The sequence below is a fragment of the Cryptomeria japonica genome, chromosome 3 (genome assembly GCF_030272615.1).
Source record: "Cryptomeria japonica chromosome 3, Sugi_1.0, whole genome shotgun sequence".
In the NCBI taxonomy this organism is placed as follows: Eukaryota; Viridiplantae; Streptophyta; class Pinopsida; order Cupressales; family Cupressaceae; genus Cryptomeria; species Cryptomeria japonica.
In genome coordinates, this window is record NC_081407.1 from 202199067 (window position 1) to 202775782 (window position 576716).

Here is a 576716-nt window from a genome sequence, read left to right on the forward strand (position 1 = left end):
GGTCTGGTTACTATTTTGCAGATAGTGACTTGTGAGTTCCATCTCATCGTGGTTTTTCCCAGTTGGGTTTCCATGTCAAATATCTTGTGTTATGGTTGTATTGCTTTTGTGGGTGAATGCTTTATTCGCATTTTGGTTTGCATGTGTGGTAACCAGTCTGACTGTTAGAGTGCTTTACCGGTTTATCTTTAGACTGTGTAAGTGTTTTAGTGCAGAGGTTTTTGGCATACTAATTCACCCCCCCCTCTTAGTATTCATCAATGACATATGCAATTTGTCTTCTCCAAGGGGGAATGTGTATTTTTGGATGGGTTTCATTTCAAGCTAAATGAACTAAATTCTGTCTTGAATACTGCAACAAATTCTGAGAGAGTGTCAGGAGGTTGTGAATGCATTCTCAATCTAAACACTTTAAGCAAGTCTTAACTGTTTAGAATTGGACTTTAATGTTGATAATGTCTCTCTATTTGTTACTAGGATTGTGATTTGACTTTGTTTTCCCTTAGAATAGGCACTGGTCATACTTTCTTGAAGTCTGCGGGTCATCTTTTCATTTTTATTTCACCTTTTATAATTAGTTTTCTAGTTTTCCTATATTAGGAGTAGAAGTAGATTGGAGCCATTTTCAATGCAAGCAAAAGTGATAAGAAACTGAGGTTCAAGCCAGAATTCATAGTATGTTATTCTTTTCCTTGGTATATTTTCATTGAAAGCATCTACTGCATAATGCACTATCAGTTAACATTTAGCCAGTATATGGATAACAATGCAACAGGTAAACCCGCCTAGGTCTTGCAGAGCCTGAAGAGTAGAAGATTGCAGCTTCCATGCTGAATCTTGTTCATTGGCCAAGTCCAATCCCGAGTCTGTTCATGAGTTAGTGGCTATTTCTCTAAGATTTAGGATCTGTTGATAACCTACATATGTATTAAAATTTTGAGCTTTGGGTGCTTTTGGGGACCACTAATGGAGTAGAAGAACTAGGAAAGTATATGTATTAAACTATGAAATTCACTGTTTAATAGGAGGGTGAAATGTATGTAAAGTGTTTTAGTGTGTATGCCATGAAACATGTGCAAAGGGTAAACATGGGTAGTGTTGGTATTATCTGCAACACTTCTTAATGATCCTTTAATGCAACACACATTCCCTAAGGTATTAACTACAATAGCTCATGCAAATATCATAGACTTGTTAAAATATCAAGATTGGAAAACATCATCTCCTCGAATTAGATTAAGAGCATAGATACAAAATAGTATTAGGTGCTTCATGCATCATAATAGGAATCATTGTGTTATTGCATAACAAACCATTAAAATGATTCATCCATTAAATTTTCCATAAATATCTCAGCAGGGAACACAACATGATGCAAATATTTGTAATGTAAAAGTATACATGGCTTGACATGTGAAGATACATGTAAAGATAATCACAAAGTAAAAGTCCTCCCACATAATCACAACATTTAGATATCACTCAAAAATATCAAGAAATCAATATCAAATAGATAATATACTAATCGCATACATCATACATTTAAATCATGTCATTGATCTTCTTCTTCATCCAACTCTTTGTCTGTATCTTTCGATCCAAAATCAACATTGTAAGGATTATTATTCATATCATCATCATCATCATCATCATCTTCATGAATATTAACTCCTACATCATCGTGATCTTGTTCCTCTTCTTTGACATCTTCGTCGGGCACATCATCAACTAACTGTTGATCCTGATCATCATGTACATCATCTTCTAGTTCTTTTGTATCTTCTTCTTCCATGACATTATACTTTACCGTCCTTCCTCTAGGATCATGTCTAACAACAAATGACCAACCTGGTTTATGTGGAACCTCTGAGTAAAATACTTGCTCACATTGGCTGGAAGAACATAGGGCTCATTTCTAGCTCGCTCAAATAACTTTGTATTGACCATTGTAAATCCATTATCATGTTCAATAATAGTTCTATCAGGATCATTTTCATTCAATCGTAGCTTGTACCATTGGATGATGAAAAGAACTAATTTGAAGGACCCAAAGTCACACTCAAGTATATCATCCAAAATCTCATAGTATCGATTTTACGAGACGTGAGGATGTATGTCACTTCTAGATGAAACATTAGTCACCTGAAATACTGCAGTTATCCTAGAATCATAAGTTTTCTTTGTGTCATCTAACTTTTTGATGCGAAATTTATGACCATTGCACCACATAGCCTTGTGGCGTTTCACCTGCAATATGTTAAACATGTAAAATTATTTCATCGCCAGTTGATAAATATATTTATTCTTGGTCGAATGTATGCAAAAAACAACATATATATATACATCATTACAATTAAAAAAATAAATAAATATGGGTGATTAATATATATATATATATATATATATATACATACATCATTACAATTAAAAAAATAAATAAATATGGGTGATTAATATATTTATACATACCTGTTTATCTCTTAAACCATATGCCAAATCATTTCCCCTAGGTGTAACATTGGAATCTCCATTACGATGAGCTTCTTTAACCAATGAAGCCACACCTTCCCATGTTAATGTGCGACCAGATTGTTGACATCATTCAATCCATATCGTCATCCAATCGAGATTATTTGTGACATACAAATGTAGTGCATCCCACTCTCGAGAAACTATAGAAAAAGTAAAGAGAAATTTACAACTGATGTATATTGAAGATTAAGAATTAATTAACTACAATATATATAAAAACCAAATGTAAAATGTATTTAGATTAATGTCTGTGAACATCCAATAATTACCTCTCACTTTCCTCAATCTACCTTTCCCCATCAGGTACTCCCCTTCGAATTTTTTAATGGAGTTGGGATCCCAAATGAGATCTACATAGATCTTTGCCACAAGCTTAGGAAGATATTCAGTAATGTACAACATAGTTTGGTATACCATATATCCCTCCACCATAGAACCCTCAAGATGTGCTCTTTTTCAAACCAAAGCCTTCAAAAATTCCAAGTGCCTCTCAACCATCCACATTGACCTTGTGTGTACAGGTCCACACAATTGAATCTCCTCAACTTGGTGTATGAGGGAGTGTTCTTGTGCATTGAAAAATGTCAAAGGTAGACACTTTTGCATTTCGCACATTAGACGAGGAATTTGTCTTCCAATATTTTATATCTTCTTTATGGATTTCTTTAGATGACAACCATCTACAAGTGATTCAAGAGGCAAATATATTAACGAAAATTAACAAAATAATATACAATATATTACATAACAAGTAAAACAAATGGAAAATGTAATACCTATACAAAAAATTGAACAAATAACATTACTTACCTCATGTATTTTCCAAGATCATATATAACTTGCATGACATTATTGTAGAAGTGGTCTGGGAGAGATAGAGGTAGAATGTACTACAATAATTATAAAATGATCCTTTTTTTTGTTTTTCCAAAACTAGTACTAAACATAATTATAAAATGATCCTTTCATTGTTTTTCCAAAACTAGTACTAAACATAATACAATGAAAAGTACATGTAGTATATGAATATATATAAAATATACAAGAACATGAATTACCTTAATGAAGGTATGCCAATCATGCGTTTTCATCCCTGGTCCAAATTCACTTTTCTTTGTTATGAGATTGTTTATGTTTGAAGCAAATCTTGTGGGAGTATGACCTGTTTTATAGCATTGCTTTGCTGCTCCATTAATAACCAAGGAAGGGCATTTTTATTAATTCGGTCTCCATCGCTATTTAATTGAATGACATTTTTCATTGCATGATTGGATTCTTGAATGTCACTACAAATTTTGATAATTTTTTCTTGTCACACCTTCCATCCAATATTTTTCATAACGTCTCTATTATATTCTTTCCAATATGCATAGTATCAAAAAAATGCACAATTTGTAGCTTCTCATAGGAGGGCAGCCTACTAAATTGTCTGGGATAACTTTTTAGTCCCGTTGGAAGGTGGTAATTAATGCATTGACGACCTTCATGAAGCATATAAGTTTAAAAAGTTAACAACGACAATCATCGTCAATTACAACATGAGTAAACAAAACACAATATAAAATATAAATTCCAAATAGATCATATATGATAGATAAACAATTAGATTGAATGACATTACCTTGACAATTAATTCTATTATATTCCAACTTCCATAGGCGAGGTGTCATTCTTCGTGGTTTTGATGTAGTCTCTGCTTTCCCATTGAAAATATGTTTTTCAGTAGTTCAATACTTGTGATTTTTGTGGAGGAACTGCCTATACTCATCAAATATCTGCTTTCCTAAACTTGTTGAATGACGAGATTTCATCTTTGAATCACAAACTGGACATGCAAATTTTTCCTTTGTTTGAAGACCTGCAAGATCATGTATAATTGGATTAATTATGTTAATTTTTATAATTATATATACTGAATGGATTTTAAAAAAAAATCCATGATTTATACTTAAAAAAATTAAACATTATTAAAGTGCGCAAGTTGAACATTATAAAATACCACAAAATGTGTTAGCCCTGGGGCATCATGAATTGTCCAAACAAGCATTGCATGGAATTGAAATTGTCTTTGTCCTATTGGTCTAGAGACGTCAACATAGTGACACCATTCCATAACTCCAGCAACCCGTCGATAAGAGGCTCAATATATACATTCATATCTTTAACTTGGTACTTACCTAGTTGGATGAACAAAAACATTACATAATTATTATAACCATTTTATTGCAATATATATAATTTAATGTACATGACTATAAAATGGAAAAAATACTTGGAACAATCATTGCCAACATTATGTGCTCCCTCTTTATTGACATCCATGGAGGAATGTTATTGTTGATAACAAAAATAGGCCACACTGAGTAAATAGATCTTAGCTCTTCAAATGGATTGACACCGTTTGCTGCCAATGAAAGCCCGAGATTACGAGGTTCTTCTTTAAAGTGTGGCCATTTTCCCTCTATGTCCGTAAATGCAGAACCATCCGTAGGCATTCGAAGAATGTCATCTCGACTTCTATTGCATGCATGTTAATCCATAAATTGCACCAAGCTTTTGCACCTAAATAATCATTGCAAACATGGAATATTGATAATATAATGAAGAACCTTGTGAGACACCTTTTTTGTTAGTTGATCTATTCGATATCTACTGATATGACATTCAAGGCATTCTGTTGCAAATTGATGTTGTTTATGATATATAATATGATCATTAGGACATGCATCTATTGCTTGATACTCCATTCCAATATCTTTCATAATGACAAATAATTCTCAATATGAGCGAGGCAGAATATTTGATGATGGTAACAAAAAATCACCTATCAATCTAGAACAATTTTTTCTTTTTGTTAATATAAAGAATATTAATGGTACAAATTTCACATTTTATCTACTAGTGATGAAATAGCAACAAAAATAGATGAAAAAAGATGACATATATGACATACCTTAACATACGTGAGATTGCTATGTTGGATAAACCATTCATAACCTTCAAGTTCACCAACAACAATATAGCAAAGATAATAGTTATTTGGGAGCCTTCATAAAGGGGCTTGTATGACTGCTCAAGTACAGGTAAATCATGAACAACATCAAAGTCATCTTGATCATCATGATCAGTTGCACCAGTACTAAATGTGTCATGGATCAATGTATTTGTACCATCATCTTCAACTGTGTTTTTTGGCGCATGATCATCTTCTTCCATAGGATCATTATCTTCAACTTCGATATTCACACCTCCATGTTCCTCCACTTGGAAAACCACATTCTCTAGGTCATGATAGTCCATATCATGTGCCCTAAGACGCCCAACCTATATAAAAATGATCAACATAAATAAACCATGATCATGATCTCATTAACAAGTGGTTTTTTATTTATATAAATTGTTAAAATGATATAAACATTTACAAATGCAATCAATATAAACACATATAATGAACAACTTACCAATGGACGATAATCATTCCCCCCTTCAATGTGACCATGCTACATACAATATTTTCTCAGCTGTTGTGATTAAAAGTCTTTTAGTCTTTAAGCCCTTACAATTTTTGCAGGGACAATAACATTTTCCATCACCTTTTCTTTTCAAGCTAGACCACAATCTAGCAATTGTCTCCTTATTTTGTTTTTCGCTAATATTATCTGACATAATATTTCTTCACAGGCAAAAAAAATCGGACTATGGAAAATTCGGTCTATAACCTTCACAAACCAAGCAAAACGATGTCACAAGTATGGAAAACACTGTTAGTGCATGGTTTTTTTATTTCACTTTTCTATTTTTTGTCGGAATTCCGACAAATGTCGGGCAAGATTCCGACGATAACTGGTTTTGTCGGAATTCTGACGAATGTCGGGCAATATTAAAAAAAAAACAAATTTGACACAAATTACCTTGTAAGATTTGACAAAATGAAAGAAATCCCATAGTTTGTCGGAAATGCACCCAAATGAGTAAGTGACTTGGTGGTTTTGTACAAACTTGTTTCTATAAAAGCAAGCACATGAATAGTTGTTGAGATTAGCTATTGTAACGTTTGGCTTGTTGGATAAGTTTGATCGAAAATCTCTTGTAGGTTGTATATGTGAGGAAAGGAAGAAAAAATGGGGATGTGTGGTTACACGATTCTCATTTGCTTGTTCACATGAAGTGCAATTAGGGATCTTGTTGTTTATTGAGCTTTGCATGAATATTTTGCAAGTATATTTGTTGTATTTTTCACCAAACCTTGGTAAAATATTCACTAGGAAAATCCTTTGGAGGTTTTATTAATTTTATTTTTTCCAAGTTCGAGTCTGTAGAGGTATTAGGTGTTAAAGGGAGATTGAAAAAGAAGAGATTAAAATAAATTCTTTCTCTTCTCACAAAAGTTCACGTTGGTTTCCTCTTTTGAAAGATTAGGTAGGTATAATGAAGAGAATAAGAGATTTCTCTTATTCAGCATGAAAGAAGTCATCTTATTTGGCACGAGACCAACAATTGCATGCTACAATTATTGATCAAAATGCAAATTTTTAGAGAAAGAATGTAAACATTGTAGGAAGTAAAAGGGTAAGTTGGCACATTGCAAATTTTGAGGAGAAGATTAAGCAATTGAGGGCACATAATAGTGATCTAAGACACTAAGAAATAGATATTTAATGCACGTTGGGAAGAGTTTGAAAAGGTCTACTCCACGATCATACCCATATTGCAGATTATACATACCCCTTTTCCACATTTTGCTAGGTATGTTTTATATTAATGGAGCTTTAAGTGTTGCAAAATATTTTAATTTTTTTATGCATAAGGTTGTGAGATCCTAAGCTCCTATTTCATCACATTGAGTGAAAGAAGACTCTTGAACAAAATAGAGACCTGAAGAAAAGTTTGTTTTGTGAGGTATTCACACATCACCCCATTGCAAATGGGGACCCCCCACTTTTTTCTTGCTTTCTAGGGTTGTGTTAGAGTCCTCAGTTTTTAGCCTTTGCATTAGAGGGGAGAAGGTGCTCAAAATGGCTAAGAGTCACGTGGATAGCCTTGTATGAGTGTGAAATGAATATGTTTATAGGGTTTACATGTCATGTTAGTTAATCAAGAGTCTAGATGAAAAGTCTAAAGAAGTTGCTAGTAGTGACAATCCAAGAGTTCAAGGTTGAAGGTAGACTCCAATTGCTTTAGATACCTTTGGTCGAGGTTGTTTCAAAGAGGCCTCATCTTGCAATCTTGAAGGGAGAGAATGAATCAAAGCAATGTGCAAATAGGCAATTTTAGATTTTGATTCACTTCATGTTTGAGCCTAAGTAAACCGCACTTCATGTTGAGTGGTGGATGAGCGAATTTCTCTCTTGATTGCATTGTTTGATAATGGGTGTAAGTATGAGTCAACCGTTTGAATGAGTTGTTCCAAGGATCAAATTCATGTGTAATGAAATGTTTGACAAACTTATTTGTGATCCACTTCGTCTCTAATGTTTTTTTAGGTTTGAACTTCATCAGATGCACTTCTGGAGCGAACTTGATGAATGAGAAAATTGGAGCGAATTTCATCTTCAAAAATTCATGAGCGAAATGGAAGATAAATAAATGAAGGAATTTTGGGGCCACTTACTTCATGTTCAAACACTCAAGAGAAAGCTTCATGACTTCACCTTTTGGAGTTAACTTCATGACTTCACCTTTTGGAGGGAACCACGACTTCACCTTTTGGAGCGAACTTCATGACTTGGCATCTTGGAGCGAACTTCATGACTTCACCTTTTGGAGCGAACTTCATGACTTGGCCTATTGGACCAAACTTCATGACTTGGCCTATTGGACCAAACTTCATGACTTCACCTTTTGGAGAAAACTTCATGATTTCATCTTTTGGAGCGAACTTCATTACTTCACCTTTTGGAGCGAACTTCATGACTTAGCCTTTTGGAGCAAGCTTCATCAATGGGCACACATGAGCGAGCCTACATGAGCGAAGTTGAAAGGGAAATGAAAGATGATTGATAACACTTGCCTTGAATGGATTCAATATGAAATAAACTTCATGAGTTGATGATCAAGATCGACTTCATGAGTTGATGATTTCAAGCGAACTTCATAAGTTGACAAGTTGGAGAGAATTTCATGTTTGAGACATTTGGAGTGAACTTTACAAGTATACTTCATGAATCAATGAAATGGATTAGACTTTATGCAAAGGTGAACTTCATGAGTCAACAATTTGGAGCGAAATTCATGATCAAAGGTAGAAGAGTGAATTCAAGTGTATTGAGAAGCATGAGTGCACTTCATGAGTTAGAGGTTGAGAGAAAACTTCATAAGTTGACCAGATGGAGTGAATTTTACACAAAATGCACTTCATGAGTTAGAAGTTGAGAGCGAATTTCATGAATTTGAAAATTAGAGTGAAATTCACGAGTCAAAGAAATGGAGTGAATTTCATACAAGGGTGAACTTCATGACTTCATAGTTTGGAGCGAACTTCATGTTTGAGAGATTTCAAGCAAAATTCATGAGTTGGTGAATTGGAGAGAACTTTAGGAGTTGAGAAAATGGAGCGAACTTCATGAGTTAACAATTTAGAGGGAACTTCATGAGTTGGGATAGTGGAGCGAACTTTACCAATGTGCACACATGAGTGAACTTTTTCATGTTGAAAGTGGAGGAATGAAGGAAATTTCAGAGTGCTTATTTCATGTTCAATCACTCAAGAGCAAACTTCATAAGTTCAAGATTTGGAGCGAGCTTCATGAGTTCAAGATTTGGAGCGAACTTCATGAGTTTAATATTTGAAGTGAACTTCATGTAGAGAGCTTCAAGAATGAATTTCAACTTCACAACTCAAGGAGTGAATATCATGATTTGATCTACATTAGCAACTTCATAATATGAGCGACTTCAAGATTAGAGCATGAAGAGACAACTTCAAAGATCAATGCACATAGGCGACTTCAGGAAACAATGAAGTTGAAGAATCGAAAGGTATGAGCAAAATTCAAGAAAATGGAGGAGAGCAAGTTCAAAAGACAAGGGCAACTTAATAAGCATCAAGGGTGGAGTAAACTTCAAGAGCTCCTCTCTAAGAGTGAAGAAACAACTTCAAGTGTCTCTTCACGAGGGCAAATTCTCTTTATATGCTCTTATTTAATCTATATATCAAGTGTATTTAATACTTGCTTGTTTGTTTTGCAGGGGATGAAGAAAGAAATAAGATCACACAAGAAGAATTCACTTACACGAAGACATGAAGGGAGTCACAAGAGAAGGAATTCCAAAGGAGAGAGGCAGGGGTGACATAAAAAATACATCAATACTTCAAAACCAAGACCTACAACGAGCATGATTAAAGAAGCAGATAGTTTCATAAGAGTTAATCAAAGTTTGCTTCTCATCATCGTCATCACTTTAAGCAAATTGGATAATGTTGAGTATCAAGAGATATCTCTCAATTCATGATGATGAATCAAATCAAGTCTACAAGTGCAAGTTTAAGTGGCATCAACAAGGTCCACATCAACATGTTTAGATGTGTAGTACCCCTACTCGTTTGAACTCTTTAGACTCATACTTTATTATTGTTTGTTTTCAGTGGATACATTACCATGATGTGTTATTCAGATTTTTATGACATTATTTCATGCTTTATCTGGATATGAGATGCATAATTTATTTACAGTATTTCAGTACTTGCGATTTATGACATTTTATGGATTATTGCTATGTACTGACATTTTACTTTATTTATGCAATGTGGAATTATATGTTGTGTGTCTGCGAGTGTATTGGATGCAAGGGGATGATTTTCCTTCACTCATTTCAGTGAGATAGGGAATGTCGCGATTCTCCTTCATCAGTGTGTATACCGTGTTTTCTATATTGTATATATGCATGTGTGGTTCAGTGATGCAGGATATTGTAGGTACAAGTATTGTAGGTACGGGGTATCGTCTCCACCTGGCTTCACAGGTTTGAGCGTGTCTTATATTTTTCGATAGAAGTGGAGGAGATAGTAGTTGACCCTATTTTACTCAGTTACACTTGTGTGAGCGTCGTCAGTTGGTCATCCTGTCAGTTATTTCAGTCTTTGTATTTTGTCGTTTGATCTTCTTATGAGTCTTTGCTTTGATTTGTTTAGTTGTGTGTTTTTGTGGATTTGAATTAATTAATTAATTAAGTTTATGGAATTGTCGCATAGTTGAATTGTTTATGCATTGAGATTATAAATTTAGTTAATTAAAAGAAATAATTAAATTAAGTTGCAAGCTGCATGATATTAGAAATATATTTTATTGAAAATTTAGTGGAAAAATAAATTAGATTAATTATATTTATTGTTTCCTAGAATTTTAAATAAATAGATAAATAAATAAATAAATAAATAAATAAATAAATAAATAAATAAAAGAATTAATTAGAATTAAAGTATTGCTTTAATTCTTTATTTAGAAAATTAATTAATTTGCATGAGAAAAGAAAAGAAAGAATAATGATTTTTAATTATTGCATGTTAGCTTATCTTTTGTTATAAAATTAGAAAAGAAAAGAAAATTGCTTTTATTTCTAAATTTAGGTTTTTGAGAAAAAACTATTGAACCTAGAATTTTAGTTTAAATAAGGGAATAGGTCTTTATTTTAGACACACATGAAATAGGTCAGGAACTTAGGTGAAGAAATTTATTGGAAGCTTGTTGAAAAGATTAGGGCTCTTCTACAGATTTCTTCTAGGAAAGCTATACCAGGTTGGGTGGCTTCTTTTGATTGTTGTTTTAAGAAAATATTTTATATTTTTCTTCTTTATGAATGATGTGTGTGTTAAGATGTTTATCAAATCTAAAATCTTGTCTGATTATTTCTTGATCTTGGTTAAAGTCTATTCCTGAAGTTAATTTCTAGTTTTTGGAAATAAGTTATTACCTGGGTGTTTGTAGATTAAATTTTGAGAAAATTGGGAAAAGTTATTTTGATAAATTTTGCCAAGATTTTTCTTGTGCATGGAAATTGCAAGATTTGAGAGGAATGAGATTTACCAGAGAAATCATTCCCTCTTGTTTGATTTTTGTTTTGATATTTGGCTATGACAGTCTTTTTTAATATTTGTGTATCTCTGTGATATTATTAGTTATTATAGAAATAAATTTAATTATTAATTAAATTTATTGTATTATTAAAAGTTAAGGAAAATTATTTTATTATATTATTTTGGAGATATTATGTATTAATTAATTTCCTTGTAAATAAATTTGATTGGAAATAAATTTTGGGTGAAAAGAGAATTTACTTGTTTTAGATTATTGTATTAAAAAAAAAAAAATTAATAAAAAAAAACAAAAAAAAACATTAATTAAAAAAAATAAAAATAAAAAAAAATAAAAAAATTATATATATAGTATTTTCTGTGGTTTTAATTATGTTATTTTGGAAATGAAAGATATTTCAAAATTAAATCTTATTTTTATTATATATTTTAATGTGATATAATTATATAATATTATATTCGTAGAATATATATATTTATGTAATTATATTATATTATTATATATAATTTTTAATTTGGAATTTAATTTAAATTATTGATATAATCTAATCGGGTTTATTTGTAAATTAATCATGAACATATATTTAGGGGGTTAATTTTTATGTGATTTTATTTAACTTTATTGGACAAATGACAACATTGGTTTTCCTTGTGTAATATAGTTGTATTTTCTTATTATCTGGAAATTATTTATTTGCAAGTTATTTATGCTTCTGACTGTTGTAAGAAAAGATTGCCTGTATTAGGATCTTGTGTAAATGGTGTTTTCAGTCAAGCTTAATTTCATTGCAATTCTGGTTGAATTGTTATTATTATTTCTCCTTGGTCAGGTGTTGTTGTATAACCTTATTGATGTGAGCCATTGTGTGTTTTGTCCAAACGGTCAATCTTGGGTTAGTGATTGTGTATCCTTTACCTGTGCTTTGTTAGGATTGGTTATGGTTGTTTGTTTCACCATAGAGTTTTCGTAGAGAGACCTTTCCTGTTAGTGTCCTATGAGAGAGAGTGGCTTTCGAGCAGGGGTCGTGCCCGAAGTGGATGACAGGATAACCCGTCGAAAGTCAGTTAAAAAGTGATAACCTAATAATTGATTAGGGGGTAGGTAGAATAAATATTAATTAAAATAATGTACCTCGTGCATAGGTGTAGTGCTTGTACAGGGCTCACAATGTTACGAGAAGGCTTGGAATGGCAAATTTACCACCTTGTCTTCACGAAAGGATTGGTAGGGTCCACATGAGACTTAGATGGAATTGGAGGCTTGGGAGAGGTTACCAGGAGAAACCCAGGATGGGGGTCGGGACCTATGGAGGCTATACCATGGTATCCACCGTAAGACATGTGATGACACTCTCTCCTTAGAGTCACTTGTGTTTTGTGAGTTGAGTTACATGGATGTTTGCGGAGTCTTGTAGTCCTTTCGTACTTGTCTTACTTTGCTTACTTGAGGGTTTTCTACTATCTCCTAGCATGGTGGGGTGGTTCCATTTCGGGATCACATGGTCAGGTGGTAGTGCCACTTCCCATCAGATGTTCTGGATTGTATCTTCAGGTGAGGAAAGGCTTCGTTGGTGTTTCTTGGTTCGTGGTTCATGTACCAGCTCTTGTTCGAGATCATTGTTCAGTTGAGATCTTGTGGTCATTGTATCAGACTTTTATGTAACCTTGATATTGTAATTTGTAATCTGTGGCATTATTGGAAGCCATGCATTTATGGATATTGTAATATTATGTCAGTGGAATGAATGTTATTGCTTTGATCTTATGTTAAATGTTTTATGGAAATTGGATACATTGGAATACTTTTATTTCTTCATTATGGAATTTAGATGTATGTGTAGTTTTAAACTTAAGCATTTAATTTATCTAAGTAAATGGACAATTGGATTAACTATGGTGTTAATGTAATCTACGAATTAATCTTCATTGGTAACCCTTAGGAAATCATATGTTAGACTTCCGCTATGTTATTAAATGTGCAATGGTTATAGTTAGTGCACTCAGTCTTTAAAAAATAAATTATTTCACCCTTTAGTTGCCTAGTTGTGTTGTTTTCCTTTCGGGTTCCTGGCAAGGCATTACAAGATGCAATACACCTAGTTCATACATGGATGCACAAACTCTGATGTACCTACCCTTGATATCTATTGGTCCACACTCACTGAATGTAATTTTCTCATTGGCCAAGGAGAATTTGTTGTAACAAACCCTAATTAGGGTATCATTGTAAAATCTTGGCCATTGATGGAGATTCAATCATGACCATTCATTGTAAATGAGCTCTTTATATAAAGCTCAAAGCTCTTCATTTGTAAAGGTTAATAATGGAGTAAAATAGATAATAGTGAGTAGCAGGAAAGGAATAGAACAAACGATAAAATAGAAGTTAGGGTAGATTAGGAGAAGGAAGAATTGTTATTATGACTTGTAAATGAGATACTCTTTTCATTGAAGTTATGGTCAAATTTGTTATTTCAACAAGCCTCATGGTTCTACTTCTCATTTTATTTTCATGTTGATTAAATTGAATGGAAGGATTTGTTGAATGTATTTGTGTGGAATCCTTTTAGTCCATACCACTAGCCGCTTGCTAATTGTAAGCGTGCCTTGCGTGGTCAACTGGAGTAATTTGAGCTTAACTTCAAATCGTTATACGTCCATTGTTTATGCATTGACTTGAGTGGTGAACATATGTTCGATGGTAATGATTTGAATATATTTAAAATATCCTTAGAAGATTGCACTGAGCTTGTATCAAATTGTTTAGTTTAATGGTGAGACCGCGTTCAATAAGATTCCATCTAATCATTCAGCTATCTTCTTACATTCTAGGACTTAGTATAAACTCTCTCAACCCTTTACCTTTTGTCATTTTTTAAAACTCAAGTTAGTTTAGGACAAAAAGCATCACAAGATTGAAATATTAGATGTTCAAGTTCCAACAATTCAAGCATTCAAATCTAAGTCCCCTTGTGATTCTAGCATGATCACATCAACCAACAAAGCTTATCCACACGTAGTGACCCTAAATTAATGAACCTTGGAGTCTCTCAAGTGAAACTTAAGCTAATCTTCAACATTTGAGAGATTTTGTTAAAGAGAGGATAAGATACTTTTGGGTATTTTATTTTGTGTTCGCATGTGCCTAAAAAACACATCAACAAAATTAGCGCTAAAAGGAGGGCTGATTACGATGAATGCTTGAACAACTAAAATCCATATTCTATCAATTCATGTTTGCGGGAGTAATTCTAAGGACTTTTTTACCCTCCTCCCACACTCAACAAAATTGAAGCAGAAGAAAGGCTCGACAACAAATGCGAACTCTCGAATAGGTGAATCCAAGGAAGATCAGTGGAGAGTCATCTTTGCGCCCAACATAATTAATGAAAAAGAAACGACATGATTGTGGATACATGAGTGAAGCAGTTGATGCTGGAGTTTATCAAATCATACTTTGAAACAGTCACCAACAGAAGTTGTATAAGAGAAGAACGTTGGACTTGCGAAGGAAGGAAGCACTTTGCGTAGCTGAAACCAGTTGAGCTTCGAAGATAAATTTGAGATTTGCAAGATCTCTCTTTATTCTAAAAAATCCAAAAAAAGTTAAAAACCAGAAAATCTAAAAAAATCAAAAAAAGAAAAATAAAAAATAAAAAAAGGAAAGATTTCTCAATGGAGCAACAACAGTTTCATAATGAGAAACAAGTTGATATTCCTCAACTTTGGTGGAGATTGAATATACAACTATACCCATGCCGCTTGTCCGAGTTTGCAAGGCTAGGGCAGTGTAGAATCCACGAGACAAATAAACATGACGAGATGCATTGCTTGAAATACCTATCAAGGATGGAATCAACAGTACAAGGAAAGATTTTCTTTTGGGATGTTCCTAAGACAAAAGCAAAAAACAACAATTTTGGTGTCCCAAAGAGAAAAGATCCTCTTTCGAGCTTCTTATGGATGATTGAAAGTCAATTTGTCTTGAATGGTGAAATGCATTTAGAAAACATATTGCTACCATTGTGGTGTAGAATTCATAATGAACCCCATTTCGAGTTTACTTGCTCATTGTGCGAAATGGCTATCAACCAAGTCATCTATTAGTTTGGATTGTCAGCCTTATCTGAGGAAGAGTGTATTGCAAATGGATCTTGGAGTGCATATCTTGCGGTTGAATTTAGAAAAATATATGAACAAGACATTGCTACATGATTTGACGGTGAAGGAACACAGTTGCAGGTTGATACAAACTCACCTGATGATCAATGTGTTGCAGTGAATAACTCACAATGCCTTCCACTTGAAGAGGAGTATCATGGAATGCAAGTTGAAGAAACAATTGAGAATTCTCAAGTAGTGATAAGGGGAGATCAAAGTGTTTAGCAAGCAATCAAGGAAGAATATGACTCATTCCTTGAATAATTTCCGCTCCTAATACAAAAGGAGATCCTTGAGAGTGAATTGCAAGAGGTTTCAAATATCACTCTTGAAGAGGACAATCAAGTTGACATATTGAATGAAGAATTGCAAATCATTATAAGTGAGCCCGAGTATGAAGAAAAATTCGAGGGGGAGCTGAAAGACGTCATTACCATCATATTACTAGAGGGGGCACTGAAAGATCTCATGGAAGAAATACGAATGGAATCACTGTCAAATTTTTTTCAAGACAAATAGGTTAAGGTGAGTGATTTAATTCATCATTAACTCCGGGCTCCTGATACAATGCTTGAGTATGAAACACCACCAGAGATTGTATTTGATGAACTAGAAGAAATCTTTGAAGATCAATCATTCAAGGAGACTCTCATTTTCAAAGATATGCTTACAAAGGTTCATGAGGATGCGTGGTTTATGCATAGAGATGAGTGAGATGACATGGTGAAAGTAAAGAAAATTGAGCTATTCAAAGGGGCGCTAAGCTTATTCAAAGAAGAGCTTGCAATTCAGGATCAACAAGTTGTGAATGATCATGGGATGGTACATCACCAATGGCGACCTCCTGAAGCAGCTGATGATATCACTTTCGACAATGCACTGAATGGCTAGCAAACATTTCCATTCGAGCAAGCACTTCCATTTGAGCATGGCTCTTTCCCTACTCCCAATTTTGAATGCTATGAATTTGATTATGGGGCATTAGGAAAATTAACTTGTATTTGGATAGATCACGGGCCCGATGAATTGCCTTGATTGCTTATCTTGCGTGATGAATTGCCTGAATATGAGAGATACATGGTGAGAGCTTGCTTTTCCATATTCAAGGATGAATTTGCTCAGCTGCGAACTGCCAACTTTTCTATGCTCATGTTGCAATTATTGAGAAATTATGTGAAGTCATGTACATATTTTGCTTCTTTGAGTTGTGTCAAGTCTAGGAGTCTTGTATATAGCTTTAGAGTAGGTTTCCCTTTCGTGTGTTTTATCTTAGAGGTTTTGTTGAGCCTTGTTCTTAATTTGCCTTGAGTCATTTGAATCATGATTCATAAGTGGATCAAGTAGTTTAATTGTTTTCTTTCTTTAAATCATTTTCTTTTGGTTTGCCTTAGTTTGGTTTGCTTTTGTGTGCTTTAGCTTAGTCTGCTTTGGGTTTGTTTTGCTTTCGAGTTAGTTGTTTTTCTTAGTTTAGGTGTCCTAAGTGGGAACCTTCGTTTGTGAGAAAGGCGATTATGTTGTTCTCTCACGTATTGACACATTTCTGATCTTATGTTTGGTTCATTTCTTAGACATCTATTCACGAAATTCTTTGAATTTGAAGTTGTTCCTCTCTGACTTGATCAATTGATTAGGACTTGTACTTGACTTGGAAGATAATCACTTTCTATGTCTTGATCCGATATCTTTTGATTACTATATCTTTGCACACTAATAAACTTTGAGTCATTATGGTTTTCAGGAAAAGCCGTGATTAATGAAAAATCCAAAGTCTAGCTTCAACACCACTGTAATCGTCAAACCCAAGTGAGCTTCATTTCTTACGAGCCAAAGGAATTGATAGAATAAAAGAAAAGAAAGCAATATCAAAAGAGAGAAAATGAGAAAATGAAAGAGGAAAATCAAGAGAAAAAGAAAAGTAAACTGAAATGAAATATCAAAATTGGATATGGGAACATGCGAGTAACTCCATCGGGGCTATGGATGCCCAACTGACAATGGAGCAATATTCGTGAGATTACAACGATAACCTCACCAGGGCTATAGAGGTCCGACTAGTAGCGAGGCTCTATCTAGGATGCTTATGAAGTTTAGACAAACTACGTAGCTAATCACGATGGAACTTGAAATTCATAATGTTCTTGTTGAGGGGAATGAATACACTTGCATGCACATGGGTAATCCAAGACAAGGTGAATTGATCTGGTTCACGATTCTTCTTCCACTTTGAGTATACTTTCTAGCCTCTTGATAGATTGGGTTGAATTTTCCAGAGGTTCTAAGTATGGATTGCGTCTTTATCTTTGAAATGTTCAAGAAACATTTATTTGAGGTGGCGCTAGATGTTGAGAGGTATTCACACATCGCCCCATCGCAAATGGGGAACCCCCTAGTTTTTTCTTTCTCTCTAGGGTCGTGTTAGAGTCCTCAGTTTTTAGCCTTTGCATTAGAGGGGCGCAGGTGCTCAAAATGGTTAGGAGTCAGGTGGACAACCTTGTATGAGTCTGAAATGAATAAGTTTACAGGATTTACATGTCATGTTAGTTAATCAGGAGTCCAGATGAAAAGTCTAAAGAAGTTGCTAGTAGCGACAATCCAAGAGTTCAAGGTTGAAGGTAGACTCCAATTGCTTTAGATACCTTTGGTCGAGGTTGTTTCAAAGAGGCCTCATCTTGCAAGCTTAAAGGGAGAGAATGAATCAAAGGAATGTGCAAATAGGCAATTTTCACTTCATGTTTGAGCCTAAGTAAACTGCACTTCATGTTGAGTGGTGCATGAGCGAATTTCTCTATTGATTGCATTGTTTGAGAATAGGTGTAAGTATGAGTCGACTGTTTGAATGAGTTGTTCCAAGGATCAAATTCATGTGCAATGAAATGATTGACAAACTTATTTGTGATCCACTTCATTTCAAATTTTTTTTTAGGTTCGAACTTCATGAGATGCACTTTTGGAGGGAACTTCATGAATGAGAAAATTGGAGCGAATTTCACCTTCAAAGCTTCATGAGCGAAATGGAAGATAAAGAAACGAAGGAAATTTGGAGCCACTTACTTCATGTTCAAACACTCAAGAGTGAGCTTCATGACTTCAAATTTTGGAGAGAACTTCATGAATTCACCTTTTGGAGCGAACTTCATGACTTCACCTTTTGGAGCAAACTTCATGACTTGGCATCTTGGAGCGACCTCCATGACCTCACCTTTTGGAGGGAACTTCATGACTTGGCATCTTGGAGCGAACTTCATGACTTCAGCTTTTGGAGCGAACTTCATGACTTGGCATCTTGGAGTGAACTTCATGACTTCACCTTTTGGAGCGAACTTCATGACTTCACCTTTTGGAGTGAATTCCATGACTTCACCTTTTGGAGCGAACTTTATCAATGAGCACACATGAGCGAAGTTGAAAGGGAAACGAAGGATGATTGATAACACTAGCCTTGGATGGATTCAATTTGAAATGAACTTCATGAGTTGATGATCAAGAGAGATTTCATGAGTTGACAAGTTTGAGAAAATTTCATGTTTGAGACATTTGAAGCAAAGTTTACAAGTATACTTCATGAATAAATGAAATGGAGTGTACTTTATGCAAAGGCGGACTTCATGAGTAACAAGTTGGAGCGAAGTTCATGAGTTCAATATTTGGAGCGAACTTCATGTAAAGATCTTCAAGAATGAATTTCAACTTCATAACTCAAGGAGCGAATATCATGACTTGATCTACATTAGAAACTTCATATTATGAGCGACTTGAAGATTAGAGCATGAAGAGCCAACTTCAAAGATCAATGCACATAGGCAACTTCAAGAAACAATGAAGTTCAAGAATTGAAAGGTATGAACGAAGTTCAAGAGAATGGAGGAGATCAAGTTCAAAAGACAAGGGAAACTTAATGAGCATCAAGGGTGAAGTAAAATTCAAGAGCTCCTCTCTAAGAGCGAAGAAACAACTTCATGTGTCTCTTCACGAGGATGAATTATCTTTATGTGCTCTTATTAAACCTATTTATCAAGTGTATTTAATACTTGCTTGTTTGTTTTGCAGGGGACGAAGAAAAAAATAAGAAGATATCACAAGAAGAATTCACTTACATGAAGACATGAAGGGAGTCACAAGAGAAGGAATTCCAAAGGAGAGAGGCAGTGGTGACATCAGAAATACATTAATGCTTAGAAACCAAGACCTACAACGAGCATGATTAAAGAAGCAGATAATTTTAGAAGAGTTAATCAAAGTTTGCTTTTGATCATCGTCATCACTTTAAGCAAATTGAATAATGTTGAGTATCAAGAGATATCTCTCAACATCCCTTCATGATGATGAATCAAATCAAGTCTACAAGTGCATGTTGAAGTGGCATCAACAAGGTCCACATTAGCATGTCTAGATGCAATACACCTAGTTCATACATGGATGCACAAACTCCGATGTACCTACCCTTGATATCTATTGGTCCACACTCATTGAATGTAATTTTCTCATTGGACAAGGAGAATTTGTTGTAACAAACCCTAACTAGGGTATCATTATAAAATCTTGGCCATTGATGGAGAGTCAATCCTGGCCGTTCATTGTAAATGAGCTCTTTATATAAAGCTCAAAGCTCTTCATTTGTAAAGGTTAATAATGAAGTAGAATAGATAATAGTGAGTAGCAGGAAATGAATAGAATAGAAGATAAAATAAAATTTATAGTAGATTAGGAGAAGGAAGAATTGTTATTATGACTTGTAAATGAGATACTCTTTTCATTGAAGTTATTGTGAAATTTATTATTTCAACAAGCCTCATGGTTCTACTTCTCATTTTATTTTTGAATGTTGTTAGTGGTTTAGTCCATACCACTAACCTCTTGCTAATTGTAAGCATGCCTTGTATGGTTAACTGGAGTAATTTGAGCTTAACTTTGAATCGTTATATGTCCATTATTTATGCATTGACTTGAATTTGGTTCACGATTCTTCTTCCACTTTGAGTATACTTTCTAGCCTCTTGATAGGTTGGGTTGAATTTTTCGAAGGTTCTAAGTATGGATTGCGTCTTTATCTTTGAAATGTTCAAGATCATTTATTTGAGATGGTGCTCGATGCTGTGAGGTATTCAAACATCACCCCATTGCAAATGGGGAATCCCCCACTTTTTTATTGCTTTCTAGGGTCGTGTTAGAGTCCTCAGTTTTTAGCCTTTGCATTAGAGGTGCACAGGTGCTCAAAATGGTTAGGAGTCAGGTGGATAGCCTTGCATGAGAGTGAAATGAATAAGTTTACAACGTTTACATGTCATGTTAGTTAATCAAGAGTCGAGATGAAAAGTCTAAAGAAGTTGCTAGTAGCGACAATCCAAGAGTTCAAGGTTGAAGGTAGACTCCAATTTCTTTAGATACATTTGGTCGAGGTTGTTTCAAAGAGGCCTCATCTTGCAAGCTTAAAGGGAGAGAATGAATCAAAGCAATGTGCAAATAGGCAATTTGAGATTTCGATACTTCATGTTTGAGCCTAAGTAAACCACACTTCATGTTGAGTGGTGGATGAGTGAATTTCTCTATTGATTGCATTGTTTGAGAATAGGTGTAAGTATGAGTCGACCGTTTGAATGAGTTGTTCCAAGGATCAAATTCATGTGCAATGAAATGATTGACATACTTATTTGTGATCCACTTCGTTTCTAAGTTTTTTTTAGGTTCGAACTTCATGAGATGCACTTTTGGAGGGAACTTCATGAATGAGAAAATTGGAGCGAATTTCACCTTCAAAGCTTCATGAGCGAAATGGAAGATAAAGAAATGGAGGAAATTTGGGGCCACTTACTTCATGTTCAAACACTCAAGAGCGAGCTTCATGAATTCACCTTTTGGAGAGAACTTCATGACTTCACCTTTCGGAGCGAACTTCATGACTTCACCTTTTGGAGCAAACTTCATGACTTGGCATCTTGGAGCAAACTCCATGACTTCACCTTTTGGAGCGAAATTCATGACTTCACCTTTTGGAATGAACTTCATGACTTGGCATCTTGGAGCAAACTCTATGACTTCACCTTTTGGAGCGAAATTCATGACTTCACCTTTTGGAATGAACTTCATGACTTGGCATCTTGGAGCGAACTTCATGACTTCACCTTTTGGAGCGAACTTCATGACTTGGCATCTTGGAGTAAACTTCATGACTTCACCTTATGGAGCGAACTTCATGACTTCACCTTTTGGAGTGAACTTCATGACTTCACCTTTTGCAATGAACTTCATGACTTCACCTTTTGGAGTGAACTTCATGACTTAGCCTTTTGGAGCGAACTTTATCAATGAGCACACGAGTAAAGTTGAAAGGGAAACAAATGATGATTGATAACACTAGCCTTCAATGGATTCAATTTGAAATGAACTTCATGATTGACAAGTTGGAGCGAATTTCATGTTTGAGGCATTTGGAGCGAACTTTACAAGTATACTTCATGAATCAATGAAATGGAGTGGACTTTATGTAAAGGCGAACTTCACGAGTCAACAATTTGGAGCGAAATTCTTGATCAAAGTTAGAAGAGTGAATTCAAGTGTATTGAGAAGCATGAGTGCACTTCATGAGTTAGAAGTTGAGAGCGAACTTCATAAGTTGACAAGATGGAGTGAATTTTACACAAAATGCACTTCATGAGTTAGAAGTTGAGAGCAAACTTCACGAGTCAAGGAAATGGAAGGAATTTCATACAAGGGTGAACTTCATGACTTCATAATTTGGAGGGAACTTCATGTTTGACAGATTTCAAGCGAACTTCATGAGTTAGTGATTTGGAGTGAACTTCAGGAGTTGAGAAATTGAAGTGAACTCCATGAGTTGGGATAGTGGAGCGAACTTTATCAATGTGCACACATGAGTGAACTTTTTCATGTTGAAAGTGGAGGAATGAAGGAAATTTCAGAGTGTTTATTTCATGTTCAATCATTGAAGAGCAAACTTCATGAGTTCAAGATTTGGAGCAAACTTCATGAGTTCAATATTTGGAGCGAACTTCATGTAGAGAGCTTCAAGAACGAATTTCAACTTCATAACTCAAGGAGCGAATATCATGATTTGATCTACAATAGCAACTTCATAATATGAGTGACTTCAAGATTAGAGCATGAAGAGACAACTTCAAAGATCAATGCACATAGGCAACTTCAGGAAACAATGAAGTTCAAGAATCCAAAGGTCTGAGCGAAGTTCAAGAAAATGGAGGAGAGAAGTTCAAAAGACAAGGGCAACTTAATGAGCATCAAGGGTGGAGTAAACTTGAAGAGCTCCTATCTAAGAGCAAAGAAACAACTTCAAGTGTCTCTTCACGAGGGCGAATTCTCTTTATATGCTCTTATTAAACCTATATATCAAGTGTATTTAATACTTGCTTGTTTGTTTTGCAGGGGATGAAGAAAGAAATAAGGAGATCACACAAGAAAAATTCACTTACAGAAAGACATGAAGGGAGTCACAAGAGAAGAAATTCCAAAGGAGAGAGACAGGGGTGACATCAGAAATACATCAATACTTCAAAACCAAGACCTACAACGAGCATGATTAAAGAAGTAGATAGTTTCAAAAGAGTTAATCAAAGTTTGCTTCTCATCATCGTCATCACTTTAAGCAAATTGGATAATGTTGAGTATCACGAGATATCTCTCAACATCCCTTCATGATGATGAATCAAATCAAGTCTACAAGTGCAAATTGAAGTGGCATCAACAAGGTCCACATCAACATGTCTAGATGCAATACACCTAGTTCATACATGGATGCACAAACTCCGATGTAACTACCTTTGATATCTATTGGTCCACACTCACTAAATGTAATTTTGTCATTGGCCAAGGAGAATTTGTTGTAACAAACCCTAATTAGGGTGTCATTGTAAAATCTTGGCCATTGATGGAGATTCAATCCTAGCCATTCATTGTAAATGAGATATCTATATAAAGCTCAAAGCTCTTCATTTGTAAAGGTTAATAATGTAGTAGAATAGCTAATAGTGAGTAGCAGGTAATGAATAGAATAGAAATTAGAGTAGATTAGGAGAAGGAAGAATTGTTAGTATGACTTGTAAATGAGATACTCTTTTCATTGAAGTTATGGTCAAATTTGTTATTTCAACAAGCCTCATAGTTCTACTTCTCATTTTATTTTCATGTTGATTAGATTGAATTGAAGGATTTGTTGAATGTATTTGTGTGGAATCCGTTTAGTCCATACCACTAACCTCTTACCAATTGTAAGCGTGCCTTGCGTGGTCAACTGGAGTAATTTGAGCTTAACTTCGAATTGTTATACGTCCATTGTTTATGCATTGACTTGAATCTGGTTCACTATTCTCCTTCTAGTTTAAGTATACTTTCTAGCCTCTTGATAGGTTGGGTTGAATTTTCCCAAGGTTATAAGTATGGATTGCTTATCTTTGAAATGTTCAAGAACATTTATTCGAGGTGGCACTAGATGTTATGAGGTATTCATACATCGCCCCATTGCAAATGGGGAACCCCCCACTTTTTTTTTGCTTTCTAGGGTCGTGTTAGAGTCCTCAGTTTTTAGCCTTTGCATTAGAGTGGCACAAGTGCTCAAAATGGTTAGGAGTGTGGTGGATAGCCTTCCATGAGAGTGAAATGAATAATTTTACAACGTTTACATGTCATGTAAGTTAATCATGAGTCCAGATGAAAAGTCTAAAGAAGTTGCTAGTAGCAACAATCCAAGAGTTCAAGGTTGAAGGTAGACTCCAATTGCTTTAGATACATTTGGTTGAGGTTGTTTCAAAGAGGCCTCATCTTGCAAGCTTAAAGGGAGAGAATGAATTAAAGCAAAGTGCAAATAGGCATTTTTAGATTTCGATTCACTTCATGTTTGAGCCTAAGTAAACCGCACTTCATGTTGAGTGGTGGATGAGTGAATTTCTCTCTTGATTGCATTGTTTGAGAATAGGTGTAAGTATGAGTCAACCGTTTGAATGAGTTGTTCCAAGGATCGAATTCATGTGCAATGAAATGATTGACAGACTTATTTGCGATCCACTTCGTTTCTAAGTTTTTTTTTAGGTTTGAACTTCATGAGATGCACTTCTGGAGGGAACTTCATGAATGAGAAAATTGGAGCGAATTTCACCTTCAAAGCTTCATGAGCGAAATGGAAGATAAAGAAATGAAGGAAATTTGGGGCCACTTACTTCATGTTCAAACACTCAAGAGCGAGCTTCATGACTTCACCTTTTGGAGAGAACTTCATGAATTCACCTTTTGGAGCGAACTTCATGACTTCACCTTTTGGAGCAAATTTCATGACTTGGCATCTTGGAGCGAACTCCATGACTTGACCTTTTGGAGCGAACTTCATGACTTGGCATCTTGGAGTGAACTTCATGACTTCACCTTTTGGAGCGAACTTCATGACTTCACCTTTTGGAGCGAACTTCATGACTTAGCCTTTTGGAGCGATCTTTATCAATGAGCACGCATGAGTGAAGTTGAAAGGGAAACAAAGGATGATTGATAACACTAACCTTGAATGGATTCAATTTGAAATGAACTTCATGAGTTGACAAGTTGGAGTGAATTTCATGTTTGAGACATTTGGAGCGAACTTTACAAGTATACTTCATGAGTCAACAATTTGGAATGAAATTCTTGATCAAAGGTAGAAGAGAGAAGTCAAGTGCATTGAGAAGCATGAGTGCACTTCATGATTTAGAAGTTGAGAGCGAACTTCATAAGTTGACAAGATGGAGTGAATTTTACACAAAATGCACTTCATGAGTTAGAAGTTGAGAGCGAATTTCATGAATTTGAAAATTGGAGCGAACTTCACAAGTCAAGGAAATGGAACGAATTTCATACAAGGGTGAACTTCTTGACTTCATAATTTGGAGCGAACTTCATAAGTTGGGATAGTGGAGTGAACTTTATCAATGTGCACACATGAGTGAATTTTTTCATGTTGAAAGTGGAGGAATGAAGCAAATTTCAGAGCGTTCATTTCATGTTCAATCATTCAAGAGCAAACTTCATGAGTTCAAGATTTGGAGCAAAGTTCATGTAGAGAGCTTCAAGAACGAATTTCAACTTCATAACTTAAGGAGCGAATATCATGATTTGATCTACATTAGCAACTTCATAATATGAGCGACTTCAAGATTAGATCATGAAGAGCCAACTTCAAAGATCAATGCACATAGGCGACTTTAGGAAACAATGAAGTTCAAGAATCCAAAGGTCTGAGCGAAGTTCAAGAAAATGGAGAGCAAGTTGAAAAGACAAGGGCAACTTAATGAGCATCAAAGGTGGAGTAAACTTGAAGAGCTCCTCTCTTAGAGTGAAGAAACAACTTTAAGTGCCTCTTCACGAGGGCAGATTCTCTTTATATGCTCTTATTAAACCTATATATCAAGTTTATTTAATACTTGCTTGTTTGTTTTGCAGGGGATGAAGAAAGAAATAAGGAGATCACACAAGAAGAATTCACTTACACGAAGACATGAATGGAGTCACAAGAGAAGGAATTCCAAAGGAGAGAGGCAAGGTTGACATCAGAAATACATCAATACTTCAAAACCAAGACCTACAATGAGCATGACTAAAGAAGCAGATAGTTTCAAAAGAGTTAATCAAAGTTTGCTTCTCATCATCGTCATCACTTTAAACAAACTAGATAATGTTGAGTATCAAGAGATGTCTCTCAACATCCCTTCATGATGATGAATCAAATCAAGTCTACAAGTACATGTTGAAGTGGCATTAACAAGGTCCACATCAACATGTCTAGATGCAATACACCTAGTTCATACATGTATGCACAAACTCCGGTGTACCTACCCTTGATATCTATTGGTCCACACTCACTGAATGTAATTTTCTCATTGGCTAAGGAGAATTTGTTGTAACAAACCCTAATTAGGGTATCATTATAAAATCTTGGCCATTGATGGAGATTCAATCCTAGCCGTTCATTGTAAATGAGCTCTCTATATAAAGCTGAAAGCTCTTCATTTGTAAAGGTTAATAATGTAGTAGAATAGCTAATAGTAAGTAGCAGGAAAGGAATAGAATAGAAGTTAGAGTAGATTAGGAGAAGGAAGAATTGTTATTATGACTTGTAAATGAGATACTCTTTTCATTGAAAGTTATGGTGAAATTTTTTATTTCAACAAACCTCATGGTTCTACTTCTCATTTTATTTTCATGTTGATTAGATTGAATTGAAGGATTTGTTGAATGTATTTGTGTAGAATTTGTTTAGTCCGTACCACTAGCCTCTTGCTGATTGTAAGCCTGTTTTGCATGGTCAACTGGAGTAATTTGAGCTTAACTTCGAATCGTTATATGTCCATTGTTTACACATTGACTTGAATGGTTAACATATGTTCAATGGTAATGATTTGAACATCTTTGAAATCCCCTTAAAAGATTGCACTGAACTTGTGTCAAATTGTCCAGTTTGATGCTGAGAACTTGTTCAGTAGGATTCCATCTAATGATTCATCCATCTTCTTACATTCTAGGCCTTAGTATAAACTCTCTCAACCGTTTACCTTTTGTCATTTTTTCAAATTCAAGTTAGTTTGGGACAAAAAACATCACAAGATTGAAATATCAAATGATCAAGTTCCAACAATTCAAGCATTCAAATGTAAGTCCGCTTGTGATTCCCGCATGATCACATAAACCAATAGAGCTTATCCACATGTAATGACCCTACATTAATGAATCTTGGAGTCTTCCCAAGTGAACCTTAAGCTAATCTTCAACATTTGAGAGATTTTGTTCAAGGGAGGATAAGATACTTTTGGGTATTTTATTCTGTGTTCACATGTGGTTAAAAAACACATCAACAGGTTGTTATGAGAATCTCTATCATATAGGGTTTCAAAAGGTATATATATAAGTGAGTATTATAGGTGTTTCTCTATAAGTGAGTGGGAATCTCTGTCAAGGATGCAAATAATAATTGGTGTATGTACCCAAAAGCATAAGAATCTAAATGATATGTTGAGGGAACTAACATAGTTAATGTATCATTTCAATGAAAATGTATCTCCATCTAGTTGTTAACATATGTATTTCAAATTTAAGTACTATTTTTAAGGGTCTATAGTGGTAGATTAGTACTTGTCTATTACACTTCAATTGTTTCAAAATATGGTTGAGGAGCTTTAGAAATCATCTGGAGATTCAAAACTTGAGAAAACATGAAAAGATGAATTTGATGATGAGCTAAATGTGATGGTTGCACAATGATTAAATGTAGGTTGGATGTTTAATCATTTCATCATAGCATGTGATGTCGTAGAGTAAATAAGCTATTATGACAGAGTTATACGTAGCCCTCATCAAGATAACAAGGAAGCGTAAAAGACAGTTTAGGTAAAGAGTTGATTGAACAACAATACACAAATTACCCATATGACTTGTGACATGAAGATCTTCTTATGCTTGTGGACTATTAAGACTTAGAAATCAACAAGCTTAAAGGTCATTCTTACCTTTTGTGGGGTTATGTGAAGATAAAAGAAGTGCACATTCCATAATGGTAGCATCTTGGTGTATGGGTTTCCAAATCTCAAATGAGTTATTGGTTTTCAACCAAGCATCTTTGTTTAAAATTTCAATGCCCTATCATTGTTTCATGGGCACCAATAAGAAGATACACAAGAGGGTTGTGGAAAGAAGGAAAATTTCTTGATGTCGTTATGGTTTGTCAATGCTCATGAAATTTCACTAAAAGGGAAGAAAAACAAATCTAGGTGTTTTAATATGCATCATCATGACATCAAGAAACGATATTGATAGAAGATAAGAGGCTATTGTCACGAAGGCATCATATGAACAATGATATTGGGGAGAAAGTGATCCTTGTACATGTAAAATCTAATAAGGTTTTAGTGGTTTATAAAGGACAATGAGCAAAACAACCCATAGTGTGCTTCAAAGATAGTCATTTCACCATATATATAGATATGTATATATATACACATAAACAACACTGCTTAAAAGATCCATGTTGTACTCCATTAGGGTTCTAGGTTTCAATGCTACATTTGTTTAGTTCTTTGTAAAAGGTTTTGGAACCCTTTCAAAACCCACTTTTAACCTTTTATAAAAAAAAATAAAAAAATTGCATGAACAACACATTTTTGTTGGCATTAAAAAGATACATTCAAATATGCTAGAACATCATCAACTAGACAACATATAAATTTGAATCAAATAAGCTATTGCAATATGTTATTGCTCCAAATATAAATATTTTGTAGAAAACAAAACAAATGACTATAACACACATACAACCTTTAAATGAGATTTCTCTCAAGAAACCAATATAATTTAATTTTCCACTATCTCAATCAAAGGGTTTTTGCCTTTGAATTGATAATTGAACACAATGGTCAAACTATGACATAAATTATATTAAAAACAACAAGTGTCTAAAGGTAATTGAGCACCTCAATATATGACACTAGAATGATACGAATGCCAATGCCTCTCTTCCTGCTATACAAAGCAATCACAACACTAATGAAATTATTTCCTCAAAATAGCCCTCGAAAGAAAAAGGAGTTTGCAACACTTAATTGCCCAATTGATGCATCAACCAAAATTCTTTTTTTTCTCATTCAAAAAGACCTTGGTTAATTCTAGGCCTGATTTTTCCACTATAAAAAAATCATTCTTGGCAGGTGGTACAGAGTAATTCCTTGAAGGGAATTTCACCCTTCCTTTTCCTTACCTCCCTATTGTTGTCATTGTCAATCAAGTTGCGAACATGAAACATGACAACAAAATGTCAAACAATAGGGAGTTGCCAATTTTATTGGATGAAAGGTGAAAATATAGGAAGAAGAGACAAAACCAAAACAAGACCAAAAACAATTTTGGAGCCTACATGTTCCCATTAAGGATGCTCCTTATTAGAAACAAAAAAATAAAATCAATGGCTGGTCTTTTAGTATTGCTCAACCCATCATTTATGAGGAATTGACACAAGTGGGCCAATCCTCTACAAAAGAATTGGATAGAGATGAGAAGTTAACCATGCTGACTCCTACATTCACTAACTTGGTTGAAGCAAACAAATTGAAATTGTTTGGTAATCTTCTTGCTTCCTTGAGAAGATGCTCTAGCTTTCAACCAAATGCTTTTTTTGCTTTAGTAGAGCATTAACAAGGAGGGAATCCCCCTCAAACTCAATTTTTGTGAGCTTTAGAAAACATAATGAGGGCACCTTCTAAATTTCTGATATTACAAGGTAGCTTCTATAAGTCGAATAAGGCATCCAACTCTTGCCACCCTAGCTAATGTTCACCTTCAACAATCCATCAAAATTGAAATTCCAAATATTTCTCAAAGAGGAGCATATTTGAAAAATGTGTCCTTACTTTTGTAGTTCATATCCTTCTTGGATTATAATTTTTACAAATAAACCCTATGTACATTAATTTGGTCTCATAACTCCATTCTTTTTGTTCTATTGTGTTGATACGATGTTCTCTCATGTCCTATGGTTCTCTAAATAAAGTATTGAAGTAATTTTCATTACTACTTAATCATGTTTGTTATCACTTCCATTATGATCAAGCAAATAAAATAATGATGTTCACTACGTATTGTACAAGCTTTTACCTTGAGCGTTAACATCTAACAACCAGATTATGTTACACCAAGGGACTCAATATTGCTTAGGAAATGAGCTTGTCACATATCATGCTTATTATTGTCATTTTTAAATGACTATGTCATACATACAATTAATATGATGCCAGTCTCCATTTAGCTAAAGATATAAATAAAATAATTACTGCAGGCACTGCTGTGAACATGCAATTTATTCTGCATATTTGCAAGAATAGTTCAATTTCCCATGCTTACAACCGTGCAATTACTTGGCTGAAACTTGGATCAATGCAGACCACCACCTAAAGAAATTTCATAGTATCAAAAAATTAGTTCTTATGGTTCGACTCATAAACAATTGATTTCTAAATTTTAGCTTAGATCTAATGTACTTGTTAAAGAAAAACTTGCCTTGCAATCAGAAATGGGTAGATGAGATTCTCAGTTTATCAATGCTTACCTTGCCTATGCTTTGACCAGAGTGGAGATATTCAACAGCATCTGCAATTGACTTCACTCCTAGAAATAGCTTTGGATCTAATGCAACCTGATAAGAACAAGAAAAAATGTTATCTTGGCCACTCGGCGGCTTAGAATATTGGGAGGATATTTTCCATTTCTGCACTTGGTTGTTTATATCCATATTTGATACAGAACCAGTACATAAACGTAAGAGAAATACTACTTGATGAGGCATATGTTCATATAACCCCACCTTATCCTTGCAATTGAAAACAAGAAAGAGCGAACTTCGAGTTTTTCTCTAATTCCTAAGCCCTAGACATATGCCGTGTAAAAGTACTGTGCTCAAGGGTTAATAATTCATATAAAATGATAATAGTGGGGGCCATATGTTTTTCCTTGCAACATTGCTTGAATATAAGTTATAACCATCTTCAATCACACTTTCTTAAATGGCTCGTTAGATCTCGATAGTATAAAAGCAAATGTTTCAACGAAGTCTTTTCCAAAAGAATAGTTGGTATCTGAAAGTGTGATTACCAAGCCAGCAACGGTTGACTAAATTTTCTCAAGGATCTGTTTAGTTCTCAATTGCAATCTCAGAATAATCAAACGTGAACCCAATAGACAGTGACAAATGTTTCAGTGTTTAAAATTCTTAACTGACATCATATATTGACTTAAAGTGAAGAGACATGTTTATCTGGACATTGATGACACACTTCTGCAATTGATATGAGATCTACTTATGATATAAAATGACATATACTAATTTGCACAATTGATCTAAATTCTTTAAATAACATTATTTTCACTTTCACCACAAATATTGGAGTAAACATCATAATTCTAATTTATTAATATTTTATTAGAGAAGAAACAAACCTTTAGTTTTCGATCACTATAGAGATTGTAAAGTCTTTCCAAATGTGTACGCCATAAATGACTGTAATGCATAAGGAAAAACCCTGCCTGCAAAAAGCGGAGGATATGTATGTCACCAGAACTGACTTTAATAAAATTGCATCATGATAAGATATACTAGAACTGATAAAGAAAGCATCAAAATAGTGATCAGTATTGAAGACATTCAAAAGGCATCTCCATGATCAGATTAGTGATCAGTATTGAAGAAGAACTCCATATACAAGGTGTAGGTATACAGTGATCAGAGCATAGTGACTGAGAATATAAAGTGAATAAGAACAAAATGAATTGACAGTATACACCAGGTAATATATATGACTGTGTATATGTTCTTTGAAGACAATTAATCCCTACACTAGATTGTTGAAAGACTGTAAATGAAGATATCTTATCAGGTTTGGAAGAAGATATTTGCAAGTGTGTGTGGCTGTATATAGATGCTCTTTGAAGACAAACATCATGCATACATGTACCCAGTTATAAGGGCCGATCATGTTTGAAGGCATATTGATATATAATGTATTTACCATATTAAGAGGTCGATGTGTGATATGGAGAACAGCGAGAATGGCACAAGTACGGGCCTAAAATGTGACTATACAGTACCAGAATATACGTATGGAGGACCAGGAACTTGAATATAGAGATAGCAGAGATTACGTTCATTAAGGGGTCAAAGGAAAGTATTATACTTCTTAGGAAAGTAATGAATATTATACATGACAAAGTGATTCCATGTGGCTTAAAGTATAGAGAAGGACGTGGATAGGAGTATGCGATTAATTCAAAGTCAGCGATTATAAAGAAGCATATAGCAACACACCAATTCATATTAAGGAGATGCCCAGCGATTGAAGTAAGTAATGATAAGCGTTTTGGAAAGAAGTATACATACGACTACCAAGACAGCCCCGATAAAAGAGTACAGCGACTTAAGTCTTAGCGGCAACATTATATATACAGCGACTGGAATATGAAACAATGACGATGATTATGAAATATAAATTAATGTGGTTGACTTTGTGAAAATATTGACTCTATACATGATTATGACTGCTCGTATTACAAAGATACCGAATGATAGATTGTGGTTTTGTTGATTTCAGACCATCCACGTAGTCAATGCTAGTATGTGGCTCACAGAGTATGTAGCAGATGATCCTTTGAATTATACGCAAGTAATATGTGTTGAAGATCGCCGAACTATTAATCCATAATAGTTATCGTTGGTCATGAAAATACTAATCATGGGTAGTGAGTATAATAAATAAAATCTATGGCAAACAAAACCATTGAAAAGGATTATTGATGGTTTAATAATCAAAACCGATAGTCACATTAAACAAAAGAATTGTGTATCGATAATAAGACATGACCGATAGTCAACTAATATTCAAATCGGTTCATATTACTTAATCTACGAATGGTTATATAATTGAAGGAACATGATTTGGAAAGGGTGTAAAAGAAGACAATACGTGTAAGTATAAAAGGTGCAGTTTCATAAAAGGAATTAGAGTTTGTTTATTAAGGCGTGTCTCTGTGTAGATATGTCCCTTCAAGATTTATGAGAGATATAAAAAGGAACTTGAGTTATATGGAGGTGATGAAGAGTGTATAATTATGAAATAATTTTCAGACTGTAAAGAGTGGGAGATGTGTGAAATAAAATACAAATAAAATAATCTGAAAGTAGTGTAAGAAGAATAGGAGTGTGTGGTGTGTTATTCTGAAAATATAATCAGACACAAGTACCCTTCAAGATTTATGAGAGATATAAAAAGGAACGTGAGTTATATGGAGGTGAAGAAGAGTGTATAATTAGAAATAATTTTCAGACTGTAAAGAGTGGGAGATGTGTGAAATAAAATAATCTGAAAGTAGTGTAAGAAGAATAGGAGTGTGTGGTGTGTTATTCTGAAAATATAATCAGACACAAGTATCGTTGGGTGTGAGGAAGAATATGAGGAAATAAAAATAGTAAATAATGAAGAGTCTCAGATTTGTACTGATAAATATATGCAGTCTATATACAAGAGATAAGAGATAAGTGCAGAATATGTGAAAAAGTATATATGCAGATGTTGATAAAAGAAATGTGCTGATATAAAATATATTTTGCAGATATAAAGAAAAATATTTGTATGAAAGATAAGGCAGAATTTGAGGAGAGAAAGACTGCCCATCATCTGTTGGTACAGCAACATTTTCAAGGTGGAATATCATATTTATGAGAAGTGGGTTGGTGCTCATTAATTCTGGATTAGGGAGTTGGTACTTCCAGTGGGTTGGTGCTCACAAATTCAGAAGTGGGAGTTGGTGCTTCTAGTGGGTTGGTGCTCACAAAATCAAAATTGGGAGTTAGTGCTTCCAGTGGGTTGGTGCTCACAAACAAACATAGGGGTTGGTGCCTCTAGTAGGTTGATGCCTACGAAATATTGTAAAAGAAGAAATATATAAAAGCATTGATTTACCGCGGTTTTCTCCCTTAAGGGTTTCCACGTATATATCTTGTGTTTTACTTGTGTTCATATTAGTTAGATCACATATGAATGTTGAGATGCAATGAATATGTTTATGAGATAAGTTATATACTTATGATTGAAGTTGAAAAAGTTTAAATTGGTAAAAGATTGTTGTTATACTGATTCACCCCCTCTTAGTATAACCGTGTGCTCTTCACGACCATCATTGAACTCCCTGGTGGTAGGTGTTATCATTGACATTGAAGCCAATGTAGAAATGCAATGAGCCTTACTGATTTCTGTGTTTATAAAACGTTTGTTTGCTTGATTTGCAAATTTTCTCACACCTCACTTTATGAACCTCATGTAGCGCCTAGGTTCAACAATAATATGAACTCTATGTCTAGAACCTTGACTAAACAACAACTTGAAGAGTTTCAAAATAATAACCGATTAGACTTGGCTGGTCTCCCTTAATCTGCTATTAAAAATTTGTAGCTCTTTTTACCTTATAAACCCCTTCGAAACTCCCATGACTGCCTTCTTTCCCTCACGTCCTCACACTAAGCTGTTGGCACAGCCTCATAACAATAGCAGACGCTACATCTAGGGAAAAGTGTTTTGGGGCCTCCCACAAAAGGTCGACTTAACTTACAAACTCCCAACGCCTCAAATGCCTCCTTTCTCATTCACACACCTTCCTTAGGAAATGGCAGCTAGCTGTAGCAAGGGAATTCCTTCAAGAGAATATTAAAAACAAGTCTGTAATGTCCCCAATTTACAGCCCAAGTTTTCGGAGAATAAATAATTAAATTAATTAAATTAAGTTGTCTAAAATTCTAAATTAATTTTTTGAGCAACTTGTATTTAATTAACTATGTTTATAAGTTGAATAAGTAACTTTCTTGGTGCCAATACAAAATAAAATAAATTAGTATAAGTCACTTTATGAGAAAAAATAAATTAATCTTTAAAAAGTGAATTTATATTCCGGAATATTCAGCATGGGATCATAAAAAGGATGAGGAGAAGAAAGGATTCAGTCTGAAGATTGTTTATTTCTCTTTTGGAGATTTGTGCCCGTGGTCACATTTCTTATCGGTTTCTTGACAGACAAAAAGCTGGAAGGCAGTGTAGTTCCAATTAGGGATCGACAATGTGCTGAAGATGTGAGATTTGGGGACAAAAACCCTTAGATCCCATTTGAGAGATTTCATCCAGAGGTCATCATTGTGTTGAAAGTTCATAATTGAAGAATAGGTTTTTATTGAGGAATTTATCTTTCTTGGAAAAAATTAATTTGTAGAGATTCAAGAATTTGTCAATATTTGGGTAAATACAAATTTATTGGGTGGTCAATTTTCTAGAGGGTGGTCACTTCATATCAAAATCTCCATTTTCATGTTGCTCGCTATTTTTGGGTAAGGCATCAAGGTGAAATACTCATAAAGGAGGTCAAAATAATAGGTATTGGTGTAAACTAAAGACTTTGGGTGTCGACATATTTTATGGAGAGTTGTCGGGATTGTGGAAAGGTCATTTTCTGATGCTCATGCCCTTATTGATTGCCTTGGCCAAACTTTGAAGGAATTGCAGGTTAATAATGGGTGCCAAAGTTGTAGTGATATGCCTACAGAAGTCATGCGGGCCTTTTTTTGAGTATCCAAGGTGCTTAGAGATGGGTTTTGATGAAGGGCTAAAAACCCTCTCAAACACACATGAAAATCATCTAAAGATTTGACTTAAAATCTGATATGGGTATTCACATAACCCAAAATCACATACAAAATCAACTCAAAAATGCTAAGTAAATTCAAAAGCAAGCAATCTCTCATTAATCTTACCCAAATGTTCATGAAATTTGCAAATAACTTAACAAGTCTGAAATTCTAAGTTACCAATTTAGGTTCAGGAGTGGGTTCGAGGACACGAACCTGGTTCGTGGGTTCGAGCAAAATTTTTTTTGCCTTTTGGGTTCGTGGGTTCGGTTCATATATATATATATGCAAAAATTTAAGGAAATATACAAAATTACAAATCTAAATACATTTAATAGTATGCTACTTCATCATTGATCAATCCCAAATGCCAATTCAATTGATAGTTCAGAATTTCAATAATATCATATTATGTCATATACTCATATGCCATATAATATATATCAATGTATCATAGATTCATATATTTCCAGGTTCACGATTCAAATGAAAATCACTACAATTACAAAATTGACAATCAAAAATAATAATTGTCTTCTATCTTCAATGTTCATCAATCATCAAAAGGATCTAGATGAAGATCATCATGATTTGCTCCAAGTTCGATTTCAAAATCATTTGAACCCAAACAAGTGCCACTCCCACTAGCTCCATCAATTGTAGGTATCTCATCATCATCATTTAAAGTGACTCTAACCAGATTATCAACAGTTGCATCCAAGTTGGTACACTTTGGGTTTACATTCCAAAGCTTCATTGCCCCTTCCTTGTATTGTTGTCCCTTATGTGTTAGGGTTCGCACCTGGGTTCGCCCGAGTTCGGACAGAGTTCACCCCAGGGGCCTTAGGTCCCCTATGGATTCTGTGTTCACAATGGAACCCAGGGCCTGACAGGGTTCACCCCAGGGGCCCTGGGTCCCCTGTGGGTTCTGTGTTCACAACGGAACCCAGGGCCCCTGGGGTGAACCTTGTCTGAACCAGTCACGAACCAAGACCCACGGGGACCCGATTTGTGTTAGGGGCTCTAGATAGGTGAACCTGGTAACTTAGCTGAAATTACATTGTATGGTAGTCTTATAGGTTTCAAATAACACTCCAAAATCTGATTTAAAAATGACATAAATCAGCACATAAAAAGAAAGAACTACAAGCCAAAACATTTCATCTCATGCATCATGAAACTTGCAATTTCTTCTTCCCCTCCAACTTTCCAAAATTCTGAAAAATGGGAATCCTCAATGAATGTTGAAACTTGTTGTAATGTCCCCCTTTTGAAATAGGATTTAATAATAATAATGATAGTAATAATAATAATAATACGTGGATGCAACAAAACATCAAGTGGATGAGTAAATGGAACATCCATTTCAATATGTGTCCCACCAATAACAAAGACATAAAGGCCTTCGTTATGAATAAATTCTACAAGAGGAATTGGGAAAATGGGCTTGGAAGGAAGAAAATTTATTATATCAATGAGTTCAATCCCACGTGATCAACTTCAAAAAACGTACATTGGAGCTAACATTTCATGGAGAGCTAAAATTCTTATTGCTTAGCTGAGAACCAACTCTCATCAACTCCGTTGTGAGACCGGGCACTGGAAGAGGCCAAAAGAGGCTTGGGAAGAGAGATTTTGCACCTTTTGCAATTCTGGGATCGTGGAAACTGAACAACATTTTATTCTAGAATGTGATGCTTACAAGGATAGCAGGGACAAATTTGTTAATATTTTATCTGATTGCTCTTGGCATAGCCTATTCAGCGAGGAGTACATTGAGAACCTGGGAGTGCTCATCGTCAACTTGCACAAGAAAAGAAATGAGTTACTGAAGCTGGTTTAATTTGGCAGGCTGTCCCATAGGCTATGTTTAGCCTCACGGACTTTAAAATTATCTATCTATCTATCTATCTTTACTTTTTTTTATCGAAGCCTTTCTCAGCACCGTAAGAGTGTTGGCTCCAACCCTGGCACAAAATCCTAGGGCTCTTCTGCAGTCTGGACGTAGCCCCAGGCAGAGGATTCGTGGCTTTCTTAGCCAAGTTTGGAGGTTTGAATGTTTTATTAAACTGACAAGTTCGTGTGCAAACACATCAAGTCGCAGTATTGTGCCCATAACTTCCGTGACCTATAGCTGGAGCATTTTGTGTATACACACTTGGGCATGTGCAGAGAAATGCACATTGTATGTGCAATATACAGCCAAAGGGTGTGGTTTCAATTTAGAGGCTATTGCTTCATCCTTGTCATAATCGGCTTCGCTAGAAGACAAATTTTATGGAAATATAAGAATGTTGGCTTTTCCAGATTATACAGTCTTTCCTAGACTTTAATGTTTCAATCCCAGACCCCATAATGGCCACTTCCAGCATTATCAAACAGCACTTCAGTTTATCAACTTTATCTCCATACCAGTGTGGGGTTTCATAGGTACCATTTTTCCTTAGGCAGCTGTCTTGGAGGAAGACATTTGCATCTGTTAGAGGCTGCCAACATCATCAAAGTGATACAGAATTGCCCATCCTACAACAGCAAGAGTGCAAAATTACAAATCCACCTTCTACAAGCTTCATTGGTCATAGACTTGGTTTGAAGTGATGAAATGGTCTTACATGAAATAAATTGCTGTTCATGTTTCTACATTATTCTTTTATCATTTTGTATGCTTCTATCAACATTTGGCACCAAAACATATGCACTCAAACAGCAAATCAGAGCTCAGAAAACAAAATCAGACTTCACACACAAACTGTTTGACAAAATGCCCATAGGTCAAAATCGAAAATTTAAGGCAGAATAGGTAAGGGTTATTACATGGGATGTCTATAAGGAGTGGTAATCATAGGCTTAGATTTTTCTTCTAATTCAATTGAGTGTTCAAAACCCCGACTAGGAGGAAGATGTTGGTTGAAAATTTTGTACACTTGGGGAATATACAAAATTGTGGTTTCAACCACAGTGTGTGAGTAAAACTCTCCTAATTAAGGGAAGGCTCCCCCTATCTATCTACAACTTTAAAAATAAAATAGGATGGGACAACAGTCTTTCTTCTTCTTTTAAGAAAGCCAATATCCTTTTCTCTTCACAGAAAAGTGATAGCAATTTAACATAAAACAACAGTAACAACTTTTTGACATGAAATGAGAGAAAGGAAATGAAGTTTCCTGAAAGCTCAAAAAGATTTCCGTCACTTCCTTCGGGACGAAACAGCAATATCAAACTCAAAGTCTTGATTATGTGAAGTCCTATCTACCCTTTTCTATACTAACGCTATTAAGAACAAATTATAACAGCTCAAAGACTGAAATATCTTATTCTTTCTACATAAAACAGTAGGAAGTAGTATGAGCTCAAAGACTCACAACTATTTCTTACAAAATCTGCTTCTAAACTCTCTTAAGAATAAGTGCAAACACGAAGTCTTACAACTCCTCTCAAAAGAATATTTAACCTCAAATACTTGCAACACAAAGACTGCAAATCAAATTTGATCAAGTTCTTGAATAAACACTTGCAAGAAAGATAATATAGAACACAAACTCAAGAATGTAGCACAAAGACTCAAAGCTTGAGCAATGTCCTTCTATTTCTTTCAATTCTTGAATTCATACATGAAAGCTCAAAGACTTCTTTGCTGTAAATTTGGCAGAGTTTTTGCTTGCTTTCTAAAAGATAAAGATTACAATAGACCCCTCAAGTATTTATAGAAGAGGAGTCTTGAGAAAAAGGTGGGAGGATCCTAACTAACTTGAGAGATTCTCTCAACCACCAAGACTTATTCAATAACTAATTATGACTTATTCAAACTACAATCCTAATTGAACACAACTTGTAGTTGCCGTACAAGTAATTACAAAAGTGCAAGTAAATACTTGACTTGCAATTTACAAAAGGTTTTTACATGTAACTTGTCAAAAGAAAAACTACAACTAAGAGATTACAATTCTGGAAAAATACAACTAAGTGTTGAAAAACACTTAAGCTGCAGCGTGTGAAGACATGAATCCTTCAAACTTTTGGACGATCATTCGTAGCTCAACAAGATACGGTTCATGGGTGTTCTTGGCAACAACCATGGTCTTCACAATGGTATCATGGCATCGAAGAAGCTGTTGGTTGAAAATTTTGTACACTTGGGGAAATATACAAAATTGTGGTTTCAACCACAGTATGTGAGTAAACTCTCCTAATTAAGGGAAGGCTCCCACTATCTAACTACAACTTTGAAAATAAAATAGGATGGGACAACAATCTTTCTTCTTCTTTCAAGAAAGACAATATCCTTTTCTCTTCACAAAAAAAGGATAGCAATTGAATATAAACAACAGTAACCACTTTCAAATGAAATGAGAGAAAGGAAATGAAGTTTCCTGAAAGCGCAAAGACTTCCGTCACTTCCTTCCGGACGGGACAACAATATCAAGCTCAAAGACTTGATTATATGAAGTCCTATCTACCCTTTTCTATACTAATGCTATAAAGGACAAGTTATAACAGCTCAAAGACTGCAATTTCTTATTCTTTTCTTCTTTAAAACAATGAGAAGTAGTGTAAGCTCAAAGACTCACAGCTATTTCCCACAAAATCTATTCTTAAATTCTCCTAAGAACAAGTGAAAGCACAAAGACTTGCGGCTTCTCTCAACAAAATATTTATTTTAATCTATATTAAACTCAACTATTTGCAGCACAAAGAGTGCAAATCAAATGTGATTAAGCTCTTTAGGAACACTTGCAAGAAAGATAATATACAACACTAACTCAAGAATGTAGCACAAAGACTCAAAGTTTGAGCAATTTCCTTCTATTCCTTTCAATTCTTGAATTTACACATGAAAGCTCAAAGACTTCTTTGCTGTAAATTTGGCAGAGTTTTTGCTTGCTTTCCAAAAGATTACAATAGACCCCTCGAGTATTTATAGAAGAGGAGCCTTGAGAAAAAGGTGGGAGGATCCTAACTAACTTGATAGATTCTCTCAACCACCAAGACTTATTCAATAACTAACTAAAACTTATTCCAACTACAGTCCTAATTGGATACAACTTGTAGTTGTCTTACATGTAATTACAAAAGTGCAAGTAATGTGTAACTTGCATTTTACAAAAAAATACTTTTACATGTAACTTGTCAAAACAAAATTACAACTAAAGATTACAAAGGTGGAAAAATACAACCAAGTGTTGTCAACACTTAAGTTGCATTATGTGAAGCCACGAATCCTTTAAATTTCTGGATGCTCGTTTGTAGTTCCTCGGGATTCGGTTCATGGGTGTTCTTGGCAACAACCATGGTCTTCACAATAGTGTCATGACACCGGAGGAGCGCAAAGTTGTTTTATCCAAGATAGACTTGATTTCATGCAAAAAGGCTTGGTGTTTCATCAATATCTGAATTGAAGCGGCCGAGAATTGTTCGCTCCTCCATTCATTATGAATCCTCATCTGTAAATCAGCAAGAACTTCTTCTTCTGGAATCAGCTCTCCATCCTGACTTGCTATGTTGCAAGAGGCCTTTTCACAATGTGAGACAATATCTCGGAAAACTTCACCCCGGAATCTCTTTGCATCACCGATCTCCTCAATGAGGGATTTAAGAACAAGGGCCTTGTTTTCAGAAGCTCTTCAAATTCCAAGTACATGACCCTAGAAGAGATGATGACATGCTCCTGTAAGACACTCAGCTGTTGTTGGGGCATGGTACGCCAGATTGTCAAACTTTCTTCAACATTTTCCAGATTCTTTTTGAAAGCATTAGAGGTCTGATCCAATTTCTCGTCAATGGTCTCTAACTTAGACATCATCTGAAAAATGTCTTTCATTACCTATGCACATAGATCATGAAGCTGATCAATCCAGGAATCAAGTGCTTGTATCTTCTGAGCAACCCTTTCCACTCCACGAATCGATTCTTGGGAACTAGAAGAACCTATGGAATTACTCCCTTTAGTAGCAGGTTTATTGATTTTATGAATGGCTGCCATAAGTTGTTGGTTTTCCTCTTCTAGCTTGTCTTTCTTTGCTAGAAGTTCATCACACCTTTGCACTAGCGAAGCAACAGAAAACTGAGCATCATGTTTAATGACCTCATGCGTCTGTTTGCCCAACTCTATCCTTGTAACCTTATAATCAGCAGCTGACATTTCCTCAAGTGGCTTATTTGCAATAGGTTCCACAATTTCAGCTACCTTCATCTTGTTGCTGTCAAATAGTTACTCTAGAGATAGTCTTGGCCTTCTTAGCAACTTTGGATCTGGATTGTTTCAGTTGTTGATAATCAAAGGCATCAGGTGAGATTTCTTGCTTCTTCCTTTTCGGAGTAAAAGAATTGAGCCATGGAGGCAAAGTCATTGTAATGTCCCCACTTTGAAATAAAATTCAATAATAAATGATAATAATAAAATTAAAATATTTAAAATTAAATTAAAATATAAAATAAAATAATTAAATATAATTAAATATGATTAATTAAAAATTAATTAAGTTAATGAAAAGTCAAAAGAAATGAAAGGAAAGGTTGTGACTCCCTCAACAATGAGATATAAAAGGGAGAAGAGAACCTCATTTGAGAGGGGGAATAATTTCGAAATGAGAAGTGCAGATCTGATTTAAATGATAACTGCAGATCTGATTATGAGAGGTTGTGTCCCTTTCAAAGGGCAGAAATAATGAAGAGTTGCACTCTTTCAAAGGGTGCTAATGGTGAAAGGGTGTATCTCTTGCCAAAGGGTATACATGATGAAGAGGTGTGACCTCTCCCTCACATTGAGAGATATAAAGGAAAGGAATCAAAAGCATCTAGTAAGATCACCATTGATTAGATTAGATCAGAATTGTTATCAAGTTATAGGCAGTAACATTTGTGTTCTTGGTGGTATGCATGGGGATGTGCTTAATAAGTATGCTTAATATATGAAGCCCAATAATGTTCTTATGCAGAATTAATAGTAATGCTAATATGGACTGCAATATGTATGACAATCATACTTAATTTCATATATATATTCATAATACATAAGAAATATATATACTTATAGTCTAAATCATGTTATTACTTTCCGTATTTAAGAAGATGGGATTGAGATGTTCCAAAGAGGGGCAGTCTAAATCCAAGCAATAGGTTAAGTCCCAAGATAGGGTGGGGATCAACGACCCATAAGCCTTGAGGGTATAGACCCAAGATAGGTAAGGGCTTGGATCTGTAAACTTTGAGGGAACCTATTGTAGTTGGTCTCTAAGCACTTTGGTAACATATGTAAACCTTTCTCCCTTAAAACTGAAGTAGTAGCAAGGTTTGATATCTATATTAAGAACTATGAATAATGAAATTAATCAGCTAATGAGGAAAATAGACAAGCACTTGTTAATAACTTATTGAAGAAAATCTATCAATTTTAGTATATTTAAATAGATCAGGTAGGGGACATTACAGTCATCAAGTCCCCTTCAGTAGCAGCTGTAGGCAAAGGAGAAGCAGTTTCTGTTTGAATCACCGTGGTCATCCTGGGAGGAATATTTGTTTGGACAACGACCACGTTTTGCTCAGTTACCAACGGGCAGGTAGATTGCCTCATAAATTCTTCAAAATCAAAAGTGGAAGTATCAATTTCTGATAACTGGATGCAAGTAGGAATATGAAAGATCCCTAATGGATCCCCTTGTTGATCCACTGTAGTTTTTAAATTAATAAACTATATCTTCCTGTGATTCCTTTGATGGTTTTAGAGAATAGACAGAAGTTGTAGAAGGTTTGTTTCTTTTTGTGTTTTTTGATAGTTTTCAAACAAGTAATGAATAATGAACAGTAAATATGAAAGGACATTGAAAATAAATAAGAACATACAACCAAATTAAGAATTGCTACAAGTTGTACCAGACAGATTTTTGATTTGTAAAACCAAATAATAATTCCACTGCAGATCCAAGGAACTTACATCCAACAATGATGCCAAACTGAAAGGTGAATAGTGATCATGAATCAAGAATACCTTTAAGGCTGAATACATGCATTCCTTACATTCCACGTGGGATGTACCTGTTGCAAATGGCGGCCCTAAGGCTGCAAGGATCACGCCCAAGCTGAAGAATCAATCTGCCATGCTGAAACCCTTACTCTGCAACCTGAATCCACAATGAAGAATGGCGTACTCAATCTCTGTCAACAATGCACTCTGCCTGAAGAATGCAATGCCAATAACTGTTGAGGGCTACGTCCCAGCCAATCCAGATCTTGGGGTTTGCGTCCTAGATGAAGAATCGCCCACTCAGAGCTAATTCGCAAAATAAGTTTGATTGTGTAAAAAGATAAAGATAATGAACAATTTGGTCTTCATCTCCTTATATCTCCTTTCCTTTCCAAGCCAAACCCTAAAAGGGAGTAAAGTTGGCGCATTATAAAAAGAGTCTTATTTTCTAATTATGGCGTCAACTATAGGAAAATAACACTAAATTGCAAATAAATAGCTTCAGGCATCCAAAAAGACTCCAGAAGGTAAGAATCATGTAGCAAAGTTCAAGACCTTTCCAACGAGCTATAACACATAGGCATATCAACCCAGATGAAGCCAGAAACCCCTTATCACTCCGAAATGACTAAATACATAGCCTTATTTTAATTTATTTAATCGCTAACTTAGGAAATATTTAAATATATTAAAATATCTCCAGATATCCAATAATAGCCCAAAATGAACAAACAATCATGAATATAACTTTGTCACCTATCTATGACCGATGCCGGAAAAGCTGAGCTAATTGGCAGTCCCATCCCTAAAATCTAGGGATGCTCCTAGAAACTAGGAAACGCACCCAAACTCCCTGAAATTGAAACCATGACATGGTCCCGTGGAACCTCCAATATGGGAACTGCCACAACCTCCTAAAAAATAGGGAATCTCCCTAAAATCAAGGAACTACTCCCAATGGCCCTCAAACTGTCTGAAATGCCAACTCCGGATACTGAATACCCTGCATGAGTCTCTATCCAACACTGCCAGCCTACAAGATCCAAATAATAGACCATCCCACTTCTCTTCTCCTATCACCTAGAAAGGGGACATTACAGTCCTCCCTTCCCAGAGATTGCTTGTTCACAAGCAATGCCTCCATGTACCACCACCATCCCATACAAGCCGTGCATAAAATACTGAATGCTCCTATTCTAGTCTACATGAATGTTACGCAATAACATGCGGTGATCCATGAGGAACAAAGTACCCAACAAGCCAACATCTAGACCCCATACCAATCTGATAAATGTTGCTTCACCCAACTGCTGCGCTACTCTGATAAAAATGCCCAAATACCACAAACCATGAAGTAACGTATGGGAATCCATGTAAAATAATGTACCAAGCAAATCAATACTCGGATCCCAAATCAAAATATAGAATTTTCTGTAGGAGATGAAGTAGGAGAATGTCAAATGTTCACCCTGAAGTAACCATACAAACATGTAGAATATCAAAACAATGTGAAAATGAACCCCCATATACCATATAACCAAAACAAGTGGTCGCCAACCCTCGCTGTCATAACTCTGATCAGCAACATAGATGGTATCAAATTTGTCATCAAACCAATGACAATCAACGAAAATCACCCCACACTCCATTTCTATCCCAAAGGTATACCTCTGAACACTCCTAGACTGCTGGTAAACTATTGCAAACAATGAAATGTCAGGATATGCCACATGATTCCACCTAGGACAGTCACTAGTCTAAAAGAGAGCTCTTACGAGGGGAAGAGTTGTAGCAGCTACTTCATGGATTCTGAGGGATTCCCTTTTTACCTCTAATAGCCTAACCAGAGTGGTCTCTCGATGGTGGGCCATTTCTTTTACTTCTTCAAGGATTCGTTCTCCCCTTCTTTTGATGCCTTGTATCCATTCCTTGACAGCCCTTGCGGTGTCTCGCACTCCTTCAAATTCTGTTGTGGTCCTCTGTGCCAATGCCGTCGTGGGAATATGGGATTCGGGGGCATTATGCAATGGTCTTAGGAGTTGGTCAATGTACTCCTCGGCTTGCTCAACACGAGCTCGATACATGTTCTTTTCAGCTGTTACCTCTTCAAGTTGCCTGAGCATGTTCTGCACAGAATCCTTGAATTCCTCCTTTTCCTGCTCCTTAGTGGCTCGTCCGATGGGGACAGTCGTGATGCTATAATTAGCTAGTGTAATCTGATTTGCTGGCTTGTCTATAGGCGGGGTGGCAATATGAAGGGTACGGTTTCTTTGCTCATCCTTGGTTATCCTGGAATACGCCTTGGGCTTTTTCTTCCCTTTGGCCTTGGCTTGGTCTATACGTGAGAAGATGTCCTCCAAATCGATGGGTGCCTTGGTGGCGGCCTTGCGCTGAGCTCGTGCAATTAACCATTCTTGAGGTATAGTTTGGGCTGATGCTATGGTTAAATTGGCACTTTGTTCTTTGATGTTTTCAGCCGGCTCATTGCATATTTGCAGCTGTTTTGTTACAGGAGGAGTAGAGAAAGTGTCAAGTTCCTTGCTCACAGCCGAATTCTCTCCCACTTCACTGAACAACTGCCTAGTATTTTCATGTGATGGTTGTTCCTCAATCTTTTCAGGCTCGCGGGTTTCATTTGTCCTTTTCTCTCCTTCAATAGTAGAGTCATCCTTGGTAGTATTATGGAGCTGCAATTCATGGCGGCTCTGCTGGGTGGGTTCATGCAATTCAATCCCCTGAGCGGATGGAATCTCCACTTCCTCAACTTGATTATCAGGTTCGGTTGATTCAATGGCTCTTAGCTCGGCATCCAGCATGTTGGGTGCAGGAGGATCATCAGCTCCGAATGCATCAATATCACTCTGGGAAGGCGGAGCAGGTATATAATCTAGTTCAACTATATCATCAGACGAACTAGGGTCTTTTGATGATGAAGTGACCTCTGGTCTCCTAATAGGGATCTTTTCCCTTCTTGTTCTTTTGGATGTCCGAGTTCCTCTACTGGCCTTAGCCTTCTTCCTTTTCTCAGGCTTTTCGATCTCTTCCTTAGGTGCACTGGAAGTTCCCTCATCTTCGGAGGACTGAGAATTAAGCTTGCCCATAAAGTGGTAGGTGAACTGGACACCCTCATGAATTAGTCGCTCAATCTGCTGGTGCAACCACTGGTCAATGTATCTTTCTGGGGCTGCCATAACCGCCTCAAAATCAGTGATTGTATCTTGCAACCAATTGATGCCTGGCAAAAGATGTCTTACCGCCTCAAATTCTCGGACTTGCAGGCAATTTCCTGAATCTGTTAGTTGATCTGGGACCCGACGGTATTCATAGAGTCACATTTGCTGCACACTCAGCCTCGAATATTCGCATCGTTGGACCTCATAGTCATCAGAGCAGTTCTTCCAATAATCTTCAACTGATTCTTTTGCTCTGTATTGCCTGCCATAGGCTCTCTTTGCCAGATTGTCGTGATCAAAGCATTTCCTTGGAAAATGCTCTTGTAGGCCAGTTTTGCAAAGGATTCCCCTGCCTGGGATGGGTTCTTTAGATGGACATCCAGGTTACCTATAATCATAGGGAATGAGAATCCAAACTGCTTCTTGTCTCTGAGTAAGCTGCTCACCGAACGTGACTGCCTTGCGACTTCCAGGAGAACTATCTTGTCGGTTGGGTACCGCGGAAGTTGGAAAGGAGCACCCTCAAAGGCAGCTATCCGGATGTAGGAGAACCTTGGGAACTGGATGAACTAGGCCCCATACCTCTGTACCAGAATAGTAGCTTTCTCTAAGAGCCTTATGTGTAGTCCTCCCCGCATCAGCCTGACCAGACGCATTGTGAAGGCGTCATTGACGCACTCATAGTAACCAACTGCATAGGCAGAGCTATTCTTTTCCCTTTGAGCTATGTCCTGATAGTGTAGCTGTGGATAACAATCGTATACCTTCACCTAATCAGGCCCATTCCCCATTTCACCCTTCATGATTAAACCTGACAGTGGCTGGTTCCTGGCGAACATGTAGACTAAATAGGATGTCATAGTGAAGTACTTCTTTGCCTCAAGTTTGATCAGTTGGGTGTGGATGTTGTCGCTTATAATCTGGGCCCAGTCAAACTTGGATTTCCCAGCGAAGACCTGTTCTGTGAAGTAGAACATCCATTCTTCAAAGCAATTGGATTGGAGAAGTCCCATAATCCTGCTGAGCAATGTGACCATGTCCCCATGCTCGTTGTGAAAGTCGCTTCTAGGGGTCGTTTTCCCAATCCTGATGCTTGGAGGTCTTCTCTCCTTGTACTACTCTTCATTTATCAGTGTTCTGCATCTGGCAGGGTTCATATCATACGCCCCCTGCGCTTCATCTATAGTTGTTGCTATGGGGTTGTTCGGAAAGGGAATGTCAAATGCATCGCCAATGGCTTCAGGAGTGAAGTTAATGAGGACCATGTCCTCGAGGAGCACCAATCTGGAGCTTGGTTGGTAGTGCTGGGCAGCCTCTACTACTAGCTCATAGTTTTGCACTGCCGGGGGAAATCCTGCTGCCTAGGCAATGCCACTTTCCATCATCCGCCTAGGCCTGCCATAGGCATTAGGGGAGAAAACTCGGTTTCTAAAATCTTGAATATCAATATGGCCCAGGTCAGTATCACTGACATTCTCCCAGACACTTTGAACTTTTGATTGCCTTAGTCCCCCTCTTTGATACTGATACTTCATCTTTTCGACTCTGCGAGGGATATCTGATTTGGACGCTCGGGATGTCTCGGCTGCAGCAGGTGTCTTTGATGATTCTACCGCCGATTTAGGCATTTATCCTGCACAGCCAGACGCAGATTACGAGGCGATATAAAGGAAGTGAAGCAGGTTAGATAAAGGATATGACAGCATACAAGGATCAATTTGAAAACCGAACTTAACGAATAGCATGACACTTTAGCTAAAAGCTTAATTGATTTAAACATGGGTATTTATGAAGCTTTTCGATTGCGAATTTACACTTAAGCATTTTAGGATCAACTTTCAAAATGGACGATGCTTTAAAACTTTCCTAAGTCTGAAAATGTGTTTTCTAGCTGATTCCTAAGAACAGACTCTAATTTCAATTGCGCTGCTTGACGTCTTATATACGGGGAAAAGATGCATTTAAGACTTAATCAATTTAATTTATTTTGCACATACACCTATCCGATTTTGCAAATATTTCAAACGATTTAGTGAGAGAGGTGAAGCACGCTTACCTAACGACAATGAATGGCGTGAATTCGCACAACCTGCCTTGCAAGAATGAGTTCCTTTGGATTCTGGAAGAAGCCTCTCTTATGCCCTATGTTTTGAAAATAAATTCACAACCTGCAAATTTGAAATGGGAAGGTTCGGCAATTTCAAACTCCAACGGTTGACTCCCTATTTCAAATTTGCGTGCCTATGGTTTGGAAAGAGAATGCAAATTAGAAACACTTAAATTTAGCAATTCGTTACCTTGGTTGGAATGGCGATTTTACCTCTTGCGATTTCCCTTGAGCGATTTTTCGGAAAAAAGGGGGGGGAAGATGGCGTTTCTTCTCCACAAGGTTCGTAAACTTCGCGATTTTACCCTATGCAATCTTCAGCAAAATGGAGGGTTTTCAAACTTAACTTTTCGCACTATCCCCTAAATCGCAATTTTGGGTGCCTTATGCTTTTTTTGCGAATCTTAAAAAAAAATCGCACCTTCCTTTGAATGTGATTTTTGGGGTTATTGTGCACTTTGCAAGCTTTGATTTATTTCGCACTTCACCTTCAAATCGCGAACTTTGGCGATTACCAGTGTTTTGAAAACTCGCATTCAACCTTTTCGCATTTCACCTCCTAAATGCGAACTTCGGCATTTCGAGGGGGATTTTAAGTTTTACTTTTCGCAAAATTGGCTCCCTGCGCGATTTTCGGCAATTTATGCACTTTTCAAACTTTAAAAAAAAAAAAGCGCTTTCCTCTAATATTGCGATTTTCGGGATTTTTGCGGGCTTTTCAAGCTTTTAACTTTTATCTTTTTCACCTAAAAGTGCGAATTTCAAGGTTTTGGGGCATTTTGCCAACTTCGGCGATTTGGGCCACTTTGCAAACTTTCTAACCTTTCTGCATTTTCACCTTAAAGTGCGATGTTTGGTGTTTTGACTAAGTTCGGCATTTTGAGGTACTTTTTAAACTTCCCACTTTCACATTTTTACGTTATATTGCGATTTTCGGCGAATTGGAGAGTTTTTTAAGTTTGATCATTGCGATTTCCTTGTATGGTGAATTTCGGACTTTTGAGGGAGTTTGCAAGTTTGAACCTTAATACCTTTCTATCATTTCTCCTCCAAATAGCGCTTTTCGGCGTTTTGAAGGCTTTTGCAAGGTTCGGCACTTTGAATGTGTTTTGCAAACTTCACACTTTGAAGGCCTTTTGCGAATTTTCACTTCTTGATAGATCGTCCAATGCTAGCGAACTTTGGCATTTTGGCCCATTCTGCAAACTCTTAGAAACTCACTTAATGTCTCCCCCCTTAGTGCGGATTTCAGGATCTCGGGAGGTTTTGAAACTTCAACATTTGCATCCTTTTATCTCTCCTATATCCTCTGACGAAAATCAGCACTTGAGGTCTTCATGTGACCTTTAGACACTTTATCCCTTTACTTGGCCGATTTCGCCAATTTCTATCATCCTATGCCTATCTCAGGCGATTTTCAGGTTTAAACTGTCTCTTGGAATTTTCATGCCCGAAGGCTCAATTGATCTTACGGATTCGCCGGCTCCTCCGTTTAACATCATCACCTGATGGACTGATTACGGGCTTGCTCAAAAGGACGTGAGACACTCTGCGCGGAACTCAACAGGGTGAAGGCGAAAAGGCCAAAAAGAGGAAAGGGGACCTTGTTGGCGATAGGGAGCGTGTGCAATGCACAACACTTAGGAGCAAGGGTTTCAACAGGAAATCAGACTTTGAGAACAAAAATTCTTAGAGGATTGAGAGCCTACAAGTGTGGAATATCACCCAAGGGAATTCTCACAGGTTATTATTCTGTTTTCAGATTTATTGGTGAAAGAATCAGAGATCAGCAAGGGTGGAGGGCAAGCTTGGAAAAGTAATGTGCAGATTTGAGCCAATTCCCACCATATATCAGCAAATCATTGGTCCCTACAGCTAGCCGTACCTTCTTGGGAGCATTTGCAGCCAATCCCTAGCTGGGACATGGGTTTCAGACCTTTATTGGAGCTGATCAAACCTTATATGAGCCTGATAATGTGGATTAGACCCATGGACAGCATTCTTGGGTGAAATATCCAACTCATCAAGGCAAATTTCTGTTCCAGATTTTGTATCAGACCTGTACATGCTGATCAGGGGGTATGCAACCAGCAAATCACTCAATAAAGGCTCATAAAAGTTTACCTATTGTATGTGTTTATTTGCTGTACCATCTCCTTTGAACATTTTTTATTTTGTATTGCATTTCTTCTTAGTCAAAACCAAGCAAAAAACTCAAAAATCAGAAAATCTACACAAAACACAAAAAATCAGAAAATCAGTAAATGTACGAATGGATAATATCATAGGGGGAAGAAAGGTCTGGAAACTCAGGCTTCAAATGACGATCATTCCAGACAACAGTGAAATTCTTGCTGTCACTCAAGCTTATAAGGACCCAAAAGCTAAGAGTTCTACTACAACATCCACCGGAGATGCATTTGCGAATCCATCCTCTTGATTCATTGCAATTTGAATGCATGACTTGTCTTAAATTTCCTAGAGTATGTTATCTTTTCATTCAGTGGACATATTTAATGAGTCTTTATAAGACTTATTTTAACTTTTAATTTTGTTTTAAAGACCTATTTCTGTTAACCAGTTATTTTTGAAATCGGTTACTTAAGTGACAGTTATGGAGCTTTCTTTTAAATTCCGAGAAAAAGACTTTAGAAGGGTCGGACAATTGGATATATTTTTACTTTTTTAGCAATGCGTTGCAAGATTCCTTAAAAATTGGAAGAATAAATCGAAATCTGACTATTACTTTTGGAAACCTCATTGTCTTGTGTGCATTGAGATGCTATATAGTTTCATGTGTTGTGAAGTCTGTGTGCTTATGCATATGAAATAATCTCCTTGATTTCTGTAAAGCTATAGTTATATTTCTATCCAAATGATCATTTAGAATTGATGTCCATATATGTGAATGTGAATGTTAATGATACTTGTTCCAAATCACATAATCTCAACTTTTATTCCCCTGCTGTGAGTATTGCAATCTGTGTATTGGTGTTTACAGTAGTTAATTCTAAGTTGCATAAAATTTAAAACCATAGTCATAAATTGTTTGCATTTGTTACATGTTGATGTGCAAGTGTTAGTCCCTTTCTGCTTTCTGGTTAAAAGCATACCCCCTGTTATATTGTTTTCTTAATCTTGAAAGCCAGCTAAAATATCTGTTAATTTTTATATGGGAGCTGTACCATTAAAATTCAGAGGGAGATTAATCAATAATCTACCTGACTGTTAGCTGCAAATTAGTCCTTAATGTTGAGGGTATAGAGTCAAGAGGCAAAATCTTTAAAGGGACGAATCTGTTAACTAACAATATACAAGGGAAAAAAATGCCATAAACCTATACCTGAACCCTAAGCTCATATCCATCCCCATACCAAGATTGGCAACTAAGCCACACATTCGAGGAATCTAAAATTTCCTACTAAATCTACTATTATCCATCTTGGTTCAGATCCATGGATGTGGAATTGACCCAAGTCATTTCTACGTCCATATATCTGAACCCTTAACTCCTAGATTCAAATTTTATATTTTTCTTCCTTTTTCTTATTAGCTATTATGAGCCAAGTAAAGAACAACTCATTTTAAATTACATGCTTGGATCATGTATTTAAGGTCTATAATTCATTTGAATTATCTAGGAACTATCTAGGAGAATAAAGATAACATCAAGGAATAAAAAGAATCTATTACATATCTAGTAGAATCTTGTTACATTAGCATTGCACTATCATCCTGGAAGCATATTTCATGGTTGTCTGCCATCTTCAATTGTTCATAGCCATTGAATTGGCCTGCCTAGAGGCTTGATGAAAGGAGAATAAATTCTTTCTAGCAAGGTCCCAAATTGTGTGTAAATACCATTTTCCTAGATTCAAGTCATTGACAATTTGACACATAGGAAAACAAGCATAAGCTCAAAACAAAAATGCTTTAGATCCATGACACTAGGTTCGTTCTACACTCAAGAAGGTGAATCAAATAGTCTCATAGTGATTTTGCACTTTTGGATCTATTCATTTGATAGACCTTGATTTTCTAGTTTAGTGATGAATTAGTCTACGACACTTTGCATAATCATATTTTAATTGGATTTAGAGCTTACTCTTTATCTATTTATTTAATTTCCATATTGTTGTGTATTGCACACGCACCTCGTCTTTTTTGACAGGGATCCCCATTTTGCAATCATTTGCTGGAGTCAAAATTTTTGTGGCCTTTCCATTGCCCTTGCATCACCGACAATATCCCGTAAGAATCCCAAAATCGCAAAGCAAAGACGTTTTGGTGTTTAAGAGGAAATTCGTTTTGCCATCAGGACTGTCATTGCGCCCATCAAAATACCCGAAAATGCCCACACAGTGATTAAATTGCGAAATGAAACAAAAATAAAGTCGCCATCCCTTTGCATTTGCCAAGAATCCCCTTACAACGGAGAAGACACCGCCACAGGGGAATTTTCAATCCTGCTCCAGGTAGCCATTGAGAACTACGTTCGAAGAGAGGCCACGGAGACTGAAATCCCAACAAGTGCCGTGTGGACAGCACTGAAAGTCATCCCGGCAGTAAATCGGTTGATGAACCACCTCCCCCGGTTGCTTGCACAGGCATCACTGGCACAACAAACTGGCCTGGAGGAGATTGCTCGGGAAGAGTGACGCTGACAAATCCTCCAGCAGTACGAAGAAAGCAGCCATCGAGAAGCGGAGTGGGATGGCATGAGGCCAAGAAGGAATTGAACCCTGAATCCCATAGGGATAAAAGAACATTCTATATTCAAATAAAGGTGTCATAATATTGACACAAGTTGTATCCGATGAAATGAATTAATAAAGGAGTGTACGGGAATTAATGCCCAACCTATTAAACAAAGATAGAAATAAGAAAGCAGAAACGGAGGAGTGGGAGGCCACACAGAGGGCCTTGATTCTGGAACGACGAGTAGAACGTAGACGGAGGCTAAGGCAACTTGCCGAAGGACGACTTGCCGAGGGGTTGTCCGAAGGGAACCAAGGAGGTGTCGCGGAGGGTGCAGAAGCCGAGGGAAATTTCTACGCGTTGCCAGAACACCGTAGGGTGAGAAGCCACGAAGAGTTTTTGGAGGAAACAAGGTTACAAAGGAATCTAGTCAAAGAGACCCGGGATCAGTTCAGAAACTTATCCCTTACGCCACGAAGTGAGGATCACCAAAGGGAGCCAGTAGTGGGTGCGGGTGATAACAAAGGGGAGGACAACCGTATGATTGTAGGTGCGACACACGGCAGGCAATACACTGTACCTCCAGTCAACCACGCAGGACACACCACCGGCGCCGGAGGAAGCGATGCAGGGGCACAGACACAACCACAACCACCTCCGGGGAGACGACCCCCACCGATGGCGAGCAAATAGAAGTTGCCCAAATTCAATGGAGATGGCAAAGATGACCCTGTACGGCACTGCCGTACGTGTGAGACAATATGGTCAGCCAACGGGGTGGTTGACAAAGCGGATTGGGTGGTGCAGTTCCCTGCCACCCCGAGAGAGGTAGCCATTGATTGGTACTCTGACGTGGATAAAGTAAAGGTGGGAACATGGGATGGACTACAGAAAGCTTTCGAGATAGAGTTTCGACTCCTTTGAGATGATAATGAGATCGTGGCAGAGCTATTAAGCACAAAGCAGGGAAAGCACGAGATAGTGCGAACATACAGCCGACGGTTAAAAGAGTTACTGGGGAAGATGGAGAACCAGTCGGCTGACGGACTGAAGAAGAGATGGTTCGTGGAAGGGTTGTGGTCATCCCTGCGGAGAAAGATGAAAATTGTACCGCCCACCTCATACGATGACGCATACAACCACGCGATGGATTTGGAAAGTGAAGGCAAAACATCGCGGAAGAAAAAGGACAAGTCCTCTGTAGAAGAGGAGTCCTCGGGAGAAAGCAACAATGATGAATCATCAAGTAAGAAGGTGCAAGCTCTTCAAAAGGATATGCACCGTATGTTGAAGGAATTTAAGAACATGAAAGGAAGCACGAGTAAAAACGAAGACGTGTGGTGCACGGAATGTAAGGAAGGTCACACAAAAGGCACCTGCCCGAAGAAGGCATTCTGCGAAATTTGCCAAATGCTGGGACACGCCGTCAAAGAGTGTCCCTACAACATGAAAACAAAAGGGAACCAAGTATTCTTCGCGCAAGAGCAACCCTCGCTGTCCGCAGCAGCGGGCTCGGCCCAGCCGCAAGCCGACGCCATTGCATCATTCGATGGTTATAGAGGTAACCAAAGAGGAGGGAGAGGAAACAACAACAACAACAATCGGAGCAGAATGCAATATGACGTTAAGGGGTGGCCAATAATTCAATGTCGGGCCTGCAACCAATGGGGGCACTTCGCTCAGGAGTGCTAGAATACTGAAACTCCCCAGAGCCTGTGTAGATGGTGTGGCCCCGGTGACCACGATGACACAAAATGTCCTAAGCCGAGGGTGAATCTGCTCAATATTGAGAAGATGGGCAAAGACAAAGAAGTATTGGTGATCACTCGCGTGCAGGTGAAGAAGGCAACGTATCCCGACCCCCGCATAGAGGAGAGAATGTGGGAGGCAAAGGCTGACATTGAACGGGAGATGGTGGCAGAAGGACGGAAGAACATGGAGATGATGAGTCCCTCAACCCGCATGAAAGCGGAAAAGAATATCATTGGGCAAGTCTTGCAGATTGAAGTACCGATAAAGGTAAAAGACCTTCTAGACTCCATGCCACATTTGAGGACTGCCATCCTTAGCAATGTGCAAAGCACCACACACGCACCTTTGAGTGCACCGCAGGTGGAGGTTCCTGTCAGCCCTTCGACTAACCCGATGTTACTAGCCTTGAACAGTGGTAGACACCCAGCTGTGGTAGAAATGGGCATCCTTGGGACCATTCTGAAGGACACCATTGTGGACGAAGGTGCTGGGGTGAATGTACTACCAGAAGAGACATGGAAGAGGATGGGGAAACCCACGGATGGGGAAACCCACCCTGTGGCCATCCACATTTAATCTGGTGGGAGCCAACCAACACGGCATCAAGCCACTCGGCATATTGATGGCCCAGCAAGTGACAATTGGTACGCAGCCCTTCTTGTTAGATTTTGTAGTTATTCCCTTGAAGAAGAAAGGCTATGACGCCATCCTGGGGAGAGTGTGGTTGATCACCGCGAGGGTGAACCATAACTGGAAGAAAAATACACTCTCCATGGAGAAGGGAGGGCGGAAATATATCATTGACCTACGGACCCAAGATGTTGGCGAAGAGCTCGCCTCTTCCGACTCGGACTCAGAGGACTCTAATAAATGGGAAGGGGGTCCCGACGAAAGCAAGGGCAAGAACGCGATGGAGCCGAACAGTGAAGGGGTGCTCGAATTGGAGGGATGTTCTGAAGATGAGGTGTGCTCACTCAACAGGCTCTTCCATTGGCAAATGGAGGACTACGAACTTTTTCAATGCAACATGTTGCAGATAGAGGAGCCCGCCGATCCGGAGGTCTTCCCTCCGGAATACAGAGAATATAAGGAGGGGGAAGCCCGAGTGGATGAGGCACTCGCACATTAGTTCGAGAAAGATAAGCCAATTCAATTCGAAGAGTCCAAGCTAAAGGCAACAAACCTGGGAAAGGAGGACCCACAGAATATATTAGTCGGGGATGACTGGGATCCCGTGCTGAAGACAGCAGCCTTCAAAATATTTCTAGAGTTTAAAGACGTCTTCGCATGGACGTATAAAGACCTGAAGGGGGTACCTCCCGAATTGTGCGTGCACCGCATCTTGTTGGTACCCGAATCCCAGCCCGTACGAAAAAGACTGTACCGGATGAACCGCAACTATGCAGCACGGGTGAATGACGAGATAGAAAAAATGCTAGAGGCCGACATCATTTTCAAAGTACAGACAAGTGAATGGGTGTCGCCCATAGTCATTTCATTAAAGAAGGAGGCTAACCAAATAAGGATTTGTGTGGACTTCTGGTGTTTCAATGCAGTTACGATTAAAGACCCCTTCCCAATCCCGTTTACGGACAACATACTGGAGGAGGTGGCCGGCCATGAGATGTACTTGTTTATGGATGGATTCTCCGGATATAACCAGATCTCAATCGCCAAAAGAGATAAATTGAAGACCACCTTCGTGGTCGAAGATGGTGCCTATGCATACAACTGGATGCCATTCGGCCTATGCAATGCACCTGCAACATTCCAACGAATTATACTACACATATTCGACAAGATGTCGGTAGGGAATTTTAAAGCCTTCCTCGACAACTGGTCCATCTATAGTGGGCAAGATACGCATTTGGTAGCCCTCAGAGAGTGCCTGGAGAGATGCCGAAGGGCAAGGCTGGCCCTTAATCCAAAAAAATGTCGATTTATGATACCACAAGGCAAATTGCTTGGGCACATTGTATGCAAGGCATGTCTGAAGACAGACCCAGACAAAATACGGGTGATCGTGGAGATGGAGCCTCCTACGGATGTCACCGGGGTAAAGTCCTTCCTGGGCCATATCGGCTACTATAGGAGGTTCATAAAAAGCTTTGCACAAATATCCCACCCCTTGGACAAGCTTACTCGCAAGGGTGAGCCATAAACTTGGGGGACCCCGGAGAGTGAAGCATTTAAGGAATTGAAGACGAGGTTGGTAGTTGCCCCCATCCTCGCGTACCCCAACTGGGACAAGGAGTTCCATGTCCATGTGGACGCTTCAAACTTTGCGATCGGTGCCACACTGGCCCAAGTGGGAGATCACGGGTTGGATCATCCCGTCTATTTTGCCAATAGACTGTTATCCAAAGCGGAGAAAAATTACAGCACAACAGAAGGGGAGGCATTGCGAATGATCTATGCGGTACAAAAATTCAGACACTATCTGTTGGCGACACCGTTCACATTCTACGTAGACCATCAAGCCCTCATGTACTTGGTCAACAAGCTGATAATTTAGGGAAGGATTAGTCGATGGCTACTCTTGCTGCAAGAGTTTACATTCACTATTATTGTGCGGCCTGGGAAAAGCCATGTGATAGCGGACCAATTATCACACATAAAGTTAGGATAACCAGCGGAAGGGGTGGACGATGATTTTCCAGATGCCCACTTATTCCAAATTGCTGCATTGCCACTATGGTACACAGCCATTGGGGAGTATCTCTCTACTTCAGTCTTTCCGCTAGGCATGCTACCAAGAGAATGAAGGAAACTGGTTTTACGAAGTTGAACATTCCAATTGATCAATGGGTTGTTATATAAGATGGGACCCGATCAAATACTCAGAAGATGTGTGATGGAGGAAGAGGTGTCAGGAGTTCTCCGAGAGGCGCACGAAGGGCCGGCGGGGGGACACATGGGACCGGACACTACTGCACGGAAGGTGCTACTAGTGGGCTTGTGGTGGCCCACGCTATATAATGATGCCCGAGAATGGGTCGTTCGTTGCGACACGTGCCAAAGGGATGGGAAACCATTGAAGCAGGACTTTATGACGCTCAACCCCTCGCATGCGCAGGAATTATTTGAACGATGGGGGTTGGACTTTGTCGGACCACTCAAAGTCAGTCGTGCTAGGCGGTGCAGATGCATCGTGGTAGCCACGAAATATTTGATTAAGTGGGTGGAAGCACAGGCCCTACCCGATAACTCGGCGGTGAGTACAACCAGATTTATTTATGAGCAAATCATTACTTGTTATGGTATCCCCATGCAGCTGACGAGTGACCGAGGGGGCCATTTTGTCAACCATGTTATTAAGTTGCTCACGACAGAATTTAAGATCTTCCATTCTCTATCGAGTCCTTACTACCCTCGAGCCAATGGGCAGGCGGAGGCCATGAACAAGATCCTTGTAGGAGTCATTTATAAGTCGTGCGGGGTCGAAGGGGAAGATTGGGAAGAGAAGTTACCCTCCGTGTTATGGGCTTACCGCATGACGTACAAAGTGATTACGGGACAAACGCCCTTTCAACTCATGTATGGGTAGGAAGAAGTGGTGCCCGCCAAATTCATGGTACCGAGTCTTCGTATTGCAATAGAAAATAGACTCGGCGATATGGAGAGCCTGAGGGAGCGACTTTATGCTATGAATAAAATCGATTAGAAGTGGTTGATGGCTTAGTGGGCAACCGAGACAACGCAACAGAGGAGGAAGTTGTGGCATGATAAGCATTTAAAGCGAATGAAGTTCACCCCAGGACAACTCGTGTTGAAATATAATGGGCGAAATGAAATTAAACCTGGAAAATTTAAAGTGAGGTGGCTTGGACCTTACAAAGTTCGCGAAGTTGCAGCAAATGGATCGGTTTGGTTGTGGACATTGGACGACAACGAAGTGACTGAAGCCATGAACGGGTCCAAATTGAAGGTTTACCACGAACGGAGGGAACCTGGACCCTCCAATCAGGGTGTTTGACAGTATTTTGTAACAAAAAAAAAAAAAAAAAAAGGTGGACCACCGTGCGGTGGATACCACCGCCAACGCAAACACATAAACACGCGCACACACAGCAGCCCCCGCCCAAACGCAAAGACACACAAACACGCACTCCGCCCAACAACGCAGCGTGCAAGCCCAGGGAAGGCATACACATCGATACACAACCATCTAGGAGGTAGTTAAGGTGGTTACGCAATCGTACGACTATAACCAGAAATCAGTTACAAGAGAAAGCAATGGAGTCGGCTGGGAAACGGAGTTGGAAGAAGCAGTTGCAGGCTTCCTCTAGTAGCAGCCAGATGAATAGAAATACCAGGGTCTTGTCGTCAGGCGTGCGTGTTGCAGGCAACACAATGGATGCCAACGCAAGTCAGAAGAAAAAGTAGAAAGCACCACAACCTACGACAAGTGGAAAAAATACATTGACGCCTCAGAATATCACCTTCGAGGGCTTGAGCGGGTCTGAATGCCGGAAATGGTGGCAGGACACTCCCAACGATGATTTGGTGAAGCAGAACCTTCGTAAGGCAGAAGTGGAGTGGGCTATTCGAATGCCCGTGTTTCCTATCCGCAAATATGAGGGTGCCCTATGGTTCATGGTGGACACCTTTGACAAACACACACGAACGAGTACTTTTGAGTATCTCGGGAGGGATGTCACCATATCCTTCAAAGCTGTGGACTTTAGCAGAGTATTCGACATCCCAGGCAGACAGGGCAGGAAAATCGAGTTGAAGGCTAAGAAGATGAAGCGTGAGGAGAAAGAATATTGGATTAAATTAGTATCCAAAAACTTGATGACAACGGAGCTGGACAGCGTGGCTGATGCCACGAAGGGACGAGGAACACGCAAGATCTTTGTTGCAGAGGGCCACTGGTGGTGCATAATGGATGTCATTAAGAGCAGGTTGACGGGATCTAGTAGGGCGTCGGACATTGCTCTCCCTCAGATTATGCTCATGAACGGGCTTATGAACGACATTGTGTACGATTGGGCTGCGTTGCTAGCAGAGCGAATGTATGAGTTCTTGACGATGCAACATCACACGTTTTATATGCCCCACTATGCCATAGGATTGTTCTTGGAGGCCACGCGGGAAGCAGTGCCGAAGGCAGAGTTGGAGGTACGGCCGCAGGGACTGTTGGCAGTAGGTGAGCCTCCTATCATGTATTGGAGACACCTCGACATTGGGCACTCTTCCGCGAAGCGGAAACGGATGGTAGATACGACCTTAGGGGAACCTGATAGTGGGAGGGAGACTTCCAGTAGTACATAAGATTCAAAAGCGGAGGATGAGGAGGATGATAGCAACAGGGCGATGGAGGAGAGGGTCCTTTTTGCCCCACCCTTGCTACCGATGGGCACACCTGTGATGTCATCTGGAGTGGGAGGCACCTCTATTCTGGCATTTGGGCAGAGCCGCACGCCAGTTGCACTTGGCCCCATCGAGCAGTAGGTAGCATCACCTCCGTAGGGTCGAGCACCACCTTCAGGACCGGCCCTGGCCACGGAGGCACTTACCGAACACATGGTAGAGTCATGCGTAGTTGGGTCGCCGCATCGAGTAGTGGTAGATGAGGAGCAGGGACTGAGGGAGGTGGTTGATATGGAGCCTCAGGTGCAGTTGGATGTTGTTGGACTTGAGGCAGTGGTGACCATTTCTGCCTCCTCCTTGGAGGAGTCCATGGCTATGGTGACACACACTCCGGTCATAGAGATGCAGAGAGTCTTGGGGATCCCCAGTACAGACCCGTCGGTAGTGGCTATGGAGAGCTGGCTGACTCAGCAATTTCAGATGACAGTTGTACCACCCGTGGGAGCTGCTGTATTCTCACCTTGTCGAGAGACTCGAGTTGAGGTAGTAGACTTGGACGATTCCTCTGGCGAGACACATGTACCAGCACTTGGGAACGAGGCAGGAGAGGTCGTCTCTGCCATCCAGGAGCAGGGGGATGCTACACCTCTAGTGGCAGAGGAGGTACCTTCATACCAGCAGGATGCGGCTGCATCGGTTCCGCCAGAGACTTCTGAGTTACTCCTTGGCGCTCTTACATAGATGCCACTTCCATCACGGTCATAGCCTTTGGAGAAGGAGGGGGAGGACATTGAGGCCTATTTAGTTGTCATGGTGATGAGGGGTAGGCAAGTGGGGGCCACGGCCTAGACGCGAGCATTGCAGCAAGTTGTGGTGGAGTTAGAGAGGGTCCTACAGTTTATGCAGGTGGGCTGCCCCGTAGCCTTTGTTGCATGTTTTGAGTCTTCGGGATGGCCGACTACTTAGACGGATGAGATGCTACAGGCTTGGATTGTGCGTGAGCCCATTGTGGAGAGTCGAGTGATGGCAGTTGTCCGAGAGATTGAGCAGGTCTACCGAGATGCCTACTATGTGCTAAGGCGTATGCAGCATGAGTCTGCGGTCCGCGAGGCTGCTCGCGTCGAGTTGGAGAGGGATGTGGCCAATCAGCAGGCCTCGTGGGCAGCAGACAGGGCACAGTTGTTGGCGCAGCTTGAGATGGCCCGAGCAGAGAAGGCTGAGGTGGAGACTCGCCTTTCGGCGGAGCAAAGTGTGAGGAGCCTCATGCAGCAGGAGTTTGATGCAGCCACTGCCGAGAGGAGCCTGTTGTAGACTCGATTGGTCTGTATGGCGGAGACAGCGGATACGAAAGAGGAGTTGTTGGAAGCCGCGCGTATGGTGAAGACGGCTTTAGAGAAAGTGTTGGTGGCGGAGCGTGATGTGATTGCACGTACTCAACATGTTTATGAGCTCCGCGCCCGCTTGGCGGCCCAAACATCGGCATCTCAGCCTTCTACGTCAGGGACGCTTCCCCAACCCCCTCCTTAGTTTTGTCTTGGATGTATATTTTGTATGGGTTGCATTGTCTCCATTTTTGTTGTTAGTCGTCGGAGATGACTTCTTTTTTGGGGGGGATGTTGTCGAGAAATATGTATATCTTATGTTTTGGTAGTAATGTTATTTGTTAGTAGTTAGTTAGCCGACGGGTAGGTAGTTGGAGTCGCGACGGTTGTGTTGCACCCCTTCGGCTGTTATATATTGTACTACCTGCCAGTATTGAAGGGTGTGATGTTTACGACAGATAATACTAGGAACATTGGGTACATTCTGAGTTATTAGTGGAAAGCTTATTCTCGTATCCATCTTGTACTTGCATTGTTTATTTCTGCATTACTTCTGTATTCCTTCTGTTTACCCAGTGAGGCAAACGGGGGATTCAATAAGATTATAGGCATCAAAGCGTTAGCATTTTCGTTGGCACTTTTGTTCCAAATTGCTGAAGTTTTCCCTAAAAAGAAAACATTAGGTGAAATCATAAAGGGAACTTTCTATCACTTTTGTTCTAAATTGCCTAACTTTGCCCTTAAAATGGCTGGATGTTAAGACGAACGAAGTAATGAGAGGGGTAAAGCGTGATCATTTTGTCGGAGTGAAGCCCAGGGTTGCCTTGAAAGCAATTAATATTCGCCACCATTATTTATATATTCAAGGTAATTGATTCAAGTTGAACTCATTTTCTTTTGTAGATCAACACCCCTAGAAGGAGAATAAGATCAAAACGGTGATCACAAAGCACTGTCAATGGAGAGCGCGCTGCCGAGCTAAAGACAGCACGAAGATATGCACCACCACCGGACAACAAGTTAAAGTCCACCAACAAGATTGAAGACAGAAGAACATTTAGAATGCTACAGGCATGCAAATTAAAAAATGCACAACAAAGGATTCTAGAAAATCAGTTTGTAAAAATTGAATTGCCTTATATTGTAAAACAACTATCTGTTGGTTCCTATTAATGCATTCAAAACAAGGGGTACACAAGTCAGTTATTCCTCAGCTACTTGATTGGCAAAATTGATGTAAAACAGTTATTGGTAGCTGAGAAGGTGGTTGAAGTGGCAACTAGGAACTTATGGGAATTACTAGGCATGGGTTAAAGCTACTAGGATTCTAGAAGGCAGATTGTAGCCATTGGAGGGTTTCAATCCTGGCATTTGATCTAAAATGTAAAATCTATAAAAGGCAAGGTCTCTCTCATTGTAAAGGGTTAGATCTTTTAGAATTGGGCAGCTAGCAAGTTAGAAGTAGCTGTAATTAGGAGTAGAAATAGAATAGGACTGCTGGAAGAAATTGTAATGGCAGTTGGAATCAATATATGAACATTGAAGTATGGTGTTTGTTATTTTTGTTTTCTCTTGTTTGCATGATTTCCTTTCAGCTGGTTAAGTAGAATTCAGTGATTCTGATGGTGAAGTGCTAGCGACCCTCTAATTTCTGCCCTTGCATTGACTTGTATACATGAACATGAGGAATGCACTCTACCTTGTGCAATTGCCTCCTTCCAACCCAACCTCATATTGCAAATCAGAAATTGGCTAAGTGTTGCTTTAGAGTGGTCTGAACATGCATTTGTGCAAACACATCACTTAGGTGCGCTCAACCTTTGTTTGTGCACCTAGACCTCTCAAATGCGCACATACATTGTGTTGTGCACAACAACCCCTCAATTGCGCCCTACCTCACTTTGTGCTCAAGGGCATCTCAAAAGAGCCCTAGTTGGTGCACTCGACTTTCCAAAGTCCGTTCAAAGGCAATGCTTATGCACGCCACCACTACATAGGCGCTCTATCTATTTTGTGCATGATTGCACCCTAATTGTGCTCCATATTCTTGTACAAACACACTCCTCATTTGCGCTTAGGGATAAATTGTGCAACTCAACCTCCAAAGTGCGCCCAAGGTCTATTGTGCACTCACTCATGTCAAATGCAATCTAACACAAAAGGTTGTACAAGCAAAGGTCTTCAATCCGCTCTCCTTTGTGCATACCACCCCTCCAAACCCGCTCACCCTCCATTGTGCATGCATGCTACCAAGTGCACTCACTGCAAATTGTGCAAGAAGACCCCATAAACCTGCCATTCAAGACCTCTATCATTGTGTGCTCAAGAAGAAAATAATGCATTAATCAAGCCTCAAGTCGGCCCAATTTAGGGTGAGGTTCAAATGTTTATGAAGGTGAAATCAAAGGCCCTAAGTCAGCCTAGTGTGGGATGTTGAAATTCAAGGAAGTGAAGGAGGATATAAGAGGGGTGATCAAAATCTTCAATCAAGTTAATTCAAGGGGCAGTGGCAGAAGAAACTCAGACCTGCAGAACAGTAGCTTTGGGAGTAGTGTAATCAGATTTAGTATTTTGTATCTCCTTGAATTTTTATTAATGTTTCCTAGTGTATAATGCTAAATCCTTTGTTTTTGCAGGTTTTCATCATATGAAGGAGCTTGTCAATCCAAGGAGGCCTTAAGGATGAAATTCATCAAGATGGGGAACTTCACAACATAAGACAAGATGTAGCATGAGGGGGGTTAAAGAGATCAAACACATCAAGGTCTTCAACATGGAGGTTTGAATGAAGGATGATGGAGAGTAATGATGAAAAGAGGGAATGGACTTCATAACTCCAGCGTTGTGATCATATCATGAGGACTCAACATTGCAAACAAAAGGATGAAGACTCTACCACATGGCAAACAACATATAACAAGGAGGGGAACTGGTGGGCGCAATTCCTTCATTCCTTTACAATCTCACCCTAGATTGTTGACAATATTGAAAAGTAAAAGTTTTCTAAGGAAACAAGGGAGCACTATTGCATCATTATCTTGCAATCCTGCCCTTAGATGGGCGCTATTTCCTCACTGTATTGCAAACCCACCCTTAAGCTTTGCATTCAGTTCTACATGCCTTGAGCGCAATTACATGTAATCCTTACAGTCACGCACAAAGGAAGGATGCCCGGGATTAGGTAAGAGATATGAAGAGTGTAATGTCCCCTACTAAGATTTGGTCTAACTAAACCATAATTAATCTACTTTCAAGTGCTTACAGCTTAAACTAACTTGATCAAGAGTCAAGGCTATCTTAACATGAAAACAAATCTGAGACATTCTTTCTTTAGTCAATCAAGTACTAGATAATTTAATCTTATTCCGATTCATTTATAGATCATTTACATTTATTAAATTACCAGTTTTATGAATTATTATATATTATTATAGAGTCGTTACTAAAAGATACTACATTAATTATATTTATTGTATTAATATTTGTTATTATATCAGTATCCATATTTATAACCCTTATATTATTCCTTATTGTGATTTGAGTATATATATATATATATATAAAATAATGTTACCAATAATTTATATATTTGCTAATAACCTATTATTAACACTACCACTGCAAAACATTGTTAGTTATGAATATATTTAGTGGCTGGGAATGGCAGACAGATCTGATGCATGTCAGACATGGTCTGCCACTGTCATGAAACTATGTGTTACTATAATACATATTTTAAACTATGTTAATATTATCGTTAAAATTATGCATAAAGACATTATCGAGCTTCATATACTAAGCATGCATATTAAGCACATCAACATGCATACCACTAGAAACAAGAATGTTATGCCTGTAACTAGATAACAGTTCTGATCTGAATTGATCGATAATAATTTCATTTTTATAAGCACCCATTATATATCCCCCTATTTTTCCTTCCTTTTTCTGATTTTTTATTCTCATAATTTTACTCGACACTCAACGCACTTACAGCTCAAGGATCTTCTGTTTTTTCGATACTCTACCCTCCCTTAACACCGATTTAATATGGCATATATATCTTTTGTTATGCCCCTTCACAAAGGGATGTGTCCGTTGATTTTAAATATAACCTTTTACAAGACGTGATTTTCACAATGAAGAGTCACTTTTCTTAGAAGCCGTTTTAACATGGACAGCTCTTATTGCTCCTTTTTGGAGATGTCACAAATTAATTGAAACTTTTCATATTAACCATTTATTACCAATCTCACCCTTTCATCATATATTTATCAGATTCGTTAATATTTGTAGTTGACTTTTATTACACGAATCATATTATAATCGACTTCATAAAACTCTTTGTCATATCGTATCATTTCATTAAGATATAATCTTTAACACGTATTTGATTTGAAATAACCAAATCACATCCTTGCCTTACGTTCTGTCATGTAATACGTAACATGTGGCTGCTATCACAACTGTATTATTAACTCTCCAATGTATTGTTTTGTGACATGTCCTCTGTCTTAATACGAACCACATCTTCAATTATTTCATAGTCACTCTATTTGCTGTGTATACACTTTGCCATGCTGCGTAATGTTTCCATTTTCACCATATCGACTACTTATACTATTGAATTCTTTGGCCACTATATTTTCATTTCATTTTGTCTTCAATAGATCGCTGCCATCACAACAAGTGTGCATCTTCTGATAATTTATAATGTTGATTTGATATTTGCCTCGTATTCACCTTTATTTCAGACTGAATGAATTGACCACTGCTTTATACGTGGGATTATTTTGCCTTTTAGTGGGGAATAAGGGTCGATAGTAATATACATGAACAAATAAATAAATAGTTTAGATCCTCTTCAAATGTAAATACTCAGAATATAAGGGATATTACAAATAGATGAAGATTGGATTGCATAAAGACCACATCCTTATCGTTCTCCGCATCCATAACTAAGTGGATGAATTATGTACTCCAATTTCACTTAGTTGAAGAACTGTAATATTATAAGATAAAACTATAAAGTTTAATAATAAATATTAATAAATATATTAATTAAAAAATAATAATATTTAATCATTACAAATAATCTTGGTTTCATAATTATCATATTAATTACTAATAATCACTTTATTTAAGATATATATATATAACGATCAAGGAGGGGATATGACAGTCTTATTATAATATTAATATTATTTTTATATTAATGAATGATTAATATTACTATTAATATTATTAATTACATAATGAATGATAATTTATTATTATGATGAAGAATCACAAAATCTATTATTGATTACATCACCAGGATGTGGGGTTATGACAACCCTCTCACTTTAGAGGAAAATTGTGAAGTCTCATAAATGAGACGATTTTCCCATATTATTAAATGTTAATTAATAAATGTTTTAATTATCTTATTTATTTAATCACAATAATCTAATGTCCAAAGAGGGGTTATGACAAAGCGCTATTGCAAGAGTAGCGAGCGATCCTGCCTTAGGAGGGCGCTAATTCAAAAGTATCATGCAATTTCAATCAAGGAAGAGCGCTAATCTACATCACTCTTGCAATAATGCACTATTCAAAGAGTTACCCCTAGGATCAATACTCAAGGAAGGATGAAGGAAAGCTTGCATAACATCATGGTAGAGGTTATTTCAATGATGTGTCACAACCAAGACACGAGAAAGAGATCAACGTCATGAGAAATGGAATGAAGAAGACCCAACATTGCAATCACTACAACCTGAGGGAGAGAACAAAGAACAATACAATTATGAAAGAAATGCTATGACAATCTGAAATTTCCCAAGAATCACGGTCTGGACAAGGTGGTTACCTTGGTCAGATACTTTACAAACAAGGGGTTATATGTCAAGTAGGGACATCACAAGGTCAACATCAAGCATCATCAAGATGAAGTGCATCTCAAGAACAAAATTTCCAAACATGAAGAGGTAAAGGTGAAATGTGATCAAGGAAGCAGATAGTTTTAGAAGAGTTAATCAAAATTAGAAAACTCGATCACTTAGATGATACAATTTGGGAATGTCCCATCATCATCACATCGAGCAATTACACAATGTTGAGTATCAAGAGATATTTCTCAATAACAAACATTTCTTCACAATGATCTACATGGTGTAAGTTGAGGTGGCACCTAGTTATCATCAACCCAATCAAGTTCTTCCAAGTCAGCATGTCCAGATACATTGACCCTGAGCCATCCAAGGGTGGATCAAGTGACACATGGTGCTTCATCAAATATTATTTTATATACCTACCTCAATTCCTATTGGTTAGAATTCAAAGGAGGACATGTGTCCAAAACCTTGTCATTATTTCATTGGTTGAAAGGAGTTTGTTGTAACAAGCCCTAATAAGGGTTTTATTGTTAAATCTTGGCCATTGAATCACAATTAATCTGAGCCATTCATTGTAAAGAGACCTTTATATAAGGCTCAACCTTCTCATTTGTAAAGGTTAATAGTGATAGACAATAGTTAGACATTAGAAGTAGCAGTAGAGTAGGAGGAGGAAGCTTGAAATTGTTCGCAAGTTAAAAAATACTTTCATTGAAGTTACGGTGGATGTATGTGTTGTGTTTCTACATTTTGCATAGTTCCTTGTTAATTCTCAATATTAATTAGAGTTCATTGATCATGGTGGATGCTTATGAAGATATTGTGATGAATTCCTTGGTTCATACTTTTTGTGGTTTGCTGATTGTAAGCTATAGTGCAAAGTCAACATGAGCCTAATCATTGTGCTAAGTTCAATTATGGATACTTGTTCAAGTTGCGCTAGCATTGGGTATTTGGATGATGTATTCGCCGTGTAAAAATCTTTCATTTCCTTAGAAGATTGCATCAAGTTTGTGTAGTTGTTGTCATCATGGCAAAGCAAAGCTTGGTTTGAGCGAATTTGTCTATCTAAGTATCATCCATTGTCATCATTGTTCTTAGGATCAGTATAGGATCTCTAAGCCCTTACCTCTTTTATCTTTATTTTTCCACGCAGTTAGTATATAGTACATGTTCCAGCATAGTTAATAAATGTTAGTCCTCTTGTGATTCCAGCAAATCACATCATAAACACCGAGTCTATCTCGAGCATTAAGTTGCATTGTTTGCATTGTAAACCTTGGAGTCATCTCATTTGATCACATTGTATAGCATATGAGGTTTCTTTGTTCAAGAGAGGGTAGAATGCTTAGATCAACTTGTGCTGGCTGCCACTATGTTTCAGAAGGTTGTAAGCATTTACTTTTGTTCAAGAGAGGATAGAATGCTTAGTATTTAATTTTGTGTTTGAATGCTTAGTTGCAACAATTAGGACAAAGTATAGAGCAACTTGTGCTGGCTGCCACTATGTTGTTCCCCTGTGGTACTACTGAAGCTTTTCACTCATGAATTTTCTCTACACAAGATGGCAAGAAAACTCTACTATGATAGCTCTAAAATATCTCACCCTTGTGGATATTTCATTTTTTTATTTTTTGTCCCTTTTTTGTTTTTTCTAATGTCTAATATTTTGTGTTTCTGAGATATAAATATTGCACATTAATGCTTGAAAATTAATTGAAATAAATTTAAATAGTAAATGAGGATTTATTACATGCTGATGTGTTTGAAATCGCATTACTATGACTCCATCCGGCCAACGCAGAATAGAATACTAAGAATCCTATCCACTCTTGAAATAAGGAAATCCCTAGTGCTGTTTTTAATTGATCAGTGGGGATTACCTCAATGTTTCAGTTGTCAGGTCTTGACTGTAGGATAGCTTAGTGGTTTGATGTGTTTTGCTGGAAACACAAAGGGGACTTAAGGTTAGACGAACGACTTCGAGCGAGTTCTCTAAAGTTCAACAGTCCTATATCATCTAATTTCACTTGGATTGATACTATCTCAATTTGACTGTATGGTTTCTTCTTGATGAGAAAAGGGAAAGGGAAAGGGGAAAAGAGATAGAGAATATCTAATTAATTTATCTAAGATAACATATTCAGGAAGATAGACAGAAACCTCAAAAAACCAGATTTGACATTATCAGCTAATAAAGCACAATGTTGTAAAATCTAGTGCAATCTTCAAAGGGAGCTGAATTCTCATGCTACTAAACATAAATGCAGAATTTGACATCCATTCACTTGATGTTTAACAACCGAACTAAGCACACAAATGGGTTCAGACTAACCATGCAGGGGGAGTGACAATTAGCCAATCCTTAATGGTATGAACACCAAGGTTTCTATCAAATATTATCCTAAAAATACTCTCTGAAAACAAAATACATAGAAAGAATATTAAATGGTGAAGAAGGAGACCATGCACTCAAAAAGAAATGAAACAACTTTAATTTCCATTAATTCTACATGAATTTCGTTAGAGTTTCAACAACAATCTTAGACTTCTTACCAAAAATAAGGGAAAACCAACCCCTTTAAATAGAGCTTCAAATTTAGATGATTGGCCAAGATCAAAACAAAACAAGTGGCCCCGATTCATCCATACAACATAGTACCCATGTCCATAAATAGGAGGCAAAATATCAACAACCACCAAAGGAGAAATAATAACTACCTAAAAACGCAATTAATAACTACCAAAAAGCAGCTCAAAAAGTGCACATGTACGGAGGTCAAAATTTACAACTGACTTGGTAGTTAGAAATGAACTTTATGGCCAAAAAGTGCTTTTTAAGATTTTAAAAGAATTCTGCACTTTATGAAAGCGCTTTTTCCTTTCCTGTAGTAGACTCCTTTGTGATAAATTCGACCTTGTCGCGTAGGTACTCTCCCCAGATATCCCGATCGGCTGCACGTTCTACCCGAACGTAGTCTTGAAATATTAGACATAACTTGAATAGTTCGGTTGTCGGCGGCATAGGAGGATTAAACATTTTGTAATGAATACCCTGTAGGAGGCTATCTATATTGTCCAGCTCTTCCCTCCAGTATGATTTATGATTTTCAAAGCATGATATGTCCGCTTGCAGCCCACCAGCAAAATCTAGATCCTCCATGGAGTAGGTGACCCTGGGTTTAAGCTTGTCCTCCCACTATGGTTGCACCTCATTATCTTCCATACTATTTTCCAACCGAGAACCATTGATTTGAGGATCCTTTCACCAAGATCCTTCACATTTGATAAAGCGTCATCGCACTTATCTTGCATTTTATTGATATTATCCTTCATGTTGTTCTTCATGCTGAGAGTCCAATACCATTCTTTGAAGGTATTGACATTATAAGGATTTAGGATAATATCAATAGTGGGGATTTGAGAGTAGGTCCAAAATAGAGCCCTAATGAGGGGCAATGCCTTGGCAATCGCCTCATGAGTGTTATAGCATTCCTTCCTTAGCTTACACATTTTGATAATAGTGGATTCCCTATGGAGGGCCATTTCGCGCAGATCCTTGAAGATTTGCTCTCCTCTTTACTTAATGCTTTGAATCCATTCTCTGACGGCCTTGGCGGTATCATGCATTCCGTCGAATTTAGCTGTGGTTCTTTGTGCTAATGCTAATGGGGGAACATGGGATTCGGGGGCATGATGCAACGGTTTCAGCAGGTGATCAATGTACCCCTTGGCCTGCTCAGCACATGTTTCTCTTAGCAGTTATCTCGTCGAGTTGCCTGAGCATATTTTGCACAGGGTCCTTGAACTCCTCCCTTTCTTGTCCTTTGGTGGCTTGCCCTATTGGGACGGTTGTAATGCTATAATCGGCGAACGCAATTTGATCTGCTGGCTTATCAAAAGGCGGGGTAGCGATATGGATGGTGCGGTTCCTTTGCTCATCCTTGGTGATCCAGGAGTAGGTCTTAGGCTTTTTCTTCCCTTTGGACTTTGTTTCCCCTATGCGAGAGAAAATATCCTCCAAGTTGACAGGTGGCTTGGTGGCTGCTTTCCGCTATGCACGAGCAACTAACCAGTCTTGAGGTATGGTCTGTTCGGATGTTATGGCCAAATTTCCACTCTGTTCCTTAGAGGTTTCAGCTGGTTCACTACCTATCTGCAATTGATCTATCATAGAAGGAACAAATGCAGTATCCAGCCCTTTACTTATAGTTGAGTTCTCCCCTACCTCACTGAACAAGTGTTGGGTATCCCCTTGTGATGGTTGCTCTTTAGTACTGTCGGGCTCGTGGGTCTCATCCGCCCTTCGTTTTCCTTCGACGGTGGTGTCATCTTTGTCGGTACTATGCAATTGTAATTCATGCCGAGTCCCCTGGGTGAGTTCATGTACATTGGCCTCTTGATTGGACGGAATTTCTCCTTCCTCAACTTGGTTTTCAGGTTCACTAGAATCAATGATCCTCACCTCTGTAATTAGCTCGTTTTGTGCCAGAGGATTATCAACCTCGAATGCATCAACATCGCTCTGGGAGGGCGGAGCAGGTATATAGTCAAGTTCAACTACATCATCATCGAAACTGGGGTCCTTGGATGAAGAAGTGACTTTTGGCCTTCTAATAGGGATCTTCTCTCTTCTAGTCTTTTTTGACATCTGAGTCCCTCTATTAGCTTTGGCTTTCTTCCTTTTTTCGGGTTTCTCAACCTCTTCCTTTGGTGCACTTGAGGTTCCTTCATCTTCCAAGGACTGAGAATCGAGACTACCCATCATATGGTATGTAAATTGAATTCCCTCATGGGTTAGTCTCTCAATCTGCTGGTGTAACCAATGATCGGTGTACCTCCCTGGAGCTGTCATAACTGCCTCAAAATCAGTGATCGGATCCTGAGACCAATCAATGCCCGGCAAGAGGTGCCTTACTGCCTCAAACTCCCGAACCTGCAAGCAATTGCCAAAATCTGTCACTTGATTTGGGACCCAACGATATTCATAAAGTCGCATTTGCTGCACACTTAACCTTGAATATTCACGCCATCGAACCTCATAGTCATTAGAACAATTCTTCCAATAGTCTTCAATTGATTCCTTTGCTCTGTAGTGCCTATCATAGGCTCTTTTTGCCAAATTGTCATGATCAAAACATTTCCTTGGGAAATGTTCCTGTGGGCCATAAGATGCTAATTCAACAAGTGACACATTGACATGTGCTGAATTTTTTAAATGCACATGGAGGTTACCCAAAATCATAGGGAAGGTGAATCCGAACTGCTTCTTGTCTTTGAGTAAGCTGCCCGCTGGATGTGCTTGTCTTGCAACTTCCAGAAAAATTACTTTGTCTGTTGGATAGCGTGGAAGTCGGAACGGAGCTTCTTCAAAGCCGACTATCTGGATATAGGAGAACCTAGGGAATTGAATAAACCAGGCGCCGTACCTTTGTACCAAAATGGTAGCCTGCTTTGAGAGCCTTATGTGCAATCCCCCTTGCATCAGCTTGACTAGGCGCATTGTGAAGGAGTCATTGACACGCTCATATTGACCAATTGCATAAGCAGGGTGGTTCTTTTCCCTCTGAGCTATGTCATAGTAATGTAAATGAGGATAGCAGTCGTACACCTTAACTTGATTGGGCCCATTCCCGATTTCACCCTTCTTGATCAGCCCTGTCAGTGGCTGGTGTCAGGCGAACATATAAACTAGGTAAGAGGTCATGGTGAAGTGCTTCTTCTCTTCAAGTTCGACCAACTGGGTATGGATATTATCATTGATGATCTGAGCCTAGTAGAACTTGGATTTCCCGACAAAGACCTGCTCCGTAAAGCAGAACATCCACTCTTCAAAAAAGTTAGACTGAGGGAGTCCCATAACCCGACTAAGCAAGGTGACCATATCTCCATGCTCATTGTGAAAGTCACTTCTGGGGGTCTTTTTCCCGATTCTAATACTCGGGGGCCTTCTCTCCCTATACCATTCCTTGTTTATCAATGTCCTACATTTAGCAGGGTTCATGTAATATGCAACTTGTGCTTCATCTATGGTTGTCGCAATGGGGTTATCCGGGAACGGGATGTCGAATGCTTCACCAATGGCCTCAGGTGTGAAGTCAGCTAGGACCATATTCTCCAGAACCACTAATCTGGTCTCTGGCTGATAATGTCGGGGGCAGCCTCAACTACTAGCTCATAATTCTGCACTGATGGAGGAAATCTTGCTGCCTGGGCGATACCACTTTCCATCATCCGCCTAGGCCTGCCATAGGCGTTAGGGGAATATACTCGGTCTCTAATTCCTGAATGTCTATGTGGCCCAAGTCAGTATCGCCTATGTTTTCCCATATGGTCTGGACTTTTGACTCCCTCAGTCCTCTTCTCTGGTACTGGTATTTAATCTTTTCGCCTTTGTGGGGGATGTCTGATTTAGAAGCCCGAGATGTTCCGGCTGCACCAGGCGTTTTTGAGGATTCTATCATAGATTTAGGCATTTATCTTGGCAAACAAGGTGTCAATCTTGCGATCTCCCCAAACTTCGGGTTAAAAGGGCTTTGCACAAATTCGGCCTGTAGGGTCTTTCTAAAAAGCTTTGAAAATGCCCTTTACTTCAACTCACGCGATTCTCAAGTTGCCCAATTTTCGGGCTGGGGGAAACATGCGCAAACCCTAAGACACCGCCTAGGCTCAACTTTGCAACTTTGGTGCCTGGAGGGTCTTGCAAATTTCAAATTGTGAAAACTCCTAATTCTTTCTCTTGCGATTCCTGATCACTGGCGATTTTCGGGGAAAGGGAGGGTTTTGCAAACTGCGGGGGCTGACGATTCTCCTCCTCACACGATTCCCTTTCAGCTAGGAGAGGCGTTAAGAAAAGCCTTCCAAATGACTATCTGGCCTTGCGAACTTCGACCTTTAACCTTCTTCTGCAGACTTTGCTCTTTTGGCGTTTTACCTTTATCCACCGAACTTCGGGCGATATGGATATTATGCAAACCTTTTTTAGGTTTCGCGTTTAGCCTTTGTTGTCGCCGAACTTCGAAGCATTTGGCCTCTTTGCAAACCTTTAAATTTTTTGCGTTTTTATGTGTTGGTGCGAATTTCGGCTATATTGCTCCTTTTGCGAACTTTAATTTTCACTTATCGCCGAACTTCGGGGTTTTTTGCCCTTTTGCAAAGTTTTAACATTTTTAAAGTTTTCCCCTTTATCGCCGAAGTTCGGGCTTTTTGGCTCTTTCACAAACATTAACTTTTTAACGGTTTTAACTCCTATTCGCTGAAATTCGGGCCTTAAGGAGATTTTGCAAAGGTCTTCTAATTTTGCGTTTTACCTTGGTGCGCCAAAATTCGGCCTTTATCGCCCTTTTGCAAGCCTTTTTACATTTTAAAGTTTTCCTTTGGTCGTCGAATTTCGGCTCAAAAGGAGCTTTTGCAACTTCCTTTACCTTTTACATTTTACCTTAGTTTTGGCGAAAATTAGCGAATAAGGATATTTCGCCAATTTTTAGACTTATTTACACTTTGCTTCTATTCGTTGAAATTCGGGCTACAAGGCGTTTTTGCGAGCTTTTCAAAAATTTAACTTTGCTCTTAGATTGGTGAAAATCGGCCAAGAAGCGATATTTGAAAAGTTTTCAACTTAAGCGTTAAACTCACCTTGCAGATGCCCAGGCTTACGCTATGACCAGATCTCCCTTGGACTGATTTTGGGCACTCAAAAAAATTGATGCGAGACTCTCTGCGCAGAACTCCTAGAGGATGCGCCTTAAAAACCCAAACACGCCCTTTCTTCAACGATTGCAAAGGCTATTGCTTTACCACTTCTTGGATCCCAACAAGAGGGACGGCGGACAAAAATCAAAATTCGAAACTCAGCAGGACGGAGGCTGAAACCAAAAGAGGGGGACCCTGTCGGCGACATGGATTGTGTGCAACGCACAACATTACACAAAACCCACAATTCTTTTACAACAATTTAAAGTAACAAGCATACTAGGTGAAACGTGTTGCCTGGTAGAGAATGATTGGAAAATATCAATTGTCAATTTGATAATCAATCCTTATCAGCAGCAATACAATCAAATCCCAATTCTGAAAGTCTAGAAATAACACAATTGTCAACGCTCTATGACAAATCCTAGCTAGTATTACTCTAAACACCTCTTGAAGGATGATAGGAATCAATTAATGGCCTCCAACCTGCAATAAATTCTACAATCTGCCTTTGAACAACTTTGTAAAACCCAAAATAACTCTAGATATATGAAGCAATTATGCCGTAGAATAATCTCTAAATGAGATTATCAATTGAGTGCTCTTGGGTGATCTCTCACACTTGCAAACATTGTCCTTACTAAGGGATTTCGTCCTCAATAAGCTTGAAATCTTTAGCAGCAATTCCTTGCTCTCCAAAAAACTTCATCAATTTGCAAACAAGAATGAATTGATGAGCTCTCAAGAGACCTTTTATTTCTCAAAATCCCACTAATTGGAGGAAATGAAATGCACTTATATAATTTCATTTCATCTCAATTAATCATTTAATGTAGTCGGTGCCACCATAAAGGTTTAATAAATGACTTTATAATCATTAAAATAGCATGCAATTAATACTCCTTATATCCCCTTAATATTAAGTCATTGATTTAATTAATATTATTAAAGTTGAAACATTAAAAAACTAATATTAATCGTTAACTCCAATAAATGCCAATATTGGAACCATAGTTGAAAAAATTGGAATGGACAATGACTTGAGTAGCCCAAAATTTTTAAAAACTTGGGACTAGCCAAAAAAATCAGCAATAACCTGGCAAATTGATTCAACATTTGAAAATTTATAAATTCTTAAAATATTCTTAAAAACACACATATACACAAAATTTGTAAAACATGTTATTAATTTCCAAATATATATAAAATTAATTAGAAATTAATTATATTTAAAAATTACATATAGTAATAAATAAATAAATTTATATCTATCTATATATATATATATATATATTATAAGTTATATATTAATTATAAATTAAAAATAAAATGTATAACCAAATATTTATTTATACATACAAAGAATAAACAGAACAAATGCATTATAAATTAAAAGTATTAATGAATTCGTTTTATTCTTTACTGAATTTATATTCTTAGCTTTCCACACGTTAGTGAAGGCTGTGAGCGGATATAATGCCATAGGGAAATTGACAACTCAGACAATTGAGTTTATTTGAAGCCAATAAGAAATCTAGAACTTTATTCAGTGACCAACATTGTGTAAGAGATAAGTTTACGGATGAGAATATTGGAGCTGAGAGATTTAATGAAAGACAACAGCCATGGATGAAGTGATGGAACCAATTCTTGTAAATGAAGGCATTGGGAAACAAAACAAAAATTTTAGGGTTTCAAAAATATTGTTAATGTTTACTTCGACGAGTATATTGCAGATTTTAGGCATTTTTTCGTGAATTTCATCCTAGAATGTGTTGCGATTTAAACAGAAAAATCGTCTGTGATTTTTCTTGCGAGTGACTCATGGCCACGTCTGGCTCGCGAGTACTTGTGAGTCTCGTGATTTTCCTACAATTTTTTCAACTATGATTGGAACATTTAATTAATTCTACCAACTACATAGTAATAGTTGTGGTACCCTCCAATTGTCCAGATGACTTACTATAATAGTAAGTAGGGGACCAAACGCTCAAGAGACTTACTAAAAAAAAGTATGTACAAATGGAGTTTGAAAGACCTTTGGAAGGCAAACCACCAAAAAACTAAATCTTTGAGATGGAGAGTATTGAAATAAATAACCCAAGGGTCAGCCAAAAAGCCCTGAATCACCCACAAAGGGTCCCCTAAACATTCCATTAGCCTATGGGGACCACTAAAAACAAGCTAACCTCTAAAAATAACTGATGCTTAGGAAGGTGCAAAAATGGAGACATTACATAGTCTCCTTGCAATCGACTTCTTTGCTCCGTATATCCTCTTTTTTATTTGCTAGTAATGAGAAATCAACTGTTTGGGATGGCAACCTTTGACCTAGGCCAATAATCTCCTCATGTTTGCTCACTTTAGTATTGTAGTTAGCTTCGACTTTCTTGGTGACCATTAGTCCTCCCAAAGGGGATGTTTGATGTTGGCAATGAGCTCAGATGGTCTAGAGGGCACTTATGACACTTTTCTAAGTGATTTCTATCCTTACGCATGTTCTCTAAGATTCTGGGACAGAGTATCTATTTAAAGTAAGTCACCTGATTGGGCCCCATTTTGATTATTCATCATCAGTATCACCCCAATGTAGTCAGATTCCAATTCCGATGCTTTTTGATAGTTTCACAGCTTGTGTATTCTTGGCTTTAATTTAATTATTTTACTAAGTTTGCTTAATTTAATTAAAATAATTTGATGGGCACCTAAATATGAAAGCTTGTCGAAAAGAGGATGAAATTTTTTAAATCATGGATACATAATATTGGGACCTTGTCAATTAGATATTATCATTATTTTGAAAAAAAGTCTTTTAAAGCCAAAATGGAGTTTATGATTGGAAGTGATTTAAAAAAGAAAGTGTCTTCTAGAAAGTTTGGCATGAAAATTAAAATTTGAAGTATATAAGGAGGTTTGGAGAGCTCATTTGTATATGTAGTTTACTCTAATTTCCTTTGGTGAAACCCTTGTAGTTCTAGGAGATTGAACTTCGTTCATCTCAGTCTTCTTGAGGAAAAAAACCCTCTTGGGTAAGATTGGCCACAATGGTGAAAGATCTTCCCTGGTTAATTCGATGTGGTTCATCCAGATTTGCAAATTGTGTGGAAATAAATTTCAGGGTTCATAGATCATTCAAGATTGCTAGGTAACGTATTGAGAGTTGAAGATTTGTTTCATTTGCAGATTTGGTTTGAATTTCAGTGAAGGAGATCTTGGATTAATGGTTATTATGCAAACTAGCTAAAATCCAAATATATTTATATAATTCTCTATTGAGTATATAACACAGCAATTGCTGTATCATTTAGAAGCATTGTCCAAGGAGCCTATTCATTGTGCCATGGTTTAAGCTTGTGGTTATTTTAATGCTGAGTAACTGATGGGCCTCATAGCATCATACATGTCACCTTTGACTTGCCAAAGTTGAATCAAAGGGAATTGGAGCCGTAGCAATCTTCAATGCAGCTCCCTTAAGAAATTGTGATAGTGCTTGAAGGACGTGGTATTCTACAAGTTGACACAAATCTCCTTTATCGTTGGGTATCCTTGGTTCGATGGGCATGGTAATTTGCTGGTTTGTGAATGATTTGCATATAGATTTTGTAGGTTCTAAAACCTTCATTGCCAATTGTCCCATCATTTTGGATTAGGTGTCTGAGCTTTATAGGGCAAGGTTTGGGCACAAAATCCATTTATTTCAAGGTGTGAGATTTATTTGTCTGGGCGATAAGGAGATTCCAGGTTGCAGGTTTTTGAAGATTTAAAAGTTTCTTTCGTGGCATTTTGTTTGAATTCCAAGTTGCCCCTGTTGCATACTGGTCAACTTTCAAAACAGAGGAAATCGAGGGCTTTTGGGTGGTTTAATTTCATCATTGTTGAGTATTACAGAGCTACTGTTGATGAACAGAATTAGAAACCAAGTCATGGGAGTTTGTTTCAAATATACAAGGTTAGTTCCAACCTACAAGCTAAGCGACATGGGAGAAATAGAGTGGGATGGCTTATCAAAGTTGCTGGTTGCTGAATATAAATTAAAGAGGAATTTTCTGAGACGTGAAGGTAGAAAATTGCAGAAATGTAGGACATGTGTACTGCTGGAAATAATCCAGTGTTGGCAAAAGGAATGGTCTTAGTCATGAGCATAGAAGATTTATGTAAAATTCCTTACTAGGACTGTTTGTAAGTAAATGTGTATGTTCCAGATTATGCAGAGAAGTATTATTTAATTTAACTGGTTGATTTTTGTAATGCCTATGAATTTCATTAAACTGTATGATTCATACATTCCAAAATTTACTTTCACGCTTATTGATCAACATAGCATTGTTTTAGCAGTCATTTTACACATTCAATACTGTATGATTAAATACTTCATCGTGCTCCTGTCGTTCGCAGTAATGCAGCGCCAAAGGACTGATTGTAAGTAATCCCCCGGTAGCGTTATCGTTTGCACGTTGGTTGGCAAATTGAAAGACACCTGCGATGCCAACATTCCGCGGCTTCCTCCTGCACTACAATCCCGTTTATCCTTTATAGAATAGTTAACAACGGTCTGTATTCTCGTCACGGTCACTGAGTGTAGTCGGTGCAACTCACACGAACAGAATCATCTCCCGATATCGGAACTCTTAGCCACGGGTTCACGTTAGTTTGTGTCGACTCCCCTGTGTTAGAAAATCACACCCGCATGGCATCGGAAATCATACCTGACTGGAAACCACACCCGCATTGCATTTGGAAATCATACCCGATGCTGCATTTTGAAATAACACCCGACACTGCATTCAGAAATAACACACCTGACACTGCTTTTGGAAATAATACCCCGCCACGAACATAGGGTATATGCATATATATTTATCTTGGACCTCACGCCAATGCAGTGCTCCATGACATACACCAGCACGACTCCATCCCACTGCTTATGCAGCCACAACTCCACCAATAGGCCAGTACCACTGACAAAAGGGGAATTATTATAGTTCCGATCTTGACACAGGGATATATTTCTTCTTCTAGGCATAACTCAAAAGCTTATGCCATGCCATTTTATTCACCGTCGAAGTAGTTTTATGAACTACCTTTATTCATAATAAGTTAACAATATTAATTATTTATATTAATCCTCAAATTAGAATATTAATATAAAAATTAATTAATATCATATCATATTTATTTTCTTGGTTTATTTAATTATTTGGGGGACATTACAGTCTCCCCTGCCCAATGTTGCTTGCCCACAAGCAACTACAATCCAAGATAGTGAAGAACCTGCTCATTTTCCCAAGTAGCATCATCCAATGGTAAATTCTGCCATTTAATAAGGTATTCCCTGATTGTCCTATTCCGCAAATGCCGGTCTCGAGTTTCCAAAATCACTTCGGGTATCATTTCTAATTTCCCTTCTTCATTCAGTGGTGGTAGGTTCTCTGATATTGTCACCTGTTGACCCAAAGCTTTTTTGAGATAAGATACATGGAATACATTATGTATTCTGCTTCCTTCATGTAAATCCAATTCATATGCCACTGTGCCAACTTTCCGAATCACCGGGTAAGGCCCATAAAATTGAGGCTTCAATTTCTTGGCCCCGCTCCGCTTGAGGGATGACTGCTTATAGGGTTGTAGTCTGAGGTACACCAGTTCCCCAATTTCAAAATGACGTTCGACACGCTTCTTGTCTACATAAATTTTTTGTTGATTTTGAGCACATTGCAAATTTTCCTTCAGTGCTTTCAATATATCTTGACATTCCTGAAGCATGTCATGAGACTTGGGAACATTACTCTGATCAAAAGCCAGATCAGTAAAAGAAAGTGCATCATACCCATATAGTGCTTTGAAAGGAGTCATACCGATAGATATATGATATGTAGTATTATAGCAGTATTCACCCAAATATAGCCAACGGACCCATGCTTTTTGATGACCAGACACATAATTACGAAGGTAACCCTCAATCCACTTGTTTACTATTTTTGTTTGTCCATCGGTTTGTGGATGATAACTCGTGCTATGATTTAACTCGGTACCTCTCAATTTGAAAAGTCCCCCCCAGAATATACTCAAAAATATCCTATCTCGGTCACTGATGATATTTTTTGGTAAACCATGTAAACGGAAAACCTCTCGAAAAATAGTTATGCGAGCTGAACAGCTATGAATTCTATGGTGATAGGTAAGAAATGTGCAAATTTAGTTAATCTATCAACCACAACAAAAATGCAATCTTTACCTTGGGTTCGTGGTAAACCTGTAATGAAATCCATAGATATACTTTCACATTTCTATTCTGATATAGGCAAAGGCTGCAATAGACCCGCAGGATAAGTATGCTCTGCTTTATTTTGTTGACATGTGATGCATTCTTTGACATAACGAAGGACATCATTCTTTAGTCCTTTCCAGGTGAATCTTTCTCTTATCTGCCGGTAAGTTTTGAAGTAGCCAGGATGCCTTGCTAAAGGAACATCATGCACTGATTGGAGGATTTTCTCTTTCAACTTCAATCCTGGAGTCAAATAAATTCTGTCTTTGTAATAGATAACATCATTTACAACCTTATATTTTTCGTCTTGTGTATTACCATCTAGCAAATCACAAGCAAAAGAATCCTTAGAATATTCTACCAGCAATAAAGATTTCCAATCAGCTGTTATTACAGATAATGCATTTATTTCAGGCCTTCTAGAAAGTGAATCCGCAACAACATTGTTTTTACCTTTCACTTATTCAATTTCGAAATCATAAGCTTGGATCTTACTGACCCATTTCTGTTGCCTATCATTTAAATCTTTTTGTCCCAAGAAATATCTCAAACTGTTATGGTCAGTTTTCACTACAAATCTGCTACCAACCAAATATTGTCTAAATTTTGTCAATGCGTGCATGATTGCCAACATTTCTTTATCATAAATAGAATACAATTTCTCATGGTTATTAAGTTTCCTGCTTTCATAAACTATAGGGTGTTTGTTTTGCATTAAAAATGCCCCTATTCCATCACCAGAAGCATCACATTCCAACACAAAAGGCTGATTAAAATCTAGAAGAGCAAGTATGGGGCAAGAACTCATTAACTCTTTAAGTTTCTCAAATACCTGTTGAGCTTCCTCAGTCCATCAGAATGCCCCTTTTTAGTAAGATCTGTCAAGGGTGCCCCAAGCTGTGAAAAACCTTTGACAAACCTTCTGTAATAACTACATAGACCAAAGAATCCCCTTAATTCTGTAAGGTTCCGTGGTGGTGGCCAATCCAAGATGGCTCTTGTCTTTTCTTGATGAACCTGTACCCCTGTTGCACTGATCATATGCCCTAAATACAAAATTTCAATCATTCCAAATTCACATTTAGACGCCTTTGCATACAGTAGATTCCGTAATACCAAGAACTATATCAATATGTTTCAAATGCTCTTCCCAAGTTTTGCTATAAATCAATATATCATCAAAGAACACTAGCAAAAATTTCCTTAACTGTTTGTTAAAGATATGATTCATACAAGACTGAAATGTTGCCGGAGCATTTGTTAGACCAAACGACATAACCAAGAATTCATAATGACCATAATGACAACGAAAAGCAATTTTATGAATATCTTGATCTCTTAACTTAATTTGATGATATCCTTATCTCAAATATATTTTAGAAAAATAAATTGCACCATGCAATTCATCTAACAATTCATCAATTCGAGGAATTGGATACCTGTTTTTGATTGTTTTCTTGTTGAGTGCTCTGTAATCAATACACATACGAAGAGTTCCATCCTTCTTTTTTACCAACACTACTGATGATGCAAAAGGACTAGAACTAGGTCTGATATGCCCCATATCCAATAATTCTTTAATTGCCTTTTCTATTTCATCCCTGAATGTTTTAGGGTGTCTATAAGGAGTTGTGATAACTAGTTTAGCACCTTCTTCTAATTCAATAGTATGTTCAAATCCTCTATCAGGTGGGACTCCTGGAGGAATATCACTAAAAACCAAATGATGTGAATCCAATACTGTTAACAAATCATCTTGATAAGATTTAGATTCAAAGCTTGATACCTTGTTGGAGATTAAACATTGTGCTGACCATGCCACATCTCCATGTTTGAAAATAGCCTCCATTCTTTTAGCACTGACGATCCTGGGACCACTGTTAGACATACCACGAAGTACTACCTTCTTATCATCAATTTTAAAAGAGAATTCCATTCTTTTAAAACTCTGTATATATTCATCTATTGTTTCCATCCACTGTATGCCCAAGACAACATTAGTGTCAGCCAAATCAATCACATAAAAATCATCAGTAACAGTGTAATTGCCAAGAGTAATATTGAATTTAGGAACTTTATAAGTACTAGATAAATTAGTTCCACCTGTGAAAGATCCATAAATAGGTCTTTTGCTGCCTTGTTTAAAATTTAATTTAATAAACTATATTTTGGAGCCTTTTTGGTGTTCTTAGAGACTAGACAGAAGATGCAGAAGAGTTTGTTTCTTTTGTGTTGTTTTTTGGTGATGGGGTTTGCAACATATGACAAGAAACAACATAAAAATGAAATGTAATCAAGAGATCAACTTCTGATTTTTTATATGACAGCAGATTACAATCATCTAGAAGTGAAATAACATTCACATGTACAAGCAGAAAACATACCAAAGATCCAGTAGTAGGGTTTGAGGCTGGTTTGCTATCCAAAAAATAGATACAAGTTGAGAAGGATGGTGTAGGAGCAGATCAGTGGATCCAATCTACTTATTCTGCCATAAGATGAATTACCAATAACAAATTGGGCAAGAACCCAATTACCAGCTGGGAATGCAACCTTTGCCAGGCAAAATTATACAATTTTGACCTTCTTTTCCCACTGTTTTGCTCACCCTGATCACAAATCTAGTCAGTTGACTGTGATTTCTTCCACACTACGCTTGCTAATCCCAACAATGAGATCAAGCACAAGAAATGGAGTTAGAACCCTCCATTTAATTTTAAATTGATGCACAACCTTCTAGAATGGTACGACACTGCCTGGAATGGGACGGCTGCAATTATGAAACCCACACTTGCTGCAATTTCAAGACAAACTGCTCAGAATTGATATATCATACCTAATGGTGATTGCTGGGCTGGTTTTGTTGCTAAATTGACCCCCATTGGGTCTAGACAAGGCACATCCTTGTCCCACGTGGGCAAATTAGTGGGTACACCTCAACTACCAATGCATATCTGAGGGTTTACGTCCTCCAAACGCCTGCAATTTCTGCTGCTAATGCAGAGCTGAGAAAATCAGAAAATAAAATAATAACATAATGCCAATTCCCTCCTCCAAAAAGTTTAATAACCTTTTCCAAGGAGTGGTGTAACCCTAAATGGAATATCCAACTAAAAAAGCATCTTCCTTGCCATCTTTTGGGTCTATGTAGCTGAAAGGCTTAACGGCTTTTAAAGTAAGACAAGGGTCCCACCATGCCATGTCATTTAAGTGATTAGTGGAAAGGGGTGGCGTTGACATTAAAGGGGCCACTTTATTAAAACATAAGCCTTTATTATAAAAAGAAACTTAGGCTTAAAAAGTAACTTTATAAAAGTAACTTTTTCCCTTATTAACTTTTGACACTTAGAAATTTTTAAGTGTCTTTATTCAACAAATGCAATGTGGGAATTGCATCAAAAAGATGGGGACATGACAACCTGCTACTCTAACATCAAATCCCTCATGTTTTTCAGTTTGCAAACCACGTCTTTCCACAAGTGCTGCATCTATAAAATTATGTGTAGAACCACTATCCAGCATAACAATCACACGTTGTCCATTCAAAACTCCTCTAACTCTGAAAATATTATAATGGGGAGTTCCTGTCATAGACGCTATTACTCCTTCTCCTTGTTTAGTACCTGTTTCTGACTCTGTGTTCAATGATGCTTGTTCTATGTTAGGATCAACATTCTCTTCATCCTCACTGTCAGACATAACCTCAATATAATGAATTTTTCCCTTCCCTAAACATCTATGTCCAGGCTGCCTTGCTTCCCTACAATTGAAACATAGTTTTTTCCTTCTGAGTTCTTCTCTTTCTTCTTTATCTAACCTGTTTTTAGGGAAATTATCTTTATTGAAAGGTTGTTTGTCTTTTTCTGGTTTAGGAGGTGGTCCTTTATTAAAAAAATTTCCTTTTAAAGATGGTTCTAATTCTCTTGCTCTTTTGACAGCTGTTTGTAAGGTAAGAGGGTTTAAGGACTTAACCCAGCCTTTGAGGGAATCAAACAATCCATCTATAAATATTACAATCTTGTGTCTTTCTGAAATTTCAGTAACTAAGACTGCCAATTTTTCAAATTCAGAAATATATTGCTCAATAGTTCCAGTTTGCTTAAGCTAAGTCAAATGCTTAAGATGTAATTCACGATCTTTAGAATCAAACCTATCAATAAGTTTCTCAGTGAACTCAAATAAGTACCTATCAAATTATGACCCAAGGTTATTTGCCCATGATGCAACCATTCATGTGCTACACCGTCAAGATGTAATGCAGCATATTTAATTGCCTCCTCTTCCAACATAGGGTTTAATTGGAAGTATGTGTCTAATTTTTGCACCCATGCCCGAGCAGTTGTTTTACCTGTTCCATCAAAATAAGGAATGGACATTTTTCCAATTTTCCTTTGCAATTCACTATTGTTTCCTCGTTGTCCTCTTGGCCTATGTTTCATTCTGACATCTAAATATTCTCTAAATGTCATTGTTGATCTAAATTCTTCTCCAGAACCTAACCAATCCTGATGTATTTCTTCCTATATTTCTCTTATTGTAGGTTCATTTTTAGGCGGTTGGTTTCTAGCAGTAAATGTAGGCATAAATGGTCTAGTTGTTCCTGTTCTTTCTGGCTGATTATTGACAGACTGTTCATCTCTACCCCCATTGTTTCCCCCATTATTTTGATGTTGATTATTCTGTCTTCCATTATTTTAGTGCTGATTTATATTATTAGCGATAAATTGGGTCATCAAGTTGGTCATTCTGTTAACATTATCTTGCATATCTTGTTGACTTCTAAGTAATGCAGCCAATAGGTCCCTATTGTTATCTGGGTCTCCCATGTTGGTTTCAAAAATAAATTCCTCGTCAGTTTCGGTGTGGGTATCCTCAATTTCAAACGGAATAGATGAACTACTCTGTGCTAAAGGAGAGTTTTGAAATCTGTTTTGACGGGCCCTAGTACTTCGGAAATTATAATTTCCCTGGTGCATACTCAATTGTGCATTAAGTTTTCATGAAGTTTCAACACCCTACAGGTTGGCAGGATTCAAGAGCTCTGATACCACTATAAAATTCCTTACTAGGACTGTTTGTAAGTAAATGTGTATGTTCTAGATTATGCAAAGAAGTATTATTTAATTTAACTGGTTGATTTTTGTAATGACTATGAATTTCATTAAACTGTATAATTCATACATTCCAAAATTTACTTTCACGCTTATTGATCAACATAGAATTGTTTTAACAATCATTGTACACATTCAATACTGTATGATTAAATACTTCATTGTGCACCTGTTGTTCACAATAATGCAGTGCCAAAGGACTGATTGTAAGTAATCCCTTGGTAGCATTATCGTTTGCACGTTGGTTGGCAAATTGAAAGACACCTGTGATGCCAACATTCTGCGGCTTCCTCCTGCACTACAATCCCGTTTATCCTTTATAGAATAGTTAACAATGGTTTGTATTCCCGTCACGGTCATTGAGTGTAGTCAGTGCAACTCACGCGAATAGAATCATCTCCCGATATCGGGACTCTTAGCCATGGGTTCACGTTAGTTTGTGTCGACTCCCCTGCGTTAGAAAATCACACCCGCACGACATCGGAAATCATACCTGACCGGAAACCACACCCGCATTGCATTTGGAAATCATACTCGATGTTGCATTCTGAAATAACACCTGACATTGCGTTCGGAAATAACACACCTGACACTACGTTTGGAAATAATACCCTGCCACGAACATAGGGTATATGCATATATATTTATTCTGGACCTCACGCCAATGCAGTGCTCCACGACATACACCAGCACAACTCCATCCCACTGCTTACGCAGCCATGACTCCACCAATAGGCCAATACCACTGATGAAAGGGGAATTATTATAGTTCGGATCCTGACACATAGGGATATATTTCTTCTTCCAGGCATAACTCAAAAGCTTATGCCATGCCATTTTATTCACTGTCGAAGTAGTTTTATGAACTACCTTTATTCATAATAAGTTAACAATATGAATTAATTATTTATATTAATCCTCAAATTAGAATATTAATATAAAAATTAATTAATATTATATCATATTTATTTTCATGGTTTATTTAATTATTTGGGGGGCATTACAATTGAGGTCGATTGCCTTGTGTGCAATTTGTTGTCATGACCCTCTGTAGGTGGTGAAAACACGTCTGACCTGCTGCTAGCAAATTACGTATGTATATCCAATTAAAATCTGCAATTGAAGTTCTTAATTCTGTGATTAATTAAGCTTGGGTTTGCTCTTGACCGAAACAATTTTTCCACTGCTCAAATATTACATATTGGCATGTGTTTAAAGTTCATTTATCTTAGAGTCTGAAACTATGCATATAAACCTACAATCAAGACTGTTCATAAAAATGTTTATCGATTAAACCTTGAGTAAAGCAAAAAATTTGGTAAGCAAAACAAGGGGATTCTACAAGCTCCCTCAGCCATCAAAAGCAGAATGCCTACAAAATGGATATGACCAGTATTGATTTCATGGTAAAGTGAACAAATATGGTTTGGTGAGAACAACTACCAATAACAATGGTTTTGTTGCCCTATGCCAAAAAAATGAAGAAAACAGACATGGCCAATTATAAAGTCAAACAATCACCTATAAGAGACAAAACAGACTCTTATCACATTCCTTTGCCTTAAAACAACTTTCAGCATGATTTTAAACACTAGATTTGTCCAAAATGTGGCTACGTGATTATTATCTCTACAAATCTCGTCAATGTTCTGGGCCACCACCAAGACTATTTCAACACATTTATTCACTAATACAGCCACTGCAAAGTCTTCTCAGCATTCATTGCATTGCTAAAAGCAATAAGAATTGCGTCAATAATTTTTCAAAGGGATTGTGGTTAATTGGTAGGGCCATTTGGTTCTAATGTTGGAGATCAAGGTTCAAGTCTCCCCAAATAACATCTTAGCACCGGTGGGTGTGCTGAAGCAGTATTGTCCCTTCAGTTGGAGTTGTATCCTCGCAACCAACAAACCAGCATGTTGGAGCTGTTAATAATCATCTAAAAGGTAACTTGAACAATATGATAACACATTTGGCACTTATGTATGATTTCGAAGTCAAGAAGTCAAACGAGAATAGAAGAGAACCAGCATAGAGTTCTTGATGAATATTTTAAAGATTGGCTTGATTGTTCTCTGCATTTTATATATTAATCCCTAGACTCATGCCAATTGATTGATGTAATGTCCCTACTAGTTAGAGATCATTAACCTGCAAAACAGATTGTTAGAACACAACAAACATATATATATATATAAGTAATCTAAATTGCAATCTAACTTTAATGCTTAATTAACATAATCATAATTTTCATCTAATAAAAAAGGATTCAATGCCATACGAAAGTATGTCCTTAGGTGGCCGTGAGACTCGCCTTCTTGGAACCCCATGGTCCCAAGCCCTCCAGGAAATCGAAGATGAGTTCGAATCCTGTCTTGGGTGTAACCTCTTACACCCAAGCCATCCAAGGAAGACCCTTGTCTATTCCTTGCCTTGGGTAATGCCTCCATCATCCAAGTCCTCAGAGGAGATCGCCCAGATCTTTCGAGTCCTGTCTTGAGTGTAACCTCTTATACCCAAGCCAGCCCAGGAAGACCCTTGTCTATTCCTTGTCTTGGGTGATGCCTCCATCATCCAAGTCCTCAAAGGGGATCGACCAGATCCTTCTCTTCTTGGTTGAGTTTTAGTCAACCAAGCCATACATTTGCATATCAGTTTTCAGTTCATAATCTATTCCTTGTGTTAACATGAATTCCTAATGTATCCTTTAACTAATATATATCAATATGCTTTTACATCTTTAACATATGCATTACATTTCATTAAATACCTTTGTATTCATAATCCTTCCTAATATGTAAACTTGTGTATACAACAATTAACAAGATTATATCTTTTACCTATTTTTAATGACCAGTGAATATTATACATTAATATATGTATATATATTCACTAGACTACAATTAACATCACCTATTAATGAACCTTACCCATTACTCATTAACTAATATTAATGAGTGTTACACATTAACTAATAATAATGACATTACATATAATATACTTATATTATTTAATATAATAAAAAACTTTGTTTCTTACCTTTCCTCCGCAGTCCGCTCTCCTCCTTCCCTCCTTTTACCCCTGCCGCTGCTTCTTAATATAACCCGTGAGGGGTTGTGCCCCTCCACGGGCCCCTTCCGCATGAAGGGGTGCGAGGGTAATTGCAGCCTAGGCTGCGGTTACCCACGCACCACTTCGTGCGGAAGTAACCCAGCTATATCGAGTTTAGTCATGCCTATTAAAGATTCATATTGTTGCCTTTTAAATATGTTAAATATTAAATATAAATCATTTGAATATATTAAACATTACATATTACTTCCCTTTTTAAATATATTAAATATTAAATATTAAATGACATTTCATTTAAATATATTTAAATATTAAAATATATTAAAATATCTTTCCATTTAAATATGTATTAATTATTTAAATATCATTTCCTTTATTATTCATAGATTACTTAGATTATTATTGTAATTATTCATTTACAATAACCTTATTTAATTAATCCACACAAGTGTTTTTACATCTCGTGATACCATAGGGGTTATCACAATTGATCACATGTTTATGACATCTTTAAGTTGTGATATTCACTAATGAACAACAACAAAGGGATAAAATGAGTTGCTTGTTGTTTGTTCCTAATAGCAACAAGAATAATTTCTTATGGTAGCATCAAGTGGCCATACAAATTCATGCATCACCATTTTGATAAAGTGCAATATGATTTATCAATTTAAAAATCAAAAGGGTTGTCATTGTACCCAATTAGATTAAATGAATAACAGGTGAAACTTAACCCTGAAAATTCCTATACCTCCCTTGTGATTTTCAAGATAAATCATGAGATTACATGATTGTAGCATCATGCTGAGAAAAACTATTTTATGTAGGAGAAATCATGAAATCAACCATCCTTACTATTAATAAATTGATAAATTGATTCTAAAACATAGATCTTGAAAGGAACCAAACAAAACATAGATCTTGAAAGGAACAAGACAAAAACTATGTTATGTTTTGAAAGAACTCAAGAAGAGAATGAATACATACCACTGATTGACTCTTAGCAAGAAGCTTCTCACAAAGTCCAGTGTAGTTAGATGGTTGCCATCCCCTCTGTCCCTGGTACTGAAATTAAACACAACTCCAAGGATTAAAATTTTACAGATAATATACAAGTCATATAAAAATTACAGTAACTTCTTGAATTGTAAATGCAATAGACTTTATAGATTTCGTTTAAATAAAACCCACAAATGTGATGCGACATCTCCATCACATTAGAACATGGTTTCGTATGTTTTCATTTTGTGCCAAAAATGTGCATCATAAAAAAATGGGATAGTAAATGTTCATTCTATAAGACTCATAATAGACTCGGCCTCTAATCTGGAAATGTGAATATAGTAGGGGCAGCAAGTTCAGCCTCAAACCCATTTGAATGTCCTTCCCAAATCCTAAAAGATTATGCAAAAGGCCCATTCAACCCAAAAAAATCTCTATTACAATTTGCTACAAGAGTTTACAAACATAAGAAAAAAAATTCACGGGGTAGTAGAGTATGGGAGTGTCATTTGTGCCACAAACAATACAAGGGCAGCTCTATACTAGAGTCTATTGCCATCTTTTGTGGATAAGTGGTCAAAGGGTGAAAGGTTGCAAAAGAATAACTCACGCTGAGAAAATTGAGGCAACTAGATTGCATATGGAGGGGGAAGCATTATGTAAAGGGATGGAGAATTTGCAGCCTAGTGTGTCACTGGATGATGTTTCTCATGGGGGAGAGGGTGCCACTTCTAGTAGAGGAAAGGCAAAGAAGACTAAGAGAGAAACTAATGTTGTTGATTTGTCTAACATACAAGCACGAGATAAGGATGAAGTCTCTATTGCTAAGTTTTTTTATGCTCATATTAGACCATTCCATGTTTCACGCTCCTCATATTTTAAACAAATATTCAAAGATGTCATAGATGCTGGTCCCTCATTTGTACCACCTAGAGAAACTAAGCTATGCACCACCCTTCTTGATAAAGAGTACTCTAAGGTGACTATTTTGATAGAGGATATGAGACAAAATGAATTAGGGATGGATGCTCCATAATCATGGATGGGTGGACCGATATCAAATATCGGTCACTCATCAATCTTATTGTCACTAGCATTGAAGACTCTTATTCTCTTAGAGCTATAGATTGTTGAGGAAAAAGGAAGGATGCAGCCTTCCAATTTCAGATTTTGAGAAAGGCCGTAGAAGAGGTTGGAGCCTCTAATGTTTGCAATCTAGCTGGATTGATGGTGGAGAGTGCTTATAAGCACATTTTTTGGACCTCATGTTGTGTGCATGCTTTGAACAATACCTTGAAGGACATTGGGAAAATTGATTGGGTGAAGACAATAGTGTTAGAGGCTAGAGATGTGCAAATGTTCATTTGCAACCATCACATTTCACTTGCTTGTTTAGGACATTTTCGAGGAAGGAATTCCTCAAGCCCATGGACACTAGATATGCCAGTTACTTTATTTTGTAAGAGGCTTGAGGTCCAAGATGGTCAATGCAGAGTGGGCTAGATGGCATGAAGCAAGCACACTAGAGGGAAGAAGTGTGAAGCAATCAAGCAAAACATCCTTAATGATGACTAGTGGTCCACAATGAGGTAAGAAAATTAGCATTGCTGATTTTATTACTTAATTTAAAAAAAATTTATATAATAATTTAATGATTATTGATTAGTATATGTTTCTAACTTGTAACTTGTTTGCACTTGCAGATATATTTGCTCCTTCATTGACTCTATTGTGTGAGTGATTAGATATGTTGATACTGACACCTTGGAGAGATTTATGTGACCTTTGATAGCATGCTTGGGCTGATCAAGCAAGTTATTCATGGTAGGGACCCTACTTTGGGATTTTATGAGGAGAATCTTAAGCCCATTGTTACACGACGGTGGAACATTATGAACAAACCGCTTTACATGGCAACTTACACTCTTAATCCCAAGTGATATGCACCGAGACCTGGGAGAGTGGCTCCATTTAGTGATGAAGAGGTGAAAGATGGTTTCTTTAAGGCCCTTGCAAAAATGTATAGTGGAGATGATTGTACCAAACTTCGCACACAGTGGCTTGCATTTGTCAATCTTCGTGGTCCAACCTTTGGCAGACCAAAGGCGAAGTCGGATAGAGCTGCATTCGCTCAAGTCGACCCTATTGGATGGTGCACATGGCATGGTAGGGATGTACCAGACTTGAGAGTACTTGTCATTACTCTTCTTTTACAGGTTGTCAGTTCCTCTGGTGCAGAGAAGAATTGGTCCACATATAGCTTCATCCAGTCAGTCAAGAGGAACCACCTTACCTCTAGAATATAGGAGAAGTTAATGGTTGTGCACAATGCATTGCGGGTACAGGATGTCCAAACTCTTGAGTATTGTCAAAATCCAACCTTATGTTGGGATGTCAATCCCAAAGATGCTATGCATCTTGAGGAGGATGAGAGACCTTCATGATTGGTTGGGTTCCATTGCTTCAGGCAGCCCCTCATAGTGATAGTGACCCATACAAAGACTTGAGCTCTAATCTTCATTTAGACCTACCATGTGGTGATTATGTACAATTAGATATTTTCTTAGTTCTATCTTGACACTATTATGGTCAGTTGATTATGGACTTCTATGTTATTGTTTTTTGTTTACAGTTTATGTCATTTCATAGTTATGGAATATGGATGTTTATGACATATGTTTATTGACAATGATGGATGAAAGTAATTGAAATTTGGTAACCTGTTTGTCAATTCTCATGTGAAATCTCAATTCAAGTCTAATGTTGTGTATTAATGTCTATGATTAATGCTTTATCATTGTTATGATATGCATATTTGGAATTTCTCTACCCACATTGAACCTAAGAGCACTTAAGTAGTACCCTAGGTGTACTAGAGGCCATACATGTACCAATACCATGAAACATGCCAAACATGCACTTTGTAAAAGTCAAATACCAAATTTGATCACCAATGAGATTGGATGATCATACTCTACCTTCATGTCTGTCAATGTCTTCTTTATCCGAAGCACTTGTGTGCAACATGACTCTGTTGCTACTTACTTTGCCTCTACTATGGATAAAGACACAAAAGCCCGATTCTTACTTAGCCAAGACACTAGATTGTTTCCAAGAAAGAATGCTCCTCCACTTTTACTTTTCTTGTCATTAATACTTCCTACCCAATCTACATCTATATATGTTGCAAGAGTGAAATCTTCACAGCTAGGATACCATAGACCAAATCTATAGTCCCCTTTAGATATCAAAAAAATTCTCTGACTGCTTGCACGAGTTTATTTTGGAGCTGATTGAAACCATGCTACCGCGCAAACTACTTGCATGATCTCTGGCTTTATGCTATCACATACATTAGGCTGCCAATCATTGACCTATACAATGTCTGTTATGTGACTATTTCTCCAAGAGAAGATAAAGTAATGAAATAACCCTTTTAGAATTAAAAATGGAGATAAAAATAAAGGATATTATAATCCTTTGGTTTAAATAAATATTAATAAATAATGTTTATGACATACTCTCTTAAGAGAGGAATAATTATAATTATTAAAGGACAACTAAAGGTGACCTTTTTGAAAGGGTGTGATGGTTAGGAAACTACCCTTGAAAAAGTTATATAAGTCATTTATGTGAGACTTGGGAGGGGGCATGGAGATCACTCAAGGAAGAAGAAGGAGGTGGCTTGGTGGGCTATGGGCATGGGAGGAAATATAGGAATTTAGAGGGCACAAAGGAATGAAGGTTAAGGTCATTGGTTGGCATGGGCATTGGAGAAGGGGCACACAGCGTGTGTCCAACTCGGGGTACGATGTACACTCGGGAGTGTCCTGGCCAGGGCTGTGTTTATTTTGTGTTGTAAGGCATGAGAGGTTTTGTGTAAGAACCTGTCCTCCTGGAGTGCTTACTTGCCGTAAAAGAGCCTAGACCTGTGACTATTCCTTTAAATTGTAGATAATATGGTTGGTTCTGTGTAAGAACTAGTTTCCTCTGTGGGGTGCCATAGCCATAAAGGACCCAAGGCCACTAGAATCTTCTTGGAGTGAGAATGACTATTCCAAGTGCTCAAGATTAAGATAAGTATTGGAAAAACTTGATGCTATAAAATACTGAGAATGCTTTATATATGATTTGCCAATAATATGGTTGAATTAAGTGGTTATGTTATTCCATTTATTGTGTTATTAGTTTACTTTGTAATTATTATCATTTACATATAATTTAATGATATTTACCTTTAATTAATGAGCTTTACATTAACATTTAATCAATTAATTCCACTGCAAATAATTAATTAAGTTTGGTTGAAAAGTGTCATTACATTTGGTATCAGAGCCTAATGATCATGCCTTCCTACCTTTGAAATTTTTCTTTATGTTTTGAAATTTCATTTTAACTAGTCCTAAAAATGCTCCTAGAATATATCTAGCATTACTGCCACTTTGGAATTACAAGACTTGGCTATATAAGACCTAGATTATAACCTTTGTATTGACGTGGCTAAAATTGCTGAACTACGACTGCATCTGGCCAACACAAAATAGAATGCTAAGTATCCTATACTCTCTTGAGCAAAGGAAATCCCTAATGCTGTTTTAAATTGATCAATGGGGGATGACCTCAAGGTTTCAGTTGTCAGGTCTTGATGGAGGATAGCTCAACGGTTGATGTGTTTTGCTGGGAACACAAGGGGACTTATGTTTTGCAACAAGCTGGTCTGCTGCGATTTTGGACTGCGAAATAAAAGCGAAAGAGAAGGGTTTAGGAGACCTAAGGACAAGGATGATAACCGTTGATACAGTGGGTAGACAAATTTCGATAAACTAGTTCTTGTTTTACCAGAGACACCCTCACAACTAGACAAGAACGGTGCAAGCTCCAAGGGATGAAGGATTTTCAGACCGGAGACACTCATTTTAGGCACCCAATTCTGGTGCAGCCTAAGATGAGCACCTGCAGTTGAATTGAGCACAGTTTGGGTTCAGACTAACCATGCATGGTGACCTACAATCAACAGACCCCCAATGGTATGAACCAAAAATGCATCAAATACCCCTCTACACTTCACCATTAAAATCCCTGCACTCTAAAATTAACCAGCTGAAAGAAACCATGCAAACAGAATGAAAGCAAGATGATAAACACCAAATCAATGTCTATATATTGATTTCAGCTGCCTATTACAACAATTTCTGTAGCATCACTATGCTATGCCTAAAATCTAACCTATTCTAACTCTAAAATCTAACTAAAAAATTCTAACCCTTTACAAAAGAAAGGCCTCTAGCTTTTATAGATTTTACAATATGAATCAGAGGCTAGGATGGACTACATCCAAGGGCCCTGATTTGCCTTCCAGAAGCTGGCAGTTTTAACCCATGCCCATTAAACTCTCAGTCATCCACCCAATTATTATCTCAACTGCCTACCACTATTTGGCTTTAATTTAGGTCTATTTGGTAGTTGAACATAACTGACATGTGTCCCCTCTGTTTTAAAATATCTTGAGTGGGGCTCGCAAGCAATTTTACATTAAAACAATTTCAGTTCTTAAAACTGAATTCCTAGAATTAAATCCAGTTGTGTATTTTTCAGGAATGCATAGACTTGTTGCATTCTAAATGTTCTTCGGCCTTTGGTTCTGGTGATGGACTTTAGCTGCTTGTTCAATGACATGCTTCCCAATGTTTCATCGCTTTGATCCTGTGTTGTATCTTTGCTCCTGGCTTTGATCGCGATCTGCATTCTTGTGTCTTTGTTGGTTAGCGTTTCGAGCTTGATGCTTTAACTCTTCCATGACATCGTCGATCGTGATCCTACAAGCAATCAATTTCAACTTTAATCAATTAATTTGAAAAATTAATTATATTAATTTAACATTAAATTTTTAACATCTAGCTTGAGAAGCTCTTTGTGAGATGTATCTTTTAAATGTTTTCGCTTTCTCCTCTGGCCGACAACTCGATTTTAATGCCACCCTTCAATTTTGGCAAATTTAACCTCTGCACGATTTTATCTGGTAGGTGAATGATTCATTTCAAATTGCAATGCCCCCCTTGTGAATTTCGGCCTATTTGACTAGAATGTGAAATGATCTTAAATTTTACAAAAACTTCGAGCCGTTTGCACAAAATGTGAGATTTTGTTGTTTTGGTGATTCTCGGATAGAAGGCCTCTTTTGTGAGCTTGTTATCATTTTCGCCCTTTCCTATTTTTAAGCTCACCAGTCGATTTCGGCCTAGAACCACGTCCTCCAAGCCTTTGTCATTTTCGGCTTAGTTGACACTTTTGTGAACTTAGTGATTTTTGGCCCAGGGAGCCTTTTTTCAAACCTAAGTCATTTCGATCCTTTTCGGCTTGAGAGCTTACTTTTTGAGCTTTACAAGTTTACTTTAGCATTTTTTGGTATTTTGGAGGATTTGCGACCTAGGTTTTCAGCCAATTTCGGCCCGGAAGCTGATTTTTCAAGGTTTAAGTTTATTTTGGCCTACGAAATGAATTCGCAATTTTGTCTTTGCTCATTCCCTTTCGGCTTAATGGGCGATTTCGCGAGATTTTGAAGCCTTGTTTTTCGGCCCATGAAATGATTTTGTGCGAACTCAGAGGCTTTCTCACTTTTCGGCCTAAGAGGAGATTTTGAAAACTGTTTGATTTTCGGGTTGATTGGATCATTTGTGAGATCAGGCCCCTTGAGCGCTATTGCAAACTCAGGTCCTTTCTCCCTCTTTGCGCGAATGTCTTTCTTCTTTCTTTTCGACATAAATTGCTACTACAAACTCGGGCTCTAAGGGGATTTTGGGCAGCTTTAGTTTCGCCTCCTATTTTGCGACTTTGGGTAAAAGATGACTTTGGCGCGATTTTGGAGTTTCAACTTTTCGGCCTGAAAGTAACTTTTGTGAGCTTTTAACATTTTCGGACCAAAAGCATACTTTTCACGATTTTGAGGTTTTTTGGCCTAAAAGGCAGTTTTGCGAGATTCTTTGTTTCTTTCTTCTCTGGCCTTATGGCCCAAATTTTGAACTTATCTTTGCATTTCGACCTGGGAGGCCGATTTGTGAACTTCTCTCATTTCGAGTTCACTAGCCGATTTTTAACTTGTTGCTCATTTTTCGACCCTATGGCACGAACTTAGGTGTTTCAGTTCAGACGACAAAGAAAAATGAGTGACTCTATAAATCTTTATTTCATTTTCGGCCCTTAAGGGAATTCGACAAACTTGTGTGATTTGTGTTTAGGCGGGGCTTTGCTTGGTGACCTAAAGAAGAATGTATGCGAGCTTACCATAGACGATTTCAAACATCCTCCTCCATAAACCAAAACTCGAGAGCCTTCAATGAGAATGGGCGACCTCTGGTTGAATATCTTCCCCTCACGGAGGCAGACTGAAGACAAAATGGGGGTCCCCTGTGAAGCGAAGGGGCGAGGTGTGCATAACGCACAACACTTTGTCCAAATGTTACTTTTTGTTTTCTATTTTTCTCATTGGCATTATTGAAATCTTAGATCGTACATATGTATTCATGTTCATAATCTGGAGAACTTCCTATTTATACCATAGTAAGAGCCAAATTAGGAAATGATTATCATTATTTTTATAGGTGACTTTTGAAAGGTTTTCATGGTAATTGTTTCTTTTTTCAACATAAACTTTAAACATTAGGGAGTTAAAGGATGTGATTCAATTTAGAGGACACGATTGCAAGTGTAATATAATAATAATAATAATCTAGATTAAGTATGTTATAAGCTAGAAGATATATGATTTAATGTTCAATTCATACTTGATGTTAACAAATATATCAAATTAAGAAAAGAAAGGGAGGTTAACTTATATTCACATAAAAAGAACTATAATTATTTAAAAAATTAATTATGTTTTAAAATTTTCCATAAAATTTACCAATAAACATTAAGAAATGTAACAACAAAATTTGGCTGCCAATATAGTAATTATTCTAGAGTGATATTTGATGAACGGTATGGAAATATGAAGACCGATAAAAATAATATGATGGCACCATCTCCTAGAGTATATACAAGCTTTACTGGTATAGTGATTACATTGAACAAACCAATTAAATGAGAATCGATAAAATGATGGTACATAGTCACTGTTGGATCTATTCACATCTACAGTTGTCGCACTTGGAAGAAAATAAGTTTTTAGGAGAACATGATATTCCATCAAACAATTAGATTAAAGTTGAGATATTCCTGTAAACTCGATGTCCCTCAATTTCATAGACAAATGGACAAAGGCCAATCGGTTATGTATGTGTCATTTAGAACTTTAGAGATTTGGAAATTAGTTTCATATTCAATAGTTACGACAATAGTTGGAAACGACCCTTCATCAATGGTCGTGACTGATATAACTAATCACTCTATGGATATTTAAATGGTATATTAGAAGATAATGTCGGTAAGTTTAGACCATTCACATACTTTGTTATGAGATCGCATTTTTGTGATGAACTAAATCAAATTCCATTCCTACCATTCATTCCCCACTTGCCTGGAGAATATATCAACAATAAGTTGGTCTGACTGACTCAACCATAGTGAGCACTTGGGATATTCCAAGGCTTGCATCGTTACATGGTATCGAACTAATCCTCTTTTTTTTCTGTGCGTTAGAAAGTGAAGACAATTTACAAAAATAAAAACTTGATGCTTTATACATATTATCAAACCCTGTCGTTGACTGCATATATTCACTACTTCAGAGATGGATAATGACTCAAGTTTGAGGCACATTTAAGGATGTGGATATGAATGATTAACAAAATAGAAGGCAAATTCATAAGCATCAAGGGTAGGTAAAATCTCCAATTCTGCATCACCCATATTGACAACCTCCACACCAGTGGTATAAGAACCAAAAGATAATAGTGTTTATTATTGAATCATCTTTGGCATGTAGTTATTTTGTTTCGTAATATGAATTCATCTTATTAACGTGAGTAGTCGGCAATTGTTTTATCAATTTTAATTCGAGTTCCCATTTCAGAATGGCCTTTTAGCCAAAATAAAATGGAAGTCTTATCACAGTATGATTGCTTGTTTAGAACAATGATTTGTGGGCTGTTTTAGAATAAATTATTCAAGTTTTGATGGGTTTAGTAATTCATGTAAAGCGGTTGCTATTGAAAAAATAATAAACAGTTTGCTTCATCTTGAATGATTTTGTGTTATTTCAAAATGGTTGTATATTGGTATAAGTAATTAGTATTTTCCATGAAATTTCAAAGGCAATCTAACAAGAGGTTACACTTTATTTCATTTCCAACAATTAAAGAGTTTATGTGCTATTTTTTCTTTTTCTCCTAACATGATATCTTCAAGAAGTTGGTATTGTTAAGGTGATCAATTCCCAAATATCTAACTCAATATTAAAGATTATGAATTTTATAATATTGATATTATGGGTCATATTCAACATGAAAGATGTAAATCCAACTTTAGTAATTTTCCTCATCTTTACAAAACCTTTTCATAAGTCATATCCAAGTTTCTCCTTAAGAATTAATTATATAAATGAAGTATTAGATGATTAAGTAAAAATATTTTCTTTAATAGGCTTATGGTGGTTTATCCCCTCTGTTCCTCATGTAAACACATGTAGCACATTGTTACCATAGGAATGTAAGATGACAAGGAAGTATCCATATGAGCAATCCAAATTCACATGCTTATATTCTAGTTATCAAGTAGTGCCTTAAATATAGCTTGTCTCATTTAGTCATTTAAGTCTCTTTCCAAATTTAGATTTCACCAACTAAAATTCATAGTTAGTAAGCCTCTCTAGCTAGTGTTCTTCACTATTAGTATTCTCTCAAAAATGGATGCTAGGTTCACCATGGTTGAAGCTTATATATATAGATATTGTCTTAACCACTTGAAAGATAAATTTGATATATCATTTATATGATAATAGTGATTAGAATATCCATGGGAATCTCAAGAAATGTAGTAGCCTTCTAATGAGAGAAATGTTATGATTTGATGTTCTGGATTTGCATAAGATTGAAAAAAAACATGCATATTTCTTTGTGACTTCCTCCATAACTTGAGTTAATATATGTGAAGTTTAATATTGTCACCTTTACCATAATGTCCCCCCATAAGCTTATGTTTGATTGAAGCAATTAGAATTTAAAAGTTGAAGGCCAAAAAGAGTTGTGTTCAAATAGTTAATTTATTGGTTTCTCATTGTAAAAACCCAAGCTTGAGTTTCAAAGTGAAATTTCAACATTGATAATACATGGTGTACCAATGTGGACATGTTGGTCTTTGGAAGATGACAACTTTAGGGATATTAAGTTTAAGGCTCATCTATATTTGGCTAGTACTTTCTTAAACATAATAGGTGTCTTAGAATATTGAGTTAGTAAGTTGGTCTTTCTAATGATTAATTTTGTGTATCTATGTCAATTTTTATTACTTTATAGAAAAAAAATATTTTTATAAATTTATTTATAGTTAACAGCATAAACCTGACATCTAAATTTGTTCCATACAATTTATTTTGTGGGCCCATAACCCACATATCCCAAAATCATTTTTCATAACTAGAAAATTAGATATGTAAATGAGTTAAAATATTTTAGAGGAAACATGTGGACATGTTGGACTTTAAAAGGGGAGAAATGAACTTGAAATTTATTTGTTTTTCTTTTATTTTAATGTTTAGAATCAGTATCATTGAATTACCATTCAAAATTCAAATACCATAGTTACTTAAACAAAAGAAAGGATAGAACTATTTTATATGAAGCACTTTGTGGGTGATCATGATGCATTATTGTTTTCTTTTAAGATGCTAGTAACTTTTTGGTACTACCTTTATCTACTGTACTTTGTTATTGGACTTGATCAACCTAATAACCTTGTACATATGCTTTATTTTATACTAAAAGAGGATACTCATGTAGTCCGGAATGCATGATTATCATCTTGGAATATATGTTGAATAGATAATGTGAGTGATTACATAGTATGGGATATGCATGTCATTCACTAGGTAAATGTTATGTCAACATAGAATGATACTTTTAAATTTAATTTTAAGTTACATATTAAAATATATATACAAAAGAAAATAGAGTGCATAGTAAGACAAATTGATGAAGTTGAAATATATGAGATAAAGAATAACTATAAATTTGGGATATACTTATAAGAAATATGTGTATATAGAGTTCTCATCATAATTTTGATTGGCAAAATGATTCTCTTGAAATTATTTATTAATATAAAATAAATAAATAAAGATAAATAGATCTATGAATTAAAATAAGAAAAGAATGTAGATGAACTAAAATAAAATAGAAATATTATGAAGTATAAATACTCAATGTTAGCATCTTCAATTGTTGATTATGCATTTGTTTGAGTTGTGATGTAGTTATATTTCATGCTACTGAGGACAGCAGCTAAACTACAGGGGGAGAATTGTTATGTGACTATTTCTCCAAGAGAAGATAAAGTAATGAAATAACCCTTTTAGAATTAAAAATGGAGATAAAAATAAAGGATATTATAATCTTTTGGTTTAAATAAATATATTAATAAATAATGTTTATGACAAACTCTCTTAAGAGAGACGAATAATTATAATTATTAAAGGACAACTAAAGGTGACCTTTTCGAAAGGGTGTGATGGTTTGGAAATTACCCTTGAAAAGGTTATATAAGTCATTTATGTGAGACTTGGGAGGGGGCATGGAGATCACTCAAGGAAGAAGAAGAAGGTGGCTTGGTGGGCTATGGGCACGGGAGGAAATATAGGAATTTAGAGGGCACAAAGGAATGAAGGTTAAGGTCATTGGTTGGCAGGGGCATTGGAGAAGGGGCACACAGCGTGTGTCCAACTCGGGGTACGGTGTACACTTGGGAGTGTCCTAGCCAAGGCTGTGTTTATTTCGTGTCCTGAAGGCATGCGAAGTTCTGTGTAAGAACCTGTCCTCCTGGAGTGCTTACTTGCCGTAAAAGAGCCTAGACCTATGGCTATTCCTTTAAATTGTCGATAATATGGTTGGTTCTGTGTAAGAACCGGTTTCCTCCGTGGGGTGCCATAGCCGTAAAGGACCCAAGGCCACTAGAATCTTCTTGGAGTGAGAATGACTATTCCAAGTGCTCAAGATTAAGATAAGTATTGGAGAAACTTGATGCTATAAGATATTGAGAATGCTTTATATATGATTTGCCAATAATATTGTTGAATTAAGTGGTTATGTTATTCCATTTATTGTGTTATTAATTTACTTTGTAATTATTATCATTTACATATAATTTAATGGTATTTACCTTTAATTAATGAGCTTTACATTAACATTTAATCAATTAATTCCGTTGCAAATAATTAATTAAGTTTGGTTGAAAAGTGTCATTACAATGTTTGATTTTCTTTAGAAGATTCATCATCTTTGCTCAGCGTACAACCTCTAACTATAGGTGTACTCACTAGCTTGCAATCCTCCAATCTAAACTTTTTCATCATATACTTGGTTTGTGAAATGAATATGCCTTTGTTGGATTGAGAGATGTGTAAACCAAGACAGAATGACAACAAGGGATGTTAGAACATAATGTTATTAGGGGTCACATCCTTATAACATTTATATATAATGTTCTAATATAAGATTATAAAACTTTATATATTATATGCTTTATAAGTATATTCCATTTGAAATAATTATAATCTAATAACTATTAGTTTATTAATTATTTGTGAATGGGGGGTTATTGAAAAGGTATGACTAGTGAAGTCACCTGTCCTCCTATATTCAAGGAGGTTCCCTCTCATTTGAGAAGGGTGTAAATTTGGAGATTTATAGTGAGTTACATCACTATGCACAAGAGGTATTATTGGCCATGTGGAAGTATTTGAGGAGTATCCTCAGGTTCAAGTCTATTTATGATATACTACATTTGTATGTAATGGACACCCCGGAATGCCCAAAAACCATACCACCTGCTGCTAGGAATTTTATCAAACAGTTTGCATCCAACTCCTTATTTCTCCATTTAATGTTTTAAATTCCCTTATGGCTCCAGAAGTGAAATGTTGGTTTGTTTTACATGGAATTGAAATCACAGAATATGAACAAGAATGAAACTACAATAATATGCAACTGGAAATTGAACTACTGCTGATATGATATTATTTTCAGAATTAATCAAATACATAGCAGATTTTTTCAACTCACTAAATACTCTAGCAATAATGCTCCATCAAATGTTTTCCAATCTTGCTACTACAATGACATGAATAGTGCTGCGTGAATAGTGCCGCGTGAATAGTGTTGCGGCCCGTAGCTGGAAATACACCCAAATAGTGTTGCTGCCTGTAGCTGGAAATGCACCCAGAATGCACCCAATCTGCCTGTTAATGAAGCTGAAAGTAATGGATTCCAAAGGCCAAACCCCAAGGGAATGACGTCTAGAATGTCACATGAGAGGATAGACATCCTCTAATGCCAAGAAAGGATCTGCAACTCACTTATCAATTTCTTCTCAAATTCAACATGCTGAATGAAGCCACAAAAGCTTCCTTTTATTCTTTCTCCAAGGGTCGACCCAACTCACTTAAGCAATGTGGGATAAAACATGTGCAATATAAAACATATTAAAATATTCACTTATGTCTCCCTTCGATGCCACTTTGATTTGCACACATCCCCATAAAATAAATATTAAAGTAACACTTTAATATTTTACAATTAAATTAAATGTTACTTTAATAACACTTCAGGCATTAAAATATTCTAGCAATCGAACTCCGAATAGCGCAACTGATAACTCGTCGGAAAGCTCTCGCCAAGGAGTATCGAATCCAATCACCAGAACTAGCCTCCGTTGTGTCCTATTGACTTACTAAAAATAGTAAGTATGCCTGGAACTAAGTAAATCAACTCCGTTTTGGCCTGAATTGGAAATGACTAGGCCAAAACACTCCAGGATCCCTTTAAACCCTTCGTTAGCCCTCGGGACCATGTAGAGCTAGGCTAACGCACATATGCTTGGTCAACTGCTAAAGTGGGGACATTACATTGTAAGTGTTTTAATAAAATGATGCATTATGGGGTTTTTTACCCGAAAGGGTTTTCCCATGTATATCTTGTGTAATGTGTTAATTTATGGTTGTATGATTCTTAATGCATTTATTTTATATCTTGTTTATAATGATTAGTATTCTAAGATCCTAATTTCTAACATGGTATCAAAGCCTATTAGGCTATATAAATCATTTTTACATGGTATATGAGAAGGTATGTTAAATTTTATGGGAAACCACTTTATGCTTGATCAACAAATTCTGGTAAATATATTAGTTCTTCCTTGCTATTTTATGTTTTCTTTTAAAGAAAAAATATTCCTTATATTTTTATTTTTTTTAAATATAATTACCCTCATTGAGAAATGTGATAAAAATACTTTTTTTGCCTCATAAAAGTTGAGATTTGAGCCTATGTCATAAGAGGCAAATATTTAATGACTTTTTCAAAATTTAACTTTGTGATTTTTTTTAATTAATGGCACCAGTAAATCAGTTATTATTTCAGTTATCTCTGAGGCATATATAAAATGTTTCAACACAAGTATTCACTTTATTTTCTTGATAATAAGAATTGACCTTATTAATCCATATTATATTTTTATACAAAATTATACTGTATAAAAAACTCACGACTCAAAAAAATTCTGCACCTAAGTCTCTTAATCATCTACTATTACATTATGAGTTTTCCCAATTTTGTTGGAAATGGTTAGTACACAAGCCCCACTAGTCAGGCCCTCTACCCAATACTTTAAGAGAAGTTTCTGAAGGTTGGTTAACTCTTTATTCTGAATCCTTCTTTGCCTCAATTTTGCATCTTTCCCCTTCAATTTTCATATGGAGTCTATGGTGGGAATGAAACAAGAGAATCTTCAAGGGCAAATCAAAAACAATTTCAAATGTGACTATGGGTATAGAAACTTCCTTCTCAGAAAATGTCAAAGCATTCATTTCTAAATTCAAATAACTTTCATCAACTTTCAACTCGTGGGATTCAAACATTCTCAATGATTGGAAGCAAATTTCTCTCCCCTTCAAGGGAAGCCTGTTCTTCAATCTTCCTCCTAAAGTGGATAGAAAATCAATAAAATGGAAACCCCCTCTTGGTGGTTTCATAAAACTAAACTTTGATGGCTCTGCAAGAGGTAATCCAGGTCCTTCGGGCCTAGGATGCGTTCTCCACTCTCCTACAAGAAATGCCCTTGCAATAGTAGCTTACAAAATCCAAGATGACATAAACAAAGTTGCAAAAGGAAAGGCTCTCCTATATGGACTCAAGTTGGCTAAATCCCATCAGATCTCCCATTTGGCCATAGAAGGGGATTCCTTAATAACAATCAATACATTGAGTCACAGGAGTGTCGAATTGGAGGTTCGAATATATCTTCTCAAAATCTTGGGAAATGCTAAATTCTTTCCAAAGCTTCCAAATCTCCCATTATTATAGGTTAGGAAATAGAATGGCAAATATTTTGGCTAACATTGGTGCTGACCTCTCAAAGAGCTCAAAAGTTTTATCTCAGGATGATCTGTATAGTTAATTTGAGATTGCGGCAAAGCTTCCTGTAATCAGTTGATTTCCTTCTCATTTTGGTTTTTTATCAAAGCTGCAAACTTTGTTCTTTGGGACAATGGTTTGTGTTGTGAGGTATTCACACATCGCCCCATTGCAAATTGGGACCCCCTCTTTTTTCTTGCTTTCTAGGTAGTGTTAGAGTCCTTAGCTATTAGCCTTTGCGTAGAGGGGTATAGGTGGTCAAGAAGTCAGGAGTTAGGTGGATAGCCTTGTGTGAAGTGTGAAATGAGTGAGTTTGTAAAGTCTAGATATCATGAGAGTCAAGTATGAGAGAAGAGGGATTGCTAGTTAGAGGGTCACTTCAAGTGCTCCTCTTGAGGGACGAACTCCACCTTCAAGCCCAGTGGAGCGAACTTCTTGTGCCTCTCCTACAGAGCGAAAACTCATCCTAAGACTACATGATGAATATTGCACGATGCATCAAGGTTGAGAGAGAGCGAAAAAGAGCAAAGGTGAGTTAGAGCCTTCACTACCCTCAAGAGCGTACTTCATGACCATCACCCTTGGAGCAAATTCCCCTAAAAAAGCTTATTTGAATATGAATTAGAGCATTTCAATGGAGATACTAAGCATGGTTTTGATTTCAGATCACCTCAGATGTTCCTTCTTTGGAGCAAAGTTTACTTCATGTGCTCTTTGATAGGAGAGAATTTTGCATTTTAGGCCTTCATAGGGAAAGTTTGACATGGCTTTGTGAATGAAAGCTTGAGAAACCTAAGGATTGAATTAATGAAACAACGAAGTAATGAAGGAAGGGTTCATTTTGGTTTTCACTTCACCTTTAGGCATATAAGAGCGAACTTCATGTTTTGAAGGAGATGAGCGAACTTCATGTGGAAGCTACGTAGAGCGAATTTCATGAGCCCCTAATTGAAGGCGAACTTGCAAGATTGCTTACAAGACCACTACCTTGAGCTGATTTGATGTTTGGAAAGACTAATTTTGGTGTAAGAAGATGAAAGGCGAGACTTAAAAATTACTTCATGTGCTCACATAGGAGAGCGAACTTCACCTTCAAGCACACGAGTGAACTTCATGAACTGAGGACGCAGAGCGAACTTCACAAATTGAAGGAGGGGAGCGAACTTCATAAATTGAGTTAGAGGAGCGAATTTGTCTCATTTGCCCAAAATAAGATACAAAGCTGCTAATAGATCATTTCCTTGAGCTAATTTGATGCCCTAACATGCTTCGGAGAGACCAATTTTGAATTTAAGATGATGAAAGGTAAGTTAGATGGCTACTTCATGAACTGAGAGAGGGGAGTGAACTTCATGAACTCAAGGAGGGGAGCGAACTTCATGTGCACACTAGGTAGAGCGAATTTCTTCTAGAGCCCTTTCCTAAGGACAGTTCATCATGATTACATAAATAAATGGAGGAAAGACTCAATGCTGAAACCCATAGAATGAAGAAAAATGAATGAAAGCAAGTTCAAAGATCACTTCATGAGCAGCAAGGTGAGAGTGAACTTCATATACATCAAGGTGAGAGTGAACTTCAAGTGCCCCTTCCTTAGAACAACCTCAACTTCAAGTGCTCCTTTATGAAGACGAATTCTCTCTAAATGCTCTTATTACACCTGCAAACGACATGAAATCACAAAATTATATCAAATTATGAGGTTATATAGAAGGTATACATCATGTGTGTTTGATGCTCATTTGTTTGTTTTGCAGGAGATGAAGAAAGAAATCAAGGGGATCACATTGGAGGAGGATTGAGATACAAGGAAGATACATTCAAGGGAACTTCATAGACAAGCACAAGAAGGTGATTACACAAGAAGCATTCACAAAGACATGATCCACAACACCAATAACATGAATGAGTCACAAAGAAGGAATTCCAAAGCAAAGAAGCAATTGTGCCATCAAGAATTCGTTCCAAGGATACATCAGTACTTCAAAACTAAGAGGAAGACAAGATCTATACCTTGCACCTCCATGATTGAAGCCCTCAAGAGTATAGTTTCAGAAGAGTTAATCAAAGTTAGAAGATCATCATCATCACCGCTGAAGCTGGATATGTTGAGTATCAAGAAATATTCCTTCATGATGATCTATCAAGCCTACAAGTGCAAGTTAAAGGTGGAATCCTAGTTGTCATCCCAGTTGCCATTCTACCAATCAAACAAGTTCCACATCAGCACGTCTTGATTCAATGTACTTGACTCGCTCGTGATGGCACAAACTTCGTGGCACCTACCCTTATTATCTATTGGTTATGCTAAAGTGTTGTAATTATTTCATTGGCCAAATTGAGTTTGTTGTAACAAATCCTATAGGGTTTTCATTGTAAAATCTTGGCCGTTGATGGAGATTTGATCCTGACCGTTCATTGTAATGAGCTCTCAATATAAAGCTCAAGCTCCTCATTTTGAAAAGGTTAATAGTTAGCAAATAGTGAATAGTGAGTTAGAATAGAAGTTAGATTAGGAGAAGGCAAAGATTGTTGTCAAAGTCTTGTTATAAAGAACAATTGATTTCATTGATGTTATGGTGAATTTGATTTGTTGTTTCAACAACTTGCATGGTCTTTACTTCTCACTTTATTTTCATGTTGATTAAATTGGATGGAGGAAATTATTGAATGCATTTGTGTGGAATCCGTTTAGTCCATACCACTAGCGTATTGTTGATTGTAAGTGCGCCTTGCGTGGTCAATTGGAACGATATGAGCTTAACTTTAAATTGTTATACCTTCATTGTTTACACATTGACTTGAATGGTAATCAATGTTTGATGGTAATGATTTGAACATCTCTGAATTGCACCTTAGAAGATTGCATTGAGCTTGTGTCAAATCGCTCAATTTGATGGTGAGACCTTGCCCAGTAGGATTCCATCTAATCATTCATCCATCTTCTTGCATTCTAGGTTTTAGAATAGACTGTCTCAACCCTTCCTCTTTTGCCCTTTTTTTCAAAATCAAGCTAGCCTAGGACAAAAAGCATCACAAGATTGCAACATTAGATGAACAAGTTGCAGCGATTCAAGCATTCAACAATTCAACGTAAGTCCCCTTGTGATACCAACAATCACATCAACCAACTGTGCTTATCCACATGTCCTGAGCCAACATACAAGAACCTTGGAGTTGTCTCAAGTGATCCTTAAGCCAATCTTCAGCATTTGAGAAGCTTTGTTCAAGAAAGGATAAGATACTTTTGGGTATTTTATTGTGTTCGCATGTGCATAAAAAACACATCAACAGTTTGTATAAGCAATCTATTGATGGTACATTCCTGTGTTGTGTTGATAAGGCACGAGAAGTCAGATTATTAGAATCTTTCAATAATCTGGCGTGTGATGGACATTTCTTTGTGCCAGTTACTATTCATAAAATTCTGGAACCAAAGTATTACTGGCCAACACTCTTCCAAGATGCTTACAAATGGGTGTGTGTGTACGGTGTCAACAACTTGTAGGTAAGTAGAAACTTGCAGCGCTGCCTCTAAAGCCAGTTGTGATTGAAGAGCCTTTTAGGTAGTCAGGAATTGATTTCATTGGTGTTATTAAACCCTCCTCAAGTGCAAGTCACACTTATGTTCTTACAACAACTAACTACATCACCAAGTTGGTGGAGGCCATTACGGTGAAACATGCTACTTCATAAGTGGTATGTAGGTTTCTTAAGGAGAATATAATCTTCAGGTTTAATGTCCCGCATAAAATCTTCAGATAATGCAGCTGCCTTTTCTTCTTATGAGGTAACTCAAATTTGTTATGATTATGGTATTATCTTGGCTCATTCTTAAGATTATTATCCTCAAAGTAATGGTCACGCAGAATCAAGTAATTAAAATCTGGATACAATCATACGTAGGCTTGTGGAAGAAAATCAGAGATCATGGCATAAGTCTCTATATGATTCTTTATGGGCAAATAGAATCAGACCCAAAAGAGCTATTCGCATGTCACCATTCCAACTGCTTTATGGGATGAATGCAGAAATACCTATCACTTTGGAGCGTCTCGCTTTAAAGTTAGCTTAGGCAATTCAAGATGAGACATTAGAAAATGCCTTGGACAAGAGAATAATGTTTCTTTCTCAATTAGAGGAACAATGAACACAAGTGGTAGACGGGATTGCTAAACATCAGAAGCAAGTTAAGGTTCTCTTTCGTAAAAAGGCAAAGCAAAGAAAATTTCGAGTTGGTGATCGTGTTCTGCTTTGGGACAAACGAAGAGAGCCAAAAGGTATGCACGGGAAATTTGATATTCTTTGCCGTGGACCTTTCACCATTCATCAGGTCATTGATGAAAAGAGATTCTTGCCAGCATACCAAGATGGAACTCCATTTCCGCTGCCCTATAGTGGACAACATCTGAAGTATTATTTTGAATAAATTCTAGATAAGTTTTGTACATAAAAGTTCAATTTTTTTGAGTCTTGGAGATCTGGGTTCTATTCCTCTCATCTTTCTAACGGACGAGTGAAACAAAGTGAGTTCTATTGATGAAATTAAAGATACGGGGATCGGGCATGTTGATATGTTTGAATTCCTTGAGAGAGCAGAAGAGTCAACAAATCATAGCATGCAATTGCTTTTGAATAGTCATATCCACTTGGTTTCCACTTTCCCAATGGCTGCCTTGGAACCAGAATTTGTCCTTGCTTGTGCTGCTCATTTTGACAAGGGATCTACGACAATCAAGGATGATGATGATGATGGCAACGTTGTTATCAAATTGGATGTGGAAACCATTGGAAGTATCTTTAAGGTTCCTGTTGTTCCAATGTATGCAGACATCACCATGAAGAGTGCTCTTGATCACTACAACAAGAAAAAGGGAGATTGCATAAGGCACATCAACTCCAAGTGGCTTAAGACTCCCAAGACCCCCTTATCTCGATGGCCCAAATTGTATCGCTCTAATTTCACTGAAGAAATTAGTGACATGATCACACTCCTAAGTAGGATAATGGGGTTGAAGCAATCTAATGTGTTTGAGGTTTGGATGTACAAATACATTGTGGTTATGAGGAAGGCTTAGTCACATATCTTTTGGGGTGAAGTGAACAATGATAACCTGTGTGAGCAACTCACACAAGTTCCAACCACTCTCACATTCTACATGAATTCCGACCTGGTAAACATAACAACGTCAATAAGACAATTTCCAGGTCTTTCTGCCAAGGGTGACAGGTCATTAATACCAGTGTGGAAATATTATGATAAGCTCACTTTGAGACCCACCAGGGTTCATTACAAAAGGGTGCAAGATGCCTTCTTTGGTCATTTCACGTGTTTGTTTGATAAGACACTTAAGAACAAGAGAGTGTCTAAGGTAGCTTGGAAGAAAGTGAATGAATATAGATGCCCTTTTCTTTAGTTCCCGACTTTCACTTATATGAGAGTTGGCTGTTTTGAAGGCCATCCATATATGCTTCCAAGATATCCTACTAACAAGATCGTTCTGATGGAGTTAGCGAGACAACTGATGATGGTTCATCCATATCAGCTAGCTCAACATAAGTCAGGGATAAATATATCCTCACATAATCCACTGCAAATTGGCATATACTCTTTGACGACCTCAACTAGAGCCAAGGTAATGGAGATAGAGCTTCAAGAAATTAAATTGAAGAAGTTCAAGGCCAAGAAAGATTTTGACTATCACGGGATGAAAGATAAAATCAAGAGGGCTTTCACTAATGTCATTGCCTTGAGGATATTTGGGTTGATATTCATACAGAGGAAGACATTAGAAAGATTGACTATAGCAAACTTATCTTGGAGCAAATTGTAGATCTGAATCTAACCAAGATTCTAGAAGGCATGGCAGATGACGGTAAAATACATGATCCAGAGTATATAGAACAAAGAGTTGTAGAGGCTCCTCTCCCATTTGTCCAATGGTCACAAATAGATTCCAATCTATCCTTGCTAATACCAATGATTGGTTGAAGAGCAATAATGTTAAAACTAAGATTAAGGTTGGAGCAGAGGATGATTCAACAAGACCTGTTGGGCGTAAATCTGAAGTAAGAGTCAAGTCCAAAGAAGGTGCTTCTTCTAGTACCGGAATCAAGCTTAGAGTCAGTAGAGCTTTGGTTATTCCTCCAGAAGAGGTATTGTTGCAAGGAAAAGAGAAGCCTCAAGTGCAAATTCAAGTCATTGACCCTGAGGATGAACAACAAGAGGAGAATGCTCCAGAATCCCCCCCTACTTCGAGCACAAACTCTCCTCATACTACCCTTCCCCAAGTGTCTTTGGATCTCCCTATGTCTCCTATAGACAAAAATATTGATTCTTTTTCTACGGTTCATGTTGATCTTGTTGTGCCAAGTGTATCCACTTGCACTATTGTTTCATCATCAGTGGCAAAATTGCTTATGGATATTTCACATTACAACTTGGAAAATGTTTTTGATGCAAATCCTTCATATGCCATCCTATCAAGTATGTCACTTTCTGAGATTGACACCTCTGTTGTAAGCTTCGATAAGTTCATGTTTGAAGCTTGCCATGATTTGTCATTCGAGAAAACACTTGTTGCTGTTCAAACTGAGGCCTCCCCTAGAAAGACAACTGTAGTACAGACTGAGCCCGTTTCTACTCAAACTACAATTGTTGTTATTGAGGCAAGCTCATTAGATTTGCCACCAGGGTTGAGCTCAATCACTCCTAAGAGGAAAAAGTGATTTTCAGCGGTTTAGAAAGTCCAAGCCAAAAGATGCCAAGAAAGCCAAAACAGTTTTGTGAGTGATTGTGGATAGTAACAAGATGAAGCATGCAGAGGTAGCAGAACCTCTTACTGATAAGCCACAAGGGGAAATGTAGCTATCTGACTACAGGTTCATGAGAGTGGAGCTAGGAAAGTAGACACATGCTGGAATGATGCATGATGCTCAAGACTTTGTAGCTTCATTGGTTTAGACTTATGATGAGCTTTTAGCAAAGAAGGATAAGCTCAAGGAAGAAAATGCACAACTCATTTCAGTGATCCAGAAGATCACTAAATCTTCCGAAAAGATTGATCCCCTGACTTCTTCCACTTATGAAGAATCCATCAAATAGGTTGAAAGAGCTGCACAAAATGCGAAGGCTATTGATTCTTGGGTAGAGCAACTAGTAGATCAAAGTACTCAAGTGGTGAAGAAAGCTTTATAGGTGCTAGTCGATTTGAGGGTAGCAAAAATTAAGCTAAACCAGACTTTTGAAGTTTTTAAGAAAAGTCTGGAATCTATTGAAAAAGATTTGAAAATTTGGCATGAAATGGATCAAGTTAGAAATCTCGCGCAACAACACAATGATACCAAATAGAGAAAGGTACATTGAATTTGAAGAACTTATGATCAATAAATCATTAGTTGCCAAGAACCTAATTAAAGATATAGAAGTTGCTCTAGAAATGAGTAATGAAGTGGAGCAGGATATTATTTACAATTTCGAGAAAATGTCCTGCAAGATGGTAAGTCAATATTAGGAGTTGCTTCCTATAAATGTTATACTCTCTGAGTTGGTGTTAAGGCTTCATCAGGAGCTTGAATCTAAATAGTTTACAGTGGCTTCAATAAATAGATTTGTAAATTGCCAACTTTTTCTTGATAAGATGCACATTATTCTTGAACATAGATTAGCAACAGTAAGATATTTCGATGTCATCATCAAAATTGTTGCTATTGTGAGGAATACAACAAGTCCAGATCCTGATGAATTGCAGGAATCAATTAACAAATTCCAAGCTTTCATGGCCAAGAATAGAGAAGAACAAGAAGTGTCTCTTGAAACTTGAATCATGTCTTTGTTTTTTCGTAGAATATTTTTCCCTTTTTGACAAACTACATGTAATATCAAAACTTGTAATTACAAGTAGTCACATTACTTGTATTCTTGTAACTTGTAATTACATGTAAACAAATTACAAGTTGAAAGTCAATAGGATTGTAATTTGGAATAAGTCTTAGTTAGTTGGACTTCTCCCACTTTTTGCTCTTAGCCCTTCTCCTATATATTGGAGAGAGCTCTTCCTAATATTCATCTTTTTGGCAAGCAAGAAAACTCTACAAAAATTTACAACGATAAAAACTTAGCATTTTATACTTGTAAATTGGACTCTTAAGCAATATAAGGAGGACATTTGAATTTCAAACTTTGTGTTGAGGCTATGTTCATATATTCATTGTATTCTTATGTTACAGTGATATATTTTTCTGCGTATACTTGAGATTCTAGTAAGGTTGTTGCAAAAGAGCTTTAATCTGATTTCTTGCAGACTTTGTGCTGCAAATATTTAAGGTTAAATTAGCACAGTTAAGTGTCAAGATAGGAAAAGACTACGAGACTTTGTGCTTGTAATTGTTCTTATTCAATAGCAGTCTAGAGGTACATCATATTTATTATTGACAGACTTTGAGCTGTTGTATGTTGTATGTTGTATATTGTTATTATACTAATCATTTTGGAAGGTTGATAGGACAGTAGAAGAGCAAAGACCTTGATCTTTTGTTTCTACATCCCTATCCCGAGGAAGTGACGAAAGACTTTGCGCTTTCATGGAAACTTCTCTTCCTTTTGTATAAACATCTTTGTAATTGATAAAATTTCTTAAAAGTTTTTGTATTTGTTACTATAAGTCAAAGTTTCTTTTCTGAAAAAAGAGAAAAGAATATCATCTTTTTGAAAAGGAGAAAAGGATGTTATCTCACCCAAGTTAAAATAGTGTTTGTAGGTTATAGTTAATTTGTAATATTTAGAAGAATTAAGAAAGGGAGAGCCTTCCCTTAGAATTAGGAGAGTTTTTAACTCACACGTTGTGGCTGAAACCATAATTTTGCACGCCCTCCTAGGTGTACAAAATTTTCAACCAACACCTTTAATAATATCCACCCCCTTGCAAGAGATTGCACCCTTTTATTACTAATACTAATCGCTGCTCAAACCCAAATAGGTATCATCTTACATGTATTAATCATTATAATATTAACTATTTAATTATTTCTTAGATACTTATAATAGTCACTTATCTAGTCTAATCGATTTCGTAGATGGTATCTCTACTTAATGTTGCATAAATAAATGTAGACTCAAAAGATGATTGCAATTAAAGTCACTAGAAACAAACATCACTTTGATTAATCTCCATGTTGAGATAGAGGAATAAAGGACAAGGTTCCAACATCAACTTGCCAAACAAGCTCAGCTTACAAAATTGGAAAAAAATAAGTTGGCAAAAATAAAACAAGAAATATTTGAACTCAATGCAGCCCATGAAAAGAAAAAAATTCATCTTATGGAAGCAGTGCAGATGGTAAAAAGTGCATGAGGAACTGTTGTGACGTATTCACACATCGCCCCATTGCAAATGGGGACCCCTGCTTTTTGCCTTCTGGGGTGTGTTTTCTAGGTCTTTTAAGGTTTTTGTCTTTTAGCCTTTTCTTTTCGAGTGTCGCCAGGGGGATCACTAGGATGGCAGGCTCTGCTTGAGCCGAGGTGAGTCTTTGGGGCCCCAGAATTAGGGTTTCTTTGAGAGTCTTCCTTAGGGCCTGGTTTTTCTCTTGTTGCTAATTGTGTCTTGCTTGGTGAGTGAGTGTCATTCTTGAAGGTCCGAGCTAGGTCAAGTTGGTGAGTGATGAAGTCTGGAATGTCCTGATCCTGAAATTTGGCTGTCTGGAATGTCCTCATCCTAAAATTTGACTAGTCTGGAAAACTGAAGAATCCTCCAAAAACTAGATTTTGCAATATAACTCCTGGAGGTCCAAAACCACTCTCAAACATCCTGGCAGTATATATGGAATCCATAAAATGATCCTGACGGAGAGTCCAAAATGTCAAATTTCACTCCTGACCCTTCCAAAGGGTCTAGAGCGAAATTCTTGAAAACACTAATTTCTCCCTTAGCCAAAGTTAGGATCAAGATGGAGATGCATGAGGAAGTATCTATGTTTTCCTCCCAAGGAAGATAAGAGTTTGAAAAATCAAGAATCAAGGTCAAAACATGATTTTCGCTCCTGACCCTTCCAAAGGGTCCAGAGCGAAAATCCTTATAATCCTTGTTTTTTTTTCGTTATTTTGGCTAGGCGTTGGCTTGATGGAGGTTGAATGGGTATGTTTTTTCCTTGAGAGGGAGTTAGAAGCTTTGAAGAATCAAGATTTTAGCTCAAAAGGAGAATTTCGCTCCTGACCCTTCCAAAGGGTCCAGAGCGAAATTCCTTATAAACTTCATTTGCTCCCTTGTTTTAGCTTGAAACCTTGCTCCTTAGATGGAAAACGATCTATATTTGCCTCCAGGAGAAAATTGAAGTTTGAAAAATGAACAATCAAGCCCAAATGGTGATTTTCGCTCCTGACCCTTCCAAAGGGTCCAGAGCAAAAATCAACCTAAGACTCATTTCTTGCCTTATTTGACCAAATTTTAAATTGTAAGGCATCTTGAAGGGAAGAGTGGACATGTTTGGACGTTGGAAATGTTTGAAAGCTCTGAAAAAATGAAGGATTCTAGCCAAGAAGGGAAATTTCGGTCCTGACCCTTCCAAAGGGTCCAGGGCGAAATTCCTTACAAGCCTACTTTTTTGACCTTTCTTAGGCTTAAAACCTTGTTCCTAGGGCGAAGAGAGATGAGATTTTACCTTGCAATGAAGTTTCAAGTTGAAAGAATGATGATTTTTGGTCAAGAATGAGATTTTCGCTCTTGACACTTCCAAAGGGTCTAGAGCGAATTTTCTCAAAACCTCTCTTTGCTATTAGCTTTATGCTAGATCAAGTGTGGGCTAAGGTAAAATCAACAAGGAGATGTCGCTAAGAGTGACTTCAAGTTGCTAGAAATCATTGAAGTTGAAGGAATTGAGCCATAACAAGATTTTCGCTCCTGACCCTTCCAAAGGGTCCAGAGCGAAAATCCCAAGAGCACCTACTTTCTTTGCAAGACAAGTTAAAATTTTGATTTTTTGTGGCCTAGAGAGGAGTGTAGTGATGTGTCCTAAGTCTTGGAGGAGAATTGAAGTTGAAAGGATGGAGGAATAACCCTAAAACAAGATTTTCGCTCCTGACCCTTCCAAAGGGTCCAGAGCGAAAATCCTAAATCCACCTATTCCTTTCACATTTGTGCCAAGTCAGGCCTAGACAAGGATGATAGAAGCCCTTCAGACTGCCCTTGAATGGATTTTTGTCTCAAAAACTTATGATTTTGGGCTAGAAAGGGAAATTTGCTCCTGACCCTTCCAGAGGGTCCAAGGCGAAATTGTGTAAAACCTATCTTTTCCCTCAAATTTATGCCAAGTCTAGTGTGGGTCAAGATTAGAGGTGTCCTTAGGCATGTCCTTGAATTGTCAAGAGTCATCAAATATAAAGAAATGAGCTCAAAATGAGAATTTCACTCCTGACCCTTCCAAAGGGTCCAGAGCGAATTTTCTCAAAACCACCTTTTTTCCCAATTTTGTGCCAAGCCTAGTGCTGACTAAGGTGAGTTTTGATGGGAGAGGTCCTTAGAAATAACTTTGACCTATCAATGACTATCAAATGAGAAGGAATTGAGCCTAAAAAGTGATTTTCGCTCCTGACCCTTCCAAACGGTCCAGAGCGAAAATCTTAAAAACCATCTTTTCTTCCAAAATTTGAGCAAAGTCAAACCTGGACAAGGGTGAGAGATGTCATTTGGATTGCCTTAGAGTGGATTTTAGTCACCAAGAATGCAAATTTTGAAGCCAAAATGAGAATTTCGCTCCTGACCCTTCCAAAGGGTCCAGAGCGAAATTCCTAGGATCACCCTTTTTTCCTTGCAAATCAGCTCAAGTTTTTGGTTTTTATGGCCTAGATAGGAGTGAGGCGATGTGTCCTTGATCTTGGAGGTGGATTGGAGTTGAAAACATGAGGAAATAAGCCTAAAATAAGATTTTTGCTCCTGACCCTTCCAAAGGGTCCAGAGCGAAAATCCTAAAAACCATCTTATCCTCCAAATTTTGTGCTAAGTCAGGCCTAGACTAGGGTGAGAAAATCTATTTGGAATGCCTTGAAAAGATGTTTGACCTTCAAAAGTGTGAATTTTGAGCTAAAAGGTGAATTTCGCTCCTGACCCTTCCAAAGGGTCCAGAGTGAAATTCTTCATCTACATATTTCCTCCTTGTGTCAAGTCAAGACTAGGAGTCCTAAGGCGTAGTTGAGGTTTAAATGATGTTACTTTGCCTTGCAAGATGAATTGAAGTGAATTAAATGAAGAGTTGTGACCTAAAAGGTGAATTTCGCTCCTGACCCTTCCAGAGGGTCTAGAGCGAAATTCCCAATTTCACTCAAATTGCTCATGATAGAGGTGAAGGCATGGATCCCTGGGCTCTGGAGGAAGGAAAACTAGTGTGTGCTCGCCTTGGAAGGTATTTTGGAGAGGAAACATGATAGATTTTGTCCGAAAACGTGAATTTCGCTCGACACTTCGAAAGGGTCCAGAGCAAAATTCTTAAAAACCTCTCTTTTGCCTCAAATTTGCATCAAGATTGGTGTTAGTTGAGAATGAGGGCGTCCTTGGGCATGTATCTAAGCAATTACGGTTGCAAAGTGAGAACAATTTGAGCCAGGAATGCAAATTTTGCTCCTGACACTTCTAGAGGGTCCAGGGCGAAATTCTTATAGGGCCTGTCCCTGGAAAGAATCTTGAACAAACTTCATTTTGATGTCTTCTTGTTGATGATTTAAGGTATAAAATGCTATGTTAGAATAAATATATTATGTGTCCTTAATCATCTTATGGTTTGTCTTTCAGATGAAAGAAGACTAGGCCAGATCAAGGACGACCTCCACAAGACCAGACCAAGACAAGGACGACCTTCTCCAGTCCAGCATCAACAAGGACGACCTTCTCCAGTCTAGCATCATCAGGGACAACATCTTCCAGTCCAGCATTCCAAGGAAAGGTACACCATCCATCCTGCACATCAAAGACAAAGGAGGTCAGAGCAAGGATCCATTGAAGAAGCAGACAGTTTCAGAAGAGTTAATTAAAGTTAGCTTCTCAGCATCATCAAATTGAATATCTACCAAGTTGCAAGTGTCAGACAAAGTGGCATCCCAGTCATCACTCCTCCAGTCGGATTGGTCCACCTCATCGTACCCAGATTCAATGTACCTGACTCATTAAAGATGGCACTAACTTCAATGTACCTACCCCAGTTATCCATTGGTCGAATATTCCAGAGAAGACATGTGTCCAAATAATGCAATTATTTCATTGGCTAGAGTTGAGTTGTTGTAACAAACCCTAATTAGGGTTTTCATTGTAAAATCTTGGCCATTGATCTCAAGTTGATCTAAGCCATTGAATTGTATTGAGGGCACTATATAAGCCCTGGCTCCTCATTTGTAAAGGTTGATGGTTAGCTAACAGACAATAGTTAGTCAATAGTTGATAGTCGGTGAATAGGTAGTAGAAATGCAAATAGAATAGCAATTAGAGTAGACTAGGAAGAGAAGACAAGACATTGTTGCCTCAATTGTAAAGACTTCTTTTTCATTGAAGATATGGTGAAATATGTCGTTTCGTTGCAATATGCATGGTCTCTTGTTGAATCTTCATTTTAGATGATAGATAATTAAATTGAATGAAAAAAGTTGTTGAATGCACCTGTGTGGAATCCGTCTAATCCATACCACTAGCCTCTTACTGATTGTAAGTGTGCCCTGCGTGGTCAACTGGCATAAAATGAGCTTAATCTCAAGTCGCCACACGTCTATTGTTCATGCATTAACTTGAATGATGATCAGTATCTGATGGTGTCCGATTTGAATATATTTGAAGCATCCCCTAGAAGATCGCACTGAGTTGGTGTTGAATTGTTCAACCTGATGGTGAGACCTGGCCCAGTAGGACTCCACCTAGTCGTCCATCCATCTTCTCGCATTCTAGGTAGTAGAGTAGACTTCCTGAACCCTACATCTTTTGTCATTTGTTTGTCTTCCAATTAGTTAATAGGCCTGTGATTCCAGCAAATCAGACGTTTAGGTCGTCAAGTGTAAGTCCCCTTGTGATTCCAACAAATCACATCATACCACAAAGAGCTTATCCATGAGTAGAGAACCTACATACAAAAACCTTGGAGTTGCCTCGACTGATCCTTCGGCGAGGTCTTCAGCAGTCGGGAAACTTTGCTCAAGAGAGGATAAGGTACCTTTAGGTATTTTATTCTGTGTTCGCATGTGCATAAAAAAAACACATCAACAGGAACCTAGATTAATTGTCAAACACAACCTCAAAGAAAGCACAACAGAAGTATACAGGTTCAGGACTACTGCTCATAAAATACACATTCCAGGCACACATCTTCGAATCCAGCAGCTGCTGAAATCCCTCCAGGTAAATCTTTTCCCTTGATGATTAGTCTTTTTTCTGTAGGCTGAGAAACTAACTTTTCTTTTGGGGCTGATGATGTAATTAGAACTAAATACACTCGTTATGTTTTGCTAGTAGCTGACTGTTTTTAGCATTGTTATTTCTGTTCATGACTGCAAATATTAGTCTTAACTCTTATCAGATGAGTAAATAGAACTGAATGGTTATTTCATACTTAAGAATCCAATTGCATAGACTTAAATGATCAGAAAATAGAAGAATAATAGAAACTTATGTTTTCAAAATGATAAAAAACTATATTTTGAAGATAATAGATTTCAATAGCAATAGTAGAAAGACTACTCACCTGAGAGATCATGCCAATTACAACGAGGTGACCATGAATTGCAAGGGCATTTAAGCACGTGTTAAACATTTCTCCTCCAACAGATTCATATACAAGATCAACACCCTTAGGAAACTCCTTTTTCAAAACCTGTAGAATATATTTTGTTTTGTTTAGTTTCATCATGTTTTGAAGACATGAAACAAAGCGTAGTTCTAAACTGGCTGGTTTCAATCAAGTGTGACTGACCAATAATATGATTGAAAATACTAGATGTCATTTTAAACTTTCAATTCCAAACTTACAAACAAGAGGCAGCTTATAACTATAATAAAACATTTTTGGTTTGAAACATGAAATAATGACCAGATATATGAAATATAATTCACTTAAGTAATGACCCTACTACATTCTCACAAGGAGTGAAAAAAATGCAAATATGCAACAGATATTTACAATATTGGATATCTAATAGTTAATTCTATCAAGAAAATCTTCTGCAATCTTCATCCGTGTAGCAGCCAGATGGCTGGATCCAATGACATGCATGGCAACCAATCAAATTATTCATTCAACATAGATTGACACTAACATCCACATGCTCTGAATCTTCAAACATCCTACTTCCAACATATAGATAAACAAAGAAAAATTGTTTTTTATAGGGCCCCTTCTAAATTTCTCCTACCTCTATTTTAGACAGAAATAGTTTGCCCTATTGATCCACCAAAAACTTCAAGCTCTTCTCTCAAAAGTAAAAAGGATTTAGGTCACAAGTGACTATAGCATGCAACACCCCCATAAACAAGAAAGAACTCCAAATGAAGGCACAATTTTGCTTTCAAGTTTCATTGGGAAGAGTTTCCTACAGTTATAGAATAAAAGCTAACAAATTCAACTTGGGTGCCAAACAGCCACTAAAACGGATCTTAAACAGGGAGCATTGGATGAGTACATCAATGGTATATAAAACCTTGTATCAAGCATTCAAGAATTTGGGACTATTAAACTAATAGATCCAAAGAAACATACTCGTATGAAACATGTTGAGCCTGAATTGACGAACAACTCAAATTTTGTTTAAGCCCAACGATGCCCAAAAAGCATACAAAGTCCAATATCATAATTAATATTGTAACAACTAGCATTCATGTTGGTAATCAATGAAGGTGCACACACCCCATTGCAAATGGGGACCCCCCACTTTTTTTATTTTTTGTCTCAGGAGTTTTCCTTTGCTTAGTTGTTTTAACTTGGCAATAGTCGCAGCTTTAGCCTTTTGCTTATGAGAAGGCTGTCTTGTTAGTCCAGGATAGCGTGAGTGTTGAGGATGCAATGTCTTGTCCTTGCTGTGCAATCAAGTCAAGAAGTCATGTTTCATGTCCAGAACCCATGGTAGAGTGTCAGAATTGAAGTTTGGAGTTAAACTACCAAAGTTGCAAAGTCTTGCAGAATTGTCAGGATGAATGAAGTTGTGAAAATGTTAATTATATGTCAATATTGTAAGGATTTAGGAATGTGATGCCTAGACAAGGGAAACTCCTTGTCAAGGTCCAATTTGATAAGATCACGGATGTAATATCCCTTGGCTAATCTGACCCTGTTTCACTTATTGAACCCCCAAGGAATATTGTCAAACACTTGGCATACAATGTTTGAAGCCGCTGTAGTGAATTCTTATTTGTCTTCTTTGGGTTTGTAGGCTGCAAATGAAGTTATGGAAAGCTTCTAACAATGTAAAGTTGTTATAGAAATGATATGCTAGCTGTTTTAGAGCTTACACACACATGAAATGACTGAAATTAACTAGTACAGCTAGTAGACATTAAGACAAACACTTGTCATGCATCCCAAAGTACACCTACAGCCATTAGGCATTTAAGCAAACAGTTGGCATGAAAGCTAAGTGGCTGATCAATGTTGAATGTCAGACATAATGCACTTACAGCAGATTAGACAGCTGTTAGACATTTCTACGAAGATTTGGAATGCATTCTTAGAGACCATAATGCACTTACAGCAGATTAGACAGCTGTTAGACATTTCTACGAAGATTTGGAATGCATTCTTAGAGACCATAATGCACTTACAGCAGATTGTCATTAACACAAACACATGTCATACATACATGTAATTCCCACGTGCCAATGAGTGGTACTAACAGCAATAAATGTAGCCTCCAACAATCTGAAAATCGCTCTTCAAACCCCTTTAAATTTCTGTAGATTAACTCTTCTAAAATACATTAGTACTATAGCATTTACTATTCATGGGTACTGTAGCACATTGTAGCAGCAAATAAACCCTTTGTATGATGTTCTCAGTCTGCCATATACATATGCCCTCAACTACGCCAATAAATCTGAAAATAAATCTCCAATCAGCACAATGTCAACTTCTGGATGAAGCCAACCCTAGGAGCAACTTCAGATGAATATCTCACACCCTCAGATTGCTGATGCAATGAAGTCTTCATGTTCTCCAATGCCGATACTCCGGACAAGCTGCAAAAACCCCAGCTTCTTCTCCAAAGCCAAGAGACAAGTTTTCTCATCAAAAATAACAATGATCAATTCCCCCTTCTCTTCTTTTCAAAAGCCTTATATATATTTCCCATGAGGGTTCGATTTTCTCCAATAAGGCATTAAATTAATTAATGATATTAAATGACATTAAATGATATAATATTTTCACTTTGTCATTTAATATTTCACCTTGGTAAAAAAGCCACAATTAATTAATTAAATGGTCCCCTTTAATGATACTTGGACCCTTCCTTAAGTTGTAATATAAGATTATATTATAACTTAATAATATAAGCTCAAAACATTAATGTTTATTTACATTAATATCTCCATTAATATTCAACATTTTTGAATGCCGTCTGAACTGGGAGCTGACATGATGAAGCTGCAAATGACCATACCCCCTTTACTAAAAATAGCAAGGGTCCATCTCTAACATCCCAAGACTTACTAAAAATAGGAAGTAGAGCAAATGATGTCCGAATGATGCCAAACGAAGACCAAACTGAAGCACTCTAAACACTGGAGATGATACCAATCCTCAAGAGACCCTCTATCCAACACATTAGCCTACGATGGTCAGGATAATAGGCTAATCTCACAAAATCCAAGTCTGCTAAAATGGGGACATTACAACAGAAGAGTGAAGATTTTTTAAAAGTCATTGTCTAATTGAGGAAATTCAAAATTGAAAGCTTAAAGGCCTTAGGTTCAATTATAAAAATGCTAAAATTATGGATTCAATCCTTGGCACATTTGGGAATTTCCTTAGGCAAAGTGTGCATTTTGATGTTTTGACCCTTGACATGTCTCATTTGCGCCCAAGATTTGATGTTTTGTCCTTGGACATGTCTCATTTACGCCCAAGATTTGATGTTTTGTCCCTGGACATGTCTCATTTGGCCCCAAGATTTGATGTTTTGTCCTTGGACATGTCTCATTTATGCCCAAGATTTGATGTTTTGTCCCTGGACATGTCTCATTTGCGCCCATGATTTGATGTTTCGTCCCTTGACATGTCTCACTTGTGCCCAATGTAAATGTTATTCAAATTTATGTTCAAATCTGAAGTTGTAAGAATTTAGATATTCTTTTACTGTTTTATTGACTGTTCCTTCTTATATTGCAGATTGTTGTAGACGACATTTATTGATTTCAATGATCGCTGCAGCATTCCTCACAGCATATACATATATGTGATGCCCAACGATCAAGGCATGCCTTGACCGGACATGTCTCTTGACATGCCCGATCAAGACATGTCTTGATCAGTTCACAAGCACCGATTCACTAAAATGTTTACCGATAACTATCGGTTCAAATCAAATGCTATTTAATATTAACCGATAACAAATCGGTATGTTTCGAATGCTATTTGATTATTATAACAACCGATAACAAATCGGTATGATGCAAGTGTAATACAATAACTATTATAGTTATCATATGATAACATCAATCGGTGCTATCATATGATAACTATGATAGATATCATAAGTCCGATCTGTTTAATTATAATCATACCACAACATATGAAATATGGTCATAGCATGATCGATGACATTTGGTAATGATGTCCAAGTGTCAAAATGTGCAATCCGATGCTTGGACTGTGAAATGCATATAAAGATGATTATAACAAGTTTATTCACTCAATCATGAAGTCTACCATGAGCTTGTAGTTACATTGATAAGGTAGATGATTGAACGACAGATAAATGAAGTCTCTCATTCAATCATTTATCTTACCGAAGCTACTTAGTTTCAACACCTAGGATTTGATGTTTTGTCCTTGGACATGTCTCATTTGCACCCAGGATTTGGTGTTTTTGTCCATGGACATGTCTAAATTGTGCCTAGCATTACTCATCTAGCAATGCAATGATGTTTAGTCCCTATCATGGCCTCAAATGCACTCATCATCATTTCATTTTGCTTGGCTTGAGGTCCTTAAACATGTGGAAATGGCATTCGTTCCTTGTCCTTCATGTCACCTAATTTGTGCCTAGGTTTGCTTGCCTTAGCATCGAATTGCATTATTGCATTGTCCTTGCCTAACATGGATTTGCACCCTTGATTTCCATTTTGTCCCTACACACCATGAAATCCCGCCCTTGTGTGTGATCCTTGCATGCTATGGAAATGCACTTAGTGTATTGTCCTTTTATCCCTCTCAAGTATGCCTTGCAATTTTTGTCCCCGCATCCCTCTTAAACCTGCCTAGGGGTTGTCCCTATTATGAATTTAAATGGGCCTTCATTAGTCCCTCACCATTCCTCAAACCCGCCTAGGATAGTCCTTGGACACATTACAAATTGTGCCCAACTTAAGTGTCCTTGAGCAACATGAATTATCGCCTTGTCCCTCTCCTCACTTCAGTGGCACTTTGGATTTGTCTTTTTACCCCATGGAATCCTACCTAGCATTCTTGTTTTATCCCTGCCATAGGTGGAAATGTGCCTACATCAATTTATGTCTTTTCCGACATCTAAAACCTGCCCAATATGAAGATTAGTGTTGAACAATGAATTTGGATCATGAATGCAAGAGTTTGAGCTTTACTTTATTATCATAATCCTCTTACATTTAATTTCATTTAAGCTATGGCTCAAGATATTCCTTTGTTTTTTCAGGTTTAGTGCAAGGTGAAGATAAGGATATCAATAACACATTCCACATTCTGAAGAAACTTCACAACATAAAGGAGGATATCAACATCTCTAGTTCAGAACATGGAGAGAACTTCATAATGATGGCGAACAAAGAAGTAACAAATCTAGAACAACATCAAGACTTCAAGGTATGGAGGAGATCAACATATACTTCACAATTTTAACATTGCAAAGGATGATGTTGCAATTATCTTGAATTTCCTTTGGAGATCCAAGATTCCAAGCCAACAGGGTAATCCCAGTCAAGGACATCATACACATGAAGATCAAGCCTAGACATCATGAAGTCAAGATTAAACATCATCAAGGTTATTACAACAAAGAGGTAGGGTGTCCAAGGACAATGCAAGGTATCACCTAGAATTCCCAAAGTTTGAAAGTGAAACATGATCAAGGAATGGAGATAGTTTCAAAAGAGTTAGTCAAAGTTAGAGGCTTGATCACCTAAGATGATACAATTTGAGAATATGTCTCATCATCATCACAATGGGCTTGGAAATGTTGAGTATCAAGAGATATTGCCCGAACACATGCACTTATTTGTGATGAGCTACAAAGAGCAAGATGATTCGGCACCTAGTCACATTTAGGCCAATCAAATTGTATCATGTCAACATGTCTAAGTACATTGAACCTAATTTATCTAGTGAAGGAGCAAGTGACACATGGCACTATATCAAATATTATTCTACATACCTAACCTCATTTATTATTGGTTCACATTAAAAGATGGACATATCTCCAATACAATGTAATTTTCTCATTGGTCAAAGGAAGTTGCTTGTAACTTGTAACTAACCCTGATTAGGGTTTTCTCTTGTAATCTTGGCCATCCATCTTGAATCAATCTAAGCCATTGAATTGTAATGAGACCTCTATATAAGATTCAAACTTCTCATTTGTAAAGGTTAATAGTTGATCATTAGTTCATAGTTATCGGTAGAGTAGGAGGAAGATCGAAGATGTTCCCAAGACTTGTGGAATTAATACATGATTTTCATTGAAGCATGGTGGATCTTTATGTGTTGTTTCTACAATTTGCATGATTTCTTGTTACTTCTCAAATTTAGTTGAATTTCATTGATCTTACAGGAGAAATGCAATGATATGTGATGAATTCATTGGTTCATACCATTTGTAATTTGCTGATTGTAAGTCGCAATGCATGGTTAGTCTAAACCTCATCAAGCACAAGTTCGATTGTGGATATTCACTTATATTGTGCCAGTCTTGGGTATTTGATGAATGTTCATAATATGAAAATCCTTTGTAATCCTTTTGAGATTACATCAGTTTTGCGTAGTTGTTTCTACATGGCGAAGCAAGGCTTGATTATGCAATCCGTCTATCAAAGTGTTATCCATTATCATCATTAGTCTTAGGATTAGATTAGATCTCTTAACCCTTTCCCTTTTGTCCTTTATTTTCAAAGTCAATTAGTTCCATGTTCCAGCTAAGATTCATAAGCGTAACTCCCTTAGTGTTTGCCAACATTATCACATCATGCAGTGAATCTATCCAAAACTTAAAGTCGATTGTTTGCATTGTAAACCTTGGAGTTGCCTTATTTGATCATATTCTTTAGCATATGAGATTTCTTTGTTCAAGAGAGGATAGAATATTTAGTATTTAATGCTGTGTTCAAGGTGACCTAAAAAGCACATCAACAGTGCATCTAGTCAAAGTTCTTATTATTGCATGGTCCTCCTTGTAGGCTCCATAGTCATTCTAAAGAAAATTTGCACTAAGCAAATCAGCATTAACAGACAAGCAAGGCTAGAATCTTCACTCCAATTGGATCTGAAGTCAAGGAGATACAAATACTAATATGTGAAACATCTGTTGAGAACCTATGAAGCTAATTTAGGACTAATGGACCTGTTTTCACAAACAAATATCCATTGTGGAAATTGAGATTTCTAGCAGCCACAATAGCTTGAAGCTAGGCCATGTGCAGAGCTTGTTTAGAATTAAAATAGGTTTTAAAGAACTTCAACAAATACTTGAAAGGAGGACTCCAAACCAAGACACAAATGATATTATTCTGCTAAGTTATTTGAGAACAGAGAAACGGGACTCGCCGGCGAGTCCGAGTCCGAGTCATGCTCGCCGAGTCTCTGGGGCTCGGACTCGGACTCGGACTCGTCCGAGTCTGGAGAGCAAACTCGCTAGACTCGCAGAGTTGGCGAGTTTGGCTCAAACTCGCCAAACTCGGCGAGTCCCAAGCCTCACATTCAGCTACTGGCTGGGTTACTAAAATGACAAAAAAAATACATTTTAAAAAGTTTTTTTTAAATGAATGGTATCGTCTTTGTTCACTAAAACCTTCGCCTGAGAATGAGAAAAATTAGGGTTACAACATGTCAGCCAATAGAAAAATAACACCCGACACCTTTATTAAATATCGCGAAGGGGAGCGCGCAAGGGGCGCTGCCCCTTGACCCCACCTTGGGGGCGCTGCCCCCAAACCCCCGTCAAAAAATATGGGGGGAAACTGCGTCGATAGAAGTAGGGAAAATTTAAGCTCCAAGTCTGACACTGATTGGATCGACTAGGTAGATATAGAGGTTGAGGCTGTAGCCATGGCAGAGGAGGAGCGGAGAGCACAAGCACAGACAGGAGATTTAGAGGCAGATAGTGACACGGATGTTCCTAATGTTGGTGAGAATGGCATGGTGTCATGGGGAGCAGCTATGACTATCGAATCATCCAGGACCTACCTTAGACGCCTTCGCAGGGGGCCGAGGCCGGAGGGTGCAGGCTCCTCTGAGCCATAGGCTTATAGTTGTATTTACCTTTGGTATTTGTATGAAACATTTGATGATGATCATATGATGACATGGATTTTTTATTCCATGAGTTTTGTAATATTGTATACATTTGACAATATTTATATATCTATGTTTGTTATTTCCTTCAGCTACAATTTGCGTTTATGCTTATGTGATTGATGTATACTTGTGTATGTAATCAAATGAGCCGAGTTTGATGATGTTATTGTGTCTTTAAGGTGTATTCAATAAAGGGTGCCTGAAACAAGTTTTAAATCTTTAAAAATCTCTAAATTTCTTGAGTTTTTCACTTTCCCGAGTCCAGCCGAGTTTGGAGCCGAGTTTGACGCCGAGTCCCGAGTCCGAGTCCGAGTCCGAGTCCGAGTCGGCCTTTGTCGAGTCCGAGTCCCGTTTCTTTGTTTGAGAATCACGAACAGCTTACTAAAACATTTTAATTTTTCCTTGTGAGGACGAACAAAACAAAATAGCATATAACTTAAAAACATTCTTCAAATTATACAGGAAGCTTACTTAAACAAAATCTTAACTAACCCATATAAGATCAGTTTATGGCTAAAATGACAATTTTTAGACCACATACAAAATTTGTCTTGGGAGTTTCAAAATGCAATAGAAAATAAACTAATCTAATGGATCTAATTTTGCTTCTTGGGTACGAGCACAAGACAACATTTTATCCACAAAAAGCCAAAGATTTTGTATCTTTTGTGACACTTGAACAAATTAATGTACTATAAACACACACAATTACAATTTCTAGCTAAATTGAAGGTACTAAGAAGTATGAACACACACAAGGCTTCACAAATCAAAGAATCTAAATATTGTATAAAAAACTACCAACAATCACAATACAAAGCCTGCAATTGTTAATAATATATATTCAACGAATGAAATCTTCCCCACAAGACAATTTACAATGGAGTCGATAAAATTACATAAACCATTACAATTTCATCACACAAAGAGAGCTTCAACAGTAAAATTTTGACCAAATACTAGCAATATTTAACATTAATTTGTCCCCAACATAATACTCATATATATAGGGTTTGAACACATCACTTGCACAAATTGCATCTCTTCAAAAATCTAAATTTGCATTGCAATAAAAAATGCATGAAAATTGATAATAGATTTGAATACATCCACAAGATAAAGCTTTGATGCAGAGCATCTATCACAAACCATTAAACCTTCAAGGGTATTACTGACCCAAAACTAATACAAGACCTTCAACTTGACTCAAGAGGCATATAACAAGATTAACCTCTCTTCTCAACTCCAAAACTCATAATCTGATCACTAAGTGACAATACAAACGATATTCATCCATTCTACAAGGCAATTACAACATAATATTTACACAAGAACTGTCTACCAAGTACTTCTACCATATGCCACCAATCAACCCCAAACCACTTTCAAAATTACACCAAATGTGAGCCTCCATGGCTCTGTGACAGTCACAGATTCCTTAAAACCTTATGACAGTTTGAGGGTTTGATGGATAACCTTTGTCAAATCTCCTCCAAATTGTTCAACCCCCTTGATCTTGACCAAACATGGTTTTATAAACCATTACAAACTAATTTCAACTCCTTCTAAGTTCTCCAACCAACTCATGACCGATGGATGACATTTTACATCTTTTTTGGCACTTTTGGCAATGTTGCAACTTTGCAATTTTTACAATTTTTTGACAAATGTCCACTACACTTGACCCTAGCCTTCATGGATACCCCTAACATGTTATAATGGATTAAATTTTATCAATTACAACATTTGAAACCTTTTTGGATGTTCTTTACACTTTGACCACAATTGACCCTATCAGAACCTCTTAAGTCTCTTGGCACAAAATGGCTCATCAAGCCTTACAACATGAATTGTTTTGATACAGATGGTCTTTTGCGACCTTACAATCATTAATGCAACATTACAAATAAAGAAAAATGTGGTTTGTCTTCATGATACATCTCCATGGCCAGGTGCCCCTGCACCAAGCTTATCCTGTAAAAATTAAGTTCAACTGAAACAAAAGATCACTTTTCATATAACTGTCCAAAAAATAACTTTGTTGTAGACAAAGCTGATCCTGTTGTTCGACATGGCTGAAAGTTAGCAGTTTGCACACTTTCACAAAATAGCAATATATGTTATACAAATATAAACAAATAAAATGACTTTATGGGGTTCGACGCCAACTTTGGGGAGACAATGTAGCTTAGTAGTAGATTAATTTAATTAATTACTTCTTAAGTTATTATATATATTGCCGTACATTACGTTTTCATTTCTTCTTTATTACTAGTTGATTTCATGTTCTTTCATGGCTTGTCCTTATTTGATTTTATCTCTTATTGTCTTTTCTTAGCATAGATAGCAATTCTTATTTTATCTTTTTTTTTCTAGTCCTATCCATTTCGTACTTTGAACCTTGTGCCACTTTCCTCCTCCCCTCTCCTTTTACATGGTTCTGGTCTGCAACCATTCATTCTCTATCTGTCTTAGGTCTCTATCATCCTGATGATGGATCAAAGAGTGTGATCCAAAATGTTGAAAAAAAAACTCAGACACGGCCTAATCTAGAAGTAGCATCAAAATTTGAGACATACGATGTTTAAAATCTAATTAAAAGTGAACCCTAAAAAGGGGCATGGCCCTTTGGGGGGCTATTTATTTGAGTTTTAGCTCATTTTCTCAAAGACTTGGCATTGATATTTTGAAAACAGATTTGGCTGGTTGAACTTGTTCATCTTGTGGCTTTGTAAGGACGAAAACCCTTGCAAGGAACATCCTCTACGTTAGTGAAAGATCTAATCTAGAGGATTCATCATTGATTTCACTCAAGAGTCACAATTGGGCTTTGTTGTTGAAGATTTCAGTTTGCAGTATTCATTTTTTGAGCATGGAAGATTAAAAAAATTCATTGTGGAGGCAAGGAAGGAAGCATTGGAGGATTTAATTCTAGACATTCTCCAAATTTGCTAGTCATACACTCCCCTTGGCTGGTCACACTTCTCCTATTGCTGGTCATACCATTCTAGAAAGGGCGATTAAGCTCCTAGACGTGGCGTCTAGGGTTCTTGGGGTTTGGGTGAAGGATTGATGGTGCCTAGGGACAAGCATCTCACAGATATTCAATTTGCAGCATTCAAAGTTGATCTGCAAAGTTGGCGTCTAGGTTTTATGATCCTAGTTTGTTGGGTTTCTACAATTTATCAATATTATTTGTAATCAGCAAAAGGGTATGTTTGATATTTTGTTGTAATGTGATTTCACCATCTAGGCATCTTTAGTTTTGATGATATATTTTACTTTTAGGCTATTGATAGTTGTGGGTTAGGTTGTGAGTAGTTGAAAGTAGTGAATTTGGAGAATTATTTCAGTTGTTTTATTTCTGCATCATTGTCTATTTCTATAAAACCATTCAAAATAGAAATAAAAAACTGTAACTTTTATATCAGAGTGAAAGTAAGCAGCAGAATAAACATTTTGAACAGGTATTCGTTATGCAGAAGTCAAGAAGGTGTATGCTGGGTATTTATTTATTTTCGTATTCCTCTTAGATGCATATCGCAGCACTTTCCACGTCTTCTATCCACTCCAATTTTCATGAACAATGAAACTATATACCCGACTTAGGCGGATGAGGAGACACGACTCTAATCTGGGTAACATGACTTCAGGAAAGCGTACAAAGTTGCTAAGCAGACCAATATTAACCAACCTTGATTATACGTTAGGTAAATGAATCACTGACAATTATTTAGCAAATAAAACAATCGGTAGTTAAGACAGCGATAATCAAATGAAGAGGACAATGCGAATCAGCAGTAGTAAAAACAAACAAATAAAATGCTTATTATAAAGCAATACAGCAGTCAGGTGGAAAGAGAACTGCTACTATAACATCAACAAAAACAACAAAAAAGGATACATATTACACACAACCTTCACTAGAAGCTACTGGGAGAATAGGGAGGTGCACCAAGAAGCAAATTAGGCTTGTTCAAATTTTTGCTATTGTAGATGCAAAACAAACTGTCGAAGATGAAAAGTAGCAATGGCAAAAGTTTGGATGCACAATTCTATCCAATGGGTGGACAGTTGGAAGGAACTGCACCCTCAATTTTCAGGTGGCTTCAAATGGTTATTTGATTTCCCTAAAGTCAATTAATGCCTCCAACATAATAAAGAATGCAAAAAACTTGAGCTTGATGTTGGAGGAGGTTGCTTTAGAGGTGACTTTAGAAAATGTTGTCCAAATTGTTACTGACAATGCAACGACATATATGCCGGTTGGAAGTGTTTCAAGAGAGGCATCAAACACTTTTCCAGACCCCTTGTGTGTCTCATTGCCTTGACCTTATTTTGGAGGACATACACGAAATTGATTGGATAAGACCAATTCTAGAAGCAAGAGATATAACAAAATATGTTTATAATCACCCATGGGTTCTTCACCGATGAGAGATCACACCAAGAGTAAAGACATTGTGAAATCAAGTGCTACACAACTAATTTTCTAAAGTTGCAAAATATTTTTAGTTTATTGAATCCCTTGAAGCAAATGTTTGTGACTCAAGAATAGATAGACTCAACTTATTCAAAGAAGGAAGATGGAGAAAGGATTGGAAAATGTAAAACACAAACTACTACTGAGAGCAGGGGGGTTGAATAAGTAGTATATTCAATCCTTTTTAACTTTAATGAATTTTAAACTTATTAACCTTCAACCTGAAATCTGAAAGTAAATAATAATAAAAACAATATTAATCCAACCACACGAGAGAGTACACGAGTTTACGTGGAAACCCATAATGGGAAAACCACAGTGAGAACGCTACTAGGATCTAGTGTCCTAATCTAGCTTCACACTTATAACTTCAATTACAATGTTTAAGTTCACCAACCCTAAGGAGTCACCAAACCCCTATCAGAGCACCAACTCTTACAAACTCCACACTTGTCACACTGAGCACCAACCTAGCATTCTCAAAACACCAAATTTAAGAGTATACAAATTACAATGGATTTTTGCATCAAAAGATTTATACCTCACAATATCCAAGGGAAAGACTTGGTCAGACTTGGGTTTTTTCACTTGATGAGAGAGCATACCCAAGGGAAAGACTTGGTAAGATCGAGTGTCACAAGGTTTACAATGATTTTCTTAACATTGCAAAGCATTCTTGGTTTGTTAACGGCTTTGAAACAAATGTTTCTGAGTCAAGCATGGCTAAACTCAAGTTATTGAAAGAAGCGTGAAGGAGAAAGTGTTGCGTGCATAGTCTTCGATAACCTATTTGCACAAAGAGCTAATGAGTAACTTCAAAAGTTCAAATTTAAATTCAAATTGAATATTAATTTTTTTTTTAATTCAAGCCTTTCCTTATAAATGTGTGAGTTTAATCTTTTTATATTTTTAAATTGTACATGTCAAAGTCCTTGGTTAGAGTTGTCTGCTTCGTAGATGGGGAACAAACACCAATGGGGTATCTATATGAGGCCATGGATAGGGTAATGGAATCTATCAAAAATTACTACAAGGGGGACCACATCAAATTTGATCCCATATGGCAAATTATTGATGGGAGGTCGAACAATCAACTCCACCAGCCCATCCATGTAGCAAGATACTTCATCAACCCTCATTTTTTCTACTCAGTTTCCTTCTCGGATCCTAGTGGAGAGGATATGGAAGGCCTCACTATATGCATTCAGAGGTTGACACCCAATGTTGACGTGAGACAAGACATTGTGGCTGAATCGGATGACTATATTGAAAATAAGGGTAAACTCTTCTCTTTAGATTTGGCTAAGAGAGGAAGAACCACTCAAACACTAGGCATACTATTTGTAGTCTTTCACATGCATCTTACAACCTACAAATTTCAAATTTACAAGTTTACAACTATTGATAATTCGATAAAATATGTTTTGACTTTGCTTTCTAACTATTCAATATTTTATTTTGTGTAGTCTTGGTGGAGAAATCGGGGTGAAAATGCCCTAAATCTGCAAAGATTTCCCCCTCGCATCTTATGCCAATCTTATAGTGCATCCAATCGTGAGCATAATTGGAGCTTGTTTGAGTCCATCCACACGAAGAGGAGTAAATTGGCTCAAGAATGCCTCAATGACCTTTTCTTTGTGCAATATAATCTTCGGTTGTGCATAAGTAAAGTAGAGGAAACATCAACCTCAGGTGCTTGTAAGCTAGTTAATTAGTAAATAAGGCTTTTTAATGCTTTAAGAGAAAACAATAGTATTAAGTTATATCCGCGAGTAGTTAGTTGCGTGACTGTTGGTGGCCTAACCAACCGCGAACTCTTTATATTGTAAACTTGTAGCACATTTTGGACATCGGATTGGAGAGAAATATGATATACATCTGTGTTACACGAATCTATCTTGGTACACTATGTTGTGTGTTATTGGTTCCATGCTAATGAATTACTATGCTCTGGTGTTGTACATTGCATATTGATGTTCCCTATGCTACTACCACTTGAACCACTTAGGCTACTAACATTTTAACGCCGTTGCCTAAATCGAATTTGAAGGTCTGAGGAGGGAAAGCTGGCGGGATGGAAGTATAATGGATCGTCCATTCGACCAAAATATCCTGGTGACAGACAGTGACATAGAAGATAACACGGAAGTAACCACGGAGGATCAGTTGACACAGGACCTGATTCATGCGTGGGACATTTCCGTGGACCGGTACGTACAGCAAGAAGCGGAACTGAGCGCTGTCTCGGCTGATACGGTACAGGCGGAACTCAACGTGAACCAGGCGGTACATGATCTCCTGGGTAGCCTTCCAAGGTTGTTGGCACGTGTACTCGTGGAACGTGAAGAGGAACGAGAGAACACACGAAGGCAGCAACGCAGGCAGCAAGTGCTCCAACAGTATCAAGAACGGAATCAAAGGGAAGAAGAGCAGAGGGACTACACACAACGACGAAACCGCCGCAATTCCAATAATTAATGCCAAATACACTCAACAAAGATTGAAGCCGAGAAGCCTCAGAGGAACAAGAAGGGAACCAAGAAGACATATTAAGAAGATCCCTGCATATCCAAGAGCAACTCGAGAGGCGCCTGAAACTCTACAAGATAGTGGAAGAAAGAGGGAGCCTGGCGGAAGGTTCTCGACAACATACACAAGCGTGGGACAGGAGTCACAACAGCCCAGAGGCACTAGGCAGTAGTGAGAATTGGGAACAAACAACCGCGCCAACCCAGTCATTCAACAATTCCCAGGATAACTTGGGGAGTACGAGGAAGATGGCACATAACTCCGAAAAACAGAAACTCCCCAGATTCAATGGACTAGGATCGGAGGATCCCGCCTGCCACTGTAAAACTTGTGTCACCATATGGCAGGCCAATGGCGAGGATGATAAGGATAACTGGCTGAAAGCATTTCCAGCCACCCTCCGTGGTATTGCCATTGACTGGTACACGGACCTACCCACCACTTCGAAGGATACCTGGAAAAGACTTGCTAAGGCATTTGAGGAGTTTCGGCTACTACGGGACGATAATGAGATCGTCACAGAAATATACAACACCAAACAGGGCAAGAGTGAGACGGTACGGTCCTACTACCGCAAACTAAAAGAATTAATTGGCAAAATGGATAATACCCCGACCGACGAGTTAAAGAAGCGATGGTTTATCGAGGGTCTGCAACCATCACTACGGAAAAAGATGAAGGTAGTACCCCCATCTACTTTCATGGAGGCATACAATAGAGCCATGGATATTGAAAGCGAGAACAAGACATCAAAGGGCAAGAAGCGCACAAGCGATGAAGATAGTAGTGATCAGGAAAGCGAGGAGTCGTCATGTACGATACAAGCACTCCGAAAGGATATGAGACGAATGATGTGGGAAATGCGGACGCAAAAGGAAGAAAGTAGGGAGGGCAGAGACCTTTGGTGCACAGAGTGCAAACTGGAGGGACACACAAAAACCAATTGTCCAAAGAAAGCTTTTTGTGACATCTGCCAAGTGCTGGGGCATGCTATTAAGGAATGCCCCTACAACTTGAAGGCAAGGAGTGCCCAGGTACTATATACTCAAGAACAGGCAACACCACCCACTACACCCACCAAGAACAAACTCAGATGCGTTACCAGGTGGCTATAGGAACAACCGGAGGGGGAGTAACAACAACAGTAATAATAATACACCACGGGGTCGCATCCAATACGATGCAAAAGGAAGACCAATGATACAATGTCGACGATGTAACGAATGGGGCCATTTTGCACGCGACTGCCAGAGTGGTGTTGGGCAAGGAGGGCTACTCTGCAAATGGTGTGGGCCGGGCAATCACGAAGATACGGGATGTCCAAGGCAGAAAGGCATGAACATGTTGGAAGTATTATGGCCAGAACCAGACGTACTGTGCCCAGAAGTACTAGCCATTACCCAATCTCATACAAGGAAACTAACATACCCTGACCCAGGCACAGAGAAGGGAAGACTAAAGGAGGCACAGAGGGAAGTAGAAAGGGAAATGAGTGAGGAATGGAGAAAGCCAGCATCCCACGAAACCACCAACACCCTACGAACCGACTCCGAAACAACCATAATGAAACAGCTACTGCAAACCATCGTGCCGATCCGCGTAGTGGATCTATTGCAGACACTACCACAACTACGGATAGCTATAAACCAAGTGGAGGAGACCAGGAAGGAGGGGAAGACGTCGAACCACAGGGAGGAAATGGAAGAAAGGAACCACTCAAAGGAGACTAATGACCCTATGTTGATGACAGTAGGGGTAGGTAGGACACCAGCCGTAGTAGAAATGGAGATTCTCGGGTTCAGGCTTACTAACACCATCGTAGACGGTGGGTCCACTGTAAACGTGCTACCTAAGGAGACATGGAAAACCTTGGGGAAGACGACACTCTGGCTACCTGCCTTCCACCTCGTAGGAGCCGATTAGCATGGCATCAAACCATTGGGCACGCTTATGGGCCAAAAGGTAACTATCGGGACACAACACTTCTTTCTAGATTTCATGGTCATATCGTTGGAGCGGAAGGGATATGATGCACTTTTGGGAAGAGGATGGCTTGTCACGGCCAAAGCAGACCACAACTGGAAAAAAAATACCCTTTCCATTGAAAGTGAGGGAAATAAATATGTCATTGACCTGCGGAACCAACAGGTGAGTCAAGAAATGGCCTCAGATTCTGACTCGGAGGAGGATAACATGAGGGAAAAAGGTGAGATAGAGCCGAATGGAGAAGGGGTGCTTTGCCTCAGTAATTGCTCAGAAGATGAAACAAGTTCTCTCAGTGGACTATTCCACTGGCAGATGGAAGACTATGAGATCTTCCAACCAGAGTGCAATGTATTGGAAATCCTCGAGTTAGGAAACGATGACACCTACCCGCCACAATTTGCGGAATACAAGGAAGGAGGGGCAGAAGTAGACAGCACACCGACACACCAATTTGAGAAAGAAGTGGTAAAATACGAGGAACCAAAGGTTCAGAGCACCAACCTGGGAGATGAAAAGGACCCAAGAGTAATAATGGTTGGAGATGATTAGGACCCTGTACTAAAGGTGGCGGCATTCAAGATATTCTTGGAGTATAAAGATGTGTTCGCTTGGACTTATAAAGATCTGAAGGGAGTACCCCCCGAACTATGTGTACATCGAATACCTTTGATGGAGGGGGCAAGGCCTGTGCGGAAATGCCCCTATCGCATGAATAAGAACTATGTGGCCAAGGTACAAGAAGAAATAGAAAAAATGCTAGACACTGGGATCATTTTCCGAGTGCAAACTAGTGAATGGGTTTCCCCCATTGTTATTTCCCTGAAAAAGGAAGGAAACCAGATCCGCATTTGCGTGGACTTCAGAAGCTTAAATGCTGTAACCATTAAGGACCCATTTCCGATACCATTTACTATTAGTATCCTCGAAGAGGTAGCAGGGCATGAGATTTACTCCTTCATGGACGGCTTTTCCGGCTATAACCAGATCAGCATCACGGAGGAGGACAAACTCAAAACCACATTTATTGTGGAAGATGGAGTTTTTGCGTACAACCGTATGCCATTTGGGCTATGCAATGCCCCAGCCACTTTCCAGGGGATCATACTCCACATCTTTGACAAAATGGCCACTGGGAACTTCAAGGCCATTCTGGACAACTGGTCAATATATAGTGATAAGGAAAACCATTTGAGGATATTGGGGAAATGCATGGACCGGTGTCCACGAGCAAGACTTGCACTCAATCCCAAGAAATGTAGGTTCCTAGTGCCACAGGGGAGATTACTCGGCCACATAGTCTGTAAGGCAGGGTTAAAAACAGACCCAGATAAGATCAGAGTTATTCTCGACATGGATAGCCCAACAGATGTTATAGGGATCAAATCCTTCCTTGGCCATGTTGGGTACTACCGACGGTTCATTAAAGGATTTGCAGAAGTGTCCCTTCCACTTGAACGCCTAACAAGGAAAGGGGAACCATTTGTATGGGACAAGGAGCAGAACAAAGCCTTCCAAGAACTCAAAACCAGATTGGTAAGAGCACCTATTTTGGCATACCCAAATTGCGAGAAAAAATTTCATGTACATGTGGACGCTTCTAACTTTGCAATTGGAGCCATCTCAACACAACCTGGATCCTCAGGCTTAGACCACCCAATATATTTTGCTAGTAGGTTACTGTCAAAGGCAGAAAGAAATTATAGCACCACGGAAAGGGAAGCCTTGGGAATGGTATATGCAGTACAAAAGTTCCGCCATTATCTTTTAGCCACACCATTCACATTTTTCGTGGATCACCAAGCACTCATGTACCTGGTCAACGAACCGGTTATTCAAGGACGGGTAAGCCGATGGTTGATCTTGCTTCAGGAATTCACTTTCAATGTCGTGGTGCGACCAAGGAAAAGTCACGTAATGGCTGATCACCTGTCTAGAATAAAATCCAGGGAGCCAGGGGAAGGAGGAGTGAGCGAAGATTTCCCCGATGGCCATTTATTCAAGATAGCCATGTTACCTTCCTGGTACAAGAAACTCGGGCAGTATCTTTCTACAGCAACATTTCCAGGCGACATGAGCCCAAGCGAGAGAAGGAAGCTTGCACTAAAAAGTACCACGTTTCAATTGATCCAAGCGCTCCTATATAAACTAGGGCCGGACGGTATCCTGCGAAGATGTGTCCTAGAGGAAGAAATTCCTGGAGTCCTAAGAGAATCTCACGAAGGACTAGCGGGAGGACATATGGGGCTGGATACCACGACATGGAAAATTTTGCTAGCAGGGCTCTGGTGGCCTACACTTTATGCAGATGCGAGGGAATGGGTGACCAGCTGCGACACATGCCAAAGGGCAGGTAAGCCACTCAAACGAGACTTCATGCCCCTGTTCCCGTCCCAACCACAAGAATTGTTCGAAAGATGGGGACTGGATTTCGTAGGACCTCTGAGGACGAGCAAGGTGCATAGATGCCACTACATTGTGGTGGCTACAGAATACCTCACTAAGTGGGCCGAGGCCAAAGCTTTACCCGACAACACAGCCTTGAGCACCGCTAAGTTTCTCTATGAACACATTGTGACCCGGTTCGGGATACCCCTACAACTCACGAGTGATAGAGGGGTACACTTTGTCAATCAAGTGATACGCAATATGACAACAGAATTCAAGATTTTCCACACATTGTCTAGTTCGTACTATCCCAGGGCGAATGGCCAAGCGGAGTCCACCAACAAAGTACTGGTATCTATTCTCTACAAGACGTGTGGAGTAGAGCAAGGAGATTGGGAAGAGCGATTATCAGCAGTATTGTGGGCCTACCGGACAATGTACAAAGCGACAACCACACACACTCCCTTTCAGCTTATGTATGGACAAGAGGCAGTGATGCCAGTAGAATACACTATGCCAACCTTGCGGATAGCAGTGCAAAACAGATGGGGGGATGAGGAAAGCCTAAAGGAACGACTTATGACCTTGCAAAAATTAGATGAGCGCCGCCTACTGGCACAATGGGCCATAGAAGTGGCTCAGAACAGAAGAAAAGCTTGGCATGATAAACATCTAAGGCGGATGAAGTTCTCACCAGGACAGCTGGTACTCAAGTACAATGGCCGGAATGAACTCCGACCAGGTAAATTTCGACTTCGATGGCTAGGGCAATACAAAGTAAGGGAGGTGGGAAAAAATGGAGCTATTAAATTGTCCAACCTGGATGACAGCCCCATCAAAGATCCAGTAAATGGATCAAAACTCAAAATCTACAAAGAAAGGGAGTCCATAGCCATTAATATGGTGGCCATTAAAATGGTGGAACCCATAGGGGGCCACAAGGACAAAATGATGGTGATTGAAAAAAATAAAATAGCCAATTTCCAAACAGAAATAAAGTGGAACAAAGAAAAAATAAAGAGAGAAGAGGACGGAGAGAGAAAAAGAATAAGAAAAAACGCAAGGCAAAAATATTTAAAAATAAAAGACCAAGGCAAAATATCAAAAAATAAAACCAAAACATTAAAAATGATAGCAAGAGAAAAACATAAGAAGGAAAGCAAGGAGAAAAGGCACATCACTCATACCACCGTACGCACAACCAAGGGAAGGAAGGGGAAAAGGACGTGGACAGGAAGCGAAGCAACGAAGGCCACGCACGAGAGCCACATTGCACGCACAGTGGGCGTACGCGGGGTGGGCGTACGCAGGGTGGAAGAGAGAGTACGCAGCGGGGAGGAGAGAGCACGCATCGGAGTGAAGGGGAGAGTACGCAGCAGGAGGAAGAGCGTACGCAGCTGGAGGGAGAGCGTACGCAATGGGGAGGTGTGTGTACGCAGCAGGGAGGAGGGAGTACGCGGAGTGGAGGCCAGTGTACGTAGCAAGGAGGAGGGCGTATGCAGAGGGGAGGCAAGCGTACGCAGTGTGGAGGAGGGCGTACGCGGTGTGAAGGTAAGCGTACGCAGCGTGGAAGGGAGTTGTGGCGTGGGATGGGGACACAGCACCAGCAGCACAACACAGAGCAGTTGTGCGAAGGGGGCGGCACGAAGGGAGAAAAGCACGCAACCACCAGCGTACACAATCAGCAGACGGAGGGGTAGCGGAATTCGGCTACGACGTACGCAGCCCCCGGGAAATAGGCTACCGATCACGCGGCACCTAAAATACACAAAACCTCAGCCTCAACCATAGAGTATAGGCCCACAGCCCTCGGGTACAGCACCATACACGCACAAGATGGTGAAAGGGAGTCACGGCAACCCTAGAAGGGGAAGTTATGATATAAATTACAAAGCTAGTACTTCTAACAAGCAAGCAATGGCCATGCCAGGAACCAGTAAGAAAAGCCAAGAGAGGGCATCGGAATAGGTGAATGTAGAGAATGTCACGTTTGAAGGAGTGCTTGGAAGCGAGTGCAGGAAGTGGTGGGAAAACAATAAGGAGGACCACCCCCTAAAGAGTTCATTGAAGAAAGCAGAAGTTGATAAATTCATTTTTATGGCCATCTTCAACCTAAAAGAATTTGAGCCTATATTGCGTGCCATGGTCCATGGGTATGAGCAGGATAGGCATAGATCAATAATTGACTATTTGGGATAGACAGTGGTCATTTCCTATGCACCCAAAGAATTCAGCAAGGTCTTCGGCATTCCCAGTAGCGGCGATTCAGCTATGAAACCGTCAGCAAGAATGCCTATAGAAGAAAAGAAGTGGCTCCTGGAACACATCTGCGGCGACGCACTCACAGAAGAGCAATGGAACAGTTTATGGCAGAATAGCAATAGAAGGGGCCTAAAGAAATCTTATCTCACCTCACCAGAATGGAGATGTGTCCTAGATATCATAAAGAGTAAGCTAACAGCAGCAAGCCGAGCATCCGATGTTGCAATATGGATGCTACGCCTCATGCACGGATTGAGTAATGGCAAAATTTATAACTGGGGCCGCGTCCTTTCCAGCCGGGTGAAGGAAGCCATGCTCCTCAAACACAAGACCCTATACGTGCCCCATCACCTCATTGCCCTCTTCTTGGAAGCATTGAGAACTCAAATGGCATTGGAAAATAGAGGAGGTTTTGTGGCCTCAAGTCGGGTGGAGCCCTACAAGCCAGCCATGCATTATTGGCTACACCTGGACACTTTTACAGTAACCACAGAGACAACACCGAGGAAAAAAGCAAGGCAAGAACTGGCAGGGAGCATAGAAGATGGAGGAGAAGAAGACAACAATTCTGAGGAAGAGGTAGGGACAAGGGAAGAAGAAACATACATATCATCTTCAGAAGAAGATGAAGGAGAATTCAGGATGGAGCCAATGAGCATGGAACAGGAAGGAGGACACGTAGGAGGGTTGCGACAGGTAGGGACAGGAAGCTGTATGGGGTGCATACCAGTCGTACCAGGATGGGGAGTAAGGAAAAAGTTCCTTTTAGAACCAGCATAGATTCCCATCACGGCACAATTGGTAACTGGGGTCACAGGGACCCCATCTCAATTAGTAGACTTGAGGGGACACGCTGGGGCCCACACCCTTCATATAAGCACAACCAAGGGCGTAGAAGCAGCTAGAGTTGTCGCATTAGTAGTAGCACCAATAACTGATCCACTTGCAACCATGGAGGTAGGAAATACCGAAGGGGGAATACACTGTGAAGAGCCAGAGGGAGACAAAGGAAAGGGGACCGAGGAAACAGACATGGAGACAGAAGCAGACAGCCTGCTAGCGAGATTCCAGATGGACATAGAGGTTCCACCTCCTTCACCATCACTGGGGACTGATCAGCAGGAGGAGAGCCTGAGGATTGAAGAAATCGGGAAAGGGCACAGTACGTCCTCACCAGCCGAGGGGATCCAAGAGTGGGAACCGGTTGCGCAGCATTTTCTTTCCGAGTTGGAAGTAATGAGGGCAGCCACGGAGAGGATGATAGACCATTCTCGAGGATCTGAAATGCCTGTTATAGTAAGAGCAACGGAAGCACTACTGGCGTTTATGATAGAAGGCTGCGTGAGGGAGTTCTCAGAGAAAATTAGGAACCAAGGTTGGCCCGACACGGAAACTCCGGAGATAGTAGCAGAATGGGGAGTACCACAAATCCTTAGTGGGCATACAGGAGGTAATCAAGAAGTAATGAGAGCTCTCACTTCCATAGAACAGACTTTCCGCATTACTTTCTTACAGCTCCAAAGGATGACCTGGAAAGCGAACAGAATGGAAGGAGTCCATACCTTAGCCCTACAGCGAGAGAGTGAGCTGAAAGAAACGATCCAGGCTATGGAGCAAGAAATGGTTCAAGAGAGAACCACGCGACGTGAAATAGAACGGAAGTTGGCTGCCTCTGAGAAGGACCGAATGGATACACTCAGGCTTCTGAAAGCCACTCAAGAGAAGCAACTTCTTGCTGAGAGGGACCTGAAGATACTTCGAGAACGGACCACTAGGGGAACAGGGACGTCCTCTTGTCCCTCTAAGTAGATATTTCTTGTTATTTTGCTATGGTGTTCGTTTGGAAGACGAACAAGTTTTGGGGGGGGATGATGTAAGCCAGTTAATTAGTAAATAAGGCTTTTTAATGCTTTAAGAGAAAACAATAGTATTAAGTTATATCCACGGGTAGTTAGTTGCCTGACGGTTGGTGGCCTAACCAACCACGAACTCTTTATATTGTAAACTTGTAGCACATTTTGGACATCGGATTGGAGAGAAATATGATATACATCTGTGTTACACGAATCTATCTTGGTACACTGTGTTGTGTGTTATTGGTTCCATGCTAATGAATTACTATGCTCTGGTGTTGAACATTGTATATTGATATTCCCTATGCTACCACCTGAACCACTTAGGCTACTAACAGTGCTCCAATTGATTTCGATGATATAGATCCTTATAGTGATTGGACGACGCAAAAGCAACCTCCATTCTATACAGAAGATGAGATCTATGATTTGGAGAGGCAAGCAAATGAGGAGGGGTGGATTTGAATACAGATTGGATGACATTGAGGAGGATGAGAAGGTTGACAATGATGAGTCATTGTCAGTACCAACAACACCTACCATCCAGGATGGAAGTCGAGTCACAACCTGTCACGCCAAGTGAGGGGGCATTGCCACTACGGACTCCTAGGACTAGAGATACTTCTCCCCTAGTTTTTAATAGAGCTCGGAAGAGGAAGATGTAAAGTGTTTTGATGTGGTGTTTATGTTTAGTTTTACAAAGACTATTTGCTATTTTGATTTTGTTTCAGACAATTAGACATCAACATTCCATGTGAAGATGCCATTTTGTACCCAATTTCCATTTAAATCAATCAAATATAACTAGACTCGACTTATATCTTTTATGTATTCATTTATTGACTCATTAGATGCATCTTGTCATTAAATTTTGCAAACAAATTGCATTTTTAATGAAATTTAAGTAACTTTTTAAGTTGTCGAGTTTTCACCGAGTCTGAGTCTTTCAACTTTGGTCTCTCCATCTCTCTCCCTCTCCCTATACCTCCTTATATCTCTATCTCTTTATCACTCTATCTTTCTCTCTCTCTTCTTCTATATCTCCCTATCTCTCCCTCTAAATTGTTAGGATAAAGTGATATTAACCTTACAATCCTAAGCCATTCATGTCTCCATGTTCTTTGGAATGTGTTCCCTATTACATGTGAGAAAACTATTAAATATTTGTATATTATGGCTATTAGTAATTGCATTTTCAAGAGGTGATAAATATAAATCAAAATGGATAAAATAAACTCCTTTCCACATCCATATTGAGACATCAAGGGTCATGCATAAGGAAACCAAGTTTGGGAGAGAAAAAGTATCCACTTGGGGATCAAAACAGTCACTGCAAGTTATGGAGCACTTGGAATGTATAAAAATTAAGTGGCTTTGGGTTTGTGCCCATGAGGAGTCACTAGAAGAGTTATTTATTATTTTATTATGTCTATTGGCTATTCATTCTCCAAGGCATGGGTTTTCACAAGTGCTTTTGACCCCTTGTTTTGGGAAAATAGCAGTAGCTTTTCCTCTCCCATTTGGCTATAAATTGGAGCCAAGGCATAGTTGTTTATTCATCAATTGTTCATTGCTTCCAAGTAGTTCAAGAATCACTTGGAGAACTATAGTGAAGTGTATTATTGTGGTTCTCTATTTTGAAGAATAATAATATACTTGTCCTCGTTCTCTGGTGGATTTTTTCACCGAAAGGGTCTCTCCACATAAATCTAGTGTCTCTTTTGTTATGGTTGATTTTGTATTTTTTTTGAATGGTGCAATCACATGTTCATTTCAGATTTAGTTTCAGATTTAGTTTCAGATTTGTAATCACATAAGAAAGTTAATATTGCAAACTTTCTTCACTTTGTTTCTCAACATACCTATTTATTGTCTCCCTTTTTCTCTCTCCCTCTCTCTATTGATCCCTCCCTCTCCCTCTTCCTAAACCTCTATATCTATAACTCTTTGCATCTCTATCTCTATCTCTTTATTCTTCCATTTCTTCCTCTATCTCTATCTTGCTATCTCTTCAACTCTCTCTAGTCCTACATCTCCCCCTCTCTATCTCTCCATATATATCAATTCCTATCTCTGTCTTTGTCTTCATGTCTTGCCCTCACTCTCTTTATATATTTATCTCTTCCATCTCTATATATCCCTCTCTCCTCTCTCTTTATCTCTCCCTCTCCTCTCCATATCCCTCCCCTTCTCCTTCTCCATCTCCATCTCCATCTCCATCTCCTCTCCTCTCACTCTTTCCCCTTCCATCTCTCCCTTTTTCTATCCCTATATCTCTTTCCATCTTCCCCTATTGCAAATATAACATGAGTTTGTTGGTAATGGAGCCTAATCATCTTCTTGATTCAGAAGTTTTGTTTCAATTATATTTCGATCCTTGTAAGTGGATGCATAGTTGATTTGAAGCTATCACTTCTCCATTGATAACTTTGTTACACAACCAATTGATCGCATGTACTACATAAATGTATGCAAAAGAAAGACCAAAATTTTCCCCTTTTGACCTTCCACACCTCTTTGGCATACCCATTGTACACCAAGGTGCAATTGCTAGTTGTAAATAGGTTCTCTTTTGCTGCAGAAGATGCACAAGGTAGGTGGTGGCCAACAAAATCATTGTATTTATATTACACAACCTTTTCCATTACATTATTTATCAAGAAGCAGATTTCTGGTTTGCAACAACCATTTGTGTTGCAAACAGGTTATGAGGTTCAAAAAAGTAAAATGGTATGTTTACATTGTTTTTCTTCTAATATAGCCCAAACACAGCTGAATATTCAGCCCATTATAAAAATCTTCCCTAAGATCGAGGGTTTTTTTAGTTGGCATTTTGTTTTCAAAATCCTATAGGATTTGGTGGAGGACATATCCACAGCGCACTCAAGGCAGCAGAGTTGTGACATAGGCATCCCAGACACCTGCCCATATTACTACTCCTTTCATTCAGTTCAGTGATGAAACCCTAACTGGAAGAGCCTGGTAACATAGCTTCTTTTTAATGAACAAGCATAATGTAGTGCACTAGCACTGTTTTAAACTTTTATGCATATTGAGCCTTGGTTACTTTTTCAAAAATCTAATTAAACTAGCAGACTTAAATTGAGAAACTCAATTTGCCTGCAAATTTTCATCAAAATCAGACAAATTTGATTTTATTCTTTTTGCTGCACATGGATAAGACTTTTGCAGTTTCATATTCTTCCATTTTTCAAGCTCAAAATTCTTATGTTTTCTTTCATTCTCAATACCAACATTTTAATGAGAAAGAAACAATTCCATGGAATTTATTTGCCTTAAACACATCTTTATCCTTACAACCCATTTATACAAAGCATGTACAAGTTAATGTTCGTTGAATGCATTTCAGAAAAATGGAAACATAGTAAAATATCTTCCATCAGTTGTGGCTCATCAATGATGCAATTAATGAGAAACTCTCACAAATAGGGTAAATAATGTACTAAATGACATCTCATCTAGTAAATGTGCTTTTAGATTTCAAGGATAGAAAATCAGGCTTCTACAACATTGGTAACAAAAGAAATGGGATCCCTATTTAGGAGTGCTATCCTCACTTTGGATCATTGACTATTAGCAGTACTACTACCAGACTCAGACTCAGAAAAATATTCACAAAGATTCAATACTAAAGACACTGTTCAATCCCCAAAAGTATATTTAAAAAGGGCCAGTGTTACACAATTCTGCATGCCTCAAATGGGCCTGCCCAGATTTGGAATTATAAGATTCACTGAATACTTGAAGAGTCCTGCAGCCCTATTGGCCACAAAGCCAACTATAGCATAGAATGTAAGGGTTTTATTTATCAATTCATCAATGAACTGTATGGTGACCATAACTAAAGGAGCTGGGTTGCATTAAAATTCTTCTATGCAGTTTATGGCAGATTGTTATTTTTGCTATGTTAGCTGTCTGTACCAGTTCCCTGAGATTTTAGATAACAAGACATTGTCAATGGAATTTGCATGCAAACAATTCCAATTCATATTGAAATGACGATAAAAATTACACCCTCAATAGAGTTTCTCATTGAATATAGCTATTACTCATGCTGGAATAAGAGGCATTTAGATCAAATAGGATATGACTCAGCACACTACAAGTTCCTATTCTTGGGACTACGAAACATAATGACAGTTTACAGAAACTAAAGGCTCACGTTGTAAAAATGAATACATGAATACAGGTGAATGTGTGTTCACAGCAAGATATATACATTTATTCTATAAAGAATAGTATATACCATTTAAAGAATATCCATCTCAAACTCTGTGATATGATTATTAATAAAATTATCAATTGAAATTTTTAATCACATATTATTGATTAAGCCTTATACATAATTAACAGTACTAATCTTATGCCCTAGAATATTTTGATTTTAAACACAGAATATCTGGATATCTATGAATTAATGTAGTAGATCAGTTACCTAAAGTCTATTTTAGTATAGCTACACCTACCTAAGAATAAAAGGAAAATCAGCATGAATTTCATTTTCAGTTTCAGATAATTTATTACATCCTCATTTGTGGACTCCTCTAAAATTCCGCTTTCAATTCATTTGGAATTTCAAAGAAAAATATGGAAGCAAAAGTCACAATGTTAATGCATTTTTCAAGTATTAAAGGCTACTCTAATACGTAAATTAACTGCTAACCATGGTATTAAAAATTTTGTGGTTGTTTAACTGAGCATAAGAATGATCTATAAGAACAAATAATATTCTTGAGGACTACCCTAAACCTTAATTATAGCCATTTATGATGCACTACACACAACAAACATTTAATATAATTACATTTACTAGGATTTTTGTATGTTAAACAACTAGAAAAATAGACTTAAGTAAAATGAGGCCTACCAGTTTAATATCTTCCTTTCTGTAATCAATCACCCTATCAACACCAAAGTCTTTAAGAAGTTTTTCCTTCTCTTCCCCTCCACATGTCGCAACTACCTTATTCCCTGCTATTTTTGCCAACTACGAGCAAATGTAAAACATAGGTCAGGGGCAACTCTCTTTTTCGTTTGAAACAAACAAAAAATAATTTGCAAGCAAAACAAGGTAAACAAAAGATTTACATATAGCTAATCATTGAACCTTCAGAAGTAAGGTTGTAGATTAAAGGACTTAGGGGACAACCAAAGAAAATCATTTAATATAATTATTAAAATTAATGATATAGTATTATAGACAAGTGCAAAAATAAGGATAAAACTCTATAGAAACTTAAAGTATGAGTCATGAACAAAATATATTATAATTATGAAGAGAAATTGATTCACAACAAAACAAAAATGAGCTGACATTACAACAACAAAACCAAAAAGGTTCACTGAAACTATTGTAATAAAAATAACCTTTGTAAATAAAAATCAATTTACGAAAGTTGTAACTCTTCGATTAGATTTGATTTTTCCTATCATAATGTATACATATTACATACCATGGAAATCTTTATAGAACACCAAAATCATCTAAAAGTTCATTATGTATATATATATATATCTAAACTAACATTTCTTGCAAGGGAAAGAGTAAGAAGGAGAATATGTAAAATGAAAATCTAATCCTAAGGTGATGCACCAGATGATATATTGAAACTCAAACAAACAAAATGACACACAGTATGACAGTAATAATAAAGCTCTCCTACACAACCCAATAACTCATAATCTCTGGACCAAAAATTAATAAAAAGGCTGGATAATCGTAGTCCTAACTATATTGTGTTTGGGAGTTAAAAATCACTAATATATCAAATACACTAATTTGTGCTAGTTTGATATTTTATATACATTACTTCATTGTTTATATAAAGGGGAGTGATGGTAACAAATCCAAATCCCACGATGAGATATATTATTCATACCACATAATTGTGGTCAAGTTGAGTTTAAATGTGGCTGAAAAATGAAACTTGAAATGTAAATCAAGGATAAAGATTTCAACATATGCCATTCATATTAGTCCATGTGCATTTGAAATCACAAATATGGGATGGTTAATTTTGTTTCAGTGGCTGTAGAGCAAAGCATTTATCGGTAAAAGGTTATATAAAATGGAATGTGTACAAAGCAATAAATATCAAGAACATCCATTGTGATTGGCAGTCTCCTCAGATTTTCACAATGTAAGCATGTAAAGATTTTAAAGCGTATCTTTTTCTCCATACTCATTGAAGAGAAACAATTACTGGCAATAAGAAAGAAAGCTACGAGGATTTTTAGATATTCATGATTGGCTCAGTGACTCGGGTATGTGCTGAGGTCTACTTTTATTGGGGCTGAATCTGAGATTTGTATCCCCTTGCATAGATAAAGGCAGAAACAAATGTCTACCATAGACAAAATTAGATGAAAAACAGCTAAAATCAATTGTTCCAATGGCCTCTCTCCTTTACATTGAAGGGGTTTCTCACAAAATTTCTAAAATTCTTCGTAAGAAAGGCCTTCTTTGTACTTTCAAGCCTTTCTCAACGTTGGGAAACCTTATCCCTCCTCTTAAAGACCCTAGGGACATCTACCTTGAGTCGGGTGTCTACAAAGTTGTGTGCTCTTGCGGCATTCCCTATATAGGTGAAACTGGTCGCTCTTTCAAAACAAGATTGAAAGAGCACAGTGCTAACATCAGACATGAACGTGCCCTAAAGTCTGCCTTGGCTGGCCACTCTTCCTCCACTAAGCACCATATCTGTTTAGAAGATGCTCGTATCTTGTCTAAAGAAGATAACATTTTTAAGAGAAAACTCAAGGAAGCCACTGAAATACAAAACCACCCATCTAATCTTAATAGAGATGATGGGTGGAACCTAAGTTTCTCCTGGCTTCCTTTGTTAAACAACCTTAATGCCCGTAACCATCTCCTATCCTAGCCTCCCCTCTCTTCCTTGTTTGTCCCCCTCCCTTCTTCCTGCTTCCTCCTCCTCTCTTTCTTCATCACGTATCCCCTTCCATCCCCTTCCCCTCTCCCCTCTCTCCCCCTTCCCTTACTTGTCAGGCTTTTCCCCCTTGTGTCTTAGGATTTTTCTTTTTCTGTCTTCTGTTCTTTGTTCTTTCTTCCTATGCTTTGTTGTGTTTGTCTCTTTTTTGTTTCTTATATATATATAGACTCCCTCTTTCTTTTATATATTTACATATACACACATATATGTGTGTGTGTCTATATATATATATATATATATACATACATATTTATACTCATATATACGTAGTATGTACACACACACACTTTCTTTTTATAAAAATACATATATACATCGTGTGTGTATATATATACATTTATATATACATATATATGTACACAGTGTGTATACACACACACATTTATACACTCATGCGCATTGATATTTATATATGTCCTCACTCTCACATGATCACAAACACTGATATTTTTATTATTATTTATATTTTATGCACACATCTTTTTCATTTTTTTTTTCTATTATTATTATTTTATCTTCTGTTTGTATATGTATATATACACACATATACACAATCTCACACACACAATTATATATATAAAATTGTGTATGTATCTTTATTAGGTGTTAGTATTGTTTCTCTATCTATTTTTTTGTTTGTATTTGATTTTTTAATTATTTTAATTGTTTTTTTGGTTTATGGGTCTTTTTTAATCTTTTCTTTCCTCTCTCCTTGAACTATGTACCCCCCTCTCTTTTGGTCTTTTTATTTAGTCTTGGTCTGCAATCTATCATTTCTTTCTCTCAGTTGTTCTTCTCATCCTGATGATGGTTCATGGAGTGTGAACCGAAACGTTGATGCAAAAGTTTTCACACAGTTTAATACAGAAATCTTGCATAATATCAACATGGACTGTGAAAATACAATGAATTTGATCAATTGTTCCAGTTAAAAACCTAGTGCATATGCACTAAATACAGATAAGAATATAGTTTTAGAATTTAAGACAGGCCAATACTTCAATCCAACATAAGGAGAACAATATTGTTTGGACGTATGTAGAAAGTCAAAGATAGCAAATCCATGCTTCGTTACTATAAAAAAGGTATCAAGCATATTATCATTTAAGGAATTTTATTTTGAATGGAAATGTGAATGGGTACCAACAAAGTCTTCCTTAAAATGAATTTTCACGAGCCCATATCATTACCTGAACAGCAAACTGTCCAGTTCCTCCAGCAGCAGCCGTAACTAGGACTGTTTGTCCTGATCCCATCTTTCCGGCCTAAAACCATGCAAAACAGAAGCTTATACCCAGTGGAATGCATAAAAATTCAACAGAAATGGAACTTTAAGGTAAATATATCAAGCAATTTATAATTTTACATCTTCAGAGGATTAGACAAAAATAAATAAAAATAGGAAATTGTATGATACCATGCAATAGACAGAAATATTCAAGATTTAATCATACTTTCATTTTAAAATATTTATACAGATGAAAAACTGTTCATTTTACATTTTTTTTTTCTGCTAGAAGTATAAGAAATTCTATTGATAAGTTCTTTGATACAGAAATCCCACGAAAAGATAACATGGACCAAACTTCTGGGTGGTGTAAAAATAGGAGAGACTGTGAACTTAAGAAAGATAACAGGAAACAGCGATACTATAGATTATCAAAATAAAGATTTATAAAAAATAAAATGTGTAGGCAATAATCAATCAAGTTTCTCGACATAAATAATCACAAAGTCAAATCTCATTCAGTTGGAGATTATAGAAACACAAATCAAAAGTCATATTTGAAATAACTATTAAATTGTCAGGCTTCTAAGAAAACGAAATTATCAACCAATATAATGTGGTCATGTGCAAGGACAATAATTGTCCTAAAGAAAGTTTTAGAGAACCTGTTCCAAACCAATTGATGCTGTAAGGCCTGATGTAAGCATTGCCACCACTTCAGGATCAGGCCTAGGCACTGGTATTACATGTTTTGCAGGAATCTACAAAACAGAAATAAATCAGAACCAATTTAAGAAATTACAAAGAGATATTTACAATGCTCTGCATAAAATCCAAAAACTAGAAAAAAAGTTGATAAAAACAATTCATGCAGAATAAAAAAGGACACATTGGTTAGCACTAGCAATGCATGCCTCACTGAATTCAGCATATGCACCATATGACATGGCTGCAACAGGTGCACCTATATATAAATTCTGAACAGAATCACTAATCGCTGCAATTATTCCCACGCTCTGCAAACAAACAATATTAAGATGTAAGCATTATCCTATATCTAATATAAACTGCTTATCTTGCAAAAGCAATAGAATTGATAAAATGTTTTTTAATACAATTCAAGTTGTACTACTCGAAATCATTCTTTGTGCATCTGTATATGTTTGATTAAGTATGTACATTTCATAATAATCATGCTTGCATTTTGATGGTGCAAGTCAAATTTTCTTAATATATATCAAGTTGTATCAAGTTATTTTACATGAAATTATTCTTTGTGCATCTGTGTATGTTTGATTAAATGTGTACATTTTCTCATACTCATTTTGATTGTGCAGGTCAATTTTATGCGTACTCAATAATTGTAAATATAAAAAACCATCTTTAGTCAATGAATGTTCCTTCAAAGTGTGTGATCAGAATTTACACATAATATGAATTCATCTTTACTTGCTAAGTGTGATATCAGAATTTACACATAATATAAATTCATCATTACTTGCAAACCCTTGCTCTGACCAAGCATCAACTCCAATCCATTTACAAGTAGTCAACAGATCTAATAAAAAGCATCAAACATGCACAGCTAAATGCCAAAGCAATGATTCATACTGGAACTGCTTAGGCAATTTTGGTGGAATGTTATTTCCTTGAAAATGATTCTGTCTTATGGAAACATTTGTGAAAAACAGAATGTCAAACATTTCTGCATTATGGAAATGTTTCTAAATGCTTCTTCCCATTTTGGTAGCATTTCTGTACTTGAGATATGCTTTTAGAAAGGGAATAAATACATAACAAAGAGAGCAACAGGAAATTGGCTTAAGCAAGGTCAGGTCTGCAAACATGGGATCCCACTTCTCTAGCCATAATAACCTATTCTTTCACAAAAGACAAAAGAGCCAACAAATTTTCAAAGAGGAGCAACAAAAACATTTTTTTTGAATTGAAAAAGAGACTTTCCAGGCTTTCTGGCTTGAACTATGGTTTTTTCCTAGCAGATCAGTAGGGCACAAACTGAAAAGAAAAAACGGCAGTTTTTTGGGTTTAGACGTTTGAGCATTGAAAAAACAAACACTTCTGCATAATTTAGAGCCATGAGCATTTTTTGTCATGCTTATCATGATTTGATTTCATTCACACAATTTATACCATCTTATCGATTCAAAATTGACTATGTTAGCCAAAGAAAGGCTGACAGCCATGCATGTAGGAGAGCATCTGTAAGATAAGAATCTAAAAAGACTTTCATATTATTCCCTTCAAGGCCAATGATCGATTTTTGTGGCAGTTGTAGACAGTCTTATCAATTTTTTTCTCAAGAGAAAAGGTTCATCATACTGTGTATAACTTGTCCAATTAAAAAGCAACAATATGAATAAACAATGCAGGAGTTTGTTTACTGGGAGAAAAGAGTAGTCATATTTTTATAAAAAAATGAACACACAAACTCAACTAATTTAAATAAATAAATAACATTCTAAGTTCTACCAATTTTTTATAAATTATACATATGGAATTTTTGAACAACTTGTTCTTCTGACTGCATCCAAACCAGAATTCTTTATTTACAAAACAAGCTTTTACACTTTTGATGCAGGAGCATCCCAAGAAAGTGAACAACCTGCATCAATAAATGTGCTAAGAAGGTTAGATCTAACCTCAGCTCTCTGGTGGTCATGGACATCCATCACTTCCGATATTGTAGTTGCAACTGCCCTGGCAGACATGAATGTAAATGTGGAAGTATAGACAGGCACATGAACTGTTTGACAGAATACTTTGAAGAAATGTTGTATCATGGATGCAATGATTTTAGGATTCACACAAAGTGAATCTGTCGAAAGGGCTTCATATACTTTTAAGCAACTGCTAGCAGGCATAAAGCCAAATTCTACAACCTTTGCCAACACCCTAACAGCCAGTATGGGTGTGCCAGAGTAGAGTAAGGAGAATAGCATAAGGTAAAATGTTTAATTGCAGATTCTAATTTACTCAAGAATGTGCATGGTATAGGAGACCGATGCAGAAGTTAAGACAGCCATCGATTTGGATAAGAAGCCAATCAGTCAAAGAGTCAAATGAATTATTGAATGGCAGAAATAATTTGCAGTTTATTAAAATTGCATATGGAACTAGAAGGGGAATCAATAACATCAGTGAACAGGTGTTTAAAATCTTTCAAAACCAATTTAGCTTCCAATGAAATGGCAGTCAGCCTTAGCGTGGAAGATAAATCAGCTCATGGAGAAACAAATGTGTAGAGATAGATTAAGAATGTGAACCAATGGTGTAGAGGTGGGACTGCATAGTATATAACAACAATCCAAGGCAGGCTGAGTTGGATTGTGGTAGAGGGCTTTGACAGACAAATCGGCCCAATAATAGAGGGGCTACATAGAATTAAACCCGACCAAGTTAGAAGGGAAGCTGTGCAGGAGGTGAGAGGGCATGGAATAAATTACTTGAGTATAGTTTGAAAGAAGAACTGAGACTGCATAGTGAGACAGAAGGGAATGTGGGTTGCAAAATGTAGTTTTGGATTGAGATCGATCTGTGAGAAGGAGTGTGCATAGGAAGCTGTAGTGACTGTATATGCAGAGGAAGGCCATGTGAAGGCCATAAATTGTAATTTGTTTTACATATGAATATGTTTTGATGAATTGAGTAAAGAGATGAAATTTTGGTTGCAATCTTGTATGGATTTAATAATTAGATTCAGAACATAGTATTGCTTGTATAAATTGAGAGTTGTGTTTGAGTTTTGTAAGATAGTTCTGTCTTGCATCAGCTTTGAATTTATACAAAGGACATAATATTTTTCCATACAAAGGATATAATAATAACAAACTTTATGCCTTCTCAGTGGCAATTAAGGAAAAGATAATTAGGGACCCACTATCCAAGAATCCCAAACAATGCATTGAGATAAACATGGATAAATGATCAATTTAATGACAGCCTATCCTAGCAGCCATGTTGTGGACCATAAGCAACACCTAATTCATTGAAAAAAAACATTCTATTAAGCATGCTATACACAAGCATCGTTGCTGTAGAACAGTGATAGGATTTTAATTTGTCCTTTTTAAACTAGCAAAAAAGGGAGCATGTAAGGTAGAACCTTCAAATTAGATGGGGAAGCTCACTTGTAAAAGATAAACTTAACTAAAATCCTAGAAGAATAGTTTATGGACAAACTTAAATTTTTCACTTGTATATAGTTTGCTTTTGGTGGGTGTAAACATGCAAAAAAAATAAAATCATCTATCACATCTGTTTTTGCATTACAAATGCAAGACTAGAATGGTTCTTCGGTCTTCCACACAAAAATGAGAGGTTTTGTATATTTTCTGACTCTACAAATAACTAAACCTTTACAGCACAAACACATACAGTTTTTTGGTTTAAAAAATACATTGGGATGCATAGTTGAACTACTCGCCAAAAGAAAAAACTAACCAAGGCCCCAAAAAAAAACTCGGTGAAAACTCAGCAAAAACTCAACAAAAACCTCAGCAACTTAAAAAATTGCTTTAATTTAATACAAATGCAATTTTTTTACAATATTCATTGAGGAGATTCATCCAATGAGACAATAAATGAGTACACAAAGAAACAAGCTGAGTCTAGATATATTTGATTGATTTAAATGCAAATTAGGTACAAAATGGCATCCTCTTGTGGAATGTTGATGGCTGATAGACTGAAACAAAATAAAATAGAAAATTGTTCTTGTAAAACTAAAAGTAAATACTACATCAAAACATTTTACATCTTCCTCTTCCCAGCTCTAGTGAAAACTAGGGGAAAGATAGAACTAGAGGGTCTAATCCAAGGAGTCCGATATGGCTTCTCCACCTTGCCAAAATTAGGTTGAGGGTAGCACCCTTCGTAGGGGTCTTGGGGTGAGAGAGGGGTAGAGAGATAGGTCTAGATCTTGGGGAGAGAGTGAAATAGAGTGGTAGAGAGAGGGAATAGAGGAAGAGTGATAGGGAGATAGATAGGTCTAAAATTCGAGGCAGATAAAGTGAGTGAGATAGCAAGAGCGAGAGAATGTCGATAGGAGCCTACTGATTGCTGAAATTTGACTAAGTCTGAAAATTTAAAAGATCTTCTAAAACCTAGAATTTGCATTATAATTCCTAGAGATAATAAACCACTCTCAAACATCCTGCCAATATATACATGAAATATAACTTCAAGTATAAGTCTTTTTCCTTTCTTATGCTTAAATGTTATATTTCATGTATATATTCAAATAAAGTGAATGAGACTGACTTGAAAAAAAATAGATAATATTTTGGCATGTTTGGGCCTCTTTTTTTATGCAGCCGAGTTTCTGTCGGAAACTCACCGAGTTTTTGTGAAAAACTAGCTACAAACTCAACGAGTTTTTCCCAAAAACTCTGTGAGTTAATGGCATAAATACTCGCTGAGCAAAAAAACTTGCTAGTTTTTTAAAACTCACCAAAAACTTTGCGAGTTAATGGAATAAAATTTAAATACTCACTGAGCAAAAAAATTCGCGATTTTTTTAAAACACGTCGAGTACTCGGCGAGTATTCTATCTATGATGGGATGTATATGCACACATGAGCTGAATGGAAGATTTGATTGCACATATAAGACAAGATTTTACAAATTCAACATCCGATTGTTGTATACAAAACTATAAAAACACAAATCGACAATATTCACAACATGAAGCCTATAATTATTGGTTTTATGTATTCAATCAATGAAAATTATCAACCAAGACAATATCTCCTCGCACAAATAGACCTCGAACAAGTGATAGTGCAAGCTCCAAGGGAAACAAAAGGATTTTCAGACTATGAATACTCATTAAGATACCCAATTCTAGTGCAATCTGGAACAAACATTCACAGTTGAACTACGAGCAACAATAAGCTCAAACTAACCTTGCACATAGACCTACAATCAGTAAGCCCCCAATGGTATGATCTTGAAATTGATCCAGTGCCCTCACACTTCACCATTAAAACCACTGAACATTAACTAACTAGATAAAGAGAAACCATGCAAACAAATTAGGGCAAATAACAAAACACCATGCTTCAATGCTCCATTCATTTGTTCTAACTGCCATTACAACAATTTATGTCCAATAGTCCTATTCTATTCTACTTCTACTCCTAATTACAACTATTTCTAACCTGCTAGCTTCCTAAAATCTAATCTTCTAACCCTTTACAAAGAGAGGCACTGGCCTTTTATAGATTTTACATTTTGAATCAGTGGCTAGGATTTAACCCATCCAGTGGCTAGGGATAAAATAATAATGAAATATTCCCATAGAAAGCACTCTAAAGCAATCCTATCCTTGCTTCCAAAAACAAAGAAATAAAACTTCTTTATATCAAACTAATTCTAAAGCAAATAATAAAATAAAGGCCTAATAATAGGCTCAAATCCATCTCCTCTAAAAAAGAGCAACTTTTGCCACTTAAGATATTTTTTAAAATCTAAAAAATTTGACATGCAAATTTCACTAAATACACTTAAGATTTGCCAAACTTTCCTAAAGTCAATGAAACTTGTTGAAAACTCGTGACTTAACAAACACTCTTATGCCAATCCTTTGGCCCTAATTCAAATATCACCATTCCTTTTATGCTACCAACAAATACCACCAAAACCAATTTGTGAATCCAAAGAAAATGATACTTAGGAAAGTAAAGAGATATCTAAAAAGATAAATAGGATGATATTTAGTGGTAAAAGCATCAAGGCTTTCATTAGAGAACTTCTGGTTCAAATCCAAGAAGACATAATTAAGTGCTGAAATTAGGTAAAATACCACATCTAGCACACCAAGTTCAAGTCACAAGTGAATTTGATGGAATATAAATCCCTAAGTCATCACAACTAAGCCAAATGTTACCCAACAAAGGTGAATTCATCAAACCAAAGGAAAAAAAAAAGAAGTCTGCAAAGTATAACATGCATTCAGTAATAAGGAAAACTAAATTTTCTATAACAAAGTTTAAATCGGTAATTATGAAAAAGAAAACAGATGTACCTCAAATCCTGCATCAAATGGTAGACGAGAACCGGCTTCCTTTTCATTTCCAAAGTAACGCCCTGATGAGTAATTTACCTATAGATTTCCAGATCAAAGTTACGTATCTTTCACATTTTACAACCTAGAAACGTGGATTTAATCATTTGCACATGTTCAAAGTTCAAACTGAAACTTCAATAGCTATAATGAACAATCAATTTAAAAAGAAACTAACAAAAATGTTAAGGATTTGAACTCTCACATCACTGGCATTAACTCCTGCATATATATTTTTCACAAGTACATGACCAGGTTTAACAGGTAGCTTTAAGTGCACTCTTTCAATTTTGGTAGCTTGTCGGAAGTTGTGGTCTAACTTAAAAACAACCCTGCAAAACAAAAACAAAAATAGAATAAATGATAATTTATTGACAACAACATTTTAAGAGGGATTTTAAAAGTTTAAAAGAGGCTAGTTCCATTAGTGAAATGTTGTTCTGCTTAAAATACTTCAACAAAGACGGTTCATCAACTACATTGCAAGAAGAAAAAGGAAATGGAATACATTTTAAACTACCAAAATAATAGGATCCACAAGAATTTATGTACAAATGCTATCCCACAACAACTAGATCTTCTGATAAAGTTCAAATTTTATATTCTCTAAATGAGATCATAAAAAGTGAAAAACTATCAAACTAAAAGATCCCCAACCCAATTATAACCAAATCTGATCCAGACCAACTGTTTCTTGTGCTGATAAAGTCTTTGGCCAACGTATGTTAAGTAGGGGTTTGACTGATTTGTTTGTTTTGTTTGGGTTTTTGAATGTTTTTGAACAATGTTCTGAATACTAAATGAAAGAAATAGCTGATACAATATAGAAAAATGCATAACACGTTAATAAGGCAATTAAGATAACTTTCTTTCACTTAAAAAGACCGATGTACATACCTTTAACTGAGCATTAAAGTCTGATACAAATTTTCAGCAGATAGAATATAAGAAATCAGCTCTAATAGTAGCTACAACTCCAAATACACCCTAGAGTTTGATACCCTTATTTCCAAAATGGAGCGATTGGCTGAGAATAAGCTGGAAATGAGTGAAAATGACCTCTAGAAGGTCTGCCCTGCAATTGATTGATAGAAACCTGCCCTCAACATAATAAATCTTCACTAAAATCCCTAATGAAGGTTACCAAATGCACATTGAAGCTATATATTGGTATAACCTGTCACCAGGAGAGATGGGTTTTCGTCGAAATCTCCAAATTCTTCAAGAAGTTTGCACTCCTCAAAGCTCTGTTGGTTGAACATTTTGTACACTTGGGGAAATATACAAAATTGTGGTTTCAACCACAGTGTGTGAGTAAAACTCTCCTAATTAAGGGAAGGCTCCCCCTATCTATATAAAGCTTAAAAAAATAAAATGGGATGGGACAGCAGTCTTTCTTCTTGCAAGAAAACCAATATCCTTTTCTCTTCACAGAAAAGTGATAGCAATTTGATATAAAACAGCAGTAACAACTTTTTGAAATGAAATGAGAGAAAGGAAATGAAGTTTCCTGAAAGCTCGAAGACTTCTGTCACTTCCTTTGGGACGGGACAGCAATATCAAGCTCAAAGTCTTGATTATGTGAAGTCCTATCTACCCTTTTCTGTACTAATTCTACTAAGAACAAATTATAACAGCAAAAAGACTGAAATATCTTATTCTTTCTACACAAGACAGCAAGAACAAGTGTGACCTCAAAGACTCACAGCTATCTCTCACAAAATCTACTTCTAAACTCTCTTAAAAACAAGTGCAAACACAAAGTCTTACAGCTTTTCTCAATAGAACTTCTACTTTAACTAAATTAATCTCCAATACTTGCAGTTCAAAGACTTCAAATCAGATTTGGTAAAGCTCTCAAAGAAACACTTACAAGAAAGGTAATATGAAACACAAACTCAAGAATGTAGCAGAAAGATGTAAATGATGTTCAATTTACAGTCAATATGCAAGTTATAATTCTATTATCTAATTTTGTATTATTAATTTCTTATTGTATATATCTAACTATCTTCTTGCTTGTGGCAGATGAGAGGAGCATTTAATATTTTCTATGTCCTATCTCAAGAATGCCACTTACTATAAGTATATGACAAAGGAGGCACAGTCAAGCAATGCCTTGATTAGTCATGACCGATCAAGACATTACTTGATCGTGTCTTTTTGTTTATACTAACAAAAGCATGTTACCGTAAATGCCAATCGATGATTATAACCAAAGTTCATCGGTGTATTAACCCAACACTAACAACCGATAATATATCGGTGGCTGTCAATGCTAACAGCCGATAGTTATCGGTGTGTTAGCCTTGACAACCGATAACTATCGGTGTAGACTAACACACCGATAACTATCGATGACTAATACATTGCCACCCGATATGCATTCCGATATACCTTATATGCAACCCGATATATATTATATGCACCCCAATATAATATTATATGTAACCGGATATAATATATATTCAATTCGGTATATATTAATCGGTGTCATCATTATTTATGCTTAATTGATATTCATCTAAATATAGGATTCATTAGATAGATGAACACGAGGAAGATACATAGTGTGATTATCAATAGATTGCCCATATGCAAATATAGAATGGCTATCAAGGATGAATTAATCGCTTGATGGTTTTATCATAGTTATCGATATGATAAATGATTGAATGAGAGACTTCATTTATCTCTCATTCAATCATTTATCTTACCGAAGCTATTATGCATTAACACTCCCTCTTAGCTAGGTAAGATGAATGTAGACAATATATTCAAGCATCATAATTTTATTGATAGTGATCATTTTAGTCATTCATGGGAATCATACCATCTAATCATTTGGTATGTACTATCACCTAAACACGTGATAGTGAAGTTCATCACATCAATCTTACGATTAATAGGATATCACCTAAGCATGTGATATCAGTATTGCCTACACACAATACTTAAGGATAATCATATGAGAACGATTAATTTCTCACCTTATCCTAGTTGTCATAAGTGCACTAACACACTACACAAATGTTTTATCACAACACAATCATGGCACACCCATGACATACCAGAGATCCAACATGATAACTGGTTTGGACATTATAAGATCATCACCTTATAATGTCCCCATACAAGTGTTCACTATCTTGAGAGATCGTCACCTCTTAGATGTGAACCCAGGGGATAGAATCCAAAAATTGTCCTAACATGACAAAGAGGTTTACACATTAAACATCTTATAGGTATGCAAATATAGATTACAAAGCAATTTACCTTTCTGTCATACTGTTGTGACCATTTCACACATCGCCCCATTTGAAATGGGGACCACCTCTATTTTGCTCGTTTTTCGCTCGCCTTTCGCTTCGTTTTTAGGGTTTTGGTAGTTTGTTAGTTGTCTGGATTAGGGTCAAGCCTTAGGGTTTCCATTTGATCTTTTCAGGCCAGAGTCCAGTCAGTCTTGAGAGCTTTTTTTGAGCTTCCTCTCGTAGGATGCAATTTTGAATGAAGTGAATTCGCCAGAATGGTCTATTTTCAATTGGAATTTTGAATACAGAGTGTAAATTTGTCTAAGTGTTGATGATGAAATTGTGAATTTTGTTCAATTGAGTAATTTTGACCAAATTTTGAGTTTTTTGATATTTGATCCCGGGCATTGGAAATGATTTGTTTTTGCCTTGTGAAGTGATTAAACTTGCAAAATCTTGATATTTTGACCTGTAGGAGCAAAATCGCTCCTATCCCTCAGTGAAGGACCGGAGCTCGTTTTCAAAAATCTTGCTGTCTCTGCAAGATCAAGATGATTTTTCAAGTGGAAATAGTAAAAGGAGGCATGATCTTTCCGTTGAATATAAATTGAAGAATTTCACGAACACGGAAATGCCCCAGGAGTCAAAATCGCTCCTGTCCCTCAGTGAAGGACCGGAGCTCAAAATCAAATATTGCCTTGTCCTTGCAAGATTTCAACAACTTGACGATTTGAAGAGGTCAAAGGAGATATGTTTTATCAATTGAATATAACTTGAAGTGCCTTCATGAAGGAAAATTTGACTTTGAAGCAAAATCGCTCCTGTCCCTCAGTCAGGGACCAGGGCGAAGTTCAGTGTAGCTCCCGTCCCTCTCCCAGGGACCAGAGCGAAATTCCTCATGAGGCATGTTTTGGGTAAAAAGCAAGCAAGTTTTAGATTTGAGGCAAGCAAAGATGGTGTAACGGATTCATTGAAGACCAAATTGAAGATTGCATGACACCAAATGAGACCTATATTGGCCTACGCGCTCCTGTCCCTCAGCCAGGGACCAGAGCGATTTTTGCCTTAGACCAATTTTTCACCAAGTTTGAACAAATTTCATGCCAAGAATAGGTGAAAGGGGGTACTACAAGACCATTGAAGATAATTTTTGAGGTTAGCAAAGTGAGATGAAGCCTACAAGAGCAAGTTCGCTCCTGTCCCTCAGCTAGGGACCAGGGCGAAATGATGATTATCTTGCCTTCCACTCAAGTTTAGACCACTCCAAGTCAAGGTGAAAGGTGGCAAGGACGTTTTGAAGCATCTCAATGAAGAACGAAATTATGAAGATCGCCAAGGATAAAGGAATTACACCAAAACACCCAATTCGCTCCTGTCCCTCAGGCAGGGACCAGAGCGAAATTTTCATAAAGGCCTAGATTTTAAGGGTTTAACAAGTATCAAGTGTCCAAGGGGATCAAAGGGACCTCATTCTACATTATGAAAGTAATTACAAGTTGATGGAAGCAAGCATGAGCCCAGGACATTGAATTTCGCTCCTGTCCCTCAGGCAGGGACCAGAGCGATATGCTCCATATTTGCCAATTCATGTAAAAATCATGCCAAGTCAGGATTATACGAGGTTGCAAAGTATCAAAGGTGTCTTAAGAAAACGATATGTAAAGGTTTCAAACGTCAAAGGGTCATCAATTGAACCAAGGGACCTATATCGCTCCTGTCCCTCAGTCAGGGACCAGGGCGATTTGCACAAGATCATTCATTTTCCTTCAAAATCGAGACAAGGCAAGGATACACAAGATCAAGGACATCATTTAGGAAGCAATGAACAAAGAACAAAGGTTGAAAGATAGCAAATTTTGGCTAGAACTTCAGGATCGCTCCTGTCCCTCACCAAGGGACCAGGGCGATAATGGTCACAAAAGGCACTCATTCACACGAACAAGTCAATCAAGTTAGTCAAGTTTGAAATTCCCAACAAAAATGCCAAATTCAATGTGGAGATGGAGGTTTTAAACGTCAAAAGCACAAGAATCAAGACCAAATTGAGATTTCGCTCCTGTCCCTCAGTCAGGGACCAGAGCGTTAGGTTTGCATTTTTCTACCTTTTTGAAATTCTTGGCGCTAAAACATTTTTTCAATTTATATTAAATGCTAAAATCGACAAATTCAAAAATTCAATTAAAATAGCATTTAATATAGCGCAAGACATTAATTAATTGATTTTTTGCCTTTTAAAATCGAATTTGTTAATTAAAAAACGATGGCAATTAATTAATTAATTATTATTTTTAATAAAAATGGAGTGCTTTTATTTTACAAAGGTCGGCCTTTGTCATTTATTTAAAAATCGTTTTTAATTGCCTCATTTTATAAAAGTCGGCCTAAAGGTGAATATGAGGTGAGCGCTTATAAAGGGAGGTGAAAATTGTTATTTTCACATTATCATTTTATCATTTCATATGCGATTTGGAGTACACAAAAGGGTGTGAAATTGTCATTCAAGGAGAGGTGCGAGTTGTATTCAAGGTGGTGCGAATTTCATTAAGGCAAGGTGGTGCGAAGCATTATCAAAAGGAGAGTACGTGCGAGCTTTGGTTAGAGCTTGCCAAAGACATTAAAGACTACGTCAAAGACATCCTCAAAGGTGGCGAAGTTGCTAACTTGAGAAGAGATCACGTTGAGGCCATCTAATTTCAAATTTTGCCCAGGCGATTTTCTTCATTTTGCATTCTAGTGTTAGCTCTCAAGAGAGGTATGGCGATATGGATTTACTGTTTTGAATTTTGAATTTTAGATCATCATAGCTTCAAATTTTGAATTTTGAAATTTTGAATTCCTCTAGCTCAATCGTTTTTTTAGGAAATGATAACTCTAGGACTTATCATGAGGTTTCCTAAAATTTACTCTCTAATCTATGTTATGTATTGCAAAATCTAGTTACTTATTATGAAATGTTGTGTAGGTATGGCGACCCCGAAGGCGGGAGCATCCACCAGCCGTCCAGCTCTTATGAAGGAAGATCAAAAGACCGAAGAAGTGGAGACCAAGATCGTGTCGAAGTGGAGCAACATTGGTGATACCAACTTGGGCAACTTCAGCACGAAGAAGTTTCGAGAGGTCCCTTACATTGGCAAGCCATCACCTGTCGCCCGGAGAATAATCAAGAGTGGCATCATTAAGGCGGCCGGCTTCCCTCCAGCAGTTCAGTGCCATGAGTTGATGATCGAGTGTGCTCGTCATTATGATCCTCAGTCCAGAACAATCGTGTCCAATGAAGGAAACACCTTGGTGTACCTTTCAGAGGAAGCTATAAGTGAAGCTTTCCATCTTCCAGAGCACAGAGACATGATATACAAGAGCATAGAAGGAGCCAGGTCAATGTACGAAGATGATCCAGATGCTTGTCTAAGCATCATTAACAAGAACTGGTTACTCAAGAGTCGTCCTCGTCTGAGCAAGATCCCGAACACACCACATAGGATTGATTTCCAGGAGGAGTACAGAGATTTGATCACAATGCTCAACCGAGTTACAGGAGCCCCTCACGCCTTCTATTTTGAGAAGTGGATGTTCTACTTCATTCAGGTGATTGTTCAGGGGAAAGGAACAATACATTGGGCTAGGATGATTGGCCATTGCTTGGACGTACAATTGAGGAGACTCAAGGCTACCAAGTCCTTCTACATGAGTTCATACGTCATATATGCCTTGATCAGAAGTTTTGAGTACGCAGGACTACCTCACAGAGGAGTGATTGGAAGAGGACCCGGCGAGGTCAGAGTTTGTGATTCCTATGTCCACTTGCATCATCCGCCAGGGAGCAACTACAAGCTAGTTAATGATACCTTCACGATGAACATCACAAGGACGTTGCAAGGTGGGATTCACAACAGATTATCTCAGGATGCACAGGAACTAGTGAAGAGGTATGGTGGTTGGTTTATTCAGTTTCCGAAGTTCACTTATATTAGGGTGCATGGATGTCCTTCACCTCCATACATGTTGCCGAGATATCCGACAGACAGAATTGTGTTACTTGAAGTAACAAGACAGTTGGCAGCATATGCGAAGGCATTCAGACACAGACATGAGAATGGAGTTTCGGTACCTATCATTTTGGGCAATTCAGTTGAGGTATGTCCTAATGCTTTAGCTATGGATGACGCAGAGAAGGAGTTAGCCTTGTATTCTTTTTCATCCTTTGCTTTGAGATGGGTTGATGTGCAGCATCAGAAGTTGAGAGAGCAAGGCATAGCTATGACTTTCACTTTGGAAGAGAAACCAGCTGAAGGTGGAGCTAGTGTGAGCGAAGGCAATCCTAATCCTAGAAATACAAGTGAAGGTAACCTTCGATGTGCAAGTGAAGGCAATCTCCATCCAAGAGGTTCGAAGAGGAAAGAAAGACCTGAAAAGAGGGAATCTTCCAAGAAGAAACAAGGGGCCAATCGAGATCGTTCATCCGGTACATCTTCGAGACCTGAGAAGAGGACACTTCAAGTGAAAGAATCTATGGAGTCGATGGTACAGAATGATAGGCAGGAAGAAGGACAGGCACCGCAAGGGTCACCAGATGGATCTCTGCAAGATTATGAGCTAAATGAAGATAGAGAAGATAACGAAATAACATCTCCTCCCAGAGAAGAAGAAGTATTGCATAAGGAAATTCAGGTCAAAGAGACAAGATCGGCCATCCCAGATTGGTTGAAGGAAAGATTAACCAAGGTGATCGTGATTGAGGACGAGGATAATGTAATTAATTTAGAGAGCCTTGTTGGACGTTCACAGGAAGTAACAGAGAAGAGGAAGGCTACCAAGATGTCCAGGATGATTAGAGATGAGACTGGATCCAAAAAACTACAGATAGCTACACCGGCAGTGAACAAGTATGAAGGGGAGATCCTAGCAGAGGAATATGATATAGAGACATTTGAGCTAGGACCATCCACCGCCGAGCAGACACTAGATGATGCCACCGATTCATTTGAGGCATTGAAAGACAAGCTTAGAGAAGAAATGGAGAAGAATAGAAAGCTTGAGAGAGAGGTCGGTGCATGGAGGACATATTTCAGTCATCTCAATGAGCCTTTGGGACGTCAGGATCCAGCTAGATCACCAGTGCAGGCACTTCCCCTTCAATCAATTAATGAGGCAAAAAGATTCAAGAATATGGTCCAGCGTATGAGTACTTGGATGGACAAATCTCATACAGTTGCCGTTGAATTTGTAACGAGGATGATGAAGACTATTCACAGGGCTATCCAGGTTCTTGAGATAATCCACAACTTGATGATAACAGTAGCCGCTTTTGCTCATACCAGAGATGTTATCATTCCTGTATTGAAAGTAATTAGACAAACATCGAGGAAGGTCTTAACACAGGAAAAGATCATGGATGGAGGACCTCACAGTTTGCTTCAATGGTCAACCTTACTCCAGATGAAGAGTGTTCTATTTGAGGACATTAGTACTAGATGCAGCCAAGTGGAGGAGGTGATCAATCCGATCCAGGACAGAGTATTTGAGGTACTTCGTACCATTCTTGGCAGGAGGATCGAGGTCGAGACAGATGTGGATATGCAGGAATTGGAGGATAGAATCAAGGTCATCTTTTGTAAGGACGCTAATATCACAGACGAGCAACATGATCAGATGTTTGCTACCATGCTCCTGATTGAAAGGACTAAGGAACTTGAGTTTACATGGGACGCAGCTCTTCTAGATGCATTCGATCAGGTCATCCACTTGGAAGAGAGTATGAAGAATCTTCCCGAGATTCCAATTGCTGAGATCGAAGGAATCGTGTCAAGATTCATTGCATATGCTAAAAAGGAACATTGGAAAGGGAATAAGATTCTAGATGAGAGGTTGTTATAGATGACATGGCACCTTAATTGTCATTGGTTTATGTCTCCTAGGTTTTTGTGCCAAATTTAATATTTGGCTATGCATTTAATATTGTTCAGTAAAAAGGAGGCCATTTGTAACAAACCCTAATTAGGGTTTAGGTGTCATGATCTTGACCATTGATCTGCTTTCAATCTGGACCATTCATTGTAATTGAGGATGCTATTTATACCCTCATTTTCATTTTATTTGGTAATAGTTAATAGTTAGATATCAGAGAGTTTGATGTATTAGAGCGATTAGAGTTTAGAAGCAATTTACTTTTTGTAGCAAGATAGAGTTTTGAGGAAAGGAATTCAAGCAATTGTTGTACATGATGACTTTGAAATCAATGAAATATTGAAGTTATGGTGTTTTGTTGCAACTTTCTTGGTTATCTTCATGGTTGTTCAATTTACTTGAATCATTCTCAATCAAAGTAGTGTGTTAATTCGAAGGACAAAGTGTGAGACTTGATCTTTGGTAGGATTCGCTTTCCAAACCACTAGCTTCTTGCTGATTGTAGGAACGCCTTGCGTGGTCAACTGGAGATATTTGAATCACTTAACCTTCAATCATTATTGTATCTTGGATATGTACCTTCGTGGTAGTGTCTTTGATCTTTGATGCGTTGAAAATCATTTTGTTACCTTAGAAGATCGCATCAATTTCAATTGAGTTGTTATTTTATGGCGAAATTGAAGTTGGTAGAATCTTGCCAAGTCTTGTCCACATGAAGTCATTCTTAGGGTTAGATTAGATTAGACCTCTTGCAAAACCCTATCCTTTTGTTATTTTTTTTGAAAAGCTTCTTTAGTTTAGTAAAACTTCGGAACGTAAGGCCCCTTGAGGACACAGCAAATCACAACGACCACTGGTGCTTATCCACACGTAGAGACCCTACTAACCAGAACATTGGAGTCATCCTAACTGATCCTTCATGCGAATCTTCAGCAATTAGCGACTTTATTCAAGAGAGGATAAGATGCCTTTGGGTATTTTATTCTGTGTATGATGGTGTACAAAATACACGTCAACACATACCTAAACCTTTTCTGAAGTGATCAACTTTCACTCTGGAAAGGGGTTTGGTCAGAATGTCTGCAGTTTGATCTCCTGTACAAACATATTCCAGTTGGATTGCATTCCTATCTACCATATCTCGCACACAGTGGTATGGAATCTCAATATGCTTAAATCTGTCATGAAACACTGGGTTTACTGAAAGTTTTATGCAACTCTGATTGTCACAGTGTATAATAGTTGGTTTCATAGGTTCTCCAAACAATCCCACAAGCAACTTCCTGAGCCATACTGCCTCTTGGGCAGCCATAGAAGCTGCAATGTATTTTGCCTCGGTGGAACTTTGAGCTACAGAAGACTGCTTCCTGTTGATCCAAGATATCATAGTTGAATCTAGACTAAAGCAACACCCTGAAGTGCTTTTCCTGTCTGTTACACTTTGTTGTGCGAATCGCACACCCATCCACGTCTTGGACAGGGACCCCCCGATTTGTGCCTTTATGTCTTTGCGGAAGAGGAAGGGGTATGAAGGTCTGAGTTGGGTCATGTTGGTGAGTGATGGAGTCTAGATGTCATCTTGATCTTCAAATGCCCTGAAATTTGGCTGTCTGGAATGTCCTAATCCTGAAATTTGGCTGAGTCTGGAATGTCCTGATCTTGAAATTTGACTAAGTCTGGAAAACTGAGGAATCCTCCAAAAACTAGAATTTGCAATATAACTCCTGGAGGTCCGAAACCACTCTCAAACATCCTGAAAGTATATATGGAATATAACTTAAAGAATAAGAAATGTCACTTATACTTAAATGCTATATTCCATAAAATGATCCTTCGACGAGATCTTGACAAACTCGCCCAAGTGCCCAAGCTCGCACTTCTTGAGGAAAGCATTTAAAATCACTAAAATGCCCAATTTCGGACCCTGGGGCAAAAAGTGAAAGTTGCAAAAAGTGCCTTTAGGTCCGAATTTCACTTAAAATGCCCAATTTCGGACCCTGGGGCGAAATTTGAAAAATGTTAAAAGTTGCAAAAAGCTCCTCTAGGTCTGAAATTCACTTTAGACCTCTAAATTCGGACCCTAGCTCCGAAATTTCAAAATATGATAAATCGCAAAAGGTGCTGAGAGCTTCGAAATTTGCAAAAGGATGGTCTAGGTCCGAAATTTCACTTAAGTTCTCATTTTTGGACCCTGGGGCGAAATGTGAAAAGCGCGAAATCTTGCAAAATATGTTATTTGGTCCGAAAAACACTTAGAACCTCCATTTTCGGACCCTGGAGTCGAGATTGAAAAAGCAATGAAATTCGTAAAAAGGGTTCAAATGCTCCGAATTTGCCAAAACGCATTTTAGTCCGAAGTTTTTTACGAATGCCGATAGGGTCCGAAAGCTTTTCTAAGTTGCAAAGCATCCAAGAACTCCAAAGTTTTTTGCAAAACGTCTAAAACATCCGAAATTTCCCAAAAGGTGCTTTAGGTCTGAAAATGCTTAAAAAGTTTGTAAGAAACCCCAAAAGCTCCAAATTTCGCCCAAAACATCAATTTCGGACCATGGGGCCGAAATTTAATATTTGGAAGAGTTGCAAAAACCCCCAAATGGTCCGAAATTTCATTCAAAACGCCAATTTCGGACCCTAGGGGCTAAATTGGAGAATATGATGAAATTACAAGAGCGATAAATGGTCCGAAGTTTTTTAAAGAGGTTGCGAAACACGTCCAAATGGTCCGAAAATGCCTTTGGGCACCAAAACACCTTGAAACTCCGAATTTGCACGAAGTGTTTAAAGGTCCGAAATTTCGAATAAAAGGTTAAAAATCGCGAAAACTCCGAAATTTGTAAAAACGTCTTGAAACTCCGAATTTGCAAAAGTGTTTAATGGTCCAAAAATTACCCTTCAGCTGGAATAAACTCCCCAAGGTCCGAAAATTGGATAAATTCGCCAAAAACGTTAAGTCTCCAAAATTCGCCATATAGCCCAAAGTCGCAACGCATAAGGCAAGCATTGGGATTCAAGATTGGTAAAATTCCCATTCCTCCAAAGAACACAGCGCAGAAAGTGTAATAGACAACAAAGCATGAAAAAACGCAGAGTTCGTAATTTAGAAGATGGAGACATGAAGTTTAAAGTCTGCAAACCCCCCCCCCAATTCTCCGAAGTTCGCCAAAAAATGCATGTGTTATGATTTTAAAATTTGCAGGAACTCTTCAAACCTCCAGAATCGCGCTATAAGAAGTTTTCAAAACGCCATAAACCCATTCAAAACGCCCAAGACTCCAAAGGTAAAATCATGCAGAAGTAAATCGCCCAATCACCATCAAGACCAAGGATCAGATTTCACATTCGAAGAGAAAGGAGAAGCATTTTCAAGATACAACTCACAAACAGCTTCTCAAGCCAAACATCGTAATTAAATTTAATGTTTGTTAAATTAAATTATTTAATTTTTCAAATTGATTTAAGGAAATAAAATTGGTTGATTGATCGCAGGACGTCTTTGCAGAACCAGGAAAAAGACCTAAAACGCAAATCAAGGAAGGATCGCAATTCAAGGCCAGGCGCTGAAGACTGGAAAAGAAAAAGATGTGCGAACACGTTGCAGGAGCGCGAGAGCAACCAAACATTGGGAACCGTGCCGCTAAACAAAGATGAAGTCCACCATCGGGACCAAAGACCAAAGAACACTCTGAATGCTACAAGTTTATGCCTTCTCGAGAAAAAGCACACAACTGGATTTAAGTCCAGAAATTCAGTTTTAAAACTGGAACTGCTTTATTGTAAACTACCTATGGGTCCCGTACAAGATATTTTTGTGGATAACTATTCCCAACCAACAAGAAGATTGGATAGACCTGAATTAAAGCCAAATAGTGGCAGGTAGTTGCGATAGTTGCTGGTTGGATAACTGAGAATTAATTCGGCATGGGTTAAAGCTGCCAACTTCTAGAAGGCGGATCAGGACCCTTGGATGCAGTCCATCCTAGCCTTCGATTCAAAATTGTAATATCTATAAAAGGCAAAGGCCTTTCTTTTGTAAAAGGTTAGATAGTGAGATAATCAGAGCTTGTTAGATAGTTAGAATTAAGAGTTAGAATAGGTTAGATTTTAAGTAGTAGCATAGAGATGTTGCAGAAGTTGTTGTAATAGGCAGCTGAAATCAATATATAAATATTAATTTGGTGTTTATTGTCTTGCTTTCATCCTGTTTGCATGGTTTCTCTCAGCATTTTAGATAGATCTTTCTATTTTGGGTGTGCAGGTATTTGATAGATTCAGGCTTATACCACTGAGGATATACTGATTGTGTATCCTTTTGTGTGGTTAACCTGAGCCTTCGATTGTGCTTAGTTCAATTGCAAGTGTCCGTCTGAGCTGCGCCAGAATTGGGTGCTTAGTTGTGCATCTCCAGTCTAAAAATCTTCCAAGTCCCTTTGAAGATTGCACCGTTCCTGCAAGGTTGTGAGCTATTCTGGCCAAGCAAGAATTGGTTATGTTGAATCTGTCTACCCGCATACCCGTGTTGTTAGTTTTAGATCTCCTAACCCTTTCCTTTTGCTCTTTATTTCGTAATTCGAGAATCACAACAGACTAGCTTGTTGCAAATCGTAGGTCCCCTTGTGTTTCCAACAAAACACATCGACCACTAAGTAATCCTGCAGTCACGACCTGACAATCAATACCTTGAGGTCATCCCCTTTTATCAAACCAAAAACAGGATTAGGGACTTCCTTATCTCAAGAGAGGATAGGATACTCAACTGGTTATTCTATTCTACGTTGGCCGTATGGAGTTTGCAGCAATGCGATTTCAGACACGTCAACACACTTCCACCCTAATCTGAATCTGTAAATCCATGTAAGTCTATCTCAACCTTCTTGTATTTGAGACCAAGGTTTAGAGTACCTTGTAGGTACCTCATAATGTGCTTCATTGCAACCAGGTGTATCTCCTTTGGTTCACACATATACTGACTTAGAGCATTGACTGCATAATAGATATCTGGTCTTGTATTTACCAGATACCTCAGGGACCCAATCATCTGTCTGTATTGAGTAGAATCAGTGGGTTGTGACTCTGTTGCTGCTTCTTTAAATTTATGTAAGTTGGTTTCCATAGGAGAGATCATGGGTGTACAATTTAGCATTTTGAATCTCTTCAAAATATCCAAAGTGTACTTTCCTTGGTTTAGTATAATGTTGTTAAAATTCTGCCATACTTCTAATCCTAGGAAGTAATGAAGGAGTCCTAAGTCCTTCATATCAAATTCTTTAGATAGATCATTTTTACATTGTTTTATGAGTTGATCACTTCCTGTGATTAATAAGTCATCAACATATAAGATCAAGATTAGAATATCATCTTTATTTCTTTTTTAGTACAAATTAGGGTCTGCATCATTTTTGGAAAAACCTAGTCCTGAGAGATAGGTGTCTATTCTTTCATACCATGCCCTGGGAGCCTATTTGAGCCCATAGAGAGCTTTCTTGAGTCTACACACATAAGACTCTGTGTCATGAATTTCAAAGCCTTCAGGTTGCTCTAGGTAGACTTCTTCTGAGATCTCACCATTTAGAAAAGTTGTCTTAACGTCCATTTGGTGTACATTGCATCCCTTTGCTGCTGCAATGGCTAATACAGCTCTTACTGAGGTATACCTAGCAACAGGTGCAAAGGTTTCTTCATAATCTATTCCTTCCCTTTGTGAGAAGCCTCTGGCTACAAATTTGGCCTTGTGTTTTTCAATACTACCGTCTACAGCATGTTTGATTTTGAACAACCATTTAGATGAAACCACAAATTTCTTGGTTGGTCTAGGAACAATCTCCCAAACATCGTTCTTCATAATGGATTGATACTCTTCAGACATTGCATCCTTCCATACTTGATGTTGAAGTGCATCTGATACATTGCTTGGTTCAGCTTTAGAGAGGTCATTCATAAGGGTAACATAGCTAGTAAATTTATTAGGCCTATTGCTTTCTCTGAGCTTCTTCTACAGTTTTGGTGGCCCATAGTGGTCTTTTCTTGAGGTTTTCTCTAGGTGGACTTAAAGTTTCACTCGTAGTTTCCTCAGGATTCTCCCTCTAAAGCTCAAGAGTGGGATCTCTATCTAAGCCAGGGTTAGCAATATGGACTTTAGGATCTAGAGAGCTTTTGGCTCTTTTGAAGGCTAAGTTTTCTTCAAAGATCACATCCCTACTTAGTTCAATGTTCTTTTGGCCGGGTATATATATTATGTAGGCTTTGGAGGTTTCACTGTATCCTACAAAGATTCCTCTCTTTCCAGAGGGTTCTATTTTTTCTCTTTTCTCCTTAGGTACATGAATATACACTAGACATCCAAAAATCCTAAGGTGGCTTATATCTAGTTTTGATTTTGTAAAGACTTCTTCAAGGGTCTTGTCTTCAAGATGAGAGTGAGGACATCTGTTTTGAATGTATACTGCAGTACTGGTTGCTTCTGCCCAAAGATTGATATTTAGATTCTAATCAAAAATCATAGCTTTGGCAGCTTCAACGATTGTCCTATTTTTCCTTTCTGCTATCCCATTTTGTTGAGGGTTGTAAGGTATTGTTAACTCCCTCTTAATCCCTGAATTTTTACAAAACTCTTTAAATAATTCTGATGTGTATTCCCCCCCATTATCAGTTCTAAGGGTTTTAATTTTGTTTCCTGAGTAGTTTTTTGTTAATGATTTCAATTCTTTAAACCTATTAAGGATCTCTTCTGATTCTTTGCATTTCAAAAAGTAGATCCAGGTTTTCCTTGAGTAGTCATCGACAAATATCACATAATACAAAAATCCCCCCAATGAATTTACAGACATAGGTCCACATACATCAAAATGAATTAACTCTAAGACTTCACTTGTTTTCCTAGTACTACTCTAAAAAGCACCCTTAGTATTTTTGCCTAGAGCACATCCTGTGCATGCCCCTGAATGATATTGTTTTAGCTTAGGTAGACCTATGACAAGGTCTCTCCCATTGATGATAAAGCTCTAAAGTTTAGGTGGCCTAATCATCTATGCCAAATTTCATTGGCATCTGTAGTTTCATGAATTAGGGCTAAGTTGGGCTCTGTGCATAGCTCATATAGGTAGCCTTGTCTTTGACCAATTGTACTAGCTTTCTTAATAGATAAGTTCTTTGGCCAAGCCAACACTTTGTTGTCCATGAATGTCACCTGTATCCATTGTCCTCCAGCGCTGATATTGAGACAAGATTCCTCTTAATGCCTGCAACATATAGCACTCCTTCAAGTTGTAATGATACACCTGACTTCAGTTTGATGGTGCAGTTTCCAACTCCTTTGACAGGGTGAGTGGAGTCATCTTCGATGGTTACCTCTTCATCATTTTCCTCTCTCATAAAGTCTAGTACTTCTCTGAATCCTGTGATGTGTCTGGATGAGCCACTGTCGATTACCCAGGAGTTCACTTTCTTTGATGTTTGATGTGTGAGTGCTAAATAGAGAACATACTTCTCGGAGTCCTCTTCCCTTTTCGATTTTCCTGATTTGGCAAATGTGGCTTGTTTAGCTCTTTCTGGACATTTAGCAACATAGTGCCCAAATTTGTCACATCTGTAACACTGAATTTGAGAGAGGTCCTTTTTGAAAGAATTCTTGCCATGACGACTCTTTCTCTTCCTGAATTGCTTCTTCTTGCCCTTTCTGTCTAAGTTCATAGTTAGAACTTGAAGATCTTCATCTATATTCTTTTGTTTGATTCCTTTCTTATTTTGCCTTGATTCCTCTTGGAGACAGTCAACCTTTAGTCTATCGAATTTTGGAAAGTTGTCCCTTGCACTGATGCCTTGGACGAACGTTTCCTAGATACTAGGCAACCCATCTAAAGCAATGAGGGTTAATTCTTTGCTTTGGATCTCATATCCAAGGGTTGCTAGTTCATCCCTTAAGTTAGATATCCGCACGAAGTAGGCGTTGACTGATTCTCCTTTCATCATGGTTATATGATTTATCTCTCTTTTTAGAGCCATGGTTCTACTGGCATTGGATATCTCAAAAGCGTCTTTAAGTGCTTTGAACATGTCGAATGTTGATTCATGTTTTTTTATAATGGGCATAATATTGTTCCTTACCCCATCAACTATTATTTTGATAGCCTTATCATTTCCTTCTCTCCAAATTGATTGATCAGGTTCAGTCTCAGGTTCTTTGGATTCAGTCTTTACGAATGATTCAACTTTGTTATCTTTTAGTATCATTTCACTTCTGAATTTCCATGCGGAGAAATCGTCACCTCCTGCAAGTTTGTCTTCAAATCTGATAGCGCTAGCCATTGATAGGATTGTGATGTTGAATATATACTTGATTTTAATTTTACGTAAAATTGAACAGCCTCGGGTTCGATTTAACTATAGCTCTGATACCATGTAAATGATGTTCAATTTACATTCAATATGCAAGTTATAATTCTATTATCTAATTTTGTATTATTAATTTCTTATTGTATATATCTAACTATCTTCTTGCTTGTGGCAGATGAGAGGAGCATTTGATATTTTCTATGTCTTATCTCAAGAATGCCACTTACTATAAGTATATGACAAAGGAGGCACGGTCAAGAAATGCCTTGATTGGTCATGCTTGTTGCAGATGAGAGGAGCATTTGATATTTTCTATGTCTTATCTCAAGAATGCCACTTACTATAAGTATATGACAAAGGAGGCACGGTCAAGCAATGCCTTGATCGGTCATGACTGATCAAGACATTACTTGATCGTGTCTTTTTGTTTATACTAATTACTTGCTTTCTAAAAGATGAAAAATTACAATAGACCCCCCAAGTATTTATAGGAGGGGAGTCATGAGAAAAAGGTGGGAGGATCCTAACTAACTTGAGAAATTCTCTCAACCACCAAGACTTTATCAATAACTAACTATGACTTATTCCAACTACAGTCTTAACTGAAAACAACTTGTAATTGCCTTACATGTAATTAAAAAAGTGCAAGTAAAGACTTGTCTTGCAATTTACAAAAGGTTTTTACATGTAACTTGTCAAATGAAAAACTACAACTAAGAGATTACAATTCTGGAAAAATACAACTTAGTGTTGTAAAACACTTAAGCTACAGACTGTGAAGACATGAATCCTTTGAACTTCTAGATGATCATTCGCAGCTCATCAAGATCTGGTTCATTGGTATTTTTGGCCAAGATCATGGTTTTCACGATAACATCGCTGCAACGAAGGATTGTGGCATTATTTCTCTCAAAGGAAGACTGAATTTCCCGCAAGTAAACTTGATAAGTCACTAAGGTTTGAATGGATGCTGCTGAAAATGGTTCACTTTTCCACTCTTGATGGATCTTCAACTGCAGATCAGAAAAAACCTTTTCTTCTACCAACAATTCCCCATCATGACCCATGATGGTGCAAGAAGCTTTTTGACAATGAGAGATCCTATTCTGAAAAACTTCCATTCGCAGCCTCATAGCATCATCAATGTCTTCAATAAGTGACTTAAGAACAAGGGCTTTGTTTTCCAAGAGTTCCTGATATTCCAAGTACACAACTCTTGAAGGAATTACTTGACGTTCTAGAAGAACACTTAACTTTCGCTGAGGAATTTTAAGCCAAATAGTCAAGCTGTCTTCTACCTTTTCCAAGTTCCGTTTGAAAGTATCAAAAACTTGGTTCAATTGTTCTTCAATGGTCTTCAACTTGACCATCATTTGGAAAACATCCTTCAAGACTTGTGCACATAGATTATGAAGTTGATCGACCCAAGATTCCAATGCTTGTACCTTTTGAGCAACACTCTCAACTCCCTAGATCGATTCTCACGCCTCAGTAGAACTTGAAGGATTACTCACTTCACTAGTAGGTTTTGTGATCTTACGAATAGCTGCAACAAGTTGCCTATTGTCCTCTTCTAGCTTGTCTTTCTTAGCTAGAAGCTCATCATACCGATGTACTAGTGAAGCTACAGAATACTGGGCATCATGCTTTACTACCTCATGCATTTGCTTACCCAATTCTACTCTTGCGACTTTGTAATCAGCAGCTGACATCTCTTCGCGTGGCTTATCTGCAAGAGGTTCAACAATTTCAGCCACCTTCATCTTACTACCGTCAACTGTTACCCTTGAAATCGTCTTGGCTCTTTTAGCAACCTTGGGCCTAGACTGCTTGACTTGCTCATAATCAAAGGCATCGGGAGAAATCTCCTGCTTCTTCCTCTTAGGTGTGAATGAACTAAGCCATGGAGGTAAAGCCATCAATTCTCCTTCAATAGCAGCTACAAGCAAAGGAGAAGCAGTTTCTGTTTGAGCAACCGTGGTCATCCTGGGGGAACTATCTGTCTGGATGGCAACCATGGTTTGCTCAGTAACCAGAGGACATAAAGTTTGTTTCATAAACTCCTCAAAGCTAGAAGTAGAGCTATCAATTTCTAATAGATGAATGCATGCAGGAGTATCCTGAAAAATTTCCAGCAGACTCTCTTGTTGATGATCAATATGAGGCTCAACTGCTGAAATAGGGACGGCATTCTGAGGAGACTCCTCCACTACTATGCCAGGAGGAGATAGACGCGGTTCCATGGAAATTTAGGAGGGAATCTCATGAGGTGACTCTGAAGCTAGTGATCTACGAGCATCATCTGAATGTTGTCCTTCTATCGATCACAGGAATGTGAAGCCGGGACTTTTCTTTCCCACGAACTGTCGTCTCCTCAGGAGGAAGTATTTTTGCCTGACTAACCCGCAATTTGATCATGGTGCCTGAAGATGATGCGCCTTCCTTGTTGTCAATCTGAATCTCAGACTTACGTCCAAGAGGCCCCGTAGAGTCATCTTCTTTTCCAACCTTGATCTTGATGAGTCTAACACCATTACTTCTAAGGCAAGTGTTGGTGTTAGCCAAGATAGGCTGAAACCTTTCAAGAATGGACGTGCATTCTTTATGTGAAATATACTCTGGATCAAGCACAATCCCATCATCAATCATTCTTTGTGGAATGTCCACCAAGTTCAAATCAATAACCTGCTCGACAGTAAGCCTGCAGTATTCCATTTTGAGAACCTCCACTTTTGTACGGAGATCTACCCAGACATCCTCAATACGATGCACATGCACGAAGGACCTTTTGATCTTTTCCTTCATACCCCGGTAGTCAAAATTTCCCCTAGACTTAAACCTTTTGAGTTTAATCTCCTGCATCTCAGTCTCCATAGCTTTGGCTTTGACAGATGTGACAAGAGAATATCGGCCAATTTTCAGTGGGTTTGTTGTGGAAATCCCCATTCCAACCTTATGTCTGACAGATTGATGAGCGTGTACAGCCATGATCTGTCTTTCCAACTCCATAAGAATGATCTTATCAGTCGGGTATCTAGGAAGCATGTATGGCTGCCCACTATAGCATCCAACTCTCATATAAGTAAAGGTCGGGAATTGAAGAAACAAACACCCATACCCATTGACTCTTTCCCATGCTTCATCTGACACCCTTATGTTCTTTAGAGTTTTGTCAAACTGGCACATGAAGTAACCAAAGAATGCATCTTGAACTCTTCTGAAATGTAATCTGCTAGGTCTCAAAGGCAGCTGATCATAATATTCCCACACAGGTATAAGAGAGCGATCACCTTTGGTACAAAGACCAGGGAAATGTCTGAGTGACACTGCCAAATACACTAAGTATGAATTCATGTAGAAAGTCATGGTGGTAGGGACTGCTTCAAGTTGCTCACACAAAGCATCACTGATAATCTCTCCCCATGATATATGGTGGGACTGCCTTATAAACATGATAAACTGATACATCCAGGGTTCAAAAACATTAGTGTTCAAGACCCATCATCCTGCTGAGGAGAGTAATGATGTCTCCAATTTCCCACTTAAAGTCACAACGGCACAACTTAGCCCACCTTGTGAAGGCAGGTCGTGGCTTATGAATCCATCTGTTAATATGACGTTTCTAGTCCTTTTCCCTTTTTACATAGTACTAGGCTGCACTATCCTTTGAAATTTCCATATAAACAGGTGTTGATGGTATCCTAAAGATTTTTTCAATTGTATTTGCATCAAAGCGGATTATTGCCTCACCATCATCATTTCTAATGGTTCTCGTCTCCTTGTCAAAGTCATGGGCGCAAGCGAGAACAAATTCAGGTTCTGGGGCAACCACTGGAAACGAAGATGCATAATGGATGTGGCTGTCCAACAGCAGCTGCATATTACTAGCCTGCGGATCATCAACTCTCTTGATGAATTCTGACATGTCCACATGCCCTATCTCCGTGGCTTTAATGTGATCCAAAGGAGAGGAAACTTGCGAAGGTGAAACTTCATTCTAGTACTTGTCATATTTATACTTCATCTTCTTCGGAATAGGAGAGGATGGTAAATCTAACATTGAAGGATAACCTGGTATACTGCGATGAAGACTTAAAAGTGTTAAGCCAACATCATAATCAGCTGCAACTAATATTTTTCCTTCTTTGAATGAGAAGAAATCCAACCCTTGCACTTCACGACTTTGTGAGAGAAAGATGGGAAATAAATGGGAATGCTAGAATTTTGACTTTGACCAATTTTGGATCTTGGCGAAAATTTTACAAGTATACAAGTGGGGGAAGAACGAACATGCAATCGTATTTTTAAAACCCGAATGCAAGTATACTTATAAAACGGAAAATGGAGAAATGAGTCAAAAATGAGATTTGCACTTGTGGGAAATGACGTGGACGGAAAGTACGGATATAGGCAATATGGATGGATAAAAATGGGAAGATCTAGGGAATGCCATTTTCAAGAAAATGGGAAGAATCTTCAACATGCAATCCGGTTCTAAAAACCCGATTTTGGAAGAATGGGTATTTTTCATCTTTGCAACTTTGAATTTCAACAAAAGATGTTTAAATTCTTATAACCATAAGCAAACATCAATTATTTTCATCCAACTTGTAATTAAGATTTAAAATCCCGAATACAAGTAAAGAGGGAAAATGGGGAAGAACAATGCAATTCACAAATTGCTTTGCAAAAGGGAAAATCACTCTCACAAAACCAATTTTTGGGGCAAAATCAACATATACACAAACTTACAAGTAGAATGGAAAAACAAGAAAATAAGAAAACAAGAAGAAGAGAAATCATACCTTGTTTCAATCCGGAATGCTTCTTCAAGGATGAAACAATCTTTGAATGAAGAAAACAATCCCTTAAATAAGCAATGAATGAACTCCCAAAACCCTTGCCACGTTTTTGAAAAACGTTATAAGCAGCAAAAACGTGGCACAAGATGCAAGTAAATAGGGCCAAAAAGCTAAGGAGAAACCACATTTAAGAGTCCCAAAGCCAAATGCCCAAGGGAGAAGTGAAATCGTGGCACCAAAACCCCAAGATACAGCTTGGATGAATCACGTTGAAAACGGTTTTTGGAGAAGTAAAACGCAGAAAATGAAGGTTAAACCGTTTACCAAATCAAATGCAACGTGTTCTTAAACTCACAAAAATCACCTTGCAATAATATCGCCTCTTTGATCCATGAATGAATGACAAGTTTTATTTTACATGTCACGGTGAAAATCAGGTTTTAATTTTCATATTACAAGTTTTAAATTTCACTTTTCATTCAACAAGGCAAAATCGGGTTTTATAAACCTAATTGCAAGTTTAAAATGCCTTCATTTTCACTTTTAGAGAAAATCGGGTTTTTTAGACACAATAGCAAGTTTAAAATGTCACTTTATTCCATTTCTAAGCAAAATCAGGTTTTTGAGAGAGAGAGACAAGTTATAATAACTTGTAAAGGGAAAATAAAATCCCTTCAACAAGTTTTAATAACTTAACACATGCAATAGGCGAATAAAATCCCCATTACAAGCAAAAAACACTAAAATAGGGGTTTTACAAAAGAATTACAAGTGACTTTCTAAATATGCAATTTAAAATTAACTTGTAACTTATCCAAAAAATCCCTATTATGACCTTAAAAAGCCAAAAAGCATCAAGGGGGAAATAAAAAGTAAGTTACAAGTTCTTTTTTCAATAAAGTGCACTTGTAATTAGCCAAAAATTTCCCTACAAAGACTAAAACAAAGGAAATCATTAAAACTTGCAATTCAAGGAAAAAATTTCCACCTGCAGTCAGGGAGAAAAAACCCGAAATTGAAGGAAAAACATAGCGAACGAACCCAGAATGCGATGAAATTTGAAAAGTGGTTCGAGGATGAACTGAGGATTAAGTCAGTCCAAGGGCGAAGCAAAATTCTGCCTCGAGAAGCATGTCGTAGAGTAAAATTTTCATTTTTTGACAAAAGTTTTATGTAATGGTCCTTCATTTTTGAAAACAAAAATGAGGACAACACAAACTATGGTACAAAGATAATTAGGTAAGGGTGCCATACTATAGAATTAATAGTATGCTTCATCATGCAAGTATTGAGGCATTTTTTCTGAGGATTGAAAAGGATCATTGTAATCCTTCATCATGTTGTTTAGCTTTTGTTGTGACTTTGTTGAGGCCATTGTAGACAAGTTTGAGCCACGTGGACTTCCTCACTTTCAAGTTTGACCATGAGAATAATGAACTTTCTATTACAATTGGCTAGCTTCTTACATCACTTAATGTTGATGAGTGACAACTTAATGACTACTTTTTGTATGTGGTATCTATGCTCACCAAAATTTATGATAGCATTCCTAGGGTTTTCCTCGTAGATTGCATGTCAAAGGAATTGATATTATATGGTAGCCTAAGTAAAACATTACATACCCTAATGGTGCAACACCACAAAGGACTAGATCTTCACAAGGCTTGATTTCATAATCCAAGTGATATTGTTGTGTAACTTTTCTCTGAACAAAAAGTAAACCATCCAATGGAGTTTGGCTAAGGGTGAGGCATCGGTGGCAAGTTCGATATTTGTGATGCTCTAGGAGAAATCAAGATCTTCTAACTTCTATTGTCAACCATGAAGTACATTGTTTATCTATTGACACACGTTTGAGAGTGGATCAACCTTTCAGCTTTCCCTAAATTGGTGTTGGATGAAAAGGCAATATTTGTGGTATTGTTGACATTTCTAAAGTCGCGGAACTACGACTTCATCCAGCCAACGCAGAATAGAATACTAAGAATCCTATCCTCTCTTGAGATAAGGAAATTCCTAATGCTGTGTGAATTTGATCAATGGGGATGACCTCAATGTTTTGTTTGTCAGGTCTTGACTGCAGGATAGCTTAGTGTTGTACGAATCGCACACCCATCCCCGTCTTGGACAGAGACCCCCCAATTGTGCCTTTTTGTCCTTGTGGAAGAGGAAGGGGATATGAAGCTGCCAAGTGCTGCTAAAACCAAATTCGGCCTCTAAGGCCATACTGCGAACTTAAAACTCCCCAATTCTCGCAAAGTCGCCTAAATGTGAAGAAAGACTTAAAGCCTGCAATGACATTGAAATGCCGATTTTCGCCAAGGGATACAAAGGAGATAAAGAATTCAAAGTGTCAAAAAAAACTAACAAAACTCCTTCAAATCCTGAAATTCGCACTAAGGGGGGAAATTACATGAGTTTCTAAAAATTGGCATTATTGCGTGAAAGTTTTAAAGTTAGAAACTTTTCAAAACACTCCAAAATCCCGAAGTTTGCAAAACACTCCAAAATCCCGAAGTTTGCAAAACACCCCAAAATCCCGAAGTTTGCAAAACACTCCAAAATCCCGAAGTTTGCAAAACACTCTAAAATCCTGAAGTTTCCAAAAGTGCCCAAAATCCTGAAATTCACCATAAAGGGGTGAAAATGTCAAAAAAATTAAAAACCTTGTAATTGCTCTCAAACCCCCCGAAAATGTGAAAATAAACTAGTAAGGCGTTAACTTAAAGTTTGCGGAAGTGCCATTTAGGCCAAATTTCGAAAACGTCCAAGTATGAACTTTTTTTAAAAACTTTTCGAACGCCCCTCTTGCCCGAAATTGCCAAGAACAACTAAATTCGCGGAAGGAGTAAAAGCATTAAAACTTGGGAAATTTTCAAATCACCCTCCAGGTGTTAAATTTAATGTTTGTTAAATTAATTTATTAAAATGGGATTAATGGTTTGCAGGTCGCAGGACGCCGTCACAGAGAACCAGGCGAAGGCCTAAAAATGCAAATCGAAGAGGGATCGCAACCAAGGCCAAGCGCTGGAAGTTGGAGGAGAAAAGATGCAGTGTAGGATCAAAGCAATGAAGCATTGGGAAGTGTGCCAACTGGGCAACAAGTTAAAGTTCACCACCAAAGACCGAAGAACACTTTGAATGCAACAATCATGCATTCTCAAGAAAAGTACACAGCTGGATTTAACTCCAGAAGTTCAATTTTTAAAAACTGAAACTATTTTATTATAAAACTGCCTATGGGTCCCATGCAAGATATTTTTGTGGGCAGTTATGTCCAACTGCCAAATTGACCAAATTAAAGCCAAATAGTGGCAGGTAGTTGGAATTGTGGTTGGTTGGATAACCGAGAATTGATTCGGCATGGGTTAAGCCTGCCAGCTTTTAGATGGCAGGTTGCAACCCTTGGATGCAGTCAATCCTAGCCTCTGATTCAATATTGTAAAAAGTTAAAACTATAAAAGGCAGACGCCTTTCTTTTGTACAGGGTTAGAGATTTTTGTTAAATAGTTAGACTCTGGTGAGAGAGTTAGATTTTAGAAATTAGAATAGGTTAGATCTTAGCAGTAGCATAGAGATGCTACAGAAATTGTTGTAACAGGCAGCTGAAATCAATATATAGACATTGATTTGGTGTTTATTGTCTTGTTCTCATCCTATTTGCATGGTTTCTTTCAACATTTTAGATAGATCTTTATGTTTTGGGTGTGCAGGTATTTGATAGATTCGGGCTCATACCATTGAAGATATACTGATTGTGTATCCTTTTGTATGGTTAACCTGAGCCTATGATTGTGCTTAGTTCAATTGCAGGTGTCCGTCTGAGCTGCGCCAGATTTGGGTGCTTAGCCATGCGTTTGCAGTCTAAAAATCTTCCAAGTCCCTTGAAGATTGCACCATTCCTGCAAGGTTGTGAGCTATTTTTGCCAAGCAGGAATTGGTTATGTTGAATCTGTTTACCCGCATACCCGTGTTGTTAGTTTTAGATCTCCTATCCCTTCCCTTTTGATTTTATTTCATAGTCTGAGAATCACAACAGGCCAGCTTGTTGCAAATCGTAAGTCCCCTTGTGCCCTCAGCAAATCACATCAATCACTGAGTAATCCCCAGTCAAGACCTAACAATCAAAACCTTGAGGTTGTCCCCTTTGATCAACAAAACCAGCATTAGGGATTTCCTTATCTCAAGAGAGGATAGGACACTCAGCGAGTACATTCTATTCTGCGTTGGCCAGATGGAGTCGTAGCAATGCGATTTTAGACACGTCAACACTTAGTAGTTTGATGTGTTTTGTTGGAAACACAAAGGGGACTTATGATTAGACAGAATTGGTTTCATACAGGTTCCCTAGAGTTTACAGTCCTATATCATCTGATTTTGCTTCTAATTGATGTTATTTCAGCTTGACTGGATGGTTTCTTTAATGAAAAAGGAAAAAAAGGAGGGATAAGGATAAAGAGTGAATAAGAACAACTAACTAATTTTAACTAAGACAACATATTTCAACACATAGACGGAAGTCTTAATATAACTAGAAATTACTTTGCCAACTAATTAGCACAACTAGGTAAAAACCAGTGCAATCATCTAAGGATTTCGAATTTTCAAGCTATTTAGATATGAATGATAGACTCTTACACCCATTCATCCAAATTTAATAACCGAACTTAACACAAAGGGGGTTCAGACTAACCATGCAGAGGAAACAATAATCAACTATTTCCTAATGGTATGAACCAAGATTTTCCATCAAATATATGCATAAATAACTATCTGAAATTAAATACAGTTGTAGAATTATGAAATAAATGCAGAAGAGGACTATGCACTCACAGTAAACCAAACACAATTTTAACATCCATTAAAATCTGTATATATTTCGCAAGAGTTTTTGCAACAATCTTTGTTTTTTCTCCTTTACAAAGAGGAATTAATTCCTTTATATAGAAATCCAAAAACGGATGAATGGCCAAGATTAAACTTTAAAAAGTCGGTCAGATTCATCCTCTATCAAAACTACCCATACCCATAAATGGGAGGCAAAATATCAACAACAACAAAAAGAGAAACAATAACTACCAAAAAGGTAATTAATAACTACCCAAAAAGCTGCTCCAAAAAGTGCACATGCACGGAGCTCAAGATTTACAACTGTTTTGGTAGTTAGAAATGAACTTTATGCCTAAAAAGTGCTTTTTAAGATTTTAAAAGAAACTTGCACTTTAGGAAAGCACTTTCTCCTTTCCTGTTGTGGACTCCTTTGTAATAAATTCGACCTCATCGAGCAAATAATCTCCCCAGATATCCCGATCGGCTGCACGCTCTACCCAAACATAGTCCTAGAATCTTAGACATAACTTGAACAATTCGATTGTCGGAGGCATAGGAGGATTAAATATTTTATAATGAATACCCTGTAGGAGGCTATCTATATTCTCCAGTTCTTCCCTCCAGTATGATTTAAGATTTTCAAAGCATGATATGTCCGCCTGCAACCCACTAGCAAAATCTAGGTCCTCCATGGAGTAGGTGACCCTGGTTTTAAGCATGTCCTCCCACTATGGTTGCACCACATTATCTTCCATACTACTTTTCCAACCGGGAACCATTGATCTAAGGATCTTTTCACCAAGATCCTTCACATTTGACAAAGCGTCATTACACTTCTCTTGCATTTTATTGATATTATCCTTCATGTCGTTCTTCATGCAGAGAATCCAATACCATTCCTTGAAGGTATTGACATTATAAGGATTTAGGATAATATCAATAGTGGGGATTTGAGAGCCCTTATGAGGGGCCAATGCCTTGGCAATCGCCTCATGAGTGTTATAACATTCCTTCCTTAGCTTACACATTGTGATAAGAGTAGATTCCCTATGGAGAGCCATTTCACGCAGGTCCTTGAAGATTTGCTCTCCCCTTTCCTTAATGCCTTGAATCCATTCTTTGACAGCTTTGGCGGTATCACGTACTCCTTCAAACTCTGTTCTAGTCCTTTGTGCCAATGCCAAAGGGAGAACATGGGATTCAGGGGCATGTTGCAATGGTTTCAGCAAGTGATCAATGTATCCCTCAGCTTGCTCAGCATGAACTCGGTACATGTCTCTCTCAGCAGTCATTTCGTCCAGTTGTCTAAGCATATTCTGCACCGAATCCTTGAACTCTTCCCTTTCTTGCTCTTTGGTGGCTCGCCCTATTGGGATGGTTGTAATGCTATAGTCGGCCAATGCAATTTGATCCACTGGCTTATGGACAGGCGGGGTAGCAATATGAATGGTACGGTTCCTCTGCTCATCCTTAGTGATCCGAGAGTAGGTCTTGGGCATTTTCTTACCTTTGGACTTTATCTCTCCAATGCGAGAGAAGATATCCTCCAAGTTGATAGGTGTCTTGACGGCTGCTTTCCGCTGTGCACGAGCAATCAACCAGTCTTGAGGGATGGTCTGTCCGGATGTTATTGCCAAATTCCCACTATGCTCCTTAGAGGTTTCAGCTGCCTCACTGCCTATCTGTAATTGATTTGTCATAGAAGGAACGGATGCAGTATCTAATCCCTTACGCATAGTTGAGTTCTTCCCTACCTCACTAAACAACTGTCGGGTATCCCCTTGTGATGGTTGTTCTTCAGTTTTGTCGGGCTCCTGGGTCTCATCCCCCTTTCATTCTCCCTCAACGGTGGTGTCATCTTTGTCGGCGCTATTCAATTGTAATTCATGCCGACTCCCCTGGGTGAGCTCATGCTTATTAGCCTCTTGATTAGGCAGAATTTCTCCCTCCTCAACCTGATTTCTAGGTTCATCAGAATCAACGATCCTGACCTCTGCATCTGGCTCACTGTGTGCTGGAGGATTATTAGCCTCAAATGCATCAACATCACTCTGGGAGGGCGGAGCAGGTATATAGTCAAGCTCAACTATGTCATCCTCAGAACTAGGGTCTTTGGATGACGAACTGACTTCCGACCTTCTGATAGGGATCTTTTCCCTTCTAGTTCTTTTTTATGTCCGAGTCCCTCTATTAGCTCTGGCTTTCTTCCTCTTTTTTACGGGTTTCTCAATCTCTTCTTTCGGTGCACTTGAGGTTCTCTCATCCTCCGAAGACTGGGAATCAAGACTGCCCATCACATGGTATGTAAATTGAATTCCTTCATGGGTTAGTTTCTCAATTTGTTGGGATAACCAGTGATCGGTATACCTTCCTGGATCCGCCATAACTACCTCAAAATCAATAATTGGATCCTGAGACCAATCAATGCCCGGCAAGAGGTATTTAACTGCCTCAAACTCTTCGACTTCCAAGTAATCGCCATAATTTGTCACCTGATCTAGGACCCGATGGTACTCATAAAGCAGCATTTGTTGCACACTTAGCCTTGAATACTCACGCCGTCGGACCTCATAGTCATCGGAACAGTTGCTCTAATAATCCTCAATTGATGCCTTCGCTCTGTAGCGCCTACCATAGGCTCTTTTTGCCAAATTGTCATGATCGAAACGCTTCCTTGGTAAATGTTCCTGTAGGCCATAAGATGCTAATTCAGCAAGTGACTCATCAGCTTGTACTGAATTCTTGAAATGCACATCGAGGGTACCGAAGATCATGGGGAAGGTGAATCCAGACTGTTTCTTATCTCTGAGTAAGCTGCCCGCTGGATGTACCTGCCTTGCAACTTCCATAAGGACTATTTTGTCTATGGGATAGCGTGGAAGTCGAAATGGAGCTCCCTCAAAGCCGGCTAGGGAATTGAATAAACCATGCGCCATACTTTTGTACCAAAATGGTAGCCTGCTCTAAGAGACTTATGTGCAATCCTTCTTGCATTAACCTGACTAAGCGCATTGTAAAGGCGTCATTGACACGCTCATACTAACCAATTGTGTAAGCAACGTTGTTCTTTTCTCTTTGAGCAATGTCATAGTAGTGCAGTTGAGGGTAGCATTCATATACCTTGACCTGATTTGGGTCGTTCCTGATTTCACCCTCCTTGATTAATCTTGTTTGTGGCTAGTGTCGGGCAAACATGTAAATCAGGTAGGAAGTCATGGTCAAGTACTTCTTTTCCTCAAGTTCGACCAGCTGTGTATGGATGTTATCACTAATGATCTGAGCCCAGTCGAACTTAGATTTCCCGGCAAAGACCCGCTCCGTAAAGTAGAACATCCACTCTTCAAAAAAGTTAGACTGAGGGAGTCCCAGAATCCGACTAAGTAAGGTGACCATATCACCATACTCGTTATGAAAGTCACTTCTGGGGTCTTTTTACTGATCCTAATACTCGGAGGCCTTCTCTCCTTATACCATTCTTCATTTATCAATGTCCTACATTTAGCAGGGTTCATGTCGTAAGCAACTTGTGCCTCATCTATAATTGTAGCAATGCGATTATCCGGAAATGGGATGTCAAATGCTTCCCCAATGGCCTCAGGTGTGAAATCAACTAGCACCATATTTTCTAGAACCACTAATCTGGTCTTTGGCTGATAATGTCAGGCAGCCTCAACTACTAGCTCATAATTTTGCATGGATGGAGGGAAACCTGTTGCCTGAGCGATACCACTTTCCATCATCCGTTTAGGCTTGCCATAGGCATTAGGAGAATATACCCTGTTTCTAAAATCCTGAATGTCTATGTGGCCCAAATCAATATCACCTATGTTCTCCCATATGCTCTGGACTTTTGACTCCCTCACTCCTCTTTGGTATCGGTACTTCATCTTCTCGTCTCTACGGGGAATGTCAGATTTAGAGACCCGAGATGTTCCGGTTGCACCAGGTGGTTTTGAGGATTCTGCCGCCGATTTAGGCATTATCCTGCATAATCGGATGCAGATTACAAGACGAGATGAAGGAAGTGAACGGGTTAGTCAAAATAGAGGATGATGTTAGCACATAAGGATCAATGGGAAAACCGAAATTTGAAGAAAGTACGATGCTTTAGTAAAAGAGCTTGCTTATCTAGAAGCGAAATGTTATGAAATAGGAAATTAAGCTGGACTGCTTAAATTTGTTATATGGAGCAAGCTCCAAAAAGTGCCACTTCCGACTAACTACGATGGTGCGAACAAATCCTCAATTTTGCAGCTGAGGGTTCGGGTCTTTTAATGATTGCCAGAAAAGTTTGCCTAGGCTTAGTTTTTTTTCAAATGTTCAAAATTTTCCCAAGTCTGAATTTTACATTTCAAGGTTAACTTTCCCTAGTTGCCTCTAACTTTGCGCTATGTTTAAAGCTTTGCTTGATACCTTTCAAAAGAAAATTGTAATCTACAAAATTTCATCTAATTAATTCTTCGTTATCCGCTAAGCATAGCGATCAGTTTTGCATTCATTAAAGATTTAACAAAAAGAAAACGAGTCATACCTGGCAACTTGTCCAATCAACAAACGAACTTCGGCTAAAACGACCCTTACAAAATTGCAATTCTTGAAATTTCGAAGAAAAAGGATACTTTGAAAACCCCGCAGCTTATCTTCCTTGACCTGACTTCACAATCTTGGACACTTTAGAGACTTTCAGACCAAACAGGAAGAATGCAAACGTTCACGGTTTTAGTGCCTCGCGATCTCGGAGGTTTTTAAAGACTAAAACATCTTACACATAACCCGCGCGATATTGGACGGCGAGGTTTTCCCTTTTGAAATTTTTCCACTTAAGATATTAACGTCATTCCAACTAACTTGCCCTTTCGGGCTGGATGCATAGAACGCAAGTGTTTGAAGATACCTCTTTTCCTCCTTGGTTCGCAATCTTGGATCCTCAGCTACTTTCGAGGTAGAAGACACTGAAATGCAAACATCCCAAAGTTTAAAGCCTCTTTTAACCCTTCGCAATTCTTACCTTCTTTGCCGATTTTCGGGCTGGAGGGGCATTATGCAAACTTTCAAAAAACAACGCCTTTCTAGCCTTTTCGGGCTAAAGATCGATTTTAAAAACTTTACCAAACTCCGCGCTTTAGGGATTTGCCTATTTTCGAGCTGGGGGCAACTTTTGCGAACTTCGCCATTTCAACGCCTTTTCGTGAACTTTGAGGTAGAAAGGAGTTTTAAAAGGTTTTAAGTGAAACGCCCCTTGCAATTTCGGGCTAGAAAGAGGTTTTGAAAAGTTTCAAGTTTAACGCCTGAACACCTTGCTTGCATTTTTCGGCCCATGAGGCCCTTTTCAAAAGTTTTCAAAGTTCGCGATTTTAGTGTTTGCCCAATTTCGGGCTAAATGACCCTTTTGTGAACTTTACAACTTAACCTCTTTTCACTTGGTTGGCTATCGCGATTTTCGGGGAAAAAAGGGCATTTTCAAAAGTCTATCATTTTTTAACTTGTCATTTTCGGGTTAAAAGCCACTTTTGAAAAGTTTTCACTTTAACACCCTTTTCACTTGGCTTGGATTTTTCGGCCAAAATGGTTATTTTGCAAAGTTTAGACGTTTTAACTCTTTTTGCGAAGTAGCATTTTCGGGGCACAAGGCCACTTTACAAATTTTCGAAGTTTATAACACCCTACTTCATTTGGCTTTTGCGATTTACTTGCTTTGCCCATTTTCGGGCTGAAACTCACTTTTGCGAACTTCGTCATTTTCAACGCCTTAGCGATTTTCGGGGTGGAAAGGAATTTTTAAAGGTTTTAAATGAAACGCCCCTTGCAATTTCGAGCTAGAAAGAGGTTTCGAAAAGTTTCAAGTTTTCACCCTTTGCTTCATCTTTCCTATTTTTGGCCTAGAAAGCACCTTTGCAAGCTTTCAATCTTTAGCATTTTCTCCCTATCAGGCGATTTTTGGGTCAAACAGGGAGTTTAAAATCTTAGAAAGTTTCACGCCTTACTTCACTCTTCAAATTCGGGCTAAAGGGAATTTCGCAAACCCATGGAACTGACATTCTTGCCCACTTAGCCGATTTTCAAGCTTATGCTAAAACTAGTCTTCCTTAGATTGATTTTGGGCATTCAAATTGCGAGACTCTCTGCGCAGGACTCCCAGGCCATGCGACTTAAAACTACATAATGGATGCCCCATCTCCTTTATTACATAGCTCACTGCTTCACTACCACTTGCTGGATCCCAAAATGGCAAATAAACATCAGATACGGAAACTTGGCAGGACGAAGGCCGGAAAAGAAATGAGGGGGACCCTGTCGGCGATAGGGAGTGTGTGCAACACACAACAGGTACCAACCATGGCACTAGGCTTTACATCCATGACTTGCTTTCCTTTGTGAGGTGTAATGGTTGTAGTTTTCATAAAATCCAATTGCCCAAGCAAGCGTTTTCCGACTCTACACTCTTCAAATAAGTGACTACCAATGTTGTGAATTGTGCATAAATTGTTGATATCAAATTGTTTCTTCAACTCACTAAGACAATGTATTGTTCTTCTAAGTTTACCATAGAAGTCGATTTCCTTTCTTCGAACTCTATTCAATTTATCTCTTGTTGTTCTTTCTCTACAACTTTTCCTAAGATTCTTTCTCTTCTACTTGGCTTTGGCTTCAAATTTGTATGCAAATCTATATGCTTCTCCAAAAGTGGAGATCTAGAAGGAAACCCATGTTTGAGTAAATCTATACTCTTAGCCAGAACCTAAACCTGAGAATGAGATTCAAGTTGATTTCTTCGATGGATATCTTGGAAACTAAAGTGTGCAAGATATTAGTGTATTCTTGCACAAATTGGTCCTTCATTTGGAGTAATTGTGCGAACTTGATGTATTCATCCTCGTAGTTCCGAAACACGAAGAAGATCTGTTTCAGGGCTTCAATGAAACCACTTCCAGTGCCTAGAGATTGTGACATGATAGCCTCATGGGATGCATGATAATTTTACCACCATTATTCGAAGGGCAAGGCAACTTTTAGAAGGCCAAAGGGAGTCTTTTTTTCTTTGCAAGAGAATTGATTTATCATGAAGTGGGAGAAAAGGAGATTAAGCCAATTATCAAGCGCATCTACATTTATTTTTCCTTCAAAAATGTGTATGTATAGATGAACTTGAACCCTATGCAAAGACCCTATTCAAAAGGTTCTTTAATTTTCACCCCAAACTTATATTCTGCTGTTTTGTTTCAAGTTTGTGTTACTAAACAAATAGTTCCAGATGTGCAAGTTTGATTGGTTTGTTGTTTGGATAATTTCTTTCATAGAATGCATTGATAAACGAATATAAACAACAGAGAAAGAATACCTATGGCAAACATATGCAGAAAATATAATGCTCTTATTTTCAGAAATGTTCAATTGTGAAACATATACCAATATCTCAAAAATGAATAATTGCATAGAGTTGTGAGAGCAGTGATTAATAACTTTGCACCTTTAATTCTCCCTATGCATAGTAATACTGGCCAGCAGCAAGAAGCGGTCAATGAAAAGATTCAATGCCTGCGTTTTGAGGTGCAAAACATTCAAGGAGCAAATACAAATACTGGGAATCATCCTGTCTTCATATGCCTAGAGGAAGGGAACTAGATTGCCCGGAAAAGTGAAATGTTAAGAGAGGAAATTTGCGAGTACGTAATGAACTGCTGTTAGCCACAATAAGATTCATGCCATAGATAAAGGAACTCATGAAAGAAGAAATTCTGCCATGCTCAAGAACCAGTGCTCAGATGAGTCCCACGTGAAGAGATAAAGACCTGCAATAGAATATGATCATCACAAACTCGTCTCCCACAGCTATCATATGTTCTAATACCCCCGATATGCTCCTATAGCCATTCGCCTTAGTAAACTCACGCCAAATGAGATGCTCCCGTGTATGAATAAAAAATCTCCGCTGAGAATTATATACTTCAGAAATGAAATATGAAATCGTAACTTTGTAATATCCCCACTTTTAAAACTAATGAGTTTCCCAGCTTAAAAGAATCCCATGTCGCCAAACAAGAGAAATATCAGTAAAGAATATAAAACTCTGCACCATTAAAATAATCCAAAATTTATTCTTCCAGTCTCCAAAATGATATCAACAAGCAATTGATGGTATTATAACTGTTAAGTTGAAAAAGTAAAAGATTGCATTATACTGATTCACCCCCCCTCCCCCTCTCAGTATAATCGTATGCTCATCATTGCTCTCCATGCCACATTGATCTCTAAGTAAAGAAGTTCTGCATAGTTACAAACCTAATCTTATTTATTAGGCCTTCATCTTATATGTGACATTAACTCACATTCTTAAGAATCATTTTGAGTTCAAGGCCTTGACAATGTGAAGTCCTTTTTGAAGAAATAGTGCCAAGGATAAGACCTCTAGCCTATCTCCATTACCCGTAGACTTACGAGCAAAGTAAAAGAAACAGTTTTAAATATTATTTTAAGTTGGGCCAGTAATGTTTAGTTTAAGAGGCAACTTAAATAATATTATTGAAATAAAAAATTTAGAAACACTAATATTAAAATAAGAACTATTTTAAAATGCTGAAAAATTAAATAAAACAAAACAATATTTTTAAATACTTTTGTCAAAAATTCAAATTATTAATCAAGGACCCAATTTGGAAAAGTATAACAAAGGGGCGCCTAGCCTCATTTGGTATCTAACATTCACTTTGGCATTTTGTTTATTTTCTAAAACAAGCATTTCATTCATTCTAGTCATCCAAGGATGAAAACCCCTGGCTATTTTCAGAGATCTTTGAGGACGAAAACCCTCTATGATTTCCATTTTGGAAGTGAGGACAAAAACCCTCATTCTCTAGCATTAGTAATTCCATACAGGAGTTGCATGGTGAGCTGATTTGAATTTTTGGTGCATATTTTCAAGCATTTTCATCATCCTGTTGCATTTCCAACTTAACCACCACTTTTGGAGGATTACCGTTTTCACCTATTGGCAAATTTGTGAAGGTTTATGCCTTGCTGCTGCTGGCTGGATGGCCAATCTATACCTTTTAGAGACTGCCATATCATCACAAGTAGGGTGATCAGCATTTTACTTCATATGTTGATACCCTAGATGGGCAATCTGCACATTGGAGGGTTTTTGGGCATTAATTGCATACTGTATCAAATTATTAATTGCTTATAGAGGGAAAACAGCAGTTTTACACCTTTGTGGAAAGTGACCAGCACTTGGACCACTTTGGAAGGCTGTGATCAGCATTTACAACCTTTTCCAGCCTCACATTGGGGGTGAATCAGCATTTTATCATTCTCCATAGTGGACGAACCACTTCAGCATTTTTATGATTAGCATTTTACACAATTTCATAACACTAATTAAGAGCAATCTGCATTTGGACTTCCATTTCAGACAAAATCTGTGTTAAAGAAGACTTTGGTGGAGACTAGTGCAACACTTCTACATCCATTCCCAGCCACTAACAATCATTCACAGCCTTGCCACAGCCATCTAAGGTGCTGTTCTAACAATCTGGAAAGTTACATCAGCCATATATGTAATGTCCCCTATTTGTGAAAACCCTAATTTAGCCCTAAATCACAATTTCCATGTAAAAAAAGAAATGGAATAGAGGAACATTAACTTAATCATATGACATACCTAATTTATTGATGGAGTTCAACTGTAGGGAAACTAGGATAAGGTGACTCAATAGGGTGCCCTAGAGATCCTCTACACTAGGCCCAAGAGCTGATATACCATCCCTCTTGGCCTCATGTGGCCCATGCCATCCATATGAGGTGATGTACCTAGTGAGGTGTCCTTTAACCATTCCCCTTCATATTGCCATCCATTTCCCACTTCCTATGATTGGATTTCATGGTGTATTAATTCACCATGATAGAGGGATGAAGTGTATTCACAATAGGGTGCCCCGGAAATCCATCCCTTCTAAGCCCAAAGGCAGTACCCTGTGTACACCCTTGGCCTCATGGGACCATTTGGTCACCACCATGAAGTGGCAAACTTAGAAGAGTACCCCATCGCCGTTCCCCTCCTTGTAATCCCTTATTGCCACTACCATGGCTTAAAAACAGAATATATATAGAACATCCTAAATTATGTCACGTATCCTATGCATCTATATATTAAACAGTCATAAGCAACAGCAAAATATGAATCAGCAATAAATAGTTAGAAATAATATTCATAATGCTATATTAGACAGTCATAAACGCAATGCACCATTAATCAGCAGTGTGCAGATATAAATAGTATTCATTTTACTATGTATAGGAAACTCATACCAAAACCCCAGTATAGAATCAAACTGCTGTATACTCAGTTTCTTGTAGATGCCAAATCTGATCTCATTCATTGATATTTGTATGATTGATTGATTGATTCAATGAATTCCTTTGATTGGATGATTTGAGGTAATTGTAAGTGATGACTAAGTGATTGTTAATTAGATGATTGATGAGTGAGTGAGTGATCCTTGAATGCTTGGAATGATCTCTCCTTTATACTTTATTAGTGGAAGAGTCACAACTTTCATAGGAATTGAGGCAACAACTTTCATAGGAATTGAGGGACCACCTTTCATAACAATTGAGTCACCACTTTTCATTGCTGCCTTTGAGAATAATATATTATTCTCCAAATTGATCTCCCTTCCATCTCTTCCTCAAATGAACTTTCTTCCCTTTATATCTTCCCATGTGAGGGAGACGTCACATCTCTTCATCATGGCTGGCCTTTGGCAAGGGACACAACCTATCACAATTTCCACCATTTGAAATAGTACAACCCTTCATAATTCTTGCCCTTTGAAAGAGTCACTTCCTTATCTACTTCCCAATCCTTTCTTCTTCCATTACTCCTTCCTTGATTCACATGCTTCATTTTCATTTCTTTCCCCCTCCTTACCCCATTTCAAATGATCTTTTCTCCCTCTTACATCTCATGTTTGAGAGAGTCACAACTCTTCATTCCATGCCTTTTGACCGTTCATTAACTTAATTAAATTTTTATTGTATTATATTATATTAAATTTTTATTACTTTAAGTTTAAATTTATTATTATTATTTATTATTAAATCCTATTTCAAAATGGGGACATTACAATATAAGGTGTTGTTCCAGCCATAAGAAGATTATATCAGACATTAATAGTGTTGTACCTGGCTTTGGGAGAATTGGTAAATCATTTAAAGTGCCCTACCAGTGGCCATATTGCATTAATTTTGTCATTGTTCACCCAGGAGTTAATCTGGGTCGTTGAAATTCTGAAATTTCATTTCCAGCTTGCTCATCAGCATTGCAATCACTCTTCCCATCTTTCAAGTGAAAAAAATCATTGTTGTTGATGCCGTAATATTGATTTACAATAAGATCTGAATGTAGGTGAAAGTTATTAAAGGGTTTTTGTGAAGTTTCCAGCTTGGTAGATGCAATCAGCATTTTTATTCAAATTTCAGTTAATGTTCCAGTTGTGTTTCTTCGAGAAAAAAAAATAAAAAAATCAGAAAATAGCAAAAATTACAAAAAGGGGATATTAGATAAGAAATAAGAGATTCTCAAGTCATCTGACATAGCAGTACAGTGATCTTTTCTACCTCTTTGACTCAAGTTTCTATCTTTGAAGTGGAAATAATGCTAATACAATGAAATTTGCTTTAGAGCCCCACAGAGAAGTGCCTAAACATCATCAAAAATGATTTTAATGCTGCTTCCTTTCTGTCTTCTAATACAGTCTGCAATCTGTAATTTTACTTTGAAATAAATTGAAAGCTTAGCTTAGTCAAAAACATAATTATGTAGTAGCATAGGAAGCTCACTGTTGTCAAACCAAAGAGCCCAGAAAACAGAAGAAATGTGTTAAATTATTTGGACTTGAGCTCGAAAAACAAGACTATTATTTGGACTTGAGCTCGAAAAACAAGACTAACTTCTGACTCTAAAAAACACCTATATCCATTACCTATGATAGACCTGCTTATTTATCTAAAATAAATTCAAGGCTAGCATTAAATAAAATATCAATCTTTAAAATGGATTAATAAGAAGAATTTGGAGTACTTTTATCACTCACACTTTTTCAAAATTGTCAGTAATTGTTGGCACAACCTTAAAATTCATTTGAGTTTTATTTGAGATGTTATTCTTTGCTTGGGAAGATACTAAGTACTTCTTTTTCTCTTCAGCAGTTGGCCAATATTCCATACCCCGCCGTTTTGTTATCCATAAACATTGGCCTGCCTTTGTCTCATCTTCTATAAGTTCAAAAGCACCTGCAATGAAAAGTGCACATTCAACATAGTTAATCGCCAGAAATGCAAGCACTCTCAGGAAATTTTAAAAGGGGTTCGAAACAAAAAAAAATTAGTAGATGAGATGTGATGCAACGCAGTGTTAGACATAATGTTACAGATTGAAAACAGGAATTTATTGTTTATATTAATGATTTAAATTATATTAACACCACATTAGTTACATTTAGAAAGTAACTTACAGTAAAGTTACAACTAACATGTAGCTTCTTCATTCAATAAAAATTAAAGCTACAATCATTGAAGTGTGTGCATCCAATTCTCCTAAACTATATGCATTCATTCTTCCAGCATTTGGTATCAGTGCAAGAAAGCCCTTTCAAGGGTACACGAGTCGAAAGTGAGGAAACCCTTGGAGAGGGTACACTGACTGAGAAGAAAGTAAAATCACTGTTTTCAAATTCCTACTATCAAATCAGAGGACAAGTTTCTCTCAAGGGCTGACTGATTGAAGGAGCTGACTGCTGTTTTCCAGAGAGAGCCAACCTATTTTATAGAGAGCCGACCCATTATCCTATTAATACCAATCCATAGAAGTTTTTTAAGTCAACTAGTTTTGCCATAGAGAAGCTAATTTTCTTGTTGAAAAACAAGGCTCAAGGAGCTGCAAGGCCGACTATACTTTACTGTTTAAGGGCCTACCATTCGCTGTCAAAAGGTTGTTAGGAGAAGGTGACTGCTCTTAAAGATCTATTGTAGAGGGACTGCCATCAACCGACATTTTTTGCAAGTGCACAGCTACTGAGTTATATGAGATTATTTGCACTTGTTTCCTACCAAATACAATTTTTGTACTATTCTTTAAAAAAAATTACATTAGACTGCAAATTTTCTGTCTAGATGTTTTCCTGCAAACGCTATGTTGCAAAGTTGTGAGTCTTGTGACTAATAACAAAAAGAAAAAATTGCCCAAAAGCCAAAAATTAATAGGCTAAAAATTTAATGTCTGGAGTTGTAGTAGACACCCCCAGATATAGTATTTTGCAAGTCTGAATTTTTTGCAAGGTTCTGATTTTTTTTTCTATTTTTTGTGGTTTTTTGGTTTTTTTGAAATTGCTGAACATACAATGAAAGACCATGAACAACACTTGAACAACTACTACATACTGCTGCAAACACTCAACTATGGCAATAAATTTATAATACTAAAATGATTATTAACATTGATCTATAATTCAAAATTCTAAGAACAACATAATGGCTGTACCAAGGAATTTCATTGCTGAGGTTATAAAGAGTTTACAATTTAATTCTTGCTGACCTGACAAGCTGTTTGCTGCTGGTAATTACTGATCTGGGTGTTGTCACCTAGAAATCCCTCTGTTTGGGCACTAAGACTGTCTCCTTAACCTCCCACGTCCAAGCTGGGTGTTGTACGGCTGAGCTAATGGACTGAAATTGATGAATGATACTCTGTTGAACCCCGATCTGCAATTATTTGATTGGTAGCTGCCCCTTCTCAATTAAGATCTGATCAATTTACTCACAAATTGGACCAAATATGAAGATTCTGCCTGTAGAACTTTGCCTGTGGAAACCCTTGGGTGATCTCACACACCTGTGGGCCTCTAATTTCCTGAGAATTTTCGTTCTCAGAGAAGAAATCTGCTGAAAAACCCTTCAAAGAGCTCTCCACAATATTGCCGGTTCAAAAAAATGACTTCTGGATGCCCAATTTTCCTCCAAAGCATCATTTAATTCATTTTCATTTTTCCCTCCAAGTACAATTTCGAATTAGGGTTTTTTATTCACCCCTTAGGAATCGAACTTCATGAGAGGGTCATTATTCATTATAAACTTGGCCCCTTATTAAGTTATAAACTTAATTTTTAATTGCCTAGGTACTTGGGCCAAATATTATAATAACTTATTATATCATAAAGTGATTTAAATAATCACTTTTATTATTTTATTATTCCCAACTTAGGAAATAATTAAATTATTTCTCAAAAATTCGTAGCTTGCTCATCTGGACCCCGATCTGGATTGTCTGGTGCCCCCTGTCCATTGATGCTGTCTGACCATGCGAGCTAACTGGCAGTCCCCTCCTAAAATTTAGGAACTCTCCTAAAAAATAGGAACTGTGCCAAAAGCGTCCAGGATGATCCTGGAGGTCTTTTGGTGTGTCCCTACTAACTCCCAGTTCTTTCCTAAAAAATAAGGATTCCTCCTAACATCTAGGAGACTACCCAAGACTGGTCAAACTGGCTCTCTAAGCGCTGATATGTCGTCACAAGCCCCTGAAAGGATCCCCTACACAATTTGCTGGCCTACAGGAACCGACTGATAGGCCAACCTCATCTGTCAATTGACCTGCCTGAGGAGGGGACATTACAGGAGTCACAAAATACTCACTACTGCTGAGTATTGGAAATGTGATGGAATTATCCTAAAAACAAAAAACAGAATGAATTCAAATCTTGCAGATTTTGACTTCTGTAATAAAGAACCCTTGTTATCATTACAATTGTTCATTACCGATGACTTGATCCCTAAAATTCAAAATGCCACTTCCTTTGGGTTTCTTTGGCAGAGTCTAAAAAACAAATATCAAACTTTTGAAAACGTTGGAGTCTTTTATTTGAAAAACCTATTGTTTTCCACAAGCTGGATGAAGATAGGTTGTGATCAAAACATCTACTCAAAATGAAACTCCAAGATCAACTCTCTTCTTTTAATAAATTAGTAGATGAAGATGATACGGTTGTTTATGTCACCAATATTTTCCCACAGTTGTTTGAAACTTTTGTGGAGTCTTTGTATTTGTTTTCTGAGTCAAACTCTCACTTTCGAAAATGTCAGTTCATATTGATTAATAAAAGAACAAAGACAAATGCAAAAAGCTAAGTCCACTTTCAGAAAATCTAAAAGTGCACTTTTATAGTAAATGGGCAAAGCAAAGAAAACTGTTATTCTTGTCATAATATTGTGCAGATCAAAAAATAATTCTGAAAACAACAACATGATCTTTCCCGTAAGAAGTTACAAGCTCAGGCTAATTTGGCATATAAGTCATAGTTCTAAGAACGATGAAGAACCAAGTAATATTATTCTACTCTTTAGGATGTGAGGGAGGTTGGATTTCCACAATTAGATGCACAAAGAAAACGAGCAAGGAAAGAAATTGTTGGTTTGGATGAGAATGTTCATTTTGCTCTTTATTTAACTTTTCACCACAATGATATACAGAAGCAAAAGGTAAACCTGAATGGGAGGTTGGCATGCAAGTTGGATATGATGTCTTGATGAAATTCATATTCACGAGTGGACACAATTTCCTCAAGAAAAAAATTACATTGGATGCAAATGGGTATACAAGGTTAGCCTAAAGTTGTGAACCTATGATGGTTCATCACCAATCGATGAGTCACTCTACATTGACTTTGATAGGGATGGTTCAACTAATGGTCAAAGACCAACTACTAACCATATGTTTTCCTTTGGCTCAAGAGTTGTTTCATAGCCAAGTTTGCTTTAGCCTTTAACACACTATAGTTTTATCTTCCACTAAAGCACAATACAAAGTAGTTGTCAATGCCAACTGGGAAGTAGTATGGTGCAATGTCCCCTACTGGGACTTAACCTTATCTGCCCTAAAATTCTTCAATTAGGGTTTGAATAATGCTTGGAAATGGAAATTGTTATCTCAGTATCCTAATGTAGGGCCTGCTATCAGGTTAGTATCACAACATAAATTAACATATAAACCAATATTGAACAAATAGAATTCAGATTTACTATTGTAACATCCAAGATGTACATATGGAGTTCCCTCTGAAGTTATATCCAACCAGCTCATCATCATAAGGGAGCACCAGTTAGGAGACCATACAAGGCACCTCGAGCCATTCCAACCAGCCCAGGGGCATGGAATGACAACCTCCATTCTCACCTCCCAGCCCCACTTGGGGTGTCTCTAGTGGCATGGCTTCCTAGCTGCTTGCAATCCTTCATATATACCATGTCTCCCCTCCAAAATGAGAAAGCACAATGGTTAAGAATTCCTTAAGGGAATCCTAATATCTATTCTATTATGCTTAGACACAATCATAACAAGAACAACAATCTATATAGAAACAGATATAAAAGTAGCAGTGTAATATTCTACATCCTATCAATGAAAGACAATAATAACTCAGCCCAATCATTATGCATTATATTTCATACCACACTATTAGATAAATATCTAGGATGTTGGTTAATGTATAGATACTAAGTCTGCTAACTCTGATAGGATCGAATGTATAGATTTAATTGCTTTTCTTCTTCGATGCTAACTCTGATAGGACTTTCATGATTGTCTTGTCTTTTCCTTCTGAAGTGATGATCTGCATTATATATTTCTCCATTGGAATTTAAGAGTCATGCATTTCCTATAGCCACATCTCCCTTCTAAAAGAGGTGTCTCTTCTATTGTGACCGTTGCCTCTTGCTGACTAAGGCTGTGTGTTATCTTAATGAAGTTATTCCCTAACAACCATGCCTTTTCTAATGACCTGTGGCTTGTTAACTAATACAGTTGCTATCTTAATTATTGTAGAGGTTGTTGCTTCTATAAGGTTGAGATCACACCATTAATTAATAACAAGATCGCTGCCTCATTTGGTAATAAGATTGCTCTCTTAATGATAATTGTATAAGCCTTTCTAAAGTGACCACTATGTATAGATCAGCCCAATTGAAATTGCTTTGTTCGCTGATTTGTTAAGACAAGTTTGTTGATCAAGGGAAAGAATATTAAGAATGTTTAGTCCTTACATGTAAACCCTCAGCCTTAGAAGAAAATCATTAAGTTAAGACAAGTTGGCCAGTATGAGTGCATCAATGACGCCTTCACAATGCGCTTGGTCAGGCTTATGCAGGGAGGATTACACATAAGGCTCTCGGAGCAAGCTACTATTCTAGTACAAAGATACGGAGCTTGGTTCATCCAGTTCCCAAGGTTCTCCTACATCCAGATAGCTGGCTTCGATGGTGCCCCTCTCCGGCTTCCACGGTACCCAACCGACAAGATAGTTCTCATGGAGGTCGCAAGGCAATCACGTTCGGCCGGTAGCTTACTTAGAGACAGCAAGCAGGCTGGATTCGCATTCCCCATGATTATAGGCAACCAGGATGTCCATCTAAAGACCCCATCCCAAGTGGACGAATCCTTTGCAGAGCTGGCCTCCTATGGCCTACAGAAGCATTTTCCAAGGAAATGCTTTGATCACGACAATCTGGCAAAGAGAGCCTATGGCAGGCAGTACAGAGCAAAGGAATCGGTTGAAGATTATTGGAAAAACTGCTCTGATGACTATGAGGTCCGAAGGCGTGAATATTCAAGGTTGAGTGTGCAGCAAATGCGACTCTATGAATATCGCCGGGTCCCAGATCAACACGCAGATTCAGGAAATTGCCTGCAAGTCCGGGAATTTGAGGCAGTAAGGCATCTTTTGCAAGGCGTTGATTGGTCGCAAGACCCGATCACTGATTTTGAGGCAGTCACAGCCGCCCCAGGAAGATATACTGACCAATGGTTGCATCAGCAGATTGAGCGACTAATTCATGAAGGAGTCCAGTTTACTTACCACTTAATGGGTAACCTTGATTCTCAATCCTCCGGAGATGAGGGAACTTCTAGTGCACCTAAGGAAGAGATTGAAAAGCCTGAGAAAAGGAAGAAGGCTAAGGCCAGCAAAGGAACTCGGACATCCAAGAGAACAAGAAGGGAGAAGATTCCCATTAGGAGACCAGAGGTCACTTCATCGTCAAAGGACCCTAGTTCGTCCAACAATGTAGTAGAATGAGACTATATACCTGCTCCGTCTTCCCAGAGCGACATTGATGCATTTGGAGTTGATGACCCTCCCGCACCCGACATGCTAGACGTCCAGCTAAGAGCTATTGAATCAGCCGACTCAGGTAACCAAATTGAGGAAGAAGAAATTCCATCCATTCAGGGGATTGAAGTGCATGAACCCACCCAACAGAGCCGCCATGAATTGCTGCTCCATAATACTACCAAAGATGACTCTACCGTTGAAGGAGAGCAAAGAACAGAGGAGACCCGCGAGCTCAGAAAGACTGAAGAGCAACCATCATGCAAAGGCACCAGACAATTGTTCAGTGAAGTGGGAGAAAACTCTGCTGCGAGCAAAGAACTTGACACCTCCTCCACTCCTCCGGTAATGGAACAGCTGCAAATTTGTGATGAGTCGGCTGAAAACATCAAAGAACAGAGTGCAAATTTAACCATAGCATCAGCCGAGGCTGTACCTCAAGAATGGTTAATTGCCCGATCCCAAGGCATATTCTAGAATGAGCAAGGACGAGCAAAGGAACCGTACTCTTCACATTGCCACCCCGCCTACGGACAAGCCAGCAGATCAGATTACACTGGCAGATTATAGCATCACGACTATCCCCATCAGACGAGCCACTAAAGAACAAGAAAAGGAGGAATTCAAGCATTCAGTGCAGAACATACTCAAGCAACTTCAAGAAATAACAGTTGAGAAGGATATGTATCGAGCTCGTGTTGAGGAGGTTGAGGGATACATCAAACAACTCCTGAGACCATTACACAATGCTTCTGAATCCCACATTCCCCCGACAGCCTTGGCACAAAGAACCACGAGAGAATTTGAAGGAGTACGGGATACTACAAAGGCCGTCAAGGAATGGATTCGAAGTCTCAAGGAGAAGGGGGAGCTAATCATTAAGGATGTAAAGAAAATGGCCCACCACCGGGAAACCGTTTTGGTCAAATTGTACGAGATGAAGCAGGAATGCCTCATAATTCATGAAGTCGTTACTACAACTCTCCCTCTCATGACGGCTCTCTTCTAGACCCATCCGCAAATTCCTACATTGTCTGACATCTTGGACCCCCACGACGTCAACATTTTTAAAGAATGGTACTAGACTATCAGCATGAAGAATGACACAAAGGCCACCATTAACAAAGAGCAAGAGACATGCGAAGAAATTTGGAGAAACACAAGGGACCTTGGTGGAGTAATCCTCCGATCCATGGTTTTGGGTTGGCAAAATAGTCTGTCCGATCCCATAATCCATCCAGATTGGGAAGATAGATTAAAAATAGATAAGGTCGCCTACTCTACAGAGGACCTAGATTTTGCTAGTAAATTACACTTTGATATCTTGAGTTTTGAGGCTAATCGGTCGATTTGGCAGGACGGTTTGAAACACATAGATCATTATCGGGAGAGCATGCAGTATAAAATTCATCATCCTCCTATGCCTCAGTTCGGTTTGTCGTTCCAATTGTGCATCAGGTTCCAGAGGTATGTTCGCGAGGAACATGCAGCAGGTCGAGACCTTTGGCAAGAATATTTGCATGGAGAGGATCAATTCTCGGTAAAAGGATATGAAACTGGAAAAGAAAAAGTGCTTTCTTAAAAGTGTTTTTTCCTTTTAAATCTTGAAAAGTGCACTTTTTGGCCAAAGGGTCATGTTTGACTTCCAAATCAACTAAATGTAAAACTTTATGTGTATGCACCTTTTTGGATTATTTTGGATAAGTTTTAATTATCCTTTTTTGGGTAGTTATTGCTCCTTTTGGGGTAGTTGTTGATATTTACCCTCCATTTATGGGTATGGGTACTCTTTTGTAAGGATGAATCTGGGCCTCTTGTTTAGATTAGATCTTGGCCATCCATCCATTTTTGAAGCCTATAAAAGAGACTGATTTTCCCTCATTTTTGTAAGAAGTTCATGGATTGTTGCTGAAGCTCTGGCGAAATTTACAGGATTTAATGCAAAGTTAAAACTGTTTCAAGTTTCCCTGTGAGTGCATGGTCTCCTTCATCATTAATTTAGAATTTTCAGTTATGTTTCTTTCCTTTATATAGCATTTTCTAAGTAAACATCTAATAGAATCCTCGCTGTTCATACCATTAGGGAATGGCTGATTGTCCTTCCTTCTGCATGGTTAATCTAAACCCTTCATATGCTTAGTTCAGTTATTGAATGCTCACTGAATGAATGTTAAAGTTCTGTTGTTGCATTTAATAGCATGAAAACTCAGTTTTCCCTTGAAGATAGCACTAGATTGATGCAAGTATTGCGCTTAAATGGCTGGTAATGCTTAATCTAGTTATTTGGAGGTGTCTGTCTGTTTGTTGAATCTGCTATCTTAGTTAAACAATTTATATTTTATGTATCTCTCTCTCTCCCTATCTCTCCCTTTTCCACTTTTTTACCAACAGAATCCACAGTCCTGCTGAAAACAGTCTCAACCCAACTTAAACCATTCGATAAGCAAGACTATTAAAGTCCTAGGGAACTCATCCAGCAATTATTCATATCACCGTAAGTCCCCTTGTGTTTCCAGCAAAAACACATCAAACCACTGGGTAATCCCGCGGTCAAGACCTGACAAACGAAACCTTGACATTGCCCCTTGATCAAACGTGAGAAATAGCATTAGGGATTTGCTTATCTCAAAAGAGGATAGGATACTCAGCGAGTTCATTCTATTATGTGTTGGCCGTATGGAGTTTGCAACAATGCGACTTTAGACACGTCAACAGATAGGAATTTAACAAGGTTTTTACAACATTCGGAAATTTTGGATCCGTTGTTCGCAAAGAAAAAGAAAGCAAACACTAATACAAATAATCTTATCAGTACAAAGGGAATAATGGAAAATAATGTGAGTTTTGAAGTGAATTTTGACATTATTAGCACTCAAGAAGTTGTTATCAGTCATGATAACAAGTCTGATCTTGATGACAGCAGTCTTCCAGTTGAGCATAATGATGATTTGAAAGTCATGGCAAGTTCAGAAAGTGTTGTGGGAGTGACCTTGAGTTTTGGCACTCATGATACCAGTGTCAAGAATGAAGATTGCATGGAAATATTGACCCATAACAATTCTGATCTACATGACAGTAGTGATGAAGTTTTGCATCAGCGTGAGACAGCAGTGACTACACGTGCAAGATGCTTCTATTAAGTTGTCACATGAAGGTACTTGAGATTTGGGTACTAATGGTGCAATGTGGATTGTGGATTCATGTCATAGTAAGTCTGATTTTTCAGATCAGACCTTAGAAAACAAGCTACAAGGTTCATATATTGACATGAAATCCCAAGATCGTGAGTTGGATGGACATGCAGTTACTATGGAAAAAGAAGTATGCAAAGATATTGTCAAAACAGCAGCTTCTACAATGTCTTTTGAGCCATCCATTGAGGTACATAACAACAGTAGCTTAGTTGTTGATGTTTGCGTTGATGATTGCACACACGATGCTGCATACCATGAGGTGAGTGATGTGGATACAGCTTCATATCACAATGCAGATTTTGGGTCCAAACACTTGCATGGGAGTTATAAGTTTCAAAGTCCTCATCATTTGGTTGGGCAACTTAAGGTTAATGACAGCATGATTGCCACAGCTATAGAGCATTATGATGTTGCGCGTCAAATGTTGGCTACGTTAAGTTGGGGTACTCCTATGTCAGATAAGCACAATGATAGTGGCCTTCCCCTTGCAGAGTTCCATTCACTACAAGAAGCCATTGGGATAATGAAACAAAATTACTTGCAGATACTTGCTGATAGGGACTTTCTTCTCGAGTGGGATTGTATTTGCTACGATGCACTGAAGAGGAAGAAGAGGAGATTGATGAGCTCACTCATGAACTTGAGGTGACTACGGACTCATTGGAGAACACCCAATTGGCCCTTCAGCAGTCACAACCACGGTTAGAGGAACTTACCGTGGAGTTGAGTTTGGCACAGTCTTCACCAGCTACAGATACAGTACAGTTTTCTACAGTGGTAGTTGGTGATGATCTTATATTCGCGGGTTGTGGTGATGGATGTGTTGAGGATGTGACTATTTTGGTTGAGAGCAGCAAAAAACCATTGGTTGCACTAGCTTCTCCTGAGGATAGCTCCACGACAGGTGATGCCGGGCAGATTATTGATAACTCTTGTGACATAGTAGTTGATTCTCCCAAGAGTTGTGTGTTGGTACATGACACTACTCCATCATCTTCACAGGAGTTTCGCAAGGTATCATCTAGTTGGGAGTATGGCACTCATGTTTATTTGTTTCCCTAAACTGGAAGCAATCTGTTACTTCATCTCATGCAGGTGATGTTGATAGACAGCTTGTTGTGTTGCAGAGTCAAAGTGATCAGCTGCAGGTTTCAGAGGATAAGGTTGACTCCGCGTTATTTCATTTCTACCGCGTCGATACATTTGCTGAGTACCTACTTGAGAGTTCAGAGTTTCAAGAGGGTCCGTTTGGGGTCACTAGGGATACTCTCATTCATGGTTCATGCGCTATCAGACATTTTGTGGGAGTCATTCTAGGTACTCTAACGTTTCCTGATAGAGATTTTGCGGTTGGGATTGCAGAGCAAGTTGCCAGAGGCCTTACCCAATCAGTGATTTGGGATCAGAAATTGGAGTCGTCTCTTGATTCCAATATTGCTACTGATAAGCCATTGACAGAGGTTGGAGCCTTCTACCATAATTACATAGTGGGGACCGCTCATCATTTTTCTTTTGATCCACATTTGGAGGACTTGATAATGCATTAGTGTGGATTGGCTCTGGGATATACCATCCTTGGTGGGATGGGTATTCAACATCTTCAGTAGATGATATCAACAGCTGCAAGTTGGTGGGGGACCACTTGCAGAGTCAGCGCATCCATGGCAGTTTAGCAGAGGACGGAGATAGTGGTTATGATACAGACACCTTCAAGAGTTCTTATCTCCACAGTACGGATGGATGTGAGTCTTGGTTGCATTGGGATCCAGGTGGCGATAGGGTTAGCATTGCAGTTTGGGTGGGTCCTATTGGTTGGCTTCACCACTTTTGGTCTGGTGAAGTTGGGACTAGTGTTGAGCAACAGATTTTTTAGGATGTTCATTTTGGCAGGCTTTTATTCAGGATTTGGAATCTAGGTATATTTGGTTGGACACTCTTCAGTGTGTGGTGGGATCTTTCGTGTGCATCAGGGTTCCATCTAGGGTTCACTGGGGAGTATTGCAGTGTGTACATGGTGTGGATTACTTGAGGTTTCACTTTCGATCCTCATGTACATGATCTATTTCAAATGCACAGTTCAGTAGCGCATGTGCTACACAGCTTGTATGATAGCTTGCTTTGCGTAGAAATTGGAAGCAAATGCTCTCAGTCATTTGAGTTCCTTCCTTTTAAGGCTCATCCTCCTGTGACACCTGAAGGCGAGATTACTTTGGTTCGGCAAGTTTCGTCAATTGTTCTTGTGTTGGTGTTACAAGAGTTGTTTGGTGATATCTTGGACATTACACGAATATTCCCTTGGGATCCAGGTGGGGGAGAGTTTTCTTTGCAACTAAGATTGCTTGGGGACAAGCAATTTCAAGGAGGGCGGATTGTAATGTCTCCATTTTAGCCTGTTGTTGTTTTTGGATGGTTTAGCCTATTCTTGGCCCTCGCAGGCTAAGGTGGTTAAAGGGACTCAGTTATCTGAGCAGAAGGCTTATTTCCTTCCAGAGTTCAAGTTTGGCCTTCGTTTGACTCGATTCTACACACTATTTATAGTAAGTCAGCTGATGATTGAGAGGGACCCTTACTATTTTTAGTAAGGCAAATGGATGCACAGACGATGCAATGGTTGATTCCCTGGTTCAAACGGGATCAAGAAATAATGAGTATTTATGGAGTTATGTTATATTAGTTATTAATAAAGTAATATTTTATTATTAATTAATCATTAAACGCATATTATAAAGTTATTAAAGTCACTTTATGTGCAATGGGGCCATGACCTTGAATTAAGTGACTTAGCATGCAATTAATCATTTTTAATATTTAAGGCCTAATTTATTGATGCATTTGATAAAGTCAAAAGATAAATATAAAATATCATTTTAAATGATGTTAATGTGCATCTAATAATTCAAGTCTTGGGCACCCACTTATGAGGATATTAAATAAAGTTATTATGCAAACCCTAAAATGGATTTGAAAGTGGATTTAAATGCTATTAAGGAGATTAAGGTTATAAAATTACTCATAAAGCAAATGCTTTTTCATTCTTGAAGAATATAAAACTTGTGCTTTCTCATATGAGAGTTGTGTGCAGAATTACACAAGGGTTTCAGTCATTTCCAGCATTGGAGAACGAAAACTCTTCGATGTTTATGCAATTCTGAGGCTGTGCAATACCAGCTGATATTATTGCTTGTGGAGGACTTCATCCAGAAGTTCTAATTGTGCTCAAAAGAAAAGGAATTTCATCTAGGTTTTGAAGATTATTGAAGCATAATTAGTTTCTGACCTGTAGCTCCATCTTTGGCAGCCATTATCAATCAGATTTCAAGCTCTAACTGCTGCTTCAGTAACACGTGAAATGTAAACGCTACAGTGTTTGAGCAGATTTGTGAAAGATAATCAATGGGTTTATTGCTGCTATAATTTCCAGGGTTCGTGTCATCATCAGCAGATCATTCCAGCAACTTGTGACACATTCTTTACATTAAATTCTCATGTTATTTGCTTGTAATCAGACTGTAGTAAATTGCAGGCATTAGACATGGCATAATCTTGTTATGTTAAGGATTGGTAGTCGGAAAATCAATCATTGTAATTTTCTTGTAGAGCATAATAATCAGAGTTTTGTAATCACTCCATTTTATAACAGCATTGAATAAGAGGATTGTAGTTGAGTTTGCATGCCAACTGTTTGTATTAATGTCTATCTGTTGTAGGTGCACATTTTTCATGAGTAGGTCATATATATGCATCTGAAAATACAAAAGAGGAATTACATTTGCATCTTAGCTTTGACTAGACATCTTAGTGATCATTTACAACCATCCAAAACATATTTGGTACCAATCAAAACAAAACAATCAAACTGTAACACCGAACCAGTAAGCATACAGGTTGCAAGCAAAGTGTTTGTCAAATCGTCTACGGCAAAAAATCAGGGTTTTACATCAGATTCCGGCAAGGCATCTTACAATAATCCTACCTGGGAGCCAGGCATGGGACTCAGTAGATTTCCAGTATTTTGTTTTTGGTATTTATTGTAGGAGCAAATAAAAGTATTTGGAGCTATCTTCAACAGTTGGAAACTCATAGATTGTGTTCTTCTGATGTTCTTCAATAAAACCCTTTCCAGACCAAGCGTTGGACAGGACTCCTAGTATGCAAATTGTTGTCCTAGTGAATTAGATTTCTTGAATCTGAAAATCATTAGATTACTGTTCCAAAATCAGAATTCTGAAATTAGTTATCAGTCAATTATATTTCTGCATTTTGAATTCAAAAGTGTTGGTTCATTGGCATTTGTTCATGATAAAACCAGAGTTTCGTGACTCGACATGACTCGCCAAAACTCGGCAAATCACGGGCCGATTCACCCTCGGCGAGTCCTAGGTGGCTCGGACCCGAACTCAGTGAGTTTTGGCCGAGTCATGGCGAGTCACATGACTCGGCTCAGACCCGGCGAGTCCCGATGCCAAGACTCGGCCAGTGTAAATTACCGAAAAAGTAAAATTCAAACATGTTAAACAATGGTTTTACTTGCTTTTTTTTTCATTTATATTTGATTCTAAGTAGTAAAAAGCATCTCATTTCATTCTATTGAAAAAATAGGAGGAGAAAAGTGAGTTGTGAGGAAAAAGAAGAGAGCATAGTAGGGCAACCAGCAAGGAGGAGGAGTAGAATTTCTTCAACAAATCACATTGGGGCAGTGTAATACTTGCATTTGGTGCATCAAAAGCTTGTTAGAGAGGATTAGAAAGAGGTTGCATTTCATTTCAACCTTCTTATAAGAGGTAAGATTTATTTTTTGGGGTTTCTTTGGTGTTTAATAAGCAAAATTTACATTTTTTTTTTAAACATTTGTAATAAGTATTCATTTCTTTCAAATAAATCAGCGAACCGTACCATGTAGATTGCTTTTTTGTTTTCTCAAAACTTAAAGAAATCAGCAAACCCTACAATGTACATTTTTTTTTGTTTAAAAATGTACATTGTAGAGTTTGTTGATTTCTTTATGTTTTGAAATGAAAAAAACAATCTACATGGTAGGTGTGCTAATTTCTTTGAAAAAAATGAATACAAATTCTATCACATTGATTTTTGTATCAAAATCAAAACATTGCTATTATATTTTTTTTTGTATTAATTTATAATTTAACAATGGACAATATTCATTTTTTTGTAATTGTGTCTTATTCCAGCAACCTTCAACTTTCGAAAACAATGTCTAGTTCCAATCTTCCTCATAGAACAATCCCAGGTAGAAAAGATCCATCTCGGAAATATATAGAACCTTTTCTCGGGCAAAAAAGAGGAGAGGCAAAATGTATATTTTGCAAAACAATCTTTCATGGAGGCATAAATATAGATTGAAATACCACCTTGCCAGCATACATGGCCATGATGCAGAGCCTTGCACACTAGCACAACCTGAGGCTATTCGTGAGTGCCAAGTGCTATTAGACACATTTGAGACTCGAAAAGAAATAAAGAAGAGGCAAAGGGAGGAGTTGGCTCAGACTAGCATTGGTTGTGTTGGAGAGGCCTCTTCCATGCCTCCATATTGTCCTAGTGGGAGTGCTAGTGCTTTTGTTGCCGGTAGTGCCAGTACTAGTGGGAGTATCAGTGCAACTCCAACCATTGGTCGTAGAATTCGTAAATCTAGGATGGATTCATATTTTGAACCATGCATTACTCCTGGTGCCCAACCTTCACTTGAGAACATGGCTTGGAACAAAGAGGTACACAATAAGGCTAAAGGTGCAATTGGAAGATTTTGGTTTTATTGCAATATTCCATTCTTCGCAACTAGGTAATTCCTTTTAGTTTTTATTTGATTGTTTTAAGTTTTTAAGTTGTTAATATTTTTAGTTTGTTTTGTCTAATATTTATAATTTTATACTTATCTTATTTAATTTATTTGTGATAGGTCTCCTTATTGGCATAGCATGGTTGATGCAATCGCTATTTGTGGGGCGGGTTTCAAAGCCCCTTCTAATTCCGAGTTAAGTGGCCCAATTTTGATAGAATCGGTGGCTGATGTAAAGCCACATTAGAGGATTAGCGAGAGATATGGAAGAAGGGTTGCACCATCATGACCGATGGTTGGACTGATAGGAGAAATCAGACGCTCCTAAATTTTCTTGTTTCTTCTGCAGGTGATTAAATAACTTGAATTTTATTTAATGATTCGTATTTTATTTTTGAGTTGAGATTTATTGAATGATCATTCATCACTGTTTTCGCTTTGTTTTCAAATTTCAAGTGGCACCATGTTCATGAAGTCCATTGATGCTTCCAGACATTCTAAAAATGCCACTTACCTATGTGAGGTTATAGAGGAGGTCATATATGAAGTGGGTGAGGAGAATGTAGTACAAGTGGTGACCGATAATGCAACAAATTATGTTGTTGCAGGTAAACTTTTGATGGAGAGGCACCCATCTATATTTTGGTCTCCATGTGCCACCCATTGCATTGACCTCATGTTGGAGGGCATTGGTAAGATTGCATGGATCAGGACATGTGTAGAGAGGGCAAAAAATATTTGCAAATTTGTATACAATCGTGCATGGGTCAATAACTTAATGAGGCAATACACGGGGCATAAGGAGTTGGCTCGTCCTGGAATCACTAGATTTGCCACTAACTTCATCACACTGCAATCCTTGATTCGGAGTAAGGCAGCTTTGAGACATATGTTTGTTGGTGAGGAGTGGACTTCCTCATCCTATGCTACGAGTGTTGCAGGAGTTGATGTCGCAGATTACATTTTTGATGAGCCAGGCTTTTGAACCCCTTGTGCTAAGATTGTGAAGGCAAAAATTTTAAGCATTCTAGCTTATGTTTTAAGTTTTCACTTATTTTTATTCATATTTTTCTTTTATTTGCCTATTTTCATTCACAATTTCACACTTACATTAATTGATATTACATATTGTTTCAAAATATTTGCAATCCATTGAGCCCTTGGTAGTTCTCCTACGTGCTGCTGACGGGGAGAAGCTCGCAATGGGCTACATATACAAGGGCATGGATAGGGCCAAGGAGGGCATCAGACCTACCTATGAAGGGGATGAGAGTAAGTATCATCCCATTTGGGATATCATTGACAGGAGATGGCAGACCCAGCTTCACAGGCCCCTTCATGCAACTGCTTATTACCTCAATTCGGCATTCCATTTCCGCCCTGATTTCAAGGCGGATGAGGAGGTTCTTAGTGGGCTCTACTCAGTGATAGAGCGAATGTCGCCTGGTCATAGCAATAGTCTAATCCAAGAGCTAGAGGCTTTTTCTAATGCAGAAGGGGAGGTCTTCTCTCGTCAGCTTTGCAAAGAAAATTGGACAAAAATGCAGCCAGGTAAACTGTATATTTTAAGAAATTAAGAGCATAATTTTAATTATATGTTATTCAATTTGTTATTAATTATTAAATAAGGCTGATTTTTTTTTCCTTTTTCTCATCTCAGATAGTGGTGGCAGATGTTTGGTCCTAAAACACCAAATCTTCAACAGGTAGCCATGCGTATTTTGAGCCAGCCATGCAGTGCTTCCGGTTGTGAGCGCAATTGGAGTATGTTTGAGCACATACACTCCAAGAGGCGCAATAGACTGTCTATGGAGAGGTTGAATGATCTAGTCTTTGTTCATTACAACCTCCGTCTTAGACACAAACAGGTTATGGACCATGACAGCACCCCGATCATGCTAGAGGAGGTTGATCCAGAATCAGAGTGGATCAGTGAGGCTACATATCCTATCTTTGGTGATGAGGACTTAGATTGGATCGACCAGGTAGATAGAGAGGCTGAGGTTGTAGCCATGGCAGAGGAGGAGGTTAGAGCGCGAGGAGAGCCAAAGCCAAAGCTAGAGCCAGACACAGTTGATGTTGGTGAGGGTAGAATGGAGTCACGGGCAGAGAATATGGCTGCTGACGCATCCAGGACCTACCTTAGGGTTAGACGCCTTCGTAGGAAGGACCCAGGCTCCTCTGAGCCATAGACATCTAGTTGTTTTACTTTTGATATATGTGTAGAACTGGAACATTTGAATTTTGATGTCATGGATTTCATATTCCATGAGTTTTGTAATATTTTTACATTTGACACTATTTATATATCTATGGTTATTGGTTGCTATTTCCTTCAGCTACAATTTGCATTTATACTAATCATAATGTGATCGATGTATACTTGATACTTGTGTATGTGATCAAATTAACTTCTATTTGATGATGTTATTGTGTATTTAAGGTTTGTTTAATAAAGGGTGCATGAAACAAGTTTTAAATCCTTAAAAAATCGCTAAATTTCTTGGGTTTTTCACTTTGCCGAGTCCTGGCCGATCCGAGTCCCAAGTCAAGTCACCCTTGTCGAGTCCAGGTCCCGTTTCTATGGATAAAACCCTATACAATCTATTGGTAACAAACCCAAGCAAAAAAACCTCAAAAAACGGCCTTAAAACCTTCAAACAGCAGCATAAGAATCAGAAAAATTCAATATACCCTGCCTCGGGATCTTTCGCTTTGTTAACCGCTATAAATGATATTCTTCAGTTATCCCTCACACCAAAATAGAAAAAGCATCCAAAGCAACAAAATCCCATGCCAAGTAATATAATACAGAAAGATATTAATTTTATACAAAGCTCAAATCCATTGATTATTATATTTTCTCATAACCAACAAAATAAAATATTCTTGATTAAAACAAACAATTGTTTCTTTGGTGTCCCAAACATTTATCAAATCTTTATTCTATAAATCCAACCCTTTGTCCAGAATTTTCTAATTAACAAATTTTAATTCCTAAAATGCCTTCTTTTTTTTTTTTTCTGAAATACCTTTATTTTGAAGAGCTGTTCAATATTTATGAAATTTGTCTTCAAAGAAGATTTAATGAATTTTGCTGTTGAAGCTCAAGTGTGAACCCTAAATTGAACCCACTCAATAGATGGGATTGGGTTTTTGTCCAATCCTTCCAAACCCAAAAATTTCCATCCTACGGCTTGGTAAAGCCATAAGCTGTCAAGAAAATTAGCAAACCAAGCATACTGAAAAGAGTCCCATTCTGCCTTTTAATAACTCTCTCAAGAAGCTTTTGGAAAAAATTTCAAATTCCCCTCTTTTTTAATTTAAAATTTTAGCCAAAGGGAAATAATAAAGTGACCCTCTTTTAATTCTTCTTTGACACAAAATAAGCCACTTTAATGACCTCATCAAATAATTAAAATAAGTCGTCATTAAATTTATTTATTTTCTGACAACTTAAATTTTAATGATTTAATTAAATTCTAAGGTCCAAATAAAGAGGACATTACAAAGAATCGACAATATAATATAATAAATAACATAGTTCAATATCATTGTAATGAATCATTATGTGATCATTTTCTTTGATGTTCGATTAGTTATGTGTGGATAGTTGCTCAACAGTGCTGTAGCGAATCAGCCCTGAACCTTTATCAAGTTCCCATTTAATTTTGATCTTGATGATCAGGTTTTGTTGGCAGAATATTGGTCTTGATGATCTAGCGTTGGAGGCAGACCAGTGATAGAAATCATCTGGTGTATCCCTAATGCACACCTTGTGATCACCCATTCTACTACATATTATCCACAATGAATATTAATAAAGTTTCATTCCAAATACCTCCATATTTGTTCTTTGATATGTATGTGATCATATGATGTGATGGACAGGCATTAAGACTTATAGTGAGTTTCATCTAAATCCCAAACTGGCAATGAAAAATCTAATGTGTACCCATGGTTCTATATAATTCGAAAGAATCAAAGACCGTAACAAAAAAAGTGCACTAGGAAAGTTCTTCAACAAATTGATAGATTCAGATCCATGGTAACTCATTTTAGTTGTTAAAGATGACAAGTAACAACGAGTTTACCACCTAGTTAGATGGACAAGTTAATTATATAAGCAATGTCTATGACAAATTTCACAATGAAATTCTAATTTAAAGATGATTATTCTTTTCAAATAATGAAAACTTACCCTTTATAACCATATCCATGGGTAAATATCCTCCAGACATTTCAATGATTTTAGATGGTGCACTCCTTCCTATGTCAGTTTCTACAAACTGCAAATTCAAAAACAATAATATAATCATTCAACTTGTTATTTCACAAGTAAATTTGAGAAATTACGAAAATTCTAGCCACTAAAAGTTTCTGTGACAATGCAACCCAACCAAAATGGAATCCCGTTGCCACACAAATCACAAATGATACTGGTTGAATTTATAAAAACAGTAAACATGAAAGAATTTCATGATGACAACCTTTCATAATCATTCAGAATATCACCTATATTGCAAATTATTTTAATTTTTACAATCTCTTTAAGACTCTGAATATTAATTCTAGCAATAAATTAAAGGCTGAAAGCGTAAGAACTCCAGCTCATTACCAGTAAAAAGAAGCACATAGTTAAGGAACCTTGGCATAAATATTTGGATATTTATGATGATGCAGACAGCGAGCACAAAATAGTACTGTAGTACAACATTTGTCCACAATCATACAACAAGAAAAAGAATGAAAATCACAAACAGCAGGTTGTAAATCCAGGAAGATTAAATTTTTGGTCCCACCAGGTTGTAAGTGCAGGAAGATTACATTTTTGGTCCCACCAGGTTGTAAGACTGGGCAGATTACATTTTTGGTCATTTCTTTCTTTGGTACTTTATGCAAGTCATCACACAATATGATAATGATAACCATATGCTCTAGCCGTGTCACCATCATCTCATGCTTTCTTTACTCACCATTAATGTGTGTCATCACTCAATACGGTAATCTTAGCCTTACACTTTTCTTGAACAAGGCCATAACCTATGGATCATGCTTACGCAAGTCATAAAATGCAACAAGAACGAGGAAGAATGCATGATCTTCGTTTCATAATTTTGTAGCATCCATTTTAGAAAAAAATAAAAAATCCCTGTCTAGGTAATATTTATCACATTTCCTATATTGCTAAAAATTGGGTTATCTCAATCCAACAAGTTTCATCATCACTTTACCTCTTGGTTTATTATATCAATTATATTACCCAAACTATGCTTTTGTGCACATTTATTGATCTATGCACAAGGAGACTAACTAAATACCACTATATTGTAATGGCAGTCTAATCATCTAGCTAGCGTAGCATCCTGTGTGCAGAACTCTTCCCCTTGAGGCCTGCTTACAACACCGAAGTCCAAACAATGACAAACTCTAAATACAATGCATGTCCCAAGACAGCTTGAATTCGAATAATTCATGCCTTTTTTAGGATCTTCCCAAATGATTTCGCTCCAATTGGCTCACCTCAAGTTGAGGCCACCTCAATTGGCAACCCAAATCAAAGCCACTATGATTGCTCTTCCTAGTATTGCAGAAAACTAGTTTTCTATCTCCAACCCAATGCTATCCAATCAGGACTGCTTGAATTGGTGTTATAGTGATTCTCTGTCCCCATTTATGCTACCCCTGTCAACTTTAAACTACTACTCCAATTGACTCTAAAATAGCATGGATGACGCACAATTCTACATGCCAAGGGATAAATTGTCATTTACAAACTCAGTGTACCAAGAAGTCAATGTGATTCACCCAAAAAATTAGCACTCTTATAATTAGCAACTCTCCTGAACCTTTCATTCAATTACCATTCACCCATGATTGTCACTACCCAAGACGTCACCTCACGTTATGTACTTCAAGAAACCAAATTGATACACCAAGAAAGAAGATGAACCATCTACCATTATGGAAACTAATCAGTTTGTAACAGATCTTGATTACAACTCAACATATTTAGGAAAGTTGTTTATGGATTTTCCTGCAATACAGGATATCAAAATCCTATATATATGTAATGTCTATTGGATAATGAAGAGTAAGAAGCACGTATTATTTTTCTTTTGATTATTTGGCTTCTCTTCTCTATCCATATTTCTTATATGGTATCAGAGCCTTCGAGAAATACTGTGCGACTTTTCCCCTCGCGCCCACTGTGAAGCTGGATAAGAATTTAATTTGTCATAGCATTTCTTGAGAGACGAGGGGGTTGTTGCCTTGCATTGCTTCTGCGCAGGCCATGAGCATGTGTATGAGCTTTATCCATAAATTGCATTCTTCCACCATCGGATTCGAACCCGCGATCTGTTGTTGCTGAATAAGAGGCAGTTGTACTGTTCTGAGTACAAGATGGTTGGTGTCACATGTTTTTGTTTTTTGTTGATCTTACACTGACTCTACTATATCTTTGTCTATTCTAGATTGGCATTGGCTTTTCTTAGAAAGTCAAATTGGTAGCTTGAAGATTTGTCTGTTGGTAGTTTTTTCACATAGCTGCGACCATTCATTTGTTGGTCTGGATAGAATCATTATCATTGTGATATATTTTTTATTTAATGGTTAGCATTTCATCTGTTTGAGCCTTGTCCAGAAGTTTCATTTATTATCATCTAGCGATATTGGCATGGTCGTGTGACTCTCAAATCGAGTCTCTATTTTGTGAATCAACATTCGAGTTCATATTGGTAGGAGTGATTGATTCTTTACTCTTGATAATTCCTGTCTGATCGAGCTGCTCTATGTGATCGAGTTTTTCTCAGAAATAATCCTCTGCTTGGATCGGCTTCATTCTCCAGGCCATTCACTTCATCGATCTGTTTGCAATGTGCTGACCGTTATTTCTCATTACTGCCTATTTGTATGTTTGGCGAGACTCGCATTTTGTGTATGAGGCCAAGGTTTATGTCTTGGAGAGCTGGACATTGTGGTCTGGTTATTTTGACAGAGATTTTTGTAGCAAGGTAAACAATGTCAAGAAGCTTCATAATAGTTGTCCCATCAATAGAAATAGTGATGGAGTCCCGATCATAGTGAATAAGTAAGTCCATGTCGCAAGGCCCTCACCCAACCAAGGCTTCGAAGGAGATTATGTACAACACCAAATTAAGGCGCAAGTGGAGACCTCAAGGTTAAGATTTAATAATTTTATTATTAGTTAATATTAATTTAGTGTTCTTTAAAAATATATTGTTAGCAGATATTGACTATGATAGTCAAGTTGTATTATTTTGTTTAATATAGGGTCTACTATCACTTCAAAACAAAAAATAAATCAAAAAAAAAGTTGTAATCGGGAGTGCATGATCGGTGGTACCCGACATTCCTTGTAAAAAGTTCATATTATGGAGGAAGAATATGTTCTTTCCTCGCAAGTGACAAAATGAGCCTCAAAAGCAAAATCTGCTAAGTAGCCAACACACTGGAGGTTGGAGGCACCAGGGGTTGGAGGCACCGGAGGTTGGAGGACATCCAATGACCTCTCGTTAGTCACCAACGACGAGGTCACTTATCAGCTCTGGTGGCATTTCATTTTCTGTTCTTTTCAGTATATTGTGTGAATGAGTGGATTTTCACATTGTGGGCGGGAATATAACCAGTATTTCATTCCCATTTGTGATATGTATGTTGATTCCTATATAACTTCCCTAGTGTAAAATATTGTAATGAACAAAACCACTAGTGTAATGCAGTTCATGGATCTTGAAAGGGTTTGTGGAAGGATCCAAAAAACCACACAAGCTGGACAGTTGGTGGGTTTCTGTTCATATCCAGGTTTGTGGTAAGCCTGTGTGAAAACTATGAAAGGTTGATGAGAGGTGCCTTTCATTTTGAATCAAGATCATGACCATGTTCTTACTTGGGGGGGAATGTTGGGAAATATATTGTTAGTGTTCACATGAATGCATAAAATAATAATTTAGAAAGGTTGTTGTAGTTGTTATTAGATTAGTGGTACTAATGTGTTGAATTGTTAAAACAACTCAACATATTTAGGAAAGTTGTTTTTCCTGTAATATAGGATATCAAAATACTATATATATGTATTTTCTATTGGATAATGAAGAGTAAGGAACACATATTATTTTTCTTTTGATTATTTGGCTTCTCTTTTCTATCCATATTTCTCATAGAACGTACTCTCAGAAAGAGGCTTATTAGGGAATACATGGTGAAGTGGAAGAACTTGCCGGTGGACGATGCTACGTGGAAAAATGAGCAAGTTTTGCAGCATCCCGAACTGAAATTGCTTTGAAAATTAGAGTTTGAATTTCTAGTTTGGTTTAAAAATTACAGTTTGAATTTGTAAATACTGTTTACTATATCTTGCTGTGCCTGTAGTTATAGCTGATTTCTGAAGTTGTTCAGTGTTTAATGAATTTGAATTAATTGGAATAAGAATCAATGTGCCAAAGTTTATGTATGTTGTTCATGAACAAAATCTAAAAGAATCCACCACAGCAGCATTAAACTTGTACTTGAAACATATCAATTATGCATGGTTGCAAACTGTTTGACCAAATGCCTACATAATCGGACTGGTTCCAAGAAGTGCAAAAAAACAAAACAAATTGTTTTCCATAACGGGGGTAGCCTACAACAATGGTAAAGATTATTGAGAATACAACAGCATATCTAAACCCCTAACTTTGCACCTCCAACACTGTATGGCACCCAGCCACTGCATTGCAGACCTATATGGTTGCTCCTAGTTGCTGCTATGACTCACTCTATGCTAGCACAGCACACCACAGTCACTTCCAGACTTATATGATTGAGTTCTGATACGTTCTATGACTGTTACAGCACCTACATTGGGTTCACAGACCTGAATGGCAATCTCCAGTCATACACGACACCCAGGTTGTGATTCCAAAATAGTACGGCACTGCTGCAAGGAGTCCTAAACATGTATGACAGTCTCCGATTGCAGTAAAACCAATAGAAATACTCAATCTCCAACAGCAGATCAGACTTAACCCTTGGCACTCCTCAATTCGAACCAATGTTCCATAGGCGTTGGGGACAGGGGGACGCGGGGACGAGCTTCAGTGACGAGGGGGTAAAGGGCTTAAGTTTCGGGGATGGGTTTCAGGGACGGGGGGACGTGGGCCTCGGGGTGGGGGATGTCCCTATGGAACACTGTTTCAAACCCAAACCTTCAGATTGAACCCTTTCATAGCAACTGTAATTACTAATTATTAGAATATTTAATTATATTTTAGTCAGTCATATTTAATTCTTTATTAATAGTCATTTAGCTTTTTGCTTTTTAGTTTGTTAAGTGAAACTATTGCTTCTTTTATAAGAACGCATAGTTTGCTTTTTAGATTTTAGATTTTAGCTTTTAGCACTTTAAGAGTTTTAGCTTCATGTTGAAGCTTTAGATTAACGGTTCATTCTTTTTAAAGCACCGTCTTGTAATTCGTTTATATACGCTTGTTTATTCGTTATTAAATGCTTCAATATTGTTCAATTATTTTTCATGGTATCAAAGCGGGTGGATGGGATCTTTTAGAGTTTCGCGAAATTTTAGTAAAAGTTTGTGGAGCCTAAATAGAATTTTTTTCCAGAATTTTTTATTTCTAATCAATTTTTTTTATGAAAAAAATTGTTGCACGATTTTTTAGGGTTTGTGCTGAAGAAAAATTGCATTTCTCTTTGTTTTGTGGGAAAATCAAAAAAAAAAATTCACACGAAGGGAGGATTTTTTAGAGTTGTGACTATTTGCCGCCGGAAGTTCATGTTTGGATTTTTTCGGTTTGTGTACTTTGTTTGATAAAAATCACAAGGGTTTGTATGCATTTTTTTCTGGGCATGCGACCTGTGTTTTCTATGTCGGCTCTACTTTGTCACGGGTTTATGCTACAAATTGCGTCACGTATTTCCTCTGCCACTGTGCGCGTCGTTTCTATGCAGCTTTTTTTAAGCCAGATTTCAGCGAGTTCTGAGGCGGCAACAGACTGTGGCGAAGTTTTCTAGGTTTTTGGCTATTTACTGGTCACGTTTTTTTCCTATGTCCGGATTTAGACCTGCGATCTCCATTTTTGGTGGCCATGTTTTTGCTGGGTTTTTCCTGCGATGCGATTTCGACTCCAGATTTTCCTGCAACAAACATCTGATTTTCTACATTTTTTAAGGGTGTTTTTCGGCATGACAACAAGGTTTTCCAAAATCACGGATCTGTGTTCAGTCTTCTGCATTTTCGATTTTTAGCATGTGATGGATTTGTTGGTTCTAAGAAAATCACGGTGCTTCTAGTTATTTTGAAAAAAAATTGTCCTTGAAAAAAAATTAGGTTTTCCTTATTTTTCCATAAAAAATTATTTTTGGGTTTTTATGATTTTTCCCTAAAAAAAAATTTTTGGGGGGTTTTGATAATTTTTTCCTAAAAATTATTTATGGGATTTATTAATTTTTTTCACAAAAAATCATGGGTGGGTTATCTAATTTTTCTCCACAAAAAATCATGGGTGGGTTTTCTGGTTTTTCTCCACAAAATATCATGGGAGGGTTTTGCTTGATTTTTCCTAAAAAATCAAGGAGTGATGTTTTACCACATGATGTCTGGTGGTTTGCCACGTGATGTTTGATGTTTTACCGTGTGATGTTTGGTGGTTTGCCACGTGATGTTTGATGTTTTACCGTGTGATGTTTGGTGTTTTGCTGCATGATGTCTAGTGTTTTACCATGTGATTTTTCGGGTTTTGCCACGCGACAATTCAGGGTTTTGTTCGATTTTTTTCCTCCAAAATCGTTTCAAGGTTTTTTTTCCTGTTTAAGGTTTTTACCATTTTTTTCCACAAAAAATGATGATTTGTAACTTAAATTTTGCAGGGTTCGCCGATTTTTCCTCAAAATCGTGGTTTCAAGTTTCAGCTTGGTTACCCAACATCAAGTTGGATGGGTTCTAGTAATCTTGGTCATTAACACTTTGCAAATCCTAGGAACGTCTTCGCTAGAGCAGAGCGTTCTTTGTATTTGCGATCAAAAGGCCTAGAGTTTCTTCTGTAGGTTAGTTAATAGATAGAATGACCATTAAGGGAGGGTATTAGAATATTTAATTATATTTTAGTCAATTATATATAATTCTTTTATTAATGGTCACTTAGCTTTTTGCTTTTTAGTTCATTAAGTGAAACTATTGCTTCTTTTATAAGAACGCATAGTTTGCTTTTTAGATTTTAGCTTTTAGCTTTACTTAGCGCTTTAAGTGTTTTAGCTTCATGTTGAAGCTTTAAATTAACGACTCGTTCTTTTTAGAACAACGTCTTGTAATTCCTTTATACATACTTGTATATTCGTTATTAATTGATTCAATATCATTCAATTATTTTTCAGTAATATTGGCAAATGGAAGAATAGATATCTCAAGCAATATGCTTTAACTTGAAACTCAACGCTCAGCAATCCTCTGTTCACTACTGTTGGAGATGATCACGTCACTGTAGCACTTCACTATTCACGCTATCATGGTGAATTCTCTATTCACGTTACTATAGTGAATTATTATTCATGCCACTGTAGCAATTCACTATTCACCATTCATTGTGCATAATAGTCTTCTTTAATTTGTAGGCACCAAATAAACCCCCTGACTACATATTGCAACAGCGCGGAGATCAATAGCTGAGAGAAATTTCATCCTCAAAGCCCCAGGAAGATTATCTCCTCCAAACTAAACAAGTAATTTCTTCAATCAACCAAGCATAATGAATGTGAGCCCTTCAATCCATTTTATAACTTCTTGGAATTTGCTCACTTGTCTTGTCAACGTGGGACAATAAAACACTCCTTTAATTTTTTATCCCGCTTTATGTGTACTATGTACTTTTAAATGAAAGGGAACATTTAATTTTAATTACATGTTACTTTATTGTCCCAATATAGTCATTGGATAAAGTTAAATATTTAATTTAACTTTATAACTCGCCTGAATAAATAAATATTAAATGACTATGAATTATTGCCATCCATCTAAACATCAACCATGAAGTCGATGATGTTGAAGATCTAGATCATCCCAAAGGTGACTTACTATAAATAGTAAGTGTGCCATAACTATACATCAAAGTGTCTCAGAATGACCTGTGACTGAAAATGCCTAGGCAAAAATCCTCCAAGATCCCTTTTGTGTGCTGGTTAACTAATGGAACTATGAGAAAATAGGCTAACGACAAATCATGAGTTAACTGGCTAGAAAGGGGACATTACAAAGTTGTATTCTATGGCAAATTCATCATAATTTAGCAGGTAACCATCTAAAAGTTTGTGTTGTTCATTGCCATGAGAAATGGAGCATTTATTAACATCAATGTTCAAAAATGAAAAAAAGGAATAAATTTAAAATAGCTTCACAGTTGTGAGTTAGTCATTCAAAAATTGGCATTAATGAGCCAAAACCTCCACCAAAAAGAAAATGACCACCTAAACTCAATTAAGCAAAGAAATGGCAAGTATTTCTTGCCAAAACAAAGTGGAAAACAAAGAAAAAATAGTGCCCAAGTTAGTATATGGGCCCAAGCTAAAGATGGACATCAAATAAAACAAAATAAAGGAGACAAAAGTAAAACAATGAATCTAATCCCTTAATTCAAACTGCACCCAAGCCAACTTTAAGGATCAATTAAAGCAAATTAAAGACACAATTAGAAGATTAAAGCCCTTTGATTAAAGGAATTATCAAGGTGAAAAACATAACTGAAAAAAATATATATATTTAATATTATTTTAAGGGATGAGGATAGAATTTCTTTCAAAGCAATTATTTAAATTATTTTTGAAGCTTCAAGAAGTTGTAGCTAGAAGTCTCTCAAGTTATCATTTACACAAGAAATATAATAGGAATTCATGTCAAACTTATTGTACAAAGTCTGTCATTCAAGTTTGAAGTTAGATTAGATTGTTAAGTCTTTGTCTAAAGAGTACAAAGTTAAAGCTTCCTTATGCTGCCAAGATTTCCATTCAAGTCCAATCCCAAATGTTGTAATCAATCCAAGAAGAATCCAATTAATAAGAAGACCATTGTTAGCTTTGTGTGACGTCGATGTTTGAATCCATGGAGTAGCTTTTGTTGTGCCTTGCATACACTCCCCGTCGTCGACAGGGTCCCCCTTGTTGCCTACCTCTTTAAGGTCCTGCGCAGGAATTTTGTCTAGTTGGCAAAGTAGGATGCAAGAATGTGAAAGAAGAAGCTTGGACTGATGACCCAATCTAGAATTTCAAACTGGCCAAGGATCCTAAGTCCTTAAAGTGGTGAAATGTGAATTAAGTCTCACAGGACAAGTTATTTTTGAATTTTGAACTTAAAAGTGTTAACTTTTAGTGCTCAGATGTGAAACAAACTAATTAATCATAATCAGACTGTTAATAAACAGTAAAAATAATGAAACACAAAACACAAGACACCAATACCCTGGGAAAACCTCCCTCTTGGAGGTGAAAAACCCAGCCTTAAATGTATAATGTATCATCTCAATGATAGGCAATTTCAACATAACAGACTTATCTCTGATTGCTGTCCAAACAGCAAGTTGCCAAGTTGATAGAGGATGATGCCCTAACCAGCAGTAGGTGACCAAAGGAGCAGATCAGAAGAAGATGACTTTAACAGGCTGAAGCAGAATTATAAGCAATCTTGACAACCTTGCTTAACAATGTCCTTGAAGTTCGCCAAAGAGTGGAACAGCAGATTCGCCAAGAGTAGAAGAGCAGATCACTAAAGTAGAAGAGCAGATCACAAAGATAGGAGAGCAGATCGCATTTGCAAGTAATAATGAATGTGTTTTACTTCATCTTGAAGTTGTTATATATATATATATATAGCTTCCTTTTGGCGGTACACATCTAGGCCGGCTTGCAACACTTGTAATTTAATGTTATTTTATTAATTGCCTTTCCCACGTTGGACATTTGGGTCCAGCCCAATGCCTTAGCAAGTTACATTTTGGGCCCAGCCCTATCACAACATTGAATTGCCTTTCCCACGTTACATTTGGGTCCAGCCCATTTAGCAAATACATTGAGATATCATATACATATTTAATTATCATTTAACATCAAAGTTCGATAATCAGATATCCGAACTAATATTTTCAACAAAAAGGCTGAAATTTTAAAAGTTAAGAGTTTACATTTTGCCCTAAAGGCCGAATTTTGTAAAAGGGGAGTTTCTTTTAAGAAGTCTGCATTTCGGCCTAAAGGGCCGAGTTTCGACCCAAGTCAGCCAAACGATGTTTAAAAATATTCCCAAGGGGGGCACTTAAAAAGCATGGTTTGGATTTGGTCCAAAAGGCCGAATTTCTCCAAAGACCGAAAGCACTGATAAAGTCGGGTTTTCGCATTTCTTTTTTTATATTTAAAACATCATTGCAAAATATTTCGAAACCTCAATTTTTGCCCCAAAGCAACTAAGTTAAGAGGAAAAAGAGCTTGCAATTTTATCCAAAAGGCCGAATCTTTTCTCAAGCTCGAAGACATTTGAAAAACACTTGCATTTCGGCTTTAGGAGCCGAATTTCCTCCCTTAATCAAGTCACGCAAGAGAAGTAAAAAGTTAAACAAAGAGGGTTTGCATTTCAGCTTTAAAAGCCGAATTTCAAAAAGCCGAGTTGGCATTCCCTTCCAAGAGGCCGAGCCAGGGAGACGTTTTTTTTGCTAAATCGCACAAGTGCCCAAAGCACGAGCTCGACAGTTTGTAGAATCATTTCTTGTGTTTTCCCTTAGAAAGCCGAAGTTGAAAAGCCTGAATTTCCCAAGTTCTCGCAGTTTGCATTTGGTTTAAAAAGGGACGAACTTCTCCAAAGATCAATAGCAACAAAGAAGGGTCGGGTTTGCAAGTGTTTTTTTTACAAAACCAAGCTCACACTCCGCCTTACATGCCAGAATTTCTCCCTTTATAACCTAGGCGGCCAAGTGAAAGAAGGTAAAGTCTTGCGTCCCACCTAAAACGGCCGAGTTTGCAGACTTAGTCCGCCCATTTTCACGCACAAAAAGGAAAAAACGAAGAGATTTTTTTTTGCAATTCACCCCTAGAGGCCGAAATCTTCGTTCAATAGCAGAGTATAAAAGGCAAAGTGTTTCAAAGAGGGATTCACGGTTCTCATTTCTTCCAAGGGGCGGAAACTTTCCTCCATCAAGAAGAAGAAGGCCATTCATCCAAAACAAATTCTCAACATTCCCAGGTATGCTTGAATCGTCTTTAAAATTTTCATATGTATATATGATGGATAACCATGTTTTAACTAGGGTTTTGTATGCAAACAAATTGTGCAAACTTCAAAAATCTAGCCCAAGGATCTATCACTTGCAATCAAATTCAGCCTTCTATCTAAAAATTTTAAGTTGGGGAAATCTCAGAGATTCTAAACTAAAACTGAAAACATCAAAAGATCTTTCCAAACACCTTCCAAATGTTTAAATTTCCCTCGTATTTGGCAAAACAAGCAAGTTTAAAAACAAAGCCTTGGAACTGAGAACTTTCACATTTCACAAGACAAGTCGGTCATATAGGAAGCATCGCTTTAAAGCACATCCAAGTCAGCAACAAAGGAATTCAAATTCAAAACGCACCTAGTCCCCATTACTAGCCACACCTCGAGATTCAAATTATTCAAACAGAAAACTATAGCAATGCTTTCAAATTCTGGTTATAATGCTGCTATCCCAATAATTTCAATGCTAACACCATCTTCGGGCACCGCTAACCACGTTTTTACCTTAAGCCTGCCTCGTAATTTGCATCCTGATGTGCATGATAGATGTCGCCAAAGGTTGACAAATCTTCTAGGGCACCTAATGCACCAGGGACATCACATGCACCCAAAGCTGACAATCCCCGCAAGATAGACAAAAATGAAATATCGATATCAAGAGGTGATACGAGATTCAAAGTTCCAGAGTAATTGGGTTAATGTTGGAGACACGAATTTCGGACATGTTGATCTCCAAAATTTCAGAGACAAGGCATATGCTTTAATTGCATTTGGGAAGCCAACGCAGATGGTGGAAAGTGGTATTGCACAGGTGGCAGGTTCCCCACAGGGCATCCAGAATTGTGAGCTTGCGGTGGAGGCCCTTGAACACTATCAGCCAGATAGTCGAGTGGTGGTCGCGAATGGAATGATGATGACCAACTTCACCCCAAAGGCCATTGGAGAATCCTTTGATATCCCACTCCCTGAGGATGCAATTGCAATGATGATGGAAGAAGCCCAAAAAGCTTATGACATCAATCCTAATAAGTGCAGGGGAAAAGTAAATGAAGAATGGTTTAAAGTGAGAAGACCCCCGAGTACCAAGATTGCCAAGAAGACCTACAGAAGCGACTTCATTGAGGAATATGGGAATATGATAACACTGCTCGGCCAAGTCTTTGGACTCGCCAACTCCAACCTGTTTGAGGAGTGGATGTTTTATTTCACAGAGCAGGTCTTCATAGCGAAAGTCAACTTTGATTGGGCCCAAATCATAAGCGATAACATCCACACACAGTTGGTGCAGCTTGCTAAAAAGAAATACTTCACAATGTCCTCCTATCTTGTCTACATGTTTACCAGACACCAGAGACTTTCAGGGTTGATTTGCACAGGTGAAATTGGCCATGGGCCAAACCATGTGAAGGCGTAAAATTGTACCCCCGACGTCATATGACGACGCCTATAATAGGGCGATGGACCTAGAGAGCGAATACAAAACATCAAGGAAGAAGAAAAGTAATAAATATTCATCTGACAATGATGAAGACTCTGACGGGGAAAGCAACAGCGGTGGCGAATCGAGTAAAAAGGTGCACGCTCTCCAAAAGGACATGGAACGAATGCTGAAAGAATTCAAAGCCATGAAAGGGAGTACAACTAAGACGGAAGAAAATGACGTGTGGTGTACCGACTATAGGAGTGACGGACACACCAAGGGGTTCTGTCCCAAGAAGGCTTTCTGCGACATTTGTCAGATTACGGGACATTTGACAAAGGAATGTCCCTACAATATGAAAACCAGGAACCAACAAGTTCTCTTCATGCAAGAGCAGCCGGCCGTCGAAACTTCGCAAACCGCCAACAATAATGCATCATCTAGCGGATACCGGAACAACCGGCGAGGGGGGAGGACCAATAATAATAATAGGAGCCGAATCCAATATGATGCAAAGGGACGGCCAATGATCCAGTGTCAAGCCTGCAATCAATGGGCCACTTTGCCAAGGAATGCACCTCAAAAGAAACTCCACCAAAACTATGCAAATGGTGTGGGCCTGGAGACCACGATGACAGAACTTGCCCAAAGTCGGGAGTGAACCTGCTCAACATCAACAGGACGGAGGAACGGGTATTGGCAATCACACAGTCACAGGCAAAGAAGGCAACATACCCGGACCCTCGCACGAAGAAGCAGCGGGCGTTGGAGGCCAAGGCTGAAGTGGCGAAGGAAATGTTGGCACAAGGGAGCACCCAGGAAGCGGTAAGTACTCCCCAATCTGAGGCGGAGGAAAATATCCTGAAGCAAATGCTACAGATTGAAGTGCCAGTGAGAATGAAGGACCTCCTGGAAACGATGCCGCAATTACGTACGGCACTCCTACGTACGGTCCAAGTAACCCCGCACAGTCAGGCGACCCGGAATACGGATGGTTCCGGCAGAACACCTACAGACCCATTGGTCCTGACACTATACAGTGGCCGGCACCCGGCGGTGGTAGAAATGGGAATACTGGGCACCATTCTGACTGACACTATCGTCGACGGCGGGTCCGAAGTGAATGTGCTTCCGGAAGAAACTTGGAAGCAACTTGGCAAGCCGACACTATGGCCGTCAACATTCAACTTACTGGGAGCGGATCAACATGGTATCAAACCCCTTGGAACACTCATGGTGCAACAAGTGACCATCAGGGGACAACCATTTGTCCTCGACTTCGTGGTGATTCCGCTCGCCAAGAAAGGATACGACGCCATTCTAGGCAGAGGGTGGTTGGTGGCAGCCAGAGTGAATCACAACTGGAAGCGTAACACGTTGTCAATGGAGAAAGCCGGGAGAAAATTTATTATCGACCTGAAAACACAACTTGTGAGTGAAGAACTCGCGTCAAAGTCGGAATCAGATGGCGAAGGTGGAGTTGACAGAGGAAAGTACAGAAGGGAACCGAACAAGGAAGGCGTTCTCGGAATCCAAGGATGTTTTGAGGACGAGACCGATTCCCTTAATGGGCTCTTCCACTGGCAAATGGAGGACTACGAGCTACAGTATGGGTGTAACATGTTGCAGGTTGACAAGGATCGGGACGAGAATGAATTTCCGCCAGCGTACGGGGAATACACCGAAGGGGATGCCTCGGTCAACGAAGTACCAGCACACAGGTTTGACATGACAAAACCAATCCGGTACGAAGAGCCTGTAAAACCTACAAACCTCGGCACGGAAGCAGAGCCAAGGAACATCCTGGTTGGCGACGACTGGAATCCAATCCTAAAAGCCGCCGCGTTTAAAATATTCATGGAATACAAGGATGTATTCGCTTGGATGTATAAGCACCTCAAAGGGGTGCCGCCAGAATTGTGCGTACACCAAATTTCACTCGTACCTAGGGCCGTACCTGTACGGAAGAGGACGTACAGAATGAATAAAAACTATGCGGCGAGAGTGAATGATGAAATTGAATGTATGCTCGAAGCCGGGATTATTTTTAAAGTGCAGACCAGCGAGTGGGTGTCGCCCATAGTGATATCCCTTAAAAAGGAGGCAAACCAGATCCGAATCTGCGTGGATTTCAGATGCCTTAACGCGGTCACCATAAAAGACCCGTTTCCAATACCATTTACGAATAGCATCTTGGAAGAAGTGGCCGGTCATGAAATTTATTCATTCATGGATGGATTTTCTGGGTATAACTAGATATCCATCGCCAAAGAAGACAAATTAAAAACCACCTTCATAGTGGAGGATGGCGTGTACGCATATAATCGAATGTCGTTCGGATTATGCAACCCACCAGCGATCTTTCAACGAATAATCCTTCACATATTTGAAAAGATGTCAGTAGGGAACTTTGAGGCCTTACCCGACAATTCGGCAATCAATACAGCAAAATTCATCTATGAACACATCATTACACGGTATGGGATTCCAATCCAACTGACGAGTGACAGAGGAGGCCATTTTGTAAATCACATAATCCGATTGCTAACAACGGAGTTTAAAATCTTCCACTCCTTATCAAGCCCCTACTATCCATGGGCGAACGGGCAGGCCAAGGCGACCAATAAAATAATCATGTCGGTGATATATAAGTCTTGCGGAGTGTAGAAGGATGACTGGGAGGAGCGCCTACCGTCAATACTCTGGGCATACCGAACAACTTACAAGGTAACTACTGGACAGACTCCCTTCCAGCTACTATATGGACAAGAAGTCGTGGTGCCAGTTGAATTCATGGTACCGAGTCTCCGGATCGCCATCGATAATCAACTTGGTGACATGGAAAGCCTGAGGGAGAGACTGTACGCTTTGAACAAATTGGACGAACGAAGGATGATGGCTCAATGTGCAACAGAGACAACCCAGCAAAGACGGAATGTTTGGCACGACAAGCATCTCCAGCGAATGAAGTTTACTCCTGGGTAGTTGGTGTTGAAATTCAACGAAAGGAACGAAATCAAACCTGGGAAATTCAAAGTGCGTTGGTTAGGACCCTTCAAGGTACGCGAGGTCAATACCAACGGGGCAATTAAGTTGTGGACGCTAGACGGGGAAGAGATACCAGATGTCGTCAACGGGTTGAAATTAAAAATTTACCACAAACGGAGGGAGCCCGGACCATGACGGATGCTTAAAAGACTTCAAAAAAAAAAAAGAGAGAAAAGTGGGCCCACTGTACAGTGGAACCACCGACTGTGGGACCACCGACGGTGGAACCACCGACGGTGGAACCACCGACGGTGGAACCACCGTGCGGTGGGGCCACCGGCGGTGGATGCCACCGTGCGGTGGTCACCGCACACCACAAATAAAAGCCCACAGCCCCACGGAAACAGAAAAGCCCACACAGCCGAGGGAGAAAGAAAAAACGCAGCCGAGGGAGAAGAAAAAAACGACAGCCGCGGGGGGAAGAAAGAGAAACAGCCCGCACAGATACACGCACCAAGCCGCACAAGTCTGTGGCGCTACGGCAGACGGGTTTTAGTTTTGAAAACAAAGAAAAGGTTATAAAAGCAGAATTGAAGAAGTAATCTGGTACTAATGGACATAAACAGGAACAAGGCAGATTCGCGGAAACGGTTGCAGTCATTAGAAGACAAGTTGGAGGGAGGGCAAAAAGAAACGAGTGCAGACACAGGCAAACGGATTTTACCATCTGGGGTACGCATTACAGGTAGTCTCGGTATGAGCACCAGTCAAAAAAGCAAGAAGCATCGTCCCAAACCCTTGGCGACAAAGGACAAAGATGAAATAACGGCAGATAATATTATGTTCGAGGGTTTGAATGGAATTACTGTCGGAACTAGTGGGCAAAGACACCTCAGGATGATTTAATAAAGAAAAGCCTTCGCCAAGCACAGGTACACTGGGCCCTCCAGATGCTAGTTATTTCAATAAAGGACTTTGAGGTGGTTTTGCGTGCCATGATTGGCAGCTATGACAAACATCGCCACCAGTCGGTATTTGATTATCAACATCAGAGGATAACAGTGTCATTCACGCCGGGCGAGTTCACCAAGGTATTTGGCATACTGCAAACAAAAGGAAAGAAAATAGACACTTCACAGAAAATATCCCCAAAGAATCGTGCCACACTGTTGCAGTTGATGTTGCACGATAACCTTACCCAAGGCGAGAAAGATAGCCTCAAGAGTGCAGGCAAGAAACGGGGAGTGAAGAAACAATTTTTCGCCAAGGGAGTATGGCGATGCCTGTTGTCGGTGGTGAAGAGTTGCCTCACAGGTGCCACCCGCGCGTCAGACATAGCCATTGCACAGATAGTGTTGATGAACGGGCTGCACAATGGAGTGGTATACGATTGGGTGTCACTATTGGTCGATAGGATGGACGAGTTCATGACGCTGCAATACAAGAAGTTCTACATCCCACATCATGCCATTGGATTATTCCTGGACGCAGTCCACACGCAGATCACCTCGGGCTCACAGCCTTTGGAGCCATAGGGGCGTGTTGCACTAGACCAACCGCCCATATTCTATTGGTCCCACTTGGACGTCTTGGCACATGGCACGGAGGCACGTTTGGGTACAAAAAGAAAGAAGACCACCATGTCCGATACGGAGTCCAACACGGAAGAGTCTGAGGCTAAGGATGCAAAAAGTGGTAGGGAGGAATCCGCAAACACCTCCCAGGTAAGCGGAGGGAGTTTCCGACTGGTAGGGAGAAGGGGCGACCAGTTGCCTGAAGAGGGGGTAGTGGAGTCTGCAGGTACAGTAGGGTCTACTGTAGCATCACAGGTGCAGGTCCACTTTACACCAGCCCGCTTACCAGAGACTTATCAGTTGGTGGTGTCGCAGTCCTTTGGGACAGTGAGTGTAGTCACCACGGTACCAGTTCCTAGTTTCGGGCAGCCTCGGGCAACGATAGCCATGACACCACCACGGGTGGAGACCTTGGTGAGTGCAGAGGCTTCCATGGTGCACGATGTGCCAGATGTGACAGGATAGGATGTGCCAGGGTTGCCCGGATATATGCAGGAGGCAATGACGGCAGCAGGCACTCTTCATGATGACCTCACTAACTGGTTGAGCCGTTACTAGATGGCACCCATGGCACCGGGAGAGGCCACTCTATCCCCAGGGCAGACCACGTATTCCTTGGATGTCATTGACCTCGAGGAAGGGAGTTCCCCGAGCAGCAGGGCAGTCCAGAGGGTTGCTTCACCCCCTGCGGTGGTAGTAACCAGTCCATACAGAGCAGAGGAGGTGCCCATGGAAAGCCAGCAGGGTGCAGAGTTGGAGCAATTTATTACTGAGATGACTCTGGGAGCACAGCGGCTTGTGTCATCTGCCACACTCCAGGCCGATGCGACCATGGTTGAGCGGATGGAAGGGTTGTTGACCTTTGCCCGCACGGGATGCCGAGCTGAGTTTGAGATGTGCTTTGAGTGTGCTGGGTGGCCGGACACGGAGAGCCTGGCGATGCTGGAGGCTTGGCACCTCACTGAGGGGGTTGGCGAGACCCAGATGCAGTCGTTGGTGAGAGAGGTAGAGCAGGCCTTCCGTGAAGGTTATCTGGAGCTTCGGAGGTCACAACAGACAGCAACTACAGTTGAGGCTTTGAGGGTGGCAGCAGTAACAGCTCGGGAGGAGCTGGCTACCAGGTTTCGTGAGCTAGAGGCTACCATGGCATAGAACCAGGCAGCGATGGACACTTTAGTAGCAGAGAAGTCTGCCTTGCTGATACAGTTGGAAGCGGAGAGGGCCTCGAGGGACCTGTTGGAGACTCGGTTGGTCAGTGCCCTGGAAAATGTGGACAAGAAGGATAAAGAGGTGCTCGAGGCAGCCTATATGGTAAAGACTGCTATGGAGCGGTAGATGGTCGCGGAACGGGATCTCAAAAGGAGGACGGAGCAGGTGTATGAACTCCGTGGGCGCTTGGCGTCCACTGCTACACCACCACCGGCGCCTTCTTCATCAGGGACGCCTTCTACACTTAGTTTTTTTTTCTCCTCTTCTAGATTTTTGCGAGCTCCATGTATTCTCCATTTTGTTGTAAGTCGCCTGGAGACGACTTTTCTTTTTGGGGGGATGATGTTAGCCGCATTATTGGATACAGGAATAAGAATAGTTAATTAAGTCGTAATTGGGTTTGTTAGTTGGAAACCAAGGGGTGGCAGTTGCGGTGCAACGGTTGGCGCTCGCACCTCCTCGGTATCTTTATATACTTCCGATTGTAACTTGTGAAGGACACGAATTATGAATAGAATAACATATCTGATACTTGTCTGATATCTATGTCATTGTTTTGCATTACGTACTTTATGCTCTAAGTATTCACCCGAGAGGGCAAACAATAAACACCTTCAAATATTGCATATTGATCTCTAATGTATTATGTTCTAGTCAAAGATATTTAGTATGCCTGAAATGGTTATCATCTATTAATCATTTCCACTAACCATGGACAATTAAAACAAATAGATCGTCCTCATTTGCAGCCTTTATGATCCATGTCACCACTACTTTGTTCTTCAGGGAGTGATTATTGCATCGATTTATGAAGAGAAAGTAGCAATCTTAATCAGCAAATAATATAATACTCAGATGTCTTATTACAATTTCCACCTTATATGCTCTTGAATAACATCTTTTAAAACTCTTTCCAGCCTCAGATAATTTTTCAGCCTTCTAATAACCCAAAAGGCATAGATCTTGACAACTAAATTAATGTCGCTTGTAATGGTTTCACAATTCTCAAGGGTTCAGCTACATCCTTCAAAATTCAATATTCTGATTGACTTATTCAAGAAATTCCGTCTCACTGGAAACCAGATTCTTAGATGTGCTAAACAAACATAACACAATCATTAATCATGCCACTTGCAGATAGAAACAAATAAATTTCACATACAACTAATCATGATTTTCTAAGCCTCCATTATTTAGTCATGTTGATGTGTTTTTTATGCACCTCGAACACAGAATAAAATACCAATGTATTCTATCCCCTCTTGAACAAAGAAACCTTATATGCTGAATGATATGATCATATAAGGAAACTCCATGGTTTACAATGCAAACAATGTGACTTAATGCTCGGAATAGACTCAATATTTATGATGTGATTTGCTGGAATCACAAGGGGACTTACATTTTGAACACTGCTGGAACATGGAAACTATACTAACTTGTTTGGAAAATAAAGACAAAAGAGAAAGGGTTAAGAGATCTAATCTAGAGTCCTAAGAACAATGATGACAATGGATGATACTTAGATAGACAAATTCCCTCAAACCAAGCTTTGCTTCGCAATGATGACAACAACAACACAAACTTGATACAATCTTCTAAGGAAATGGAATATTTTCACATTGCAAAAACATCACCCAAATACCCCATGCTGGAGCAACTTGAACAAGTATCCACAATCGAACTTAGCACAATATCTAGGCTCTAGCTAACTTTATACTTTAGCTTACAATCAGCAAACTACTAAAAGTATGAACCAAGGAATTCATCACAATATCTTCATAAGCATCCACCATGATCAATGAACTTTAATTAACCTTGAGAAGTAACAAGGAACCATGCAAAATGTAGAAACACAACACATATATCCACCATAGCTTCAATGAAAGTATTGAATTGATTTCAAAAAGTCTTGGCAAATATTTCAAGCTTCCTCCTCCTACTCTACTACTAACTACTTGTTATCTCTAACCACTATTAACTACTAACCTTTACAAATGAGAGAGCTGAGCCTTATATAGATTTATCATTACATTTAAAATGCTCAAATTGATTCTGAAATAAACGGCCAAGATTTAACAATAAAACCCTAATTAGGATTGCTTACAACAAAATCCTTCTTGATCGATGATAAAATAACAATACGATGGACACATGTCCTCCTTTAAATTCTAACCAATTAGGGACAAGGTTAGGTATATGAAACAATATTTGATGAATTGCCATGTGTCGCTATGTCCACTCTTGGATGAATCAGGTACAATGTATCCAGACGTGCTACTTTGGAAGAACTTGATCGGGTTGATGATGACTAGGATGCCACCTCAGCTTGCCTTGTAGATCACTATGTAGAAATGTTTGTTGTTGAGCAATATCTCTTGATTCACAACATTATCAAATTTTCTCAATGTGATGAAGATGGGGCATATTCCCAAATTGTATCTTCTTAGTGATCAAGTATCTAGCTTTGCTTAACTCTTCTGAAACTATCTACTTGATCACACTTGCACAATTTTACCTCCTAAACTGGAAATATCAATTTTGTATATCACCTCCTATCTATGGTCCTTGATCTCGACTTTCATGATGTCTTCACTTGACTTCGATAACCTACCTTGATCACATTTGCATTCTTCCATCATACTTGGGAATTTCGTCCTTGTGTTGCACTTCTTCTTGATGATATTTGACCTTGATCTTATGATGTCGATGCCTGATGTAGAACCCCATGCTCACGATCTACTTGACCTTGATCCTCTCTGAAACACTCGCTTGAATTCCTCGCCTCAATTTGGTGGGCATCTCCACGTTGTACTAGCCATGAATAGCTTGTACTAATTGTAACCTTCAAGGAAATTCAAGATAAGTGCAAAAAATCTCATCTTTCTGGTGTTGTCCAAAACTTGTCTCCCCTTTGTATTGCAATGTTGATCTCCTCCTAGCATGTATAAGTGTGATCTCAGTTTTACTCATTGAAGCGTTGACTTCCTAACATTGCAATGCTAGCCTTTGAATGTCTTAATTGTGTTGTCCTAGCTCCATGCCTACAAAACAAACAAATCATCAATTAAGACGTCAATAACATTAAATCTTCCTATTATACCATTCAAATTCCTAAGCAATGGGATGCTCCATGAGCGCATTTCCTAGGCATGCATGCACAAAATTGTTCATTGATATACCCCCTAATACAGATCACACATCTTGGGCACAAATGCTAACCTGGCTTGCATAGCAAGTTTGAATGGGTTGTGTCTATAAGTGTAATGAATGAGCGCACTTGGAAGTTAGGCTTGAATAAGGTTCAAGACAAACAAGGGAAAGAACGCACCTAATCAATTTACTTGCATTAACTAGCATAATGCTACCCCTTTTGCCTTGGACATATAAGAAGGATGGCCCTACATAACAGATTTGACATGTGCACTCACACTCTAATGAGTGCTTCTTAAGGATTGGCTTAAATACATTCTAGGTCTTGAGAGCACTTTGGGTGGAGCATTGCATAGATGATAGCCCAAAGCGCATTTGATGCCTAGCCTTGCACAAGATAGTGAGAGCGCACTAGGAGGAGCATCTTGCATTGATAGGTTTGACAAGCATACTTTCATGAAGAGATTTGAGGGTACCCTTGCACAGATTTGTGTGTGGGACAAGGGGGATAAACCCTTAATTAGTCAAATTAGGATGATTTCCTCTTAAGCGCATAACCAAGGTGATCTTGCATAAACAAAGACTTCAGCCCTTAAGGGAAGCGCATTAAAGGTGCACACATCCACAAGTATAGAGCGCATATGCTCCTCACTCTTGCACAAAGGAAGTGGAGTGAGTGGATTTTGAGGTAGCTAGTGCACAATGTGGTGAGCACATCTCATGGTCTCTCTTGCAAAGCACATCTCATGGTCTCTATTGCAAAGTGCATTTCATGGTCTCCCTTGCACAAAGCTACTAGGTTGTGTTGTGCGTTGCACACACTCCCTGTCGCCAACAAGGTCCCCCCTTTCTCTATTCTGATTTTCATTTCGCCCCAGTGTGGGATTTTGATTTTTATCCGTCATTTGAGATGCAGCGGGTAGTAGTGAAGAAGTGACCCTGTAGGAGAGTGAGCCCGCCCGATTCATTAAGTCCTCAAGAGTTCGTAAGAGGTCAAGCATGATCCCGTCCATGCTGGGAAGATTGAATCATGAGCCGTACAAAGAGATGGGGCGTCTGTTAATTTAAGTCGCAGGGCTAAGGGGTGAATTTGTAGAGAGTCTTGCAATTTTAAATGTTCAAAATTTTCACAAGGGAGACTAGTAATCGCATAAGTTTGAAAATCGGCTAAGTAGGCAAGAATGTCAGTTGTCCATGGGTTTGCTATAAAGGCCTTTTAGGCCGAATTTGGCTTTAATGTTAAACTTTTCGAAAATGCCTTCAGGGCAAATTTCAAAGTATAAGGGAAGGCATCGTTTTAGAAGGTTTGCAAAGTATGCCTTCAGGGCGAATTTCAAAACAGGGAAAGGCGTTTATAATATAAAAAACTTTTCAAAATGCCTCTTTCACCTGAGAATGCCAATGTAAGTTAGGCGTCACACTTACAACATTTCCAAAAGGTCCTTTTTGGCCCGAAATATAGTCAAGTGAAAACGTTTTAACCTTTAAAGCTTGCAAAAAAGTGCTTTTGGCCCGAAAATGCCAATATGAAAGGAAGGCGTAACTTAAAACAAGTTTGCAAAAGGGTCTTTTATCCCGAAATCACAAAATAGGGAAAAGCGTTATTTTTATAAACATTTGCAAAAAGTCTTCCCAGCCCAAAAATCGGCAAACATGGAAATCGCGAAAATATAGTGAAGGCGATTTAAAGTTTGCATTTTGTTCTTCTAGCCTGAAAATAAAAACCAATGAAAGAGGCGTTAAAACTAAAACTTTTTAAAAGCCTCCTTCACGCCAAAATTCAGGAAAATGCCCAAGAAGCCGAAAGGTTAAATTTGCATTTTGTTCTGTCAAGCCAAAATCGTGAAGTCTAATAGTGAAAGCATAAACATATAGGATTTTTCAAATCGACTCCTCCAGCCCAATATCGCGTGAGGGCCAAGGGGGGTTTTCAAACGTAAAGTTTTTTTTTCGAAACGCCTCTCTTAGCCCGAGATCACGTGATGAAGAGAGATATTTAGCTCCCACAATTTGCAGAACCTTCCTTTACGCCGAGAATTCAAGGTTGGAGAGTGTGGTGAAGCCGTTAGATTTTGCATTCACCTCTTTTTTGCCGAAATCCAAGGTCCCGTAAGGCAAGGGGGCGTTGTTCTCAGGCTTTCCAAAAGCCTCCCTTAGCCCGAAAAACCCTTGCAGTCCAAGGTCGCACAAAAGGAAGAGAAGTTGAAAGGCGTCAGACTTTGCAAAATCGCCCAAGTCTCCGAAATTTCAAGAATCCTACTTTGCAGAAGGTCCTTTTCGGCCGAAGATCATTCTGCGTTGGGCAGTCCGCCTGGTAAGATTCGATTCCCTCCTTCAAATCATTAATTTGCGCAAAATTGTCATGATGTTTAACCAGATGATAGACATGGGTGAAAAAGTGAAGTTTTGTAGGTCATAATTTTTAAAACATCAAGCACAGCATGCAATAACAAAAAGCAGCTAGGGAAATAAACCTTGAAATAAAATTTCAGACTTAGAGAAATTTTGAATATTTTAAATCTGAACTTAAGCAAAACTCTTTTCCAAGTGCGAAAGATTGGCAATCATCAAAACATCCGAACCCTAAGTCGCAGTCTAGAGCATTTGCCCTTGCCCCCGTAATCCATCAAAAGCGGCATTTTTTGAAACCCGCTCCAAGCAACAAAATTTAAACAAAACCAACTTAGTTTCCTGTTTCATAGCATTTCGTTTCGAAATAATCAGGCTCTTTTTATTGAAGCGTCATGCCTTTTTCAAATTCGATGTTCTCGTTGATCATTAAGCGCTAACGTCGTCCTCTGTTTTGGCTAACCCATTATGTTGCTTTATCTCGTCTCGTAATCCGTGTCCGATTGTGCACGATAGATGCCTATATCGGCGGTTGAATCCTCAAAGACACCTGGTCCAACCGGAACGTCTCAGGTTTCCAAGTCTGACATTCCCCACAGAGGCGAGAAAATGAAGTACCAATACCAACGGGGAGGAGATAGGGAGTCGAAGGTCCAGAGCATATGGGAGAACATAGGAGACACGGATTTGGGCCACATAGACATTCAAGATTTCAAGAACAGCGTATACTCTCCAAACGCCTATGGCAAACCCAAGCGGATGATGGAGAGTGGTATTGCTCAGGTAGTTGGTTTCCCTCTGGCCATGTAGAATTATGAACTAGTGGTTGAGGCTGCTAGACGTTATCAGCCAGAAACCAGATTAGCGGTGCTAGAGGGGATGGTGCTAGCTGATTTCACACCTGAGGCCATTGGGGAGGCATTTGATATGCCATTTCCCGATAATCCTATTGCTACAACTATTGATGAGGCACAGGTCACTTATGACATGAATCCTGCTAAATGCAAAACATTGATAAATGAAGAACGGTACAAAGAAACAAGACCCCCAGGCATTAGGGATTTCCTTATCTCAAGAGGATAGGATACTGTTGTGCATTGCACACGCTCCTTGTCATTGACGGGGTCCCCCTTCCTATTTTTTTTTAGCCTTTCGTTCTCACCCTGTTGAGTTTCACGCAAAGTGTCTCGCGTCCTTTCGAGCAAGCCTGCGACTGGTCCGTGAAGTGATGATGTCAAAGAAAAGAGCTGATGGATCCATTAGGCTAGTCTAGCCCTCGGGCACGAATCCCAAAGATTGTTCCAAATTGTAAAAATCGTTGTGAATGGGCGTAAGATGATAGAGGATGGCGAAGCTCGCCAGGCAAAGAGTAGTGCGTCTGAAGGTCGCACAAGGACCCAAAATTGTCATTTTCCGCCTGAAGGCGATGAGATGGATTGCATAGGTTTTGTCTCCGCGATGTTTGTGGGATTTGAATAAAGGATGATTTTCGCCTGCTAGTGAAGGAGGAACAAAGTCCGTTGCAGAATGCCAAAGTCCTCCAAACTCGCCCAAGTGCCCAAGCTCGCACAAAATTGTCCAAGGTTGAAATTTGAGAAAATCACTAAGTTTGCAAAACGCCCAAGGGGCCGAATTTCAGACCCTGGGGTTGAAATTCGAGAAAATTGACAAAGTTCAAAAACTCCGAAATTACACTTTAAAGTTGCAAAAATCTTTGACAGGTCCGAAGTTTCACTTAAGTTAGCAAAATCGCCATAAGGGCCGAATTTCGGACCCTGAGGGTAAAATTTCAAAAGGTTAAAAATTCCAAAATTGCCCAGTGGGCCGAATTTCAGACCCAGGGGCCGAAATTTGAAGAAATTCTTTAGAGTTGCAAAAATGGGCAAAAGGTCCAAAAATGCTTTTTTAATTTTGCAAAAGACCCCTAAAGGTCCGAAATTCACTTAAGTTCCCCAATTTCGGACCCTGGAGCCGAAATTCGAAAAATGATAAAGTTGCAAAAACATCTAAACACTCCGAAATTTGCGAAAAAGGGCTAAAGGTCTGAAATTTACCTTGAGTTTGCAAAATCGAGCAAAAGGTCCGAAATTCGTGGAATTTGCAAGAAGTGTTAAAAGGTCCGAAATTTTGGATAAATTGCAAAAAATCGCGAAAACTCCAAAACTCGCCAAAACACTAAAACATCCGAAAATTACAAAAGCGTGAGAGGGTCCGAAATTTAACGAAATTGTGCCAAAGGTCCGAAAAAAAAACTTTAAGGCGTGAAAAACCCCAAGAGCTCCGAAGATTAGCGAAGTTAGGAAATGGTCCAAACTTAGCTAAGAATCACGAAAGGGATAAGAACGCCGAAGTTCCCCAAGATAAAATGAAGTTTAAGTTTTGGAAGGGCATCCATATCCCCGAGATCGCGAGTTGGAAGATAGACGCAGAGTTTGCAAACTCGCCAGAAGGTCCAAAAATGAGAAGATAAAACGCAGTTCAAATTTCAAACCCCTCCATTCCTCCGACTATCACAGCGCCATAGCCCTCCAAACAAACGCGAAGTTTGAGAACAAAGCGTTAAGAATTCGAAGCCATTTAAAAAAAAAACCCTGCATACTACCGAATTCCGTGTAAAGGAGGATCACGTCCGATTTTGAAAGAAAGACAGGGCCAATTTCGCGCGATTCACATTCAAGGTAAAACGCTGCATAAACTATTCCAAATCATTCAAGTTCAGATTACCAATTGCCCAAGGTAAAAACCGTTTAAAAATGATAAATTCCTTTCAAACAGCAACCGTGAAAATTTCAATTAAGGAGATGACCATTGGAATTCAAAACTTTGCAGAATTGTCCATTCATCTTTACGCAGCAAGTCGCGCAATTCCTCGCCATCCATTTTCATCAGGTTAGTACGCTTTGTCTCTCTTGATTATTTGAAATTGTTATAAATCAGATAAACGTATGTGCAAAATCTGATTAAAATGCTTAAATTTTCGAAGTTCGCATCTTTTTCCACTTGTAAAACGTTGTGCAAAGCAATCAAAATTAGAATTTGCTCCTAAGATTTAACGAGAAATTGCATTTTCAAACTTAGGAGAATTTTTCGAGCTTTATCCCTGTTAAAGGTTAATCCAAAATCCAGTAAGTGTTAAATTCGCGATCAAAAGCTTCATGAATACTCTGATTTAAAATCAATCAAGCTTTTAGCTAGAAATGTCGCTCCATGTCCAATCTAAATTTTGAATTAATCTGTGAATGCTGGAGTATTCTCTATCTAACCCGCCTTACTTCTTTTGTATCGCCTCGTAATCCGCGTCCGGCTGTGCAGGATAAATGCCTAAATCGGCGGTAGAATCATCAAAGACGCCGGCTACAGCCGAGACATCGCGAGCATCCAAATCAGATATCCCATGAAAAGTTGAAAGGATAAAGTACCAGTATCAAAGAGGAGGATTGAGGGAGTCAAATGTGCAGAGCGTCTGGGACAATATCGATGATACTGACCTAGGCCATATTGACATTCAGGGCTTCAGGAATTGGGTCTTCTCCCCTAACGCATATGGCAAGCCTAGACAGATGGTAGAAAGTGGCATCGCCCAAGCAGCAGGATTTCCTCCAGCAGTACAGAACTATGAGTTAGTGGTAGAAGCCACCCGACACTATCAGCCAAATTCCAGATTAGTGCTCCTCGAGAATATGACTCTCACCAACTTCACTCCTGAGGCCATCGGCAACGCATTCGACATTCCCTTCCCAAACAATCCCACAGCCACAACCATCGATGAAGCACAAGGGGCATATGATATGAATCCTGCCAGGTGCAGAACACTGATCAACGAAGAGTGGTACAAGGAGAAAAGGCTTCCAAGCGCCAGAATTGGGAAGAAGACCCCAAGAAGCGATTTTCATAATGAACATGGGGATATGGTCACATTGCTCAGCCAAGTTATGGGACATCCTAAATCCAACTACTTTGAAGAGTGGATGTTTTATTTTACAGAGAAAGTCTTCGCTAGGAAGTCTAAGTTTGACTGGGCCCAGATCATAAGCGACAACATCCACACTCAGCTGATAGAGCTTGAAACCAAGAAATACTTCACTATGACCTCTTATCTAGTCTACATGTTCGCCAAGAACCAGCCGCTGCCAGGTTTGATAATGAAAGGTGAAATCGGGAATGCGCCTAGTCAGGTAAAGGTCTATGATTGTTACCCATAGCTGCATTACCAAGATATAGCTCAGAGGGAAAAGAGCAGCCCAGCTTATGCAGTCGGCCAATATGAGCGCGTCAATGACGCCTTCACAATGCGCCTGGTCAAGCTAATGAAAGGAGGATTACACATAAGGCTCTCAGAGCAAGCTACTACTCTAGTACAGAGGTATGGAGCCTGGTTCATTCAGTTCCCAAGGTTCTCCTATATCCGAATAGCGGGCTTTGATGGTGCCCCTCTCCGACTTCCACAGTACCCAACTGACAAAATAATTCTTATGGAGGTCGCAAGGCAGTCATGTCCGGCCGGCATCTTACTCAGAGAAAGCAAGCAGGCTGCATTTGCATTTCCCATGATCATAGGCAACCAGGATGTCCACCTGAAGACCCCTACCCTAGCAAAGGAATCTCTCGCAGAGCTGGCCTCTTATCACCTATAGGACCATTTTCTGAGAAAATATTTCGACCACGATAATCTGGCGAAGAGAGCCTATGGCAGGCGGTACAGAGCAAAGGAATTAGTTGAAGACTATTGGAAAAATTGCTCTGATGACTATGAGGTCCGGGGACATGAATATTCCAGGCTGAGCGTGCAGCAAATGCCGCTCTTTGAATACCGTCGGGTCCCAGATCAACTCACAGATTCAGGAAATTGCCTCCAGGTCCAGGAATTTGAGGCAGTAAGGCATCTTTTGCCAGGCGTTGATTGGTCCCAGGTCCAAATCACCGATTTCGAGGCAGTCATGGCGGCCCCAGCAAGGTACACAGATCAATGGTTACATCAACAGATTCAGAGGCTAATTCACGAAGGAGTCCAGTTCACCTACCACCTAATGGGTAGCCTTGATTCTCAGTCCTCCGAAGATGAGGGAATGTCCAGTGCACCCCGAGAAGAAATTGAGAAACCAGAGAAAAGAAAGAAGGCTAAGGCTTGCAAAGGGACTCGGACGTCCAAGAGGACGAGAAGGGAAAAGATTCCTATAAGGAGACCAGAAGTCACTTCATCGTCAAAGGACCCTAGTTCGTCCGACGACGTAGTAGAATTGGATTATATACCTGCTCCGCCTTCCCAGAGTGACGTCAACGCATTGGAAGCTAATGATCCTCCTGCACCCGACATGCTAGAAGTTGAGCTAAGAGCCATTGAATCAACCAAACTAGGTAATCAAATAGAGGAAGGAGAGATTCCATCCATTCACGGGATCGAAGTGCATGAACCCACGCAACAGAGTCGCCATGAGTTGCTGCTCCACAATACAACCAAAGATGACTCTACCGTTGAAGGAGAGCAAAGGACAGAGGAGACTCGCGAGCTCGAAAGGACCGAAGAACAACCATCACGTGAAGATACCAGACAGTTGTTCAGTGAAGTAGGAGAGAATTTAGCTGCAAGCAAGGAACTTGGCACCTCTTCCACCCCTCCGGTAGCAGAGCAGCTGGGAATCTATGATGAGTCGACTGAAAACGTCAAAGAACAGAATGCAGACTTAACCATATCATCAGCCCGGGCAGTACCTCAAGAATGGTTAATTGTCAGAGCCCAGTGCAAAGCCGCCACCAAATCACCTATTGACCTGGAGGACATCTTCTCGCGCTTAGACCAAGCTAAAGCTAAGGGGAAGAAAAAACCCAAGGCATATTCTAGAATGACCAAAGATGATCAAAGGAACCACACTCTTCACATTGCCACCCCGCCTGTGGACAAGCCAGCAGATCAGATTACACTAGCGGATTATAGCATCACAACTATCCCCATTGGACGAGCCACTAAGGAACAAGAAAAAGAAGAATTCAAAGACTCAGTGCAGAATATACTCAAGCAGCTTGAAGAGATAACAGCTGAAAAGAACATGTATCGAGCTCGTGCTGAGCAAGCCGAGGGATACATCGATCAACTCCTGAGACCATTGCACAATGCTTCCGAATCCCACATTCCCCCAACGGCATTAGCACAAAGGACCACTACAGAATGTGAAGGAGTGCGAGACACAACAAAGGCCGTCAAGGAATGGATTCGAAGTCTCAAGACGAAGGGGGAGCTGATCATTAAGGATGTAAAGGAAATGGCCCACCACCGAGAAACCGTTTTGGTCAAATTGTACAAGATGAAGCGGGAATGCCTCATAATTCACGAAGCAGTTACTACAACTCTTCCCCTCATGACGGCTCTTTTCTCGACCCATGCGCAAATTCCTACATTGTCTGACATCTTGGGCCCCCACGACGTCAGTGTTTTTAAAGAATGGTACTGGGCTATCAGCATGAAGAATGACACAAAGGCCACCATTAACAAAGAACAAGAGGCATGCGAAGAAATTTTGAGAAACACCAGGGACCTTGGTGGAGTAATCCTCCGGTCCATGGTTTTGGGTTGGCAAAACAATCTGTCCGATCCCGTAATCCATCGACACTGGGAGGACAGATTAAAAATAGACAAGGTCGCCTACCTAACAGAGGACCTAGATTTTGCTAGTAAATTACACTCTGATATCTTGAGTGTTGAGGCTAATCGGTCCAGCTGGCGAGATGGTTTGAAGCACATAGATCATTATCTAGAGAGCATGCAGTACAAAATTCATCATCCCCCTATGCCTCCCTTCAATCAACAATTTCAATTATGCATCAGGTTCCAGGTGTATGTTCGCGATGAACGCGCAGCAGGTCGGGACCTTTGGCAAGAATATTTGCATGGAGAGGATCCATTCTTGGTGAAGGCATATGAAACTGGAAAAGAAAAAGTGGTTTCTTAAAAGTGCCTTTTTCTCTCTAAATCTTAAAAGTGCACTTTTGCACCAAAAGGTGATATTTGACTTCTAAGTCAACAAAAATGTAAAACTTTATTAATGCACCTTTCGATTATTTCTGAAATTGCTATAATTACCTTTTTGGGTAGTTATTGCTCCTTTTGGGGTGGTTGTTGATATTTGCCTCCCATTTATGAGTATGGGTAGCCATGTTTTATGGATGAATCTGGGCCACTTGTTTAGATTAGATCTTGGCCATTCATCTATTTTTGAAACCTATTTAAGGGACTGGTTTTCCAACATTTTGTAAGAAGTTCTTGGATTTTTGCTGAAGCTCTGGCGAAATTTACACAGGATTAATGCAAAGTTGAGGCTGTTTTCTTTTCATTGTGAGTGCATGGTCTCCTTCTTCACTATTTAAATTATTTCGTTATGTCTTTCATCTTTCTATAGCATTTTCAAACAAACATCTGATAGAATCCTCGCAGTTCATATCATTGGGGAATGGCTGATTGCCTTTCTCTCTGCATGGTTAATCTGAACCTTTTATAGGCTTAAGTTCGGTTATTGGATACTCACTATGAATGTAAAAGTTCTAATGTTGTAGATGATAGCATGAAAATCCTATTTTCCTTTGAAGATTGCACTAGATTTATGCAAACACTGTGCTTGAGTAGCTGGTGATGCTTAGTCTTGTTATTTGGAGGCGTCCGTCTGTTTGATGAAACTGCTATATTAGTTAAAATTTACATTTCATGTATCTCTATCTCCCTATCCTTCCCTTCTTTTTCCCCTTTTTTATCAAGAAAATCCGCAGTCCCATTAAAAACAGTATCAACTCAACCGAAATCATTTGATAAAAAAGACCATAAAGATTCCAGGGAACTTATCTATAAATTACCTATCCTATTGTAAGTCCCCCTTGTGTTTCCAGCATAAACACATCAAACCACTGAGAAATCCCGCACTCAAGACCTAACAAAAGAAACCTTGAGGTTGTCCCCTTTGATCAAATATAAAGAAAATAGCATTAGGGACTTCCTTATCTCAAGAGAGGATAGGATACTCAGCTGGTTATTCTTTTCTGTGTTGGCCATATGGAGTTTGCAGCAATGCGATTTCAGACGCGTCAACAAATACTTAGCATTCTATTCTGCGTTGGCCGGATGAAGTCATAGTTTCGCGACTTTAGACACGTCAACAGGTTGGAGCACACTTCATGGTCTCCCTTGCATAGGGTGCCCTTGCACAAAGTTGTAGCGCTCAAGTGGGATCTAGGTGTATACCACTTGTCTTAGAGCACATATAGACCTCCTATATGCATGGCGAGTTTGGAGGGTGGCCCTGCATAATTTTATATAAGAAATGAGGGGGTTGGATTTGCCTTAGACAATTTTCATCAAATTTTCCTCGAGTGGGATTTCAAGGCAACGTGCACAATAGATTGGTGCATATGACATGGTGGGATGCATTAATTTGTCCTTGAGTGGCGCACTTGAAGGTGGTGTTTGCATTAAGCTAAAGGTTGAGCGCATTTAGCACTTTAGCTTGCACAACATTGCCCTTGCCAAAAAGAGCTAATCCCTCACTTACAAAAAACCGGTATAGCCATGGAGCACACATAGTGATGATGCTTGCATCGAAGACTTTGACCACATTAGACACCCCTTGTATGCAAGATGGGATTGACGACCTCACTTGCATCAATTTATACATGCCAAAGGGGGGTAAAACTTTACTTAGACAAATTTTATCTCTTCTTCGTCCACCTAGGCCCTACGCAATCATTACATAACTTATTCCCCTAAACCTCACATAAATTCATACATGCCAAGAGGGACTTGAATTTTACTTAGAGAAATTCCATGATTTTTCCTCCTAGGTCCAATGTAGTGTAGGTTTGATCCAAGACCCTAGTGCACTACGCTTGCAGTTTTTGACAAAACTACAAGCCATCTTGCTACTCCATACTCTTTAATCCACTCATAACAACATTTTGCAATGCCCTCAACATTGACCATACTAACGACCTAGCAACTTAGCACCATTGACAACCCTGACATCCACTATAAACACACAACACATCCTCTCTCACTAGCAAAGGCTTAACAGCTACTAGACTTGCCAAGCTAAGACGACCTAAAACAGTTAAGCAAACCAAAAGGTGGGGGTCCCTATTTGCAATGGGGCGATGTGTGAAAATTTCGCAATTCACAAAAGCAAATGATACATCTAAGCACCCATTGACTATAGAGGCAAAACTACAAGAGTTCCTTTTTTTCATACTTTTCTAAGAAATATTACTTCCAATGCTTCTACATTTCTTTCGAAAGTTGAATTAAGTAAAATATGTGGGAGATTCAAACCGGTCTCAAAGATCAAGTTGACATATCAGCTGGAGGATATGTGCAACTTGTCTCAGTACAAACTACATAGTTGGCATACTAAATATCTACTTGTGCATTAATTTGTAGCATAGTTTAAAGACTTGCCCACCAATGCATAATGACAGCCAATGGCCAAAAAAGCATCAAAATCCATAATTGTTCACAATTTCTTCTTCCGACTCTCACTCTTTCAACGAATTGACAATATGTGGTGCTTTTGAAAGTAATGGAAATGGATTTTATGTGATCTTGGACTGATTTAACAAGTTTTTTTGCAGCATTTGGAAGCTATTCAACAATGTCTCTACTTTTGTTAATAATTCCCAAAAATTTTGTTTTGTTTTTCCCTTTCAATCTAGGGTTTTATTATTTTGTTATTAAGCTATTAGGATTAACATTCTATAATCTTTAAAAAAAAAATTACTTTGTTAATTTTAGTGCTTCAAATTCACTTTTTTAAAGATATGACATAAGGAAGCAACAGAGTTAGTGGCAATCCCACGGACACTGCTCAAAAGCATGGAGTCCCTAGGTACAAACAACACTAGAGTCTGTAATATTTGTATGATAAGAATCATAGGAGGCATCAACAGCCTCAAATATCATCTTGCACGGATTTGTGGAAGGATGTTTCAATTTATGATACAGCCAAAGGTCATGATGCAGGGGCATCCTAAATACACCCTTTGAGTCAAATTATTGTCATTTGTCAAATTTTGCTTTCTTTTGGTTTGATTGAGTCAATAAGGTCATATAAGACCATTTTGGGTCATTTAGGACCATTATCAAAAGGTTTGGGTGATTAGATGTCAAAAGTGCAAAAATTGTCAATGTTGCTCAAAACATTGTCAAGCAACTTTGTCAAAAAGAGTCAAAATAGTGTTTTGTTAAAAACTAATCAAAAGGTGGTTGAGAACAGTCGGAATTCATGGTAAATGTATAAATGTACCCTTCCAACTCGAATTCCAATGTTGGAGAGGGATTCAATGGAAAAAGACTTCTTTTGCACATTTTTTACCTTGTATTTGTGTGTGTAAAAGTCTGATTTTTCAAATTGTAAGGCCTTCTACGGACTAGTACGGGTCTGAAACTTATGTGGATAGAAAGATAATTTAATTTCAGATGTTTTTCATTCTTACCAGTCCTAAAGATAAGGTCGTTTGACTGGTCTAATAAACCAATCTTCATAGGAGTCCTGTTCAGAAACTAGGGTTTCCAGTTTTTGAAAAAACTCCATAACTTTTGTTTCCACCGTTGGATCTTGATGAAAACTTGAGGACAAGTCTGTATATAGTTTATCTTCAATTCACCAAAGCAATAGCCTTAGTTATTTGTTTTGTGAAATTTATTAATGACTGTTCTTCGCATTTCACAGTGGGACAGTCTTAAAAACCTAGTTTCATGAGGGTTTGTTGAATCAATGTTTTATTTTGGATGTTCCCAAGTTAAAACGTGTTTGAATATACTCCTAAGGTGTTGTAGAAGATGTGTGATGCCTGCCGTTGGATGGGTTGAAACAAGATCAATCAATAATGCTCTTCATGGGTCTAAAGAGAAGTTTGTCATTTGAACAATTTGAAAGTCTTACAAGAATGTACTATATTGGTATGATTTAAAGGTGTTTGTTGTCATTTCATCAAAATGAATTGTAAAAGGGTTGAAAAGTCCAAGACCTCATGCTGGTGTTTGGTGAATGCTCATCAAGTTCCTTGAGCAAGTTCATTAAGAAGAACTAGTCATGGTCCTAGATTGAAGCTATGCTTGTAATGTGTCAAGATTGGTTATGAAAGTTTTTTTTTGTTCTCTGCATCAGGTTATATGAAAGGTTAATGCTCTCCCTACTTTACATGAGGACAAATGCCAGAAAGGGTGGCAGATGTAGCAGCACGAGATATTATGAATCTGATAAGACAACACTTTGATGTTCGTAATTTATGATCATATTACACTATGATGTATATTGAATTTATTTTTTTAATATATAAATGAATGAAAACCTATTAGTATATATCAATTCTCTAAACTCAGTTTTATGCATGATTTTTAAGATTTTTTTTTAAATGTGTTTTTTTAATGTTCAGAAATATTCCCAAGTTTTTACTAACTTTTTGCTGTGTCAAATTTTAGTTCTGCAAAATCTGAATTTTTAAACATATGAATTTTAGAACTCACTCAATATGAAAGATGAGAGAAATGTATGATACCACCCAAAAAACACTCCATAGTAAAAGAGAAAAAAATACTAGCAGAAGAAAAATTCTCCATAGTAAATTAAAAAAACATACTAAAAGAGTCAATATCCATTCTACATATTATGCAAGTAACCAACGTTTATAAATCGGTGCAAACATGCTTACCTCTGGACACAATACATTCACACGGATTCCTTTGCGTTTGAAATTACCAAGTGACCTTGTAAACATAACCACGCCACCTATAAAATAGCAACATTTACCACTAAAATGTAAGACAACAATGTGGCTCAATTGATAGCAACAGATATGAGCAGGAACTTGAGAAGTATGTAAAGAGGAAAACCAATGAAGCCTTATCCATAAAAGTTGACGTAGCAGTGTGGTAGCAAAAGAATCTGACTAAAAAACCTTGTAAAGTGCTTATTAACTTTGTAAGAAAATATGCCAACTATAACCACTAGTACATGCTTCCAACAAGACCACAAAGACTCTTTGAGATTGTAAATAGTAAGGCATATATCCCAGTGACTCCACATGTCTAGTTATGTAGGACATATAAATTTATCATTCCAATACGTGCAAACAAGTATTTGAGGACTTCAGGAACCTTTTGAAGCTGCATATGTAGACATATTGTAAGCTGGATAAAGCCCTGATGCAGATCCAATATTCAAAATTGTTCCTTTGTGACCTCCTGCTTCCATAATTTGAATCTGCAAAGAGAAGATTTATGAATTATATAATACCAAAACAGCCATTTTCATTTAATGACTCCACAATTGAAAGATAAGATTTACATTTGTCAACAATCTTGTATCAGTAGCAAGACATTATTAAAAAAAGCTAAGAAATGAAGCCATTCCTTGAGGGCCATAGCAATGTAAGTTTTTTGAGTTATAAAAGTCATCAATGAGCCTATGCAAAAAGAATTCTGTTGACTGGTCTAGGTATGACAAGTTCCAATTGTTTAAATATTCAAAGCTCCCTCCAAATAAGTTTTCAGCCTACTTGAAAAATATTTGGCATATGCACTATATGTTCAAATGCATAAATAAGGCGACCATTCTTTATACCATAGCAGCAAAAATCCTTTGGCAAAAAAATCGGGGAAAAATCGGCAAAAAATGTGAAAAAATCAGATTTAAAAAAAGGGAAAAATTGTAGAAAAAATGACAAAACCTACTTGTTTTTTAAATTTAAAAGCATTTCCATTGGACATGAATGGGGGCTTGTGTCCATTGTTTTTGAAATTAATTATCAAGAAAGGAATATTCATATTACAAATAACATAAAGTACTTTTCCACATACCACTGAATTTGTATTACCAATTCGATAGCCCAGCATTAGCCAGCATAACCCATATCTTTTTTTCTCCCTTATCTTTCAATCCCCATTATGAATTAAGTATCTTTCCCATACCCCTTCGTGAGAGGTAGTATCTCTTGGAAGAGATATCCTATGGACACAAACTTTGGTCAATTTAAACAAACCTTATTAAATTAATGCAGACCCTGCCATTTATCTGATGTGAAGTATATAAGTTGCTGGCTTTAATCAACGATTCCTAACTAATATTTTATAATTGCTGCCAACACTTTCTTAATTTAAATGCCTTAGTTATCTTAGCGATCCCAAATAAGGCTGTGACATGAGTTAGTACATGTACGTCAGTTTATAAGAAAAGCTTGACAAATATATTTTTGTCAGAGACTGTCAGAACTTATCCCCTCTAAACATCAGTTCCTTTATAGAAGTGTACGGCTGACAACATAGAAAAATAATGCACCAACTGATATCACTATATTAATATTAAAATGCAGTGAATATTTTAGGATATAATGTCTTCAAATGAATCATTAGAAAACATAATGGAATAATATATATTATTTATTGGAGAATATAATATTTCCAGAAGCAATTCCACACGAGTACTTGATAGATAGATATATCTAAATGTCCTTTAAGACTGAACTCTGAAATTCAGAAATCTTTACTTTGTGCCCTTTGATCATTCATTCATTCATTCATATATATATATATATATATATATATCACAGATAGATCATAGATTCTTATTCACAATGAGAAAAAATACATCAATGATTAATCTTTTTTCTTGTTATTTGTATTTTCCCCGGCTTTATCTCCATTTTCTAGTTTCTAAAAGAAATGCAACAACAAGTAGGAGTCTTAGCAAGTTTAAAGACTTGTATTTTGGTCAGTGATATTCATTGAACTCAAAAATTAATTTATACATTAAGGAAATTAGTAATATATGTGTTTTTGAAGATTTTTTTTTTAAATTGTGTATTTTTAAATATTCATGAATTTGTCATGTTTCTCTCTGAGTTTTCAATAACTCCTCAATTTTAAAAAAAATTGGGTGACCAAATTGATTGTCGAGTACAAGTTTTTAAACTATGCAATGAGATTTTCCCCATCACTCAATCTGCACAAACCCTAAGCTTGTCCCGACTGCCCAATTGCACAACAATTTATACAAACCTCCTTTGAGTCTTCAGGGTTTCCTAGGGTATGGACTCATTTATACATTCAATCATACACACACAAACATATTGATTACAATGGCTAGACTCATACGATACATACACATGTATACACTATAACATAGTCACAGACCTTTAACATTATAAAGCCATAGATAGATATATTTTTTCAACGCTTCTTCAACTCCACTTTTTCTCATAATTTCCTTCCCCAACTTTTGGTTTCTTATGTTCATTTCTAGTAGCTACTACCTATCAACCCTTCCTAATACTTGTTGATGCGGTAAATGGTACTACTACTCTTTCAATCAACACAAAATAGAATATCGAGATGATCCCATTCTCTCTTGCATAAGGAGGTTTCTAGTGCTACTAAGACGATCACAAGGAAACAACCTCAGGTTTCAACTGTCAGTTCTTGACTGCGGGATAACTCAATGGTTCATGTATTTTGCTCGTAAACACAAAGGGACTTACGTTTATGGAGGATTGACTTCAAGAGTTCTACAGGTTGTTTGCCACATACGGGTAAACAATTAAAAGCAGAAAGTAAATGCACAAAACATAATGGAAATATATTAAAGAGCCAATTTTTGTATTAATTCAACAGTCCATGTACATCAAGTGCTTATAACATCACATCTAGATATGACCATAATGATCCTACTAAGAGGGAAAGGTATGCAATACATAATACCCGAAGGGGTGAGACCAACCGTCGCGTCCAACTGCCCTTCAGGAAGACAACATAACATAATACGACAACATAACATAATGACTATTCCCGAGAACATCACCCCCCCCCAAGAAAAGAAGTTGTCTCTGAATGACTTAATACAAAATAGAGATGAGGTTCATACACTAAACAGAATCAAGGTATAGAAGAAAAAGGGGGCTGAGGGGGCATCCCTGAAGCAGCAGGTAGTAGGGCTGATGATGATGCTGGTGTTAGTCATGCGCACAGATCGTACACCTGCTATGTCCTCGCCTGAAAACCCTTTTCTGCTACCATCTAATGCTCAAGTGTGGATTTCACCATTATTGCATCTGCAAGGAGTTCTTTTTTTTCCTTCACATCACAGTCCTCCTATGCCTAAACCAAACTTGTCTGCAAAACACGCTTTTCAGTCTCAGCCTCCACCAACTGCTACTCAAATGATACTGTCTCCCTAGCCAATTTGTCCTCGATAGCCACCCGCGCTGCCCTCTCGACATCCAACTCCTGGGTACGCTGAGCTAAGTCTCACGCTACTACTGCCTCCAACCTGGTGGTCAGCTCCTCCCAAGCCCTCTGTGCATCCACCAAGGCAACCTCACGTCCAGCCGAGACATACTCTGAGTTCCTCAAAGGGTACCATTCATGCCTGGAAATGGCCACAACCCTCTGGCACAAAGGCTAGGAGACGCCTCAAATCCTCCATCACACTCCCCAAAGGCTGATAACTGAACCGAATAACTCCCTGGTGCCGTACGACTTCGCGTTCTTGCAATGCCTTCCTTCAAACTCTGTTTGTTCACAACCTCCAAATCCGTCTCCCTCTACGTCTTATGGCTTCCCCGCCAATGCTTAGCTTCAGGCTTCTTTCTCACAATACAGGACAACCCCAACACTTACCGTGACTTCTCTAATGCCCTTCGCCCAACTCAAAAGTGTATTGTAGCTCAAAAATAAACTAGGGGTCTGGGGACAGTGCCCCCAGCGGGGTCGAGGGGCAGCGCCCCTCGCGAGGTCCGAGGGCAGTGCAAGTTTATGGTGCACATCATTTTTGTCGTCGTTTTGTTTTTTTAAGATGCCAAAAACCTTCTAAATTTTTCAGCGTCCTGGCTCCAGACTCCGAATAATTTTTCAATCAGGCCGTCGTTTTTTTTTTTTTACTATAATGTACCCGATGGCACCCCTACCCATACAACAACCTCCCCGTACGGTCAACAACAGCACTGAAATTGACCCTTGACACCCCAATCGTATAGCAACCTTCTCGTACGGTCAACACCCTCCTTACGGTATGAACAACACCAACCGTCCACGTGCACACCGTACAGTCCTCCTTCCGTACGCCCAACGCAGGTGACAGTTCGGTGTTGCACAAAGAAAGGGGAAATAATTATACTTTGCCCAACGCAAGTGACAGAAGGAGATTTTTCTTGCCGAAGAAATAACCTGTAGACTCACACTTGTAAAAAGCAATTATATTGATAATGAACGCACAACAGATTACACCGACTTCGACAAAAGCAGAATAGGGTGAGGAGCTGTCAGCGCATTTTTCTTTTCGCGTGCCATCACCACCATTTATCCCTACTGTGCCGTGGTATTTTTCATTTCACCCTTTTTTTTTTTTTCTAAAACCGTCGTCGCCGTCATCATGCTCCTTCAGGCCTACGGTGGTATTCCGCCATCGGTGACCTCTGTCGATGGTGGTACACCGTACAGTGGTTCAACAGTACGGTGGTTCCACCGCACAGTGGTCACAGGCGAAGGCCCCCCGACGGTGGTCCCACTGCATGGTGGTTCCACCATGGCCACCAATTTTTTTTTTTTTTTTTTAATTTCCTAATCTAATTGTCCAGAGAGTCTTTGGCTCGGGTCTTGTGCCTCTAGGATCGCCCTTCATCCTTCTCGGTTTGCCTCATCCGAGAGTCTCCCGCTTTGGTCCCGTGCCTCTCGGGTCGCCTGCCCAGCCTCTCGAGTCCCCCTCCAGACTCTCGAGTGTCCTTCCGACGTCTAGTGTCCCCTGCGCGCTTCTCGTGGTAGGATTTCAATTTGGACCCGTTGATGGCAAGTCTATTTTCAATGGCCATCCGAAGACCTGGAACCATAAATTCTACAAGAACCACGGTCTCCTTCCCGTACATAAGAAGAAGAAGAAGAAAGATTTTGAAGGCTACGACCTTCCACAAAAGGTTCCAATCGTTGCCAACACGAATGATCTTGGGATTATCTACATCACTGAGGTTTGTCTCCTTCAATTTTACCTCTTGATACTTGATGGGTTCTTCCTTCGGGAACTGGTGTGCGGTGGTATCACTCACACGGGCGACTCCCTTCCAATATTCTTTGTATTCCGGCAGGTACACCTCCTTTGTTACTTGCTCTGGTTCCTCTACTTTGAGCATGTAGCTCTGGAACATTTCATGATCCTCCATTTGCCAATGGAAGAGACCGTTCAATGAACTCGTCTCATCCTCAGAGCACTCTCCTAGTTTCAGAATCCCTTCGTCGTTGGGCTCCATGCAGCCCCGTCCTTCATACCTGAGGTCGCCTTCTCCTTCACCCTACAATTCCGAAGATGATGCCAGTTCCTCACTAACCAACTGCGTCCCGAGGTCTATAATGAACTTCCTTCCTCCATTCTCCATAGACAGAGTGCTCTTCTTCCAATTGTGGGTGGCTGCCCCTAAGATCGCGTCATACCCTTTTTTCTTTAGTGGGATTACCACAAAGTCCAGTATGAAGGGTTGCGCCCCGATGGTAACTTGCTAGCCCATCAATGTCTCGATGGGTTTGATTCCATGCTGATCTACTCCCAGCAGATTGAATGTAGATGGCAATAGCATCAGCTTCCCCAGCTTTCGCCAGGTTTCTTCTGGAAGAACATTCACTCCCAATCCACCATCGACGACGGCATCAGTTAGAATGGTGCCAAGGATACCCATCTCCACAATGGTCGGGTTCCTTCCAGTGTTAACTGCCAGTAGTCTGGGGTCTATTGCAGACCCCCCAGGAACATCAATGCGGTGGTTGGTATTGGTGCGTGGTTGGGAGAGATTATTCAGCAACGCCGTTCGTAATTGAGGCATCATCTGGAGGAGGTCGTGTACCTTCACAGGCACCTCCAATTTTAAAATTTGATTTAATATAGCCTCCTCCGCCTTCGATCGGCTGGAAGTACCCGCCGTACCCTTCGCCTTCGCCCTCTCTCGTATCTCTTTCTCAATTTCTTCTCGTGCTTCCTGTACCCTTCGCTTCTCTGTCTCCAGGTCTGGGCACGTTGTTTGTCTGCTTGGGCGCGGGTCACGGCCAGCACTTCCTCTTCTTTGGTTTCCTCGATATTGAGCAAGTTGACGCCAGACTTCGGGCGGGTGGTGTCATCGTGGTCTCTCAGTCCGCACCATTTGCACAAATATTGTGTGGCCTCTCCCTTCGGGCAGTCTTGGGCGAAGTGCGCCCACTGGCTGCACGCTATGCATTGTATCATTGGTCGGCCTTTGGAGTCGTAGTGGATCCGGCTCCTTGTATTGTTATTGTTAATATTGTTGTTTCATCCTCCCCACCGGTTATCTCGGTAGCCTCCCGATGTTGCATTGTTGTTCGCTTGGGAGCTGTCGGTACCACCCGATGTAGTTGGTTGTTCCTGCATAAGCAATACTTGTTGGTTTCGTGTTTTCATGTTGTAGGGGCATTCCCTGGTGGGATGCCCCATCAACTGGCATATATCACAATAGGCCTTCTTTGCGTAGGAGCCTTTCGTGTGGCCATCCGTCTTACATTCCGTGCACCAAAGCTCCCCTTCATCGGTCTTGCTCGGACCTCCCTTCATAACCTTCAGCTCTTTCATCATCCTCAGCATGTCCTTCTGCAGGGCTTGCACCTTTTTCCCGGACTCGTCGTCGCTACTGCTTCCCTCAGACGAGCTATCCTTCTTCTTTTTCTTCTTGTATGTCTCGGTCTTGCTCTCGAGATCCATCGCTCTATTATATGCATCTTCGTACGAGGTTGGTGGAACAATTTTCATCTTCCTCCGGATGGATTGTTTCAGTCCCTCCACGAACCATCTCTTTTTCAACCCATCCACTGGTTGACTCTCCATTTTCCCCAACAGTTCCTTGAGCCGCCAACTATAGGCTCGGACAGTCTCGTTCTTGTTCCTCTTTGTGCCATAGATTTCGGCTACTATTTCATTGTCATCTCTGAGGAGACAAAACTCTATCTCGAACTCTTTCAGGTTGGGCCATGTGCCGACTTTGGCCTTATCCGTATCGAAGTACCCGTCGATGGCCACTCCCCTTAAGGTTGCTGGAAATTGTGTTACCCATTCGTCTTGGTCGATAACACCGTTCGCTGACCATATGGTTTCGCAAGTTCGGCAATGGCGGATGGGATCTTCCTACCCGTCGCCGTTGAACTTCGACAGCTTCTACTTACTTGCCATCCCACCGCTGGGTCTCGCTCCTCCGCTACCTTGTGTGCTTGTACCTAGTGATTCTCCGCCTATGCCTCCTGCACCCAACCCTCCACTCGTGGGTCCTCCGGAGAAGGTTGCTAACTCTGAACCGAACAAATTGCCTCCCGTACGGTACCCTTGTGCTCCCCAGGCACCTTCGGCCGTACCGTCACCTTCGGTCATCTCCCTCCGGTTGGTTGTCTCCCTCCGGTTGTCCTCCGAAATGGACAAGTTCTTTAGTAGATCTCTGGTAGCGTCGATCAGGTTTAGACTTTGGCTTGTTTGTTCCACCAACTCTTCGCGACTTCTTACCCTACGGTGGTATTCTAGCGAACTGAAGAGTTCTCCTTCGGCACCCTCCGTGACTCCTTCTAGGTTCCCTTCGAGCAACCCTACGACAATGTAGAGAGTGTAATTCTCTCCGTCTATCTCTACCTCTGTGACACCTCCTGGGTTCCCTTTGAGCAACCCCTCAGTCGGTCGTCCCTTGGCAAGCTGCCTTAGCCTACCCCTTCATTCTATCTGCTGTCTGAGATTCAACGCTCTTTGTGCCACTTCCCATTCGTCACTTTGTTTCTTTTTATTTTTGTCCTTATTTAATATATTGGGCATAAATCACTTCCCTACATAGCAAGCACACACCATGTACACAAAACAAAAAAACTTTTATTATTTTCCCTTTCAGCCACAATTTATGTCAACATTGTGCCGGGATTATTACAGTATTGCTTTATTCCTCTCGAAGGTTCAGGGTTCAATTTCCCCTTCGCCTCTTGCCATCGCCCTCTACTTCCCAACGATGATTGTTTTCTTCATACTGTAGGAGGGCCTCTTGGCGTCGCTCCTCAAGGGCAGTCTCCTCCAGGTGGGTTTGTTGTGCCAGAGATGCCTGTGCAAGCAATCGGGGGAGGTGGTTCATCAAGCGATTCACTGCGGGGCTAACTTCCAGTGCGGTCCACACGGCACTTGTTGGGACTTCAACCTTTGTGGCCTCCCTTCGGACATAGGTCTCGATGGCCGCCTAAAGCAGGATTGAGAATTCCCTCGTTGCAGTGTCCTCTCCATCGTAGAGTTCCGTTTGTGCGTCGTCGGCCTCTGGGTTAATCTCACCAACGGTTAGGCCCATCGTGTCTTTACACCATCCGCTCCTTCCTTTCCTGAGTATGTCTAGGCAACGGCGCCAGATGTTTGCCACATACGGGTAAACGATTAAACACAGAAAGTAAATGCACAGAACATAATGGAAATATATTAAAGAACCAGTTTTTGTATTAATTCAACAGTCCATGTACATCAAGTGCTTATAACATCACATCTAGATATGACCATAATGATCCTACTAAGAAGGAAAGGTATGCAATATATAATACCCGAAGGGATGTGACCAACCGTCGCATCCAACTGCCCTTCGGGAAGACTAATTGACTACCGTAACCCATAATTACTGACGACAACATAACATAATACGACAACATAACATAATGATTATTCCCGACAACACAGGCCGCCCCTAAGACTCTACAAATCTCATTCTCATCAAATTTACATTAAACATGATGCTATTGCGGGTATTTCAACTCTGGATTTATAAATAAATAGAAAGAGTAGGGAAGAGAGACTAAGCAACTCTAACTTAAACAGAATATTTGGGCAAATAGACAGAAATTTTAAATAATCATGCTTTGCTTTGCCAGTTAAACACAACTAGGCAGAACCGGTACCATCTTCAAGGAATAATTAGATTTTCAAACTACTATGCGCATATACTAAATTTAAAACAAATATCCAGCTAAACATTTAGCAATTGAACTTAAGCTTTTAAAATGTTCAGACAAACCATGCAAGGGGATTAACTATCAATTAATCCTTAATAGTATGAACATAAAATTTCTATCAAATACCCACCCAAATAAACTATTTGTAAACAAAATGCATAACAAAAATTTAAATGTGGAAGAAGGGGAACCATGCACTCACAAGAAAATAGACACAACTTGGTATTCCATTTATCTTGTATATATTTTGGCAGAGTTTCAGCAACAATTCTTGACTTCTGTTGATTTTCCCAGGTTTTATTCGATGTATTTTAATGTATATATCTGATTCAATCTGATATTTGCATTCTTGGAATTCTATGTGTTCTCAAATTGAATAACATTATACTATATATATATATATATATTCCTTTGGAGAGGCATGTCCTTGAACAGACATGTCTCTCCTTTAATTATAATAATTTAATCAATATTATAATGTTTCATCAATCAATTATTAATTTAGAATAATATAATAGATTAATATTGAATATTGAATTTTATATGATTAATAATAATATAATAATATAACATAATAATATATTATTATTAATCAACATATATTATATGTATTCTAAATGATCATTCGACTGAAGCTACAAACATTAACACTCCCTCTTAGCTAGGGAGGATGATCAGACAAAATGTGTAGTGATCTCCCATGTCAACACTTATGGCCCTCACCATAGCTACACAAAAAATAATTAACACTCCCTCTTAGCTAGGGAAGATAAAATCAATGCAAATGCATTAAGTCTAGATTAATTATGGAATAGAGAAAATATTGTCACTATGATATCAGGAAGTATGGTATAAACAAGAATATCAAGGCACATGATATTCACCATAACTCAAAAATATCATCTCATGATATTGGGAGTATTTGCATCAACCATATGATGCTCATCACAGGCGACCATAGTCTCAAGGTGTGAATTTTCCTCCGGCGGCGATTCTATTCACAAGCTCTTGCATGGATTGCCTCTGTCGGTGATTCTATCCATAAGCTGTTGTGTGGATTGCCTCAGTCGGCGATTTTGTCCATGAGCTCTCACGTGGATTGCCTCAGTCGGCGATTCTATCCACAAGCTCTTACGTGGATTGCCTCAGTCGGCGATTCTATCCATGAGCTCTCACGTGGATTGCCCCAATCGGCGATTCTATCCACAAGCTCTTATGTGGATTGCCTCAGTCGGCGATTCTATCCATGAGCTCTCACGTGGATTGCCTCAGTCGGCGATTCTATCCACAATCTCTTACGTGAATTGCCTCAGTCGGCGATTCTATCCACAAGCTCTTAAGTGGATTGCCTCACTCGGCGATTCTATCCACAAGCTCTTACGTGGATTGCCTCAGTCCGCGATTCTATCCACGAGCTCTTACGTGGATTGCCTCAGTCCGCGATTCTATCCACGAGCTCTCATGTGGATTGCCTATGTCGGCAATTCTATCCACAAGCTCAAGTTATTGTAAGATCGTCAGCTTCCAATAACCTCAAAAATACAAGTGGAAATCATTTGGAAGTCGTCACTTCCTTATGATTTACACAGGGCCCATAAGGCATTAAATGATTTCATTAGTATAATAATCAATTGAATCAAGTTTTACCTCATAAGTGTTTTACCTTCAATAGTGAAAATCCCTCTCAATCACTATGATCGAAATTGTCACAAGTTGACTGAACCATCTGCTCCCTCTGAAGCTCAAGTTCTTGTATCAACCTCTTGTCCTCTTTTGAAATGTCAGACTCCCTCTGCATCTGGTCTCAATCATCAATTCGTTTGTAAGCATCAATTTATTTCTCCCTTTAATTCAATTTTATCGTGCTTTCATCCTGAAGGTATGTCAAAGAGAGATTACAAATAGCTCATAAACTAAATTATCTCGAACAGAAATACCAATGATAGAAGCATACAAGATTTTACTAGCTAATATTATAGAATAAATTACAAACTCAATAATTCATGTGCCTTAATAAAACATGGAATACTTATCTTAAGTTTAAAACATTTCCTTTCATAAGGTGAGCCCATATAAGAAATATCACGCATGAATCATCTCTCATCATAATTCCCTTTGAATGATGTAGAACATTTTCATAATTTTGATCAACACTTTCATTATGATCTGCCACACACAGTCGTTAATAACTTTTGCAATTTACCAAATTTATCCAATCTCTTCGGTGAGATGTTAGAAAATCTAATTACAAACATTTCCTCCGAGTTATAGCCAGATCCAATGGTTAAAACAAAAGTTATGACATTTTTCCAAAAACTGCTAACCCTAGGTAGGGTTTCAAGTGACCTGCACCAAAGTCGTCATATCTTGCACAAAAGTGAATCAAATTTGATGAGATAAACATATTTGAAAACTAGAAACACAAATCTTTCCATCCATATATTATAGTCCTCATTTTGAGGCCAACCAAGGACCGTACAATGGCATATTTCAGACTGAAAATTCTAAAAAAAAACTGAATTATCCAACCCTCTCCAACCTCCAAATTAAACTTCACATGCCTGAGCTCTGATACCATGTTGATTTTCCCAGGTTTTATTGGATGTATTTTAATGTATATATCTGATTCAATCTGATACTTGCATTCTTGGAATTCTATGTGTTCTCAAATTGAATAACATTATACTATATATATTCCTTTGGAGAGGAATGTCCTTGAACGGACATGTCTCTCCTTTAATTATAATAATTTAATCAATATTATAATGTTTCATCAATCAATTATTAATTTAGAATAATATAATAGATTAATATTGAATATTGAATTTTATATGATTAACAATAATATAATAATACAACATAATAATATATTATTATTAATCAACATATATTATATGTATTCTAAATGATCATTCAACTGAAGCTATAAACATTAACAACTTCTTACGAAAATAGGAGAAAACCGGTCCCCTTTATAGAGAGTTTCAAAATCTGGATGAATGGCCAAGATTTAACTAAATAAGTGGCTTAGATTCATTCATACAATATGTCTACCCATGCCTAGTTAATATGGAGCATACCTTCACAACTAACTTAACAACTACCAACCAAAAAGTTGTTCCCAAAAAAGTACATAGCACAGAGCTCAAAAACTGAAACTGTACTTTGGTAGTTGAGGAGAATAACTAACTTTGGGGACTGCACTTTTTGTCATCCCAAAGTAGATATTTTCCCTTTTTACAATAAAAACTCTTCTTTACCTTTTAAGTACCCTCTCCAAATATCTCAGCCTGCAACTCGCTATGCCCAAACATACTCTTGGAATCTTACGCAAATGGAACATACTTGTTGAAGAGGAGGAAGAGGTGGATTATTAATCAGGAAGTCAATGTCTACACAGTGATTGTGTATCCTTCCTATTTGCTCAAGCCAATCCATTTTGTTGGTCTCAAAATCCATATTGTTGCACGCAGCTTGCTTGCTGGCAAACACTTTATCATCTGTGGTATATGGAGTTCCATCAATTTTTAGCTGATCTTTCCAGCGTATCTTCATCTCACCACACTCCATCTCAGGCTTCCAATCACTAATCAAAGTTCACAAGACCTCTTTGCAAAAGGTCCCAACATCGAGCAAAGTCGTTTCACATTCCTCCCATCCTTTGTTGATGAAGTCTACGATGTTGCTCTTCATACCTAAAATCCAACACCAGTTTCCAAAGGTGTTGACATCATGAGGCCCGAGGTTCTGCTACACTGTGCAAATCTGAGAATGGCTCCACAATAACGCCCTAATGATGGGGAGAGATGCATCAACCGCTTTCCGAAATTCATCAATTTCACCCTTGATGGACTCTACTCTTTGGCAGGCTCGCTTCGCATCCAACCTCATGTCAGTCGCATCCTCCAATACTTGATTCCCCATCCGTGTTATATCTTCTATCCAATATCTCATAACCATGGTTGTGTTCCGCACACTCTCAAATTCAGCAATTGTTTTCTGCATCAATGCTACAGGAGGGGCATAGGCCTCATTTGTGAGTTGCAGGAGTTTCAACAAGTGGTCTATACAATTTTCAGCCTGTTATGCCCGATCCTTATACATTTCTCTCTCTGCAGTCATCCTTTCCAATTGGCTCAATATTGTCTCCACGGAGTCTTTCAATTTTTCCACCTGCCCTTTAGTCACCTTTCCCATTGGGATTGACATAACATTATAGTCAACTAGTGAGACCTCTTCGGCTGATTTGCCTTTTGGTGGAGCAACAATGTGTATTATTTGGTTCATTTGAGCATCTTTAGTCACCTTGGAATGTCTTTGGGTTTTTTTCTCCTTAACCTGAAGCTCTCCTACTCGGGAGAATAGGTCTTCTAGGCTTATGGGTGGCCTTACGGTGGCTTTCCTTTGGGCTTAGGCCTGCAACCATGTAGGAGGGACAGATTGTCCTGAAGTGACAACTAACCCCCTACTCTGCTCTACTAAAGCAACAGCTGATTAATTTTCTATCCTTGGCTGATCAATCAGGAATAAGGGTTAATTTCCCTCTGCATCCTATTTTTTTCCTATAACTGATTTATAATGTCCCCTTGTTCAAATAGGATTTATTAATAAATAATAATAAATTAAAATATAAAAGAATAAAAATAAAAATTAATATAATTAAAAATTAGTTAAGTTTAATGAATGTGTTGAAATGAGGCAACCCCTATGAATTTTTTTTTTAAATTTTTATTTTTATTTGTCTAAGGCTTGTTATTTGAAGTGCAAACTCGTGTTGGAACTCATCTAATCATGTATAGATGTTTTCACCTTCTTTTTCCAAGTCTTGATCATTTTATCCAAGGTTTGAGGGCTTAAACTGCAAGAAAGACGAACTTTTTTAAGTTATTGCAAGTCTTTTCACCTACTTGCAATCGGGTCCTAGACCCGATTACAAGTGAGGATTTTAGTGCAATTAAAGATTAAAAGACATGTAATTAGGGGTCTAGGACCCAATTACATATGAGTGATTATTTCCATAACATAAGGAAATAACACTTGTAGCTAGGGGTTTAGGGCCCGATTACAAGTGTTTGTTGAGATACAAGTATCATTTACCTGCATGGCATTCTCTACCCAGGTGATTTTGAGAGAGTTGCTATAAATGCATTCTAATTCGAATAGGATTTCTCCTCCCAATTTCTTTTTAGAGCTTGTCGTTGGGGTTTGATCTTTGTTCATTGCTTCTTGTGAAGTCTCATTTCGGTTTTGGGCGATTTTCAAGCTCTTCTTATTCCATTTTCAGGTATGGCTTCTCTTTTTCTTGTGTTTTCTTTTGAGTGGAGCTCCGGTTTTCTTTTCTTTATTTTTGCGTGTTCTTTCCTTCCTTCAGCAATTGTTTGTGTTTTTGTATGAATAGAGACTCGTTGCTATGTTGCAAGTCCTCTGTAGATGTCATGTTTGGTTGAGCATTTGCATTTGAACCTCCATAATCTGAATAAGAATCAGTATCACTTTTGCAAGGCTCTTTGCATTCAATGAATCCTTACAACCCGTATCAACGCATTTGCAAATTTTCCTTTTCATTGTGCAAATCTTTCCACTGCCACTTGAGGAACCCTTCCGCCTTTTCCTATATCACGAGTTTGATAGCTTGTAATCGGGTCTTGGAGACCCGATTGCAAGCTCGTATTTTCCACTTGTTTTTGGTTGTTAACAAGCTTCGCATTTTCTCATTGCAAGTATGCATATTTCAAGTTTGCTTGTCATTCACTTTCAATTGGGTCCTTGAGGGCCGATTGCAAGTTCATTTTTGCATATCGACTTTCTCTTGTATACTTGCAATCGGGCCTCAAGGACCCGATTGCAAGTCTTCCATCTATTGCCTTCCATCATGTATCCATTTGTAATGAGCATTGCAAGTTTTTGTCCTTCATCCATATGCAAATACATTCAATTGCAATCGGGTCTTGGAGACCTGATGGAGACCTGATTGCAAGTTTTCACTACCATTCATTTGCAAACAATGCACACTTGCAATCAAGTCTCCAAAACTCAATTACAAGTGTGAAGTATGAAGTTTTCCCATCATTTCATTAGTCATTTTATCTTTTTGAGCCTGCACATACCAAGTCAACTTCATTTGCAATCCACCCTTCAAGATCCAAAATTCCACCTGTTGTGACCTTTTTACACATCACCCTAATGAAAATGGGGACCCTCCTTCTTTCCTACTTTCTAGGGTTTTTGTTAGAGTCTTGCAACCTTCCGGGCACCAATTTTGTCAGTTTTTGAATGGTATGAGTTTTGGAAGTCATGTGTCATTTTGTGCAAGCCATGGTCAAAACAGAGTCTAGACATTCTCAATGTGCCTAGAAAGTCTGAAGGACGAAGATTGCAATTGATTTGGGTCAATTTGGACAACTTTCTATTTTTGGCAAGTTTTGTTTTTTGCTTTTTCCTATTTTTTAGGAAGTTTCATTTTTGGCACTTTAAGCACGATTCCCGAAATGGCTATTTTCGAAAGTTTTTCCTATTTTTTAGGGATGCTTGCTTTTTCTATTTTTGGAAAGGGGATCTAGGGTTTGCATTGTTGGTTGTGTTACATTGAAAATGATCGACAAATTCCTCCAAAATTCAAGTTTTGTCCGAAAAAGCTAAGTTCCTAGATTTTAGGGATCCAAAGTTGAAATGCATAAGTTATGAAGATTTTGAATCCGACTCTCATGGAGATCAAGTCTCTCCAAGTCCACCTAGCTAAGAAGTTCAAAGGGTCAAGGATTTCATAAAGTTCGCCCTCACCTTGGTGCACAAGATTGATAAAGTCCGCTTGGTCATATATAAAGTAAGTCCGCCTAGGACTAATTTGCATTGGGGAACAACATTGATAAAGTCCGTCTTCCTACTTGGGAAGAGAATTGTAATATCCCAGTTATTTTTTTTTTGTTTTTAGGCCAATAATAATCATCCACAAACAGATAACCCGTTAATGTTAGAAAGCATAAACTGAAAACTTACTGGAAAATGCAACCCTTCCACTTTCTGATCACCAAGTTCCCAATGTGGGAAGGTGAGAGCATACGGTGTTGAGGGGATTGTTAGCTTAAATAACTGGAAATAATACAATGCTTGGGTGGCAAGCCAGCCCCTTCCGCTTATCCCACGGGAATGCAAGAAACTTGGCGGTGAACCAACCAAGAGAAACATACAAAAGCACGAATCACTCAATTGCGATATTTCAACGGGAGGACTGAAATTACAAAACAATGTCAACTCAACCGCTTATGCAGCGGGAGGACCATTACAATCAGACATGACTCGACCACTTATGCAGTGGGAGGACTAAATTACAGTTTACTTAAAAATAGGCGACAAGCCAGCGTATTCCACTTTTCAGCGGGGTGAGAGTTACAAGCCAAAATTGGTTAGTAGTACTACTACTTAACCTTACAATAATCAAGATAATGTGAGAAGAGAGTAATGCAGAACATCCAGATAAGAAACATGAAATTTCTGCTAACATCAAAAATCTGCAAGCTGGAATTACAAAACCAGCAGCCTATGGATTCACTAAAACGCTCATAACTCTCTCAATACTCACCCAATTCACCCCAAATCTATTCTAAACAATTGCTATACCAGCTACAATGAAAACAAACCCAAAGAAAGCCATTGAAACCGCCATATTTATTTTGCACTCTTCCCAATGCATTCACTAAACCCAACGCCTAACCTGGGAAGTTCGATTTACAATATAAAAATCCACACTCAAAATAAGATGTTAAAAACTTACAAGATGCATCGCCAGTGGTAGGAAAGATGGATGAGCCGGTACCCAGAATGATGGAATCGTGTGGCCAAGAGGTATGAGCAAAACACACTTTCAGCAGTCTCATGACCAGCAACCAGAAAACACTCCAATCTCAAACAAAACACTCCACAATCTGCAACTCACTCACCAATAGCACTGGGAATACATGGACATAGCTAGGTACTATCTTGCAAGTACGATACTAAGACTTAGCTAAGAAGCCTCACTTCGAAGCTCAGATTTTCAATCGCCAATTCGATAGCATAACGATGCAAATTCATTTGATACCAAATGAGAGGTCAAGCACCTGTATTTATAGATTTTTCCCTCTGAAATTCAAATGCAAATGGCGCCCAAAACCATTGAAATTCAATTTCATTTCATGTCATAGCCTCCCCTAGACATGGCGTTAATTTTCCCAAACTCCCTAGGCAAAGTTCGAACTTTTTCCTAGGTGACAACTTTGCAAAATAAAATAATATAAACATGAAATATTTCATCTTTCTCAACGCCACCTTTTTAATGCCACTGACTTAGGAAAATAACAATATTGCTGGCAGATAGATATTTTTCCTAAGTTGCCCCATAACACAATTAATCAGTAATAAAAATAATTAAATATCAAACCTTAGGATAAGGAATTAATATTTAATTAAATAACTTATAACTCCAATACTGATTAATACCAAAATCAAGGATGAAGTTGTGTGATGAAGACCACTGAACTGTGCTGAGTCGGGACCCTGTCTAAGACTGCTTAAAAAAAAAATGCTCAACACAGCCACTTACTAAAAATAGTAAGTCAAGAAATACTGCTCCAAAAAACATAATCTTCGCACCCAGAGAAAGAGCTTGGAAAGCTCAGCAGAACTGCGTCAACCAAACAAACAAACCCTAACTTACTAAAAATAGTAAGTTTTGACTTCACCAAAGAATCAAATGCATGTTATGCCACCTTGGAGTTCATGGAAAACCCAGAAGGAAACCATAAGCAGAACTGAAGAATTCCCTCCTGACAAACCCTAAAAAGATCGTGTAGAACTCCACAAAAGTTCGAAACCCTAATTCTCCTTTCCAAATAGCCTACAAGTCTCCGGAATAGGCCAATGAACCACTAAATGCACATCACTGAGAAGGGGACATTACAAGAATCAACCAAGTCCGCCGCAAGGTGAAAGGAAATGGTGAATGGTGCAAGGAGATGATAAAGTCTGCCCTCACCTTGGTGCAAAGAATTAATGAAGTCCGCCCCATGGCATCATAAGGTGCAAAGAATGAGTGAAGTCCGCCTAGAGGTATATGGAGTGCACAACATTGATAAAGTCTGCCCTCACCTTGGTGCAAAGAATTAATGAAGTCCGCCCCATGGCATGATAAGGTGCAAAGAATGAGTGAAGTCCGCCTAGAGGTATATGGAGTGCACAACATTGATAAAGTCTGCCCTACATTACTTGCACAATGGAAACAAATTCATTAAGTTTGCCTTCATGAGAAAATTGCTAATTTGGGAGTAAAAGAGTATTCTCATGGAATCTTCATGACTATCAACAAGATAGCTTATCCAAGATCGAACTAGGAATCAATTTTAGAAAGTTTTTCAAAATGGAAGTTTGAGGATTGATTCATAGCCTGAAAAATCAAATTAGAAACTTCCTCTTGGACTGAAATTCACAAATCAGACTTGCCAAAAGGGTTTTAACTCAACTGAAACTCAAATTAGAAACTTTCTTGTGCAACTTAAAAGACTAAGGAGTAATTGGAAACAAATTAAAGGAGATCTACTGTGTTTCTAATTGAGAAGTTCGAACTCTATGAGGTTTCATTAAAAATACTTATTCATTCTTTCATAAAGAGTTCAAACTTTGGACAGAAAGTTGAGTAGTTTTTGGAGAGTTTTCGTGCAAGTCTGAAGTTTTCCAGCAAGATTTTGAAGGTTTAGACAGTTTTGAAGGAGATTTTGACAGTTTAGAAGTAGATTTTGACAGTTTTGAAGAAGTGCAACCTCTGATTTTCCATCACGAACAGAATTCCTCTCTTCTTTCTCATTCTTTTGAAGGTGAATTTGGTTTCATAAACACAATATCAGGTTTCCTAACCTGATTTTTCAAGGTTTTTCAAGAGAAAGAACTAATACAACATGTTCTCCTATTCTTTCTGAATTTTCCACCCTATAAACCAATATCAATGCACACTAACAAATTTCTTGAACTTAGTTTATTCTCAGTTCTGATTTTGATCAAAATCAGACATGCAAGTACCCAAGTTTGGTCATATTCAAGGGTTTTTCTGAGATTTTCAAGAATATCCAAGTATTAAAAACCCTTTTCAAACACTTGGTGTTGGAAAAAATGAAAAATCAAAATACACTTAGCTGCTAAAACTCCAAATCCCCACTTAAAGTGCAGATTCTAACTTAATTTTGTTCATTTTTTGCAGATTTGGATGACCTCAGAAGTTTGGCCATAACGCAAAGTTTAGATGAAGTTCCAAGTTGATAAGGATTCCCCTCCGGAATCGAAGATGAACTCCAAATGGAAGTGGGTTGGAGATACGAACCTTGGGCACATCAACCTTTGGGAGTTCAAGAAGAGGATGCACGGCATGGATACACAATTACCCACTCCAAATGCACGGAAAATGATGTGAAATGGGATAGTGCAAGCTATTGGTTTCCTTCCAGCAGTTCAGTGTACTGAATTGATTACAGAATGCTTCAAACATTATAACCCAGAGAATAGAGAAATAGTTGCTCCTGATGGCAGACTGTTGGCAAATATCAATGAAGTACCAATCAGAGAGGCCTTCCGCATCCCTAAATACCACAACATGGTCTAATGACCAGGGATGAAGCAACCCAACTATACAAGGATAATACGGAGGAATATGAGGCTAACATCAACCATTCGTGGTTGGAGAAGCCTAGAAAAAGTGTTTCAAAGATGCCTAAGACCCTTCTCAGGCCTTACTTCAAAAAGGACTATAGAGACCTCATAGTCTTGCTAAACAAAATTATGGGCAGCCAGCAAGGTGCTCCTTTCGAGCCATGGATGTACTACTTTATCCATGAAGTTACAGCTGGCGTGAAGATGATTAATTGGGCTAGGATTATCAGTGATAATTTGGATGATCAACTTAGGAACCTAGAGAAGAATAGAACATTTTACATGAGTTCCTACTTGATCTATTCCTTGGCCAGAACATATAGATACAGATCCCCAGTGTGCAGAGTAGCTGTTGGAAATAAAGAGAACCAGTTTGTTGTTTATGACTGCTACCCACGGTTGCACCTACAGCAGAAATTTCATTTAAAAAGGGTCAATGATGCATTCCTTATGCATATCACAAGAACTCTTCATGGAGGCCTTCATCAGCGACTCTCTCAAGAGTCAAAAGATTTGATCAGCAGGCTTGGGCATTGGTACATCCAATATCCCAGGTTCACCTACTTGAAGATCCAAGGATTCTCTGAACCCCGTACAAGTTGCCCATGTTTCCTACAAACAAAATGGTACTACTTGGGGTAGTAAGACAGTTGGAAAACTTTATGACTATGCAAAGAGGAAAGCAAAAGACGGGAGCGTCTTTTCCTCTCAGTCTCGAGAAAGGGTTGGAGACCTGTCCATCAGCCCAAGCTGCCACACATGCTGACAAGGAGATTCAATGGTACACGTTCTTTCAATATCAAGCAAGGAGTCATTTCGAACCTTTTCATCCGATGGGAATAGTTAATGGAGAGAAGTTTGAGCATAGGCTAGACCTCGAGGACTATTGGTCTAGTGTTGCTGAAAATTTCGAGATAAGGAAGAGATTCTGGTATAGAATCCCATTGAACCTTGTTGTGTGTATTGCACACCTCGCCCCATTTTCTTCAAACAAGGGACCCTCGTCTCTGAATTCTCGCAAATAGTCTGAAGCTCTCAAATCGGCTAAGAGGGCCGCAATGCAAGCTCACAACTCTCAAGACTCCTTTTAGACCTGAAATTGTTTTATAAGGTAAACATCGCAAAATGGCCCTCCACGCCAAAATTCACAAAACGACTTTTACACCCGAAAACCACTCGAGCTCTAAAAACGGGCATTTTTTAATCCAAGGTAAAACCTCCCATCATGCCTTTGAAATAATGATGAATCCTCAGGTTTGTGAACCCGAAAAATGGTGAAAGTTCAAATTCGCGCCGAAATACAAACTGAAAGCTCGTGAAGTACCTTTACACGCCAAAAATATGTCGGCTCACAACTCGACTTCATAAGCCGAAATGTGAGGTTCTACAAAGCTTGCAAAGTCATCCAACTTGCCGAAAACCTAAAGGAAAGAATCCAAAATCGCACAAAGTAACTTCTTTAGCCCAAATCCGCAGAATTCGGAGCTAGAAAAATCGTGCGATATAATCTTTATTGAGCTGAAAATCATCATGCTCATAAAATGAGTTAGAAAGTCGCCACGCAAAAAGCTCACAGATTTCTCTAACCCGCCAAAAAACGAAAAGGACAAGTTTGTAAAAACATCGCTCAAAGTGCCCACATAAACCGAGAACCTAAACTTCAAAATCAACTACCTTGGCCGAAAATAGTGAAAAGGTCCAAAGCTTCCAAAACTCTTGATAAGCCGAAAGTGAGATTCAACATTAACTCACAAAACAACCTTATTGGCCGAAAATGAACAATCTCCCAAAAAATGCTTTAACACGCGAAATGTAATAACCTCACAAAAAATCCAAATAAGCCGAAAGAAAAGAACTCCACGCCAAAAGTCTTCAAGCTCAAAATTGGCCAGGAGGCTGAAAAAGTGAAAACGTCTAAAGCTCACAAAACTTCCCTCTGAGCCGAAATTAACAGAAGGTCTTCATAGGTCAAAAACCTATAACATCTCACGTTTTGGTCCAGAAGGCCGAAATTCGGAGTTCATCAACTAAGCCGAAAATTAGGAAGAAGTTCGAGTTTGCAAATGAAACGTTAAGCCCAAAATTTCACTTAAAGGCATAATCGGCTCATAAGCCGAAAATGTGAAAAGACTTAAATCCCGCAAAATCTCCTTCAACCCCAAAAATAAACAAAGGGCATCACAGTTTGCAAAGTTGCCTTTCAATCTGAAATTTTTTGAAGGTTTTCAAAACGCTCCATAACCCGAAAATGAACTTAAAGAGAAAATCGGCTCCCTTAGCCAAATTACGGGATAAAAGTGAAAATCGGATTCCTTAGCCGAATCGTGTAAAAGCTGGCAAAACGCCCCTCCAAGTCGAATTGCAAGATAAAGAGAAAATTGACTGGCCAAAGTAAGAGAAATAAAAGGCCAAATCGCAATGTGTACAAACTCGGCCTAAAGGGCCAAAAATATGCCTTGAGTTAGAAAATCGGCCTAAAAGACCAAATTATAAGGCGCGTGAAGTTCTCAAATTGGTTTTCTAAGTCGGAATTCAAAATGAAAGCAGAGGTGAACGCTTAAGGGAGAAAATCGGCCCAAAAGGCCAAAGTGCTAGCTCCAGATTTGCAAAATAGCGCTTCAAGCCGAAATTGCTAAAGTAAAGGTAAAACTCGTAAAACAAAATCTCTCAAAAGGTTCGATAGGCCCGAAATTTGACTAGACAAGTATTTTAACAAATAGAAAATCTCTTATTTTTGCCTATTTCACTCGAAAAATCAAAAGGGGGCTTTTTTCAACATAACCAAAGATTTCTCCTTTTACATGAATGGCCTGAAATCATAAAGAAAGGGCAAGTAAAATAAAGAGAAATCTCACATTTTAGGTAAAGTGTTCGAAATTGGAAGGTTTAAGATTAATATCTCATAGTTCACCTCTCAGGCCTAAATTTCGTCTAGGTTCGAGGGTGAATCAAGACAGATCAAACTTCATGTAAGAAGTGAGAGATTCAAAAGATACATCTCACAAAGAGCTTCTCGAGCCAGACGTTAAAAATTTAATATTTGTTAAATTTATTTAATTAATTTTTCAAATTGATTTATTATAGTGAGATTGATTGTTCGCAAGTCAAAGGCATCTTCCCGAAGAACCAAGAGAAGGCTTGAAACGTCAAGGAGCCAAGAGTTGAGCTGAAGAAGAAGATGCAGGAACGCGCTACAGGAGCGCGAGATCTGAACTGAGCATTGGGAAGCGTGTCGCTGAACAACAAGCTAAAAGTCCATCACCAGGAACGAAGACTAAAGAACACTCTGAATGCTGCAAGTTTATGCATTCTCGAGAAATACATAGTTGGATTTAATTCCAGAAGTTCAGTTTCCAAAAATTGAAACTGTTTTATTGTAAAACTGCCTGTGGGCCCCACTCAAGATATTTTGAAACAAAGGGGAAACAGGTCAGTTGTGGATAGTTATGTCCAACTACCAGATAGACTCAAATTGAATCCAAATAGTTGCAGGCAGTTGAAATAGTGGTTGGGTGGATGACTGAGAGTTTAATGGGCATGGGTTAAGGCTGCCATGCTTCTGGAAGGCAAATCAGGACCCTTGGATGCAGTCCATCCTAGCCTTTGATTCAAATTGTAAATCTATACAAGGCAGAGGCCTTTCTTTTGTAAAGGGTTAGATAGTTAGAATTTTGTAGTTACATTTTAGAAGTTAAAATAGGTTAAATTTTAGCAGTAGCACAGAGATGCTGCAGAAATTGTTGTAATGGCAGCTGAAGCAAATATATCGACATTGAAATATGGTGTTTGTGGTATTTGTTTTAGTCTGTTTGCATGGTTTCTTTCAACTGGTTAAATTTTAGAGTGCAGGGATTTTAATGGTGAAGTGTAGAGGGGTATTTGATGCATTTTCGGTTCATACCATTGAGGGCCTGCTGATTGTAGGTCACCGTGCATGGTTAGTTTGAACCCAAACTGTGCTTAGTTCAACTACAGGTGTTTGTCTTAGGCTGCACCACAATTGGGTGCCTAAAACGAATGTCTCCGGTCTGAAAATCCTCCATCCCTTGGAGCTTGCACCATTCTTGTCTACTTGTGAGGGTGTCTCTGGCAAAACAAGATCTGGTTTATCGAAATTTGTCTACCCGCTACATCAACTGTTATCTTCCTTGTCCTTAGGCTTCCTGAACCCTTCCCTTTTGATTTTATTTCGCAGTTTGAAAATCACAACAGACCAACTTGTTGCAAAACGTAAGTCCCCTTGTGCTCCCAGCAAATCACATCAAAAACTGAGTTATCCTGCAGTCAAGACCTGACAACCGAAACCTTGAGGTCCTTCCCATTGATCAATTGAAACAGCATTAGGGGTTTCCTTATCTCAAGAGAGGATAGGATGCTTAGCATTCTATTCTGCATTGGCTGGATGGAGTCCTAGCAATACGATTTTAGCCACGTCAACAAACCTAATCAGGGCATCAAAGGTATTCCAAGTGGTTGACCAAATTGAAGAAGAGAATGAATTCAAACAACCACATTTTGCTAATTTGAAGAACGAGCCCCTTGCTCTAGTTGATTGGACAGATTCTGAAATATCTAACCTGGGAGAACTAATGAGGCCTGTGATCGAATACTCCAAATGGTGGGCAGCTTAGAAAACAAAGGAGCTCAAAGCAAGGAACGTTGCCTTCACCTATGATCTCATGGGGACTGATGAGTCCATCTCTTCGAAACGCTGTGTGACATCCACCGGTCCAAGGAATCCAGATCAAGGAAGAGGAAGGAGTCCACTGAGAACTCAATAAGGGCAAAAGGAAAGAAGATTACTGGAGAGGTAGATATGAGTAGACAACAAAGTCAAATGAAGGTCATTCAACTATAAGTGCTTCATCCACTACTCCAGTTAGAATTTTGATTGATGAGAAAGAGTTAGAGAGTAAAATGGGAGGCAACGAGATGAGGGTTCCTTCTCCCATAATTGAAGAAATCATGGAGAAACCAGTTCAGAAACCAATTCAGGAGTTCACTTTCACTACGGTTATAGAAGTTGAAAACCTTGAACCTGAGAGAAGATTCTTAGATGGCATAGCCTTCGCAACGAAAGGAGTTGAAGATAAATTTGATGAAAGTGGTATGGAACAGTCAACCATCCCTAATTGGTTGAAGTAGAGGATGAAAACCAAGGTTCCTGAGAAAGTTCACCAAGTAGATAACACAGTTGCACTCTCGGCTGAATTAGATGAATGTAATGTCCCCTTCCTTGTGATGTTGCATTCAGTGGTCCATTGGCCTATTCCGGAGACCCGTAGGCTATGTGGAAAGATGAATTAAGGGTTCCCATGTTCCTTGGAGTTCCGACCAGACTTGTCAGGGGTGGAATGTGAACTTACTATTTTTAGTAAGTTAGGGTTTGGCTGTCAGGATGGTATAGAGTTGCTAAGCTCGCCAAGCTTTTTCTCTAGTTGCGAAGATAACGATTTTTGGAGCATTATTTCATGACTTACTATTTTTAGTAAGTAGCAGTTTGGGGTACTCTATTTTTGGCAGTCCTGGATTTGGTCCTATCCCAGCACAATTCAGTGATCCTCATTGTTCAGCCTCATCTGGATTCCGTTAATAATCAGTACTGGAACTATAAGCAATTTAATTAAATATTAATCCTTATCCTAAGGTTATTATTTAATTATTTTATCACTTATTGATGTTATGGGAAATTGTGCAAAATATAATATTTTTCCTAAGTCATGTCTGGGCGATTTATTTGGAGAATTAAAGAGAGACTTCATTCTTTATATTTTAAAGAAATTATAATGTCAAAAATCATGGCCCCTCTCCTTGCCGTGATTTTGACTTGGGAAAGTGGGTGCTACTTTGGGTCCACCATGAAATGAAATGCAATTGGAATGAGGCGAAATTGGGAGGCAGTTTCATTTGAATTTCAGATTGGAAAAGCTATATAAACAGAGGTTGGGCTCCTCATTTAGTATCTAGAGAAAATATATCGTTATGCTATCGGAATGACTCCAGACATTCTTCGAGGATGAATACCTCCTAGATCCTCCCTTCCGCTTTCGAGTGTGAGACATCACTCCTAGCTGTGGTGCGTAGTTCTGAGCTTCTTGGTGATTTTTGGGTGTGTTGGTGAAGATTTGTGTATGCTGCTGGTTTTTTTGGTATTGCTGGTGTGTGCCGGCTGAAAGTGTATTTCGCCCGTAGCTGCCTGTGTGTTGAATGCATCATTCTGGGTGAGGGCTCGTTGGAAGCATACCAGAGAGACGATAAGTCTCTTATATTGGCGTGGCATTTGGAGAACTCTCCAATTTTTAGTTGCACATTGAACTTTTCAGCAAAAACGCCATTTCCATAATTGCATTGGGATGTGTGCCTTGCTGTTGGTGCTCTTCATTTGCAGTTTCGAGGTATTTTTTTGTTTGCTTATGTCATATGCTTCATTTGCTTCTGATTTGGCATGATTCTATGGGGTTTTGAGTGAGTTACAAGCAATTTAGTGGGTTTCGGGATGGCTGGTTCTGCGTTTTCCTTGTATTTGATTTCGGAACAGCAAGTAGTATTATTGCTTAGAATGTGTTACTGAATTCATAAGATATGTACTTCACTCTATCTCCTTTCACATTTCTATCATTGTAAGAATTGCTTCAATAGTACTAACCAATTCATTTTATGTTGTATTTCCCGCTGAACAAGTGGAAGAGGATGGCTTAGCCGCCTGTATGTTTGTAATTCAGTTTTGTCCTCCCACTGAGCAAGTGGTTAAGTGATATTGTCCTCCCGTTGAGATATGTGGTTGAGTGATAGTTTCATTTAAAAGTCCTCCCGCAGCATAAGCAGTAGAGTGATTTGGTTCTATTATGCTTTGTTGCCTTGGCCGGTTTACAGCCAAGTTTGTGTTCTTCATCCCGCTGAAAAGTGGAAAGGGCTGGCTTGCCGCCCAGTTTTGTAATTGCATTGTAATTTCTAGCGGATTAGAAAGCTAACGAACCCCTTGTCACCGTATGCTCTCACCTTCCCACATTGGGCTCTTGGTGATCAGAAAGTGGAAGGGTTACCTTCTAGCAGCATTAGGTTTTCATTTCCTAATAATAACAAGTGTTGTGTTGAAAGTAATTGTGGAAAAATTTCAAAAAAAATAAGAGGGAATTTTACAATGAATTAAGTAAAATGAGACCACCCAAGCCGGCCAAGAAGTTTTCTTTAACTCAAAGAAACAGTGAAGGATTCATATCAGTTTAGGTGGAAGAGCCAAAAGTAGATAAAGCTCAGGACAATATCACTCCTTAGGAATATGAGGTCACTACCATAAGTTTGGGTAAGACCACTAAGATCCAAGAGGTTCAGGAATTTGATGATTCCTGCAATACTATGAAGGGGAGGTTAAACAAAGAAGTTGAGGAGAGAAAGAAGGTAGAAGCTGAAAATGAGCAATGAAGGAAATATGTCCAGCACCTAACAAATCCTATTAATTGAGAGGAGGTACTAGTTACTCCACCCATGCCTCTTCCACAGGAATCAATATAAGACTATGAAGATATGAGAACAATTTTTGGAGAAGTCAAAAGATGGACTTCTGATGCCTCGGATTTTGCTGACGTACTTGTTGAGAACCTAGTATCGGCATATGACTCCAACTCTTCCTTGTTGAGTAGAATCCAGGACATAGCTGAAGCGTGGGAGGATATTGAAGAAATACAAAACAGAATAATCCCATGCTTGAAGACCATCAGAGGGCTTTCCCAATAGGACCTAGTAGATGGAAAGGTCATTCAGCCCGATGACATTTATGACTTCAGCACTTGGTACTTTTTCTTGATTACCAGAGTTGAATCTTTGACAAAATCAGAAGCTAAATGAAAAGACTATCAGGAGTATTCAGGACAGAGTCTTCTTTGTAGCAGTTGAGGTACTGCAGCAAGATGAAGTGCGAGAGAAACATTTACATGCAGAGAACCTGAGGGCCAAGATTCGAGGGAACTTCAAAATTTCAGGACCGATTCTCAAGGATGATTTCACCAGGATTTCGAGGTTCTTGCGCATTGATAGGAACTTCCTAGCACAAGCAGCTAACTGGGAGAACACTCTCGCCACATGTACCGATGACGTGAATATGGTGGATTACCAAATTGGCAGCTTGCCACATGTCACCATGGAGGAAGTTCGACCACTTGTGTCTAGATACATTGAATTTGCAGCTTCCAAGAAAAGAAACTAGACACCCAATTCACTAAAATTAGCAGTTGTGCCACTTGTCTTGTTTTCTCTTGTTCAAACTAATAGAGTTTTAGGAAACCCTAATTAGAGTTTTCATCTTTCAATCTAGACCCTTGATCACTGTTCGATCTTGGCCATTCCAACTTTTTTGAGCGACTATATAAGGTTTCCTCCTCTCATTTGGAGAGTGTGAGGTTTTTGAAATATTGTTGCAAGAGGTCATTTTTGGATAATATACTGCTTGTGTGCTTTTTAGGCTTTGTAATCTCTATTATCTGAATGATTAGCAAGGTTTTCAATTTCTTCAACACAATAGATTACAATTTACTTCAAGTTATTAGATGAATGCAAGATTTGATAAGTATTGATTTGTGGTGAATCTCCGCTCATACTTTTGATGGACAGATAATTTTTGTTCATTGTGTAAAGTTAGTCTGAGCTTTCCCTTGTGTATGCTTAACTTCAGATCATAAGCACATCCCTTGAAGATTGCATCTACTTTGTGTAGTTGTCCTAAGCGAGGTGAAGCAAAGTGTGGTTATTGAGTTCACCTAGTCAATATTGTCTCTTGAATTCTTAGGAATAGAGTAGATCTTCTAAACCCTTATCTTTTCCCCTTTTCTTGAAAGTCTAAATCTGAAAATCCCCCCAAAAAAAGAGAAGAGTATCTATTGTCAAATTTGTCTAAGTCCTAAATTCGTGAACCGTTCTACGTTAAGTCCCCCTTATATTTCAGCAATACATCACCAAGGTAGCTACCCAACACAAGTCGCTTGCTCGCATAATAAACCTTGGAGTCGTCGTATGGTCCTTCTTGTGCAATCTTGGCATACATAGTGATTTTGATCAAGAGAGGGTGGACTGTCCTTGACATTTTATTCTAATGTTCAGTGAATGATAAAACGTACACCAACACCACCCTTATCATTGTCAATGTCTTATCCATTATGTGTTGTCCAAGCTTTTCATTCATTCCCCCTCTCTTCATGATAAATATCATAGGCTTTGTTTCCAAGTTCTTGAAGCAAGAGTCATGGCATCCCCAATAGCTTCTGAAGATGTCTTAACTCTTAGGAGTTTTCATCGCAATGTTGCAGATTCCTGTTCAATGATAGAAGAGCCCACATCTCCTTCCAACAAAAGGATTAAATATAAGGACGATAAGTATTAGAATGAGATTGCCCCTTCTCAAGTGAGCTCTGCGGTGGATGAGATTAAGGATACGGAGATCGGACATGTTGACATGTTTGAGTTTCTTGAAAGTGCAGAGGGATCACCAACCCATGGCATGCAGTTGCTCTTGAATAGTTACATCCATTTGGTTTCCACTTTCCCAGTGGCTGCCTTGGAGCCAGAGTTTGTTCTTGCGTGCAATACTAATTTTCACAAAGGATCCAAAACAATCAAGGATGATGATGGCAATATCATTATCAAATTGGATGTAGAGACTTTTGACGAGATCTTCAAGGTTCTTGTTGCCCCGGTGTATGTAGATATCTCTATAAAGAGTGCTCTGGATTATTATAATTAGAAGAGGTCAAATTGCATAACGCATATTAACTCTAAATGGCTCAAGAATCCCAAGAATTGTTTCTCAAGATGGCCCAATTTATATCGATCTGATTTCATTAAGACGTTAGTGACATGATCACACTTCTCAGCAGAATAATGGGATTGAAACATTCTAATGTATTCGAGATCTAGATGTACAAGTACATTGTAGTCATGAGGAAAGGGCAGTCTCATATCTTTTGGGCTGAAGCTATCAGTGATAGCATGTGCGAGCAATTGTGACAAGTTCCAACCACCCTCACCTTCTATAAGTATTTCTACTTAGTATACATAGCGGCATCACTTAGACAATTTCCTAGTCTTTCTACTGAAGGTGACAAATCGTTGGTAACAGTATGGAAGTATTATGAGCAACTCACTTTGAGACCCAGTAAGATTCACTACAGGAGGGTGCAGGATGCCTTCTTTGGTCATTTCATGTGCATATTTGATAGAACACTCAAGAACAATAGAGTATCTGAGGCAACCTAGAAGAAGGTGAACGAGTATGGATGTTTGTTCCTACAGTTCCCAACTTTCACTTACATGAGAGTTGGAAATTTTGAAGATCAACCATAGATGCTACCCAAATATCCTACTGACAAGATCATCCTGATGGAGTTGGCTAGACAGTTGATGGCAAATCATGTAATCCAATTAGCCAATCATAAGCTAGGCATCAATATATCCTCACACAATCCATTGCAGATTTGTTGTCATTCCTTGACAACCTCAGCAAGAGCTAAAGCAATGGAGACAGAACTGTTACAAGGGTTGTCATTGCACCAAAAGATCGACCTGTCAATGCCAGATACAACCACTAGACTTATAGAATCCACAGGAGGTTGTTAAACCATGTCGTGAATCCCCGCGAGGGATGCTGGCCCACTGCCAACAATCCCCCTCCCAGCATCACTCGTTGCGGCCTGCGTGATTCGAACCTGTGACCAAGCTATGATACCACTTGTTACAAGCTAAGGTTGTTGTTGCACCAAAAGATCGACCTGTCAATGTTCGCTACAACCACTAGACTTATAGAATCCAAAGGAGGTTGTTAAACCACGTCGCGAATCTCCGTGAGGGATGCTAGCCCACTGCCAACAAGAACTTGAAGAAATCAAGTTGAAGAAGTTCAAGGCAACGAAAGATTTTGATTATCGGGGGATAAAGGACAAAATCAAGAAAGCCTTCACTCATGTTCATCGCCTTCAAGATATATGGGTTGATATTCGCACAGAAGATGTCAAAAAAAAGGACGAAAAAATCTTCACCCAAAATATATAGAACAAAGGGTTGTTGAGGCTCCTCTTTCGTCTCCCCAATGGTCGCAAAAGGAGTGTACCTCTATATTTGATAGGTTTCAGCCCATCCTTGCTAACACCAATGCTTGGTTGAAGAACAATGATGTCAAAACCATCAAGATCAAGGTTGGGGCAGAAAGCGATTCAGCAAGACTAGATGGGCGTAGGTCTGAAGTCAGGATCAAATCCAAAGAGGGTGCTTCTTCCTCAGGCACAAGGATCAAGCTAAGGGTGAGTAGAGCCTTAGTTATCCCTCCACAAGAGGTATCACTGAAAGGAAAAGAGAAGCCTCAAGTGCAGATTCATGTCATCGATCTTGAAGATGAGGAGTATACAGCAAGATCCCCTCCTACTATGGACTCAGATTCTCGTCACATGATCATCCCTCAATTGGCGTTCGATGTACCTATGTCTCCAATTGACACAAATGTGGATTCTTTTTCTATATTTCATGTGGATCCTATTATGTCGAGTACATCTGCGTACACAATTGTAACATCACCAAATGCAGATACTTCTCATAATAACTTGGAGAGCGTCTTTGACGTAAATCCTTCATATACCATGCTATCCGGCATATCAATTGCAAAAATTGATACTTCTGCTATTAGCTTTGATAGATTCATGTCTGAAGCTTGCCATGCTTTGCCATCTGAGCAAACACTTGTCGTTGTCCAAACTGAGGCTTCTCCTAGAATGACAACTATGGTACAAGTAGAGCCTGTGTCTTCACAAATCACAGCTGTTGTTGTGAACATGAACTCACTCGATTTACCCCCATGGTTGAGTTCAATCACTCCAAAAATGAAGAAGTACGAGATTTCTCCTGATATATTTGATTTTCAGCAGCTTAAGAGGCCTACACCAAGAGATGCTAAGAAGGCAAAGACAGTTTCACGTGGTTGTGGACAGCAATAAGATAAAGTATGCAGAAGTGGTAGAACCTCTAGCTGAGAAACCGCCAATAGAAATGGAACTATCTGATTACACGTTCACAAGATTAAAACTAGGAAAGCAAATGCATGTTGGGATTATGCATGATACTGTTGACGTGTTTGAAATCGCATTGCTACAAACTCCATACGGCCAACGTAGAATAGAATAGCCAACTGATTATCCTACTCTCTCTTGAGATAAGGAAGTCTCTAATGCTGTTTTCTAAGTTTGATCAAAGGAGACTACCTCAAGGTTTCTTTTGTCAGGTCTTGACTGCGGGATTCTTCAGTGGTCGATGTGTTTTGCTGGAAACACAAGGGGACTAACGATTTGCAACAAGCTAGTCTGTTGTGATTCTCGAATTACGAAATAAAGAGCAAAAGGAAAGGGTTAGGAAGCCTAAGGACAAGGATGATAACAGCTGATGCAGTGGGTAGACAGATTTCGATAAACCAATTCTTGTTTTGCCAGAGATACCCTCACAACTGGACAAAAATGGTGCAAGCTCCAAGGGATGAAGGATTTTCAGACCGGAGACACCCGTTTTAGGCACCCAATTTTGGCGCAGCCTAAGACGAACACCCGCAGTTGAACTAAGCACAGTTTGGGTTCAGACTAACCATGCACGGTGACCTACAATCAGCAGACCCCCAATGGTATGAACCAGAAATGCATCAAATACCCCTCCACACTTCACCATTAAAATCCCTACACTCTAAAATTAACCAGCTGAAAGAAACCATGCAAACAGACCAAAACAAAGACAACAAACACCATATTTCAATGTTCATTTATTCGCTTCAGCTGCCATTACAACAATTTCTGCAGCATCTCTATGCTACTGCTAAGATCTAACGTATTCTAACTCTAAAATCTAATTATCTAACAAGCTCTGATTATCTCCCTATCTAACCTTTTACAAAAGAAAGGACTCTACCTTTTATAGATATTACAATTTTGAATCGAAGGCTAGGATGGACTGCATCCAAGGGTCCTGATCTGCCTTCCAGAAGCTGGCAGCTTTAACCCATGCCGAATTAATTCTCAGTTATCCAACCAGCAACTATCTCAACTACCTGCCACTATTTGGCTTTAATTCAGGTCTATCCAATCTTCTTGGTGGTTGGGAATAGTTATCCACAAAAATATCTTGCGCGGGACCCATAGGCAGAGTTTACAATAAAGCAATTTCAGTTTTAAAACTGAATTTCTAGACTTAAATCCAGCTGTGTGCTTTTTCTTGAGAAGGCATAAACTTTGCAGCATTGAGAGTATTCTTTGGTCTTTGGTCCCGGTGGTGGACTTCATCTTTGTTCAGCGGCACAGTCCCAATGTTTGGTTGCTCTCGCGCTCCTGCAGCACGTTCCCACATCTTTTTTCTTTTCCAGTCTTCAGCGCCTACCCTTGATTGCGATCCTTCTTCGATTTGCATTTCAAGTCTTTCTCCTAGTTCTTTAATGGCGTCCTGCGATCAATCAACCAGTTTCACTTCATTAAATTAATTTGAAAAATTAATTAATTAATTTAACAAATATTAAATTTAATTACGACATCTGGCTTGAGAAGCTCCTTGTGAGATGTATCTTGAAAATGCTTCTCCTTTCTATTCGAATGTGAAATCTGATCCTTGGTCGATTTACTTCTGCGTGATTTCACCTTTGGAGTCTTGGGCGTTTTGAATGGGTTTATGGCGTTTTGAAAACTTCTTATAGCGCGATTCTGGAGGTTTGAAGAGCCTCTGCAAATTTTTAAAAAAATCCTAACACATGCTTTTCTGGTTTTCGGAGCCTGGGAAGGGTTTATCAACTTCGAATTCCCTATATTGCTTCTTCGCGTTGCACTTTTTGAAGTTTATGGCGAATTTCGGAGCATGGGCGCTATTCTGCAAACTGGAGATATTTTTGGAGCCTAGGGAGTTTATGCAAACTGAAAGGTAATTTTCGGACATTGTAGATGTTTTGCAACTTAAAAACCTCGGACCCTAAGCCCTCTTTTGGAAAATCGGATAAATTTCTGACCATTAAAATCCTTTCTACAAATTTGGAGTGTTAGACGTTTTTGTTGACTAAGACATTTTCGGACCACGCAGCGCCTTTGCAAATTTCAACGAAAACTTCAGATTTCAACCCCCTTTTCGCAAATTTGGAAGTGTTTCAGACGTTTAGCATGTTTGGAATTTCGGAGTTTATAAGGCTTTTAGCGATTTTTAAGGGTAAATTCGGACCTCTGGCATTTTTTGCAAATTTCAGAGCATTTAGTGTTTTTTGCGAACTCCATCATTTTCGGACCTTTACCACCTTTTTGCAAATTTATAACAAACTTTCAAATTTCGGAGCTAGGGTCCGAAATTGGGCGTTTAAGTGAAATTGGACCACAAGGCACTTTTTGCAAATTTATAACAAACTTTCAAAGTTCGGAGCTAGGGTCCGAAATTGGGCGTTTAAGTGAAATCGGACCACAAGGCACTTTTTGCAAATTTATAACAAACTTTCAAATTTCGGAGCTAGGGTCTGAAATTGGGCGTTTAAGTGAAATCGGACCACAAGGCACTTTTGGCAACTTAAGTGAATTTCGGACCTAAAGCACCTTTTTGCAACATTTCACATTTTTTTAACTTTTTGCCCCAGGGTCCGAAATTGGAGGACTTAAGTGAAATTCGGACCTCTGGGGTCCTTTTGCAACTTTTTGACATTTTCCAGTTTTAGCCCCAGGGTCCGAATTTGGGCATTTTAGCGATTTTAAACGTTTTTGTCAAGAAGTGCGAGCTTGGGCACTTGGGCGAAGGATCATTTTATGGAATATAACATTTAAGTATAAGTGACATTCTTATACTTTAAGTTATAAACCATATATACTTTCAGGATGTTTGAGAGTGGTTTCAGACCTCCATGAGTTATATTGCAAATTCTAGTTTTTGGAGGATTCCTCAGTTTTTCAGAGTTAGTCAAATTTCAGGATCAGGACATTCCAGACTTAGCCAAATTTCAGGATCAGGAAATTCCAGACTTAGCCAAATTTCAAGGCATTTGAAGATCAAGATGACATTCCAGGCTCCATCACTCACCAACTTGATCCTTCCTATCCCCTTCCTCTTCCGCAAAGACAGAAAAGCACAAACCGGGGGGTCCCTGTCCAAGACGGGGATGGGTGTGCGATTCGCACAACAGATACTCAAGATTCAGTGACCTCATTGGTTCAGAGTTATGATGAGCTCCTAGCAAAGAAGGATAAGCTCAAGGAGGAGAATGCACAACTCATCTCAGTGATCCAAAAGATCACTAATTCTTCAGAAAAGGTCGATCCCTTAACCTCCTCTACTTCTAAAGAGTCCATCAAACAATTGGAAAGAGCTGCTCGGAAGGCCAAGGTAGTTGATTCTTGGGTAGATCAGTTAGTTGATCCTTGGGTAGATCAATTAGTTGAGCAATGTAAGAGCAGCAAAAATGAAGTTGAATTAGACTCTAGAGACTTTTAGTCAAAGTCTAGAATCAACGGAGAAAGACTTGAAGATCTGGCATGAGATGGATCAAGTCAAGTTGGAAACTTTGTGTAGCAATATGGTGATACCAAGCAGAGAAAGGTACATCGAACTTGAGGAGCTTATGGTCAAAAAATCATTTGTTATTAAGGACCTTATCAAAGATGTACAGGTTACCCTTGAAATGAGCACTGAGGTGGACCAAGATGTCATCTCTAATTTTAAGATGTCTTACAAAATCTTAAATCAAGATGAAGAATTTCCTCTTGAAGATCAGATACTTTCTAAATTAGTGTCAAGGCTTCGTCGGGAATCGGAGCCATAACAATTTACAGTGGCCTCAATCAATAGGTTTGTGGATTGCCAAATTTTCCTTGATAAGATGCGAACCGTTCTTGAGGAACATAGACCAGCAACAGTGAGGTATTTTGATGTCATCATCAACACAGTTGTCGTTGCAAGGAACACAATAGGTCCAAATCCTGATGAGTTGTAGAAATCAATTGATAGATTTTGATCTTTCATGTCCAAAGATATAAGAGAATAGGAAGTGTCTCATGACACTTGAGTTTTATTTTATGTATTTTTTTTCGACAAATTACATATAGTGTCACGACTTGTAATTACAAGTAGTTTTATCGCTTGTAATCTGGTAACTTGTAATTGCACGTAAACAAATTACAAGTTGGTTACCAATAGGACTATAATTTGAATAAGTCATAGTTAGTTATAGTTTGTTGTGGAAAAAGTCACAGTTAGTTAGACTTTCCCACTTTTTGCTCTCAACCCCTAGGGTGCTCATTGTAATTTGGATATTTTTCAAAAAGCAAGAAAACTCTACACAAATTTACAATCATAAAGACTTTGTGCTTCATGCTTGTAAATTTGTTTTCTCAAGTAATATCAAGAAGGTTTTGAGTTTCAGACTTTGTGTTGAAGTCATACATGTTGATGTGGCTAAAATCGTATTGCTACGACTCCATCCAGCCAACGCAGAATAGAATGTACTCACTGAGTATCCTATCCTCTCTTGAGATAAGGAAATCCCTAATGTTGTTTCAATTGATCAATGGGGATGACCTCAAGGTTTCGGTTGTCAGGTCTTGACTGCAGGATAACTCAGTTTCTGATGTGATTTGCTAGGAGCACAAGGGAACTTATGTTTTGCAACAAGTTGGTCTGCTGCGATTTTCAGACTGCGAAAAAAAATCAAAAGGGAAGGGTTCAGGAAGCCTAAGGACAAGGAAGATAATAGTTGATGCAGCGGGTAGACAAATTTCAATAAACCAGTTCTTGTTTTGCCAGAGACACCCTCACAACTAGACAAGAACGGTGCAAGCTCCAAGGGATGAAGGATTTTTAGACCGGAGACATTCGTTTTAGGCACCCAATTCTGGCGCAGCCTAAGATGAACACCCGCAGTTGAACTAAGCACAGTATGGGTTCAGACTAACCATGCACGGTGACCCACAACCAGCCGACCCCCAATGGTATGAACCAGAAATGCATCAAATACCCCTCTACAATTCACCATTAAAATCCCTGCACTCTAAAATTAAACCAGCTGAAAGAAACCATGCAAATAGACTAAAAACAAGATGATAAACACCAAATCAATGTCTATATATTGATTTCAACTGCCTATCACAACAATTTCTGCAGCATCTCTATGGTATTCCTATAATCTAACCTATTCTAACTCTAAAATCCCACTTCAAAATTCTAACTATCTAACCTTTTACAAAAGAAAGGCCTCTGCCTTTTATAGAATTTACAATTTTGAATCGAAGGGCAAGATTGGTTGCATCCAAGGGCTGCAATCTGCCTTTTGGAGGCTAGCAGCTTTAACCCATGCCCATTAAATTCTCAGTCATCTATCCAACCACTATCTCAACTGCCTGCAACTGTCTAGATTCAATTTGAGTCTATCCGGTAGTTGGGCATAACTAACCTACATCCCCTCTATTTTAAAAATATCTTGAGTGGGGCCCACAGGTAGTTTTACAATAAAACAATTTCAGTTTTCAAAAACTAAACTTCTGGAATTAAATCCAGCTGTGTATTTCTCGAGAATGCATGATTGCTGCATTCGGAGTGTTCTTTGGTTTTTGGTCCCGGTGATGGACTTTTAGCTTGTTGTTCAGCGACACGCTTCCCAATGCTCGGTTCAAATCTCGCGCTCCTACAACGCGTTCTTGCATCCTCTTCTTCAGCTCAGCGCCTGGCTCCTTGGCGTTTCAGGCCTTCTCCTAGTTCTTCAGGACGATGCCTTCGACCTACGAAAAATCAATCTCACCTTAATAAATCAATTAATTTAACAAATATTAAGATTTTTAACGTCTAGCTCGAGAAACTCTTTGTGAGAAGTATCTTTTGAATGTTTTCGCTTCCTCCTCTAGCCGACTACTCCATTTTAATGCCACCCTTCAATTTTGGCAAATATAACCTCTCTGCGCGATTTTATCTGGTAGGTGAATAATTCGTTTCAAATCTCAATGCCCCCCTTGTTAATTTCGGCCTATGTGACTAGAATGTGAAATGATCTTAAGTTTTACAAAAACTACAAGCCGTTTGCACAAAATGAGCGATTTCTTGATTTCAGATCCTAAGAAGATTTTGGCCTCTTAGATGAATATGTGAGCCTTGTTATCATTTTCACCCTTTCCTATTTTTGAGCTCACTAGCCGATTTCGGCCTAGAACTACGTTTTTGCAAGCCTTTGCCATTTCGGCTTTGTTGACAATTTTGTGAACTTAGTGATTTTCGGCCCAGGGAGCCTTTTTGCAATTTAGAATAACTGGCCTTCTCTCCTCGCATTTTCGCGATTTCGGCCTCAAAGACCTTTTTGCAAATTCAAAATAAAACGCCCTCCCTTTTAATATTCACGCGATTTCGGCCTAAAAGGCCTTTTTGCAAATTTTATGAATACTTGAATAACTTTTTTGGGCAAATGAAGGATTTGGCGAATTTAGAGTTTTATTTGCTTTCTAAAGTGTTTCACGCGAATTTGAAGCCCCTTTAAACTTCGCCTCAAAGCTCCCTTTTCACGTCTTAGGTCTTCAATTTTGCTTTATCGGCATGATTGGTTAGTTTTGCACGAATTTACGCTTTTGGGGTTTTTCGGCTCTTTGAAACCCTTTTCGTGCAACTCTTCTACATGGATTTCGGTAGCCGTTTGTGTTTTTCGGCCCGAAAGGGTATTTTGAAAGCATAAAGTGGTTTTCGGGCATACTGGATGAAATGCACGATTTTGAGAGCTTGAAGATCTCGTGATTTAGACTTGGTTTTATTTTCGGCCCTTGGAATTAAAACGCAAACTTAACTCTTCCTTTCTTATTTTCGAGCTATGGAAGTGTGTCGCGATTTTTACCTTTTTGGCCTGTGAACCATTTTCCCGATTTTCACTTGTTTCATTTTCGGCTTACAAGCCGAGTTTGCAAGTTTAACATCTTCGACCTCTAAGCCAGCTTTGTGAGCTTCGACTTTCACTTTTTCGGCCAAAAGGAACTGAATGTGCAATTTTGACGTCTATGCATGACTTAATTCTCTTCAATTTCGGCTCAAGAGGACTTTAGGCGCGATTTGGAAATGGTGGCCATGAAAGATGTTTTGAGAACTGAAGAAGATATCGGCCTATGGAGGAGATTTGAGAGCCTTGTCTCATTTCGGGGGGGTGAACTGAGCATCTTTAGGTTTTGATTCTAAATGCTTAAACACTGAGATTGCGATTAGTTTCAACGGGCATGCTTCCAAACTCCTCTATACAAGCAGGCAGAATGGGGGTCCCTGTCTAGAACGGGGATGGGTGTGCAATACGCACAAGCACAAGTACAACAATACCCTTATATCCATTGTGTTCTTATGTCATAGTGATATATTTTTCTACATTTGTTTGAGATTATAACGACAATAGTTGCAAGACTTTGTGCTTGTGGTTATTCCCATTTTAAGTAGTTCAAAGGTGCATCATATTTGCAAACTTTGTGCTGTTATATGCTATATATTATTCTGGTTTTAATCATTTTAGAAGGTAGATAGGATAGTGGGAATTAAAGACTTTGGGCTTTGTTTCTATTTTCTCGTCCCAGGGAAAGTGACGGAAGACTAAGTTTTCACAAAAACTTCACTTCCTTTTTGTATAAGCATTCTTGTTGTTATTAAAGTTCTTTAAACTGTTGTATTTGTTTTCTTAACTGCTATTTCTTTTCTAGGAAGAAAAAAGAATATCATCTTTTCTAAAAAAAAAAAAGAGAAAACGATGTTGTCCCGCCCAAATTAGATTAGTATTTATTTAGTAATAGTAGAAAAAAGGAGCCTTCCCTTAAATTAGGAGAGTTTTACACTCACACGCTGTGGTTGAAACCACAATTCTGCACATCTTCCCAAGTGTACAAAATTTTCAACCAACAAAATGGTCAAAAGGCATTGAAAGAAAAGTCGTGACTCCCTCAAACATGAGATATAAAAGGGAGGGAAGAGAACTTCATTTGGAAAAAAAAGGACAAAAAGGAAGAAAGAAAGGAGCAAAGGAATTAAGGAAGCATTAATGGGAAGAAGATAAGGAAGTGACTCTTTCAAAGGGGCACCATTGATGAAAGGTTGTGACCCTTTCGAAGGGTGGTAATTGTGAAAGGTTGTGACCTTTAGAAGAGGTGTGACTCTCCCTCACATTGGAGGGTTTAAAGTGGAGAAGTTTTCATTTGAGAAGGAAGAATCCATGGAATAGAACAAAATATCTGAAGCATTAAAAGCAGACCTAAATCAGAATTATAAGAAAATCTGGAAGAATGATATGAACATTTATCAAAGAGATCAAAACACAAATACAAATCTGCAAACAATAATAAAGCAGGCATTGAAGGAAAAGAAGAGGAAAAATTAAATCATAACTAGAAAATCAGACTTGATGGAATAGAAAGGATTCTCATTCACACACACACACACACACACATATACATATACATACATATATATATACTAGACCTAATATAAACAAAATAGAATGATATAAACACCAGACATGTGCATTTAAAGAGGGAAACAACGTCGAATTGAATCTGTCCAAATTACCACGGCAGACTGAAAATACATAACCTGCAATAATTCTACAAGATTTAGTGTCCTCCCAAAAGGGGGCATTACATGAATTCTCTTCAACTTCACTCAGCAATTGTTGAGGAATATCAAGCTCCTTGTCATCCTCTCTATCCTTATCCTCACCCTCGTTCTTTTCAGCCACTTTTTCATTCTCTTTATCACCGGCTTTTCCCTGCTCTTCTTGTTCGGCATTTTCCTTGCTATGTCCTATATCAAATCGGATTTCCCCTTCTTCAATCTGATTCTCCGACTCATCCAAATTAATGATCTGCACCTCCTGTTCCTGCGTGATAGGCTCTTCTTGGTACGCTATTTCGAGGACAACTAAATCTGCTTGTAGCAGAGGGGTAGGTTGGTGTTCTACTTTAGTCACGTCCTCTGTTGTATTGATATCTTTTGGTGAAGTGGCAGCAAATGGCCTCCTTACTATTAATTTCTTTCGAGCATGAGCTTCAGGTGACTGGCTTTTTCTTTTTTGGACCTTTTTGATGCCCTTGACCCCTTACTAGCCTTTGCCTTTTTCCTTTTCTTGTCAGGCTTCTTTCCTCCTTCCTCTTCTGCAACACTTGACGCTTTGTCCTCTCCTGATGAGTGGGACTCAAGGTTTCCCATCAAGTGGTTGGTGAACTATATTCCATCACGGATTAGCTCTTGAATACGTTCATGTAGCCAAGCATCCGTATGTCTCTTGGGACCTTCCATTATGATTTCCAAGTTGATGATCAGGTTCTGAGACCAATTGATTAGAGCAGGGGGGTGATCTTTTATGGTTTCATAGGCCTGATGCTGCAAGCAGTCGCCATAGTCAACTAGCTAATTTGGGACTCCGGTATACTCAAAGCCTAGGGTACTCCCTCCTACGGACCTCGAAATCATTTGCGCAACTAGCCCACTAGTCCTCTTTGTTCATTTTATGCTTATGGTGGCAACCATAAGCATTACACCACAATAGCGTAGGATCAAAGTTCTTTCTAAAGGAATGCTCTTGTAAGCAATATGATGCCAACTCTTCAATTGACTCCTTAGCCTGTGCAGGAGTTTTGAAGTACATGTCATTGTTCCCTATTGCCATCGGGAAGGTGACTCCTGCCATTTTCTTGTCTCTAAGGACCTGCCCAACTAAATGTGCCTACGTTGCGACCTCTAGGAGCACCATCTTATCAGTAGGATACTTGGAGAGTCAGTAGGGAGTGTCTTCGAAGCCTGAAATTCTCAAATAAGAGAATCAAGGAAATTGAATAAACCACGTCACATACTTCCATATCAGCACAATTGCTTGCTTAGACAACCTTTGTTGCAATCCTTCTTGCATTTTTAATACAATTGCTTCCTCATCCATGGGGATATCAAAAGCTTCTCCAATGGCCTCGAGAGTGAAATCTGCCATCATTGTCCCATTCACCAACACCACTTTGTTATCAGGCCTATAGTGTTTCAAGCTTTCTACCACAAGCTCATAATTCTAGATTGCCTGCGGGATTGCAGCGGCCTAGGCAATACCACTCTCCACCATCTTCTTTTCTCTCCAATGGACGTTTGCGACATATACTTTGTCTCTAAATTGTGGGATATCTATATGCCCAAAGTTTGTGTCACCCACATTCTCCCACTGGCTCTAAACTTTAGATTCTCGCAGCAACCCCTAGTATTCATACTTATTTTCTCCAACTTGCGGGGGTTTTCCATCTTAGAAGTTTGGGATGTTCCTGATGCTTCAGGTGCCTTAGAGGACTCAACCACCTTGGGAGGCATCTACCCTACACACCAGGACGCAAATTACGAGGTGATTTCAAGAGCGTAAACGAGGTTAACAGTGCCCAGCAACAGCGTTAGCAATAAAATCATCAGCATAATGAGAAATTTGAAAAAAATTATAGCTTGTTGCTCCAGTTTTCAGATTTGTTGCATGGCTAGGAGTCGTGGTTTTCGCATGGTTTCAAGTTTAAATTTTGTTGGCCTTGTGTTATTTGCAATTTTGGACTAGTTTGTCAAGGCTTGGGAAAGTTTTCAGTATTTGGTTGTATTTGAGCAATGTGTTGAAGTTTTCAATTCTGTTGCAAATCCTGGAAATTTAAAGCTTCAACGTTTAATTTAGTTTGAAAAATGTCTACACAACTAGGGTATGACTTTTGATGAAATTTTGAAGCGTGTGAACCACGTGTGTTTTGACCAGTTAACTCCAGGTTTAAGTGTGATAATTCAAAAAGAAACACACACTTGTCAAGATTTCAGCAATAGAAGCATACCTGAAAAGTGATTAAGATGTTTAGCTTGCTTCAAATACCTTAATTGGGGCGATATGAGAGGTGTTGGAAATGCTCCTCCGGAGGAAAACTTGAATATCTTGCTCTAGTTGGAGAAGGCGAAATAACAAAGTGCCCTAATGCCATGATTTCTATATTAAATGCCCCAACCTAAATGGACTCCATACATGGCATACATCATTCCTTTTTTGGTGTAATGCCCAGAATGTGCAAAGGCATTTTGGTTGGTTGAAATCACAGCCAACTCCTTTCCAGCGCCTTTCTAACATAAACTTCTAGGGTTACCCTTGTTTTATCCAAATATCCTTAGGTATTTTTTTCTTTGGTAATAGAAAGGCGTAAAACAAAGCTGGGTCGAAGGCGTTCGATGCTATGGCAGCCTCTTCAGTTTCTTTTCGGTTTAAAGTGCTTTAACCTAAATGCGAACTTAACCTAGTTCGCTCTTGCTCCCTTAAAAGAATGCATCAAGCCCCTATCGGGTTTTACTCGGCTAACGAAGGCAATTTGGAGGCGATTTTGAAAAGAAATCGCCCTATGATATGTTGGCTTTGTTCAGATGCTACCCTTGTTTTTAACAAAACGATGTTTTTAATTTCCAAAGCACTACGATGTTGTTTATCTTGCTAAAGCTTTAAGGAGGGAACATTTCAGTAAAAACTTCGGCGAATTTGGATGGAAATGTCCAAGAAGTCTTTATGATTTCACTTAATCCCTCTAAGGGAAAACTTCGGCGATTTGAAGGCGAAGTTTGCAAAAGGGGCTTTAAAACATTATAACTCAAAACAACTTCTCTTTAAGTCGTATTGGGGGGCCTTTTTGGTGATTTAGAAGGCAAAATGAAACGCTAAGCTTTGTAACACGCGAACTTTATTAAGTGCCTCCTCAGCCTAACTTAATTGCTTAGCCACTTAAGGGGAAAAATCGATGAATTAAAGTGCAAATGCAAAAAGCATTTTATGCTTTGAAGCCCATATCTTATCAAACTCCTTCCTTTTTTTATTTCACACTCATTTCAATTAAGGAAAAAGTTAGGCAATTTTGTACAAATGTGCAAAAAGGGTCGATTTGAAGGTGAAGTTTGCAAAAATTTACCAAATTCCCTTCCCCTTTTCAATTCACACTTATCCTAGAAATTTAAAGGAAAAAGTTTGGCAAAATCATCAAGACTTTGAAAAAAGAACAACTCTTCATGCCTAAGCCTTTCAAATTTTTAGAACAAAACAAAGTCCTCCTTCATTGGTGCTTGAAAAAAAATTTGTGAATGGAGATTTTTCACTTATTTTGCACATTAAAGCTCACCCTAAAGACTTACGTTTATTCCATCTAACGAGTTCAACATTCTTAGGGGACAATCAAAAGGCCTCTCATTTTGAAATGACATCTACCTTAGCTTATAAGTTTGAGGTCTAAGTTATCCGGACCTATGCAGAAGTTTCAAATTTGCATTGTTTTGCTCTGAAATGGTCCAAACTCACTTCAATGGACCTTTGGTTTCTTCACAAGCATTGGTCGCTTCCCTTCTCCTGGACCTTGCGAAATTTTGAAATCATAGCCTAAACATTGTTTCTCATGTCCTACGGCACCTTCGGGATCCTACTTTCTCTCTTTCTACTTCCTATTCTGCCAACCTAACAAAATCCTACTCAAAACCTCGACAAAACAAACAACGAAAAAGGGGGTCCCTGTCGACGACGGGGAGTGTATGCAAGGCACAACACATTTTTTTTTTGAGTTCCTACTCCTTGGATACTAGTCCATCCAAGTGACATCTTTAAATTCAAAACATTCATCCAAAATCCTCCTTTATGAAGGAGATTATGGCATTCTCTCGATCTTTCTAGGCCATGCAAAATCTTAGATTCACTCAATTGGACCTCCTTCTAGTGGTGTGCCTTAGCTAGCAACTCCACATCTTCATCGACATTTCTTAGTTTACTAGTTTGGTTTGCCTCATTTCTTTGCCAATCACCGCTCTATTTCTCCCTTCACAGATTCTTTGAGATACCTTGGTTTTTAATGAAATTCCTTAACGACTTGTTGACGTGTTTTTTATGACAGCATCTAACACAAAATAAAGTTGCCCAACGATCACTTTACTCTCTCTTGATCAAAGTCTAATTGTATGCTAAGATTGCGATAAGTTCAAACAATTGACTCCAAGGTTCCGATTATGCAATGGACGTGACTAAGTTGGCTTGATGTGATATGTCGGTAATCCAAGGGGACTTATGTTTGAATCATTCTTTCACTTCTTTGTTGTGGCTAGAACTTCATCATCAGATATAGAAATTCTATGATGCTTCTGCTTCAAACAAATTGAACTAGAATAAACTGAAATTAAAGGGGAAAGGGTTAGAAGGATCTAAATCTATTCCTAAGGGCAGTGATATCAATAGATGGTGCTCTAGTGGATGAATTACAAATAGACCAAATTCTGCTTTGCCAAGATTAACTACAACTCCGCAAGAACCGGTGCTCTAGTGGAGGATTTTTCCACCAACCCGTTCTAGCGCCCATCTCTATGCTAGAACGCCAAAATCACCTTGTGCTGGAAAATTTACCATGGAGGAATGGCCTCATTTTGGCGCCCATTTATCTTTGCCATAATTCTTGCTTGGTTTTTCATCCAGACTTAGCCATTTTTTGCTCACTTCTAGATCAGGATGCCATATTTGGGATTGAAGTGAATTTTCATTAGACTTAGAGGATTTTCAATGCTTTCCACTTCTAGAATGGGAATCCATACTTAGCCATTTTTTGATCAATTAGCATTCTTTTTCAAAATTTCCGGATTTAGAAATATTTAGGAATGCTCAGTCTTCAGTGCTAGGAGCCCTGCTTGTTGTTGGACCTGCCAAGAATAGACTTACTATAAATAGTAATTGCTTCAAAATGTTGGGATTAGGGCGAAACAGGATGAGACGACACTTACTAAAAATAGAAATTGCTAAAAATAGTAAGTTTGATTTTTGGCAAAATTAGACCAATCTAGGAGGCAATGAAATCCCTAAAAAATAGGAAATTTCTAAAATAAAAAGTTGCTCAAAATTCGCTCAAATTTCACTAGTGGATTCTATGGAGGGCTTTGTTCCAATGCAACGTTCAGTTTTTCCAAAACCCTAGAGGAAAGGCCTCAAATCCAAGTTTGAAGAGCAAAACCCTAAAAAATATAAAACAGGTCCCAAACTTGGCCAAATTTATTCAAACGACTTGTGGACTTGATCAAATTGACCCCAAAACACTCACAAGACGAGGAGTCTGAAGAGACTATAGCGAAAAGACCCAAAGAACCAAAACCAAAAGTCCAAGAGGACCTAAAAAGTAGGGGATCCCCATTTGGAATGGGGTGATGTGTGATTAGGTAACAACACGACCCCAACCTTATTTAATTCAGCAAACTATCTTGGATTTCTATTAGGTCACTTATATTAACAATCTGGGCTTTCCCACTAGTACAACTTTCAACAGTTGAGCTCAATTCTCTCACCCTGCGTTTCCATGTGTATACCACCACCAATCACTAATTAAATCTAGTAAAACAAGGCACTCTCCCATTGGCTTGGTTTGGCTCGCCATATCAACAAACCCTACATACTCAAGCAATTTTGTCAAGGTATCAAATTTCTTAATGGAATCTGCAAGCACATAAAATGATGCCATACCCTCAAACTAAAAATAAATCAGAAACTATATTCATACAAATTTTGCTTGGGCGATTCTCTTCTGAGAGGCTGACCCAAGGGCAAAGGCGATCATAAATAAAGTAAGCAGGGATTACCTATTGAAGGCCAACCAAGATAAAGAGAAAAAAATAATAATAAATAAAATCAACAAATAACAAGGGCCGACCAGGAGTATTTATTAATGATTAAATCTTACCTTTAACAAAGGAAAGGGCAACAGGCATGTTGAAAAGGCACCAGGTATTAATGAAAAGGCAACGGTTGTGTAAGGAAGAGGTATCTCTTCAAAGTAAGAGATGTAACCTTTCTCCAAAAGAAAGATATAAAAAGGGAGTGGAAGCCCCACTTGAAGGCATGAAGGGAACAGAACAAAATAAATAATCAATCAGATAAGAATTATGAAATCTGAGTTTGAATTCAAGAAAGGCATCCATTTATATTTAACAAAGTGATTGGTATGCAATAAGGTTGAAACTTGAATCTATTATTTGTTATGAAATCTTTTATGAATCCTTAATTTATTTATTTAATTACTTTACCAATCCATCAAGAAACATTAGTAATTATTCATTTACTTTTCGTAGAAGCAATCAAATCTGGAATAGTGAGGAAACATGGTAGAGGGGGTGCAGCAGTGCCAGTTCCCTCAATTAAGTAGATCACCCCAAGTTGGTTAGCTTGTGGGGAAAGGGGTTGAATTGAATTGGTTGGTCCTTCTGCACTCTTGGGCTTCGTTGCGAGAAACCAGTATCTAGACATCCTTCAAATAAGTAGCCAAGTTGGTTAGCTTGTGGGCCACGGGATCAAATCAACTTGGTTGGTCGTTCTGCGCTCTTGGCCTTAGTTGTGAGGAACAGTTTCTGAGCATCCTACCATGCCTTCACATTAAATTCCTAATATGGTTGGCTGTTGGAAATATGCTGAGAATCAGATTCAATGCATTTCAGATACTTTTTTTTTCAATAGGGATTATTTGTATATGATCATTGATCCTTGATATTAATTGATTATAATTCTCTCTAAATTGAATTGCGGTTATGTAATAAAATACTATTTGTCAAAAAATTGTATTGTTGGAATTGTTATTTTGGGAAACATCAGGTATATCCGCAAAAGGGGACATTAGAAAAAATCTAAGAAATCATGATGTAGACATTAATCTATATTGATCTATAATCATGAGGCTAATTCAAGATCACTCTAGACCCTTGATCCTTGATGGAAGCCCTGACAGGACAACATTAGTCCAAAACATTGTCTAGATGATTATTCAAACATAGCTATTAGGCCTTCATTGACATAAACATCATTAAGACATGTATTACTATCAAGAGGAACTACAATTTTTATCAAAAATAATTAATATTATTCACGCCATTCAGTCATCAAGTCCTTACAATTTTATTCAGACAATGGCCTTTTTAGAAATTAGGAAAAACAAGGTATAACACTAGATCACCTCATTAATATTGAGGAAATTCTGCTGAAAAAGGTTCTTCCATGAAATTCAAGACAAAGAGCAGAGCCAAGAAATTTGATTAATAATGTGTTTTAAAAGTTTGAACTTCTGCGAGAACATATCATTCTTCCAAAGCCTAACAAGTATCCCACTTTATTCTTGCTTGTCTTTGGTATAGTAAAAGAAGAATATAAATAAATAATGACAATTAGCATGTCCCTAATATGGAAGACCGAAGACACATTAAAAGGTTGTTGGAAAAGAATTATGATGATACAAAAGCCCTCTCATGTTGTCTCTATTGTAATCTAGTAGTGTTTTTTAGTGCACTCTAAACTAAAGAGTAAAGAGTAATATTTTATGTTTCCCCCTGTTTATGTAACCTCAAGTGAGTGCCCTAGCATCAGCTTTTAAGGCGTGCCATCAGGCAGGTCCATTTCCTTGAACCACATAGGTAGGTTTTCAATGAAATTATGTTTTTAATCAAAGTAAAATGCTCGTGAATAGAAACTTACTGCCAGGCGAGTACAGTCAATAAGAGCCGTTAGATTTATATCAATAACGCGCCTCCATTGACCACTTCCATCAGTGCTTTTATCTTTGAAAAAAGGTATCGTATTAGCTACACCAGCACTATTAATGCAAATGTCAAGCCTTCCAAAAGCCTCCAAATGCTTTGAAAAAGCAGATGCAAGGTCCCCTGTCATTACAAAATCACAGTTAACTGTACGTACTGATAAACAAAAATGACACTCTGTCTTAAAAAGTAAACACTTCATCCATTTGAAATCAGACCACGTGATAAACAAACCATACCAAAATTACATAACACAGAAACCTTCAGTAGGGCATAGAGACTTAGCATCTGTTATTATGATATATCTATATTGGCAACATGGAAATAAAATAGAACATAAACTTGGAAACAAGCTACCAATTTTCATGTACAGATTGAAAAAAAATATATCATTAAAAAAATTAAAATACCAGCCTCAGTTCTTTAAGCATAAGAAGACAGAATGTATTTGGTTAACTCGATAATACATGTTAGAAAACTAAAACCTAAACTAATTGTCAATTACAAAGAAATTCAGAATACCCTGGTTTGCAGCAAAAGCTAGAAGCAAAAAGAGTTGATTGGAAAATTTATACCTCGATTAGTAACATCGCATTTAACAAATATTGCTGTAGGCCTTTTAAACTCTTTATAGAGTTTTGCATGCTCTTCTTCCAGAATACCAACTAAGTTTCCAGAACTTTCTGAATAATCAAGAACTGTTACACGCACTCCTTTCTGTGCAAGAGCAAGACAAAGGGCTCTACCTGCACATGAAGAAATAATTTTTCAATCTCTCCTTGCAATATGAATCTCAAGACATGTAATCATTTGACAAGTCTGTCATAACAAAAAAGGTAGAAAAATTGTTGAGAAAAGAGAATGTCAAGAAAGAGGCCATAGAGGCCAAGAATAACGATTAAGAGAATGTGATTAGAAGATAGAGTGGTAAGCAAAAATCAAATTGTAAATCAACTTCTACCTACATCCTGTAGGTGCTGCTTCTTCATAATAACGTGAAATCTTTTGTAAATACAAAAGATTTGAAATTTATATCTTAATTTGGACATATTTCTGCCCTTTAAAAAACCATATTTAAGGATAGTTGCTATTAATTAAAGCACATATTTTTAGAATTAAGGAGAGTTTTATTCACATCCCTTCACTTGAGAGCATAGTAGCATTCCATTTACACAGCATTGACACAATGTGGCAAAAGCGTAAACAGTATTCAATTACTCAGGTTTAATATGGAAAAAACAAGGAAAAATCTTGGGAGCTTATAAAATGAAGTACTAGTTGTAGAAAATTGAGAACACTATTTTTGCTATTTCATGTCAAATATAGTGCACAGATGAAATTAAGACATAATCCACTATAAAAATGTTCATCATAAAAAAAATTGCACAGTATTAAATAAACTATTTATTCACCTAAAGAGAGGTCATCTAAAAATAAATGGCTGGCCATAAATAGGAGGACATTCTATCATGGAATAGGGCCTACCATTTTAAGCAGAGACCTATGCTTTCTAACTAAATCCTTATTAGGAAATATTTTAAGAGAAAAGCCTCATTATGGTTTAAAATTTATCTCATACAAAAAATCTAGTCAAAGTACAACAGGCAAATTTTAAAATACCCCATGTTTAAAAAAAAAATGTTCAAACTACCTATACTTTGTATTCCCAACCTCTTAAGTGTAAAAATGAGCCAAAAAACCGATAGTTGTGTATAAAAGAATATCAGAATCACCTTTTGAAAAACTCAGGAAAATACAGAAAACAGCATGGCAAATGATTGGCAGCTCACAAATTAAACAAACTAGCTAGCAATAATATTTTTTAATGTTTGACAAATGTGAAAAAATATGATAATTGGATATGTTATAAAGATTTCATCTTAGCAAAACGAGACACTGTCAATACAAAAAAGAACTGAAATAGGACGGTATTATATTGGAACACATACAGTCATATCTATGTGTCTCACACCTCCTAAGTCCGGTTTGATAATAATATTACTACTTATATTTTGATAATTCAAGCAGAGATGCTAAAAACCCTAACAGAGATCCACGATCCAAGGAGAGATGCACCCAACCTAAGAAGTGCTGCATCTCTTGTAGTAGAATACCAGCAAACAACCAAACAAAATAAAAGGAATAGGACATGCATGTACATATATCCATGTAAGGGAGTAAAACGTGAGATTTTGGAATACATTATAGTTCTACTTTGTTAGTTTCTACATATAAAGATTCAATGAGAGATCTAGCATTATATCACACCATTTGTAGAAGTTTCTCTTAAAAACTCTCATTTATCCACATGAGCAGGTGCAGCTGGTTGGAACAGAATATGTTTCATGGAATTAACAGTGCATAGAAGTATGTGATATTACCTCTCGAGGGTTTCACTTAATAAACCAATGGCATAGCACTATGTTCATAGGGTACTAATAAACATCCCTAATTTTCATTTTACCCCTCAAATTTATGTTGTTGATACCCACTTTGCATACACTAGTATAATTAAAATAGCTCCCTATTTTCACAATTTATCCTATGTACCTTTTATCTGTTACATTTTATTTCCCCTTCTTATTTCTATCCCTAATTTTCACTTTACCCCTCAAATTTATGTTGTTGATACCAACTTTGCATACACTAGTATAATTAAAATAACTCCCTATTTTCACAATTTATCCTATGTACCTTTTATCTGTTACATTTTATTTCCCCTTCTTATTTCTACCCTAGCCAATTCTGAATGCCAGCCTGTACATTAAAGCCTCATCACATAAAACTTTTGTAAATATATCATGATGTAGAAAGCTGTTGTGCCTTGTACACACTCCCCGTCGTCGATAGGGACCTGTTGATGTGTTTACTAGGCACATGCAAACTCAGAATAAAATACCAAAGTATCTTACCCTCTCTTGAACAAAATCTTTTAGATGCTGAAGATTAGGCTTAAGGATCACCCAAAAAGACTCCAAGGTTCTTGTATGTAGGATCTCTACATGTGGATAAGCCTAGTTGGTCGTTGTAATTGCTGTTTCATCTAGGGGCATTTATGGTTCGAAAAGATTCAATAATTGATTAGCAGATGGTATGCAATGTGATTTCTTCCTAATACTACTAAAATGATTATCAAAAAGGGACAAAAGATGAGGGTTTAGAGGGAATTCTAAGCTACTCTAGCATGAATGAATGAAGAAACGATACAAGGGAAACTCAACTAGTTGCAGCATCGCCATACATGAACAACTCCACTAAAACTAGTGCAATCTTCTAGGGATGTTTGAAGATTTTCAAATCACTGCCAACCATAGACACCATCAATTGAATGCATATCAATGATCAAACAATAATCTTTCTTAAACACTTTTAAATGTTCCAATTGACCACGCAAGGCTTGCTTACAATCGGCAAGAAAGCTAGTGGTATGGATAACGAGCTTCACAGTATATCAAATGCAACATTCCATCATGATATTTAATGCTAAAACTATCACCAAAAGATTTAGCTTGAGAAGATAGAAGAACCATGCAATGAGCTTCAAGGATTGAGCAAAAACATCATTACTTCAATTTTCATTAATCCAATAGCCAAACAACAACAATTCTTCAAGTCTTTCTCTTGCCACTATTATTCTCTCTTCTATTCTATCAAAATCACTATTCACTATTCAATAATTTTATATCACTATCCTTCTTATTAACCCTGCAAATGAAAATGAGTGGAGCTTATATAGAGCTTCCAAATACAATGAAGGGTCGAGATCGAATGGAGATCAAGGGCCAAGATTTTACCACCTAAACCCTAATTAGGGTTTGAAATAAATAAAAACCCTATCTAGATAATTATCACCATGAATCAGCCAATAGAAAAAATAGCATGAGTTAGCACGAAAATCGAGGAAGCATCCTCCAATAGGAATGCAACACGCCACATGAGATCATAACAAACTATCTTCTAGAATTTGGTTCCCTTTCTCACGTTCCTTCCTGGCATATTCAATGAATCTAGTCACCATCTCTTCTATCTCCTTCATCAGCATCTCTAGCAGAGACTTGAGTTGTTCTTCCATGTGCATGACTTCGTCGAAAGCCTTGATGATGGCATCTTCCCATTCAGGTTCAAACTCTTGAATCTTGCTTGTCAAAATCACAAACTCGAGCATATCATTCATTTGCTCCTTGGTTACCATACCATCTTCGCCGTAGAAGATAATCTTTATTCTTTCTTGCAATTCTTTGGATTCTATGACTGTCCCTGGATCAATTTTTCTCCTCAAGACATCTTGCGCTACTCCTACTATCTTATCATGGATTCGATGCATTTCATCTTGAACTTGTCCACATCCATTTCCAATTTCTTCGAAGATAATCCTCTTTGTGCGACGCAAGCTACTCCATTGCAAAAGATTGGGCATTGTTCCTACTTTTCTTAACTTTTTCCCTGGATAAGATCTCTCTTGGTGTCTTCCTTATTACTTGAAGCATTGGGATGATAACATCTCTGGCATGAGTGAATGCTTCAGAAGCCTCTATGAGCACGAGTTCTTCCAAGGACTCCTATAACTGTATCAAGTGTTTGCATGATGCGTTTCCTGAACTTACTCACTCTAGTATATGAATCTTCTATCCATATATCCATCAATTGTGCTGAATTTCTCATTTTCTCCATATGGTCTACTAATTCTATAGGAAGCAAGGGAGGTGGTGTAGCTGTTGGACTTTGATGTTTCAAAGGCTGCTGAAATTGTTCAACGTAGTTCCTCCATGCATTTATCTCCTTTTCCAATTTTCTATTCTTCTCTATTTCAGCTCTCAACATATCATTGACGGCCTTTACTGAATCAGTCGCATCACCAATAGCTTGCTCAGATGTGAGTGGACCCAAGTCAATGGTCTCCATATCATACTCATCAGCTGTAATCTCGCATCCATACTTTTCAACTCTTGGAGTAGCTATCTATAACTTTCTTTATCCTGATTCATCTTGAATTACCTTTGACATCTTTGTAGCTTTCTTCTTCTCGATGACTTCTCGAGTTTGACTTAAAAGGCTTGCTATGTCATGTGTTTGTTCTTCTAGTTCTGTCACTATCACCTCTTGAGCTAGCCTTTCTTTTAGCCATTTTGGGATAGAAGATCTCCCTTCTTCAATTTGTTCTCCTTCGATCATTTGCTCATCTCTAGGTGGTGAACTAGCTTCATCATCATCCTCACCCCCATCTTCAATCTCTCGAATGAGACGAGTGAAATCTTCTTGCTCTTGAGATGCTTTCTCTTTGCCTTTTGTGTTGTGAATTGTAGATTCAGCTGATTCATTGGCTCCTTGACTCAATTCCTTTTCCATCCTTAGCTCTTCCGGTCGACAAGGGGGATGATCCCTACTTGATTTATGTTTCTTCTTTATAGGTTCCTTCTCACCATGATCTTCCTTCCTCTTTGATCCTTTTGAATGAGATGGTTGGGGTGCGCTACTACTTGCACTAGCTTCATCTTCTTTTGTTCTTTCTTCTAAGTGGAAAGTTGGTGTTATGTTTTGCTCCTTCAACTTTTGGTGTTGCACATCTACCCATATGCAAGCGTATTCCAAGACTGGTTTCATTAACTCCTTCAAATCTTCGAACTTTGAATCTGCCCATTTGAATTTGATCTCCTTATCTTCTTTAGCATAAGCTCCTTGGAGATATTTACCACCATCTTGAACTTGATCGGCTACACGGAATAATCTGCCTTCCCTGATGAAACTGAGGGGTAGTCTAGAATACATCTTCTACTTCACCTCTATATCATCTGGAATATTCACCCAATAGTCTTCTAGATGCCATCGATGTCTATTATTTCTCCCCAAAAGTTCTTTTACTTTGCCATATGGATCAAAGCGTTCTCTCATTGTGAATAACTTGAGTGAATGAAGTGCTAACTCTCGCTCAGCATCTTTAGCTGCATAAATAGATGGGCATGACTCAATGGAATCTCCGAGTGTGATGGGAAAAGGAACACCGGCTCCATGCTTATGTCTATATGTTTTGACATATGCCAATAACTGTCTGACCACCTTGAGTAACACCACTCTATTCGTTGGGTATCGTGGCAACATGTAGGGAGGGACGAGAGATCCCTGAATTCTGATGTAGGTGAATTTTGGGAACTGGATGAACCACGCACCATATTGCTCTACCAAAGCTTGCACCTCTGGAGAAAGTCTCTATTGTGATCCACCTCGAAATTGCCTCATGACATGCATAGTGAATGCATCATTCACCCTCTTGTAGTGTTGTTTCGGCGGATGTTTAAGCTGTGGATAGCAATCATACACCTTGATTTCTCCAGGTCTTCTTCCAACTACTCATGTATACATGAGTCCTGAATATTGAAAATTTCTCGCAATGGAGTATATGACGTAGGAACTCATATAGAATGTTTTGGTGCGCATTAATCTCCTTAATTGCTTATCAATACTATTGCTGATAACTCTTGCCCAATTGATCATCTTCTTGTCACGGGTGACAGTCTCAATGTAGTAAAACATCCATTCCTCAAAGTAGAAAGCCTCAGGTGCTCCAACCACTCGATGGAGTAAGGTGATGAAGTCCTTGTATTAATCATGGAAGTCTACCCTGTGCAATCTATCTAGCCATCTGCTTCTGCCTCCTCTACTTTTCTTCAACCAAAATTTGTTGATTATCTTTGCACAAGCCTCAAGGTCATCTTCGTAGGCCAATTTAGCTCCTTCTAAGGTTATGTAAGTCATTTCCTTGGACTCAGGTAGATGAAACGTCTCGCTGATTGCTGTCTCCGAGAGATATGTAAGCACCTTCCCATCCTTTGTGACAATTCTCCTTGATTCAGAGTCATAGTGTTGAGCACATTCCACGATGGGTTCGTAGCATTGCACCGCGGTAGGAAAGCCGGCTGCATTTATGAGTCCACTTTCAATCATCTTCTTGGCTCTTGTTGTAGGTTCGTTGATGAATGATGGGTGGCAAAACCTCTTGGTGTCGAACTTGCCAAGATGAGTGTCTCCAATTTTGCTCCAATTCGACGTGATCCTACTCTCAAACGCGCTCCCCTTCATATCTTCCTTGATGAGCGCTTGACGAGAGAGAGTCTTGTTCATTTTAGGAGCCGCCATCTTTTACCTATAGGAGATGTTCAAGTTAGATTATATGGCAGAAAGGTGGGTGAAATGAAAATTCAAATTGATCTTCCTTAATGAATATGATCTTAATGACTGAAAAAGATTGATTTTATAGCTAATGTAGATCTAATTTAATGAAATTCATTCATATTTTAACTATAATCAGACCTAAGATGACTCCTCTATCAAGCAAAATCCTATACTTTGTTGTGTGTATTGCACACCTGTCCCCGTCCTGGACAAGGACCCCCAGTTTGTGTTTGTTTGTCCCGGCGGAAGAGAGAGGACATTTGAAAGTCCAAGTCAAGTGCCGCTAAAGCCAAATTCGGCCTCTAGGGCCAAAATTGCAAACTCCAACCCCGAAAAATCGTGGTTTACAGAAAATAAACTTGAGGGACGAAATCGCGCAATTCCTCTAGAAAGCCCGAATTTAGTGAAAGGCGATTGTCGTGCATTTTGGCCAAGTAGGCCGAAAACTTCAAACTCACAAAAAGGCCGAAAATGATAAGGGATTCACATTCGCACTTTTTCCTACAATAGGCCAAAATTTGGAATTTGCAAAATGTTCGAAAATGCCGAAATTCCAAAAGTTCACAAATTGGTAAAGAGGGCCGAAATGTAAGGAGGGAATCTCGCAAAACCTTCAGTTTCCCTGAAATTCATAAACAAAAAAATTGTGAATGTCCCCTTGAAGCCGAAAACGAACTCCAAAGTTTTGAATTGCCCAAAATCACCATTGAGGCCGAAAAAGCTCATAAGGGAGGAAAGCTCACAAAATCGGCTTTCAGGCCAAAAAGTTGAAACTCCAAAAATCTCACGAAAGAGGCCTCTAGGCCGAAAACCAAGCCATTAAGGAAGATCGCGCAATTGAGCCAAAAATTGGGAGATTTAAGTCAGGTATACAAAGTTCGCGAAAACATCTAACAGGTCGAAATTCATCAAAGCTCACAAAATCATGAACTAAGCTGAAATGTTCTATGAAGGAAAAAAATTCGTGAAATCCACCAAACACTCAAAAAGGTAAAGAAACCAACTCACAAATTATCCTAGCATACCGATAAGGGTTAAAGGAGAAATTCACGCAAGGAGGAGGGAAGGGCCGAAGATAACAAAGCAAAACAAAAGTTCGTGTAATTCACCTCCAACAAGCCGAAAATTACGAACTCACAAAATTGTCTTCTCTAGAACCAAAACTTAGGAAAAAGAAATCGTGAGTCTTCTTTCAAATCCCCTCCATATACCCAAAAATCAAAACCTTACAAAATCAGCCTATTAACCTGAAAAGACAATCAAAGTTCAAATTCGCGCAAAAGAAGCTTATAACCCGAAAATCTTAAAGAAGCTTCAAATAGTTTAAATTGCGCCATTTCATCTAAAGCTCGAGTTTTGAAGGGCAAACAAAGGAACAAGGTAAACTTGCAAATCTCGCATAAACCGAAATTTGCCAAAAGCACTCCAAAAGAAGTAAATCACGTCAATTTCTTCCTTTAGGCCGAAATACAAAGTCCAACAACTTAGTTTGCAAACAAGCCCTATGGGCCGAAAATGAACAAATCTCACATTTTAATCATTTCACCCGAATTTCATCAAAGGCGATATAACTTAAGTGAGGGGTGAAGTCATCTCAAAATCGCGCAAGAGGAGATCATGAGCCGAGAAGGTGAATACAAAGGTTGGGTTTCTCAAAAACCTCATCTAGGCCGATAAGGCATTTTCGCGCCAATTGATTCTTAAAGTCAGAAACTCCAAAAGAGTGAGTCGTGCAATTTGCCCTCACAAGCCGAAAAACTCAAGGCAAAATCATTCAAATCAAAAATTTCCTTCATAAAGCCCAATTTTGGCATACAACATAGGCATCTTAAAATTCTTGCATTTTGTCTTACAAAACGAGTTTTTGAAAGAATCTGTATTTTCGCATTAACCAAGGGTGAAAATCGTGCATTTGAGCTCAAATAGCCGAATTCCCTCAATAAAACGCAACGTCTCACAAGAGAGGCATTTACAAGATACATTTCACAAAGAGCTTCTCAAGCCCAAAGTCCACCGAGACGTAGCCCGACATCGCATAAAATTTAATGTTTGTCAAATTGATTGATTAAGGGTGAAATTGATTGTTCGCACGTTGAAGGCATCGTTGGAAAGAACCAAGAGAAAGCCTGACACGCAAATCAAGGAAGGATCGCAAGCAAAGACGAGAAGCAAAGAAGAGGAAATGCAGGATCGCACCACAAAGCGCCAAAACGAAGCATGGAGATGCGCGCCACCACCTGAACCACGGAGTTGAAGTCCACCACCGATACCAAAAGACAAAGAACACAGAATGTTACCAAGTCTATACATTCTTGAGAAATGCACTGCTGGATTTAATTCCAAAAATTCAATTTAAAAAACTGATTGTTTTAATGTAAAACTGCCTGTGGGCCCCACTCAAGATATTTTAAAACAGAGTGGACACAGGTCAGTTATGTCCAACTACCGGATAGACCCAAATTGAAGCCAAATAGTTGTAGGTAGTTGGAATGGTGGTAGGATAGATAACTGAAAATTGAGTGGGCATGGGTTAAAGCTGCCAGCTTCTGGAGGGTAGATTGCAACCCTTGGATGCAATCCATCCTGGCCACCGGTTCGACATGTAAAATCTATAAAAGGCAGGATGCCTCTCATTGTAAAGGGTTAGAATTTTGTAGTGGGATTTTAGAGTTAGAATAGGTTAGATTTTAGGAATAGCATGGAGATGCTGCAAAAATTGTTGTAATGGCAGTTGAAGCAAATATATGAACATTGAATATGGTGTTTATTGGCTTTGTTTTTATTCTGTTTGCATGGTTTCTTTCAGCTAGTTAATTTTAGAGTGCAAGGATTTTAATGGTGAAGTGTGGAGGGGTATTTGATCCATTTCTGGTTCATACCATTGGGGGTCTGCTGATTGTAGGTCATCGTGCATGGTTAGTTTAAACCCAAACTGTGCTTAGTTCAACTGCAGGTGTTCGTCTTAGGCTGCACCAGAATTGGGTGCCTAAATGCATGTCTCTGGTCTGAAAATCCTTCATCCCTTGAAGTTTGCACAGTTCTTGTCTAGTTGTGAGTGTATCTCTAGCAAAAACAAGAATTTGTTTATCGAAATTTGTCTACCCACTACATCAACTGTTATCATCATTGTCCTTAGGTTTCCTAAACCCTTCTCTTTGCTTTTATTTCACAATTTGAGAATCACAGCAGACTAACTTGTTGCAAAACGTAAGTCCCCTTGTGCTCCCAACAAAACACATCGACCGTTGAGTTATCCCGCAGTCAAGAACTGACATTTGGAACCTTGAGGTTGTCCCCTTTGATCAGCCAAAAACAGCATTAGGGCTTCCTTGTACAAGAGAGGATAGGATACTCAGCGAGATCATTCTATTTTGCGTTGGCCAAATAGAGTTGCAGCAATGCAACTTTAGACACGTCAACATACTTCACCTCAAATTTTACTGATTTCACCTTTCTTGAAGACTAAATGATGATAAAAAATCTGCAAGAGCTGGGTAAAGATGAATAAATTCGCCCTTCAAAGGATATACTTGCTAATCTTTTGTGTGAATTCGCCTTAATGAAGACATTGCTGCTGATCCTTTTGGAGTAAATTCGCCTTCTTGCTGGTAAATTTGCTAATCCACTTATGAAATTCACTGACTACTGATGAAATCCGCTATCTGCTGATGAAATTCGCTCAAGTTTGTTTGATTTGATGTTGAAATGATTGTTTCAATCCTTCCTTTATAGGCGATCTAGGTGAATGGTTGTGTCTTTTACCCGAAGGCCAACTTGTTATGTAATAAAATTTAAATGAAAACTTTTCCTAAGCCGACTCATCTCTAGATCAAATTCGAATTTGCTTTGGGCGCCCAAATCATGCATTAATTGATTTTGAAAACATGAACTTCGCTCCATTCTTTCAACTCCCGAAGTTGTCAACTTCGCTCCAATCACTCAACTCATGAAGTAGCATTTCACTCCAATCCCTCAATGCATGAAGTATAACTTCGCTCTCCTTGTTCAATTCATGAAGTATGAATTTCGCTCTTCTCATTCAATACATGAAGTATGAACTTCGCTCCTGATTGCTTGAACCCGAAGTTCACTCCAATCTCCTTGAAGCTGAAGTTGTAAAATCGCTCTCCTTGGTGAGATCATGAAATTCGCTCTCCTTGGTGAGAACATGAAGTTCACTCTATTCCCTCAACTACCGAAGTTGTCTACTTCGCTCACCTCTTTCAACTTCTGAAGTAAGAACTTTGCTCACCTCCTTCAACTACCGAAGTAAGAACTTCGCTCACCTCCTTCAACTCCCGAAGTAAGAACTTCGCTCACCTCCTTCAACTATCGAAGTAAGTTTGTTTCATCAGCTTATATCCAACTTCACTCTTAAGATCGCTTCATTTTGCTAAAACATGAATTTCATCCAAAGTGCTCAAACATGAAGTTGTCAATTTCGCTTCAATATGCAAACTCGTGAAGAAACTTCGCTCCAAAGTGGTGATTCATGAAGTAAAGACTTCGCTCCACAGTGGTGAAACTTGAAGTAAAGACTTCGCTCCAAAGTGGTGAAACATGAGGTAAAGACTTCGCTCATCTTGGTTAAGTCATGAAGTAGAGGATTTTGCTCCAAAATGATAATTCATGAAGTAGAGACTTCGCTCTAATATGCTCAAACATGAACTTTGCTTTGCCTCTTTAACTCATGAAGTTGTGATTTCGTTCCTCTTTGCTTCATTTCTTCATTGCATCTTATCTGAAGGTCTGGAGATGTAATTTGTTCCACTCTCTATTTATGAATTTCACCCTTAAGGTTCAACTTATGAAGATCAACTTTGCTTCAAGAGGTGGAAACATGAAGGTCGCTCCAAAACTCTTGAACATGAAGTTCGCTTGAGATAACCAACTCATGAAGCTCGCCTTTGATTGTTTCAACATGAAGTGACTGCTTTCAAATCCCCCTCATTCTTCCATTTCTAGAACTTCGTTTCAAATCTTCCAAGCATGAAATTCACTCCGATCTGCTCACACCTGAAGTTAGCTCTAAATATTTCTAGTATGAAATTCGCTTCAAGCTATGAAGTCATGAAGTTATGAAGTTTGAAACCTAAGGCCGACTTAAGGGTGAGGCGGATTGTAAATGATTACTTCATTACGCTCTTAAATACTCGAACTTACTTTTTCACCAATTTTCAAACCAAAGACTCGAAGAAAATTTACTCAACATGAAAGGAGCGACTTTAATGAACTCCTAAGCTTGACTTTTGATCGCCTGGCATGAAATGCAAACCCTATAAACTTACTCAACTCATCTTGAAAACAGAGAGAGAGGCAAGACTAAACAATTGAAACTAAAAAAAAGAAAAAAAAAGAGGGGTCCCCATTTTGATGGGGCGATGTGTGATGTGATCACAACAGGACCCCCCTTGGTTGTTCGCCTCGTCGAGTCCCCGATTTTGTTAGGTTGGCGGAGTAGGAGACAAAGGAAGAGAGAGAATGACCCTAAGGTGCCGCAGGACATGAGAAATGGTGTTCGGGCTATGATTTCAAAATGTCGCAAGGTCCAGGACAAGGGAAGCAATCAATACTTGCGAAGAAACCAGAAGACCATTGAAGTAAGTTTGGACCATTTCAGGACAAAATAGTGCAGATTTGAAACTACTGGAATGTGTAAGTAAAGCAAAATCTCCTTTCACCAAAATTTCTAGACACCAACAAAGGAGGAGTATGTTTTGTTTCAAAAAATTGAAAGGCTTAGGCGGGAAGAGCCGTTCTTTTAAAAGTCTTGGCCAATTTACCGAACCTTCTCCTTCATTTGGCGAAAAGTAAACATCAAAACTTTAAAAAAGGTAAAGCGTTTCTTTTTGCACTTTTTGTTTTCATTCGCCGAATTTTCACCCTGAAATTCCTAGACATTAAGTTAAAAATGGAGAAGGTGATCAAAGTTCACATATTTCGCACTATTGCCTTAAGTCGCCGAACTTTACCCTTTATGTGGCTAGGTGTTGAAGTAAACACAGGAATAGACTCAAAAAAGTTCACATATTTTAAAACAAAGGATGCCTTCCTTTTTTCAAATCCCCTAATATCGCCGAACTTTTCCCTTGATTTAATTTGGCGTTAAATAACACAAGCTGGAAGTGCCTTTTTGTTTTTTTGGCGTTTCCACTTAATATTGTCGTGCTTTATGCCTAAAGTCGCGATATTATAAGGTTGTAGTGTTAAAAGTGAAATGCTCGCACATTTTAACGCCTACGCTTTTCATTTCCACCTCTAATCACCGAATTTTTTTCCTTTATCGGGCTAAGTGTGAAATGAAAACGTAGGGGATTCAATGAGTTATGAGCATAAAATGCATTTTACTTTAAACACAATTCGCCAAACTTTCCCCCTTTTTTGGTCTGTACGCTTTAAAATAAAGAGTCTTCCCCTTTTTTTCAATAAGTCGAAAGTAAGCCTGTAACCCTCTTTTGCCAAGATGATCAAGTAGGAATAACCTAAGCTTTGGAAGGGGATTCGAACCTAATGCATTCTATTTCCTCCAACCACCAAAGAAAATACCAAGTAAAAGCGTCGCGCAAAGATGAAATCAAAGAAGATCAAGTTGTTGGGCCTATGAGCAGAGTTTGGACTTTTGGCATGAAAATAAAAGAGACAAAGTCGATGAATAGGGCATTTTAAAATCATATCTTCCCAGCTCGATGTGCACAACGTGATTAAAGTTCTCGTATTTCCAGTAGTTCATTTTCTCTTTTGCCATCGCCCTTCCTCCAACACGATAAAACCCCGGAATGTTGGGGTGACAAAACCAAACGCGAGGAGAAGCATAGCATCCAAAGAGGTGTAACACATCGGAGGGTAGATCACTGAGTAAAGGGGCTCCATTTAGCGAGCAAAGAAAGGAAGAGTGCATTCCACCCAAAGTCATTCCAACCAAAGCTTCGCTTTTAGCAAAATATACCAACGTCCCTAGTATGCTTCTGAACTATGTTATTATGCCAATGAAGTTTCATTCAAGGCTTATAAAAAAATCTTATTGCTTAAACCCTAGGGTTAGCTGAACATGCCTATGGTTTACATATTTTAAAATTTTCATTCAAAAGAAAACCCCGAGTCAAATGAACACAGCCAAAACACATAATCACACTTTGAAAACCCAACCTAGGAAAATTTTGGAATTTGCAACCAAAATATAAAATCAAGAAACATCACTCAAACAGGCCCTCACATGCCAAAAATTCCCCCATCTTGCTAAGCAAATTTCAAACAACCCTAACATGCAAATGCACAAGGCCAACGAAAGTTCAAACTTAAAACTGTGCCAAAACCGACGTTCCTAACCATGCAACAAATCTGAAAACCGAAACAGCAAGCTATAATTTTTTCAAGTTTCTCAATTCACTATTATGATTCTCAATATGTTGATGATTTTATTGCTAATGTCATTGTTGGGAATCGCTAACCTCATTTACACTCTTGAAACCGCCTTGTAATTCGTGTCCTAGTGTGCAGGGTAGATGCCTCCCAAGGTGGCTAAATCCTCTAGGGCACCTGAACCACCAAGAACATCCCAAACTTCTAAGACCAAAAAACCCTGCAAGCTAGAGAAAATGAAGTATGAATACCAGGGGTTGCTACGAGAATCTAAGGTTCAGAGCCAATGGGAGAATGTGGGTGACACAGATTTTGGACACATTGACATTAAGCAATTCAAAGAAAAAGTATATGCCACAAACGCCCACTCAAGAGTGAAGAAGATGGTGGAGAGTGGGATTGCACAAGCTGTTGGGTTCCCGCAGGCCATCTAGAATTATGAGCTCGTGGTAAAAAGATCGAAACACTACAAGTGTAACAACAGGGTGGTGTTGGTGAATGGGACAATTGTAATGTCCCCTTCTCGATGATGTGCTTTCAGTGGTCCATTGGCCTATTCCTGAGACCCGTAGGATATGTGGAATGAAGAATTAGGGTTTCAAACGTTGGTGAGGTGAGAACTTACTATTTTTAGTAAGTTAGGGGTTGGTTGTTTGGATGATGTTGTCCTATTAAGCTTGCCATGCTCTGTCACTGGGTGCGAAGATCATGCTTTTCGGAGCAGTAATTCATGACTTACTATTTTTAGTAAGTGGCAGTATGAAGTATTTCTAATTTTGGCAGTGGACAGGGTCCTGATCCTACAGCAGTTCTTTGGTCTTCTTCACTCCGCTTCATCCTGGTTTTTGTTCATAATCAGTATGGGAGTCATAAGTAATTTAATTAAATATTATTTCCTTGTCAAAGGTTTAATATTTAAATATTTGCAGTTACTGATTAATTGTTGAGGATGACTTAGGGAAAAATAATTAATTGATATTCATGTGTTATTTCCCAAGTCAAAGGGCAAATTTGTTGGTGGCAATTTAGGAGGATTAAACATCTTTTGTTTAATGTTTAATATTGCAAAAAGACGCCACCATAAGGAAGTTTGAAATTGCCTAGGAAAGGTAAGTGGGCGCCATGTTGGTGGGAGACATAAGGCGAAATGAAAGTGAATTTGAATGGAGTCTGGGCGCCATTTGCATTTGCATTTGGGGAGGTGTGAAGTTATAAATATGAGCCTTGGGCTCTAATTTTGGGATCTTGAAAATTTGCATCGTTATGCGACCGGATTGGCGTCTGAACTTTGAAGCTTCGGAGTGCAACTCCCTAGTGTTTTCCAGTTTCATACTTGAGATATAGTACCTAGTTGCGTGCTGTAATCTATGATACTTTCATTGCATATTTCAGTGTTTTTGGAGTTTGGAGTGATTTCTGGAGTTGTCGGTTTCCCTACGGCTGAAGCACGTTTTTTATCACACCTCTTTGCCTGAGTGACTGATCGTTCTGGGTACTGGTTCAATCATCCTTCTTGTTGTTGGCGATTCATATTGTAAGTTTGTGGCACTTTTCACTGAGTGTTGAATTTAATAATGCAAATCGAAAATATCTAGCTAGGAGTGGGTTTTAGAGGCATTGGGATGCGTGCAAAGTAATTTGGGGTGTTTTGGTAGCTTCCTTTTGGTTTGTCTTAGTTGTTGCTGGTCTAGTGTAAGTTTTGGAGTGACTTGGGGTGAATTGAGTGAGATTTGAGAGAGATATGAGTAATTTAGTGGGTTTATGGGTTGTTGGTTATGCATTTCCAGCCTGTTGTTTTTGATGCTGAAAGAGTTTCATGATCATTATCTCTTATGTTCAGCATCATTCTCCTACTCTCACTTCCCTTTTTATTGTAAGGTTAAGTAGTAGTACTACTAACCCATTCTGGATTGTAATCTCTTATCCCGCTGAAAGGTGGAAGAGGTTGGCTTGCCGCCTACATCTAATAAATTGTAATTCAGTCCTCCCGCAGCATAAGTGATCGAGTGATGTTGGTTGTAATGGTCCTCCTGCTGCATAAGCGGTTGAGTTGAGTAATTTGTAATTCAGTCCTCCCGCTGAAATATTGTGATAGAGTGATTTGTGTCTGCAGTATTGTTCTCTTGGCTGGTTCACCGCCAAGTTCCTTGTTTTCCCGCTGGATAAGCGAAAGGGGCTAGCTTGCCGCCCAATATTGTATTTGCCTTATCATTTCCAGCAGATTTGTGAGCTAACGAACCCCTTATTACCATATGCTCTCACCTTCCCACATTGGGCACTTGGTGATCAGAAAGTGGAAGGGTTGCATTTTCAGCAAGCTTTGAGATTATGTTTTCTAACCTTAATGGGTTATGTGTTGGTTGGTAATTCTTATTGCACTTAAACACAAAAAAATATATCCGGGATATTACAACAATGATGACAAATTTTACTCCTGAGGCCATTGGAGAGCTTTTGATATCCCCATGCATGAGGAAGCGATTGTAGTGACAATGGAGGCGGCAAAGGCCATAAATGATCAGAACCCCACTAAGTGCAAGGGCAAAATGAATGAAAATTGGTTTAAGGAGAAGAGGCCTCACAGCACTAGGATCTTAAAGAAGGTGTATAGGAGTGAGTTCAATGAGGAGTATGAGGACATGGTCACCATGCTCAGCCGTGTCATGGGATTTTGCCCCACTCCAATCTATTTGAGTGGACATTTTATTATACAAAGAAGGTCTTTATAAAGAAAATCAAGTTTGACTGGGCTCAAATCATCAGTGACAACATCCATACACAGCTAACTCAACTTGCAGAGAAGAGGTACTTCACCATGTCCTCTTATATGGTGTATATGTTCGCAAGACATCCTAGACTGTCGGGATTAATCCACCTAGGGGATATTAGGAAAGGGCCCAACCAAATGAAATTTTACAACAACTACCCTCAACTTCACTTTTATAACATAAGTCAGAGGGACAAAAACAACATAGCCTATGTGGTGGGTCAGTATGAGCGCATGAATGATGCCTTCACCATGCACATGGTTAGAACAATGCAAGAGGGACTGCAGCAAAGGCTATCCAAACAAGGCAATTGCACTAATATGGAAGTATGGGATATGGTTCATTCAGTTTCCCCGATTCTCTTATTTGAGAATCTTGAGCTTTGAGGACTCTCCCTACCGACTCCCAAGGTACCCCACAAATAAGATGGTGCTCATAGAGGTCGCAAGACAAGAACATGCAACTGGGCAGGTCCTTAGAGACAAAAGGATTGCGGGAGTCACCTTCCCGATGGCAATAGAGAACAATGACGTATATTTCAAAACTCCTACACAGGCTGAGTAGTCAATTGAAGAGTTGGTGTCCTACATTATTGGGATGTAAAGCTTATGGCTGATTAGTCAATTTAGGAGAATTCCTGCAGAAATAAATTTGATCCTAAATTATTGGGATGTAAAGCTTATGGCTGCCATTACAAGCATAGGATGAATATAGAGGATTATTGGGCAAGTTGCGCAAATGATTTCGAGGTTCACAGGAGGGAGTACTCTAGGCTCAATTTGCATCAGATCAAAACATTTGAGTATACCCGAGTCCTAGATCAGCTAGTCGACTATGGGGACTGCTTACAGCATCAAGCCTATGAAGCCATAAAAGATCACCCACCTTCGATCAACTGGTCTTAGGACCCGATCACCGACTTGGGAATCATAATGGAAGGTCCCAAGAGACATATTGATGCTTGGCTCCAATGTATTCAAGAGCTAACCCGTGATCGCATACAGTTCACCTATAACTTGATGGGAGACCTTGAGTCTCACTCATCAAAAGAGGACGAAGCATCAAGTGTTGCACAAGAGGAAGAAAGAGAAAATAAGCCTGAAAAGAAAAGGAAAGCGAAAGCCAGTAAAGGGTCGAGAGCATCAAAGAGATCCAGGAATAATAAAAGCCAATCACTTGAGGCTCACACACGAGAGAAATTATCAGTAAGGAGGCCTTCTGCTGCCACCTCACCAGAAGATCTCAATGCAGCAAAAGATGTGACTGAGTTAGGACACCAATCCACCCTATTGATGTGGCTAAAATCATATCGCTACAACTCTATTCGGCCAACACAGAATAGAATGTTGAGTATCCTATTGAAAGATCCCTGATGGATCTCTTTTACCAATCTGCTGTAATTTTTATTTATTTAAATTGATTTTTCCTGCTTATTAATATTTTCTTTCAGAAATAGACAGAAGTTGCAGAAGGGTTGAATTCTTTTTGTATTTTGATGATTTTTCAACAAGTAAATAATGAAGTACAAGTACATGAACAAAGTACTGAAAATGAAGTTCATATACAGCCAAAACAAATTCGATTCAAGGCAGATTTCTGAATATAAAATCAAATATTTGACCAGATGAAGATTTCCAATAATTTCAGGAAGATTACAATCAGGAATAATTCCAACCTGGATGCTGAAAGAGTAACATAACTAGGAATGAAGTTGTGGCAAGATTCCAGCCCTCCAAGTGCTACACGTGGGAAGGAAAGTGGCTGCCAGGTACAGCCGTACGGCTGCCAAGTACACCCAACTGGTTAGAAACCCCAAACCCCACGCTGAACTCTGTCAGAATTGCTGAACCTCTAGAAAGAATGCCGTACAATCTCCAAGATGCTAATAGCTGCAAACAAATCCAAACCACTGTATTGGGGGCTACGTCCCAAACAGGCAAGGCATTGGGGTTGGCGTCCCAGATGCTGAAAAGCTCTTCCAGAGCCAAATCTCAAATCCAAGATGTAAAATGTGTAAAAGATAATAAGAATTAGGTCTCAACTTCCTTATAACACCTTCCCACTAAGCTCAAACCCTAAAAGTGACTCAATGGGGCGTTTAGGGTTAAAATGTTATATTTCTCATTTTAAGTTGTCAAGTGCATAGAAAATGACCTTTTTTCAAATATAAAGAAATCCGTTCATCGAAAGGATCTGAGTCAAAAGAGAAATATTTAGAAAAGTCCAAGACCTTTCCAACGAGCTATCACACCAAGGGATACGCATCCAAATGAGGCCAAAAACCCCTTATCACTCCAAAATGGCTATAAACATAGCCTTATTTAAATAATTAAACGCTAACTTAAGAAATATTTAAATATATTAAAAATATATCCCAAATAGCTGTAGAAGGCTCAAATGACTCCAAAAACCTGAAACGGAATTTGCCACCTGTCTGTGACTGAAGTCGGAAATCATGGATCAACTGGCAGTCTCATCCCTAAAATCTAGGGATGCTCCTAGAAACTAGGAAACACACCCAAATCTCCTGAAACTGAAACCATCTAAAAGGTCATGAATAATCTCACGACTGGCAACTGTCACGACCTCCTAAAATTTAGGGATACCCCCTAAAATCTAGGAACTGCTCCAAACTGGCTCCAAACTGCCTGTAAAGCCAAAATCCAATCACTATATGCACTGAATGAGTCCCAATCAACCTCTGCTAGCCTACGAGACTCCAATGATAGGCCAACTCCTCCGTCTCCGATGTCCACTCTAGAAAGGGGACATGACACCTATCCTCTCTTGAAATAAGGACATCCCTAATCCTGTTTTTAATTAATCGATGGGAACGACCTCAAGGTTTCAACTGTCAGGTCATGACTGCAGAATAACTCAACGGTTTAATGTGTTTTGCTGGAAACACAATGGGGCCTTATGTTTTGCAACAAGTTGGTCTGCATTCTAAGATTGCGGAATAAAAGCAAAAGGGAAGGGATAGGGGACCTAAAAATTAACAAGACTAGTAGGCGGGTAGACGGATTCAACATAACCAATCCCTGCTTGGCCAAAATAACTCACAACTTCCCAGGAACGGTGCAATCTTCAAGGGGACTTGGAAGATTTTCAGACTGCAGGTGCATGGCTAAGCACCCAATTCTGGCGCAGCTCAGACGGACATTGCAATTGAACTAAACACAATTAAAGGCTCAAGCTAACCATACACAAGGACACACAAACAGCATATCCTCAATGGTATAAGCCTAAATCCATCAGATACCTGCATACCAAAAAAGAAAGTTCTATCTAAATTGCTGAAAGAAACCATGCAAACAGACTAAAACCAAGATGATAAACACAAAATCCATGTCCATTATATTGATTCTAGCTGCCTATTACAACAATTTCTGCAACATTTCTATGCTACTACTAAAATTTAACCTTCTACAAAACTCTAACCTATTCTAACTGTCTACAAAAACTCTAACCAAAATCTAACTAAAATCTAACAATTAACCCTTTACAAAAGAAAGGACTCTGCCTTTTATAGATTTTGTAAACTGAACTAGAGGCTAGGATTGACTGCATCCAAGGGTTGCAATCTGCCTTCCAGAAGCTAGCAGCTTTAGCCCATGCGTACACAATTCTCAGTTATCCATCCAACCACTATCTCAACTACCTACAACTATTTGGGCTTTAATTTAGTCAATTTGGCAGTTAGACATAACTATCCATAACTGACCTGTGTCCCTTTGTTTCAAAATATCTTGAACGAGACCCACAAGCAGTTCTTTACAATAAACAATTTCAGTTTTCAAAACTGAATTTCTGGAATTTCTTCCAGCAGTGTATTTCCGAGAATGCACATTTCGAGTATTCTATGTTCTTGGTCTTCAGTCTGGCCGGTGGACTATAACTTTGTGGTCCATGATGGCGCGCTTCCCCATGTTTCATCGCTTGCGATCTTGTCTCCAATTTGCCCTTCAGGTTGTCGTCAATCTGTAAACAGTGAATTCCACTTTTAATAATCATTTTGAAAAATTAAATAAATTGATTTTAACAATCATATTAAATTTTAAACGTCTCTTGATGAAGAAGAAAGATGTTTCAATTTAAAATCTCCCCTTGCGAAATTAGGGTTTTAACGCCACGATTTGAAAGTGCGAGTTTTTTTACGTTCTGAGAGTTCTAAATTTAAAACACCCCCCACCCCCCTTTAACCATTTTCGGGTATTAGACCCCCTTTGCGAGTTTTAGTCTTTCTATGTCTTTCTCCGCTGAATGAGGGAGTGTGCGAATTTAACCCTTTGATTTCACCTAAGTCTTGGAATTTCGGGTAGTTGAAGTCTTTTGCAAGACTTCGCTTTTTAAGTTTAAAATGTGTTCCTTTGCAATTTTCAGGCTTGAGAGGCTTTTTGAGAGATTTGCTTTCTAAGTTTTACTTGCCTTTTTATGGATTTCGGGCTCTAGAGATGAAATGAGAGATGTTAACTTTAAAAGCAAAATGCCAACTTTTAGGAATTTCGGGCCAAATAGCTGAAATGCGAGATGTTTCAAAGTTGAAATATCTTGCTTTAAAGTCGCACGCATGATATCACCTTGCGCGATTTCGAGCTTAAGTTAAAAAAGTTCTTCTCTTGTGAATTTTCGGGTTGTTGAGGCTTTTGCAAGACTTTATTTTTATGCTCAAAAGTTCGGACTTTTATTTCAAAATGCGAGATTTTGCAAACTTTGGTATTTGCTTACAAACTGTGCGACTTTGTTTTGCCCTAAATTATGGGTTTTGCTTGTTTGTGCGAGTTATGTTTGCAAATTTCGGCCATGCCACCGAAAATGCGCGACTTTATGGTTTTTTGCCCTAGCAATTTTGGGCTTTTTAATCAATATGAGCGATTTTTAACCTGTGAAAGTTCGCGATTTTGATCATATCGTGATTTTCATCCCAAATTTGTGACTTTTAGTTTTGCAAAGGAACTTCGGACTTTTAGTTATGAATGCGCGATTTTTACTAAACCCAAATTTGGGATTTTGACGGATTTTGTGCGATTTTGACTTTCACCTGCCAAACTCGAGATTCAAACTGAGGATGTGTGATTGTAATGCGCGATTTGTATATGCAAAGTTCGCGATTTTCATTTTCGTCAAAGTTCGGGGTTTTTGCAAAGGATGGGCAATGTTTGACTTGAAACAAGCTTCGGTGCTTAGGCCAAGAATGCGCTTATTATGACATGCGCTTTAAGTTCGGGGTTTTGGGATGAAATGTGCAACTCCCATTCTGCTCAACTCGACTGGCAGATTGAAGGAAAAAACGGGGGTCCCCTGTCTAGGACAGGGTGTGTGTGGAATACGCACAACATACCCCTCCCATGCAGCAAATTGATTCAGCTGTCGTTGAAACAGCAGATCAGGAAGAGCCTAATATACAAGAGACTAATGTACAAGAGCCGAAGATGTAGATTATTGATCTAAACGGACCTGAGAATCAGATTGAGTAAGAAGAAATCCGCCCCAATGAAGAGGGTAACAAGGAGGACCCTGAAGAACACGAAAAGGATAAGGATAAAGAGGAGGGCAAGGACGAAAACCGCCTTTGTTTCGCTTGCTCTACTGGTTGCTAGAATGAAAGAGGATAGATCTAGGTAAACCATTCAATCACAGGAGTGTGATAGGGACCAGAGGTAAGGCGTGGAATATTGTAGAAGGATGCTCTAGGAATGACCATCTTGCACAAAGTTCATTGAGAAAGGCTATAAGCATGGGGAATAGAGAATCAAGGTGAAGTCCAAAAATGAGGAAAGAGTGGAGAAAGTGGAATGAAGAACTTGTCTAAGAAGTAAGGAAGAAAGAATGTAAACCTATAGGTCTGAATCAAGTTCAGACCTGCCTCTTACATGGGTTTGGAGAGTAAATGAAGAGCAACTCGGAGATGATTGTGGGAAAACCTCAGTCTAAAAAACTCCAAACATTCAGGGATCAAACTTCACCCTTCTTCCAAAATTCGGTGGTAAGAGGGACCTTGGAAATCTCAAATTCTGCGAAAGCAATATTTCTCTCCCAAATTCGGTGCTGAGACAGAAAAACAGAATAAGACCTTAATCCCAAAGGTGCTACTACTACCGAAATTCTTGCCAAAACAAGCTACTCCAATCTGAAACTTGGTGGTTGCATTAAGGATAGGAATAGCCTCTATTCCTAAAATCTCTTCAAAGACTGAATTTCTAACTAACCAGCCTAAAGTTTGGTGGTAGCACTGAAAATGGGAATAAGCATTGTTCCCAAAACCTATCCTACCACTGAGTTCTTGACCAAGTCATCTCAAACTTTCATAATTATTCCCTAAAGTATTCCTAATACCAAATTTGAGGCTGAACATTTACCCAAACACCTCCAAGTTCGGATTTAGCAGTCAAAACAAGAATAAACACTATTCCCTAAAAGTTTAAAACATTCCTAATACCGAGTGTGCTTCTAATTTCAGGTTTTGCAGTCAAGAAGAGGGACAGTCCACATGGGGGTTTCGTTTGACAGTTGCAAAAGGCAATAAGCTCCAAGCCACAAACCTTGACAGTAAGGGCTGCAGACAAAGGGAAAAGAACAGCATAGAGCAATCACAGATACATATGCTTATAAGGTTCGAGACCAAAACTTGAAGCCCCATCCTAAAGTTCAGTATTTAGAGTCTAAATCAGAATAAGCATTGTTCCAAAAGGTCTTCCAAACAACGAGTTTCTGACCAAGGAACTGAAATTCAGTGTTTGCATCAAGTTTAGGATTAAGTCCTTAATCCAAAAGGTTTTCCCAACCCCAAGTTTCTGCCTGCAATGAAAGTATTTCTCTGCAAATTCGGTGGTAGCAGTCAGATGCATGTGCTTATAGGGCTAGAGGCCAAAGAGAATGGGTTGTGAACAATTCAACCATGGAGGAGCTTCATTTTTCAAAGCATGATCATTTAAGACTCCTTCAAAGACGGTCAACCTTGCATAGCTCAGTGCTAAAAGGTTCTCATACCAAGTCAAGGCAAGCACCTTGCAGGGTCTGAAATTTGATACTTGCACACAAATCAGAACAGGTCTTATTCCCAAAGACCTTCCTAGTGCCAAGTTTCACCCCATGACCTTACCAAACTTGGCATTTGCAGTTAGATTAGGAATAAGCCACTAATCCTAAAGTTCTTCCTGACCCCGAGTTTAGCCCCAAACTTGGCACACCTCTTCCAAACTTGGTATTTTACAGTTGAAAATCAGAACAAGGCACTATTTCAAGAACTTATCCCAGCACCAAATTTTGTCCAAGTGTGTATGCTGCAGTCAAAAAGAGAGCATGCCACAAATCCTAAAACTTGTCTTGGCACCAAACTTTTCCCTTAGTCCTGAAACTCTTCCCAGTGCTGAGTCTGGTCCAAAATCAGGCCTAGATCCTAAACCTATCTCAGGTCCAAATTCTATCAAAATGAGATCCTTCCAAATGCTAACTCTAGAAACCCTTGAAATAATAAAACTTACTTGTCTATGCAAGTTGAGGGACTCAACGACAAGGCCATTACATGACCAACTCAATGTGGTGCAACATGGAGGGGACAAGCTCAAGATCGCATTCAAGGATTGTTTCATGTGACAGTGATGAAGAACAATTCAGCCATGTGGGAGATCAAGTTGCACCAGGGGGTGACATTGAGATGCTTAGGACAAAAGGAGGCTCTACAACATTACAATCCAAAGCACCAATTGAAGATATGATCGTGATAAAGCCAGAGGATCACCAAAAACAAAGTATGAGGATGAAGGGACACTACCACATAGCAAAAAGCCAGATGATGTCATTTCCAGAACCCTAGAAGACAGTGACAAGACACAAGAATGCTACAGGAAGCATACAGAAACAGAGAAAGAACAACTAGAGATGACAGGAATATGAGTTTATTGTAATGGCAATTAATCTATTGAAAAATAACAACTTTTGGACCCAATTTAGTACATTTCAAGAAACGGCCATAAGTTAGTTATTCATCCAACTACCAATTTTGTCTTTTGTGACAAAAGTTGTTATTATGCCAGGTTGTCATTTTGTCTTGTAGTGGGGGCAATTGGAAAGTAGTTGAAAAGTGGTTGAAAGTTGCTAAGATCATTAACTAGAAGTTATTAGGGTTTCTAGAGGTCAAATATGGGCCATTGAATGGATTGAATCCTGGTCATTGATTCAAAATGTGAAATCTATAAAAGGCCAGTGCCTCTCTCATTGTAGGGGTTAGAAAATAAACAATTAGAGGGTAAATATAAGAAAGTAGAAGTTAGAATTAGGGTTATGAGTAGAATAGAGTAGGAATTGTTGAGCAGAAATTGTTGTAAGAGCAGTTGAAGCAAATAAATAGAGCATTGAAGCATCGCGTTTTGTCGTTTGCCTTCCCCTATTTGCATGGTTTCTTTTCATCAAATTAGTTAAGTTCAATGATTCTAATGGTGAAGTGGGAGGATATTTGATCAATTTCTAGTTCATATCATTGGAGACTTGTTGATTGTAAGTCTTTGTGCATGGTTAGTCTAAGCCTATTATTGCTGTTAGTTCAATTATGAATGTTTATTTAAGGTGTGCCAGAATTGGGCACTTAATGTATGTCCATGGTTTGAAAATCTTATCATTTTCCTTTGGAGATTGCAATATTTCTATGGCATTGTGTTGTGACCATTTCACACATCGCCCCATCGCAAATGGGGACCCCCTCTTTTTGCTCGTTTTTCGCTCGCTTTTGCTTTCGTTTTTAGGGTTTTGTTAGTCGGTTAGTCGTCTGGATTTAGGGTCAAGCCTTAGGGTTTTAATTTTTGTCTTTTCAGGCCAAAATCCAGTCGTTTTTGAGAGCTTTTGAGCTTCCTTTTCTAGGATGCAAATTTTGAATGCAATGAATTCGCCAAAATGGTCTAATTTTCAATTGGAATGTTAATGCAGAGCTTGAATTTGTCTAAGTGTTGACAGTCAATGTAAATTTTTGTCCGATTGAATATTTTGATCAAATTTTGACCTTTTTTGATTTTGATCCTGGGCATTGGAATTGATTTGTTTTCGCCTCGTGAAGTGTTAGAATGTGAAAAATCATGTTATTTTGGCCTGTAGGAGCAAAATCGCTCCTGTCCCTCAGTGAAGGACGGGAGCTCATTTTCAAATATCTCATCATCCCTGCAGAGTCCAGACAAGTTTCAACTTGGAAGCAATGGAGAACGGCGATATCTTTCCATTGAATATAAATTGAAGATTTTCATGAGCACAGAAATGCCTCCAGGAGGAAAATCGCTCCTATCCCTCAGTGAAGGACCGGAGCTACAATTCAAATTTCGCCTTGTCCTTGCAAGATTTTGAAAACTTAACAATTTGAAAGGGTCCGAAGGAAGATGCTTTGCCAAATGAATATAATTTGAGATGCAAAAACGAAGGAGAATGACCTATATTGACTAAATCGCTCCTGTCCCTCTCCAAGGGACCAGGGCGAGGTACCTTGTAGCTCTCGTCCCTCTCCAAGGGACCAGAGCGATTTCCTTCATTATGCAAAATCCAGACAAAGGTCAAGGCAAGTTTACGTTCAAAAACAAGGGAAAACATGAGATAAATGCGTTGAATATAAATTGAAGATTTTTGGGACGTCCATAACAGTGTTAAATGCCTAGTTCGCTCCTGTCCCTCAGGAAGGGACCAGAGCGATTTTTGATATAATTGCTTTTCTTGCAAAGTTACAAATGATGTCAAGGCATGGACGAATAGAGTGAAGAGGGACGAGTCCGTTGAATATAAACTTGGAACCTGGCAAAGTGAGATAGTGGCCACAAGGGAAGGATCGCTCCTGTCCCTCTCCAAGGGACCAGGGCGATACAATGGTGATGATACTTCCTACGCAAGTTCAAGGTCGTTCCTCCAAAGTTCAAGGTCGACACAAGTCAAGACAAGGTGGCGAGGGACATTTCAAGGCGTCTTCATCATGCGCAAACACTCAAAGGACGTTAAAATGAAGAGATTGACACCCTATAGCCTAGTTCGCTCTTGTCCCTCAGGAAGGGACCAGGGCGATGTTGAATGCATTGGTCATTTCATGCAAAATTTACGTAAGGACAAGATGTTGCAATGTTTTAGAGGGTCCATGGTATGATGAAAGGATGATATACAAGGGTTTTGAACGTAAAATGATCATCATTTTGAGCATGGAGACTATATCGCTCCTGTCCCTCTCCAAGGGACCAGGGCGATTTGCTTTGGATTCCTCGTTTTGCTTCAAGTTCAAGCTAAGTTAAGACGTCATAAGATAGCATATGGTCCAAGGCATCGTTTGAAGATAATTCGCAACAATGTTGAACGTCCAAACATTGCCAATCAAGGTAAAAGCTCACATCGCTCCTGTCCTTTGGGCAAGGACCAGGGCGATATCATCAAAAGCACGCATATTCTTTCAAAAACGAGGCAAGGCGAGGTTAAGCAAGGTAAGGGACATCGTTTGGAAGACATCACAACGAAGATTGAAGTTTAAACTTGCCAAGGTTAAGGAGAAAACGTGGATCGCTCCTATCCCTCTCCAAGGGACAAGGGCGATGATCCCTTTAATGCATCCAAACACATAATGAAGACAAATGGAGTAAGCGCAAAAGGAATGAGCATAGATGTTATTCGCCAATAATGAAAGATCGAGGAGCAAAGATGCATATTGAACGTGGAAATTAGGAGATCGCTCCTGTCCTTTGGACAAGGACCAGGGCGATGAGCATTAAAGAGGCCCTTAAGCACACATGCAAGATGATCAAATTCGAAGAACCTATCATGATGATCAATATTGAACGTGGAGATGAAGGAGTTAGACGTAAAAAATGCAAAAATCCAGACCAAATAATGGATCGCTCCTGTCCCTCTCCAAGGGACCAGGGCGATGAGGTACGTCCCCTTTGTTTTCATAGTTTTGGCGCCAAGTAAGCAATTCGAACTTTCCTCAAATGCTAAATCAATTTAAAATTTGAATATCCATTTTATTTAGCATTTAATATGGCGTTATCTTTTATTAATTATTTTTTGCCTTTATTTAAAATCGAAATTAACATTTAAAAAACGCAAGGCATTAATAATTAATTAATTAATTAATATAAAATCGATTTGGAGCGCCCAATTAAGCAAGTCGGCCTTGTTATTTTATTGCAAATCATTTAAAAAATGGTTTTATTAAGCAAGTCGGCCTAAGGGGTGAAAGGATGAGCGCGCTATATATGAAGGGTGAAAGATTTCATTTTCACATAATCATTTTTACCTTTCTTCATGCGAATTAAGAGGAGGCGAATATAGTGCGAAGTGTGTTCAAAGGTGTTGCGATTTCAAACCAAAGGTGGCGCTAATATCATCTTGTGTGGAGTGCGAATTACGTTGAAGACCAAGGGTGGCGCTTAGTTATCAAGGGTGGTGCGAATTTGAAGACCACATCAAATGCGAACTTGAGGATACATTAAGACGAATTTGCTAAAGACTTGGAGGATTTGTTTGAGCGATTTGTCAAAGGAAAATTTGAAGATCATTTAAGACCACGTCTAAGGCGATACTTGAAGATCACGTTCACTCCAGAGGTGGCAAAGTCAATTTTGAGGAGACCACATTGAAGACTATTTTATACCTCAAATTTTGCCTAGGCGAATTTTGTTTTTGCATTCTAGAGTTAGCTCTCTATTGAGGTATGGCGATTTATTATTATTGCTTTATTCATTCATCGTCATATTCCAAATTTTGAAATTTTGATTTTTGAATTTCTCTTAGCTCAATCGTTGTTTTTAGGAAATGATAACTCTAGAGACTTATCATGAGGTTTCCTAAAAACTTTGTCTCTCTTATTCACCGTTATTTATTGCAAAATCTATTTCTTATAATGAAATGTTGTGTAGGTATGGCGACCCCGAAGGCGGGAGCATCCACCAGCCGCTCGGCTCTCATGAAAGAAGATCAGAAGACCGAAGAGGTGGAGACCAAGATCGTGTCGAAGTGGAGCAACATTGGAGATACCAACTTGGGGAACTTTAGCACGAAGAAGTTTCGAGAGGTCCCTTACATAGGCAAGCCATCACCTGTCGCCCGGAGAATAATAGAGAGTGGCATCATCAAGGCGGCCGGTTTTCCTCCAGCTATTCAGTGCCACGAGTTGATGATCGAGTGTGCCCGTCACTACAATCCACAGTCCAGGACAATTGTGTCCAATGAGGGAAACACTTTGGCGTACCTTTCAGAGGAAGCTATAAGTGAAGCCTTCCATCTTCCAGAGCACAGGGACATGATATACAAGAGCATTGAAGGAGCCAGATCAATGTACGATGATGATCCAGATGCTTGCCTAAGCATAATCAACAAGAACTGGCTACTCAAGAGTCGTCCCCGTCTGAGCAAAGTACCGAACACACCGCACCGGATTGATTTCCGGGAGGAATACAGAGATTTGATTACCATGCTCAACAGAGTTACAGGAGCACCTCATGCTTTCTATTTTGAGAAGTGGATGTTTTACTTCATCCAGGTGATTGTTCAAGGAAAGGGTACGATACATTGGGCTAGAATAATTAGCCATTGCTTAGACGTACAGTTGAGAAGACTCAGGGCTACTAAGTCCTTCCACATGAGTTCATACGTCATCTATGCCTTAATCAGGAGCGTTGAGTACGCAGGACTACCCCACAGAGGAGTGATTGGAAGAGGACCCGGCGAGGTCAGAGCTTGTGAATCCTATACCTACTTGCATCATCCACCAGGGAAGAGCTACAAGTTAGTCAATGATACTTTCACGATGAACATCACAAGGACGTTGCAAGGAGGGATTCACAACAGATTATCTCAGGATGCCCAGGAGTTCATCAAGAGGTACGGTGCTTGGTTCATTCAGTTTCCCAAGTTCGCTTACATTAGAGTGCATGGATGTCCTTTACCTCCATACATGTTGCCGAGGTACCCGACAGACAGAATTGTGTTACTTGAAGTAACAAGGCAGTTGGCAGCATATGTGAAGGCATTCAGACACAGACATCAGAATGGAGTCCAGGTACCTATTATTTTGGGTAATTCAGTTGAGGTATGTCCTAATGTCTTAGCCATGGATGACGCAGAGAAGCAGTTAGCCTTGTATTCTTTTTCATCTTTTGCTTGGAGGAATAGTTTTGATCCACATGGACATTTAGAGGAGACGGTCGGTAGAAGATTTAAGCATGAGCACCAAATTGAAGATTTTATGATGAACCTCTTAGATGATCTCGAAGTGAAACGAAAGATACATTCTAGATTGCCTTTGGATTTCATCAGGAAATGCAGGATTTACAGAGTGGCCGACCAAGCTCAGGACAATGGCAGGCACATCCAGTCTTCATATGATAGAGAAAGCAAAACAATAAGTTTGAATTGGAATGAGCCCGAGGCCGTGGATTTAGATGATTTGATGGCACCAGTCTTGTCTTGTACTCGCAAATGGGTAGACGTTCAGCATCAGAAGTTGAGGGAACAAGGCATAGCTATGTCTTTTACGTTGGAAGAGAAACCAGCCGAAGGTGGAGCAAGTGTTAGTGAAGGCAATCCTAATCCTAGGAATTCAGGTGAAGGTAACCTTCGATGTGCCAGTGAGGGCAATCTCCATTCGAGAGGTTCGAAGAGAAAGGAAAGATCGGAAAAGAAAGAGTCTTCCAAGAAAAAGCAAGGTGCCAACAAAGATCAAGCACCAGGTACTTCTTCCAGACCAGAGAATAGAACAGTTCGAGTGGAAGAGTCCATGGAGTCGATGGTACAGAATGACAGACAGGAAGAAGGACAGGCACAGCATGTTTCGTCAGATGGATCTCTCCAAGACTATGATTTAGAAGAAGATAATGAAGTAACATCTCCTCCCAGACAAGAAGAAATAGTACATAAAGAAATTCAAGTTCAAGAGACAAGATCGAATATCCCAGATTGGTTGAAGGAAAGATTGACTAGGGTGATCGTAATTGAGGACGAGGACAGTGCAATTGATTTAGAGAGCCTTGTTGGACGTTCACATATGACAACAGAGAAGAAGAAGGCTACAAAGATGTCCAAGATGATTCGAGATGAGACTGGATCTAGAAAACTGCAGATAGCTACACCGGCAGCAGACAAATATGAGGGTGAGATCCTAGCAGAAGACTATCATATACAGACTATTGAGTTAGGACCATCCACAGCAGAGCAGACTTTAGATGATGCCACCGACACATTTGAGGCATTGAAGGACAAGCTTAGAGAAGAAGTAGAAAAGAATAGAAAGCTTGAGAGAGAGAGAGGTGCATGGAGGACTTATTTCAGTCACATCAATGAACCTTTGGGACGTCAGGATCCAGTTAGATCACCAGTGCAAGCATTGCCCCTTCAATCGATCAATGAAGCAGAAAGATTCAGGAACCCGGTCCAGCGTACATGTAGTTGGATGGATAGATCTCATACAATGGCTATAGAATTTGTTACAAGGATGTCGAAGATCATTCATCAGGCTATCCAAGTTCTTGAGATTATCCACAGATTGATGGCAACAGTAGCTGCATTTGCCCATACCAAGGACGTTGTCATCCCTGTCTTGAAGGTAATAAGACACACATCCAGAAGAATTTTAACGCAGGAGAGGATCTTAGAAGGTGATTCTCACAGTTTGTTTCAGTGGTCAACCTTACTTCATATAAAGAGTGTTCACTTCGAGGACATCAGTGTTAGATGTGGTCAAGTTGAGGAGGTGATCAATCCGATCCAGGACAGAGTATTTGAGGTACTTCGTACCATTCTTGGCAGAAGGATCGAGGTCGAGACAGATGTGGATATCCAGGAATTTGAGGATAGAATCAAGATCATCTTTCGCAAGGACGCAGATGTTACAGATGAGCAGTATGATCAGATGTATGCCACCATGCTCCTGATTGATAGAACAAAGGAACTTGAACCTACTTGGGACGCAGCTCTTCTAGATGCATTCGATCAGGTCATCCACTTAGAGGAGAGTATCAAGAATCTTCCCGAGATTCCAATCACAGAAATCGAAGGAATCGTGACAAAATTCATTGCATATGCTAAGAAAGAGAATTGGAAAGGGAATAAGATTCTAGATGAAAGGTTGTTACAGATGACATGACATCTTATTTCTCATTGGTTGATACCTCCTAGATTTTTGTGCCGAATTTAATATTTGGCTATGTATTTAATATTGTTCAGTAAAAAGGAGGTCATTTGTAACAAACCCTAATTAGGGTTTAGGTGTCATGATCTTGTCCGTTGATTTACTTTCAATCTGGACCTTTCATTGTAACTGGGGATGCTATTTATACCCCCATTTTTCATTTCATTTGGTAATAGTTAATAGTCGAATAGTCAGATAAGAGTGAAATAGAGAGATTAGAGTTAGAAGCAATTTTATTTTGTAGCAAGATTGAGTCTTGAAGAGAGAAATTCAAGCAATTGTTGTATATGATGACTTGGAAATCAATAAAATATTGAAGTTATGGTGTTTTGTTGCAAATTTCTTAAGTTATCTTCATGGTTGTTGGATGTACTTGAATCACGCTCAATCAAAGTAGTTTGTTAATTTGAAAGACTAAGTGTGAGATTTGATATTTGGTAGGATTCGCAATCCAAACCACTAGCTTCTTGCTGATTGTAGGAAAGCCTTGCGTGGTCAACTGGAGAACATTTTGAGTCTTTAACCTTCAAGCATTGTCGTATCTAGGATATGTACCTTCGTAGTAGTGTCCTTGGTCTTTGATGCATTGAACATCATTATTACCTTAGAAGATCGCACTAATTTCAATTGAGTTGTTATCTTATGGCAAAATTGAAGTTGGTTGAGTCTTGCCAAATCTCATTCATGCTAAGTCGTTCATAGGGTTAGGCTAGATTAGACCTCTTAAACCCTATCTTTTGCTTTTTTTGAAAGTTCCTTTAGTTTAGTAAAATCTTCGAGCTTTGAATACGTAAGACCCCTTGGAGGAAACAGCAAATCACATCATACCACTAAAAAGCTTGTCCACACGTGGAGACCCCACTAAAAGAACCTTGGAGTCCATCTAACTGATCCTTTTTGCAGATCTTCAGCAGTTAGAGACTATTTTCTCAAGAGAGGATAAGATGCCTAATGGTATTTTATTCTGTGTATGATTGTGTATAAAATACACGTCAATAGAATTGGCGCTAGAAGGAGGGCTTTAGTTTCCGAAGTTCGAAGTCCGAAGATTTTGAAAAGGAGAAATACATTGCAAGCACGATCATGAAGTACAATGGTGTTGCCGAATGAAGGATTGAATCAAGTAGTGCAACCCAATTTGCAAATAGGCAATACCCAAGAAGACATCATTTCCGAATTGAATCAAGTAGCTTGGAACGCAAGGAGAAGTCAAGTCGAATATAGCAGAGCCAGGATCGTCTTAGAACAAGAGGAAGATATAGCCGAAGAACATCAAAGGGTCATAGCTAGAAATCTTCGCAACCAAAGGAACCCACAATAATCCTTACAAGACTTCACGCTGGATCGCATTGGTTCTTTCTCGCCTGAGAAACATCAAGGGTTGTTGAGGTCCACACCAGGCATCAAGGATCTACGCGAACTTCAGTTCACTTCCAAAGCAAAGCGAGCTAAAAGAGAGGACACTCCCAAAGAATTCGAACTAAGATTGGAAGGATCTCCTGAGTCATCACAAGTTCTTCAAGAACAAGTCCAAGCGGCAATCCAATCTAGTATTCAGGCAATTTCACAAACGAAGAGCCAAGCTAGTTCATCAAGTTCAGCTTCAAAGAGTACAATGGCTCAACGTGCTCCTCCTCCACCTCCTCCTCCTCATATACTTAATGGTGCGACGTGGCTAGTCAACAATCCATCACCGTTGGAATTTGCAGTTTATCATGATATGCCGAAGAATCCAGAGCACTTTTGCTCCAAGTTTAATGTTAGTGATTTCCATCGCACGGCAGAAGATCACATCAAGATGTTCGAGGACCTTCTTCGTAACAGACAAATTGAATACGGAGATGTGGCATGTAGGCTTTTTCCCTACTCATTGGGAGAAGAGGCATACTTTTGGTTTATTCATTTGCCTACAGGGTCCATCAGGACTTGGGACGCGATGAAAGACGCATTCATTGCTAAATTTGGCATCCCAACTACACCAGCAGAGTTGTACAGACAATTTGTTGAAGTACGAAGGAGAGAACATGAACCTATTACTTCCTTCAACAACAGATTTCACCGAGCATACACAATGCTACGTCCCCCTTATCTTTTTGCAGATCTTCAGCAGTTAGAGACTATTTTCTCAAGAGAGGATAAGATGCCTATTGGTATTTTATTCTGTGTATGATTGTGTATAAAATACACGTCAACACATTGTAAGTTTAGCTCTGGCTAAACAAGAACTAGTTTTATGAGAAATCCGTCTATCTGCAGCATCAACCATCAATATCATTGTCACTAGGTTCTCTAAACCCTATCCCTTTGCTCTTTATTTTAACTAGTTTGAGAATTGAAGCATCAATAAGATTGCCATATCAGATGCAAGCAACTTGTCAGATGCGTAAGTCCCTTTGTGATTACCAGCAAATCACATCAACATTGAGTTATCCTAAGCTTAGTCATGACCTGACACTAGAAACCTTGGGGTTATTTTGTTTGGGCAGTCAGATGGCATACAAGACTCGCTTATTCAAGAGAGAATAGGATGGACTATGCATTCTATTCTGTGTTGACAGAAGTGCAAACCTCCCCATCAACACTTAGGTTCATAAAGTGAGTTTAACTAGGATATGATGTTGAGTTGTCCCCTTCCTTAAAAAGTGGTGTCCCCATCCTTAAAGGATGGAGCTTTTGTTATTTTTAGACTGCTTGGTGGTCCCACCCTATTGGTTGGATTTGCCATCTCCATCCCCTCTTTACTTCTATATAAACTCACTTACCTAGCTTGTATTTGGCATTCTTTTGCATATATTGTGATGCTCTTGCATATGTTGGCATTCATGTACTTTGATTCATGTAGTCATTCTTTTGCAACATCTCTTTGACCTCCTAATGCAATCTTTTCATCTAGACATTTGCACATCTCTTGGAATCACAAGTCTATGTTTGCTTTGTTTCATTTTCAGTTTTATAGATTATTTCTCTCATAGAAAGATCTTGGTTATGTATCTATTTCAGATTTCTAACAAAGTGAGGAAGTAGCTTCCTCAAATTCAAACTTTGACTTAGGAGAAACTTGGGCAAAAGGGGAAAAAGGTCCTATGAAGCCAAGTGACAAGGGAGGCTTTGATCTACAACATTGTTTCAAAGACGAAACAAATTACCTCAACAAACTATTCCACTCGCAATTAGAAGATTATAAATTATTTCAACCAAAACGTAACATGATGCAAATCATAGAAAATGGGGAGGAAGAGAAAGATAAGGAAAATTTGATCTGTCTTTGACTTAAATGCTTGATCTAGACCACCAAAACAATTTATTCATGGTAAGTAATGATCCAACCAACTTTTTAATTTTGCAAATATTTAAATATTTGCACTCCTCCTAATTAATAACAATATGCACCTACTCAAGTATAAGAGATTTCAAAATCTTCTTCACAACCACATCACCTTTTGATCGTCTCACCATATGTTCTCATCTTTTTCACTATATTTGTTGCTCAATCACAATAATCTCTAACTTTTAATTATCTTTCATTCTTAAATTTTCAAAATTCTCCCTTAGAGTTGAAGCTTTGCAATTCTTACATGATTTGTACCTTGATATGAACTTTTTAAAGTTGTTCATGCTTTCTTTGATGACTTGCAACCTCCATTTCTTTGATAAATACATAGATCTAAAAGAGTTTGAGCATCTTCTTTTCTCTTATTCTTCTCATCTTATCTTTTGCATTCTATGTATTCCAATCTTGAGGTTCAGTATACCCACTTGCCACTATATCCTATCCTCGTTTCCATATTAATACTCTTTTCAACTAATTTCTCCAATGATCAAAATTCTCACTTTTAAACTCTAAAACTAACACCGTACCATTACTATCAGCCATTATAGCAAACCAAAGAAAGCTGAGATTTTCTCTCAAACTACTTGGATCTTGGACTCTAATGAAGGAGCTTCAACTCTCAACGTATCCAATGTCATTATCACCTGCACTAATATTCACTTATGTTAAACTTGTCTGATACCATTGTTAAGAAAATTCATATGGAACAGGGGCACTGTTGAAATCTCAAGAAATTATAAACATAAAAAAAAATCACAAGATCTTAAAACCTTTCAAAAACTTTGAAACAATTTTCTTTTACATATCAAATCAAATAATATTTACTTTCGTAATCTGCTACAATATCTTGCTAGGCTTACAAATCAAAAACTGAGCTTCCTTCTTCCTCTATTATCTCACGAAATCCCTTCTATGTCTCTGTTGTCTACTTAGCAATAATCTAATAGCACCCTACTTAAAAAATGATCTTACACTCTAAACATGGTCCACTTTAAAAAACAAAAGTTTATAATTTGAACTGCCTATTTTTATCTCTCTTTTTTTAAATTCCCTCCTGTTGTTGCTATTTTAAATCAGGATCGTTGTTTTTTAACTTTCTGCTTTTTTTAAGTAATAAGGAATTCTACTCCTATCTATAGCATCTGTTTACACTGTTTGTTTGACATCAGATTTCGCAACATGGGCCAAGTGTACAACTTCTACCAAGCTCAAACTGAGTGATTGTGGCTTCTTTAATGTAATTGATTCTATTAATATTGGTTTCCATAAGGTCAAGGTAGATTTTTAGGTCACTACAAAGCAAGGTACACCAGTTTGGTGTACGGGACCCCCTTATCTAAGCATTCCACAAAATCCTAGCCGGCTCCAAATTCGAACATGTGAGCTCTTTATGGAGTACGCATAGCTATTAAGCCACCCAACCATGTGACTTCTTTTATGCAATATACATTCCTTCCTACCAATCCAACTAATCTTCCTTATTGAAGAACGGGCAGCCCAAAAGTCAACCTTCATATTACAATTCTATTGTCATGGAAACTACAAGATCCCCTCTTCGTGAATAAGCAAAGAAATCGACCTATATTTTAAAAGGGGATCACAAATTATTCAAATTGCGCGGATCGTGTTCTTTTTTTTTTATCAATTTGATTTCTGTCATTCAACCAAATAATTGAACCTCGCATGGATAAGAATAAACGTGATCTACTCCCTAATAAATGTAATCTACCTTCTTTATTCCAAAAATAAAATCAATAACTAGTATATAACTAATTAATTACCAATTCCATTTCCTCCTCCAGTCACTAATGCAGCCTTGCCCTTCATCTCCATCTCCCACTTCTGCTTCTTCTTCTCCTTTCCTGTGCTCTGTTATGTCAATGACAAATTGTGAATAATTACATCAATACAGCATATCCGCAAGACATGATCTGTTGTCGTTTTTGTATGTGATCAGATAAATACTTAATAAATTGCATCGTTATTTTCTATGCATGTTCTTTGAAATGAACTCTAGACGGTGTTGTTTATATCTATTTAATATAGAAGAACTCTCGACTTTGTGTTATTTTTGTATCTCTAATATACAAGGAAGCCATACCCAACCGTGCGTCGTGACGATGATTGTGAATATGATATCTAATCTTCGTTAGATTTATATTTTGCAGGATATCGACCCGGTTTTCATAGTCAATCTGGCGTTGCTTTCTTCTGTAATTTTATATTTTATCGCAAACCCTGTTTTGAATTCGGAATTTTACAATTATACCTGGGAAAGTAAAGCGCGCCCGACAATTTAACTTCAAAAACAATAAGGACGGATAAATGTATTAGTTGTAATAGCTATATTAGTTATTAATGTTTTGATATGTGCCGTCTTTGATTGTTAGGATTTAGAATCTACAATTGGATTTAGATTGTTTGAATTAATATAAAATAAATGTATTAGTTGTAATAGCTATATTAGTCATTAATGTTTTGATATGTGCCATCTTTGATTGTTAGGATTTAGAACCTACAATTGGATTTACATTGTTTGCCGTCTTTGACTGTTAGGATTTAGAACCTAGAATTGGATTTACATTGTTTGTCGTCTTTGATTGTTAGGATTTAGAACCTACAATTGGATTTACATTGTTTGAATTAATATAAACATGTATTCTAATAATTTTGTGTTGTTTTATAATGTGGTTATATATAAGAATTAATTTTTAAGGTATCTTGGTTTTAGATGGATATGTTTTACATTTGATCTTTAATTTCTATTTTTTTTAGTTGTGTGTATGTATAAAAACAAAATGGTATTTAAAAATATATTGAAAATATGTTACGTTCAAAAGAAAGGTTTGAACTTCATTAATAACAAATCAAAAAACAAGCAATACAAGTGTCTAAAATGCTTATATAATTATGTATTTGTATATATTGTGTAGCAAATATTTTGTGATTAAATAATTTAATTATTTGATGATTAAATAATCACATATGATAGTCTTTAAATACAAGGGCATACATGCTTAAATCAATGTGTTTTAGCATGCAAATCAATGAAATAACAATTAGATTTCCTCAAAGTTGAATGCGAGAATAAGAAAAAATCATTTATGTCATTGACACTTCAATCTTGGAGGGAGGATCCTAAGGGATTTAGACAAGTACTTCCTATAGTGAGTGTAAAGCTATTAAAAGTGAGGGGAAATAGGGTTATGATTGTCTTGTACACAAAATTAAATAAATTGAGCATAATTATATTATATTTACAATGATACCAAAACTAGGTCTAAATTAAAGGAGCAAAAGCACGTAGTATGCATGTTTATTCCTTATATATTACCCCCAGTTAGGTGTCAACACGAACTACATGAATCACACCTATCAAACTAAGATATAAGATAAATGAAATCCACAAATAGATCTAGAAAATGAGGTAAGGACAATGTCTTGCAATTCTTTTTTTCTTTTAGTAGAGCAACATTCCATGTTTGCACGCAACAAAATCATTAACTTAATACCTACAAAACTCATGTTAGTGACATGAAAATAGAAAATTATAAGTTGTACACTTTTTGCTAACAATGAAAATGGACAATGTAGTGTAAAATGAAATCATTATGTATAAAGCAATTGTGGAGTTAGAACCAATGTGTTGTATATGATCAATACAAGTAGGAAGCCATGTTAAACTAAGTCTTAATTTTAAGATGGAGAAGTAAGAATGTGGGCAAGTTAACACCCACAAAATCATGTAAAAGTTGTGAATGAAGATGTATAGATTTGTTATGGAGTTGGAACTAATGTGGCCTCCCACAATTTCTACAAGGTTATGTAAAAAGCTAATAATGAAATCAAAATTTATAAGGTTATTGTATTGTTGGAACCAATGTGTTCCCCACAACCTATATAAGCATTAGATCACGAAAAAATTGGAAAATACAATAGAGATCATGTGTCCCAACCAAAATGGGTGTAAATATCATTATAAATTTGATTTAGGAGAGAAAAAGATTTAATGGCCACACGTGGAAATTTATTGGTTGTAAATTACATGATATGAGCATGAATAATCAAGTAGAGGAAGATAAAAGATGGTAATGCCCAATATTTTGCTACTTCGAAAATAAATAATGATATGTGTAAAATGTTCATGCTTCAAAAGCCATTGTGTAAAAGAAAGATATGTAATAGTGTGAAAGATATAAGCATGAATATAAAAACTCATAATTAAAGTGATGTACAATATCATCATGAAAATACCCCAAAAAAAAGTCATATAAGATGAAAATAATGTTAGTGTTATGGAATAGCTTACCAAGTAAGATGTGATCATGTGGAAGCTAAAAGGTATGAATCGTGTAGCAACATGTATATGTGTCTCTAAAAGGAGATGAAATGTGACTTGTCTAGAATTACTTTGTCCACGTGAATGCCTCTGAGTAGGAGAACCATGTGATGTTGTGTGCAAATAATTAGTGTTATAAGTGTAAAGATAAATATGTAAGTCTATAAAGAAAATGAAGGTATAACTTGTAATATATGAGCAAGATAAAGGACCTACAAAAGGTACTGCAAAACACTCCCTCTACTTTGCGATATTCAATTCAAAACTCAAAATAATAAATGCTCTATGTTTTTCAAATTAACATATGAATTTCAACAAATAATTATACACTCTATTTACAATTATGACCTTTTTATTGGAATTTCTCTTTACCTGCAAATAATTTTCTACACAAAATCTTAAACATACTTCCCTCTCTCTTAAATTCACTTAGTTATCATGCCAAACCTTGCTTTTTCTATTTTGGAATGAAGTTGTTTCCTAGCCTAGCTCTACATATTGCTCAACTACAACTCAATGTTCTCAATTTGATACCTTGTGTGGCTTCTTTTACACAATCTTATAGTCAAGATCTAATTATTCTCTCGACCTATACCACTCCCCTCTTGTTGAGCCCAATTACTTTTCTTTTGAGCTGCATATCTACCAATTATGCTCTCCTTTGTTGACTTTTCAATGCATCTCTATAGCTTGCAATGGAAAGGTCTCGCCTTTTCCTCCTAGGCACCTCTTCCATACCTCCCATTTACCATTGAAGAAGAAGAAGAAGAAGACAATTTTAACATCCACAATGCTAAGGGTAGCCTATGGGACAACACGTCCAATAGAAAATTGACTTTTGCATATCAATTCTTTGTATATGGAAGTTGATGATGAGGGCTCCCAACTTCTCAATATACTCCTTGCTAGACAAATTATACCACAAGCTAGTAGTTAAAATATTAATAAACTTATCATTTTTGTCCTTGAAAGCATCACACTATAAGATAAAATTATTTCCACTTTCCACTTTCTTGGAGGTGCAAAAAGTGCAAACCTTTTCTTCCCAAGCCTCATGTGGTCTTTTCAAATGCCCAATCTCACAATGTAGTTGATGAGAGTTAGTTCGAAGCTCAGCAATAATAATATTATCTCTCCATGAGACATTAGCTCCTATATAAAGTTTTTGAAGATGATCACATGTGGGATTAAACTCATTGATATAGTATCGTTTCTTTCTTCCTAGCTTGATACCCCAAATTTTCTTGTAGAACTTATCCATAATGAAGGTCTTTATCTCTTTTTTAACTATGGGACACATATTCAAAGAAATGTTCCATTTACTCATCCATTTGATGTTTTTTTGCAACCAGGTCTTCTTTCTTTTGCACCATATGTTATTGAAGATAACCTTATCTTCTATTTGCTTGAATCTTTTTAAATAGCTAATGTGACGCACCATAGTAATTGCTTCAATAGGGGCACCTCCCGTTTTGCTTAACATGATATCATAGGAAACTATAATTTTAATTTTCAACTTGCTTGTGATTAAACATTTTTGAATTCTCTAAATTTTCTTTCATTGTGAGTCTAAGGTACTGTTAGCCCATAGTTAACACCCATAGAGGAAAATCGACAGCACTAAAAGCCCAAAAAGAGTTTGGATGGTTTTCCAATCTCATAGATCCACATATCTACATCTATTTTGAAGAGCATAAAAGTCTCTCTATCCCCCTAAATTTATTTTCTTCCTACTACCTTCCCAACTTATATTTTTGTCGAAGTCAATTCCAATATATTTGTGTTTTGTAACTTCTTCAACAATGTTGCCTTTAAAGTAAAACTTATGTTGATTTTGTTTTCTTCTATTAGAGAAAACCATTACTTTCGTCTTAATGATGTTACCTTGCATTCCCACCATGTTGCAAAAACACTCAAGGGTAAATAAATGCTCTTGCAAACCAAGGGCAAATTTAGCAATCAAAATGAAATCATCCACATATAGAAGCGGTCTTATCACAAATTCACCCAGTTGAACACCATTGGATTTTTTCATGTTTAACCACTCTTTAAGCTTGTCAATATACAAGCCAAATGAGGTAGTAGATAGAGGGCATCCTTGGTTAACCCCAATATTGCTCCTAAAGCTATTTGAAATACCAACTAAGGTTCTGATTTTGACTTTAACCTCCTCATATAGCCTTTGAATCCCAATTTCTTCCATTTTATGTCAAATATTATCCCTAAGGACCATGTCAAAAGCCTTTTTAAATTTGACAAAGCAACAAAATACTTATTCCCTTTTCTCCCAAAAATTTTCAATGATGTGCATCAAAGTAATACCATGGTCAATAGTGGAATGTTTGGTTCTAAAACTAACTTGACCTTACGCACACTTATGATTTTCTTGCGCCCATTTTCTAATTCTATTTTCTATCATGTTTCCAAATAATTTTTCAAAAAAAGGATTAATCACTATCGTCATATAATTAGAGGGTTTATTGACATCACCTCTTTTAGAAAGAGGTATAGCTAGACTAGTTGTCAGATATTTAGGGAACGCTTGTTGGATGATGTTGTTGAAGATATAATACGAGGTGAAATGATTTTCATACCCCACTTGAGATACTCTACTTCAAGCTCGACCAAGTTTTTATCTTTACCAACACTCGTCTTCTTAATAACCATCTAGAACTCTTGCACAGTGAAAATATTTGTAGCAATGTTGACCAAGGGTGGGGGTTCCACCTCAAACTATTTCTCATTAAGTTCCCTTGCATAATCAAACCATTGAGTAGTTGTGATATTATTTTGAGTTTGTTTCTTTCTTGGTTGAAGTTATTTCCATAATAACGAGGTTATCTTTGCCAACAAAAATTAGCTCTTCCCACCTTGTGATTGTAAAACCAACCTTTTTTTCCTTAAAATCTGCTTGTAAGCATTGATGTCTATCTCTTCTTTATTTAACTCTCTTAAAATTCTCTTAGCCATTTTGCATTCCTCACCAAAACATGCATTAACTAGAAAATAATTTGTCTTAGATTTTTTATTTTTGGTTCTTTTGCGCTTTGTAAGAGCCACATGGATCAAATTTGTTATTTCATGACTATTGAGATCATGAAATGGAATTTTCTCCTCCTTAAAAATCCTCTCAAGTGTAACCTTGAAGATGCTACCATTTTTTGAGTCAAAATAATTTTTCCCTTTGAATGTAGTTGTTGAGAGCATTGAGTATTCGCCTCATACTACTTCTTTTCTGCCCACAAAAACTTAAATAAATAGGTCTATGATCTGATTTTAGATCCCATAGATGCTCACAAATCACAACTTCCTCAATTTTATTACATAAGTTATATGAGAAACTTGCATAGTCAACCACACTTGTCCAATTGTAAGTGTTGCAAGTAAAACTACTTGACTTTGCCCATCTAATCAAATAATTACAAATGATTAAATCAAAACCGCCATATAGAGTAAGCAATTCCTCCCCAAATTGATTGCTTCTTTTGGTGTCTTTTGAAACTCCCTCATTTATTATTTCCCTCTTTTGTGAGCCAAAAAGGATTACAATCTTCTTTACAACAAAGTATGCTAGCTTTTTCGCTTATTGTTCTAGCATTAAAATCCACCACAAGGAGGACATCACCATGCTCTGAAAACACATCAATATTCTAAGGCTGCAAAGGGGTCTTTGTGGTATATATTATAATTTTTATAGGTTTTGGAGGTTTGTGTAGCAAAATACATTCTACAAACCTAATAAGGCTACTATTTTATAAGATTTTAAACCATAGAAACTATTTATTATTGTCTTATTTTTCAAGTTGAATGAAATGACCTTTTACTTTCATTAACACCATTATACCTTTGTGCCATTTGTCATTTACCACTACATTGTTCCATACTACCATTTTCAAATACCCTTCAAATGTTAGAGTCTTACATCCTTCGTGTTCATGTGTCTCTATGAGACAAATAATTTGTCTTCCTTCTGCAATAGGCCCTAACCCAGGACCACATCTCCAAGGATAATCTAGGAAAAAATTGATTACTATTTTTTCTTGGCATGCAAGACAAAAAGTTTATTCTTCATCCTTATGTGAACATATGGACCTTGTTGCATTATTTCCAACTAAATTTGTTGTCACTTATTTGTTGCTCGCTTGTTGCTATGTCTTATAATGGGGACTAAAATAAAAAAATTAACGACTTTGCCTTTGAAAAACCATGCTCTTTTACCTTCATCTCTAGCTTCTTTGACCTTTGTCACTTCAACCCTTCTCTCCTCTTGCTACCAAATAGTTAAACCTTCGTCTCAAAAGAATGAGGACCCCTCAAGAGTTGCTTCTTGCTTGACAATTTTTTAATGTCACAAACACTTGATAAGATAGCTTTTATGGGCCTATTTTCTTGTCACATAACTTACAAACCCTCCACGCTTGGTAGAATTGACCCTGCCAAAGAAACATGACCCTTAAGAAGTTTCTTGCAAGATCAAGAGTGTGTTCATTTTTTCCATAATCTCTCACTCCTTTGATAATTACTTTTGTTGCTCTAACTTGCCTTTCCTTTATCTCTCTACCTTGTGTTTTATCAACTCGAGTATTAACTCCCCCTCCATGCTTGTGGAAGTCCTCCTAAAGTTATCAAGACTATCAGAAACCTCTTTTATCTTTTGCATTTTTTGTCTCTCCAATCAAGATTGCTTGATGCAATGATTCCTCCTCGACATGAGATGCTTTAGTATTTAACGCATCTTTATTTGTTGTTATTTAATTGTTCAAAATTTTCCATTCATCCTTCATGCTTTGCCACTCAAACTTCCCAACTATAAGCACTTCTTATAATAATAACACTTTTTCTCATAATACTTTATTATTGTCTGCTAGGGATTTATTTTCTACTATCAAAACATGCATTTTAAGCTCTCTTTATTGCTCTTTAACCTCCAATATCCTCTTGGCATTCATCAATTCTTGCACATATAAGTCAATAGACCAAGTGAGAGGAGTGCAATTAAAAATATAAATAGAAAAATCTTCAAAGTTTCTAATGCCTTTGCATATGTTCTTGCCTCCCACATGCCAAGGGGACTTCTTAGTGTTACCCTTATGACTAAGACCTTGACTATTCACCATTTGAGAGTGATTTTTTACTTTATGTGTATAGTTTAAAAAACAAAGCCTACATTTTAGGATACCCCTAAATTTCTTATCATTGACCAAGATCCATTTTCCTAATTTAACTAATGACACAATCTTTACTTGCCCCAAATGGTTTGCTTCAATGTGCTCAAGGGTTTGAAGTCCATTTTCTATGAGTAGTGTTGATTGTTTTTCCATTACCAAACAAGAGACTGAATAAAACAACAAAAGGAGATGGATTTGAAAAATAGAGACAAGACAAGCTAACTCATCAGGTTGCAAACCAAGGCCCACCAATTGGTCCAAAATTGTGGGACCTTAAATGATCTCATGCAACCACTTGTTGAGTAAGGCCCACACAGACTACCCACCACTACTAGAGTAGACACAAAACTCGCCCAAACATTGCAAGAAAATCCCTCAAATGTCATCTCATATTTTTTTGACTTTCTCTCCCTTGAACACAGTCTTTGTTGCAGTCAAACTCAGTCTTTGATCAAATTTGACCATCCATGCCTCCAAAATTTTTGATATGTCGTTTGTCCCTTCTATCGCATATTTTGCAATTGTCTCAATTGATGCCTTTTGACATTCCCTCATTGCTCAATTTCCAATGTTTCATTTTCCTCTTCTCTCAATGCCCTTTTCATTATGCAGACTATACATATTACAACACATTCTCCCCTTTAACTTTCTAACATATATTTTGTTTTCTTTGTTCTTTCTCCACTTAAAAAGAAAATCATTTATTTTAAAATATTTTTCAATATGTAACTCTTACTCTTGATATTAGGCACCTCTTTACACATTCTTATCATGTTCCCTTCCTCTTCCTTGTGCAACCCCTAGTGAAATTAAAATATGCAACACCTTATCTCCCCTATTCATGCACTGCACACACCTTGTTCCTCTTCCCTTACTCACACAAAAAATGACAAATTGTTTTATCCTCTCTTCCCTCACTTCATTCCCATTTTGATGTCCATTCACTGCCTTATGCTTGGTATGGGAGTTGAATCAATAGGTTGGAGGCATGTTCATTTGTTTGAAAGCCTTTCTAATAAATATGGTTTGCACATAACCTTCCTCTAAAGCTCTCATATTGGCACATATTGGAAGGATACTAGCAAAAGGTTGTTGTGTCTAGATTTACACCAACCAATTACATTTTCTTAAAGGTTTCCAATCACATAATTCCATCTGATTGAATATTAACATGTATTGAATAGTTCATGAACCTTGTTTGTGCTTCCACAATTACCATACATATCGGTCGGGTCAGATACAACTATAAGATTTAATAATGAGATTGTAGAGGTTTGGGCACTAAAGTCATAGAGCTAATTGTAGTTCAAATTTCTTGTCTCATTCTTCTCAAGAGTCATCTTTTTCAATCTTTGATTTGGATTCGATAATATGATAAAAACTAAACTATGCAAGTTGAAGGAGAAATGCCAATGAGACCACCAAACCAAACCAAACCTAAAAAAATGTTTTAGGGTGAAGACGGTGTTGGGAAAATGGTGTCTCAACCTTGCATTTACATAAGGTTACTATTTATAGTAAGTTTTCATTTGGGCACGAAATAGTGCGAAATTCTCCCTGAAGCTTCTGGTTGGCTAGATAAGCATTCTAGTAAAGTTATGTTGCAATATCACAAGAAGTTTTGAAGATATTAAATTGTTCATTTTGGAAGGGTCTAATGGAAGGTTTAAATTAGATTTTGAGGACTTTAGAGGCCCCGAAATGCCCTATAAAGTGGGTGTAAATGGTGTAGCAATTTATAAGGCAATAGAGCACTTCGCGAGCTTTCCAATGCTTCAAACGATTTGTCAATAGGACACACGGTTCTCAAGTTATGGCCTCTGGAAGTTTGCACTCTTGAAATAGGAAATATAAAATACATTGAACACATAAATGAGTTGTAAGAAGGGAGGGACACGTCATAGGGCATCTAGATGGGAGATAAGGTTGGCTACACCTTATTGGGTGGTTTTAGCCTGTGGTTTTGTTATACCGTTTGACGGTCTCTTGTATTGTGTCTCCTATATATGAGGTGTGTGAAATAGAGGTTGTGTGTAAGAGTCTTATGGCTATTGAGTTACCTCTGATTAGTGGTACTCCTACGAAGAGCTTGCTCTGCAAGTATATTGTAATCTATTTTGATTGCGGAATAATATATTGGGTGGCTTTTGGAGTGTGGGTTTTTTCTCCAAAAGTGTTTTCCCCATGTAAATCGTTGTGTTATGGTTTGAATGTTATTATATCTATTTCTATTTTTTATAATTGTTGTGATGATATGGAATTTTTTTTGAATTATCCTCTTCTCAATATTAGTGTAGTAAGTTGTTCTGCTACTTAACTTCCTTACAAGTGGTATCAAAGCTTGATCACCTTTGGTTTCAGTTGTGGGTTGTTGGGTTTTTTGAACTAATCCAGATTTGAGTGGGAGGTTTTTCAGGAGACACTTTTTGATCTTGTTGTAGGAATTTTCAGATGGCAAGTTCATCAGCAAAAATGGAGGTGGAGAAATTTAATGGAACAAATTTTTAGATGTGGAAGTTGAAGATGGAAGATCTGCTAATAGATCGAGATCTATGGGATGTCGTTGATGTGAATGTCCAAAGGCCCTCAAATCCTATTGTGGTGGCTCAGTATGATGTTATGGACCAAAAAGTCAAGGGTCTAATCAAACTGTGCCTACCAAACTCTAATCTGATCAATGTCCATGAAGAAAACATTGCAAAGAAGTTATGGACTAAAATTGGTGAAATGTATCAAGCGAAATCTTTATTAGATCAAATTTTCTTGAGGAAGAAATTGTATTCCCTGAAGATGGAAGAGGGTGGACGAGTTGTAGACCACATGGAAGCATTCAATATGTTGTTGGCTCAATTAGTATCTGTCGGTGTTAAGATGAACAAAGAGGAGAAAGGCCAGATCTTGCTTTGTTCTTTGCCTGATTCATGTGACTCTCTTGTTATGGCTATCGGTAGTACTTCGGTTGTTTTGAAGTCTTAGGATGTGGTGGGTGCCCTACTTGGTGAAGAGATGCAAAGGAAGGTATCCCATAGTTCGAAGGAATCCCTAACTGTTCATGGGAGACCTAGGGAGAAAGGCAATAAGAATGAGAAGCGCGATAAGTCCAAATCGAGAGGGAGATCGAAATCTCCTGGAAAGTCCAAAGTCATTTGCTGAAATTGTGATAAACCTAGTCACATCCGTAAGGACTACAAAGAAGAAAAAGAAGAAGATTGATTCTGATCCTGAGTCTGAGAAGGAAAACGGTGGTGCATTTATTGCAGCTTTGGTGACTCGTGCAAGTAATGATGCCTAGTTAATTGACTCAGGTGCATCTTAATTGCTAATAGAGATTGCTTTTCTGAATACGAAGAATTTAATGGAGGTAAGGTTTACTTAGGTGATGATTCACATTTAGACATTGTTGGTCAAGGTAAAGTTATAATTAGGTTTTCTGATGGTAGAATAAAAATGATTAATGATGTGTTGCATATCCCTAGTTTAAAAAAAAATCTCTTATCTATGAGCAAACTATGGTAATTGCTAGAGGTGTCAGGTTCGACACTTTGAATAAGTTAGATGCATACAATGTTGAGTGTAATAGCACTTTTGTAAAAAGTAAATCTATGAAATATTTGAGGGTTTCACCTTCAACAGATGGAAATGGATTTTGTGTACCTAAGGGTGCTCTTTCTTCTGAAGCAAAGTTACCCGCAGAGAAGACTATGTTATGGCACCAAAGGCTTTGCCACATTGGAGAAAAGGGTCTAAGGACCTTGAAAAATAAAAACCTTGTTAAACATTTGAATGATTGTAATCTTCACTTTGATTTATGTGAGCATTGCATTTATGGAAAACAAAACCACGCTTAGTTTTACTCATGTTCTCGTAAAACTTGTGGTGTTTTGGATCTTATTCATTCTGACGTGTTTGTTCCTATAGATGTTCCTTCGATTGGAGAATCCACATGTTATGTTTCATTTATTGATGATTTTAGTAGAAGGACATCAGTATATTTTCTAAAGAGTAAATATGAAGTTTTTGGTCGATTTAAAGAATTTAAAGCAATGGTTGAGTTGTAGATTGGAAAGAAAATTAAATGTTTGAGGACTGATAATGGTAGTGAATTTTGCTCCAATAATTTTGATAGATTCTGTAAAGACTGTGGCATTAACAAATAGCAGACAAATCCGTTTTCTGCACAATAGAATGGAGTTGTAGAAAGAATGAACAAGACACTGATGGAGAAGGCTAGGAGTATATTGAGTGGTGCTTGTCTAGAATAAAAGTTTTGGGCTGAAGTTGTTGCCACTGCTTGCTACCTGATTAACGGGTCTCCTACATCATCTCTTGTTAATAAATGCTTATGGAAGCATGGCCAAATCACAAGCCTTTATTGAGACATCTTAGAGTTTTTGGTTGCAAGGTATATGCACATGTGCCAAAGGAAAAGTGAACAAAGTTGAAGAACAAGGTTGTGAAATGTATCTTTATCAGGTATAGTTATGGTGTGAAAACATACAAGCTTTGGGACCCTGTTGCACAAAAGGTAATTCATAGTAGAAGTGTTATATTTTAGAGAAATTAAGTCTCCTTCTATTCCATTGTAGCTAAAATAGACTAAAAAGGAAGATATGATTCAATTTCCTTCTATACCTAAAAGAGTTGAATTGAGACCCCTAGATAGGCAAGAAGTTGAGGATATCTTGTTTAGCTCTAAATCTTTAGAAAAGGACGAAGAACCTCCAACTTAGCTTGTTCGAAGGTCTACAAGACACAGACAACCACCTAAAAGTTATTCACTTGATGATTGGAGATGTATTTTTGCTTTGAATACAAATGTGGATGAACCGAAATCTATAGAAGAGGCATTAGGTATGAATGATGCAAAATCCTAGAAGATTGTTATGGAAGAAGAAATCACAACTTAGAAAAACAATGATACATGGGATCTTGTACCATTGCCTAAAGGACGAAAGCCTGTTGGTTGAAAATGCATGTTCAAGAAAAATATTGGTTCAAATGGAAGCATTGAGAAGTATAAAGCGAGGTTAGTTGAAAAAGGCTACTCTCAGGTTGAGGGTGTTGATTATGGTGAGATATTTTCTCCTGTTGCCAAAATGGCATCCATTAGATTTTTGCTTTCTATTGCTGCTACTTATGATTTAGAGGTTGAGCAAATGGATGTGAGAACTACTTTCCCTCATTGTGATTTGGAGGAGGACATTTATATGACACAACCAGAGCACTATGTGGTGAAAGGTAAAAGTAATTTGGTCTGTAAATTAAAGAAATCCCTGTATGGCCTCAAATGGAGTCCTAAGATGTGGTACCAAAAATTTGATACATATGTGTTGAGTTTGGTATTTGAGCATTCTAAATCAGATCACCGGGTCTATTATAAATCCGAGGTGATAATTTTCTATACATTGCATTGTATGTTGATGGTATGTTATTCATTGGGAAAGGGAAAGGTACGATTTCAGAACTTAAGTCTCAAATCGCTGCTAAATTTGAAATAAAAGATCTTGGTGAAACAAAATACATTCTTGGGATGGAAATTAAAAGAGATAGAGTGAATAGAAATTTATGGCTAGGCTAGAGTAAGTATGTGAATTCAGTGTTACAGGGGTTCAACATGCAGGATTGTAGACCATTGTGTGTTCCTTTTACAGTTGGAACGTAATTACCTATTGCAGATTGTCCTGCATCCCCATCAGAGATGGAAGCCATGAGCATAGTGCCTTACCAAAGTACAATTGGAAGTTTGATGTATGCTATGGTTTGTACTAGACGAGACATTTCTCAAGAAGTGGGAGTTGTGTCCAGATATATATCTAATTCTGGTAAAGTTTATTGCAATGCAGTTAAAAGAGTTTAGATATTTGAAGGGTACCTCGGAGTATTCTTTGTGTTATCATGGTAATTTAGTTGGAGATGTGATTTCCCTTGATATTCATGGTTATTTGGATTCAGATTGGGCAGGTGATATCAATAGAAGAAGATCCACCAATGCTTATGTGTTTACTTTATTTGGTGGTGCAATTAGTTGGATGAGTAAGCGATAGGCTACGGTTGATTTGTCCACTATTGAAGCAGATTATATGGCAGCTACTCATGCTTGTAAAGAGGCCATTTAGCTTAAGAGACTATGTTCAAACATTGGAATAAAACAAGGAGTTGTGATAGTTTATTGTGACAGCCAGAGGGCTATCTACCTAGCTAAGAACCTGACATTTCATGCCCGGACCAGGCACATTGATGTTCAGTATCATTTTGTCAGAGATATGGTCAAAGATGGCAGGGTGAAGCTAGTCAAAGTAGAAACTTTTATAACTATTGTAGATTCTTTAAATAAGGTTGTGAACACAAAGAAGTTCGGATGGTGCTCAGAATCTATGGGCCTCATGGCCCCTAGCAATTGATTTATTGTGTTGATACTCCCTTTTCTCTTGCAAGGTCTTCAACAAGTGAGATATTTGTTGGGAAAATGGTGTCTCAACCTTGCATTTACATAAGGTTACTATTTATAGTAAGTTTTCATTTGGGTACGAAATGGTGTGAAATTCTCCGCGAAGCTTCTGGTTGGCTAGATAAGCATTCCGATAAAGTTACATTGCAAGATCACAACTAGTTTTGAAGATATTAATTTTTTTCATTTTGGAAGGGTCCAGTGAAAGGTTTAAATTTGATTTTGTGGACTTTAGAGGCTCCGAAACACCCTGAAAAAGTGGGTGCAAACAACATAGCAAATTACGAGGCAATAGAGCACTTTGTGAGCTTTTTGGCGCTTCCAACGGTTCGTCAATAGGACACACGGTTCTCAAGTGATGGCCTCCAGAAGTTGGTACTCCTAAAATAGGAAATATAAAATACACCAGACACACAGACACATAAATGAGTTGTAAAAAGGGAGGCACATGTCATAGAGCATCTATAAGGGAGATAAGGTCGGCTACACCTCATTGGGTGGTTTTAGCTTGTGGTTTTAGCCTCCTCCACCAAATAATCTTTCCTTTTCTTCCTCTTTCATGGATTTTGATCCACCACAAACTAATCACCTCCACCAAGTTTCACCTATAGCATTATTTATTGCTTTGACATACAAACACACCATATCTCGATACAAATTTATAGTTGAACGTCTCTTTGTACATCACTCGACAATATGCAAGTCAAATTTTCCATTACATAATGTATAAAAATTAAAATTTAACTCTACTTTTGCAATGTCCTCTTCATCACCTCTAACTTCCACTACAACTTAGTCATGTAACTCTACTACATCATATTTCTCATTCAAACTAAACAACTCTTCAAACTTTTTGATCTCCTCTCCAAATAACACACCATCATCATTGGGTCCTTGATAAACCTTTGCTACATTATCTACCTTGTAAACTTCTTCCTCTTCTACTTTCTCAACCTATGAGGTACTTTCACCTCCATCACATTCTCTCCTTTCACTTACCAATTGATGAATCGTAATGACTATTTTATCTTCATTTCATTTCTTCATATAAGCATAGAAGATCTCTAACTCTCTATTATTATAAAAAGATCAAAATGCACAACGTTACTAAGACACATAGCACGATGTTCAAATCTTTCTATGAGAAGCACCTATTACGGATCCTTAGAATGTACATTTCTCAACTATCACAAACTAATATGTATTCCTCATTTCTCATCTCACCACATGATATAATAAAAATTTCAAACCATGAACATTACAACCGATTGAAAGAGTCATAAAACATGATTCAACGACTTGTTTGTTCAAACCGAAACCATAGAATTAAGGAAACAAGAGTCATAATGTTATATTTTTTAAATGACATAGAACTTTTAAAAATATTTATCAATCATAAATAAACACTCAGGAAAGGCAAACTAGGGGTGATCTAATATCTCTTCTTTCATTAATAAACAAAACAAAGTTAAGGTGTGAGATATAAAAATGTTCAAGTCTTTTTGAAAATTGGTGAACCTCTAAAACATAATGTCCAAAGACTTAAATAGATCCAAAAAAACAACTATCATAATTGATCAAAATAGAAAGAGCCTTTTTATATCTACCACATTTGATCACCATCGTGGATAATTTTGTGACCATCCTCGACCAACACTTCTTGTATCATTACTATTTTCTCATATGTCGAAGGGAGATGCCTCCTATATTGTCGATTGTCTTTAATTGCAACAACCTTGGGTGCAGGGGCCTGCATCTCACAGATGGGCATCCCTCAGACAAATGGCACTATCTGACTTCTTCCAACTTCAAACACATCATAATCTCGCTCGAGCTCCAATTGCATTAAAACCTTTATCCTGGTGACAAGTGGCACCTTCTAGTAAAGCTAGCAATTTTCTTTTAGTCCACATACATCCTGAGCACATCGTGCACTATCAAAGCTTATAATAACTTTCCTCCCTTGATTCCTCTCAAAAGTCTACGGTGTGAACATGTGGAATCTTCTACCATAGTCGCCCAAAACAAAAACAAAAAACCCTTTTAATGAATAACTTGCGAAGCTGACAAGTGATACTTTTGCACACCTTATAGAAATGATGAGCTATGGGGCTTACTAAAAACACTGTGTTGGAGGATGCCACTTGCGAGATTTTTAGTAAGACCCAAAACTTAACATTTTTATAAGGCACACAAAGTTGCTAGTTGTTGGCTTCACACTTACTTCATTATAAGAGTGTTTTATTTTCAAGCTGTTTGGCAAAAGATTGCATGTGTTAAGGCCACACAAAATTTAGAGGAATGAAGGGAGGAAAGTTTTTGTAAGCTTGACCATTGCACTAGGTGCTCAAGGCATAAGTGGACTAAAAGAAAACTGATAGCTTTACTAGAAGGTGCCACTTGTCACTAGGACGAAGGTAGGATTATGATATATGTCATTGGTTAGTGTTTGAAGCAGGAAGAAGCAAGATAGTGTCATGTGTTTGAAGGGATTCCCATTCGAGAGATGTAGGCCATTATGCCCAAGGTTATTGCAATTGAAGGTAATGGACAATCTAGCTAGCATCTCCCTTTGAGTGCATGAGGAAATAATGATGATATAAAAATTGTTGGTCGAGGATGGTTGCAACAACCTTCATGATGGCGATCTCATGCGACAGATATGCAGAGGCTCTTTCTATTTTGATAAATTATGGCAGTTATTGTTTTGGATCTATTTAAGTTTGCAAGCATTATATTTTAGGGGCTCACCAATTTCTTAAAAAGACTAAAACATTTTTATTTCTTAGACATTATATTTGTTTTGTTCATTAATAAAAGAAAATATATCAAATCGTGCCTAGTTTGCCTTTCCTCTATGTTTATTTATGCTTGATAAATGATTTTAAAAGTTTTGTGTCAATTATAAATATAACATTTCGAACCTTAATGTTTGACTTCTATGTTTTCATTTTGAATGGACAATTCATTGAATCATGTTTTATGACTTTCAATCATTTATAATGTTCATGGTTTAAAATTATATCATCGTGTGGTAAGCTGAGAACTAAGGAGTAAATATTAGTCAGTGATAGTTGAGAAATGTGCATTCTAGTGCTTCTCGTAGAAATATTTGAATATCATGCTATGTGTCGTAATAACCTTATGCATTTTGTTCTCTTTCTAAGAATGAAGAGTTAGTGATATTTTGTGATTATATTTAGAGGTTGCACATTTCCCAGTGTCTTGGGATGATTTATAGTGTTTTGATAAATTATGGCAGTTAGTGTTTTGGATCTATTGAAGCTTGTGATCATTATGTTTTAGGGGTTCACCAATTTCTAAAAAGACTCAGACATTGTTTTTTCTTAGACATTAACTTTCTTTTGTTCATTAATGAAAAAAGACATATCAAATTGTGCCTAGTTCACCTTTCTTGTGTGTTTATTTTTTCTTTATAAATGATTTCAAAAGTTCTCAGTCATTTATAAATATAATAGTAGACACCTAAAATTGTCCTAGCCTAATTAAATAAATATTTTTATTTAATTAAATTTCCTTTTTCAAAAATTAAATAAACATTCTATTTATTTAATTTATGTGGTCCTCCCTCTATTGATTTAATATATTTTTTAATTCATTTAGTGTTTCACCTCATTTATCTTAACCACTCCCTTTATTTTTTATTTCCTGTATTGACCCTTTAATCTTAGTTGACCATCTTTTATCCCACCTCTTAATCTTATCCCTTTGTTTTTAAGATGTTCTTTATATAAGAGGCTTCTCCCCCTCTCTTTCCATCAATCAATCTTGAAGCATATTGATGTTTTGTCAAATTGACTTCAACATACATCACCCCAATCAAGCCACATCATCACAACCACATTTGATCCCCATTGCGCTCTTGTGCAAGAATAAAAACTATCTTAGAGCAACCATATCAAAATTGTTGGGAAAATGGTGTCTCAACCTTGCATTTGCATAAGGTTGCTATTTATAGTAAGTTTTCATTTAAGCACAAAATGGTGTGAAATTCTCCCCAAATCTTTTGGTTGGCTAGATAAGCATACCAGTAAAGTTTTCTCCCAAGATCACAACTAATTTTGAAGATATTAATTTTTTTCATTTTGGAGGGGTGCGATGAAAGGTTTAAAATTAATTTTGAGGAATTTAGACCCTTTGAAATGCCCTAAAAAGTGGTTGTAAATGGTTTAATGGTTTACAAGGTTATATAGCACTACGCGAGCTTTTCGACGCTTCAAACAATTCATCAATCGGACACACAGTTCACAAGTTATGGCCTCTGGAAGTTTGGACTCCTGAAATAGGAAATATAAAATGTATTAGACACATAAATGAGTTGTAAAAGGGAGGGACATGTGTCGATGTGTGTTTTGACACATCATAGGGCATCTAGATTACAGATAAGGTCAACTGTACCTTATTGGGCGGTATTAGCCCATGGTTTTGTAATACCGTTTGAGGGTTTCTTTATATCTCTTATATATGAGCTGCATGAAATTGAGGTTGTGTGTAAGATTCTTATGGCTATTGATTTACCCCCGAATCTCTGATTGTGGTACTCCTATGAAGAGCTTTCTCTGCAAGTATATTGTAATTTTTTTTTAATTGCTAGATAATATATTGGGTGGCTTTTGGAGTGTGGGGTTTTTCTCCCAAAAGGGTTTTCCCCATGTAAATCACTATGTTGTCGTCTGAATGTTATTATGTCTATTTCTGTTAAGTTTCTGTAATGGTTATAAAAATCTATAAAAGTTATTGCATTATCCTCCTCTCAAGGTTAGTGTAGGAAGTTGTTTCGCTACTCAACTTCCTTACAAAAACAAGATCAATGGAGATAGGAGAAGAATGAAGATCAAACCCATTTGAATGTGTGAATGTATGATTTGATTTGTTTTAAGCTTTTTCATTTTTAATGCTTCTTCATTGATGTGTTCTTGAATTTCATTATAGATCTAGGGTTTTGTGGTTGGAACTAGGGTTTGCAATATTTAGGGTACAGATTTGACATACACATTTTGGCACACCCAATGGGACCCTTGTCCCTTGTATTTAACATTTTTCTTTGAGTTTTTAGTGTTTTCAGATTTGCAGGCCTAATTTTGCATCAATTTTTTCATGATCTCATGTTTCTAGTAGTTTCTATTGCATTTCTATTTCTTTTATCTTTTCTTGATTCTTACTGCTTTTCTTGTCATTATTGACGTGTTTGTGGTCATTATTAGTGTGTTTACGATATATATCCCCACATTTTCAATTTTCTATAATTATGTTTTCAAACAATTTTTTTTATTTTCTATCGCTTTTGTGGTAGGTTTAGGTGCCTATGTGCTTCATTTTGGTACGTTTCATGTTTAATAGGATTTCCTATTTTTTTTGCATTTTCTATTTTTGTTGCATATTTGGTAGTTTTATAGTGCATATATAATCCATTTCAACACATATTTAGCTATGTTATGACATGTCTATGCTAACTCTTAACACATTCTTGGTCTATGTTGTTGTGTGTATTGTTTTGTAGGTTCATTTGGCTTTTGGGAGTAATTTATTCATTTGTTGAAGGCCCCTTTTTTCATCACTTGTTGTTATTATCTTGTCCTAATCTTTGTGTTTTGGGGTTGGGGTTATACTTGAAACTAATAATTTGTTTGAAGTGTCTTGTGCAGGGGTAGTTAGGTGTGTTTGTGATTTCAGCATAATAGCTCACATTTTGATTTGGTGCACTCAAAAGAACTCTTGTTTGAAGTGTCTTGTGCACTTGCATACTTTATGTTTTAGAACCCTAAGGTGTTTGTTAAAATATCCTCTCCCCTTGCCTTCACAAATATTGGGTGTAAGAAAAATCATTAAATATCTTTTTTTTCTTTTGTAGAGAGCCTAACTTTGAAGAAGTGACTAGTCCAAGGGGAATGACTCAAAGTGGTTTTTCCTTCAGCCCTCTATATAAATGATAAAGGTGAAAACTAGGGCCTAACTTGGAGGTGCAGGTTGTTGGTGTCAATTTGGGGCTGAACTAATTTTTTTAAGAGTCACACAAAGTTGACTAAAGCATTAAGTAGCTTACCAACAAGTGACCAAGACACAAGTCTCTCAAACAATGACTAGAAATCTTATTTTAGAGGCCCACCCTATTGATTGAGTTGTTGGTGTCTTGCTTAGTGCAAGGGTATAGCATTGCCCCCTGAAGTTACTCACCACAATCCTCATGCAAAGACAAGAGTGACAAACCCTCCTTAAGGGGATTTCTTACTTGAGTTGACAAAGATTCCAAGATGTGGGTCTGAGTATAGCTGCAATTGAACATTGACCTTTGGCATAGGAAGTGTTTGGTGTACTTTTGATTATGATAAGACTCATGGCAATTGGGTTGAATTTGGCCTATGAACATACACATTTGCATAAAAATTGGATAACAACATAACAACTATTGTGTCTTCTTGTTTGTAGAGTTTTCTTACCACATTTATCATCAAACAATAAGGTTTGGTCACATTGATACCCAAAAATAATATTTAGATTTGGACAAACATTAGGCAAAACATATGAATCCCTAGAAATTTGTATTTGGTCATTATTGTTGCATCTGTGGCATTTTTTGGTGCATATTTGAGACATGTCGTCGTGTATGTGGTTCTACAAGACCACGTATCTAAACATTAGCGATGCGTATTTGGACATTTTCGTTGTGTATCTGATATCTTTTCGCGTATTTAGTCACAGAGATTGAAATAGCTTCCTAATTGATTCCTTAGAATTCTTCATTAGTCGACCATTACATCACCATTTTTTTCTTTCCATTTATAGTCCATTCAAAATTTCATTCATCCAAAAACATTCAAATATTAAACATTTCCAAAGTCAAAAATGTTGTCTTGTTGTCCTCACTGTCTTGCAATGAAAACTTTTGTTATCACTTGGTGTTTTCCCTCTTAGATCTATCTTCTATATTGTCATTTTAGTCTCTTGAATTAGGATACCTTACCTTTTAATTTTTCATATCTTGATTGAGCTATTAATTTGTGGTTATATATCATAGTCTAAATCCTATCATCATTTGGAACTTCATTTTAGGACCTTTGCAAGACAAATTCCCAATCTTTGGTCATTGTTATATCTTTCCCCATCATTGTCCTTTTGTCATCCCTTCATCCACCCAATTTAAACCTTTGTCCTTATGTGGTTGAAACTGGAGCACACATACTTAGAAGAGAAGCAAAAGAAGCTCCAAGATCTCCAGACATGGATACGTACGCTTATGATGAAGAAGAATTTTACAATACCAGAACTTTTGAGAACCACATTAGTATGCATGATTTCGATGAGGATTCATTAAACTCAATAGATTTTTAATATTATATGTCCAACTTAATATTTAATAAGGTGGTTGAGATAATTTTACACAAGAAGCCACAAAATTATTTCATAATGCTTGCTTAAGAGGGTTTCAAGTTACCTCCTGATTTCGATGTATCTCAACTTGTGGAAAAAAATTATAATCAAGATGATATTGGTTATAGAAAGGGTAGACATAGAGATATCCCCATGTCCAAATCACCTTCATCCCTTTTGCAAAAACCAGATATTCCTATATGCATGCACACTCGAAAAACCCATGAGAAAACTCATACCAATGACCTTCATGGCTAAAGAACTACCAAGACACATACTAATGACCAACATTGATATACTAATCAAGGTCATAATAATGGTTGTGATTCCATTGTACTACCTTTGATGAGCACCACCAACATCATACTCAAGGCCAATGTCAAGATACTCACCAAGGCCATAATCATGGTCATGGTTATACTAGACAACCTCGTTTCACATTTGAAGATCAAAGTCATACTTTCAATAACAACCATACTCATGGTCATGATGATCACACTCATCCAAGGACTTATGCTCAATACCAAAATTATGACTCAAATGGTTACTTTCCTCCACCTAACACTCGATATCCCAATTATATTCCTCCTCCCAGTGGTTATCATAACTATTTAATCCACCTTCTTCTTCCACTAGGTGACTTAGGCATAGGGATAGATTGAAGTTATATCGCACCTCCTAAGGATGATTTGCAACAATAAATGACTAGTATACACACTTTGGGACTATAAACATGCCACCCTTTCCTCCTATTTTTGATGCACCTATATTTGACAAGTACAAAGGAAAGGTTAATCCAAAGGAACATACTAGAGATTTTTTTAGTGCTTGCCTCAATGTTACCCATGAGGATTCTTACTTAGCGTGCCTCTTCCCTCATAGTATAGGGGGACAAACTATGGAATGGTTTATTATAACCTAGGACTCATTCTTGGGAGTAATTGGTTGATAAATTTATTCAACACTTCTCCTATAACATTGAGCATGTTATTTAAATGAATATTTTATGCACCACTAAATAATGCAATGAAAAATCCTTTTTGACATTTTTTATAAATATGGAAAAGTTTGGTTAGTCGTTGCTCTTGTCATGTGCCACAAAAATAATTGGTTGAGATGATCACATAGAACCTAAATAGATAGATTGGATATGAACATCACAAGTTATACTTGACCACATTTCAAGAAGTTGTTGAGAAAGGTCTATCCATTGGGAATATTCTTCTTGAGCAAAGTCTTATCAAAAAAATTGAAGAGAACAAAGGCAATTTGAGAACAAAGGAAAACCCCCACTTTTGGAACAAGAATAATAATACCATTAATGAGGGAGTTGTGGATGCAAATTTGGTAAAATTTTTAAGATTTCCCAAAATTGGCTCATCAAGCAATCAAGTAAAGACCCAAAGAGGAACAAGGCCTATGACACAAAGGAAATACACACCTTTGAGGGAACCAATTAAATCAACATTGCAAAAGTTGGTTGCTAATAATCTTATTGCTTTACTAGAGAATCAACCTTTCAAACCAAAGGTTAGGAGAACATGGTAGAATGACAATTAATTTTATTTATATCATAGAAACAAGGGGAACAAAACCAAAAAATTTCATTAACTTAAGAATCATATTCAAGATCTCATTAAGAATGGCATGATTGAAGTTGATGGACATTCATCCAATGAAGAACATGTGATGTTTAAGGACCCTTTCTCTAAACATGATAATGAAAATATCCTAAGAACAATTTCGTTACCAATACCAATTATGCCAATGTTTTTTTATGAATATACGATTAACCACATTTCTAAGATGGACCAACATGTGTCTACCATAACTATCAAGGACAAAACCCCTGAATTAAATGTAACAACTCATCGAGGTAATGTCTCCTTGAAAGGTACCATGTCCAAACCCTTTTCATCCTCAAATAAGTATGACCTTTTTGAGCAACTTGGAAAAACACCAACCCACATATCCATTCTTGAGCTTTTGTGCATATCTCCTTCACATAATGCCATATTAGATAAAACCTTGCAAGAAAATTCTATACCAACCAACTTAAACGTGGGTCAATTTCAATCCATGGTGGTACATTTATCCTCACCTTGTCACCTTACATTCACAAATCAAGACAATACGTCTCTCGAACAACCTTATAATATACCTCTCCACATTGAAGCTTTTGTCCATAAACATCTAATAAAGTGAGTCTTGATAGATGGAGGATAAAGTCTAAACATTTGCAGTTTAACAGTAGTTTTACCACTGGGATTCTCTCACATATAACATCATCTTGGTTCGTCCTTGGATCCATGCCATGAGAGTAGTTCCTTCCGCATACCATCAATGCATTAAGTTTATGCATTATAGAATAGAAGTTACCATTCCAACTTATCCAAATCCATATAATGTATTGCAATAGCATTCATCCAAATCCAAAAGCTAGATTACTTATCAATCTAGAAGCTAACTCATCATCATCTTATGTTGATCTCGAGTCATTAAAAGCTTCTACTTCTAAGAAAATTGATATTAATTCTAATGTTAAAAACAATGGAATGAGAGAATATAGTTTGCAACAATCCATGTATCTTACACAACTTATGGACTCCCTTAAGATTTATGACATCAATTAGTATTAAATAGGATACCATAACTTTTACTAGATGGGGTGAAATGGAAGATGAAGACCTTTTCAAGATGATATTTAAATATCAAGAGGAACATTCAGATCATGATAACATCAAACTACATGTTGAGAACTACAAAAAAGGCTTCAAATTCCTACAAAAATTGGGATATGATGGTAAAGGTCCTCCTGGCTTGCAAAAGCAAGGAATTTTGGAACCTATCCAACCTAAATTAGTACCTAAAAAACAAAAGACCAAAGGTTTGAGATATGTACCCTTGCGGTTGTGTGGCCGTAGATCGCAAGCAATATTACAAATTGGTCCTTCAAGTTCCCCTAATGATAATACAATCGAAGAACATCATCCATAAATAGATTCTAATGAATAGGAATGGGGCTCAGATAATTCATCTATTGATTATGATCTCGAGGAAACTTTCAGAGAGCCCAATGAATGCACTTTTGAAGAAAAGTTCAGATTTGGTTAAATGTCAGCAAGCCAAACACCTCAAGATAAAAGTATTGAAGCATGGATAAAACGTTTTTGGGATTCTGAACCCTCTACATCTTGAATCTCAAGGTCTAAACTATGAAAAGTGTGCACTCCCATTTTTGAGTGTCCTAGTAGTGTCGATCAAACCTCTTTGACAATCAAATTTGATTAGGAGAGTATCGATGATGACCTTAATGATATCATTTCCATACACAAAGACTCGTGTGTCTTTACCTTTACCAATTTCAATCTATATCAAATTGATGGTGTTCCTCTTATCCACCCTCGACTTAACAAGGACCTCCACAAGTCGACACATTCCAAAATGATGAGGCTATCATTGATTACATTAGATTGCAAGATGATATTCCTATCGAGGACCATAGAGAAGGATTCATCATTGAAGTCAACTGTGTGTCTTACTTTGGAGAGGGTTTCAAGCCTTGTAGTCACAAAACATAAGAATAAATAATAGGTCTACTAGTGAAAATCACAATGCAACACTTTTAGACCATGAAAAAAGTAAAAAGAAAAGGTGTATTCGATGGTGCAAATCTCTCTAAGTCCCTAAAGGATGAAAGGCTTGACACTCTCCCCTTGACATCATTACATGAGATATCACCTACGTTGGTAGAAGAGACAATACAAACTAATCTTAGGACTGAGTAAGATCATCATATCATCTACCTTGCAGTATCATTAACAGAACAAGAGCATCCCAATTTTGTCGAATTCTTCAAGGAATATCAAATCAAATTTGAATGGTCAACATTAATATGCTTGGTTTAGATCTTGATCTTGTCATGCATCATCTGTTCATAGCACCAAGTGCAAAACTAGTAAAACAGAAATTGAGAAAAATGCACGCACAAATGACACTTTTAGTCAAAATTGAGATTGAGAAATTATTGGATATCAGTTTCATGACACCTATTAATTATCTAAAATAGTTTTTCAATCTTGTCCCTATGGGAAAACCAGATGGTCATATCCAAGTATGCATAGACTTTAGGGACATCAACAAATCCTATTGTAAGGACGAATTTCCACTACTTGACATAGACTTGATTTTTGATACTACAACTAGACAAGCAATGTTATCACTTATGGATGGATTTTGTAGCTATAATAAGATTTAGATCGTACCTAAGGACCAAGACGAGACCACTTTCATGTGTCCTTGGGGAAATTTTTGTTGGAATGTCATACCTTTTGGCTTAAAGAACGCGAGTGCTACCTATTAGAGACCTATGACCACAATCTTCCATGATATGTGTAGACACTCAAAATTGTCATGTCTAATTAAATAAATATTTTATTTATTTAATTATCTAAGCCTAATTCTTCCATTAATTAAATAAATCTTTATTTATTTAATTAATTCATTTATCCTCTTCTAGCCTTATTTCTCATTTAAATAAATACATTTATTTATTTAAATTATCCCTTTCCTAAATTAAATAAATATTTTATTTATTTAATTGTCCTACTTCTTCTATTAATTAAATAAATCTTTATTTATTTAATTAATTCATTATCTTTTTCTACACATGACACATGTCATTCATCTCTTAATTCATACACTACCTACCTCTTTCATTATTTTGGTATTTCTTTTACCTACCCTCTAATCCTAGCCGACCTCTCTTTTTACACCTCTCAATCTTAACCCTCCATTTCTTATTGTGTCTTCTATTTAAGAAGATGCTTTCTTCATTGTCAAACCCTAATGACTGATTTTGGAGTACTTGGCTACACTACGATCCTACTTGCAACCACATTCCGTTCTTTGTTGAGCTCTTGTGCATATAAAAATCTGAGAGCAAATATATCAAGCAAGATCAATGGAGATAGGAAGAATGAAGATCAAAACCCTATTCGACATGTGATGGTATAATCTTTGTGATTTTGAGCTATTTGCATTGTCTTAGGTAATCTTCATATGTTATGGTGGATCTTTGTTCATTGTTAGGCTAGGGTTTAGTGGTTGAATTCATTTTAGCCTTTCAATATTGTTGTTATTTGTTATCCATTTTCACCATATACAATATGATGCATACTTTGATGGAAGACTATGTAGATGAACTCTTGGTAAAATCACCCAGAAGAGGAATCCATTTGGATGTTATAGATAAAATTTTCACTTGATTACATAAATACAAAGTGTGATTGAATCCCAATAAATGTATCTTTGAGGTTGATCCAATGAAAGTCAAAGCTACTTTAGAGATGCCTCCATCAAAGAATATCAGTTAGTTAAGATAATTACAAGGGAATTTAGAGTCGATTATAAGATTCATTGCTCACTTGTAGACAAGTGTAATCCATTCACATATTTGCTACACAACGACATCAAATTCATATATGATGATCAACGCTAACAAGTTTTTTTAGATGCTTAAAGACTATCGCATGAATCCTATCATTCTCATGCCACCAATCAAAGGAAAACCCCTACTTCTTCACATATTAGTGACAAGAAAACTATTGGGGGTGCTTTTAGCACAACAGGACTACAAAGGAAAATAGATAAATATCTATTACATCAATCACATTTTAATGGGATACGAGCTAAATTACACTCCTATCAAACATGCATGTTGCCATAGTTTTCGTCTCAAAGGAATTTCGACACTACATGCTCAGTCACAAAACAAATCTCATAGCAAATATTGTTCGCCTAAAATACTTGCTCAACAAAGCATCACTTACAAGAAAATTGGCCAAATGGGTAATGATCCTCAGTGAATTTGATATTGAATATGTCAAGAGAAAGGCCATCAAAGGATAAATAATTGTAGTTTACCTAGTTGATGCATCTATGGTAGATGATCATCTATTAATTTCAAATTTTCCATATGAATTTGTCCTAGCAGTCACAACTTCAAGATTATGACAACTCTACTTTGATGGATCATTCACACAACATGGATTGGGTGCAGGAATCCTTCTTATCACACCACGAGGAGATTGAATTCTAAAACTATATAGACTATCATTCCCTTTTATTAATAACACGACAAAATATATCACACTCACTAAAGGTTTACATATTGCAATTCAGTGGATGATCCAGGAACTTCATCTTTTTGGTGATTCCCAACTAGTTAGCTGATAAACAAATAACAACTAGTAGAAAACAGATGAAATATTGATGCCTTATAAGCATGTGTTTGATGACTTCAAGAAATATTTCATAGAGATAACCTTTAAGAAGATTCCTAGAGACAACAACAAAATTGTTGATATGATGGCTACTATTGCTTCTTTGATTGACATCGTAGAATACAACCCTTAATGGGTTCTTTGTTGATAATCTCTTGGTCCTTGCGTAAGATATCTCTCCATCCAAGCTTATATGTGTTATCGATCTTGATTTTCCCTAGTAGAATGATATTTTCATTTACCTCCACAAAAACACCTTGTTGAAACCCTAAATTTTCATAACAATACCCCTGACATGATCACCAAGCTTTTGTATTTAAAGTGGTGAAAGGTTGAAGCTACAAAAATTTTCTTTTACCTAACATAGAATCCCACACATTGTCTCCATTATGCCCTAATGATATATGAAAAATTCTCGATAAACCCAAGAAAGATCACTAAGATAACCTCACCAAGCAAACATTTCATGTACATATCGGGATAACTAATCTGATCCATTAAATCAATGTTAGATACCAATATCGGGATAGAAATGTCAAACATGAAGTCTTGGATTGCCTATCAGAATAACCAATGAAGTCAGAATAGAATGTCAATAAGATCCCGATTACTAAAACTATCCCGATGATGGATAAATAGAATGATATCAGGGAACTATCCCAATTATGTAATATGATTGAGGAAATAATATCAGTAAAACCTATGGTGATAAAGGAAAATGAAGATGATACCCCTATCGATATAACTAATGAGATCGAGATAATGGATAATCTATAATTTGATAGTACAACCTATTTTGAAAAATGAGTATATGAAGTGACATCGGAACAACTACTCCGATAGCACCCTCTTGACTGGACTAGTTGTATCGGAATAACTCATAGCGAAAGGTGGATTCAATGGCGAAAACTTCCATCGGGATAACTTGTGAATTTGAGAATACATATTTTTGGTATCTCAATAGTTAAAACAATCCCGATAAACACTATCCAAGATGAATTCGACATAGGTAACTTGAAGAGAAAATACAAATGAAACAAATGATATCAAATGAACTAACAAAATTGGAAATGAACCTTTAAGGGGTTTCTAATACAATAAGTTTTCTCAATAAATGATATGAATGGAATGATTGATGCAAGTTAAAATTTATGATAAAATGGAGTGAAGGATTGCCCAGATAATTGAAAGAAGTTTTGTCGACGAAGCAGAAAGAAATAAAAGTGACATGAACGTATCGAAGAGACGTCATGAAGAGACACCTCTATCGAGTCTTCTTCATATATATAGGATTCGAAATGTAAATCGGGGAATAGGAGAGAAATTGTAATATAAGAAAAAGAGGGATGTAATATATTATGAGATATAAGTAAATAAAATACAATCACCATTCCTTCTTCTCTATTGTGATGTAGTAAATTTTTGTTCATATTAGTTCTCTATCATAACCATTTAAAGCGAGTGGTTGTTATCTTAAATCCTTGTGTGAAGATTTTATGTTATAATTGTAATTTAGAAAAATATAGAGTGCATTTGAGACAAAAGGAGGATATTTGTATTTTATTCTGATTGGTCTTTCTGTGAGAGTTAAATTCAATCAGACAAACTGTAATTGAAGATATCTAATTGTAACATTGAGGGTTAGGTAATTGAAAAATCCATCCAAGGGAGGATTTAAAAATTGTCTTTCAGAGTTATACGTAGGGTTTGCAAGTGAATGACTCTATTGCCCAAAAGAAATAAGGGATTGGTCTAGTTGCATATAAAATCTAATTCAAAATCAATCAAATCATTTTTAGTTTAATTTTTATGTCAGTAGGAAGCAGAAGTAGAAAATGGGAGTAAAAAGTAAATATAACATAATCAGATTGAAGGAAGAGTTAATCAAAACAATAAGGTATTTTATCCCAAAGATATATGTCACTTTGAGATAAAGAACATAGGTAGATACATATTTTCTATAAAAAGTGCCAAGTAAGAAGATCTATTGGTGAGTGGGTACACCCGCCTAGGGTTTGTAGAGCCTGAAGTGAGGGAGTTAGCAACCTTGAAAGGTTCACTCTATTAGTTGGCCAATTCAATTGGAAGGTTCAAAGATAGGATCAAGCGTAACCTTAGAACTTTTCCAATTTGTTGATTTGAGAACCAACACACCCTTCCATCACTCCTTTCAAAAACCAAACCATATTTTTATTTACCATAACTCCCATTAGGTAATCATTCCTGACACCTTTAATCGTAGAGGTCTTGGTGGTACTCTTCTTAGATGTCTAGAGAATGAGGGAGTCCAAACTTAGCTATGTGAGGTACACAAAGGTATATTTGGGGCTCACTCTAGTGGTCCATCCTTAGCTAAGAAATTAATGAGGATTGGTTACTATTGTCCCACTATGGAGAAAGATGCCTATTAGTTTGTCAAAAAAAAGCAAACAATGTCAGATTCATGGAGACTCGATACATGTGCTAGTATAAGAACTACAATCGATCATAACACCTTGGCCCTTTTGTCAATGGGGACTCAATCTCATGGGTAAGATTCACCCTCCATCCTCCAATGGTCATTAACTCATAATAGCCGACATTGAGTACTTCACAAAATGGATTGAAGTTTTTTCCCTCACACAAGTTATCGATAAACAAATCACCACATTTATTTTCAACTACATTATATATCGGTATGGTGTTCATCTTTTTGGAATCATCACAAATAAAAATCATCTTTTAAAAAATTAGGTTGTTTGTGAACTCTATGACAAATTCCATATCCAACACCATTTCTCCACCCCGTAGTATCCCCAAGGCAAAAGTCAAACTAAGGTATCTAATAAAACTATTTTGAAAATCCTCAAGAAGACAATCAATGATGTTGGGCATTATTGACACATACAACTTAATCCTTCCTTGTGGACCTATTGTACAAGTGTTTGTACCCCCGATGGAACCACACCATACTCACTTGTCTATGGTATTGAAGTTATCTTACCGATTGAGGTTGAGTTACCATATTTGTGGGTCTCCTTGCATGATCTTGATAGCGATGAGGATTACAAAGTCTCCCAAATTCAAGATCTTGAATTATTGGATGATAGTAGACAAAATGATTTAAATCACCTCAGATCATACCAATAGCACATGAGTAGAAGCTACAATCATAAGGTGAAATGTCACACATTTGAAGTAGGTGACTTGGTTCTCAAAGAAAATCATAAGAATCAAGATGATTGAGAGAAAGGGGACAAATTTGAACCTAACAAGCTTGGCCCCTACATCGTCACAATAGTTTATGGATTTGAAGCATATCAACTATCTACTCCCAAAGGTGAACCACTTTAAGATCCTATCAACAACATGCATCTTTGTAAGTTCTACACTTAGTCCTTCAGAGAATCCCTTAAAAATACAAAAAAATTAAAATTAAAATAAAAAATACAAAAAAAAAAAGAAAAATCACCTTTCGAATGAAAACCTAGCAATTATTGCATCTTGTGTGACACGAACAAAAAAAAGAAAAATTTGAAAAACGTAAAGAGAACTAAATTCTTTCAATGGTGAAAACCACTTCGGTGGTACCCTGGGCAAGTACCACGGTGAAAACTGAGCAACCGATGCCATGTCTAGGGACTTTGCTCCTCCCTCTAGGATTCTAAATGATCCTTTCACTTTGCACACACTCACAACCTATCTTTTTATAATAAAATTTCCATCCCCATCATGGATTGCTATTGTTCTACCTAAGGTCATTTGTTTTCCTCAATTGAACTCTTTTTGTCACCCTTGCTTAATCCATAATAATCAGGTCCTATCCCTAACAAGGGGCTTATCCTCAACATAGCGATGAGTTGGGGTCCTTAGCATTGCATGTTATGAGGAACATCACTTTTATACCTTCCTTATTTTCCTCACAATCTACAATAAAATTTAACGTGCATTGTTGATTCGCAAATTTTTTTTTCTCTTTCTGCACAATAAGCATCCATTTAATAGAGTGAGATAGTTTTAGAGAAATAGGCAGTGTATGTGCTTCAAACAAATCAATTTTTTCATTAGACTGACATCCTACCATGACTATTGATCCTTCTTTGCCTTACCAATGTCTATCCTTTATTGGGATACTGTCAAAACTATGACCAAAACAAAATACGAACAACTTATGGCAAGAAACATCTATTGCACGAGGATCTAATTGTTTTTTGGTTTTAGCTCTTTTGTTTTTCTTTGTTTTTATCTCTTGGTGACATGTTTCCTATGCTTCTTAAGGAATGATGACCTAATTGCTGCTTGTGGATTATTCTCTAGTAACACTATGACTTGTTTGACGATATGACGGTTCATGATCATTGAAAAAATAATGTGTCTGGTGTGAACAAGGGCATTCCTTATTTGTGAGTGTCTTATCTCCATGAAAATGGTAGGCCAATAATATAGGTTATATATATATATATATATATATATATATATAAGCTCAATGATGATAAAATGCACAAGAAGCTCATCACCCTCATATCTTATAATTTCCATCATTCCTTCCATCATCTCCCCTTTATCCTTCATCTCATGTCGTCCTGTCAATTGAGCATAATGATACAACAAAATTATTAAGGGCATGCATTGCATTAGCATACATCCTGCATCACCACATGTTATTCTATCATATTGCATCCATTTTGCATCACCAAATGTCAGTCATGAATATATATATATATATATATATATATATATGTATATCTTGCATCATCACATCATATGGTATCCATCCTGCATCACTAAATGTCAGTCATGCATATATGCATATTCTATAACATCCATCCTACATTCACAAAAAAATATTATAAATCAATGATGATAAAACATACATGTTAATCATCATATAAAATCATGTAGAATTATCATAAAGAGTCGTATCATCAATGCATAATCCTCATAAGCAACATATAGCATAAACCATAACTACATCATGTAGTACATCATGCATTATCCATCACATAAGCTTCATAAAGACCATATAATGTGTCATATACAATGATATCAAAATCACAACTGACTACTAAGAGTTCAAAATTACCCTAGGTGTCTACATATCATAATACAAAACTCATACAAAATCAGGACGAAATAGGGGCTATGATTAATTATCGCACTCATAAACAATTGATATCAAAGGTCTAAGAGCCCTGGAAGGTCCTACACCTCCTACTCCTGCTGCTACTGATGTTGCATTTGGTAGCCTCATAACCCCATCGATGTTTGTTTATTTCTTCCTTGACCTACCCTATGAGATCATTGAAAAGATCCCTACCCTCTACCTTGTTACCACTACAACCTCATATAAATGACACCATTATGCTCTCTTGGGCCACCCTGAACACAAAATCCATCCTTGAGCTGACATTGCCCTATTGTGTAGCTATTGCCTACTCAATAAAATCATCTACCCTGGTATATAATTGGATGACGATATCTCTCTCTAATAAGTGTCTTTACTTGTAGCCACAAGGATGCTATTCAAGTATCTTGTGCTTGTCTCTGTGCATCCCTCATTTATATTTGTGCTTGAAATTTTCCACATCTTGACCTTGTGTCCCCTAACCCTCTGGTCTCTATCTCTTCTCATCCCCTCCTCCCTGAGGACCTTGATGTGATTGTACCTATATGGGTAAATTTTCACTTGTACCTGCATCTGTCACTGAGCACTCTCTTCTCCTCTCTCGTATTGTCCCCTACCCCTGGTTGGCCTAGGTAGCCTTCCTCTCCTTCCTCTACCCCACCATCATCCCCCTCTCCCTTATCTTCTCAACATATCCTCTAATGTATCCTCCTTATTAGTGGTGTCTCCCCATTAGTGTCCTTGTCTATCTTGGGAGTCAGCTCTCCTACTCCTGTCATTTTGGGAAGGGGATGTGCTTTGAATTAGGCCTCAAATTCTAGTGTCATCCTGACATCTACAATATCCCTCTATAAATACGACTATACTGGTACTATTAAATGAGACTCTATGATGTATGGTGTTTGTGAAATAAAACACTTGGTATGACAACAAAAAGGTAATACCTCTACATTCTCCTCCCACTCTTTGCAGTTGAGGTAAGGTCTCCATATCACTATATCAATGTCATCTATAACCCACCCTCGATACTCCATCTTTTTAAATCATGGATAGGAGACAATCATACTATAATATATGCACATATGGTTGACTAACATTGCAAAACCTATAACACACTATGCTCGTAACCACAATGCTCTTATAGGCCTAAACTTGTAATGGAGTCACCACAATTGACAATTTTCATCTTCCTACATATACAAACTAATGCAAATCATATAGAAGGGGTGATTGGTAGGATCCCTGTACAAATTGAGTCCCCTCTATCACCATCATCTCCAAGGCTCGTATCCACCCAACTGACCTCTCATGTGTCATCCTATTAGGGGAAATATACTCAATGATAACCCCTCCCATAACTATTGGTAGCATTTCTCCTAAGTTAGTCGTCTTGTCCCAACTAACATGGCTCCCTTTGATCTCCAAGTTATTATCATCAAACACACAACACAGATCATCCACACCTCCATGCTCTACAATAAACAACTATCTTATCATGGATAGGAAGGTGCAAAATATGATATACATCCTCCATGGTGAAAGACATCTCTTGTATCAGTAGGTGAAAAAAAATGGTCTTGTTGTACCACCTCTCGGCCAATGCATGCAACAATCCTAGATTCACCCTAATCTTAGGCATAAACGTTGTGTACCATAATCTAATCGATCTTAGTAATGTGTGGTCATCCTCGATCAACTATGGCTACAATCTCTTTTTGTGAGGGAATCTCTAGAACGAATCCAAAGGTGCTAAATAGACAAGTAATCACAAAATACAATTATATCAACATCATTTTTATCAACATTTTGGTGATCCTGACGTGAATCTTATCTCTCCTATGCATTGTCTAGTTCATTTTAAAACTTTATAAAAAACTCTTAAACGAGCAATTTAGTGCTTGTCTCAAGTTCATTTGTTTCACAATTTTGGAGTTATTGAAGTGATATAGAGTTTGTTTATGAGATTTACGACCCAAACTACCTTTGGGGTTGTTGTGAGGAGAACTTTTAGACCAAGTATCCCTCAAAATCATTACAGTCCTACTAGACTATTGACATTGAGTTGTAATTGATGTCAACCAGTATTGCAGGTAGCCTATTGGTAGAGGTATGTCATCCAGTATGAAGAAGACTGTACCGATATGGTGAAAGACAAATAAGGTATTGAGAAGATTAACATGAAGGCTCGTCAACCGGTATGGTGGAAGACCAGTAGTTATTGAGACCATCAGTGACTTTACCGGTATGAGGTGAGATGCATGTGTGTGTTAGCATGTTGAGTGATAACCGGTCTATAGGTTGGTTGCCTATTTATGATGAAGAGGCAAAATGTTAAAGTAATCACAAACCACCGGAGGTGAAGATGTGCTACTGGTGTAGTGGGCACTATTGGTTAGCAGGAGGAGAAGGTCTCATGGTAAAGGCCTCTATTGATATGAGTGTGTTGAATGTTCAAGTGTATGACCATTGTGATGCATCTGGAGTTGAGGTGGCAAACATGCAAAGGTCGGTAAAGCCTCCATCTACATGGTTGTTGAAACAACTAGTTGACATTAATGAAACAACCAAAAATCACAGGATGGTAACTAATTGATGCGGTTCGAGGAAGGAAGAATGAGAGAGAAAGATCAGGGAGTAGTTGGCACCTGGATCGAAGTAAAGAAATCAAACTGCAAGAAGACCTCGAGAAGGAAACAACTGGGATTTTATGAGTCAATAGATTTCAAGGCAGAAAATCATGTACAAGATTTCTATCTTTAGCAAGTATTGATTGGATAATTAAAAATGCGTACAAATGCATTCTTTGAGTACACATGATCAATCAAAGATAGACTGGATCGAATCTCATGCAGATTTTGTCGGGTGAAGGAAACCCTAACCGCCCCAAGTTTGAATTGATTCTTGGCAGGAAATCTCAAGTTTAAATATGATGACTTGAGACTGTGATTGTTGCTACTGAAGTGTGAAATTTCTATCTGAGAGCTGAAGGGATAAACACTTGAAGTGTTTATGAGCGAAGTATTGACCGATAAAAAGAAGCAGAGTAAACCGATATAAGGAACAACCAGTGGAGAGTGCATTGAACACATAGGTGACAATCTGGTAGAAGTTGTGCCCGATTAAGAGTGATCGAGTGTGAGCTGAGAGAGGGAAGACATTGTGAGAGGGGATTGAGAAAAGTGATCAACAAAGTCAAGTTGCAGAGTGGGTGGAGAGAATACAAAACAGTAATGCTGAAACTGACAGAAGAGAATATTTTGAGGTTGCAAAACTTTATTTGCAACATTGATTTCATTTGTATATCCAGGTCTTATATTGTTTTCACTAAGTTGTAGCATAGTGCAGGGGTTGTAGCTCCTTTAGGTTGTAGCCTATAAATTGTGCAGGGGTTGGTGCTCCTTTGAGTTGGTGCTCATAAATTAGGGGTTGGTGCTCCTTGGGTTGGTGCCCTAAATATTATAATCAGAGATTCATTGTGAGGCTGGATTGGAGCAGAAGATCTCCAGCAGCTATTCTCACCAAGGTTTTTCCCACATTTGGTTTTCCTCATATATCTGTGGTGTTGTGTGATGTATTCTTGTGCATGTTGATGCTATACAAAAAGGGGTTATGTTAGACTAAAACCTGTGGTCATATAACACATAAGAACACAAGAAACAAAGATAAATGTTAGTGTTGTAGACACCTAAAATTGTCCGGTCTAATTAAATAAATATTTTATTTATTTAATTATCTAAGCCTAATTCTTCTATTAATTAAATAAATCTTTATTTATTTAATTAATTCATTTATCCTCTTCTAGCCTTATTTCTCATTTAAATAAATACATTTATTTATTTAAATTATCCTTTTTCTAATTAAATAAATATTTTATTTATTTAATTATTTATCCTACTTCTTCTATTAATTAAATAAATCTTTATTTATTTAATTAATTCATTAGCTTTTTCTACCCATGACACATGTCATTCATCTCTTAATTCCTACACTACCTACCCCTTTCATTATTTTGCTATTTCTTCTACCTACCCTCTAATCCTAGCCGACCTCTCTTTTTACACCTCTCAATCTTATCCCTCCATTTCATATTGTGTCTTCTATTTAAGGAGATGCATCCTTCATTGTCAAACCCTAATCAATGACCCTAATCACTCAAGCTAATGATCATTTTGACTACGATCCTACTTGCAACCACATTCCGTTCTTTGTTGAGCTCTTGTGCACATAAAATCTGAGAGCAAATATATCAAGCAAGATCAATGGAGATAGGAAGAATGGAGATCAAAACCCTATTGGACATGTGATGGTATAATCTTTGTGATTTCATTTGATTTACATTGTCTTAGGTAATCTTCATATGTTATGGTGGATCTTTGTTGTTGTTAGGCTAGGGTTTAGTGGTTGGATTCATTTAGCCTTTCAATCTTGATTATTATTGTTATCCATTTTCACCATATACAAGTGTTAATGAACCAAAAACTAGTCTAAGCAGGCATATCAAGTGAGACTTTAAAAACATGATGAAGTATTTAACTATGAAAGCAAACAAAACAAGGCATCTCCAAATGCCTTCTACCATGCTCGTAACTCCTTCTCCCTTGTTCCTCTCCTCTCCAAGTTCCAAATTAGTGTAGCTCTGAGCAGGTTTTTGCACTATGGATGCCTTATGGAGGTTCAAGACTGACAAATGATTGTTCTCAAAATGATATGCAAATGTGAACAAAACTAATTAGATATGCTATGAAATGAACTAAGATTTATTTTAGTCCAAAATGACAATATATGTTATTTATGTTAAATGCTCTTTCTCTAAAATTCACTATAATGTAAATGCATACAAGTTTTTAGGATCTGGATATTGAAGAAATGGGCTCTATTTGTAGGAAAAATGGAGCAATGGATGGTTGAGATTGAGTAATCTCAACAATGGTCAGGATTGAATGATATTCAATCCATGTGAGGGCTTTCAACCCAATCCTAGGATGACAAGTGTCAACATGAGAGGGGTTGAGAGGAGAGGGAAGAAGCATTAAATGCTTGACATGACCTGAGAGTTAACTTGGGAGTTAAGATTAAGGTTGGGTTGAGTGAATAAATTCATTATCCAAAGAATAATGCTTTTATCCAATGGATAAACTCTTGTGCAAGAGTTAGTGAGGATAACCATGGTCAAAGCAATACATGCTTGAAGAGACACATGGGTTACATGAGGGTTGAGTTAGGGTTCAAAGTCCCTAACCATGGGTGCAAGTGGCTTTAACCATTAATGGTCATGTAAGAGCCATAAGTGGTTTGGAAGACTTTAGAGGTTAAATTGTTGAACACACAAAGCATTTAATGTTTTTCAAAGACTTTGAAGTCTTTGAGAAGTGACTTCAAGTTGCTTAGGAATGTGACAATAATTAGGGGATGGATTAGGCCAATTAGGAAGGAGTTTAGAAGAATCTAGAAGGGGATTAGGATTGCAAGTGGGTTTGGTGGGTGAGGGAAAATAACATTTTTATTGAAATAAAATTCATTTATTTCAACAAATAGGTGCAAGTTGCATTTTTAGGAAAATGCAAGTGGGGGGGATTTAAATGATTTAAATAAATGTTTTATTTAGTTTATTTAAAAGAGGAAAAGGGGATTAAATTGAACAAATAGGATTTATTCATTTAATTGATTGTGAATTTGGTTTAATGAATTAATTAAAATAAATTGAATAATTTATTTAATTAATAGGAGAATGTTTGAAGATGAATTAATTAAATATTAATTTAATTAACTGATGGCTAGTGGGTTTATTAATCACATAAATAACAAATATTCATTTAATTAAAATGGACAGATTTATGTGACTACACATGTGGTATGTTAATGTTTTAGCAAGTCCTTTCCCACACTCTGCTTGCATTGTTTAAGTTACCAGTTAGCACTCAGTTTATTTTATATATTACCGGTATCTCCTTCTTGAAGGAAAAAAAATTAAATCACTGATTCACCCCCCTCTTAGTGATCCATTGCATCCAACAATTGGTATCAGAGCCTAGGTTCCTTATTTTGTCAAAAGCATTCTCTAGCTTGGGTAGATCCTATCAAGTGTTCACAATGGCAAGAAATGAATCTGCCTCCTCAAAAGCTCCCATGTTTGATGGAGTGAACTATGCCTTTTGGAGTAGAAGAATGAAAACCTATTTGTCCTCTTTAGGTTGTGATGTATGGATGTTGGTTGTGAATGGGTATATAGTCCCTAATAATCCCCCTACTGAGTCAGATGCTAAGAGGGAATATGAGAATAATGCTAAAGCTAAGAATGTCATTCTTAGAGAGTTGTCTGATAATGAGTTTGTTCAAGTCATGCACTGCTCCTCCACCAAGGAGACTTGGGATAAGGTGCAGAAGATATTTGAAGGCGATGCTAAAGTCAAGGAAGCCAAGTTGTAGACATTGAGAGCACAACTTGAGGGTTTGAAGATGAGAGATGAATAGAAGATTGCTAACTATCTCCAAAGAGTTGATGAAACAACAAATACCATTAGAGGGCTTGCAGAAGAAATAAAAGATGAGGTGATAGTGAAGAAAGTACTTAGATCTCTTACATCTAAGTATGATACAAAGGTCTCAACAATAGAAGAAGAAAAGGATATGAAAGTCTTTACAATGGATGAGTTGTATGGCTCTCTAATTGCTTATGAGATGAGGATTGTTGGTATCGATGTTGTGAAGAAAGAAGATGCATTCAAGACATCAAGAAAAGGAAAGGAAGAATCTGCTCATGATGCAATCGGTGAACACTCTAATGACATCATGGCAAACTTTGTCAGAAAACTCAAGACAGGTTCAAGCTAATACAAAGGCAAGTTGCTTTTGAAATGTCTCAACTGTGGAAAGATCAAACATTTTTCTACTAAATGTCCTTATGGTGACAAGAATGAAGATGACGAATCAAGTGGTAGCAGATCATATAGTAAGGATAGGAAGAAGAATGTCTACCAGCATGGTAGAAGAGGCTACCAGAAGCAAAGTAGTCTTTACACTCATGAAAATGATACCATAGATGAGGAAAGTGTCGCATATGACTGTTGTAGTGGAGACGAAGTTAGAGCAAACCTTTTCATGGATCAATAGGTTTTGGTACCTGAAGAAGCAGAAGAGGAAGAGCAAGAAGGAGAAGTAGATCTTGAAGCAGAGCTCATTAGTGCGTTAGATGAGCTAAAGAAAACAAGAAGAGACTTGAAGAAGGTAAAAAGGGTTGCAGCTGAAGAAAAGGAACTGTGGGAGAAATCTCTTGAAGAGTCCAAGAAAACTATTGTAGACCTAAAACTCCAGTTGGAAGAGGCCAAGAGGATGTGTGAAGTCACTAGTACTGGTTTGAGTGAAAAGGAAAAGGAACATCAGAATCTGGAAGCAGAAATAGTGAAACTTTAGAGGGACTTAGAGAAAAGTCAGAAAGAAATAAAAGCGAGAAGCAAATATGAAGGCAACACTGAAGCCCTGGACAAGATGCCGAGAGAACAGAAGCAAGCTAAAGATACCGGTGGCTTAGGTTTTCAAGAAGGTCAAAGTTCAAACAACAAATACACATCTGATAAGGAGATACAATTCACTTCCTCAAAAGAAGGTGAAGAGAAGAAGACATTTATGGTAAGCAAGGATACCGACAAGAAGACATATGCAGATGCTTCTAGAAATCGCCACACAAACTAGTATACTCAATCAATGAACCGAAGACCATACTCAATGCACCGACATGCAGATCCAAGGAGAAATGCATGTATTGATCATGAAGGATTCACAAGGGTTAGAAACATGAAATGAAGACCCCCAGTGAGGCAGTCGTTTGCAGGTTCAAGACAACCTAACCGGTATGTTCCAAATTTCCATGGTTATTGTCACCGGTGTAATAAGTTCAGCCATATAATGGTAGATTGTAGGAAAATGAATGTCAACCCTAGTTTTGAGAGTAGAAACTCATTTGTTGTATTACAAAGTACAAATGTCATATGTTTTAATTGCAACGAGTTTGGTCACAAGAGTTATGAATGTAGGAGTAATATGCAAATGTCCTACATGAATGCATTGAGTACATCTTATAGTGCTAATGTGAAATGCTATAAGTGTCAAAAATTTGGTCACATAGCAAGCTATTGTCAGCTGAGAACTGACAAGAAAAAGAGAATTGTACTGGATAAGAAGTTGGAAACAAAACCGAAACACAAAGTGACAGAAGAGGAAAAGAAAGAAGAGAAACCGGTTTGGGTAGAGAAGGAAAAAAACAAGACAGAGTCGAGCCTAATTGTACAGACTTCTCTACATGCTGAAAGGATGAACTTATGGGTAGTTGATAGTGATTGCTCAAATCACATGATTGGAGATAAGAAAAAGTTCATCAAGCTCGATGATTGAAATGGTGGTTCAGTCTGGTTTGGGGATAACTCCTCCATCAAGATCAAAGGTTGGGGTACATTGAATATTGATGGAAAGCTCAAGGCTCATGATGTGTACTATGTGGAAGGCTTGAAGCATAACCTGTTGAGTGTAAGTCAAATGTGTGACAAAGGGTACAAGTTCACATTTGACTCTACCAATTGTCAGATGAGAAATCAGAGTACCGGTCAGGTGGTAGCAGAAGGAAAGAGAACAAAGGGTAATGTCTACAATCTGGAGGAATGCTATGAGTCCCAATGCATGATGGGACATGTTAATGAAAGTTGGTTGTGACACCAAAGATTAGGCCATGTGAATTTTGATAATCTCATTAAGATAAGCAAGATTCAGTATGTGAGAAACATACCTCAGATCATAAAACTGGCAAGCACATTCTGTGATGAATGTGTTAGAAGTAAGAAAGCAAAGGTTAGCTTTAAAACAAAAGAATATAACACCTCAAGACCTTTGGAGTTGATACATGGAGACTTATGTGGGCCAAAAAGGACAAGAGCATTGGCTAGAGAAAGGTATTTCATGATGTTCATAGATGATTAGTCAAGAATGACTTGGGTAACCTTCTTGCATGATAAGTCACAAGCTTTTGAGAGATTCAAAATTTTTAGGAAGATGATAGAAAATGAAAGTGGACACCAATTAAAATGCTTAAGATCAGACCGGGGTGGAGAATTTTCTTCAAATCAATTTGTTGACTACTGTAAGAAACTTGGAATCCAAAGACAGTATTTAGCTGCAAGGACACCTCAACAAAATGGGGTGGTAGAGAGGAAAAATAGGACAATGAAGGAGATGGCTAGGACTATGTTGAATGAGGCCAACATACTGGATATATACTAGACGGAAGCAATTCATACTGTTGTCTAAACTTTAAACTGGGTACAGTTAAGAGTGAATAGTAGAATGACTCCTTATGAGTTATGGAATGAAAGGAAACCATCTTTCAAGCACTTCAGAGTGTTTGGAAGTAAGTGCTTCATCAAGAGAGATGTTGATGGATTAGGAAGTTTTGATTCCCAAAGTGATGAAGGAATATTCTTGGGATACTCAACCAACAGTAAATCCTATAAATACTACAACAAGAGAGTGAGAAGGGTGGTTGAGAGTGTAAATGTGAGAAGAGATAAAGACTCGCAAAGAGGAAAATCTGCACCAACACCTTACATTGATGATTCAGACGTTGAAAATGAAGAACAATCTGACAATGGACCGGTAGAAGATGCACCAAACAAGATCCCCAACCAGTATGTGCTGAAGAATCATCCAGAAGAACATATCATAGGAGATAGGAATAAAGGTGTGCAGACCAGAAGGAGATTAGCCCATAAAAGTGAGCAGGTAAATTTCTGTCTCATGGCTGAAGTAGAGCCCAAAAATTTTGATGATGCTAGAAAAAGTGAGAAGTGGGTAGATGCCATGGATGAAGAATTGAGACAAATTGAGAAAAATCAAACTTGGTAACTTGTTCCTAGACTAGCAAACAAGAATGACATAGGTACCAAATAGGTCTACTAGAACAAGATGAATAAAGAAGGTAAGATAGTCTGGCATAAAGCAAGGTTAGTTTGTAAAGGGTATGCTCAAGTGGAAGGTATTGATTTTGAAGAAACTTTTGCACCAGTTGCTATGTTAGAGGCAATAAGAATATTTTTAGCTTTCTCAGCTTACAAGGGATATAAAGTATATCAGATGGATGTGAACTATGCTTTTCTAAATGGCAACCTTGAAGAAGAGATGTATATGGAACAACCAAAATGGTACTTGTTGCATGAAGATGAGAGTTTTGTATGCAGGTTGAAGAAAGCCCTATTTGGTTTGAAGCAAGCTCCTAGAGCATGGTATTCCCAGTTAGACAAATACTTGAAGAAGCAAGGATTCCGGAAAGGGAATGCAGACAATAACTTGTATGTGAAGGTAAATGGAGATCACATCATCATAGTTTTTGTATATGTGGATGATATTATCTTTGGTGGAGACAAGGACATCATGTGCAAAGAATTTGCAGATTAGATGAAGACAGAGTTTGAGATGTCCATGTTGGGTGAGCTGTCCTATTTTCTTGGTTTGCAGATCTCACAAAAGGAAAAAGGAATTTTTATTTCCCAAACCAAGTATGCAAAAGACATGCTAAATAAATTTCAAATGTAGGACAACAAACTGATAAGTACTCCCATGGTTACCGGTTGTAAGTTGAGAAAACTAGACGAATCACCAGAAGTTGAGAGAACATTGTATAGGTCTATGATCGACAGTCTGTTGTATTTAACAACATCTAGACTAGATATTGTACAAGTTGTTTGCATGGTAGCAAGATTCCAAGCTACTCCTAAACAATCTCACTTAAATACAGTTAGAAGAATCTTCAGGTATCTACAAGGAACTATCAGCTATGGTAAATGGTATCCAAAGAAAGGAGACTTCTCTTTGTAGACTTACTTTGATGCAGATTGGGCAGGAAGTATTGATGACCGGAAAAGCACAAGTGGAGGTTCTTTCTACTTAGGAGACTGATTAGTATCATGGCACAACAAGAAGCAAGATTCAGTGTCATTATCTACTGTTGAGGAAGAGTATATAGCAGCTGCTACATGTTTTTCACAGGTTTTATGGATGAAGCAGACACTGAAAGACATACAAGTGGAGATACCCGAACCCATTCAAATCTGATGTGATAACTCAAGTCCAATCAACGTCTCCAAGAATCCAGTAATGCACTCCTGAAAAAAACACATTGGAATCAAGTATCACTTCTTGACATAGAAGGTAGCAGACAAGGAGGTATTAGTAGAATATGTTCCAATTGATGAGCAGATTGTTGACATATTTACCAAGCTACTTCCTTTGCGCCCATTTGAGTATTTGAGATAAAATATGGGAGTTGTCCCATCATTTGGTAGCACTTAAATGCATAGGAGATTGCATGATTCAAGGGGAGTCAATCATTGCTACTATCTTATGACTCTTGAATCATGAAGCATGGACAAAGGGGGAGAGTGTGTCTTAACTGGATGCAGTCAAGGGAGAATGTATTGGTGTCAGACTAAGGTTCCCTTTGCCATTTCTATCAAAGGGAGAGTCAAACTGGAAAAGAAGATGTTGACAGATGTTGACATCAATTGCAAAGGGAGAGATTATTGGCATTGAGTTGTCATTGATGGAAACCGGTATTGCATGTAGGCTATTGGTAGAGGTATGTCAACCAGTATGAATAAGAGTGTATCGGTATGGTGAAAGACAAATAAAGTATTGAGAAGATTAACATGAAGGCTCGTCAACCGGTATGGTCAAATACAAGTAGTTATTGAGACCATAAGTGACTTCACCGATATGAGGTGAGATGCATGTGTGTGTTAGTATGTTGAGTGATAACCGATAAAGCATAAACTGGTCTGGAGGTTGGCTGCCTGTTTATAATGAAGAGGAAGAATGTTAAAGTAATCACAAGCCACTGAAGGTGAAGATGTGCTACCGGTGTAGTGGGCACTACCGATTAGCAAGAAGAGAAGGTCTCACTGGTAAAGGCCTATACTAGTATGAGTATGTTGAATGTTCAAGTGTCTGACTATTGTGATACCATGTGGAGATGAGGTGGCAAACATGCAAAGGTCAGTGAAGCCTCCATCTACATGGTTGTTGAAATAGCTAGTCGCCATTAATGAAACATCCAAAAATCACATAATGGTAATTGAGTGATGCATCTCGAGGAAGGAAGAATGACAAAAAGATCAGGGAGTAGTTGGCGCCTGGATTGAAGCAAAGAAATCAAACTGCAAGAAGACCTCGAGAAGGAAACAATTGGGCTTTTTATGAGTCAACATATTTCAAGGGAGAAAATCATGTATGAGATTTCTATATTTAGAAAGTATGCATGGAATAATGAAAAACGTGTACAGATGCATTCCTTGAGTACAGGAGATCGATCCAAGATAGACTAGATCAGATCTCATGCAGATTTTGTTGGGTGAAGGAAACCCTAACTACCCCAAGTTTGAATTGATTCTTGGCAAGAAAGCTCAAGTTTAAATATGATAACTTGAGACTGTGATTGTTGTTGTTGAAGTGTGAAGACAAGTTTGAAATTACTATCTGAGAGTTGAAGGGATAAACACTTGAAGTCTTTATGAGCAAAGTATTGACCGATAAGGAGAAGTAAAGTAAATAGATATAAGGAAAAACTGGTGGAGAGTGCTGTGAACATAGAGGTGACAATCCAGCAAAAGTTGTGTCTGATTAAGAGTGATCGAGTGTGAGTCGAGAGAGGGAAGACATTGTGAGAGGGGATTGAGAAAAGTGATTAACAAAGTCAAGTTGTAGAGTGGGTGGAGAGAATACAGACCGGTAAAGTTGAAACTGGTAGAGGAGAATATTGTGAGGTTGCAAAACTTCATTTGCAACAATGATTTCATTTGTATATCTGAGGCTTATATTGCTTTCAGTAAGTTGTAGCTTAGTGTAGGGGTTGTAGCTCTTTTATGTTATAGCCTATAAATTGTGCAGGGGTTGGTTCTCCTTTGAGTTGGTGCTCATAAATCAGGGGTTGTTGCTCCTTGGGTTGGTTCCCTAAATATTGTAATAAGAGATTCATTGTGAGGCTGGATTGGAGCAGAAGATCTCTAGCGGCTATTCTCACTGAGGTTTTTCCCACATTGGGTTTTCCTCATATGTATCTAGTGTTGTGTGATGTATTCTTGTGCATGTGTTATGTTAATATTTTAGCAAGTCCTTTCATGCACTCCGCTTGCATTGTTTAAGTTACCGGTTAGCACTTAGTTTGTTTTATATATTACCAGTATCTCCTTCTTGAAGGAAAAGAGTTTAAATCGTTGATTCACCCCGCTCTCAGTGATCCATTGCGTCCGACATAGACTTGGCCCCATGTTCTCAAGTAATGAGGATTTGAATGGTCCTTTTTATTCCCATCCCTTGCATAAGACTATTATTATCGAGGAATCTTCTACATATGGCTCTAAAAACAATACTACAACAAATACTCCTCTTAGATATCCTCCTACTATAAATCATGAGTCCACTCTTATGATTTTGTTTGACCAGATTCAATCCTTAGAGTAAAACCTAAGGGACTTCGAAGGGTTATTAAACTGAGAGAATATCATCCCCTAGGCTAGTTATGTGATTAATAATCTAAGAGACATGGTTATCCCAGATAGAAAGGGCTTGGAGGTGTTAAGGGTTTTATCAATGATCGTGAGATCTTGAATGTCCCTCTTGTTGAGGCTATCACCCATTATACTTAGTCTAATACCACTAGTACATAGATTGGTGTCGCTATCCCTGGAGTGTCAATCAACATGGTGGGTGTTGGACCTGGAGTTGATTCGTTATTAGGTGGCACTATCATGAGTATTAATGTTTCCCACACTCCCTTGATTTATATCAACACATCTACTAGCTCCATTGTTGCTACCTCCACCACCCAGGATTCTTCCGTTAGCATTGGTGTGGGTGTTGGTATTGGTCCTAGTGTTGGTGATAGGAGTGTATATGGTGCTTGTGCATTGGATGCTCCACTTCCACCTCCTCCACCTAACAATACTATCCTCAACACCACTTTGCAAAATATGGGATAGTTGCAGCAATAGCTTACCACCCTTGCATCTGCTCCTAACTAATCTTCATTTCCTGCATATTATCACTACAATTTTCTTGACTTGAGTATCATGAAAACCATCACTCCCTAATGAGCTAAGACATTGAAATTTGATCAATATAATAGAGAAGGAGATCTGAATGTTCATATTAATTCTTTCATGATTATCTGTAGTGATTATCATAACTTGGATTTTGTAGCAAGGTCACTATAGATGACCTTTTTCATTGTAAGCAAAAGCCAAATTAGAGGGTTATTGATTTTATCTCTTGCTATCAATCTATCTCTACTAAGATCCCCTTTTCCCTACCAAATAGTGATTTGCAACATCATAAATCTGTGACTGACATTGAGGGAGAAGCCCTCTCTCAATCATTATTCAATTTTACTAATCTTTGTTTTATACTCACTGACTATCAACATACAATAACTTAGTTCAGAGAATCTTGTTCAAACTATCGTGCTAATACCTTTGGGGGTGTGTCTTCTCCAAGAGGGTCTAGAAAGAACAAAGTTGTAGCAAATATTATCACTATGCATTAAACAATTGAGAGATTTACACGGAAGGCATAACAAAATTATGTCTTCAATAAATTGTTTGATTCCTATATGAGCATATTGTAAAAAATTTAAAAGGATAATCTTGTGGCCCTTCTTGAAATTATATTGTTACCCAACAACAAACCACACCCTTTTTGGTATGGCAATTTAAAATTCTATCATTATCATCGTGTGCCTAGCCATGCCACAAAGTGTTGTATGCATATGAGACACATAGTCCAAGACCATATAAATAGTGATCCTATCTGTGTTGATGATAAAAAATCTAACAAGTTTATTGATAAGACCAACAATAAGCTCCAGATCTATAGTAATCCTTTCCTACAACATACATCTAACTTTATCTTCGCATCATCAAATCCTACATAAAGTGGTGCCCTAATGTCAATATGGTCACTATCACTCCAATATTTCCCCCTAGCCAAAGGATAAAATAATATATCTTTCACACCTCTAGATGATCCTTATAGTATGGAGCCCTATCTTTATACATCCTTACAAAGATGTTGATTTCATCGCAGAGGAGGCTTGATTTTTAAAGGTCTACATAGAGCTAGATATGACAAGTGTCCTATCACATTTTTTATGCATGACAGACTATTTATTCCTCCTTTGTGTAGCTCCACCTTGACGGTCCTTGTGGTACCCAAGGCGATATCAAGCACTTTCATTGTCATTCTCGAGTCAAACTTATTCCATGTTAATCTAGGTATCCCCTGGCTAATTGCCATGGATGTAGCCCACTTGATTGTTCATAAATGCTTAAAGTTTCCTCATGAGGGTATAGTGTACTTTGTCTAGGATACTAGATACTAGCCATTGGTTGCTCGTGGGAGCTTTTCATTGGATAATTTTTAACTTGCTATGATTGGACCTATGCTTCCCCATGGATACTAGTTATATAAAGCTTATTATAAGTATAAGACAATGGAGTTCACATCTAAGTTAGTTCAACATATTATTTCTTTATCTCGTCTTGCATCAATTTATGCTCCTCCTTCCTTGTCTACTCATGTATTGCAACAAGTTGTATCTTCTACCCCTTCTTCATCAAGGGCTAATGATATACTAATTTATTAGAGAAGACCTCTCTGCTTGCTTAGGGCTATGCAGCCTTTGGTGATTTCATTTTATTCTTGTATCTATACCTAGCATAGACAAAGGAAAGGCACCCATGTTGATGATGACTACAACCTACCCTCCCTGTGAGCTCTTGATCTTTATTCATATGCCTCATCTTACTTGGTATGGTAAGGGTAGAAATTTGCTTCAAGCTTGTCCTTTGCCTTTGGATCCTATATCATAGCCTCCACGGGTATCCCATATTGCTTTGATTGCTACTAGAGAAAAATGGGTAACGGTCTTTGTGTAGTACCCCTCCTTGATCAGACTCTTTTTGTATGATTTTTGATTGAGTTCAGTGGAACATTATTGTATATTGATTCAGATTTTATGCGATGTTATTTCATGCTTTATCTGGATTTGTGGTGTATGATTTTATGCAGTATCTCAGTGCTTATGATTAATGTTATTTTATGGATCATTATCATTAACTGACACTCTTACCTTATATGTGTGATGTGTTATTTATATGTTGCATGTTTGCAAGTGTATTTGGATGTGAGGGGATGATTTTCCTTCACTCACTCTGGTGAGACAAGGAACACCACGATTCTCTTTCATCGGTGTGTACGGGGTATCGACTCCACCCGGTTTCATAGGTCTGAGCATGCCTTATATGTCCGATGGGAGTGCAGGTCTAGTTGTTGGACCCTAACTTGACCTGCAATTACACTAATGTGAGTGTTGTCAGTCGGTTGTCTTTCCCGTCTAGCTATTATGCAAGTCATAGTGCTTTGGTTTGGTCATTTGTGAGTCATCATTTAATCATTCTTCGTTTTGCATGATTTCGTTCATTTGAATGGTTATTTAATTGAAAAGATGATTCTATCTTATGTTGGCGTAATTAGTTAATTATTATGCTCCGAGATTATTAATTTAATTAAATTAATGATCTACTAGATTAAATGGTTAAATGGCTTATTTCATGGTGTAAAGTTGCATTAATATTTTGTGGAAGGAAATAAATAATTGCCTAGCCATTTAAGTGTTAAAGGATTATGTTGAAGGAAAGTATTATGGAAACTAAAAAATAAAATTAAAAGCTTTTCTTTTTTTACCTTTCCATTTGCCTTTTTCATTTTAATTGTTGGAAAAGAATTGTTTTTGGAAAAGACAAATCTGATTGCTAGTTACTTTTTAAATAATTTAATCTCATTGGTGGAGAAAACTTTCAACCTAGAAAGTTTAGGTTGAAATTACTTTTTTCCCATATATTCCTAGAAAATTCACGAGAAGAGGAGGTAGAATTTTTGGAGAGAAATTTGGAAAACCATTACGAACAAGGAGCTGGAATTCGATTTGGTTTGCAAGGATTGGGATTCTCCATCATTTTGCTTGCTAGTTTGCTTCAAGGTTGGATGATCTCTTCTTGTTTTAAATTTAATTTTGAATTCTTCAGTTGCTTCCTGTGTGTGTTGAAAAGATGCAAATCTCCTTGTAAATTCTTGTGGAATGATTAGAATGGAAGAAGAAATGCCTGTTATTGTTGATGTTGTGAAGCTTATATCATATGTTTGCTTTTAGGAAAGAAATGGTTCATTTCTCTATTTGTCATACGTTTTTGTGTTCTTGAAAATCATCTTCTTGGATTGCCTCTTCTATTTGGAATAGAATGGATTAGATTTAGCTTGTTGTGTGCTTCCTAGTAGCTTCTTTCTCAAGATTTGGTTATCTATTGGGTTCCTGTGTGTTTATTTCACTGGTTACCTTATTGGAAAATATCCCTTTGAATTTTGGATCTTGGCACTGTGTGTGTGCGCCCATGAAATGATCTGGAAATGAATCATTTTTATTTTTAAACGATGTATTTTCATTTTGATTTTAAAATGTTTGGGAAGTATGGATTTTTATTAACGTGGACTTTGCCTTACCCCGTGGCAGGCTAGTCCCACCACGCGGGTCAGTAGTGTCTACTGTCTGCAGGTAGCAGTACTATCGGTTGGCAGTACTGCTACGTGGTAGCAATACTACCGGTCGGTAGGACTGTGCCCGTGGCCTCGACACCAGCACTACTGTGGGTTGGTCTCGACCCCCGCATGACCTTATACCCTTAGCGGTACAAATTCCTATGTGCTATGAATTTAATTTTTATTAAATGAAATGTTTTAAAAGTGGTTTTTATGTTAAATAAAATAGTGATTTTCAAGTGATTTTTATTATGTGGTTTAATAAAGTTATCTTTGGAAATCAAGGCATGAATTAGTAATTCAAATTGGTTAATTTGGATATATTTTGGAAATGAAATAAATGCCTATTTTCATGTTTTATTCGATTGAGTATTTGAAGTGAATCTTATCCTTGAAGGAATATTGATTTGGAAATTGAATAGATGTGAATGTTGTAAAGGAGTGTTTATTTAATTTTCAATAAAACATGTTGCAAGTGCTTATGATGCTGATTTTCTCAAAGATTGTCTGAGTGCGGACTTAGTGACATTATCTTTCCTTGCAAGAGTTATATTGTGTTATTTCTGGTCTATGGTTCAGTCCTCCTATGGTGGCATATTTGGTACCTTTGACCAAGTGATATATGATGACTTCGTTGTCTTGACCATGTAGTGTCTTTACCTTATGGTTAACCAGGAGTCAGTATGTCCTTGTTTTGACCACTTGTTTCTAGATAGTGGTGTTATGGTTATTTGCTTTGCCATAGGGTCCTCGTGGAGTGACCATGTTTGTTTAGTGTCCTTTAAGAGAGTGGCTTTTGAATGGGGGTTGCGCCCAAAGTGGTTGGCAAGATGACCCATCGAAAGTTAGATAATAAGTGATAATCTAATTAATTGACTAGGTGGGTAGTTCATAACATTAAACAAGATATTGTACCTCGCGCATAGGTGAGTACTTGTACTAAGGCTCATAATGTAGTGAGAAGGCCTAGAATGGCAAAACGATCACCTTATCTTCATGAAAGGCTGGTAAGGTCCGCATAAGACTTATTTGGAGCCAGAGGTTCAGGAAAAGTTACCAAGACAGTGAACCGGGACCTATGGAGGTTGACCATGGTAACCATCGCAAGCTATGTGATGACACTCTCTCTTTAGGGTCACTTGTGTTTTGTGATGTCGAGTCACTTGTGTGTGTGATGTTGGTTCACTTGTGTGTTTATGATGTTGAGTCACTTGGATCATTGTGGAGTCATATGGTGTTGTCATGGAGTCGTATTGTTTTGTCGACCATGTCATGATTTTGCTTGCTTGAGGGCCATTAGCTATCTCCTAGCACGGTGGGGTGATTCCATTTTGGGAATTACATGGTCGGGTGGTAGTGCCACTTCCCATCGTATGTTCTTGTTCGTACCTTCATGCGAGGATTGGCTTCGCAGGTGTTTATGTGGATTGTGGCTCATGCTTATCTCATGTTTGGAGATTATTGATATTTGGAGACCTATGTGGTCATTATATCATGATCTTTGTAACCTTGTATTTGGTTAAGTTGTATCTTTATATGTATATTGAGAAGCCATGTATTGGAAGAGCAATGCAATCCTAAGATTGGGATGTTATTTATCAGTTTCCTTTATGTTATGTGTACATGCTTATTGAAGAGATTATATTGTATCCTTTCAATCTTTCAATGGTGTAATCTATATTGCTTATGGCTTCTTTTGATCATTGAGTTAGTGATGGATTATTGGATTAACCTTAATTGTGGAATTTATATTTTGGTTTAATTGTTTGTTGGTAACCCTTAAGGAATTCGGGTGTAAGTCTTCCGCTTGTGTTATCATGCATGTTGTGTTTTATTCACCTATTATTTTTATACTTTAAAGAAAAAATATTTCACCCTTGTTGTGGGTTTTTCCTTTGGGGTTCCTAGCGGGGGACTACTCTTTGTGGCCGCACTTGTTGCACCTTCTCTATAAAAAATGACACAAATGGTCTCTCCCATGGAGCAGGACATTGTTGGGCCTTTTCAAATCTCTCTTTCATCCCCATCTACGTTGGAACTAGATTGCAGGTGAGCATAAATGTCATTAGAGGGTGATGGCTCAAGAGCGTGAGGCAACCTTGAGGGCTAACTGTGAGTCAGTAATGTTTGCACCTAATCCTGCTATGTTTGTGCTCCCTCTCACTCCTATTGCTCCTGCTACTAGCTCATCATCTATATCTACTCCATCTTTGATCTTGATTCTTATCACTGTAAGGACCATCAATGATCCTTGCCCCAAATAGGCACATGTTTTTATTTCTCCCTCCTTGAAGCCACCCCTCATCACCTCCTTCCCTATTATCCCTCTATTCTCCCAGCCTATTGACATTTTGTATACATGGGTTGTGTCTAGTGAGACATTATCTGATCATCCTGCTTTACAATCTCATCTTTATCACAACTTTTTCTAGGTACTCAAACCTGCTATGATTTATAGGAGGCCTTCACCTCTATAGTAGCCTTAGTGAAAGTTTGAGTAGGGCCTAGTTCTAGAGTTTCGTCATTAGAAATTAACTATGGTGACCTATTTTCCTATCTCTTTCCTTGTCTCTTTGTTCTTTTTTTGTGTGTGTGGATAAGGAGGCTCTACCTTCTTTGGAGTTTGTCTATGCTCCTCTTCTAGAGGTCAACAATACAACTGCTATTTTGGTGCATCAGGTTGAGTCGTCTACCTTATCTATAGAGGGGTATTTATTTGACTCTTCAGAGGACTTTTTGATGTCTACGATATTCACATGGTCATTGACTCTTGCCTCTCAGGGGATTTTGGATGAGAATTTGGAAGCTGCATCATCTTTTTTTCTTTCCATTGGTGATACACATAATCCGATCCTCATGGTTGTCCCTCTTTGATATCATCGTCACACCCCATATGATCAAAGATTGGGAGGATGATGATTTGATGGTGGAGATCCTCTAAGATAGTACTTTTCTTATTTTGTAGATTAGAGTGTGCCCTCCTCAAGGACCCAAGTTACTCATTAGGTGCTTGGAAACGGGGGGGGGGTTGATATTTATTTTCATTTGTTTTTGTTCTCCTAGAGGACCCAAGTTACTCTATAGGTGCTTGGAAATAGGGGACTATCTATCTTGTCTTTCCTCTTTTTGTAAATCATCTTTCTTTTATCTGTCATATCTTGAATTTCGATATTCAAGGATGATGCAAAGCGTTGAAGGTGTTTAAGCCTTTTTCCATGTTGACCTAGATTTTTATTTTATTTGTGTCTTCATGTGCCTCTCTTAAAATTTAAAAACTTTGAGACCATGATGAGTAACTCATATGTAGCTATATGCATAATCTAATTTCACTACTGTGAATTCTTCTTACACTAAATAATCAAATTCCCCCATCTCTTTTTATTTTGCTGATGTTGTAGGTATCATGTTTCATCTGTTGCAAGGTGGCATTCCATATAAACATATTGTTATGTTGATGTGACACAACATCTCTTCTCCTTAGAATGACTTGTTGCCACCTTGAAAATGTTGCAACCAAATGCTAGAAACTTCATTCAAAGGAAAAGCTTTACAATGGTTTAGAGGTTTGCAAGTGAATTCCATAAATTCTTGGGATCATTTAGGTGATGTGTTATGCAAGTATTTTGAGGACAAATCTGATCACCTATCCTTGGTGGAGCATCTTAATGCAATAAAAAGGGCTCCACATGAACATATGGTTGATTTCAACTTTCGGTTTGAAAAGACATAGGAAAGAATTCCACAAACAGTAAGACTATCAACTAATCATGAATTTTTATATTATTTGAGGGCTCTTAATAGTGATATTTTTTGATGATTCAATATATGGAAGGTACTACACTCCCAATTTCTTATGCTATAACTATTAGGGTTGAAAATAGTCTAATACAAGCCGAAAAGATAGCCCCTAGACCACCCATGCCAATATTCCTTAAAGTTCAACCACCTATACCTCTAAAAATACCCCCTTTGGTTGTTGTCCCTACTATACCAACACCAAATAATCAGCCTATTGTGTAAGCAAACCCCCCACCAACTCAATCATTTGAACTACAAGAGATTAAAGGACTCTTGCAAACATTTGGCAACAAAATTATAACTATTAAGAGATATCAAAATAAAAAATTTAGGCCTTATAAGCCTCAATTCCAACCCACACACCAAAAAAATCAGTCAAATAGGCCTCCATATAAGAAAGGCCTTATCAAGCCTACAATTGCCAACTCTTATAAAGAGCTTGTACCTATGTAAAACAACTTGGCAGAAGAGTATGAATGGTGTTTCCCATGCAATCAACCTCACAACCAAAGTACTTGTACCAATGGGGTGATAAATCAAGCTTCAATGGTGGAAAATAGTCCAAATGTTCAACCAACTATGTCACATGAAGCACCAGTGCAACAACAAGAAGAGAAAACTAGTGAGACAAATCTTCTAAATTTCTAAAGGGAGGAGTTTTTTAGAGTTAACCAAGCTAGTCCCTTTATTGCAGCCAATACAAGGTCCAAAAATAGGACTATTGATATAGGACAACAAGTTGATAACGATTCTTTTCAACCAAATCAACCATCAAAAGTGAACTAAGGGGTTGCTGGTATTTCTAATGATGCTAGTACTTCTCATGTAGCTGGTCCATTTGATTGATAGAGTTTTTGTATTCTGCCAAGAAGTTAGCCTTTAAAAAGTGTAAGATAACCCACTAGACAACGTCAAGCACAACAAAAACAAGGAGATTTTGTTGTTCCTAAAGGATGACAAAAGGTAAACACACATCCACTGAATATTTTGGAACATATGAGAAAAGATAATGTGTCAATTTCTATGTGGGGTTCATTATCCATTTCGAGACAAAAATACTTTTTACAGTCAACCCTATCTAATATTACCTTGTCCAATGAGTCTCGCCAAACTCCATCCAAAGTTTTGCTCACAAATGATTCCCAAATAAGCATTGAAAAACATGAAATACCTCCATTCTACGTGTCCTTGATCATAGGTGATCATCTAGTTCACAATTGAATAATTGAGTCAAGCATTGGTAGTTTAATAATGCCTAAACAAATTGTAGATAAGTCGGGAATTGAGTATGAATCACTTGAAAAAGGATTTGTATAGCTAGATGGTATTGTTGTTAAGATAATTAAAATAATTAAGGTGTTGAGTTTGACCTTACATACTTGTCCAGACTTCTCCATTCCATGAGATATTTATGTCATAGAGCTACCCTCATATTTTATTATATGTTTGTCAAGGGATTTCACTACTAAGATAGGTGGTTATCTATCTTCAAATTGGTCACACATGTTCTTTAGGAATAGGTATGGCACCAAGGTTACTATTAAATCAGAACCTATTGCTAAGGACCATATTGAACCTTACATTCCAAGTGTTATTAATACATCAATTTTTGTTAATTGCACTATTCCTGACCTCAAAGAGGTTTCTGAAACCAAAGAATCAAGAACACAAATTGAGAGCATACTTGACATACTTTTAGATGAATGGCTACCTAAGAACGACAAAGATATTTTAGACCAGCAGTTGGAAGAAGTTGGTTTTGGTGTTTACATAATGCATGATACTGAGTCCTTTATTCCTAACCTTGAAAAGAGTGTAGAATAGCAGTGTGGATAGCAAGATAAAGAAGTCCGGGAGCTATATTTTGATAGCTCAAACAACAAGGTTGGTGTTGGTGATGGATGCATAATTGTTTCCCCAAAAGGTGAGAGATATTATTCCTCTTTTAGATTTTGTTTCAATTCTAATAACAATAGTGTTGTTGAGTATGAAGCTCTTATCCATGGTTTTGAGTGGGCAAGGAGAAGAGGTATTGGTTGTTTGAAATTTTTTGGTGATAACAAACTGATTGTTAATCATGTAAGAAACCTTAATATCACTAAGAATGACTTTCTTAATTCTTACAAGCATAGAGCATGGGATATTATTGAGAAATTTGGAGCTTTCAATTTGTTGTCCATACCAAGAACTCAGAACAAACATATTGATAAGTTAGCTGCTCTAGGTGCTGAGTTTGACATTCCAAAAGAGATTAGTATAAAAAATTAGCAGCATATTAAGATTGTTGTTAGGTCTATTGTCATTGATAATAACATTCATTGGCAAGTGTTTAATAGTGATCAATACATAGTAAATTTATTGAGGGAAGAAGATGAGTTTTCATGTATGCAAATCAAAAGAAATTGCAACAACAATATGGTGAACAAGTCATTTTGTTGAAAACCAATAAAATGCAAAAATGTTTGGTTACTTTAGAGTCCATTTTTTATTCTGATGAGCCAAAAGCTAACTTTCAAATTCAACAAGATCATTATGAAGAGGTAGAGGTTTTCAATGGTAAGTTACTCAAAATTGACTATGAATAATTAAATAAATATTTATTAAGTATTTAATGTTAATTTCGTCTATTAATAATTAAATGAATAATTTTAATTATTCAATTCACTTTAATCTTAATTCTTCTATTAAATAATTAATTTGAAAAGATTAATTTATTTAATTCAGTTTAAATTCTTATTCTTCTATTAATTAATTAAATCAAAATATTTCATTAATTAATTCATTACCCTTTCTTCTAAATCAATTCAATTAAATATCTAAATATTTAATCATTCCCTATCTAATTCTTCTATAGTCTCATCAATTAATTAATTTTATAATTATCTAAATCCTCAAATCTACCTCACTTCATCTCCACATCACTCAACCTTGCCAACTCACATTTTATGTGGCTAAACAAATTATTAAATCTCAATTATTAATTAGCTATATTAATTCTAACCTCATTTCCTTCTTTTGAGAATGTGTACGTACACTCATATTCAACTTCCTTATATCCTCTCCAACAACTCCTACATCTTTGGGAGAAGTTTTTCCACATCATCCTAGTCAACCTACACTTGTCCTCATATCTCTAAATCTTCTCTAACCATCCTATATTCTCTCAAGTCTTCACCCTCAGTCAAGATGAGCCTTCTGACACTTGGCTTCTCCTTCCACCTTTTCCTCCATCTTGCAAATGTAGGAGGAACATCTTCCTCCTTTATCTCTCACATCTCAACCAATCTTTTCATTGCCATCCAATCTGCATGATTCAATTTCAATCATTGATCTTTGCCACATGGGATTTTGCACATCAAAAGTCTCTAAAAAGAGAGTTTCTCTAGCATTTTGAGACTAATAGTAATCTTGCAGTATTCATTTTGTATCTGTGAGTTTAAGCATTTTGAGTATTTGAGCATTTTAGGAGTCTTTTTATTATCTTGCATCATAGCATACATCATTTTAGCTTCCATATCTAACTATTAGTTATTTGTCCATTCCACATTTACCATCTTGGAAGCCACACAGTGCATGTTTGAGAGAAATTATCTGCAACTAAGAACAAGGGGTAGGACACAATGAGACAGTAGGGTAAAGGTATAATTTTTATTGTTTTTTATGCTTTGTTCCTTTACTTTATTTCATTGATTGATATTTGGAGTCTTCCTATAGATTTCATTATTAATATTTGTTGAAAAAGTAACCAGTTGCAGGCTTATTTTGAAGATTAATTCCAAGTTGATACATGTACAATAGAAGAAGCGCACACTTTTATTCATCTTTGTCAAGAGTTTAAGGATATTTTGTCATGGAGTATAATGACTTGAAAGGGTTTGACCCCAACTTTCCCACCATACCATTGATATTGAGCCTAATGCCAAACTTAGACAAAAGCAAAAACCCCCAAAACCTAAACTTGAGCCACTCATGAGAAAATAATTGAACAAGTTGATTGAGAGTAGTATTATTTTTCTCATCAATAGTACCTCACGAGTGTCAAATCTTGTCCTTATTAGAAAGAAAAATGGAGAGATAAGGTTGTGTGTTGACTTTAGGGACTGAAATAGATCCTCACTCAAAGACCACTATTTTTTACCCTCAATGGAACAATTTTTGCAAGTGGTTTTGAGTTCAGAGAGATTCTCATTGCTTGATGGTTATTTAGGGTGCAACCAAATTTTGGTCAAAGATGAGGAACAACACAAAGCAATATTTACCACCAAATGGGGTACAATGGCCTACACGAAGATTCCATTTGATTTTTCCAATGTTGGGGCGACTTTTCAAAGAGCCATGGATATGGCTTTTCAAGGTTTGATGTATAAGACAGTGTTGGTTTATCTTCATGATATCACTATTTTTTCTAAGGATGCTAAGGAACATCTAACTCATTTAAAGAAGATTTTTGAAAGATGTAAAGAGTTTGGTATGTCTCTCAACCCCCAAAAGTGTGAGTTTTCTATTTACGAAGGGATGTTGTTGGGTTATGTGGTGTCAAAGTATGGCATTACCATTGTTCCTGAAAGAGTAAGTGTCATTCTTTCTCTTCCTTTACTAACACATAAGAAAGGATTGCAAAGTTTATTGGGGATAATTAATTTTGTTAGGAGGTTCAAAACTGATGTTGCTAATTGTTGAGTCTACTAGCATCTATGTTGAGAAAGAATGTACCTTCCAGCTGGACTAAATATGGGAAGAGAATTTTTTAAAACCATCAAGGAGGATTTAGTAGAAATACCTACCCTCCTAAATCCTAGTTTCTCCAAGGATTTTATATTGTATGCTTATGGAAACATTGATAGTATCTCAACCATGTTGGTACAACAAAATGATGAAGGTTTGTAGCAGCCTTTAGCCTTCTTCAGTAAGCACTCGAGGAATATGAACCAAGGTATACATTTGTGAAAAAATATGTTCTTGCTATTATAAGAAGTCTGAAAAAGTTTAAACATATGATCTAAAATAATAATACTATGCTAATGGTTGTGCACCCAAGTGTAAAGGAATTTTTGTTAAGAAAATACTTGAGTGATAAAAGAACTAATTGTGTGACTAAAGTTATGGTATATGATGTTGAAATTAAGGTTAGTAAGCTATTTAGAGGCAGAGGCTTCTGTGAGAAGTTAGTTGGTGACCCAAAAATCAGTCAAGAGCTTGAAGAGGAAGTTGTCTAAGCCCTCCAAGATGAGGAACAAATAGTTGTACCTACTCCTTCTACAAGTTGGGTAAGAGACATGACTCATTTATTGCTAACTGGTGAGTGTCCACATGGTTTGGACAAAGCCAAAGGAAGGTATTATAGGATGCAATCTATATCTTTTATTCTTTTGAATGGTGTTCTTTTCTAGAAAGATTTTGATGGCATTTTGTTGACATGCATACAAGCTGATCAAGTTGATAAGGTTTTGCAGGAGTTCCATGAAGGGTCAGTTGGAGGTCATTTTTCACTAAGAGAAAGAGTTCCTAAGGTTATGGAAGGGGGATATTATTGGCCTAGTTTGTTCAAGGATTCACATTCATGGGTAAGAAGATGCAAGGAGTGTGTTATGTTTGCAGGAAAGGAAAGGTTAGCAACATTTCCTTTGTAGCATATTTAGGTTCAGCAACCCTTCATTAAGTGGAGTTATAAATCCTCCTTCAAGTGCTAGTTATGGGTGGGTGCTTATAGCCACTGATTATTTCCCAAAATGGACTGATGTTGTAGCTCTTAAAGAGGCCAATGAGACTGCTATTCTAAACTTCTATGAGGGGTTGATTATAAGGTTTGGTGTTCCTAAGTCTATTGTTTCAGATAATGCTCTTGCTTTTGTTGGAACTAGAATAATTGATTGGGTTGTCAGAAATAGTGTTTATTTGAATACTTATAATTATCACCCCCAAGGCAATGGACAAGTAGAGTCCACTAACGAGAATATTCTTAAGATTATTAAAAGGACTATTGAGGGCAACCGAAGAACTTGACATACTAAGCTGAAGTCACCGTTGTGGGCTAATAGGATAAACCCCAAAAGGTCTACTGGATAGTCAGCTTACATGTTGGTCTATGGAAAAGAGGCAAGATTGCTTATTTCTCTCGACCTTCCAAATCTTGATTTGGTCAATCAACTAGGGAAGAAGAACCCATAGTAATAAGATTGGCTCAACTAATTGAGATAGAGGAGAAGAAAAATGAAGCCACGAAGAAGATGGAGATACATCAAACACAAGTAAAGAGGTCATTTAACAAGAGTACAACCCCTAAAATTTCCAAAGAAGGAGACATTGTCGTAAAATGGGATGAGTTCATGAGCACGCCTAAAAAACACAATAAGTTTGATGCTTTTTGGAGTAGACCATACATTATATTTGAGTGCAAACAATATAATGCCTTTTAGTTATCCAAGTTGGATGGAGAGATGGAACCAAACCTGATCAATGGGATTCACCTCAAGCATTGCTTCTGAGGTATGTTTAGTACTTTGTATATATTAAAGTAGGTTTTAGGAGTCAAATAAGTGTTGTAGCACATAGTTTTGTCAAATTTTTAGCTCCTCTAAGTGTTGGTGCACATTTATTTTCAATTTGGGTCAGTTGTAGAGTTGGTTTCAATTGGTCTTTTGCTACTTAGGTGTTTTAGTACCATGAGTTAGGTTTGAGTTAGAGTTTTTTTTAAGTCTTATGAATCTGTATCCCAATGCAAGTTTCAAGGGAGTTGATCTTAGAGTTTTAGAAGGCAAAAAATTAGCAAAGGTCACTATGAATGTTGTCCATTTATTTAACTTTTATAAAAAATGGGTATGTTTAATTAATTTATGGCAAAGTCACAACACAAGGTTATAGGTGATTAAAAGTTAAATAGTCTAATTAATTAGTCATTGTCCAAGTTGCACCATTTTGAGGTTTCCTTTTGATTTTAAATATTTGTGGTGACTTAGTCAAATTAAAATAAAGGTCATGTTGAATTGAGCTTTTAGAGGGATTTTGTTTGTATTAAACAACCCAATATTTTACTTAGCCATTGTAGGGTTGAGTTTATGCATTAGCTAAGATCTCATGTAAAGGAAAACTTGTTTCCCTTATCTCTCACTCCTAGATACCTTCCCAAAGATATGATGGTGGCAAAGAATATTTTAAAATGGTTCAAGGTTGCAACTTAGTAGGACAAAGTAAGAAGCTTAGGCAAGAATGTGTCTCACTTCATTGAAACACCATATACGTGGGAGTTGTGAGGAAATGCCAAGTTTGCATTTTTTCCCCCTTCATTCTCAAGGTTATTGTCAAAATACTTTCAAACTAGCCTTGTAGAAAGCCTTCTTTCATCATTGAGCCTTTTATGTCTTATTGTATGCATATTATCAAGCCTTTAACGTTGTTTTGTGAATTCCATGAGAGACTTATAAATTCATTGTAATACTTTGTGGAGGTTGTTAAATGCTCTTATAGAATCCTTTGCTAAATCATTTAAGGGTTGGTTTAAGCTATGTCTTCAATATGAAAAAATCTTCTACTATTAGCATCTATATCACTGTTAGTGTTTATAAAATTGAACCAACAACTTTTAAAATAGTCTAGAAGCATCGTGTTAAAGGGCTTGCCTTAATACTATTATGATAAAATGGGTTCATCTCTTTAATTTATGAAGATTACATTTTGAGGTGATATATTTATTATTTTAATGAAACACATATGGTTCATTACTACTCATAATATGAGCCTTTCTCTCATACCAACAAGATTGTATCAAACATTTTTTACAAGAGAGAGTCTACAACGAAGATGGTCATAGAAATGACTGTTAAGGCAAATCTACACATTGTAATGGGCATTATGAGCAATAAGTTTTGTTGTGTTTCAATACTTTCTTCTTTCTTGTGTTAAATGTCAAAGTGGGACAAAGAGGATATAGTCCAAAAGATTGCAATAGTTCAAACTTATGATTATTTTGAAAGATTCATGACAGTATTTTCAAAATGATGTGTTACAACAATTTTTTATTTTCTTAAATCTGCAAGAGTCTGTGACAGTTTAGGTACTCTTATTGTGTCGACTTGAATTTAATCCTCAGAATGCTACCCGCAACAAGTTAGTTTCACAAAATACAAATGGAAATGCTACAAGAAATCCAAACTCAACCAATGAAACTATATGAAATACATATTAAAATAAAATATTATTTTTACCTTCATGGTTTATGTCTCATTGTGTCCTAACTCCACTATTCCTGGTTGCAGATGGTGTGCTCTCAGACAATGCACCGATAGCTTCCAAGATGGCATATGAAGAATGGACTGATAACTGATAGTTAACAAATTTTATGATATGCAATACTACATGATTTTGCTAAAATCATTATGCTATATGATAATTGCTATTTTGCTTGAAGATTTAAAACTCACGAATGCATAAGTTTTATAAATGATTTGCTTGAAAATGCACTTGAAGTCTCTTGAAGTCTCACTCTCTCTCAACTGAAGCTCTTGATTTTATAGACCTTGAGAGGATGAGATGATGTGGCTCAGATCAACAGTCATGATCAGATCTGCAGATTTGGATGATTGTGAGTAAAGATGAAGGTTGAGAGAAAGGGGGAAGGAGAAGACAAGTGTCACTCATCTCACCTTGATTGGGTTGCTGACTGAGGGAATCTAGGGATGGTTGGAGAAGATTTAGGCATGATGGGACAAGTGGACTCAAGTCCTTCCTAAGATGTAGGGATGTTGGAGAGAAAATAGGAGAAGGTTATGAAATATGTGTACTTACACTATATTCATTAAATTTGGTGGTTGGAGATAAATGATGAATTAATATTTAAGAAATATTAATTTCCTTAGCCACATGTTTGATGAGTTGGCAAAGGGAAGATGAAGTGGAGATGGAAGGGTGAGTTGGATAAGAAAGATTAAATAATTTAAGAAATTATCTAATATTTGAGACTATAGGATAGGAGAATAACCATTAAATATTAGAATATTTAATTGATTGGAGGAGATAATTAAATATTAGATATTTAATTAACTTGGTTAAAAGGATAATTAAATATTATATATTTAATTAATTAGAAGAATAGGATAAATGAATTAATTAATAAATTATTTCAATTGAATTAATTAATAGAAAGACACGAAATGAATTAAATAAATTAATCTTTTCAAATTAACTATTTAATAGAAGAATAATTGTTAAATAAATATAAAATATTTATTTAATCGCTCATAGCCATTTTTATGTGTATACACTTATACCATGACAAAGATGTATGAGAAGATTTAGGGTACCCTATGGAATGGGGAAATAATCAATAAAAGGTATCAAGGGTCTTCAAATCAAAATCATGATATTTTAAAAAATGTATGACAATGATACAAAGAGGACAATCATAGTCCTTAGGACTGTCACGTTTTTTTTTGTTGTAAGATGACAATGATAATAGAAAGGAGACAATGCTAAATCATACTTAGATGGTGATAGTAAAGATTGCAGGTCTATAGGATTTTCCATAAGAAGAAATAAACCTTATTCAACCATGCCGGGAACAAGCTAGGATTATTCAAGGCATACAATTATGAAGGCTAAATGAAGTATGATAGTCAAAGGGCATATGGAGAGTCAAGTATAAATAGTAGCCAAAGGACAAACTTTGTGACTTTCATTGCAAGTTGTATAAGGTAGTCATAGGGTAAATTGTAAGGTGCTAAATAGAGATGGATTACAAGGGGTCTCTGATAAAGATGTGACTAGGTGTAATGGAAGAGATGTCAAAAGAAGAGGGCCTCATACTTACAAGGACAGTCATTATGAGACATCAAGAAAAAAGATGGTCTATTATTTGAAAGTAGTTTGATATTTCTCAACAAATAGATGAAGATGGTGGTACTCAACACGGTTATAAAATGATCAAGAGCTGAAAGGCAATGACAAGATGAATGCCACAACCACGTGTAAATTAATTAACTTGCTAGGGTGGTACAATTTCACACCTAGTTTAGCACCCGCCTTGGCGCATTTTGCATTTTGCATTGCATTTCTCCTTTAGCACTTAATTAATTAATTTAATTAAGTCTAAGGTTCTATTTCATCATATTCCATATCATAAAGTTGGGCCCTTTCATTAAAGTGTGCCCCTTTCATTTTATTCTTCCAATACATCATTTAATCAAAAACCCTAATTAGGTCCTATTTTGAACTTGGGGGCTTGATTTCGGGGGTCAAAACATCTCTAAATCACCTGTAACTTCGAGATTCTCTCTAAAATCATCATATCCGACAACCCTGAAAATTTGGTGAAAATTTGTCGGGACCATGGCGCCCAGAGAGGACCATGGCGCCCGGAGTGCACATGGTCCCGGACATTTTTCCCGAAATTTTAGGAGTGCGATCCAATCATAAAATAAAGCTTAACCCCAAGAAATTGGCGGGAGATTCAATCTCTAGGTCGGCCAAAAGTTGAAATTAAGACCTAGGGTTTCATATATAAGAGCTCTCTTTCTTCATTTGAAAGGATCCGAATTTTGGTTTTCAGGGACCTTATATGCAGCGAAAGAGCAGATCTTTGAAGATTTCAACAACACTCAACATCCATCTATCAAGCATCCATCAATTTCATTCATCCATTTTAGGGCTTTGAAGACATTGAAGAGCAATAAGGGATCACCGACTGAAGATTGGCTTGTACCCCTCCCTTGGGGTTGGGTATGATTTCATGTTGTTTTCATGTCTTTGCATAAGCCTCATTATATCATTTGTATTCATGCTTTAGATCACTTTGCATCTTGATTTGGAGCATTTACATTATCATTTACAAGCAATTAGGGTTTACTTTCTAGGTTGCTCTAGTTTGCTCACTTGCATCTTAGGATCTTGCACACACACAAGGTCTGCACACACAATACTTTTACAATACAACTTGGCTATTCGTGGAGCTGGAAATCACTGAAGCGGGGGTTTGAATAAGGCAAAACCCTATATAGCTGCCCACCACACCTTTTCAGATATAAGTGCAGGTTTCGGAATTCGGACGACGTCGCAAGTTGCAGATCCAGAAGAAGCAGACCGAGATAGCACTCCATACCAAATCTCAGAGCAAAAGACCAGGACAGGGGCATGGGGCACCTTGGTCCTACCAGGACAGGGGCGTTGGGCACCCTGGTCCCTGGGACAGGGGCGCTGGGCGCCCTGGTCCTTCTGACAGACAGCATTTCCGACAGTTTTCCAAAGTGCAAAACAACAGTTTTAGGGGTAGAATCAAGACAGTGGCACCCGCGCCCCCGTCCCAAACATTTTCACTTAGATTTTAACTCTGGGTACGCATCTGCATTCTTGTCTTGTCCTTGTGTTTACAGCTTTCCATTGTTTAAGTTCAATTCTGCAATCTCGTTATTAGTTCATACTTGCACTTTGGGGTTAGGGATTGAACTTGCATCATTTTATCCATCATTTGCAACAAAGGAATAGAAATCCTAATAGGTAGCCTGTGGCTCTCTCTTCCACAAAAAGAAGTAGCCAATTGTGTGATACCTCTAGGCTCTTTCGTATTCCACAAGTGTGTGATTGAAAGTGAGATTAGGGCATGTTTGCTTAGTGTCACTTTTTTTCCCCCACACATTTTTGGTGAACTCGACGTGAACTGCAATTCTGATTTATAATTTGAGTGTTTTCAAATTCAAATTTGTATTTATTGGTACTTTTATCATATCTTTAATCCATCTGATCCAAAGCCCATAGCCATCGCAGAACACTTATCACACAACACTATCCCAGACATGCTTAGCATAGCCATTATCCTTGATTATCTAAACAATTATTCGTATCATATCCCACCATCGCTTGGTGATCAACGTATATATCCATCGATAAGTGTCCATAATTGGGGGCAACATTCATCTCGCTTTAACATTCAAATAACAAACAAGGATCACAACATACTAAGGAAACCAATGTCAAAGCTACTCATCCGACTAGAAAACAGGATCATTGTCCAACTACAACTGTAACACACACGCGACAGATGATATATTCTGAATTATGATTTGTTTACATTTAGCATAAATTTTTGACTATTTGTATCTTGATTTCCGAATCATTAGATCTCCTAAGCTACTCAAGGATGCACTGAGCTAGAGAAGCAATGGAGGAATCTAATATTTTCTTTGGTTTTTTGTCTATGAGGCAATCATTCATATGGTGCAAATTTGTCTCAAGACATGATTGGAAACATATCATTTAAGATATTTTCCATTTTGCACATATAAATGGTTAACTCTTGTCTATTTTACGCAAGCAACACTCAAGTCATCTTGGTTCAATTATACCTCGACGCTTGTGTCATCTTGCAATATCAAAAATCATTTAAGTTATATGTAGGTCATCATTCTTTAATTATACCATGATGCTTGTATTAACTTTCAACATATCAAAATCTCAATGATGACAAAATGAGCACAAACAAGTGACTAACAAGAATGACAACGACAGAATTAAAGGGATCATTTAGTTGCATTTATATCAAATTAGTTGCATACAATTGCAATATTTTGCATATCATCTTAAACTTGCATTAAGTTGCATATAATTTTAATCTTGCATTAGTATCATTTCATTATCATTATCATTGTCATTATCATCTACATCTCATTTTCAAGATACATCTCACATCACAACATTCAAATAATATCACATCTCATATCAAAGTAAACACCATACATATCAATAACATAGCAATGCATCATCACATTATCAACCATTATATCATGAACCATGCGTTCACATCATCATGTAATAATCAACATTAAGACATCAAGAACATCATTATTATCTAAGCATCTAAAGCATCCTCATAGTATCATCATATCAAATCATGCACATCATATATCAATCATCATCAATAACACATCACATGTGGATGAAATAAAATCAAATTCATATCATATATATCTCGCAAAACTATCAATATGTACAATTCATATCATGTCTATCTGTACAACAAAGGTGATCAATACAACAGAGTGGGTCTCTCAGGTGCGACTATCTCCTGAGGCAAAAGGGTCTAGCAGCAAATGTCCCAGCTCTCGGATCTCCACTAGATGGGTCATGTCGTGTCGGCCTCATAACGCCTCTACTCTTTGTCCTCGAATGACTACGTCTGAATCGGGTGGACGCCACTACAACGTAACTAGGAGCTCTATGCTCTTGAGGGACCATATCCTCGTACAAATGCCTATAATACTCAGCCTCCTTGGCTGAGTATTATATCTCCCTCACTGTGTCCCGGAGCGGAGTGCTTGTGGTGGCTCTATCTAACCTATCAGTAAGGGCCTTTGCTCGACCTTGACACTCTACTGTTGTATCCCTCTCTGCTTGCAGCTACGTAATCTGTTGTTGTTGCGCTAGCACCTATGCCTACAGCTGTTGAATCAAGACCTGTAGCACCCCAATTTGAGCATCCTGTTGGTGGGTCGACACCCTGATCTAAATAGGTATCTATCTTGTAGTCCTAGTTGTACCTATCCATGTCTGAGGCACTGGTGGAGGTAGCACGTCAGATCTCCTCCTCTGGGTGGGTCGCCTGCCACCCTCCATATCACCCTCCATCCCTCCCATGGCAGCTACCACCGCACCTATCCCCACACCCCCACTCGCACCGAGTACAAGACCACCTCTACCACCACCCCCTCCACCTCCACCATCCCCACCTCCACCTCCACCACCCCCTCCACCTCCATCTCCTCCCTCCTTTCCCTCATCCTCCTCTCTCTGCCTAGGACCCCTTGCCTTTGTGGCCACTCCTCCTCCTCATCATCTAAAGCTAGCAGCAACTCTACCAGATCAGATATACGAGCAACTGCATGTGCCATGAAGTAAGCTAAGAACTCCTTTGTCATCCCAGCATCCACTACCCTAGCCCCATAATCCTAGATCTGTCCTTCCAGGGTCATGTACTCATCCATGACTGTTGCACTATCTAAGGTAGGCCCCCACTCTGGTACATCCTGTCACCGATGAGCATACAAACAGGTTCCCTATGGCATCCCATGTTGTCTACTATACTATCGATGAACGTGAATGTGCAAGAATCTCTCAATAATAAAGGGTGTTTGTCCGATTAGGTACCTAGACATATATACATAGGGCATCTCTATCCCATCCTCGACCCACACCTCGCAATCCATAAATGGTCTCCAGATGACCATATCAATATCATCTAAAGCCCCGTGCCAATGCTCTAGTTTGCCTAGCTTATGCTGGACAGCTACACTTGCATAACCATATGCATATGTCTAACTAACTAGACTATCTCTACCTACAAGCGGTCTCAACACTGGTATGTGCTCCCAGGCCAGCACCTATAATAAAGTCACCCCGATTGATAGACTAGTGTATCCCAGATATACTACATGGTGGAGCTCTCTATATAGGTGGGCCAACATACAAGACCCCCATGCAAACCTATGTCCCTGCGTCACCATCTCCTCTAGAACCAATCCCCATCCAATGACCAGTCCCTTCGACCTACTGTCAGGACAAAGGAAACCATCGATGAAACCTGCTCTTACTAACGACAGAGGAGCAAAAACCAAATCCAAAAACTCCTACCAAGGGATCTCGTAGCCACTGATCTGATCATCATGCAATACCCATCGGAGATCCTTTGTGCCACCCTCCTTATTTTTCTCATATGGTAGCAAATCTCCTACCACAAGAATCCACAATATCCGATAACAGTCCTCTCGTGTAACTGTCATCTCACCAATCACCAAATAAAAGGTGTTCGTATCACTATGCCACCTCGTTACCAATGCTATCAATAGACCCTGGTTATCAAGGCATGTCTAGTAAGGATGATAAACCACATCTCTCAATCACATCTCGATTAGCCTATGATAGGTGCAGGATAAGTGTCCACAGGTTCAGGAATTGCTCTTGAGACTGTAGCACACCAAGATCTGCCTGCAAATCACAAACATATCCACCATCAGTTCTTGATTCAATCAAATCTATCAAAAACAAATCAACTTAGAAAGCGAATCATATCAGAAACACATCAGAAACATATTAGCATCATATCAGTGAACTATATTAGTGCATCATATCAAGACTCATTCAGTCAATCAAGGACCATATCGAAACACAACATTATATCAATGAAATCAATCAGTGACTCCTATCTAACAATGATCCATATCGACAACTTGACCCATATTGAAAAGCAACTCGTATCAAACAATGATCTATATCGACAACTTGACCCATATCGAAAAGCAACTCATATCAAACAATGATCCATATTGACAACTTGACCCATATCGAACAAATGACTCATATCAAAGCAACTCCTATCGACAACTTCACCCATATCGTAAAACTTCACCCATATCGACACGACCCATATCAAACACAAACTCATATCGAAATCGAACAACATATTAGAATCAGGCATCATAACGAAAACATGACTCACATCGAATCACGACCCTTATCAGACAACCAATGGACCCATACCAACATCTACACAAGCTATCTTATCCATTGGACTCACAATGCATTTTTAAACACAATTTTTTCCAACTTTTTTGCCCTACGCACTAAAACAGATCTTCTACGTGCTAAACTACCAGCGCAAAAATTTTACAAGAATGCGCTACAGAATGATCTCGACGCATTGTTATCTAATCAATCACTAAAACAGAGCTTCTACACGCTATACTGGTCACCCTACATGCTAATATACCCTATGCGCTACATTACCTACCCGATGCGCTAAATCACTATGACGCTCTCTTTTACTCGTCGCACATGCTAACTTTTGACTGCCATATGCTAAACCTAACCTAGGATTTGCTACTCGCTAAACTTCATTTCGTATGCGCTAAAATATGGACCCTACGTGCTAAAATGGGAAAATCATACCAAAAAAATAAAAACGTGACAAAAATCAACGAAATTAATCACAAAAAAGACAAGGATTTTGGCCACTTACTGGTGGGCCATATGCGGCTTGTCTCCGGTATCGCCTGACATGCTCAAATCGGTGAGAGGAGTATGCAATCGACATCATGGTCAGAGCTCCAAATATCACAATCACAAGAAGACAAGTGTGCAAATGATTTTTCAAAATCACTTTTTACCTTTTAATAGGGTAAATCAAAGGGTTAATAAGTGGGGCATGTATTTTACTCCCACTTTTTCATTATTAACCTTATCAACATCTTTTTTTTGGGAGTTGAATCAATAATGTGTATCCAACGCGGTCAATATTCTCATATCGAAATCAATTCAAAACAATCATTAAATTGACAAATTTTCACATAGACCCTTGATTCATCTCCTGAGGGGGCATCATCAATATCGTTCATCAAATCTACATCTGGGGCATCATTTCGAACATTTTGGCGACAACATCATATCGATAAAATTTTGGCAGCATATCAAGCAATTTTCTTTGAATCAACATGTGCACGCACGTCACTTCAAAGAGGGACAAAATGTAGACGTATAAATCTGACCACCTTCTTAAATAAATATTTAATATTTATTTAAACCCCATCCCTCCTATTAATTAAATCCTATTTAATTAATTTCTTCATTTTCATCTATTTGATTAAATAAATTATTCAATTTATTTAATTAAATTCACCTAAACCTTTTCTAGCCTTTAATTAAATAAATCACTTTATTTAATTGATTCCTCTTTCTTCCTTTTAATTAAACTAACCTTTGATTTATTTATAAAAATCCCCCCACTTGTATTTATGCATGTTGCACCTATTTTGGTTGAAATAAAGCACTTTTTAAAATTGTTTTTTGCGCAAAGTGGACGATACCACTTAATATATATATTATATTAATTTTAAATTTTAAAACTGGTTCAAAGAGCTCCCGGAGAAAAGAACCAGTATGAAAAACTTTGATCATTGCTCGTATACAAGAAAATGCAAAATATAGATTCCTAAAGCTAATAAAGAAGCCCCCCAGAATAGCCCGAGGCTAGATACAAGTAACGATCACAGAGATCCAAACCTAAAAATTATAATCCCCCCAGATGATAAGTGCAAATATATCCAGCTAGCCAGTGGCTAGATTACAATAGAGTTTGCATATACATTACAAAAATCCCAACATTGGGCAAGTGGAGTATGCAACCAGAAGAATAGAGTTACAAAACATCAATAACATTTTAGCCTTTCATAGTAGTAGCACAAATAATGTCACACATAATGAAGTGCCTCGTCACAAAATTCCCAAGTCAACCTGCAAAAAGCAAGAAACCAGATACACCAAAAACAAAAAAAAATAACTTATTCTTCCATTTGTGCGGATGAAGGTTGATCCAGATCAGGCGACAAGAGCGAGAAACCTCCCACGATAGAGACCAAACATGGGGGGTAATCAAGACGTGACCAACTTGAGAGCAGAGTCGAGCCATACTAGAGTGGACACAATTAGTAGCATAGAGTGGAAAAAACCCTACTCGCAGAGAAAAAATAGGGCATAAACTAAAACAAGATACCACATATAACAATCGAATACCATGTCAAGTGAATCAAATAGAAACCAATTTATCAGATAGAAGTTTATTAAGAGCTGGAAAATGAGCTAAATCCCATTGAGGATCCAAAGAATCAAGTTCCTCTTTATTGCCTCCTAGATTGGGCAAAAAATCAACAACCTGATTACCTTCACGGTATACATGAGAAATAACGTATTTATTAAAAGAAGCAATAAGAGGCCATATTTGCTCAAAAATATAACCGAGCTACCAATTAATAATTTTTTTTGAAATACAAGCATTAATGATTAACATGGAATCTCCTTCAATTTGAATGCATGAGATAGTCAAACTTTTGGCTAGTAAAACACCCTGAAACAATGCATGAGCCTCAGTGAAATTATTTGTACTTGGAGGGATGTACATAGATTTGCATGCCTTGAGGCATCCTAAATGGTCCCAATACACACTCCTACTCTTTCCTCACCCAGGTTCCCCTTAGAGGAGCCATCAAAATTTAATTTGGAAAACATTGGTTCCATTAGTAATAGAACGATCAATGGTATTGGACCTCACTCTAGGAAAGCAGGGTGATGTAGGAATAGAAATGCCTTTCCAAACATTCATGATATGACCATACCAAGATGTGAATACTGAGTGTGGATTAAAATGATGAAGGGATTAGCATTAACCAACTCTGATACTGATTTTTCTAGATGAACAAGAATAACTGATAGGGAGGACGACTTCTTTCTAAAGATTCGTTTATTCCTTTCCCACCAAATTGACCAAATAATAGTAGACGGGATTACTTTCCAGATATAACAGAATAAAGAGGAAAAATATAGGACAAGCCAAGACTGAAAGAGGTCCCACACAAAATTAGGAAGAGGAAGGGATAAGGACAATTTGCCAAGACCAAAATACCAACATTGGGAAGCAAATTCACACTGAAGAAACAGACGGTCCACAGACTCAATGCAATTACCACAAAGGACATAAACAAAAGGCTGGGCTATATTCAACCTTTCCAATCTATCAGTAGTGAGGATCCTCTTATCTAATGCAAGCTAGGAAAATACCCCAGCCTTAGGAAGGACAACATTATCCTAGCAGAAAGTATAAGCTCTCTGAGTGGGAACTTGGGAAGTCATTTGTTGAATTGCATTATACCCCTCCCTAATAGAATATTTCCCACTTTTGGAAGGGCACCAAATCAATTTTTTCCATACCGTTGGAGATAAAAGTTGTATAGGAGTTGAGGATGGAAAGAAAAAAGTTCTTATGATCTAAAGAAATAGGGAGAGAAGAGGGGTCCCTCCAAATGACCTAATTTGAAAGAGTATCCACACCAGCGATGTAGTCATAAATCTTGGAACCCCAAAGGTTAACAAAGATAGGAACAACTTCTAACAAAATCTCATAATTATCTAAAGGAGGCATCCCATTCCAAGAATCACGCCAAAAGTTAACATCTTTCCCATTGTGCACTTGCCATGATAAGTATCGAGTAATCACACCTCTAGAAGACATCTTGAAATTTCAAATGACAAAGGCCTTAGGCGGATCAAGGAGAATGAAAATATGATAAGGATTGGGGGAATCTAGATACTTCACTTGCATAATCTGACACCAAAGGGCTTGAGGTTTGCAATGCATATTCCAGACCAATTTCCCACCAAAGGCCTTATTCCTGATAGAGAGGTCATGTAGCCCAATTCCACCAATAGGCTTGGTGAGGGTCATTGTAGAAAGAGACATTAATGGAACCTTTTTGACATTAGTCATATTGTCTTTCCAAATGAAATTGCGAATAATTTTTTCAATATGAGAGATAACTGACTTTGGGGCTTGTAGCACATAAACATAGTAATTTGGAATTGTTGATAAAACAGACTTGACTAAAAGAATTCTACCAGACAGAGTGAGCCACCTCTCTTTCCAAGCAGAAATCCTGCTTCGAAGCCTCTTAATTACATTGTCCCAATAGCTAGATTTGATAGACCCCATGAAAAATGGAATACCTAAGTAAGTGGATGGGAGAGATTCAAGTGTGAAACCCAAAGTCTACACAATACTACTAGAAACCCCAACAACTGTATTGAAAACAAAAACCTTAGACTTTTGGGGATTAATTTTTTGGCCTGACCCTGAAGTATATGTGTCAAGCAATCTCATGATGAGCCTTGCTTCCTGAATAGTAGAATAACCATATAATAGTGTGTCATCGGCAAACAGGGCTTGAGTGACGGAAATTGAGGAATTGGGAATATGAATACCCTACCATAAACCCAAAGCACAATATTTATCAATAAATCTGCTAAAGGCCTCAGCCATGATGATGAATAGAAAATGTGAAACGGGGTCACCTTGCCTAATCCCCTGAGTAACCCAAAAGATTTCAGAGGGTTTACCATTGATAATAACTGAGAAGTGAGCCCCAGCAAGGCAATTCCTGATCCATTTGCACCATTTATTTGAGAAACCAAATCTTTTAAGGACTCACAGGAGGAAGAACCAATTGGTCTTGTCATATGCCTTCATCATATCTAGTTTGACTATAAAGGCGGGAAGATTAGATGAATTAATGGAGTACAACACTTCATGTGCAACAATTGTACCTTTAGAAGTTTCCCTACCAAGCACAAAACCTCCTTGTTGATGAGAAATGATGTTGGGAATCAGAGTTCTAAGGCACAAATAGATAGATTTAGTGAAAATCTTGTATACAACATTGCATAAGGAAATAGGTCCAAAGTCAACAAAGTTTTGGGGAACTTTAGACTTTGGAATGAGAGTAATATGAGTCAAATTGAAGTTCATAAGGACATAACCTTTTTTCCTTGACTCTTCCAATGCCATCAGTAGATCAAAACTAAGGACATCCCAACATTTTTGAAAGAATAAAACAGTGAACCCATTTGGTCCTGGAGACTTATCATGAGCCATAGAAATTATTTTAATTAAAATCCTAAATCCCCCCACTTGCATTTTCCTACATCTCCCACTTGCCTCCTAAACCTCTTATAGAGCCTTCTAGATTCTTTTAAACTATCTTAATTAGATTTAATCCCTCTAAACATGTCCTTTCCCTAAGTTTGAGGAGGTCACTTCTCAAATTTGGAGGAAAGTATTCTAAATGCATTTAAGGCTATATTTCTTCAACAAGCTAACTTGTTGAGTTCCCCCAAATTTGTCCCCAAAGTCTTCTAAACTATTAATGGTTAACCCAACCTCCCTTCATGGTTAGATACTCTCTCTAACTTAACCCTCATCTAACCCAAGGATCTTATCAAGCACCCATGGCTTTAACCTTGGTTATCCTATTAACCCTTGCACGAGATTTTACCCCTTGGGTAAAATCTTTATCCAATGGATAACTCTAACCTAACCTTAACCTTACCTCCTAAGGTAACCTTCATGTCTCCTTGGGCATTTAATGCCTCTTGCATCTCCTCTAAAACCACCTCTTGTTGAAAATTGTCACCATTTCATTGGTGAAAATTGTAAACATGGTTTCAGTAACTTTCAATCCTATCCATTGTTAATATTATTCAATCTTAACCCTCCATTTCCCTATTTTTCCTATAAATAGAGCTCTCATTCCTCATTATCCATGATTAAAGTTTCATTCATCTACATTATAGTCTAATTTACAAAGCATTTTAGCCTCTCTTTGTTAAAATATCATCATAAACATTTAGAAGCATTTTATTTCATATCATAGAATATTCATGTTAGCATATCATGCTAGGATAATTTGTTAATCTCATTATCATATTACTATCTTCATCTTAACTTAATCATCATAGATTTTAACATGTCATATAGATCTTAGAATTCATTCATGCATATAGATCACAATATCACTCGTTCTTGGAATTGTCATTCCCATGTCATTTGCTCAATGATCTGAGAGAAAACCATTGAGAACAAGGGGAGGAGGATCATTTTAACATGGAAGAAGAATATGTCATTGATATAAGGACTATTTTCCAAACAGAGGCAACCTCAAGCAAATCACATCTTGGGGAGAATAAAAGCAGAGGGAAGAAATCAAGGAGAGTCCTGCTAGAATTAGATGGAAGCCCCAAAGGCCAAATGAAACTTAGATCTGGGAAGGGAACCTCCTTTTCGAGAGAGAAATGAAGCTTCTATCATGGAATGTCAGGAGCTTCAATGCCCCTAACAAGTGGCGCTTGATCAAAAGGGGTATTGATCAGGTGTGCCCAGATGTTCTTATATTGCAACAAACTAAGTTGAAGGTGGAGGGAAAAAAAGAGTTTCAAAAGGGATGGAAGACATGACAAGGCTCATTCGTGGATGCGAAACAGGCCTCAGGAGGCTAGGTAATTATATAGATATCTCAATTAATAAAGGGAGAGTTGTTAGTATAGAATATATTTTGCTTATCAATGAGAATAAAAGCTCTAACAAAAAATAAGGAATTCATCCTTGTGAATGTCTATGGCCTAGCTTCAAGCAGAGGAAAAGAGGACGTATGTTCTCAAATCTCAAATTTCCTGCATACATTGGATAATGAGCATGTGATATTAGGAGGTGATTTCAATGCTATATGGAACCCTTTGGAAAAGATTGGAGTAGGAGGGGTCAACAAACAACTACAAGATTTTCAACATTTTATAGCAGATAATGAGTTGATCGAAACAAAGTTTATAAATGGTAGCTATAATTGAACAAACAAGCAAGTGGGAAGTAGAAGCATATCTCAAAAGAAGGGTCATTTTTTACCATTAGAAAACTAGAATAATATTCATGTCTTGTGGGAAGCATCAATAATCCCTTACTCTGGGTCAAATCACTATCTCATTTCAGTAAATAATCCCTTACTCTGGAAGCAAGATGAGAATGTCAATAAGCTTACTCAATAATGGCATACTGAGGAACCTCAGGTGTTTGGAACTAAAGGAGTATTGGTAGCCAAAAAGCCATAGTTCATCAAAGGGAAGATAAAGGAAATGAACAAAGTTCATTTTGGAAACATCTTTACAAAAAAAGTCAGGATAGAGTTGGAATTCGCAGAGGCTAATGAAAATGTCATTCAACAAGGGATGAAAGAGGCGAAGTTTTAGAAGGAAAAGACCATTCATCAACAGCCTACAAAGATCCTTGCAAAGAGAGGAGATATTTTGGTGTCAAAAATCTAGGGAATGCTGGCTACATGAAGGGAATCGTAATACAAAGTTCTTCCACAATTCAGTAAAGGCAAGGAGGAATAATAGAATTAGTGAAATTCAGAGTAAGGAGGGTATTTTACTCATTGACATGGAAGACATCAATAGTGAGGCAGTATCATACTTAAAAACCTGTTGGCAGAGGAAGCAATTGTTTTGGATGGGAGAGATGAGGGGGACCTTGACAATATTCCTCATGCCATCACAGATCAAAAAAATGCCATGCTTATTCAACATGTTTCTATGGAGGAGGTAAAACAAGCGTATTCTCTATGGAAGGAGATAAGGCGTCGGGCCTAGACAGTTTTCCTACATACTTCATTCAAAAATTATAGGAGCTTACCAAGATAGACCTATGGGAAATGGTGGAAGAGTCGAGACAAAAAAAGATATGTAGAAGTAGCTGAATAATACCTTGATAGAACTCATCCCCAAGAAAGAAGCAGTGCATATCTTTGATGAAATGCGTCCAATTTTCTTGTGCAATACTACTTACAAGATCACAGCGAAAGTCATGGGAAATAGATTAAAACACATTCTCCTAGAGATAATCTTAGAAGAACAAAGTGGTTTCACACCAAACAGATATATAGTAGAAGGAATCATAGTTGCACATGAGGTGATCCATTTGGTAAGACAAACAAAGACCAATAGAATGCTCATTAAACTAGATATCTTGAAGGCTCGTGATCATGTGAACAAAATATATCTACTCAAAGTTATGCATAAATTTGGCTTCATCCTTAATGGTTAGAATGGATAAAGAGTTGCATCTCCACCCCTCGTATCTCAACGTTGGTTAATGGTAGCCCACAAGGATTTTTCTCTACCTTAAGAGGGATTAGATAGGGAGATCCATTATCCTCCTTCTCGTTTGTGATTATGGTGAAATATTTAGAAAGGATGATTAGCAATGTAGAGAAAGTGACAAGTGGAAAGGTATTACGGTTGCGCGTGGGGTGGAAGTAGTAATACACACTCAATTCACTAATGACGTGCTAGTCATGGGAGAGGCCACTACAAGGGAAGATAGAGTAATCTGATCTACTTTGGAAAAATATTGTAGAATATTAGGGCAAGTAGTAAAATGAAATAAATCAAAGTTATATTATTTCAATACATAGATGGAAGTTCAGAGAGAAATTGCTAGGGTATTGGGGATAAGAATGGGGAGATTACCTTGGAAATTTCTACGTATACCATTGTTTGCAGAAGCAAATAGATTAAATCTATGGGAAAAAACTTATTGAGAGTTGTATGGGTCGAATGTAAGGCTACAAAGGTAAGTGGTTGATAATAGCTAGTAGACTCATTATGTTGAAATTAGTTATCTCGATTGTTCCATTATTCTCAATGTCATGCTTGAAAATCCCCAAAAAGATAACAAGGATCATAAAGAAAGGAATGAGGAAATTATTCTATAATGGTAACCAAGATAAGCATAGAATCCCTCTTATAGCTTGGGATAAGATTTGTAAGCCTAAGACAAGGATCATAAAATAAGCAATTAGAGTGAAACTAGTTTGGAGTATGTATTTGAGTCTAATTCAGAAGTGGGTAAGAATAATATCAAACAAATATTTGAAAAGCCAAAATAGAGAAATAATTCAAATAGACAAGAATCCAATTAGAGGTTCAACCATTCAGAATATTTTGTTGGAATGTAGGAGAGTGGTAGTTAATCATATCTCATGGAAACTCGACAATGGGAGGAGGGTAAATTTTGGACCGACTCTTGGGAGGGGCTCCTGAATTTGAACTCGTATGATTCATGGTAGGTGATCAAAGGTATTATAGAAAGGAGGTGGGGGACTAAGGTGGTAGATTATGTAGTAAGGGAAGATCAATAGAGAATAGTCAAATCGAGGTGGAAGGATCCTAGAGAATTGAACCTGGATAGAGATCTAGAGACTAAGTTTAGAGACATGTTGAATCAAAGATATATTAAGCTCACTAAGGAGAAGGACACTCTAATTTGGTGTGGAGAAAGAAGTGGAAGGTACTCAGTTAAAGTTGGTTATAGTCTACTTCATCTAGAGTTGATGGAAGAAAATTGTCCATGTCACTTGTGTTGCAATTCCAACTACCTTCCTAAAGCACTATTGTTTGCATGGATGGCCCTGAGAGGCAAAATTCTCATAGAAGATCAATTAAACAAGTTGGGTTTCATAGGCTCTTTTAAATACATTATGTATAGAAAAGAAATGAAAACTACAAATCATCTTTTATTACATTTCTTAGTTATCTGAGAATGCTGGATGAAATTACTAAGTAGGCTAGAGTGGTGTCCCCCTTTAGCTGCCGACATTAAAAATTGGTTCGAAAGTTGGGGAGTGTGGGAGAGAAGATCTATTTATTCAAGCATATAGAGTATTTCTCTCAGAGAAGATCTATTTATTCAAGAATCTGGAGTATTTCTCTCTCAACCTTTATATGGGAGGTGTGGAAGGAACAAAACAGGCATATATTCCAAGAGAAAGAAGAAAATGAAGACAGACTAAGGAATAGAATAGAATGATCCATCTTAGAATTGGTTAGCTTGATGACGACTAAAGTTAATGTAAGCAACCACCCCAACAAATGGATGTATAATAAGATTCAAGCTCATTGACCCCACATCAAATACAGGCCTTTTAATGGGTTGTATAGGGTTAATCCTTTAAGTCATGCAGCTAGTCCAGTATCATGGCTACCTCCAGAGAAAGGATGGATCAAGGTGAATTTTTATGGTGATTCTAGAGGGAATCCAAGCCCATTAGGTGTTGGATGTGAGATTATCAAGGAAAAATAATGGTTATTTGTAGTCAATAATTGGGTGTGGGCTTCAATGATGAAGCAGAGGCCAATGTAGCTCTTTTGGCAGTTCAGGAGGCAAGCAAGTTGGGGGTGGAGAATCTACACCTCGAAGGAGATTCTCAAATTATAGTGTATGCTACAGTAAGACACAAGACTGAAAATTGGAAACTTGATAAAGACATTCAAAGAATTAAAAGTTTCTTTTCTACCTTCCAGAGATATAAGGTAGCTCATGTTCTGAGAGATGATAACAAAGATGCAGATGTATTAGCAAATTTGGTTTTCAACCTCCAAGAAGGGGAGATTAAGTTGTGATTTACCCGCCCGAATGGTCACAATCATGAAGGGGTTGATTGTTGGGAAATGGCGTCTCAACCTTGCATTTACATGAGGTTACTATTTATAGTAAGTTTTTGTGTGAGCATGACATGGTGAAAAATTCTCTTTGAATCTTTTGGTTGTCTAGATGAGCATGGCGGTAAATTTTTGTCGCAACATCATAGCTAGTTTTGAAGATATTAAAGTTTTTGTTTTCAGAGGGTGCGATGAAAGGTTTAAAATTAATTTTGAATAATTTAGAGGCTCCAAAATGACCTGAAAAGTGGGTGTAAATGACATATCCATTTATAAGGTGATAGAGCACTTCACGAGCTTTCCGGCACTTCAAACAATTCATCAGTCGAACACATGGTTCACAAGTTATGGCCTCTAGAAGTTTGGACTCCTAGAATGGGAAATATAAATTGCATTAGACACATAAATGAGTTGTAAAAGGGAGGAACACGTGATGATGTGTGTTTTGACATGTCATAGGGCATCTAGAATGGAGATAAGGTTGACTCTAATTTATTGGGTGGTTTTAGACCATCATTTTGTAATACCATTTGACGGTTTCTTGTATTGTATCTCCTATATATATTAGGTGCGTGAGATAGAGGTTGTGTGTAAGAGTTTTATGGCTATTGAGTTACCTTTGAACCTCTAATTAGTGGTACTCTTGTGAAGAGATTTCTCTTAAATTATATTGTAATTTATTATTGATTGTTGAATAATGTATTGAGTTGCTTTTGGAGTGTGGGGTTTTTCTCCCGAAAGGGTTTTCCCCATGTAAATCACTATGTTGTGGTATGCATGATATTATGTTTATTTATGCTAAGTTTATGTAACTGTTGTAATGATCTATAAAACACTTTGCATTACCCTCCTCTCAAGGTTAGTGTAGGAAGCTGTTTTGCTACTTAACTTCCTTACAAGTGGTATCAAAGCCTAATCACCTTTGGTTTTAGTTATGGGTTGTTGAGTTTTTTGAACTAATCCAGATTTGAGTGGGAGCTTGTGCAGAAGATACTTTTTGATCTTGTTGCAAGAATTTTCAGATAGCAAGTTTGTTAGGGAGAATAGAGATGGAGAAATTTAATGGAAGTAATTTTGAGATGTGGAAGCTGAAGATGGAAGATTTTGCTAATAGATTGAGATCTATGGAATGTTGTTGATGCAAATATCTTAAGACCTACAGATCTTATTGCAGCTGCTCAATCTAATGTTATGGACCAAATAGCCAAGGGTCTAATCAGATTGTGTTGGGAAAACTTTGTTCTGATCAATGTCCACGAAGAGAACTTTGGAAATAAGTTTTGGACTAAGCTTGGTGAGATGTATCAAGCCAAATCTTTATTAAATCATATTATCTTGAGAAAGAAATTGTATTCCTTGAAGATGGAAGAGGGTGGATGAATTATAGACCACTTGGAAGCATTTAATATGTTGGTGGTGCAATTAATATCTATTGGTGTTAAGATGGATGAAGAAGAGAAATGTTAGATCTTTCTTTGTTCTTGCTTGATTCGTGGGATTCACTTATTATAGCTATTGGTAGTACTTATGTTGTTTTGAAGTCTCAAGATATGGTGGGTGCCAAAGTTGGCGAAGAGATGTGGAGGAAGGTATCCATTAGTTTGAAGGAAGCCCTAATTGTTTGTGGATGACCTAAAGAAAAAGGTAAGAAGAATGAGAAGCCCAATAAGTCCAAATCCAGAGGGAGATCAAAATATCCTAGAGAGTCCAAAGTCATTTGCTAGAATTCTGGTAATTTAGGTCACATCTGTAGGGATTGTAAAGAAGAAAGAAGAAGAAAAAGAAGAAGTTTGATTCTGATTTTGAGTGCAAGAAGGAAGATGGTCATGCATTCATTGCAGCTTTAGCTACTCATGCAGGTAATGATGCATGGTTAATTGACTTAGGTGCATATTTTCATATGACTTCCAATAGAGATTGGTTTTTTAAAATATGAAGAATTAATAGAGGCAAGGTGTATTTGGGTGATGATTCACATTTAGACATTGTTGGTTGAGGTAAAGTTAAGATCAGATTTCCTGATGCTAAGATAAAAAAGATTAGCAGTGTGTTGCATGTCCCTAGATTAAAATGAAATTTATTATTTGTGAGCAAACTGATAGATGTAGGTGCGCAGGTAATCTTTTTTTATGCAATATTTAAGATGATTAAGGGTCTTGTGGTGATTGCTAGAGGTGTCAAGTTTGGCACTCTGTATAAGCTAGAGGCATACACTGTTGAGTGTAATAACACTTCTGGAAAAATCAAATATGTGGATACTTCATCGAAAGATTTGAGGGTTTCACCTTTAGTGGATGGACATGGCTTTTGGGTACCAAAGGGTGCTCTTTCTTCTGAAGCAAAGTTACCTACAAAGAAGACTATGTTATGGTACCAAAGTCTTGGCCACATTGGAGAAAAGGGTCTAAGGACCTTGAAAGATAACCTTGTTGAAGGTTTGAATGATTGTAATCTTGACTTTGATTTCTATGAGAATTGTATTTATGGAAAACAAAACCACGTTCAGTTTTATTCAAGTTCTCATAAATCTTGTGGTGTTTTTGATCTTATTTATTTTGATGTGTTTAGTCCTATAGATGTTCCTTCGATTGGAAAATACACATATTATGTTTCATTTATTGATGATTTTGGTAGAAGGGCATGGGTATACTTTCCTAAAGAGTAAATATCAAATTTTTAGTCATTTTAAATTATTTAAAGCAATGCTTGAGTTGCAGATTGGAAAGAAAATTAAATGTTTGAGGACTGATAATGGCGGCAAAGTTTGCTCTAGTAATTTTGATAGATACTGTAAAGACTGTGGCATTAACAGACAAAAGACAACTTTGTATTCTCCACAACAAAATGGAGTTGCAGAAAGAATGAACAAGACACTGATGGAGAAGGCTAGGGGTATGCTAAGTGGTGTTGTTTTAGAATAAAAATTTTGGGCTTAAGTTGTTACCACTACTTGCTACCTGATTAATAGGTCTCGTACATCATCTCTTGTTGATAAAATGCCTATGGAAGCATGGTCAGGTCACGAGACTTCATTAAGACATCTTAGAGTTTTTGGTTGCGAGGCATATGCACATGTGCCAAAGGAGAAGCGAATAAAGTTGGAGAACAAGGCTGTGAAATGTATCTTCATCAGATACAGTTATAGTGTGAAAGGATACAAGCTTTGGGACCTTGTTGCACAAAAGGTAATGCATAGTAGAAGTGTTACATTTAGAGAAATTAAATCTCCTTCTATCACATTGTAGCCATAACAAACTAAACAGGAAGATGTGATTCAATTCCCTTCTACGCCTTAAAGAGTTTAATCGAGACCACTTGATGGGCAAGAAGTTGAGGAGAGCTCATCTAGCTCTAAATCTTCAGAAGAGGAGGAAAAACCTCCAACTCAACTTGTTCTAAGGTCTACAAGACATAGACAACCATCTAAAAGGTATTCACTTGATCATTGGAGATGTATTTTTGCTTTCAATACTAATATGAATGAACCTAGATTTGTAGAAAAATCAATAGGTATGAATGATACAGAATCCTAGAAGATTGCTATGGAAGAAGAAATGACAACTTTGAAAAAGAATGATACATGGGATCTTGTACCATTGCCCAAAGGATGGAATCTTGTTGGTTTCAAATGGGTGTTCAAGAAAAAGATTGGTTTAGATGGAAGCATTGAGAACTATAAAGCAAGGTTGGTTGCAAAAGGCTACTCTCAGGTTGAGGGTGTTGATTATGGTGGGATATTTTCTCTTGTTATAAAATTAACATCCATTAGATTTTTTCTTTCTATTGTTTTTGCTTATGATTTTGAGGTTGAGCAAATGGATGTGAAAAGTGCTTTCCTTCATGCTGATTTGGAGGAGGATATCTATATAACACAACTAGAGCAATGTGTGGTCAAAGGTAAAAGTAATTTGGTCTGTAAATTGAAGAAATATTTGTATGACCTCAAACATAGTCTTAGGATGTGGTACCATAAATTTCATACATATGTGTTGAGTTTGGGTTTTGAGCGTTCTAAATTAGATGATTGTGTTTATTACAAATCTGATGGTGATCATTTCCCATACATTGTATTATATGTTGATGATATGTTATTCATTGGTAAAGGGAAAGCTATGATTTCAAAACAAAAGTCTCAACTTGCTACTAAATTTGAAATGAAAGATCTTGATGCAGTGAAACACATTCTTGGGATGAGAATTAGAAGAGATAGAGTAAATAGAAATCTATGGCTAGGCCAAAGAAAGTACGTGAATTCAGTATAACAAAGGTTCAACATGTAGGATTGTAGACCACTATGTGTTCCCTTCATAGTTGGAACGAATTTATTTGTTTCAAATTATCCTATATCTCCATCAGAGATGGAAGACATGAGCAGAGTGCCTTACCAGAGTGCAGTTGGAAGTTTTATGTATGCTATGGTCTGTACTAGACCAGACATTGCCCGAGCAATGGGAGTTTTTTCCTTATATATGTCTAATCCTGGTAGATTTCATTGGGATGCAATCAAAAGAGTCTTTAGATATTTGAAGGGTACCTCAGAGTATTATCTGTGTTATCATGGTAATTTGGTTGGAGATATGACTTCTATTGATATTCATAGTTATGTGGATTCAGACTGAGAGGTGATATTGATAGCAGAAGATCCACCAATGCTTATGTGTTTACTTTATTTGGTGGTGCAATTAGTTGGATGAGTAAGTGGCGCATTGTGGTTGCTTTGTCCAGTACATAAGAAAAGTATATGGTAGCTACCCATGCTTGTAAAGAAGTTATTTGGCTCAAAAGAATGTGTTTAGATATTAGAATAAAACAAGGTGAAGTGATAGTTTATTGTGACAGTCAGAGTGCAATCTACCTAGCTAAGAACCCGATATTTCATGCCCAGACCAAACACATTGATGTTCAGTATCATATTGTCAAAGATATGGTCAAAGATGATGGGGTGAAGCTGGTTAAGGTAGAGACTTTGATGAATGTTGTAGATTCTTTAACTAAGGTTGTGAGCAAAGAGAATTCCATACAGTGTTTAGAGTCAATGGGCCTCATAGCCCCTAGCAATTAAATTATTGTTTTGATACTCCCTTTGCTCTTGCAAGGTGTTCGACAAGTGGGAAAATGTTGGGAAAATGGTGTCTCAACCTTGCATTTACATGAGGTTACTATTTATAGTAATTTTTTTGTTTGAGCATGAAATGGTGCGAAATTATCTCTGAGGCTTTTGGTAGGCTAGATGAGCATACTGGTAAATTTTTGTCTCAAGATCATAGCTAGTTTTGAAGATATTAAAGTTTCTATTTTTAGAGGGTACAATGAAAGGTCTAGAATTAATTTTGAAGAATTTAAAGGCTCTGAAATGCCAGGAAAAGTGGGCTTAAATAATGTAGTAGTTTAAGAGGTGATAGAGCACTTTGCGAGCTTTCTGACGCTTTAAACAGTTCGTCAATCGGACACACGATTCACAAGTTATGGCCTCTGGAAGTTTGGACTCCTAAAATAGGAAATATAAATTGCCTTGGACACATAAATGAGCTATAAAAGGGAGGAACACGTGTTGATGTGTGTTTTGACATGTCACAGGGAATGTGGAATGGAGATAAGGTCAGCTCTACTTTATTGGGTGGTTTTATCCCATCATTTTGTAATACCATTTGATGGTTTCTTGTATTGTATCTCCTATATATGAGGTGCATGAGATAGAGGTTGTGTGTAACAGTCTTCTAGCTACTGAGCTACCTCTGAATCTCTGATTAGTGGTACTCCTGTGAAGAGTTTTCTCTGAAAGTATATTGTAATATGTTATTGATTGTTGAATATTATATTGAGTTGCTTTTGGAGTGTGGGGTTTTTCTCCCGAAAGGGTTTTCCCCACGTAAACCACCATGTTGTGGTATGCACGATATTATGTTAATTTATGTTAAATTTTTGTAACTGTTGTAATGATTTATAAAGTTTTTTCATTGCCCTCCTCTCAAGATTAGTGTAGTAAGTTGTTTTGCTCCTTAACTTTCTTACATCAATGGCCATGGTGGATGGTTTTTCGTCATTTAGAAGTTGAGGTGGCAAGTTTAGTAGGTGGATGAGATAGCAAATTTTAAATGTAGGCTAAACCGAAGTAGAGGAGATCGTAGCCATGGTGCTAGATTGGTTAATCAATGGCAGGTAGTTGTTTTGATGTTGAAGCATGCATATCCAAGTTGGGAGATCCTTTCATACAAAAGATGTAAGATGGTGCAACAATTTGTTTATGATGGTGGTGGATAGAGAATGTCTCATAAACGATTTGATACTGATACTAACAAGGAAAAGATAAATAAATTATTTCCTCCCCGATTTGACAAGTGCATTTAAGGGAAACTTCTTAACATTGGAAATTACATATTTGGCTTAGTTGGTGTGATCGAGGTATAAATATTTTAATGAACAGCATTTAATAAGTCGGGTGGTGTCATGTTGTGTGCGGCCTTAAAGCATTTGATGTGTTCAGAGGTTGGTGTAATTGTGTTCTATCGTCTAGGTGAAGATTATGTTGCATTATGTATGGGAAGTCATTATTGACTGGGAATAGAAGCAAATTATTCATTGCAGGTGTCCAAACAGATGGTAGGCCTTTGGGGGCACATTTCAAGCAAGTGTCTATCGCATGTTTTCAAGTTTGAGGATCATGATTTCTTGAATAGAGTCAAAATTATTTTGGGACATGAATATTTGAATGCACAGTTCTGCTACCAAACAAATGCAAACATTGATACCATGTTTTTGGGATGGTGTTTTCAATTGGAGTCCAAAGACATGGTAAATTGGCTAATAATTAATTGTGTTAAAGAGGAGTGGTGTAGGGGTTGTGAAAGATTCATGGTGCTGGAGAGGGAGGGAGAAGATTTTGTGTGCCCTGGTAGAGATCGGTTGCATGTGAGCGAGTTTTCTCCTCCATTGAGGCCATTCCTTCATTGGAGTGCCAACTGTAATAAGGAGGTGCACAAGGCTTTTGCCCAAATCAAGATGATCAGAGTCAAAGAATACTTGAGGGCAAGGAACACACAGAGCATTAGGGAATAGCTTGCAAAGTGGGGGTTGTATGTTGGGCAGTCACCACCAATGAATTTGGATTCTAGTTTAGAACACAAACATGAAAGGTATGTGGGGTCGACAAAAATGAAGTTGGTCCGTGCTTTGTTAATAGGCAAATCCTCAAGCCACAGAGATGGTGTAGAAATGACTGAATCCATGGTTGCTCAATCAGAATTAGAGGTTGTTAAAGGCACTATTCAAGAGACAAGTTAGTTTTATTTCATCCTGTAAGAGTAGTAATGTTGCATTCGGGGGTTAGCCCTTTTGTATTTTGTACTCGGGATGGGGTGGTTGTAGGATGTGTCGAGTGTTTTAACTAGTATTGTAGGATTGGGGGATGTATTTTTAATTTTTTTTTAGACATTGTAATATCTTCTTTAATACCAATATAAAGTACTAATTACCAATAAAAAAATAATCTATCATTCAATAATAAATAGGTTTCTTTTTTATGTAAATTAGTTTAATTTAATTGTCAACTTGATATTTACAATAATGATGTTTTTTGGAAAAACAAATCCATCTATTAGATAACTTCATTGTTCAAACAAAATTAGTTGAACTTATTGTTTTATTTCTAGTATTTAGTTTGATATCAATTTCTAGTTCTAATATTAAATAGATTCTATTTCAAACAATTAGTACCATTCAAGTGTTAGATTCATTTCTAAAAAAATATATTTATTTATATCAAGTGCTTAGTTCAAGTTTTAAAGTTTATATAGTAAATAGATTTTCTCTCTTTAAAATGAATAATACATTCAAGTAATTGGATTTATTATCATAGTGTCTCTTGTTAAGAAAAAATTTCAAGAAGTTGATATATAGCATAGCTTTACTTTTTAGGTAATCATTACTTTTCATTTAATTCTCAAGCAAATAGTACCTTACACGTAAATTACATTTATTCTTGTAGTTTTGTTTTCTTCATTATTGTAGTTTTATTTTAAAGAAAATAAATACTTTTCAAGTAATTTAAATTACTTTAAGCTTCGAGCGTTTTTTTTCATGTAATAGATTTAATTTTATCTTTCATAGCTAGAAAACTAAACAAAAAGGTTGGAACTAAAAACTAGTAGCGTTCGGTATCAATGGTACCTCTGAATCACGCTTATGGGTAATGTCATCATATTGAACTACTACACTTATTACCTAACAAAGTTACAATAACGGTGTTTATGACATCGTCCCTTTAAATCATTGGGGAAAAATAAGGAACAATTGGAAGTTAAAATCCAAGGGGCAGGAAATCCCCCTTGGATTGAAAATCTATTAACATGAATTTTCTTAATGAACCATCATCTACAGTAAAACAATGGTGTGTAGGGGGAAAAGTGAGACTAAGCAAACAAGCCCTAATCCCACTCTCGTGTACACACTTGTGGAATACGAAAGAGCCTAGGGAGGTAACACACTTCGACTACTTCTTGTGAGGAAGAGAGAGCCAATGATTACCTCTTAGGGTTTCTATTCCTTTGCTATAAATGAGGGGTAGAAATGATGCAAAGTGTACATTTGAATGATCAACCTAGAATGCAAGTATACACAAGCGACGCTAATTCGAAAATGCAAAACTAAAAAATAATCGATATGCAGCTGAAAAGTACAGATTAAGAGATGAATTCAGAGGTGCACCTATGCCAGAAATATGAGCCAAAATGTTTGGGACAGCGGTACTAAGCCCCTATTGTGATTCTGCAAACTGGAAGCTATAACTGATAGGCTGAGATCTGAGGGTTTTGAATTATTGTCTTGACAAAATCTTCCTAAAAATTGGGAGGACCAGGGCACCACGCCCCTCTCCTAGGAAGGACCAGGGTGCCACACCCTTGTCCTAGTGGTTTGTGCTCAAATTTGGTCCTTGGGACTTTGTCTGTGTGCCTTATCGGTCCTGAAAATTACAACGACGATCGGATCCAAACCTGCACGTGAAGCTGGAAATAAGGTTTTAGGTGGCTATATAGGGTTTTACCTTAGTCAAACCCTTGTTTTGGTGGTTCCACCTCAACAAATAGCTGATTTGTATAGTAAAATAGTGTGTGCAAGACCCTAAGATGAATGCAAACAATCTAGAGCAACTCTAAAGAGTAAACCCTAAATGCTTGTAATTGACAAAGTAAATGCTATAAACCAATGATGCAAAGTGATCTAAAGCATGGATGTAAATCAAATTGATGGAATGAAGCTCATACAAAGACATAGAAACAACATGAAATCATACCCAACCCCGAGGGAGAGGTACAAGTCAATCTTCGGTCAGTGATCTCCTATTGCTTTCCTACATCTTCAAAATCCCCAAACTGATGAAGGAATGCTTGATGAATGCTTGATATATTTGAATGTTTTTGAAGACTTTGAAAGATCTACTCTTTCACTGCATAGAAGGCTCCTTATGATTGCTCAAAAGATTTTTTCCTAGATCTTAGATTCTGCCTTCAAATGAATAAAGAGAACTCTTATGTATGAAACCCTAGATCTTAATTTCATCTTTAAGCCGACCTAGGATTTTAATTTCTCACCAATTTCTTGGGGTTAAGCATTATAATATCATAGAATTATGCTCCCGAAATTTCAAGAAAAATATCGAGGACCGGATGCAACTTGCACCTAGTCCGACCAAATTTTCACCAAATTTTCAGGGCCATTAGATATGATGATATTAGAGTGAATCCCAAAGTTACAACTGATTTTGAGAAGTTTTGATATGCGAAATTGGGCCTTAAAGATCGAAATAGGACATAATTAGGGTTTATGATTTAATGATTTATTGGAGGGATAAAATGAAAAGGGGCACACTTGGGGTAAAGGGCCCAACTTTATAATGTGTGAAGTTATGAAATATGAACTTATATTTAATTAAATTAACTTCGTAAAGGGAATTAGAAATGCAAGATGCAAAACACACTAAGGTGGGTGCTAAACCAAGCATGGAATTGTGCCACCCTAGCAAAGGTATATAATTTACGATGCTACAAGTAGTAAACACTAGTAGGGAATGGATTTGTGAAATGGTTTTGATATTTGATTTATCTTTGAAAGATTTTGTAAAATGATAATGGTTTAAGGGTGATGTGAATAATAGAAATGAGGACTTAGACAATATAGGCAATAAGAATACGGTCATTATGGACCATAATGCTTATGAGCTTCCCAACATGGGTAGCAACTACAAATAAGCTGTCTGGGACAATGACCCTAGAAAGGGTTGTGTACCCACCATAAAATTTATATAAAACTTAGTTAGAAAATAGAACTACATATATATTATGCCTTCATCACGTGATCAAACAGTGTACGTAGGAAGTTTAGGGACATAGTTGTTCCTTGTACGTAGGTATTAGGGTATGTGGTTTAGGGTTTGCTTAAAGGAAATTGTGATTGTGTAACTTGGAAATATTTCAAGAATGAACCTACAAGATTTGTTAGTTTCACAATAATATAAACCTACAGGAAACTCCAAAATTACAAATGAAACAATTAAACAAGGAATACTTAAATATGAGTTGGGAAGATTGAGTGATGTGGAGATGAAGTGAGGTAGAAAAGGGGATTTAAATAATTTAGAATTATTTAATTGATGAATAATTTAGAAGAATTGATAAGGATGATTAAATAATTAATATTTAATAAGATTGAAATGGAAGAAAGACTAAATGAATTAAATAATTAAATTTTTTAATTTAATTATTTAATAGAAGAATAATTATTAAATAAATAATAAATATTTATTTAATTAGTCATAGCCATTTTTGAGTGTATACATTTTGCCCCTCTTTGAAATACTATTGAAACAACATTGTTTCAAAGAAAAATCAAGTCTTGATTTTTGTTGCCCCTGGCGTTTGATAAAATATCGATAGTGTGCCCCCTTACGAGATTGATTGTGAAATTTTGAAAAATTTAGTTGAGCAATTAATCTAAAGATAAAATGATGAGAAGTTTGGATTAAATAGCCCTTAGCAAGACAATTATTTTGAAAAATAAAAATGCCCCTCTCCTTTTAAAAATTATTTACCCCTCATTAGGTGAAAAAGGTAATTATATAAATTATAGATGGGCCCATATCCACCTCATTTGCATTGTTGGCTTTTGGAGAGTGAAAATAGGAGATCCCTCTTGGAGATTAGTTGAGTGCTCCCAGTTGTCACGATGGTGGTCCCATATGCGAGTCACTGATTTGAGTGAGTGCAGAGATACTAGAGACCACCCTAGTATGGACCCCCAGTATGTACCCTTAACTTGACCTTGTGTTTTGATTTGTATGATTTTTCAAAAATTTACACATGTTAGGTTAGGTTTTTATTATATATATATATATATATATATATATATATATATATATATATATATATATATATATATATATATATATATGTATGTATGTATGTATGTATGTATGTATGTATGTATGTATGTATGTATGTATGTATGTATGTATGTATGTATGTATGTATGTATGTATGTATGTATGTATGTATGTATGTATAATTTTTTATTTATTTTCTCAATTTTTTCACACCTGTTTTAGCGCTTTTGCTTTATTTGGCACTTTTGTGATGCTTTTTTGCGTGAATGTAACCCAATGTGTCATAAGTCACTTGTTTTCGATGAATTGATTATGTTTGTTTTGTTGTTGATAAAGATAGATGATGTTGAGGTGCAATTGATAGATTGATAACCATGATTGATGGTTTTTAGATTGGATAGAAAGCTCTAAGAGACCGATCTAGTCTCTGATAAAGAGATGATAGGTTAGGCAACTGAGTACCAATTTTGTATTGATAGCATAGATTTTTTGATAGATATGATGGATGAATTGATAATTAACTTAGACAATATTGTTTGTGTAAACATGATGTTCTCCAGTGTCGTGAGCGGTTTCCATCCATATGACAATTAGTTCTTGAGTTAGATGTAGCAGCCTTGAGACATATTGATGTATGTGGTTTGAGACATCTCCTGTACATGCCCGAGATCAGGATAAATAGGGGATTATTGATAGCACTTGCGGAGAGGTGGCATAGCGACCAAAACTCCTTTCATCTTCCGACTGGAGAGATTAAGGTGACATTGGAGGATGTGTATAAGATATTACGCATGTCGATTGTTAGAGAGATCGTTCAATATGATCATCACGAGATGGGTGGTACGACAACACTAAGGAGAGTGTTTGGTGACGAGTCTATTGATGGTTTTGAGATTAGATGGGAGTACATGTTCATGTAATATGATACTCTACCTTCTATACTGGATGGATTAGTTGGAGGATTCATTTGTCCTAACAAGAGATCACATGGCTTATCTGTTGGATTGGGTAGGATTTTGTTGAGCATGATGGAGCAAAGGACCAGATATGTATGGGGAGTCTATGTTTTAGCACATTTATATCACGATCCCCATCAGGTTGTATATGATGGTGCAACTAGTCTGTCCACAGGGGCTACTCTTCTATAGTTTGGTGTTGAGAGCACATAGCAATCACGCAGCCTATTCATGATCGAGTACGAGGAGATGGACAACCATATATTTACCTGTACCATGGCATGCTTACCCAGCACAAGCTGGGTAAGTTTTAGTACTATAGGTGGGTACAGGATACCATGTAATCAGTAGTTTAGAAATGTTGTGTAGATTGCGAGCCATGGATGGATGATGCTAAATCACTACCATTTATTATGTAGAGTAGATGCTTGATTGGGCGGACACTTTTTTTTATTGAGAGACAACTCATTCAACGAGTTCTTAGATAGTTTGGTAGGCCGCAAGGTATGCCACAAGGTGTCTCCTTGTATGTATGGACATATAAGGACAAGTGAGATTGGGTTCCTTCTCTTTCATTTGATGTTGTGTATGCAGATTTTATAGCTATGCCATTGGTTCCTTTTGACTTGCGACCACATGTATTCGATGCTGGCACTATAGAGGAGTACGCAAGATATCTAGTAGCTCATCCATTCCCACATATTATAGATCCTATAGATCCACCACCTAGCTCAAGCCATGAGGATGATGATGTGGATGGCCCTCGATGGAGGAGGAGGAGGCGACGATGGGGTGGTCTAGATGGAGATGGAGATGAGGGAGATGATGGCAGAGGTGGGAGGAGAGGGGATAGGAGAGGCGGCAGGAGAGGCGGTCGAGCACATGTTTGGGGAGGACCTTTTGGTGTTCATGGTAGAGGACCATTATTACCCATGGTAGCCAGGCATGTAGGGAGGGGGAGTTTGTATATAGGACTATTACTACCTGGTGAGAGCAGAGTTGGTGGGAGAGATGGAGGTCGAGGAGGTGGATCAGATAGAGGTCGAGGGAGTGGGAGAGAGGGGAGAAGTGGTGGAGTTTTTCAGTTGTGACAAATTGGTCACGATCCTGGTGTGTTGGCAGCTCACAGAGGATTTGATGAGGAGAGCTCTGATGATGATTTGGAGGATGATGTGCCTTTGATCAGACACGGGATTACCATGATTCTGTAGGTGGACCTACTAGTAGGAGGAGATATGCGAGAGGTACAAGAAGCACGATATGATGTGCAAATACACGATGATGTGCTAGAGGTTAAGGATGATATTGCCAGTTTGAGGGCACAAATTGCACAGCTTCAGGCATAGATCCATTCTCTTGCCCTACAAAGAGATATTGTCAGACATGAGAGAGATACTGCTATTGAGCGATATGGTCAGGAAAACAACATGCTAGAGCATATACAAGAGACGAGCACTAGAGTTCTTACATCAGAGATAGTGAGGGAGATTGTATGCATTGGGAAGGAGATTCTTCACTGGTGCAAGCTATATGATAGTGTGGTTCCTCAGACTCAGAGGGCAAACAATTATGTTTCCACCACACAATGATTAGGAATACAAGGGAAAACAAAGAGTGGTGGTGTCATGGGACCACCTTGCAGGGACCATGATCCAAGAGCTGGACCATCTGGAAGAGGAGATACCCCCCGCGAGAGACGTATAGATTCTGGTGGCAGTGCCACATGATGTATTTTGAGACTTGATTTTGTCTTTGATGTTACCATATGGGACTTGTACATCATTGATGATTTTTTATATCATTGTACATATACTTGGACATTTTTTATATTTTATGATGATATGCAAACATTGATGGACTCTATATGATGCTACTTTGATATTCATGCATGCTATTGTGATGATTTCTTGATTATGATTTTTACATGATGATCTATATGATGATGAATTTATTGCTTTATCTAGATAATGATGATTATGTTGTGATCTATATGATGATTATAATGATGTGATCTATATACATTGCTTATATGAATGATTATGTGATGGTGTATGCATTGATTATGATGACATGATTCTACATATGATAATGTTATAATGATTTTATGACGTACTTATGATAATGTCTCTGATATTGATGATACTCATGTGATGCCCATTCTTATGGTTTGTATGTGCATATGATGATGTTAAACAATATGATGAAATGTTCTAAATGATAAATGAAATTATTTTTTATGAAATGGTTATAACGAGACATTGTATTCAAATGGAACTAAATGCAACTAATGAATATGATAATGAACCAATGAACTAAATCAATTCTAAATGATTAATGAAATGAACCTATTGAATGGATCCAACTAATGCAAAAAAATTTGTTTGTCCAAGTATACTCAATCATTGTTTTCAACCATTGATCATGATTAATGCCAAAAATGAATGATATAATGAATGGATAATGAATTCTTATAATGTAAATGCAAATGCAAAGACTTACCTAAATGACATTTGTCATATTTTCAACTTTTTAGTACAGTGCTTCAATTCATCATCGAGATTTTAAAATGTTGTAAGAAAATACAAGCACCTGAGTATAATTACACCAAGATCACCTAAGGATCTCTTACATGGATTTTGATTTAGCAAGTTAATACAAGAATCTAGGTATAATGAACCACTATGACCTGAGTATTTCTTGCATCAACATACAAGGATTATCCCCTTCCATGTATGACTCAACACGTCCTCGATGATATTTTGCCAATCATGTCCGTAGACAAGTACATACATTACTAAAGGGTAAACCACAAACAACAAACAAAGAAAAATAACCATGCCCCATCATAGCTCCTCTAGTCTCAAACATCATCGAGTTACATAGGGAACATGATTAACGAAAATCAAGATACAAACATTGAATCATGCATGTCACATGTTTGTTCTCTTGGTCAAAACAGATATAATAATCCTGATTAATGATTGTTAATATGTGTCGTCACTTGTTTTTTGAATCTCCAAAGTTTGATTTTCTTGATTCAGTGTTTGTTTATATCCTAATTTTGTTTAAGACTTGTTGTATGTTTGGTTGTCGTATGTTTTTCAAAATACAAATTGTTCCATGACTAGGTCAAGGATTTTACCCCTAGCTAGAAACAAACTTTATTATGGATATACAACAATGATCGAAACCATGGTGAGATGACTATGAATGATTATGTACAAAAGGTTTTATTATGAACATGCATAGATGCGACAGATGGATGCGGAAAGAAATGCGAACTCATAGATAGAAGAGCCAACTTTCAAATAACACCTACTACTAGCTTTTTACCATTTGTTTTTTATTGCATTTTTCCATATATTTGATTTTTTTCACTGTTTTCGTTCTTTTTGTATTTTCCTCTTTTCTACTTTTTATGGATTTTCTCCGCTATTTCACTTTTTTGGATTTTTTCTGCTACTTCAGGCATAGAATTTTTTTAGGTGAATGGTATTGATTGGTTTCTTGAACCATTCACCCTCTAGTGTAGACAACCTGTAAACTCCAGATCCATATGCAGATACTATGATAAAAGGACCCAACCAATTTGGTTCAAACTTCTCTTTTTCTCTCTATCTTGTTGGTTGCGTGGATTTTCCCTAAGAACAAGATCTCCTAACTGAAATACTGTAGGCTTAAATTTGTGATTATAGCTCATCGCCACTCTTTGTTGATATGGTTTTAAGCGATCTGAGGCATTTTGGCGACGTTGTTCTAATAATTCTAGTTTTTGCAACCTTAATAGTCTTTATTCCTCATCTGGAATGAGTCCCTTTAATGACACACATGGAGAAGGTATCTCTACTTCAATTGGTGGGATTGCTTCTAATCCATACACAAGACAATATGGAGTTGCTCCAGTTGGTGTACGAATGCTAGTGTGATAAGCCCATAGAGTAGAATTCAACTGAGCGTGGCAGTCCCTATTAGCCTCATTAACTGTCTTCTTCAATATTTTACGGATTGTTTTGTTGGATGCCTCAGCTTGTCCATTCCCCTAAGAATAGTATGGTGTTGAGAACCTATGTTGGATTTGGAATCGCTCACATAGTTCTTGCACATCTTGATTTTTGAATGGTCTTCCATTATCCATGATATTGGAGATGGGAATACCATAGCGACAGATGATGTAATTAAGGATGAAAATGCAATTTCTTTTCCTGTCACTGTTGTTAAAGGCACCACTTCAATCCATTTAGTGAAGTACTTAGTTGCAGTTAAAATGAACTTACGTCCATTTGAAGATGAAGGGTTAATCTTTCCCACCAAGTCCAGTCCGCATTGAGAAAACGACCATGATCCTACCAAAGGATGCAATTCTTGTGTCGGTCCATGGATAAGATTGTCGTGAATCTGACATTGTTTGCACCTTTTAGCATATGTGAAATAATCTCTTTCCATAGTGGGCCAATAATACCCCAATCAAATGAGTTTCTTAGTCGACGTAAGACCACTTGAATGTGTGCCACAAATACCTCCATGGACTTCATTTAGAGATTTTTTGGGTTCTTCATGTTCGAAACACCTTAGGAGAGTGTTATCCAAACCTCGTCTATAAAGGATATTGGTAATAATGGTATAACGGGCTGATTGACAGATAAAGTTATGCTCTTGATTTAGAGATAAATTTGGGGGAAGGATATTGTCATTTAAGTACATATAGGTTTGGTTATATAGTGAGGCATCATTTTCGGATATATTGTAGATGATTTGGATATTATGGGAATCAGGGGCAATACAAAATATTTCTTCCACGAGGAATTCATAACTCTCTCGATTCTATTGAGTTTGTATAAGAGATTATATTATCACCATGGCATTTGTTTCTTTATTCTCATTCCTTGGAATCTGAACAAATGTGATTTCAGTAAAGTATTTCTTGAAATCTTCAACTAGTTTCTTGTAGGGCATCAGTTTATCATCCTTGGTTTGGTATTCATTGTTTATTTGGTTGATAATTTAGTTGTGAATCTCCATAGACATGTAAATCTTTGATATTTCATTCAATAGCCATCTTTATCCCGATGATTAGTGCCTCATATTTTGCAGTATTGTTTGTACATGGGAAGCACAACCTGTATGATTTAGGAATACTGTGATCCTGAGGCGTTATGATCAAAATTCTTGCACCTGATCCGTGTTGTGTAGGAGCCATCAAAATACAACTCCCAAGTCAGTGAGAACATCTGCATCAAGAAACTCAATATGTAAAGGGTGCATTATTGCACAAGGGCACTTCAGCTAGTTGATCTGCAATCACTTGTCATGATATGGATTTTCAATCAACATACTCGATGTCAAAATCACTCAGCACCACGACCCATTTAGCTAGTCGGCCTGTCAATGTTGCCTTGCTAAGCAGATACTTTAGAGGGTTGATCTTTGCAATTAGCTTAATAAAGTACGTGAGCATATAATGTCACTACTTTTGGGTTGTGAATACCACTGCCAAGCATGTTTTCTCCATTGCTGTGTAGTTTAACTCATAGCCAACCAGGCTTCTGCTGATATAGTATATTGCTTTTTCTTTCCCTTGAGTGTCATGTTGTGCCAAGAGAGGTCCTAATGGTACATCTGTAGCTGAGATGTAGAGCAATAATGGTTTTCCTTTAATCGGTGATGCTAGCACTGGTGGATTTACCAGGTATTCTTTGATTTGTGTGAAAGCTTCCTCACATTTGTCATCCGATCTGAATGGAACTTTTTTGTGTAACAAGTGAGTAAATGGGTGAAATCATTCAACCAATTGAGCTATGAACCTTATTGATTGCAACCTCCTTTGTAGAGAACGCAATTGATGGATCTTCTTCGAAGATTCCATTTCTATCATAGTTTGCACTTTCACAAGATCAACTTCTATACCACGAGCGGATATGATATACCCTAGGAATTTACCTGATGTAACTCCAAAAGCACACTTCTTTGGGTTCAGTCTCAATTTATATTGTTCCAGTCTATCAAAAATCTTGTCTAGGATCTCCAAATGCTCTTCTCTGGTGTGTGACTTTGCTAGTATATCATCCACATAATCTTCCATGAAGGTGTGCATCATATCATGAAAAATGGTTGCCATAGCTCTCTGATAAGTAGCTCTGACATTCTTGAGCCCAAATGGCATGACGTTCCAGCAGAAAGTACCCTAAGGATACGTGAAGGTTGTTTTCTCCTGATCCTCAAGGGCTATCTTAATTTGGTTATACCTCAAAACACCATCCATTAAAGAGAACATTTCATGTCTTGTTGTGAGATCTACAATAATATCAATGCTTGGTAATGGAAAGTCATCCTTTGGGCATGCCTTGTTCAGGTCCCTGAAATCCGTGCACACTTTGATACTTTTATTTGCTTTTGATATAGGTACAATAGTTGACACCCATTCCAGATATGCGACTAGTCGTATGAACCCTACATCCAATAGTTTCTTCAACTCTGTTTTGACAAGAAGAGCAATATGAGGGTGCATCTTTCTGAGTTTCTGTTTGACTGGTTTAGCTCCTTGAGTGACATTGAGATGATGCATAATGAGATATGGGTCAAGTCATGGCATATCATCGCATGCCTAGGCAAAGTTGATTTGCCTCTTCTTGAAAAAATCGCTATAGTCATGTCTTTCTTGTTCTGATAAGGATGTTGTCGGATGAAGAATTTTGGGATTCTCTGGAGTACCAATATTAACTGCCTCTATAGGTTCTATCAAAATTGTCGATCTCTCTTGAAAATATTATTGGAGAGTGTCAAATATTCCATGTTTAGGTGCCTCAAGGAGGTTTTCACCGTTAGATACACCCTTTATTTTATCTTTTGACTGGTCTAATGTTGCCATAAAAAGGTTTTCAACATTAAACTTTCTTCTTTGTTTTGTTATTTCCTTTTTGCGACTGGAAGATTTGGCACCCTCCTGACTATAAGAAATGTTATTCAATTCATTGGTGGAATCTCTTTTCGATGTTATGGGTTCAACATCATTAAGGTATACAGATATAGCATGGTCGTTTGGAAAGGTATCAATTTCAATGAGTTTAGTGTTTTCCCAGTCAATAAGTTCTGGGTGGACTAAGCATAAATCATCTGCTTGATCAGTCTCAAAGGTCTCAATGGTCATGATGTAGTTGTCAAAGTTTTTGGGTGTGTCATTCGAGTTAAGGATATCACTCTCTTCAAGATATACTCTTCTGATCTCTCTCCAATTAGCTTTGGTAAAGTTAGAATGGGTAGTTTGTGATTCGCCCTCAAGTGTTCTATTCTCTAACGTTTGTCCCACAAACAACTGGACCATATCAACATGTACATCTTTTGGACAACACACCTCTTCAAAAGATGTCTCAAAATTTGGTTCATTTTCATTTCTAACTTGTAATCTACATATTTGGGTAGCTTCTGATGCTTTTCTTGCCATTTCTTTTCTTCTCTCATACTCTACTTCCTATGGACTGATTATTTCTTCTATTTGGCTTGTTATCAGTTCCTTTTGACTTCTTCCCATTTTTGGTACTTGTTGACTGGGGATTGATTTGGATTTTGTACCATTTTGTTTTTCTAGTTTCTGATTATTGACTGCCTTTGTTACTTCTTCTTGTTTTCTAGCATGTTCATCTTTTTGTTTGGTGGAAGATGTTTCTTGCTTTGTAGTAACCTGCCTATTCCCTAAGCTTGTTGTATCTTCATTTTCTTCACCTGAAAAATAAGATGGCGAGATTGGATCCCACTCATACTCATGTGAGTCTATTTCATAATCACTCTCTAATATTACGTTGTTGTATCTGATAGGGATGTTATATGGCGAGAAAAGTTTGTCGATAATTGATACAAGTTTCATTGCCTGTTCTGATTCAGGTTTTGTACTTGCTTGCACTCTTTGGATCTATTTATAAGAATCCTCTTCTCTTTGAATGGCGAGTTCTTCTTCTTGTTGTTCATACTCTTCTTCCCTTTGTTTTCTGACTACTTCTTCAACTATTTGTTGTTGTGCCAATTCTTGTGATGATTGTTCCCTTTGTACTGCTTTCATATTTTGTTGGTGATGTTGGTGGTGATCCTAACTTTGTGTAGGTTGAGTATATTGGCCATACCCAAGTCCATGTTTGTCATTAGCATGTTGATAGTGAGGTTGGATAGGTTCTATGATGCCTTCTTGATGGTTGCCAATAGGGCCTTTTCCTTTGTATCCAATTCTTTGCATGATTCTGAATCCATTACCATACTGCTATGTGGGCATAGTGACCTCTAAAGTTGTTCCTCTACTTTGTTCTTCATCCTTGTATAACCAATTAAGGATGTCTTTGTCTTCAGTTTCTTTAGATAATGTCCCAGCTCTGACAAATGGTCCATCAAATATTTGAAGATATTTTTGTGGGATTTATGATTGTGAATTTGTCAGTTTTCCACAAGAATTTGGAGAAAGCGGTAAAGCTTGTAAAGAATACTTTCCCATTCCTTCATCACTCAATTTTAATTTTTTATCAAAACCTTCTAAGGTTGATGTGAATTATTTTTCTCTTGATATAATGCAATAGGAGAGAATTCTTCTCTATTATGAGAAACTCTTGCATCCTGATCTGGCTTCAGATTGTTGCAATATTGAGTTGAATCTACTGAAATCGTTATCTCTTATCCATCATAGGGAAATTTTACAAATTGATGATATGTTGATGGGACTGCTTGCATATCATGAATACAAGGTCTTCCCAAAAGAATGTTATAGGATAAATTCAAGTCCAAGACTTGACAAAACTGTATCTTTTTTAATCGGTCCTATTCTGAGTGGTAAAACCACTGTTCCCTTGGAAGAACATTCTTCTTCATCATATGATTTGATTGCTATTATTTTATGGGGACCACTGCATTTTCTGAAGAAAAAAAACCCAAAGCTTTTACTAAAATCAATGCACAAATATCTAAGCTCGCTCCTCCATCTATGAGAACACGTTTGATTCGCATTTTATGAATAAGCACTTCAATGTGCAGTGGAGCATTATAAGGATGTTGCAATGATACGTCATCATGCTCTATAAATGATAAGAAATGAGAGGCTATGAGATGTCCCACCACGTATTGAAACTGATAAACATCCAAGTCTTTAGAGACTATTATCTCTACTAGAGCCTTTTCCAATATTTCTTTGTGTGTTGGTGAGATTTTTAGGAGCTCTAGGATTGATATTTGTGCGGTCATTTTCTTTAACTGATCTATTAAGTTATACTGCCTCGAGGTAGAGGTTGTATCATTTGTTACACCGAGGAATGTTACCTTAGCCTTACTTCGAGTAATGGCATGCACTGGTAATGAGGGTATCTTATCCTTAATAATGATGATGTTTACTATGTTGTCGTAGGTATCAGCATAATTTACCTTTGCTTTTCCTTTGCCATCTTGTATATTTGATGGTCCACCCTTTTCATAGTTAGGGAGTGGAGTTTTGAAGGCTAAATGTGATTCATTTGTTTTGTGGCCATCCACTATGATAACCTCATTGTCAATTAAATCTTGGATAAGATGTTTTAGCCTTTGACAATCATTAGTTTGGTGTCCCTTGTTTCTATGAAAATCACAAAAATGGTTGTCATTCCACCTACTCAGTTTAATTTTGGGCTCAAAATATCTTGCTTCTAGTAATGTGATTAATTTTTTTGCAAGAAGAGTTTTTAAAGACGATTCCAATGGTTCCCCAATGTTGGTAAATTTTCTGCGAGCATTGGAAAAGAAAGGTTTTGGTTTAATATTATCTTGGTTATTCACTGGTGCTCGACTCGAGAGATTGAAAATAGGTTGTTATGGTTTAACACAGTTGTTATTAGGTACTCCCTCATTAGCAACATTTATGCTCTTTATCCAAAATTTTGGTTTATCGTTGTTGTTGTGATTGTTGTTATTGTTATTATTGAAGTTAGAGGATTTACTTCCCTCTTTGTAGAGTTTCGATTCTCCTTTCTTAATCATGGCATCCTCTATTTTTAAACCATTTTCAATCATCATTGCAAAACTAGGAGGACATTGTAACTTGAGTCTATAACTCATTTCACTAGTAAGAATGTCAACGAAGATGTCCATTTTCTCGTGATCTGGCACTGGTCTAGGGTATCTATTAAACAATTGTGTCCATCGTTGTAGAAAGACCATAAAATATTCCCCATTCTTTTGCTTGATGCTACACAAATCCAACATTGTTATCTCATGGTGTATGTTATATGAGTATTGTGAAATAAACTTTTTCAGAAGCTCCTCAAATGATCAAATCCCAACTGGTAATTTAGAAAGCCATTCCATTGATTGTCCACTCAAACTTTTAGGAAATAAGCGCATGAGATAGGTTTCATTATGTGCAAATTCCATACTCATGTTGAAAAATTCCCTAATGTGATCTTGAGGATCCGTTTTCCCATCATATTTATCATATTTTGGGATCTCACAATGTTGTGGGAATGGAACCATGTTCAAACTCTTGTTAAAAGGATATGGACAAATATCATCCAAGGAATATCTTTTAGCACTTGTTCCATTTTGCATATCCTGTATCTGTTGTTGCAAAGTTTGCATTTGTTGAGTAAGAGTTAAAAGAGGATTATCAACACGGGTTCTCCTTGTATCCTCATGATTTCTCGTGTCACCCTGATTCCTTCTTGTTTCATATTGGTTCCTTGTGGTGTCATCATCATTCCTTGTGGGGTCATCATGGTCTCTTGTGGTATCATCACGGTCTCCTCTGGTATCATTATTCACCCGATTTATGTTGTCATCATCTTGGTCATTGTTGTGTTGAGTACGACTTGATTCAACATTTTGTCTCAAGATTTCTAGATCAAAACTTTGGGGTAATTTAGCCCTTGATCTTGCCAACATTAAGAAGTATTTTTGTTTTTTGGGTTTCTAACATTTTTTTCATTAGTTTGTCAAATTTAGGATCTTGTTGAAGTTCTCTAATGGTCACATTAATTTATTCCTTTTCCTCATCTTTGTGTTCAAATTGATTGAAAGTAAGATTTTCCTCCTCCATTTATTGTCTTTTCAATTGCTTTAGTTGAGCTCTAGTCCAAACTGGCATTGAATATTTTGACTTTCAAGATGTGACTCAATAGGTGATCAATTGTTTAGGTAAAAATGCTAGGTTGATTCTACCACCTCTATTGAGTTCTTGTGACAATCCTGTTCTTTACTATAAAGCATGGGTTCTCAAATGTTCTTCATCAAAATCTTTTTCACGACCGCGTAGGTACACATGATAATGGTGTAAAAATATACGATGTTTCAACCGAAGTTTACGGTTTATGTATAGGAACCTCCTCTTTTTCAAGAGTGCTTTATAACTAAGTTTTCTCTTTTTGAGACGACACGAAATGGTCATACGAGTTTGTGATAATTTGCAAGTTTTTTATCCTAACGAGAGTGAAAAATTTGTGAATGTTGATATAACAAAGTTCAAAGAGGAATGATATATCCATTGCAAAGAACGAGGTTCATCTGATCAAGCTTTGTAGTTTCATGATAAAGGATGATAAATCCTAATGAGAAACTATGTTTGTAAGATCAGTTTATCAAAGATAAGCAATTATGCACTTTGAAATGTTGGATCTAAAACTTGTTGAGATGAATACTTGTAAAAACCTTAAGTGTGATCTAGCTTTATGTGTAAAATGTTCAAGAACCCTGGTTATTTGAGTAGTTGTGAAGTTTGTGATGGTCAAGATGAAATCTTCTCTAAAATGGGTATCCAAATCTATTTTTAAAATTTTCTTGTGACTAGTGGAACTACCATTTGTTGCAAATATGCCAAAACATATGCACTACACTATGTTTTAAATGTGCGACTCTACACTGTATATGCATTATAGAATTGTGCAAATGCGATAATCTTTAATAGATGCCCCAAAAAGTTTTGCAAATGCATTAAAAAGTGTTGCAGATGCGCTACACTATTATTCAAATGTGCTATAAAATCTCTCAAATGTGCTATAGAATCTCTCAAACGCAGTTTTCTACATTTTAAATGTTGATTCTGTGTTTTTCCTTCAAAATTTTTAGTTTTCTGTTGTTTCAAAAAGGGATGATTTTTCTGTCTTGATGAGAACATAACACAAACACAACAGACACAATGTTTGGAAAAGTAAACTGAAAAGACAAGCACGATTTTTATGCCTGGCTAGGACAATAGTTATTGGATCTTGTTGGCAATTTTTGTGCCAACCTTGGCAGAGCTCAGATCCATGATTTTAATGTGGCTAACATTTCATGTTAGTCAATACCAATAACATGTTGTGTTATTGGTCTCAACACAGTTAGCTGCTTCTTCATAGTTTTAAAAAGTCATATAACACGAGGGTTATATGATGTGTCAATCACAGGTCATGTTATTGATCAGGTCGTGTTATTGACCGTTGAGGCATGGCGTGTTATTGACCACCAAGGCGAGATCTTGTTGGCTAAGTGTTTGGCAAGGTTTTGATCCCGTGGGATAAGGTCTCGCGAGATAAAAGCATCAAAGCACCAACATGGAGACAAAGGTGATCTCGCGGGATAAGGTACCGCAAAAGAAGAATAGAAGAAAAAATTGACCTTCCTTATCCCATGAGCTTTTAAAGACCACATTCTGACCGCGTGGGATAATAAATACAAGGTGAAGGAGTATCTCCTCCTTATCTTGCAAAGTGGAACAAATGCATCAAAGAGGTTGCGGGATAAGAGAAGTCAAAGGCAGGTAGACTTTTGGCTTACCCCGCGAGGTGGAGCAAAGAGAGACAGTGGCTCGCAGGATAACAAGGAAGCAGAAAACAAAGAGAAAACCTTATCCTGTGGGATAAGAAAACAAAGAAGACAAAGTAAAGCGAAAGGCTTTCTCTTATCCCATGGCGCAAAGATGGGCACAAAGCGATGGCATGAGATAAGAGTTGCGACAAAGTGATAGGCTTTCTTTTTATCCCGTGGACTTGGAACAAGAGATAGATGAGGTCCCGCAAGATAAGAGAACAAATGATGCAAAGAACGAAGGACTTCCTTGTCCCACACGTTCCCACGGGATAAGAAAATAAAGGCAAACTCAAGGACCCTTATCCCGCGGGGTAAATAAAAAACACAAAAGGGTTGCGAGATAAGAAGAACATGAAAAAACAAAGAAAATTTTTATCCCGCGAGGTAAACAAAGATCCGCAGTGATGTTGCGAGGTAAGATGCAAGGTTGTTTCATGGTCAACACAATGAAGAGGGCGTGGACCCAGGGTGCCACATCAATCGATTGCGGTCATCGGATCTTCATAAAGCCCTAATTCGATGGTCATTTTTAATCACCAATTGAACCTTCTGGGTGCCAATGTGGAGAGATCTTGCATGTCCATCTCCGCGCGAGTCTCTCAGATCAACGGTGGAAGTTCAAACTTGTAGTGGTTGTTGGGTTTTGAATTCTCTATAGACGATGATTGTCAACCCGATGATCGAGGTTGTTCTTTGCTCAGTTGGTGCTTGATTTTAGACCCAATCTCACGCCACCCACTAGATTTCAATGCCATAACTCTAGACATGATGCCTCCTACTGATTCCAAATGCAACTCATGCCTCTTTAACGTAGTTTTAAGACTTTTTGTGCCTGTAGATGCCATACAGTACACAATATTTTTTTGCAGGGGGTGGTTTTCACTCTTCCAAAGATAGAGGACTAGCTTGCAGAGTTGTTCCAACACGCCATTAGATCTGTCGATATGATTTCTTCACCTCCTCTCTGATTTTTTGTAACCTAACTTGGTAAGGGTTAGGGTTTTCTCAATGTAACCATTTGAGTTATGCTTGAACTATAAAGACAATTTTGTACATTTTTCTCTAGATCTTCTCTTTTATTTTCTCATGCAGAATTCTTATGTCTCTCGACATCTGTAAATTTTCCTTGTCTTTTCATCAATAAAATTAGTATTCTTACCAGTATTCTCTTTCTTGCAATTTGTGTAAGTGTTTTACCTTCTTGCTTGAATGCTTTTCTAATTTGTTTTCCTTAGCTGCAGGTGTCTGTGTCATTTCCAACCTTCACTCTACATCTTGGGTGATTGATTAGGATAGAATATTGTGCATATCTAGAGTAGTTTCATTAATGTTTCGTGCAGTTACAGGCAAGGAAGATCACAATTTCAGTTTGGGTACAAACTCATTTCCCTCTCTTTCAGTTTCCCTTTCTCCCTTCTCCCTTTTCCTTGTCAGACTATAGATTAGTTTTATCAGTGTTGGGTTGGTATAACACTTTGCATTCAGATTGAGGAGGAAGTCGGCCTTCTCCGAAGATTCAACCTCACAACAACGCGAGCTCCCACACTTGGGAGGTTGTTTCTCTGTGTCACAAGGTTGATGAGCTCAAAGGTTCATCAAGGGTGTAAACTTTTGTAATAACAGATCTCATGTGGGTTTCCTCAACTATGCTTATTCAAAGTGGATACTTAGATGCTTGACCCCATTGGCTCCACTCCACGACACTCACTTCTCTGGGGCAGCCAAGTATTCGTTCCCATGAAAAATCCTCATGGAAAACTTTGTATCTCTAATAAGAACCGTAAGAATGTGAGATTCACCAAAGGTCTGATCTCCTTTACCAATAACTAAAAGGTTTTCAGCTTCTAAACAAGAGTTTTTAGTCTAGGTATCTGTTCGGGTGGTCATACATGCGGCGTGTTACGCTCTGTTAAGGAAGGCCTCCCAACCTATAGAGGTTGCACTTTATAGGGTTTATGGGGAGTCATAATGTCGGTATGACATTCTCAGCACCCATTGTTTGCAACTTTCATCATAACCACATTTATTTATAGTGGATCAAAAGACCTTAGCTTTAGCCAGTTACTACTTGGATCATTCCCTCTCACCGAGCCTTAAGGGCTACTCGGGAGGCAGGCCCTCTAAAGGTTACACATTCTATAAAGTGGGTCTAGTTTCTTGATCACCTGGTTAAGGTGAGAGCATAATAACCTACCACTTTGTGCAAACATAGTAAACAATTGATGAATTAACCCCCTAGATTATCCTAAGTGCAACTATTCTAAGAAGACAAAGATGTAAGTTGCATGTTGTAAATTGACCACCTAGTTAAGATATGTGAAGAAAAAATGGCCAAGTTAGTATCCCCTAATTATTCTAGATTGGTCAATGTATGTAAAAACACCTGTAAAACCACCAGTTAGTAGTTTTAAAGATTTTATCTTCGATGGTCGAGAAAAAGTTGCAATTATTAGAAGAAAAACCTACAATCTATCAGAAACCTGCAATGTGGATATGGAAATGCGCTAGAAATGTGAATGCACTAAAACTACATACAAATGCACTAAACCTACATGCAAATGCGCTACCCTGCACTACAAATGCGTTAAATTGCATTATGAATGCACTAAATGCTAATGAATGCACTACCTAAACTAACATATGTGCTACCTAAACTAACATATGCGCTACCAAAAAGTGCAAATGCGCTATAAAAAGCAACATATGCGCTAAAAATATTACAAATATGTGAAAAAGATTTACAAATGCACTGCACTGTTAAAAATGCGAGAATGAAAGACATAAGATAGAAAGTGAGGCTCGTGCCCCACGATGGGCGCCAAAATGTGTAACTTGGAAATATTTCAAGAATGAGCGTGCAAGATTTGTTAGTTTCACAATAATATAAACCTACAAGAAACTCCAAAATTACAAATGCAACAATTAGAAGATAAATAATTAAAATAGTAAACCTCCACTTTTTGTCTCATCGTGTCTTATCATGTTTGATCTTATTGCATATGTTGCTCTCAGATTGTGCTGGTTGTAGCTTCCAAGATGACAAATGATGAATGGACTCTTGATAGCTGGATGTTGTATGCCAACTTCATTTATTTAGGAAATAGAAGTTAAGCTTTAATATGTCTAGTTAATAATTGAAAAGAATTAATTTGTTTAGCCACATAAATATGAGTAGGCAAGATTGAGTGATGTGGAGATGAAGCGAGGTGGAAAAGGGGATTTAAATAATTGTAGAATTATTTAATTGATGAAGACTTTAGAAGAATTGATAATAGATGATTAAATAATTAATATTTAATAAGATTGAGAAGGAAGAAAGACTAAATGAATTAAATAATTAAACTTTTCAATTTAATTATTTAATATAAGAATAATTATTAAATAAATAATAAATAAATTTATTTAATTAGTCATAGCCATTTTTTAGTGTATATAGTGATTATATTATTTGGGTGTTTAAGATATATAGTTGTTTGGGTAAAAGATAGGTAACTCTAGATGAAAGATTAAATATATTTGATGTATACTTAGAAGGAATCCCAGATGGATTTGGTATGATCATAAAACAATTACTTTGCATGGGCTTTCCATTGGTGGAAGGGGTATAAAAAATATCCTTTAACAATGCCCTTCTAAAATGTCCAAACTATTTTTACAACAACAAAGTCAATTCCATGCTTGTGTCGAGCTCCATTGATGTATTACAAGATTAGGGAGTCATAAAAGGATTGGTGAACTACTATGTGTATACACCTAAAAATGGTCCGAAAATAATTAATTAAACAAGAAATTATTTAATTAATCCCCCTTCCTAATTTAATTGAATTCATTAGGCAATTTGATTAAATTCTTCCTTTTATCTACTTATTAATAAATATAAGGATTTATTTAATAGGCTCACTTCCATAGTCCCCTTTGATTAATTAATTCAAATTAATTAATCCCCCACTTCAATCAATTCTTCTAATCCTCTAATTAATTAAAACAAATCAATTTATGAGTTGTTGAGAATTAATTAGTCTTTTCCTATTATTTGAATTTTTAAATTCAAATTACTCACATGCCTCCTAACTTCTAACCACCTAACCTAACTATCCCTCTAACCTAACCCATTCCACCTAACCTTGGGTTTAACTAACCCTATCCTATCTTGCACATTCTAACCTCCTTATCCTAACCTCCTATGGTGTGGATATTTTCTTCTTGAGACACGTGACACTTTGGCCACATGTCTCCTCTCTTGGACACTTGCCCTTTTATGAGAAATGCTCCTTGACACTTGTCACCATATAAATGACAAGTGTCTCTTCCTCCAACCTCTTCTCCAACCTCCTCCAATCTCACCCTTGATATCTTTAGACTCAATCTTGATCGTTGATTCCTGCCACCTCAACCCTAGCCTTGGAAATCCTATAAATATCCCCCATTTTGGAGCAATAAGGACCCCATCTCATTTTCATCTTATGTATTGTTACTATAGGCATATCATTTGAGCATTGTTATTTTAAGCAATTGCATGTTAGATTTAGCTTAATTTGGTCATTTTCTAGCATAATTATTGAATCATGTAGCTTAATCAATCTCTTTTCTAGCTTAATTGCATCATTGTCATAGCTTAATCATGCATATCATTAACTCAATTAGTCTCTTGGATCAAGCATAATAAATCTCATGTTTTCATATCATTATCATTTCAAATCCTCCGTCTAGGTGTAGTCAAGTCACTGGGATTGCTTATCCAAATCTGAGAGCAAATCCATACTCGCATCTCTTAGGAGGCGATAGGTTGCTTTGTCATGGTTCATCTTTGTTTGCTTATTATTTGCTAACCATGCTTGTAATGATCTATTGAGTGTTTTGTTTTGTAGTTGAAGGTATCACACTTCACAGAGCACGACACTATGTATTAAAAATATAGAATAATACTAGAAATGTTGTTAATGACTATTGTCTACAAATTAGAGATGCGAATATTAACGTGTGATAATTATCGATGTTCTCTAGTTTTTTTCAATTCCTTGATATGAAATCTATAGTTTTGCATAGTTGAATTGATTATTTATTAACCCTACTATAATTCCTTGTTATAGTTAGAATTTTTTTATTCAACATTAATTTTTTTTGAAATAATAAGATAAATGATAGTAATTAATGTATAATAATATACCTGGTAATTTAAAGATGAATTTTAATTTTTAATAAGTGGTAATTGTGTTTATCATAGTTATGATTCTAAACATTACTATTTTTCTCATATAATTGAATATGAACATTCAATATAATGACTTATTTGTCAAGTTATATTTAAATTGGTATATATAATTAAATTCTCATTAAACAAATATATTTAATTCTTTTACAAATTGAATTTATAATTATGAATTGGACTATTTCTCTTCCTTATGCTATCACCTTGCCTAGTAGGGTTCTTGGTGAGAAAAAATAGTAAATAACCTCATTGAAAATTTAAATATCAAATTTATATTTAAAGTACTCTATAAATATAGATAGACAAGTTTACATTTATGAAAGTTTTTGTAAATATATTGTTAGAATTCATGAAATTCGAATCCCATGAGCCCAGTTATAGATTCTACAAGAATATCTGTCACACAATAAGAGAAAATTGAACAACAAAAACAATTGAAGACAATTAACAATAATTGAATGTATTGCTTTGAAAATGCTTATTGCTTATTGCTTAATTACAATGAAGGATATGACATCCTTATAAAGAATTATAACTCTAAGGATAGAAATCCTAAATGCTGGAATCTACAAGATAGACTGAGAGTTAAAATAGAATGCATGAATCGGTCATGTATGCACAAAAAGCATAATAGACTAATTAATGCATGAAACTCTCTAAATTCTAAACATAGTCTGCTTTTCTTAGTTTGCATTATGCATGGAGATAAATATTAATTAATTATTCATAATTTATTAATTAACTAAATAATAAATTATTTAATGAATTAATGCAATTAAGTGAATAATTAATATATAAATTATTTATTCCAACACCCCCCTTGAATGCACAATTGGGAGATAGGCAAATATATAGGAAAAAGCATGCAAAGATGAATGCATGATGCGTCCCAGCCTAAAACCTTATTAGGTACCCATTAACAAACATGCAAGTTTCTCAAAATAGAGCAAAGGAGAAAACCCTGAATGGGAACAAAACTCCTCTCCAAAAGAGAAACAAAAAGACAAGCATAAAGAAACATGGAGTATGAAGAAGTTGGAACACTGTCGTAGAAAGACTGCTATGATGCTGAACAAAGAACCTCCGGAAATAGGAATGCAAGAGTGTCGATATGGTAAGTATTCCATCTCACTAAAATGCATGGGTAAATGGCTGTAATGCATCTCATGGTACATAGAAATAAATACGTAAGTGATCCATCTTTATTTATTCGAACACCCCCCCTAAATGCACAATTGGGAGAGAGACAAAGATACAAGAAAAAGCATGCAAATATGAATGCATGATGGGTCTTGGCCTAAAGTCTGATGAGGTACCCATTAACAAACATTCAAGTTTCTCGGAAATAGAGCAAAGGAGAAAATCCTGAATGGGAACAAAAATCCTCTCCAAAAGAGAAATAAAAAGACAAGCATGAAGAAGCTGCAAACACTCTCGTAGAAAGACTGCTATGATGTTGAACAAAGGGCCTCCAAAAATAGGAATGCAAGAGTGTCGATATGGTAAGTATTCCATCTCACCAATAATGCATGGGTAAATGGCCACAATGCATCTCATAGTACATAGGAATAAATACGTAAGCGATCCATCTCATAAACAATGCATGGGCAAATGGACCTGCATCTCCTAGTACATAGGAACAAGTACTTAATACAAAGAACACTTTAATGTGAAACCAATGAAGCATTAGAAACAATAGTAGAAACCCCCTCATAATACTGATAAGGGAGAGTAAGACATGTACATTGAATTTGAGTGCTATGCTCCATGATGCTAAAAAAAAATAGAGATGTGTGCCAAAAAGATGGAGCTCTGATCACAGGAGGACAAAATAGGGCCAAGAAATCACTGATTACTTCAGCAAGAAGAGGTAGTGGTCTGAAAAGCTATCTATAAAAATAGACCTGAGATTTGGATAAAGCACTAAATCACCTTTTCGATGATATCTCGTGTGCGAAAAACAGTCCGAACGCACAAGATATGCCCCGGGGAGTGCAAATTACAACTTTTGACTTCAACTAGAAAAAAGAACTTGCAAAATAAAAAAATAAGAAAAATATACCTCCATCTCTGGATCGGGCTGAGAAAGAGCTTTCCAATGGTATATGGTTTGCCAAATTTTGACTTCGTAGGACCAAGTTATGGCCAAAACAAAAAACAAAACACCTCTTTTAGGGCACAAATAGGGTCAAAGAAGGGCCATGCATGTTGACTGTACTGCTGACATTAGAATGATGTCATGCTGATATCAGCAGCCGAAAATCAAAATCTCTTTAAAAGAAACAATTTTTTTTTAAAAAAAATTTGATGCAAAATTTCTGACGTAGGTATAGGTACGACCGTACGGATTTTCATGCCTCAAAAAGTGTGCCAATGAAAAAATCATGCCCCTGATGTTTAAAATAGGCAAATTATATATAAAAATTCATGGTATTGACCTTCCGAATCCAACCACGAGGTCCTTTTGGGCCCAAAAAACTCAAAATTTTTAGGTACCCTTTGGAACACAAAAAACCCTTGAACTTCGAACCCTTGCAAAATAGACTTTATATATCGAATTTCAGTGAAACAAAAGATGATCCTGACTTTCTCGAGCCTTCTAGAACTAATGGTGAGATCCAAATTAATCCAAGGTGAACAATTTTCTATGTAAATGCAAATAATCTCCAAAAAAGCAAACAAGAATCTTTAGATCTGGAGCTCTCATACCATGTTAGAATTCATGAAATGTTGAATTTCATAAGCCCAATTATCTTTTGCAAGAAGACCTATCACACAATAAGAGAAAATTGAACAACAAAGATAATTGAAGACAATTAACAATAATTGAATGTATTGCTTTGAAATTGCTTATTGCTTATTGCTTAATTACAATGAAGGATATGACATCCTTATAAAGAAATCTAACTCTAAAGATAGAAATACTAAATGGTGGAGTCTACAAGATAGACTGAGAGTTAAAATAGAATGCATGAATCAATCATGTATGCACAAAAAACATAATAGACTAATTAATGCATGAAACTCTCGAAATTCTAAACACAGTTTGCTTTTTCTAGTTTGCATTATGCATGGAGATAAATATTAATTAATTATTTATAATTTATCAATTAACTAAATAATAAATTGTATAGTGAATTAATGCAATTAAGTGAATAATTAATATATAAATTATTTATTCCAATATGTATATTTATATTTGTTCTCGCTTTATTACACTTTCAATAGATATGATGTAAAATATTCTATGTCTACTTAATATATCAATTTAAACACTTTAATTGTATCCTATTTGTAAGGTTTTATTTTCTTGCCTAATTTATATTGGTGTTCTTGCTTAATTTGATTACATAGTATGTAATCAATATTTGTATAAATATAATTGATTTTGATTGTTTGTATAAACTTAGAATAAGAAATATTATCCCTATTACTTGAAAGGATTTAACATCTGATTGATAATTACATAACATATTTTTTCTTAGTGAAAAGGAATAAAACCTAATAGAATAGTTTGAGAAGGGGTCATTGATCTAAGAATGATGTGGATTATTGATTAGTATGAGTTTTTATAGATCATTTTTAGTCAATGTTAAGTTGCATAGCTTGTCACAATATATTAATTTTAGTTGTATAGTTATGGTTATAGGCAATTATTTTGTTGATTTAATATGTGCATCTAACATGGTTAATTTATTCAACTTATCAAGATAGCTAGACATGATAATAATCAAATTAATTGAGAGTAAAGTAATTATTGAATTGATTGGCTTTGAGATGTATTATTTAAAGTAAACTACTTAGGTACTGGGTATTATACACCAAACACACAAAATCAATAACCTTTTCCAATATAGAAAGATGAAATTAAATTATTTGAGTATATGAGAAACCTTTTTCAAACCAAACAATCTAGGTAAACAAGAAAATCTTCTTAATCAATGTTTTAGTTAGGTTTTTTTTACTCTATTTCATTTGAGTGGGCGACTGCCAATGAAGAATTATCTAGGGAAACTAAATCCTAGAAAGGGTTGTGTACGTACTCATATAATCAGATAAACATGATTTCAAAGGAAACTATATATTCCATAATCTAGGTTCTCTTGTATCTTGATATTGTAGATAGATGGTAAGTAGGCAGTCTATAAAGTGGACTTTTACAGTATTCAAATATAGAGAACATTGTAAGGCCTTGTGACATTCTCATTTTTGAAACTTGGTAAAATTTTGAAGGAGTTGATTATTTTTCTTTCAAGACCAACTACATTTCAGGTGTATTTTTTTTTGGACCCTAGGCCTCAACATGGATGTAGAACCTTGGGTTCTAGTTCCACATTCCTTCCTAGAGTTCACCCCTAATTATTGCTCCTTTCCACTATTTTAGACTTCATTTCTTTATAGGAAATTTGCATCAGACCTAATATTTTGTTTTCTCTTTCTCTCTCAACCCCCCATTCCCCTCTCGCCTTCATTTTACATTTTCTCACACACTTTAGGTCTCCCTATGGTATTGGAACCTTAGATTCCAAATCTATGTGTTCTTTTGTAATTTCACTTCCACCCTCATAGGCCTCCTTTAGTTTCCTTTCTAATCCTAGGTCCAACAGGGACCCATAACTCAAAGTTTCAATTCTTGGGTTCTTCCCATATTCTACCCCCTAACCCATATATCCCTTTCATTTCTCATTGAACCCTAGGTACTAAAAAGAACTTAGAACCTCTTAATTTCAATTCCCTTTCCCCAAAAGTTCAACTCTTAACTTGCTTTCATTTTATTCATCCCTTGTCAGATATAAGTCTTAATAAAAAATCAAAATATTAGGATCTGGTTTTGATTCCCTTTATACTTCTAACCCTTGCCAAGTATTTACATCCTTCACTCATTGAACCGTAAACCCCGATTAAAACCCAAAACCTTAAGTTTTGGTTCTAAATTTCTCTCTACCTTTGTTCCCATTATACTTGTTAGACCTTGATCTATGCTCAAGTCTTATAAATAGGTTCCAAGTTTCCTATTCCTCCTAGGATTTGACTCCTGCCACCTTTGGGTCCTTTGATTTACTCCTTGTTCACATTATATGTTATTTTTTTTCAAATGAATGTTTCGTTTCCTATCCAGGCCCAATACTCGTCAACTATAACTAGTACTAATTCAAACAACTCTCCTTGATAACCTTATTGTAGGTTACCCTATCTCTTTAGATGGAAAACTTTAACTTACCGTGTTGGATCTATTCTTATTTTCTTCCAATATTTTACTAATACTGCTCATGATGTATTTGTTACTTTATTCAACTTGTCCATTTCTTTGTGGATGGTAGGGTGACGAATGTGTAAAAGAGATCCCATATTGTGAACATATGTCAACAAAATCCTTGAATTTAAAACACATTATGTTTCCAACAACAATCCTTGATGGCACACTAAATTTTGTGATTATGTAGTTAAAAAAAAAAACTCAATTACTACCTTTGAAGTTACATTCCTTTTGGGAACAACCTCCACCCATTTGGTGGAATAATTACTGGCCACTAATATCCACTTGTACATGTTGCTAGACTTTTTAGCTATTTCCTCTATGAAATCAATACCCCGCAACTAGAATGGAGCTCCTATTGAAAGAGTAATGAGGGGAAGCACACCTAGAAATTATAACTTACCAGGAAACTTTTGACAAGCATCACATCTTTTGACAAACTTGGCCACATCCCTAAACAATGTTAGCCACCAATGACCTGGTGTTGTAATCTTATGAGTAGTGGTATTTGACATATAATGTCCACCACACAGTCATTGGTGACAATGCTCAATAAATCTTATAGACCACTATTTATCTAAATATCTTAAGAGCACACCCTCAATGTTTCTACACATTAGATGACCCTCCAAAGGTACATACCTCTAAGCTTCAAGTTTCAATGTTATCTTTATCTTGTCATTTAGCTTAGACATGGAATTGCATTTTTTGAAATAAAATATAATGTCCTTATATTGCGTACAATATCTCAATTGACACGAAACAAAAGTTGAGTCGAAGTTCACTTGATGAACTTTAGAAGCTTATAGATTTGCTTCAATAATTAGTTTTTCCAAGCCTTGACCTTTAATGGAGTTCACCTGATGGGTCATTAGATTTGCTTTAGTCATTAGGATGAGGTAGAAATCGAGGATATGAATGGTAATGATGAAATGACCAAAGTTAAGGAAGAAATTTCATCATTAAAGAGGAAGATGACATAGATGATGAATGCATTATCAAGGAAAACAAATTCCCTTATGCATGGGAAGAACTATAAGGGAGCAGTTTCACATAACAAGGTAGAAGATCATTTTTTAAGGGATATGGTCTATATAGGTTTGAATTAGATTTAAAGATGGATCAACACTCCAATAATTTAATGGCTAAACTCTACCATGAAATATTTGTACCTACTAAAAATGAAAAAATATGCAAGGAGGAGGAGGAGGAGAAGAAGGAGAAGAATAAGGAGGAGGAGGAATAGGAGGAGGAGGAGGAGGAAAGGAAAAAAGGACAAGAATTCAAAAAATTATCATACTTTGAGAAATTCAAAAAGGATTGTCTCCTCAAGGGCATTTTAGCGATTCAATGAAGGCTAGGGTACCGTCTACTACCCTTCAACTCTTCCTTGAAGGCACACCAAAAGATTAGATAAATGTAAGAACGTATTTTCCAAGAGCTATCCTCTAGTCTCAAGGAGAAGGCGGCAAATGCACAAGACAAAACAAAGAGCCAAGTAGATGAAAACATAATTCTAACATAGATAGTGCTCCCCAAGCTAAATGCAAAGGGATGAGACCTCTTTGAGCTAAAATTAGTTTTCCATGAACATATGAAGAACCTAAGAACATGGACAATTCCAAAGTGCCTTATTAAATGGAAGTATTTGCCATTTAAAGCTACCACTTGAGAATATGCATATTTTACGAAAAAACATCCACAATTAATTAGCATTGAGGATTATGCTTTTGTAAAGAGGGGGTGTAGTGACATGTCTCTAACATCGCAATGTGCATTGGGTTGCGTGTAGCTAGCTCATGAATTTCATAATTCTTAAATAGATTACATAAATTCCATCATCATAATCATATACAAATATTTAGGTTGTCCTAGAGGTTATTGTAAAGTATCTAAGTTAGCCTGGGTGGTAGCAAATGCATAAGTAGGTATATATAAGAGCTAATGGAGAGTCATTATGATCACGTTGAGTATTTCATTCTTATTGTAGACTAATAGAGGTATCTCCTCGAAGTGGATTATGATGTTGCCTTCTTGAAGAGACATATTATTATCAAGAATTTTCATCATATTTATTATTTTATTTGTCTATTGTGCAAGTTGTTTCATTAGAAATCTACGTAGGAGTGATGTCTTTTTAAACATGTCATAGGTATGTAGTTTGAACTTTTTGGTGTACAAGTTGACAAATGATGGCTAGTTAGAACTAAATTGTCTTGGGGGCATAATGAATTTTGAAATTAGACAAAGTGGGTCAAGGCCACATTAGTATTGCTAAATTGGGTCAAAACAATAGATGCATTCTTGAATCAAACATAGAAAACAATGATATCAGAGTTGAGATATTCTTAAAATGATGTTTACAAATATAAATCTAAGTGTAAATAAGAACACCAAATCACTCAAAATTATATACTAAATAATATACTTACAATATCAATATAATATGATATTTAATGAAAAGAAAATATATTAGAAATACACATTTCACTTTTGGAAAAAAAAATCTCCATGGAATATGTTGTGAATCTAAAGAGTACATGTTATTGTCCCATTTACTATCAATGAAAATATCTATATTTAATTTAAATTAAAAGAGACATTATAACCTTTTTATTGCATTCTTTGGTAATTATTTATGCTGCGAGAAACAATTAAATCACGTTTTTTAATTTCGTCCAAAAGTATATGAAATAAAAATATATAATTAAAATTTTGATCTCTCTTTTTGGGCATAGCCGTTTATTTTAAAATCTTTATCAAAGATTGTTAACCCAGCAGGTATGATGCCTCACATGCCTGCATAAATATAAGCATAAACTGCTGAGAGGTAAAAGGTGACGTGACATTATGCCTGGAGAGCGGAGAAGCGAAAGGAGGGCAAAATGATTGCTTGCAGAGAAAAGAAAAAGTGTTACATATAGTGGATTCGTAAAGGTCTTTCAGGGTTTAATTCCGTGACGATCTGGTGAAGCTGTTGAGTTTTAAGGTATTTTCTTCACAATTTTGTTTGTCTGTATAGATTAAACTAGAGCAAGAGCGTTCTGATTCTTTCCGTATGGAAGGAGGAGAGGAGAATATGTTTGCTTGTTTGTAATGCTGATGAATTCTTTGGCGAATCGAAGATTATTCGCATAGGTAAACAATAATATTTAGATTAAAAGGGGTTCTGCTTCAGGCCTTGCTGGTAAATGTCCTTGTAGGCAGCACCTGTTGTTGTGTGTTTATTTTTTGTTAAATTAAAAAAAATAATTTAATTTTGTCTTATTTTTGTAATTGTGAGAGAAAGGAAAGGAAGGACCCAGGTAATGTGTTTGCTAGGCTTTTGAAACTAATTGAGATATGGATTGGGATGGATCATTAAATGAATTGAAAGATTTTATAACTTTATCTGTCCCAAAAGTCGGTAGGGCTTGCAAGATATCGGGGAGGAAGCGTGCAGCATACCCAGGAAAATTGTATAGGGTACGTTGAGTTAATTTTGAGACGGTGCCTCTTGTTGAGGTTGGATCTCTAATAATTGATATTAGTAAGTAATTCCCCTGTTTCTGTTAATCCCTTGCCTTTTGAGAAGCAATCGAAGGGTCAATGCTCAGGTTGTTTGTTTATATGATTTTGATTTTTTTTGTAGACTGAGCGCTCCATAATTTAGTGCCACTCTAATGTCTGGCGAATTCTTCCTTGTGTTCTGCCCGTCTATATGTGTTGCACTCAATTTGGTGTGAGATAGTTTTTTAATCGAGCTCTGAACATTTCTGTCTTCTGCTTGGTTTCTGTCTCAATGAATATTATCTTCTGGTGCTTGTACGGGAGGTTGAATTGATTTATGTGGTGTGTGCTCCTCCTACTGATCTTTATTGCCTACATGTTTAACGTGGATTTTTTCTCACATATCTTTCAATTTCCAGTTGATTTCTGCCCCGTTGCAGATCTTCTGCCCACATGTAGGGTTGAATTTGTTGATGTATCATTGTCTCTTTTCTACCGAGTATCCTTGTCCACATGTTTAGTCTGATTTTTTCTATCACACATCTTTCAGTTTCCACTCAATTTCTCCCCCAGTGCACATTCTTAACCAGTGCTGATACACGGAGTTGAATTCATTGATGCAGAATTCTTGCGCTCTATCAAGTTTTATTGTCCACACATTTATCCTGAATTGTTCTCTGCTTTGGCATTTCTGTAGTTTAGTTGTCCACTTACTCATTCACTCAATGTTTTGTTTCATGCAAGTGCACTTCCTCATGTTTTTAACTCTTCTGTGCAACCATCCTGGGTTACCAGTTAATATCCACGCATTTTGTTTCCTTTCGATAGCCAAGCAGTTGAATCATGGTTGCTGCCCCTAATGTGATGGTCGCGTATGTATTATTAACAACTTATTTATATTTGTAATTTCTGAACAATTGTACCCTTTTTCTTGCAATGTGTTGGTAATTGATTACTGCATATATACATGCAGCATCATTCTTGTATCTCCTCTTCAGCATAAGGTAATAAATGGGCTGAACTGATTTAATTGAGCATTTCCCTTGCATTGTACTTGTGCAGATTGTGTTGGACAGTGCAGTTAAAAGAAGAAACATTTGGGATGCTTACATATAGCATATACAAGGTTCCTGAATGTCACCTTATTTGGCCGGAAGGTGGCAATACATTGCTTTTACATTCGAAACGTTCTGCGAATGGTCGATATTTAGGAAGCTGATTTGTCATGTGTTTTAAGTTTGATCAGGGAAGCTGGAGATGTAGCCAACACTTAGTGCATTTGTTTCTCTTTGGCAAGTCAGGTATTTTTTACATTTTTGCAACACATGGTTTGGCTAATAATTTGTTAAGATGTATTCAACTTCTGCTTCAATTAGGCGCTTTTGTCTGCAAAGAGTTTGCTTAGTAATGTCTCACAATGAGATGAAAACATGAAAATGTTTCTGTCAGGAGTTTCTAGACAAGGGCAATATTCAGTTCCTTGTGCATTTATGGTATCAAGATATCTATGTTGCTTTTGACAAAATTAGGAGTCCAGAAGCTTAGTGTCTGCTATTGTTGTGGTGTCTGTGTTTTGGGTACAACTCTGGTCGTCTCTGTAAATCTTTAGATGATTCCTGCAGAATAGTTAGATGCATATGTGTGAACTTGAAAGATATTTGATGCCTCGTATATTTTTTGGCAGGTTTTCCCTTAGCTGTGCAAATCAGTATTTGTTTTTGGTTATGGAGCATGCCCGAGGTTATAATCACTTGCCCATACGAAATGGTAACAACATTTTGAGGCCTTCATCAATCTATGAAAGGGTTCCCCTTGTGATTAGGAATGAAGGACAGTTTCAGAATACGGCTCGTAATCTTACAAGAAAATTTCAAGAAAGCTTCTATGGTGCAGGATGCTATGACAGTGGACCAGCTTCAAAGAGAAGAAGAGAAGTTTACTTAAGCAATCCATTAAGTTTTGACAACCACCTTCCATTTGCAAGGAGATTTGAAGATGGCATTTGTAACTCATGGGGCATTAACAACTACTCTACTTTTACTGGTAGAACAGAGGAAAGCTATTGTAATAGGATTAGCTTTAATAGTAACTCCATTTTGTCTTGGAGACATGAAGAAAAACTTTCTGATGTGGTAAACTCTAATAGTGGAAACATGTTAACCAAAAATGATGAATTTATGACTGGAGTTGGTAACAACTCTGATGGTTTTGATCACTACTTATCAAGGGAAGAGATTGAGAGATGCTCCCCATCAAGAAGAGATGGAATTGATTTACAGAAAGAAACTTATTACAGATACTCTTATTGTGCTTTTCTTCAAACTTTGGGAATGCGAATGCAACTGTAAGTATAGATTATGCTAGGCCATTTAATTGTTATACTCTCGTTACAATTGTTGTCAGTTGAATAATGCCGTGTGCTCCTGAGAGATTGAAACTGGTTTTATTTGAACAGCATATACATTTTTATTTTATTGTCAAGAGGAAAAATGATTTTTTCATTATTTTTGCTCGTCACTCATCTCTTATTTGCATTCTTTTTCACTTTTGATGTCAATTCTTTAGCAAATACGATAAGAGCATACAATAGCATAATCTATATCCACACACAAAAGCAAGACAAGATATCCTATTGTAGAATTAAAGATTATCTAGAACAATTATGAGGGTCTAATGATTTGAGATATCTATGGGTAAAACATAATTTAGTTTATATGGATACAGCCGCATGTACATATATACTTTCAACATTGTGAGTCTCCTTTAAGATCTCTCTTCAAGGAAATTTCAGATCAATGTAATTATATTTGGATTGCTTTTATAAGCCTTTAAAACAAGATGTAAGAGTTTTCTTAAGGGGAGTTAGCTGAAAATTGAAGGGATTAGAGCTCCTAGTTAGTGAGGATAAGAAGATATTTTAAAGAGCTTAGTTTATAATTTCAGTGTTGTGGCTCAAAGTTCTGTAAGCATCTCTAATGTTTCAACCCTCATACCTATTAATGCCACTTTCATTATGTGTTATTTCTATAGTCTCTCCTAATTGTCTTTTCACATGCTGACCCTCTTTGGGTAACACATTTGCCTTGTTTATGCAAATATCACATTTTCATGCGAAAAAGTGTTCCACTAGGGCCAATTTTTCTATCGTATCATCTTTAATATCATCCTATCATCTTTAATATCTATGTCACATTTCTTGATTCTAGTTTAGATGGATCTGCTAGTTTACCCAATTTATGGTCTTCCACATGAGCCTTTTATCATGTGCAAACCCCTACTCTTTTTAGGGATATATTTTCTCTTTGCAGATCTTAACCTGTTCTTCAGGTTGTTGATGGTCATGAAAGTGATTTCAATTCCTTTTCTTTTCAATATTTTTGAATTTCTGTATGCTGTGTTCTTTATGTTGGCAAAAATGCCCTTTGCTTATGTTCATCTCCATTACTGTCATTTTTTTTAAAAGTCTTTTATTCCCTTTTTTACATGTTGAAATTCTTTATTAATTTGTTTTTCTTTGCACCCTTCTTTTCAGAATCCTTACAAGGTGTTCTCTCTCCAAGTTGGAATGTTAATCCCCAAAATCCCCAATGCTCTGGTTGCCAATATTTTTGAATGTAAAATACCTAGGGTTTTACTCCACAAAAATAACAAGTAACAAATGCAGTTTCTTCTAAAAGAGAGTCAACAAAGCAACATTCACACTACTCAGGATAACAGAAACAAATCTGATTTCAATTATAATTGCAGAATGGTCTTATACACAGCCGTAAGTCAAATATTCAGAGGGTGGCCTGATACAATCTTGCAAGGCTTTACTACTGAGCATTCCCAATGCAGGATAGTGATGATTCCTGAATTGTTTAGAGCCAAAATCCCTCAGGCTTGCGCCCAGATCTGAGTGTTGTGACCCTCCAGGTGATATTTGAAACCTGATTTGATGAGGGAAATCTGCCCTGTGCGCTGAGGCTTGGAACCCTCAGCTAGATATCATCTATTCATCTAAGGTTGACGGTCAGATTATCAGATTTGTGGCTGATGGAATGTGGCAGATCAATCTCAATGGATGAGAGTGACTCACCCTTGATATACCACTGTTGAGCATTAAGGTGGCCTTTGGTATATCAAGGGTGAGTCACTCCCATCCATTGAGATTGATCTGACCTTGCTTAGGAATTCACCCTCTGTGACAGGGTACTGATCTGGAAGCTGCGCTCAGCATCTTGAAATCTGTATTTTGCTCTTAATTTTGGCAGCCGGGAGTGTCGAGATAGGCAGAGTGACCAGAAAACCTTGATGAAGACCCTCCAATGTTTAGCTCTGATTTAGTTTAATACTGAAAGTAGGTTAAGAACTGTGCGCTGCAAGTAGGAAAATAAATTAGAGGAGTTCAGGGTTTGGCATCCTAATCTTGCAGGGAACTGAGGGTTTCTTCTCAGCTCGTCAATATTGGATTGTTTCCCCAAATTTCTAATTCACTTTTCCCCCTTTTTTGCAAAGAAATTTAAAAGGTCTTAAATAGCACCCACTAAGGTGGTGTGTGGAACTAAAAGAGGGTGACAAAATGGGGTGCCCAGCAGATTTAAAATTAACCTTATTAGAATTTAAAATAAATGCAAATTAAAATAGCACAAAGGTTGGTGTTAAAAACACCCTCGTCTAGGTTGACTTTGGCTGACTTATCTTGGATGGGTCATGACATTGAAAAAGTACCTTTTTGTGCAGGGTGACAGTGGTAGTCAACCTGCATCTAGAGATTTGTATTTGTCTTCTTTTTAAGAGGCTTGGTATGTCAAGGTTCTATCCTCTTTCATACCTAACAAAACATCAAGAAACACAGTAAAGCTAGTTTCCTCCAATTTTTTTGTGAACATTATATGTTGTGAGAAGTTACTAAAGTGCATAAGGAAATCATGGTTTCTATCTTTCCCATGATGCCAAAATACTTTCACTTCATCCACGGACCTCTTCCACCAACTTGGTTTCAATAGGTATGTTTCAAGTGCTTTATTGTCAACATCCTCCCCATGTAAGTATCCCATGATTAGAGATGTGTGATTCCATATCTATACCTTCAGTTTTCTTATATAATTCTTTTTCAAAGTTAAAGGTTGGATGAAGACATAACTTGACAAGTTTAATAGTAACCCTATCATTGATCTGACCAAGGATTTCAATTGCTCCATTTATTGGGATCTTGGTAAAAGTGATATGGCATCAAAGCTAACGACCTTTTCATGGTTACCCATCCTTTTTTCATTTATGAATTAAATCAACTAAAAAGATTCCTATGTGTGGGAAGAAGTGTTTCCTGCTAATCATTTAAGTTCCTCCACTAGCAAGGAAGCCAATTGATTTGTAAGGGAATTCAATTTATGGTAATCAACAATCTTCTGTTCTATTGAACCTTTGTGTATTTTTGGTTGAGCTTACATCCTAGGGGTTAATTCTGTCTTATGTAAGAATTGTTTCTTAATTTCTTCATCTATTTATGTGCTCTTGTTTGCCTTGTTCATCGATTGTATAACACAATATATTTGCTTTTTGGTATGCTTTAAACAACATCCAAAATTTAGATGTTCTCTCATTTTTGCGTAATAGTTATGATCCCAACAAGTGGGGCTAACAAAAATAAAGAACTCCAACTAATGTTTTCAAATTTCTAATAAATTTGCCATATCCTATTGCATATTTTAATTTCCAAGGGCACAAGTTATTACCAAGTCTGGTGGTTCATAAGTTAGCAACGGGCAAACCTAATTTACAATTTTTGTAATTTTTTATATTTTCTAGCATAAAGCTTTATAATAACTAAATTCATATCATTAAGGCAGTGTAAAAGGCATACATCTTCCGTTTAGAGTTTTCCTATTTTGTATGTGTTCTTAGTTGAAATAAAATTCTACCTTGTTCAGCTATCCAGTAATTGTCAATTCTTTCTTGTTCTAGTTGTTTTCACGATGATTGTAATGTTCCTTGAAATTTGAATTACTAACTTAATCAGACCAATTTGCCACCTTGTTGGTGACTCCTCTCTTGTACTTGATCATCAGATGAAAATGCTGGTGAATTTAAGATTTGCACTTCAAATAGTGATATGCTAGAATCATGGAGTGAGTTAAAAGAACTGAAGGGGTCATTGATCTGTGGCAGAATGATCTTGTCGAGAAGAGATTGACATCATTAGTTGAGTGCTCGAAGGCTTGGATTAAAGCATAGAATTAACCATTGCTTGTACCACAGTAGGGAAATTATTTCTTGGAAAGAACTTGGCAAACCAAACGATAAATATTTTATAATTAATAGGTGAAAAATAAGGGAAAAATTGGGTTAGGATTAAGGAAATATCAGAAAAATCCAGAAACCATCCCAAAAAAATGCCCAAAAAATTGCAGGAAATCACAATTTGTTTGTGATTTATCAGGTTCATTTGACTGTTTCTCAAAAAAAAGCATTTTTTTGAATTAAAAAATTGGTCTGCATGCTGAGTTGCAATTTCTTGCAATTTTTGCTAATATGTTTTGTACTATAATTGAATTTTGCCTCTATCAAAGCTTTTAGAATGATATGCTATTGCATGTCTTTGTTGCTCTCACGAGGACCTTACTTATGGCATACTGAGAAGTATCTGTGTTAAGCTCAAATGGTTGTTAGAGTTCAGGGAGAGCAACTATAGGAGCAGTGCAAAAAGCATCTTGCAAGCATTTGAAAGCTTGAGTAACTTGTGGATTCCAGGTATTTTTTTTTGTTGAGTGAGATGATAAAGGGTGATGGGCAACATGTGATTAGTTACAAATGAACGTCTTATAGAAATGTCGTGCCTCTCAAAGCACTCTTCAAATTTTAAATGCGAGGTTGAAAGGGCAGCTCACAAAGGAACTTAACTTTGTTGGGATTTGCATGCATGCCGTTGTCATAAAGAAGGAAACCTAAGTGCTTGAGGGAGATTTGTTCAAGTGATTAGAACATATTAGGGAGTGATGCAGAAGCACACCCTCATAGCAGTACCCATGTCATCATTTGGTTATGTAGGAAGTCTTTTGCCTAAAGCTCGCCGTTGGCATCAGGCCACTCAACTCCAAGCAGCTTGACTCTTTACTAGTTTAATGCTCTCTTAGTTACAATGCCACCTTAGTTGTCCACCTCAATGGTGGTTTACAACTCAGTGACATTCCTTGAGTAAGTGCACAATGCAAAATGCATAAGCTCAATTGAGGCTTAACAACTTACATTGTCTTCATCATCACATTTGTTTCTTTTCCAGACATGTACATACCCAATTGCCAAGGTCCATTTGCAACACACAGTTCCACTTATTGCTAACATTGCTGCTGCCTTTGTCCTTTAAGTGTGGAGTACACCATTTGATTCGAGGGCATCTAATGTCCATATTATCACACAAGGAGATAAGTGTTATGCAGTGCAACACTGAATCTTGTGCTAAGCTTGTTTGCACCATCTATGCTTGGTGCACAACAACAATGGTGAACATGACTCTCATGCCACACAGCCTGTTGTAATAACCTGGCCAAATTTTTTTGTTCCAAACTCAAAATTGTACGCATTTTATCTTGCAGGCATTTTGTCAAACAGTTTGCATTTAGTATTGTTTTGATATATATATATTTTTTGGTCGGTAATATATGTATTTTTATTAATATTCAGAATATAAGATTACAAACAGTAAAGTGCATCCACCCTGTCCCTCCAAAAGATAGACCACCCACCAGATCTAAATCTGAAAAACACAAAACCTCCCCCCCCACATGACACACTCCAAAAAGCAAAAAACACCAGACTGAGCATGTATTGTGCTCGATAACCTTCACATTACATCCATACATTAAAGTGCATTTTCTCAGCCTTAAGCTGATACGACTAGCATAACAGAAAAACACAAAACAAAACTATGCATTTAACTGTTTTGAGTAGGCTCATCTTGAAACTTGGACAAAACCATCACTGCATCCATTGTTCACTTCCCCGGCCTCAGCTCACGACCCTCCTCCGCCCTGGCCACCTAGTGCGCCGCTCTCAGCATCTCTTCCACTCTCATCAACTCTGCAAAGGTTTTCAAGGCCTCCCAACCGCGTTCTGCCAAAGCCCTAAATCTTGCCTTCAGCTCATCCTCTTGCCATCGAACAAACGGTATGGAATTCACCAGCAAATCCACTCCTTCAGAGACATCAATGCCCACTCCAGGGATAGCCCATTCAAAAATAGAATCCATGCCCGTCAGATACTCTTTGGCAATTAAATCTCGCAAAACCCTCTTCACCTTCTCCACCGAGTCCTCAAACTCTAAACACCACGCTGCAACTAGGGAGTAAATCTCCATATTTGTCCTATGCCTATGGCCAACACGTGCAATCTCCTCCCCCATAATTACCATTTTCATCAATGCATTATCATAAATGCATTGCCCTAGCTTTAACCTCAATCCTATCCGCTCGACATGGCATTAACTCCACCACCATATCATGCCAATTAGCTTGGCCAGCTCCCATCACTTCGTACTTGCATAAATCTAGGAGTTGCAATAAAATCATTCTCTGCCACCACATCATCTTTTGACAGACTGCGAAAATCTTCAAGTTGATAATTATGCTACTGAGCATGTATTCTGCTCGATAACCTTCACATTACATCCATACATTAAAATGCATTTTCTCAGCCTTAAGCTGATACGACTAGCATAACAAAAAAACACAAAACAAAACTATGCATTTAACTGTTTTGAGTAGGCTCATCTTGAAACTTGGACAAAACCATCACTGCATCCATTGTTCACTTCCTTGGCCTCAGCTCGCGACCCTCCTCCGCCCTGGCCACCTCGTGTGCCGCTCTCAGCATCTCTTCCACTCTCATCAACTCTGCAAAGGTTTTCAAGGCCTCCCAACCGCGTTCTGCCAAAGCCCTAAATCTTGCCTTCAGCTCATCCTCTTGCCATCGAACAAACGTTATGGAATTCACCAGCAAATCCACTCCTTCAGAGACATCAATGCCCACTCCAAGGATAGCCCATTCAAAAATAGAATCCATGCCCATCAGATACTCTTTGGCAATTAAATCTCGCAAAACCCTCTTCACCTTCTCCACCGAGTCCTCAAACTCTAAACACCACGCTGCAACTAGGGAGTAAATCTCCATATTTGTCCTGTACCTATGGCCAACACGTGCAATCTCCTCCCCCATAATTACCATTTTCATCAATGCATTATCATAAATGCATTGCCCTAGCTTTAACCTCAATCCTATCCGCTCGACATTGCATTAACTCCACCACCATATCATGCCAATTAGCTTGCCCAGCTCCCATCACTTCGTACTTGCATAAATCTAGGAGTTGCAATAAAATCATTCTCTGCCACCACATCATCTTTTGACAGACTGCAAAAATCTTCAAGTTGATAATTATGCGTCTCTCAAAAAGATGTGGCCCATTTTGACAGCAAATCGGCCACATTGTTCCAAGTTCTTCGCACATGAGAGACTTTGAAGTCTCTAAAAAAATAAAAATCATGCTTAATTTTCTGAACATATTGTTTTAAAAACCATGCCTGTGTTTCTCCTTTGATAATTGCATTTATGATAATCAGTGAATCACTTTCCAGATGAAATTTTTTGACGCCAAATTTTAAGCTCCATTCAACCACCAAAAGTGCTGCTTGAACCTCTGCTTCATTATTTGTGCCTTTCTCCAATCGCTTAACTCCCCATGCTATAATATTGCCATGCCAATCCCTAAACACCACCTGTGCACCTGAGTCTCCTGGGTTACCTTTTGACGCACCATCAAAATTAGCCTTGATCCACCCTTCCTTCAGTGGTTCCCATTGATTTTTAAAATGTGAATTTGCTGTCAGCAAAGACAGATCATCCCGTCTAGGCCCATGAACGGGCTGTATTGTTTATATATATATCATAACAGTTATCACAAAATTAATTTTCTCAATTTCCCAGCTGCTGATGACAATTCCCTTTACTAAATTGTTGAATATCATATGCATCAGACATCATGAAATAAATGTGTAGATTACTGATATAAACTAATACATCAGAGATACCGTAGAGGATCTAATTCCAAACTATTTAATCAGCAAGTTTCTCACATTTTTGACCCTCCTTATAGCTGTACGGCACTTTAAGGGATGGTACAACGGACTTTAAACAAAGTACAATGACCTTTAAGCATGGTATGACAACAAATAGGATGTGGCAAATTCTTTTTTATGAGGCTGCAATTCCTTGCGAGGCAGCGCTAGGGAGTGTTTAGGTTTGTAAGCCTTCTAAAAGATGCCAATTTTCCTTTTTAATTCCCTTAATGTTTACGGCTCCCGTTTGGAGCTGCAATGTGGTATGATTGGGTGATCTTTAGCCTCAATAAAATATGATTATTAAAATATGAATCTCACTGCACACACAATAGCTTTAAATTTTGTTCTTTCTCCACTCACATACACAACATAGACATTTCTGATAAATATATTTGCTTGGAAACACAACATAACCATTTCTGATAAATATATTTGCTTGCACACACAACACAAAAATTTATATTTGCTTGCAAAGATTTTATAATTTTTTTTACATGTAAACCTGGAAAACCCTGGAAAAATGTATCACAACAATCCAATATCATATTCCATGCACATACAATGCAAATTTGAATTCCGTATAAATCCACCTTTGAATCCTTTCTGAACACGCTGTGACTCTGAATGAATTACATAGTATTGGCAAGGGAGGAGTCTTTCACCACCGAAACCAATCTTACCGTAGGGTTTCATTTAAGGTGGAAGAGATAAACAACCTTCAACCTCGCAAAGAAAATAAGGCTTGATAAAATATTCACAATTTGCTTCTTCCCCCCCAAATTCCCTTTTAAAAGAAACTTTATAACTTTTCGAAAATAATAATTCAAAATTACGTTTTAATAATAAACCTTTACCAAATAAGTGACTTTATTTTATTATTTAGTTTTTGCAGCACTTTCGTCACTTAAAATTCACCTTTATAAATAATTAATATAAGTTGTCTTTTAATTCACCTTTTGACAATTTAAATAGTAATTATTTAATATTTTAATTAATTTTCACACATTCGTCCAAAGTTGCAAAAAATACAAAAATGGTTCGAGGGTGAATTCTAAATGTGCCAACATACACAAAAGCTCACTGGAGATCCAACTTAATAAAAATTGATACTTTCCAAAAATAGAATATTCCTCTAAGAATTTTGGTATGCACCTGTTGGTGTCTGTTTTATCATCTACCAAACATTAGGATAGGATACCCGAAAGTATTCTATCCTCTCCTGGAAAATCACTAGTGATTCCAAGGTCTATATGTGCGAACAAGCGACTTTCGTGGAATAGCTTCTTGGGTAGTGTATGCTGAAATTTCAAGGGGGACTTACGTTTGACAAGTATCTTGAACTGCTGGACTTAGATGGATTTAGCAATTTTAGGCTCTTCTTTTTTTTTGGAATTTTCTGGGATTTAGACTTTCAAAAGAAAGGGAAAAAGAGATAGGGTTTTAGGAAGGCTAATCTAATCCTATGAATTTCAGAGGCGGTATCAACTGGGTGCTTTCGAGAAACCAAACCTTGCTTCGCCACACTAGGGACAACTACACAAGGCCGGTGCAATCTTCAATGGGTTGTGCTTATGATCGAGATGTTGGGATGCACAGGGGATGGGCTCAGACTAACTTTGCATGGTAGAATGGAAATCATCCATTTACCAAAAGTATGAGCAGAAATACACCATCAATTGACACTTATCAAATCCTTCATTCAAATTAACAACAATGAAAGCAAATCTAAATTAATTCTAACTAAGTGTTGAGGCAATTGAAACCATGCAAATCATTCAAATAATAGAGATTACAAAGCAGCGCACATGCAATATATTATCTGGAAATGACCTTAAGCAACAATACATCAAAAACCTCACCCTTTTCAAATGAAGGGAGGCAACCTTATATAGTTTCTCAAAAAATAACTGAATGGCCGAGATCAAACAGTGATCAAGGGCCAAGATTGAAAGTCCTAAACGCTAATTAGGGTTTCCCAAAATACTATCAGTTCAAGCAAATGAAGGAGTGACAAGTGGCGCAGCTGCTAATTTTACTGAGGTGAGTGGCCACTTTCCTCTTTCAGAGATTCAACGTATCTGGACACCACGAGCTTGACCTCCTCTATGGTGACACTTGGCAAACCGCCAATTTGGAAGTCGACGAGATCCACATCGTCGGCGCATGTAGCAAGGATGCCTTCCACTCCACTGCCTGGGTGAGGAAGTTGTCATCGATGGAGAGGAAGTTTGCAATCTTAGAAAGATCGCCTTTGTCAATCATCCCCGAATCTCGGAAGAAGCTTGTCTGAATTCTGGCTCTCAGGTTCTCTGCTTGTAAATGCTTCTCCCTTAAGCTTTCCTTCTGCCAGATCTCTGACGCCACCCGGAATACCTTGCCTAGGATTTCTCTAACCCTTGCCTCTGTCTCAAAACATTTGGTCTCGGATTTCTTCAGGACTTCGATCCGAGTGACCAGAGCATAGTACCATGTGTCGAAGTTGTACTTGTCTCCTGTCTGTATGATGCCTGCATCCACTAAGCTCTTCTTTGACATGCCTCGGATAACCTTTAGGTGAGGGAGTATTTCATTTTGAATTTCATCCACTTCTTCCCAATTGGATGATAGATCCTGGATACGATCAATCAACAAGGAAGTTGCCTCATGCGCTGATACTAAGTTTTCTACCAAGGTGTCAACACGTATCATAGCATCTGAAATCCACTCCTTTTCTTGAGTGTACGATCCCTTCATTTCATCATAGTCCTTCATTGATCCCTGCTGAAGAGGCTGTGGTGGAGTAGCTGGGACTTCATGGTTGAGCGGGCTGGTAAGATGGAGAACATACTTCCTCCACTGCTGGTTTTCTTCCTCCATTGCTGGTTTTCTTCCTCCTCTTTCTTTCTCTTTTCTTTCTCATGAGCCAGCCTTGTCTTTAGAACATTACAGGAGTCATCAAAATATTGGACCTCCTGGTCCTGGGTAGGCTTACCCATCTCTATGGTGGTGATCTTGTAGTCATTTGCGGTGACATTGTCCCTAGTCTTCCCTTCTTTGGGCACTGCTATCTGGACTGTCCTGAATCCGGCACTGTCTCTCTTTATCAGGGAGAACTTCCTGGCTGGCTTGGGCGGTTTAGTTGCGGTGGGCTCATTCACCTTCTCTAGGAATGTTGCGGTAGGCTCCTTGGTTGAGTGGACCTCCTTGGGAACCTTGGCCTTTATTCTTGCTCTCAGCCAATCAGGAATGGTTGATTTTTCTAGAGTATTCTGATCAAACTCATCGTCTACTTCTCCTGGGTTCGCTGGTATGCCATCCAAGAAAATTATAGGGCCTTCATCCTGTCCTCTGTCTGGAGTTTGGAAGACCTTCTCCACCACCTCCTCAGTTGGCTGAGAAAGAACTCTTACTTCATCATCACTCACATAGATATTTATCTCTTGTTCCCCAATTGTACTCTGACCAGGCGCAATGGAAGCAGCACTTAGGATGGAGTGACTTTCTCTGGATTCTCTTCTTTCACCTACAACCCTTTTCCCTGTGCACTTTGTGGAGCTTCCACCCAACTCTTTTCTCTTTCGAGATCCAACACTTTCCGGATTCCGAGCATCATCGGCAGAGGTACAAGGGTGGACGGACACAGTATCATCCACTCCCATTAATTCATAAGTTAGAACCATCCCTTTGGCCTTTAACTGTTTTGTCTTTTCAGATGCCCACCACCTTGAGTATTCAACTATTGACCTCATGAGGTTTGCTAGGTCTGATTTTTCTCCCTCTGTCCAATCTATCAAGACCAAAGGTTCATTCTTCATCTTCTCAAAACCCGGCTGCTGAAGTTCTAGGCTTTCTTCCACCTGATCGGCAACTTTGAACACTTCCGTTGCTTTCACCATACTTAGAGGAATTCTTGACCAAAACCTCTTCCGGATCTCGAAACTATCGGCTGCATTAGCCAAGTAGTCTTCCAGATCTAGTTTGTGCTCAAACGTTGTCCCTTCGATCTTCTTTATCCTCTGGAATGGATCGAAATCTTTTCTTGCCTTGTATTGGTAAAAGGGATACCAGGCCAGTTCTTTCTCAGCGGTAGTTGTAGCTTGTGATGATGGACATGTTTCCAGCCCATTACCAATTGTAAGTGAGGATGTGCCTACCTTCTTCTACTTATCCCTTTGAATCACTATATACTCCTCTAGTTGTCTCACAACCTTGAGCAACACCACTCGGTTGGTAGGGTAAGCTGGAAGATTGTATGGAGGACCAGAGAATCCTTGAATTCGGAGGTAAGTGAACTTTGGATATTTGATGTACCAGCACCCGAACCGACCGATAAAGTCCATAGACTCTTGAGAGAGCCTCTGGTGCAGGCCACCTTGAAGGGTCCGGGTAATGTGCATCAGGAAGGCATCATTCACCCTTTTGAAATGGAACTTTTCCTCCATATGGAGCTGGGGATAGCAATCATGTACCGGGAATTGGTTCTCCTTGTTCCCAACTTCTCCTCTACAAGTGAGACCTCTATACCTGTAGGTCTTGGCCAAAGAATAGAACAAGTAAGAACTCATGAAGAAAGTCCTGTTTGCCTCCAGATTCCTTAGCTGGCTGTCTAAACTGTCGCTGATCATACGGGCCCAGTCTATCATTTTTACTCCATTGATTATTTCATTAATGAAATAATACATCCAGGGTTCGAATGGAGCTCCCTGAGGATTTCCTATTATTCTATTGAGCAAGACGATCATGTCCCCAATGTCCTCCTTGAAGTATGCTCGTACTAGGCTCTTTCTCTGGAGTTTAGAGGCGCCCTTCCTTGGCTTGTCTAACCAGGAATGATTAACTATGGCATCATATTCTTCCAGGTGATCATGGTACAGACTGTCAGCTTCATCCTTGGTCATATATACTGTGTTGTGGTACTCAGGGATCCTGAAGGCCTCTCTGATGGCCTCATCGCTGACATTTGCCAATACTCTTCCATCAGGTGCAACAATATCCTTACTGATGGGGTTGTAGTGTTTGGCACATTCAACTACTAGTTCATTGCACTGCATGGTGGGGAGGAAACCGGCAGCGTGCACGATACCACTCTTCATCATCTTTCGCGCAATGGTGGTAGGCACAAGGTTGTCCAGACCAAACATTCGCTTCTTAAACTTTCTTAGATTGATGTGTCCGAGGTTGGTGTCGCTGATGTTCTTCCACTTGGAAGTCATCCTTGACTCAGGAGGAGCATCTTTATCTACCTGGAACTTCATGGCGCTCAAGACCTGCAGACGAATGATAAAAACTTTAAGTTAGAAAAAATTCTGCAGAATTTTGAAAAAAAAAAAATAACGGGGCCGCGAAATGGCCAAGTGTTGGAAAATTTTCATTTTTTCACTCTCATTACTTAGCCATCAAAAAAATTGAATTTTCACCTCCAAACCCTCAGCCTGGAAGCTGGTTGAAGTCACGATCAAGTGTTTAAACTTTCGAAATTTTTTTATACTTAGCCAAAAAAATTGAATTTTCACCTCCAGACCCTCAGCCTGGAAGCTGGTTGAAGTCACGATCAAGTGTTAAAACTTTTGAAAATTTTTTATACTTAGCCAAAAAAGTTGAATTTTCACCTCCAGACCTTAAGCCTTGAAGCTGGTTGAAGTCTCCATCAAGTGTTAAAATTAGCCAAAAAAATTGAATTTTCACGTCCAGACCCTCAGCCTGGAAGCTGGTTGAAGTCTCCATCAAGTGTTAAAATTTTCAAAAAAATTTTACTTAGCCAAAAAAATTGAATTTTCACGTCCAGACCCTCAGCCTGGAAGCTGGTTGAAGTCACAATCAAGTGTTAAAACTTTCGAAAATTTTTTATACTTAGCCAAAAAAGTTGAATTTTCACCTCCAGACCTTCAGCCTTGAAGCTGGTTGAAGTCTCCATCAAAATTTCATACTTAGCCAAAAAAAGTTGAATTTTCTTTCTCCAAAATCATTTATTAAATTCTAGAAAAAATATCCAGAAAATTCACAATTTTGATTTTACCTCTGACTTGGCTAGGCTTTTCTCCAAAATATTGAGAAAATTCAGAAAAGATGCCTTTATCCAGAAATCTGTAAGCCTTCTGCCAAAATATTATCCGACTTCCAGCAATATCTAGAATTTCCTCCAGATTATCTTCAAACTGACTTACTTTACTAAGCTCTCCTTAGTAATTTTGAACTTCTTGGTGTAATAATGAATTTGATAATGAAGTATTTGTAGACAAGTTTTAAGAAAAACCCCTAAAATCATCCAACTCATACTTCTAATTCTAAAAAAAAACTTTCCATTTTAATTTAAGTTTGAAGATATTCATTAATCCTCCAATATTCCCTTTCAAAAAAAACTTCCCATTTTGAATTAATATCTTAATAAATTTTTAATATTCCCTCAATATTCTCAAAAAAAACATTCCATTTTGGATTTATTTTGAGGATTTTTTTTTTTAATTTAGATATTTCTTCATTTTAGATTTAATTTTGAAATTTCTGTGGATTTTGTGATATCATGTTGACTTTGTTTGACCTTCCATGTGTAGGTTGATTTTTTGAATTTTATTTCCATCCTTTTCAAATTTTGGTGAATTTAGCCAAACTCTCTAGGTATGGCGGACTTTGATGTTGACTCCTTCATGGCTTCCTTCACCTTGGCGGACTTTGTAGTAGGCACCTTCCTACCTTGCTCTCTTACTTGGGCGGACTTTGGTGGTCTCTCAACTTGGGCGGACTTTGGAGACACCTCCTCATGACTTCTTCAACTTTGGGCGGACTTCAACCTTAGCCCCTTCATGGTCTCCTGCTCCCTTGGGCAGACTTCAAGCTCACCTCCTTCATGACTTCTTCATGGCTGGGCGGACTTTGAGGTTGCCTCTTTATGGTCTCTTCATGGCTGGGTGGACTTTGGAGTAGGCACCTTCCTTGGCGGACTTTGGCTTGGACTCTTCATGGCTCCTTCAACCCATGGTGGACTTTGACCTTAGCACCCATGTGACCTCTATAGACTTGGGCGGACTTCAAGCTTAGCCCCCACATAGCCTCCATCTCCCTTGGGCGGACTTCAAGCTCACCTCCTTCATGGCCTCCTAAGGCTTGGGCGGACTTCAACCCATGCTCCTCCATGACCTCTTTGGGTGGGGCGGACTTCAGGCAAGGCACCCACACAGCCTCTTAAGGCATGGCAGACTTTGATGAGAGCACCCACACAATCCCCTAAGGTGGGGCAGACTTTGGACTAGCCTCCTTCATGGTCTTCTTTACCTTGGGCGGACTTTAACCCATGCTCCTCCTTGGTCTCCTAAGCCTTGGGTGGACTTTAACTTAGTCTCTTCATTGTCTCTTCATGGCTGGGCGGACTTTGGACTTGCCTCCTCCATGACCTCTTTAGGTGGGGCGGACTTTGGAGTAGCCTCCTACGTGACCTCCAAACTCATGGCGGACTTTAACCTCAGCACCCACATGATCTCTTCATCTTTCGTGATGGGGTTTGAACTTGCAGAAACACTTCAAAACCCTTGTCAGCCAGACTTAGAAGAATTTTTGAAAGAAATTTCAAAATTTCATAGTTTAATCTAATTTAATCGGATTGACTTGAAATTTGAAATCCGTGCTTAGGTGGATCATCTGAAAAAGCAAAAAGCCTAAAATCTAGGGATTTTAGCTTTTTAGGTCAAAACTTGGAATTTTCGAATTCCGGTCGGAGCTTCCTGAAAAAGCAAAAAGCCTAAAATCTAGGGATTCAGCGTTTTTAGGTCAAAACTTGGAATTTTCGAATTCCGGTCGAAGCTGGTTAGTAGTGCAAGTGTAAACCCTAGGTTTGCACCCCGAAAAAGCAAAAGCAGACATCCCTAAAAAATAGGAAAAACTTTCTAAAAAAAGCCATATCGGGGATCGGGCTAAAAATGCCAAAAACGAAACTTCCTAAAAAATAGGAAAAAGCAAAAAAGCAAACTTTCTAAAAGTAGAAAGTTGTCCAAATCCGTCCAAATCAATTGCGATCTTCGTCCTTCGGCCTCTCTAAGCACTCTGGTGGCGTTCACACTTCAGAATCACATAACTTGCAAAAACTAACTTTCAATCGTCAGGGCCTGAAATGCTTTGAACTGGACAAGGCTTGGTGAAACTGCAGCAAAAGGTCACAGGACACTAACAAAATCCTAGAAAGCAGAAAAAGAGAGGGTCCCCATTTGCAATGGGGCGATGTGTGGAAAAGGTCACAACAACACCCAAAATGTCGAGACTTGAAATTGTACTTGAAGAGTACCATTGAACTCACCTTGATATCCAAATCTCAGCCAATGTCAAAACTCTAACCCCAAAAGATTGGCACTTTCCAAGAAAGTTGGAGTCCTTGAGGGGAAGTTATGTGTGTCTACATTGCGTCATGGCTGTGTAAGTCATGCTTCTAAGAATCCCACCATGCCAACATATTTGTTTTGACAACATATATTTGGGAGATGGAGAGATACACCCATAGGAGGTGAACTATCAACAATTAATGGTCGCAACCTTTTTGTAACCGTTCTTGATTTTAACTATTGTTCTTGCAATTATACTTGGACATTGTAACTAGCTCCGCAAATCATTAGTAGTTCCCATACCATTGCATATGCATCTTTTCCGTGAATGTCTTTGATTAGAGGAATTCACATTCTTTGTCTTTTGGTTTTATGTACACATATGTATCATATCTATTCATTTTGAATGGAAGAGGATTATTTTTTTATATTGTTGTCTTCATGAATATGTAATGGTTTGTGGATTGTATTCTTTTTGCATGTTCATTATAACACATTAATTTACTAGCTACACTAATGTGTTGTCCTTCATGCCACCATCCTAGGCCCTAGAGCATGGACCCTTTAAAAAGGAATTTCTCATCTTAGCTTGGAGTTGTTGTTGATTCTAGACATGAATCTTATGGTCATCCTAGGTCTTACTATAGATTGAGATGTCATCTAGATAAATGAGCACAAGTTTTCCAATGCGGGGATAGGAAATCACATTGATGATACACATGAATGTAATTGGTGCATTGGAGAGGCCAAAAAGCATAGCCATCCAATTGTAGAGCTTGAATTCAATTTAGAAGGCTATTGTTTAGACATCACTAGGCTCCATGTGGACTTTTGGTGATATGCATAATTCAAGTTGAGCTTAGTGAAGTACTTTGTTGATTGAGATTATTCTAGAAGATTCTCAGTTTTAAGAAGTGGGTAACAGTCTGTCATAGTTATTTTGCCAAGAGGCCAATAATTAATGAATAATTGTTACTCATTTGTTTCTCTTTGGCACTAAAAGAGTAGGAGATCCACAAGGAGATGAGAAAGGTCGTGTCTTTCGTTCCTCGAACAATTTTTTTGATCTAGCATTCTTTCTCAACAACCTCAATGGATAAAGTGTGGTATGATGGCAAATTGAGCATCGGGCACAAGCTCAACTAATTTTTGGATGGACTTAGATTACACACCACTGACAGAGTTGATGGTTGAAGGTGGGGTCGCTTGTCAATTATTCACCTTAGCTTTCCTAATGATCCAAATAATAAAAAATTTATGCATGTTGACTTTTTTAAGTGTAGGTATACATGAAAGTAATTGAAGAAGTGAACTTATACCTTTATAAAACCTTTGAAGTATCAGATGGAGCAATCCAAAGGAACAGATAATCATGTATTGCAATGGTTTAATGGTGAGTGACATGGAATGCTTGTTAGGTTATCACTCCATTTTGACTGTCCCAACTGGTATGGGTGTATCTAAAATTATCAAGTATCAACTCCATCAATATATCCTTGATTTGGCAATAATGAGTGAATAAAGTTTCCAGATTATTGGCATAATAGTTCTTGACCATAACGTAATTGAGGAAGAGTGTTGAGATTGGAGGCTCGAATCTCTGAATCTTTAAGCAAGATTTCTGCTTAGCTAAAAGGACCTTTGCCTTATTTGATTTTAATATTTGTCATTCTTTTGTTGAATGTTCAATGTGCTTGTGATAAGCATAGTAGTTATTTTTTCTTTTGCTAGAATTCTTGATGGAAATACTCCTTGGAAAATCTCCATCTTGGATGAGTTGTCAGGGTTTGAAAAGCTAGCCGGGTAGGAGTATATTTTTACTCAGATGAGATTGAGAACTATCTTCCCTCCATAGGACAAGAACCCTTGCCCTTCTCATCTTCCATAAGCTGATTTGTCTTCCTTTTTTCCTTGATTTGGAAGGAGAGTTAGTTGCTGCTGAATGCTCATTTTTTTATTTTGAGCAATGCATCTTAAAGCTATGCGGTCAATATGATGTTCTTAAAAGCAAGGTGTCTAGCATGACCCGTTGTGATGACCCATCTCACTTTATCCTTGGTTTCTACACTCAACCACACTTGTTTCTGATTTTTGCATAAGAACAGAACTACTGTTTGTGTCTTTTTCAGATTGATGTAGTGGATGGATTTAATTGTTTAATGGGTATCGTTGCAAAATATAGTGTAGGCCAAAGCAACAAAGACACAACATACATTTCAGACATTAAAGAAGAGCCAAATACCATAAAACAATACGAAACTCTGATCTTGTTCCAGCAGTTATAATATGGTACTGAATTATATAGAATCTTCAGTTCAGAGTACAATCGATGGAGATAATATTAATTTCCAGCATTGGAAGCTACTGTCAATTAATGAATGCTATATTGATTGTCAGCGCAGGAACACTCACTCATATTCACGACAGTCTTTGCCCTTCCCATAATGAATCCAAGGTTCTGAAATTAGACTGCCATATGCAAACTCAGACACCTTCAGCTGAATGTATTACTCTCATGTCCCACACTTAAGAGGCATTTGCAGATAGAAAGGGAAAGGTAATCAGCTACAGCAGTGATAATTCACTTGGCCTCAAGAGTTCCATCGACCCATTTTCTCCTCTTATGATAGGGGATTCTCCTTTGTAATGTCCCTTCCTTAGGCATCTCAGAATTTACCAGAAGTTGGCCTACTATTAGGGTCCCATAGGTCAGCAGTGTGGTTTGGGGACCCAACTGGGGGTTGTGGAGCTCAGCAGGGAGCTTTACGAACCTTTCAGATTGGAGTTCTGGGGTTGAATCCATGATTAAATTTGAAATATTAAAGTTGGCCTTAAGGGAATAGTAAAAAGTGAATAATAACAGAGAAACATAAAGAGGAATAGTGAAAAGTTCCTCCCATCCTAGTAACTTAAGTTGTTTTTAAAAGGGGGCCAAGTTGACAATGAGGAATTAGACCCTCAATGTCATTTTATGATTTTTAAGCCAAATAGTAACCCCAAAATAGATAAAAAGGCATTTTGTCTATCATTTGGATTCATTCTTATGCTTCCAATTTTCAGATCAGCAGCAAGCTTTGTTGGTTTTTTATACTTTCAGATTAATGTAAAACTCAAAAATCAGAATTTAGTTTCTAATTAGTTGTTTGTTGTAGAATTTAGAGATTTCTAGATTTAGGCATAACATAGAAATGAACAAATAAGAACAAAACACAATTACCCTGGGAAAACCTCCTAGGAGGAAAAACTCAGCCAGAAAAGATCCTCAGATCTGATTATGGATTAGATTCAATATTCTGATTACAATACTTATCTCAAGTACTTGTAGAGGTCTGAGATGTTCACTCTTAGGGCTGATGAAATCTTCAACAAGTCTGCACTTTCACAAGCATTAGATCTGCCCCTTTAGCACACCAATCAGCAATCAGGTTCATACACTGGATCTGCACTTTTAGTGCATCTTAGGTCTGCACTTATGCTTGAAACTGATCAGTAACCCTAGCGCCTTAATTCTGGAACAGTTCGCACTCCTTTATGACAGTATGTACTTGATATTGGCACCTTCAATGATAGGTATGATTCGCATAAGTTCCTTCTTCAGCCTTCGCATTAAGCAGATGTATATTTCGCATCATTAGGCAGATTTATATTTCGCATGAAGGATATATGTTAATTGTGTAGAATGAGGTGAAGATGCCCTTTATTTATATGGAGTGCAAAGACTAATTGAGTCGGCCTTTACTTAATTGGTGGCTTTTAATTATTAACATTTCTTTTTACCAAAATACCTTATTAGAATAGGGTCGGCCCTATTTATGGGAGCACGCTATCTTGAGTGTGGCATGAAGATTTAGGAAGTGCCGTGAGAGAGGGTCCAGCCCTACACGCTGAAGGAGGGGCCAGACCTTTGGGCGGATTCCAATGTTGCCTAAGGCAATTGGAATCTGCCATTCCTACCTAATTATAATCAACAAGCTTGAGGGTTTCAGCAGGTTGGAGCTTCTAGGAACACAAATTTTTGTGAGGATTTGGAGATTTAGACGAAAACCCATCTCTCTTGGTGACAGGTTTCATCAATATTTGACTTCAGTGTGCTTTTGACAACCTTCATTGGGGATTTTAGTGCAAATTTATCAGTTTGAGGGCAGGTTTCCTTCAATTAATTGTAGGGCAGACCTTTTAGAGGTCATCACCACTCATTTCCAGCTTAGTCTCAGCCAGCCGCTCCATTTTGGAAATAAGGGTATCAAACCCTAGGGTGTACTTGTGTTACTAGCTAATATTGGAGCTGATTTACATATCCCATTAGCTATAAATTTGTATCAGACCTATGTGCACAATTAATGGTATGTACATTGGTCTTTTTGAGTGAAAGAAATCATCTTATATTGTCTTCTTTATGAGTTATGCATTATTCTAGTTTGTATCAATAGTTACTTTCTCTTAGCATTCAAGAATCTTTCAAAAACTCTCAAAACCACAAACAAAAACAAGAAAATCAGTAAAAACCCTTTTATCATATGCTGGCCAAAGACTTATCAGCAAACAAGCAATTGGAAATAACTTCAGAGATTGGATCAGATTTGGTTAAAATTGGGTTGGGGATCTTTCAGTTTCACGCCAAACCTGTTTTATTGTGAACCTTCAACAAAAGATTATGTCTTGATTAAACTTGATGCAAATGAAATCAAACTGGAAGACACCCGTCCTCAGGAAAACTCACACCACTCTTATAGCACATTGGAATGCCATTTGTACATATAGGAAAGACTGACACTAAAGGAAACAAGTGAGTCAACGAAAATATTCTCCACGTCCAAGGATTTAGACTTTACACTCAATAAGGAGACTTGTGCCAGAAGAATATGAACTACACAATCTTTTATTCTCATAAAATTATAAAATGCAGTGAATATTATATTCAGATTTCCATGCCTTGAATTGGATATAAGTATTAGAGATTTAATCTCATGCGTTCCAGCACAAAGGTTCGTGTCTTATGACTTTTCAATTGTCTGACCTTGCTTTCTGTCTTTAACGCCTTATGCTTTGATAGCAAGCTCCCGGAATTATCTCATTCCTTATCACTTGATTATCTTTCAGCAGACAACATATATATCAAACAGCACTCTCCAGGAGAAATCACGGACCTCCAATTTAATGTCTCAAGAAGCCCGCATACACTAGCCATGCTCTTCCAAAAGAAATGTGACAAGCATGAAATTAACGGCAAGGAAATATAATTCGACCCTTTTCCAAACTCCATATATCAGCCATATTGCTTACAATAACATTTGAAATATTTTAATATTTTTCCAGTGCTCAATAAAAAATGAGTCCGATTTTCTTTAGGATATATGCAATTAATCTTATCACCGATCTTTCAATATGATGCTATGTTGGCTAATTGAACAAACCAAATATCTTCCTTTGACCCCTCCAAAGCTGCGTTTTCTAGAATGAGGTTATTTTTTCTTATTCACTTATTTTTAAAGTCTTCAGAATTAATCAACAATGTCTTTCAAACATTTCTTTAACATTCTATATTTCAATATTAATATTCTTTCAATGAAGCTCACAAGTACATAACTCAACAACACTTTCAGAATCAAATCTGCAAACCTGATTATTTGAACTAAACAAACTTTCTTGAAAGCAATGTGAGACACTTGAACGATATCTCCTACATATACTAGCTCGGTTGGATAGTTTCACCATCGAAACTGATTTTCGCAAGAGGGTTTGCGTTTTCAAGAGGTTGAGATGGTCTATTCACAACAAGGTGCCGCAGAAGCCCATCTCTTCTAAGCCCAAAGGTAGTCCCCTTTGTACCCCCTTGGCCTCATGGGACCATTTGGTCACCACCATGAGGTGGCATACCTAGAAGTACCCCATCGCCGTACCCCTCTTGTAATCCCTCATTTTCTCTACAATGGCTGACTTTAATAATCATTCAGAACATATAAAGAATTCCAGTATTATGCATGTATTCTACATATAATAATTAGACATAAACAGTAGCATATAATTAATCAATAATGAGCAGATACCAATAATATTCATTATGATATATTAGATAGTCATAAACAGCAATGCATTATTAATCAGCTTAATGCCAAGTCTGATCTCATTTGATTTATGCAGATTATATGCATTTGAATTTCTGATCTGATCCCTTATTCTCTTCTGGGTCTGCCTCTTCCAATCTTCTTCATAAATACCTTTTATACCCTCACCAAGGTAGGCGACCCTTTGGAGGGAGATGCTGCTTCCAAATGAGGTGTCCCTTCACCATTTTATACCTACTTTCAATGAGGTCTTGGGTGCTCCTTAAGGGGTTGGCCGTATCAAATAAATAAAGGTTTATCATTTAATTCTGAGATCGGAATTTACAAGGTGGGTGCCAACACCAAAGGTTCAGCCAGCATAGTAGCTGATAGAAGGAAAAACCTATGTAGATAGAGAAGTAGGCTATTTTAAACCTCAAGTGATCTTGTCATAACCTGGTCGGTGCTTAACAAGGTTTTAACTTAGGTCGGCCCTCAAGGAAATACTATTAGTTTTAAATTGGTTGCATGAAAATGTTGTATCTTCTGTGTGTATGGTGGGGGCATGACACTTTTGTTGTCAAGTTCCTTAATCACCTCCTTGTTCTCTTCAACCGTCCCTTTTGCTGTGTTGATTTCTTCCAAAGTATTTTTTGTTGTTTGCAAATCAGCAAGGGGAATGTTAAACTCTTTTTGACTTCTTAGTATGTATGTCTTCCACTCTAGATAAGACTTGTACTTCATATTCAGCAGATGCCAAGAAATGACTTTTCCAGTCTTGATCAAACAAAGATGATGAACTGCCATTATATTGTATGTAGAAATCAGAATTAGTCTCATACCTTTCAACTGTGTTCTAATGGTTGTCACAGACCTTCTGTGCCTTTTCCCTTTCCACTTCAACAGATAGACGGGAATTTAAATAATCAAGGTCACTAGGATTCTGCTCTAGATCAGCTTCAAGCAAAGAAAAATCAGATTTGTGTTCATGCATGGCTCCTGAGATGAAGTAAGTACAACATTAGAATCAAAAGGAATTTCATAAAAAAAATTCTCCATAGGCTTAGTTTGGAAGCCAAACCAAAAACCACCTGTATCATTGAACTGAAAACAAAACTTAGCACCATTAGCTGATTTGAGACCACTGTATTTATTTTTTTCAATTTGTCCATCATCCAAAACTATGCCAACTCCATTGGATAGCTCTACATGTGTATTTAATGCTATTGTTTTGTCAATCTTATTGCACTCATCCTCAGCATGTATAGATGCATGCACATCTAAGGGAACAGCCCTGGAAATCTGTTGCACATTCATCATGAGGCAAGGTATTCTCGTCATTTACATCTTATGAATTGAATCGAGCTCTTCTTTATTCATGTAAGGCTTCAGTTTTCCCTCACATGATTTGAACACACTTTTGACCAACTCATATGCAGTAGAAGAAATAGCCCATTCTTCTTCCCAAACAACCAATAGCATAGATTCTTGGGCTGGGAGATAACATTAAACTCATGGATAGACAAAACCATAATATTTGTCATGGCTGAAATAACATCTTTATCATGTTCTTTCTTGATTGTGACCAAGAAATGATGGAACATGTGAAGAGCACACAGGAAATACTGAGAGGGGGGTGGGTGAATCAGTATTTCAGAAACTTTTAAACTTTTAAATGCAGAAGCCACATAAAACATGAAGAGAGAAACTATAAAAACATTAACACCAGATTTCTCGTGGAAAACCCTTTCAGGTAAAAACCATGGCATAAAAAAAATTCATTAACAAAGAATGGGCATCAACTGAATTACAAATGTGAACACCACCTCACAGAGAGCACCAACTCAGAGAACCAACCCTCTTCGAAGCACCAACTCCGAACATTGAAGCACCAACTCCAGTCAGCTGAGGCACAAACCCCAGTTTGAGAGCAGCAACCCTCCTCAAAGCATTAACTTTGAACAACAAAAATTAGAACACACACAACTCCTTCAAAATCCCAACATCATCCTCAAAGCAATTACTATATGCAGCACACGGAAAGCCCAATGACCATGCTCTGCCCAAATAATATTCATACAAAAAATAATATCTTTTTACTATCAATTGTATACTTGACTCTCAATTACATAGCTACAAATTAACGCCTCTAACACATGAACAATCTCCCCAATTTCATATACTTTGCCCAGTCACAGCATCTTAATAAATCAGCAGTAATGTTTGTATAAATTTGAATTGCACAGGCCAATCCAACAATTCCAACTGTAATTTACTATCACTCAGCAGTTTGCATGTAGATTAGTCATGTGAATATAAAGCCCAGTGAGTTGTCCCTTCACATACAAATTCAGATTTGCCGTATAGATACCTGCATGCTTCCCTTGTGATCCAGCAATGCCTCCTTTGCTCAACTCTTCAACACATCCAGATTTTTATTGCACATCTGCATCAGGAATGCAACCCCCGATTTACATACTTGCACAAAATACATACCAAAAGGCACCTTTTTAATCGATACCTTTGCTCATAAATTCCATCGCTTATGGTCTATTGAAACCGCAATAGAGAAATACCAAAAACACTGCATATGAAAAACATCTTTCACACACGCTCAAAAGGAACCGAAGTCGTGGTATTTAATTCTACCTTTTTTTTGAACAAAACTCGAACAAAAGAAATATATCCAGCATGGCTCATACCCGAAAACTTAGGGACCACAATCTCCAAAAACGGCTTCAACCAAAAATAAGAATTCCAGCTAAGACAAAAAATTGACACATTCATATTCGTGTCCAGTCACCACATAAAGGAAATCAATAAAAAAATTGAGCCACAACCTCATAGTAAACAATAAAAAAATTGGCTAGTTATCTTTGTTTCCATTACGACTCTGGGAGAAGTCGAACAATCTCTGGCAACCCTGTACAAGGAGGACTTGGTACCTCTCTGCCATCTCTTGAGTAAACATTGTCAACTAGAAGTAGCCAAACAAGATCTTGATCAATGCTTGATAGACCAAGCAAGGCATCTGTAGCAGCTTGTTCGACTACCACAAGAAAAACCCACAGCCAACCCAGCCATCTGTTTGAATATTGCCTCCAGAGCACAAGCACTTTTCTTGTCACTTGCAATGGCTGCAATCATTAAAAAAAATGCTATGGTTAAATTGATCAGATAACTAACGACAGCCTTTAATAAAATCTCCTTACCGACAATATGAAAAAGGAAAATTATATGAAAATCCGTCAGTCCTAAACATAGCATGTGTAAAGGAGTCTCACGGAGGTGGTAAAGAATTTAAGTGCCAGCTGTGGCTAACAATTGAATGTAGAAGAAAAGTCAGCCTCTTCAAATAACACCCAAAAGCTTTAGACCTACTTCAATTGAAAAAGATATTAACAGCTTGTTTGACTATTAAAAGGATGACATGGCACTTGATATGTCTAAGCAGCTGATAAAAAGATAAGTAAGCATACAACTAGCTGAAGCTGACAGCCAGACACCTCACGCAGCCAACCAGGCAGCTCAAGCAGCTCAAGCAGCTCAAGTAGCTCAACCAAAATTGAGAGGATCTAATGAATAAACAGTATCTCGGAAAGCACTTTAAACTCATAGTACAAGCTTGACAAAAACCACTTGACATCAATGACAAAAATTCTAACATGTTGTAGATCAGATCTTGCAATCCCAAGTTCAACAGAAGGTTACTCACCATGCTTTCTGCAAATATTTTCAGTATGGCAACCCTTCTATAATAATGAATACTTCTGATGTCATCAAGACCTTGAAAACTATCCACAATTAGATGTAATAATTCCTTCATTGTGTCATCGTAATAGGGAACTTGAGGTGCCAAAATTCTCATAATCTCACTTAAGCACGAAGTAACCATCAGTTTGATCTCATTATCTGAATGCCTGAACCACTTGTGTTGAATTAAAGAAGTCACTATAGGAGCAAGAGCTATCTACAACGAATTTGAAGTTGACTGCTCTATAGTGTACAAAGTACAAACATCCATCTAATGTGTTCACGATGTTGAAAACATCCCTTGGTTGAGATAGAATACTAAGCTTGCTACCTTTTTCATAGAGTAAGTTGGCCAACCCTTTTCTGTCGTTTGCTGCCATGATATAAATCGGTGTCAATTTACTGAATTACCCAAAGGCTGGAGGGAACTTCTACTCTAATACCACTGTAATGACCCCTCTCACTTTGTCCTTGGTTTCTACACTCAACCACACTTGTTTCTGACTTTTGCATAAGAACTGAACTGCTGTTTGTGTGTTTTTCGGATTGGTGTAGTGGATGGATTTGATTGTTTAATCGGTATCATTGCAAAATAAAGTGTAGGTCAAAGCAACAAAGACACAATATACATTTCAGAGATTAAAGAATAACCAAATACCATAAAATAACATAAAACTTCAATATGGTATTATATGGTACCAAATTATATTGAATCTTCAGTTCAAAGTACAATCGATGGAGATATTAATTTCTAGCGTTGGAGGTTTCTGTCAATTGGTGAATGATATATTGATCACCTATGCAGGAACACTTCCTAATGGTCACGACAGTCTGCCCTTCACATAATGAATCCAAGGTTCTGAAATAAGACGCAGGGTCAATATGCAAACTCAGACACCTTCAGCTGCATGTATTACTGTCACGTTCCATGCTTAAGAGGCATTTGTGGATAGAAAGAGAAAGGTGATCGGCTACAACAATGATAATTTGCCTAGCCTCAAGAGTTCATCAATTCATTTTCTCCTCTTTTGATAGGGGATTCTCCTTGCACGACGAACTTTTTTTATTGTGAACCTTCAACAGAAGACCATGTGCGTGCAAACAAAATCAAACTGGTGTTGATTTTATGATCAGACTCAATACAAAATCAACATGGTATCAGAGATTGGTTCGAATTGGTTGTGATCAGATTGATAGTAGTTTGTTTCATCTCTCCTTCTACACACAAGATGGTGGCGAGCATGCCAACCATAAAGGCTTATCTGATGACACACGTGGTGCCCAAAAATCATGGTGGATGGGGAACAATGTCATCTTGCATGATGCAATATTAATTTCACCTTGGCTAGTTATCTTTGTTTCCATACTGGACAACCTCGTGTGCAGACCACAGTGATGCTGCTATACCATAGACAATGATGACTTCATCAACCACAGAGAGTTCTCAAGACTTGTAGGTTCTCCACTTGAATACATGGCTGGGAAAATCAATAAAGAGATAAGTAGTCCTTTAATGTTCATGTATTGCATATGTAGTCATTAAATATGTTAGTTATTTACATTGGCAGCAGATAAGATGCATTTGAATTTACTTACCATGAGCAACTTACCCCTTACATGTAGGATATTTCATCACAACCTGTTGCTCTTCAGGTTATAGGTTTTTGGAATTCTATTTCCAGTGAAGAGATTGACATTCAGGAGGAATATGAAGGGGATTTTAGTGAAGCAATAGGCGCTCTTGCTTATGCTCTACAGGCGGTCTTTGAGATAAAGAAAGGACAGACCAAGAAGTATTCAAGGGAGAAAGAACTTGAAGCTTGCAGTCATAGAACTAAGATGATGGCCGGAAGCGTTTCTTCAAGGAAGGAAGATTTTGAGGCATCCTGTGAGGAAGCATCACAGGCTGAAGTCTAGAGACAGCTTGCTGCCATAAAGCTGAGTTGGTGATACATAACTAGAGGTAACCTTGGACAAGGAGGTCGGAAGATTGATTATAGCTTTAGAGGAATCGTGACATTTCAGCTTCAGAGGGAGCTTGACATTTCAGCTTCAGAGGGAGCATAAAATTCTAGCTTCAGTGGGAGCCATGTCATCATGAAGATTTGGTTAATGCATTTTTCTTTGTGATGGAGAAATTTGAGGTGAAAGCCCTTGTTAATGAGTTCTTTGTGAGGGAGAAGTTTGAGGTGCAATCCCTTGTTAATGAGTTCTTCTCTGTGAGGGAGAAGTTCGAGGTGCAATCCCTTGTTAATGCATACTTCTGTGTGAGAGAAGTTTGAGGCGAAAGCCCTTGTTCTGCCCTCTGCGAGTAGGCATGGTGGAACCACCCTCTACGAGTAGGCATGGTGGTAATGCACTCTTCTCTGGGAGAAGTTTGAGGTGAGAGCCCTCTTCCAGCCTCTGTGAGTAGGCATGGTGTATCCACCCTATGTGAGTAGGCATGGTGGATGTCATGGAAGAAATTCCATGATGTAGCACTTTTGTTTATCCACCCTCTGTGAGTAGGTATGGTGGATCCACCATCTGCGAGTAGGCATGGTGGATGTCATGGAAGAAATTCCATGACTTAGCACTTGTGTTTGTTCACCCTCTGGGAGTAGGTATGGTGAATGTCATGTTGAGATGACAACATCACCTTTCTGTGATGGGCACTTGTGTTCATTTACATTCATGGGAGTAGCCATGGTGGTCGTGTTCGTTTGCATTTTTTTCATGGGAGTAGCCATAATGGTTGTCAATAATGTGACTCGGTTATTGAGAAGGACTCCTCCCTAGCTAAGAGGGAGTGTTGATGTATAGCTAGGTCAGAGCCTTCAAGGGGTCGACCTAGCACGTTTGATGGCTAAGTGGCTTGTCAGCCTTAGCTATAATGATGATATAATTTAATATGTAATCATGGGCGGCAACATGTAACTTGTGTAACTTGTAAAGCAATTAGGTCTGACCCTAAATGGGCAAACCCCTTGTGCAATTATGTAACTTGTAATTAGGGCCGACCTATATGTAACTTGTAAGTAAAGGTCTGATCCTATTCTTGGCGCCAAAACTACAAGGCGGACTATGATCTATTGGAGGCATTAATTCATATATATACAAGATGATTTGTGATCATTCTACAATCAATAAACAATCAGCGAATTACCTATCTTTGCAATCAGCAATTTACTTCTGCATGTCAATCATCCTAGACCTGGGAACTATCTCCTTATTGGTGAATTATCTAGGGCTGGCAGACTGATCAAAGTGCAGCGAATTCATCAGACAATTGGCAGCGATCTGCATTTGAAGGATTGTCAAGGTCATAGCATTTCAGATATGTCTTCCCTAGCATGGGAATGTTGTAATTGTGCTACTGTGTTTGATCTAATATAAACTGAGATAATTGTTGCTGGGTTTTTTACCTCCAAGAGGGAGGTTTTCCTAGGGTACTACTGTGTTATGTGTATTGTGTTTATTGTTTTCTGTTCTTTGTTATCAGTCTGATCATAAAATCAACAACTGGAAGACATCCATACTTAGGAAAACTCTCACCACTCTTATAGCACATTGGAGGGCCATTCGTACATACATAAAAGACTCACACCAAGGGAAATAAATGAGGCCGTAGAGATATTCTCCACTTCGAAGGATTTAGACTTTGCGCTCAATAAGGAGATTCATGCTAGAAGAATATGAATGGTACCATCTGTTATTCTCATAAAATTATAAAATGTAGCAATTATTGTATTCAGATGTCCACGCCAAGAATTGGATATAGTTAGAGATTTAATCCCACAAATTCAATCACAAAGACTTGTGTCTTATGACTTTCCAATTGTTCTACCTTTCTTTCTTTGTCTTTAATGCCTTATGCTTTGATTGCAAGCTTCCTGAATTATTTCATTCCTTACCACCCGATTATTTTTCAGCCAACAACATATATGTCAAGCTGCACTCTCTAGAAGAAATCACAGACCTCTAATTTAAAGTCTCAAGCGCCCCGCATACACTAGTGGCACTCTTCCAAAAGAAGTATGACCAGCATAAAATTAACGGCAAGGAAATATATTTCGACCCTTTTCCAAACTCCATATATCAGCCATATTGCTTATTCCAACATTGAAATATTTTCATATTTTCCAGTGCTCAATAAATAAATGAGTCCACGATTTTCTTTTGGATATATGCAATGAAATATCCCGTCTAATAAATGACTGGAAACAAGGAATATTTTTGTTAATGGTCTCTGATTTTTTATTTATATAGGCTGCTGATAAGTTTGTCTCAGATTTAGACAGTTACTAATGAATAATGATAAGAGTCTTGTAATGATAGGAGGGTAATCTAAGATGCACAAACAACGAATTTGAATGATTCTATATCAAACTACTCTTTGATAACACTTTCAGCTTATAAACATTTTGACAAACACCATGAGATATAGACCAAATGCAAGCTTCTATCTTCCTTATTCAAATCAAGGGTTTTATTACAATGTGACTACAATAAATATGACCTCAATTGTCATCTCATTAACTAACAGCAAATCAACAAGTCTGAGTACATATGGCAGCCATTAACACCTAACCAAGAAATAGTTCATGTAATAAAATGGAGAACCTGGTAACAATCTGCTTGAAGAAGGAAGCAATATCCACGAACTGAGACTCCTTGAGTGCCAATTCGAATCACCCTTGAAACCGCCCTTGCTGCTGTATAGTGCGAACTGAGAACATGAGATAAGTCAACCGAACTCTCCTTAATATTCCTCCAAAATGGTTGGCTTTCAGTGTGGGATGAATCGCCCTCTTCCAAGTGAGGTATAGATGCCCAAGACTCGTGCTAGGAATCAAATTGCGTGGTAACAGCAGTCTGGTTCGATTTTCTGATTATAATTTATAAGTGGCCGATTTAACAACCAATTTAAACTTTTTCAACTTCAATCACAAGTATATAACTTATCTCATTAACATATTCATTGCATACTAACATTCATATGTGATCAACACAAGTTGAACACAGGATATATATGTGGAAATCCTTACAGGAGAAAACCATGGCAAATCAATGCTTTTATATGAATATCTTTTTTTACAATGTTCGTAGGCACCAACCTACTAGAGGCACCAACCCCTAACACTATTTGTGAGCACCAACCCACTGGAAGCACCAACTCCCACTTCTAAATTTTGTGAGCACCAAGCCACTGGAAGCACCAACTCCCACTTCAGAATCTGTGAGCACCAACCCACTGCACTCAAATCTGAAATTCCACCTTTACAATGTTGCTATAACAACGGATGATGGACATTACAATCTTTTCAAATCTGCCTAGGATCTGTAATAATTCACTCTCCTATATCTGCTGGATTTTCTTCTTTATATTTGCATTAACATCCTTTATTAACATCCTCTTTATATCTGCATATTCTTATTTTATTTTCTGTGTATTGAACTCTCTTTCAACTTTACATAGACATGTTCATTCATTGCTAATTTATATGATATGTCCTTTCCATTCAATACTTCTACATATATATCTTCATAGAGATACACACTCACACATTCTTTTCACATCACAGAACTTACAATCTTCTTATGATTTTATATGTCTTTTATCAAGAAGACATGTCTCTCCACAGATCGCACCCTTTTATTATCACAGCTTTTTATGAATTTTAATCTTAACAAATCATACCTTTTCCTCTTCTCATACTAATCGTTGTTTATTACCTCAATGAGGCGCTGGCTTCTTTGTTATTACAAACTGCTGTATACACAAACTTTAATCGCACCTTGCTAATAATTATATTTTGATGAAATCATACTTTCTTGTACTCCCTTAATCGCTGGCTTATATATTTGCTTTGTATATGCAAACTGCCGCCACATAAGCTTCACCTCTGCATATATTTCTTCCTCTTATGTGACATGGCATTTTTGTTTAGTTGACATCTCCCAATAGCATAAGATTTTGAACATGACTTAAATATAGCTATCATTAAGTATTGAGTCGTTGTCTTTTATTCTTGAAGGAATCGACAATGTGATAATTATTGCACTTCTGCAATGTCTTAATGATTTGAACCTTTGTTATTAACAATCTTAGTCGGTTGTCTTCAGTCACATATTTGTTTAATAAATCTTACCCTTAAGATTTATTAAGTCGACCCTTCAGCAAGTCTTACCTTCCGCTAGATCAATGGATTATCATCCATTCCAAATGCACTGAATATATGGATCGCCAATCATGGATGAAGTTGGCTTGAATGAAGTCTTCTGTTCTAAATGAATGGTTCAATAATTAACATGAAGATCTGATCACTCCTTATTCTCAATCCCGTCCAAGGTAGTGACTTTGTCAAGCATAGAACATGGATGAAATCCTTCTCATCGCTACTTTCTTTAATATATCATCTTTGTCGCTGCTTTATAAGTCGGCTACCATGTAAGTAGATTTATCTTAGAACTTGCTCCTTCTATTGACCACATTAATATATGCTTAGAACTGATTATTCACATCAACGACTTTGTTCATACATGTATCGTTGTATATTAGTTTCAACAATATTTGTATCGGCTATACATGAATCAATTTTGTTAAACTTCCTTTCAAAAGTATAGAGGCACTCCCAATATAAGTCTTCTAAAAATCGCTGTCTATAATCACTGCATTCAGATGACCATAATTGCTGCCTTTCTATAGTCGATTTGTCCTTTTTTAATGTAATCTTCAGTAAACAGCGCTGCCTTCAATTTGCTTTCATATAATCACATCTCCTTCCATACTGTAATTGCTGTTCAAAATATTATTCACGTCTAATTGTTTGATTGCTGTCATCAATACAAGTTACTGTTAATATATAATCGACTACCAAGGAAACTGGAATATCATTTGTTACGTCTGATAGATAAATGCTATGAATGCTGTATATCTAGGTGTCACTGACATTCATAATCTATGATTATCGATAATTTCCTAAGGTCGATTGTATTTCTTTCCTTTATATCTGTATTGAACACGTCTTCTTGTTAATCGCTGACTCAAAGTCAACTTTGTCTCAGTGCTATGTTACCATAAGTCTTTGATTACTGTCGCTGATCAATCAAGTTACCATACGTCTTTGTTACCATCAGTCTTTGTCTTAGTGCTATGTATTACTTACACGGTACTTCAATATTAATATCAACTTCAATACTGATTGTAGAAGATCCTGTGTCTCTTTGACTAAACCTCCTTCACAGTCAATTATGATCTGCATATATTTATGATGATATCTTTGTCAATATTCTTTCTATATATCATTCTATGGTTTTGACATCAATAACAATAATTCCACTCTTGACATTAATGACAAGCTTATCTATAACATTGTCTACTTACTTTCTTGACATCAATGACAACACTGTCTACAATCTTACTCTATGATGTGTTGGCTCCTTGGCTGCTACATTGGCTAATTGAACAAACCAATGATCTTCCTTTGATCCCACCAAAGCCACGTTTTCTAGAATGAGGCTATTTTGTCTTATTCACTTGTTTTTTAAGTCTTCAGAATTAATTCACGATGTCTCTCAAATATTTGAATAACATTCTAAATTTTGATATTAAAATAGTAATATTCTTTCAATGAAGCTCACAAGCACACAACTCAACAACACTTCCAGAATCAAATCTGCAAACCTGATTATTCAAACCAAACAAACTTTCTTGAAAGCAATGTGAGACATCTGAATGATATCTTTAACACAGACAAGCTAGGGTAGATAGTTTCACCACCGAAACTGATCTTTCCAATAGGGTTTGCGTCCTCAAGAGGTTGAGATGGAATAAATTCCAAACTCTAGAACCACAAGGGTTTTAATCAAAGAAAAAGAGTAACTCCACATCACTCAAATGAGCCTCTCACTGCTATTTTTATGACCTTCTGAGAAACTCTTCAAATTCTCCTTTTCAACTTTCCTCGCTTTTCATATTTCCCTTTTTAATTTTTGACTTCAGCTTGGGAAATAATAAAATGGTCCTCTTATATTTTTCCATTGACATAAAAGAGGTCATTTAAGGAGTTAGGAATTAAATACTTTTATGACCTTATTAAATAATTAAAACATAATTTTAATTACTTAATTATATTTCTAGGCCATATACAAACGGGACACTACATTTGTAATGTTGCATTGTGGTGCTTTGAATGTGTTGACACAGGGAGAGAAGTCATGATTATATTGGTGCATGTTCTAATATTGCAAGAGGATTTGATATTTGGGTTGCAGGGAGCTTCTCCATCAACTTTTTAGATTCCCAGACATGTATCTTTGCACGACTCTTTTTTTGTTTTTGTTTCTGTGTGCTTGAAAACAAAAGTAATGTACATTCTTGTTATAATAGTCTACTTTATTTTTTACCCCTTTTGAGTTGTGTTCTAATTGGGCGGAGTTGTCTCCCTTTTTGGTGGTTCCTCACAACTAGCAAAGTCTTGTTGCTTATTTCCTTTAAGGGCTTCCTACTGCTAATATTGTTAGTTTTAGGATCAAACTGTAATATATAGATAGCAAAATCAGAAAACCAAAAATCAATGCACATAAATATCGCCAGAATACCCTGGGAAAACCTCCCTCTTGGAGGTGAAAAACCCAGCAATAATCTCAGATCTTATTAGGCAAAATCAGTATAAATCTTTACAAGTCTGCTTCAACACTTGAAGCACTTGACGAGCAGAATATGCACAGTAGAGTGGTAGATTCAAAACTGGGGCACAGCAGTATTATGGACTTATCTGCAAAACACTTGAATGCTGATTAAGGAAGCCAAACACCATTCACTGATAATGAAGAAGATTCGCAACCTCTGAATGGACTCGCTGTCTTGGAAGAAGTTCGCTGTCCTTAGGAGCGAATTCGCTGTCCTAATAAGATATTTGTTGACTGTAGATGCTATTTGCTGATCACTGCTGAATGAATGTATTCTCTGATTGTTGCTGAAGGAGATCGCTGTGTGGAATGAATGTGTCATGAGCATGAATGATGCTTTGTATATATATGTGACAGCCTCCCAATTTACCTAGGTCGGCTTTATTGTTTTGGCGCCAAGAATAGGATCAGACCTATAGATTACAAGTTACATTCATATAGGTCTTGTCCAATACAATTACAAGTTACATATAGGTCTTGCTTAATTACAAGTTACATATGGCGCCCAATTAGGGCCAGACTTACACAGCAGTATTATGGACTTATCTGCAAAACACTTGAATGCTGATTAAGGAAGACAAACACCATTCGCTGATAATGAAGAAGATTTGCAGCCTCTGAATGGACTCGCTGTCTTGGAAGAAGTTCGCTGTCCTTAGGAGTGAATTCGCTGTCCTTAGGAGTGAATTCGCTGTCCTAATAAGATATTTGTTGACTGTAGATGCTATTCGCTGATCACTGCTGAATGAATGTATTCTCTGATTGTTGCTGAAGGAGATTGCTGTGTGGAATGAATGTGTCATAAGCATGAATGATGCTTTGTATATATATGTGACATAGCCTCCCAATTTACCTAGGTTGGCTTTATTGTTTTGGCGCCAAGAATAGGATCAGACCTATAGATTACAAGTTACATTCATATAGGTCTTGTCCAATACAATTACAAGTTACATATAGGTCTTGCTTAATTACAAGTTACATATGGCGCCCAATTAGGGCCAGACTTACACAAAGTCAAATTGAATCAATAATAAGCCTAAGGTCGACAGGCCACTTAATTGCCAAGAGTACTAGGTCGGCTCTAGAAGGTATCTGACCTAGCTACAAACATCAACAAAAATGTTGGACACATTTAAGTAAGTGGCCATGCTAGTGTTACATCCCACATTTGAAAGGTATGATTCAATAATCTATTGATGGAATATAAGATTAGTCACTCATGTAGTGTTGATCTGCACCAAGATAAATTGGGGTACAATTGAGAATACTTGACCTCAATGTCAATCTGGAGGCTGCTATGTATAAGTCTATTGCAAATCCAGTCCTTTTTGAAGAACTTCCTAGCCAAATTTGACTTGGCAGAAGAGTTAGCCCTACCTTTACTATTGTATTTATTTGAATACAAAAAAACTTTTGAAGATCCTCCTAATAAGGTGGCAAATGCATTGCTGGGTGCAATACTCTTAATTTTAGAAAGGGGTGTAGAGGGGGAGGCCATGGTCCCCCTTGAAAGCCTTAATGGTATGCCGATTTTTGGTCCTTTGCAAGAAATTTCATAGATGAGGTAAGTGAAGAATAAGATTGTATTCTTTTCCACAAGACATTAAAAAAATCAGCCTACAAATAAATAATTTTTCAGATAGATTAGTAGGGGTTCTATAGGGGCCCCTGCCCATGATGAGCATTTGTAGTACATAGAAAACCAACAACCTTAGGAAAACACTAGAACCATATCACTAAAATATAATGAAAGAATACTACAGCCAAAAATAAAATAGAATCAACAAAAAAAGCCCAGCTACCCACGCCCACAACCAAAATAGTTTTAATGTCTACAACATAAGATCACCAAACCAACAGATTGAAAGAAATCGAGCTGTAACCATATGCATAAACACTAAACAAATCCCCACCTTTCCTTGACATCATGTTGGACTTGACCCAAGTCCACTACCTCCTCCACTAGCTCCACGTTATTGTTCCCCACCTGCATTTTTTCTATTGCCAGCCAACACAGGGAACCTTACATCACAACAAATCTCTCTACAACTTTGAGAGCAATGTAGAGAGGAGTTGTAGAAACAAGGTGTCGTGAAATCACATCATACCTCCTAATGACGTCGGTAATGATGCACATGAAGCCTAGACATTACTTGACCAGCATGTATTAGTAAGTTTGTATCATCCTTATTAAATTGGGAAGCACCTTTATTACACATTTCCTCTTATGGAGATGGGATGATGCCAAACCTACGTCCTTATTAGGTGTTGGAACCTCTAGACTTTCTTCCACGTTCAGCCATACCATACCTGTGAATTGGTTGGATAAAAATGGCTTTAGGAGCCATAAACATACTCTTGCATTTGGGAGGAGAAGAGCTGGATTGTTGACAAATGCCTTGTTGTACCTAATCTGAAACTTGATGATTGTGTTACATGAGTCTTGGTTGTCGTAAAAAAGTAAATCATTTGTGTGAAGTCAAAGTTAGAAATAGTCATTTTAGGCTGGGTAGCATGTTGTCATGTCAAACTCCAGTATTTCTAATTAACAAATCCTTGCAGATTGTTTGTGGTGTTTTTGATCGGTAAATGTTACTTATATTAAGATTTTCAGGAAATTACAATGTCTTCAAAACATCAAAATGCATAATGTCCACAACCCATCATCTTATGCTACAGTAAGAGTCTTATAGAAAAGAGACTATCCTCCCATCTACCAAGCTAAGAATTCTTCTATCACTAAAAAACTCCCTCTCGAAACTTCTTAAAACATCCTTACATAGAATATTTTTCAAGACAAAACCCTTAAACATCGAGATCTTCATTACAAAAATTAATACATAGACCATATTAGCTAGCTAAAACTATCTCCTTTGCCTTTATTGCTCGAAGCCTTCACACAGTCAACCGCCTCCTCAGGACCACTTGCATCATCTTTGTCTTCTGGTGTGAAACCAATCCACAATGTTCACCTCACCTTCTTCTTCTTCTTCGAAACTTGCGGGCGACCCCTTTTACATCTCAAAGATGATGCCACCGCAAACTATGTCGACCTCGCCTCATAAGGACCCCACTTCTCCAGCTCCAGCCGAACACTTTGCGCCTGCCTAGCCTTCAAAAACTCCTTAACACCATGCATCCCAATTTGCGCATAGGCCTGACAAACCTCTTTATTGCAGTTTGCACTCCATAAGAGGTATGGTCATAGAGGGGGGGTGAATTCGCTAACATGTAGCCAAGCACCATCCAAACAAATGAAGCCTTTGCCGTCTCTTGTCATCCTCATGAAACTCTCCAGGTCCCCGCACCATTCTTCTTTTACACAATTGCTTACCTCCCAAATCACAATCTTTGTTTTCCAATTCGAAGCACCAGACCACGAACATTGGTGCAATGTCAACGAGAGTTCTGTATTTGAATTGTGCATTTAGATATTTGTCACCTAGGACGATTTTGATGCGGTTCAAGAAGTCTTTTGTCGTCGAACTTGAAAATGTGTGACAGTCTCTCATCTGAAATCTAACTCCAAAAGGCCACCATGGGTCTTGCTGCTTGTAGAGGGAAATTAGCTTCCATTTTCCTTGTGTCTACAGCACCTCGGCTAGTAGTGACTCGCTTCCAACAGCAAGATGCCGCAAAGTGATATTCAGTTAGGAGGAGAAAACCTTAATGAAGAAACATTTGTTGCCCAAAAAACAATGCCACCTTTGCTCGCCTTGTAGCTCACGTCGACTAAACCAAGAGCGAACACTCCAAAAAGAAAAGTTTCCATAAATGCTGTTAGCTTTTCAAAGATTGAGTAATGAATGAGCCTTCAAATTGTGTATTAGCTTTGCCCAAAATGGTACGAAGCAGTAGAAATCGGCTGCGACCCTAGCCAACTGATATAATCTCTTGTATTGACAATGCAGCATAGAGATCTTACTAGGATCCTCATTAATCTTGCACGAGTCAAGAAATACTTTACTGTAATACTTTTGACAGGCAATAAATGTCCTCGAAGAATTCTCCAGCTTGATTTCATGTATTGCTTAGACTTCATCTTCCATCACTACCAACAACCATATGCATACCCGCTAACTACTCCGTATGGATCATTCAAAAAAGTTACCGTTTGGGAGAGAGATGTACAAGTTGATTTCGTCTTCTTGTAGATTAAAAGCTTGATTGGCACATGAGTTTGCTTCCTTATTACCATCTCTTAGGACATGAGTCACTTTAAAATTATGGAAGGATGCAAGAAAATTTCTAATACATTGAATTTCTCGATCTATCTTCCAATTATTTGCTTTGCCTTTGATGATAGCATGTGTAATGATCTGGGAGTCACCTTCCAGATGTAAATTCTCCACACCTATTCTCCCGGCCAATTGAACTACTATGATAGCTGCCTTAACCTCGACCTCATTGTTTGATCCTGAACCAAGCCGCTGGTTGCATTTAGTGATAGCATGACCATGGCAATCCCTGGCAACACAGCCTGCACTCGACGGGCCTGGGTTGCCATGTGCCACACCGTCAAAGTTAATTTTGATCCACCCCGGACCCGGTGGCTTCCATTTTGTACTTTTCTCCACCTGTTGAAAAGGTTTAACCCTTTGGAGCCCATTAATGGATTTCGTGGTGGTAACTTATATATAGATGGTGAATAGGATATAGGATGCAGATGCGGATGCTAGAAAGAAATGGAATAGTCAAAATAAAAAATAAAAATGAAACAGTAATAAAAGCAAAAATAATAAAGTTAGTGACCATGTTTGGAAAAGCGAGCTTATAGGTCAACGCCAACATTTGAAAAAAAGGCAATTTTGGAAGATTGACACCAACTTGAAGAGAAATCAAGAAAAAAACAAATAAATTATCCATTTCAGCATTTGAAGCGTGGTTCTTCAACACAAGGAAGTCATCCAAAAGAAAAGAGGTAGCTTTTTATATTTCAAGAGGTGATCGAACAAAGGTTCATTGTCTTCATTTGAAAAAGTCAACCAGCACAAAGGGAAATACACCATGGAGAATAATATACATCTTTGACAACATAGTTAGCAAGGTAAACTTTAAAAATTGTAAGTGTTTGTCATCTTTCAAAATGTGTGGCCAAGGTTTGAAAATTGTGCCCGAGCTAAAAAATTATAAAGCACACTTTCTATAAGTGTTTTCGAAAAATGTATCCAAGGTTAAAAAATTGTGCTCAAGTTAAAAAAAATTCTATAAAGTGCACTTTTTGGCAGCGACCACAATGAAAATTTACTATTGGCACACTTTTTGGTGACAATCATAATTAAAAGTTCATATGAAGGCAAACTCTTTAGTGACAACTACAGTAAAAAGTTCATCCAAAATAAAAATTTAAATAAATTGTGGATATTGAGGTGCTCTTTTTGGCAATATCTGCAGTAAATTATATCCTAATTTGTATATGTGTTTGGTGTTATATCTTTTGGTTAATAGTTTCAAGTGAAAAATAAAACATGTTTTGTATATCTAAATGTAGGTAAACAATTCTGGGGGATGCTTATGATTTTAAAAGTAATGATAAATACAAAATTTAAGGATAAGATGGACACTTGTTTCCTTTGAAGTGTTGCAGCTCATAAAACTAAAAAGATTCCTTAGATGGCTTGAAGTTATGTTTGTTAAAATGGTAAAAATATATTCATTTTAATAGAATGTTTTTAACTGTGCAGTGTGCATTGGAAAAGAAACAGAGCATCTCAATCTGATATTTTGTTTTGTCGTTCCATGCTTGTTTCCTTTGAAGTGTATTCTGGGGGATGCTTATGATTTTAAAAGTAATGATAAATACAAAATTTAAGGATAAGATGGACACTTGTTTCCTTTGAAGTGTTGCAGCTCATAAAACTAAAAAGATTCCTTAGATGGCTTGAAGTTATGTTTGTTAAAATCGTAAAAATATATTCATTTTAATAGAATGTTTTTAACTGTGCAGTGTGCATTGGAAAAGAAACAGAGCATCTCAATCTGATATTTTGTTTTGTCGTTCCATGCTTGTTTCCTTTGAAGTGTTGCAGCTCATAAACTAAAAAGATTCCTTAGATGGCTTGAAGTTATGTTTGTTAAAATGGTAAAAATATATTCATTTTAATAGAATGTTTTTAACTTTGCAGTGTGCATTGGAAAAGAAATAGAGCATCTCAATCTGATATTTTGTTTTGTTGTTCCATGTTGATGCACGGTTTTTATTCTAACATGAAGATTTAGACATGAACAAAATGGCAGTAAATTTTTTTTTTTTAATTAACTCTTTCCAATTTGAAATCTGTTTGTCTCTCAGACTTTATTAGAAAAATCGAGCTGCTATGGTAGGATCCAGAAATTCAAAATTTGATAGTATGGTTACTATTATGTTCTTTTGTGAATAAATTTCATGCTGATTTAGTTAGCAATTTTTGTAAAATACTTCATAGAGCAAAAAATACAGTAACATTTGTGAATGGAATAAACTTTCAAGGAATGTCTTGATCTAAAGACATTCATCATATAAACCATAGGGTTTGAAAGTATCATCAACACAGAATCAAGCATGGAACAGTATCCTGCTGATAGTTTCAAGTTTTAATGTGTTGCATGGGTATTCTGGCAAGAGAGAATTTGACAAGTTTTCTGTAAAACTGCTCTTTTGATTTCAAACTTATAAATTTATAACATTGAGTTATTATGATTAGATTCCTGATACACCCACACCTTGTTAAATATATCATGTACAAATGATTACAGTTCCCAGTTCCCACTAATATGTATTAGTAAGGTTACAGGTTTTAACTTAACAATTAGACAGTAATTTAATCATATTCTTGATTTACAATTGTGGAAACATATATCACAATTTGATTATATCTTCCCTTTTCCCGATAAATGCTGTTGAGCTTCTATTAATTTGTTCCTAGCAGTCTAATCATTCTTTGAACAAGAAATGCCTATTTATTCCCACTTGTACAGCAAAATTTTCTAATGATTGTTGCACTTGTTGTGGTAGGAAGTTTTGTACTGGACTGTAGATATTATTATACTATATTTCTAAAATTATATCTAATGAATTAAAGCAAAATGTAATAATATAACTTTGTTGAAAACATGGTGGTTAATTTTTCAATACGTTCAGTATTGGTCATGAAAATGTACGACTAACATAGCTATGAGGATGTATTTTGTTTTTGAAAGGTGAATTGTTCCATGATCACACACATCACACTGAGTTATTTTTTGTGCTCTGGAATAACAATTATGCTGGTATAGTCAATGACTGGGAGATCAGCTTGTTTTAAGTGCCAATGAAGTTACCGCATTCATGAATTGATGTGGACATACTTGTGTCAATCATCTTTGTGGTTTCTCAACTGTTTCCTGAGTCTTGACTAACAGAGATGTTGCGTGCAGTCCACAGACAACAATTGCTTCTGCCATGGTTTTCTGCCATCGGTTTTTCCTACGGCATTCTCATGCAACTCATGACAGATTTGTGAGTTATTGTAATTTTAAATTAATATTTTCTGTTTTAAGTTGGTCATGCATTCTAAACTCTTTTCCACAATTTAGAATCACAAACACTTGAAACAACATAAGTATATTTGATGCCATTTATTGTTCAATTTTTTTTGGTAAACTGCATTTAGTATAAATGATATAAAATACAATTTATATTTCCCTTCTTGTAGTCTCTTTAAATTTTCTGATTTTATAGAGAAAGTAAACCTTTATGAATTTACATGTTGGAAGCTAAGTATATGAATTACACCATTTTAATTTCTTTGAAGATGTCCGTTTGATACTGTGTGAAACAGACCACTCTTGTATGTAAATTACAGTTAAGTAATGAAGCACCAGCTTTATGGTGGTGTTTTATTTAGAGACCAAATATTTGGATAAATTTTTTTATAATTTGATGTAACTTATGTATTTCGATATACTCAAAAAAATCTTAGGTAAATATGTTGGAAGAGGCAGTGATGGAAGCACTGAAAAGCACTCAGGCAATACTGAGAGTTGGGGTGGGTGGGGGGGTGAATCAGTATTGCAGAAATTTAAATTTTTAAACATAAAGCATGCAATGAGCAACTGTATAACAAATGAACCAGATATCTCGTGGAAAACCCTTTCAGGTAAAAAACCACGTCATACAAAAGCTTTCATTAACAAAAACCGGCACCAACCTGATGAGCACCAACTCAGTTTACATAAGTGAGCTCCAACCCACTAAGGACACCAACTATAAACATAGCCACCAACCTCTGATATACAAAAGTGAACAAATTCCAGAATTTTGAGAATAAGTAGTTAGAATGCCTTTAAGCACAATCTTGCATGAACAATTCACAGCTCTGAATCATCAATCTTTTCACAAACTGCACTTTAATTATGTTAAAGATTTTGAAACTGCTAAACCAGTCGATCTGCATGAGAATAAAAAAGAACACTGCTTGAAACAACTCCTTGCATCAGTTAGACCACACTTTCATTTCTTTAAGAACATACAGAAAACGTTTTTCAGAAAACGTCCTTAACTTCCAAAAGCATTGCACACACCCAGGATCACCAATCTTTCATATATTTCAAAAGACAATTAACTCAAAAATAAACAGCTTCCAAAAGGAAACAAATCGTTTTTTCATCTTCACTGTGAATCACATCTCCCTTTTGATACAGTATGCTCACAGACCTCATTCATATCTGGCACTAAAAAAAAACGATACTTGCAGAATTGTTCTCCAGTCATGATCAATTTACACAGCCAAAAAATATTCCTTGTCACCTGATAAAAGAGGTTCTGCCATCCCTCTACCGTTTTTCACACAAACTTAAACGCACAGCCATCATCCATAAAAAAACAGACCTCTTCACTTTATTATGCCAGCACAACATAAAACAAATATTCATGCACCAAGCACATCTGTTCAACGCTCCACATAAGCTTCTGGAAACCATACGAAAAACATTCCGATATTTTTTTTTCTTTCCAATACCCACCTGGACCGAATACTGTTAATGTGATAGCGTTGGTCAGTATCCTTCAGGGCTGACATGGACATAGACAACGAAATTGTCTAATTGGCCTAAACGGCCTTAGACAATTTAGTTATACCGATTTGCTTATATTTATTAATATGCCGACTTCATGTCGAACCGATCTTGTTAACATGTGATGATTAAGACGTGTTAATTAAGAAGTGCCTTTTGGGATTGAATCGGTTGTAATAAAGACGTGTTAAATATAAATGTAATCAATCCCTAACTAAAGGTCGTGTTGATTAATGAAGCCAACTCTTGATCAAGTTGTGTTGGTTGATCAAGACGTGATTGATATAAAAGTCTATTCTCTCCATCTCCTTCAGCAATTGAATGATAATCTCAAGCAGATCGAACATATATTATCCTTCAGCAGTGCGATAATCAGAAGTTCGTGTTCTTCCACAAGCAGATAAACTTCATTCATTAGTGGTGTGCTCTCATCTTCTAGGCGAATCATACATCTAGAAGTCAGGTTGAATAAGGATTTATCATCATTAAGCAGTCCTCACTTCTACAGCAGATCGGATTGCTTACAGCAGTCAAGGGTGATTGAATTGCTTCAAAGAGTGAAGTGAATCATTGTAAAATTACTTGTCATACTTGAAATAATAAAATATACCACATTGCTGGATTTTTCACCTTCAAGAGGAAGGTTTTCCGAGGGTATACTCTGTGCATTTTGTGTGAATTTGCTATGTATCTAATCTGATCACTAAAATTAACAAATACAAACAAAACTTTCAGCTATTGCAAGAAAAAACACAGCACTTGCTCCAAACATGCCAAAAGACAAAGAAGACAAAGACATTTTTTTTTTATACACCAAACATCCTGCAACCAAGGCATTTTTAACTGCATAGAGAAAGAGGTGATACAGTTCTGCAATGCCCTTTGTTCTGAAGAAAACTCAGAATAATTCTTCCATGGTCTGGCAGCTATAAAAATCGTCTTAGCACCAAATGGATCATTACAGTCTAAACATCACAGAGAGGAAGAAACCGTTTTTATTCCAAAACGAACACCAAACATCATCAAAATACGCTAAATCAAGAAGAACAAATCATCTCCAAATCGGCTCGAGTAGTTGTCAAAGAACAAACATTTCATACGAATATACTGCCCAGGCATCATCAATGCTTATAATTGAACTCAACTTGCCACATCGAACTTGGCTTAAGTAATACCTGAACTCAACTCGCACAATAGAAGGAGACAAACCTTTCAAACAAGTCACTTGAAGATGTTGCATAAACAGCCAGCTAAAACAACATTGACATCAATGACAAATTGCTCTACAAGCACCTAGGATGTTTTTTTTTAATTGGTGAAATAGATTTATATCATATTAATAGAGATTCAAGCGGGATATGTCATTCACTGCATAGCTCAGATCAGGTCTGGTGGCGGTGAGATATATTAAACTGCCCATTGGTTGCTTGAAATTGGATTCATTCTCAACTGGAGAACTGGATTTGGCCGCCAACTTCAGGCCTTTCTCCCTACGTGTAGATGCAGGTTTGCAATCCTGCATTCAGAACTTACCTAGCAGAGCCCTGACATATATAGACTAAGAGATGAAGATGCGATGAGATTGATACCAAACCTCGACACCTAGGCAGTAGTGCAAAAGCCCAAGGTTGGTCATGTCAAAATACTAGCATAAATTTTGCTTGATTCCTTGAATCAAAGATGTCAAACTACCAGTGATGATCAGATCATCAATATATATAACCAGAAGGATGATATATCATTGTCAATAGTCTTGACATATAGATTTGAGTCAAAAGGGCTCCTCTAGAAACCTTGATCTGTGAGGTACTTATCAATTTTCATGTACCATGCCCAAGGAGCTTGTTTCAGGCCATTGAGTGCTTTCACCAGTTTGAGCACCTCGTGTTTTTTTCCGACAACCTTGAATCCAAGAGGTTGCGTCATGTAGACTAATTCTTGTAACTCACCATTTAGGAAGGCACTCTTGACCTTCTTTGCTGTCCAACCACATTGAGCTGCCATGGCTAGGACAAATCTGATGGTGCTCATCTTTGCTGTCCGGAGCAAAGGTATCTTCGTAATCAATCCCTTCGTGTTGAGAGAAGCCCTTGGCAACTAGACGTGCTTTGTACTTCTCCAAAGTACCATCATCTTTGTATTTTACCTTGTAAACCAATTTGCACCCAATGGGTTTCATCCCTAGAGGAAGATCTGAAAGAAGCCAAGTGTTGTTTTTTAGTAGACTATGGTGCTCAGTAGCTATAGCTTGTTCCCACTTAGGTATGCCTTTCACCTCTGTGTATATCTGAGGTCTAGACACACTGCGAATGCTGGCCATGAGAGTAGTATTGATAGAATTAGGATGTTTACTCTTCTTTCGAGTAGTTCTACCCTTGATGAATTTATCATCATGAAGATCACTAATTGTCTTAGCCCACCATTTAGGCCAGGGAGTAGAAGTGCCAACATTAGATGCAGGAGGTGCAACAGGATTAGGTTCATAAAACAAAAGATTGGATGAATCTCGAGGAAAGTCAGGTGGTGCAACTGCGTGTCTAGGTGATCCTGCAGGAGGAGCTAATGCAAGTGCAGGAACTGGAACAGTTGGAGCCCTCCCATCAGGTGGACCTAATGGAAGATGGACACCCAAGTTGTGAGCCTTGAAAGGTTGATCCTCTTAATCCACAACTGGAGGAGAGAGCTGAAATGGCCCTCGTTCCTCATCAAAAACCACATCACGATTGAAGATGAGACGATCTGTCTCAATGTCAACCAATCGGTAGGCTTTGTGATTATCACTATAGCCGGTTAGCATTAGTTTTTGGCTCTTGGCATCCAACTTGGTGCATAGTATTAGGGATCTAGACGAATGCAGTGGAGCCAAAAACCTTCAGGAGATTGATTTTGGGCTTGTGGCCTGACCAGGCCTCTTCTGGAGTCCTTTTCTTCACAACCACTGTAGGAGACCGATTTAGAAGATAGATTGCAGTGTGAACTACTTCAACCCAAAACTTCTTTGGAATACTCTTGTGTTCAAGCATAGATTGGGCCATTTTGATAATCGTGTTGTTTCTCTGCTCATCGACACAATGCTCATAGGACTTTGACAGACTTTTCAAGGTGATGATGACCATGTCCTCCTCCATAGTGCGCCCGGTGGCTTCTAATTGATCATGAATGTCCTTGTTCCAATTGAGATGCTATGGAAGGGATTTTCTCTCATCCATGACTATAGAGAACAACATATTCTTTAGAAAGAATGCTTTTCTCTTATCAAATGTCTCATGCAACTTCTTCAGAGAATCCCATATCTCAGAAATTGTTTTGTCGGTAGGTACTTGAGGAAGCTGATCATCAGTCGCTGAAAGCTTGATGAGCATGACAACTTCACGATTTTGTTCATCAAACTTGGTTTGATCAGGACCAGCTATAGAAGGGCGAGTTGCCTTTCCAAAAACCAATTGATCCAGGACACGATACTCAAAAATTGTGAGCATCCGCTGCTTCCAAGCATTGTAGTTTTTGCTGTTGAATTTCTGAATCCCCTCAAGCAAAATATGCATCAAAGCTGCCGTCACGAAAATTGAGGTCAAAGTGGGTTGACTCAATGACGACATGAATATTGAGGCAGCAGATTGTCAACATGTGAAATTGCGTAAACGCGACGCGTAATGTACGAAACTGAGGTAGAAAACTGGCATGAATTTCAAGGCAGATAAAAGAAATCTGCTTACACAAATCCCAATGTACGACCTTTTGAAGACCCAAAAGAATTTGTTGAAAACCTAGAAATTTGCCTTAAAAACCCAGAAAATATTTGTGAAGACCTAGAATATTTCAAACAATTGTTTTTGAAATTCGGATGCCCTAGTTGCAAAAAAAATACAGAGGGTCGAATATAAACCCTAGGCGGCACAAACAAGTAGCATGTACACAGGCAGAAAGAGGTCCGTTGGGCTGGGAGTTTGTTGTGCTAGCAAAAAACCCTTGCCATGCAAAAATAGGTCGTGGAAATCACGGAGGAAGCAAAAACCCGGGCATGAGTCATGGGCCGTGAAAAAAATATCGTGACTTTCGGGAGCAAAGACCTTCGCGTAGGTTAACAAACAGGTGTAAGTCACCACCAAAAAAATACGCAGAGCGCAAAAACCGTGGCCGAAATCTCGTCGGTCATGGAAAGTAGAAGGTCAAGCTAGAGAAAAGCCAGTCGCGGTCAACAAATAGACATGAACACAAAAAACGCTTCGGTCACTGCCCATAGATAAACGAAAAATACGAGGCACACTTTGTTGCGAAATGGAAGGAAGTTGCACATAAAAAAATATAGATCGCATGGGCTTAGGGAGCCGGAATACAGACGCAATTTAATGAATGATCAAGTGATCATTTATAGTTACAAGATCGATGTTTCCATTTTGAAACAATCAATAACTGAAGCAAAATTAGAAACATCTAATATTTACACTAAGATACAATATTGACCATTAATAATAAACTACTAAGATATTATTCTAATATGTGTTGTGTTTCTACATTTTGTATGGTTTCTAGTTAATTCTCAAATATAGTTGGAGTTCATTGATTTTGATGGAGAAATGCGATGATATGTGACGAATTCCTTGGTGTTTATACCATTTGTAATTTGTTGATTGCAAATTGCTATGCATGGTTAGTCTGAACCTTGTTGTTGTAATAGTTTGGTTGTTGATGTTCATTTGGGTTGCGCTAGCATTTGGTATTTGAATGGGTGTTTGCAATATGAAAATCATTTATTACCTTTGGATATTGCATCGGTTTTGTGTGGTTGTTATCATGGTGAAGCAAAGCTTGATTTATGAAGTTTGTCTATTTGAACATCATTCATTATCATGGTGAAGCAAAGCTTGATTTATGAAGTTTGTCTATTTGAACATCATTCATTATCATGGTGAAGCAAAGCTTGATATTTTTTTCACGGCCCATGATTCATGCCCGGGTTTTTGCTTCCTCCGTGATTTCCACGACCTATTTTTGCATGGCAAGGGTTTTTGCCAGCACATCATGGTGAAGCAAAGCTTGATTTACGAAGATTTCCTTAACCTCTCATACTTTTTGTCTTTTTCAGTTTCCAAGTTAAGTGTTCCACGTTCCAACAAAACTTAAGTCCTTTTCTGTTACCAACATATCACATCATATACACTGTGTCTAACAATCATTAAAGTCAATTGTTCGCATTGTAAACGGTGGGGTTGCCTTGTTTGATCACGAAGTTTAGCATTCAAGGTTTCCTTGCTCAAGAAAGGATAGAAACTTGGTATTTTATTCTATTTTTGAGGTTTCATAAAAAACACATCAATAGAATCTATCTCATGAGGACACATTTTCCACTTAACACCTTGTATCTAGGTAATGCTCTTAGGGGTGAAGCATCTGGACTTCTCAGGAGGTCACCCATCTCAAAAGTGCTTTCTCAATCACACTTAACCATGAAATTTCCCCCAAGATCAATCCAACTTAGCTTGTTATCCCATTTGCAAAATCTTTGGCAAGTGTTGTGCCTTATGATCCTTTCATTTTAGAGCACCTCTAGCTCATCTATTGACAAGTAGGAGGTACTTTCTGTAGCATGTCAAATTATGATATTTATATCAGGGTTTGCCTAGATAGTTTTGGAGTCAAACTCACTAACCCATATTTCATGAGTAGTGGTTCACACAAACCCATCTCTCTTGAGAATGAATGTTCTACTCAGCACTCATTGCATCTAGGTGATGCTCATAAAGGTGAAGCATCATGACTTCCTTAGAGGTCACCCTTCCCAATACTACAACTTAAGCATGTCTAACCATAAAGTATATGAATCTAATCTCTTCGCATAGATAATAGTGGTGAGTATATGTATTAGCCATCTTTGGCCATTATGTCTTGGAGGGAAGCCTAAGAAAGGCTATTATCCAAGACAATTACGGGGGCGGACTGATCAATAGCACAATTGGATAAGAAATCAGTGGCCGCGTAAGCTTCCCTATAGATATGCTTGATTGAGTAATTGCTGATTCCATCCAGCAATACCTGTACTCCATCTATCCACATTCTAAATTTTCAACTTGGGGCATGTTTTGAAATGATTGCCCTGATAACTAAATGTTTACCAAATGTTTGTTTTTGGGGGGATTTTAGGATAATTGCTAAATACTCCAAGAAATCAGTCTTTAAAATAAAACACTAAAAACAACTGAAAAACTGACAAGAAAGCACTTTAAAGCTAAAACTGCTATATACAATACTTTATTATAGAAGTCAACCTAAAAATAATCTCTCCAATATGTGCCCAGATATAGGACCTCTAAAAAATAAGATTAGCTAAAAATAGCTAATCTGAAAAGCCTCGAATTTGCTTGCTAATGATAGTAGGTCTATGGATGCATCACCACAATCTGACTCTGAAAAACTTACCTGCCTTGGCCACATGAAAACTGAAATTGCTGATTTTGAGTTTTTAAAAATTGTTCTTGGACTGTTATAACACTGCTACCTAGATCCCTATTATTTAGGTTTCAAAAATCTGCAATCACAAATACCAAATATCTGCACAAATCTACAATTTTGACCACTGAAATTTTTTACCTTTTGATGACTTAAAATTTTTCATATGAAACTCCTGAAACTCCAGGATCTGTTTGCAAACAGTTATGAAATATGGAGGTTTTATGATACTAAACCTTTGGTCTAATATGCTCATGAAAGCTGCTCACACAAACTCTCAAACACAAGCAGAAAAACTGAAAGCCCAACACTTTGAATGGTGGCTGAAAAGCCTAGTTTTAATAAGTGAAAACTGTTGCAATATGGATCTATGATAGCAAAAACCCTGGGGGTGCCTTGCAATGGTGAGATATGATGAAAAACCAGAGAAATCTAGTTGCGACGTGCACCTTTGAAAGCATATCCCCTTAAAATCTGCACTTTGGAGATCATATCTTGATGATGAAAGGAGAAGGGCACACTTGGAGGGGTGTAACCACTTAAAACTTTGAAGTCTGTATTTGCCACTTGAAACTGGGACTTGGTTGGAAAAAGGCATGCTTTACATGGCTCATGCCACTTAATACTTTGCTGAATTTCCAAATTAGAAGGGGGTGTCACTTTAAACACGGAGTTTCAAAAAGTGCTCTTTAGAGGGTGGCATGCTAGGCCAAAGCATGTGCTTTGAGTTAACATTTAAATTCTGAATCTTACCCACAAAACACATTCTTGAGTCCCCTTTGCCAAGTTCTTTTCTCTTCAAAATTTTCACCATCTTTGGCTGTAATTGCCTAGGTGTCCTCTTTAATGTTCATTATTTCCGCAGATTCCTTGAAATTGTGCTTATTGAGTCTTAGCTAAAAGTTCTCGCTCTTTTTTGTACCTTCAACTGGTAAAGTACACCTTGGGATCACCTTGCCATTTCACTTATTGTTGGACAAATTTACTACTTTGATAAATTCAGGTCTTAGACCATGATTCCTAGACCTCATTTTCATTCATTAACTTTGACAAATTGATCAACACTACTCTAAACTGATGAACTTCACTCAAAACAACTACAAGTGACAAAGGCACAATCTTGTTTTTCAACATCTTTATATGCCAAATTGATAAATAAACTTGACAAAACATGCAAGCAGGACCTCAGAACAAAAAGTTTTGTGGGTTTATGACAGTTGGCTTTGTTTGGGGACCATGGCACATATTTGGGTCATGGGAGAACATCAGAATCTCTAGTTTTGAAGCAGATCAGTGATGTATCAATTGGCTAGAGAGTGAAGTTATTCCTAATCACTGAAATAGAAAACTAAAAATGAACATGAGACATTTCAGGTGGGTCAGTGGTTGGGGGAAGTATAACAAAACAAGACAAAAACAATAACATTCATGTACAAGCGTGGGTGGTGGAAACAAAACCATTTATAGTTGAGAAACATGGCAACCCCACCTTACAAGTTCAGAGTTCAACTATGGTTGCAGTAGCCTTGAGAACTGTGTAAAATATCTGTTGTGAAACAAGATTTAGAATGATGTTGAAACTCTTATAGAGAGAGTATAGGTGAGAACTGATGACTAGTTTGTTGCTTAAGATGAAATGGAAAGTCTTCAACATCACTGAAATCCATAAAAACCTGCTGAATACATTCTGTGTAATCCTGATGCTATTGTGTATCTTCATGGATGGTGACAAGCTCATGCCTTTTTTCTCATTTTTTGTATTATCACCCTCTGGCATAGGGTCATTGTCACATTGTCAAGCGCTGGAATCTGCAAATATTACTTTTCATTGACACACATGGAAACTATTGAATTTGAGGCTGAGTCAACCTTGTGCAATCTGACATCTGGGTACAATGTGACATTGGTGGAATCTTGCAGTAGACATTCTATCTCTTGGAGAGATATAGACTGTGGAGCTCAAGTTGGCTGAAATACTTTAGCGTCATCATGGGAAGGTTCTTCAAACAATCCTTGAAATGAAGAGACAAAAAGCTGCTTGAAACACCGACTTCCCCTATGCACTTAAGGCCTTCTTGCACAATAGTAGAAATTGGAACAACTTTGATCTATAGACACTTGCGAAGCTTCTTTTTTCTCAGAGAACATATGACATACTTATATGCAATAATATGCTCATTTTCAGTCAACAGTCCTTCATCAGCTTTGAGGAATTTAAGTAAAGCTTGCAGAGTAAGCAGAACTTTAAACTCAATCTCTGAAACCTAAGAATGTGTAATAAGCAGCCCTGTTTTGCCTTTGTTTTTTTGTTTGTTTGTTTTTGAGTTTTGAGTGTTTTTGCAGTGGATTTGAGTTGCCAAATTAAGTGCAGATAATAAAATACATTATAATAAATGAACAACTCAGAAAATTAAAGAAACTCAGAAATTCAAGTAGCTGAAAATTCCAGAATTAATTTCTTATCTGATTTTACAAAATCTATCGAATGTAAAGAGCAACCTAGATCATAAAATGATACTACATATCTATTTTCAACACACTCATTTGCTGATTTGGTGAAATAATGGTCTGCTACAGCAATGAGCAGCAAATACAATGTCCAGAAACCCTAGGTACTTCACCAAATGGCTCCAGAATGGTACGGCTGGGTGTTGAACTAATTAGCAGCAAATAATAAACACCAAGAATTTAAATTCAAACCCTAAAAGACCAATCTTTTTCCATAAAAGCCTCACATCAAAGCTCTCAAAATGGTGCAGCTGACATGAGGAAGTACAACCAGCAATAAACAACAACAAAATTCTCCAAATCACCTTCCAAATCAATCTCTATCAATTAGATATTCAATAAACTCTGCAAAACTGAAATGTAGATCTTTCTCCAATGAACATAATTGTAACCTTTGGATGAAATTAACAAGTATTCTCCAGATTGGATCTCTCAACAACGTAGAGAATGTTGGCTATAAGGGTTTTCATCCTCACAAACTGAAGATGAAGCAATCTTTTTGAAACAAACACAATATCAAAATCCAAACAGCATATCCCCAAATGAGAGTCCCAATCCTCTTATATTTTTGTGTCTTTTTCGCATCTTTTTTGAAAAAAACACTTTTTTTTTTAACCTTTTTTGCTATTTTTTTGGGAACACTTTCTTAACTTTTTCATTGCTTTTTTGAAAAAGCACTTTTTTTGCCTTTTAACTATTTTTTTCAAGAATGCTTTTTTGGCATTTATTTAATAAAACTCACTTCCTTTTTTAATCTTGTGATGTCCCCACTTTGAAATATAATTTAATAATAAATAATTATAATAAAATTAAAATACAAATGAATAGACATAAAAATTAATTTAAATTAAATATCAATACACTTATTTAGTACTGATTAATCATCCATTTATTTCTATCAGCAATATATTATTAAATAACGAGTAACCATTTATCTCTAAAATAATAAATTATTAAATAAAATATTAATTTGTAATCATTATTAATTACTATTAAATAATCATTCAATAAACACATGTATGCATACATGTATAAAAGAGACAAGGAAGCTACGTAGCAAAGATGGAAGATGGTTTGTTTATAACTTATATCCCTATTTGGTTCACAGAAAGGAGATCGTATTTATTATAAATAAATTAATAACATTAGATTTAATACAATGAGGAGAAGCATTGGTTAACATAAGCAAAAGCAAGAAGTGTGATCGACCAAGACGTGTGATTCATTAAGAGTAGAGTGATTTAAATTGTGAAGAGATATGGCCAAATAGAAAGACATGACTTCGGAAGAAGCCTCTTTGAAAAGAGATATATAGAATAGCAATTGGAATTAGAAAGGGGCGTGGGGATATTTGGAATATACAAGGCATTCAGTTTGGGCCATAGATTTTATAGTTGTGGTTGCACGATCTTAGGAGATTGATTAAACAAAACAGCAATACCGCAGAAGTAAAAAGGACGAAGCTGAAGCAACAATCCAACATCGCATAAGAATTAAGCCAACTGTCTGAAACAACAGTAATTTGATGTCAGATCAGATCGTTAAGCAGAGGTATAATTCACATATATTATAAAGAAGATATCAGAACAGCGTATACTCTCAGACATATCGCTATAAGTGATATCATTATATACTTTGCATAAAGACATATAAGGAGCGTTAGACCTTGGAAAGAGGTTATTATGGTTATTACAATAAAGAAAGATAAGTTCTATCTTCCGTACTATTCTTAAGATTTTTGAGTTAAAAGTTATAATAAAATATATTTAGTTTTGATAAGATTATATTTATTAATGTATTATAATTTATAATTCTTACTTTGAGTTATAATTCTTGTTTCAGGACTAAATCAAGGTAAAACCCGAAAGGGGACGTTACAAATCTCCTAATGTAGACTTAAATGATAAAGGCCCATCCATTAAAATAAATCACCTTTAATTTAATAATTGGCGTCTATAGCCCCTTCATTAAATAAATTAAAATAATGACAAAGTTAAATCTTTAATTCAACTTTATTAACTTATCTTTATTTGATTTGAAGTCCTTGGACTATATCAAAAGTCGAGATGATTATGAAAACTGAATTCTACTGACAATACTAAAAATAGCAAGCAGGCCAACTGACTCTGTCGGTGCTAATAAATGACTGAGTAAAAATAGCGTGGAAGAATTAACTTGAAAAGGCTCTTAAAAAGAGTGTTATGCTCACCCAACTATTAGAATATGAAAGCACACCTAATATTGCCTCCAAGATTCTATAACCCAGACCCTAATTATTAGCCCACGGGAATCAGCTAAATAGGCTAACAACTCCACCATGCTGAACTGGCTTAGGAAGGGGACATACAGAATGTAGGGGAAGAGATGCTTTCTTGACATTGAGGGTAACCTAAATTCTTTGTTTTGCATTTGAAACTGCTAGTAGCTGCATGACTCTTTACACATAAATTCCTTTTTATGGGACCTTGACCTAGTGACACACGGACACCATAAATTTTTGATACTCGACTGGTGATGAAAATTTCCTTTGAGTGAACCCTCTTGTTTTAGCTCTCTTATTTCCTTTGGTTGAATTTATTGAATCTATGTATTACAAGTATTGATTTCTTGATTTTCCTTTGGGAAAATTTATTTTAAATTCTTTTGGTGACACCACGTTTTCTTTTCCAATCTAATTCGTCTATCCACACTTTGTTAGTCATTTCTTTTATTTTTCTGTTTCTTTGAATTTCGCTTGTTGTCACTTTTATGTTATTACCTTCCTATAAAAAATATTTTAACCGAAATTGAGTTCCGCGACTAACTTCAAATTTCACCATTTAAGATGTGTGTCCCCTCTCCTTTCCTGTGTGGTTGCAAGTAACATTTCGAGAGTTGCTTAAAATTAGTCTCAAACTATATCTGAATTTCTTTAATCCTTGTGGTTATTACCATAGATTGAGTTCACCTATGTTCACATGCATAGGGTCTAAGTGTTCATTTTGTCAACAGTTGTCTCTTGACTGCATGTTCCAAATTCATTTGAAAAATAAATTCAAACTAAAGAGAAGTTAAATAATGACACCACCAAACAACCTATAAGATTGAACCCCATTAACATTGACTCTGAGATTGAGGGTTTATTAAGGATTGTAGTAACAAATAACAATTGTAAAGGATATATGTGGATTTGTGATCAATTATATTGAACTCAACAACTTTTGAGTGCCAAAATACATTCTTGATTTATCTGTAAGATTGTTTTCTTTTTTCGTACTGTTATCTTTTTAAACATTATAAAGGTTGGATTACAGAATGGATTTATCTGTAAGATTGTTTTCTTCTCAGAATGTTCTATTTTTAAACTTTATTAAGGTCACTAACTTGTAAATATCCTTTTGTGTTGGCAGTTAATTGCAACAGCTGCATTGTTCTTGGCAGCAAAATCAGAGGAAACTCCTCGTCCCCTGAATAGTTTACTTTTTGTATCATATGAAATTTGTCATAAGCATGAATTGGAAAATTTCCACCATTTACTTCCAATTGTAAGCTTCTGATTCTTGTGAACCTATTAGTTCTATTATTTGTCTTATATCTTTGGCTATGCAGCTCAATTATTTTCATACTCGAGAATTTTTAATTGGATGCTGCTAACTACAAGTTGTGGAGTAGTTTTTTGAGGTATAAAATAGTTGAAACATGAAAGATGTTCTTCGCAGTATGAAACATCTTATGCCTCCATAATGAAGTTATTTTGATCTTGATGGAAAAAACTTCTGGGTAAAAACAAAAAACAAAACAAAGAAAAACTGCATTATGGACAATGGAAACAAAGAAAAACAAAAAAAAACAAAACGAAGAGATGATTCAATATTATGGACAATGGAACTGCAGTATCTCATTTTTTTATTTTGTTGACATATATTTTTTGTCATAATGGTGCCTAAATTCCAATTTTGTCTAGTGTGTAATATACATTTCTTCTCTATGCATGATAGTGAAACTTAGAAACATTTTATGAATTTAGCTGAGATTTGTCCTTTTCTTGCAGGATTGGTTTGAGCAGTATAAGCAACGGGTTCTGGAAGCTGAACAAATGGTACTAACCACTTTGGATTTTGAGCTTACTATTGAGCATCCTTATAACCCTCTCATGTCAGTCTTGAACAAGATTGGACTGGCCCAAACTGTTCTGGTACATGTGGCATGGAACTTGGTCAGTGAAGGGTAAGCACATTGAATTAGAATTCCTGGGAGGGTTGGGTTTGAAAAGTAAAAAGATTAAATTAAGAAGATTCATGTTTTTATTCCACTGGAGCACTATTGCCTTACCTTGGGGTTGGAGTTGCAAAAAAGACAACCAATTTCCTGATTGAAAATAGAGAAATAAACCTTCCATCAGCAGAAATAACCACATTATCTTTCCAAATAAGCTATTCCTTAATTTATATACTCTAGTCAACCTTTTAGTTCATTATTGTACTGGTTAGTCCTTTCTTTGGTACTTTACCTGTGTGATGTGTGATTGTTGTCTTTGAGTAGGTCCTTTTTTTAGTCCACTAGTCTATAGCATATACTTATAAGCTTTGGACATTGTTTTTTCATTACTGCTTTAGTTTGATGTTATAGATGGCATTTTGCATGGACAATGCATGTATATTCAGGTGAATAAGAATATCATAGGAGCCCTTCTCATTTTCTAAATAAAACTTTTCAGGGAACCTCCTTTAAGAATATTAATCTTCCCACCTTAGAGAATGAGATGTGAATGTATTTTGAGAAATGAGAGCAATTGAAATGTAGGGTAGTAATAATCAGTTTCTTTCAAGTGATTCCAATTGATGCGTGTTAGGAAAAGAAAAACAAACAAAAAAAAAAGAAAAACTGTTCTTTTCTTAAATGATGAACTTGATTGCATGGCCACCAGGTTATTGGTATTAATGTTCTCATATATATACTGAGAACCGTCAATAATATGGTTGGGTTGAATGAAACTTGCTTTTTATGAGACAGGAGTGTTAAAGCTATAGTTGCATTGTATTAGAAACATAGGGAAATGTGTTCATAGCAGTGTTCCACGGCTGTTGGGGATGGGGAGACGGGGGGACAGGCTTCGGGGAAAAAGTTACAGGGACGGGGGGACTTGGGCCTGAGAGGGGGGAAATGCGTTTCTGTGGAACACTGGTTCGTAGACAGTTGCAGACAAAGGGTTATTTTTGATTAAAATTCAGGTATATGCCAAAAAGACACATTACACTCCTTTTAGGCTTTGTTATTAGATCTGTTTGTAGATCAATCGGATCTGGGTCCTGTTTCAATTGGATTTGTGTGTTTGTCTAGGCCATCTTTAGGTTCAAATAGGATCTTGTGCAAAGGCATTTAGATTAGTTGGGGCGAACCGGGTGACTTGGGATGAAGCTGGGGTAACCTAGGTGAACCCAGTGCAAACTTGCCTATCACTACTAGTTTTTTAATTTTCTTTGCTTTGACTTTGACCTAGGCACCCTAAAATAAATTTTAAACCTTAAAAGTCACTTCTTAAACATATGATACACCAAAACAAGTTAATTTTATCTTATTTCTATTGCAAAAATAAATATCATTCCAAGAGTTTGAACATTCATTTTTGCTTATTGAATCAAGGGAGTTGAAAATTGATCTTTGAAGGTTATACAATGATTGCATTGACATTCTTATGAATTTACAAGTGTCCATTTGCTGCTGAGAAGGTTTTTTCAAAGAGGTAAATTTGTTCTCATTTTTTCCTCTCCTTTTTTGTTTTACAAACATGAAACAAACTCTTTGCTTTGTTTTTCTAAGTTTCGTTCATTCTTCTTTTTATGTATCAATAGAGCTAGGTTTTATATATCCACTTTTGGTTTATAATTTGTTTTTGTTTTGGATGCGTTTATAAATTTCTTGCTATAGCATTCATGAGGGTAGCTAGTTCTAGCTCTGTAGCTCGGCCTAAGTGCAAAATAGAAATTAGTTCTTCTTTGTGGAAGTATGTTGGTATGACAAACCGGTTCTAGGTCATGGGGGTTATATTGCTAGAGATGTGATGTATTTGAGTTCACATAGTTGGGTGAAAGACCATTTGTGTGGAATATCTGAACAAGGTATCAAAGCTTGCCTTCGAAAGAATGGTGTACTTATGCCATTATAGCAAGTGATGGCATATATTATGGAGAAAGAGCATGTAGATGAACTAGTAGGCTATAGATCAAATAATCCCTTAGAAAAAATAAGTTCAAAGGGAATGAAGTCGCTAATGCCTCCATCTAATCCTAGTGTTGTGGTTAGAGAGCCAACCATTTTTAGTCACTCTTGAAATGAAGAACCCACTACAATGATGTCGAAGGAGACTGAGGGACCTTTCTAGATTGCCCAATCTCCCAACCACATCTCAAATGTGAAATAAAGACAACTCCTCTAATCTGCTGTGACTTTTTCACACATTGCCCATTGCAAATGGGGACCCCCTCTTTTTGCTTAGTAGTCTAGTTGTTTTCTAGGGTTTAGTCAGCTTGACAATAATTTTGAACTCTAGTTGCATATTTCACCCCTAGGGGGTTACCAAGTCACCAAATCCATCGCTTGAGCTTGTTAGTGAATTTTGGGGTTGAAAGTTGTCAAAAGATGTTAAATCTTGCAAATGTTGTCAAAATTGACAAAAAGAATGAAAATTGCAAAATCTTGTTAAAATTGCTAAAAGTTGTCAATCTTGTCAAAAAGTGTCAGGGTTTGTAAAATGTTGTCAAAGTGCAAGATGTTGTTAGGAATAAGTTGAAGACTAAGAGTGAGGAGTGATAAATTTGCTTGTAATTCCATTAGGAATTGCAAATACATCCTTAAGGTCATGAATTTTGAGCCTACATTGTGCAAGACTTATGAGGGTAAAAGAATGTGAAAATTTGTCTAAGTATGGAGTCAACCCCCTCTTGGCATGTACAATTTTGTGCAAGGTTAAGGGGGGTAAATTGTGCACTAATGTTAAACCCAACCTCGTGATCAAGAAATTGACGAAGTGTTGAACAAAGGGGGCAAATTCATGTATAACTTTTTGCTAGTCAACCTGCTAAACCAAACCCATCCTTTCAAGATCTATACAAGTCAATATGATAAGTATGTTCTACAAACTTGTTCAAAGTTGAGGCTCATATGGGCTCATGTCTATCACCTTATTGTGCACACATACCTCCTCAATTGGCTCTATGCCTATTTGTTCAACCTTACGCCTCATATGCGCTCAAGGGGAAAGCGATTCTAAGGTTGTCTAAGTGTTGAAACTCGCTCAAGGCATTCATTTGTGCAATCACACCCTTGAAACACACTCCTAAGAACATCATTTTGTGCAACTAACTACAAAAATACCCAATCATGAGACTTGTGTAAGGCAACATCTTGAATTCCTCTTGATTTGTGGAAGCCTACCCATAGAACCCGCCTTACATTTTGTTTGTGCAAGCTAGGGGTCTTAGTGCACTCTTCACAAATTGTGCAAGTGTGCACTGAAAATGTGCTCTATCTTCTACATGTTTTGTGCAGACAAGGTCCCCAAGTGTGCTCTATCAACGTCTGTTTTGTGCACGCTAACTACCCAAATACGCTCATTGTGTTTGTGCATCCACATAGCCTAAACCCGCTATGCAACCCAAGGGTTCATTTGAGCTCAAGGGGATGAAGGATGAATGAATTCAACGAGGTGTCAAGTTGGCTAAGATGAGATCAAAAAGAAATTTTGCAAACTATCACCTAAAATCCACTCTCCTAATGTCGTTGTACAAACAAGCCCTCCAAACCTGCTATACATGACACTTATCCATTTGTGCCCAAGGGTTATGAGGGATAAACGAAGTTTGGAGAAGTATCAAGTCAGCTAGGGTAAATTCAAGAGAGTTTTAAATGGGATGAGTAAAAAACGTTTGACACAATACAAGGTCGGCCTAGCTTGCAAGCAGATGCGACCCTTCCTTGGATGCCTATATAAGGATTGCAGTGCATTATCATTTTGACCACAATTTAACTCAATCTAACAAGTCACTGCAGAGTGACTAGACCTGCAGATCTGAGGTCATCCTTCATCAGTAGTTTTATATTTTCCATCAGCATTAAGGCAAGTTTAAAATCTGACCTTGTGCAAACCTGATTGTGACTCCTTGCATGCGATTTGGAGGGATTTTTTAATCATTTCTCAGGCCTCAATAGCTGTGAATTTGTCTCAGCTTGGGTGCAAATTTCGGCAGACCTTATCAAACACGAAAGTCAGCCCCAAGCAAGTTCATTTCCAGTCTCAACTAGGTGTGATTCTCAAGCTTCAATTAGGTGTGAATTTCTCTTGATGGCAAGCAAGCGAGGCTTCAATTGCTGAAGGTGATTTTGACCTATATCTTGGCCTAGATTGTGCTTGCATTATCATTTTAAAGTCAGAAGTAAATTTTGAAATCATTAAACTGGGCATTTGAGAAGAGTAAAAGCGTCACTATAGGCTGGAATGTCATCATTTTAATAAGTTCATTTTATGCTACTTATTGCATTTCGTCCCTAACCCTAGCATCCTTTCATTTTGTAACTTAAGTTGTTTATTTTTTAGGTAAATTTCAGCTGCAAGGACCGGAGGCAACTCGAGGCATATACAAATGAGGAATGATTTCATGGGAGTCCTCATGGAGTCAAAGATTACTTCAAAGTGGGGAAACATTAGCGACACCAACTTGGGGCACATCGATGTGGAGGACTTTTGAGATCGGTTTTTTGGACTTGGAAATCATAGTTCTTCCAAGATGGCAAGAAAAATGACAACAAATGCAATAGCTCAAACAACTGGTTTTCCCCCTATAGTGCAATGTGGTGAGTTGATTGTGGAGTGTGCAAAGCACTACAATTCAGAACATAGGCATATAGTAGGTCGAGCTGGCAAGGTTTTAAGGCATATAGTAGGCCCAGATGGCAAGGTTTTAACTTATCTCATTGAGACCGCAGTTGCCGAGGCATTTGATCTTCCTACCTATAGCTCTATGATTTACAAGATCAAGAAGGATGCATTAGCAATGTACAACATCGAACTGGAGTTGTGTGTCGAGATCATCAACAATGTTTGGATGAAGGATCCAAGGCATCATCCTTCTAGGTTACCAAAGAAGCTTTTAAAGTCCAATTTCAAGGATGGATACGACGATCTTGTCATAATGTTGAACAACATCATGGGATCGCCTCAAGCCTCTATCTATGAGTCGTGGATGTAGTATTATATTGAACAAGTAACAAAATGAGTAAAGATAATCAATTGGGCTAGGTTGATTAGTGATAATCTTGATGAGCAATTGAGGGAGGTAGAGCATTCACGAACTTTCTACATGAGTTCATATGTTACTTACCTACTAGCAAGGTATTGCAGGTATAGACGATTGACATGTAGAGGACCAATTGGGAATGGAGAAGGTCAAATGAAAGTGTATGATTGTTACCCTCAACTGCATTTGCATAATATTGCTCACTTCAGAATGGTCAACGATGTGTTCACTATGCACATTGTTAGAACATTACAAGGAGGTACTCATAGGAGGGTATCAAAGGAAGCTATGCACTTGGTGAAGAAATATGCTTTGTGGTACATCCAGTTTCCAAACTTCACTTACATACGAGTGGAAGGATTTTCATCATATGCTTATCGCCTCCTAAGGTATCCTACTGACAAGATGGTGTTGCTAGAGATTTCAAGGCAATTGATTGAGTATTGCAGAATCCAAAAGAGGAAGAAGAAGGCTGAGGTAAACTTTCCTATCATGATTGGGAAATCGCTTGAGATGTGCCCATCTTTGCAAGCAACAGAGAAGTCAAAAGAGGAACTACAATACTACAACCTCAAAACTCACATCCTAAGGGAGAATTTTGATCCATATCATAATATTAGGGTGGTATGTGGAAAGAAATTTCGACACCAAGTGCATGTTGAAGGCCATTGGGCTAAAGCAATGGATGGCTTTGAGATAAGGAAAAGGATGTGTTCAAGATTATTATTGGATATGATCAGATTTGGCTGATTGCTTCATGTACCGGATCAACTTGAGGATGATGGTAAGCTAATTCTCCTCATGGTGATGAAACTCCTCCCAATGATCAACCTATGCCGCAACTTACAAATCCTATTGATGAAGTAATAGGAGGATCAGATATAGGATTTCAGGATAAGGAGTTCAATGAAGGAACGATATCAGCCTTGCGAGGAACTCAAGAGCAAGAGTATTTGGATGAGGATATAGAACAACCTACGGTGCCAGAATGGTAAAGATAATGAATGAAGAAAAAACCAATAGTGGAAGTTGATACTTATAATGACTTGGAGGCTTTCTTAAGTTGCATAGGCCAGACTGTGTAGAAAAAGAAACCAAAGAAATACTCCAAGATCATAACAGAGAGTTTTGGGTCTTGCATGAGGCAAAATGCAACTTCAAAGGTTGATAAGCCTTGAAAGGATATCACTCTTGCAGATTATGATGTTAGCATAATTGACTTAGGGCCAACCACCAAGCAACATGTAGTTGAGGAGTTTCGAGATTCTGTGTTCAACATTGAAGAGCAATTGAAGAAGGAAACAAAGAAGAGTCAGCCGAAGGCAAAAAATAGGCAATTGAAGGATTACATATAGCGTTTGGTGAAGCCACTCCAACAGGAAGATGAGACATTTGTGTCACTTGCAATACTTTCGAGAGAGTCAATTGAGAGCATTGAAGAAATAAGGGCGATAGCTCAAACAACTAAGGAGTGGATTGAGAGTGCCTTTGATAAAGCAAATGTTTTCATCAGGGAATTTGTACATACATATGAGAGAGTACATCATTCCTTTGCAGAATTCACAACACAATGGAATTTGTGGAGGCTTTCTAGGGTTTTCAAGATAAGACAATTCCCCTTTTGTGTGTGTTGGAGAATCCTAAACAAGCTTTTATAGATGGAGGTGTGATGGAAGCGAAGGCAGTTTATGATTTTGGTCGTTTGTATTGTCCATTGGTAACAAAGAAGGAGCTCTTAAAAAGATGAAAGATGATTTTATTCGATTAGAAGAAATGATTAAGGGGATTCAAGATCAGTTCCTTATGTTGGCTAATGAAGTATGTGGACAGGAGGTACTTGATGGTGATGGTATGAGTGTTGATGACTTGTAAGATAAAGTGAGAAGTAACTTCCTTCAAGCTATAGGTTCTATTTCGACAAGTCATTTGAGCAATGTTGCTTCATTCATAGATTTCATGGAAGATTTTCAAAAGCAAGAGTTGGAATGGGAAAAAGATTTTGCTACATGTGCTGAAGGTTTGGAGGTCATCGAATTCAAGCTTGACATCAACCAAGTTTATTAATGAAGGAGCTTGAGATGGTCATGTCTAGATTCATTGTATTTGCTTTGAAGGAAAGGGATAAGGGGAATATTCTCCTAGATGATAGTTTCTTTCAATCTTAGGTGGCACAAAATTTTGCTATTTTTTCTCATTCCTCGCATTTTGTGCCAAGGAAGGTGTTCATTTTCCATTGGCTAGCATTTAATAAAATTTTGGTGATTAGCTAGTTAGTTGTAACAAACCCTAATTAGGGTTGTTTTGAATTATCATGTCCATTGATTTCAAATCAATCTGGGACCTTCATTTGTAATAAGAGCTCTATATAAGACTTGCTCGTTTCATTTGTAGCATAAAACTTATGTGAAATTGTTGTCGATATACTGCCAAAGTAAATACAAATTCATTGAAGCTTGGTGAGCCTATGTGTTATTTTGGATGTTAGCATGCTTTCCTATTTCTCAAAGTTAGATTAAGAGTTATTTTACATCAAGTACTTAGTTGAATGGAAGGCATTGTTGGTGATTCGTAGTGAAACCTACATGTTCATAACATTGGTGATTTGTTCATTGCAAGTTACAGTGCATGGTTAGACTAGACTCCGTTAAAGCTTAACTTCAATTGCTTTTCTATCATTAATTCACATTATCCTTGGTGTTAATGTGTGTTGGCAATTTGAAAATCATTTTTATTCCCTTAGAAGACTGCATCACCTTTGCGTAGTTGTTCCTAATGGTGAAGCAAAGTTTGATTTGGTTTCACTAAGTCATCAATAGTTTCTTGCATTGTTAGCATAGATAGAGATAGATTAGATTCCTAAACTCAATCCTTTTTGCATTTTATTTTCAAAGAGCATTCATAGAAGTAGTCAAAAGAGCCTAATTGCAAAATCTTAAGTCATTTTGAGGGAAAGAATTGATTGAGATCCTAGAACAATTGTGTAAGTCCCTTTGTATGAACAAGCTATATCACATTTATATCCCGAGTCTATCTAGAACCTTAAAGTCGATCATTCACATTGTAAACCTTGGGGTAATCTTGATTGATCACACTCTTTAGCATTCAAGGTTTCCTTGTTCAAGAGAGGGTAGGATACTCTTTTTTCTATTATGTGTTCGAGGTGCTAAAATCACATAAACATAATCCAATTGTATATGAATTCAGTCTACATCTAATAATCTCAATAATGTTGACAATACATGCAGCCCATCGTTATCAGTTCAACTTCTTTATGCAAGCTCACATCAAACCAAGATACAAAGATAATCAACTATATTCAAAATCGGAATTGAAACTGATTATAACTCAAATTACCATCAAATACAAACAACTCTTTATGATGCCTTCTACTTTCACAGCTTGCAGCTTCCTCGCAGTCTTCATCAACAAATTATTCAATTGCAAATATTTCAACAAGAAAGAAAAATATTACAAGGTTCTTTTTTCCTCTGCATCTTGGCTAATGAGACTTTATTTCTGTTTAAGAGATAACTCATTCTGTTCTAAAGCTTTCGCCCTCTATCTGCATCACCCTTTGCTTTGCTTTGCCAAAACGCTTCTCTACACATTCTCTACTAGCCATTTGCCCTATCCTCTTAGTTATCTCTGCAATTACAGTTCCTTTCTGCTGTACACACCTCCTTACCCATTCCTCTGCATTTTCTTTAGTTCTCTATCTGCAATTACAAATTTCTTATTTTATTTGCAGAGTCTTTTCCCACCTGCACACTACCTTTTATTTTTTTTATTTGGCTGCACTTTCTGCTTTCCTCTACACTCACACTGGACTCTTCTCCTCTCAGCTGCATGCATCTTCTTCCTCTACCAACGCTTTATTCCTTTGTTCATGCACTTTAATTCTTCTTAGTACCCTCTATACTATCTTTGTTTTTTTCTATTATCTCCATCTTCAAGCCTTGCGCAGCCATCTCATAGTCTTTCTGCACACCTTAACGCTATTTCAAAATTCATTATTTATGCATCCTCCAACTTTCTCTGCAGTCCTCTACCTGTCTTTTCATTTCCTCTCGCACGGTCTCTTCTACTTCTATGGTTTGGCTTTGGTCTCTGTCTGTCTTTCTCTCTTCCTCAATGCTGCCATTTGATTTTCTTATTTTATTTTATCATACTTTTTAATTTAATTTAATTTTGTTTGCTAAAACTCCTCAGCTACACCAGTATGCGTCAACTGCTGTGAAAATGGCATTTGTTTTTCTAAATTTTTTAAGGCGTCTACAAACTGCAAACTTATTCAAAATATCGATGCAAGATTCTCTTGCCCCTCCCAGATGCTCCTGCATCATACAAACAAAAGAGCAAATGGATTTTCGGAAATTGTGTTTAAAAATGAGACTCCAGACTTTGCTGATCAACTTAAATCAGAATGTATTTATGCAAATGCTTTCAATCTTGTTTGTCATCATATTACCAAGGAATGTGAAAAACATTTATGCTCCGAAAGAGTACAAGGGCCTAGTTTATGGGAAGGTGTGTGGCACCTTATTGGGAAAAGAGGTCAAGCTCATAGAAGATTTATTGAAAGCCACGAGGGATTCATGGGTTTCCATTGTTTCCGATGGGTGGAAAGATTTTAAAAATCGACCCTTAATCAATATTATATTAATTTCCCTCAAAGGGGCAATGTTTTTGAGAGTAATGAATTGTGAGGACTAGGTGAAAAAAGGCCAATTTATTGTTGATATTCTCATTACAGCCATTAAGTGGGACCTCGTAACTTTGTTCAAGTCATAACAAACAGCACAGAATTGTTGAGCTAATGGGTTTTTGATTGAGGAATGCTACTCACTTATTCTATTTTTTCATAATTTGATTGTGTATTCTAATTGTTTAAAGTTTGTTTTTTTAATTATTTTTTTTTTAATTTTTGAATATATTGTTGAGACCAATTTCACCTCTAATACAATCATCTTGAGAAAACTTGTGAAAATTTGAGAGAGAATTTCTAATGTGCTGATAAGCCAAAATTGGTCTATATGGAGGCAAAACAACATTGACATGGACAAGCCTTGCTTGGGAGAGATATATGATGGCATTTACTCAATAATTGAGAAGAAAAAGAGCATGATAAATGTGGAAGAGTAAGATCTTAAAGAAACTTTCTACAAACAAGTGCACACAATTGTTGAAGAAAGATGGAACCCATTGGCCACCCTACTACATCTCCTTGCCTTTATATTGAGTTTAAAATACTAAAAGGTTAACATTCTTTTTGTGCCAACAAGGGTTGTTTTATATAGAGATTTCAAAGTTGTTGTAGAGTCGAGAATTGCATGCCCTCTTTGCAATTCCACCTACTCTTTTGTAGCCGCTTTAGTGTCCATTCCCCTAGCATCTGAGTAGGTTCATTTCAGCCCTTGCATCAGCCTTTTCCCTGTCAGGATGCTAAGAACACCTTTTCAACAACTATCCTTCAGCTTTAGTTTTGCATTAAACTCTTGTTTCTCTTGCCACCCATTGTTTTGGAGTGTGATTCGTCTAGATACTAGTGTGTTGCGTGGACATCCATGCACCGCACAAACGCCCTACGATGTCTTAATGCTTGAATGTCGATTTTGAACATTTTGACACTTGTCACCTGCTCACGTCGATGGAAACAGCTTGGAATTTTCCAAAATGGGTTGCCAATTGTTCGCCCTTTCGGGTGAATAACTTAAAGCACACAGATAAAACACGTAATGCAGAATAATAATGCCATAGATATCAGATGCAATATATCATATGTTATTCCATTCATAATTTTCTTCCTTCACAAGTTACATTCGGAAGTATATAAAGATACCGAGGGGGTGCAAGCGCCAACCGTCGCACCACAGCTGCCACCCCTCGGTTGCCAACTAACCAACACAATTACAACTTAATTAACTAGTTTTATTTCTATGTACAATATTGCCGCCAACATCATCCCCCCCAAAAGAAAAGAAGTCATCTCCAGACGACTTGACACAAAATAGAGATGACATTAAACAGAATTGCTGATGCCAATCGAGCTCGGAACTTATACACCTGCTGCATCCTCACCTGAAAACCCTTTTCTGCTACCATTCAATGCTCAAGTGCGGATTTCACCATTAGTGATTCCTTTGACATCAAAGTCATCCTGTGCCTAAACCAAACTTGTCTACAAAACATGCTTTTTAGTCTCAGCCTCCACCAACTGCTACTCAAATGATACTGTCTCCCTAGCCAATTTGTCCTCGATAGCCACCGGCGTTGCCCTCTCGGCATCCAACTCCTGGGTACGCTGAGCTAAGTCTCACGCCAGTACTGCCTCCAACCTGGTGGTCAGCTCCTCCCGAGCCCTCTCTGCATCCACCAAGGCAACCTCACATCCAGCCGAGACATACTCCAAATTCCTCAAAGCATACAATTCCTGCCTGGAGGTGGCCACAACCCGCTGGCACAAAGGCTAGGAGACACCTCAAATCCTCCATCACACTTCCCAAAGGCTGCTAACTGAACTGAATAACTCTCTGGTGTCATACAACTGCGCGGACCTGCAATGCTTTCCCTCAAACTCTGTTTGTTCCCAACCTCCAAATCCGTCTCCTTCTACGTCTTATGGCTTCCCCGCCAATGCTTAGCTATAGGCTTCTTTCTCACAGTACAGGACAACCCAACACTTACCGTGCCTTCTCTAATGCCCTTTGCCCAACTCAAAAAGTGTATTGTATCTCAAAAATAAACTGGGGGTCGAGGGGTAGCGCCCCCGTGGGGTCTGGGGCAGTGCATCATTTATGTGATATTTAAGATGTCAAAACCCTTCTTCTCCACTCTAGTATTTTCAGCGTCTTGGCTCCAGATGTCATTGAAAAATCTTTTTTCACTCTGGTTGTCGTCGTCGTCGTCGTCGTTTTTTTTTTTTTTGGTGTGTTTCCTCTGTAATGTCCCCAATGGCACCCCGACCATGCAACCTCCCCGTACGGTCAACAACAGCACTGACACCTCCAGTCGTACGACCACCTTCCCGTGCGGTCAACACCCCTCCACCGTACGATTGTGTCTATGTTTGTTTGTGCGCCGCGTTTATGTCTCTGGTGGTGGTGATGTCCACTGTCGGTGTTGCCACCGTGGCTTCCTTTTTTTTTGGTTCCTCGATCGTACGGTCACTATCGTACGGACCCGTACGATCGTACTCTTTTTTTTTTCTTTTTTTTCCAATTTAGTTGTCTAGAGAGTCTTCGGCTCGGGTCCCCTGTCTCTGGGATCGCCCTTCATCCTTCTCGGTTTTCCTCACCCAAGAGTCTCCCGCATTGGTCTCGTGCCTCTCAAGTCGCCTGCCCAGCCTCTCGAGTCCCCTTCCATCCTCTAGGGTGCCCCTCCGGCCTCTCAGGTGTCCTTCCAGCCTCTCGAGTCCCCTACGCGCTTTGCGTGGTAGGGTTTCAATTTGGGCTTGTTGGTGGCCAATCTATTTTCAATGGCCATCCGAAGACCTGGAACCACAAATTCTATAGGGACCACGGTCTCCTTCCCGTACATAAGAAGAAGAAGAAGAATAAAGATTTTGAAAGCTGCGGCCTTCCACACAAGGTTCCAATCGTTGTCGACACAATTGATCTTCGGATTATCTATGTCACCGAGGTTTGGGGCGTCTCCCTTCCAACATTCTATGTATTCTAGCAGGTACACCTCCTCTGTTACTTGCTCTGGTTTCTCTACTTCAAGCCTGTAGCTCTGGAACATTTCATAATCCTCCATCTGCCAGTGGAAGAGCCCGTTCAATGACCCTGTTTCATCCTTGGAGCATTCTCCTAGTTTGAGAATCCCTTCGTCGTTGGGCTCCCTGTAGCCTCGTCCTTCGTCCCTCAGGTCGCCTTTTCCTTCATCCTCCGATTTCGAAGATGATGCCAGTTCCTCGTCAACAACCTGGGTCCTCAGATCAATGGTGTACTTCTGCCCCCCTTTCTCCATAGAAAGGGTGTTCTTTTTCCAGTCGTGGTTCACCTTTGCTGTGACCAGCCACCCTCTGCCTAAGATGGCGTCATACCCCTTCTTCTTGAGTGGGATTACCACAAAATCTAGTATGAAAGGTTGCATGCCGATGGTGACCGACTGGGTCATCAGGGTGCCGAGTGGCTTGATGCCGTGTTGGTCTTCATCTACCAAGTTGAACGTGGGTGGCCATAGTTTTGGCTTCCCCATCTTCTTCCATGTATCCTCTGGCAGTACATTCACCTCCGAACCTCCGTCCACGATGGTGTCTTTGAGGATAGCCCCGAGAATTCCCATCTCTACTACAACAGGATGCCGACCACTAATTAAGGCCAACAACATTGGGTCAGCCGAGGGGCTGACCGGAACTTCCGCCCGTGTGGCACGCAAAGGTGCCTGCGCAGTGGTTTGTATGGAACTAAAAATGGCGGTTCTTAACTGTGGCATTATTTCTAGAAGGTCCATTACCCTTATAGGTACTTCCATCTGCAGTACTTGCCCATTGATGTTATTTTTTGCTTCCGTACGGGATGATGTACTCGCCACCTCGTTGTCCCATCGTTCGGCCGTCATCTCACATTCAATATTGGCCTTTGCCTCCCGTAATCTCTCCTTCTCCGTACGGGGGTCGGGATAAGTGGTTTTTCTCTCTGGGTGTGGGTGATCGCCAGTACTTCTTTCTCACCAGTCTTTTTAGCCTTCTCAATGTTGAGGAGATTAACCCCTACCTGTGGGCAATTTGCGTCCTCATGGTCGCCTAGCCCATACCATCGGCAGAGGTGCTGAGGGGTGGCTTCCTTCGTGCAATCACGGGCGAGGTGCCCCCACTGATTACAGGCCCTACATTGGATAATTGGTCGGCCCTTGGTGTCATACTGGATACGGCTTCCGTTATTATTATTGTTGCTATTCCTTCCGCTGCTGCGTCTGTTGTCTCGGTAACCTCCAGATGATGCCGTTGTGTTGGTTTGCTGGGCCGTACCCACTGGTGCGGATGTTGTGGCCTGCTCCGTGAACAACACTTGGCTCATTTGCGTACTTCGGGTTTTCATGTTGTATGGCCACTCCTTGGTGGAGTGTCCCATCATTTGGCAAATCTCACAGAATGCCTTCTTCGGGCAAGTACCCTTTGTGTGCCCCTCCTCTTTGCACTCAGTGCACCATATGTCCCCTTCGGTCCGACCGGTGCTTCTCATTGTTTTGAATTCCCTCCTCATTCGCTCCATGTCTTTCTGGAGCACTTGCACCTGCTTGCCAGCCTCCCTGTCGTTGCTGCTTTCCTATGACGAGTCATCCTCCTCGGACGAGCTATCCTTCTTCTTCTTTTTCTTCAATGTCTTGGTCTCGCTCTCGAGATCCATCGCTCTATTGTATGCGTCTTCGTACGATGTAGGTGGAATGATTTTCATCTTCTTTCAGAGGGAATGCTTTAGTCCCTCCACGAACCATCTCTTTTTCAACCCATCTGCTGGATGACTCTCCATTTTTCCCAATAGTTCCTTCAGCCGCCGACTATAGGCTCGGACAATCTCGTTCTTGTTCTGCTTCGTTCCATAGATTTTAGTGACTATTTCGTTGTCATCTCTCAGGAGGCGGAACTCTATCCCAAACTCCTTCTTCAGGTCGGGCCATGTGCCGACTTTGGCCTTATCCATGTCTGAGTACTAGTCTATGGCCACTCCCCTCAAGGTCGCTGGGAATTGTGTTACCCATTCATTTTGATCGGTAACACCGTTTGCTGACCATATGGTTTTGCACGTTCGACAATGGCGAACGGGATCCTCCTTCCCGTCGCCATTGAACTTCGGTAGTTTCTGTTTACCTGCCATTGATGGGGGTCGTCTTCCTAGAGGTGGCTGTGGTTGTGTCTAGTCCCCTGCGCCACTCCCTCCGGTCCCTCTGGTGCCGGTGGTGTGTCCTGCGTGGGTGAATGGAGGTACGGTGTTTTGCTTGTCGAGTGTGGCACCTACCGTACGGTTATCCTCGCCTTCGTTGTCACCCGCACCCACTCCTGGCTCCCTTTGGTGATCCTCACTTTGTGGTGTAAGGGATAAGTTTTTGAACCTATCTCGGGTCTCTTCGACTAGATCTCTCCTTAACCTTGTTTCCTCCAGAAACTCTTCGTGGCTCCGCACCCTACGGTGTTCTGGCAACACGTAGAAATTTCCATCGGCTTCTGCACCCTCCGTGACACCTCCTTGGTTCCCCTCGGGCCACCCTTCGGCAGGTCGTCCTTCGGGAAGTTGCCTCAGCCTCTGTCTCCGTTCTACTCGCTGATCCAGAATCAAGGCCCTTTGTGTGACCTCCCACTCGTCCATTTCTGCTTTTTTTAATTTTATTTCTATCTTTATTCAATAGATTGGGCATTAATTGCCGTACATTTCCATAATTCGCAATACATTTCCTCAGATACAACTCGTCTCAATGACACTTTTATTTGAATATAGAAGATTCAAGGTTCAATTCCTTCTTGGTCTGGCACCATCCCGCACCTCCAACGCTGTCCACATGGCACTTGGTGGGATTTCCGCCTCCGTCGCCTCTCGTCGGACGTAGGTCTGGATGGCTACCTGGAGCAAAATTGAAAATTCTCTCGTTGCTGTGTCTTCTCCTGTGTAAAGTTCTGTTCGCGCGTTGTCGACCTTTGGGTTTATTTCACCAACGGGTAGGCCCATCGTGTCCGTGCGCCATCCGCGTCTCTCGTTCCCGAGTACGTCTAGGCAACGGCGCCAAATGTTCGCCCTTTCAGGGGAATAACTTAAAGCACACAGATAAAACACGTAATGTAGAATAATAATGCCATAGATATCAGATGCAATATATCAGATGTTATTCCATTCATAATTTTCTTCCTTCACAAGTTACATTCGGAAGTATATAAAGATACCGAGGGGGTGCGAGCGCCAACCGTCGCACCACAACTACCACCCCTCGGTTGCCAACTAACCAACACAATTACAACGTAATTAACTAGTTTTATTTCCGTGTACAATATTGCCGCCAACACCAACCTCTTCTTTCCCTCCTATTCTCTCTTTAAAATCTATATTTTCACTTCTAGCAATATCTCTCTAGTTCTCTTGGTTCTCTCAATAAATCTCTCTAGTTCTCTAAAGCTTCTCTTGCTCTCTCATTTGCTACAACGATCTCTAGCTTGCTGCAACAATCTTTGCATCTCTCTTGGCTTTCTCAATTCTTGCTGGAAATATCTATCTATTTATCTTGTCTTTGAGCATCTTGGGGATTGATCACATCCCTTATCTATCAAATGATTTATCTTTTCTATTTACATTTTCATCAATCTATCCATGTGGCTGTTTGTGAAGGTGAAAACACCAAAGCGGTGTTTTGACTAAGGCAAACCCCTATACAACCCCAACATTTTTCCTCTTTTGTATGTGTGTAGGTTTCTTGAAGGCATACAAACGCACAAGGGTTTGCTTATGTTTTATTTATATTCATTTCTATTTGTATTTATCATCTAGTTTTTTCTGCTATGTTTCTAACTTTTGGATTTTGCAAATTAATCAAAGCACATAGTTGGGTTTTCGTGTTTCCGAGTCTTTTTCAGTTTGCAGTCCATTCAAGACTACAGCGTGCCACACTGGTGTCCTTAACTGAGACGCTTAGATTTAGACCGAAGACTCTTTGTCATCTGCTTTTTCCTTTTCAGTAATTAGATATCTTAACTAGTTTCACTAGTTGGAGATATCTGAATGTATGTTGTGAAATTGGCTCTCGGGAACATAGTTCTTCTTTTTGCAGGGTTACTTTTGCACCATTACAGTTGCTGAAGGGTACAAGGCAGCATTGTGTAGACTCTTGCTTGATCCCAATTTGTTATTCATGAGTGAGTTCATGGATTTTGTACACTCAAATGGTCAAAGTATTGAGGCTCTTTGTGATAAGTTTAAGAAGAATGCTCACAGTTTGTGGTATTTCAATGGCCAACAATTCCAACACCTACAAGTACACACAATCAAATTTTAATCTCAAGTGTAATAAGTTTTTATGCCTTTAAAGTTTCAACTTTCATTTATAGTTTTTAAATAATGTATAACTCTATTTTTTCACTTTGCCTTCATCTTAGAGGAATTGGACGACATGCTATTTCATCCACTCAGTAAAGTGCAATAGATTGCACTAAAAAATAGTTAGCTTAGTATATGTGCATTCCAACTTGCATCTCATTTTGCCAAAAACAACATGACTACAAAGAAGGGGAGATGAGGTTGTGGGATACAGAACTGGAGCATGCTAACTTGGATGCTTCCACTTCCCAACATACTGTACTTGAGTCTGAAAACCAACATACTTTTGGTGCAAATGGTAGTTGCATTGGCATTAATTGTGGTTCATCTAATGTTCTTACATCATCTAATGCCAATTGATGATGATGATATTGATGATATAGAAATTCTATTTGATTGTTAAAAGTTTTAAGACTAATTGTTGAACTTGATACTGTTATATTAATACTGAACTTTAAGTTTGAATGATGAATATTTTATAATATTTATCATTTATTTTTTAAATGACATTCAAATTGATGGTGGTTTTGTTGTTTATATGATGCTATGTGATATTCTAATCTCATATCATGCTTGTAGGCTCTCTCTGTATATATATGACTTTCTTATGGACAAACCCAAAATTAACCCAAACCCAAGTTTTTTTTGCTGGATCCACAAATTGGATGCAGAAACCTGAACCAGGATCTGTACCAAAACAGTAATATAGTTTTTAGGTTGATCTTTGTGTGTATTTTTTTTTTCTGGCCTTTTGATTTTTGCTTCATGACTAAGGCCCTCTTTGGCCTCTATACATTCCAGTCCCTTTAATCTATTTTTGATCCTCATGGACATTAATATAACTTCTTTATTTCTCACTTCTACAGATTTCCCAAGACACTTAATGATGACGAAATGTAGCTCATTTCCTGGAATAAATATCAATTTGGTGTATTATGAGCAAAAATAGCTTATGCAAGATCTTCCTATTACCCAAGTAAACCTCATTGAATAGATTCAGTTAGAATCTCTTCTTTTCAAACTAATGGACTGTGAAAAACTCATGTACGGCATTCATTTATCTCAATTTCCAATAACATTTTCTTTAAAATATTTATTTATTTCCTGCAGGAATTAATCAGCTATAGGGGCAATAGGAATTAATTAGAATTGGCACTTATTTTATTTTTCTTGGGATGTGAGGGAAGTGAGGCCCTTCCATGTGATGAACCTTTGACTAAGTTGGGTGCTCATTGAAGGATATGTTCACCCTGAAATTTGCAAGGCACAAATTTGTTTACTTCTCAGTAACAATGGCATAGTATCATATCATTCATCACAGCTTTGATAATAATAAGTGAGTCATCTTCTATCTTGTGCTTCAAATTCCCTGCCTTCCATAAAACTTTCAAGCCCCTACAAACCCCAGGATTTATCCTTGCCCCAGTTGCTTTCTGAAACTTTATCAGAGTATAGTTTATATGAATGTGGCAGCAGGGGGCAGGTTGGAGGTTCCAATAGACATCAGCTGTTTTGGACATATTACTTCTAGCAATTTTATCAGGGAAAGAATTGGCAGTCAACACTTGCATGGCATATGATGATGAATTTTTTTGTGGGGGAAAATATAATTTTCAATTTTGCAGTGAGCCACAGTTATATGTCAGCCTGCACATTTCCTTAAGGAAATTGGAAGTTGGATCAGATAAAATTAATGAAGGATGAGAACAATCAGCATTTACGTATAAGAGCAAATAGTTCATGATATTGCAGGGGAAGCTGTGAGACATTGTACTCATACATAGGAAAAAGTAAAATAATTTTTTATAGGTTTTTTGAAGGATGCTGATGTACAGAAGTTCTGGCTCAGGTGCTATTTACTAAATATGGTTTTATGGTTAGTGGTGAAAACAGGTCAATGAGAGATGTTTTTGAAAAAAAGGGTATTAACTTCAACAATGAACGATGAAGTAAGCCTGCCCATTTATCTTTTGATAGGAAACTAAACTTTTATTGTATTATCACTTGTGCTGATTGATTCAAGTTTGCATTTCTTCCTTGAATAATTGTCATTCTGCATTAGCAATTGTAGATGACCACTGAGGCTCTGATCAGGTGTATGACACATTATGCTGGGTTTATGATCTGGATAAGGCATCATATCATTGATATGGCATGGATATCTTTCGAGCTTCAAAACTGGATTAATTACCTAAATTGCATTGTATAAAAAATGCCGCAAACGTGGTGTCCTTGGTTTATTTACTGGCATCTATATGATTCCTAAATTTGTCAAGCTTTGAACTGAGTTCCTGTCTTATACTGTAATCTATTTCTTAATTTCTTGTAGTTTCTAATATTACTGGAGATATCAAAGCTTGTGTCATATAGTCATTGCAAAGTGTGTGTGATTGATAGAAAAATACCGAGTTTTCATTAGGTGGTTCTACCTTGAAATCTGTGATTTTGGGTATGTAAGTTGGTTTCTTTGGTGATAGACACTATAGTAAAGGGCATGAGATCTAAACAGGGATCTAAGACCTTGACAAACATACGGAATTTTATGTGTCTTCTTCTATGCTACATAAATGCAAAGTTCAATAAAACTGCAGGAATGAGGAAAATGTTTTGTAAATGCACTGAAGATTGATAATGCAAGTTTCAAAGCCTAGTTTACATTTAACTTGGATAGAACATGATCCTAATATTCACGACAGCAGTAGAAGTGAGTAGTACCATTTGCATCTGAAATGTTTTTGCAATACAAATCTTTGAATGAGCATTTGCTTGTGGAATGGAGGGCCCTGGTATTATATTCTAAAGATTAACTTCTGGTGTTCGTACCTGTTGTGACCATTTCACACATCGCCCCATTGCAAATGGGGACCCTTGCTTTTTTTGCTTTTTAGGGTTTGTTTTTTTGGTCTTTTAGGGTTTTGTTAGTTAGCCTTTGCATTTTGAGTGTCGCCCAGGGGATCACATGGATAAGCAAGTCCGACTTGAGTGAAAGTCCCGATCCTGAAATTTTGGCTAAGTCTGAAAGTCCCGATCCTAAAATTTGACTAAGTCTGGAAACTGAAAAACCTCCAAAAATTAGATTTTGCAATATAACTCCTGGAGGTCTGAAACCACTCTCAAACATCCTGAAAGTATATATGGAATATAACTTAAAGTATTCTTATACTTAAATGTTATATTCCATAAAAATTATCCTGATAGAGAGTTCAAAAAGTCAAAAAGCGCTCTTGTCCTTCACTGAGGGTCCAGAGCGAAAATCGCTCATGTCCCTCTCCAGGGGTCCAAGGCAAATCGCTCTTGTCCCTCACCAAGGGACCAGGGCGAAAGGGCTTATTTGAGTCATTCCTGGCCTTGTTTGGTCAAATTGAGACATCAAAGGCATGATGGAGGACAAAATGAACATGATAGAGCATCTAGACTTGATCAAAGACGATGAAATGATGGAGTTTTTGTCTAGAAAGGTAAAAGCGCTCCTGTCCCTCTCTGAAGGACCAGAGCGATTTTATTCATATACACATTTTTAGACCTTGTTTGGACTTGAACTCTTATTCATGGCGTGTAACAAGATGATATCTTCCTTAGCCAAGACATTTCATGGTAAAAAGTGAAGCATTTTGGCCTAGAAGACAAAATTCGCTCCTGTCCAAAACAGGAAATGATAACTCAAGATTTATCATGAAGTTTCCTAATTTAGAATCTTGAATCTTCCTTTCTTCACTTCAAGATATATTATTAATTGTGAAATGTTGTGTAGGTATTAAGATGGCGACTCCCAAGCTCGAAAGATCTACAAGTCGGAAGGCTCTCATCAAGGACGATCAAGCAAGGACAAGGGCGACCTCCTCCAGTCTAGCATCGACAAGGATAGCTTTCTTCGATCAAACATTAACAAGGGCGACCTCTTCCAATCCAGCATTCCAAGGCGAGGTACATCAATTGTCCTGCACATCAAAGAAAAGGAAGTCAGAACAAGGGTTCGTTGAAGAAGCAGATAGTTCCAGATGAATTAATTAAAGCTAGCTTCTCAACAACATCAAGCTGAATATCTACCAAGTTACAAGTGTCAGACGAGGTGGCATCCTAGTCATCACTTCTCCAGTCAATGTGGTCCACCTTAGCACGTCCAGATTCAATGTACTTAACTCATGGAAGGTGGCACAAACTTCGATGTACCTACCCCAGCTATCCATTGGTGGAATTTTCTAGAGAGGACATGTGCCCAAGCAATACAATTTTATCATTGGTCAAGCATTAAATGTTATGTAATGGTTGTAACAAACCCTAATTAGGGTTTTCATTGTAAAATCTTGGCCATTGATCTCGAATTGATCTAAGCCTTCGAATTGTATTATGGGCACTATATAAGCCCTGGCTCTTCATTTGTAATATATGGAAGTAGTTGGAAGCAGTTAGAAAGGAGTTAGTGAATAGAGAGTAGTTAGAAGGTGATTAGAATAGCAATTAGAGTAGAGTAGAGAGAGAAGGCAAAGATTGTTGCCAAGATGTTGTTGTAAGAGACTTGTAAAACTTCATTGAAGAAATGGTGAAATTTATGGGTCGATTCGACAATTTGCATGGTCTTTATACTTCTCATATTTGATTTCATGTTATTAGATGAGTGGAAGAAATGTGTTTGATTGATGGTGAAATTCGTATATCCATACTACTAGCAGTTTGTTGATTGCAAACTTGCCTTGCGTAGTCAACTGGAATCATTCAGCTTAAGCTTAACTTCAATTGTTGCTTCTTCATTGATATGCATCAGCTTGATGGTGTCTATGCCTGCAGTGATGATTTGAACATCATAAAGCTTTCATTCGAAGATCGCACTAGCCTTGTGGAGATGGTCCTGCAATGTCAAAACAAGACTTAGTTAGAATTTCATCAAAGATCATTCATTGCTCCTACATTCTTAGTATTAGGATTAGATCCTCTCCTCGCCCTCGTCTTTTTTCCTTTTTTCAAATCAAAGCTAGTGAAATCCTGTGTTCCAGCAATATTCAAAGTAGATCAGACGTTCAATCATCAAATGTAAGTCCCCTTGTGATTCCAGCAAATCACATCATACCACAGAGAGCTTATCCACACGTAGAGATCCTACAACGAAGAACCTTGGAGTCATCCTGATTGATCCTTTTCCGCGATATCTTCAGCAATCAGAGGCTTTACTCAAGAGAGGATAAGGTACCCTTGGGTATTTTATTCTGTGTTTGATAGTGTACAAAATACACGTCAACAGTACCTTACCTTTAAGTTTAATCAAAATTTTGGGAGGCAACCACATCTAGCCTGCAGATGTCATTTCATTTAAAAGAAAATTCTGTTTGTACAGATGTTTCTCTTTTGATTCTTTATAGGTTAATGAACAAGCGATATTTACATGGCCTTCAGGGCTTTGGAAAACATCTTATCAAATCATAACTAACATTGAGCTTTTGTAGTTTCCTTGTTAATTTTAACATGACCCTTTTTATGTACTTGACTATGATAACTGCCTGAGAAAGCGGAGGTTGTTAACATGCACATAATTCTTTATATGATAATTTGAACTTCTCATTTTCCTTCTTTGTTTCCGCGGTATATGACAATTACTATTGCAATTAAATTGCTGGTCAATGAATATTTAGAGATTCTGTGTAGCTCTGCTTCCCACTGTTTTTTATTATCCCTATATTTCTTACATCCACTCTTCCTTCTGTTTATATTGAGTGCCAAGATTTTATTGCAGGAGTTCATCAAGTCATTCTCTCCTAAATAGGGATAACTTTAAGAAACCCCCCCTCAAAAAATGATATAAAATCCTGCGGAATCATTCATTTTTTTGAAAAAAAATATTAATTTCTATTGGTGAATCTTTCCTTTTTTTTCAAAAATAATATTACTTTTATTGGTGAATTTTTTACATGAATTTTGTTTTGTAGAAAATCTTGGCGAATTTTCGAATATAATAGGAATATGCATTGATTACTATGGCAAATCCTTTTGTTTTAAAAAAATAAATTCTTATGGAAAACTAGAGACCTGAAAGTTGAAATCATTGATGAGTTTAAGGGGTAGATTCTATAATATTTAGTTACTACCATTAATTTAAAATAATCTAATAGCTCTCTTTGTATTTTGTGAAATAAAATGTATCCACAATTTGTAATACTCACGAGGCCCATAATTGTTTTTAGACCATTGATTTCCATTGAGGTCAACATTTTAAAAGCAGTTTAAACCCCAATGAGCATTACAAATTGTAGGTGCATTTTATGTTATAGAATACAATGAGGGTTATTAGATTATCTTTAAATAAATGGTGGCAACTAAAGATTGCTAATATAAGCCTAAAGTAACTAATAATTATGATATATTATTAGTGAATTAATTTATATTTCTACAATAACTTTTAGAATTTAGGCAAATTTGATCTAATCATGTACCAAATATTGTGGCGAATCTTTGAGTTAAAAATTTTAATTAAATAAATGCTTTGGCAATTCAAATAAGACTATAATAAAATTTTGTAAAAATTTGGTGATTTCAGGTCACCTTAAAACTTGAAATATAAGCCAAATTTTGATTCCCGAATTTCAACTATTAATCAATTGGCGAATATTAGCCACTGAAAAAATCACTGCTCCAAAATTTTCATGCTCTAGAATTTATTATGAATCTCTAAGCAAGTTTTCCGATCTGAACCTTTTTGAATATATTCCTATGAGATTTTATGTTACAAAGGGTCTGATTCAAATAGCGTGTTCATGCGATTGGTTACAAATATCTCTGCATGTTGAATAGAGCCTTACTAAACCAGATACAGGTTTTGTGCAATAGCATCATTATTTTTGTTTTCTTTTTCATCATAACAGCATACAGGAAATGTTTTATTGCAGAATCTAAATGTCACTGCAAAATGGAGTAACTGCATGGCTTATCTATTTAGCATTGATAATTTTGACAGTTTGCAGGGGGCCTTTGTATCTGCAGAAGTTGTTGCTTCAATTTTTATTAATATGGAAGACAGTATTCAACAATTTGAATACATGATTGGTTGCTAGATGCCTTGTGTCTAGAAATTCATTTAACATTATTCCAATCCTGGCTTCGATTGTGATATTTTTCAAAGGGATGTGTCTTGTATGAATTCATCTGCAGGGATTTCATAGGATGTATGCAAATTTTTATCTGCACAATAAGGTTTGATGCTAATTTTTCAGTTTTTTGTTTGAATTTAGTTTCTGCTGATCATCCACATATTAGAAGTTCATTTAACATTATTCCAACCCTGGCTTCGATTGTGACATTTTTCAAAGGGATGTGTCTTGTATGAATTCATCTGCAGGGATTTCCTAGGATGTATGCAAATTTTTATCTGCACAATAAGGTTTGATGCTAATTTTTCAGTTTTTTGTTTGAATTTAGTTTCTGCTGATCATCCACATATCCTGTTATTTTCATCAATGATTTTGTTCTTAAATGTGCAAGTGGAAAAGATTACTTCTAGCTGTATTCATCTGCCATTTGACATTATCATGCATGCAAATATTCATAGAACGCGTGTATATGGGGTCTCTATGCTATTTTTCAGATTTTTTTTGACTTCACTGAAATTTCTTGAAAGCTTTGCAGGCTTCGAAGCTCTCTCTGTCTCCAATTCAAGCCTCAGCACATTGCAGCAGGAGCCACATTTCTTGCTGCCAAATTTCTCAATTTTAATTTGTCTTCCAATCAATGTCTTTATCAGGAATTTCAGACGACACCAACTATACTTCAAGGTTAAATCAGATATCCAACTGTAGTGGGCTTGCCTGTGATATTGCATCAATCCTCCTAAGTTGTGTATGGAAGTGATCTGTTTTTTTAACTTTATGCACTTGTTTAAAAGTTGAATGTCATCCTGATAATTTTATCTTCATTTTATGTTCTTAATGGCTGTTACTGCTTTGAGCACAAATGAGTTCGTACATGTATGGAGAGGCTAACCCATCTACTTATAATGCAGATGTTGTCCAGCAATTGACAGAGCTTTTTTAAAATTCTGGTACTTTGAGGCCAGTTATCACAATTAGATGGCATTCTTGGGCATTGTGTACATCTTCAGCAACAATTAATCACAGAGAGCACGGATCAGTTGATTCCAGTCTGCTTTCAAAATCAGGTGTCATTATAATTTCTGGGGGGTTAACACACCATAATCAGGTTCTGCTGTGGGGCATTCGATTGGATTGTTCTGTTAAACGTAAAATTGCAAGCTGTAGAAATTGTACCATTTGGATGTAATAATAAGCATTCTCATAATGTACTATTGGATGGTTTCAAAGCCGAAGCTTTGGTATTTTAGTTGTTTTCAAATATCACAGATTGTGACCCATTCCATGGGCTGACAATAACAGCTAGAAATTCTTTGTGGAATGATTACTTCCATAAATGAGAACTTCATTTTAAGGATTGTGGCATTTTATGAATTAGTAGTTTATCAAAGTTGTTAATTTTGATTTATGATGATCTTATTAGGTTCTAGTAACTTTGGAAAACATAAAATAAAAAGCCAAAAAGAAAATGACATTTGTAGTCCTTTTTTTGTATGTGAGAAATAATACTTTCAGTTTCAGATAATGTATTGGAAACTGAATTCAAATACTCAGGAAGCACCAAATGCCTCCATTCCTTGACTTCGATGGTACTTGAATGACACTATTTTCATGGATGACATCTGTGGAATCTACTGACCTGTTTTAGTCAGGAAATGATTGATTGTTCATGGCTGGGTTTTATCCAGAACAATGCTCTTGTTTGTTTAAGCAATGGCCCTGATGTCAAAAATAAAAAAGCAATTGAAGCTTGGAATGTATTTATTAGTTTTAATATCTCAAGGGTGCAAACTGCAAAGTTAATCGCTTTTTGTGTTAGGTAAAAAGGAATTATTTTTGTTTATCTGATTATTGCCATGTTGGCAAACGTAATTGATTTTGTTTTTTCAAGATATTGGTTGAATCTACTTAGCCAAGTCAGAGTTTGTCAATTATATAAATGCATGATTGTTAGAATTGTAGAAATAGGAATCTACTAACTGGTGAATATCATTGATAGAAGTAATCGACGGAACATGAATCCAGCACTGACTAATCATGTAACTGATCTCATGAATTATACTAATAACCTAATCCTTTGGATGAAAAGATGAGGGAAGTAGTTGCAATGGAGGATGCACGCTAGTCACAATTGAGATTAGCATTGTTAGATACGCCATTTTACGTTGAGAAGTGCTCTAATCTGTGCCCCATTTAACCCTTAGCCTGTTTTTTGTAATTTTTTCTATAGGAAAATGGGGTGGTGAAAAAGGGGAGATAATTAAATAATAAAATAACTTATCGAAAAAAGTTTTTAATTATGAACTGAATGATGATTAATATTTAGTTATTTAAAAGTAAGTGTTTCGAGTGATTAAATAAATGTCGTCAACTGCAAGGTGGTAAAAGGAGAATAAAAAAGATACCTTACTATAATTTTCTGACTTTTGAGGAATAATTGAATAAAAATAAAAAATAAATTCTTTCTTCAAATTAAAGTTATAAAAGGAAAGGATGTTTCCGAAAATACTCATTTTGCTTTTCGAAACAATTTTTTTTTTTTTTGATTGGTAAATATTTTTTCATTCTATTGATTCAGAGATTTCAAAATATAAAATTTGCAGTCATTCACCATGCATAAACGCCATAAATGCAGAGAGAGAGATCCATATTGCCCACAACCCAACCTTGTAAGTTATCCTACCGTACAACTTATAGCAGCAAACAAAAAACCAGATCATTGTTGGTTATCCAAACCAAATTTTCCAGCAGTAATAAAAGTTTTGGAATTAAAACTAACAGATGAAATCATTTGGAAGCAAACGAAAACATTGGCCGATAGGCTGCTCACTCACTATCCCCCTGGGTCGCCTCCTCCCTTCTCTCCTCGAAGGTCGATGCTTTCCCTTTTGCCGCTTCAGCTTTCATTTTTGGGATGCAGTCTAGGCACCCAAAGTCGGGGTCGCCCTCCAAGCTTGCCAATAGTTGTATGGCCCTTCCTTCTTCAAGTCTATCTCTCAATTCCCTACCAACCTCCATCCTTGCCACCACATGCAGAGCCTTCATCCACCCTGGTTAATTTCACAAAGACTTTCATTGCTTCCCACCCCACACGAGCACGTTCACGACACTAGTATTTGATTTCATCCTCTGGGCCACGAATAAAAGGAAGCAATTCCTCCTGGTCGTCCCCTTCCTTAATTCGAATTCCAACTCGCGGCACCACCCAATCCAAGATTGAACTCAGGTTAATCAAAAAATCTTCATCAATCAATTTGACCAATGTGAGTTTTACCTTTTCTACCTCCGGTTCGAATTCACAAGCCCACGTCAGAATCAGGGAATATACCTCCATGTTAGTTCGATATCGGTGATGGATATGTGTCACCTCCTCTGCAAGCATCAGTCGAGCTATCGCCCACAACTTCTCCTCCTTAAACCGGAACAATCCTTGCATTCGTTTATCCAATACTTCGCCCAAAAGGGGCACCAACTTCTTGTCTGTTCGCAGCGTGAAATTGGCCTCCATGGTCACCTGCAATTTCAAAATGCACTTCCTGCAAAACAATGTCATATAAAAGCTACAAAATGCAAGTTTGTTTTGCTTCAAAACAAAACCTGACACACAGATCAAAAGGTAATAAATTATGCCTCCATCGTATAAGACGGGTAATGAGTATGGAGGATAAGGCATTAATGCCATGAGATCAAGAAAGGATTTCCTGTCATCCTCCCCTCCCTCCGTTTGTGCAACCTGCCGTAGAAAACTCCTTCTGCAACAAACAATCGCCACCTTGACATTTGTACTCTCCAAATTTGCTTGCCTTAACAAGTTGAGGATTGCACATTTTTTTAAAAGACTACAATTAGTACCACTCTCACATGCGACCATCGCCTTTCCACCATTTGGCCGCGCAACTATCCAATTCACTTCCAATGTTTGATAGCACATCTACCAACGCATTTGCTCCCCTCCTAATATGCGTGACACAGAACTCCACGAATGTGTTGAGTTTCTCTCGGATCATTGCCACCCATATGTTTAGCTTCCAACATGGCATGTTGCTTTTAGCTATTGCCTTTAACTATCCAATTCACTTCCAATGTTTGACAGCACATCTGCCAACGCATTTGTCCCCTCCTAATATGCGTGACACGGAACTCCACGAACGTGTTGAGTTTCTCTCGGATCATCGCCACCCATCTATTTAGCTTCCAACATGGCATGTTGCCTTTAGCTATTGCATTAATCTATATATGAGAGTCCCCTTCTAAATGAAGCATTTGCACTTACATGTTTGAGGCTAGTTCTATTGCTAGAAAGGCCGCTTGGACCTTTGCTTCATTGTTGGTGTCATCCTGCAATCGCTAAGCTCCTTTGAATAGGATAAATTCATTGTCGTCTCTCACCACCACACCCGCACCTGAGGTTCTCAGGTTTCCTTTTGATGCACCATCGAAATTGATCTTTATCCATTGTTTGCTCGGTGGTTCCCATTGAACCTTCTCTACAGAAAAAACTGGATCAACCCCCGAAGACCCATTAACAGACTTGCAATGGATCAGAGGCCAATTTGTCTGGATATCTCTATCTTCATTTGTGAACAAATGTTTTGTTAAATTATGATTCCTAGCCACCACAGAAACCGCTTCAGCTATTGCCCTTTCCACCCTTGCACACAACTTCTCCTCAAATTATGATTTATCTTGGAAAATTCTCCTGTTTCGCTCCTTCCAAATTTCCCATACTACAAGAGACGGGGCTACTAGCCATAAACTGGAGAAGACTGATTTTCGGCAAGGTAATCTCCAACTTGTAAAAATGTCAGATATCGAATTAGGAAGCGAGATGACCCAATTCAGTTTTCCAAGAAGGAATTTCCATACCTTTTGTGCCTCCTCACATTGGAGTAATAGATGATCCAGAGTTTCTTCTGCACTCTTACACATTGTGCACCTAAATGGGCCCAGGAAGCCTAATCTGCATAGTCTTTCTCCAATCAGGATTCTCTTTCTTAAAACCAGCCATGAGAAAGCTCTTGCTTTCGAGAGGATAGGAGAGCTCCACAAGAGTTTAGTTGGATAGTCCACCCTTGCTACCAAATTTTCTAAAATGCCATAGCTAATTTTGACCGAATACTGCCCAGATTTTGATCCGCACCATCTGAGCGTATCTTCCTTGTTCGACATAGGTGGCGTATACTCCTGTAAGATGGACTTAAACTGAGCCTTCTGGATTGGAGTCATAGGAAGATTGCTCGGCTTCTTCCATTCCTAGAGGTCTACTCCATTTATCCTGCACTTGGTGATGAAATCAACTACCTTCACACCCCAATGTGTTTTTGTGATTCGTTTTATTTCCTCACAACCTTGCCTTTGATTGAGTGATGGCCTGCCCTCCCAGGAGTCCATCCAAAATCTAGCCATTGTCCCTTTACCTAGTTCCCATGTGAGATGCTCGGTGATCACATGTCTGCAAAAACATATGAAATTCCAAATAGTAGAACCTTTGGGTAGGATTCTAAGGGTGAAGATTCGTTCCCTACTCATTTGATCAAGATATTTATGTTTTAAAATTTGTACCCACTTTTGGTTTGGATGAGAGTACATTTGCCATACCAGTTTTTCTCCCAATGCCTCATTAAGCAGAGTCCACTTTCTCAAACATGCCCTCCCCCTCCCCCGTCAATTTGGGTAGACAAACTTTGTCCCACGCCAACAAGGGGATCTTGTCATTTGTCTCTTTTCCATTCCAGAGAAATTTTTTCATTGCTATGTTAATGCATCTGATCACCTTCTCCGGGATCTTTAGAGCAATCATGGAATATATAGGTAGGGCAGATAGGACCGATTTGAGAAGCATTAACCATCCAGCCAGAGTAATCCATTTGCTTTTCCATCCTTCAAGACGATTGACACTACTGTCAATAAGGCTATGCCATAATTCCATACAGTTCAACTCCCCGAATAGAGGGATACCCAAGAATTTTCCAGGTATAGTGCTCACTTTGACTCCTAGAATGTTTATGATTTCTTGTTGTCTTCCACCCCCTGTGTTGAAAAATAGAACTTTTGATTTTGTCCAATTGACTTGTTGACCAGATGCCCTGGAAAATGTATCTATTGTCCTACTAATTACTCTAGCCTCTTGTAGTGAAGAATGTCCGCATAACAAGGTATCATCCACAAATTGTTGATGAGTGATCGGATCCATTCCTTCCGCATTTTAAATCCCTTTCCAACTACCTCGGTTCCTCTGGGAAATAATCAATCTACCCAACACTTCCGCCAAGATGATGAATAAGAAGGGGGATAAGGGATCCCCTTGTCTGATTCAACAAGATGTTTTGAATAATCCTTCTGGGCTACCATTTACCAGCACCGAGGTCCAAACTCCATTTAAACATACACGAACCCAATTAATCCAACCTTTTGAGAAACCAAATTTGTTAAGTACCTGGAATAGGAATTCCCGATCCACCATGTCATAAGCTTTCTTGATATCCAATTTAATCAGCATTCGATCCACTTTTGCTAATCTTACAATATGGATGGCTTCAAGTGCAATTATTATTCCTTCAACAATCGACCTTCCTGGAACAAACCCACTCTGCTCTTCTAAAATTAGGTGATTTAGAATTGGTTTCAATTTATTAGAGATAACTTCCGTTACTATTTTAAAAATGGTATTACACAAAGAAATTGGCCTGAATTCATTAAAAGATGTTGGATTCTCCACTTTGGGGATAAGGGCGAGTAGTGTACAATATAATTCCTTTGCAACATATGCCTTTCTCCGCGACTCCACCACTGCCCAAACATCTTTCCCAACTAAATCCCAAAAATTTTGATAGAAGAAAGTCGGGAAGCCATTCGGGCCCGGGGCTTTGTACCCCATCATACTGAAAACTGCCTTCCGAACCTCGTCAAACTGGATAGGTTTCATGAGTGCCTGATTTTGTGCTTCTGTGATCAGCTTCAGAATAGCAGTAAGACCCTTTTGTTGATCCTCTACGCTAATATTTCCCTCCTTTGACAATAAAGTCGAGAAAAAACTGTCTGCCTCACTGTTGATATCTTCCGGATTTTCCAAAAGGATATTTTCCTTGTTGTGGATGGACGTGATTTTGTTCCAGGATCTTCTAGCCTTGACTAAGTTATGGAAGAATTTAGTGTTTTTGTCCCCTTCCTTAAGCCAATACTCCCTCGATTTTTGCCGCCAATAGATTTCTTCCCGTGCCAGAATCTCATTGTACAAATTTTTAAGATCATGTTCCTGCAAAAAGGACTCTGATGACATTCCATTTTGAATTATTGTTTCTTGTAATGCGGCCAGCTTCTCCTCTGGCTCTTGCTTATTAGCAAAAATATTCCCAAATTTAGTCTTGTTCCACTCTTTAACCTTAGCCTTAACAATTTGCAGTTTCTTAACAAACCTAAAAGCCATTGTTCTAATCACCTCAGGAGTCTCAGCCCACCATTCCGCAATCAAGTCTCACAGAGTCCCATCCCTTAGCCACATCTTTTCAAATTTAAAGGGGCACCTAATGGGAGGGCCATCAAATGCTATAATTAGTTTCACCAGTAGATGGTCAGAAGCAACCATCGGTTGGATATTTGAGACAAAAAGGAGGGGGGAATCCGCCCAAACCCCTCCTAGGAAAAAACAATCCAATTTTTCTGCTACATGATTCCCCAGAATCCATCTGTTCGACCATGTAAATTGTCCTTCCTTGGATTTGATTTCTTTGAGGCCATTATTTATCACAAAATTTTGAAATTTTGCTTGGGAGGATATAGGACCTCTCTTGCCCCCCATTTTATCACTTGTTTCCAGAATTGCATTAAAGTCTCCCCCAATAATGATAGTTCCTTCCTCCAGTTTTTGGATGAGAGAGGAAAGGGATTGCCCGAAATTACTTTGTTGATTTGGTTTAGTTGGTCCATACACATTAATCAAAAAGAAATTAGCATTTAGAGGGAAAGAATGGAGCTTACACACCTGCCACATACGAGATTCATCTAATATTTCTACCCTATGACTGGAAGGGTTCCAAAGAATGCCCAAACCTCCCGACACCCCTTCTGAATCAACAAAGACTCCCTTCCACTACTTCCAAGATCTAGTTAGCATAACTAAATCCTCTTTATTAAGATTAGTTTCTTGCAGAAAAACTACATCCGGCCTTAACTGATCCAAACCTCTTTTGATCAATGGACGTTTTTCAGGGGCATTGCAACCGTTGACATTCCACGTTATGATTTTCATTGTCCTTCAGGAAGGGTAATTCCCTTCCCTACTGTGAGCTTGCATTGTCCCTTAGTGCTTCCAGCCATTGCAATTCTAACTTGGTTTGATTTCCTACCCCTAGATCTTTTTTCACCCAGACGAATCTTGTTCCATTCAGGCTCAGACTGCTCTAGAGTCCTTGTCTCCATGATGTCTTCCTCATCCATCCATCCCCATTCATCCTCATCCTCTTCTCCCTCCAAATCTCTACTTACTTTAACTCCACCCTTTTCTAGAACGTCCTCCTGCAAACCCTCCATCTTCTCAGGCATCTCCTCCAGTTGTCCCTTTCCCACAAAGGATGTGGCTCTTGACTTTTCTTCATCCAGGACCTCTACTGCCTTCTCCACCTGAACAATAGTTTCTTCTACCCATCCAGCTGCCTCCAAATGTTTATCTCTAATAGAAATTTCCCCTAATATCTCTTCTTCCAAAGAGATATTCTTATTTGCGTCTGGCGAAGCCTCCTCTTGGATTAGGTGCATCTGCATGTTTTAAAGAATGCCAATCCCTGCTTCCTTCTGACCCATGTCTTTATCAGTGCTTGCTAATACATTTAACTCTTCTTGGATCGTTGATTCCACATTTTTCCCTTTTGGGCCAATCAGACAAGTCTCCTCCGCGTGACCATCTTTTTTGCAGTATTTGCATCTTCCACTTGAATCTTCAATCTCAATCTTTTGAAGCCATTGCCCTTCATTGGTGATGATCTCTATATTTGCTGGAAGAGGGTAATGGGGTTTCCATCCTATGCATATTCGTGCATATACTCTAAAATATTTAGACTCTATCGCCTCATCTGCTTTGATGTAAAACCCTAATTTATTACCTATAGCTTGGAAAGATTCCTCATTCCAGTATTCTCTGAGCAGGTTGTATAAACGTAACCAAATGGGTATCATTTCAACTGACGCCTGCAAAGGATTGAAATTTGGTTCCCACTCTCGAATATATAAACCTCTGGCCTCCACAAAAAAGGGGCCACTATTCAGAATCCACTGATTATCCTTCTCATTCTCAGTGATGACCAAAAAGAAACCATTTGGCATTGTTTTTAGCTCAACCTTGCATTTCCAGTTTTTTGTGCACCATCCTTTCATTTTACCCACACATGGCCAATCCCCAAAACATTTTAAAAACAGGCCTCGCGCCCAAAAAAATGCCACTCATCCATTCCAGCTTTGGTTATCCAGCATCAACAAGATTTTCTCCAGTCTCTCCTCCTCCCTTCTCACTGGGGCAATATTTGCCTTTTGCATTTTTGACTTTGGACACCATTCTTTCTCCTGGAAATGTTGCCATATTATTTTTGGCCCATACTCCTTATTACGAAACCCTGAACTGCTAAAATTCTCCTTTTTGTCGTAATTTGTCTCCCTGACTCTAGGGTCCTCCCCCCATTTTTTGTGAGGGTAAAAAAACCTGTTCGGATCCTCCCAAGCCCTATTTGGTTTTTGCCAGGGTCGTTTACCATTTCGCATTTGATTGAAATCTTAATGCGCATTCTAAAGGTTGAACCTTCTCTCCTGAGCATATCCTCCCTGTGCTCGAAAACCCTACAAATCCCTTGGCCGAAGCCCTAGCCTCATGCGCCGCTCCATTCCTTTCCTTGAAATTTCAATTGACTAAAGAAAACTGTTTTCAAGAATTTCAAATAGTAAATTATGGTTTGAACCAAGGATGTAAGCACTACAGGCAAGAAGCCCCACTATTTCTCCAAGGTTCTCCCCAAGGTAAGGGTACTCCATTTTTAACACGGTAGAGACGAACCCATTGGGGTTTGAACCTAGGTTGTAGGCACTACAGGCAAGAAGCCCCACCTATTCACCAAAGGGTCATCCACTTTTCGAAATAATTTCATTTATCAATGTTAAATGTTCATTTTTTTAATTCACAATGATGAAAACTTACTTGGTTTTGAGAATGAAAACTTGGTTTTTTATTACATTTCCAGACGGGGATCATAGTCGTGTTTTTCATCTGATAAAGATTTTTAGTATCCTATTATTCTTTTCAGTTTGGTAATTTTTAGATTTCAGTAATAAGTTTTAGTGGTTTGTAGTTGTTTGTTTTAGGGTGTTGTTTTTTTTGTTTTTTGTTTTGCACGGTGGAGAATAATATATAAATATTTTGCTTGGTATCAGTGACACTGGTGATATATTGTTGCGACATGCAAAGTTAAATCAAGTCGTACCATTTGTTTATTTTGAACATACCTCCTTTATTACCAACACCTCACTATACATATTCTAGGAGGATGTTTAATGATTATGCAAGTCATGCCATGCAAGTTTTATGCTAATATTAATATTGAAACTCTAATTACCTATCGTACTAGTAAGTTTGAGTACAAATTTTCTTATATGGGTTTCTTGCAGTTCATATCTATCAGTTGATGAGCACACAATTATATTAAGGGGAGGAGGGAATTAGTATGATATTAACTTTTACTTTTTCAAAATTTAATTAATAACAATAATTATAACCATATAAGATCTAGTAATAATAAACACAAGAACACAAGATTTATGTGTAAATTCTTACAAGAGAAAAATTATGGCAAAATATTGCTTATATAACTTGTTTTACAAATTTTGAAAGCACAACACAAAGGATCTACCAATTCCCTCTATTTAAAGGCACCAACCCCCAGAATTCATAGGCACCAACCTATTGGAGGCATCAACCCCACAACTAAGCACCAACTTAGCAAAAGACACCAATATCTCATTTAGGAAAGGCCAACTTCCAAATTTTTCAATAGATGATATTATCTTCATAAAATCAAAAAATAGATATACTTTCCTTAACAAATTTGCTTGAATATGAGCCAATGATTATCATGCAAATTTTTTCCTTCACAAATCTACTTGATGACGATGCAATACTTTCCTCCACCAATATATTATTAAATAATACAACGCTTTTACATATATGTTTGCCTGGAGGTCTACTGAAATACAGTTCTATTGTATTGCTTACATAAAATCTGATTTTAGATGTAACACATATTCTTTCACAAATCTTGCTTATGAATCTTCCTTTGATCTACCTTCTTGAATATAATTCAATGAATTTGTCTCATATAATTCCTTCACAAATCTGCCTAAATAAAAAATATATTTTTTATTCCTTATACTGTAATGTCCCGAAATTTTCAAGCTCTAGCAAGCTTTAGTAGCTGACACTTTGGGTTTACGTCATCTCGTTCAGATGAGTAATCTGATGTTTCCGATGAGTTCAATTGGTTTAGTGGAGTTATACGCCACTTTCCAAAGTGATTTCTGGCCTTTGGGTTGCTCTCCAATAATCTTGGAGAAGTCATCTATTTTTAGTAAGTCATCTGATCAGCCTTGTTTGATATTATTTGTCATCGGGATCACTCTAGTGCGATCGAAACTTGATTCTGATGTGTTCTGTCAAGTTTTTCGCAAATTTGGTGCATTAATGAGTTATTTTAATTTTTTTTTTAATAGAAGTTGTTTTAATTATTTTACTAAGGTTGTTTAAATTTAATTAAAATATTGAATTCCAACTTTAGTGTTATAGCTAGTTGGAATTGGGGCGAAATTTTTTAAATCTTGAGTACTTTTAAATTAAATTAAAGTACTTTTATTTATAAAATTACTTTATTTTTAAAAGGTGCACTTTATTCAATTAAGACAGATGAGCCCAATAAGAGTTATAAATGAAAGCATTAAATGCTGATTGGGACATCTTGGAAATAGTGTATCTTGGTATTGGTGATTTCTAGAAGCTAATTCTGGAGATTTTGGGCATTGAGGACGAAATCCCTCTTAGCCAACAATCCCTACACTATTGAAAGATACAACCTAGGGATTTAGTGGAGGAAAAGGTAAAATATGAATTTGCTCTCAACTATGAATTTCTCATTTTGAAGCTTCTGAGAAGCTTATGTTAGCCATACAATTTTCAAAACTTTGGAGGGAGGTTGAATTGGTTTGTGGCATTCATTGGTATTTCGTACACATTAAGGAAAGGGTACAAAAGTGTCGTATAGTACAGCCAGGGCTACTACAACAATGTGCAGGACTGAAGTTAATTTGCAAGGTGATCGTACAGGTTTAGGGGTAGCACAAGACACCGTATAGGTTTGGAGTTTTAGGTCGGAGGGGTGTCATACTTAGTGACAATAGCTACATGACATTGGGCTAGTTGAATATAAGTTTGCTAAGTCTGATTTCAGCCTGTGACCACGAACTGGGTTGGTCCTGGAGTGTGGACATTGCTGGGCGAATTTAATGGAGGAAAAGATAAAATATGAATTTGCTCTTAGCTAGGAATTTCTCATTTTGAAGTTTCTTAGAAGCTTATGATAGCCATACAATTTTCAAAACTTTGGAGGGAGGTTGAACTAGTTTGTGGCATTCATTGGTATGTCGTACACATTAAGGAAAGGGTACAAAAGTGTCGTACAATACAACTAGGGCTACAACAACAATGTGCAGGACTAAAGTTAATTCACAGGGTGTTCATACAGGTTTAGGGGAAGCACAAGACACCATATAGGTTTGGAGTTTTTTGTCAGAGGGGTTTCATACTTAGTGACAACAGCTACATGACATTGGGCTAGTTGAATGTAAGTTTGCTAAGTTTGATTTCAGCCTGTGACCACGAACTGGGGGTTGGTCCTAGAGTGTGGGCATTGTTGGGCGAATTCCATAGCAACTTCACAGTCACGACAATTACTTGTAATTTCAAAACTTCTACAAATTAACCAGCTTCTTGTTCTACACAAGGTTGAATGCACAATTGAAGGTAATCGTAGGGTTGGGTTAGTTGAATAGAGTTTATTTTAAGAGTTTGGAAGGGCACTATTAATTCAGCTAGATTTGATATGCTCAGTTGAAGACAAGAGCGCATAAATTAGTGGTTGGAATTCACAAATGCATAGGGGAATTCTAAGCAGTTGTTTACTAACATGAATAGCAGTTGGAATGCCATGCAATAAGTGCTTGTTGGAGTCTCAGGGAGTTGAGTAGGAGTGCAGCAAAATTATAAGGAAAGGAAAGTCACTTAGTTGGAGATTAGTTTGCCATTATCTAGTTGGCTAGGACGTGAGTCTTGAGGGTGGTTCATGGTGATACGAGCACTACTGTTTGAAATTCGCACAATATGCTAGAGTTGGTTGTTGCAGCATTGTCATTGCACGTTTTACAAAGTCACACAAAATATTCCAGGTTCTATTAGATTCATTCTTTGCATTTCTTGAAAATATAGATACATATCATTGAGTGTTGTAATAAACATGAATATTCAATGTGCAAATCTGAAAAGTTTTAGTATCATTTGAACAATGTAATTTTTCAGTTTAAAGTAAATGCGAAATAAAATGAATGTTAGAGTATTGTTCATGAATGTTGGTAATTTCTTATGGTGAAAACTCCAAGGATAAAATGCACCAGGTTCAACATAATCACAACAAACACAAAAAATCATATCTTTAATGATAGATTGCCAAATGTTTGACGAAATATCAACAAGAGTTTGATAAAGGAAATTGTAGCACACATAGCAGTCTATTACATTGGTATCAAAGCAAGTGTATCCTTAAGGGTTAATGAAAAGATGAAGTCTTACGAAGAGTTACTAGAAGATCTTCAGTACTTTCATGAGCATCCAGGTTGGTTTAGAACCATCTTTAAAAAGAAATTAGAAACTAATGAAAATGATTTTTTCAGTGTCCAAATCTAGAAAGCTAGCGAAAATGAATAAATTAAAAGGGTCATGATGAAGGATGTTCTAATTACATCAGAAGGTGATAATGAGTTAAGAAAAAGGGTGTCTAGTGCAGGAGAAAATTTGGGACACTTATCTCTATCAAAAGATGATCTTCTTAGCTCATTGGAGGAGTTGGCAAAGTGCTTGCAAGAGGTGAAACAGTCACCCTCTCATCTGATCCAAAATGCAATAGCTCTGACAGTGAACTCTTTGGGAGAACATAGGTTGCTGAGACGCCCAAAAAATGAGGTAAGACTAGTTGTTTCTAATTGTCTAAGTGAAATTATAAGAATTACAGTCCCTGAAATTCCTTACAAAGATGATATAATGAAAGAAGTCTTGCAACTGATTGTGGAGAGCCTCCATGGGTTGCATGATGACAAAGACCCAACTTTTAATAGAAGGACAAAAAATTTAGACATTATGGCAAGGACCAGATCATTTGTCCTTATGTTGGACCTTCACTATGATGAGTTGATTCTACAAATGTTTCAATGTCTCATTGCTGAAATTAGGAAACGTCACCCTAACAAGTTGAAGACAGACATGTTTGACATCTTGTCCATGATCCTAGATGAGAATGATACTGTTTGTAAGCAGTTGCGGTATAATTTGCTAGATATTTGGAGAACAAAGTTGCATGTGTCAGCTACAGCCTATGACTTTGCAAGAAGTTTTATTGAGTTGAAGATTGAGAAGTTTAGGGAACAACTAACTTCAGAAGAATTGGTCATGTGGGGTTTACAAGTATCACCTTCTCTTTAGGTGAGAGACAATCCAGATGTTGATGTGAATGTTTCAGCTATGATTAAACCTATTACTTTTCCTGAGGATAACAATAAGGGTAATGACTGCCATATTGTTGAGGAGGACTATATGGAGTTAGAGTCATTCACTAGGTGAGGTGTTCTCAAAACTCTTCATTGGTGATGTGCAGATTTTCATTGAAAAGATAGTGGTAGGGAAAAACTTCCTTGAGGAGTCTATTTATGATCACACTACTGCTCCAATTGACTACATGATGAGAGCATACCATCTTTTAGTGGGTCAACTAAATTGGATGTTAAGGGGATAGAGGAAACTGAACCTCCTTGTATAGAGACTCCTATTTCCGGCATTGAGGATATTTCTATAGGAGGAATTAGTATTGAGTTGATTCGGGAGCATCACTTGAGCATTCAAGACTATATAGAAGAAGGATTTTAGTCACAGTTAGATATTTGTATATGTGAAGCAAAGGTTGATCATACACCTTACATTCCACATAGTTTGTGGAATCAGTTGAGGTGATTGAGGATGGGATTGTGGCAACCTTATCCCATCATGATGAGGTGCATAAGCTGGTTGAGAATTATCTTTGGATAATTCAATTAGAGAGAAGGCAAAAGGGAATTGAAGCGTAATCTTCTCTTGTTAGCTTGCAGATAATCAAAGAAGGTATGGAAACAATGAAGACAAATTATCTACATCTTCTTTCAAATTGGGATCACCTACTCAACCTAGTTGAGATCTATTCAGATGCTTTGAGAAGGAAGGAGGAAGAAATTGATGAACTTTGTTTACACTTGAGCATGGCTCACTCTTCCTTACACAAATCGGAGGAAACCATTGTTGGTCCATCAGTGAACCATGAGTATGAAGCAAGAACTTTGGAGATCAAATAGATCATTGAGGACATTGATGAAATCCACAAGTATGAGATGCCACAACATGACTTCAACACCTTTTAGAATGATTTCAGTCTATAGTTTGGAGAGGAACATGTTGGCTACAGTATTCTAGCACCTTCCTTATGGGTTCTACCTCCTATTGCTTTGATTGATGGCTATCCTACGATGCTGATCAGAATTATATCAGGTTGCACTTTAAGGGCATGGGCTATGGATATGGATAAGAGAGATTGGTATTTCCATTTTGGAGCTAGAGGATGGGTGGATGATGAGTTCTTACCATCCTGAGGTGGTAGAGATGCTTGATTCTTCATTTGGGATTTGGTTTATTGGTTACATGGTGTTGTTATGATCTATACCAACAACTTGACAGGAGTTGGAATTTGTTTCTATGCACCGTTGGGTGTCATTTATATTTTCAGGAAGCCACTATGGATAGGATGGTCCGTTGATGACTCAGACACTACAGTCTTGGTCATTGGCTCAGGTATCTTTGGAGGTTTGGACGGTTCTCATGTTGATATTGTTAATGAAGTAGATCTTTCTGCATTGAGTGGTGAGTCGGCTTCTGTTGTTGCCAACATAGAGGGAATTACACATGGACACTCTGACATTTCATTGGAGCAGACAGGAGTGTTTCATCTCAACTACATATTGAGGTGTGTTCACTAGTTTACCTTTAGCTCACATATACAAGATTTGACTATGTTACTGATGTAAGGGAAAGGTGATTTGAGTATGGAGCTTTGGGGGGCATCTTGGTATGACATGTTTTTTTATGACAAGTGATGAGACCAATTTTGGCAAGTCTCACACCCTGTTCTCACCAACTAGTTGCTTATAGAATCCAGTGTTTGAGATTTGGTTTGATTGGACTGTAGAGGCTTATAGAATAATGCAACATTAGCGTGGTGGATTTTTTCCTTGTGGCGGTGACTCATAAAGTAGTAGTAATGTTGTTGTTACCCCCTATTTCAGCATATATAGGAGACCACTACAGTTGTTGCAGGTGGATTGGAGGGAAATTTTGGCTAGGACTTGGTTTTTGGTCGATTTGATGTTTCACTTTATGGTTTCGATCTTGCTTACTTTTTTTAGCACTTCCATTCATCTGTGCAGACAGTTGTGGAGGATTTCTTGGGTATAGCTCAATTACTTTCCATCTCTACTTGTGGGAGCATTAGACACTATAGTCGTCACATGATGTCATTATACATGCCCCTAGATGGTGATTGGTTGATTTCTTTGAGTTGGGTTGGTTGGTGCTTTCGAGTTTCTTTACGAGACACTTGGAGATTAGGTGACAGTGAGGGAATCACGGTCTATGATCGGAATGTCATTGTCATGATGTATGGTTCCAAGGTTGACTCTATGATTACCAGTTTTCGGTCAGGTACTAATTGGCATCACTTTGGGGACATTCTATTGAGAGATGCTAAGGGTCATCCTTTGACGTGGAGCAAATATCATTTCTCGTTGCCCAAGATCGAGTTAGGCAATGGGGTTTTAGATATGGATCTCTGGTGCAAGGCACCTAACACTCCAAGCATGAAATTTTTATTTTCTTTCAATTTTTATGTGTTGTCTTTGTGATGTAATAATGGACCAACCATTTGGGACTCAGTAGAACCATGGTTGAGTTGTCCAAGTTTTGGTTTGAGTCATTTGTGTTTAGGGTGCTGACAGCCTGAGAAGTGAGATGCTTAGGTAGTTCATAGGGGAAGTAATCCAGATGAATGAATTCATGTAATAGGGGTCAATTGTATTGTGTTTAGGTCTTATAGAGTGTTCGAGGACCTTCAGGAGTCTTGAAATGCATTAGAATGCAAAGTTGCATCTTGGAGTAAAAAGATGTAAAAGTTGCATTTTTGGTTGAAGGCATTGAAAAGTTGGTTGAACCAACTGATCTAAGAGCATAAAATCCAAAATTCACTTCATTGTACGGGTTGGAGGATCGGAAAAGCAAGAACAAGTTATTGGATTTTGAAACAATCTTGTTTTCTTCACCGTTTGATAGTTTTTCACTTGTTTTCATTGCTTGGTACGGTCAAGTACCGACTTGATTGTGTAAACTCATTGAAGGGCATGAGTGTTGATTGAATTTACTTTTCCAGAAGCTTGATTTGTAGGTTTGATTGTTCTTAGTTGCAGAGATTTCTTCCATTCTTTGCAACTAGGTGTAAAACCCTTGCAAGTAGGGTTTAAGAACAAAAATGGCTCTAACCTAAGCATTCTTTGATGGCACCTGTTGAAATCAATATCTGTGTATAGTTTTAGGATAAGATTTTTGGTTTTGCAGGTCCTTGAGGAGGAGATACAATGAAGCCCTAGGCTCACCGCTAGGAGTACGTGAGTTAGGACAACATAAAAAGTGAGTTTTAAGAGCACATGGGGATTGGTGCAGGACAAAGTGTCATATGGATAGAAAGCCCTCTGAGTTCCCTTGAGGAATCACTAATTGTTTGAAGTAGAAGTTCTAACTGGTGAAGGGTTTGAAACACATCTTTCAAAGTCACCCCGTGAGGCCTAAACCCTAAAAAATAGTGCAACATTGGAAACCCCACTTGTACGAATAACCCAGATGCATATTTTTAGTATTGTCTGTAGCTTCCAAAAGGGTACTCGAATCCATAATTTATTTCTATCCTTGTCTAGAAATTTTCCAAACTAAGTCCCTAAAACCGCCAAGGGAGGGCTAATTCAATTTGGCCTATTTGAGCCTGGTAGAGAACTAGAAAGGTTATAAATCCACAGCGATGGGTTTGGTGATCCTAAAAGCCTCAAAATTATTTAAACACACTTGGTAGATGCATTGTGAGTCCATTGGAAGTGGTTGTGTGTTGAGATCCTTGCAGGAGTAGTTAGAGCCCTAGAGTGGTGTGTGTGTGATTGAGGTGGCAACCTCAAGAGGTGGAGTTGTTTGTCCAAAACCATTGGCTATACTTAGGAGGCAAGCCAAAGAGGTTCAGACCTTCGAGGTCTCATTAGCATAAACCCCTACTAAGTGCCATTGGATGGACTTGAGTAGTTGAAGGGTTAAGGAGGACAAGACAATCCAGAAGGTGTATTGGATCAAGCTACAAGACTCTCTACATCAAAGTGGTATCAAAGCCACTCTTTGAAAGATTTGGTGTATGTCAGATTGTGAAGAATCAGAAGCAAGTTCAATGCCTCCAAAGGCAATAAATCCAGAAGCCATCTGACAGTTGGTAGCAGAGATGATAGAAGGATTGAAGGATGCAGAAGGAAGTAGAGGAACGAGAGAGGTTAAGAAGGAGAAGGGGAAGGTAAAGACAGAATGGGGAGATGAGAGTGATGAAGAAGTGGAAGATGGAGAGGAACCAACAGCAGTAGCCATGCCTGAAGAGCAAAAGCTATTCTTGGATGCAGTCAAATCCATTTCCAAAGACAACTTAGATCGATTACCCACCTACGGAGGAAATCTCAATGGAGAAGAGTTGCTAGATTGGATAGAGGCCCTAAATAATCACTTTGATTATAAAGAGGTAGCAAAAGAGAAAAGAGTAATGTGGCCAAATCAAGATTGAGGTGATCAGCATTAGTTTGGCAGAATATGATGCAAGAAGAAAGGATACAAGAAGGTAAGAAGAAGATAACTTCATGGGAGTGTATGAAGATCAAACTTAAGGCTCAATTCCTTCCAGGGGATTATGAAGTTCAAATCCATAAGAGACTACAAAATCTGAAACAAAGGGAGTTAGATGTCAATGCATACACTGAGGAATTCCACAAACTCAGTTTGAGGGCTAGAAAGCATGAGAATGAAGTGGAGAAGTTGGCCAGGTACATGAATGGCCTTAGACAAAACATACAAAATGAGATAAGTATCCTCACACCTAACACTGTCCATAAGTGTTTTTAGTTGGCCTTAAGGGCAGAGGAGAAGATCAAGAGGAGAAGTGAACAAAATCAGAAACATATAGGTGGTAAGAATTTCAAAGGTAGAGGAACCTTTGGTAGGGGGCAGCAATCATCAAGAAATGAAGAGCAACAAAGCCAAGAAGGAAGTGGGGACTCTCAGAGGGGAACATTTAGAGGATCCTTTAGAGGAAGGAGCAATTTTAGGGGCAAGTTTGGAAACTCGAGAAGAGGAAATACAATATTCACCGGTAGGTGTTATCATTGCATTCAAGTTGGGCATACCATGAGTAAGTGCCCGAGAAAATCCTCAAGTTCAGCAAGCTGTTACATGGGTGAAAGAAGGACTCAATTGGTGCAAGAGGACACTCAAAGTGTGACTTCTTCAATCAGCAAGGTAGGGCCAATGACAGATGGAGAAAACTTAATGATGAGAAGGACAATGCTCAAGATACCCCAAGATCAAGAGCCACCACAGAGGAAAAGTTTGTTTAGGACCACTTGCAAGTCACATGGGAAGATTTGTAAGGTGATTGTAGATTAAAGGTCTGTTGAGAACATTGTCTTAGTTGAAATGGTGGATAAACTTAAATTAAAAAGATTACCTCATCTGACTCCTTACAAGGTATCATGGCTCAACCGGGGTCAACATGTCTTAATTGATGAACAAGCATGGGTGGACTTTGAAATTGGTGAGTATAAGGACAGATTATTATGTGACATACTGCCTATGGATGCTTGTCATTTGTTGTTGGGCCGTCCATGGCAATATGATGTGAGAGCTAGTCATGATGGAGAAAAGAACAACTATATTATCACCAAAAATGGGAAGAAGTACCAAGTGGATCCACTACCTAGTCCAAATGAAGAAAAAAAAATAGGCTCAAGTGTGATGCTGATGAGAGGTAAAGAGTTTCTCAAAGTGTTGAAGCAAGAAGGTCATCAAGGCCATGCTATAGTGTTGAAGCCTAGAGATAAAGCTAAGGCAAATCCAATGAGTGAAGTACCTCAAGAGCTACAAGATATACTCAAAAAATATGTAGAAGTAATAGGAGATGGCATGCTTGATTCTTTTCCTCCAATGAGAGATGTGAACCATCAAATAGACTTAATACTAGGGGCCAATCTGCCAAACAAAGCTGCCTATAAAATGACACCTAGTCAAAATGAAGAGATCGCCAAACAAGTGCAAGAACTCTTAGACAAATGGTTTATCAAGAAGAGTTTGAGTCCATGTGATGTTCCCACTATGTTAGTGCCTAAAAGGGAGGCAAATGGAGAATGTGCACTGACTCCAGAGTAATCAATAAGATTACTATAAGGTACCGATTTCCCATGCCAAGTATAGAGGACCTATTGGACAATCTAGGAGGTGCAAGCTACTTCACAAAGGTGGACTTGAAGTCTAGTTTTCATCAGATCAAAATCAGGCTTGGAGATGAATGGAAGGCAGCTTTTAGAACCAGTGCAGGATTATATGAGTGGTTGGTGATGCCATTTGGCCTCACCAATGCACCTAGTACCTTCCAAAGGCTCATGAATGAAGTCTTAGTTGAGTTTATTGGTAGATTTGTTATTGTGTATCTTGATGACATTTTGATCTTGAGTAGGTCTAAGGAGGAACACCTCAAGCATATTGAGATCATCTTGAAGAAGTTGAAGGAGGCTCAACTCAAGATTAACCTTGAAAAATGTGAGTTTTTGAAAACAGAGCTTGTATACCTTGGTTTTGTTATTTCTCAAGGATGTTTAAAGATGGATCCAAGTAAGGTAGAAGCAATACTTAATTGACCTATCCCTAGGGGCATAAGTGATGTTAGAAGCTTTCATGGAATGACATCTTTTTATAGGAAGTTTGTGAGAAACTTTAGCCATTTTTGTGCTCCTATTCTCAATACCAATAAAGGAGGGATTAAGTGTCACTTCAAGTGGACAGAGGAAGCCAATAAGGGGTTTGAAATGTTGAAAGCCAAGATAGTAGAGCTGCCAACCCTTAGATTGCCTGATTTCAATCAGTTGTTTACAGTAGAATGTGATGCTAGCCAAAGGGCAATAGGGGGAGTTTTAAGCCAAGAGGGTCATCCTATAGATTTCTTCTCAGAGAAGTTAAATGAAGCTAATAAAAGGTACTCCACATATGATGTGGAGTTGTATGCAATGGTTCAAGCATTAAAAAAGTGGCGTCATTACTTGCTGCCCAAATAATTTGTAGTCTTCACTGACAACCATGCCCTTAGTTTCCTCAATGGGCAAGAGAAGTTGAACCAAAGACATCTAAAGTGGGTTGAGTACTTACAATCCTATACATTTACAATCAAACACAAGAAAGGGACAACCAACAAGGTAGTTGATGCACTAAGTAGGAGTGTCATGACTATGCAAGAGATACAATTGCAAAGTGTGGGTTTTCATGAGTTAAACGACCTCTACAAGGATGATAAGGATTTTGCAGAGATATATAGTGTTTGTTCTGATTTTTCTAACACCTCACATGTCTCTTATTCAGAATACATGATACAGGAGGGTTTTTTTTTCAAAGGTCATCTTCTTTGCATACCTCAATGTTCTATGAGGCAAAATATTATCCAAGAGAAGCATCAAGGAGGTCTAGGAGGTCATTTTGGCATTGATAAGACTTTGGAGCAGGTTGGTAGGTTTTATTATTGGCCCAAGTTGCAATCAGAAGTGAGAAGGTTTGTAGAGCAACTTACCATCTACCAAAGAGCAAAAGGAATATCAAGTAATGTAGGTCTATATCAACCCTTGGTCATACCTCAGAGGCCTTGGGAATGTTTGAGCATGGATTTTGTGTTTAGCTTGCCTAGGACCCCAAGGGGATTTGATAGTGTGTATGTGGTGGTAGATAGGTTCAGGAAAATGACACATTTCATACCTTGCAAGAGAAGCAATGATGCCACCTATATAGCAAGCCTTTTCTTCAAGGAGATAGTCAGAATTCATGGTCTTCCAATCAGCATTGTTAGTGATAGAGATGTGAAATTTTTGAGCCACTTTTGGAGGACACTTTGGAGAAAGTTGGGCACCAAGTTATCCTTTTCTTCTGCCTATAATCCCCAATCAGATGGTCAGACAGAGGTAGTCAACTGGTCATTGGGTAACTTGCTAAGATGTCTTACAAAACAACATAGGCAGATTTGGGATTTAGTACTTGGTCAAGCAGAATATGCATATAATGACTTAGTAAACCGTAGCACAGTTAAAAGACCCTTTGAGATAGTATATGGCTTCCATCCTAGGGGCATATTGGAGCTCAGAGATCTCAGTTCAATGGCACCTAAGAGTGCACAAGGGGAAAACTTTGCAGAAGGTATTAAAGAAGTGCATGATAAGGTAAGGTAGTCCTTACAACAAAAATCTGAGCAGTATAAGGTTCAAGTTGATAAAACAAGGAGGAATGTACAATTTAAAGTGGGAGACTTAGTGTTAGCATACCTACGGAAGGAGATACTTCCAAAAGGGCAGCCTATCAAGCTCATGATGAAGAAAATTGGACCTCTCAAAGTAGTGCACAAGTATGGGCAGAATGCATATGCAATTGAAGTTCCTCCCACCTTGGGTATATCTCTTATCTTCAATGTATGTGATCTCTATCCATATAAGGGAGATTCACCAACCCCTCAGTTGGACATGTCATCATCGGTTAATGAAAATTGGATAAGGGATTTGCCACCTAGTCAACCAGTTAAGTTGGAGAGTATCATAGATACCAAGATAGTAAAAAAGACAAGGAAAGGAGTCTACAAGTACTATCTTGTCAAGTGGGAAGGTTTAACTAATTCAGATGCCATGTGGATGTTAGAGGCAGATATACTTCAGCATGGAGTGGAGATTGTAGACCTTTTAACTCAAGGGACATGAGTTCTTTGTCCCAGGGGAGTATGGTACAGGGCAGCTAACACTCCAAGCATGAAATTTTTGTTTTCTTTCAAGTTTTGTGTGTTGTATTTGTGCTGTAATAATGGACCAACCATTTGGGACTCAGTAGATCCATTGTTGATTTGTCCAAGTTTTGGTTTGAGTCATTTATGTTCAGGGTGCTGACAGCCTGAGAAGTGAGATGCTTAGGTAGCTCACATGAGAAGTACTCCAGATGAATGAATTCATGTAATAGGGGTCAATTGTGTTGTGTTTAGGTCTTATAGAGTGTTTGAGGACCTTTAGGAGTCTTGAAATTCATTAGAATGCAAAGTTGCATCTTGGAGTAAAAAGATGTAAAAGTTGTTGAGCTACATTTTGCAATTTTTGCAAAAGTTGTATTTTTTGTTGAAGGCGTGGAAAATTTGGCTGAACCAACTGATCTAAGAGCATAAAATCCAAAATTCACTTCATTGTACAGGTTGGAGGATTGGAAATGCAAGAACAAGTTTTTGGATTTTGAAACAATCTTGTTTTCTTCACCATTTGATAGTTTTTCACTTGTTTTCATTGCTTGGTACAGTCCAGTATTGACTTGATTGTGTAAAATCATCGAAGGGCATGAGTGTTGATTGACTTTACTTTTCTAGAAGCTTGATTTGTAGGTTTGATTGTTCTTAGTTGCAGAGATTTCTTCCATTCTTTGCAACTAGGTGTAAAACCCTTGCAAGTAGGGTTTAAGAGCAAAAATGGCTCTAACCTAAGCATTCTTTGATGGCACCTATTGAAATCAATGAGAATGATACGTTAGAGTATACGTATAGTTTTAAGATAGAATTTTTGGTTTTACAAGTCCTTGAGGAGGAGATACAATGAAGCCCTAGGTTCACCGCTGGGAGTAGGTGAGTTAGGACAGCAAAAAAAGTGAGTTTTAAGAGCACATGGGGATTGCTACAGGATAAAGTGTTATATGGATGGAAATACCATTGAGTGTCCTTGAGGAATCCCTAATTTTTTTAAGCAGAAGTTCTGACTGGTGAAGGGTTTGAAACACATCTTTCAAAGTCACCCCGTGAGGCCTAAACCCTAAAAAATAGTGCAGCATTGGAAACCCCACATGTACGAATAACCCAGATGCAAATTTTCAGTATTGTTTGTAACTTCCAAAAGGGTACTCAAATCCATAATTTATTTTTATCATTGTTTGGAAAATTTTCAAACTAAGTCCCTAAAACCGCCAAGGGAGGGCTAATTCAGTTAGGCCTATTTGAGCCCGGTAGAGACCTAGAAAGGTTAGAAATCCAAAGCGATGGGCTTGGTGATCCTAAAAGCCTAAACATGCTTCAAAGACACTTGGTAGATTCATTGTGAGTCCATTTTAAATGGTTGTGTGTTGAGATCCTTGTAGGAGTAGTTGGAGCCCTGGAGTGGTGTGTGTGTGATTGAGGTGGCAACCTCAAGAGGTGGAGTTGTTTGTCCAAAACCATTGGCTATACGTAGGAGGAAAGCAAAAGAGGTTTAGACCTTGGAGGTTTCATTAGCATAAACCCCTACTAAGTGCGATTGGATGGATTTGAGTAGTTGAAGGGTTAAGGAGGACAAGACAATCCAGAAGATGTATTGGATCAAGCTCCAAGACTCTCTACATCAATCTCCTTGAGGAACCTTGGAAGGATATATTGCATGGGATAACTCTCAGTTTACGCAGGATTTTCAATATTAGTTTTGATGATAACTTGTTGATGGGAAACCAAAGAGATGACAGTGCAGTTCGAGGATGAAGGTTTATCAGTTCCAGAGTCTATTCCTATGGTTTTGCAGTTTGGTTTATTGGGAGAGCAGTTTTTTGAAGAGATGAATGAGTTTACACAGTATTTTTTTTCTCTTCTTGTTGGAGGTTTTGGGGAGGTCTCTAATTGGGGCACCTTGCAAGACAATGCTTCCAGTAGATGGTGCTACAGATTTCTTAGACTGATTTGGGACCCTGGGATTATTCTTAGTTTTAGTTGGATCAGTCAGAGATTGTGGGGTTGTATTGGCATTGCTTAAGGACAAGCAATCTTTAGGCAGGGCGGACTGTAATGTCCCCAAATTTTCCAGTTCTCTAGCAAGCTTTAGTAGCAAACACTCTAGGTTCATGTCAACTTGTTCAGATGAGTAATATGATGTTTCCGATGAGCTCAGTTGGTTTAGTGGAGTTATACACCAGTTTTCGAAGTGATTTCTGGCCACTGGATTGGTCTCTAATAATCTTGGAGAAGTCATCTATTTTTAGTAAGTCATCCGATCAGCCTCGTTTGCTATTATTCGCCATCAGGAATCACTCTGCTATGATCAGAACTTGATTTCGATGTGTTTTGACAAGTTTTCGCAAATTTGGTGCATTAATGAGTTATTTTAATTATTTTACTAAGGTTGCTTAAATTTAATTAAAATATTTAATTCCAACCTTAGTTTTATAGCTCGTTGGAACCGAGGTGAAATTTTTTAAATTTTGGGTGAATAAAATAGTGACCTTAAGTGTCAAAATATTATTATATTATTGAAAGGGTCATTGTTAGAGAAAAAGGGAAGTTTAAAATAATAAAGTGACTATTAAATTAAAGTACTTTTATTTATAAAGTCATTTTATTTTTAAAAGGTGCACTTCATTCACTTAAGAGAGAAGTGATATTTTTAAAATGAAGTTATTTATCCCACATTCGCAATGTCTTAAGAAATGAGCCCAATGAGAATTATAAATGAAAGCATTAAATGTAGATTGGGACATCTTGGAAATAGTGTATCTTGTTATTGGTGATTTCTAAAAGTTAATTCTAGAGATTGTGGGCATTGAGGACGAAATCCCTCTTAGCCAACAATCCCTACAGCCTTAGGATTTAATGGAGAAAAAGTTAAAATATGAATTTTCTCTCAACTATGAATCTCATTTTGAAGTTTCTTGGAAGCTTATGATAGCCATATAGTTTTGAAAACTTTGAAGGGAGGTCGAACTGGTTTGTGGCATTCATTGGTATATCGTACACATTCAGGAAAGTGTACAAAGTGTCGTACAATACAGCCAGGGCTACAACAACATTGTGCAGGACTGAAGTTAATTTGCAGGGTGGTCGTACAGGTTTAGGGGCAACACAATACACCATACGGGTTTGGAGTTTGCTATAAGAGGGGTGTCGTACTTAGTGATAACAGCTATAGGACATTGGGCCAGTTAAGTGTAAGTTTTCTAAGTTTGATTTCAGCTTGTGATCGCGAACTTCACAGTCACAACAGTTACTTGTAAATTCAAAACTTCTGCAAATTAACTAGGTTCTTGTTGTACATAGGGTTGAATGCATAGTTGAGGGTAATTGCATGGTTGGGATAGCTTAATAGAGTTTATTTTAAGAGTTTGGAAGGGCACTGTTAATCCAGCTAGATTTGATATGCTCAACTAAAGAGAAGAACACAAAAATTAGTGGTTGGAATTCACAAATGCACAAGAAAATTCTAAGCAGTTGTTTACTTACATGAACAGTAGTTGGAATGCCACACAATGCAATAAGTGCTTGTTGGAGTCTCAGGGAGTTGAGTAGGAGTGCAACAAAATTATAAGGAAAGGAAAGTCACTTAGCTAGAGATTAGTTTGTCATTATCTAGTTGGATGGGATGTGAGTCTTGAGGGTGGTTCATGGTGATAGCAACGTTGTTGTTTGAAATTTGCACTATATATTGGAGTTGACTATTGCAACATTGTCATTGCACTAAAAAGTCATAGGAAATATTCCAAGTTCTATTAGATTCATTCTCTACACTTCTTGAAAATATACATACCTAGCATTGACTATTGTAATAAACATGAATTTTCAATGTGCAAATTTGGAAAGTTTTAGTATTGTTTGAACAATGTAATTTTTTCAGTTTGAAGCAAATCCAAAGTGAAATGAATGTTTGAGTATTGTTCATGAATGTTGGTAATTTCTCATGGTCCATCAGCCCTGCAACTCTTTATTCTCAATATTTTGATTATCTCTTTAGGCAGCCTCGTCAGTACTACCCCAAGTCTTGTGAAAATTTTCATCACAAAATGGTCAAAGAATACACAAAAATCACCAATCTTAGATCCCTTGTCCCAAACCTGGGTCCATCTTTGCACCGGCCAATAAAGAGCTGTGTAGGGATCATTTGTCTTTATTCTCAACTCTGGGCCCCAATATGGTCTATTTTGATAAAGAATTAAGTGGCACACGAATGAATAATGCAAGAATACCAATTTTTCATCCTTATTTTCAGCTCTCACCAATCCCTCACGAATCTTCTCGTGAATAGCAATAAAATCATACAATTCATTTATTATGGGGTGCCGAATGTTGATGGTCATCATTATAAAATCAATGGGCAATTTGGTGAGGCCACAATCAACTCGAAGGACCTGCCCTAGTGCATAATAGGTTTTAACAAGATAGGGCTCAAAACAATCAAGGTGTAACGGCTCCCTTTCATATGGCAAGACATAATTTTGTGAATCTTTGTAAAGTTTCATCATGAAATGAGGAACAAGATCCTTCCTGTACATATCCTTTTTCTTCTCATAGTCCTTTAAATTATCCCTGTTTATAATTGTGAAGGCAGACTTGTCTAAATCAAAACATTGAATGATAACCCTGGGAGAGATGTCTAGTAGGACATATCCTTCAGTAGTCCTAACCATTCAGCTTGGAACATCATATGCCTTTTCCAGCTCCCTTATGAGCATAGGCTCTACAAAAACATTGGGCACAACCAATTTGCCAAGGTTCGGTGTCCAGGGGTTGCACACTGGGATGGCCTTGCCTCTGTTGCCATAGAATGAATTAAAAATGCCCTAGCCCCTTTCCTTGGTGAAGGCATCACTACACCCTGCCTCTTTGTCATAGAAGATAGTCCTCAGATGATCCTACATTGTGGATCCCTCAAATAATTCTAGTAGGTCTTGGGATAGGCTCCTAGTTTGTCTGGTTGCCCTCCGTGTGATTTCTTCCGATCTTTGTTCAACCTCTTGTTGCAACTCTTCAGGGGTCGTGGCAGGAGCAAGAGGAGCAGTAGGTTGCGTTGGTGGTTGCTCTACCTAAGTTGATGACTCCCCTTTGGACAGCTTCATAGATCACTTTGCAGGCTTGGGGGTCTTTTCTTTTGTTTGAGAAGCCTCTTTGGCTGGCTTCAGAGTGTTTTCTCCTTGTGGGATTGGATTTTGAGGAATTGGGCCTTCCTCAGTAGATGGATTAACTGGAGCAGGAGCATCATGTGCAGGGGATGAGGTTTCAGAAGAGGCAGCTTCGGTTGAAGCCTTCTTGGTGCTCATCCTCTTCTTTGGAGTGGGCTTCCTTGTTTTCGGAGTGGGAGAGGGCTCATCTGAATATTCACTATCAGAAATGATGGTGACGGTCTTTTAGATGGTTTTTTCTTTTTCTCTTTGTGGCCTTCTCTTTCGGAGGGGAGCTATCTTCGACCTCCTCTAATACTTGCGGGGCGGTTCAAGGGCTTGGTTGCACATAAGGAGCACCTGCAATTTCTTGCATGGGGGGAACCATATCTAGAGGTGTAGCCTCAATGATGGGAATTGAGGAGCTTGCCTCAATTATGCAGGCTTTCTTAGTAGCTGGGGTAGCAGATTGCTCAGCAGGGAATGCCATCTTAACAATTTGGACTGATTAAAAACTTGGTAATAAAATGCAAGAGTAAAATCTACCGACTTCTAGGTTGCACACGCAAGCAACTCAAGATATTACTGTAACAGTCTTATAATGCACACAAGCGGGAAAAAAATACTTACTGATTTTCTCTTCAACTGAAAAATGTTGGGAAGACGCTGGAATGTTGAAATTCGCCTTTTTCTCGCTCTGTGCTGCTCTGAAATCTCTCTGGATGCAAGGTAAGAAAGAATGCCACTGAATTTTTAATTTATTGTGATGTCATTAATTCATTCTTGTTAGAGAGAGGTAATCGTTTGCGCCAATTTTGAATTTCATATGTCGATCTAGCAGTTGACTATCAGGATTGCTCATTGGCCTTCCCTAAATAATGATGTGACATTCTATTAAATTTCCTCATGTCAAATTAGAATTTCATACTCCATGGAGCCTCCTCGGCCATCTTAACTTGCTTAGCGGGATAACCTTCTGTGTAATTTTCCTTTGTTTTACTTATCTTGTGGTGTCACTAGCCATTCCTTCTATCTTCGCAGGATAAGATTCTATTTTCTTTCTTTGGAGATATTATCTCACATTGATCTTAACCCTTCCTTTCGCCTTTTGCCTGCAAGCCCCTTTCTTTCTGTTTTTTATCGTCCGTGGGATAAGCTTTTGAACTAGCCTTTTCTTATCCTGGAGCATCTTTCTTATCCCCGCGGGGATGCCCGGGATAAGGCTTTCTCTTATTTCCCCTTCACAATTCTTATCCCGCGACACACCTTTGATTTTCATCATTGTTCTGGATCTTTGTTGCTTCGCAGGATAAGCCCTCAGAAAAACATTGCATCCTTCATTGTTGACTTATCTCGTGTTGCCTTGTAATCCTATTCTAGTGGCATGGAAATCCTGCAGGATAAGCTTCTGTTGTAATTTTCCTTTGTTTTACTTATCTCATGGTGTCACTAGCCATTCCTTCTATCTTCGTGAGAATGCCTTATATTTTCTTTCTTTGGAGATCTTATCCCGTGTTGATCTTAACCCTTCCTTTCGCCTTTCACTTGCAAGCCCCTTTCTTTGTGTTTTTATTATCCGCTAATAAGCTTTTGAACTAGCCTTTTTTCTTATCCCAAATCATCTTTCTTATCCCTACGGGGACGCGCGGGATAAGGCTTTCTCTCATTTCCCCTTCACAATTCTTATCCCGTGGTGTACCTTTGAGTTTCATTGTTGTTCTGGATCTTTGTTGCCCCACGGGATAAGCCCTTTTGCATTTTTCTTAAGTATTTTGTTATCCCGAGACTCTTTTGTTATCCCCGTGGGGACGCGCAGAATAAGAAAAGCATTGCATCCTTCATTGTTGACTTATCCCATGTTGCCTTGTAATGCTATTCTAGTGCAATGGAAATCCTACAGGATAAGACTCCCTTTATATTTAAGTGATCCCTTATCCTGCGGCCATTTCATAGTGTTCTTGGATCATTGCGGGATTGTTGGTTGAAAAATTTGTACACTTGGGAAAATATTAAAAATTGTGGTTTCAACCACAATGTGTGAGTAAAACTCTCTTGATTAAGGGAAGGCTCCCCCTATCTAACTACAACTTTAAAAATAAAATGGGATGGGACAACAGTCTTTCTTCTTCTTTCAAGAAAGCCAATATCCTTTTCTCTTCACAGAAAAGTGATAGCAATTTAACATAAAACAACAGTAACAACTTTTTGAATTGAAATGAGAGAAAGGAAATGAAGTTTCCTGGAAGCTCAAATACTTCCGTCACTTTCTTCGGGATAGAACAACAATATCAAGCTCAAAGTCTTGATTATATGAAGTCCTATCTACTATTTTCTATACTAATGCTATCAAGAACAAATTATAGCAGCTCAAAGACTGGAATATCTTATTCTTTTCTACATAAAACAATGGGAAGTAGTATAAGCTCAAAAACTCATAGTTATTTCTCACAAGATCTGCTTCTAAACTCTCTTAAGAATAAGTGCAAGCACAAAGACTTACAACTCCTCTCAAAAGAATATTTATTCTAATTTATATTAACCTCAAATACTCACAGCACAAAGACTGCAAATCAAATTCGATTAAGTTATTTGAAGGAACACTTACAAGAAAGATAATATAGAACACAAACTCAAGATTGTAACACATAGACTCAAAGCTTGAGCAATTTCCTTCTATTTCTTTCAATTCTTGAATTCACACATGAAAGCTCAAAGACTTCTTTGTTGTAAATTTGGCAGAGTTTTTGCTTGCTTTCCAAAAGATATCTATTACAATAGACCCCTCAAGTATTTATAGAAGAGGAGTCTTGACAAAAACGTGTGAGGATCCTAACTAACTTGAGAGATTCTCTTAACAACCAAAACTTGTTCAATAACTAACTAAGACTTATTCCAACTATAGTCCTAACTGAACACAACTTGTAGTTGCCTTACATGTAATTACAAAAGTGCAAGTAAAGACTTAACTTTCAATTTACAAAAGGATTTTACATGCAACTTGTCAAAAAAAAACTAGAACTAAGAGATTACAAATCTGGAAAAATACAACTAAGTGTTGAAAAACACTTAAGCTACAACATGTGAAGACATGAATCCTTCAAACTTCTGGATGATCATTCGTAGCTTAGCGGGATTTGGTTCATGGGTGTTCTTGGAAACAACCATGGTCTTCACAATGGTATCATAGAATCAAAGAAGCATAGAGTCACTCTTCTACAAGATGGACTGGATTTCGTGTAAAAAGATTTGATGTTTCATCAGAACCTGAATTGAAGCAGTTGAGAATTGTTCGCTCCTCCATTCATTATGAATCTTCATCTATAGATCTGTGAGCACTTCTTCTTCTGGTATCAGCTCTCCATTCTGACTCATTATGTTGCAAGAGGCCTTCTCACAATGGGAAACAATACCCTGGAATACTTCACCCCGCAATCTCATTGCATCATCAATCTCCTCAATGAGGGATTTGAGAACAAAGACTTTATTTTCCAAAAGTTCTTCAAATTCCAAGTACATGACCCTGGAAGGAATAATGGCATACTCCTGAAGAACACTCAACTGTTGTTGGGGCATGGTGTGCCAGATTGTCAAACTACCTTCAACCCTTCCAAAATTTTGTTTGAAAGTGTCGCAGGTATGATTCAATTTTTCTTCAATGGTCTCCAACTTATACATCATTTGGAAAATGTCTTTCGGCACTTGTGCAGATAGATCATGAAGTTGATCCACCCAAGAATCCAATACTTGTAGTTTTTGAGCATCTCTTTCAACTCCCCGAATTTATTCTTGGGAATCGGAAGAACTTGTAGGATTACTCCCTTCACCAGCAGGTTTTGTAATTTTATGAACAACTACAACAAGTTGTGGGTTCTCCTCTTCTAGCTTGTCTTTCTTTGCTAGAAGTTCATCATATCATTGCAATAGTGAGGCTACAGATTGTTGGGCATCATGTTTGACCACTTCATGCATTTGTAACCCTATAATCAGCAACTTGCATTTCCTCACGTGGCTTATCTGCAAGGGGCTCAACAATTTCTGCCACTTTCATCTTATTGCTATCAACAGTTGCTCTTGAGATTGTGTTGGCATTTTTAGCAACCTTGGCCCTAAACTATTTGATTTTCTGATATTCAAAGACATCAGGAGAGATTTCCCACTTCTTTCTCTTTGGGGTAAAAGAACTAAGCCATGGAGGTAAAACAACTAGTTCTCCTCTAGTAGCTTCTTAAGGCAGAGGAGAAGCGGTTTCTATTTGAACAGTCGTGGTCACCCTAGGAGGAATATCTGTTTTGATGGTGACCATGGTTTTCTCAGTAGCCAATGGACATGAATATTGCCTCATAAATTCTTCAAAGCCAAAAGTAGAGGTATCAATCTCTCACAAATGGATATATGCAGGAGTATCCTCAAGAATTTCCAGTGAACTCTCTTGTTGATGATCAGAAGGTGGCTCAACTGCTGAAATGGGAATGACATTATGAGGAGACTCTTCCACTATTATGTCAGGAGGAGAAAGAGGCATCTCAATGGAAACTAAGGAAGGAATCTCATGAGGTAAGTCTGAAGCTAAAGACTTAGGAGCATCTTCTTATTGGAATCATTGTCTACTAAGAGAACATATCCTATGGTGCAAAGGTTGGCTAATGAGTTGCTTGCTCTCAAGAAGAAAATAACTCTAGGTGTATTCTCTTCCCCTTACGAAGACATTCCAAGGAGGCCGCATCCAAATGCTATCTATGATTCTAAGGCCAAAAATCACAACAAGCTTCCTTCACCACCGACAAATGCATTAGTGGGGAATTCTGAATCTGAACAAAGTGATCATGCTAATTTATTCCAAGAGAAGGAAGTGGACATAGCTAGCGACTCTCATATCTAGTCAATGTGTTTTGAAGGATTTGTTGAGAAAGATACCATGGGGAATACACAACAATAGGTTGAAGGCCACTTTTTAAAGGTATTGGTGAAGGAGGATCATCACATCATGAGATCTGAAATGATGGTTACGCATGAAGATACCAATCAAGTTGAAAAGAATGCATCTATATTCCAAGGTCATCAACTCGAAAATATCATGCATGAAGAAGCTAGCAAGGAACTTCATGAAGACCTTTTCACAAACATAATAGAGGAATTTTGTTCATGTCTTGATTACAACTCAAATTTCCCCGAAGGTAAAGTTTGTGAACACCATGTTGAGGTAAGCAATGAAACCATGTTTTCAGTTGACTCGCATGAGAAAACTCATTATATTCAGCATGAGGATATGATTGAGGGATCAGTTTATATAGGTGGAATAAGTAAGAGGAGTTTTGTTTTTTTCCTTTCAAGGGGATGTCCTATAAGACATATAGC

At 37.7% G+C, this 576716-nt stretch overlaps 3 protein-coding genes across 10 annotated transcripts; 2 read left to right on the top strand and 1 right to left on the bottom strand.

The window, feature by feature from the left end:
- Positions 1-30248: 30248 nt before the first annotated feature.
- Positions 30249-340782, bottom strand: LOC131034248 (uncharacterized). Of its 2 annotated transcripts, XM_057965668.2 has the most exons (19): positions 340596-340782; positions 340276-340363; positions 303303-303473; positions 302666-302850; positions 254668-254773; positions 254223-254299; positions 218784-218871; positions 199532-199730; positions 160530-160656; positions 160286-160363; positions 154155-154256; positions 153906-154001; positions 153203-153277; positions 149930-150049; positions 121537-121665; positions 91253-91330; positions 31694-31780; positions 30807-30893; positions 30249-30648 (listed from the first exon to the last, which is right to left on the bottom strand). In XM_057965668.2, the coding sequence occupies exons 2-19, from the start codon at positions 340325-340327 to the stop codon at positions 30598-30600; spliced, it is 1908 nt and encodes a 635-aa protein (XP_057821651.1). In that variant the 5' UTR covers positions 340328-340363; positions 340596-340782; the 3' UTR covers positions 30249-30597. The 2 variants fall into 2 exon arrangements, with proteins under 2 accessions (XP_057821651.1, XP_059074147.1); XM_059218164.1 differs by lacking the exon at positions 340596-340782 and having other exon boundaries at positions 340276-340562.
- Positions 340783-458821: 118039 nt separating this feature from the next.
- Positions 458822-544172, top strand: LOC131034249 (cyclin-T1-4). 7 transcript variants are annotated; one of them, XM_057965671.2, is made up of 9 exons: positions 458824-459062; positions 460625-460863; positions 461247-461906; positions 503807-503888; positions 517789-517923; positions 518430-518605; positions 543016-543057; positions 543295-543448; positions 543676-544172. In XM_057965671.2, exons 3-9 carry the CDS (start codon positions 461287-461289, stop codon positions 543691-543693), a joined length of 1227 nt encoding a protein of 408 aa, XP_057821654.1. In that variant the 5' UTR covers positions 458824-459062; positions 460625-460863; positions 461247-461286; the 3' UTR covers positions 543694-544172. The 7 variants fall into 7 exon arrangements, 6 of the variants coding, with proteins under 6 accessions (XP_057821657.1, XP_057821654.1, XP_057821652.1 ...); XM_057965669.2 differs by having other exon boundaries at positions 543303-543448; XM_057965670.2 differs by lacking the exon at positions 458824-459062 and adding an exon at positions 459069-459211 and having other exon boundaries at positions 543303-543448.
- Positions 544173-556784: 12612 nt separating this feature from the next.
- Positions 556785-557540, top strand: LOC131034242 (sister chromatid cohesion protein PDS5 homolog C-like). Its single transcript, XM_057965662.2, has one exon. The coding sequence runs from the start codon at positions 556785-556787 to the stop codon at positions 557538-557540; it is 756 nt and encodes a 251-aa protein (XP_057821645.2).
- The last annotated feature ends 19176 nt before the right edge of the window (positions 557541-576716 follow it).

Bases quoted from the DNA above. Each gene is read 5' to 3' on its own strand.
- LOC131034248 (XM_057965668.2), bottom strand. From the start codon at position 340,327: ATGGAGATGAAGGGCAAGGCTGCATTAGTGACTGGAGGAGGAAATGGA. The intron at 303,474-340,275 runs GTAATTAATTAG...CTTCATGTGCAG, and splicing joins TGGAGGAGGAAATGGAATTG to GTAGAGCCCTTTGTCTTGCT. The intron at 254,774-302,665 runs GTAAGTTTCTAT...TTCTCTTTGCAG, and splicing joins TTGACTGTACTCGCCTGGCA to ATTCAAATTATGGAAGCAGG.
- LOC131034249 (XM_057965669.2), top strand. From the start codon at position 461,287: ATGGAGCATGCCCGAGGTTATAATCACTTGCCCATACGAAATGGTAAC. The intron at 518,606-543,015 runs GTAAGCACATTG...ATTCATCTGCAG, and splicing joins TGGAACTTGGTCAGTGAAGG to GGATTTCCTAGGATGTATGC. The intron at 543,449-543,675 runs GTTAAATCAGAT...CTTATAATGCAG, and splicing joins GACACCAACTATACTTCAAG to ATGTTGTCCAGCAATTGACA.
- LOC131034242 (XM_057965662.2), top strand. From the start codon at position 556,785: ATGAAGGATGTTCTAATTACATCAGAAGGTGATAATGAGTTAAGAAAA.